The sequence below is a fragment of the Salvelinus alpinus genome, chromosome 11 (assembly GCF_045679555.1).
Source record: "Salvelinus alpinus chromosome 11, SLU_Salpinus.1, whole genome shotgun sequence".
Lineage (NCBI taxonomy): Eukaryota > Metazoa > Chordata > Actinopteri > Salmoniformes > Salmonidae > Salvelinus > Salvelinus alpinus.
In genome coordinates, this window is record NC_092096.1 from 38,806,523 (window position 1) to 39,383,238 (window position 576,716).

Below are 576,716 nucleotides of genomic sequence, written 5' to 3' on the forward strand. Positions count from 1 at the left end.
TCCCCATGTGCAATTGCAAATTGTAGTCTGGCAATTTTATGGCAGTTTTGGAGCAGTGGCCTCTTCCTTGCTGAGCGGTCTTTCAGGTTATGTCGATATAGGACTCGTTTTACTGTGAATATAGATACTTTTGTACCTGTTTCCTCCAGGATCTTCACAGGGTCCTATGCTGTTGTTCTGGGATTGATTTGCACTTTTTGCACCAAAGTACGTTCATCTCTAGGAGACAGAACGAGTCTCCTTCCTGAGCGATATGATGACTGTGTGGTCCCATGGTGTTTATACTTGCATACTATTGTTTGTACAGATGAACGTGGTACCTTCAGGCATTTGGAAATTGCTCCCAAGGATGAACCAGACTTGTGGAGGTCTACATTTTTTTTCTGAGGTCTTAGCTGATTTCTTTAGATTTTCCATGATGTCAAGCAAAGAGGCACTGAGTTTGAAGGTAGGCCTTGAAATACATCCACAGGTACACCTCCAATCGACTCAAATGATGTCAATTAGCCCATCAGAAGCTTCTAAAGCCATGACATCATTTTCTGGAATTTTCCAAGCTGTTTAAAGGCACAGTCAACTTAGTGTATGTAAACTTCTGACCAACTGCAATTGTGATACAGTGAATTATAAGTGAAATAATCTGTCTGTAAACAATTGTTGGAATAATTTCTTGTGACTTGCACAAAGTAGATGTCCTAACCGACTTGACAAAACTATAGTTTGTTAACAAGAGATTTGTGGAGTGGTTGAAAACCGAGTTTCAATGACTCCAACCTAAGTGTATGTAAACCTCCGACTTCAACCGTATACGGTGCCTTTGGAAAGTATTCAGACCCTTTGACTTTTTCCACATTTTGTTAGGTTACTGTCTTATTCTAAAATGGATTAAATAAATAAAAATCCTCATCGATTTACACACAATACCCCATAATGACAAAGCGAAAACAAGTTTGAAATGTTTGAAAATGTATTTAAAAAATCTGAAATACCTTATTTACATAAGTAGTCAGACCCTTTGCTATGGGACTCGAAATTGAACTCAGGTGCATCTTGTTTCCATTGATCATTCTTGAGAAGTTTCTACAACTTGATTGGAGTCCACCTGTGCTAAATTCTGATTGATTTAGAAAGGCACATTTAGAAAGGCACAAACCTGTCTACATAAAGTCACACAGTTGACATTGCATGTCAGAGCAAAATCCAAGCCATGAGGTCAAAGGAATTGTCCGTAGAGCTCCAAGACAGGATTGTGTCAAGACACAGATCTGGGGAAGGGTACCAAAAAATTCTACAGCATTGAAGGTTCCCAAGAACATAGTGGCCTCCATCATTCTTAAATGGAAGAAGTTTGAAACTGAGCAATCTGGGGAGAATGGCCTTGGTCAGGGAGGTGACCCAATGGTCACTCTGACAGGGCTCTATAGTTCCTCTGTGGAGACAGGAGAACCTTCCAGAAGGACAACCATCTCTGCCGCACTCCACCAATCAGGCCTTTATGGTAAAGTGGCCAGACGGAAGCAATTCCTCAGTAAAAGGCACATGACAGCCTGCTGGGAGTTTGCCAAAAGGCACCTAAAGACTCTCAGACCATAAGAACCAAGATTCGCTTGGCCTTAATGCCAAGCGTCACGTCTGGAGGAAACCTGGCACCATTGCTATAGTGAAGCATGGTGGTGGCAGCACCATGCTGTGGGCATGTTTTTCAGCGGCAGGGACTGGGAGACTAGTCAGGATTGAGGCAACGATTAAGTGAGCAAAGTACAGAGAGATCCTTGATGAAAACATGCTCCAGAGCGCTCAGGACCTCAGACTGGGGTGAAGGTTCACCTTCCAACAGGACAACAACTCTAAGCACACAGCCAAGACAACGCAGAAGGTTCTTCGGGACAAGTTTCTGAATGTCCTTGAGTGGTCTAGCCAGAGCCCGGACTTGAACCCGATCATGCATCTCTGGAGAGACCTGAAAATAGCTGTGCAGCAACGCTCCCCCTGACAAAGCTTGAGAGGATCTGCAGAGAGGAATGGGAGAAACTTCCCAAATACACGTGTGCCAAGCATGTAGCGACATACCCAAAAAGGCTCTATGCTGTAATCGCTGCCAAAGGTGCTTCAACAAAGTACTGAGTAAAGGTACTGAATATTTATGTAAATGTGTTATTTCCGTTTTTTGTTTTTAATAAATTTGCTAAAAATTCTAAAAATCTGTTTTTGCTTTGTCATTATGGGATATTGTGTGTAGATTGAAGAGGTGGAAAAACAATTTAATACATCTTAGGACAAGGCTGTAACGTAAAAAAATTTGGGAAATGTCAAGGGGTCTGAATACTTTCCAAAGATACTGTATTAAGACACATTTTTACACACCCCAAAAATGCCTGGAATAACTCATCATCCTTAGTGAACATCTCCATCTATTCAATCCCAACCGATCCCAAACTGCTTTACTGTATTCTGTATTGTTACTCCCTACTGCTGGTATTCTGGCTCATCTAGTCATTCAGAAACTTCTGTCTGTAAATGATTAATGTGAAGTCTGTTCTATTCTGACCCAGAGCCAAAGATCCAGGAGAAACAGGGATGGTTGGGCAGAGGCCAGACAATAGGGGAAGGATCAAAGCAGAAATCAGTAAGCACTAGCTTACTCTTGCCCTTTGAAGCCCCCTATCAATCATAATGGTGAAAAGTCCCCCTTGTGGTTGCAGTGGCATCCTGCAGGGGCAGATGTTACAGGTGTTACTCATTGTTGAAGATGCCCTTAGGCACAGATCTAGGATCAGCTGGGATACACACAGATCCCAACCTTAAGCATTAGAGGGGGGGAATGCAAACTGACCTGAGATCAGTGTCTAGGCCTGAGGCATACTGCTGTTTGTGATGCCATTGCCTGCTGCAGTGCTATTGTTCACTCTCCACCCATCCACAGAGCAGGGATCTGAGAGGGCTGACAGATGAGGATATGTCAAGCTAGTGATCCTATACTCCGTCACTCTCCATTCCACCTACTAACACTAGACACTATCATGTCTGTGCACATGTTGGAGACCGCATTGACAGTAATGTAATGGGATGACATTCAGAGAACAAGATACCGAAACCACCATTCAGAGATTCAGATCAACGACAGAACATTTCTCTGATGCTCCTTGACAAGAGACTGATGTGATACTGTCTCTTTCTCCTTCACTTTCTTTCTTCTGTGCATTTTATATTAATCCGAAAGCTTTTGTTCATCCATAACTATTGTCTCTGGCAAACTTAAAAGTGCATACTGTATATACACACTGTATATGAGGCATACTGAATCAGTAGCCTGATAACCTCTGTAAGTCATCTGAAAATTCTGACTTGACAAATCTGCTTTCTCTCTCTTCTCTATCTCTCTGTTCTATTTGTCTCTCCCTCTAGCTCTCTTTTTTCTATATCTCTCTTCTCTCCGTTTCTTACTCTGTCTCTCTGCCATACTTGATTCCCTCGCATTCTGTTTCTGTCAATGGAAAGGCAAATAATTGCATTATGATGGCAGGCACTTTCCTCCTTTATGTAGAATATAATGCAACCAGGAAAAACGATGTTCCCACTGCCAGCAGTATTTATCTATAGTATAATGTATAGGCATAATCCCAAGCCACTATGGAGCTATCCGAGCTATCCTTACGCACAATGTGTCAAGCTGTCTCTAAAGTCGGGCTGCCTCTTGAAACGGCACCGAATTCCATACATAGTGCACTACTTTTGACCAGGGCCCAGTGTACTATGTATTGTATAGGGTGCCATTTGGGATGCAGACTTCTATTGACCTCTGTAAAGAACAACACAACACAGAAGCACATTTGTTCCCTGTGTGCACAAGTCATTGCGTTCCAACTCAAACAGCCTGCAGCTATACTTTTAGTGTGTCTGACGTGTTTAAGGATTACATGAAGGGGAAATTTGATCTGACTGTTCTGTCTAATGGGGGAACTTTCCCCTCGTATTATAATGCTACTCATTATCCTCCAGATAATAACAAAGTTCTATGTTGAATATTGTATTAAATGACTAGGTGTTTGTTTCGAATCTGTGCAGGCTTGCCAATGTCACATACATAGAATATTCCTCAAATGCATAGTTTAGTTTCGATATAGGGCTATAAAATGGAAAAGTTATAATTTACTAGGCGGTGTGCAGAGAAATTTCTACTCAACTCCAACAATAGGTGGTGTGATGTCACATGACATTGGTCAAACAAATAACGCAGTCCCATCTAAAACACATTACTGCTCTTCCCTCTCTACCAGCTCTCTTTCTCCTCTCCCTTCTCCCTTCCACGCTGCAGGGGGATGGAGCTTATTCACACAGCAGCTCTATTTATTCTACTCCATTATAAAACTACATCAAAAGGTCCAGGTTACCCTCAATGTGCTGTCATAACAATCTAATTTTCGCTCCCTGTGTCTGCAGGCCCTTTGTTATTATTCAAGTTCATGGAGACATTGGGTCAGTGGGGTACCTCGCAAATAGGACACATCCTTTTCAGCCTGAACGCCCTCAAAAGCCTAGGAGCACGTTGGGATAACTTCAATTTTTTTCCCAATCTTGTTTGTTATTGTGTGCTCTTGGCATTTTGGAGAGGAAATTATCTTTCGCAGACCCATTTGCATGCAGTGCTCTCAATCAGGTTGTGTTAGTTGAGTGGCCCTAGCCTGTTGCGCTCTTGTGTTGGTTAGGTAGCAGGCTGTGGTGTAGACACGGTGAATGGCACTTAATGGTTTGAGAGCTCTTCATATGAATGAGTACACGTAGATGTGTTTGCTTTTTCACAGTCAATTATCCTTTCCATTTGTAGATTTGTTTGCTTTTTCACAGTCAATTATCCTTTCCATTTGTACCATATGACGTACTTTCATATTTCAATTGTCTAAAGACTTTTTCCCCCAGTGATTTTTTTTCTTCTCCCTCAAGCCAAATATTATCTCCATCTATTATTGTGGTAGCCCCCAATATTATGGCATTGGTTGAAGCTCAATGTAAATTTCAAATCTCCCTACCATCATCTCTAAGCCAATATGACACCAATCTCAAAGAAAATTCACAAATCAATTTGGAGGTACACAACACACTCCCTGCCTCTCCTCATCAGCCGTCCGGCAGTTACTGAGAACCACATACCAGATTTTTTAACAGGGTCATTAGCAATCTAGTTTTTAGAGTATTTTCTGCGCCTACCTAGACCATTGAACTTTAAAAAAAATGTCTGACAAAGTTTGTAAGTTTGTAAAGTAAAGTAAAGTAAAACTACTTTAAAGTACTACTTAAGTAGTTTTGGGGGGTATCTGTACTTTACTTCACTATTTATATTTGTCAACTTTTACTCCACTACATTCCTAATGAAAATAATGCAATTTTTACTCCATACATCCCTGAAACCCAAAAGTACTTTTTGAATGCTTAGCAGTAGAGGACAATGGTCCAATTCACACACTTATCAAGATAACATTCCTGGTCATCCCTACTGCCTCTGATCTGGCAGACTCACTAAACACATATCTTCATTTGTAAATGATGTCCGAGTGTTGGAGATAGCCCCTGGCTATCCGTACATTTACATTTTAAAAAATGGTGCCTTCTGGTTAGCTTAATATTATTAATACTTTCACTTTTAATACTTAAGTATATTTTAGCAATTAGAGTTACTTTTGACACTTACTATATATTTAAAACCAAATACTTTTAGATTTTAACTCAAGTAGTATTTTACTGGGTGGCTCACTTTTACTTGAGTAATTTTCTATTTAGCTATCCTTACTTTAACTCAAGTATGACAATTGGGTACTTTTTACACATCTGGTAGGTGCAAACGTTTATATTAAATGTATCGCTCTCAACATGTTAATTTCTGTCCATTAAGAACCAATGATGTGCTACCTTTTTGTAGCATTTCTCATTTCTGATAATGCTAACATCTCAGCTGTATCTCAGAGTTCTAAACCAGGTACAAGCCACTTGGTTGCCGCGCAACAGCATCAGCTAGCTAACAGCTGGCTAGTAGCTGCAGTGGCGGTCGGTGCCGTTTAAGTTATTTTTTATTTTTTTGATGAGCATGGCCTTATTTCTATTAAAGCGTATTGGATGACTGCTGTTCATATTCCATTCACCCAGTTCAACGTAACATCGATAGGTTTAGAGTACTACATGATAATCACATTTTACCTACACCCATCATGAGGTTGCCACAATCTAGCCTATGAATGAAAGTTTACAAAGTAAGTGCACACTGGTCGAGATAAAAAATGTAGGTGACAGACAGTGACACATGGACAGAGAGTGACACATTCAAAACCACCTTGCACACTCTTTCCTGCATCTAGCTGATCTAGAGTGTAATCATTAGTCCAAAAGTAGCAAACAAGAGTTTTTCTGTTTCATTCCATTTGCTTCCATTTAAGAAAAGTTTTTCATCAGGATTGGCAGAATGAATACACCCCTGATCACTCGTAAACACAGTTCACTTTTTTTAGCCACCCCTGTATTCCTTCTCGCATCTATGCGCTCTCCTCCTCTCACTTTTTCCCTTCGTTTGTGGACTTCAATGCACAACACATCAGCGTTATGTAACCAGTCGAAAAAAACTTTCCAAGCCAAATCATATCATAACCTCTACACACAGCCTACATCGTCATCACCATATTAGCTAAAGTAATGTCATAGTCAACATAGCTAATAGACCCAATGCGTTTGTAAACCCGCTACAATCATGCAGTAATGTTAGTGTATAGCAACAGTTACACTGGCGGACCCCGGTGGCAACACATTTGTAAAACCAAAAGCTTACCTTGACTTGGAAGTGTTCCAATGTTGTGCTGGATATTCATAACCAGCTAGCAAACATAGCATCCCTCCGTTTGGGCAGGGTGTTTGAATAGGCTAAAGTAAGTGAAACTGACAGTGAAAAAAAAAAGAAATCTCTCTCTATCTTCTCCTTCATATTTTAAGAAATGAAAGTTCAAAACTGTTAAACTATTGTCTTTCTCTCTTTTTGAGTCAACTACTCTCCACATGTTATGCACTGCAGTGCTAGCTAGGTGTAGCTTATGCTTTCAGTACTAGATTAATTCTCTGCTCCTTTAAATGGGTGGAAAACATGTCAGTTCAAGTGCTCTGATAGGTTGGAGGATGTCCTCCATAAATTGTTATAATTACTGTGTAAGTCTATGGAAGGAGGTGAAAACCATGAGTTTCCTAGGGTTTGTATTGAGGTCACTGTATCAAGACGAGGACAGAAGCTAGCTGTCCTCCGGCTACACCATGGTGCTACCCTACAGAGTGCTGTTGAGGCTACTGTAAACATTCATTGCAAAACAGTATGTTTAAATAATTTATTTGGTGACGTTATTATATTTAGTATAATTTTATCTAAAAAGGATCACTTAAATGTGGAGGATGGTCCTCCCCTTCCTCCCCTGAGGAGCCTGCACTGAGCAGCTGTAGCTAGATAGCTAACACCAGTCAGATGAGAAGAAAGCTACAAGCAAAGGAAGCTAGCTAGCTAGGTATATTTTGCAATGGAAGGTTTTTCCATATGGCTGAAGACATCTGTGTAAACTAAATCAGATCACAAACAAATAAGCTAGGGAACGTCCTTGGCTGCTATAGCCAGTTAGCTAGCCAGCTAGTTAGTAGCTGCAAGCAAACAAGACTGTAGTACCATAGCTGTGCACCACAATCAATGTTGACAATATATCCTAGCTAGCTACAGTAAGTTACATTCTTCCATAAAGCTATGCTTAGCTAATTAGCTAAGTAAAGTTCATAGTCGACACCAAACTTTGGGAAACTGCCACACTGCTAACTTATGATACATTTCATGCAATAGGCCCTGCTCATTTATCTAGCTACTATGGCAAAATACAGTTTTACTGGCTAGATAGCTACGTGTGTAGCCAGATGTCAGTTTCAGCACAAACACTGCTAGCTAGCCTACCTTTCCTCAACCAAGACCAGTATCTCACAAGTTACAACACAAACTGTAGCTGATAAAACAAAATGTCTTTCTAAGAAACAGCTTTAATGAATCTATCTCGGCCAATGCACATGCAAGTAGCGCAAAGGCTGTGCATTGCAGTGTGTACACATGCTAGCTGGCTTGATAATTAGCTAGATCGAGGCCGACACATCGCTGTTCGAGCATCCAGAACAATTTCCAGCCCTTACCTTACGATTTATTAATTCAGTACACCCTCCTCTGTCAATGACATTTTCATACAAATTTGTGCTGGCTCAAATTACTTTTCAGTTTGTAAGCAAAAATAAGTTTACAATATGTATTTTCCAGAAGTTGAAGTTAGGTTAATTTTAGGTTCTGATTGAAAGGTGAAAATACACATTTTCAGGAAGTTTAAAATATGTATTTTCCGGATGTTGAAGGTAGGTTTTTTTTACGGATGTTGAAAATGTGTATTTTCCTGACATTGAAAACACGTATTGTCCGGAAGTGGAAAATACATATTTCCCGGATGTTGAAATCAGGTACATTTTCAGTTCTGAATGAATATTGAAAATCATTTCTCTACTTTTTTTTACTGTAATGCACTCTGCAGTGTTCTACTGCAGTGGTTCTCAAACCTCTCCTCGGGGAGCCCCAGAAGTTTCAAAATGTTGCTGTAGCTCTGAACTAGCTATGCAGGAGCTAGATGACAAATTGAGTCAGGTGTGCTAGCTCTGGAATAGATCAATTACATGGAACGGACTGGGTTCCCCATGGAGAGGTTTGAGAACCAGTACTCTACTGTACTGTAATGTGCTGTCCAAACTTGTGAAACATAGATGTCTATGATTGGTTCAGACTTGGACGTCTGTAGACGTTAAAATAAAGTCCGGACCAAATCTAAACCAAACATAGACATCTATGTTTAGGCCAAATCAAGGCCAGTCCGGAAATGGGGACCAAATTTGAACCAGACATAGACGTCTACAGCATGTTTCGAGAATGCTCTCCTAACCTGATACGAAAAGTCACTTGTAGCGAAGTGCCGTCTTTTAAGGGAGTACCGTCCGTGGACATTGAAATCAAGGCCACCCAAAAAAACTGTCCAAACAGGACCACAAAACATGTTGGCGTAGGTCCCCTTAATGTGAAGTAAAAAACTGGAGGGGAGTCTAGGGGGACTCCCCCGGATTTGTGGGGGGGGGGGGGTTTCCAAATTCTCACTCAGCCAACCTGTTTAGTAATATGAGAGTCACTTACAGGAACTGGTATGTGCATAATGTAAAGTAGCTGTTGATATCCACCCTCCTCCCCTCTTTAAAGGGAGAATCCATATGCAAATAGCCATGTCTATGAAAGTAATAGCCTGGGTCCGGTTTCCCTATAGCGATGGAACTTAAGCTCACGAGTGTTTTAACAATGCATCGTTTCTATAATGACCCGAAGTAATCACATGCTTTTCCCAAAACACCACATAGGGGGAACGTTCAATAAGTGCGTTGTTAGAGCATGTGTTGATACTGATAGGTTCCAAAGAAGGCATCGCTGCTCTCGGATCAGCTTTCTGCATTCAAATCTTACCTTAACATTAGATTTAGCCCTACCTACATGTACAAATTACCTTAAAAAATACAAATACACATAACTTTAAGCTACATATTCATTTGACAGATTTGATGACTTGAGACTCCACTTGATAGAAAATAAAATAACTTGAGACTTGGATCCTCAAGACTCGGGACTTGGATTTGACTTGAGACCGATTACTTGAAATGATCTGGCCTGGTTTTGTAACGTTTTGTCATAAATTTTGTTGCACAGAGTTGCACTTGAAAAAAAAAACTGATTGGCTAATGAAAGGCACACTCGACCCTCTGATTGGACCAGCATACTGTCAATCAAGCAATAATTACTAGCATAGGCTTACTGTTATTGGTATGTCAACATTGCTTAAAATAGATTACTTACTTATGAAGCTCGCGTTTGGAATTTGTTGTCAAAGTTAATTATTACATAATCTAAATGTGTTGTAGACAAAATAATGAAAGGGGCTGTTTGGTAGCCTCAATAAATAGACACAGATTTGTAGTTGAACAAGTCATTGCCTATATATTTTTTTTTAAACTTGCCTTGAAAAAAAAGACTTGACTTGCTCTTAGAATGCACGACTTGAACTTGAATCGAGACTCGACCCATTCTACTTGGCACTCGACTTTTGACCCTTGGACCTTATGACTTGAGACTTGCTTGTGACTCGAATAACAGTGACTTGGTCCCACCTCTTTAATATACAGTACTGCCCATTGATCAGCACAGCAATTGACCAAACAGGACCATGTTTTCAAAACGTATGTCAGTGTTACACAGGATAGCTAATGGTTGTTATGTTGGGCACCTAGTAACCAAAAAAATGACATGTATTGTTGAAATAAAGATTTAAGGAAATACAGACAGGCACCACATGACTACAAGAAAAAACAGCTCGCTCACTCGAGCATAATGGTCTTGTAAGTATAAGAGCAAAGCTTGCTTTCCTATACTTAAAAAAAGCTTTAAAGGGTAGTGGAATGGGATTAGTGTGGTGTGTGAAGAATCCAATACTTTCACTTGTACGCAGTACAAATTACATTATTGTGGGTGCAGAATATGGCTATTTGAGAAGGTTTTAATGCTAAGCCACCTGTTTACACATTATTTGAAGTACAATAGACCAACAGAGCTCCTATAGTAGGTCAAAGCTGTGTGCTGGAAGACCTTGGTAGAGTAGACATCATGAATTTCCTTTCTTTTTTGGCTTCAGACCAATGCCTACTTCTCACTTAAAACATATTTTTTTAATTATACTTTCAGTTGGTTTGTTGTTACTCCAATTGATTGATAATGTTGACGCAGGGAATATTTAATGGAGGAAAACTTATTTATGAGGATTTGATGTGAAGTGAAATGACTATTTAGTTCCTCTTCAGTGGGTTTTATAGGTCTGGTATTGATTTGTCCTCTTTGCCAAAATGCCACTGCCAGAAAACAACTTAACATAATTTGGAAGTTTTGCTCTTGTTTCAAATGTTTCGCAAACAGCAGAGGAGTGAATAATGATGTGGGAAGAATCAGAACAGTGAAAACTCTCTTTATCGTATTTGTTATTTTAATCAATCCTAAAAGTCCTCTATTAGCTTGTGTGTGTGCGTGCATATGCGCACATGTGTTTGTGTGAGAGAGAGGCAGAAATATGTAATGAAATTGAGACAAAGCAAGAGAGTGAAAACTAAAGAGGGGGGATAGTGAAATCGAGAGAAAGTGTGTGTGTGTGTGTGCTGTTTACATGCGTGCACGTCTGCGTCTGTGTGTTTGTGTGCGTGCCTGCATACGTATGTGTGTGTGCCGCCGCTTCACCCTCCAGCGCTCGACAGCTGTGCTGCTTCCTCTTCTCTGGTTATGGAGCGTGTATTATGGAAAAGCTCACCAATTAAATATTGAAATGACACAGAAATAAAGAGAATCTGAGGAGTGCGAGGAGTGTGTCCGACAACTGCTCCTAATTTGCAGGCACAATATGAAACCCATCACGCAAGTCATTTCTTTTTTTCAGACGGCTTCAGATACCTCTGTATGTTTGCATGACTGAAGAATGAACCAAGAAATAAACGTGTGGCTCAATTGGTAGAGCATGGAGCTTGCAACAACAGTGTGGTGGGTACGATTCCAGTATGAAAATGTATGAAATGCACTAACTACTGTAAGGCGCTCTGGATAAGAGTGTCTGCTAAATGACTCTAATGTAACATGGAGGAATTGTTATTATTGTCAACTTCAGTATCAAGCAGCATTGCCGCTTTTATATGATCTAGCATACTGTATAGGATCATAACATGCTCCTGGCCTTCCCTGGCCTATGACACAGTACACGTGTCATCTGCATGGTGTAGATTAATTAAAGCTCTATCTATACCTGTAGGCAAATTCCTCAATATCATGACGTTGGTATGACATATAGTTCAAGTAATGAGTTCCCATTCTTCCTTAAAATTCTCTAAACCTACAGGCAGATACTCATTAGCTCACTCAAAGAAGAGATCCAACACACAGAACTAAAATGAAAATTCCTTTAGAGGCCACAATGGTGCATATATTCTCTTGTCAGGTCTCTTCATAGAAATATACACATAGATAGGACCTCTATAGGTTTTATTTATGCTACAAAGTTCTGCATCGTGTCACAACACTTTCCTGCATGTGCTCAGGATTTGTATATGTTTAGTAAACTACAAAGCCTTGCATCGATTCACAGCATTTCCCTGCTCTTTCACTGAGTCTCATTGGAAAGAGAATATGCTCTGGTCATGTCTCTAGGGCATCATTCCATATGCCGTTGTGTCCTCCTCATACAGTTGAAGTCGGAAGTTTACATGCACTTAGGTTGGAGTCATTAAAACTCGTTTTTCAATCACTCCACACATTTCTTGTTAACTAACTATAGTTTTGGCAAGTCGGAAAGGACATCTACTTTGTGCATGACACAAGTAATTTTTCCAACAATTGTTTACAGATAGATTATTTCACTTATAATTCATTGTATCACAATTCCAGTGGGTCAGAAGTTTACATACACTAAATTGACTGTGCCTTTAAACAGCTTGGAAAATTCCAGAAAATGTCATTGCTTTAGAAGCTTCTGAAAGGCTAATTGACATCATTTCAGTCAATTGGAGGTGTACCTGTGGATGTATTTCAAGGCCTACCTTCCAACTCAGTGCCTCTTTGCTTGACATCATGGGAAAATGAAAAGAAATCAGCCAAGACCTCAGAATATTTTTTTTAGACATCCACAAGTCTGGTTCATCCTTGGGAGCAATTTCCAAACACCTGAAGGTACCACGTTCATCTGTACAAACAATAGTACGCAAGTAGAAACACCATGGGACCACACAGCCGTCATACCGCTCAGGAAGGAGAATCGTTCTGTCTCCTAGAGATGAACGTACTTTGGTGCGAAAAGTGCAAATCAATCCCAGAACAACAGCAAAGGACATTGTGAAGATGCTGGAGGAAACAGGTAAAGAAGTATCTATATCCACAGTAAAACGAGTCCTATATCGACATAACCTGAAAGGCCGCTCAGCAAGGAAGAGGCCACTGCTCCAAAACTGCCATAAAAAAGCCAGACAACGGTTTGCAGCTGCACATGGGGACAAAGATCGTACTTTTTGGAAATATGTCCTCTGGTCTGATGAAACAAAAATAGAACTGTTTGTCCATAATGACCATCTTTATGTTTGGAGGAAAAAGGGGAAGGCTTGCAAGCCAAAGAACACCATCTCAACCGTGAAGCACGGAGGTGGCAGCATCATTTTGTGGGTGTGCTTTGCTGCAGGAGGGACTGGTGCACTTCACAAAATAGATGGCATCATGAGGTAGGAAAATTATGTGGATATATTGAAGCAACATCTCAAGACATCAGTCAGGAATTTTAAGCTTGGTCGCAAATGGGTCTTCCAAATGGACAATGACCCCAAGCATACTTCCAAAGTTGTGACAAAATGGCTTAAGGACAACAAAGTCAAGGTATTGGAGTGGCCATCACAAAGCCCTGACCTCAATCCTATGGAAAATTTGTGGGCAGAACTGAAAAAGCGTGTGCGTGCAAGGAGGCCTACAAACCTGACTCAGTTACACCAGCTCTGTCAGGAGGAATGGGCCAAAATTCACCCAACTTATTGTGGGAAGCTTGTGGAAGGCTACCCAAAATGTTTAACCCAAGTTAAACAATTTAAAGGCAATGCTACCAAATACTAATTGAGTGTATGTAAACTTCTGACCCACTGGGAATGTGATGAAAGAAATACAAGCTAAAATAAATCATTCTCTCTGCTATTATTCTGATATTTCACATTCTTAAAATAAAGTGGTGATCATAACTGACCTAAAACAGGGAATTTTTACTAGGATTAAATGTAAAACATTTTGAAAAACTGAGTTTAAATGTATTTGGCTAAGGTGTATGTAAACTTCCGACTTCAACTGTATATGGGTGTCACGCCCTGGCCTTAGTTATCTTTGTTTTCTTTATTATTTTAGGTCAGGGTGTGACATGGGGGATGTTTGTGTGTTTTTTGTCTAGTCTAGGGTGTTTGTACTGTATAGGGGGTTTTGTAGAGTTCATGGGGTTGTGTTCAGTGTAGGTGTTTATGTAAGTCTATGGTTGCCTGGATTGGTTCTCAATCAGAGACAGCTGTCTTTCGTTGTCTCTGATTGGGAGCCATATTTAAGGCATTAGGTAGGTTGTGGGTAATTGTCTATGTTTGACGTTAGTAGCTTGTGTATGCACTTTCGTTTGTAGCTTCACGGTCGTTTGTTGTTTTTGTTTAGTTTTGTATTAGTGTTCGTGTTCTTTTCATCTTCAAATAAAGAAGATGTATTTATATCACGCTGCTCCTTGGTCCTCTCTCTCACAATACGAAGACGATCGTGACAATGGGACCATATGGTCACAGGAGATGGGAGAAGGGAAAGGGAAATATGCTACTACAGGAATTATATTGTGTTATTTCTACATTACCAATCATTTCCACCACCACTACTACTACTGATGCAAGTGTACACAGTCATTTCCGTGTAAAAGGACCCATGAGTCCCAACGTGAAGTTCACATTTCGGTTGAATGCATTCAGTTGTGTAACTGACTAGGTTCCCTTTCCTTTCCTTTTCATTGGAGCATGTCAAATTGGATGTCAAATGAAAGCTGTTTTTTTAAGGCATTTGCAATAATTGTCCATCCTAAAAATAAGGGAATAAGCAAAAGCTTTGATTTCGTGTCAAAAGCTGGAAAAGGGGTCTTAGAAAACATACCAGAAAAAGTCTTAAAAGGTATTAGAAATACTTCAACTCACAATGTTGAAGACCCCTAACTAATATCAACACTTATATTAAGTTTAGGATCATTTGTTCTACCTTCTATAAGTTTAAGAAACATTGCCTTGTACCTTGAAATTCCATTACCAAAAACCTACATGCAGTTCCTTCAGAAAGTATTCAGACCCCTTGACTTTTTCCACATTTGTTACGTTACTGCCTTATTCTAAAATGCATTAAAATAAATAAATCCTCATCAATCTACACACAATACCCCATAATAACAAAGCAAAAAAAGGTTTTAGAAATGTTTGCTTCTTTAAAAAAGTTTTCAGACCCTTTACTCAGTACTTTGTGGAAGCACCTTTGGCAGCGATTGTGCCTTGAGTCTTCTTTGGTATGACACTACAAGCTTGGCACCCCTGTATTTGAGGAGTTTCTCCCATTATTCTCTGCAGATCCTCTCAAACTCTGTCAGGTTGGATGGGGAGCGTTGCTGCACAGCTAATTTCAGATCTCTTCAGAGTTGTTCGATTGGGTTCAAGTCGGGGCTCAGGCTGGTCCACTCAAGGACATTCAGAGACATGTCCCGAAGACACTCCTGCGTTGTCTTGGCTGTGTGTCTAGGGTTGTTGTCCTGTTGGAAGGTGAACCTTCGCCACAGTGTGAGGTCCTGAGCGCTCTGGAGCAGGTTGTCATCAAGGATCGCTCTGTACTTTGCACCGTTCATCTTTGCCCCGATCCTGAATAGTCTCCCAGTCCCTACCACTGAAAAACATCCCCACAGCATGATGCTGCCACCACCAAACTTCACTGTAGGGATGGTGCCAGGTTTCCTCCAGACGTGATGCTTTGCATTCAGGCCAAATAGTTCACTCTTAGTTTCATCAGACCAGAGAATCTTGTTTCTCATGTTCTGAGAGTATTTAGGTGCCTTTGGCAAACTCCAAGCGGACTGTTATGTGCGTTTTACTGAGGAGTGGCTTCCGTCTGGCCACTCTATCATAATGGCCTGATTGGTGGAGTTCTGCAGAGATGGTTCTCCCATCTCCACAGGGGAACTCTAGAGCTCAGTCAGAATGACCATCGGGTTCTTGGTCACCTTCCTGACCAAGGCCCTTCTCCCCCGATTGCTCAATTTGGCCGGGCGGCCAGCTCTAGGAAGTCTTGGTGGTTCCAAACTTCTTCCATTTAACAATGATGGAGGCCACTGTGTTCTTGGGGACCTTCAATGCTGCAGACATTTTTTAGTACCCTTCCCCAGATCTGTGCCTTGACACAATCCTGTCTCGGAGCTCTACGGACAATTCCTTCGACTTCATGGCTTGGTTTTTGCTCTGACATGCACTGTCAACTGTGGGACCTTATATAGACAGGTGTGTGCCTTTCCAAATCATGTCCAATCAATTGAATTTACCATAGGTTGACTCCAATCAAGTTGTAGAAATGTCTCAAGGATGATCAATGGAAACAAGATGCATCTGAGTTCAATTTCGAGTCTAATAGCAAAAGTCCTGAATACATATTGAAATACGGTATTTCTGTTATTTAATTTTAATACATTTGCAAAAATGTTCAAAAAACAGTTTCTGCTTTGTCATTATGGGTTATTGTTTGTAGATTGATGAGGATATAAGAAATATATATACAAATTTGAAAAAGGGCTGTAACCTAACAAAATGTGGAAAAAGTCAAGGGATCTGAATACTTTCCGAAGGCACTGTATCTATCTATTAAGATATTTTCAAAAATGTTCTACCTCATGAGGAGTGTTGATAATGAAAGTTCACAGAAGTAACAAGTAAAGGTAGCCCTATCAATTAGTTTGGGTTTTCACTGATAGCAATTTTGTTTATTAATTATTATTTGATTAAAACTCAAAATTATGTTGCCAAATCAGTAAGACATTTCTGCAATTGAATTGGCTACAAAGGAGGATATTGCTGTCACACCCTGATTTTTTTTACCTGTCTTTGTGCTTGTCTCCACCCTCCTCCAGGTGTCGCCCATCTTCCTCATTATCCCCAGTGTATTTCTACCTTTCTACTTTTCTACCTGTACCTCTGTTTCTGTTGCCAGTTTGTCTTGTCAGTTCTTATTAGCGTGTTTTCCTGTCTCCCTGCTTTCTCAAGTTCTCTTTCCTAGTTTCCCCCGGTTCTGACCATTCTGCCTGCCCTGACCCCGAGCCTGCCTGCCGTTCTGTACCTGCCTGACTCTGACCCATTTACGAACCTCTACCTGTCCTGAACCCGAGCCTGCCTGCCGTTCTGTACCTGCCTGACTGACCCATTTACGAACCTCTACCTGTCCTGAACCCGAGCCTGCCTGCTGCACTGTACCTTATTGACTCTGCCCTGGAATACAGACCTCTGCCTGCCTTTGACCTGTGTTTTGCCTGCCCCCTGTTTGGGTCAATAATCATCTGTGACTCTAGCTGTCTGCATCTGGGTTTATCCTGAGTTCTGATAACTGCATATTTCTACCTTTGTCTACCTAATTAGGATACATTACCATAAAGACATAAACGACATTTATATCCATAATTATGCATGTATGTGTAGTACAGATCAGGGACACATGATGAAAGTCTGTTACCGCAATTCTGTTACCGGGTGTAAATCCTCTTCACTTACTGTAATTTAAGAACCAAAATATATATTTTTTAACTCAACGTGTCATGTCATAGCTGACACCCCATTATTTCTGCAGACATCTTTGAATCTTAATTCGGAGCAGATATTTAACAGAGTTTTGGGAAAACGTCACAAAAAGAGTGAGAGGATAAAGTACATTTTCCTACTGACTCTGTTATTTGAAAACACTCCAAGTGCAATCAGGGGTAAGGTTTGACCCAGTGTTTGTGTGTATCTCTCTCACACACCCACAAACTCACATACTCAGGTGGTGAGGTATGGGGCTTGAGGCAAACTTTCTCAGCCAGGGTAAAAAATAACCAAAAATATTGACATTTTTCTCACCTCTATGAAAACAGACCCACTGTGTGTGTTACATTCCTCCAAGCTTACCAAGTGACACGTTCAGGGTTTTGAAAAACAGATTGTACGTTTACAGTTTACTGCATATGATAATGCACATTGTGATTTGAGGAGGAAAATAGCTCAACCCCTTCATCCACGCAGAAGATATTATCTGAGTGATATTGAAACATCTCAGTTATTCAAATCCAAATTCATAGAGCTATTTCTTCACACTAATGCGGATAGGAACCTTTATTCCTCCCTCTTACCAGTCCCCTTCTGTTGAGTGACATTGACTCAACCCACTCTCCAACATGACCCGATGACCTGACGTCGTAAATCTAAATCTAAAACGTAAGAGAAAGAGGCATTTATGACATCTAAATGAATGAGCTCCAGAAAAAATGTATCTATTAGCGTCTCTGAATCAGACGGGTATGGAGTAGACATGTACAGCTCAATCCCACCGTTTTCCATTGCATTAGCGAGGTTAGACAAGTGAGAGAGCAGTGAGAGCAGTGAGAGCGGGCAGCTGCATAATAATAATCTCAATAAGCCACAGAACATGGCCTGTAAATGATTATAGTTAGAGAGAGAGAGAAAGTGAAAGAAATATTCGAGGAGCTCAGGTGAGTGTGTGTGTGTGTGTGTGTGTGTGTGTGTGTGTGTGTGTGTGTGTGTGTGTGTGTGTGTGTGTGTGTGTGTGTGTGTGTGTGTGTGTGTGTGTGTGTGTGTGTGTGTGTGTGTGTGTGTGTGTGTGTGTGTGTGTGTGTGTGTGTGTGTGTGTGTGTGTGTGTGTGTGTGCGTGCGTGTGTGCGTGTGCGTTACATCTTTATAAGACAGGCCGTCTGAGCATCTTCAGTCCAGATGGAGGATGATGGGAGGTGAGCTGAGGGTAATGGGAAAACTCCAAACCCATTGGCTCATATTTACATAGAGGATGCGTCTCAAATGGCGCCCTATTCCTTTTATAATACACTATGGGCCCTGGTCAAAAGTAGAGCACTATACAGGGAACAGGGTGCCATTTGGGGCTCAGTTAGTGGCCTGTGAAGATAGAAGAAAAGGGCCAGAGAGGTTTCAGTCCTAAGATGAATTTCTGATTTATCCTACTTGTCTGATTTATTACGGAATTTGATTTAACTCAAAATCAAACAAAATAAATCACTTAGAGAGAGTGGATAACGATGTTTTCTGAGAGGGATTTCTGTGTGTGTTTTGTGTGTGTGTGTGTGTGTGTGCATGCGTGCCAGAGTGAGAGTCAACAGAAGGCATGGAGTTAGAAGGTTATTTTGGTAACATGAATTCCAGCCCTGAGGGATCATGATTAAGACAGTGAATCAGACCCGACAACCTAGCATCCCAGACAGACGCATGCAATTTTAACCTCTTCCTACTCCACTCTGAGCATTGAAGTAGGGGTGCCGAGGGTGCTGTAGTACTCCCTAAAAAATCTGAATGGTTCTACATCATTTAGCACAGCTAAGGGGTTACATACTATACTATATTTGTAGTTCATGATACTGTTGTAGCTGCTTTATGTCACCAGAGAAGATAGAACATTTTATACATTTAACTATTAATATTTCACTACTGCCACTACTGTAATTTTCTTGTTGAGAGTGCTGAAGCAGTGTGACTGGCTGGGAACAATTGGTGTTGTTATGTTGTGTTATTCAGAGCTTTTGGGATGGCATTGCTTTGTGCAAGCTTGTTTGCTCTTGTTACGACTCCCACCAAAGGTGGCTCCCCTGCCTGTTCGGGCGGCGCTCGGCGGTCGTCGTCGCCGGTCTACTAGCCGCCACCGGTCCCCTTTTCTGTCTGTTTGGTCTTATTGGTTGCACCTGTCTCTTATTTTGTTTCTTGATTCATGTCTATTTAAGCCTGTTTTTGTGCGGGATTGTTTTTCTGTTAATCAGGTTGTGCGTGTTGTGTTCCTGTCCGTTTGCGCCCTGTGTTGGGTCGGACTATTTTCTGACGATTTTTCGGCCTGTTGTTTTGGGCGTTCGTTTTGGGAATCCTAATAAAGTCAGTTTCCCCCAGTATCCTCTGCTCTCTGCATTTGACTCTGCACCCACCACTCCAGGCGATTGTGACAGAATCCCGCACCATAAATGGAGTCAGCAGGAGCAGCGGCAACTCCTCTCCCATCCATGGAGGAGCGAGTTCTCCATCATACGGCCATTCTCCACCGTATCGGGTCGGCAATGGACCAAATGATGGAGAGGATGGACCGATGGGAGAGGAGTGGCCTCCCTACCTCACCCCCAGCTCCTCTTCCACCAGCACCACCTACCCCTCCTACGGCGTCCGGATCCGGTGCTCTGCGTCTGGCGCTCCCCAGGGAGTACGATGGAACGGCGGCTGGGTGCCAGGGGTTCTTACTACAGCTGGAGCTGTACCTGGCTACCGTTCGTCCGACACCCTCAGGGGAGGAGAGCGTGAGCGTCCTCGTCTCCTGTCTGACGGGTCGAGCCCTGGAGTGGGCCAAGGGAGTGTGGAATTGCCCAGACTCGGCGAGGGATCACTACCCCGAGTTGTGAACGGCTGTTTCACCTGCGACAGGAGACGAGGAGCGCGCAGAACTTTGCGCTGGAGTTCCGGACCTTGGCCGCTGGGTCGGGGTGGAACGACAGGGCCCTGATCGACCACTATCGCTGTAGCCTCCGGGAGGACGTCCGCAGGAAGCTAGCTTGTCGGGACGCCAACCTCTCCTTCGACAAACGCATTGACATGTCCATCCGACTAGACAACCTGCTGGCTGCCCGCGGGCGTCCAGAACGGGCCCTGTTGGTTCCACCTCCAGGCCCTCCCGCTCCAATCCCCATGGAGTTAGGGGGGGCCGCATCGAGGGGGACCGGAGGAGGGGGCTCCTCCTGCACCAGGTGTGGTCAGAGAGGACACACTGCCGATCGGTGCTGGAGGAGCTCGTCTGGGAGTCGGGATGGCAGGCAGAGCACTCCTCGTTCACCCCAGGTTAGTCAGCACCAGACTCACCCAGAGCTCCCTGTTGGTCATATCTTCCTACTAATTTATTTCTCTGAGTTTTCTCCCTCTCTACAGCATAAGGAGCTTGTCAATTCAGGCGCAGCTGGGAACTTTATGGATCGTGGGCTCGCGTTAAGGCTTCCCCTGGTGTCGCTAGACCAACCCTTCCCCGTGCACTCCTTAGATAGCCGATTGAGTGTGTGGACAGGTGTCTTTTATACAGGTAACGAGTTCAAACAGGTGCAGTTAATACAGGTAATGAGTGGAGAACAGGAGGGCTTCTTAGGTCTGTGAGAGCCGGAATTCTTACTGTTTGGTAGGTGATCAAATACTTGTCATGCAATAAAATGCTAATTAATTACTTAAAAATCATACAATGTAATTTTCTAGATTTTTGTTTTAGATTCCGTCTCTCGCAGTTGAAGTGTACATATGATAAAAATTACAGACCTCTACATGCTTTGTAAGTAGGAAAACCTGCAAAATCGGCAGTGTATCAAATACTTGTTCTCCCCACTGTATGTCACTGAATTTCTGGGACAGGGGTACATTCGGCCCTCCACGTCACCCGTCTCCTCGAGCTTCTTTTTTGTGAAGAAAAAGGAGGGAGGTCTGCGTCCGTGCATTGATTATAGAGGTCTAAATTCAATCACAGTGGGATTTAGTTACCCGCTACCTCTCATCGCCACAGTGGTGGAATCATTTCACAAGGCGCGTTTTTTCACAAAACTGGACCTTAGGAGTGCGTATAATTTGGTGCGTATCCGGGAGGGAGATGAATGGAAGATCGCGTTTAGTACCACATCTGGCCATTATGAGTAACTCGTCATGCCGTATGGGTTGAAGAATGCTCCAGCCGTTTTCCAATCTTTCGTAGACGAGATTCTCAGAGACCTGCACGGGCAGGGTGTGGTGGTGTATATCGATGATATAAATAAAATAAAATAAAATGTTATTTGTCACATACACATGGTTAGCAGATGTTAATGCGAGTGTAGCGAAATGCTTGTGCTTCTAGTTCCGACAATGCAGTAATAACCAACGAGTAATCTAACCTAACAATTCCACAACTACTACCTTATACACACAAGTGTAAAGGGATAAAGAATATGTACATAAAGATATATGAATGAGTGATGGTACAGAACGGCATAGGCAAGATGCAGTAGATGGTATAGAGTACAGTATATACATATACATATGAGATGAGTAATGTAGGGTATATAAACAGAAGTGGCATAGTTTAAAGTGGCTAGTGATACATGTATTACATAAAGATGGCAAGATGCAGTAGATGATATAGAGTACAGTATATACATATACATATGAGATGAGTAATGTAGGGTATGTAAACATTATATTAAGTGGCATTGTTTAAAGTGGCTAGTGATACATTTTTACATAATTTCCATCAATTTCCATTATTAAAGTGGCTGGAGTTGAGTCAGTATGTTGGCAGCAGCCACTAAATGTTAGTGGTGGCTGTTTAACAGTCTGATGGTCTTGAGATAGAAGCTGTTTTTCAGTCTCTCGGTCCCTGCTTTAATGCACCTGTACTGACCTCGCCTTCTGGATGATAGCGGGGTGAACAGGCAGTGGCTCGGGTGGTTGTTGTACTTGATAATCTGGCCTTCCTGTGACATCGGGTGGTGTAGGTGTCCTGGAGGGCAGGTAGTTTGCCCCCGGTGATGTGTTGTGCAGATCTCACTGCCCTCTGGAGAGCCTTACAGTTGTGGGCGGAGCAGTTGCCGTACCAGGCGGTGATACAGCCCGACAGGATGCTCTCGATTGTGCATCTGTAGAAGTTTGTGAGTGCTTTTGGTGACAAGCCGAATTTCTTCAGCCTCCTGAGGTTGAAGAGGCACTGCTGCGCCTTCTTCACAACGCTGTCTGTGTGGGTGGACCAATTCAGTTTGTCCGTGATGTGTACGCCGAGGAACTTAAAACTTACTACCCTCTCCACTACTGTCCCGTCGATGTGGATAGGGGGGTGCTCCCTCTGCTGTTTCCTGAAGTCCACAATCATCTCCTTTGTTTTGTTGACGTTGAGTGTGAGGTTATTTTCCTGACACCACACTCCGAGGGCCCTCACCTCCTCCATGTAGGCCGTCTCGTCGTTGTTGGTAATCAAGCCTACCACTGTAGTGTCGTCCGCAAACTTGATGATTGTGTTGGAGGCGTGCATGGCCATGCAGTCGTGGGTGAACAGGGAGTACAGGAGAGGGCTCAGAACGCACCCTTGTGGGGCCCCAGTGTTGAGGATCAGCGGGGTGGAGATGTTGTTACCTACCCTCACCACCTGGGGGCGGCCCGTCAGGAACTCCAGTACCCAGTTGCACAGGGCGGGGTCGAGACCCAGGGTCTCGAGCTTGATGACGAGTTTGGAGGGTACTATGGTGTTAAATGCTGAGCTGTAGTCGATGTACAGCATTCTCACATAGGTATTCCTCTTGTCCAGATGGGTTAGGGCAGTGTGCAGTGTGGTTGCGATTGCGTCGTCTGTGGACCTATTGGGTCGGTAAGCAAATTGGAGTGGGTCTAGGGTGTCAGGTAGGGTGGAGGTGATATGGTCCTTGACTAGTCTCTCAAAGCACTTCATGATGACGGAAGTGAGTGTTACGGGGTGGTAGTCGTTTAGCTCAGTTACCTTAGCTTTCTTGGGAACAGGAACAATGGTGGCCCTCTTGAAGCATGTGAAAACAGCAGACAGGGATAAGGATTGATTGAATATGTCCGTAAACACACCAGCCAGCTGGTCTGCGCATGCTCTGAGGATGCGGCTGGGAATGCCGTCTGGGCCTGCAGCCTTGCGAGGGTTAACACGTGTGAGGGTTAACACGCACGTGTTAACCTGATCTATCTATACTGATCTATTAACCTGATCTATCTATACTGATCTATTCTGCCACACGCGCCGCGCACGTGTCTCTGGTGCGTAGGGTACTTGGGCGGCTGCTGGAGCATGACCTGTACGTCAAGGCTGAGAAATGTGTGTTCTCCAAACAAGCCGTTTCCTTCCTGGGTTATCGCATTTCCACCTCTGGGGTGGTGATGGAGTGTGACCGCATTACAGCCGTGCGTAATTGGCCGACTCCGACCACGGTAAAGGAGGTGCAGTGGTTTTCAGGGTTTGCCAATTACTACCAGAGGTTTATCCGGGGTTTTGGTCAGGTGGCTGCTCCCATTACCTCACTGCCGAAGGGGGGACCAGCGCTCTTGCGCTGGTCAGCGGAGGCGGGCAGAGCCTTCAGTCGCCCGTGCTGGCTCATCCGGACCCCTCATTGGCATTCATAGTGGAGGTGGACGCGTCTGAGGCTGGGGTGGGAGCCGTGCTATCACAGCGCTCGGGCACGCCATCGAAGCTCTGCCCCTGCGCCAATTTTGTTTTACGATTTCCTATAGGCCAAGCTCCCTTAATACAAAGGCCGACGCGCTGTCCCGTCTCTATGACACCGAGAAGCGGTCCATCGATCCTACTCCCATCCTTCCAGCTTCATGTCTGGTAGCACCGGTGGTATGGGAGGTGGACACGGAGATCGAGCGGGCATTACGGTTGGAACCTGCACCCCCTCAGTGTCCAGCAGGTGTTCAGTACGTGCCGCTTGGTGTCCGTGATCGTTTGATTCGATGGGCCCATACACTACCCTCTTCGGGTCATCCTGGTATCGAGACGACAGTGCGGAGTCTTAGGGGGAGGTACTGGTGGCCCACTTTGGTCAAGGACGTGAGGTTTTATGTCTCCTCCTGCTCGGTGTGCGCTCAGAGCAAGGTTCCTCGACACCTGCCTAGAGGGAAGTTACAGCCCCTCCCCGTTCCACAATTGCCGTGGTCGCATTTGTCGGTGGATTTTCTCACCGACCTTCCCCCGTCTCAGGGAAACACCACGATCCTGGTCGTTGTGGATCGGTTTTCTAAGTCCTGCCGTCTCATCCCGTTGTCCGGTCTCCCTACGGCCCTACAGACTGCGGAGGCTCTGTTTACCCATATCTTCCGGCACTACGGTGTGCCTGAGGACATCGTTTCTGATCGGGGTCCCCAGTTCATGTCCAGAGTTTGGAGGGCGTTCATGGAACGGCTGGGGTCTCGATCAGCCTGACCTCGGGTTTTCACCCCGAGAGTAATGGGCAGGTGGAGAGAGTGAACCAGGATGTGGGTAGGTTTCTGCGGTCGTATTGCCGGGACCGGCCTGGTGAATGGGCGAGGTACGTCCCATGGGCGGAGGTGGCTCAGAATTCCCTCCGCCACTCCTCCACTAACATGTCACCGTTCCAGTGCGTGTTGGGCCACCAGCCGGTCCTGGCTCCATGGCATCAGAGCCAGACCGAATTTCCTGCGGTGGAGGAATGGGTGCAGCGCTCGAAGGACACCTGGAGAGCCGTCCAGGAATCATTGAAACAAGCTAGTGGACGGCAGAAGAGGAGCGCTGACCAGCACCGCAGTGAGGCCCCCGTGTTCGCACCGGGGGACTGGGTCTGGCTCTCGACCCGAAACCTGCCCCTCCGCCTGCCCTGCCGGGAGCTGGGGACGCAGTGTGTGTGGCCATTTAAAGTCCTGAGGAGGATAAACGAGGTGTGTTATAGGTTACAGCTTCCTCCTTACTATCGTATTAACCCCTCGTTTCATGTGTCTCTCCTCAGGCCGGTGGTGGCTGGTCCCTTGCAGGAAGGTGAGGTGCCGGAGGTCCCTCCGCCCCCTCTGGACATCGAGGGGTGTCCATCGAGGGCTCCCCTGCCTGTTCGGGCGGCGCTCGGCGGTCGTCGTCGCCGGTCTACTAGCCGCCACCGATCCCCTTTTCCTTTTCTGTTTGTTTGATCTTATTGGTTGCACCTGTCTCTTATTTTGTTTCTTGATTCATGTCTATTTAAGCCTGTTTTTGTGCGGGATTGTTTTTCTGTTAGTCAGGTTGTGCGTGTTGTGTTCCTGTCCATTTGCACCCTGTGTTGGGTTGGACTATTTTCTGACGATTTTTTGCCTGTTGTTTTGGGTGTTCGTTTTGGGAATCTTAATAAAGTCGGTTTCCCCCAGTATCCTCTGCTCTCTGCATTTGACTCTGCACCCACCACTCCAGGCGATTGTGACAGCTCTCTCCCAGATGAGGGGATGTTTACAGACACAAACACATGCAGATATGCGTACACACGTACACAGACACACTAACACAGTGAATCTACTGTGAAAATAATAAATCTTGATAGATCCAGCCATTCTTTACCTCTAGTTAGCTCCTCTACTCTCACCAATGTCTAAATGCTCTCCTGTATTTAACTCCTCCTACCACAATGTTCACTAACTAGTGTTATTTCAGATAGGCACAGTGTCAGTGGATTCCTAATACCAAATTAGAGAGCATTATGAAAAAATATCCCTCTTATAGGATATGATCAGGGATCTGAGCCCACTTATAGACTTTATTAACCTTTCCACACGTGCCAGCAGTAATATCCCCGTCGCCCAGCGCATGGTGGCATTTGTATGAGACATGGAGCTAGGGTCTGTGCTAAATGTCATAGCTATTGAAGCAACCCTGCCGTGGTGGCCTGGTCCATGGGTAATAACCCCAACGGAGTGGCTGTGGATGTAGTTAGCTCCTATACTCTCACCAACGTCTAACAGCTTTCCCGTAGTTAACCAGCACCTCTTTACATGATGTTCCCTAATTAGCGTTATTTCAGCTGGGGATCCACCAGTGGAGGCTGCTGAGGGGAGGACGGCTCATAATAATGACTGGAACGGAGCGAAAGGAATGGCCTCAAACACATGGAAAACCCTGTGTTTGATGCATTTGATACCATTCGACCAATTCCGCTCCAGCCATTAACACGAGCCCGTCCTCTCCAATTAAGGTGCCACCAACCTCATGTGGGATCCCCTGACATTGGGCTAATATCAAATTAGAGAGCATTATGAAAAATACCCCGTTTCTAGGATATGATCAGGGATCTGAGCCCACTTATAGACTTTTTTAACCTTTCCACACGTGCCAGCAGTAATATCCCCGTCGCCCAGCGCATGGTGGCATTTGTATGAGACATGGAGCTAGGGTCTGTGCTAAATGTCATAGCTATTGAAGCAACCCTGCCGTGGTGGCCTGGTCCATGGGTAATAACCCCAACAGAGTGGCTGCGGATCTGACTTTTACTGGACATTTACTGAACCTTTCTTCCCATGGCTAAAGATCCCAAAGTTTGCGCACGGCCTTTGTTCTACTCGTGTGTGATTGTGTTGGTGGGGGGGGGTTGTAATGTATGTGTGTGTGTGTGTGTGTGTGTGTGTGTGTGTGTGTGTGTGTGTGTGTGTGTGTGTGTGTGTGTGTGTGTGTGTGTGTGTGTGTGTGTGTGTGTGTGTGTGTGTGTGTGTGTGTGTGTGAGAGAGAAAGAGATACGAAGAGAAAGAGAGAGAGAGAGTGAAATATAAAGAGAGAGAGAGGGAGAGACAGAGAAAGAGAAAGAGAGAGAAATAGATACTTTTCCTAGGAGTTCTGAGGTGCTGAGGAGCAGGTTGGCTGTGCATTATAGGAGCACAGAGCAGAAACCTTGGCGTTTTAAGACCGATTCTCTGGCTCTCGTGGGGCTTTTCTCAGACAAACATGAAGTTCACTCTATATTTTATGACATAAGGAGTGTCAAACATGCATGCAGGAGATACTGTACAGATACTGACATTGGAAAGAGGTAAGCTTGTATTGTACTGTATAATTTATTTTATAGCAGTAAAAGACATAGGATCGTGCTTTGGACACTCATACAAAAATGTGCCCAAAAATGTGCCCTAATGTAATGGCATACATACAGTATGTTCGCTTACCTGTCTACAGAGCAGTCAGTGGGTTTGCCTTTGAAGGTCCTTCATTACCTGCCAGTGCCAGACAGTGCAACCTCGACCTCTACTGTGCATTGTTGTGCCCAGATAGGGGCTAAGCCCTATTGTTCTGGTGATGCAGAGAAGAGGACCCTGGAGATATGACTGGCCACTGCAGATATAGATAGACAGAGAAATTACTGATATAGCCTGCAGGGTTAACTGAACAGAAACCATATACAGACAGATATACACACTGAGTACATGCATATCTAATAATAAACATATCTAATAATATGAGAGAGAGAGAGAGAAGACTTTAATGTCTCAGAGGAACCAGACAATATTGCGGTCTGGAATGGACAGACATACATACAGATGTCCTCTCGTAGCATGGTGGTAAGACAGAGTAGGGTACAGGGTAGCCGACATGTTAGTCTACTAGTAACACAACAGTCAACAATGGCTGACATAGGTGTACAGTGCATGACATGGTTGTGGCTCCGAGGTAAGCCTGCTTTCTCCTGATTTCTTCCTGTGGCCACCCAGCCAGAGGCCAGCCAACTGGCCAGGCGCCGCAACAACGGACACAACACAACATCGGTAGGCAATAACCATAAACCACGTGAGGTAGTTGTATTTGTTAAGGAGAAACAATGTACCAGTTATGATGCATTCACTGTTTATGTATGTTTCCTAGAAATGTTTGGGCTGCAGGAGGAGATATTGATAGAATTTTTAAAAGATTGTTGTTTAATGTGACTATTGCTCATTCGGCTGTAAGTAATGGATGGTAACAAATATGTACTGTAGATACTGTATCTGGCAGGCTACTGGGTTTGATTAAGAGAGAGAGAGAGAGAGAGAGAGAGAGAGAGAGAGAGAGAGAGAGAGAGAGAGAGAGAAATAGAGAATGCGAGAATGAGAGAGAACAAGAGAATGAGATGTGTGTGATAAAAGAAAATGAAGGCCAGTCATCAGAGATCAGAGATTAATCCCCCCCCCCCCCCTGCATACAGGAGATACTGTACAGATGCTGACATGGGGTTTTTGGAAGAAGGAAAGCTTGTATTGTACTGTATAATTTATTGTATAGCAGAAAAACACATATCCCCAACAGGATCATGGGTTCGATTCCCGCTTTGGCCACTCATACAAAAATGTGCCCTAATGTAATGACATACAGTATGTTTGCTTCCCTGTCTGCAGAGCAGTCGGTGGGTTTGCCTTTGAAGGTCCTTCATTACCTGCCAGTGCAAACTCAACCTTTACAGTGTATTGTTGTGCAAAGATGGGTACTAAGCCCTATTGATCTGATGATGCAGAGAAGAGGACCCTGGAGATATGACTGGCCACTGCAGATATAGATAGACAGAGAAATTACTGAACAGAAACCATATACAGACAGATATACACAATGAGTACATGCATATCTAATAATAAACATATGCACATACATCAAATCTCTGACACACATTAACACACATGCACAGATACATATTTATTACACACTCAGTGAACATAAAAATTACATAATGTAAACATTATGCACAGAAATAGACACATACATTAAAGATAATGTGGGGGAGGATAGAGAGAGAGGTACAGATCGCGCGCGTGACAATGACAACCACTTTAATGTCTCTGTTGTGGTCTGGAATGGACAGGCAGATGACCTCTCGTAGCATGGTGGTAAGACACAGTAGGGTACAGGGTCGGCAACATGTCTAGTCTACCAGTAACAGAACAGTCAACAATGGCTGACATGGGTATACAGTGCATGGCATGGGTATGACTCAGAGCTAGGGCTGCCCGCTCCGAGGGCCTCATTTATCAATATTGCTAGAAACTATTCTAAAATACGACTTACAAATGGAGTTCAGAATGTTTATACGCATAGAAAAAGTGTGATTTATCAAACAATCCTACTAGCCTCATACCCACACCAGAAGGAGATTACCATTGATAAATATAAATTGTTCTCAGCCTCAGTGCTCATGTACGACCTTGGCTATTTGCATTTCGAAACGCCCCTAATTAACCATATATGGTCAAAATAATCCCTTTAAAGCCTGTGGTGAAAATACAACGTTGTACAATGAAATATAAGAGCGCAACCAGAAAAGGCTAAGAGGTACAAGTGTCAGAGATTGACACGACAACCAAAAGGTTTTATTTTGCTAGCTCAGTTGTGGGGCTTGACCAGAAAATATAAAAACATAGCTACAAAGAGAGGACCATTAGGACAACTCGAGTTGCTTTAGCAATGGAAAATGTGTTTCAAATGAGTGGACGAGACTCACCAATAAGCCGTCCATCCTCAACAGCCCCCTCCTGTAGGCATTGCCATTGCTGTTCTGCAGGAAAAAGTCCTGCTTTTCACCTGGCCACCTTTCCACCACATTCAGCAGCGTATTTTGCGCATCACGTAACCTATCGTCTGCACACAAAGAGTGGAAGCCTTTTCTGTTCACATAGTTGAAATCATTTTGGGATGGTGATTTTATGACAATGTGGGTGCCATCTATTGCTCCGTTCATATTTGGGAACCCATTGAATGCATCATGGCAAAGAAACCCCTCTTGACTTGAACCTGTTGTGCAATGCTGTATGGAAACGGTGTGTTACTGTTCGTTTTGATGATGATTGCATCCAAAGCATTGGTTTATCAAGGGCTGTGAGATGCTGATCAGCAAGCTCTCTCTTAAAAGTGCACATTGCCAAAAACCCAAGGGTGGATAGCACTTGGATGTGCACCGGAATGGCACTGGTTTGACTTTTTAAAGTCTTAAATCCTTACAAAAAAATCCCATAAGATTGGTTTTGGGAAACAATATCTGTTGAGCCAATCTGTACTTTCTGCAGCAAAAGTAGCACCGGTCTCTAAAATCCCGCTCTCTGTGAAATGCAGCGTGCCTTCAAACAGAGCAAAATCAGCCATCTCTCATTCGATTTCCCATTATCTCAGTCTTTTATAGTATTTAACCAATGGTTTCACTTTCACACGTACCTCTAATTTAACAAATTACTGTACTTGATTTTATTATCTTACCAAATGCACTGATGTGGTCAAATTATAGAGCATGTAAAGCAAGATATGTTGCATCAATTCACAATGGAAATACGATGAAATCGTATGAATTATTACTCTCACAATTTCACACATTTTCAACATACACTGAGTATACAAAACATTAAGAACACCTGCTCTTTTCGTGACATCGATTGACCAGGTGAATCCAGGTGAAAGCTATGATCCCAAATTCAGTTGGTGTAGATGAAGGGGAGGAGACAGGTTAAACAATTGAGACATGGATTGTGTATGTGTGTGCCATTCAGAGGGTGAATAGGCAAGACAAAAAATGTAAGTGCCTTTGAACCGGGTATGGTAGTAGTTCGAGGGGCACCAGCTTGTGTCAAGAACTGCAACGCTGCTGGGTTTTTTCAACCTCAACAATTTCCTGTGTGTATCAAGAATGGTCCACCACATCCAGACACATCCAGACATCCAGAATTGAAGTCAACATGGGCCAGCATTACTGTGGAACGCTGTCGACACCTCGTAGGGTCCACGCCCCGTCGAATTGAGGCTGTTCTGAGAGGGTGCAACAATATTAGTAAGTTTTTTTCCCATTCTATGCTTAACAAGGAGTTCCCTTATTCCACCACTTCGCACTGTGAGTATGCACGGTCATGGCTGTGCGTAAATGTACGCACACTCTCAAGCAAACGTTCTTATTGATAAATCTCAAACTTGCGTGGAAATGATACCACGCATGGTTTACCCACAGATGTGTGGCTTCACGTGATTAACAAATGAGGCCCCTGGTTCCCTGATATCTTCCTTCTTTTCTCCTCCTGTGGCCACCCAGCCAACTGGCCAGGCGCCGCAATAATGGACACAACACAACATCGGTAGGCAGTAACCTTAAACCACGTGAGGTAGTTATATTTGTTAAGGAGAAACAATGTACCAGTTATGATGCATTCACTGTTTTTTTTAATGTTTCCTGGAAATGTTTTGCCTGCAGGGGAAATATTGATAGGATTTCAACAAGATTGTTGTTTAATGTAAATATCGCTCATTCGGCTGTAGGGAATGGGTGATGTAAAAGATATAGATATCTGGCTGGGCCCTGGGGTTTGACAGGCTGCCTTGGACTGCTGTGAAATGGCCTGCAGCACTGTGTGTGTGTGCGTGTGTGCGTGTGCAGTGGATAAATTGGGATTTGGGAGGTGAGGGTTCCCTAGTTCGGGGGGGTGATATAATTAATATACTAACCTAAACAATATATACTGACAAAAGCACATATCACAGCATACTACAGGTTATGGAGGGACTAACAATTTTGAGGGAGAGAATGACTGCGAGAAGGTCAGTTCTGGTGACTTTTTAAAAGGACATTCTACTCCTAAATGAATTTAAAATAAAATGATGCCGACATGCCTCAGCAATCAAGCAAACGGTCAGCTGCATCCCTACTTTCAAAACGTATGTTTTTTTATTTAAAGTCAGGCGCCCATGCAGAGATCTAAAACATAATTTCCTCCCCAGAAATGGGCCCAATAGCATATTGGTCCTTGGCAGGTGTGCTAATCAAATAAAATACAAGCCCTTTGTTACGGCTAGGCATTCCGCTAGCGGGATAATCATAAGAATTATGGAAATTAAACATTTAGGTACATGTAAGTGTCTTGTATCGGTTGAAAGCTTAAATTCTTGTTAATCTAACTGCACTGTCCGATTTACAGTAGCTATTACTGCGAAAGCATGCCATGCAATTAAATATTTTTCTACCGGCACAGGTTTAATAAATTCACAAATAGCGATTAAATATTCATATATATTTTTTTTATATTCTTCTGATTTGTCATCCAAAGGTTCCCAGCTATAACATGTAGTGTCGTTTTGTTAGATAAAATCCTTCTCTCTATCCCAAAAAGTCAGTTTGTTGGCGCAATCAATTTGAGTAATCCACTCGTTCAACATGCAGAGAAAGGAGTCCAAAAATCTACCCCTAAAATTTGTTTCAACAAGTCAAAATACGTTTCTTTTTACTCCTCAGATACCCTAAAATATAATTAAACTATAATATTTCTTACGGAGAGAAGTATGTTCAATAGGAAACCGATTTTAGCAAGTGCTTCATAACACACGCAAACTGGAATTTCTAAGACTGTGTCTCTGTACTAAAACTGATATTTCTTCTTTGTTTTTGAAGTTACAAGCCTGAAACCTTGAACATAGACTGCTGACACCCTGTGGAAGCCATAGGAATTGCAGCCAGTGAGCTAATTTCCAGTATCTATCTATTGTGTTATATTCTCCTACATTATTTTAACATTTCTACAAACATCAAAGTGTTTTCTTTCCAATGGTACCAATTATATGCATATCCTGGCTTCAGGGCCTGAGAAACGGGCAGTTTACTTTGGACACGTCATTCAGGCGGAAATTGAGAAAAAAGGGGCCTACCACTAACCAACAATGCAGTTTTAAGAAAATAACCCCCAAAAAGTAAGAGATAAGAATAACAAATAATTAAAGAGCAGTAGTAAATAACAATAGCGGGGCTATATACAGAGGGTACCGGTTCAGAGTCAATATCAATGTGCAGGGGCACTGGTGTCAGGGTAATTGAGGTAATATGTACTTGTAGGTATAGTTATTAAAGTGACTATGCATAGATAATAACAGTGAGTAGCAGCTATGTTCCGGGGGGGCAAAGCAAATAGTCTGGGTAGCCATTTGATTAGCTGGGGGTAGAAGCTATTTAGGAGCCTCTTGGACCTAGACTTGATTCTCCGGTACCACTTGCCGTGTGGTAGCAGAGGGAACAGTCTATGATTAGGGTGGCTGGAGTCTTTGACAACTTTTAGGGCCTTCCTCTGACACCGCCTGGTATAGAGGTCCTGGATGGCAGGAAGCTTGGCCCCGGTGATGTACTGGGCCGTACGCACTACCCTCTATAGTGCCTTGCGGTCGGAGGCCAAGCAGTTGCCATACCAGGCAGTGATGCAACCAGTCAGGATGCTCTCGATGGTGCAGCTGTAAAACCTTTTGAGAATCTGAGGACCCTGAGGCTGAGGAGGAATAGGCTTTGTCGCGCCCTCTTCACAACTGTCTTGGTGTGCTTGGACCATGTTAGTTTGTTGGTGATGTGGACACCAAGGAACTTGAAGCTCTCAACCTGCTCCACCACAGCCTCGTCGATGAGAATGGGGGCGTGCTCGGTCCTCCTTTTTCTGTAGTCCACAATCCTTTGTCTTGATCACGTTGAGGGAGAGGTTGTTGTCCTTGCACCACACGGTCAGGTCTTTGACCTCCTCCCTATAGGCTGTCTCATCATTGTCGGTGAACAGGCCTACTGACGTTTGTGTCATCAGCTAACTTAATGATGGTGTTGGGTTCATGCCTGGCTGTGCAGTCATGAGTGAACAGGGAGTACAGGAGGGGGCTGAACACGCACCCCTGAGGGGCCCCCGTGTTGAGGATCAGCGTGGCGGATGTGTTGTTACCTACCCTTACCACCTGGGGATGACCCGTCAGGAAGTCCAGAATCCAGTTGCAGAGGGATTAGTCCCAGGGGGGCGTGCACAGCCCCCTCCTGTACTTAGTGCTAAAATCCTTATTTAGTCCCAGGGTCCTTATTTTAGTGATGAGCAATAGAGATTGCATCATCTGTGGATCTGTTGGTGTGGTATGCAAATTGGAGTGGGTCTAGGGTTTCTGGGATAATGGTGTTGATGTGAGCCATGACCAGCCTTTCAAAGCATTTCATGGCTACAGACGTGAGTGCTATGGGTCGGTAGTCATTTATGCAGGTTACCTTAGTGTTCTTGGACACAGGGACTATGGTTGTCTGCTTGAAACATGCTGAAATTACAGACTCAGACAGGGAGAGATTGAAAATGTCAGTGAAGACACCTGCCAGTTGGTCAGGGCATGCTCGGAGTACACGTCCTGGTAATCAGTCTGGCCCTGCGGCCTTGTGAATGTTGACCTGTTTGAAGGTATTACTCACATCGGCTGTGGAGAGCGCGATCACACGGTCGTACGGAACAGCTGATGCTCTCATGCATGTTTCAGTGTTACTTGCCTCGAAGCAAGCAAAGTTATTTAGCTCATCTGGTAGGCTCGTGTCACTGGACAGCTCTCGGCTGGGCTTCCCTTTGTAGTCTGTAATAGTTTGCAAGCCCTGCCACATCCGACGAGCATCGGAGCCGGTGTAGTATGATTCGATCTTAGTCCTGTATTGACGGCTTTGCCTGTTTGATAGTTCGTCGGCGGGCACAGCGGGATTTCCTATAAGCTTCCGGGTTAGTGTCCCGCTCCTTGAACGCGGCAGCTCTACCATTTAGCTCAGTGCGAATGTTGCCTGTAATCCATGTTTTCTGGTTGGGGTATGTACGTACAGTCACTGTGGGGACAACGTCCTCGATGCACTTATTGATAAAGTCAGTGACTGATTTGGTGTACTCCTCAATGCCTTCGGAATAATCCCGGAACATATTCCAGTCTGTGCTAGCAAAGCAGTCCTGTAGTTTAGCATCTGCTTCATCTGACCACTTTTTCATAGACCGAATCACTGGTGCTTCATGTATACATTTTTGCTTGTAAACAGGAATCAGGAGGATAGAATTATGGTCAGATTTTTCAAACCAGTGTAATGTGTGCTCTCCGTCTGGTCTTGGTCAGAACCCGTTTTGCAGTTGACCATTGGCTTTCTTGGGTAGACCAGACAGGAGAGCACTACAGAGTCTCTCTGTATCAGCCTGAGAGAGAAACGGCTGCACCTTGGCAATATTTTCCCGTTACTGCATTAAGAATATTGTACAGTAACTGGGCATGCATATTTCTCTCCTCCAATTTGAATGCACCTCTGATTTTGCTGTTGCTTACTCAATTTTGCTGGCTGAAGAAAATTAAATGTGGACAACAATTTTTCAGCAAAAGGTGCATCAGCTCCTCCTAGCTCTCATTTGGATCATAACCCTTGTGTGTGTGTGTGTGTGTGTGTGTGTGTGTGTGTGTGTGTGTGTGTGTGTGTGTGTGTGTGTGTGTGTGTGTGTGTGTGTGTGTGTGTGTGTGTGTGTGTGTGTGTGTGTCAATAATCACTCCCATCTCCTGATGCCTAACCTTGGAGTTACCTTGTGCTCAGAGGTGTGTGTGAGAGGAAGAGAAGAGAGAGAGAGCGATAGGGCGAGAGAAAGAGAGACAGGGAGGAGGACGGGGTGTGTATTGAACACACACACACTAAGATAACACATACAGGGTTTGGGGAGACATCCATATCAATCAAACAACAGGGAAAGGGAAAGAGGGATACCTAGTCAGTTGTCCAACAGAATGTATTCAAATGAAATGTGTCTTCCGCATTTAACCCAACCCCTCTGCTGCCTTAATCGACATCTACGTCTTCGGCGCCCGGCGAACTGTCCTCCTGAGAGCTGAAATTCAGACACACACAGGCAAAAAGATACACATTCATCCCCCCCTCACACATACACACACCTCCCAGGTACTCAATGCACTGGTCGATTTACCAGTGTGATCCCAGGGTGTGTGTTGTGCTCCATTAGGTCTGGTGGTAATGAGCTGAGAGTGACTCCCTGTGGCTCAGGCAGGGGAGCCCGATGGCCGCTGTGTGTGTGTGTACAGGCAGGGGAGCCTGACGCTCGCTGTGACTGTGTGTGTGATGGAAGGGGCACCCAGCAGTCACAGCCTCTTTTGCACAGTGTGAGTGAGTGAGTGTGTGTATTGAGAGCCTCTTATGCAGCTGAGCTAGGCAGCAGGGGCTCCAGTGGAGCCATGCATGAGAATGAGCCTGAGCAGAGCAAAGCAAAGCAGGCTGGGAGGGGTTGAATGGCACCCCGCTGTGTGTGTGTGTGTGTGTGTGTGTGTGTGTGTGTGTGTGTGTGTGTGTGTGTGTGTGTGTGTGTGTGTGTGTGTGTGTGTGTGTGTGTGTGTGTGTGTGTGTGTGTGTGTGTGTGTGAGATACATTTATAAAGAAAGAGAAAAAAGAGAGAGTGGGAGAGAGAGTGGGAGAGAGAGTGAGAGAGAGAGAGAGTGGGAGAGAGAGTGAGAGAGATGGGAAGGCTGTAACCTCACTGTACCCCATAAGCTGCACTTGGGATCCTACAGTAGTCAAGCCAAAGGGTTTTCCGAGCTCTAGAGCTACTGGAATGTGTGTACTTAGAACGGTCGACTTTGTGAGACTGCAGTGTACAAACAACATGATGCAAGAACCCGCTCAGACCAAAGCCTTTTGTATGTTTAGCTGATCTCAATGTTTATGAATCTGTGTCGCATCTTTGCATTGTGAATCTATTTTTCAAGTGAGCCGAGATATTGTTGCTGGCATTCAGTTGTAGAAAGGCTGCTTTAATTGAAATCTTTGTTAACCCTTTCCAAGAAAATGGGCAATGAATCATTTGTTTAAAGTCTGCTAGTTATTACACTGTCAAACATGAACGTTTTATGCACAATATTCTCAGCTTGTCTGAGAAGCTCGCTCTTTCTCCATCCGTTCTCTCAGCGTGAGTCCAGACAAACAGCATTGCTTCCAACAGCACGTATTCTCCACTACCACACTACCACCCACACAGACGTACAGTACAGTAGGCCTACACCCCCCTCCAATATATATATATATATAAAATGGACTGGTGGTAGTGTGAAGAGAAGAATAGAGAAGCTGTCATACAAATATGAATTCATAAGCAGAAAACGCACATCACTAGATGGCTGACAATGGGTTGAGTATGTAAATGTAATAGAACCTAGCTAGCCAAGTTCAAATAAATATTTAATTGCACATTACACTTAATGGTTGGCTGGCTGCTCGCTGATGAGGGGAATATGTAACGCGTCTCTGATCACTGAACACTAAGCCCTGCTGAAATGGTGGGTATTTCACATGAAAGGATGACATTACAGACACAAATTGCAGCAAATAGGCTACAGAGATGTTGCCTTGTTAATGACGGCTATGATTTGTTTATGTATTTTCATGATGTGTAAGCTAGGATGCATTAGCATACTGCTAAAGGTTGTAGTTTATGAATGTCCATGTACGGCTCAGTAATGCATTAGCTGTAAGCAATTGAAGCTATAGCTGGTTTGGTAAAGTGAATGAGTACAATGGATACAGAAATACATAGACTGTACAATGAGTGAAAACAAGAATTATAGCACATTTTCCCCCAACATTAGACACCCCCTAACTTCGGACACACTACCGGTTGGAGGACTAAATCACCTCGAACTCAAAATGTAAATGAACTGGAAAATAACAGTACGTTTTGCGACTAAATAGTGCAGTACTGTATCTACTGTGCCTGCCATGGGGTTCCCCTTCACCAGACAGAGGCTGATGAAATACGCAAACAATATGTATATGTATTTGGTGTTCTATGTGTATATGTATGTAGAATGCTGGACTGACTGTTCTCAATGTGTGTGACGTAAACGTGGATGTGTATGGTGATCACAAAATAAAAATGTTCATCCTGGATGGACAATTTCTATTCTATTCTAGGTTTAGGCACTGGGGCAATCCTACCACTGGTGAAGAGGTGATGGGAAATGTTCAGGAGGCACAAGAACCTGAGCATGAGGAGGCCGGACACCCTGGACAGGGAGAAGCTGTGTGTGCCACCAGTCCAACAATGGACACCTTCTCCACTTCTTATGAGAAGCACTTGGAGGAGAGTGGGTTGAGGGAAAAACCCAGACATATCTATAACTGTGATGGGTCTGTGTTTCATAGCGACCAGAGCAGGCACAAAGTGCTGGCTCACCGATGCGCAAAACATGTGTACCAGCAGGCTCCGGGGACCAAGGAGTACATCACAGTGCTGGCCTGCTGCAACACTGCTGGGGAGGACATCCCCCCTTTTAACATCTATCCCAAGTGTTTCCCCAGTTCCCCCCCCCCCCCCCCCCCCACCCCAAGCCTTGTAAGGAAGGTTCAACATTAGCTACATTGACAGGGACCTGTTCAGGAAGTGGTTTCAGCATGTCATTAAGCATGCAGTAAAGGAACGCCCTCTCCTTCTCCAATTCAATGGGCACAGGAGCCACATGGACCCGTAGGTGCTCGGGGGGGCACTAAGGGAAAAGGGTTACGCTTCTTTGTCTTCCACCACACTGCCCCCATGTCCTGCAGCATCTGGACGTGAGATACTTTGTCCTTTTAAAGGCTGGGTTCTCCAAGGTAGCTGGAGACCTCAGCCATTTCGACTACTCCGACATGGTAAACAAATCAGAATTTACCAGATTATTCCGCTACCCATACCAGCGCTGCAAGGACATGCTCTATGTGATGGAAGGGATTAAGAAGTGTGACCTCTTCCCTTTTGACACTTCAGCCATTGAAGGATCCTGTTTAATCCCGTCCCAGTCCCTACCGGGTCACAGCACCGCCTCTCCTGAAACCAGCAGCACTGTGCCGTCCACCAGCACACCCTCCCCATCCTCAGCCCCTGCTCCAGGCCTAGCCGTAGAAGAGCACCCCATAATAGAGGGGGAGCTGATAGCGAAAGACCTGGGGCACATCCTTACCATCCTGAGGTATCGGCCAGACCAATACGGAAAACTCCCTGTGGTCGCCACATGCCTCTCTGGGGAGGAATACGTGTGCCAGTGACAGGAGAGGGGTGAGAAGGAGAGGGCCGAGGCAGAGGAGAAAGAGTGTCGGGCAGCCCTCAGAACAAAGAAGGCACAGGAGAGGGCTGCCATGGATAAGACCATCGATGCCATCGCCTCTGCTGGACCCCCACTGGAACCACTCCTGACAGCTGCATCACCACCGCCAGTGCCTCCCTGTGTGCAACACCTGTAGTCTTATCCATGGCAGCCCTCTCCTGTGCCTTCTTTGTTCTGAGGGCTGCCCGACACTCTTTCTCCTCTGCCTCGGCCCTCTCCCTCTCCCCCCTCTCCTACAGGTGTTGCACACAGGGAGGCACTGGCGGTGGTGATGCAGCTGTCAGGAGTGGTTCCAGTGGGGGTCCAGCAGAGGCGATGGCATCGATGGTCTTATCCATGGCAGCCCTCTCCTGTGCCTTCTTTGTTCTGAGGGCTGCCCGACACTCTTTCTCCTCTGCCTCGGTCCTCTCCCTCTTATCTTTACATACAATATCTACAGTCCATAGCACCAGCCCACAAGTCAGGTCCACCTCCTCCAACACTTCTGCAGCTTCATCCAGTGGATGATGTAAAAAAAGTTGAAAATGGTTAGAAGAAACATGCTCTGTCTAACACGACTTTTTCTCTCAACTGCAGTACAGAAAAGGAAGAGAAAAGCTCTCTGTCACGCCACCCATGGCACCACCCTTAGGTAATTCATAATCTGTTTGTTTTTGTCTCGCTCAGCTTTATCAATTACTATTGTTGCTATAGTACTTCTACATTTGCAAACCATGTCAATCAATCTTATTGCATGATCCATCTGTAAGCTCCCCGCAGGAGTGCTGTGACTTCTGCCAGCATTAGTTCCACTACAGTTGTGTGCAGTGGGATCCAGAGTTGGCGATGGAGCTGGATGTTTATCGTGATTTCTGTGACAATATAGGGATGGAGGTTGAGATTTAATTGTTTATCATTTGTAAAAAATAAAAAAATAAAATAAAAAAATGTAATACAGTATATACAGTACCAGTCAAAAGTTTCAAAAAAAAATCTTAATTTTTCTTAATTTTTACTATTTTCTACATTGTAGAATAATAGTGAAGACATCAAAACTATGAAATAACACATTTGGAATCATGTAGTAACCAAAAAAGTATTAAACAAATCAAAATATATTTGAGATTTGAGATTCTTCAAAGTAGCCACCTCTCAACCAGCATTCTCTCAACCAGCTCCACCTGGAATGCTTTTCCAGCAGTCTTTAAGGAGTTCCCACATATACTGAGCACTTGTTGGCTGCTTTTCCTTCACTCTGCAGTCCAACTCATCCCAAACCATCTCAATTGGGTTGAGGTTGGGTGATTGTGGAGGCCAGGTCATCTGATGCAGCACTCCTTCACTCTCCTTCTCAGTCAAATAGCCCTTACACAGCCTGGAGGTGGGTTGGGTCATTGTCCTGTTGAAAAACAAATGACAGTCCCACTAAGCGCAAACCAGGGATGGTGTATTGCTACAGAATGCTGTGGTAGCCATGCTGGTTAAGTGTGCCTGGAATTCTAAATAAGTCACTGACAATGTCACCAGCAAAGCACCCCCACACCTCCTCCTCCATGCTTCACGGTGGGAACCACACACGCGGAGATCATCCGTTCACCTACTCTGTGTCTCACAAAGACACGGCAGTTGGAACCAATAATCTAAAATTTGGACTCCTCAGACTAAAGGACAGATTTCTACCGGTCTAATGTCCATTTCTCATGTTTCTTGGCCCAAGCAAGTCTCTTCTTATTACTGGTATTCTTTAGTAGTGGTTTCTTTGCAGCAGTTCGACCATGAAGGCCTGATTCACTCAGTCTCCTCTGAACAGTTGATGTTGAGATGTGTCTGTTACTTGAACTCTGTGATGCAATTATTTGGGCTGCAATTTCTGAGGCTGGTAACTCTAACTTATCCTCTGCAGCGGAGGTAACTCTGGGTCTTCCTTTCCTGTGGCGGTCCTCATGAGAGATAGTTTCATCATAGCGCTTGATGGTTTTGATGACTTGATGACTACCTCATGAAGCTGGTTGAGAGAATGTCAAGAGTGTGCAAAGCTGTCATCAAGGCAAAGGCTGGCTACTTTGAAGAATCTCAAATATAAAATATATATAACACCTTTTTGGTTACTACATGATACCATATGTGTTATTTTATATTTTTGATGTCTTCACAATTATTCTACAATGTAGAAAATATATATATTTTTTAAGAAAAACCCTGGAATGAGTAAGTGTGTCCAAACTTTTGACTGGTACTGTATATCTATTAAACCCACCTTCTGTGTTTCTTCCTTTACTTTCCAAGTGCATCTCTGCAACACAAACTCCAACACAGTTGTCACGTTCCTGACCTGTTTTCCCTTGTTTTGTATTTATTTAGTATGGTCAGGGCGTGAGTTGGGTGGGTTGTCTATGTGTTGTTTTCTATGTTGGGGTTTTGTGTGTTCGGCCTGGTATGATTCTCAATCAGAGGCAGCTGTCAATCGTTGTCCCTGATTGAGAATCATACTTAGGCAGCCGGGGTTTCACGTGTGTTTTGTGGGTGTTTGTTCCTTGTTAGTGTTTCGCCACACGGGACTGTCACGGTAGTTTCATTTTGTTATTTTGTATCGCATATTTGTTTTCGTGTTATTAAATTACCATGGAAACCAACCACTCTGCATATTGGTCCGATCCTTCTCGCCTCTCCTCGTCCGATGAGGAGGACGATATAGACTATCGTTACAACAGTGTTTTCTTTGTTTTTGTCAATGCACATCACTGAATGTTTTATTTGATGTTAATTATTCATACTCATTTATATTTTAATATTAAACTGTTAACTACTTTCTCAAAACATACATTTTATCTGTAAAATAAATTATGAGACATCAAAAAGCTGATAGTAGTATTTCCACTGAAATGTCAAACATGCTAATTGCTAACCGGTTAGCTAACATTTTACGACACCAATAATCACAAAACAGTGACGGATTGATCACAGGATAACATTGAAGGTAATATATATCTTAAACGCTGCCGATAATACGGGGTTCCAAGCTACATTTTAAAAAAGCAGTATTACAAAACGCTCAAGGATAACAATAAAGTCAAGGACTTATTTCCGGAGTGGCCCTGCCTAGTTGGATGGGTTGGGCCAATGGCACTGCTTCGATCACGTGGATTGGAATATGTTCCGCATTGCGTCCAACAACAACATTGACGAATACGCTGATTCGGTGAGCGAGTTCATTAGAAAGTGCATTGACGATGTCGTACCCACAGCAATGATTAAAACATTCCCAAACCAGAAACCATGGATTGGCGGCAGCATTCGCGTGAAACTGAAAGCACGAACCACTGCTTTTAACCAGGGCAAGGTGACCGGAAACATGACCGAATACAAACAGTGTAGCTATTCCCTCTGCAAGGCAATCAAACAAGCGAAGTGCCAGTATAGAGACAAAGTAGAGTCGCAATTCAACAGCTCAGACACAAGAGGTATGTGGCAGGGTCTACAGTCAATCACGGATTACAAAAAGAAAACCAGCCCCGTCGCGGACCAGGATGTCTTGCTCCCAGACAGACTAAATAACGTTTTTGCTCACTTTGAGGACAATACAGTGCAAATGACACGGCCCGCAACCAAAACCTGCGGGCTCTCCTTCACTGCAGCCGAGGTGAGTAAAACATTTAAACGTGTTAACCCTCGCAAGGCTGCAGGCCCAGACGGCATTCCCAGCCGCGTCCTCAGAGCATGCGCAGACCAGCTGGCTGGTGTGTTTAAGGACATATTCAATCAATCCTTATCCCAGTCTGCTGTTCCCACATGCTTCAAGAGGGCCACCATTGTTCCTGTTCCCAAGAAAGCTAAGGTAACTGAGCTAAACGACTACCGCCCCGTAGCACTCACTTCCGTCATCATGAAGTGCTTTGAGAGACTAGTCAAGGACCATATCACCTCCACCCTACCTGACACCCTAGACCCACTCCAATTTGCTTACCGACCCAATAGGTCCACAGACGACGCAATCGCAACCACACTGCACACTGCCCTAACCCATCTGGACAAGAGGAATATCTATGTGAGAATGCTGTTCATCGACTACAGCTCAGCATTTAACACCATTGTACCCTCCAAACTCGTCATCAAGCTCGAGACCCTGGGTCTCGACCCCGCCCTGTGCAACTGGGTCCTGGACTTCCTGACGGGCCGCCCCCAGGTGGTGAGGGTAGGTAACAACATCTCCACCCCGCTGATCCTCAACACTTGGGCCCCACAAGGGTGCGTTCTGAGCCCTCTCCTGTACTCCCTGTTCACCCACCACTACGTGGCCATGCACGCCTCCAACTCAATCATCAAGTTTGCGGACGACACTACAGTGGTAGGTTTGATTACCAACAACGACGAGACGGCCTACAGGGAGGAGGTGAGGGCCCTCAGAGTGTGGTGTCAGGAAAATAACCTCACACTCAACGTCAACAAAACAAAGGAGATGATTGTGGACTTCAGGAAACAGCAGAGGGAGCACCCCCCTATCCACATCGACGGGACAGTAGTGGAGAAGGTGGAAAGTTTTAAGTTCCTCGGTGTACACATCACGGACAAACTGAATTGGTCCACCCACACAGACAGCGTTGTGAAGAAGGCGAAGCAGTGCCTCTTCAACCTCAGGAGGCTGAAGAATTTCGGCTTGTCACCAAAAGCACTCACAAACTTCTACAGATGCACAATCGAGAGCATCCTGTCGGGCTGTATCACCGCCTGGTACGGCAACTGCTCCGCCCACAACCGTAAGGCTCTCCAGAGGGTAGTGAGGTCTGCACAACGCATCACCGGGGGCAAACTACCTGCCCTCCAGGACACCTATACCACCCGATGTCACAGGAAGGCCATAAAGATCATCAAGGACAACAACCACCCGAGCCACTGCCTGTTCACCCCGCTATCATCCAGAAGGCGAGGTCAGTACAGGTGCATCAAAGCAGGGACCGAGAGACTGAAAAACAGCTTCTATCTCAAGGCCATCAGACTGTTAAACAGCCACCACTAACATTTAGCGGCCGCTGCCAACATACTCACTCAACTCCAGCCACTTTAAAAATGGGAATTGATGGAAATTATGTAAAAATGTACCACTAGCCACTTTAAACAATGCCACTTAATATAATGTTTACATACCCTACATTACTCATCTCATATGTATATGTATATACTGTACTCTATATCATCTACTGCATCTTGCCATCTTTATGTAATACATGTATCACTAGCCACTTTAAACTATGCCACTGTTATGTTTATATACCCTACATTACTCATCTCATATGTATAGACTGTACTCTATACCATCTACTGCATCTTGCCTATGCCGTTCTGTACCATCACTCATTCATATATCTTTATGTACATATTCTTTATCCCTTTACACTTGTGTGTATAAGGTAGTAGTTGTGGAATTGTTAGGTTAGATTACTTGTTGGTTATTACTGCATTGTTGGAACTAGAAGCACAAGCATTTCGCTACACTCGCATTAACATCTGCTAACCATGTGTATGTGACAAATAAATTTGATTTGGAGGTCTGACCATGGAAATCATATGGCTCATTCTGTATATGCCTCATATGGCAAGGGTTCATGAGTCACCCAGAATGCATCAGTGCATAAATGTGGATAACTTATAACAACATTTTAAGTATGGGAAAAGCATACACCTCTACAGTCTCGTTGGCTAGATCATATATAGATGGATCATCTACAGCAGATTAAAAATTGACCTTTATCCTGTGAATGAACCTCGACGACGACAGACAAACATTTAAACGTTCAATGACTCCCTGTGCACGGTCAACAGGCAATGTAGAGCGATGCCATTCGCTCAGAGTAGACCTCCTTTTCGTGTCGCTACACGCCGCTCGATGCCCTGTCATCCCAGAATCAGTGACCTTTTAACAGAGAGTTAGATAGATAATACCAGAGTAAAGTCTTAAAGTAAACAAGGTAACGACCAACATGAGTAATGGCTGGCATTTTACTCTCGGGCTTGTTGTGTAAGAGTGAAGATTTACACTTTGGGAAATGCTGCGCTTCAATGTTTTAGAGACACATCAATCAAATGAAAGCTATTTCAGCCTTTCTCTATATAGACACCTGTTCAAGACTTCTAACACTTATAACACACTGAACAAAAATATAAACACAACATGCAACAAAATAGTTTACTGAGTTACAGTTCATGTAAGAAAATAATAAATTCATTATGAACTAATCTATGGATTTCACATGACTAGGAATACAGATATGCATCTGTTGGTCACAGATACCTTAAAAAAAGGTAGGGGCGTGGATAAGAAAACCAGTCATTATATGGTGTGACCACCATTTGCCTCATGCAGCGTGACACATCTCATTCGCATAGAGTTCATCAGGCTCTTGATTGTGGCTTGTGTAATGTTGTCCCACTCCTATTTAACGGCGGTGCGAAGTTGCTGGATATTGGTGGGAACTGGAATGCGCTGTCGTACGCGTCGATCCAGAGCATCCCAAACATGTCTCGTGAGTATGCAGGCCATGGAAGAGGTGGGACATTTTCAGCTTCCGGGAATTGTGAACAGATCCTTGCGACATCGGGCCGTGCATTATCATGCTGAAACATGAGGTGATGGTGGCGGATGAATGGCACGACAATGAGCCTCAGGATCTTTTCACAGTATCTCTGTGCATTTAAATTGCCATAGATAAAATGCAATTTTGTTTGTTGTTCGTAGCTTATACCTGCCCATAGCATAACCCCACCGCCACCATGGGGCACTCAGTTCACAACGCGACCACACATCGCCATACACAGTGTGCTCTCTGCCCGGTACAGTTGACACCACGATTCATCCGTGAAGACCACACTTCTCCAGCATGGCAGTAGCCATCGAAGGTGAGCATTTGCCCACTGAAGTTGGTTACGACGCCAAACTACAGTCAGGTCAAGACCCTGGTGAGGACGACAAGCATGTATATGACCTTCCCTGACACGGTTTTGACAGTTTGTGCAGAAATTCTTCGGTTGTGCATACCCACAGTTTCATCACTTTAATAATGCCACTTTAAGAATGTTTACATATCTCGCATGACTTATCTCATATGTATATACTGTATCCTACACTATCTATTCTATCTATTGCATCTTAGCCGCTCTGTCACTGCTCATCCATATATTTTATATCTATACATTCTTATCTCATTCCTTTACTATATTGTGTGTATTAGGTTTTGTTGTGGAATTTGTTAGATATTAGGTTTTGTTGTGGAATTGTTAGATATTACCTGTTAGATACTGCTGCACTGTCAGATCTAGAAGCATAAGCATTTCGCTACACTCTCAATAACATCTGCTAACCATGTGTATGTGACCAATAACATTTGATTTGATCAGCTGTCCAGGTGGCTAGTCTCAGACGATCTACCAGGTGAAGAAGCCGGATGTAGAGGTCCTTGGCTGGCATGGTTACATGTTGTCTGGGGTTGTGAGGCCAGTTGGATGTACTGCCAAATTCTCAAAAATAAAGTTGGAGGCAGCTTATGGTAGAGAAATGAACATTCAATTCTCTGGCAACAGCTCTGGTGGACATTCAGCTCATGAAACATGGGACGAACACTTTACATGTTACGTTTATATTTTTGTTCAATGTAATAATAGCTTGTTATCTCTTCACATGTTTTACAAAAGTTTTCACCATTAACATCTTAAAAACTGGAAATATTGTATGTTGGTGAGTGCTGTGCATGCTTACCCATAAATGCGGGCATCCCACACAGTAGATTCATATCCACCATTTTACTCTGCAGGGGCTCTGATTGAGATTCCTCCTTATTAAAAACTCTCTCACTGCCTGGCTGCCTGTCTGACTTTGGAAAGAACCACCGTTGGCTGGGGCGAGGGGGTTGCTGTGGGGAGCTCTTTTGAAGTTGTGAACTCCTAATTTGTTTTGCCTAGGAGGCTGCCAAGTGGAACATTTTCAAAATCCTCTTTTAAATCTTTTCGTTGAGAGAAGTCAATTCAGCATAGATGCTCTATAGTTGGAGGGAGGGAGGAGATGAGAGGGGGATGCCGGTGAACCTCTAGAGATGGAAAACAACAGGTGGAGCAACAGAAGTTTGGTACCTGCTCAAACAACTTCACTGATCTTTACAACGGAGTTGAGTGTACAAAACATTAAAAACACCTTCCTAATATTGAGTTGCACCTGTCCCTTTTGCCCTCAGAACAGCCTCAATTCGTCAGGGCATGAACTCGACAAGGTATCGAATGGCACACATACACAATCCATGTCTCAATTGTCTCAAGGCTTAACAATCCTTCTTTAACCTGTCTCCTGCCCTTCATCTACACTGATGGAAGTGGATTTAACAATGACATCCATAAAGGATCATAGCTATCACCTGGTCAGTCTGTCATTGAAAGCAGGTGTTCATAATGTTTTGTACACTCAGTGTAGCTCTCTCTCTGTGTAATGAGGTAAACAGGTGGGACCATAGCAACCAACACATTAGAATATCCCATCCCCTCCTTTCCTCTCTCTGTGTATTTTCCTCTGTGTGTACCAGTATCCAGAGCCTGTGTGTGGCAGAAGTAATGGGCTTTATAAAAACACATAGTCCCCACAGCCCACCACGCTTAGCTTAGCGGAGCGGCAGAAGCTTTAGGAAAGAGAGGTCTGCTGCCCGGAACAAGGTTTAATGGCCAATTAACATTTCTGTAGCGAGCTGAGCCTCAATGGGAGCCCAATTCTTTCTCTCCGATAAACAAGAAGAGCTAGGGCTCACCAGAGAGATGCCTGGGCTGTGGCTCTCCTGAACTACTCAGTCGTCAACTCAGCCAGAGAGGGTTAGGACATAAAAAGCGCTTTGAAACACTGCCAGAACACACTCTGACACTATTAGCTAGAGTTTAGTACGAAGCCAGCATGTTAAAGGGACAGCTAGTATTTTTATGGTGATAGTGATGGGATAGAATGTGGTTCACTAGTTGAGTTTAGTTAGCACCCAACACTGTTAATAGAAACACAAGGGAGGCAAAATTAAGTCTGCTGTAGTTGAGGAACAATATCTTTGTACTCAAATAAAAAGTACATGTTTAATTCAGTTCAGTTCCAAAATCCAGCAAGAAATAAAGAAATATGCAGACAATTTTAATAACCCAGCAGCAAGAAATCAAATAAGGATTAATTTCCCCTGCATTATAATCCAAAGGAAAGTCATGTTAAGAAGAATGAATGCAATATTAGGCTAGTGGCAAGGCTTCCAACATTTTGAGATACTGTCACGCCCTGACCATAGATTGCTTTGTATGTTTCTATGTTTTGTTTGGTCAGGGTGTGATGTGGGTGGGCATTCTATGTTGTATGTCTAGGTTGTCTATTTCTGTGTTTGTCCTGGTGTGGTTCTCAATCAGAGGCAGCTGTCTATCGTTGTCTCTGATTGGGAGCTATACTTAGGTAGCCTGTTTTCCATTGTGTGTTGTGGGTGATTGTTTTCTGTTTGTGCGTATTGCTTGCAGAACTGTTTCGATTTCTTTCTCGCTCTTTATTATTTTTTGTCAATTCAGTGTTCAGTTTATTTTGTTTATTAAAATGAACACGTACCACGCTGCACCTTGGTCCTCCTCTCCTTCCACCAACGAGAATCGTTACAGATACTCCCACCCAAGTTAGAAAAAAACACACCCATGTTTTTTCACATTTCTAATGTCTCCCATTTATGAAATGGATGACTGTGAAAAAAATGTTTTACTGCAAAAGTGGTAAAATTGATAGATATTGTGACACACCCACTAAACTAAAAATGTGCAGAATAATGCCTTGGTGGAGGGGGGATGGGCCACATAAGCTCATGTAACCCAATATTGCAAGCTCTAATATTGCACAAATTTGGAATACAAGTAGTTAGTTGTCTGCCCTACATACACAAACAAACAGCATTAGGATGTCTGTCACGACCGATGCTGGAAGAAGACCAAGGTGCAGCGTGGTGAGCTTACATTTCTCTTTTTAATAAAATGTTGCCAACAAAACAACAAACGAAAAACAACCGTGAAGCTTACAGGGCATTAGTGCCACAAACAAAGTTAACTTCCCACAATGACACAAGGGAAAAAGGCTGCCTAAGTATGATTCCCAATCAGAGACAACGATGGACAGCTGTCCCTGATTGAGAACCATACCCGGCCAAAACATAGAAATACACAAACCTAGAAAACAGAACATAGAATGCCAACCCCAAATCACACCCTGACCAAACCAAAATAGAGACATAAAAAAGGCTCTCTAAGGTCAGGGCGTGACAATGTCTTAAAATCTCTTAGATGTAAAGTCCCTGTTTAGGGGACCATTGTGGTTCTGGTACCGGTTCCGACCGACATTTCCGCTTATAAATCGATCTGTGGACACCGTGATCAAAATGCATTGAGCGATAGCCCTGGCTCCCACGGACACAGTAGTATATTTTCTGAGTCTGTAGGTTGTGAAATCTGAAACCACTTTAAACTGGGATGTCCCTCCTACGATTTCATTCGCTCTTTCGACTGTCCATCAACTCCTGGCTGAACCCTACATCACAGCCACTGACAAAGCACATGCCTGCAATCCATACACCGTAGCGCAGCAGGAGATAGTAGTTGCCTCACTAACACATTCAGGGATAGATTTACAGACATTAATCTAAAATAATTCAGAGATTTTAAATAAATAAAAAAACACTTTCTGTTTGTCATAGACTAATATTAGATGAAAGGTGAGTTCCTAATTAAGGAGGCCAAGCTAGACCTAGGTGAGCTGTTCACAGCGATGGGGACAGAAGCATTGAGAGAGAGACCTTTAGAAAATATACACATTTTCTCTAACACAAAATTACAAATATGTAATTTACAGTTATAAGAAAGGTATACTCTTATAGTCGTTTTATAATTTGATTCTACTATAATGAACAAAAACATGTAAAGTGTTGGTCCCATGCTTCATGAAATGAAATGATCCCTGAAATAATTTGATCCAATCAACATTTATTGGTCGCGTTCACAGATTTGCAGATGTTATTGTCACGCCCTGATCGGTTTCACCTGTCCTTGTGATTGTCTCCACCCCCTCCAGGTGTTGCTTATTTTAAATTACATTTACATTACATTTAAGTCATTTAGCAGACGCTCTTATCCAGAGCGACTTACAAATTGGTGCATTCACCTTATGATATCCAGTGGAACAACCACTTTACAATAGTGCATCTAACTCTTTTAAGGGGGGGGGGGGTTAGAAGGATTACTTTATCCTATCCTAGGTATTCCTTAAAGAGGTGGGGTTTCAGGTGTCTCCGGAAGGTGGTGATTGACTCCGCTGACCTGGCGTCGTGAGGGAGTTTGTTCCACCATTGGGGTGCCAGAGCAGCGAACAGTTTTGACTGGGCTGAGCGGGAACTGTACTTCCTCAGAGGTAGGGAGGCGAGCAGGCCAGAGGTGGATGAACGCAGTGCCCTTGTTTGGGTGTAGGGCCTGATCAGAGCCTGAAGGTACGGAGGTGCCGTTCCCCTCACAGCTCCGTAGGCAAGCACCATGGTCTTGTAGCGGATGCGAGCTTCAACTGGAAGCCAGTGGAGAGAGCGGAGGAGCGGGGTGACGTGAGAGAACTTGGGAAAGTTGAACACCAGACGGGCTGCGGCGTTCTGGATGAGTTGTAGGGGTTTAATGGCACAGGCAGGGAGCCCAGCCAACAGCGAGTTGCAGTAATCCAGACGGGAGATGACAAGTGCCTGGATTAGGACCTGCGCCGCTTCCTGCGTGAGGCAGGGTCGTACTCTGCGAATGTTGTAGAGCATGAACCTACAGGAACGGGTCACCGCCTTGATGTTAGTTGAGAACGACAGGGTGTTGTCCAGGATCACGCCAAGGTTCTTAGCACTCTGGGAGGAGGACACAATGGAGTTGTCAACCGTGATGGCGAGATCATGGAACGGGCAGTCCTTCCCCGGGAGGAAGAGCAGCTCCGTCTTGCCGAGGTTCAGCTTGAGGTGGTGATCCGTCATCCACACTGATATGTCTGCCAGACATGCAGAGATGCGATTCACCACCTGGTTATCAGAGGGGGGAAAGGAGAAGATTAATTGTGTGTCGTCTGCATAGCAATGATAGGAGAGACCATGTGAGGATATGACAGAGCCAAGTGACTTGGTGTATAGCGAGAATAGGAGAGGGCCTAGAACAGAGCCCTGGGGGACACCAGTGGTGAGAGCACGTGGTGCGGAGACAGATTCTCGCCACGCCACCTGGTAGGAGCGACCTGTCAGGTAGGACGCAATCCAAGCGTGGGCCGCGCCGGAGATGCCCAGCTCGGAGAGGGTGGAGAGGAGGATCTGATGGTTCACAGTATCAAAGGCAGCCGATAGGTCTAGAAGGATGAGAGCAGAGGAGAGAGAGTTAGCTTTAGCAGTGCGGAGCGCCTCCGTGACACAGAGAAGAGCAGTCTCAGTTGAATGACTAGTCTTGAAACCTGACTGATTTGGATCAAGAAGGTCATTCTGAGAGAGATAGCAGGAGAGCTGGCCAAGGACGGCACGTTCAAGAGTTTTGGAGAGAAAAGAAAGAAGGGATACTGGTCTGTAGTTGTTGACATCGGAGGGATTGAGTGTAGGTTTTTTCAGAAGGGGTGCAACTCTCGCTCTCTTGAAGACGGAAGGGACGTAGCCAGCGGTCAAGGATGAGTTGATGAGCGAGGTGAGGTAAGGGAGAAGGTCTCCGGAAATGGTCTGGAGAAGAGAGGAGGGGATAGGGTCAAGCGGGCAGGTTGTTGGGCGGCCGGCCGTCACAAGACGCGAGATTTCATCTGGAGAGAGAGGGGAGAAAGAGGTCAAAGCACAGGGTAGGGCAGTGTGAGCAGAACCAGCGGTGTCGTTTGACTTAGCAAACGAGGATCGGATGTCGTCGACCTTCTTTTCAAAATGGTTGACGAAGTCATCAGCAGAGAGGGAGGAGGGGGGAGGAGGGGGAGGAGGATTCAGGAGGGAGGAGAAGGTGGCAAAGAGCTTCCTAGGGTTAGAGGCAGATGCTTGGAATTTAGAGTGGTAGAAATTGGCTTTAGCAGCAGAGACAGAAGAGGAGAATGTAGAGAGGAGGGAGTGAAAGGATGCCAGGTCCGCAGGGAGGCGAGTTTTCCTCCATTTCCGCTCGGCTGCCCGGAGCCCTGTTCTGTGAGCTCGCAATGAGTCGTCGAGCCACGGAGCAGGAGGGGAGGACCGAGCCGGCCTGGAGGATAGGGGACATAGAGAGTCAAAGGATGCAGAAAGGGAGGAGAGGAGGGTTGAGGAGGCAGAATCAGGAGATAGGTTGGAGAAGGTTTGAGCAGAGGGAAGAGATGATAGGATGGAAGAGGAGAGAGTAGCGGGGGAGAGAGAGCGAAGGTTGGGACGGCGCGATACCATCCGAGTAGGGGCAGTGTGGGAAGTGTTGGATGAGAGCGAGAGGGAAAAGGATACAAGGTAGTGGTCGGAGACTTGGAGGGGAGTTGCAATGAGATTAGTGGAAGAACAGCATCTAGTAAAGATGAGGTCAAGCGTATTGCCTGCCTTGTGAGTAGGGGGGGAAGGTGAGAGGGTGAGGTCAAAAGAGGAGAGGAGTGGAAAGAAGGAGGCAGAGAGGAATGAGTCAAAGGTAGACGTGGGGAGGTTAAAGTCACCCAGAACTGTGAGAGGTGAGCCATCCTCAGGAAAGGAACTTATCAGGGCGTCAAGCTCATTGATGAACTCTCCAAGGGAACCTGGAGGGCGATAAATGATAAGGATGTTAAGCTTGAAAGGGCTGGTAACTGTGACAGCATGGAATTCAAAGGAGGCGATAGACAGATGGGTCAGGGGAGAAAGAGAGAATGTCCACTTGGGAGAGATGAGGATCCCAGTGCCACCACCCCGCTGACCAGAAGCTCTCGGGGTGTGCGAGAACACGTGGGCAGACGAGGAGAGAGCAGTAGGAGTAGCAGTGTTATCAGTGGTAATCCATGTTTCCGTCAGTGCCAAGAAGTCGAGGGACTGGAGGGAAGCATAGGCTGAGATGAACTCTGCCTTGTTGGCCGCAGATCGGCCCTGGTGTATTTATCAACGTGTTTCCTGTCTCTCTGTGCCAGTTCGTCTTGTATGTTCAAGTCAACCTGCATGTTTTTCCAGTGCTTCTGCTTTTCTATTCTCTTTACTAGTCCTCCCGGTTTTGACCTTTACCTGTTTTTCTGGACTCCATTCCCGCCTGCCTGACCATTCTGTACCTCTGGAACTCTGAACTGGTTTTGACCATTTGCCTGTCCACGACCATTCTCTTGCCTACCCCTTTTAGATTATCAATAAGCATCTTGGACTCTAACCATCTGCCTCCTGTGTCTGCACCTGGTCTCGCCTTGTGCCCTTATAGATATAGCAGGTGTAGTGAAATGCTTATGTTACTATCTCCAACAGTGCAAATAATAAAAAAATCTAAAAAGGAAATGACAGAACGAGTACAATTGACAATCCAAAGTAGATATTTTAGCGTGAGCATGTCAGAATCCAGAATATACAGTGCATTCTGAAAGTATTCAGACTAGAGGTCGACCGATTATGATTTTTCAACGCCGATACCGATACCGATTATTGGAGGACCAAAAAAAGCCGATACCGATTAATCGGACAATTTTTAAAATGTATTTGTAATAATGACAATTACAACAATACTGAATGAACACTTTTATTTTAACGTAATATAATACATCAATTAAATCAATTTAGCCTCAAATAAATAATGAAACTTGTTCAATTTGGTTTAAATAATGCAAAAACAAAGTGTTGGAGAAGAAAGTAAAAGTGCAATATGTGCCATGTAAGAAAGCTAACGTTTAAGTTCCTTGCTCAGAACATGAGAACATATGAAAGCTGGTGGTTCCTTTTAACATGAGTCTTCAATATTCCCAGGTAAGAAGTTTTAGGTTGTAGTTATTATAGGAATTATAGGACTATTTCTCTCTATACAATGTGTATTTCATATACCTTTGACTATTGGATATTCTTATAGGCACTTTAGTATTGCCAGTGTAACAGTATAGCTTCCATCCCTCTCCTCTCCACTACCTGGGCTCGAACCAGGAACACATCGACAACAGCCACCCTCGAAGCAGCTTTACCCATGCAGAGCAAGGGGAACAACTACTCCAAATCTCAGAGCGAGTGACGTTTGAAACGCTATTAGCGCGCACCCCGCTAACTAGCTAGCCATTTCACATCGGGTACACCAGCCTAATCTCGGGAGATTAGGCAGGTTAGGCTTGAAGGCTTGAAGTCATAAAGGCTTGAAGTCATAAACAGCGCAATGCTTAAAGCATTGCGAAGAGCTGCTGGCAAAATGCACGAAAGTGCTGTTTGAATGAATGCTTACGAACCTGCTGGTGTCTACCATCGCTCAGTCAGACTGCTCTATCAAATCATAGACTTAATTATAACATAATAACACACAGAAATATGAGCCTTAGGTCATTAATATGGTCGAATCCGGAAACTAACATCTCAAAAACAAAAGGTTTATTCTTTCAGTGAAAAACGGAACCGTTCCGTATTTTATCTAACGAGTGGCATCCATAAGTCTAAATATTCCTGTTACATTGCACAACCTTCAATGTTATGTCATAATTATGTAAAACTCTGGAAAATTAGTTCGCAATGAGCCAGGAGGCCCAAACTGTTGCATATACCCTGATTCTGCGTGCAATGAACACAAGAGAAGTGACACAATTTCACCTGGTTAATATTTCCTGCTAACCTGGATTTCTTTTAGCTAAATATGCAGGATTAAAAATATATACTTCTGTGTATTGCGTTTAAGAAAGGCATTGATGTTTATGGTTAGGTACACGTTGGAGCAACGACAGCCCTTTTTCGCGAATGCGCACTGCATCGATTATATGCAAAGCAGGACACGCTAGATAAACTAGTAATATCATCAACCATGTGTAGTTATAACTAGTGATTATGATTAATTGTTTTTTATAAGATAAGTTTAATGCTAGCTAGCAACTTACCTTGGCTTCTTACTGCAGGTGGTTAGAGCTTTGGACTAGTTAACCGTAAGGTTGCAAGATTGAATCCCTGAGCTGACAAGGTAAAAATCTGTCGTTCTGCCCCTGAACAAGGCAGTTAACCCACCGTTCCTAGGCCGTCATTGAAAATAAGAATGTGTTCTTAACTGACTTGCCTAGTTAAATAAAGGTGTAAAAAAGTTTTTTTTTTTTTAAATGGCAAAATCGCCGACCAAAATTACCGGCCATTCCGATTAATTGGTCGACCTCTAATTCAGACGCCACTTTTTCCATATTTTGTTATGTTACAGCCTTATTCTGAAATGGATTCAATTAAAAAACATCCTCTTTAATCTACACACAATACCCCATAATGACAAAGCGAAAACAGGTTTTTCAAAATGTAAATATCTTATTAACATAAGTATTCAGACCTTTTGCTATGAGACTCGAAAAGTAAGCTCAGGTGCATCCTGTTTCCATTGACCATCTGTGAGATGTTTCTACAACTTGATTGGAGTCCACCTGTGGTAAATTCAAATGATTGGACATTATTTGGAAAGGCACACACCTGTCTATATAAGGTCCCACAGTTGACAGTGCATGTCAGAGCAAAAACCAAGCCATGAGGTCGAAAGAATTGTCCGTAGAGCTCAGAGACAGGATTGTGTCGAGGTACAGATCTGGGGAAGGGTACCAAAATATTTGCTTCAGGACAAGTCTGTGAATGTCCTTCAGTGTTCCAGCCAGAGCCCGGACTTGAACCCGATCGAACATCTCTGGAGAGACCTGAAAATAGCTGTGCAGCATCACTCCCCCTCCAACCTGACAGACCTTGAGAGGATCTGCAGAGAATAATGTGCGAAACTCCCCAAATACTGGTGTGCCAAGCTGGTAGCATCCTACCAAAGAAGACTCAAGGCTGTAATTGCTACAAAAGGTCATTCAACAAAGTACTGAGTAAAAGGGTCTGAATACTTATGTAAATGTGATTTCAGTTTTGACATTTTATCACATTTGCAAAAGTTTCTAAAAACCTGTTTTTGCTGTGTCATTATGGGGTATTGTGTGTAGATGGATGAGGGGGAAAAAGTGTTTAATCTATTTTAGAATAAGGCTGTAACATAACAAAATGTGGAAAAAGTTCAGGGGTCTGAATACTATACAGTATATCATTTAGAAAGAAAATGGTATGTAAAGTAGTCGGAATATTAGGATGAGCTATGTCAAGAATACAGTATATACAGGTAACTGCCAAAATAATGGTAATACTTGAGTAAATGAGGGATACAAAGTATATTGAAAGCATGTGCTTCCACACAGGTGTGGTTCCTGAGTTAATTAAGCAATTAACATCCCATCATGCTTAGGTTCATGTATAAAAATGCTAGGCAGGCCATTATTTTGGCTACCATAGCTATGCCCCCATAGGATGACAATGCCCTTAATCCACAGGACACGAGTGGTCACTGAATAGTTTGATGAGCATGAAAACAATGTGCAAGATCTCAGACCAGATCTCAACCCAATTGAACACTCATGGGAGATTCTGGAGCAGCTCCTAGCGGTTTCCACCGCCATCAACAAAACACCACATTTTTTAAGTTTCTCATGTAAGAACGTTGTCGCATCCCCCCAATAGAGTTCCAGGCACTTGTAGAATCTATGCCAAGGTGCATTGAAGCTGTTCTGCCTTGTGCTGGCCAAACACCCTATTAAGACACTTTATGTTGGTGTTTCCTTAATGTGGCAGGTACCTGTACATCAGTGGAGGCTCCTCCTCAGAGGAAGGGGAGGACAATCCTCCTCAGTGAATTTCATAAACTTTTTAATCATATAACAATTAAAGTTATCATTTATAGATTAAACTATACTAAATATAGTCACGTCACCAAATAATTGATTAAAACACACTATTCTGCAAAGGTCTACAGTAACCTCAACAGCACTTTGTAGGGTAGGACCATGGTGTAGCCGGAGGACAACTAGCTTCCGTCCTCCTCTGGGTACATTGACTTCAATACAAAACCTAGGAGGATCGTGGTTCTCACATCCTTCCATAGATTTACATGGTAATTTTGACAATTTCCGGAGGACATCCTCCAGCCTGTCAGAGCTCTGCAGCATGAACTGTCATGTTGTCCACTCAATCAAAGGATCAGAGAATTAATCTAGTACTGAAAGCAAAAGCTACAGCTAGCTAGCACTGCAGTGTATAAAATGTGGTAAATAGTTGAAGAGAAAGAGGCAATAGTCGAACAGTCATTTTTTTCAAAATGAAGGAGAAGCAAGAGAGAAATAGAGATAAATAGTGTAATTTTTTTCACTTCCAGTTTCACTTACTTAGCTTGCAAATGCAGCTAGCTAGTTAGCCTACTGAGACACCCCTCTCAAACAGAGGGATGTTATGTTAGCTAGCTGGCTATGACTTTCCAACACAACACTGGAACTCTTCCAAGTCAAGGTAAGCTATTGGTATTACTAATTTATTGGCTCCGGGGCCCGCCGGTGTAACTGCTTTCTGACCTGTACACTGTAACATTACTGCATGATTGTTGCGGGTATACTAACACGTTAGTTCTATTAGCTATGGTAATTATGACTTTACTTTAGCTAATATGGTAAAAACAATGTACGCTGTGTGTAGCGGTTTGGCTTAGAAAGGTTTTTCGCCTGGTGAACTGTATTTACACGTGATCAGGGGTGTATTCCTTCCGCCGATTCAGTTGAAAAATGTTTCTTAAAACGGAACAAAACAGGGATAAACATACCCCCATTTGTCCAATAGAAACTCTTGTTTGCAACTGATTACACCCTATATCATCTAGATGCAGGCAAGAGTGTGCAAGGCAGTATTGAATGTCACTGTGTCCATGCGTCACTGTCTGTCACCTCATGATGGATTGTAGCAACCTCATGATGGGTATAGGGAACATTTGAGTATCACGTAGCCTAAACCTATCGCTGTTACATTGAACTGGGTGAATGGTATGTGATTGACAGTCATCCAATTTCTGTATTAGAAATTAGGCCTTTAAAAAATATATATTTTCGCCTAAAATGACATACCCAAATCTAACTTCCTGTAGCTCGGGACCTGAAGCAAGGATATGGATGTGAAACCATTTGAAATGAAACACTTTGAAGTTTGTGGACATGTGAAATTAATGTAGGAGAATAGAACATATTAGATCTGGTAAAAACATATGTTTTTCTTTTTTTTGTTCCATCGTCTTTGAAATGCAAGAGAAAGACCATAATGTTTTATAATGTGCAATTTAGATTTTGCAGTGTGTGTGCAAAGTTTCAGATTGATCCAGTGAAGCCTTTCAATACTGGACAATATTTTGTATCAAGTCTGCCCAAATGTGCCGAATTGGTCAATTGATACATTTCAAGTACATAACCATAGAGAACATATAAAATTATATGGTAATACAACATTTAAGTTAATACACCCAGGAATGTCATACATGATGGTTCATTAGCTTATACACTAACTTTCACACATCTAGATGGCAGGGCGGGGTGGGTATGGAGCCAGACACAGCAGGGGTTCAAACTGTAGAACCCAATTCCTACATTTGAATATAAAAATTGATTTTATCAAACAAAACTATGCTACATTTTATCTCTGGGACCCTCAGGATGACAAATCAGACCAAGATTACTGAATGTCAATTACCTTCAGAGGTGAATGTATCAAACCAGTTGCCGTGATTAAAGTTTTTTATTGTTGTGCGCACTCCTCAAACAATAGCATGGTATTTTTTCACTGCAATAGCTACTTTAAATTGGACAGTGCAGTTAGATTAACAATAATTTTAGCTTTCTGCCCATATAAGGCATGTCTATGTCCTGGGAAATGTTCTTGTTACTTACAATGTCATACTAATCACATTAGCGCACGTTAGCTCTACCGTCCCGGTGAAAGGACACCGATCCCGTAGAGATTAAACAGCACGGACTGCCACTGCTGTATATACACAGTCAATAAACAACAGTACATAAACAGAATGTGAGGTGACCATCATTCAATGACTTATTACATGGGGCATTTGTCTCAAGGTGTAGGGTAGTGTACTGGGCAAGTAGCTGGGTAGTTCAATAGTCTGATGGCCTGGAGATAGAAGCTGTTTCTTAGTCCCGGCTTTGATGCACATTGATGCATACCGTCTCTGTCTGCTAGATGGTAGCAGAGTGAACAGACCGTGGCTCGAATGGCTGATGTCCTTGATGATCTTCTTGGCCTTCCTTTGACAGTGAGTGCTGTAAATGTAAATTAACTGCCAGAGGGGGGACTGATGGTGGAGTGGGCCTATCGAGGACAGTTCTGGGAGATGCAGGATGGCATTTAAACTGGAGAGGTGTGTTGGTTCAATGTGGTGAACACCTGCAATATGAGCTTATCATCACGTGGTTGGATCCTCCCCAGAATGTTACCAAGTCAACATGTACGGCACTCCTGGGCAGACTGGGAGATTCAGGATGGCATTGACATTGCATTGGCAGACATTTTTTTTAAAAAAATTTTATTTTTATTTTACCTTTATTTAACTAGGCAAGTCAGTTAAGAACAAATTCTTATTTTCAATAACGGCCTAGGAACAGTGGGTTAACTGCCTTGTTCAGGGGCAGAACGACATATTTGTACCTTGTCAGCTCAGGGATTCGATCTAACAACCTTTCGGTTACTAGTCCAACGCTCTAACCACGAGGCTACGCTGCTGCCCCAGATTACCGTGACACTGAACGCGGTGCAAGTCCTGCATCTCCCATCTCCTCATTGGTTTATAGAAGCAGATACCCACGTGCCATCTCCTCATTGGTTATACCCACATGGGTGATTGAAATATGAACTAGTTCGGTCGGTCGTCACGGTAACTGTGAAAGTTAGATGCCCATCACCATATAAAGTCCAAAGAAGAAAAATCCTGGAAGGAGGAGAGATGACGAGAAACAATTCGGTTGACCGTTTTATGTGTGGATTAATTGTCGGGGTAGGAGGACCTTGTGCATTTCAGGTAAAATAACAACTCAACATTTATATCCCAGGACAAATTAGCAAGCAACAGCAAGCTAGCTGAATAGGACAAATTAGCTAGCAACTACAAGCTAGCTAGCTAAATCGCCATGAATGTTTCATGCTTTTCGACCGGTCCCCAAATTAATATAATTGGTTCAGAGTTTATTTTGATATTTTAACCTGCGTGTCTTGATTGCGTTTGGTGTGGGCGGACAAAATCAATTTGCGCGCGACCACGCACGCACGCGGCCGGTTTGGGTACAGTGCAACGTCAAATCTACAGAGGAACCTTTGACTGAAAAGAAATGACAGTTTTCACTCTCAACCCACTTATTTTCCTTTTCCTTAGATTATATTACAATAGCCACAACATCATAAAACATATGTGACTGTATGCATTTTTGTCAGGCAGGATCATACATCACTGAATGAGAGCAAATTTGACTCAGAAAGTTCTGCGTATTGTATCTTTGTGTTATCGGTCTACATTCCAAGGTGCATTAAGATATCCTAATGCTGTTTATTTGTGTATGTAGTGCAGACAATTGACTACTTGCATTCAATATTTTAGTAATATCAGAGTTTGCAATATTCGTTTACATGAGCTTATGAGGACTACCCCCCTTCAGCCAGGCATTACTCTGCACTTATTGAGTTTAGGTTATGTTTTCTTTAGAGCTGATTAAAATAGGCACAACATCAAAGAAAGAAACGTGTAACTGTTTTTTTTGGGGGGGTCAGGCAGGACCATAGAGCACATTTGCACATTTGGAGTTTAGTGGGTGTGTCACAATATCTACCAATTTAACTACTTTTGCAGTACAACTAGCACAATTATTTTTACCACTTTACACATATTTTGGGATTCCTCCTCTCACAGGAGGCTGGTGATGGGAGAACGGCTCATAATAATGTCCGGAATGGCGCAAATGGAATGGCATCAAACACCTGGAAACCATGTGTTGGATGTATTCGACACCATTCCACCTATTCCGCTCCAGTCATTACCACGAGCCCGTTCTCACCAATCTCCTCTGTAAACATAATTTGCCTGATGTGCTAGTGGACAAGGAAAGTCTAATTTCATACAAGCGCATTTGTTTCCACATTTCCTCTCCTCGCCTCCTCTCCTCAATCACTTTTGAACTTAAAAAAAGAGGTGAGGAGAGGACAGAGGTAGGAGGAGTTAGCAAAACCAACTGAGAATCTCTTAATGACACAATGGGACCTTGTTACATATTTACTGTATACTTTGGGAGCGTTCCACATTGCAGCCGACTTTAAAGGTGAGTCAAGACTGACTGATCTACAAATCATCTTGCATCATAAATATCTAGTCAATATTATTTGTAGATCAGTCAGTCACAATTTACCCATGATACATCATGGGTTTGATACTCTTGAACACGGCCTTTATGTACGCACATTATATACAAAAAATGAAGCGTATGATATGCAGAAGTCTGTGGCTGGGATTTTAGAATCTCACCCCACAAGTGTTGCATGTTGGAACCCAGGTACAGCTCTGAAGCCTGGTTACATGGTTGCAAGTGAAGGCCACTTATAAAAAAATAAATAAATGTGGAGCAGAAAAGTGAGCAGTTTTATGAATGGAAAAGTACATTTATAGAAAACTAAGTGCCCCACTTTCTGTGACATCAATACACGGTAGCTCTCTTTCACGTTTCATTGTCTACATGAGTGGGAGTTCAATAGCTCCTCTACATCGGTGTGCCTCGTGCAGCGTGCCTCGTGCAGCGTGCCTCGTGCAGCGTGCCTCGTGCAGCGTGCCTCGTGCAGCGTGCAGCGTGCCTTGTGCAGCGTGCCTCGTGCAGCGTGCCTCGTGCAGCGTGCCTCGTGCAGCGCGCCTCGTGCAGCGCGCCTCTGCTCTTATTATGAATGAAGCGTGGATGACACCATGAAGCGCTAGAAACATGCCTCTTCTCAGTCTGAAGTGTGTGTGTGTGAGCACCTCTGTATGAATCAGGCCTTGCGTTAGCTATATTGCTGTGGTACTCGGTCGAGCTATCTAGCTAATCCTGTTTCGTTCCCTGGGTAAAGCGGCACAGGAGAGCTGAGTCAGGAGGAGACGGATCCACCCAGCCCTCCCTGCATTCATCCTCAATTTACACAGCCTATTGAAATGTTAATTCAGAAGAAGTGATTCCATATACAACATTCATAGGACCCACACTGAGTACAGAGATGACATACATATATATACATGATTCTACTGCTGCATGGATCAGAGATGTGATTTACCCATATTAATGCATAATATGTATTACAGATGCGTGCGTGTGTTGTAAGATAGCTGAATAATGACTACACCGATTTAGGCCTACTGTACACACACCACTCAAGGATTCTATGAATAAACACATGATCCTAAATGGTTGCTGACTGTGTGTATTAGTTTCATATTGATGCAATTCAATGTGATGGAATTCATAGTGATGGAATCTGTTTGGTGGCAAATTTGATCTTCTCATACACAATTTAGACTGCAAAGTGCAAAACCAACTTGAAGAGCAACATATGCGTAGACTTCTATCACTACAACATGCAAATAGACCTATGTTTATGTGCTTGATGTAAAGGCATGTGGGTAAACTGAACTCCTCTGGATCAGTGGGTTTATATTATGATTCAAGTATCTGATCCTGTGGGAGGATGTTCTCAGTTGTGCTACATGTGGGATACATGGTTTTGTCAGCGGGATGCTTTTGAGATGCGTCCGTCACAGAGAATTCTGTCCCAGAGGATTCCCAGATTTATAGAGCGTGCATCCCAAATGACACTCGATTCCCTATATAGTGCACTACTTTGGGTTAAAACGAGTGTCATTTGGGACGCACACAAAAATGCACTGCTAAGTGAGATGCTTCACAAGGCAGCTAAACGAATCAGAAAATCTATACTTCATGAGACCGACACACGTATTCATCAATACATCTTGACATTTTTAACAGGGCCTAAGATGGTAAGAGTGCTTTGAAAGGAGGATGCAGTGACCACACTCCTGTTCATCCAGCATTTAAATCAATACAGACAGTAAGGAACCTTTATATGGTCGCCATAACAACAAACTCCAAGACCTGTACCACGGTAACAGGCCTATGATTCCACCAACGCATGGAACGTTCTGCGGCTGGCTGGTTGGCTGGCGAGAGAGCTAGAGAGCGAGAGAGAGTAAAACTAGCAGTAAAACAATGAAATGCAACTGCAAAACACAGTGCCTTGATCAGCTCAGTGAGGGGACTTAAACAGGAACCGTGTACTCCACACTCACAACTAGGCTAATGTGTATTAGCTCATAACCACCATGGCACAGAGGACCCAGGGAGTTCAGAGACTGCCAGGGGCTTTCAGAGCCTCCTGATTAGAAGGGGAATAATCTGAATTACATCAACAATGATTTTTACAATAATAAACAAATGCTTGGCAATATTATGGTGCATTTCCCTTGTCAGACTTTGCACCAGTGTTTGGTCCAAAGATGTTTCCTTTTGAGTTTCCACCTCCGAGGCCTGGCCCAAAAAGTAACTTTTTATGTGTTGATGAGGAAACATCACTTTGAGCTTCTTATATGGCCCTTGACCTTACAATCAGTCAAACACCACTTGCTTATTCATTGGGGTGCAACATTGCAAAACAGTGCATATGCCTACCCCTGTGTTGCTCCTTTCCATACACTTCCTGTCACACTAAACTTTGCATTACGTCTACAATAAAGAGAACAAACAGCTGCCTGATTCTGTGTGGGCAGCACATTCCCTCCTGCTTTGGTTTGGTTACTTCTACAATACACATTGTGCAGTATACAAACAGATGCTTAGCTAACTGTTTCAGTGGGCATCAGCCTTCTTACGCTTTGTGGTTTGGTTTAGTTGTGAAGGTTAAAAAACACTGGATGCTCAGCTTCTTCCTAAGCTCCCTACCCTCTCCCTGGCCGCCATGCTTCTCCTCGCCTGTAAAAAATGCAGCAGCGAGAGGCGCTCTGCTCTGAAAACAAGATTAATATTAAGTCACGTCTGCTAACGAGGCGGACCGCATAATAAGCAGACAAAAGGGCTCTGATTCACTCCCAGCGCTTCCTTATAAATAATACAGCGATATCTGGAGGATAGAGGACAGCCCAGGCTAGATTCATGTGTGTGTGTGTGTGGGGGGGACTGTAGTCTGATGGGCCAGGTCAGGACAAGGAAGGGCAGGGGAGTGGTGTTAGGGATAGAGGATCGAGAGGGTCAGCTGAGACATGACACACCTTCCTTGGACAACTTAGCCCAACCAACCAACCAACTCACTCACTCTGCCTGCCCAAGTATATGCAAGCTCATGCCTTTGGGCACTTTGTCCTGAAATGGGTGAGTCCTAGGCTGCATCCCAAGTGGCACCCTATTCCCTATTTTGTGCACTACTTTTGACCAGGGTCAAAAGTAGTGCACCATATAGGTAGTAGGGTGCCACTTGGTACGCAGGCAGAGACTCAGAAAGCAGGGCTGCTGAGTCATAAATTACATCTGCACTTCGCTAATAATTAGCTTCTCCATATTCAAATGTGGCTGCTGGAGCTTCTACTGTAGCCTACATTATGCTTGTGAGAGAGAAGAGAATATGAGGAGAATATGTTTGAGCAGCTCACCATTGCTACACATACACATTATCATCATAGTTGTGTGTGTGTGTGTGTGTGTTTATAGTCCAAGCATGCAGTTCTTTAGGGGTAAATGCGCCAAGCTAGCATGTTATTATTCCATTGAGCTGTCATTTGAATAAGTGGTTGTGACGTTTGGCGTTAGGAGGGAATGAGTGTCCAGGGCTCAGACCGGGGCTGGGGCTTATCCCTCGAAGGCAATTATGTGTTCCACATGAGCTGGCTGGGCAGCATCAAACCATTCTGTCTTTATCACTGCAAGACTTAGGGCTGCCAAGCCTGCAACAATTCCAGCCAGCACAGCAGCAGATATATAGCCTATAGCGTGAGGCAAAGGATCAGAATCTCAAGGACAAAACTTTGATGTGTAGCTAGCTAGATGGAATGTTACATTGTTCTTTGTAAAGCCTTTCTTACTTAATAATCATTTCTCAGTAAAAATAGACATCACTGCAGAAGGGAAGATGGGAGGAGTGAGAGAGAGAGTGTTTGTGTGCTTACTATAGCTATATGTGTTGACATTGGTTAATAGCTGTTAATCCAATCTCTGTAGCAGTATTAATACGCGTCTACTTTACAAATAACTACACATCTAAACTCAACTCAAACTCATCAACATCCGTGTTATGACTTCATACCATGCCATCAGGAGCATTAGTTTGTAGGCCTTAGTCTTTTTCATATTGGAACATTGCCTACTCTAGATAATTGGTTTTCAAACCTCCTCTGGGGGACACCCAAACATTTCACAATTTTGTTGTATCCCTGAACTAATTCACCTGATCAAGGGCTGGATAATTAGCTGACAAATTGGGTCAGCTGTGTTAGCACTGGAATAGGTCGACTGGGGGTCCCCAGAGGAGAGGTTTGAAAACCCCGGGTCTAGATCGCCTATGTCATATCTGTCACGGCTTGATATTTGCTTCAGCCTTGAGGTCACAGGGACATTTGTGAGCGTACAAGAGTGGCACTGTGTTCCCACTTGAAAGAACAAGGAGAAGGGCACAGGCTGCAGTGTTCACTGAAGCAGATCCTTGAGCGACAGAAGCAATGGGAGGATGTCAGAGCGTAGATACAAGTCTATTGGTGACTGGAGAGTAGCACTAAACTGTGTGTGTGGGTGTGTGCGCGTAAGAACACTGATACAATTGTAGCTAGCTAGCATGCAATGTTTTGATTTGATTATGCCTACTGTACGGAGGTTGAGGATGGGGAGAAGCCCAAATACAGAGGTGTACAGAGATGACCATAACTGTATAGAGGACTAAGTTATAAGGCAACTCCTGAATTACTATTGAAGTGTGTTGTGCTTTCTGGCCCCTTGTGACTGCCGTACCATTACCCAAGTGGGTACTGCATTTTGGTAGTACAGAAGAGTAGCTAGCTACTAGTCCAGTGGCTAGTGTCGTGACGTTGTTATTGTTAATGTGATGACATGCTATTTATCAAATAATTAACTATTTTTATAATTACATGATTGAATTAATCAGGTAACCATTAACCCAGTAACCTGGGGCACCACAGGAAAAGTTTGTTTAATGAGTTACCGTTTCCCGAATCAACTCAAAGAATATCAGAATATCGATTTCATAGCAGTCACCAATTAATTAATTTCCTCATCAGTCTCATTCTGAACTTCGCATAATTAGTAAATTTGCGCAAACCCGGGTCTCACTAAATCATTCCATACCACACAAATTGAGTTGATTATTTATTTTCTGGATACTGTAACGCTCGTCGTTAGGTGGAAGAGAGGAGGACCAAAGCGCAGCGTGGTACGTTTCCATATTTATTGGAACACTTACTTTAACACGAACAAAACAATCAACAAAACGAAACCAACGACGCTACAGTCTTGAACGAGAGAACATAAAACACATGAACGCACGAACAGGAACAATCACCCACAAACAAACAGTGAGAAACAGCCTACCTTAATATGGTTCCCAATCAGAGACAATGACAAACACCTGCCTCTGATTGAGAACCATATTAGGCCAAACAATAAACCCAACATAGAAACACAAAACATAGAATGCCCACCCAGCTCACGTCCTGACCAACTAAACAAAGGAAATAAGGTCAGGAACGTGACAGTACCCCCCCCAAGGTGCGGACCCCGGCCGCAAAACCTGAACCTATAGGGTAGGTTCTGGGTGGGCATCTGTCCACGGTGGCGGCTCTGGCGTTGGACGTGGCCCCCACCCCACCATAGTCACTACCTGCTTTCGTGGCCTCCTTTTAACTGCAACCCTCCAAATTAACCCCACTGGACTGATGGGCGCCTCTGGACTGAGGGGCAGCTCCGGACTGAGGGGCAGCTCCGGACTGAGGGGGAATTCCGGCATCGCCGGCGTGACAGGTAGCTCTGGCAGCTCCTGGCTGACTGACGACTCTGGCAGATCCTGGCTGACTGACGACTGGCAGATCCTGGCTGACTGACGGCTCTGGCAGATCCTGGCTGACTGACGGCTCTGGCAGGTCATGGCTGACTGACGGCTCTGGCAGGTCATGGCTGACTGGCGGCTCTGGCAGGTCATGGCTGACGGGCGGCTCTGGCGGCTCCTGTCTGGCGGGCGGCTCTGGCGGCTCCTGTCTGGCGGGCGGCTCTGGCGGCTCCTGTCTGGCGGGCGGCTCTGGCGGCTCCTGTCTGGCGGGCGGCTCTGGCGGCTCCTGTCTGGCGGGCGGCTCTGGCGGCTCCTCTCTGGCGGGCGGCTCTGGCGGCTCCTGTCTGGCGGGCGGCTCTGGCGGCTCCTGACTGGCGGGCGGCTCTGGCGGCTCCTGACTGGCGGACGGCTCTAGCGGCTCCTGACTGGCGGACGGCTCTAGCGGCTCCTGACTGACGGACGGCTCTGAAGGCTCAGGACAGACGGGCGGCTTTGAAGGCTCAGGACAGACGGGCAGCTCAGATGGCGCTGGGCAGACGGCAGACTCTGGCCGGCTGAGGCGCACAGTAGGCCTGGTGCGTGGTGCCGGAACTGGTGGTACCGGGCTAAGGACACGCACCTCAAGGCTAGTGCGGGGAGCAGCAACAGGGCGCACAGGGCTCTGGAGACGCACAGGAGGCTTGGTGCGTGGTGCCGGAACTGGTGGTACCGGGCTAAGGACACGCACCTTAAGGCTAGTGCGGGGAGCAGCAACAGGGCGCACAGGGCTCTGGAGACGCACAGGAGGCTTGGTGCGTGGTGCCGGAACTGGTGGTACCGGGCTAGAGACACGCACCACAAGGCGAGTGCGTGGAGGAGGAACAGGGCTCTGGAGACACACTGGAAGCCTGGTGTGTGGTGTTGGCACTGGTGGTACTGGGCTGGGGCGGGGAGGTGGCGCCGGATATACCGGACCGTGCAGGCGTACTGGCTCCCTTGAGCACCGAGCCTGCCCAACCTTACCTGGTTGAATGCTCCCCGTAGCCCGACCAGTGCGGGGAGGTGGAATAACCCGCACTGGGCTGTGTTGGCGAACCGGGGCCACCATGCGTAAGGCTGGTGCCATGTACACCGGCCCGAGGAGACGTACTGGAGGCCAGATACGTTGAGCCGGCTTCATGGCACCTGGCTCGATGCCCACTCTAGCCCGGCCGATACGTAGAGCTGGAATGTACCGCACCGGGCTAAGCACACATACAGGAGACACCGTGCGCTCTTCCGCATAACACGGTGTCTGCCCGTACTCTCGCTCTCCACGGTAAGCACGGGGAGTTGGCGCAGGTCTCCTACCTGACTTCGCCACACTCCCTTTTATCCCCCCCAAGAAATCTTTGGGGCTGCTTCACAGGCTTCCGTCCTAGCCGCGTACCTTGATAACGTCTCCGTTCCTCCATTCTCCTGTATCCCTCCTCGCACTGTTCCAACGAATCCCAGGCGGGCTCCGGCACTCTCTCTGGATCGATCGACCAGTGCTCTATTTCCTCCCAGGTTGTATAGCCCAGATCCTTCTCCCAAGTCCACGAGTCCTGCGTAATGGGCCGCTGCTGCTGCTGTCGCTGCTGCCCATTACCACGCTGCTTGGTCCGATTATGGTGGGTGATTCTGTAACGCTCGTCGTTAGGTGGAAGAGAGGAGGACCAAAGCGCAGCGTGGTACGTTTCCATATTTATTGGAACACTTACTTTAACACGAACAAAACAATCAACAAAACGAAACCAACGACACTACAGTCTTGAACGAGAGAACATAAAACACATGAACACACGAACAGGAACAATCACCCACAAACAAACAGTGAGAAACAGCCTACCTTAATATGGTTCCCAATCAGAGACAATGACAAACACCTGCCTCTGATTGAGAACCATATTAGGCCAAACAATAAACCCAACATAGAAACACAAAACATAGAATGCCCACCCAGCTCACGTCCTGACCAACTAAACAAAGACTAAACAAAGGAAATAAGGTCAGGAACGTGACAGATACATTTGTAAACTATGCTTAGTTTAGCCCTAACACCTTGCTATGAACTGCCGCTCATATGGGTCAGAATTATAATGCATGTATTTACACTACCGTTCAGAAGTTTGGGGTCACTTAGACATTTCCTTGTTTTTGAAAGAAAAGCACATTTTTGTCCATTAAATCAACATCAAATTGATAAGAAATACAGTGTAGACATTGTTAATGTTGTAAATGACTATAGTAGCTGGAAACGGCTGTTTTTTTATGGAATATCTACATAGGCATACAGAGGCCCATTATCAGCAACCATCTCTTCTGTGTTCCAATGGCAAGTTGTGTTAGCTAATCCAAGTTTATCTTCTTAAAAAGCTAATTGATCATTAGAAAACCCTTTTGCAATTATGTTAGTACAGCTGAAAACTGTTGTGCTGATTAAAGAAGTAATAAAACTGTCCTTAAGACTTGTTGAGTATTTGGAGCATCAGCATTTGTGGGTTCGATTACAGTCTCAAAATGGCTAGAAACAAAGAACTTTCTTCTGAAACTCGTCGTTATATTCTTGTTCTGAGAAATAAAGGCTATTCCATGTGAGAAATTGCCAAGAAACTGAAGATCTCGTACAATGCTGTGTACTACTCCCTTCACAGAACAGCGCAAACTGGCTCTAACCAGAATAGAAAGAGGAGTGGGAGGCCCCGGTGCACAACTGAGCAAGAGGACAAGTACATTAGTGTGTCTAGTTTGAGAAACAGACACCTCACAAGTCCTCAACTGGCCGCTATATTAAATAGTAAGCACAAAACACCAGTCTCAACGTCAACAGTGAAGAGGCGACTCGGGATGCTGGCCTTCCTAAGCCAAATGCCTCATGAACCATCAGCCATTCGAAATAATACCAAATTCGATCTGTAGGCCCATCTCTTAACTTAGTTCGAGAGAAGCTAAGGGATTGGTTTTTGATAAATCTGGAAAGCCGATTTTACATGTCCATTTAAATCCACTTCACAATGGCTTATCAACTAGAAACGTTGTAGGCTAATCAAATACTTTACCATGATGAACCATGTTAAGTTTAAGGAAACTCCTTTTTTTGACCACGTAACGCTAATGCTTAAAATAATAATAAAAAACCTTCATGGACTAAGTCAAATTCACTCCAAATGTGTTATTTGGACTCATCACAATAGTCCCTAACGAGTTTGAGATAATGCCGTTGATGCATTCAAAGATTGCCACACTGTAGATGCATATTAAGACAGACGTTAATATGCTAAAAATACTTTAAAATCTTATTTGCATGAACCATAGGACCAAATGACACCAAATGTGGAATGTAGGCCCATGGTACATGTCTTAACTTTAAAAAAAATACGTGCCCATTTAAACCACTGTAAATCCACTCCACAGTGTCCCCCCCCCACAATCTACATACAATAGCCCATAATGATTAAGCAAAAACAGGTTCATAGATGTTGAAAAAATATTTAATACATTTACATAAGTATTCAGACTGTTTATTCAGCACTTTGTTGAAGCACCTTTGGCAGAGATTACAGCCTTGATCTTCTTGGGTATGATGCTACAAGCTGGCACACCTATATTTGGGGAGTTTCTCCCATTCCTCTCAACCGATCCTCTCAAGTTCTGTCAGGTTGGATGGAGAGCGTCGCTGCACAGCTATTTTCAGGTCTCTCCAGAGATGTTCGATTGGGTTCAAGTCCGGGCTCTGCCTGGGCCTCTCAAGGACATTCAGAGATTTGTCCCGAAGCCACTCCTGCGTTATGTTGACTGTGTGCTTAGGGTCTTTGTCCTATTGGAAGGTGAACCTTTGCCCCAGTCGGAGGTCTTGAGCGCTCTGGAGGAGGTTTTCATCAAGGATCTCTCTGTACTTTGCTCCGTTCATCTTTCCCTCGATCTGGCCTCGTCTCCCAGGACCTGCCGCTGAAAAACATCTCCACAGCATGATGCTGCCACCACTATGCTTCACCTTAGGGATGGTGCCAGGTTTCCTCCAGATGTGACACTTGGCATTCAGGCCAAAGAGTTCAATCTTGGTTTCAATAGACCAGAGAATCTTGTTTCTCATGGTTTGAGTTCTTTTGGTGCCTTTTAGCAAACTCCAAGCGGGCTGTCATTTGCCTTTTACTGATGAATGGTTTCTGTCTGGACACTCTACCATAACGGCCTGATTGGTGGAGTGCTGCAGAGATGGTTGTCCTTTAAGAAGGTTCTCCCATCTCCACAGAGGAACTCTGGAGCTCTGTCAGTGACCACCGGGTTCCTGGTCACCTACCTGACCAAGGCCCTTCTCCCCTGATTGCACAATTTGGCCGGGCGGCCAGCTCTAGGAAGAGTCTTGGTTGTTCCAAACTTCTTCCATTTAAGAATGATGGAGGCAACTGTGTTCTTGGAGAGCTTCAATGCTGCAGAAATGTTTTGGTACCTTTACCCAGACACGATCCTGTCTCGGAGCTCTACAGACAATTTGACCTCATGGCTTGGTTTTTGCCCTGACACACACTGTCAACTGTGGGAGCTTATACAGACAGGCGTATGCCTTTCCAAATCATGTCCAATCAAGTTGTAGAAACATCTCAAGGATGATCAATGGAAACAGGATGCACCTGAGCTCAATTGAGTCGAATAGCAGAGTCTGAATACTTAAGTAAATAAGGTATTTTTTATATACATTTGCAAAAATGTCTAAAAACCTGTTTGCTTTTTCATTATGGGGTATTGTGTGTAGATTGATGAGAAAAAAATAAAATTTCATCCATTTTCAGAATAAGGCTGTATTGTAACAAAATGTGGAGAAAGTCAAGGGGTCTGAATACTTTCCGAATGCACCCATGACTGCACATAAAGGAAAAAAAATCCTACATTATAGAGGGCTTGTTTTTTATCCAACTGATCGCGTGCCCTTTCTGTCATCCTGTGAACCCTGTTCATTGCTGCTCACAGCTACAGTGGGCAAAAAAGTATTTAGTCAGCCACCAATTGTGCAAGTTCTCCCACTTAAAAAGATGAGAGAGGCCTGTAATTTTCATCATAGGTACACTTCAACTATGACAGACAAAATGAGGGAAAAAAATCCAGAAAATCACATTGTAGGATTTTTTATGAATTTATTTGCAAATTATGGTGGAAAATAAGTATTTGGTCATTAACAAAAGTTTCTCAATACTTTGTAATATACCCTTTGTTGGCAATGACAGAGGTCAAACGTTTTCTGTAAGTCTTCACAAGGTTTTCACACACTGTTGCTGGTATTTTGGCCCATTCCTCCATGCAGATCTCCTCTAGAGCAGTGATGTTTTGGGGCTGTTGCTGGGCAACACGGTCTTTCAACTCCCTCCAAAGATTTTCTATGGGGTTGAGATCTGGAGACTGGCTAGGCCACTCCAGGACCTTGAAATGCTTCTTACGAAGCCACTCCTTCGTTGCCCGGGCAGTGTGTTTGGGATCATTGTCATGCTGAAAGACCCAGCCACGTTTCATCTTCAATGCCCTTGCTGATGGTAGGCTTTGTTACTTTGGTCCCAGCTCTCTGCAGGTCATTCACTAGGTCCCCCCGTGTGGTTCTGAGATTTTTTCTCACCGTTCTTGTGATCATTTTGACCCCACGGGGTGAGATCTTGCGTGGAGCCCCAGATCGAGGGAGATTATTAGTGGTCTTGTATGTCTTCCATTTCCTAATAATTGCTCCCACAGTTGATTTCTTCAACCAAGCTGTTTACCTATTGCAGATTCAGTCTTCCCAGCCTGGTGCAGGTCTACAATTTTGTTTCTGGTGTCCTTTGACAGCTCTTTGGTCTTGGCCATAGTGGAGTTTGGAGTGTGACTGTTTGAGGTTGTGGACAGGTGTCTTTTATACTGATAACAAGTTCAAACAGGTGCCATTAATACAGGTAACGAGTGGAGGACAGAGGAGCCTCTTAAAGAAGAAGTTACAGGTCTGTGAGAGCCAGAAATCTTGCTTGTTTGTAGGTGACCAAATACTTATTTTCCACCATAATTTGCAAATAAATTCATAAAAAATCCTACAATGTGATTTTCTGGATTTGTTTTTCTCGTTTTGTCTGTCATAGTTGAAGTGTACCTATGATGAAAATTACACCACTGTATATTTAATATTATTATTCATTACAGACTGGAGGAGCACTAAAGCAGAGTTCACTGATGATAACCATGGCAACCTTGTGTACTGTACAGTATGGACAGCTCTCTGTGCACGGCGGTCTCTCTATGGAGACATTCTGTAGACATAGCTACAGCATGTAGAGCCATAGACATACAGCAGCTACAGAGTTCAGACTAATCCATTACAAACACTCCAAACACTCTTGGAACATGGCCACAATTTTAATTTGAAGGTAAAAATCCCAAATGACTTCCTATTTACCACTGTACAAATTAGTACCACTGTAGGGTGTTATTTGAGCCATCATAATTCTCAAACAACGTTTGCCAAACTCTATATTTCTCTGCTCTGTACAGCAGTGTACATGCCCTACAGCCGAATCTACCTCCGTAAAAGGGGGTCATTGTGAGTCCCATCTCTTCTACAGGCCCATGCCACCTGTACCATGTGTGAGCGACTCAGGAAATCCAGGTGATTCTAATGACTTTTTAATTCCTGCTACTGTGAACATCAGTTAGCTTAATGAGAGAGAGGGAGGGGAAAAAGAGAGATAGAGAACGAGGGACTCCCTCCACACATGAAAAGGGCCTAATTACCACCACCACTTCACAGGATCACAACAAACCTGTTTACCAGCCAAGGCAGTGCGTGTGCGTGCGTCTGTGTGGGGAGCAGCAGCCTCATGCATATAATACAGAAGTTACTAATGCAACAGTCTAGGTAAACAATGTAGAAGCTATTACAGTGCTTATTTATGCAGTTGCTAGGCATGCCTGGGTTTAAGTGCCCTCAGCTGAGGTGAAAGTCATTTAAATAACAACGTAAATACTTGTAATTTTCATGTTTTCATTGTGTGGTATGGAGACTTGAAACCACTGGGTAGTTCTGGTGTTGAATATATACACTTCTAATCTTATAAAATGTTGGTTCGAGCCCTGAATGCTAATTGGCTGACAGCCGTGTTATATCAGACCGTAAACCACGGGTTTGACAAAACATTTATTTTTACTGTTCTAATTACATTGGTAACCAGTTTATAATAGCAATAATGCACCTCAGGGATTTGTGGTATATGGCCAATATACCACGGCAAAGGGCATTGCGTGGTGCCCAAAAACATCCCTAAGCCGTAGGATATTGGCCATATTCCACACCCCCCTCGTGTCTTATTGCTTAAGTAAACCACGGGTATGACAAAACATGTATTTTTACTGCTCTAATTACGTTGGTAACCAGTTTATAATAGCAATAAGGCCCAAGAGGGTGTGGTATATGGCCAATACATCACGGCTAGGGCTGTTCTTATGCAAGACGCAACGCGGAGTCGTATATATTGAAGCATGATATTCAGATTTGATATTATAGTACAACATCCATGAATATATACAAACAGTTTGGTCATATATAGCATTTATTTACACTTTTCTATTTACAGATCTTTGTTTCAAAATTCATTTGCTCTGTACACATACATAAAAAAAAAAGAATAATCACAATCCCTCTCCACTGTATGAAATTCACACTTTCAGATGTCTTAGTCAGAAGGGAAAGAGGACCAGTCTTAGTTTGGTCAGAAACATTTGAACATCTCTGAAAAGAAAACAAAAGAGAGAGTGAAATTCAACCCTAAAAAAAAAAGCTTTAGGAGGGAGACCAAACATGTTAGGTCATGCCCCATGAGATGCTGACTGCAAATGTCCAGTATGTGTGTCCGAGGGCTCCAGCCAGCGGACGGACACCTGGTCACCACAGTAACCATGATAACGAAGGGCTTGTGACTTTTACAGAAGGTGTGTCTGTAAGGTTTGTTGGGGACATCAGACCAAGTTGAAACACATAAGGATACCAGAGAAGGCAGCTGCTAGACTTACTGATGTGATTCTGTGCTCACATGGGTTTGCGTCCCAAATGGCACCCTATTCCCTATACAGTGCACTACTTTCGACCAGAGCCCATAAAGTAGTGCGCTATATAGGAAATAGGGGGCCATTTTGGATGCAATCACTGTCATGGCTTAGAGAGTGAATGCATCAACTGAATAAACGTTCTCGTTTCATTTGCAGAGCTTAAATGAAGGTAAAATAAATATCTATGATGATCTGCTATCTCTACATTAGGCACAACTTAATAGGCTCATGTAAACAGTATAGAAAAAAGGTAGAGAGACTGATTTTTAAAGCTGATTCCAAATAATATATTTCGTACAAAAAAAGGGAAGAAAATGTACTTTTATCAAGTGTAGTTTTTTTCATTTTTAATCAATGTGAGAATAGGAAATTGGGCCTGGAGCTGACATGGAGCGCAAAAGCGTTACCGACATGATCAAAAGAAGCTGAGGAGGTTCAAATACTGAGAGTATTAAGCTGCCCCATCTATACATACACTCCCAACCCACATATCAACAACACACATCATCGAGGGGTTCATGCAACAATTATTGGTATTCACTGTTACCTGACAGGATGTTCTTGATGATACAAGTTGTACATATTATTTCAACATCATATAGCAATCCTCTACACAAGGGGTATACAACTCTTAACCCCACGTGGTGCAGAGCCTGCTGTCTCTCTGTTCTACCTGATAATTAATTGCACCCACCTGTTGTCCGACGTCTAAATCAGTCCCTGATTAGAGGGGAACAATGAAAAACAGGTGTGGAACTGAGTTGAGTTTGAGGGCTCTACACCAAAATGGTGGTGGTAGTTGCTACCTCAGGCAACCTTGCTAGTTGCTACCTCATGTTTGGTACATCAAATAAAAAAACCTAAGCAGTCAAATTAAGGCAAATGGAGAGAGTTAATGTATCACACCCTAACACCCTCAGTCAGTAAGTGTTTATGAATAGACTGAATAACGAACACAGGGTACAATGACCCGTGTCAGCAATTTTGTTTATCTTTTCCAAAAATCTAACTATGGGCCCTATGACAAATTGTCATAGTCCAGGAGTTTTGCCTGACCACGCAGCCTGACCAGAAAAAAACTAAACTCACGTTCCCTATTTCTGTGTTTTGGGGAGTCATTTGTAACCCTTTACACTCGTGGAAATTGGACTATATGGATAGGGCTAAATTGAAATGTTTCTTACAGAAGAAATATGAAAAGCATATGCATGACCATGGTAACAATTGAAAGGGAACCGTTAGGAGTTTATGGGAAAATGATTACACTTGATTTTACGTGCGTTCTACATTTACTGTACTTTCACTGCATTTGTTGGTAACAAAATCAGAAAATACTCTGGATTTTTTCAGTAACATGATAAGAACATTCCTGGACAATGTGGGGTAGGTGCAACATAAGACAAAACGATTACAAGGGTTTGAGTGAGAGGACTAACTGGTGTCTCCTTGTGGCCACATACCTCTCCAGTGTCCACAGTTCCTAGGTAATTTCAAAGCATTATGTCTTCATCTATAAGGTGCCTTTATGAGCTCTCCTAGCTGTGCCGTTAAGGAACTAGCGCAAATACACTTGTAGTTGTTTTGTTTGGAACACAACCCTGCATTCCCGTCATCACACAATTACTGTTGTTGTTTACGCAATCCAACAACGGTCCATTATAAATCGCAGGTGGGCATCATTTGAAAGCTTGTTCTATTGCCAAAATGACTAGCTAAGTTATAAAATGCGATATTACTTGCTTTCACAATGCAATTCAGGGAAACAGATGATAATCTTGGTGTGCAAAGAAAGGAGTCTTGAGTGCATTCAAGTGTGTCTGCCGTGGCAAATTCTCTTCACAATAGACAAACATAGGCTCATTCTGGTCAGAACAATGCAGTGTATGACACCATGCCATCTTGTAACTGTATATCAAACATAGTGATCATGAACATTGACACTATATATGACATGAGTTTTATGATATGGAAATGTGAAGTGCATATTTGAACTCATGGGTGTTTGTCTTGCTTGCATGACAAAACTGTATTTATTATAATCCTCAATGCCTCATCTTTCAAAGATTTACAGCAATTTTTTGTTTTACCCGGTAAATTGACTGAAAACACATTCTCAACAAGGTCGCACGAGGTGCTCAAGTTCAGAACGGCTGTCAGTCAAAAACCCATACAGCGCTGTGAAGCGCAGAGCTCTGACATGTATAGCACGTTACTGTACAGCCACTGCGTTCCAATGTAGTTGTTTACTAGTGCCCAAATCTGCCATTATCAACCAGTTACGAGTGTAAAGGGCTACGGCCTGTAGGTTTTTTTTTCAGACCATGTGACCTAACTAGGAAATCTCCTGGCCTAAAAGGTGACTGCTCACCACTGCATGGTGCTGTGCCAACGTGTCTAACTAATAGACTGATCGAGTTAGGTAGTGAGTCCTAGGTTCAGAGACGATCGTACGTCAGGCAGTCACGCGACACTCGTCCCTCCCTCAGCCAACCGACAAATATCACAAATATCTGACATAATACAGTAGAGTTCAGAGAGTGTTGTTAGACGTTATATTATTAGACCCAGCCCTGCGGACCATGTCAGAGTCAGAATGAAACCACCCATAATAATACATACTTTCTGATCTCCCTATTAGCTAATTATTGCCTTTTATGTGAATGTGTTTCTGTTTTGAACTAAAAACCCACTTGTCTCTGGGGGATTGACCGCTTGTCTTGAACTGAAAGCATGGAGCGTGGAGATGAGAGAAGAGCTCGATGCCAGCTCGGGATGACTAGAATGATGACGTGTGTGTCCTCAGTTTCCTTAGGAATTAAAAGTGACAGATATCAACCTAGTACAGAAGGTCTCGCTCTCTTACACCCCCCAACACTGGGTTAGTTCAAGCCTACAATTAATTCATTAGGTCTTGGGACATGTTGAGGCTGCTGTGGCCAGTCAGGGACAAACAGTACAGTACAGGACAGTCTAGAACAGTCATCCATGGGTCTGCAGCAAGATCTCCATTATCATACTGACTGGAGGTCTTTCTTGGTTGGTTGGGGTCTACTTCAATGGGACAGGCATTGATGTTGTTGCAGTGTTGCACAAATGTCATTTCATTGTTAAGAACAAAGAGAAGAGGAGTTAAGAAGAACAGTCGGTTGGAACGGTACACACATACCAAGAAGCACTGGTTGGATGCTTCCCAAATGGCACCCTATTCGCTACATAGTGCACTACTTGGGGCTCTGGTCAAAAGTAATGCACTTTGTAGAGAATAGGGTGGCATTTGGGACCTAAATGTTGTTTTTGTTTTAATCTACTAGTAGCAATGGTCGTGGACTGCCGAGGGACAAGAAAGTCGAGGAGGTGGTCCATCCGTCCTCCAGGGGGCCTCTGTCAGGGGTTCAGTAGCTAACTGTCAGGGGCCACATGGGCCACACTCATCTCTTGTAGTGGTTGGGGGCGTCAGCGAAGGCAAACTTCAGCCTGTAGGCCTCGGCCAGGAGCACGCTGACCTCCTCGTTGCCCCAGTGCATGGTGGGTAGGTTCTGCAGCAGGATCATCAGACCCTGTGGGGCAGAGAGAGAGAGAGAGAGAGAGAGAAAGAGAGAGAGAGAGAGGAACAGAGAGAGGGGAGTGCAGTGAGACACAGAGAATAAGTGATATGGCCACAGAGAGAGATCGAGAGGAAGAGACAGAAAGATAGCGAGGACCAAGTGAGAGAGAAGGGCACACCACTCTGTGAACATTACAGTGTGTGAATGTGAAGGTGTCGCCAGGGGCAACAGTATTGAAAGCATCAGCTCAGAGGAGCAAGAGGAACACACTTACACTTTTAATTAGCGAGTAATTCTATTTAACAATCTGCTGTGTGTCATTTCATTCTGAACAGAACCAATATGTTTTTCATTCTGTTCCACTGTTCCGACCAGCATAATAAAATTCTGAACCGGTTTGAACCAGAATAAAAAAGTACTGGTTTATATAGTTCCTTTTTTAACTTGTGAAATCAACAGTTTTTACATTTAGCTCATTAAATTACTCCACCAATCAGTGCAGATAGAACAGCTTTCTATGAACCAGGCAAGCTAGCTGTTTGTATGCTTAATAGACAAGTGTAGGGAGCGAGATGTGACTGAAATGCTACGGGGTGGGGAGAGCGCAAGAGATAGGGCTGGACATGGAGGAGGCTTGGCTTAAAGCGATGGGCATCATGATAAGACATGCATTACAATGTGTTTAGGATTTCAGTAGGCCTATCATTACTTCACTGAATCTAATAATTGTATCCTAACAAGGTCGAACGTCGGAAAGTTGGCTCAACGCCGGGGCTAGCTCAACTCTTTGGACCAGAGCTAGCTAACAACCTTGTGTGCGCAAGCGGCACCAGAATTCAAATCACATCTTACCTTAGTTGTTGTAAATAAATCCAATGTGAAACGGGATAATTATAGTATCCTTAAATAGCCTAGAAAACTAGATGGCAGGCAGACACAGGAAAGAGAAGCTTCTGAGTGACAGAGTGAGTGCTTTGCATATGCGCCTTGATGGCGTTTTCTTGTGGGACTGAAAAAAAATGTTTGAAATGTAAAATAATGTTATTAACCGGTTCCCATGAATTGGATATGAAGCGCAAAAATGCTAATATAAGTACCACCGACTTACATTGGATTTGTGCCATTAACGCTAAAATGTTAGCATTTGAAACAGTGGCCAGGTACACAAAACCAAAGCATGGGTTGCTGTCATACCTGCTCCATAGACTGATTACAGTTAGAAAACAACATGTATTTGTAATTTAGGTGAACTATCCCTTTAACAATGGAGAGGTATTCTTTAAAAAAGTATCACCTAATAGCAGAACAGTGTTATCTATTGGTCAGAACCTGGTATTATCAGGATATTTTCCTTGCCCCAAAAACGATACCAATAAATTACATTACATTTTTTTGCGGCCTTTTAAGCATTCTAGTACAGTTAAATAGTTAACACACACACATGGACGTAGCGGTCTAAGGCACTGCATCTCAGTGCAAGAGGCGTTACTACAGTCCCTGGTTGGAAATTAATTATTTTATTTAACGCAATTCCACCCTTCTGCAAATAACAAATGTGTTTCTGTTCCAGGGTTTTATTTCTGTATCAAAAAGGGGTCTAGATGGTAGGCGTAGTAGGGGCGATTCCGCAGGTGAAGAAGCTGGGCTGGCGTGATTACACGTGGTCCACGATTGTGAGGCCGGTTGAACGTACTGCCAAATTCTCTAAAACAACGTTGGAGGCAGCTTACGGTAGAGAAATCAACATTTAATTATCTGGCAACAGCTCTGGTGAACATTTCTGCAGTCAGCATGGCAATTGCACGCTCCCTCAAAACTTGAGACATCTGTGGCTTTGTGTTGTGTGACAAAACCACACATTTTAGAGTGGCCTTTTATTGTCTCCAGCACAAGGTGCACCTGTGTAATGATCATGCTGTTTAATCAGCTTTTTGATATGCCACACCTGTCAGGTGGATGGATTATCTTGGAGAAATGCTCACTAACACGGATGTAAACAAATTTATGCACAGAATTTGAGAGAAATACGCTTTTTGTCCGTATGGAACATTTCTGGGATCTTTTATTTCAGCTCATGAAACATGGGACCAACACTTAACATGTTGCGTTCATATTTTTGTTCAGTATATAGATGGCCAAAAGTATGTGGACCCCTTCAAATTAGTGGATTCGGCTATTTCAGCCACACTCGTTGCTGACAGGTGTATAAAATCGAGCACACAGCCATGCAATCTCCATAGACAAATATTGGCAGTAGAATGGCCCGTACCGTAGAGCTCAGTGACTTTCAACGTGGCACCTTTCCAACAAGTCAGTTCGTCAAATTTCTGCCCTGCTACAGTTGCCCCGGTCAACTGTAAGTGCTGTTATTGTGAAGTGGAAACATCTAGGAGCACCAAAGGCTCAGCCGCGAAGTGCTCACAGAATGGGATCGCCGAGTGCTGAAGCGCACATTGTGTAAAAATCGTCTGTCCTCAGTTGCAACACTCACTACCGTGTTCCAAACTGCCTCTGGCAGCAACATCAGCTCAAGAACTGTTAGTCAGCAGTTTAATGAAATGGGTTTCCATGGCCGAGTAGCCGCACACAAGCCTAAGACCACCATGTGCAACGCCAAGCATTGGCTGGAGTGGTGTAAAGATCTCAGGCATTGGACTCTGTAAAGTTTGGTCTGGGACTGTTTTTCATGGTTTGGGCTAGGCCACTTAGTTCCAGTGAAGTGAAATCTTAACGCTACAGCATATAATGACATTCTAGACGATTCTGTGCTTCCAACTTTGGGGAAGGCCCTTTCCTGTTTCAGCATGACAATGACCCCATGCACAAAGCAAGGTCCATACAGAAATGGTGTGTCGAGATTGGAGTGGAAGAACTTGACTGGCCTGCACAAAGCCCTGACCTCAACCCAATCGAACACCTTTGGGATGAATTGGAATGCCGACAGCGAGCCAGGCCTAATGCCCAACCTCACTAATGCTTGTGGCTGAATGGAAGCAAGTCCCCGCAGCAATGTTCCAACATCTAGTGGAAAACCTTCCCAGAAGAGTGGTGGCTGTTACAGCAGCAAAAGGGGGACCAACTCCATATTAATGCCTATGATTTTGGAATGAGATGTTCGACGAGCAGGTGTCCACATACTTTTGTAGTGTATGTGGGAGCATTTGAATGTACAAGGACATGTTGTTTGTTGACTAGTTTAGTCAGAGGCACAGTGTTAATTTAATTGTCATACATCCTAGAATCGCAAATGCGAGAAATTTGGATATTGAGGTTGGGCACAGTGTAAAGTGCTGCATATAATGGTACATAATAGAGTATATGGACTTCCAGAGGACCAGAGAATATTCTATAGGACAACTCATTGGTATTCAGTGTCCTACCTAATGTGTAGAATAAGCCAGTACTCAAAACCACCTCCCTGGTGACTGGCTGGTGAGAGTCCTTCATTAAGGACTTAAACATTCTAATGACCAGCTGTTGGCTATCATTTATATTCCGCTAATGAGCTTAATAGACCTTAATTACACACATCTCACAAGCTGCTGCAGAAATCACTTTACTAACACAGGTAGGGGCACTTCAGAATGAAGGGGGTACAATGTCTGTGTGTCTAAATATTTCAAGTCACATTCAAAACAGCATCAAAAGAGGCCCCTCAGAAGACATCTGAACAATTAACAGCCTCTCTAAAGAAGCAAGGCCAGCGGCAGAAATGCACAACGTTTAGAAAATGACGGGTCCATGTGTTAAAGCATCCTCTTCAGGAAGTACAAGGCCTTTCAAGCCGACCACTTACGCAAAGTCCAGTTCTATGGATTCAAGCACCTGCACAAAGGTAAACCAAAGACCCATTGATTCAATTGTACCACGACGAAATGCTCTCCTCACACTGAATAGGACATTCCTGGATGGTGCTCAGATTGTATTAAGTTTAATGAAAAGTCCGGTACTTCTCAAAAGGACTCTGCTGTCTTTTCTCCCCACAGAGTTAACGAGAGATCAAAGCGGATAGATGGATAGAGGATGGACTGTGTGTGTGTGCTTAGCGTATGTCTGTGCATGTGTGTGTGTGTGACAGTGCTCCTGGGGATCATAATGGACTAACACATTAAGTAAGATTTTAGCTTTGGTTTAACCGAGATTAAGGCACAAGCAGACGCACAGTCACAGACGCAAAGCCAAGTCACAGACCCAGTAGAAGTAAGTTCACAACCTGTCCTTGTGTCCCGGTCTCTCTTCCCCAAATCACCTCCTAAGATAGCTCCTCAGCCAAATCTATCTCCGCTGCTCTCACCGCTTTCTGTTTGGCTCTTATGTAAGACAATAATGACATTTATTTATTTAGCCTCTCTGAAATCACTGAAATGAGGAGGCGGCTATGGTTATTGAGTCCTGTCCGTATCGCAGGCGGCACATAGCGAAGCAGGAGCCAGAAAGAAGCAGTTTAATTATTTAGCTGAGCTTTTGGCTCACTGTGGTGGGTCCGGGCCAAGCCAGACACGCAGCCAGGCACACTGATAAACTGCAGGGCCAAAGACAGGTCTGGCAGCAAGGCAGAGCGCCGCAGCACAGGCCGCTGTCGTGGGGAGTGATAACTGCTTTTAGGAGATTTGTGAGTACGGATGAAAACAACAATCGACTGAGCCCCTCGTCAGCATCAGAGCCGTGCGGCACCCCGGAGTGGTGTTTATTGATCACCGATGGAGAATGCAGGGGCAGTCACTATCAAACTGCAAAGAAGTCTCAACCCTTATACTATATATCACTGATGGAGAATGCAGGGGCAGTCACTATCATACTGCAAAGAAGTCAACACTTATACTGCACAGTTGAAGTCGGAAGTTTACATACACTTAGGTTGGAGTCATTAAAACTCGTTTTTCAACCACTCCACACATTTCTTGTTAACAAACTATAGTTTTGGCAAGTCGGATAGGACATCTACTGTGTGCATGACACAAGTCATTTTTCCAACAACTGTTTACAGACAATTCCAGTGGGTCAGAAGTTTACATACACTAAGTTGACTGTGCCTTTAAACAGCTTGGAAAATTCCAGAAAATGATGTCATGGCTTTAGAAGCTTCTGATAGGCTAATTGACATCATTTGATCAATTGGAGGTGTACCTGTGGATGTATTTCAAGGCCTACCTTCATACTCAGTGCCTCTTTGCTTGACATCATGGGAAAATCAAAAGAAATCAGCCAAGACATCAGAAAAAAAATTGTAGACCTCCACAAGTCTGGTTCATCCTTGGGAGCAATTTCCAAACGCCTGAAGGTACCACGTTCATCTGCACAAACAATAGTACGCAAGTATAAGTATATACAAAAGTATCTATATCACCTCCTATTGGGGCAGTAAGCAGACCCTGGGTCTCGACCCCGCCCTGTGCAACTGCGTACTGGACTCTCTGAAAGGCCGCCCCCAGGTGGTGAGGGTAGGAAACAACATCTCCACCCCACTGATCCTCAACACTGGGGCCCCACAAGGGTGCGTTCTCAGCCCTCTCCTGTACTCCCTGTTCACTCATGACTGCATGGCCATGCACGCCTCCAACTCAATCATCAAGTTTGCAGATGGTGGGCTTGATTACCAACAACAACGAGACCGCCTACAGGGAGGAGGTGAGGGCCCTCGGAGTGTGGTGTCAGGAAAATAACCTCACACTCAATATCAACAAAACAAAGGAGATGATCATGGACTTCAGGAAACAGCAGAGGGAGCACCCCCCTATCCACATCGACGGGACAGTAGTGGAGAAGGTGGAAAGTTTTAAGTTCCTCGGCGTACACATCACGAACAAACTGAAATGGTCCACCCACACAGACAGCGTTGTGAAGAAGGCGCAACAGCGCCCACTAACACATGGACACACAGGCACCAATGCACGGACACACAGGCACCAACACAGACACACAGGCACCAACACACGGCCACTCAGGCACCAACACACGGACACACACACTAACCACCACAGACGGGTGATTGATAGCGCACAACTTTACAAACAGCACTATTTATCAGGAGGTCCTGGGTTTTATGGATAATATACACAATGGGCCACACACGTTAGCAGGAGAGCGAGAGAACGAGAGAGAAGCAGGGAGAGAAATAAAGGGAGAGAGAGAGACGCAGGGGGAGGGAGAGAGAGAACGATGCAGGGAGAGAGAGTGTATACAATTACATCCACAGAATTATCTCGTTTTTTCCCCCCCCTCCCTTACTCCTTTCAGTAAATGCCTCTGTGTTGAGTGGAATCATACTGCCGATGCGAGAGACTCCATTAACAGAGTGTTTTAAAGCCAATTTACAGGGGAGGACCTGCCTCTAGCTCTCTCGCTCTCTTCCTTCCTCTCTAACTCCTTTTCTCTACATCTCCCTCCCTCTCTCCCTCCGTGTGAGTGAGTGAGTGAGTGAGTGAGTGAGTGAGCGTGCGTGCGTGCGTGCGTGCTACAACTACACCAAACCACTCGCGCGGTGATTCAACAAGCTACACTCAGTTTAAATGAGTTTCCACTCACAGCCAAAGTTTGGACAAAATTGCATGTTATTTTGATGAATGGTGGGGGCATTGTATTAATCAGGCAGAAGTTTACACCTTCTCATTTCTCAGTGTAGAGGTCTTAATAGACTCACAGCCATAACTCACAACAGCCAGCAGCTAAACGACAAGCATCTGACACGCTCCACACATCAATCTCTACTCCCAAAAGAAATGGAAATGATGCTCCTTTTTTTTGAGAATTTGTACACATACTAGGCCTATAACTCGATAGGCACTTGCCAGACTTTTAGAGATTGAAATTGGGTGGGGTGGTGAGTATTTTAAATTTCATTTCTTAGATTTTTTTTTTGCCCTTGATTGAATGTAGGCTTTTGTATGTAAACAAATTCCCCAAATGTATTTTGGGAGTAGAGATTGATGTGTGGAGCGCATCGGATGCTTGTCATTTAGATACTGGCTGTTGTGAGTTAAGGCTGTGAGTCTATTAAGACCTCTACACAGAGATGAGGAGGTGTAAACTTCTGCATGATTAAGATATATGTCTCTCCTGGTAGTTGTGATAGAACAGGTTGGGAGTGTGACTGCCTCATATGTTGCTGCCATCACAAACATATCGCACGGTTCTCGACAATATGATACAGAGATTGAAGTACCATAGCACTGGCTTTTCTATACCACCCGGAGAGAGTATACACTTAAAAAGATATACAGTTGAAGTCAGAAGTTTACAAACACCTTAGCCAAATACATTTAAACTCAGTATTTCACAATTCTTGACATTTAATCAGAGTAAAAATTCCCTGTCTTAGTTCAGTTAGGAACACCACTTTAGTTTAAGAATGTGAAATGTCAGAATAATAGTAGAGAGAATGATTTATTTCAGCTTTTATTTCTTTCATCACATTCCCAGTAGGTCAGAAGTTTACATACACTCAATTAGTATTTGGTAGCATTGCCTTTAAATGTTTAACTTGGGTGAAACGTTTCATGTAGCCTTCCACAAGCTTCCCACAATAAGTTGGGTGAATTTTGGCCCATTCCTCCTGACAGAGCAGGTGTAACTGAGTCAGGTTTGTAGGCCTCCTTGCTCGCCCACGCTTTTTCAGTTCTGCCCACATATTTTCTATGGGAATGAGGTCAGGGCTTTGCTATGGCCACTCCATTACCTTGACTTTGTTGTCCTTAAGCCATTTTGCCACAACTTTGGAAGTATGCTTGGGGTCATTGTCCATTTGGAAGACCCATTTGCGACCAAACTTTAACTTCCTGACTGTGAAGTGCACCAGTCCTTCCTGCAGCAAAGCACCCCCAACAACATCATGCTGCCACCCCCGTGCTTCACGGTTGGGATGGTGTTCTTCAGCTTGCAAGCTTCCCCCTTTTTCCTCCAAACATAACGATGGTCATTATGGCCAAACAGTTCTATTTTTGTTTCATCATACCAGAGGACATTTCTCCAAAAAGTACGATCTTTGTCCCCATGTGCAGTTGCAAACCGTAGTCTGGCTTTTTTATGGTGGTTTTGGAGCAGTGGCTTCTTCCTTGCTGAGCGGCCTTTCAGGTTATGTTGATACAGGACTCGTTTTACTGTGGATATAGATACTTTTGTACCCGTTTCCTCAAGCATCTTCACAAGGTCCTTTGCTGTTGTTCTGTGATTGATTTGCACTTTTCGCACCAAAGTACTTTCATCTCTAGGAGACAGAACGAGTCTCCTTCCTGAGCGGTATGACGGCTGTGTGGTCCCATGGTGTTTCTACTTGCGTACTATTGTTTGTACAGATGAATGTGGTACCTTCAGGCATTTGGAAATTGCTCCCAAGGATGAAACAGACTTGTGAAGGTCTACAATTTTTTTCTGAGGTCTTGGCAGATTTTTTTTGATTTTCCCATGATGTCAAACAAAGAGGCACTGAGTTTGAAGGTAGGCCTTGAAATACATCCACAGGTACAACTCCAATTGACTCAAATGATGTCAATTAGCCTATCAGAAGCTTCTAAAGCCATGACATCATTTTCTGGAATTTTCCAAGCTGTTTAAAGCCACACTCAACTTAGTGTATGTAAACTTCTGACCCACTGGAATTGTGATACAGTGAATTATAAGTGAAAAAATCTATCTTTTAAACAATTGTTGTAAAAATGACTTGTGTCATGCACAAAGTAGATGTCCTATCCAACTTGCCAAAACTATGGTTTGTTAACAAGACATTTGTGGAGTGGTTGAAAAACAAGTTTTAATGACTCCAACCTAAGTGTATGTAAACTTCCGACTTCAACTGTACACATTGAAATAGCTCTGGCATTTCTATACCATGGTTTCAGAGTACACTCAAAAGGATATACAGAAATTGAAATAACAGTGGCATTTCTATACGACCCAGGGTATGTACACTCAATAGGATTTACAGAGATTAATATTGCTTTGATATGTCTATACCATCCAAACAGAGTAAACAGTGCCTTCAGAAAGTAGTCATAGCCTTTGACTTTTTCCACATTTTGTTGTGTTGTCAAAATTGATTAAATAGATTTTTCCCCCCACCCATCTACACACAATACCCCATAATGACAAAGTAATAACATGTTTTTAGAATTGTTAGCAAATTTATTGAAAATTAAATACAGAAATATCTCATTTACATTAGTATTCTCACACTTGAGTCAATACATGTTAGAATCCCCTTTGGCAGCGATTACAGTTGTGTCTTTCTGGGTAAGTCTCTTTGCACACCGGGATTGTACAATACTTGTACATTATTATTTGTTTTAATTCTTCAAGCTTTGTCAAGTTGGTTGTTGATCATTGCTAGACAGCCATTTTCAAGTCTTGCCATAGATTTTCAGTCCAATTTAAGTCAAAACTGTAACTAGGCCACTCCGGACCATTCAATGTTGTCTTGGTAAACAACTCCAGTGTAGATTTGGCCTTGTGTGTTAGGATATTGTCTTACTAAATGGTACATTTTTCTCCCAGTGTCTGTTGGAAAGCAGACTGAACCAGCTTTTCCTCTAGGATTTTGCCTGTGCTTAGCTCTATTACATTTATTTTTAATCAGCAACAAAAAAAATCCATAGTTGTTGCTGATGACAAGCATACACATAACATGAAGAAGCCACCACCATGCTTGAAAATATGAAGAGTGGTACTCAGGGATGTGTTGGTCTGGATTTGCACCAAACATAACACAGACATAAATCATAAATCCTGAACTTATTTAGGCTTGCCATAACAAAGGGGTTGAATACTTATTGACTCAAGACATAGAGCTTTACATTTTTGATTAATTTGTAAAAATTTCTAAAAACATGATTCCACTTTGACATTATGGGTTTTTTGTGTACACCAGTGACACAAAATCTCTATTTAATCATTTTTAAATTCAGGCTGTAACACAACAAAATGTGTAAAAAGGGGTGTGAATACTTTATGAAGTCACTGTGTACACTCAAAAGTATAGGCCTACAGACATTGAAGTAGCACCGATATTGCTATAGTATAGAATTATACACTCAGTACACATAAAGTCTAACTATTTTCTCTCTCTCTGCTAAGAGTGTTTGTGTGTGTGTGTGTGCCCACGTCTGTCTCCCACAGTGACATTGTGATCTTTGATTTACACCAAACAAATAGTTTTGTGTGTACATCCCAGTCAGGCCGGAATTAACTTTCCAAATGATGTTCCCAGCATTTATTCAATACCAGATAGTAATGCAATCACAGAGAAATGGCATGGCGGCTGTATCGAAGCCATTGCTATTCATGCTACATGAAACATTTGGTCCTCAATTAAATTTGATGAATTCTAGGAAAGAAACATAACAGGCTCTCCAGTCTTCTGCCCACTTGACCTTTTGTCACTAGCTGACTGGTCCAAATGGAAAGGCACCATTGAGTATAATTTGATATGATAGCCTTGACATCATCTTTGTGAATGCTCGTAATTCTTTACAAAACATGATTGTGCACTTTATCCCTTGATACAGCTACAGGCCACAGTGTTGGACGGATCAAGAGTTCTAGCATGGCACTACTGTGAGCCAGTTAGAGCCAAACTCTTAGTCAATGTTTTTGGAGTATCTAGGGGTATGGTGGTAATGTAGAATGGCAGTGAGTGCTTCAGCCTTCTGAAAACAGCACCTCAGGCACTCTGCAATTCTTCCAGAGCCCTGAACAACACATTGAGTGTGTGTGTGGGGGGGGGAGAGAGAGAGTGAGAGCGAGAGACAGCGAGAGACAGCGAGAGACAGAGACAGCAAGAGAGAGAGAGACAGCGAGAGAGAGAGACAGCGAGAGACAGCGAGAGAGAGAGACAGCGAGAGAGAGACAGCGAGAGACAGCGAGAGAGAGAGACAGCGAGAGAGAGAGACAGCGAGAGACAGCAAGAGACAGCGAGAGACAGCGAGAGAGAGAGACAGCGAGAGACAGTGAGAGAGAGAGACAGCGAGAGAGAGAGACAGCGAGAGAGAGAGACAGCGAGAGACATCGAGAGAGACAAGTGAGAGAGAAACAGACAGAGACAGAAAGAGAGAGAGAGAGTTGGTGTGTGTGTGAGTGTGATAGAGAGAGAGTTGGTGTCAAGTTTGAGGCAGACAGAGCGGGATGCCAGTTACAGTCGCAACGGTTCCCAACCACCTGAGGTGGATCAGTAGAGAACATTTTCAGAGAAGGTTCTGCCTGCTAGTTTCCACTTAGTCATTTACCTGCCTAACCAATCGAACCCTTCTTCTTCTCATTTAATTACTTACAAAATGATTATTTTCTCACTGTTTTGTTGTTTTTCTGTCTCTATTGTTTCATTACACTGCCTATTAGGGGTCTAGGAGGGCATCAGACACTTCCCTGAAGTAAGTGTGATGCCTCCACTCACCTCAATTCAGTGTGTCGGTGAACCTACTCTCCCCAAGTAGAGCCCCAGCAGCCATATAATTTGGGATGCTTTTAAGGCATACATTAGGGAATGATAATTTCATATTCTGAAAAAGTTCAATCTGAGTTAGAAATTCAAATGTAAGAAAAATAAATAAATCACTATCTTAGAAAAAGCCCATGGAATATCTTTACAAGGTAAAGAAGAAAATATAATTTAACTTAAGCAGGAAAATTATCTTTTGAAGAGAGCCAACAACTACAGGTTAAACTCAAATAAAGCATACTACAGTGGTTCTTCCTTTAAAAGTTATGAGCTTATGCCGCGACCGTTAGTGGTAGGCGGTGGCATTCTGTCATTGCACCACACTATCACAAGGGGGAGTAGGAACGCTGCTCTTTCGGTAGTCTAACTTTTTAGGGATAGGGGGCAGCATTTTCACTTTGGATGAATAGCGTGCCCAGAGTGAACTGCCTCCTACTCTGTCCCAGATGCTAATATATGCATAGTATTATTACTATTGGATATAAAACACTCTGAAGTTTCTAAAACTGTTTGAATGATGTCTGTGAGTATAACAGAACGCATATGGCAGGCAAAAACCTGAGAAAAAATCCAAACAGGAAGTGAGAATTCTGAGGCTGATCGATTTTCAACTCATCGCCTATTGAAATCCCAGTGGGAAATGGATCTGTTTGCACTTCCTACGCCTTCCACTAGATGTCAACAGCCTGTAGAACGTTGAATGAAGCTTCTACTGTGATGTTGAGCCGGATGGGAGCTGTTTGAGTCAGTGGTCTGGCAGAGTGCCAGGTCCTGGTCACGCGCATTCCACATGATATCGACTTGCGTTCCATTACTTCTATAGACACAAAGGAATTCTCCGGTTGGAATGTTATTGAATATTTATGATAACAACATCCTAAAGATTGATTCTATCCTTAGTTTGACAAGTTTATTCGACCTGTATTATAACTTTTTGAAGTTTTTGTCCGACGTTCGCCTGGACCTGCACGAGCGTTTTGGATATGCGTACTAAACGTGCTAACAAAAGTAGCTACTTGGACATAAATAATGGACATTATCGAACAAAACAACAATTTATTGTGGAACTAGGATTCCTGGGAGTGCATTCTGATGAAGATCATCAAAGGTAAGGGAATAGTTATCATGTAATTTCGTATTTCTGTTGACTCCAACATGGCGGAGAAATGTTGTTTCTATCTGAGCGCCGTCTCAGATTATTGCATGGTGTGCTTTTTCCGTAAAGTAAAAAAAAAATCTGACACAGCGGTTGCATTAAGAACAAGTGTATCTTTAATTCTATGGAAAACATGTATCTTTCATCAAAGTTTATGATGAGTATTTCTGTTATTTGATGTGGCTCTCTGCAATTTCTCCGGATATTTGAGGCATTTCTGAACATGGCGCCAATGTAAACTGAGATTTTTGGATATTATCGAACAAAACATACATGTATTGTGTAACATGATGTCCTATGAGTGTCATCTGATGAAGATCATCGAAGATTAGTGATTAATTTTATCTCTATTTCTGCTTTTTGTGACTCCTATCTTTGGCTGGGAAAATGGCTGTGTGTTTTTTGGACTTGGCGGTGATCTAACATAATCATATGTTGTGTTTTCACTGTAAAGCATTTTTTAAATCGGACACGATGGGTAGATTAACAAGATGTTTATCTTTCATTTCCTGTATTGGACTTGTTAATGTGTGAAAGTTACATATTTCCCCAAAATATTTTTGAATTTCCCGCGCTGCCTTTCCAGCGGAATGTTGTCAGGGGTTTCGCTAGCGGAACGTGTGTCCTAGAAAGGCTAAACTGTGGCACAAATTGACTTTTCGTAAATTAATGGAGGTATTTTCAGTCTGCGAGTCTTTATTCTCTGGCACAAGAGTCCTGCATCAGGCAACAACAACAAAAAACTGTCGGTGGTCCTGGAGTTAACAGAGAACTTGGGTAAATGCAATGGGGGAATTACACTTGACATGCTGCCTGAAGATTTTCGAAAATTAGGCACGGTGGGCTTTTGGTTTCTCTTCCTCTAAAAACAGAAAGAAATTATTCTAAAAAACAAATTGGCTTTATTTACAAATTAGTAAGAATGTCTCACCCCATGTTCAAGAATGGCCATTTTCCCATAACTCAGATTACAACCGCTCACTTTCGGTTATTTGAAAATGAAATCTCCAAAACAAGCAAATAAACAAGCAAATAAACCTGGTTTTTAAACAAGCAAATAAACCTGGTAAACACAGCCCTCACAAAACGAACTAATACACGCCAAACTAGTTATAAGATACACAAAACATTGCAGAAAGCCTATACAACTAAACTATTGGAACCAAGACCTAAAAATAACTGATATTGGCACATAAGTGTGTTGGAGTGTTGGAACACAACAAACTAAATGACAGTTAACAAAAATGTACGCTTAATCCAGTATAAACTAATGTACAGAATTGCTATAAAGTCCAAAAGTTATGGGCGGAGTTAGAAAGTTGGCTGTTTTACAATATCAATTCATTACAATATCAATTTTAAGACATGGCATATGAAGGTTCGGTGAGATACCCAATGGGTTGGACTGACTGTACTTTTGTCATCAATCATTTTTTTTTAACTTTTGCAAAAAAAAATGGAAATCAAGAGAGTGGATAAATCAAATGCATTATTATCTAAATACTAAAAAAATGTGGGCTACAGAGAGAGGCAGAATCGTGCAGTTCGAAGCTATATGGTATGAAGTATTGCAAACACTGGTGACGTCCATGGGATGAGAAATGAGAAAGTGTTACTGTGAGACGGGCAGGATGGGTGAGGCTACAGTGGGAACATGTGGGTCTGAGCAAGTGTGAGGTCATTAATATTTGTTGAAATTTGTGTACGTAAATGTTGAGTTGTCTATTGTTTTTGTATTGTCACCCTGATGGCTAAAGAAAATGTTAATGGCAACTGCAGTCTAATATTAAGGGAATGAATGATACCGTGTGAGTGAGGCATCTATTATATAATGTGATATTGTACGTGTGAGTTAACATGCAGGTTATTACGTGGCCATACATCCTCTCTTTTTAATTAAAGCCCGCACTCATGTATGTTGTCGATAATAAGAGTGCATAACTTCCAAGTTTTCTGCTTCACACGTTTGATTGGTTGCTGGAGCTGCAGGGGCCATCTCGTGCATGTGTGTGTGTGTGTGTGTGTGTGTGTCATTGCTCGATGACTGTAAGTGTGTATGAGGGTAAGTGCTCCAGGGCTGTCGTGTAGAACTGTGAAAAGATTACCGAAACCCTGGAACAACCATGCAACAACCCCTGCACGACATCATCTCAACTCCAAGCCCTCACCATTATAGTTTAAACTCAATTTAAATCAAATCAGACAGTGGAAGATTGATTACACCTGTTTCTATTTTCTTCCTCCCTCATCCCATCTATCCACATTTAAATGTGTTACACTGGTTTGAGACTCAGAGGGATTGGTCACAAAGATCACAGGTGTCTTTCACAAGAGAGTAAGAGACAGACACACAGAGATAGAGAGGGTGACAGAGGCAGTGTGTGAGGCCTAAGACTCTGTTCTGTACAGGGCTAATCTGTGAGGAAAGGTGTGTGGGAGGTGTCAGGTGAGCCAGCCCCTGGTGTATGGCAGGACAAAGACATCTGTATCTGACACGTAATGGACAGCTAAGACAGCAGCTACCGCTAGATTGCTTGTAGACTGCTGACTTTAGACTGGCTAATGATGCTCTAAGGAATCTGTATGAGCATAGGAACTGCTGTTTAAGTAATGCCTGTATATAAGCCGTATAAGCACAGGTATTATCCTGCAATAAAGATAATTTCTCCCCAGTGCCTTTGTTATCCTTTTTGTTTTGTTGATTCAACGGAGAAGAGGAGCATCCGGCAGCATGGTCAAAATATTAAGCACATATTCTGCTGTTCTATCGCGCGTGCGATGATGTCAGAGGTAAAAAAATATAAATAAACTGTGTCCATTGATTGCAGGAACTTCTTTGTTGTTGTAATATCCCAAACGGACATGTCAGTTTCTCCAATTAAGGATTCTAGCTTTAAGGTAATGTCCAGGATGCATTACAAGATGGTGGGCCCAGATTCTGTCCTGATTTGTAGACAAGATATATCATCACATAATTTTCCGTGAAGCGAGGCCAGGGGAAATGTAATCGCTAATCAGAGACTGGAAGGAAAAACAATCTCTGGATGAATCCCAAATGGCACCTTATTCCCTACATAGCGCACAACTGTTGACCAGAGTCCTGTTCAAAAACAGTAAAGGGAATAGGGTACCATTTTGGGCTGCAGCCTTTGTGTCTGTTTCATTAGCCTGAGAAAAGGCTTCCCATTATGTGATAAACAAATAGATAATGAGTGCTCATTTGCTGCATATTGGCCTCAGTACATGCCAGCGGGCTCTGACATTTGGCTGTCTGTGGCCTGTGGTGGCTCACTGCAGGGGGGCCAGGAGGGGATAGTGGCGAGAGGGGTAGAGGAGAGAAAGAGGAGAGAGGAGAGCAGATACAGTGGAGAGGAGTGTGCAGACACAGTGGAGAGGAGTGGTGAACTCTTCAACTCTCTGTCAACACACACGACAAGAAAACTAACTCTGTGTCTGCACATGCATGTGCGCACACCCACACACAAACCAGATGCACTTTGTGTCACAAGCAGTGCTCTTGAGAGCTATTTGAATATACTCAGTGATTAGAGTGGCTGACCAGAACAAGGTCTGTGAACCACAGGAAGCTGTCATTTTCCCCCCCAGGCTAACAGGCTGACTACTCCTCTTGCGTCGCGTGCGCTGCAAAATACATTTTGACATACATGTTATTCAATTAGTGCACCCACGCTGCTCGCGTGCGCCAACGAGTGTCTGCGTTGCCAAGGGCTAAAATAGAAGTCTGTTCTATTTCTGACGCAGATCACGCTGCAAGTCCTGCCTCTCCCATCTCCTCATTGGTTTATAGAAGCAGGTACCCACATGCCATCTCCTCATTGGTTATACCCACGTGGGTGACTGAAAGACGAAATAGGTCGGGGGTGGTAATGCACCTACTAATTTATGAAAGTTGCCAATCGCAACATGAAGTCAAGAGAAGAAAAAGCCTGGAAGGAGGAGAGGTGACTAGAAATGATTCGGATGACTGTTTTATGTGTGGATTAATTGGCGGAGTAGAGGACCTTGTGCATTTCAGGTAAAATAAGAACTCAATGTTTATATCCCAGGATAAATTAGCTAGCAACAGCAAGCTAGCTAAATAGGACAAATTAGCTAGCAAGTGCAAGTGCTAGCTAAATTGCCATAAATGTGTCATGCTTTTCGACCTGTCCCCAAATGAATATAATTGGTTCAGAGCTTGTTTTGATATTTTAACCTGCGTGTCGTGATCGCGTTTGGTGTGGGGGGACAAAATACATTTATGCACGATGGTGCACGCCGGTTTGTGTTCCATGTAATGCCAAGCTAACAGCCTTGCCAAGCTAACAGCCTAACAGAGCCATGGCATCACTATGCACTGCACTCATTACTTAACTCCTCTATGGGTCATTCAGTTTACTGGAGGTGGAGGAGGGATGCAATAACCCTTTAGACTCTGAGTCAATTTAATGTTCTGTCCTGCATTGAGTTGAATTGCATTGGAATGACCCCCCAATCCAACCCCACAACAAGGAAGCAGTGAATAATGGATTACTGAAGCCTGTTTTTTTATTTTTATAAATCAGTCCCTAAACCCTACCAGGGGGGCCTAGTGTTCACTCCATCAATACTGAGCCTTGCTGTAGTCCAGTGAGGAGAGAGGAAGAGTGTATGTCTCAAATGGTATCCCGTTCCCTTTATAGTGCACTACTTTTGACGAGGGCCCATAGGGCTCTGGTGAAAGTACGGCACTATATTGGGGAAAGAGAACCATTTGAGACTCAGTCAGAAAATGCGGGCAAGAGTAGCCTGGAGCTACCAGAAGAGTACAGTAGTGTGAGAGGAAAGCAGAATAGTGTGAGTTAGTGTGGTCTGTACTGGATGGACTGTACTGGATGGTAATCACAAGACCCAGACGAAAGGTCACTGCTGAGAGAGACAGACTGGGTGTGGGAGTAATGGAGCAGACTGAGGCCTGGCCAACCTGTGGAGATGGTGCCAAGGCCTGGAGCTGGGCTGGGGTCAGGTTGGGTGGGTGGGCTGCTGGTGGGGACCAGCCCCACTGTGGGGTGGATTTCCTGGGGCTATCAACTAGAGTCTGAGGTCGGTTTGATGGAGGCAAAGGTCAAAGCCAAAGCCACTTAATAGGGACAAAGCCAAAGACTAGGGTGGGTTAGCTAGCTTGGAGCCAAAGACCCAGTCTTGGATGTGAGTTTGAAGGGAAGAAGCCCAGAGGTAGGATTGTTTTTCGGGGGATCAAAGCCCTATTACTGAGGTGGGTTTGCTTGAGGCAGGTTGGCCTGAACAGCAGGCCTCGGCCTGGGATGATGGAAGGAGGTAAGGTCTGGTCTCTGGTCCTCCCCTGCCTGCCTGCTAAATAATGGACCTGAGATTGGGAGGGGAGCTCTGGTCTAATGTCAAGTTCTGGTTCTCCGCTGCCTGGCTGCCTAATTAGGTCAAACTTATTACCAGCCTTTCTGCCAAGAATAGGCCTGGCCTACAAGACATCAGTGGTCAGTACAGAGGAGGGGACTGGCTAGCTAGGGCTGCAGATGGTCAAAGAACAGTCAGAGCAGGAGGCACAGAACACTGACAGGGAGAATGTCAGCCACACACACACACACAGACTCAAACACATACACACGGACTCGCACACACACACACACACACACACACACACACACACACACACACACACACACACACGCGCACACACGCACACAGCGGCATTAACCCAAGTCTCACCCTGTGACACGGTCGCCGTGGTGACTCATTGTATAGCCAATCCACACATTTAGATTGAACACTCATTTCAGTTCTCATAATCACACTTCTCTCTTTTCTCTGCCTATACCTCTCTTTTATGCCTCTCTCTCTGCAGGGTATCACACTTATCCCCAGAGGGAAATGCCAAACCTCCATCCCCTTCCAAGTAGAACCATACAGTACTGTATGGAATTAAGTAAGAAGAAAAGTGAATATGGCCCTTAGGACTACAGTCAAAATTGTATAGATGTTCTCTTGAGGTTTCACAGTGGGTGTAAGGTAGGAGTGTAAATCAGTGGTGACTGTATATATACACAGTGCATTCGGAAAGTATTCAGAACCCTTGACTTTTTCCACATTTTGTTACGTTACAGCCTTATTCTAAAAATGATTAAATAAATACAAATCCTCAGCAATCTACACACAATACCCCATAATGACAAAGCAAAAACATGTTGTACATTTTTGCAAATTTATTACAGATTAAAAACATAAATACTTTATTTACATACGTTTTTAGAGCCTTTGTTATGAGACTCGAAACTGAGCTCAGGTACTGAGCTCATGTTTCCATTGATCAGCCTTGAGATGTTTCTAGAACTTGATTGGAGTCCACCTGTGGTAAATTCAATGGATTGGACATGATTTGGAAAAGTACACACCTGTCTATATGTTACCACATTTGACAGTTCATGTCAGAGGAAAAACCAAGCCATCAGGTCGAAGGAATTGTCTTAGAGCTCCGAGACAGGATTGTGTCGAGGCACAGATCTGAGGAAGGGTACCAAAACATTTCTGCAGCATTGAAGGTCCCCAAGAACACTGTGGCATACATCAGTCTTAAATGGAAGACTTTTCCTTGAGCTGGCCACTCGGCCAAACTGAGCAATCAGGGGAAACGGGCCTTGGTCAGGGAGGTGACCAAGAACCCGATGGTCACTCTGAGAGCTCCACAGTTCCTCTGTGGAGATGGCAGAACCTTCCACAAGGACAACAATCTCTGCAGCACTCCACCAATCAGGCCTTTATAGTAGAGTGGCCAGACGGAAGCCAGTAAAAGGCACATGACAGCCCGCTTGGAGTTTGCCAAAGGCAACTAAATACTGTCAGAACATGAGAAACATGAGAATCTGGTCTGATGAAACCAAGATTGAACTCTTTGGCCTGAATGCCAAGCATCACGTCTGGACGAAACCTGGATCCATCCCAACGGTGAAGCATGGTGGTGGCAGCCATCTTGCTGTGAGGATGTTTTTCAGCAGCAGGGACTGGGAGACTAGTCAGGATCGAGGCAAAGATGAACAGAGAAAAGTACAGAGAGATCCCAAATACAGGTGTTCCAAACTTGTTGTGAAATCATTTTTTGTTGTTGATTTTGCTGTGTCATTATGGGGTATTGTGTTTATATTGACGAGGGGAAAAAAACAATTGAATCAATTTTAGAACAAGGCTGTAACATAACATGTGGAAGAATCAAGGGGTTGTATACTTTCCAAATGCACTGTATGTTCAGCTAAAGAGAGAGAGATGGACGGAGGTAGAGAGAGCAAATGAAAAAGAGCAAAAGCAAAAGGGAGAGAAAAAGGATAAAGAGAGAGAGAGAGAGAGGAGAGAGGAACACTGCTGGTCTGAAGGAGGGAGAGGTACAGAGAGGGATGAAATAAAGACAGAGAAAAAGAGAGCCACCTCTCTTCCCCCTCTCTCTCCCAGGGGAGGAGGAAAGGAGGATAGATGGATGCGAGTGCTAGGGCCTCTGGGCGCGTCGGTGGCAGTCTGCATGCCAAGCTGTGTGTGTGTGGTGCAGCGGTGCAGCAGGGATAATACTAAATCAGTGGGCACTGTAAACACTATAAATCAACTGCGACACACATACACACAGGCGCATGCTCACACGTGTGCACACACACACACACCGGCACACACACACACAGAGCCCCTCACGACATGGACCACTGAACCTCTGCATATTCAACCACACACCAGTTTCAATTCAATTTGCACAGAGAGGGAAGAAGGAAGAGAGGGAGGGAAAAGGAGGGAGAGGAAGGTTAATGAGGGACTAGGAGGTAGAGGAAAGGAGAACTTCGAAACGGGTCTTATTAAAGTTGAAGAAGCATCCATTGACCTAGAACTCTTCAGAGTGTGGTTGAGAGAAGAGAAGACACACGCAGGGGAAGAGAAGATACATCCGTCAATAAGAGAAACGGAGAGAACAGAAGAGAGGAACTAGGGGAAAGGGCCCAAAGTCTGATTCCTGCTTCATGCCAATGTCACCTTGCAGCAGCTGCTGCTGTCATCCCACTAATGCAGCCAATGTGACCCCTGATCCCTGTAGTTAATGATGAGGGTGGTGCTGGTCTGGGATGTGCTGGGGGAGAAGAGGACACTGGCTGGCACACTCTGTTCAGCCCTACTGGGACTCACATTCATACTTAGTGGCACAGTCTCAAATGACACTCTATTCCCTGTATAAACAGTGCACTACTTTTAAACAGCACCATCTGTGGCCAAATGACCAAAGCACAAATGACACAATTTCTTAAATAGAGCAACATGGGAATAGAGTCAGAGACTTCACTCTTTCAAATATAAAGTGATGGAAACATCACTATTAAGTGGGGTTCTCACCCAGAACCTCAGTAAAAGGTGATGTAGGCATGACAACATACATTTCCATCCTTCTCTCTCTTACCTGGAAATCTCTCTCATCCAGAATCGCTTTCCTCCATCGTACCAGGAAAGCAGCACACACGTAGAGATGGAAGTGAGAGAATCCCTCTGGTTCAGCCTGCAAAGAGAGAGAGAGAGAATTACACAACAAAACACATTTTCTAACATATCAGGAGTTAGCAGCAGTGGAGCGACAGTGAAGACAATACTGTAGCATCCTCCCAGTGCCCTCCATCTGCACCTCTCCACTTAGGCCTACTCTACCTTGACATTATGTTTGATATGAAGACAAATCTACACTCCGAGTGGGAATTTGGACGCTTGCTGCCTGGCAGAGCGAGAGAAGACGAAAAAAAAAAGAAGAAGATATTAAATATTTTCTGTCACAATCAGAGAATTTACAATCGACTAGAAGCTGAAAGACAAATCCCTGTTAAATTTGCCCTTTACTTTTTCTCCTCCCTTCTTTCAGACGCTCATTACATTTCCAGGCCTGGCTTTTACAGGGCTGAATAAAGGGGGGGAATTAAAGTGAGAGAGAGAGAGTCTGAGATGGCCCTCGTCTATAGCCCTGGATAGTCCTCATCTAAAGGGCTATCCAAGGGAAGACAATTAAAGCTCTTAAAACAGACTGAAGAACTAAAGGAGTGGAAATGGGACAATATGTTCAAGTGCTTACAGTAATACTGGTCTTCACAGACTCTCAACATCCAGTCAACTCATATGCATACAGTTGAAGTCGGAAGTTTACATACACCATAGCCAAACACATTTAAACTCAGTTTTTCACAATTCCTGACATTTAATCCTGGTAAAAATTCCCTGTCTTAGGTCATTTAGGATCACCACTTTATTTTAAGAATGTGAAATGTCAGAATAATAGTAGAGAGAATGATTTATTTCAGCTTTTATTTCTTTCATCACATTCCAAGTGGGTCAGAAGTTTACATACACTCAATTAGTATTTGGTAGCATTGCCTTTATTTATTTTTTACTTGGGTCAAACGTTTTGGGTAGCCTTCCACAAGCTTCCCACAATAAGTTGGGTGAATTTTGGCCCATTCCTCCTGACAAAGCTGGTGTAACTGAGTCAGGTTTGTAGGCCTCTTTGCTCGCACACGCTTTTTCAGTTCTGCCCACACATTTTCTATAGGATGGAGGGCAGGGCTTTGTGATGGCCACTCCAATACCTCGACTTTGTTGTCCTTAAGCCATTTTGCCACAACTTCGGAAGTATGCTTGGGGTCATTGTCCATTTGGAAGACCCATTTGCGACCAAGCTTTAACTTCCTGACTGATGACTTGAGATGTTGCTTCAACATATTTTTCCTCCCTCATGATGCCATGTATTTTGTGAAGTGCACCAGTCCCTCCTGCAGCAAAGCACCCCCACAACATGATGCTGCCACCCCCGTGCTTCATGGTTGGGATGGTGTTCTTCGCCTTGCAAGCCTCCCCCTTTTTCCTCCAAACATAACGATGGTCATTATGACCAAACAGTTCTATTTGTGTTTCATCAGACCAGAGGACATTTATCCAAAAAGTACGATCTTTGTCCCCATGTGCAGTTGCAAACCGTAGTCTGACTTTAATATGGCGGTTTTGGAGCAGTGGCTTCTTCCTTGCTAGAGGCCTTTCAGGTTATGTAAATATAGGACTCGTTTTACTGTGGAAAAACTACTTTTGTACCCGTTTCCTCCAGCATCTTGTACCCGTTTCCTCCAGCAAGTTCCTTTGCTGTTGTTCTGGGATTGATTTGCACTTTTCACACAAAAGTATGTTCATCTCTAGGAGACAGAACGCGTCTCCTTCCTGAGCGGTATGACGCCTGCGTAGTCCCATGGTGCTTATACTTGTGTACTATTTTTTGTACAGATGAATGTGGTACCTTCAGGCATTTGGAAATTGCTCCCAAGGATGAACCAGACTTGTGGTTCAATTTTCTTTCTGAAGTCTTGGCTGATTTCCTTTGATTTTCCCATGATGTCAAGCAAAGAGGCACTGAGTTTGAAGGTAAGCCTTTAAATACGTCCACAGGTATACCTCCAATTGACTCAAATTATGCCAATTAGCCTATCAGAAGCTTCTAAAGCCATGACATAATTTCTGGAATTTTCCAAGCTGTTTAAAGGCAAAGTCAACTTAATGTAAGTAAACTTCTGACCCACTGGAATTGTGATACAGTATATTATAAGTGAAATAATCCGTCTGTAAGCAATTGTTGGAAAAATTACTTGTGTCATGCACAAAGTAGATGTCCTAACCGACTTGCCAAAACCATAGTTTGTTGACAAGAACTTTGTGGAGTGGTTGAAAAACGAGTTTTAATGACTCCAACCTAAGTGCATGTAAACTTCCGACTTCAACTGTATGTACAGTGGGGAGAACAAGTATTTGATACACTGCTGATTTTGCAGGTTTTCCTACTTACAAAGCATGTAGAGGTCTGTAATTTTTATCATAGGTACACTTCAACTGTGAGAGACGGAATCTAAAACAAAAATCCAGAAAATCACATTGTATGATTTTTAAGTAATTAATTTGCATTTTATTGCATGACATAAGTATTTGATACATCAGAAAAGCAGAACTTCATATTTGGTACAGAAACCTTGGTTTGCAATTACAGAGATCATACGTTTCCTGTAGTTCTTGACTAGGTTTGCACACACTGCAGCAGGGATTTTGGCCCACTCCTCCCTACAGATCTTCTCCAGATCCTTCAGGTTTCGGGACTGTCTCTGGGCAATACGGACGTTCAGCTCCCTCCAAAGATTTTCTATTGGGTTCAGGTCTGGAGACTGGCTAGGCCACTCCAGGACCTTGAGATGCTTCTTACGGAGCCACTCCTTAGTTGCCATGGCTGTGTGCTTCGTGTCGTTGTCATGCTGGAAGACCCAGCCACGACCCATCTTCAATGCTCTTACTGAGGGAAGGAGGTTGTTGGCCAAGATCTCGCGATACATGGCCCCATCCATCCTCCCCTCAATACGGTGCAGTCGTCCTGTCCCCTTTGCAGAAAAGCATCCCCAGAGAATGATGTTTCTACCTCCATGCTTCACGGTTGGGATGGTGTTCTTGGGGTTGTACTCATCCTTCTTCTTCCTCCAAACAGGGCGAGTGGAGTTTAGACCAAAAAGCTCTATTTTTGTCTCATCAGACCACATGATCTTCTCCCATTCCTCCTCTGGATCATCCAGATGGTCATTGGCAAACTTCAGACGGGCCTGGACATGCGCTGGCTTGAGCAGGGGGACCTTGCATGCGCTGCAGGATTTTAATCCATGACGGCGTAGTGTGTTACTAATGGTTTTCTTTGAGACTGTGGTCCCAGCTCTCTTCAGGTCATTGACCAGGTCCTGCCGTGTAGTTCTGGGCTGATCCCTCACCTTCCTCATGATCATTGATGCCCCACGAGGTGAGATCTTGCATGGAGCCCCAGACCGAGGGTGATTGACTGTCATCTTCAACTTCTTCCATTTTCTAATAATTGCGCCAACAGTTGTTGCCTTCTCACCAAACTGCTTGCCTATTGTCCTGTAGCCCATCCCAGCCTTGTGCAGGTCTACAATTTTACCCCTGATGTCCTTACACAGCTCTCTGGTCTTGGCCATTGTGGAGAGGTTGGAGTCTGTTTGATTGAGTGTGTGGACAGGTGTCTTTTATACAGGTAACGAGTTCAAACAGGTGCAGTTAATACAGGTAATGAGTGGAGAACAGGAGGGCTTCTTAAAGAAAAACTAACAGGTCTGTGAGAGCCGGAATTCTTACTGGTTGGTAGGTGATCAAATACTTATGTCATGCAATAAAATGCAAATTAATTACTTAAAAATCATACAATGTGATTTTCTGGATTTTTGTTTTAGATTCCGTCTCTCACAGTTGAAGTGTACCTATGATAAAAATTACAGACCTCTACATGCTTTGTAAGTAGTAAAACCTGCAAAATCGGCAGTGTATCAAATACTTGTTCTCCCCACTGTATATTTGCATATTATCTCAGCCAAAATCAACAATCAAACAGTCTCAGAGAGAAGGAGCCGAGATATGGAGCAGAGAGATATAGTGTGCGCATACTGTGTGTGTGTGTGTGTGTGTACATATGCGTGTGTGTCTGGGAGCGAGAGAGCAGCTCACACTAAGCAATAACCCAATAACCACATTGGGTCGGACTGGGCCAGCTTATGATTAATTCCACCAGTGTCTCTACAAAACTTCCCTGGGACGTCTCTTACAGACGCAGCGCCATGTCAAGACCTTCTGAAGGAAAGGACATTTATTCCCACTTTCCTGAGTAAATAGTTAGGACTAATGCTGTTCTCACTGGAGAAGAGGGGGTTGTTCAAAAATTACATTCTCCATTCCCGGGGCAGGCGTGCTGCAGTTCAGTGGCGCAGCACAGTGAAGCAAAGCACAGGGCGAGGGTGATATTTGCGTATTCACAGCGAGGGGCGACGGGCTGGTCGTTTATGCCAGACACGGAGAGAACGTAATGAAAATCAATGGCTGTGTTCCTTCTTCAAGCCAATAAACAGGCAGGACAGACAGGACAGGGAGAGTGCTCTTCAAGGGTAACTAACTGTCGGAGGTACGGCTGTGGAAACATTCCCTTCACATTGAGGTTTAAACATACACAGGTTTGACACACTGCAGAGTGCAGACTGTTAATATGGATATAGCTGTGTAGGGAACATCGACTAAGCCAACAGCTAAGCAAATCACTTCTCTACATAGAAATTCCAACACATCTATGCTATGTACATATTATGAAGCATGAGAGATGGTAGCTTCACATTAGTTACTATCAAAGTTCATACTTGCTAAAAATTATTAATCCTTTTTAACTAGAACAAATTCTTATTTACAATGACGGCCTACCCCGGGCCAAACCCGGACAACGCTGGGCCAATTGTGCGCCACCCTACGGCCGGATGTGACACATTCGGACCAGGGACTGCAGTGACGCCTCTTGCACTGAGATGCAGTGCCTTAGACCGCTGCGCCGCTCGGGAGTCTACTCCATACAATTACCCCATAAAACTAAAACATACAAGAAAGTTTTGAGTCTTTCTTCATCATACAACCTCTCTAACTTCCTACTAGAGGTCATTTTCAATAAGCAGACAGTATTAATGGTAAACTAGACTAGTGGGTGTAATTATACATAATTAGAATTATACATAATTATACATGGCAGTGATGCCAGGGTACACCTTAAAGGAAGAAAATACACTATATTTTGGTATCTTTTTCATTAATCCACTGTTGATACGGAGTAAGATGCTTTTAGCTCCGAAGCAACAATTTTTATTCATTATTTCTTACATTTTTAGCTCAAAACTTTTATTTTTTTTGTGTTATTACATACCACCGGAAAGCAAAGCCACTCCGACATTGCTCGTCCTATTATCTATTTATTTCTTAATTCCATTCTTTTACTTTTAGATTTGTATGTATTGTTGTGAATTGTTAGATACTACTGCACTGTTGGAGCTAGAAACACAAGCATTTCGCTACACCGGCAATAACATCTGCTAAATAAAATTAAGATTGATTCAGTCCCAAAATGTTGTGCATGTCAGCAGTCACGTTTTCAAGAAGCAAAGTGTCACTGGCCACATCATCATGATGACGTGTTTCGCAATATCTTGAAAACTTACACGCAAAACATTTTGGGACTATATCAACAATGGACTAATGAGAAGAAAAAAAAAAGATAATTTAAGTGGAGTTTTCCTTTAAGTGTCAGTTAACTGCAGCAGCGTCTAGTCGTGGATCATTTGAATTGTTTCTCTCTCACTGCTCCTCGGGGGAATGGGACCTTAATAAATGACCACAATAAAAGAAAAGGCACTGGATGCTCTTTCTCCTTCTCTCTCTATGACTTTCCTTGTCCTTTTTGCCTTCCCAATCTGTGCCTTTGCTTTCTCTCAATACATGATTTTTCTAAAATGTAAACTTTATTTAACTAGGCAAGTCGGTTAAGAACAAATTCTTATTTACAATGACGGCCTCCCGGGGAACAGTGGATTATAACGGCCTTGTTCAGGGGCAGAACGGCAGATTTTTACATTGTCAGCTCGGGGATTCGATCCAGCAACCTTTCGGTTACTGGCCCAACGCTCTAACCACCTGCCGCCCAAAAATACAACTTTGAACTCTAGTTCTTTCTTAGCCTCTGTCTTCCCTCTCTGCCTCTCTCCTTCCCTCTCAGCCACTCCCTCCCTCTCCTCTTCTTCCCTCTCAGCCACTCTCTCTCCTCCTTACCTCTCAGCCACTCTCTCTCCTCCTTACCTCTCAGCCACTCTCTCTCCTCCCTCCCTCTCAGCCACACTCTCTCTCTCCCCTCCCTCCCTCCCTCTCAGCCAATCTCTGCATCTCCTCTTTCCTATTAGCCAAACTCTGCCTCTCCTCTCAGCTAATCTCAGCCTCTCCCCTCTCAGCCAATCTCAGCCTCTCCTCTCCTCTACTCTCTCAGCCAAACTCTGCCTCTCCTCTTTCCTATTAGCCAAACTCTGCCTCTCCTCTCCTCTTCCCTCTCAGCCAATCTCAGCCTCTCCTCTTCCCTCTCAGCCAATCTCTGCCTCTCCTCTTCCCTCTCAGCCAATCTCAGCCTCTCCTTTCCCTATCTGCCAATCTCTGCCTCTCCTCCCCTCTTCCCTCTCAGCCAATCTCAGCCTCTCCTCTTCCCTCTCAGCCACTCTCTCTCTGCCTCTCTCCTTCCCTCTCAGCCACTCCCTCCCTCTCCTCTTCTTCCCTCTCAGCCACTCTCTCTCCTCCTTACCTCTCAGCCACTCTCTCTCCTCCTTACCTCTCAGCCACTCTCTCTCCTCCCTCCCTCTCAGCCACACTCTCTCTCTCCCCTCCATCCCTCCCTCTCAGCCAATCTCTGCCTCTCCTCTTTCCTATTAGCCAAACTCTGCCTCTCCTCTCAGCTAATCTCAGCCTCTCCCCTCTACGCCAATCTCAGCCTCTCCTCTCCTCTACTCTCTCAGCCAAACTCTGCCTCTCCTCTTTCATATTAGCCAAACTCTGCCTCTCCTCTCCTCTTCCCTCTCAGCCAATCTCAGCCTCTCCTCTTCCCTCTCAGCCAATCTCTGCCTCTCCTCTTCCCTCTCAGCCAATCTCAGCCTCTCCTTTCCCTATCTGCCAATCTCTGCCTCTCCTCCCCTCTTCCCTCTCAGCCAATCTCAGCCTCTCCTCTTCCCTCTCAGCATCTCCTCTCCTCTTCCCTCTCAGCCAATCTCAGCCTCTCCTCTTCCCTCTCAGCCAATCTCTGCCTCTCCTCTCCTCTTCCCTCTCAGCCAATCTCTGCCTCTCCTCCTCCCTCTCAGCCAAACTCTGCCTCTCCTCTCCTCCTCCCTCTCAGCCTCTCCTCTTCCCTCTCAGCCAATCTCAGCCTCTCCTCTTCCCTCTCAGCCAATCTCTGCCTCTCCTCTCCTCTTCCCTCTCAGCCAATCTCTGCCTCTCCTCTCCTCCTCCCTCTCAGCCAAACTCTGCCCCTCCTCTCCTCCTCCCTCTCAGCCTCTCCTCTTCCCTCTCAGCCAATCTCTGCCTCTCCTCTCCTCTTCCCTCTCAGCCAATCTCAGCCTCTCCTTTCCCTATCTGCCAATCTCTGCCTCTCCTCCCCTCTTCCCTCTCAGCCAATCTCAGCCTCTCCTCTTCCCTCTCAGCCAATCTCAGCATCTCCTCTCCTCTTCAGTCTCAGCCTCTCCTCTCCCCTCTCAGCCAATCTCAGCCTCTCCTCTCTCAGCCAATCTCTGCCTCTCCTCTCCTCTTCCCTCTCAGCCAATCTCTGCCTCTCCTCTCCTCTTCCCTCTCAGGCAATCTCTGCCTCTCCTCTCCTCTTCCCTCTCAGGCAATCTCAGCCTCTCCTACCCTATCTGCCAATCTCAGCCTCTCCTCTTCCCTCTCAGCCAATCTCAGCCTCTCCTCTTCCCTCTCAGCCAATCTCTGCCTCTCCTCTCCTCTTCCCTCTCAGCCAATCTCTGCCTCTCCTCTCCTCTTCCCTCTCAGGCAATCTCAGCCTCTCCTTTCCCTATCTGCCAATCTCAGCCTCTCCTCTTCCCTCTCAGCCAATCTCAGCCTCTCCTCTTCCCTCTCATCCTCTCTCTCAGCCTCTCCTCTTCTCTTTCCTCTCAGCCAATCTCAGCCTCTCCTCTCCTCCCTCCTCTCGGCCTTCTGTCCTATTCTTCCCTCTCGGCATTCTGTCATCCTCTTCCACTCACAGCCTCTCTTTCAGCCTCTCTCTATCTTTCTCTCTCTCAGCCTTTCTCTCTCTCGCTCAGCATCTCTCTCTCTCAGCCTTTCTCTCTCTCTCTCTCTCTCAGCCTTTCTCTCTCTCTCTCTCTCAGCCTTTCTCTCTCTCTCTCTCTCAGCCTTTCTCTCGCGCAGCCTCTCTCTCGCGCAGCCTCTCTCTCGCGCAGCCTCTCTCTCGCGCAGCCTCTCTCTCGCGCAGCCTCTCTCTCGCTCAGCCTCTCTCTCGCTCAGCCTCCATCTCGCTCAGCCTCCCTCTCGCTCAGCCTCCCTCTCCCTCTCTCGCTCAGCCTCCCCCTCTCGCTCAGCCTCCCCCTCTCACTCTCTCACTCAGCCTCCCCCTCTCACTCTCTCACTCAGCCTCCCTCTCTCACTCAGCCTCCCTCTCTCACTCAGCCTCCCTCTCTCTCTCTCGCTCAGCCTCCCCATCTCACTCAGCCTCCCTCTCTCACTCAGCCTCCCTCTCTCACTCAGCCTCCCTCACTCACTCAGCCTCCCTCTCTCTCAGCCTCCCTATCTCTCTCTCTCTCGCTCAGCCTCCCTATCTTTCTCTCTCGCACAGCCTCCCTCTTTCTCTCTCTCTCTCTCGCTCAGCCTCCCTCTCTCTCTCTCGCTCAGCCTCCCTCTCTCTCTCTCGATCAGCCTCCCTCTCTCTCTCTCAATCAGCCTCCCTCTCTCTCTCTCAATCAGCCTCCCTCTCTCACTCTCAATCAGCCTCCCTCTCTCACTCTCACTCAGCCTCCCTCTCTCACTCAGCCTCCCTCTCACTCAGCCTCCCTCTCACTCAGCCTCCCTCTCACTCAGCCTACCTCTCACTCAGCCTCCCTCTCACTCAGCCTCCCTCTCACTCAGCCTCCCTCCCTCTCACTCAGCCTCCCTCTCTCACTCAGCCTCCCTCTCTCACTCAGCCTCCCTCTCTCAATCAGCCTCCCTCTCTCTCTCTCAATCAGCCTCCCTCTCTCTCTCTCAATCAGCCTCCCTCTCTCTCTCTCAATCAGCCTCCCTCCTCTCTCTCAATCAGCCTCCCTCTCTCTCAATCAGCCTCCCTCTCTCTCTCTCAATCAGCCTCCCTCTCTCTCTCTCAATCAGCCTCCCTCTCTCTCTCTCAATCAGCCTCCCTCTCTCTCTCTCTCTCAATCAGCCTCCCTCTCTCTCTCTCTCTCTCTCAATCAGCCTCCCTCTCTCTCTCTCTCAATCAGCCTCCCTCTCTCTCTCTCAATCAGCCTCCCTCTCTCTCTCTCAATCAGCCTCCCTCTCTCTCTCTCAATCAGCCTCCCTCTCTCTCTCTCTCAATCAGCCTCCCTCTCTCTCTCTCTCTCAATCAGCCTCCCTCTCTCTCTCTCTCTCAATCAGCCTCCCTCTCTCTCTCTCAATCAGCCTCCCTCTCTCTCAATCAGCCTCCCTCTCTCTCTCTCTCTCAATCAGCCTCCCTCTCTCTCTCTCAATCAGCCTCCCTCTCTCTCTCTCTCAATCAGCCTCCCTCTCTCTCTCTCAATCAGCCTCCCTCTCTCTCTCTCAATCAGCCTCCCTCTCTCTCTCTCAATCAGCCTCCCTCTCTCTCTCTCTCAATCAGCCTCCCTCTCTCTCTCTCAATCAGCCTCCCTCTCTCTCTCTCAATCAGCCTCCCTCTCTCAATCAGCCTCCCTCTCTCTCTCTCGCTCAGCCTCTCTCTCTCTCTCGCTCAGCCTCCCTCTCTCTCTCTCGCTCAGCCTCCCTCTCTCTCCCTCGCTCAGCCTCCCTCTCTCTCTCTCGCTCAGCCTCCCTCTCTCTCTCTCGCTCAGCCTCCCTCTCTCTCTCTCTCGCTCAGCCTCCTCTCTCTCTCTCTCGCTCAGCCTCCCTCTCTCTCTCTCGCTCAGCCTCCCTCTCTCTCTCTCGCTCAGCCTCCCTCTCTCTCTCGCTCAGCCTCCCTCTCTCTCTCGCTCAGCCTCCCTCTCTCTCTCTCTCGCTCAGCCTCCCTCTCTCTCTCGCTCAGCCTCCCTCTCTCTCTCTCGCTCAGCCTCCCTCTCTCTCTCTCTCTCGCTCAGCCTCCCTCTCTCGCTCAGCCTCCCTCTCTCTCTCTCGCTCAGCCTCCCTATCTCTCTCTCTCTCGCTCAGCCTCCCTCTCTCTCTCTCGCTCAGCCTCCCTCTCTCGCTCAGCCTCCCTCTCTCTCTCGCTCAGCCTCCCTCTCTCTCTCTCGCTCAGCCTCCCTCTCTCTCTCTCTCGATCAGCCTCCCTCTCTCTCTCTCGATCAGCCTCCCTCTCTCTCTCTCGATCAGCCTCCCTCTCTCTCTCTCAATCAGCCTCCCTCTCTCTCTCTCAATCAGCCTCCCTCTCTCTCTCTCAATCAGCCTCCCTCTCTCTCTCAATCAGCCTCCCTCTCTCTCTCTCAATCAGCCTCCCTCTTCTCTCTCTCAATCAGCCTCCCTCTCTCTCTCTCAATCAGCCTCCCTCTCTCTCTCTCAATCAGCCTCCCTCTCTCTCTCTCTCAATCAGCCTCCCTCTCTCTCTCTCTCTCAATCAGCCTCCCTCTCTCTCTCTCAATCAGCCTCCCTCTCTCTCTCTCAATCAGCCTCCCTCTCTCTCTCTCAATCAGCCTCCCTCTCTCTCTCTCAATCAGCCTCCCTCTCTCTCTCTCAATCAGCCTCCCTCTCTCTCTCTCAATCAGCCTCCCTCTCTCTCTCTCAATCAGCCTCCCCTCTCTCTCTCAATCAGCCTCCCTCTCTCATCCCTCTCTCTCTCTCTCTCAATCAGCCTCCCTCTCTCTCTCTCAATCAGCCTCCCTCTCTCTCTCTCAATCAGCCTCCCTCTCTCTCTCTCAATCAGCCTCCCTCTCTCTCTCAATCAGCCTCCCTCTCTCTCTCTCAATCAGCCTCCCTCTCTCTCTCTCCTCAATCAGCCTCCCTCTCTCTCTCTCTCTCTCAATCAGCCTCCCTCTCTCTCTCTCTCTCAATCAGCCTCCCTCTCTCTCTCTCTCTCAATCAGCCTCCCTCTCTCTCTCTCTCTCAATCAGCCTCCCTCTCTCTCTCTCTCTCAATCAGCCTCCCTCTCTCTCTCTCTCTCTCTCTCTCAATCAGCCTCCCTCTCCTCTCTCTCTCTCTCAATCAGCCTCCCTCTCTCTCTCTCCCTCTCAATCAGCCTCCCTCTCTCTCTCTCTCAATCAGCCTCCCTCTCTCTCTCTCTCTCAATCAGCCTCCCTCTCTCTCTCTCTCTCAATCAGCCTCCCTCTCTCTCTCTCTCTCTCAATCAGCCTCCCTCTCTCTCTCTCTCAATCAGCCTCCCTCTCTCTCTCTCTCTCAATCAGCCTCCCTCTCTCTCTCTCTCAATCAGCCTCCCTCTCTCTCTCTCTCAATCAGCCTCCCTCTCTCTCTCTCAATCAGCCTCCCTCTCTCTCTCTCTCAATCAGCCTCCCTCTCTCTCTCTCAATCAGCCTCCCTCTCTCTCTCTCAATCAGCCTCCCTCTCTCTCTCTCAATCAGCCTCCCTCTCTCTCTCTCAATCAGCCTCCCTCCCTCTCTCTCTCTCAATCAGCCTCCCTCTCTCTCTCTCAATCAGCCTCCCTCTCTCTCTCTCAATCAGCCTCCCTCTCTCTCTCTCAATCAGCCTCCCTCTCTCTCTCTCAATCAGCCTCCCTCTCTCTCTCTCTCAACTCAGCCTCCCTCTCTCTCTCTCTCGCTCAGCCTCCCTCTCTCTCTCTCGCTCAGCCTCCCTCTCCCTCTCAGCTCCCTCTCTCTCGCTCAGCCTCCCTCTCTCTCTCTCTCGCTCAGCCTCCCTCTCTCTCTCGCTCAGCCTCCCTCTCTCTCTCTCGCTCAGCCTCCCTCTCTCTCTCTCGCTCAGCCTCCCTCTCTCTCTCGCTCAGCCTCCCTCTCTCTCTCTCGCTCAGCCTCTCTCTCTCTCTCTCTCTCGTTCACCTCCCTCTCCCTCTCTCTCTCAGCATCCCTCTCTCGCTCAGCCTCCCTCTCTCTCGCTCGCTCAGCCTCCCTCTCTCTCTCGCTCAGCCTCTCTCTTTCTCTCTCTCTCTCTCGCTCAGCCTCTCTCTCTCTCTCTCTCTCTCGATCAGCCTCCCTCTCTCTCTCTCGATCAGCCTCCCTCTCTCTCTCTCAATCAGCCTCCCTCTCTCTCTCTCAATCAGCCTCCCTCTCTCTCTCTCAATCAGCCTCCCTCTCTCTCTCTCAATCAGCCTCCCTCTCTCTCTCTCAATCAGCCTCCCTCTCTCTCTATCAATCAGCCTCCCTCTCTCTCTCTCAATCAGCCTCCATCTCTATCTCTCTCTCAATCAGCCTCCCTCTCTCTCTCTCTCTCAATCAGCCTCCCTCTCTCTCTCTCAATCAGCCTCCCTCTCTCTCTCTCAATCAGCCTCCCTCTCTCTCTCTCAATCAGCCTCCCTCTCTCTCTCAATCAGCCTCCCTCTCTCTCTCTCAATCAGCCTCCCTTTCTCTCTCTCAATCAGCCTCCCTCTCTCTCTCTCTCAATCAGCCTCCCTCTCTCTCTCTCAATCAGCCTCCCCCTCTCTCTCTCAATCAGCCACCCTCTCTCTCTCTCAATCAGCCTCCCGCTCTCAATCAGCCTCCCTCTCTCTCTCTCAATCAGCCTCCCTCTCTCTCTCTCAATCAGCCTCCCTCTCTCTCTCTCAATCAGCCTCCCTTTCTCTCTCTCGATCAGCCTCCCTCTCTCTCTCAATCAGCCTCCCTCTCTCTCTCTCAATCAGCCTCCCTCTCTCTCTCTCTCTCAATCAGCCTCCCTCTCTCTCTCTCTCTCAATCAGCCTCCCTCTCTCTCTCTCTCTCAATCAGCCTCCCTCTCTCTCTCTCTCTCAATCAGCCTCCCTCTCTCTCTCTCTCTCAATCAGCCTCCCTCTCTCTCTCTCTCTCAATCAGCCTCCCCCTCTCTCTCTCTCTCTCTCTCTCTCAATCAGCCTCCCTCTCTCTCTCTCTCTCTCAATCAGCCTCCCTCTCTCTCTCTCTCTCTCAATCAACCTCCCTCTCTCTCTCTCTCAATCAGCCTCCCTCTCTCTCTCTCTCTCAATCAGCCTCCCTCTCTCTCTCTCTCTCAATCAGCCTCCCTCTCTCTCTCTCTCTCTCTCAATCAGCCTCCCTCTCTCTCTCTCTCAATCAGCCTCCCTCTCTCTCTCTCTCTCAATCAGCCTCCCTCTCTCTCTCTCTCTCAATCAGCCTCCCTCTCTCTTTCTCTCTCAATCAGCCTCCCTCTCTCTCTCTCAATCAGCCTCCCTCTCTCTCTCTCTCTCTCTCAATCAGCCTCCCTCTCTCTCTCTCAATCAGCCTCCCTCTCTCTCTCTCAATCAGCCTCCCTCTCTCTCTCTCAATCAGCCTCCCTCTCTCTCTCTCAATCAGCCTCCCTCTCTCTCTCTCAATCAACCTCCCTCTCTCTCTCTCAATCAACCTCCCTTTCTCTCTCTCAATCAGCCTCCCTCTCTTTCTCTCAATCAGCCTCCCTCTCTCTCTCTCAATCAGCCTCCCTCTCTCTCTCTCAATCAGCCTCCCTCTCTCTCTCTCAATCAGCCTCCCTCTCTCTCTCAATCAGCCTCCCTCTCTCTCTCTCAATCAATCTCCCTCTCTCTCTCGCTCAATCTCCCTCTCTCTCTCTCTCGCTCAGCCTCCCTCTCTCTCTCTCTGTCGCTCAGCCTCCCTCTCCCTCTCAGCCTCCCTCTCCCTCGCTCAGCCTCCCTCTCTCTCTCTCAGCCTCCCTATCTCTCTCTCTCTCTCAGCCTCCCTATCTCTCTCTCTCGCTCAGCCTCCCTCTTTCTCTCTCTCTCTCGCTCAGCCTCCCTCTCCCTCTCTCGCTCAGCCTCCCTCTCTCTCGCTCGCTCAGCCTCCCTCTCTCTCGCTCAATCTCCCTCTCTCTCTCGCTCAATCTCCCTCTCTCTCTCTCTCGCTCAGCCTCCCTCTCTCTCTCTCTGTCGCTCAGCCTCCCTCTCCCTCTCAGCCTCCCTCTCCCTCGCTCAGCCTCCCTCTCTCTCGCTCAGCCTCCCTATCTCTCTCTCTCTCGCTCAGCCTCCCTATCTCTCTCTCTCGCACAGCCTCCCTCTTTCTCTCTCTCGCTCAGCCTCCCTCTCTCTCTCTCGCTCAGCCTCCCTCTCTCTCTCTCTCGATCAGCCTCCCTCTCTCTCTCTCGATCAGCCTCCCTCTCTCTCTCTCGATCAGCCTCCCTCTCTCTCTCTCGATCAGCCTCCCTCTCTCTCTCTCAATCAGCCTCCCTCTCTCTCTCTCAATCAGCCTCCCTCTCTCTCTCTCAATCAGCCTCCCTCTCTCTCTCTCTCAATCAGCCTCCCTCTCTCTCTCTCAATCAGCCTCCCTCTCTCTCTCTCAATCAGCCTCCCTCTCTCTCTCTCAATCAGCCTCCCTCTCTCTCTCTCAATCAGCCTCCCTCTCTCTCTCTCAATCAGCCTCCCTCTCTCTCTCTCAATCAGCCTCCCTCTCTCTCTCTCAATCAGCCTCCCTCTCTCTCTCTCTCTCAATCAGCCTCCTCTCTCTCTCTCTCTCAATCAGCCTCCCTCTCTCTCTCTCAATCAGCCTCCCTCTCTCTCTCTCAATCAGCCTCCCTCTCTCTCTCTCAATCAGCCTCCCTCTCTCTCTCAATCAGCCTCCCTCTCTCTCTCTCAATCAGCCTCCCTCTCTCTCTCTCAATCAGCCTCCCTCTCTCTCTCTCAATCAGCCTCCCTCTCTCTCTCTCAATCAGCCTCCCTCTCTCTCTCTCAATCAGCCTCCCTCCTCTCTCTCTCAATCAGCCTCCCTCTCTCTCTCTCTCAATCAGCCTCCCTCTCTCTCTCTCAATCAGCCTCCCTCTCTCTCTCAATCAGCCTCCCTCTCTCTCTCAATCAGCCTCCCTCTCTCTCTCTCAATCAGCCTCCCTCTCTCTCTCTCAATCAGCCTCCCTCTCTCTCTCTCAATCAGCCTCCCTCTCTCTCTCTCAATCAGCCTCCCTCTCTCTCTCTCAATCAGCCTCCCTCTCTCTCTCTCAATCAGCCTCCCTCTCTCTCTCTCAATCAGCCTCCCTCTCTCTCTCTCAATCAGCCTCCCTCTCTCTCTCTCAATCAGCCTCCCTCTCTCTCTCTCAATCAGCCTCCCTCTCTCTCTCTCAATCAGCCTCCCTCTCTCTCTCTCAATCAGCCTCCCTCCTCTCTCTCAATCAGCCTCCCTCTCTCTCTCTCAATCAGCCTCCCTCTCTCTCTCTCAATCAGCCTCCCTCTCTCTCTCTCCATCAGCCTCCCTCTCTCTCTCTCAATCAGCCTCCCTCTCTCTCTCTCAATCAGCCTCCCTCTCTCTCTCTCTCTCAATCAGCCTCCCTCTCTCTCTCTCTCTCTCTCAACCAGCCTCCCTCTCTCTCTCTCTCTCAATCAGCCTCCCTCTCTCTCTCTCTCTCAATCAGCCTCCCTCCCTCTCTCTCAATCAGCCTCCCTCTCTCTCTCAATCAGCCTCCCTCTCTCTCTCTCAATCAGTCTCTCTCTCTCTCTCTCTCTCAATCAGCCTCCCTCTCTCTCTCTCTCTCAATCAGCCTCCCTCTCTCTCTCTCTCAATCAGCCTCCCTCTCTCTCTCTCTCTCTCTCAATCAGCCTCCCTCTCTCTCTCTCTCTCTCAATCAGCCTCCCTCTCTCTCTCTCAATCAGCCTCCCTCTCTCTCTCTCCATCAGCCTCCCTCTCTCTCTCTCAATCAGCCTCCCTCTCTCTCTCTCTCTCAATCAGCCTCCCTCTCTCTCTCTCTCTCAATCAGCCTCCCTCCCTCTCTCTCAATCAGCCTCCCTCCCTCTCTCTCAATCAGCCTCCCTCTCTCTCTCAATCAGCCTCCCTCTCTCTCTCTCTCTCTCTCTCAATCAGCCTCCCTCTCTCTCTCTCTCTCAATCAGCCTCCCTCTCTCTCTCTCTCTCAATCAGCCTCCCTCTCTCTCTCTCTCTCTCTCTCTCTCAATCAGCCTCCCTCTCTCTCTCTCTCTCTCTCTCTCAGCCTCAGCCTCCCTCTCTCTCTCTCTCTCAATCAGCCTCCCTCTCTCTCTCTCTCAATCAGCCTCTCTCTCTCTCTCTCAATCAGCCTCCCTCTCTCTCTCTCTCTCAATCAGCCTCCCTCTCTCTCTCTCTCTCAATCAGCCTCCCTCTCTCTCTCTCTCAATCAGCCTCCCTCTCTCTCTCTCAATCAGCCTCACTCTCTCTCTCTCAATCAGCCTCCCTCTCTCTCTCTCAATCAGCCTCCCTCTCTCTCTCTCTCAATCAGCCTCCCTCTCTCTCTCTCAATCAGCCTCCCTCTCTCTCTCTCAATCAGCCTCCCTCTCTCTCTCTCAATCAACTCCCTCTCTCTCCCTCAATCAGCCTCCCTCTCTCTCTCTCAATCAGCCTCCCTCTCTCTCTCTCAATCAGCCTCCCTCTCTCTCTCTCGCTCAGCCTCCCTCTCTCTCTCTCGCTCAGCCTCCCCCTCTCTCTCTAGCTCAGCCTCCCTCTATCTCTCGCTCAGCCTCCCTCTCTCTCTCTCTCGCTCAGCCTCCCTCTCTCTCTCTCTCTCTCAGCCTCCCTCTCTCTCTCGCTCCGCCTCCCTCTCTCTCTCTCGCTCAGCCTCTCTCTCTCTCTCTCTCTCGCTCATCCTCCCTCTCTCGCTCAGCCTCCCTCTCTCTCTCTCGCTCAGCCTCTCTCTCTCTCTCTCTCTCGCTCAGCCTCCCTCTCTCTCTCTCGCTCAGCCTCCCTCCCTCTCTCTCGCTCAGCCTCCCTCTCTCGCTCAGCCTCCCTCTCTCTCGCTCGCTCAGCCTCCCTCTCTCTCTCGCTCGCTCAGCCTCCCTCTCTCTCTCGCTCAATCTCCCTCTCTCTCTCTCTCGCTCAGCCTCCCTCTCTCTCTCTCTGTCGCTCAGCCTCCCTCTCCCTCTCAGCCTCCCTCTCCCTCGCTCAGCCTCCCTCTCTCTCTCTCAGCCTCCCTATCTCTCTCTCTCTCGCTCAGCCTCCCTATCTCTCTCTCTCGCTCAGCCTCCCTCTTTCTCTCTCTCTCTCTCGCTCAGCCTCCCTCTCTCTCTCTCGATCAGCCTCCCTCTCTCTCTCTCAATCAGCCTCCCTCTCTCTCTCTCAATCAGCCTCCCTCTCTCTCTCTCAATCAGCCTCCCTCTCTCTCTCTCAATCAGCCTCCCTCTCTCTCTATCAATCAGCCTCCCTCTCTCAATCAGCCTCCATCTCTATCTCTCTCTCAATCAGCCTCCCTCTCTCTCTCTCTCAATCAGCCTCCCTCTCTCTCTCTCAATCAGCCTCCCTCTCTCTCTCTCAATCAGCCTCCCTCTCTCTCTCTCAATCAGCCTCCCTCTCTCTCTCTCAATCAGCCTCCCTCTCTCTCTCTCAATCAGCCTCCCTCTCTCTCTCTCAATCAGCCTCCCTCTCTCTCTCTCAATCAGCCTCCCTCTCTCTCTCTCAATCAGCCTCCCTCTCTCTCTCTCAATCAGCCTCCCTCTCTCTCTCTCAATCAGCCTCCCACTCTCTCTCTCAATCAGCCTCCCTCTCTCTCAATCAGCCTCCCTCTCTCTCTCTCAATCAGCCTCCCTCTCTCTCTCTCAATCAGCCTCCCTCTCTCTCTCTCAATCAGCCTCCCTCTCTCTCTCTCAATCAGCCTCCCTCTCTCTCTCTCAATCAGCCTCCCTCTCTCTCTCTCAATCAGCCTCCCTCTCTCTCTCTCAATCAGCCTCCCTCTCTCTCTCTCAATCAGCCTCCCTCTCTCTCAATCAGCCTCCCTCTCTCTCTCTCAATCAGCCTCCCTCTCTCTCTCTCAATCAGCCTTCCTCTCTCTCTCTCAATCAGCCTCCCTCTCTCTCTCTCAATCAGCCTCCCTCTCTCTCTCTCTCTCAATCAGCCTCCCTCTCTCTCTCTCTCTCTCTCAATCAGCCTCCCTCTCTCTCTCTCTCTCAATCAGCCTCCCTCTCTCTCTCTAAATCAGCCTCCCTCCCTCTCTCTCAATCAGCCTCCCTCTCTCTCTCAATCAGCCTCCCTCTCTCTCTCTCTCAATCAGCCTCCCTCTCTCTCTCTCTCTCAATCAGCCTCCCTCTCTCTCTCTCTCAATCAGCCTCCCTCTCTCTCTCTCTCAATCAGCCTCCCTCTCTCTCTCTCTCTCAATCAGCCTCCCTCTCTCTCTCTCAATCAGCCTCCCTCTCTCTCTCTCTCTCAATCAGCCTCCCTCTCTCTCTCTCTCTCTCTCTCTCAATCAGCCTCTCTCTCTCTCTCTCAATCAGCCTCCCTCTCTCTCTCTCTCTCAATCAGCCTCCCTCTCTCTCTCTCAATCAGCCTCACTCTCTCTCTCTCAATCAGCCTCCCTCTCTCTCTCTCAATCAGCCTCCCTCTCTCTCTCTCAATCAGCCTCCCTCTCTCTCTCTCAATCAGCCTCCCTCTCTCTCTCTCAATCAACTCCCTCTCTCTCCCTCAATCAGCCTCCCTCTATCTCTCTCAATCAGCCTCCCTCTCTCTCTCTCAATCAGCCTCCCTCTCTCTCTCTCAATCAGCCTCCCTCTCTCTCTCTCGCTCAGCCTCCCTCTCTCTCTCTCGCTCAGCCTCCCCCTCTCTCTCTAGCTCAGCATCCCTCTATCTCTCGCTCAGCCTCCCTCTCTCTCTCTCTCGCTCAGCCTCCCTCTCTCTCTCTCTCGCTCAGCCTCCCTCTCTCTCTCGCTCAGCCTCCCTCTCTCTCTCTCGCTCAGCCTCTCTCTCTCTCTCTCTCTCGCTCAGCCTCCCTCTCTCGCTCAGCCTCCCTCTCTCTCTCTCGCTCAGCCTCTCTCTCTCTCTCTCTCTCGCTCAGCCTCCCTCTCTCTCTCTCGCTCAGCATCCCTCTCTCGCTCAGCCTCCCTCTCTCTCGCTCGCTCAGCCTCCCTCTCTCTCTCGCTCAATCTCCCTCTCTCTCTCGCTCAATCTCCCTCTCTCTCTCTCTCGCTCAGCCTCCCTCTCTCTCTCTCTGTCGCTCAGCCTCCCTCTCCCTCTCAGCCTCCCTCTCCCTCGCTCAGCCTCCCTCTCTCTCTCTCAGCCTCCCTATCTCTCTCTCTCTCTCTCAGCCTCCCTATCTCTCTCTCTCGCTCAGCCTCCCTCTTTCTCTCTCTCTCTCTCGCTCAGCCTCCCTCTCCCTCTCTCGCTCAGCCTCCCTCTCTCTCGCTCGCTCAGCCTCCCTCTCTCTCTCGCTCAATCTCCCTCTCTCTCTCGCTCAATCTCCCTCTCTCTCTCTCTCGCTCAGCCTCCCTCTCTCTCTCTCTGTCGCTCAGCCTCCCTCTCCCTCTCAGCCTCCCTCTCCCTCGCTCAGCCTCCCTCTCTCTCTCTCAGCCTCCCTATCTCTCTCTCTCTCTCTCAGCCTCCCTATCTCTCTCTCTCGCTCAGCCTCCCTCTTTCTCTCTCTCTCTCTCGCTCAGCCTCCCTCTCTCTCTCTCGATCAGCCTCCCTCTCTCTCTCTCGATCAGCCTCCCTCTCTCTCTCTCGATCAGCCTCCCTCTCTCTCTCTCGATCAGCCTCCCTCTCTCTCTCTCAATCAGCCTCCCTCTCTCTCTCTCAATCAGCCTCCCTCTCTCTCTCTCAATCAGCCTCCCTCTCTCTCTCTCAATCAGCCTCCCTCTCTCTCTCTCAATCAGCCTCCCTCTCTCTCTATCAATCAGCCTCCCTCTCTCTCTCTCAATCAGCCTCCATCTCTATCTCTCTCTCAATCAGCCTCCCTCTCTCTCTCTCTCTCAATCAGCCTCCCTCTCTCTCTCTCAATCAGCCTCCCTCTCTCTCTCTCAATCAGCCTCCCTCTCTCTCTCTCAATCAGCCTCCCTCTCTCTCTCAATCAGCCTCCCTCTCTCTCTCTCAATCAGCCTCCCTTTCTCTCTCTCAATCAGCCTCCCTTTCTCTCTCTCAATCAGCCTCCCTCTCTCTCTCTCTCAATCAGCCTCCCTCTCTCTCTCTCAATCAGCCTCCCCCTCTCTCTCTCAATCAGCCACCCTCTCTCTCTCTCAATCAGCCTCCCTCTCTCAATCAGCCTCCCTCTCTCTCTCTCAATCAGCCTCCCTCTCTCTCTCTCAATCAGCCTCCCTCTCTCTCTCTCAATCAGCCTCCCTTTCTCTCTCTCAATCAGCCTCCCTCTCTCTCTCAATCAGCCTCCCTCTCTCTCTCTCAATCAGCCTCCCTCTCTCTCTCTCTCTCAATCAGCCTCCCTCTCTCTCTCTCTCTCAATCAGCCTCCCTCTCTCTCTCTCTCAATCAGCCTCCCTCTCTCTCTCTCTCAATCAGCCTCCCTCTCTCTCTCTCTCTCAATCAGCCTCCCTCTCTCTCTCTCTCTCAATCAGCCTCCCCTCTCTCTCTCTCTCTCTCTCAATCAGCCTCCCTCTCTCTCTCTCTCTCTCTCAATCAGCCTCCCTCTCTCTCTCTCTCTCTCAATCAGCCTCCCTCTCTCTCTCTCTCAATCAGCCTCCCTCTCTCTCTCTCTCTCAATCAGCCTCCCTCTCTCTCTCTCTCTCAATCAGCCTCCCTCTCTCTCTCTCTCTCTCTCTCAATCAGCCTCCCTCTCTCTCTCTCTCAATCAGCCTCCCTCTCTCTCTCTCTCTCAATCAGCCTCCCTCTCTCTCTCTCTCTCTCAATCAGCCTCCCTCTCTCTTTCTCTCTCAATCAGCCTCCCTCTCTCTCTCTCAATCAGCCTCCCTCTCTCTCTCTCTCTCTCTCAATCAGCCTCCCTCTCTCTCTCTCAATCAGCCTCCCTCTCTCTCTCTCAATCAGCCTCCCTCTCTCTCTCTCAATCAGCCTCCCTCTCTCTCTCTCAATCAGCCTCCCTCTCTCTCTCTCAATCAGCCTCCCTCTCTCTCTCTCAATCAACCTCCCTCTCTCTCTCTCAATCAACCTCCCTTTCTCTCTCTCAATCAGCCTCCCTCTCTCTCTCTCAATCAGCCTCCCTCTCTCTCTCTCAATCAGCCTCCCTCTCTCTCTCTCAATCAGCCTCCCTCTCTCTCTCTCAATCAGCCTCCCTCTCTCTCTCTCAATCAGCCTCCCTCTCTCTCTCTCAATCAGCCTCCCTCTCTCTCTCTCAATCAGCCTCCCTCTCTCTCTCTCGCTCAGCCTCCCTCTCTCTCTCTCGCTCAGCCTCCCTCTCTCTCTCGCTCAGCCTCCCTCTCTCTCTCGCTCAGCCTCCCTCTCTCTCGCTCAGCCTCCCTCTCTCTCGCTCAGCCTCCCCCTCTCTCTCTAGCTCAGCCTCCCTCTCTCTCTCTCGCTCAGCCTCCCTCTCTCTCTCTCGCTCAGCCTCCCTCTCTCTCTCTCGCTCAGCCTCCCTCTCTCTCTCTCGCTCAGCCTCCCCCTCTCTCTCTAGCTCAGCCTCCCTCTCTCTCTCTCTCTCGCTCAGCCTCCCTCTCTCTCTCTCTCTCTCGCTCCACCTCCCTCTCTCTCTCTCGCTCCACCTCCCTCTCTCTCTCTCTCTCGCTCAGCCTCCCTCTCTCTCTCTCGCTCAGACTCCCTCTCTCTCTCTCTCGCTCAGCCTCCCTCTCTCTCTCTCGCTCAGCCTCCCTCTCTCTCTCTCTCGCTCAGCCTCCCTCACTCGCTCAGCCTCCCTCTCTCTCTCAGCCTCCCTCTCTCTCTCGCTCAATCTCCCTCTCTCGCTCAATCTCCCTCTCTCTCTCTCTCGCTCAGCCTCCCTCTCTCTCTGTCGCTCAGCCTCCCTCTCTCTCTGTCGCTCAGCCTCCCTCTCCCTCTCAGCCTCCCTCTCCCTCGCTCAGCCTCCCTCTCTCTCTCTCAGCCTCCCTATCTCTCTCTCTCTCGCTCAGCCTCCCTATCTCTCTCAGCCTCCATATCTCTCTCTCTCGCTCAGCCTCCCTCTCTCTCTCGCTCAGCCCCTCTCTCTCTCTCGCTCAGCCTCCCTCTCTCTCTCGCTCGCTCAGCCTCCCTCTCGCTCGCTCAGCCTCCCTATCGCTCGCTCAGCCTCCCTATCGCTCGCTCAGCCTCCCTCTCGCTCGCTCAGCCTCTCTCTTCTTCCCTCTCAACCACTCTCTCTTCTTCTTCCCTCTCAGCCTCTCTCTCACTCTCTCCTCTTCTCTCTCTCAGCCACAGTGTCTCACAGCCTCAGCCTCTGCCCTCTCAGCCTCTCTCCCTCTCAGCTTCTCGCCCTCTCTCAGCCTCTCTCTCGCAGCAACTCTCTCTCTCAGCAACTCTCTCTCTCCTCCCCTCTCAGACACTCCTCTCTCCTTCCCTCTCAGGCTCTCTCTTCTTCCCTCTCAGGCTCTCCCTCCTCTTCCCTCTCAGCCTCACCCTCCCTCTTCTTCTTCTTCCCTCTCAGCCTCTCTCCCTCCACCCCCCCTCTTCTTCTTCCCTTTCAGCCACTCTCTCTTTGACTCCGTCCTCTTCTTCCCTCTCAGCCACTCGCTCTCCTCTTTTTCCTCTCTCAGCTCCTCTTTCTTTCTCTCTCTCTCTCTCTCTCTCAGCCCATTTCTCTCTCTCTCAGCCCCTTTCTCTCTCTCTCCCTCAGCCCCTCTCTCTCCCTCCCTCAGCCCCTCTCTCTCTCTCCCTCAGCCCCTCTCTCCCTCCCTCAGCCCCTCTCTGTCCCTCCCTCAGCCCCTCTCTGTCCCTCCCTCAGCTCCTCTCTGTCCCTCCCTCAGCTCCTCTCTGTCCCTCCCTCAGCCCCTCTCTGTCCCTCCCTCAGCCCCTCGCTGTCCCCCCCTCAGCCCCTCGCTGTCCCTCCCCGCTGTCCCTCCCCGCTGTCCCTCCCTCAGCCCCGCTGTCCCTCCCTCAGCCCCGCTGTCCCTCCCTCAGCCCCTCTGTCCCTCCCTCAGCCCCTCTGTCCCTCCCTCAGCCCCTCTGTCCCTCCCTCAGCCCCTCTGTCCCTCCCTCAGCCCCTCCCTCAGCCCTCCCTCAGCCGCTCTGTCTCTCTCTCTCCTCTCCCTCTCAGCCTATCCCTCCCTCTTCTTGTTCTTTCCTCTCAGCCTCTCTCCCTCCCTCCCTCCCTATTCTTCTTCCCTTTCAGCCACTCTCTCTTTGACTCCCTCCCCTTCTTCCCTCTCAGCCACTCTCTCTCCTCTTCTTCCCTCTCAGTCACTCTTTTTCCTCTCTCTCAGCTCCTCTCTCTTTCAGCCCATCTCTCTCTCCTCTCCCTCTCAGCCTATCCCTCCCTCTTCTTCTTCTTCTTCCCTCTCAGCCTCTCTCCCTCCACCCCCCCCTCTTCTTCTTCCCTTTCAGCCACTCTCTCTTTGACTCCGTCCTCTTCTTCCCTCTCAGCCACTCGCTCTCCTCTTTTTCCTCTCTCAGCTCCTCTTTCTTTCTCTCTCTCCCTCTCAGCCCATTTCTCTCTCTCTCAGCCCCTCTCTCTCTCTCCCTCAGCCCCTCTCTCTCTCTCCCTCAGCCCCTCTCTCTCTCTCCCTCAGCCTCTCTGTCCCTCCCTCAGCCCCTCTCTGTCCCTCCCTCAGCCCCTCTCTGTCCCTCCCTCAGCCCCTCGCTGTCCCCCCCTCAGCCCCTCGCTGTCCCTCCCCGCTGTCCCTCCCCACTGTCCCTCCCTCAGCCCCGCTGTCCCTCCCTCAGCCCCGCTGTCCCTCCCTCAGCCCCGCTGTCCCTCCCTCAGCCCCTCTGTCCCTCCCTCAGCCCCTCTGTCCCTCCCTCAGCCCCTCTGTCCCTCCCTCAGCCCCTCTGTCCCTCCCTCAGCCCCTCCCTCAGCCCCTCTGTCCCTCCCTCAGCCCCTCTGTCCCTCCCTCAGCCGCTCTGTCTCTCTCTCCTCTCCCTCTCAGCCTATCCCTCCCTCTTCTTGTTCTTTCCTCTCAGCCTCTCTCCCTCCCTCCCTCCCTTTTCTTCTTCCCTTTCAGCCACTCTCTCTTTGACTCCCTCCCCTTCTTCCCTCTCAGCCACTCTCTCTCCTCTTCTTCCCTCTCAGTCACTCTCTCTCCTCTTTTTCCTCTCTCTCAGCTCCTCTCTCTTTCAGCCCATCTCTCTCTCTCTCTCTCTCAGCCCTTTTCTCTCTCCCTCTCAGCTCTTTTCTCTCTCTCTATCTCTCTCTCAGCCCATTTCTCTCTCTCAGCCCATTTCTCTCTCTCCCTCTCTCAGCCCATTTCTCTCTCTCTCTCAGCCCATTTCTCTCTCTCAGCCCATTTCTCTCTCTCCCTCTCTCAGCCCATTTCTCTCTCTCTCTCTCTCTCTCAGCCCATTTCTCTCTCTCTCTCTCTCAGCCCCGCACTCTCTCTCTCCCTCAGCCCCGCTCTCTCTCTCCCTCAGCCCCGCTCTCTCTCTCCCTCAGCCCCGCTCTCCCTCAGCCCCGCTCTCTCACTCCCTCAGCCCCTCTCTCTCACTCCCTCAGCCCCTCTCTCTCACTCCCTCAGCCCCTCTCTCTCACTCCCTCAGCCCCTCTCTCTCACTCCCTCAGCCCCTCTCTCTCACTCCCTCAGCCCCTCTCTGTCCCTCCCTCAGCCCCTCTCTGTCCCTCCCTCAGCCCCTCCCTCTGTCCCTCCCTCAGCCACCCTCTGTCCCTCCCTCAGCCACCCTCTGTCCCTCCCTTCAGCCCCTCTGTCTCTCTCCCCTCAGCCTCTCTCCCCCTCAGCCTCTCTCCCCCTCAGCCTATCTCAGCCCCTCTTCCCCTCAGCCTCTCTCCCTCTCTCCCTCTCTATGTGTGCCAGGCCCTCTTCAGCGCAACCTGTTTAAAGATGTAAGAGGGCCACAAAGACGCCTCACTACAAGGACACTTATCCTACACATGCACGCCTACACGCACACACTAAAGAGAAAAGAGGGACGCATTAAGACGCTGCATGTGCCACTATGGCAGTCCTCTGCCACGCGGTCAGAGCAGGATATGTTGGAGTGAGCCAAGCTGCCCAATTATATCTGCTTTAACATGCCTGCTAATGAACACGAAGTACAAGACCTCTCCACTCACATTACAATAAGGACATGTCTGTTAAATAAGTCTTATGCCGTTTAGACTAGCCAATACATGTAGCGTGGAATGTAGGCTAGATTGGGAGAAAGGTCTTGCATAAAACGCTAATATGACTGGGAATCACCTTCTCGAGAAGGAGAGATGAAGATGGAGGAGGAGTGGTGGAATTAGAAAACAGAGGGAGAGAGGGAAGAGAGAGAGCTAAGACATGGCAGAACACACACCTCATCTCCACTGTCAATCACTCAGGCAGGGGACAGGCAGAGAGGGTAGAGGGCGGAGTAGTAGAGAGACCGAGAGAGAGAGACCGTAGACTGAGGCATAAAGAGATAAACAGATAAACTTACAGAGCGAAGGAAGAAAAACAGAGATACAGAGATAAAGGGAGTGAGTAAGAGAGAGAGAGAGAGAGAGAGAGAGAGAGAGAGAGAGAGAGAGAGAGAGAGAGAGAGAGAGAGAGAGAGAGAGAGAGAGAGAGAGAGAGAGAGAGAGAGAGAGAGAGAGAGAGAGAGAGAGAGAGAGAGAGAGAGAGAGAGAGAGAGAGAGAGAGAGAGAGAGAGAGAGAGAGAGAGAGAGAGAGAGAGAGAGAGAGAGAGAGAGAGTGAAGTGTTTTGCAGAGTGAGTTATGGTCTTGCTGATGATTGCCTATTGGTCTACCCTCACGGCTTTAATCTGACCAGCTGATGGGTAGGAGTCAGTCGCGCGCGCACACACACACAGACACACACTTTATTAACAGAGGGACTTCTGGGAGTGAGAGAGTGATCACCAATCGCTTGTGATTACCTCAGCCCCATGTTTCTCCAACATTTCTCAGAGTCTATAATCTCATCTCTCTCTCTCTCTCAATATCCCCCCATTCAACTCTATCTTCCACCCTCAGCCCTTCATACAGAGTACCTCATCCTCCATATAAGTCTTCACACTAAAAGACTACAGTACACCCTCTGATAATTACTGACTGTAAGTTTCTCGATAGTGTGCCGTATGCTTCCAGACTTCCATCTCCTTCCCTATTGTTATTCCTGGTGCCAGTCCCGGTGTCAGAGTCACAGTATTGGAGAAGACAGGCATGGGTTTGCCTGAGTGGGCCTGACCTGCAGACATGGTGTACAGTACTGAGGTACTCTATGTGATCAGAGGAGAGAGGTGCAGAGTCAGGGAGTCAGGCGCTCCAAACTGCATCGCAAGCTGTCTGTCTCTCATCTCAACCTTAACTAGTCCTGTTTGATGTGGGACTAAACCTCTTTGTGGAAAACTGATACGCAGGATTCAAACCCTGAAGGTGAGAGTAGCCAGGAGCGTTGAGGTAGTGGGTGATGTGTGTGTGTGTGCCTGTGTGTGAGGAAAAACTCCTGCTGAGAAAACAAATCTACAAAAGGCCTGTTGCTGTATCCTGAGGGAGACAGAGGACATCCATGGGAAGGATGTGTGTGTGTGTGTGTGCGTGTGTGTGTTTGTGCGTGCGGAGTCAGTTCAGCAGCAACACTTCACACACAGGGGGGTTAGCACTTGGCGAAATGCTGCAGCATACTGCAGACCAGAGCAGTGTGAAAGCACAGCAAGGTGTTTACGGTGTGTGTTGGGCTCTGTGTGTCAGTGTGTGTCCTCACACGTGAAAGCTCAGTCCTGAATGGATCCCGACACAGCTTGTCAGTGTGTTTGTATGTCTACAGCATAGGGAAAAAAAGGATAGAGAGACAGAGGGATGAAGCGAACAGGGCCGTGGAGGAGAGGGATAGAGTGAAAGAGAGAACGGTGTAGAGGAGGAGAGAGGACGAGAAAGATGGAGAGAGCGGTGCAGAGGAGGAGAGGTATAGAGAGATGGAGTGACCGAAGCGGCAGAGTTCTGTTTTTTTATAGAGAGCAGAACAGATTAAGTATTGATGCTTGGGGCCGTGTGGCTGACCCCACCTCTAACCCTGTCTGTGCCTGCTGGGGATTGGCTCTCTGTCTCACCAATCAGCCAATCATTAGGAGGCCCCTGGGGGCCTGGAGGGGAGGGGTAAAGGGGCTGGGGCCACATCCCCGAGGATCATTTTGCCGTTCCTGTGCCCTGCAGAGGTATACACTCTCTCGTCCTCACTCAATCTCCCTCAATATCTCTGTTGCGCTCTCTCCATCTCTCTCATTACCTCTCTCTTTAAGCCCTGCAGTCTCCATCTGTCATTCTCTCTCTCCTTCTCTCTGGATAGACATAACGTAATAAGGTAAAACACTACAGCCTTCTCTGACAATATAGGCAACCAAAATATAGGAAAATAAAGAAAGGAAAATCCGAACAGACAAATGTTGGCTATACCATTGCCAAAGATAACACTCTCATTTTAAGTAAGAGTAGTGCCATTGGCAGCGCATGAGTTTCAAGTTCGGGGAAGCAACAACTACAAAAATGTGTTGTTTTGTTTTATCTTTAATGATAAGTATGCCATGCGTCTATCATCGCATTTGCAGACTAATGTAAGACAGTGTACTATTCCTAATGTGATGAGTAGATCGGATCGTCCATCAATTCGGCTAGTAATATAACTGACTCACTGTTTGCAGGATATTTCACGCAATTCTACGACACTTTACTCTCCACGACTGGAGAAAATAGCAGCCTTTTTAATACGCAAAAATGACAGGGTAGGCTACTCTGCTGACACTGAAAAACTGAGACCGGCATTGTCATGAATGCATCCATCTCATCGAGGCCCATGAAAAGGGGAGACACATATTGTAGGCGTTGACGTCCATCAAGCCTGGAATAGGTAATTGCCCTAAAAAAACTGTTCAGGAGCACGGACTCACCCAATGATAAAGACAGTGAATATGCGCACTCACCTGGGATATGGCTGATGCTCTCCCAATGAGATAAGCTACTGTTCGCTTAATAAATAGCCTATTGCGAGTTGAGAATGTGTATAGCCTAACTAAAGACAGGTCCTATCTTTGTCTCCTCTCTTTTGTGTTTTTCCAGCGATTGTATTTTGAAATATTACGATAGGCCTCGGCCTATTTTAGATGCATTTCACTGACAGCCGCAAATCAACAATCCTCTATTTGACATGTTATGCGCGGTGCCCAATTTGCGCGCCTCCCGACATTAGGAAATGCCCTGGCCTCGTGATTTAAAAGAATCTGCAGCTATTTTCGAAAAATAAGCTAATGATAATCTGTGGCAAAAATCATGCTCTCTGGTGTCGTGTTTTGAAGGATAGAATATATTTTTGTAAAGACAGCAGTAATTATATACTGTAATTTTAGTAATTTACTTTAGGGGAAGCTTCTATTGGAGGGCAGATATGCTGTGAACCATTCCAACAGCTAGCACAGTTCTGCCTAAACCTAACTATCTTCTGCCCATATGAACAAAGTCGTTTCTGGCCATATAAAGAACAGGTACGCATGATTTCATGAAAAGCCGCAAACGGACAACATTAGGTCATTTATTAAATTATGTAAAACAAACAGAAACAAGCAATAGGCTACAGCTCGCTTCACAGTTTCCCTGCCAAATAGGCCTATATGATACCTTCCACAAAAAGTGTTGCCCGACAACAACACACGTAAGCCTGCACAGCATAGTTCTAGAGAAGGGAATCTACCTCTCTGCCTTAGGGCTCTTTACAATGAAGCGGTGTAGCAGTAGTGACGGGGGCAAAAATGTATACAGTTACATATCAGGATACTATTTTTGACGATATATCGTATCGTTTTGACATTATTGTACCAAAACTCCAGTATTTTTCCTTCATGGCTTGTTCTCCTTTTTAAATTAGAGAGCCAATTTGTTTTCAGCACTTATTTCCACGACTGAGCAAAAATCGTTTTCTCATGGCTCTCGCTTGTTCCTCTGCAGCGGACATGTGGTGAGAAATATTTTGGGAAAATGGAATTGCAATACATATAGAATCATGAGAATCGCAAATGCATGTCGTATCGGCACCTAAATATTGTGATAATATCGTATTGTCAGGTCCCTGGCAACTCCCAGACCTATGTAGCGGCACACATTCTGCACCATGCATACCGTGTTTCTGTCTTCCTGGTTACACAAAAGGGGGGGAGGCTTTCTGCTCCTTAACACCCCCTTGCTAATGCATTCACACAGAGCCACTTGCTAATTTCATGCTCTGTTGCAACAAGGATAATTTGGACACCCCTCTGTCAGGGACGAGTGGAGCGTGGAGGGAAGGAAGGGTGGGAACAGTGTGAATGTGTGTGTGAGGGATTTTAGGAACAGTGGTTTGGGTGGGTGTGTGGTAGGGGTATGAGAAGAAGCAATGAATGAACATCCATTACATGCAAACACACACTTCGTCTTTCTCTCTGGCGCACGCACACACAATCAAATGGTAGCCCACCTTCAAAAGTCATATTTACTCTATTTCAGTCTTGCCAGTCACATTGGTAATACAATGGTAATTCACACTTGAACTTCTCTGTGTGAACAGCTGTGGAGGGCCGCTGCATTCTGTCGCCTGTTTGACATTTGACCTGTGATGTGTGGCAGAACCACCACCGTACTTCAGCGGTCACCAGCAGAACCCCTAAGGGCTGTACATACCATGCCCTGATCCTGCCTGCATTAACGCGACACACACACACACACACACACTGACACACATGGGAATAGCCCTAGGGCTGGCTGCAGGCGTTTCCACCTCCAGGTCTGTCCACAGTAACTACCTGTGAGAGCGGATACAGGACCCAACCAATGACTACACTGTATAATAAGGCCACAGCACACGGCATGGCAGTCATGCCACAAACGCACATGGTGGCACGGCAGTCATGGCATGGCTAATACCAACCTGATACAAATCGAATAATCCCACGTGGACGTGGTTAGACTGTGTAATTTACACGCATATGTAAGTCATTTACAAAGCAACTAAAGCAGGCAATGATAATGAATTAGAATGTCTTGTGAGTGCATACGGACACATGGCATTACATATGGAGGATGTGTTGGAGGGCAGCGTGGAGGGAGCAGATGGGGTGACTGCAGAGAGAGAATTTCAACACAGGTTAAACCCTCCCCTGACATACTGCTGCTCTAATGGCACAATACAAGCCTGTTAAGGCTCAGCGTCTCACACACACACACACACACACACACACACACACACACACACACACACACACACACACACACACACACACACACACACACACACACACACACACACACACACACACACACACACACACACACACACACACACGCCTAACCAATAACTACATATGCTCTGACATTGCTTTGCACTTTTCTCTGGCGTTCATGAAAACAAGCACCAACTGCGCAACAGCACACTTATGCTGCCACTCGATGGAGAACATTCTATACGTGGCATTCTACAGCCTACATTCTACAGGCTTGGAAACAAAGCCAACCTCCCCAAAATCTCACCTTCACAACACAAGAAGTATACGTGTACTCATACGTGTACAGACTCTCAAGTTTGGAAGGTAGAACTATGTCCTCCTCCTGACACAATAACCACTAATGTAAAGAAATCCCCTCTGAACCTTGTGTGACCGAATTTACCTTTGGAAGCATGTCGAGAGCAGCCTTGGTAAATACAGTATAAACCTTCCCAGTCTGATGGAGAATGTAGGGGAGGCATAAAGGAAGAGAAGAGGCGAGAAGAAGAGAAAGGAGAGGTCTCCAAGACAAACATGCCCCAGTGAGAGCAACAGACAAAGACAGTGAGGTGCTGCTGTGTTGTCAAAAGGCCATATATATTTAGCAGGAGATTATATCTCAGCAGGAGATTATATCTCAGCAGGAGATTAAATATTTATGTGTGAAAGTGGGCTAATTCGGACACTACTGAGATTTAATTTAGGTGAGTTAAGGCGTCCGCATGCTTCCCAGTTGAAACAGTTCGATAGAGTTTGTGCATATACACTACATTACCAAAAGTGTGTGGACACCTGCTCATCGAACATCTCATTACAAAATCATGGGCATTAAAAAGGAGTTGGTCCCCCCTTTGCAGCTATAACAGCCTCCACTCTTCTGGGAAGGCTTTCCACTACACGTTGAAACATTGCTTCAGGGACTTGCTTCCATTCAGCCACAAGAGCATTAGTAAGGTCGGGCACTGATGTTGGGAGATTAGGCCTGACTCGCAGTCGGCATTCCAATCTATTTCAAAGGTGTTCGATGGGGTTTAAGTTCAAGGCTCCGTGCTGGCCAGTCAAGTTCTTCCGCACCGAATGGCAAACCATTTCGGTATGGACCTTGCTTTGTGCATGGGGGAATTTTCATGCTGAAACAGGAAAGCGCCTTCCCCAAACTGTTGCCACAAAGTTGGCAGCACAGAATTGTCTAGAATGTCATTGTATGCTGAAGCGTTAAGATTTCCCCTTCATTGGAACCACATCATGAAAAACAGCTCCAGACCATTATTCCTCCACCAAACTTTACAGTTGGCACTATGCATTGGGGCAGGTAGCGTTCTCCTGGCATCCGTCAAACCCAGATTTGTCCGTCGGACTGCCAGATGGTGAAGCATGTTTCATCACTCAACATATTTTCACTGCTCAAGAGTCCAATAGCGGCTAGCTTTACACAACTCCAGCTGACGCTTAGCAAAGGAAACATATTTCATGAAGCTCCCGACGACAAGTTATTGTGTTGACGTTGCTTCCAGAGGCAGTTTGGAACTCAGTAGTGAGTGTTGCACACCCAAACAAGGGCACTGCGTTCATCCACCTCTGGCCTGCTCGCCTCCCTACCTCTGAGGAAGTACAGTTCCCGCTCAGCCCAGTCAAAACTGTTCGCTGCTCTGGCACCCCAATGGTGGAACAAACTCCCTCACGACGCCAGGTCAGCGGAGTCAATCACCACCTTCCGGAGACACCTGAAACCCCACCTCTTTAAGGAATACCTAGGATAGGATAAAGTAATCCTTCTAACCCCCCCCCCCCCCCCCTTAAAAGAGTTAGATGCACTATTGTAAAGTGGTTGTTCCACTGGATATCATAAGGTGAATGCACCAATTTGTAAGTCGCTCTGGATAAGAGCGTCTGCTAAATGACTTAAATGTAAATGTAAATGTTGCAACCGAGGACAGATTATTTTTTACACGCTACGTGCTTCAGCACTCAACGGTCCTGTTCGGTGAGCTTATGTGGCCTACCACTTTGCAGCTTAGCCGTTGTTACTCCTAGATTTTTCCACTTCACAATAACAGCACTTACAGTTGACTGGGGCAGCTCTAGCAGGGCAGAAATTTGACGGACTGACTTGTTGGAAAGTTGTCATCCTACGACAGTGCCACGTTGGAAGTCACTGAGCTCTTCAGTAAGGCCATTCTACTTTGTCTATGGAGATTGCATGGCTGTGTGCTCGATTTTATATGTGGCTGAAATAGCCAAATCCACTAGTTTGAAGGTGTATGCACATACCTTTGTATATATAGTGTATTATGAGGAGATTTTGTGATGTTTTGTTCGTTTTAGACTACAGGGAGTCTTTTTCCGGCTGTTCAGGCACACAAAAAAAGTTCTGGAGGCAAGTTGAAGTTTGGGGCCGAAGTCTACGCCCCTTCGTCTGTGACTGATCAACAGTAGGGATTCTTCAATGAAGTCTTTGTTGTCATTCAACGAGAGACGACTCGTTTTCATGCACATTTTCTCATAAAAGAATTATGTAAAATTGCGCGACTAAGATCTCTTCGGCAAAAACGTCAAATTTAATGACAGATTTCTTGAATTTTCTTAGATTCATTCTGACTATTTTGAGGAAGTGTATATGGACAAACAGTACTATTGCTGCTTTTTTCTTGTTTGTCAAGCGAAGGCTTTTAAAGAGAATATGGGAGCACACGCTCGGTTCGGCGAAGCGCCAGCTGCACTGAAGCATGCTGATGCCTTTACTGTGACACAGACTGTCTCAGGAGCATGTGGAAAGGAAAGGAGGGGAGGGAGGGACACAGACCGTCATAGGTCCCCCAGAGAAGGGGGGGGGGGGGGAGCGTCGTCATTCTCAACTATTTTGCAAATTTATTAAATGTTAAAGGACTGAATTACAATAAATGTTTGGTTTTGTTGAGGAAATGAATCTGTTTAAACTCTCCGTTATGGTATACTTTTTCAAGTTGTATAATTATTGATAATCGCTTCTCCACCTTGCTACAGCAGCCTAAACTTCGAAGTTAATCTCAGTGCCTAGTCTTCAATTTGGTTACTATATAAACCATACAGTGACTTCAGAAAGTATTAAGACCCCTTGACTTATTCCACATTTTGTTGTGTTACAGCCTGACTTCAAATATGATTAAATATAATTTCTCACCCATCTACACACAATACCCTATAATAACAAAGTGAAAACATGTCTTTAGAAAAGTGTACATTTTGCTAATTTATTGAAAATTAAATACAGAAATATCTCATTTACATGTATTCACACCCGAGTGAATACTTTGTAGAAGCACCTTGGGCAGCGATTACAGCTGAGAGTCTTTCTGGGTAAGTCTAAGAGCTTTGTACACCTGGATTGTACAATTTTTGCAAATTATTCTTTGTAAAAGTCTTCAAGCTCTGTCAAGTTGGTTGTTGATCATTGCTTGACAGCCATTTTCAAGTCTTGCCATTAATTTAATAACTTATTTATACTGAACAAAAATATAAACGCAACATGTAAAGCGTTGGTCCCATGTTTCATGAGCTGAAATAAAAGATCCCAGAAATGTTCCATACGCACATTTTTTAAATATTTTTTTTTACATCCCTGTTAGTGAGCATTTCTCTTTTGCCAAGATAATCCATACACCTGACAGGTTTGCCATATCAAGAAGCTGATTAAACAGCATGAGCATTACACATTACACATTTTTCATGTTTTGGAATATGTTGTATTCTGTACAGGCTTCCTTCTTTTCACTCTGTCATTTTGGTTAGTATTGTGGATTAGTAATGTTGTTGATCCATTCTCAGTTTTGTCCCATTACAGCCATTAAACTCTGTAACTGTTTTAAAGTCACCATTGGCCTCAGGGTAAAATCTCTGAGTGGTTTCCTTCCTAACCAGCAACTAAGTTAGGAAGGATGCCTGTATCTTTGTAGTAACTGGGTGTATTGATAGACCATCCAAAGTGTAATTAATAACTTAACCATGCTCAAAGGGATATTCAATGTTTGCTTTAAAAAAAAAATTACCAATGGGTGTCCTTCTTTGTGAACCACTGATAAACCTCCCTGGTCTTGGTGGTTGAACCTGTGTTTGAAATTAACTACTGGACTAATTCTATGTGTGGGATACAGAGATGAGGTAGTCATTAAAAAATAATGTTAACTATTATTGCACACAGAGTGAGTACAAGCAACTTATTATGTGACTTGTTAAGCTAATTTTTACTCTTGAACTTATTTAGGCTTGCCATAACAAAAGGGGCTGAATACCTATTGACTCAAGACATTTCAGCTTTAAATGTTTTAGAATTAGAATTTCTAGAATTTTAGAATTTCTAAAAACATAATTCCACGTTGACATGTTGGGATACAGTGTGGAGGCCAGTGACACGAAATCTCTATTTAATTATTTTAAATTTGAGGCTGTAACACAACAAAATGTGGAAAAAGTTCAGTGGTGTGAATACTTTCTGAAGGCACTGTACATTACCTTTGTGCCCAGACATAAAATGGCCCCATTTATGAGTTGTTTTCCTCCTACTCAAAATGATTGGGGAAGGGATCAATTCTACACTGTAGAGCCTACTTGGATATAAGCCCCCACTATGGCAGAACCACACATCTGAGAACACCGCATGTAGAGGTTGTCTTTAATCACTGTTGCAGTAGCAGACATTTTCTCTCAATGAGAGAGAAGACACACAGCTTTTTACCATTTAGCTACGTATTAGAGTGTGTGTGGGTGTGAGACTCGCGTGTGTACCGTGTGCGTGCGCGCATGTGTGTGCCGAGTATGCGTAACGTGTGTGTGCGTATACTGTGTGTGTGTATTGGGGGGTTGGAGATGAAGAGCCAGGTGGAGGATTGAGAGGTCCCTGTAGACAGGTTGTTGGCAGTGATCTTACGGTCATAACTGAGGGGAACAACCGAGGTAGTTAGCCCAAAGGTCAACCACTCAGGGTTTAATTCATGTCGCGGTCACTCCCCGCAGGCCCGACCATTGATTAGAAAAACTCCACTCATTCACCACTCAAACCTCCAAAAACTCATATCAGCAAGTATGAAGTCTAGACAGATATTCCTTATCACAGCCCATCATCCGTGGTTCTATAGTACAGACAGCCATAGGCGGAAATCCCAGGGGGGACGGGGGGGACACGACCCCCCCATCCTGGGAAAAATATGATTTGTCCCCCCCAATCTATCACTGTAAACATAACTATGTCATTTCAATAATACGCAATGAAAGCAGTTGTGCTGATTATAGACACTTAATAGCGCCTTTTTAAGTTTCAAAAGATTGCGACCACCCCGCCCTTTGCCTCACAATGGTTTGATCCACTGCCAGTTCTTTAGCTGGCAAGGTAATAGAGGGTTCGTATCTACTGTCCGAAAGGCACTCAATGTACGTAACTGACGTGAGGTTAATCCAGTCAATCGCGCCATAGCAATGTTTACATTTTTATGTTGGCAGGGTTCACACACTAGCTGAATTTGCAGAGCTAGCGCGCAAACTAAAGCAAACATTAACTAGCAAGCTAGCTAGTACCTATTCCATTAATGTGGCGTCGTCAAAGATGGAATCTTTGCTATCGTCAGTTTATTCCAAGATCAGCATGCAGCTGTAGTGCTTCAGAGTCCCTGTGATAAGGTTAGCGATAAACTGAAGTCCAAACTGAACAGAACTACACTCTCTTATACCATTGTCTTAAATATATTTAATGGTCTCGTTGCAAAAGCAAAGTTGTCGCTAGTGAACTTTTTTAAATTGATTTTATTTCACTTTTTTTTTTTAAGATTATAGCAAACACCACAGAAACGGAATTGGTGCTCGCTACCTTTACAAATTCAGCTATTGTTGGAAGCCAGCCAATATGAAACAAACTATATTAAAATTAGAAAAGGTTGTAGCATATGTTGTGTAAATGTGTGTGTGTGCAGCTAGACCGGCCAGCCAGCCAGCCAGCCAGCCAGGTAGAAAAATGGCAGAAAAAAGTAAAAAGACGGACATCAGAGTATTTTTCAGTACACCAAAACGCAAAGTAAGAACTCTAGTAGCCTAATATCTCAAAGACGAGTTGATAAAATGTTCATAAGAAAGAAGTGAAATGCTAATGGTAATGTTTCACAATGATGTCATTAGGCAGAGCAGGCAACAGATGGCACACAGACAGCAGAGCTGGGGACAGATAGGCAGGGACAGACTGGCAGAGACAGGGAGTCTCAGGTAAGTTTGTTGAGTCTTTGTTTGGCAACGTTATGAAAGGTTCTCAATTTTTTTTACTTGTAAAATAGGGACATAATTGGAAAATGCCATGGATACCCCCGCTCTCAACTTAAACTGATGACTAAACTAAGATTTGTTTATGGCAATGGTATTGCTGTTGTGATTAATTGTGTAGTTTTGGGTACCGGTAGTTAGGAGTACGGCAAACACCTTATTTATTTTCTAGGAGACAGACTGAGTCAGTGAGGGTGGTGAAAGGGAAAGAGCCAGGGAGAGAGACTTCAGAGAACAATGTCACAGCCACGGCAGGACCAGGTGTCACCCTTGTTGCCAGCAGCACCAGTATAGGGGACAGTGGCACAGCATTGTCCAGTTACCTCAGTGATGGCACAAAACCATATCAGCCACACCCACAATTTTTGAACCGCAAACTCTTGCCAACAGAGTGTTGACGTTTCAAGAGGCCCCAAAGCACAGAATGAAATTCTGAACATCATGGCCAATACAATCATTCGAGGCATTGCAGCTGAGATTAGGTCTCTTCCGATTGTACAATTTTCATTAATTGTTGATGGTACTCAACATGTCTCTGGTGCTGAACAGGAGAGTGTCTTTTTGCATTATGTTGACCATGACCGTGTCCCTCACGAGGAGTTTATTGGGCTATACAGGGTGTCGGAAACAACAGGCGAGGGCATTGCGAAAGTGGCAACTGAAGTGTTGTTGAGGCTCAATTTGCCCATGTCAGGCTTACGTGGGCAGAGTTACGATGGTGCCTCAAACATGGCAGGAAAATACACAGGTGCACAGGCAATTGTGAGAAGGCAGCAGCCATTAGCCCTCTATGTCCATTGTGGAGCACACTGTGTAAATCTGATTACACAGGCTTGCTGCTCAGCCTCCCCACTGATCCGGGATTCCCTTTCTTGGGTCCATCAGTTAGGTGTCCTCTATGGCCAGTCAGGAAAGTTTAAGAGCATGTTTGAATCAATTGCCACGTCCAAAGAAACACATCTGCCCATCCGGAAACCCCTATGTCCAACAAGGTGGACTGTGCGGAATAATGCTATTAGAGCTGTGCTAGGGAAGTATGAGCGGGTACTAAGCAGCCTAGAGGAGAGTAGTTTTTAGTACATGACAGTACACTTACAAATTATTTATTTCATGTTATTTTATTTAAAATTGCATACTTTGTGCGACGCACTTGTCCATAGCTGCTGTTTGAAGAGTTGAGACACTGACTGAAGGATATTTTGTTTGATTTATTTGGGTTTTTCATTGAAGTAGTTATTTTGCTTTTAGAACTGTACTTATTTTAAGCTTTTTGTTCTTGTAAAGATATTGTAGTAGACTCAGGCCAGTGGCACATTTAATGACTATATAAATGTATCAGAAAAAGTAAAATTAAAAGGTCAATTCAATACGGAGACTAACTTTGTGATGGTTCTCAATGGAGACTCTTTTAGATGAGATCACACCATGTTCATTGTATTTATGAAAACTACACCCATACAGTGTACAGTACCATTGCTACCTACTGGCCTTTCTTGATATTGCTAGTTGTAAGTACGAATACCTGCATACATACTGGACTGGTAAGGAGCACTGCTATAACTATTATTAGTAGTAGTATTATAATGATTTAAACATTTGAACAAGTTGGTTAAACCCTTCAGTTAACTACTGTACCTATCAATTATTCAGTTGTAGGAATTATGGTTCCTCAATATACATTTAACATATTACAACGTAGGCTATGTGTTACAGCACTACTTTTGGTGTCCCCCTCAGGAATTGCTCTTGAGAAAATGTAATGTAATTGTCCCCTCCAAGGTTGATATCAGATTTTCGCCCCTGCAGACAGCACATACTTCATATCGGCCAGGGCTTGCAGAGCCAGGGCTCAGAATTGTTTTTGGAGAAAGTAGGCTAGGTGATTTACTACCAATAATTCATAGGTGGAAATCAATTGAGTTTTATCTGCAGTTCATTTTTGGTAGGCAGCAGCTCACTGTTGACTTCATAAAAAGCTGAACGTTTGAGGCCTTCCCGACTGCTGCTCTCTGGGATTACGACCTGAGAATTTGACTGGGAGAGTTCATAAGCAGTCAGAACAGTGACCTTGAGAGTGTATTTAAACTTCATAACAACGTCATGAGAGTTTACAGGCTAACCACTTACTAGTATGGTCAGTGACTTTATCTTGCCACTAAGGGGCTTCTCCTGCCATTTCGCTTTATTATTACGTTTCATAATGCTCTCTGACTGAATCTACAACCTTCACTTTGCCTGTGTGTGTGTGTGTGTGTGTGTTCTCTCCCAGTCAATACAGGGGGAAGAACGGTAATTGAAGGAGAACAAGGGTGTAGGTACACAATTACACCCCTCTACCCTCCGAGCGCCCCACCAAGACGTTGATGCCACGGTAATTAAAGTGAGTCACCAGGAGAGGAGGGTCAGCTTCCTCTACATCCCATAATGTAGACACACATTTTATACACCAACACAACAGAGAATCAATAGAGACGCAATAAGTAATATCCTGCTATTATTGACTCCTAGTGTTATCCTAACAGAGCACACCACAACAAAGTACATACATCAACAAGCATCTAAATCAATGGCAGGGTCTGATAGTGGTGGATACAGAGGTACAGAGGTAGCCCTCCATCTCTCCCTTCATAATTTCCTCCCTCTCGCTAACGCTTTGAGGTAAACAAAATAAAAGCCACTGCCAGACCACACACACAAGGGCGCACGAAGTCTGTGTGGCTCGTCGATAGGGCTGGAGAGTGTTGACCACCAGCTAAATTCTAAAGTCCTCATATGACCTTAAGGAAATAGCTGATTAGTAGAATCAAGTGAAAAGCCAGGGCCACTCCAGAGCTACTGTCTGTCTCTCTCTCTGTCTGTCTCTCTCTCTCTGTGTGTGTGTGTGTGTGTGGTGTGGTGTGTGTGTGTGTGTGTGTGTGTGTGTGTGTGTGTGTGTGTGTGTGTGTGTGTGAGAGAGAGAGAGAGAGAGAGAGAGAGAGAGAGAGAGAGCAAAAGAGAGACGGAAAGACAGAGAAGGAGATAATGAGAGGTGCATGATAAAATAAACTGCCCCCCCCCCCCATCAATCTATTAGAATGTCATTCGATTTCACTATAAAACATTGATTCAGTGTTGTTGTCCATTAATTTACTCCAATTAGGGGAGGGGTGGTAGGGTTAGGGGAAAATATATTATAAATAAATATATATATTTAAAATAATATACATTTATGTAAAATATATATACAGTTGAAGTCGGAAGTTTATATACACCTTAGACATTTCATTTCTGGTAAAAATCCCGTGTCTCAGGTCAGTTAGGATCACCACTTTATTTTAAGAATGTGAAAAGTCAGAATAATAGTAGAGAGAATGATTTATTTCAGCTTTTATTTCTTTCATCACATTCCCAGTGGGTCAGAAGTTTACATACACTCAATTAGTATTTGGTAGCATTGCCTTTAAATTGTTTAACTTGGGTCAAACGTTTTGGGTAGCCTTCCACAAGCTTCCCACAATAAGTTGGGTGAATTTTGGCCCATTCCTTCTGACAGAGCTGGTGTAACTGAGTCAGATTTGTAGGCCTCCTTGCTCGCACACGGTTTTTCTGTTCTGACCACACATTTTCTATAGGATTGAGATCATGGCTTTGTGATGGCCACTCCAATACCTTGACTTTGTTGTCCTTAAGCCATTTTGCCACAACTTTGGAAATATGCTTGGGGTCATATTCCATTTGGAAGACCAATTAGCGACAAAGCTTTAACTTCCTGACTGATGTCTTGACATGTTGCTTCAATATATCCACATCATTTTCCAACCTCATGATGCCATCTATTTTGTGAAGTGCACCAGCCCCTCCTGCAGCAAAGCACCCCCACAACACGATGCTGCCACCCCCGTGCTTCACGGTTGGGATGGTGTTCTTCAGCTTGCAAGCGTCCCCCTTTTTCCTCCAAACATAACGATGGTCATTATGGCCAAACAGTTCTATTTGTGTTTCATCAGACCAGAGGACATTTCTCCAAAAAGTACGATCTTTGTCCCCATGTGCAGTTGCAAACCGTAGTCTGGCTTTTTTATGGCGGTTTTGGAACAGTGGCTTCTTCCTTGCTGAGCGGCCTATAGATACTTTTGTACCCGTTTCCTCCAGCATCTTCACAAGGTCCTTTGCTGTTGTTCTGGGATTGATTTACACTTTTCGCACCAAAGTACGTTCATCTCTAGGAGACAGAACGAGTCTCCTTCCTGAGCGGTATGACGGCTGTGTGGTCCCATGGTGTTTATACTTGCGTACTATTGTTTGTACAGATGAACGTGGTACCTTCAGACGTTTGGAAATTGCTCCCAAGGATGAACCAGACATGTGGAGGTCTACAATTTTCTTTCTGAGGTCTTGGCTAATTTCTTTTAATTTCCCCATGATTTCAAGCAAAGAGGCACTGAGTTTGAAGGTAGGCCTTAAAATACATCCACAGGTACACCTCCAACTGACTCAAATTATGTCAATTAGCCTATCAGAAGCTTCTAAAGCCATGACATCATTTTCAGGAATTTTCCAAGCTGTTTAAAGGCACAGTCAACTTAGTGTATGTAAACTTCTGACCCACTGGAATTGTGATACAGTGAATTATAAGTTAAATCATCTGTCTGTAAACAATTGTTGGAAAAATAACTTGTGTCATGCACAAAGTAGATGTCCTAACCGACTTGCCAAAACTATAGTTTGTTCACAAGAAATGTTTAGAGTGGTTGAAAAACGAGTTTTAATGACTCCAACCTAAGTGTATGTAAACTTCTGACTTCAACTGTATGTGTGTTTCCTGTCCTTCATGAGATCACCAAATGAAACACACTAGACATGACTGTCCCTTAAGTGTCCACAGACCATTCCCACATTCTCAAAAATAGAAATATTGTTTAATTATTCAAGCTGTTGATGCCCAAGGGTCTCTCTGTGTCCCACAGTTTACATTCCAATCTCGAACACTACAGAGCATAGAGGCAGCGTATTTTATGACCGCCCATAAAACAGCCGACTTCCCACACTCCCCCTCTACGAGAGAGAGAGAGCACTCTGTAGAGTGGACCCACTGTAACCTGATCCTTCAGATCGTCATAGAAGAGTTATGACAGCAACTAGGCTTCTCCAAATCTGCACTCTGATGCCTACCAAACTTGCCAACAGCCAATAGCTAATAGTGGGTACTCAGACACCCTGTTGTCTCTCTAATCATCTCTGACATCAATGCAAATGCAACGAAATTCAAATCAAACACTTTGTGAGACCCTGAGTTTGAGTGTAATAGGGTTACTTGTTGCGCAGCGAGTCAGCTCCTCATAGCTGGTTGATGCCTGGAATGAAATAAGTGTTCCTATAAGTCCATGTTGCGCAACATGTCTATGGACTATGCTATGCATTTGAGAGAGAAAAACAGAGTGTTTACATTTACATTTAAGTCATTTAGCAGACGCTCTTATCCAGAGCGACTTACAAGTGTTGATGGCCTCCATTAAAAAAAGGGAGGATCCCATCAGCTTCCTATAGGCTAGGCCTACTACATATTTACTTTGAAACTTTCCTAATATTAAGCACACTGCTTCGCTTTACAACTGGAGTAGCCTACATGGCTGGCAAGAAAATGAACTGCAGGAAACGCGTCCGGAATTCACTATTCAAGTGCAAACGGGTGACGTCTTTTTTACCGTGTCCCTGTTCCGACAGGTGCATTAAAATGGCCCATTCCAAACGGTCCACAGGGATGCTGGCCCATATTGACTCCAATGCTTCCCAAAGTTGTATCAAGTTGGCTGGATGTCCCTTGGACCATTCTTGATACACACGTGAAACTGTTGAGCGTGATAAACCCAGCAGAGTTGAAGTTCTTGACACAAACCGGTCCGCCTGGCACCTACTACCATTCCCCATTCAAAGGCACTTAAATCTTTTGTCTTGCCCATTCACCCTCTGAATGGCACACATAACTCAATCCATGTCTCAAGGCTTAAACCTTCTTGTCTCCTCCCCTCCATCTACACTGATTGAAGTGGATTTAACAAGTGACATCAATAAGGGATCATAGCTTTCACCTGGATTCACCTGGTCAGTCAATGTTTTGCATACTCAGTGTATAGTGCACTACTTTTGATTAGGACCCATAGGGATCTGGTCAAACATAGGGATTAGGGTGCCATTTGGGAGATAGCCAAGGTAGTAACACTTTATGGTTTAATTAGGAAGTAGAATAGAGAGAGGGTGCTGTGTTTTTATGTCCTTACAAAACGCCTTCCTTGGCTCAGTGCTGTGCTGTAGCATGGTGTATTATACTGTACGTGACGGAACAAAGGAGAGTAGTTTGTTAGATAACAGCCTACCTGTGAACTAGGATGTTCTAGCGTTTAAGCAGCTCCCTCTGGAGCACATGTACAATAAAACAAAAATTTAAAAAAAGATAACAGGCTACCTTAGATGATGCACTGCTGAGGCAAAGGAACACAATACAGGACACATACACCTGCTTCCTACATAGAACCAGTCCTTCGGTGCCGCAGTCATTTTTATCTCTCCGATACTTCATGGATCAATTCATGTCATTGACGAACCCTCAAGTCCACCGCCAGTTCATAGTCAGACAGAAAAGGGGCAGACACTGTGGCCCTTCAGGGCCAAGCCACAGAGTTCTGCACCATTGTCCTATTGCAGCCTTTCAGAGGCTAGCTAGGTCCTACAATCTGAGGGGAGGGATGGAAAGAAGTAGAGGACTTATAAAGGATGGTTTGTTAACAAGGCTTTTGTTTAGTAAAAGTTCAGAGGAACGGGCTCATTGCTCTGAGCTGCTGACAGACAGAGAGATTGAGCGATAAAGACCCAGAGGCTCAGGCTACAGAGGAGAGGACTGACAGAGATTGATGACCTCTACTGGATAGGGTCTTATGAAGGAACACAATGGGAGAATAATACACACACGATGCGCTGTGAGTGAGTGAAATGTGACAATTTGTGTGAATGCATGTGAGCATTTTGTGTGTGTGCGCGCACAGTATGTGTGCGTACGTACGTGTGTGTTTGTGGTGTGTGTGTACCTGGTAGGTGTCCCAGAGGCGTATAGTGCAGCGTAACGGCAGCTCTCTCATCAGCAGGTTGTTCATCCAACGGAAGGCAAACTGGAGATACTCCACTTCATACTGCTGCATGTGGACGTGCACCATTTCTGAAACACACCCATACACACAGACTCGTTAAACTGAAACACACACACACTTCCGTCAAACAGTGATCAACGCACGCACATACAGTATGCACGCACACGCCCGTCAGACACTGATGAACACACACATGCGCAATTCACATGGACAGCCGCTGATAATCTTCTGATATCCACAGCACACACACACACACACAGCTTTCTCATTCCACCGATGATGGCTGGGCGGTCAGACAATACAGCAGTAATTGCATAGTTAGTTGTCAGTGGACCTCTCAAAGAACATTAAAGCTACTATAGAGCTAGGGAGAAAGACAGCATTATAACAGTGTGTGTTGCGTGCATGCGTGCGCGTGTGTGTATTACTGGGAGCGATTGACACTGGGAGCAGGGAGGGAGAGGCGAAAGACCGCAACCAACCAAGCCGACTTGTGCTATAGTAGACTAATAGCTGCCATTGCTAGGTTATTTATCATCAAATATGATGACGTAGTACGAGTCTTGACTGCATCAAACCGGGAGAAGCTAGTTAACCTAGCTATAGTTAGCTAGCTAGGCAAAATTGAGGGTACAGTACATGCGCTTTCTCATCCGCTTTCTCATTTCTCAACTCCATTTAGAATATTAAGTAGCAGCCTACCTGTTGGCTCTTGGTCGTTGTATTCTATACCTCTCTTTTAACTTTTAATTTCATCTTCCATTGATTAGATACACCATATACGCAAAAGTATGTGAGACACCCGTTTAAATTAGTGGATCTGGCTATTTCAGCCACACCAGTTGCTAAAAGGTGTATAAAACCGAGCACACAGCCATGCAATCTCCATAGACAAACATTGTAGAATGGCCTTACTGAAGACCTCAGTGACTTCCAACGTAGCACCGTCATAGGATGCCACCTTTCCAACAAGTTAGCTTGTCAAATGTATGCCCTGTTAGAGCTGCCCCAGTCAACTGTAAGGGTTTTTACTGTGAAATGGAAAGGTCTAGGAGCAACAATGGCTCAGCCGTGAAGTGGTAGGCCACACAAGCTTACAGAACGGGGCCGCCGAGTGCTGAAGCGCGTAGCGAGTAAAAATTGCCTGCCCTCGATTGCGACACTCACTAACGAGTTCCAAACTGCCTCTGGAAGCAACGTCATCACAAGAACTATTCGTCAGGAGCCTCATGAAATGGGTTTCCATGGCCGAGCATCAATTACGTTGTAGACGATTCTGTGCTTCCAACTTTGTGGCAAATGTTCGGGGAAGGCCCTTTCCTGTTTCCGCATGACAATGCCCCTTGTGCACAAAGCCAGGTCCATACAGAAATGGTTTGTTAAGATCGGTGTGGAAGAACTGGTCTGCACAGAGCCCTGACCTCAACCCCATCGAACACCTTTTGGGCTGAATTGGAAAGCAGACTGCGAGCCAGGTCTAATCAGCCAACATCAGTGCCCAGCTTCACTAATGTGCTTGTGGCTGAATGGAAGCAAGTCCCCGCAGCAATATTCCAACATCTAGTGAAAAGTCTTCCCAGAAGAGTGGAGGCTGTTATAGCAGCAAAGGGGGGACCAACTCCATATTAATGCCCATGATTTTGGAATGAGATGTTCGACGAGCAGGTGTCCACATACTTTTGGTCATGTAGTGTATCTCCTAACTTTTGCCACACACACACAGGGCTTTATGACTGCAGCCTATTGCCACTTTGATGACTTGTGATTGGCCAACAACAAGCTACAAGCGTCACGCTCCACTTGTGAAAAGCAAGAGCAGCCGCATAAATGATCAAATGTCTCTCGCTCGCTCTCTACTGCAGCAGTCACGTTCGGGATCTGTACGGGCCCTTCCGGACTAGTCAGTTAAAATTACACATACCTGAGACCCGCGACAATCATATCAGATCCGACCCGTTACATTATTTAGAGTTCTGTATCCGGAACGCTTCGTGTCCCGGATTAGGTCGAGAAGACCTCTAGTGTGCATAAATCAGAGACTCTCACACAACCAATCCGTTTGTTTGCATCAACAGAATGACCAGGGGAGTGCAACTAGTTTTTCTTCACACACAATAAATGAATGCAACACATTCGGCAGAAAATAGCTTCATTTTCATCAGATGAAAAGAGAAGTGCCACACTATTTAGCCAGCAGCCACACATAAGTACATTAGCTTACAGGGGGGGAAAAAACAAGATGCACGGCCATCCAATTCCTCATGTTTATCATAGAAGAATGTAGCCAGCTACATTTCCTAAAGTTTTGCTTGAAGTTCATCTTGCATTTTAACTTCCCGGAGAAAAGCACGCATTAACGTGACCCCTGCTGTACCCATCGCGATTCACTTCGTTTGTCACCCGACACATGTCAACGCACATCAACACTTCACATTAGTTCATTCTCGCATGCACACCCACACAAACACTCTCAGAGGGTGAGGTAAACAGTGAACACTCTCCCCTTTTGCTCTCTCGTCTCCACAGTTTAATTATCACATAGCTATGCTCCGCGTAAACAACTTAGGCCTACCCTCATTAACAGTGAATAAATCACAGTAATATATCACTTCCAAACAGCTTCCCTAATAAGAGGCAACAAACACTTTTGAGGAAATAAATATAAAACATCTTGAAATTATACTTCTCAGATGTAGTCAGAGGAGTTGGCTTGGCTAAAGTACACTCAGATTGGGTACCAGGCTAAGACTAATGGTAAGAAGAGTAGAGAAAAAGAGTAAAGTGAGTGAGTGAGTGAGTGAGTGAGTGAGTGAGTGAGTGAGTGAGTGAGTGAGTGAGTGAGTGAGTGAGTGAGTGAGTGAGTGAGTGAGTGAGTGAGTGAGTGAGTGAGTGAGTGAGTGAGTGAGTGAGTAGAGAGAGAGAGAGAGAGAGAGAGAGAGAGAGAGAGAGAGAGAGAGAGAGAGAGAGAGAGAGAGACTAAGTAGTGAGTGAGAGTGAGAGAGTTGTCTGAGTTCCTCCTGGTCCCCTGGAAGTTAATTAGTTAGTTATTGTTTATCTGTTCTAGAGCCAGTAGAGGAGAGGAACAGCTGTTATAGCTAGGGAAGGAAGACCGAGAGAGTAAGATGATTATTAGTGTTTGCTTCAGTACTACGGAACCACTCTTTCTGCTCCCTCTCTCTCTGCTCTCTCTCTTTCTGCAATAGAGAACATTATTTTACTCCGTTACAAACCCAGGGAGGAGGGAAGCACCTGCTTTGTATTGGTTGAGGGTGAATTCAGTCAAGCCTGTGGTTGAAATCATTTGCCCCAAAAAGTACTTTACCAGATCAAAATCAAAGTCAGTGGTAATTAACTCATCAATTCTGTTTGCGAGTAGTCAGACTATAATATGGTAAAGAAGATGGCAGGACTGTTTGTTTAGTAGAGAGTTGTGTCGAGAGTTTAGCATCCGGGCAGACTCCGACTGGCAGCGCACGGCCCGCTAGGTAGATTCGGTCTGCGGGAGGACAGTTGGAGGTCAGGGGTCAGAGAAAAGACAAGTGATGGCGCTGAGATGCATTCTGCTGAGCTCCACACTTCTCCCTGACTTCTGCTCTCCTCCATCTATCCAATAATTACATCAACGCCGTGACCCCCTCTTTCGCTTTCCGCATTCTCTCTCCCGCTCTCGTGCGCACTCTATAGTCCCTCATCTCTCTCCTCTTTCTTTTCTCAGATGTATTTTTCTTCATCCATCTCTTTCCCCTTCCCCCTTTCTTTACTCCTCTCTTTTCCTCCCTCTCCCTCCCTCTTAGCTACGTTTTCAGTGTGCATGCCTGTCTGAATGGGCTCTCTGCGCAGCTTTTTCTACTACTTTACCAGACCTCCGGGACTCTGACAGCATGCACCCTGAACGATAGGTCCTCTATAGAAATAATTTCCCGTGACATACCGACAGCGTGTCTTTTTGCGTCTGTGACAGCTCTGCCGTTGTCCTTGTCACGTTTCAGTGTCAGACAAAGTTGATTACATAAGGAGATTGATAGACACACCACAACAAGCCCTCTTAGCTTTAGTGAAAACTGTGCATCCTATATTCTTGAGTGTGTGTGTGAGTGTCTGTACTCTATATCCCAGGATGACAGTTGACAGTGTGACTGTCTGTATGCCAGGCTATCCAGTTCTTTCTCTCTGTGCTCTTAGTGATGGCATTTGTCACAACAGCAGGAACGCGTCATTCAGTGACGACTATGCACTGACGACTATGATCTCAACCATCGACCAGGGACTCCAGTGTCCATGATCAAAGTCAAATTCAGCTATAAAGAAGAACTCCCTCATAATCTCACAAAACTCTTCAAGGCACATATTTGATGCAAATTAATTAATGCATATTCAAGTTGCTTTTATGGTAAACAATATAGCAATATGCATAGTGCTGCTAAGACGGTAGAGGAAAGCCAAGCTCTATGGGCCTGTGTGAATCAATAGGTTGTGTGTAGGTGGACTGAGAGGTCTAGAGGAGATGAGAGGAGCTCAGCGGAGAGGCAGAGAGATCAAAGGTGGGGGGACTGCAGGTTGATGAATCCTCACAGCAGAGACGTGATGTCAGAACAACATGAAGCTCGGCCATGGACCTGTAATCACCGGCATACTTAAGAGAGAGTGTGAAAGACACACGCAGGGAAGCACGCACAGTCACACAAACACACACACACACAAAATCATGCGCATACACACGGAATAATACCATCTAACATCTTCAAACAAAAGGAAACATATAAGGTTTTTCTTCATAGATACACTAGTCAACTTTTATCTAAAATTCTATTCAGACTTCTGCCTCAACAATCGAACCATGGGAGTCTTACATGTACATGACTCAGAGTGCAGAAACCATGCTGTTTCTCTCCTTCATTTGCATAAATAAATTCACCTTGAGCAATTTCCATGCTGATGAACCCTGAATGTATTCTGTATTCACACAGAACAGAGAGCGAGAGAGATGAGGAAAAATGTACAAACCTTACAGAGAGACACATAAAATAAAATATATTTTAAAATGTCATTTTAGGGGGTAGATCAGGTTTAATATTTCAGATAGATTGTAGCTTCCGGTGAACATTAGCGCGCCGGTAGAAATTACACGCTTTAGTGCCACGATAAGAAAACGGGGCTATCGTTTAATACTGTCGTTAATTTAGAGCGAAGCCCCTGATTGTTGCTAAAAGCACCCGGCGACGGTTCTGCCTTTTGGCTCCTGAGTAGAGGGGATGAAATGAATTGTATAATGAGGGAGCAGGGGCAGCCAGGGGTGGAGAGGTGAAGAGTTCCACAGATTAGAGACGGCTCTGTTTTAGGTATAGAGTCAAAGGGGGGGAATCAGGGCCTCAGAGAGAAGATCAACAGGTTAGGAGGATCAGGACTAAGTGGCTAGAGAGTTAACTCCCCTTGTGTCCCATGTCCGACAAGGGTCATCTCACGCTACACTACCACTCAACAGCCTAATGGTCCAACTGAGAGCAACTGATAGAGCGGCCCATAACTAAATGGACATAAACCTCCATACCTGTCTGCATTTCCCAACACTTCCAGAAAACGGTGTCTAACTCACTGACTAATGTCACCTGTAACATGAAAAGTGAGTATAAAGGACATCTTTAGCTGTGGTAGGCTAAACGCTTAAAAAAAACGACCTCCCCCTTTTGGCTTAAACTAGGTTTTGTTCCCGTCCCACTCTCCTGGATTGAAGGTAACCGTTTTCTCCTCCTCATTTAACTAGAGCACACCCTGTGCACTACCACCTCAGCGCATTCCTTTTAATTGTGAATGCACTCATCTCCGTGCCTGGTTCTGTTTAAAGGGCCTGAGAGCTATGATGGTAGCGTGGGCCGCGACGGAGCAGGGGAACATGGGGGATTACAGGACGAGATAGGGGGCTGTCGTCGATCACGTGGAGGGACAAACTCAACACACATCTATATGCACACACACACACACCACCTTATCTCTGCTTAAAAGAGATATAGATAAATTCCATTAGTACATAGCTTCCATACTGTACTGCACATACAGGAGCCCATCTTTCTACTCTTCACAAACTCCTTGTGGCATATAACATGTGAATACCCATCTAATCAACACATCTATCAACGTATGAACCCCGTTCTTAAAAAGCACAAAACAAAATGTGCAATCTCTACCGCCACGACACCCTGGTCAGGCAGCTAATGACAGACAGCAGTGACCCTAAGGCGGCTACTGTGCGGTGAGTGAACACAATGGCATGACTGACTGATTTCTAAAGCTATCGTGAGTGAACACATTGGCATCGACTCCTTTCTAAAGCTCCACACTGCCCGGGCCATCCATCCATCCGCGGGAGTGTATTTCTAAAGAGCGGAGAGAGAAGACGAGCTGCCGCGTCCCTGCATCGGTCGGTCAAACGTAAACAAAGCCCAGAGAGAGGGAGAGAGAAGGGGAAAGGAAATGGAACAGAGGGAGATCGATGCTGTTGGGGGGGGTGGCTTTGTGTGTGATCTGATTCCCATTTCTGTAATAGCCTCACACCAGCCTCTGTCTTTTAGAGAAACACAGCCCCACACAAAGGACGAGAGGATAGAGAGGAGAAGAGATGTGTATTACTCCTGCTGTGTTGTGTGGAGAGGAGAGGAGATCAGGCCCTGAGAGAGAAGAGAGGAATGCCATGTGGAGGACGAAGAGGAGATTTGAGGGACGCACAGTCCCACACACGGTTAGGGTGCATGCGACCCCTGTCTTAGTCAGAAGTGAAAAATGTACTCTTCATATTCCATTATAACCCTATAGCCTCTTCAGCTTGAATCTATTTCTCTGCACACTGTAGCCTATATTTTAGATGTAGTGCACACGTACAAAGGCATGCATGTCTAAAAGGCACGCAATGCTCTTGTCAAACCCTTACAAAAGTAGCATGGCTGACACATGGGTCGCGCGGCAGCCAGGCTGTTACAATAGCGGACGTCTTTCGTACCAGCTATCGTCATATCATTCTGGCAAATCAACTATAATACTATAAGTACAACTATCTGTCCTTGAATATACCAAGCTTGAATAACCTCTAGCGCGTGACAGAATCGGAGCGAATCTCAAAACATACTCAACTGCCTCAGTGGGCGTATAAAGTATAAGATCACTGCACTCGTTCAGTTCTACGGCCTGAACTAAAGTGAACATTCTCTGAAACATTCTGTGGAAGTCTGAAATAAATAATATAAAGTTAGATATTCAATGAGGGGGGAGTACAGCAGGTACCCCTCCACGCCTCCGCCCCTCATCCCTTCATTCCTCCATCCTTCCACTTCTCCTCCCCCGTAATAATGCAGGCCTGTAATAACAGAGCTGGAGGAAGCAGGACACTGCCACAGGGGGACAGGACCCATTGGCTCCCACTGTCTCTCTGCTCTGAGATGTACAGATGAGATGGTACGGTAGGCAGAGACCTGGTTATACTAGAACAGGGGTAGGCAACCATGTTCCATCTAGGCACCACACCTGACCAACTGAGCTAATTGATCAGTTCAGTGATTGCCTAAATTCAACACACCTGGTCTTCCAGGTCGGTTAAATCCAAAACATTTAGTGCGCTGCGGGACTAGGGTCACCTACCCCTGTACTAAAATAACCAGGGTGCTTGTTTTGACCCGAGACGGGTCGTTCACCCGATTTGTCAGGGGAATATTGTGGCCTATTTGAGGTTGAACGTTCACTCCTCTGCTAAATTCAGCAGGGACTGGTCAGAGAGCCTAGACGATGCTCTCTGCTATATAGGCTACTGTACTCTATGGACCTAGTGCTACACAGAGGCAGAGAAAAGGGAGCGTTCTTGAGGCATCGTGCCAAACCGTTTTCCTCTCTCCACCCCTGTTGATTTGAGAGGCAAGTGTGGGTGGTTGAGGGTCCAGGCAGGGCTGTGCTCTCCCGCTCGCTCTATTCCTCTCTGTTCTGTTTCCCCCTCTTCTCTCTCTGGTCTCTCTTTCCCTGCGGTGTGTTTGTGCTTTTCTTTCTACTCGCTCGCTCTACTCTCTCTCCTTTGCTCTCTGTTTGAGGGAGATAAAGGCAGGTGAGCTGGCAGTGTTTGGGCTGAAGGGCAGGCAGGGAGAGACTGAAGGACGGACCTGAGCCGCTGACACAGAGCAGACGAGTCACCGGGTAGGACGGGATGAAGCGTTAATGCAATCAGACACTGGGGTGAGATCAGCACCACCCCACCACCTCTCCCCTCGCCTCCGTCACAGAGTGGTCAAATTGGACTGTATAAGCCAAGGTATCAGGAATTACAAGACTCTGCTGTAAGTCCGTATAACACAACGACACAGATCAGTTTCTGTATTATCATCATCAGGTAGAGATCAGTTTCTCATGTCATCACACATTTGATATGCATGTAATTTAATCTTATCAGCATCACTGCAAAGGACAATGCAAGGTGAGGTCAATTCACCATTACACTGTTAACTCGTAAGGCACCTTGAAAAGCCCTATAAAATGCAGCATCATTAGTATCTAATATAATTACAGGGGGAAATGAGAAAATACCTCTTCATACAGTGTAGTCTGGGCAGATATTGTGGTTGCTGTTCCAGCATGACGTGGCTATTCAGCTGTATGACCACAATGTGTCTTTGCTGATGGCATCACGAGTGAGGGACAGTTTAGGTCTTTCTCTCACCATCTCTCACACCACCTCCACGCCCTCCTTCCCATCCCATTTTTCTCTGTCGCGTCCAGACGCTCTGGACAGAGATTCTGTCATGTCCATGTGGTGCTAAGAAAGCTCCTTCCTTTCTGTCACCTGACAGGGTAAAGCCATATGGCTGAGGAGCCAGAGGAGAGCCAGAGGTGTGCTTCAGGAGCATGTCTGAACATCAGGGCCACAGCCCATCAAGTAGCACCAATCTGGGCAGACCATCTTTCAGTGGTACACCTCCAGCCCTGGCTAGCACACCCCGTATAACATCAAAGACTGTGGTAGGGGAAACATACACAGTGGTAATAGGATCAAATACAACCTGGTTTGTGTACCACATAGAGCAAGAGACTAAGGCTGATATGTGTCTCTGAAGGAAGGGAATGTAGCAAGGGCACTGATCTATCTCTTCACCACAGCTGTTGCATCTGATGCTTTCTTCCCATCTTCCCTTTTTCTCTCGCTCTTCTTCACTGGCTCCATGTCCTCCTCTTCCTTTTTCTCAAATTTTTTCTTGTGCCCTGCTGTTCTCCGCACTCTGAACAGTTTCCTCTTTTCAAGATGTAAATTCCAGTGTTGAATGGTGGTTAGGTGGTTATTTTTAAGTCACTCTGGGCTTTGCAGGACTGTTGTTACACTGTGCCATTATCCCAAAATGACCACCTTGGAGCCATGTCCTGTGTCAGGTTTAATCAGCTAGCAGAGAGCTGGCAGAGTGGTGCTGCATAACATCTCCCCTGGAACAGCCCTAATGGATCTAGTTACACAGAGGTGGAAATCAATCCACAGCAACTCATACATGTACACGGACATACTCACACACATATACATGCATGGGCAAACACACACACTGATATGCACACGCACGTGTATTTGATTATTTGTTATTTAAATAGTTATTTCCTGTCTATTTGAGTCTTTGTGGCCTGTATTTTCAAATACTTTCCTATAAACAGCCTACTACTTTAAAGTATTTTCAGAAACATATTTCGAAATACATTATTTAAAATACCAAACAGATCTGGTTCAAATGCATGTACTTCCTAGATGTAGAAATAAATGTGGAAATGTAAAAATAGATGTACTTCCTAAATTAAGAAAGCTAAATCAAGCTACTTTCTAAGTTATATCACAGACTCTGCTGGTGATCCGTCTACATTTTGGAAAACAGTTAATGCACTGAAGCGTGGCAATTCCTCTCCTTCCCTGCGTAAGCAAGTTGTGTCAGACTCTGGCATCATTACTGAGAAAAATAAGATAAGTGATGCTTTCACCATTTTATCTCGGCAGGCTTTTTATTTTAAGAAATGGAGGTTTAATCGACCCTGGGCAGTCAGTCGACTGCTATTCCCTCTCCCAGCCTCCACTTGGCTCGTTGGAAGATCAGTCAACTTCTAGTGAATATGTTTTCATTTTCAACAACCAGGGCTTGACATTAACTTTTTTTAGCCACTTGTCCTTTGGACAAGTAGGACAGATTTTTTTTACTTGTCCGAAAGCTGAAGTCACAAAATAAAACGTCTAACACCATCAGCCAAAAGTGTGACTGAAAATGAGTGAAGTACATAGGATGAAATGGAAAAAAAAATGCTGCGCTTGCCCATAGACCACGTGTCAAACTCGTACCACGGAAGGCCGAGTGTCTGCGGGTTTTCGCTCCTCCCTTGTGCTTGATTGATGAATTAAGGTCACTGATTAGTAAGGAACTCCCCTACCTGGTTGTCTAGGTCTCAATTGAAAGGAAAAAACTATAACCAGCAGACAATAGGCCCTCCATGGAATGTTTGACACCCCTGCCATCCCCCTAGCGGCCATCCAAAATAACGTACAAACTCATTTATTACATTTTTTAAAGAAAAAAGACTGCTACGCATTTGACGGCATGCTATTGGAAGGACGAGAAGAATCATGACATTGACAAAATACATTTAGCTGAGCCAAATCTTTTCGAATAGCTTATTTCACTCTGGTGGAGCTGTGACACGAACGAGATGTGATGTGTAGTAGCCTAGGCCTATCTGGCTATCTTTGTCTGCCAAAGTGTGCAGATGGAGCGAGTGACACAGTCAACGAGCCTCGCTAGCAGTGCGTCTTAAGCTGGGCTGTAAATCATCATGGGCTGCAGAGCAACTGGAAAATTATAAACTGATTTGCATTTTATCCTCATCCTCTTCTCTTATTAGGCCAAAGCTACTATATGCATTGTAAGTAGGTTGCACATTGCTAGAATAATATGGAAATAGGCATAGGCCAACTACTCATTTCATTTCATAAGCATTCCTCAGCTGAAGCCTAAGTTTTTGACTCCTCATTGGATTTTTCAAACTTGGTATTTTTTGCTCAACTTCACTTCTTGTGAACTAAAATATTTGTAAATCAAAATAAATCTGTGAATGAGAAAAGCATAGACTCCGACTTCCATAATTCATCTCATTTAAAAGCTGCAACTTTAGGACATTAAACACTCAAATATTTTGGAAAATACTCTTCATAACTTTAATTTGTCTTAATGCTTTTATGATACTTTATTTGGTTTATAAGGCTTTTGGTTGTTTGGTTCACAATGGCAAGGAAGGATTTTTTTGGGGCCTCGTATGCATAATTTCTGTCTTATAATGCTTTGCTCAACTATTGTTTCTTCTCTCTCTCTCTCATTATTACCATAAGCCTCCCATGTTCTGGGGTTATTCAAAAACAATAAAACTTCCTGAGATAGTCCAGAACTCTGTTACATTCATTCATTGCACCTTGATCATGAAAAAGCATGGCAGGAGAAATCTAGGATGAATTCAATTGAAAGAGTGGATTAATAGGCCAAGTCATATTCATATCAAAACTACATTTTCTGACCGGATATTTTGTGGTGCTTTGGTGAGGCTCTTAGCTCTGTCTACATTGTTCTCTTGCTTTGTATAAATATAACTTATTTATAGAAATTTGTTATAGCAAATAGGAATATAGGCAATTTACTCAGAATGTAAACCATGCACTGCCCTGCTGTGCGCTGCGGCATTGCCTGATCCAATTCTGATCGGAGTAATTGTTTGATAGTGATTTTCTACTGAAATCTATATTCTGGTAATCCAACAATATTTATTTTACTTACCCCATACAAGCCTTAATGTAGAGCCCTGAAAATATTATATTAATTAATTGTCAACTTAGATCCTTCCTTGCTACGAGATGTATTCTAAGTGCTCACCAGTCTGGTTTCATGCCGGTTTATAGCTCCATCTCTAATGCAACCTTGGTGTTAAACGATGTGGTAAAGGGTATGGATAAGAGAATACTGTTGAACACTCTTTATTGATTCAAAGATTGTCTCCAGTCGGCGTCATGTAATTGGTTAAAAAATTACTAGAAAGACACGACACAGGGCCTCCCGGGTGGCGCAGTGGTCTAAGGCACTGCATCGCAGTGCTAGCTGTGCCACCAGAGACTCTCGGTTCGAGCCCAGACTCTGTCGCAGCCGGCCGTGACCGGGAGGCCCATGGGGCGGCGCACAATTGGCCTAGCGTCGTCCGGGTTAGGGAGGGTTTGGCCGGCAGGGATATCCTTGTCTCATCGCGCACTAGCGTGCAGTGCACGCTGACCAGGTTGCTAGGTGTACGGTGTTTCCTCCGACACATTGGTGCGGCTGGCTTCCGGGTTGGACGCCCGCTGTGTTAAGAAGCAGTGCGGCTTGGTTGGGTTGTGTTTCGGAGGACGCATGGCTCTCGACCTTCGCCTCTCCCGAGTCCGTGCGGGAGTTGTAGCGATGAGACAAGACAGTAACTACCAACAATTGGATACTACGAAATTGGGGAGAAAATTAAAAAAAGACACGACACAATGTGTTTTTTCTGATGGTGTTAAGTCAGCTATTATTGACATTACGAAAGGTGTCCCACAGGGATCTACAATAGGCCCTGTACTTTTTACTGTCCATATAAACAATGTTGTTCCATCTACAAAAAAAAAGAACATACAGGATTATCATAATGCACTATGCTTTATTACAGGCGATGGGTCCGGTACACATCCCTGCATTCTGTATGAGAAAGTAGGCTGGCCCTCTATAAAGTCTCGTTGATCGATGCCTTGCACTCTTTTTGTTTATAAAGCTAAACAAGCTAAACACCTTCTTCGCCCGCTTTGAGGATAACACAGTTCCACCGACGCGGTCCGCTACCAAGGACTGTGGGCTCTCCTTCTCCGTGGCCGACATGAGTAAGACATTTAAACGTGTTAACTTCTTTGGGACTGGGGGGCAGTATTGAGTAGCTTGGATGAATAAGGTGCCCAGAGTAAACTGTCTGCTACTCAGGCCCAAAAGCTAGATTATGCTAATGATTATATAATTAGTAGATTTGGATAGAAAACACTCTGAAGTTTCTAAAACTGTTTGAATGATGTCTGTGAGTATAACATAACTCATATGGCAGGCAAAAACCTGAGAAAAAAATCCAACCAGGAAGTGGGAATGCTGAGGTTTGTAGTTTTTCAAGTGATTGCCTATCCAATATACAGTGTCTATGGCGTCATATTGCACTTCCTAAGGCTTCTACTAGATGTCAACAGTCTTTAGAACATTGTTTCAGGCTTCTACTATGAAGGGGGAGCGAATAAGAGCTGTTTGAATCAGGGGTCTGGCAGAATGCCATGAGCTAAGTGAGCGCGAGCTGCGTTCCCTTTCATTTCTAAAGACAAAGGAATTGTACGGTTGGAATATTATTGAAGATTTATGATAAAAACATCGTAAAGATTGATTCTATACATCGTTTGACATGTTTTCTACGAACGTTAATGGAACCTTTTTTACTTTTCGTCTGGACTTAGTGCCCGCGCATTGTGCATTTGGATTACTGGACTAAACGTGCGAACAAAAAGGAGGTATGGACATAAATGATGGACTTTATCAAACAAAACAAACATTTATTGTGGAACTGGGATTCCTGGGAGTGCATTCCGATGAAGATCATCAAAGGTAAGTGAATATTTATAATGCTATTTCTGAGTTTTGTGACACCTCTCCTTGGTTGGAAAATGGTTGTATGGTTTTCTGTGGCTAGGCGCTGACCTAACATAATTGCATGGTGTGCTTTTACCGTAAAACTTTTTTGAAATCTGACACAGCCGATGCATTAAGGAGAAATTTATCTTTAATTGTATGTTTAACACTTGTATATTTTATCAATGTTTATGATGAGTATTTCTGTAATTTGATGTGGCTCTCAGCACTTACACCGGATGTTTGTTTGAGACAATGCATTTCTGAACATAACGCACCAATTTCAAATTAGGTTTTTGGACATAAAGATGAACTTTATCGAACAAAACCCACATTTATTGTCTAACATGGAGTCCTGGGAGTGCCATCCGGTGAAGATCATCAAAGGTTAGTGATTAATTGTAATGCTATTTCTGTCTTTTGTGACACCTCTCCTTCTTTGGAAAATGGCTGTATGGTTTTCTGTGGCTAGGCGCCGACCTAACATAATCGCAAGGTGTGCTTTCGCCGTAAAGCCTTTTGAAATCAGACACTGTGGCTGGATTAACAAGAAGTTTAACTTTAAAATGGTGTATAATACTTGTATGTTTGTGGAATTTTAATTATGAGATTTCTGTTGTTTTGAATTTGGCGCCCTGCAATTTCACTGGCTGGGATGCTAGCGTCCCACATATCCCAGAGAAGTTAACCCTCGCAAGGCTGCCGGCCCAGACGGCATCCCTAGCCTCAGAGCATGCGCAGACCAGCTGGCTGGAGTGTTAAATGACATACTCAATCTCTCCCTATCACAGTCTACTGTCCTCACATGATTCAAGATGTGCACCATTGTTCCTGTACCCAAGAAAGCAAAGGTAACTAACTTCTGTCATCATGAAGTGCATTGACAGACTAGTCAAGGACCATATCAAATCTACCTTACCTGACACCCTAGACCTACATCAATTTACTTACCGCCCCAAAAAGATCCATAGACGATGCAATCACCATCGCACTGCACACTGCCCTATCCCATCTGGACAAGATGAATACCTATGATTGAATGCTGTTCATTGACTATAGCTCAGCATTCAACACCATAGTACCCTCAGAGCTCATCATTAAGATTTGAGGCCCTGGGTCTGAACCCCACCCTGTGCAACTGAGTCCTGGACTTCCTGACGGGCCACCCCCAGGTGGTGAAGGTAGGAAAAAACACCTCCACTTTGCTGATACTCAACACTGGGTCCCCACAAGGATGTGTGCTCAGCCCCCTCCTGTACTCCCTGTTCACCCATGACTGCATGGCCTCGCACGACGACACAACAGCTGTAGGCCTGATTACCAACAATGACAAGACAGCCTACAGGAAGGTGGTGAGGGACCTGGAGTGTAGCGCCAGGAAAAGAACCTCTCACCCAACGTCAACAAAACAAAGAAGATAATCGTGGACATCCCTCTATCCACATCGACGGGACCACAGTGGAGAAGGTGGAAAGCTTCAAGTTCCTCGGCGTACACATCACTGACAAACTGAAATGGTCCACTCACACAGATAAAGTAGTGAAGAAGGCGCAACATTGCCTCTTCAACCTCAGCAGGCTGAAGAAATTTGGCTTGGCAGCTACAACCCTCACAAACTTTTACAGATGCAAAATTGAGATCATACTGTTGGCCTGTATCACCGCCTGGTACGGCAACTGCACCGCCCGCAACCACAGGGCTCTCCAGAAGATGGAGCGGTCTGCCCAACACATCACCGGGGGCAAACTACCTACCCTTCAGGATGCCTACAGCACCCGATGTCACAGAAAGTCCAAAAAGATCATCAAGGACAACAACCACCCGAGCCACTGCCTGTTCACCCCGCTATCATCCAGAAGGCGAGGTCAGAACCGACAGACTGAAAAGCAGCTTCTATCTCAAGGCCATCAGACTGTTAAATAGACATCACTAGCACATTAGAGGCTGCTGCCCTGTTTACATAGACTTTGAATCACTGGCCACTTTAATAATGGAATACTAGTCACTTTAATAATGTTTACATATTTTGCATTACTCATCTCATGTGTATATACTGTAGTCTATCCTATTCTACTATATCTAAGTCTATGCCGCTCTGACATTGCTCGCCATATATTTATTTACTCTTAATTCCATTCCTTTACTCTAGATTTGTGTGTATTGTTGTTAAATTGTTAGATATTACTGCACTGTTACAGCTAGATACACAAGCATTTCGCTACACCCGCAATAACATCTGATAAACACATGTATGTGACAAATACAATTTGATCTGCTTTTAGGGTTTTTTGCAGCTTCCTTGTCCAAGGTTCTCAAAAAGGTTATGAATTGATGCCTCTAGGGCAATTCAAAAGGCTGATTGTTTTCTATGATTGTGTTTTGATTTTAGTGTATTGATGTAAATATTGACGTGCATTATTAATGTGTAAAGTGTGTTTATGCAGGGCTCATCCGAGAAAGACACATTGGTCTCAGCATGACTCCCTGTTGAAAGAAGGGGGTGAATGCTTTTGAAGTATTACAAAAATTGTATGAATACTATGTATTTGAGTATTTTCAAATATATGCCAATACTTTCCATATCAACAAATATCAAAATACTTATTTCCAAATGTCTTTAAAAGTAATTAAAATACCCTAAATAGTATTTGAACCCAGGACTCACACGAGCACGAACGAACACACTCGCAAAGTATTTAACCACAGCCAATTAACACATTGTATTTGTCACATGTGCCGAATACAACAGGTGTAGACCTTACAGTGAAATGCTTACTTACAAGCCCTTAACCAACAATGCAGTTTTAAGAAAAATACCTAAAGAAAAATAAGAAACAAAAGTAACAAATAATTAATGAGCAGCAGTAAAAGTGAGTGCTATCATTTAGGCAGGGATGAGAGAGCCAAGCCTATGGTTTCGTAGATTCAACCCCGCAACACACACACACACCAATTGATTAATGGACTGCTGAATGTATATTTTTTTCCTCTTTCTTTGTTTGCTCTTTTCAATATTATGTCTATCTCTGATAAGCTACCCAGGAAAGGGCTGAAAATAGCCCATATTAATATATGCAGCCTTAGAAATAAGGTTCATGAAATCAATAACTTGCTAACATAAGATAACATTCATATATTAGCCATTTCTGAGACTCACTTAGATAACTCATTTGATGATACAGCAGTAGCAATACAAGGCTATACCATCTATAGAAAATGCTTATGGGGGAGGTGTTGCTGTATATATTCAGAGCCATATCCCTGTCATGCTTAGAGAAGATCTTATGTCAAGTGTTATTGAAGTGTTGTGGTTGCAGGTTCACTTGTCACATCTGAAGCCTTTTCTTTTGGGGTGTAGCTATAGGCCATGAAGTGCTAACAGTCAGTATCTAAATAATATGTGTGAAATGCTTGCTAGTGTATGTGATGTAAACAGAGAGATCTACTTTCTGGGGACCTGAATATTGACTGGGTTTCATCAAGCCGTCCGATCAAGAGGAAGCTTCTTACTGTAACCAGTGCCTGTAATCCGGTTCAGGTTATTAATCAACCTAGCAGGGTGTTACCAAACACTACAGGAACAAGATCATCCACATGTATCGATCACATTTTTACTAATACTGTAGAACTTTGATCTAAAGCTGTATCCGTATCCATTGGATGTAGTGATCACAACATAGTGGCTATATCCAGGAAAGCCAAAGTTCTAACAGCTAGGCCTAAAATTGTATATAAGAGATCATACTTCTTTTTTTTGCTGCGACTCATATGTGGATGATGTTAAAACTATCAGTTGGTCTGATGTGATTAATGAGGAGCATCTAGACGCTGTACTTGATTAATTTATTAAATTGTTTCTTCCAATTATTGATAAACTGTTAAGAAACTGACTGTTAGAACTGTTAAGGCTCCATAGCTTGAGGAATTGAAAAACTGCATGGTTGAAAGAGATGGGGCAAAAGGAGTGGCTAATAAGTCTGGCTGCACATCTGACTGGCTTACTTACTGCAAATTGAGAAATATGTGACTAAACTCAACAAAAAGAAGAAGAAACTGTATTATGAAGCCAAGATCAATGATACAAAGAATGATGGAGAAAAAACTTTGGAGTACCTTAAATGAAATTGTGGGCAGAAAGACGAATTCAACTCCATCTTTCATCGAAAGCTTATTCATATCAAAACCATTTGATGTTGCCAATTATTTTAATGATTATTTCATTGGCAAAGTGGGCAAACTTAGGCAGGAAATGCCAACATGAACAGTGAGCAATTGTATTCATGCATAAAAAAACAAATAATGAAAGAAAAGCAATGCAAGTTTGAATTTTGTAAAGTTAGTGTGGGAGAGGTGGGAAAATGACTTATCGATCAATGATGACAAACCTCCTGGCATTGACAACTTAGATGGAAAGCTACTGAGGATGGTAGCTGACTCTTTTGCCACTCCTATCTGTCATATTTTTAATCTGAGCCTAGAGGAAAGTCTTTGTCCTCAGGCCTGGAGGGAAGCCAAATTTCGCTACCCAAGAGTGGTAAAGCGGCCTTTACTGGTTCTAACAGCAGACCTATAAGCTTGCTGCCAGCTCTTTGCAAAATGTTTGAAAAATAGTGTTTGACCAAATACAATGCTATTTCTCTGTAAACAAATTAACAACAGACTTTCAACAGAGAAGGGTACTCAACATGTACTGCACTGACACAAATGACCGATGATTGGTTTAAAGAAATTGATAAGAAGATTGTGGGAGCTGTTAGTGCAGCCTTTGACATTATTGATCATAGCCGGTTATTGAAAAAAATTGTGTGTTATGGCTTTTCAACCTCTACCATATCGTGGATTCAGAGCTATTTATCTACTAGAACTCGAAGGGTTTTCTTTAAATAAAGCTTTTCTAATGTCAAACATGTAAAGTGTGGTGTACCGTAGGGCAGCTCTCTAGGCCCTCTACTCTTTTCTATTTTTACCAATGACCTGCCACTGGCATTAAACAGAGCATGTGGGTCCATGTATGCTGATGATTCAACCATATACGCATCAGCAACCACAGCTAATGAAGTCACTGAAACCCTTAACAAAGAGTTGCAGTATGTTTTGGAATGGGTGGCCAGTAATAAACTGGTCCTGAACATCTCTAAAACTAAGAGCATTGTATTTGGTAAAAATCATTCCTTAAGTTCTAGACCTCAGCTGAATCTGGTGATGAATGGTGTGGCTGTTGAACAAGTCGAGGAGACTAAATTACTTGGCATTACTTTAGATTGTAAACTGTCATGGTCAAAACATATAGATTCAATGGTTGTAAAGATGGGGAGAGGTCTGGCCGTAATAAGGAGATGCTCTGCTTTTTTGACACCACACTCCAAAAAGCAAGTTCTGCAGGCTCTAGTTTTGTCTAATCTTGATTATTGTCCAGTCGTGTGGTCCAGTGCTGCAAGGAAAGACCTAGTTAAGCTGCAGCTGGCCCAGAACAGAGCAACGCATTCTGCTCTTCATTGTAATCAGAGGGCTGATATAAATACTGTGCATGCCAGTCTCTCTTGGCTAAGAGATGAGGAGAGACTGACTGCATCACTTCTTTTTATAAGAAAAATTAATGTGTTGAAAATCCCAAATTGTTTGCATAGTCAACTTACACACAGCTCTGAGACACACACTTATCCCACCAGACATGCCACCAGTGTCTTTTCACAGTCCCCAAATCCAGAACAAATTCAAGAAAGCGTACAGTATTATATAGAGCCCGTATTGCATGGAACTTCCTTTCATCTCATATTGCTCAAATAAACAGCAAACCTGGTTTAAAAAAACAGACAAAGCAACACCTCACGACACAACGCCTCTCCCCTATTTGACCAAGACAGTTTGTGTGTATGCATTGATATGTAGGCTACGTGTGCCTTTAAAATAAATGTATGTAGTTCTGTTCTTGAGCTGTTCTTGTCTATTGATGTTCTGTATTATGTCATTCTGTATTATGTTTTATGTGAACCCCAGCAAGAGTAGCTTCTGCAACAGCTAATGGGGATCCTAATAAAATACCAAATACCTTAGTGTTCTTGGGCACAGGGTCTATGCTGGTCTGCTTGAAACATGTTATTACAGAGAGCGTGATCACACAGTCGTCCGGAACAGCTGATGCTCCAATGCATGTTTCAGTGTTACTTGCCTCAAAGTGAGTATAGAAGTAATTTAGCTCGTCTGGTAGGCTCGTGTCACTGGGCAGCTCTCAGCTGTGCTTCCCTTTGTAGTCTGTAATAGTTTGCAAGCCCTGCCACATCCAACGAGCGTCGGAGTCGGTGTAGTACGATTTGATCTTAGTCCTGTATTGACGGCGTGCCTGTTTGATTGTTCGTTGGAGGGAATAGCAGGATTTCTTATAAGCTTCCGCTTTGCTCTACCCTTTAGCTCAGCGCGGATGTTGCCTGTAATCCATGGCTTCTGGTTGGGGTATGTACGTACAGTCCCTGTGGGGATGATGTCATCGATGCACTTATTGATGAAGCCAGTGACTGTTGTGGTGTACTCCTCAACGCCATCGGAAGAATCCCGGAACATATTCCAGTCTGTGCTAGCAAAACTGTCCTGTAGCTAGCATCTGCTTCATGACCACGTTTTTGTTGACCGAGTCACTGGTGCTTCCTGCTTTAATTTTTGCTTATAAGCAAGAATCAGGAGAATATAATTATGGTCAGATTTGCCAAATGGAGGGAGAGGGAGAGCTTTGTACGCATCTCTGTGTGTGGAGTAAAGGTGGTCTTGCGTTTTTCCCCCCTCTGGTTGCACATTTAACATGCTGGTAGAAATGAGGTAAAACGGATTTAAGTTTCCCTGCATTAAAGTGGATGAGCGTTTTCTTGTTTGCTTATGGCGGTATACAGCTCGTTGAGTGTGGTCTTAGTGCCAGCATCGGTCTGTGGTGGTATGTAGACAGCTACAAAAAATAGAGGATGAAAACTCTCTAGGTAGCTAGTGTGGTCTACAGCTTATCATGAGATACTCTACCTCAGGCGAGCAAAACCTTGAGACTTCCTTAGATATCGTGCACAGCTGTTGATTACAAATATACATAGACCGCCACCCCTTGTCTTACCAGAGGCCGCTGTTTCATCCTGCCGATACAGTGTATAACACGCTAGCTGTATGTTATTAATGTCATCATTCAGCCATGACTCGGTGAAACATAAGATATTACAGTTTTTAACCTGTTTGGGATAGGGGGCAGCATTTTCACTTTTGCATGAAATGCGTGCCCGGAGTAAACTGCCTGCTACTCTGTCCCAGATGCTAATATATGCATAGTATTATTACTATTGGATATAAAACACTCTGAAGTTTCTAAAACTGTTTGAATGATGTCTGTGAGATAACAGAACTCATATGGCAGGCAAAAACCTGAGAAAAATCAAACCAGGAAGTGGGAAATCTGAGGTTTGTTGTTTTTCAAAGCTTGGCCTACCGAATACACAGTGTCTATGGGGTTAAGTTGCACTTCCTAAGGCTTCCACTAGATGTCAACCGTCTTCAGAAACTTGTTTTAGGCTTCTGCTATAAAGGAGGGGCTCATGAGACCTGTTTGAGTCAGTGGTCTGGCAGAGTGTCTCAGGCTCGTGACGCGCGCTCCCGACAGAGTTAGCTCTCGTTGCTTTTCTAAAGACAATGGAATTCTCCGGTTGGAACATTATTGATGATTTATGTTAAAAACATCCTAAAGATTGATTCCATACATCGTTTGATATGTTTCTACGACCTGTAACGGAGCTTTTTGAGTTTTTGTCTGGACCTAGTGCTCATGAAGATGGATTACTGGGCTGAACACGCTAACAACTAGTGGCTATTTGGACATAAATTATGTCTTTATGGAACAAATCAGTCATTTATTGTCGAGGTGGGATTCCTGGGAGTGCATTCTGATGAAGATCATCAAAGGTAAGTGAATATTTATCATGTTTTTTCTAACTTCTGTTGACTCCAACATGGCGGAAATTTCTTTGGCTGGATTGGGCTCTGAGCGCCGTACTCAGATTATGCTTTTTCCGTAAAGTTTTTTTGAAATCTGACACAGCGGTTCCATTAAGGAGAAGTGTATCTTTTATCGATGTTTATTATGAGTATTTGGCCAATAGTACCGATGGCAAAGGCAGATTAGCCACTCGTCGGCGGACCCTCACAAGGCACCCCGATCTCCTTCCGCGATACCTTTTCCGTCTCTTTCTCCTGTGAATGACAGGGATGAGGGCCTGTTGGGGTGTCTGGAGTAAATCTGGTCCAAAGTATTGCACTATATAGATGATAGGGTGCCATTTTAATATCAGATGAATTAACACATTGGGGATTCTTAGAAGGTAGGAGACTCATTCCCGGGAGAAAACTTTTGTCTCTAATTACAAAGTTTGCTTATAGTGTTGGTTCAAACCAATAAGGAGACTTGTGTGTGTGTGTATAAGTGTGCGCGTGCATAGGTGTGTCTTTATGGTTCAAACCTTTAAGGAGCTGTGTGTTGAGTTAATGAGCGATATGTTCAATTGTAAAAAAAAATATTGAATAATAAAAACAAACATGTTTTTGTCATTTAGCAAACGGTCTTATCCAGAGCTACTTACAGGATCAATTAGGGTTAAGTGCCTTGCTCAAGGGTACATCGTCGGCTCAGGGATTTGAACCAGCAACCTTTTGATTACTTGCCCAACGCTCTTAACCGCTAGGCTACCTTCTCTGTTACAAATCAACAGAGAAAAGGACACCTAACAGCTGTTAAAAAATTCACAGAAATAAATACCTGGCAAAGTATGATTTACTAATAAGTATTTACCGGTAATTTACAGTAGACATGTACTGTAGGATCAAGAAAATGGAGAAGGCAACAACACTGGAAACTCAAAATGATAAAGTAAGAGAAAAAGAACTGAAGTTCTCAAGGAGGACTGGTAAAGTTCAATATCTATTTAAGAACAGTCTCTTACTCCAGAGAGGGTAAATCTAACCTGCGACCTAAAGACATTTATCTAGTCCAAAAAGACCAACTCAATTTCCCTCCCTGCATAAATTTGGTTGTTAAATATAGCCAAGTCCAAACTGAGCAGAGACGTCAGAAAGAAAGAAAAAATAAGACCATTTTGGAATACAAATGCCTGGGTCTGGGGCTAGGGTATACAGATGGGGCATGGTGCTGGGCTGGATCTGGCAATAGGGTATAGCGCTAGGTCTGGTCTAGAACTGGGCTGACTGTGTGCAGTGCAGGGCTCGGTTTCTGTCCCTGTTCTGTAAGAAGATGTCCACTGAATCCTGATTACACCTCTCTAATTTATAAGAAAATATAGGAGTATAGGACTAGATCTGAGTCTAGGTCTGGTCCTGGTCTGGCTTTGTGCTGTGCAGGGACCGGTCTCCCTCCACCCTGGCCTTATCCTGCTCTGTGAGGAGATGGCGGGAGGAGAGGATGGCCAGTGAATTCTGATTACACCTCAGTAATTTAAAGTAATGAGAGGATCTCATGCTCTGGTGGCTCCTGCTTCCCCCCGGCGGACCAGACGCCAGCCAGCTACCACTCTGTTAAAAGCCACACTGACCCGCCGCTGATTGGGGATGACACACAGCAGTCAGGGTCTGTGTGTGTGATCACTCTGACAGAAGGACAGACTAATCATAATTCTGACAGACAGGAAGAGAGATATGGTCAGACAGACAAAGAGAGAGAGATATGATGCAGGGGTGTGCTTAGAGACAGGATTTCCCTTCCGAAAACCACACTGATCGAAAGAGGGAGATAGAAAGTGGGAGAGGACAAGCCAAGGGGAGGGAGGGGGTGAGGAAGATGGAGAGGAAGAGGGAAAGGACCACAGGAGAGTAGAGGGTAGAGGACCACAGGAGAGGACTGGAGAAAGAGAGAAAGGGAGAGCGGAGAGGACAGGAGAGAGAAAGGGAGAGAAAGCACTCACCATCGATCCTGCTGACCAACTCCTCCAGATCCTTCACTTTTATTTGGATCCCCGGCTGGGCAAATGTGTAGTTGTCCTTGATTGGAGAGAGAGAGAAAGAGAGAGAGAGAAAGAGAAAGAGAAAGAGAAAGAGAAAGAGAGAGAGAGAGAGAGAGAGAGAGAGAGAGAAAAAGAAGAGCGAGTGTGAGAGACAGAGAGCAGAGAGTGTGAGAGAGCAGAGAGAAAGAGAGATGAATTTCACAGCAAGGAGAGGCCTGACTTACTAGGGGTGATGGCTGCACTATTATTGATTTGACTTAAAAACAGAGACAAGACTGTTGTACCAAACTGTACTTCAATAAAGAAAAAGAGGATGTGTGTGAGGAATAGTAATGATGACATATGAACAAACATCTGTGTATACTAGCTGAGGGACACTGGCACACAAAGCATCCACATAGTCTCATCTCAAGGGTTAGCAGCTAGCTACCACAGCTCGTGATCACCCTGTGGCCATTTTGAAGGGAAAGGCAGGTCACACACAGACAGAGAGACAGAGAGAGCTAGAACAGGAGAAGGAGAGAGAGAGAGAGAGATGGAGAGGGAGAAAACAGGAGAGATCAGGAGGTGAGCTGTCCTCTCAACCACTAAACACATGCTGACAGGAGATTAAATGCAACATTTACAGTCTAAATGCAAATATCAGACAGCAGGGCTTGAAGGGGGGCTGAATTCACTGATTTGGCATCCGTTTTTCTCCTCCTCATTACTACATTTGACTGTTTTGAGACTAGCATGTATGTTTATAACTATGTTGTGACGTGACAATCATTAACGTGATGACTGTTATTTACCTTATCAACCAACTATGTTTAAGTGTTATTCGATTAAATGAATCGTGTAACAATTAACTCATTGGGAATTTGGGGCACCACGGAAGAAGTTGTTAAACGAGTTACCATCTCCCGAATTAAACTCGAAAGATATGTAGATATCTTACATAAATAACAGTCAATTATCACCTCAATCTCATTCTGAACGTGGCATAATCCTTGGATCAGCAAGAACCCTAGCCCTTCTGAATATTCAGTACTACACAAATTTATTTAATTATTTATTTACTAACAAAATAATAACGAAGAATACACAAACACACTTACATGAGATAAAAGTTCCTAGTGGATTAACAAGATATGACGGCTTGTTACACATGGAGAGGGAGGGGTAGGTAAAGTTCCCTCCTACTTAAATGGAACTTACGCTCAAAGGAATAATAATACTTTGCACATGAACCACCGCTCTTTAAATATATATACCAGCATTCAAAAGTTCCGGGTCACTAAGAAATGTCCTTGTTTTTGAAAGAAAATGAATTTTTTTGTCAATTGGAATAACATAAAATTGATCAGAAATACAGTGGAGACAGTCATTTACAACATTAACATTGTAGCTGGAAATAGCATATTTTTTATGGAAAATCTACTTAAATTTGTATTTTTTACTTAACTAGGCAAGTCAGTTGAGAACAAATTCTTATTTTCAATGACGGCCTAGGAACAGCGTTGTATGAGATCTTCAGTTTCTTGGCAATTTCTCACATGGTATAGCCTTAATTTCTCAGAACAATAGACTGACGAGTTTCAGAAGAAAGTCTTTGTTTCTGGCCATTTTAAATCAAACTTTACTTGTCACATGCGCTGAATACAACAAGTGTAGACTTTACTGTGAAATGCTTACTTACAAGCCCTTAACCAACAGTGCAGTTCAAGAAGAAATTATTTACCAAGTAGACAAAAATTTAAAGTAACACAATAAGAATAATGAGGCTTTATACAGGGGGCACCGGTACCGAGTCAGTGTGCGGGGGTACAGGTTAGTCGAACCTGTGGGTTCGACATTTGTGGGTTCGGGGGTACAAATGTGGGTTGTGCTAACATAATTGCAAAAGGGTTTTCTAATGATCAATTAGCCTTTTAAAATTATAAACTTGGATTAGCTAACACAGAGTGCCATTGGAACACAGGAGTGATGGTTGCTGATAATGGGCCTCTGTACGCCTATGTAGATATTCCATTTAAAAAATCAGCCGTTTCCAGCTACAATAGTCAGCATTAACAATGTCTACACAGTATTTCTGATAAATTTTATGTTATTTTAATGGACAAAAAATGTGCTTTCTTTCAAAAACAAGGACATTTCTAAGTGACCCTAAAACTTGTTAATGGTAGTGTATATTTACGTGTAGCTGTCCTTGATTGCCGTTGAACCAATTTCTCAAAAAGGGTTAGGGTGTCCTATCCCACTTCAGTGTGAGACTCGGCTGGTCTTGGAGTGTTCGTTAGCATAGATACTTCAGATGTACCAACGGTTGTCTGAGAGGGATTCTTCCTTCCCACCTCATGTCTTCAGTCAAAGTTCTAAGACCACTTTTACATGCACAGCCACAGACGGTGAATGTTTCTGGTCTAGTCTTTATCTTCTTCACCTGTGTTGAGAGTTTCAAAGTTTCTAACCATTTAGTAGCTTGTAGCCCTGCTCCACGCTGTCTGGTCTTGTAGTTTTAACCATTCGTGACGTCCCGCTTACACCGTCCATCTGCTTGGTCTCAAGGTTGATTATTCAGGTTCATGCTCCCGACCATTTTACACGCCATCAGCAACCCGGCATGTTTTGGTCTCACCATTTTCAGCCGTGTAGCCACCGCTCCACGCTTTCTGGTCTGGTAGCTTCAACCATTCGTAACATCAATCTCACCATCTGTCTACTTGGTCTAATGTAAAGTCTTTTATCCTCGGGTAAAATGGGGGCTTTCCATCACGCCGACACAATGTCTGTGCTCACTTGGGCATGGTTACTGACTGAGCAAAAGTTTATATGACAAACAATTCTCATTTAGAAGACTAAAATCACATTTCTATCTTCACAAAGTATTCTCATATTTAATCATATATTTTATACAACATTTAAATGTAAACTCGATACATAGAAAGCGTACACTTTCAGAGTTACAGTTACTTTGTTATACCACCCTTAATGACATCACTAAATAATAAACAATATGGCATGATTATTCTTTAGATCCCCACCGACCATTCTTAACATTCTAATCTTTTGAAAAGTGTTCCAAAGTTCATTCTTTGGCCGTTCAAGTTTTTTGGCGGCAAAGGTCTTCTGTTGACAAAGGCTTTTCTTTGGTGGATTTTTAAAATGTATTTAACCTTTATTTAACTAGGCAAGTCAGTTAAGAACAAATTCTTATTTACATTGATGGCCTACACCGGCCAAACCCGGACGACGCTAGGCCAATTGAGCTCCGCCCTATGGGTCTCCCAATCACGGCCGGTTGTGATACAGCCTGGATTCGAACCAGGGTGTCTGTCATGGCGCCTCTAGCACTGAGAACCAGTGCCTTAGACCGCTGCGCCACTCGGGAGTCTGATACTGAAAGGCAGAGAGGGAAAGTTCCCTCCTACTAAAATGTACGAACCAGTGTTAAGGTGTCATGAACGGCACAGCCCCCCTTCCCCTCTTCTTAGGGAGAGAGGGGGTCTGGCTATCTTCAAACATTTGCCTAGCTGATGGGTCCTTTCATCCACTGTCAGGAGAGTCATGAAAACTACCGATGCCACATAAGCCGCTTTTCAACCAGAGAAGTCGTTTTTTTGGTTCAGTTCCTCTTAAAGTACTGAGACCATTATACATGCAATGATGTCACCTTTAGCCACAGTATGAATAGATGACAGCTCTTGAAGAGGTAAGACCATTAGGCATCCATTGATGTCGCCTTTAGCCACAGTATGAATAGATGATACCTTTTGAGGAGCTAATGATGTCTCCTTATAGCATAGTGAAGAGGGTATCCATCTAATGGGCACATGTACGATCAACTTTATATAACAAGCTCCATTTAGAGAGTGCTTATGGGTGTGCTAATAACATAGGCGAACAGTAATTGGAAATTGAAAAGTCACTTTTGTTTGAGGTTTGTCCTAATGTACAAATTGTCATTGGAAGTGGACTTTACATAGTGGAGCAAGTCACATGTACATACAATCCCAGTTTTGATCCTAATGTACATTTAAGTAATCAAATAATGTATTATTTGATTAAGGGCTTCGGGGACGAAAAGCAACAACCTCACAACAGGCCTTGGATCAACCATGCATTTACGAAACTATAAATGATAAAATCATGGGCTCTAAGTTTAAGTTACTACAAATGTGTGTGTGTCTGCCTGCATTCTGACAGAGGGAGCGTGAGACAGAAGGAGGACAGAGGGAGCGAGACAGAGGGAGCGAGACAAAGAGTGCAAGACATTTTAGACAGAGAGTGCGAGACATTTTAGAAAAAGAGCGCAAGACATTTTAGACAGAGAGCACGAGAAATTTCAGACAGAGAGTGCAAGACATTTTAGACAGAGAGCGCGAGACATTTTAGACAGCGAGCGCAAGACATTTTTGACAGAGAGCGCGAGATATTTTAGACAGAGAGCGCGAGACATTTTTGACAGAGAGCGCGAGACATTTTAGACAGAGAGCGCGAGACAGAGAGCGCGAGACATTTTAGACAGAGAGCGCGAGACAAGAGAGCGCAAGACATTTTAGACAAAGAGCGTGAGACATTTTAGACAAAGAGCGCGAGATATTTTAGACAGAGAGCGCGAGATATTTTAGACAGAGAGCGCGAGATATTTTAGACAGAGAGCGGGAGACATTTTAGACAAAGAGCGCGAGATATTTTAGACAGAGAGCGCAAGACATTTTAGACAAAGAGCGCGAGATATTTTAGACAGAGAGCGCGAGACATTTTTGACAGAGAGCGCGAGACATTTTAGACAGAGAGCGCGAGACAGAGAGCGCGAGACATTTTAGACAGAGAGCGCGAGACAAGAGAGCGCAAGACATTTTAGACAAAGAGCGTGAGACATTTTAGACGGAGAGCGCGAGACATTTTAGACGGAGAGCGCGAGACATTAACCGATAAACAATTGCTGCCCGACCTTCAGGCTCAGCTGTGCATCCTGCAGTGAGCGTTCTGGTGCCTGAGTGTTGTGGCCATGAATACAGGAGTGCCTCTGGATACAACACACTACTGACAGAGGGGGAGAGAGATGGAGAGAGGGAGAAAGATAGAGAGGGTGGGGAGACAGAGATAAAGAGAGAGCGAGAGAGATCGAGAGAAACCTTGGCCTACCATCACCTCTCCCTTCACTGTGACATTCCAGTGCTACTGTACAGCCCGGCTATAAGAAGCTACTTCAAGAAAATAATACACTATGTAAAATGTGACAAGGATTTCACGTAGGCTGACACATATAAATTATATTTCAATGGCTGACATGGATTCAGAAGTACACAGCAGTACCGGGTCAAGGCATTTTCTTCCATCCTTGGTTTCTTCCTTCCTCGCTCCCTCCCTTGCTCCCTAGAGTTACCTCTACTCCTCATCTAACTCCATTCAGCAGGAGTCAGTCCATTTTCCTATAGTAGAGCTACAGGGCCAGACTAGACAGTAATCTCCCTAACCTAACCACATTAACAGTGAGTGTTCTGAATCCCCTAAGATCACTACAGTGAGATCCTATCTAGTTTGATGGGCTACGGTCTGACTTATTAGAGAGAGTAGGGATTGAGACTTTCTGGCCCCATCTCCACACGTGCAGTAGCCATGTCCTCAGGTCAACAGACCATAATACGCTTAAATCGCTCTCCCTCCCTCTTTCTCTGTGCCTAAATGCAATTACCTGTTAAGGGAGTGAGCAGTAGGCCAGTTTGAAGCATGCATTAAGACTAACCCAGAGCCCACAGGCACCAATAATTACATCAGCTTTAAGATCCCCTGCTTTAATGAAGTAGCTACTGTACCGGTCTCTCTGGTCCACTCTAAGCACTGCTCCATGCAGAGAGTCGTAAATAGGGAGGGCCTAACGGACACATGCACAAACTCTGAAACAGTTGCAAATTAGAGAGACATCATAGTGTCACCAACAAAAACATAAACAATAGGTATGTAGCAAATGCACACTATGGCATTCATTTTCCACGTACTGTATATTGCACTTTTCGGTAGTGCTCAAAGCATGCTATTCCGAGTGCAGCGTTTACTTTTCAAATCAAAGCAATGAGCCCAATCAGTCCTCCATGACAACAATCTCGCTCTGTACTGCCCTCGCGCTCTGTACTGCCCTCGCGCTCTGTCCTGCCCTCGCTCTCTGTCCTGCCCTCGCTCTCTGTCCTGCCCTCGCTCTCTGTCCTGCCCTCGCTCTCTGCACTGCCCTCGCTCTCTGCACTGCCCTCGCTCTCTGTACTGCCCTCGCTCTCATTCACTCGCTCTCCATCCCTTCCTCCCTCACACCATCCCTCGCTTCTTCCTCTCTCTCCCTCCCTTTCCCGCTCCCCATATCTCCACAAAGCCACAGCTCTAGGCTGTCTGTGATAAACTATTTGACTGTAGCTTTGATCCTCTGAGGCAATGGCAGGAAATATCCACATTCCACACTTTGTTCCTCTTTCTTCTTTTATTTTCTCGCCGTTCTGCTATTCTCAACTAGAAACTGAGCCATTGGGTCACTGTCTGTCTCTGTCACGTCTCTGCCCTCACCAACAATGACAACTATTCCCTTTTTCATCCCAGGAATGACAAGACTCTCACGATCGATGCATGGCTAATGAGGTTTTCAGGGCAGCCATTTCTTCCCCTTTCTATTCTGTTAGTAGCTAAACAATGTAAAACACAATCTTTGGAGACTGAGGCTATTTATTGTGTGTGTCGGCGCCTATCAACAAAGTGAACAACAGAGGACAACATAGAAAGTGTGCCTGTCTGTCTGTCTGTCGCTGGAGGCGTCTGTTACAGAGATGACAGCTACAGATAACCCTGAGTCACAATAGACCTGCTGAACACCGGGCTGTATACACACACACACACACACATACCCCTACAAACACACAGGAGGCGTGTTGAGGAGGACAAAGCCATATTGACGCACCTCCGTCAACCTTCTCTCCATCTATCGCTCCCTCTGCCGACTGGCAGAGTGTGTGTGTGTGTGTGTGTGTGTGTGTGTGTGTGTGTGTGTGTGTGTGTGTGTGTGTGTGTGTGTGTGTGTGTGTGTGTGTGTGTGTGTGTGTGTGTGTGTGTGTGTGTGTGTGTGTGTGTGTGTTCAGGGATAACCTGGCTCCTCACTGTGTGGGAACAATCAGCAATCATGGGCTTAACTGGAAAAGGATCTCACTCACACTGAGAACCTGTCCTCTTCTCCCCCTACCTCTCTAATTCTAGGACTCATTGATTGTGAGTGCTCTCACATATTTGAACGGGGTCTGCAAGGTACTTAAATGTGCATGTGAATGGGGGATTATAGTTTGAGTATTTGTTAGATGTGTCAGCAAACGGACTGAATAGAGAGTGTGAGTGCTGGCTGTGTGTGTGTCAGAAACAAGGAGAATATGAGTGACAGGCCTCTCTATCAGCTGTGTGATTGAGTAGCTAGCGGAGCTGAAAAAGAGGCATCCAGCTGTCAATAAAAGGTAGGGGAGAGAGCCGCAGTCAGCCAGAAAAACTCCCTCTTCCCCCTGCCTCCCTAACCGTCTCATTCCATTCTCTCAGTCTCTCCTCTCCCCCCCTCCTGCCACCCTCCCTCCCCCCTCCCTCAACCTGAGTCTCCCTCCCAATGTTTCTCCTTACATCCCCATTGTTTCATTATCCTCCCTCTCTCCAGGGCTCCAGACTGTGACCATTTAGTCACATTTTCTGACCCTTTGACTGTGCAAGTTAAATTTAGAATTGGCCGAGCTGCACATTTTTACATGGTCACCTCCTATTTTTAGGAGGCTAAAACCAGGATTTGGTCAAACAGAAAAGTAAAATATTCCTATAACGAAAGTGTCTGCCTGTTCTGGGAGAAAAAAAGTGGTTCTGATTGTATAACATTTTAAAATCCAATAGCGGGGAAAACACAGCGATCCTGTTGTCACAGTTAAGGAGGTTCTCAGCTTTCTGTACTTAAAAAAAAGAAATCTACTCTCAATTTTGAGCTCAATAGCAACTATTTTACAACCAAGACATTTGATATGACTTTGAGATACAGAGTGTGATAAATGCGTATTGGCCATTGCGATTGCATAGGCCTCATTGGGTGGTAGGCTACAACTGCACCGGTTTTTGGAGATTACATTAACTTTTAGACTAATACATGGCTATTAGTGGGTATTACAGTATATTTAGAGTTACTTTAACAGTAAAATATAACAGCCTAATTGTCTACCCAAAATGCATGACAATCACTGGATTAGGTTGAAAATTGGAATATTTTGAAACATGAATAGATATGATTTTTTTTTATTATTATTGAATACCATCTCAGTAGTCGATTACACGTTTTAATAAAGCACTGAATAACTTTATAAGATGATAAAATGTTGTTCTATTACGTGACGCTGCGAAGAAAAATGGGTGCAACTAAATTATGGACTGGTGCCACCAACTGAAAATGTTTGTCTGGAGCCTTGTTCTCCCTGGCTCTGGCTCTTCTCCATGTCTCCCCCGCCTCCTCCTGGGCACAGTTGAATGAATCTAATTGGCAGGGGTGCGCTAGGGTGAGATATTCCCCCAAACAAAGACTGGCATCACCCTTCCCTGGGCTCCAACCACAGCCACCCACACACACAGACACACCACACACACAGGAGCAAGCTGAACCCGGGCAGAAGCTATGAGTCACGGTTCATTTTAAACATCCCGGAGCAGTAATAACAGAATAGCAACCCACTGCACCTCTCACTACATCGCCTCAACACTGGCTACACCAGCAGGCTGCACCAGCCTCCCACAGAAGGGACCCTTTAGCTCACAGCTAAACCAGCAGATAGTCAAGTGTGTGCCTGTCTGTGGTCCCTCCAGTTGCTAGTGAGACAGATATTACACAAACCTTGCTCTTAATCCAGCGCTCTAGCTATGTCAGGGATGGGCCCCCCTTTGAAGGATCAATTCCCCCCCAGTCGGGGTCTCAACTTACGGTTGCGAGTTCGAATAGTAGAATACACAAGGTGCAATTTAAACATTTATTTGTGCGTCAACAATTTCTCTCTTGTTATGTCAGTCACTGATAGTCAGCCAATTAGCCCATGTCAGCAAATAATATTTTAGATTGCCAAATCATACTGAACAAAAATATAAACATGATATATCCCTATAATGTAAAAGATCCCAGAAATGTGCCATATGCACAAAAAGCTTCTCCTGGCTAGTGAGCATTTATCCTTTGCCAAGATAATCCATCCACCTGACAGCTGTAGCATATCAAGAAGCAGATTAAACTGCATGGTTATTACACAGGTGCACCTTGTGCTGGAGACAATAAAAAAGGCCACTCTAAAATGTGCAGTTTTGTCACACAACACAATGCCACAAGAGGGAGTGTGACATTTGCATGTTGACTGCAGGAATGTCCACCAGAGCTGTTGACAGAGAATTTAATGTTAATTTCTCTACCATAAGCCACCGACAACGTGTAACCACAACAGCCCAGGACCTCCACGAACTGCTTCTTCACCTGCGGTGAATGAAATGCACCTGTGGAACAGTCGTTAAGACACTAACAGCTTACAGACGGGAGGCAATTAAGGTCACAGCTAAAACTTAATACAGTAAAGAGGCCTTTCTACTGACTCTGAAAAACAACAAAAGAAAGATGCCCAGGGTCCCTGCTCATCTGCGTGAACGTGCCTTAGGCATGCTGCAAGGAGGCACGAGGACTGCAGATGTAGCCAGGGCAATAAATTGCAATGTCCGTACTGTGAGACGCCTAAGACAGCGCTACAGGGAGACAGGACGGACAGCTGATCGTCCTCGCAGTGGCAGACCACGTGTAACAACTCCTGCACAGGATCGGTACATCCGAACATCACACCTGCAGGACACACCTACAGGATGGCAACAACAACTGCCCGAGTTACACCAGGAACGCACAATCCCTCCATCAGTGCTCAGACTGTCCACAATAGGCTGAGAGAGGCTGGACTGAGGGCTTGTAGGCCTGTTGTAAGGCAGGTCCTCACCAGACATCACCGGCAAAAACGTCACCTTTGGTCACAAACCCACTTGCTGGACCAGACAGGACTGGAAAAAAGTGCTATTCACTGACGAGTCGCGGTTTTGTCTCACCAGGGGTGATGGTCGGATTCGCGTTTATAGTCGAAGGAATGAGCGTTACACCAAGGCCTGTACTCTGGAGCGGGATCGATTTGGAGGTGGAGGGTCCATCATGGTCTGGGGCGGTGTGACACAGCATCATCGGACTGAACTTGTTGTCATTGCAGGCAATCTCAATGCCGTGCATTACAGGAAAGACATCCTCCTCCCTCATGTGGTACCTCCTTCCTGCAGGCTCATCCTGACATGACACTTCAGCATGACAATGCCACCAGTCATACTGCTCGTTCTGTGCGTGATTTCCTGCAAGACAGTAATGCCAGTGTTCTGCCATGGCCAGCAAAGAGCCCGGATCTCAATCCCATTGAGCACGTCTGATACCTGTTGAATCTCAAGGGTGAGGGCTAGGGCCATTCCCCCAGAAATATCCGGGAACTTGCAGGTGCCTTGGTGGAAGAGTGGGGTAACATCTCAGAGCAAGAACTGGCAAATCTTGTGCAGCCCATGAGGAGGAGATGCACTGCAGTACTTAATGCAGCTGGTTGCCACACCAGATACTGACTGTTACTTTTGATTTTTTACCCCACTTTGTTCTGGGACACATTATTCCATTTCTGTTAGTCACCTCTGTGGAACTTGATCAGTTTATGTCTCAGTTGTTGAATCTTGTTATGTTCATACAACTATTTACACATGTTAAGTTTGCTGAAAATAAACACAGTTGAGAGTGAGAGGACATTTATTTTTTTGCTGAGTTTAGATCCAACAGTGCAGTAATATCTACAGTTGAAGTCGGAAGTTTACATACACTTAGGTTGAAGTCATTAAATCTCGTTTTTCAACCACTCCACAAATTTCTTGTTAACAAACTATAGTTTTGGCAAGTCAGTTAGGACATCTACTTTATGCCTGACAAGTAATTTTTCCAACAATTGTTTACAGACAGATTATTTCACTTATAATTAATTCACTGTATCACAATTCCAGTGGGTCAGAAGTTTACATACACTAAGTTGACTGTGCCTTTAAACAGCTTGGAAAATTCCAGAAAATTATGTCATGGCTTTAGAAGCTTCTGATAGGCTAATTGCCATACTTTGAGTCAATTGGAGGTGTACCTGTGGATATAGTTCAAGGCCTACCTTCAAACTCAGTGCCTCTTTGCTTGACATCATGGGAAAATCAAAAGAAATCAGCCAAGACCTCAGATGTGTGTCTTGGCTGATTGTGGCAAAATAGCTTAAGAACAACATAGTCAAGGTAATGGAGTGGCCATCACAAAGCCCTGACCTCAATCCCATAGAAAATGTGTGGGCAGAACTGAAAAAGCATGTGCGAGCAAGGAGGCCTACAAACCTGACTCAGTTAAACCAGCTCTGTCAGGAAGAATGGGCCAAACTTCACCCAACTTATTAAGGGAAGCTTGTGGAAGGCTACCCGAAATGTTTGACTAAAGTTAAACAATTTAAAGGCAATGCTACCAAATACTAATTGAGTGTATGTAAACTTCTGACCCACTGGGAATGTGATGAAAGAAATAAAAGCTGAAAGAAATAATTCTCTCTACTTTTATTCTGACATTTCACATTCTTAAAATAAAGCAGTGATCCTTACTGACCTAAGACAGGGAATTGTTACTAGAATTAAATGAAAAACTGTTTAAATGTATTTGGCTAAGGTGTATGTAAACGTCCGACTTCAACTGTATTTACCATAACATATGGAGACAGAAACATAAACATTTAACCTCGCAATTGACATAATTGCAATTGATGAAATCCTTCCAATAGAAATATAAAAAACAATTTAGTTATGAATTGAACTTTAATTAAATGAGTTGACTCTTCATATGGGATGATTTCACTGAACAACAAAAGAAAGGGAATATTGAATTATCACCAATGATCCATCGCATCTCCCAAAAACATTTTCAACATACATCTGTAAAATGATAGTCTAGAAACTAAAGGTTTGGTTGTCTTCCTCTCAGGATTCCATGTCTTCTCCCTGGACCTCCTCAATGTCCACCTCTTGAACATCAGACTCTGAGGCCTCATCTTCACTGTCACTTTCCAACCTTGTTGAGGATGGCTCGTGGTCAGGCTCAAAAAGCCTCAAATTTGCCCGGATGGCCACCAACTATGGTTGGTCAGCCTGTTGCGTGCTTTGGTGTGTGTGCTCCCCAAAAAAGGACCAGTTGCGCTCTGAGGCTGGTAGGATTTGCCCTCATCCAGGCCAAGGTGACGAGACACAGTAGTATTGACACCATAGGCCTTCTTGATCTCTGCACCAGACAGGATGCTCTTGCCAGCATACTTGGGATCCAACATGTACGGTGCGGCGTGTTTGGGCTTCAGGCAGAAGTCTTCACGCTTTTTGATGCATTTCAGAACTGCAGTATCCTCTGCTTGGTAGAACAGTGAAGTGGGCATGGCAGTACGGATTTCTTTTCTTACATCTGCAAGCAGAGTCAGGATGGCATCGTCTCCCTCAATCCGTGCAATGGCTAATGCTATAGGTTTCAGGAGTTTCAGGCTGCTTACCACTCTCTCCCAAAATACATCATCCATTAGGATGCTCTTGATGGGGCTGTCCATATCGGCAGGCTGTGATATGGCCATTTCTTGGAGAGATATCTTCCCCTCCAGGAGACTGTCAAACATGATGACAACACCACCCGAACGGGTGTTGATGGGCAGCTTCAATGTGGTGCTCTAATTCTTCTCACTTTGCTTGGTGAGGTAGATTGCTGCTATAAAAATACATTAGCGGAACACATTCGGCAGAAAATAGCTTCATTTTCATCAGATGACAACAGAAGTGCAACGCTGTTTGGCTGGCAGCCACACAAGTAAATGAGCTAATGATGAAAAGGCAAGGTATTTTTTTGCAAAAATTATGCATGGCCATTCTATTTCATAGAAAGAATGTAGCCAGATGCACTTCCTAATGTTTAGTTTCAAGTTAATCTTGCATTTAACCGGAGAAAAGTGGGCTGGCTACACCGAGAAAAGTACTGGAGAAAAGTAGCTGCACATCAGTCAGAGCGCTGTCTGCTGATAGAATGCTCGTTCATGAATGAATTCTCATCCTAGTGGAGAAGTGCAACTGAAGCACAACAGTCGTGTGATGCCGAGCAGGAATTACAATACGAAGAATTTTAGATCTGCGTTTTAAAAACCGCAACAAGATATTTCTTCTGTGTTTTTCCTGCATGAAAAAAGCTGAATTCTGCATTAACTAGCAAGTTAAACTTAGGGGTCACGTTATCTAAGTAAGTTGCTGAATTAATAAGGTGACGGAGCATCATATTGTGTTAGCTTTCTGCTGTGTTTGCGAAGTCAAAGCCCTTTGGATGCGACATCTGTATAACTGCCACTGCTATCTTGACAAAGACAAAGCGTGTACACATGCTGCTCCAGAGCCAGTAATGTTCTTCCTTCAGACAAGCATGCTTCAAAACTTTGTTCATTTGCAGTGTCTCTTGTTCACATTCGCTTGTAAATGTCCAAACTCACCAAAAGTATAATTTGGTAGCTCCTACCTATGTACAAATTTATGAGCTGGATTGCCTGTCTTTACAATTCTTCATTTTTGTTTGGACTCGTTAGCATGTTTAGCTAGCAGCCACCATGGAAATGTGATATTACTTGTGTATTAAGAAATTAATACCGTAAATCCCGGGATGAGAGAAGGACGGTATGAAGATATGGAAATCTGGATACCGCCCAACCCTAGTGTCTGGGCTAGCTAGCCAGTGATTAACATCTTTGTATGTTTGTGTGTCTGTCTGCATCTAGTTAAGTAGTGCAGCAGATTAATGAAAAAATTGTAAACAGCTAATCCAGACAGACAAGAAGATTTCTGAAAGACTGAGACAACAGAACAAATGGCACTTTAAACAACCATGTAAAACTAGATGCCAATACTAGTTTTATAACACAACAGAAAAGCTAAATTAAAAAGAAGGCCATTGTAACGACAAGTAACCTAGTTGCTGGAAAATCATTTAAGCTCCATTTAAAGTTCAAGCTGAGAGGAATTTATTAATATAATACAGAAAGAAAAGCCTTTTCTATTCCAGATCTGATACTACTCTCACAGTGGCTTTCACAGTGTTTTATACCACTAATCTCTAGGGGCTCTGAGGTAAATGCTTCCAATTTCCTTCTCTGTTAAGTTAGCTATAGAGCACGGTAAAAATAGGCTATATAAACAAGTGGCTCATTAATATCACTGAATGTGTTTTAGCGACAAGGCCCCATAAGGGACCTATTTATTTAGGAGATTTAATAAAAGCGTGCTTTGGCTCCTTTGTCCCAGCGTAAATGCTACTACATTCTGTCGACAGCAGCAGTTCCTACAGGAGCACCGGAGAGAGGGTGTGTGTGTGTGCATGTGTGTGGTTCCTGTGACCTTGTCTATATCTAATTATGTGTGTGTGGCAGAGAGGGGTAGGGGCACGTCATTTTGCCCCTAATGGTTTCTAAACAATCTTTACAGGCCCGAACACCTCTAGCACCTTAATTAGCTAGTTTGTTATCCATCCTGTCCCAGCCGTTAACCTATTCTCTCTGATACCCACTACTACCATAGCCACAGAGGAGACGGGGAGTGCAAGGGTTAAATAGCAGAGGAGTGGGGGGTCTAGAAAGCCATTACCCTCTTTGTGTGCGGGTGTTTTATAGGGTGTTTTCAAAGGATGTATGTCGGTTCTTTTGTCTTGCTACTGAATACAATTGTTTGTAGGTGAGTGCACTTGACTAGAGCACCTTTATTGGTCTTTTGGTCAAATAAACACCAACTAAAAGACTCCAACTCTGATAACCAGCTTCACAAGCAAGCTGTGTGGCCCCTTCCCTCCCTGAGAGAGCTGCTCTCCTCTCTATGACACCATACATCTGTTTACAAATCACCTAGCCGTGCTAATCAGAGATGGGGTCTCCCAGGGTCCGAGGTTGGCGTGTCCCGCTTCGGCGAATCACAGGGGTTTAGGCTGCACCGCTCACATATCAGTCATCAAAACACAACAGCTGGTGATGTGTGTGTGTACCCACAGCTGTGAGTTCACCAAGTGTGTGTGTGTGTGTGTGTATGTGTATGTGTATATGTATGTGTATGTGTGTGTGTGTGTGTGTGTGTGTGTGTGTGTGTGTGTGTGTGTGTGTGTGTGTGTGTGTGAGAAAGAGAGAGGAGTGGTCTTGTTGTGTCGTTGATTGAGTGCCATACGAAGAGCCTCTAGGGAGCAGAATCAAAGCCTGTAAAGTCTCTCTCCATCTGTCTCTAAACCTAATGCTCAACATAGACAGCAAGGATTAAGGAAATGCATGTTAGCTTCCACACAGGTCATTGTGACATGTAAACTGCATCGCGTGGTGCGGGAGACCAATAGAGGAACAGCTAAACAGAAGATGGGGTTAGTTAGCTAGTCTCATGCTTGATTCTGATGCATGCTGGTTCAAAATGAAAGAGAATATGACAAGTGATACACATTGAGTATTGTACATTGCTATATGAAGCAGTGTGTTTGTGGTGTACTGCCTTCAGGGCAGAAAGCTGTAGAAATCTGTATGTTATTGTGAATTTTACTTTAGAGTTTTTAGGAAACCAAGATTTCAATAATAACGGTCTGCTTTCTATACTAGGAGCAAGGCCATCTAGTGTTGTTAGCCTCATTGAGGCGGCATCGCAAATGGCACCCTATTCCCTATATAGTGCACTTCTTGGTCACAAGTAGTGCACTATGTAGGGTCTAGGGTGCCATATGGGACATATCCTTAGTGTTGTTAGCCATCCTTCGTAATGTCCTTGAATGTCCAAAGATCAAGGTCAAAAAAGCAATTTGCTGTGATACAAAATGTTGTTTACTGCTTAATACCTATTATGATATGTTCATCACGATCTTATGTCATTCCGTGGAGATTTAAGAATGCTATGGTGTCAGATAATCTTCAAAGTAAGCATTCCTTTCTACTGCAATAATCAGAGGCAGTCCCTGTCTCTCTCACACACACAGACACAGCTCCACACAGACACAGCCACACATAGACACAGCCCTACACAGACACACACAAACACCTCTAAACACTGTGTAAAAGCAAAGTACGAATATTCCTGGGTTATAACTGAGTATACTGTGAAGTTGAGAAGAAAATCATAAGTGCCTGTGAGAATGAGCTTTGTACACACAAGTTACTGCGGTAATTAGGGCCAAAACAGCACAAAAGGTTAGCTGGCTGGGAGTGCATCCTAATGTACTGCTGCCTCTGAAGAGAGGTGAGTCACCAGCATACAAATGGCCCTCTCTGGAGTAGAGTGAGACTGGAGTGAAGGAGAGGAGAGACCGCCATCTGAATGACAGATACAAAGAGGACAGGAAAGACGACGAGAGGAGAGAGATGATAGAAGTAAGCGAGGTGAGAGGAGAGAGAAAGCGCGAGAGAGTGAAGAGCAAGCGAGACAGAGCGAGCGAGAGAACGAGCGATGACCATGACCATTAATTCCCTGTAGTATTTACATTGTATATAACTTAGAAGTAATAAATAGTGTAACCATCATGCATGTACATTTTGTTGTTTATTTATTTATTCTTATATAATCTTAAAAGGTATCTATTGAAGATTACACAATACAACAGCAGTAGTGTTGTACCTGTATACATGATTATATGTACTATTATTATTACTACTCAAATGAACTGTATTTCACATTAAATAAATAAAAAAGCATATTGATGAGTTAGTTAAGAAGCTGAATACCCCCTAAAACAAAACTCGCAAAAATTGAAAAAATAAATAAAATAAATATGGGCATCTTCTATAGAAATAGGACCTGCCAACCGCTAAATAGTAGAAAACATATTATTCAGTCGATGTTTCTATCAGTCCTAGACTACAGTGGCAACATCTACAGTTAAAGTCGGATGTTTACATACACTTTAGCCAAATACATTTAAACTCAGTTTTTCACAATTCCTGACATTTAATCCGAGAAAAAGTCCCTGATTTAAGTCATTTAGGATCACCACTTTATTTTAAGAATGTGAAATGTCAGAATGATAGTTGAGAGAATGATTTATTTCAGCTTTTATCCTTTTCATCACAACCCCAGTGGGTCAGAAGTTTACATACACTCAATTAGCTTTTGTAGAATTGCCTTTAAATTGTTTAAATTGGGTCAAACGATTCGGGTAGCCTTCCACAAGCTTCCCACAATAAGTTGGGTGAATTTTGGCCCATTCCTCCTGATAGAGCTGGTGTAACTGAGTCAGGTTTGTAGGCCTCCTTGCTCGCACAAACTTTTTCAGTTCTGGCCACGCATTTTCTATGGGATTGAGGTCAGGGCTTTGTGATGGCCAATCCATTACCTTGACTATGTTGTCCTTAAGCCATTTTGCCTCAACTTTGGAAATATGCTTGGGGTCATTGTCCATTTGGGAGACCCATTTGCGACCAAGCTTTAACTTCCTGACTGATGTCTTGAGATGTTGCTTCAATATATCCACATCATTTTCCATCCTCATGGTGCCATCTATTTTGTGAAGTGCACCAGCCCCTCCTGCAGCAAAGCACCCCCACAACATGATGCTGCCACCCCCGTGCTTCATGGTTGGGATGGTGTTCTTTGGCTTGCAAGCCTCCTCCTTTTTCCTCCAAACATAACGATGGTCATTATGGCCAAACAGTTCTATTTTTGTTTCATCAGACCAGAGGACATTTCTCAAAAAAGTACGATCTTTGTCCCCATGTGCAGTTGCAAACCGTAGTCTGGCTTTTTTATGGCGGTTTTGGAGCAGTGGCTTCTTCCTTGCTGAGCGGCCTTTCAGGTTATGTCGATATAAGACTCGTTTTACTGTGGATATAGATACTTTGCACCCGTTTCCTCCAGCATCTTCACAAGGTCCTTTGCTGTTGTTCTGGGATTGATTTGCACCTTTCGCACCAAAGTACGTTCATCTCTAGGAGACAGAACGAGTCTCCATCCTGAGCGGTATGACGGCTGTGTGGTCCCATGGTGTTTATAATTCTTTTCTGAGGTCTTGGCTGATTTCTTTTGATTTTCCCATGATGTCAAGCAAAGAGGCACTGAGTTTGAAGGTAGGCCTTGAAATAGATCCACAGGTACACCTCCAATTGCCTCAATTTATGTCAATTAGCCTTTCAGAAGCTTCTAAAGCCATGACATCATTTTCTGGAATTTTCCAAGCTGTTTAAAGGCACAGTCAACTTAGTGCATGTAAACTTCTGACCCACTGAAATTATGATACAGTGAATTATAAGTGAAATAATCTGTCTGTAAACAATTGTTGGAAAAATAACTTGTGTCATGCACAAAGTAGATGTCCTAACAGACTTGCCAAAACTATAGTTTGTTAACAAGAAATTTGTGGAGTGGTTGAAAAACAAGTTTAATGACTCCAACCTAATATGTAAACATCCGACTTCAACTGTATATGAACACAGCTGCCACTTCATTAAAGCAGTTAGTTGCAGTTTATCATAGCGCACTGAGCTATATTATGGGTGACAATTTTAGTGCTCATCAAGGCATTCTCTACCAGAAAGTTTGCTGGCCCTCTTTGATGTTACGTAGGTTGATAAAGTCCCACTGCACCTAACATCTTTACTAAACTTTAGACAAACTAGTTACCACACTCGGTTTCAGGGATAACTTTGGAAATTCCTCTGGTCTCTACTGAGTTCGGTAAATTCAGCTTTAAGTTCTTGCACCTTATTTGTTTTAAAATCTTCAAAATGTTCTTAAATTTTATGTTTTGGGGCCTCGAGGGCAATTCAGAAAGCTGATTGAGGACCGTATCACTGATGAATGCGTTTGTTTTTTATGACCGTGTTTTTCTTCCTGCTTGCATTTTCTATTTATATTGATGTGTGTATTTTCTGTAATGTATGTAATTCAGGGCTCATCTGTAAAAGAGACCTTGGTCTCAGTATGACTCCTTGATAAAATAAAGGTTAAGCAAATACATTTAATTATCCTCATTGCATTGTAATCGATTTACTGAAATGCTGTACAACTATACTGCTTTGGCAATATCTACAAATTGTATGTCATGCCAATAAAGCAATGAGAGAGAGAGAGAGAGAGAGAGAGAGAGAGAGAGAGAGAGAGAGAGAGAGAGAGAGAGAGAGAGAGAGAGAGAGAGAGAGAGAGAGAGAGAGAGAGAGAGAGAGAGAGAGAGAGAGAGAGAGAGAGAGAGAGAGAGAGAGAGAGAGAGAGAGAGAGAGTGACAGAGAGAGAGTGACAGAGAGAGAGTGACAGAGAGAGAGTGACAGAGAGAGAGTGACAGAGAGAGAGTGACAGAGAAAACGAGAGAGTACTAGTTGAAGTAAATCAAATCCTCTTCCGCACCCTGGTGTAATTACACAACATTTCATCCCTAGCGAGTGTTTAGGAAAAACCACAGCGAGACAAAACGGTGGAAGCGGGCACCACCCGGGAACAGTGTCGGGCGCGTGGCTAGCTGCAGCACTCCGCTCTGAACACACTGATGAATGGCTGTATGGATAATATAGCCTTGCCACCTACCTGCCTTCTTCCACTGCCTAGCTACCTCTGTGTATGGGGCCATTTACATCAAGGCCAAACACACACTCGCATGCTCACACATACGGGCGCACTCACACACACATACGGCTCTAATGTTATGGCTGTAAATCAATAAGCGACAAAGAGAGCGAGAAAGTGAGGAGGCAAACCAGTTCCCTGGGTGATATGCTCAACGCTGCCCGCCACCAGGCTGATGGGTAAAAGGCTGCATCTGGCTACGGTACAGTGCAGAGAGAGAATATGTACCATTCACACACTAATTCTGAAGAGATGGAACAGAGGGGGAAAGTGGGAGGGAGCAACGAACCTACACACAGGGGACTCTATTGTGACTAAACCTGTATGCATTCATGTGTGTGACCAAATCAACACACACAATGCATCATACCTGCACCCCTGGAACTACTACTCCACATACACATAAATATACACACGCCTAACTGTTCTCTCCTGGGGTGGTGGTACACACACACACAAGCGCACACACACAGGCACACAGTGAATGTAAACAGCGGAAAGGAAAGGAGAATCCATGTACCTGAATCCCGTCCAACAGCTTGCTCATGCACCAGAAACTGTCAGCCTCGATGTTCCGCAAAGTCTCCTCCTGCAAGCTGGACACGTCAAAGTTCTCCACCTCCTCCTCTGTACCGAGAGAGAGAGAGAGAGAGAGTGAAAAAGAGAGTGAATTGGGTCTACCAGCATCACAGCAGGGGCCTTCTATTAAACAGGGAAAAAATAAGAGAAAGCTGTTCTTGAAGAGAGCCTGAGGAGTCTCTCTCTCCTTGATGAAGTTTAGTGGTACAGATGGTTGTTCTCAGCGTTTCATGGAGGGTCTCTCTAACAACACCTGATAACGCGTCAATTTCCTCTCCACCCCCATTCACACACACATTATTTACATAATTTTTTTATTTAACCTTTATTTAACCATGTATGCTAGTTGAGAACAAGTTCTCATTTACAACTGCAACCTGGCCAAGAATAAAGCAAAGCAGTTCAACACAAACAACAACACAGAGTTACACATGGAATAAACAAACATACAGTCAATAATACATTAGAAAAAGTCTATAAAAAGGCCATGGTGACGAAGTAATTACAATATACCAATTAAACACTGGAGTGATTGATGTGCAGAAGATGAATGTGCAAGTAGAGATAGTGGGGTGGAAAGGAACAAGATAAATAAATAAATACTATGGGGATGAGGTAGTTGGATGGGCTATTTACAGATGGGCTATGTACAGGTGCAATGATCTGTGAGCTGCTCTGACAGCTGGTGCTTAAAGCTAGTGAGGGAGATATGAGTCTCCAGCTTCAGTGATTTTTGAAGTTCGTTCCAGTCATTGGCAGCAGAGAACTGTAAGGAAAGGCGGCCAAAGGAAGAATTGGTTTCGGGGGTGACCAGTGAGATATACCTGCTGGAGCGCGTGCTACGAGTGGGTGCTGCTATGGTGACCAGTGAGCTGAGATAAGGCGAGGCTTTACCTAGCAGAGACTTGGTTTGGCGACGAGTATGAAGCGCGGGCCAACCAATGAGAGCGTACAGGTCGCAATGGTGGGTATTGTATGGGGCTTTGGTGACAAAACGGATGGCACTGTGATAGACTGCATCCATTTTGTTGAGTAGAGTGTTGGAGGCTATTTTATAGATGACATCACCGAAGTCGAGGATCGGTAGGATGGTCAGTTTTACGAGGGTATGTTTGGCAGCATGAGTGAAGGATGCTTTATTGCGAAATAGGAAGCCAATTCTAGATTTAATTTTGGATTGGAGATGCTTAATGTGAGTCTGGAAGGAGAGTTTACAGTCTAACCAGACACCTAGGTATTTGTAGTTGTCCGCGTATTCTAAGTCAGAACCGTCCAGAGTAGAGATGCTGGACGGGCGAGCAGGTGCAGGCAGTGATCGATTGAATAGCATGCATTTAGTTTTACTTGCGTTTAAGAGCAGTTGGAGGCCACGGAAGGAGAGTTGTATGGCATTGAAGCTCGTCTGGAGGTTAGTTAACACAGTGTCCAAAGAGGGGCCAGAAGTATACAGAATGGTGTCGCATGCGTAGAGGTGTATCAGAGAATCACCAGCAGCAAGAGAAACATCATTGATGTATACAGAGAAGAGAGTCGGCCCGAGGATTGAACCCTGTGGCACCCCCATAGAGACTGCCAGAGGTCCGGACAACAGGCCCTCCAAATTGACACATTGAACTCTATCAGAGAAGTAGTTGGTAAACCAGGCGAGGCAATCATTTGAGAAACCAAGGCTGTCGAGTCTGCCAATAAGAATGTGGTGATTGACAGAGTCGAAAGCCTAGGCCAGGTCGATGAATACGGCTGCACAGTAATGTCTCTTATCGATGGCGGTTATGATGTCGTTTAGGACCTTGAGCGTGGCTGAGGTGCACCCATGACCAGCTCTGAAACCAGATTGCATAGCGGAGAAGGTACGGTGGGATTCGAAATGGTCGGTAATCTGTATGTTAACTTGGCTTTCGAAGACCTTAGAAAGACAGGGTAGGATAGAAATAGGTCTGTAGCAGTTTGGGTCTAGAGTGTCACCCCCTTTGAAGAGGGGGATGACCGCGGAAGCTTTCCAATCTTTGGGAATCTCAGACGATACGAAAGAGAGGTTGAACAGGCTAGTAATAGGGGTTGCAATAATTTCGACAGATAATTTTAGAAAGAGAGGGTCCAGATTGTCTAGCCCAGCTGATTTGTAGGGGTCCAGATTTTGCAGCTCTTTCAGAAAATCAGCTATCTGGATTTGGGTGAAGGAGAAATGGTGGGGGCTTTGGCGGGTTGCTGTGGAGGGTGCCGGGCAGTTGACCGGGGTAGGGGTAGCCAGATGGAAAGCATGGCCAGCCGTAGAGAAATGCTTATTGAAATTCTAAATTATAGTGGATTTATCGGTGGTGACAGTGTTTCCTAGCCTCAGTGCAGTGGGCAGCTGGGAAGAGGTGCTCTTATTCTCCAAGGACTTTACAGTGTCCCAGAACTTTTTTGAGCTAGTACTACAGGATGCAAATTTCTGTTTGAAAAAGCTAGCCTTAGCTTTCCTAACTGCCTGTGTATATTGGTTCCTAACTTCCCTGAAAAGTTGCATATCACGGGGGCTATTCGATGCTAATGCAGAATGCCACAGGATGTTTTTGTGCTGGTCAAGGGCAGACAGGTCTGGAGTGAACCAAGGACTATATCTATTCCTAGTTCTACATTTTTTGAATGGGGCATGCATATTTAAGATGGTGAGGAAGGCACTTTTAAAGAATAGCCAGGCATCATTTACTGACGGGATGAGGTCAATGTCATTCCAGGATACCCCGGCCAGGTCGATTAGAAAGGCCTGCTCGCAGAAGTGTTTTAGGGAGCGTTTGACAGTGATGAGGGGTGGTCGTTTGGTCGCAGACCCATTACATAAGTCCTCAACTGGCAGCTTCATTAAATAGTACCCGCAAAACACCAGTCTCAACGTCCACAGTGAAGAGGTGACTCCGGGATGCTGGCTTCTAGGCAGAGTTGCAAAGAAAAAGCCATATCTCAGACTGGCCAAAAAAATGAAAAAAGAAAAGATTAAGATGGGCAAAAGAACACAGACACTGGACAGAGGAACTCTGCCTTGAAGGCCAGCATCCCGGAGTCACCTCTTCACTGTTGACGTTGAGACTGGTGTTTTGCGGGTACTATTTAATGAAGCTGCCAGTTGAAAACTTGTGAGGCGTCTGTTTCTAAAACTAGACACTAATGTACTTGTTCTCTTGCTCAGTTGTGCACCGGGGCCTCCCACTCCTCTTTCTATTCTGGTTAGAGACAGTTTGTTCTGTTCTGTGAAGGGAGTAGTACACAGCATTGTACAAGATCTTCAGTTTCTTGGCAATTTCTCGCATGGAATAGCCTTCATTTCTCAGAACAAGAATAGACGAGTTTCAGAAGAAAGTTCTTTGTTTCTGGCCATTTAAAAAATGTTGTACCTTTATTTAACTAGGCAAGTCAGTTAAGAACAAATTCTTATTTTCAATGACGGCCTAGGAACAGTGGGTTAAACTGCCTTGCTCAGGGACAGAACGACAGATGTTTACCTTGTCAGCTCGATTATTCGATCTAGCAACCTTTCGGTTACTAGTCCAACGCTCCGTCGCCTACTAATCAAGCCTGTAATCAAACCAACAAATGCTGATGCTCCAGATACTCAACCACTCTATAGATGGACAGTTAGTTTCTGATTTAAAGAATGCTTCTTTAAATCAGCACAACAGTTTTCAGCTGTGCTACCATAAATGCAAAAGGGTTTTCTTATGATCAATTAGCCTTTTAAAATGATAAACTTGGATTAGCTAACACAACGTGCCATTGGAACACAGGAGTGATGTTTGCTGATAATGGGCTTCTGTATGCTTATGTAGATATTCCATTAAAAAATCAACCGTTCCCAGCTACAATAGTCATTTACAACATTAACAATGTCTACACTGTATTTCCGATCAATTTTATGTTATTTTAATGGACAATTATTTTTGCTTTTCTTTTAAAAACAAGGACATTTCTAAGTGACCCCAAACTACTAGGGTTGAATGGCGGGAACCCGGTTACCGAGATTTACCGCCCAAAACCACTCCCTTTGACCTGGATAAATAACTGAAAAACCAGTAAATTATAATCAATTATCTATATGAACAGCATAGCATGAAATGGACCTGCTAAATTATATGCGATGTCTAAATCTGGCTATGCTACGGCCTCTGCATGATGAATCAACACTCAGGGTGGGGACAGACAGCCCATCGCCGTATGCAACGCAGTTCACACTGCATGTAGGTCTATCATCTCATCATGTTAACTTTCTTTTCTTGTCATAGGTAATATAAAGATTGAAGTCGTGTCTAATTTACCCATCTCCATCTGGCATCACATTATTTTTTAATTGCAAAGATATATTTTTTAATTGCAGCTGCAGATTTTTTAAATCAGCCTATCACTTGAATATCGTTGCTTTAAATCAATGCACGTGTGAGAACCCTCTCACAGTCTTTCTCTCTCTCTCCATTAACTCCATTTAAATTGCATCCAAAATAGATAATCCTGTTCTAGATTGATATATAATCCTATATATAGATGTCCTAGCCTACTTCTTTCGGGTAATACATTCAATGCATTATTAGCCTTTTATTTAGCTAAATAATGATGGGTTATGCATAATAAACTTATAGCCTCTGTCTCATGCGCAATACGCAAGCACCTGTGCTCCGCTGGCCTCTCATTAGAAAAACACTACTTAGCTCTTTTGCATTTCTTATACCAATAGACAATTCGAAAAGGGACACAAGCTCATTTTTGATGAATGTTAAAACACAGCAGCCAAAAGAAGAGCGAACCTGCGATGACGGTAGGCTATAGCAGTTATTTATTCAGGCCAATAAACATTCAATGTTTGTGAAGAGAAGTGAAGTGAAAGCCATCTGCCTCTAATTCTAGTCCTATATTATTTCCAAATTAAAATCCAATTCGCTAGCCTGTACTTGTAACTTTGTAGGCCACGTGCTGAACCAGAGTCGCATGTTCTCTTCTGCTTTAACATTATTTGAACGATGTGCGCAATTCCGGGTGGTTTCATTTATGTACTCAAGAGAGCATATTGCTGGCTACATCTATGGGATTTTCTGTTTTTCTGTCGTGCGTAATAGGATAACAGCAAGATCATTTGGGCTTTTTTGAAATGGGCTCATTAAATGTCATTAATGTATTTATATGATTTATAATGCGTTTAATGACCCTTCCGGTTTTGGCGGGAAATACCGGGTTACCCAGAAGATCTCGGGATGTAACATTCGTAAAATACCTGGAAAAAATTAAACCCTAATACTTATGTTCTTTAGTCACATACGACATCGCAGACACCAAATTCCAAACTTTGAACAAGCATATCTCCTGTCCCATTTGTGACATTTTGTACATATGCAGTTGAAGTCGGAAGTTTACATACACCTTAGCCAAATACATTTAAACTCAGTTTTTCACAATTCCTGACATTTAATCCTAGCAGAAATTCCCTGTCTTAGGTCAGTTAGGATCACCACTTTATTTTAAGAATGTGAAATGTCAGAATAATAGTTGAGAGAATTATTTATTTCAGCTCCACATTCCCAGTGGGTCAGAAGTTTACTTACACCCAATTAGTATTTAGGAGCATTGCCTTTAAATTGTATAACTTGGGTCAAATGTTTTGGGTAGCCTTCCACAAGCTTCCCACAATAAGTTGGGTGAATTTTGGCCCATTCCTCCTGACAGAGCTGGTGTAAATGAGTCAGGTTTGTAGGCCTCCTTGCTCGCCCACGCTTTTTCAGTTCTGCCAACACATTTTCTATAGGATTGAGGTCAAGGCTTTGTGATGGCCACTCCAATACCTTGACTTTGTTGTCCTTAAGCCATTTTGCCACAACTTTGGAAGTATGCTTGGGGTCATTGTCCATTTGGAAGACCCATTTGCGACCAAGCTTTAACTTCCTGACTGATGTCTTGAGATGTTGCTTCAATATATCCACATAATTTTCCATCCTCATGGTTCCATCTATTTTGTGAAGTGCACCAGTCCCTCCTGCAGCAATGCACCCCCACACCATGATGCTGCCACCCCTGTGCTTCATGGTTGGGATGGTGGTCTTCAGCTTGCAAGCGTCCCCCTTTCTCCTCCAAACATAACGATGGTCATTATGGCCAAACAGTTCTATTTTTGTTTCATCAGACCAGAGGACATTTCTCCAAAACGTGCGATCTTGGTCCCCATGTGCAGTTGCAAACCGTAGTCTGGCTTTTTTAAGGCGGTTTTGGAGCAGTGGCTTCTTCTTTGCTGAGCGGCCTTTCAGGTTATTTCAATATAGGACTCGTTTTACTGTGGATATAGATACTTTTGTACCCATTTCCTCCAGCATCTTCACAATGTCCTTTGCTGTTGATCTGGGATTTTCACTTTTCGTACCAAAGTACGTTCATCTCTAGGAGACAGAACGTGTCTCTTTTCTGAGCGGTATGACAGCTGCGTGGTCCCATGGTATTTATACTTACGTACTATTGTTTGTACAGATGAAGTAGGGAGTAGGGAGAAGCGTATTTTATGTTTTGTAAAAGTGTTGTAAAAAAAACAGTGTTGACAGTGCTGAATAACAACTTAAACATGAACTCACAGTGTACCTGTGGATGTATTTCAAGGCCTACCTTCAAACTCAGTGCCTCTTTGCTTGACATCATGGGAAAATCAAAAGAAATCAGCCAAGACCTCAGAAAAAAATTGTAGACCTCCACAAGTCTGGTTCATCCTGGTTCATCCAATTTCCACACGCCTGAAGGTACCCTGGATGAACCAGGATGAACCAGACTTGTGGAGGTCTACAATTTTTTTCTGAGTTCTTGGCTGATTTCTTTTGATGTTCCCATGATGTCAAGCAAAGAGGCACTGAGTTTGAAGGTCGGCCTTGAAATACATCCACAGGTACCCCTCCAATTGACTCAAATTATGTCAATTAGCCTATCAGAAGCTTCTAAAGCCATGACATCATTTTCTGGAATTTTCCAAGCTGTTTAAAGGCAAAGTCAACTTAGTGTATGTAAACTTCTGACCCACTGGAATTGTGATACAGTGAATTATAAGTGAAATAATCTGTCTGTAAACAATTGTTGGAAAAATTACTTGTGTCATGCACAAAGTAGATGTCCTAACCGACTTGCCAAAACCATAGATTGTTAACAAGAAACGTGTGGAGTGGGTGAAAAACGAGTTTTAATGACTCCAACCTAAGTGTATGTAAACTTCCGACTTCAACTGTATTTGCATCTTCTCATGAGCAACATGTTTCCCATAAGGACCTATAAGCTCGACCCATTACATACAGCGAATGAAAAAAGACAATCATTTGTTGCCTTGTTAACCATATGTCCTTCTAATTACCTCTATATGTCCATCATGTGTGGACCTGGGTTAATTTAGACCAGGAGTAATACAATCTGTTGTCACGTTGATGGGTGCCATATGGGATCATGAACACATAATCCGATTGATTAGGTGAGGCGTGGGGAACATGAGGAGTGTATGACAGATATGGTGTGGTAGGGAGGGCTGTGTGTAGGGTTTGACACATTCTTGACAACTGCAACAGAGTGGAACACTAGAGAGAGATGATACTGATTAATCACACTCTACTACTCACACACACCTGACGAACCACTCTCTCTTTATACACATCACTGGCCTGCCGCCTATCAGGTGTGTGTGTCCTCAGTGGCTACTCTGACAGGTAACACCAGGGGAGGTGAGCAGCAGCAGCCGCCCTCGGGTAAATAGGGAGAAGAGAGAAGAGACAAACTGCTGAAGACAGAGTCTAATGGACAGGGAAAAGGAATGGCTGGATGGATAGATAGATTGTTCAAAGACAGGAGATCCTTTTCAGGAGCCCTTAATACAGTGGTCACCAACCGGTCGATTGCGATCGACTGGTCGATCACCAAACATTTCTGTAGAAAAGCCAACGATATAGCCTTGCGCTCCTCTCTATTTATTTGTATTCGTCTTGCGCTGTTGGCGGTAGGTCCACTTGATTCAGAAGCCCTGCACCCCAGGTAGGCAAAGTCTTCCCATTTTGAAACATTTAATTTGTCTGAAGGGCCAAACACTGCCTACCCGGCAGACCAGGAGAGCTAAATCAAGTGTGCCTACTGTGCTGGCCAATCGGATAGCTCATATCAACGTGCCTACAGCTTCCACGAAACTATCAAAGAATACAGCAAAGAGCTGCTGTTTCTATGAGTGAGTTCATGTTTAAGTTGTTATTCAGCACTGTCAACACTGTTTATTTTACAACACTTTTACAAAACACGCTTCTCCCTACTTCCACTCGTGCTACAAGCAGCACTGAAGCTGCAAAGAATGAAGTAGCCAAGTGTATCAATATGTTGCGTTTTTATTATTAGCAGCTTGTCGCGTTTATTTAAAATATCGAAGATTATTTAAGTTTTTCTGGTCATGCGAACACCACGAATTTGTGCATGAGGCAGAAATAAAGTGGTGCAACTCGAGTTTCGCCATCAGGTGGAAGACTGTGCACCCTCTCTCTGGTCAGTCTCACCACTGTTGCTCTCACTCTGACACTCTACTGCTCTCTCCTTTCCTCCGCTGAGACTGACCATCAGATACAGATATCAAGTCCAGCAAAATAAAAAAGCTAATTATTTCAATTTATGCTCAGCTGTGCCTAGCAAGTGATACAACAACTGATCTATTTCGTTATGAAAGCACGAGTTTTTAAATATAATATGGTCTGAGAAGAACAATATTGGCAGGCCAATCATAGCCAATATGCTGTGATAATGTATTAAGACCTACTGCACAAACCTCATTCCTACAGAGCTATTTTTATTAAGTCATGTTTTTTTTTTTTATCTGAGCGGTAGATCTCGACGTGGTGACCACTGCCTTAATACAAATCAGACCCTCCCCAGGCCGTCTTAACTGCCAGTTTAACATTGTTCTGTTCAAGTGAAGTGAGAGTAGGGGAGACACTTGTATGTACAAGTGTCTTGAGGGTAAGGGGGTTGATGTGGAATTGGGGCTAACTCAGAGTATGCATGAACAAGGGTACAAGAAAGAAGGCGCTGTGTTTCTATTCGTCTGTACTACTTGTTCCACAAATCAACAGCTCCCCCTGTGGTCACTGGAGGAACTGAAGCCTGCTCTGATAGGACACTGCTATAGAAGTGAATTTCCATTGCGAGGGAAGCACAGCAAATGATTTCCTTTGTTATATTGGGAGATCTGAGTCACCTACACAGTGTTCTCTCTCACAGCCAGAGTGTTCTCTGCTTTATCCAGCCACACACTCACTCTACCTCTCTCCCCTACACACTCTTTACTAAGACAGGTCACTGGGCCACCACTCAGTTTCTGACGTCATCAGTAGTAGACGCCACAAAGCTAGAATGAGTTCTATTTCTATGAGTCGACATGACACAAAAAACCCAGGGTGTAGTTCATATGTAATAATAAGAGCCTTTTGCTGAGAGGAAGAACGTGTCAGTGAGAGTGTGTTACGGGCATTATGAACAGAAGAACAGTTATAGGTGAGCAGTCAGATTATGTTAAATAGGCAGAGTGATAGGCAGAGTGAAAAGTCCCAAGGTGTACTGTTCCAAGCTCCACACAAACACACACTCTCCCTCTCTCTCTAGCGATAGGACCATGCCATCTGTCGAAGCGTATCGTCAGGAGAAAGAGAGGGGCTGTAGCCTGTGATCATTCAGCCACTACAGAGGCAAGGTGACGTGGCCACTGAACATCACAAAACACACACACACACACAGAGAGAGAGAGAGGACACAGGCACTGAACATCACACTGACTGGACACAGGAACCAGAGAGAAAGAGGGACAATAGAGCACAGAGGACCAGAGAGCAGGGATACAGCCATACGAGGTGAAGCCCAGTCCACGGGAGGGTGAGATAAAGGTGTTTGACCATTAATAGCGGGATACAGGTGTATGGATGGACACACACTAGTACACAGGAACAAGCAAACATACACACACACGCACTAGGGCTGAACCCCAATTAAGTCAACTGGTCGATTGTTCGGTCGATAGGCTGTTGGTCAATCGAGATTGCAAGCAGTAGAAAAAAATAAAGAAAATGGTCATGGTGTAGCCTACAAGACACCGGTCTGATTTGAGTGTACTGATCCACTGTGGAGGCTGTTGGATGGCACGGTCCATCAGTCTAAGACATGTGCTACTGAAACTGTATATGGTTATATTATGTAAGAACAATGGTGCAACACAAATAAAAATTATACTATACAAATGCGCTTTCTCCCGTGTTGGATAGCTGTTGCTGTTAAATGTGCCTGGCTTTATAAATCATCCATATATATATATATATCTACAGAAATAAGATCAACAGGCAACACAAGCAGGATCCGAGTGTTTGTTTAATAGCACCAAGCCTCACGCAACCAGGCGATTGTTTGAGCGATAGGCTGTTGGTCGATCGAGACCACATGTCGGATAAGCAATTTCACAAATACGGCTGTTTTTAATCTTTGCTATGCTTTACACTTTTTTTCCCGTTAGAACAGCCTCTCTGGTATTACTTATAATTTCTTTAGTGTTGTTTACACTGTTCCAAATTGTCAGGAAAAAATGGTTATAATAATAACAAACCTTTTTCTTGATCTCCTTTTTATAGTTATTATTATGATCATCATTAACAAGGCAGTTAACCCACTGTTTCTAGGCCGTCATTGAAAATATGATAATGCCATTATCATTAGCAGGCTGAGTATAGCGGCCTTGTATAACCACCATTGAGCTGTAGGCCTAAGATCGCATACTGTTTAGTCTTAAGCCTATATTTCAATACGTATATAGGCTATTGTATAAATCAATCATTAATTTGTTCATGTCGTCACACAGCATATGAGTCATTCATGATTTGCAATGCAATCAAGCGTTTGCATTTTATTTTTATATATACAGTGGGGAGAACAAGTATTTGATACACTGCCGATTTTGCAGGTTTTCCTACTTACAAAGCATGTAGAGGTCTGTAATTTTTATCATAGGTACACTTCAACTGTGAGAGACGGAATCAAAAAAAAAAAAATCCAGAAAAGAAATCCAGAAAATCACATTGTATGATTTTTAAGTAATTAATTAGCATTTTATTGCATGACATAAGTATTTAATACATCAGAAAAGCAGAACTTAATATTTGGTACAGAAACCTTTGTTTGCAATTACAGAGATCATACTTTTCCTGTAGTTCTTGACCAGGTTTGGTTGTGCCCCCTGCTTAGTGGTGTTGCAGACTCTGGGGCCTTTCAGAACATGTGCATATATACTGAGATCATGTGACATTTAGATTGCACACAGGTGGATTTTATTTAACTAATTATGTGACTTCTGAAGGTAATTGGTTGCACCAGATCTTATTTAGGGGCTTAATAGCAAAGGGGGTGAATACATATGCACGCACACTTTTCCGTTTTAATTTGTATTTCTTTTTTGGAAAACGTTTTTTAATTTCACCAATTTGAACTATTTTGTGTATGTCCATTACATGAAATCCAAATAAAAATCAATTTAAATTACAAGTTGTAATGCCACAATACAGGGAAAAACACCAAGGGGGGTGAATACCGTTGCAAGGCACTGTACATGGTGATTTTCCCCATGCAAATAGAGTGTGGAAGAGTGGGTTTTAGTGTGTGTGCGTGTGGACGTGTGCGTGTGGATGTGTGTTTCCATGAGTCTGTTTCACTATCAGCCTAACACAGATCCTCCCCTCCTCTACATCTGCCAAGCCCGAGCCAAGCGGCTTCTTATTGGCCGGTGAGATACCACAGCTTCTAGTCTGCAATCTTCGTGTGACATTTTTTGTTGTTGGGGAAAACAATCATGGAACCAATAATTGCTTCTAATAGACCATATGCATAGCGATGTAAAAGAAACAATTCTTTTAAAATTGCACACAGAACATCACATAAGGATAATTTAGTTGCTAATGGCAGCCTGCAGGAGGCTTTATCCGGCTTACCTTAACTGAAAGAAATTGTGTAGTAATTATTTTGGAGTCTGTGACAACTTGGATGGCATGTAGAGTACCAGTCACAACATTTGGACACACCCACTCATTCAAGGGTGTTTCTTTATTTTTACTATTTTCTATATTGTATATGTGAAATAACACATCTACAATGTAGTAAACGAAAAAATGTCAAACAAATCAAACCCTTTGCCTCGATGACAGCTTTGCACACCCTTGGCATTCTCTCAAACAGCTTCATGAGGTAGTCACCTGGAATGCATTTCAATTTACAGGTGAGCCTTGCTAATTTGTGGAATTTCTTTCCTTCTTAATGCGTTTCAGCCAATTAGTTGTGTTGTGACAAGGCAGGAGTGATATACAGAAGATTAGCCCTATAAATCCATATTATGGCAAGAACAGCTCAAATAAGCAAAGATTACTTTAAGACATGAAGGTCAGTCAATCCGGAAAATTTTAAGAACTTTGAAAGTTTCTTCAAATGCAGTCGCAAAAACCACCAAGCGCTTTGATGAAACTGGCTCTCATGAGGACCGCCACAGGAAAGAAAGACCCAGAGTTACCTCTACTGCAGAGGATAAATTCATTAGAGTTAACTGCACCTCAGATTGCAGCCCAAATAAATGCCTCACAGACTTCAAGTAACAGACACATCTCAACATCAACTATTCAGAAGAGACTGCGTGAATCAGGCCTTCATGGTTAAATTGCTGCGAAGAAACCACTAGTAAAGGACACCAATAAGAAGAAGAGAGTTGCTTGGGCAAAGAAACATGAGCAATGGACATTAGACCTGTGGAAATCTGTCCTTTGGTCTGATGAGTCCAACTTTGAGATTTTTTGTTTCAACTGCTGTGTCTTTGTGAGACGCAGAGTAGATGAACGGATGATCTCCGCATGTGTGGTTTCCACCGTGAAGCATGGAGGTGGTGGTGTGATGGTGCTTTGACGGTGACACAGTCAGTGATTTATTTAGAATTCAAGGCACACTTAACCAGCATTGCCACCACAGCATTCTGCAGCGATACGCCATCCCATCTGGTTTGTGCTTAGTGGAACTATCATTTGTTTTTCAAGAGGACAATGACCCAACACACCTCCAGGCTGTGTAAGGGCTATTTGACCAAGAGTGATGGAGTGCTGCATCAGATGACCTGGCCTCCACAATCATCCAATCTCAACCCAATTGAGATTGTGGTCCAACTCATCCCAAACAGAGTGAAGGAAAAGCAGCCAACAAGTGCACAGCATATGTGAGAACTCCTTCAAGATTGTTGGAAAAGCATTCCAGGTGAAGCTGGTTGAGAGAATGCCAAGAGTGTGCAAAGCTGTCATCAAGGCAAAGGATGGCTACTTTGAAGAATCTCAAATATAAAATATATTTTGATTTGTTTAACACTTTTTGGGTTACTACATGATTCCATATGTGTTATTTCATAGTTTTGATGTCTTCACTATTATTCTACAATGTAAAAATTAGGAAAAGCCCTTGAATGAGTAGGTGTCCAAACATTTGACTGATACTGTATATCTACAACCTAGTCTGAGTACCCAGATTGTCTGTCTAAAAACATTTGTTTTTCTCAATAAATTTTCACCCAAAAAGTGTTACATTCACAACTGAATTTTCTTCATCAGGCTTCCCTTAGCTGAAAACATTGTGGAGAGATGGTTTTGGAGTCTATGAAAGCCTGTATGTCATGTCTAGATGTGTCAATATCATCTTGTATAGTCTTCACAGAGCCAAGAGTGGCGACAAGCCACAGATATCAGTAATCTCACTGAGATTAACCCAACCTGACTAACACAAGCAAATTACCCTTAAACCTAGTGTTGGTTAATGCTTATCACATAGATTCCTCTCAGGTAGGTAATTGAAACAGTGGATAATTAATATGAGAGTCAAATTTAGCAAAGTTGTCTTAGTAGAGAGAAACAAGTGATGCTGAGAAACAAGTGATGCTGGGAGCGTGATTACACAGTGTGAGAGAAAGAGGCGAGAGAGCATTGTGAATCCATCTGTGATTTATGGTAATAGACATTGTGCGGTAATAAACAAAGAGATCTGCACTCTCTCTGTGTGCGTGCGTGTCTTCCTCCTATAGTAAACGTATGATAGCCTACAGAGGACACAAGCTAGAGGATCAATATTTCTGCCTGCGGCCATAAGCTTTGCACTGGCCTAGACTAGCACCAGCCCAGCCCACGCAGTCAGCCAAAACACACAGCTGCTTCTCCTCTACACCCAACCAACCCAGCAGTACGACTCACCTACCAACGTCCAACGCTTTCTCCGCAATCACGTAACCATGGCGATGGTACAGCAGCAGACAGAGGAGAGCAGAGCTGCATTTCAGATCTGTTTCTATGGCTGTATCTGAAATGGCCCAGGTCAAAAGTAGTGCACTATATACAGTAGGGAATAGGGTGCCATTAAAGATGCACAGAAATGTTGTTGCTGTTCTCTCTGTGGCCTGCTGGTTGCTTGGCTAGTGGTCCAGTAGTGTATCTAGGGCTCTCACTGCCACATAGAAATACATGGAGCTATAGATGATAGACATTTCAATTGGACAGATGTGGGGTACAGGTCTTCACGGATCGACCTATACCCGATCCGGGATCCAGATCCAGAATTCTAAATCATTTCACAGGTCTGATATGATTGTCACGGGTCTTGGGTAACTGACTTGTCCAGAAGGGCCCATAGAGATCCAAGCTCGACTGCTGCAGTAGAGAGAGAGAAATTCTATAACTTATGCTGCTGCTATTGCTTTTCACGAGAGAGGAGCGTAGCGCGTGTAACTTGTTGTTGTTGTTGGCCAATCATAAGTCATCGAAGCGGAAATAGGCTATAGTCATAGAGCCTCGTGTGTTGCATCATTTTTGAGATATCTAATCAATGGAAGATGGAATTAAAATGACGGAATAAGTTAAAGGAGAAGGATAGGCTACAACGACCAAAAGCCAGCAGGTAGGCTGCTACTTAATATTCTGAATGGAGAGGTTGTCATTTGTAACTGTAGGATGCTGCCTTAATTAGCCTAGCAGACTATCTTAACTAGCTTCTCCCAGTTTGATGCAGTCAAGACAGGTACTACGTAATCATATCTGATGATAAATAATCTAGCTATATGACAGCTATTAGTGTACTAAAGCACGAGTGTGCTTGGTTGGTGTCTCTTGTCTCTCACTCCCTGCTCCCCGTGTCACTTGCTCCCAGTATGGCCCTTCCTCCATCTGCTAGAGCGGCACCTCTCTCTCTCTCCTTTCGCTCTGTATCAGCTCCGGTTAAAAAAGTAGCTTAAAAAACGACTTTTCTTCTGCTTCCCTCACTCGAATTGGGTCTGGATCCGACCAGGTCCATTCGGAACGGTTCTCTAGGTTTTAAAAATGTATTTATGAAAAACGTGTACGGGTGGGAAAGCCCCAGGTCCATTTCCGAACGAGTCCCGTGAAGACCTCTAACGTGGGGAGAACTAGGCTCTAACTGTATGTCTGGGAAGGCTCTTTAGTCAACACTACTATAGCCTAATACACACAATGTGAACATCTTACCGCTTACTTGATTACCGCATTGTTGGGAAAGGGCTTACAAGAAAGACATTTCACTGTACTTGTGCACGTGACAATAAAACTTGAAACATACCACAACATAACAGAACTCACACTATCCCCACTGACTTCACCTGTTATTGAGGCAGAGATAAGCAGAGAGTCATCACTCTAAACGAGCTGCCACTAACGGAGAAAAGAGGAGGATGAGAAGAGGAAATGAAAAGGGAACATTTCTGGAGTGTGAAATACGGAAGAAGATCAATCCATTAAGAAATGAATTTGCAGTCTCACAGAAATCATTAGAAGTATAGTTAATGGAGGCCTCCCGAGTTGCGCAGTGGTCTAAGGCGCTGCATCTCTGTGCTAGCTGTGCCACTAGAGATTCTGGGTTCGAGTCCAAGCTCTGTTGCAGCCGGCCGCAACTGGGAGAGCCATGGGGTGGCGCACAATTGGCCCAGCGTCGTCCGGGTTAGGGGAGGGTTTGGCCGGCAGGGATGTCCTTGTCCCATCGCGCACTAGCACCTCCTGTGGCCGGTAGGGCGCAGTGCACGCTGACACGGTCACCAAGTGCACGGTGTTGCCGCCGACAGATTGGTGCGGCTGGTTCCGGGTTAAGTGGGCATTGTGTCAAGAAGCAGTGCGGCTTGGTTGGGTTGTGTTTCGGGGAACGCACGGCTCTCGACCTTCGCCTCTCCCGAGTCCGTACAGGAGTTGCAGCGATGAGACAATTGGATACCACGAAATTGGGGAGAAAAACAAGGTAAAAAAATATGTATATAAAAATGTAAGAATGGGAGATATTATGCTCTACGCCCCTACGCCCCAAATGGCACCCTACTCCCTACATAGTGCACTACTTTTGACCAGAGCCCTATGAGACCCAGTCAAAAGTAGAGCACTATATAGGGAATAGGGCACCATTTGGGATGTAGTGTTGGTCTACGAGGCTGAGTGGGATGTTAATTGATAAATGAACACAGCAAAAAAAGAAACGTCCCTTTTTCAGGACACTGTCTTTCAAAGATAATTTGTAAAAATCCAAATAACTTCACAGATCTTCATTGTAAAAGGTTTAAACACTGTTTCCCATGTTTGTTCAATGAACCATAAACAATTAATGAACATGCACCTGTGGAACAGTCGTTAAGACACTAACAGCTTACAGACGGTAGGCAATTAAGGTCATAGTTATGAAAACTGCGTGAACGTGCCTTAGGCATGCTGCAAGGAGCCATGAGGACTGCAGATGTGGCCAGGGCAATAAATTGCAATGTCCGTACTGTGAGATGCCTAAGTCAGCGCTACAGGGAGACAGGACGGACAGCTGATCGTCCTCACAGTGGCAGACCACGTGTAACAACACCTGCACAGGATCGGTATATCCGCACATCACACCTGCGGGACAGGTACAGCATGGCAACAACAACTGCCCGAAATACACCAGGAACGTGCAATCCCTCCATCAGTGCTCAGACTGTCTGCAATAGGCTGAGAGAGGCTGGACTGAGGGATTTTATAACTGTTGTAAGGCAGGTCCTCACCAGACATCACCGGCAACAACGTCGCCTATGGGCACAAACCCACCGTTGCTGGACCAAACAGGACTGGCAAAAAGTGCTCTTCACTGACGAGTCGCGGTTTTGTCTCACCAGGGGTGATGGTCGGATTCACGTTTATAGTCGAAGGAATGAGCGTTACACCGAGGCCTGAACTCTGGAGCGGGATCAATTTGGAGGTGGAGGGTCCGTCATGGTCTGGGGTGGTGTGTCACAGCATCATCGGACTGAGCTTGTTGTCATTGCAGGCAATCTCAACACTGTGAGTTACAGGGAACACATCCTCCTCCCTCATGTGGTACCCTTCCTGCAGGCTCATCCTGACATGACCCTCCAGCATGACAATACCACCAGCCATACTTTCTCGTTCTGTGTGTGATTTCCTGCAAGACAGGAATGTCAGTGTTCTGCCATGGCCAGCGAAGAGCTCGGGTCTCAATCCCATTGAGCACGTCTGGGACCTGTTGGATCGGAGGGTGAGGGCTAGGGCCATTCCCCCCAGAAATGTTTGGGAACTTGCAGGTGCCTTGGTGGAAGAGTGGGATAACATCTCACAGCAAGAACTGGCAAATCTGGTGCAGTCAATGAGGAGATACACTGCAGTACTTAATGCAACTGGTGGCCACACCAGATACTGACTGTTACTTTTGACACTTTGACCCCCCCTTTCGTTCAGGGTCACATTATTCCATTTCTGTTATTCACATGTCAGTGGAAGTTGTTCAGTTTGTGTCTCAGCTGTTGAATCTTATGTTCATTAAAATATTTACACATGTTAAGTTTGCTGAAAATAAACGCAGTTAACAGTGAGAGGACGTTTCTTTTCTTGCTGAGTTTATGTGCAGTAGCTACAATCTGAATTACTACTGACGCAAATAAATTGACATCAGAAAAGTGGAATATGATTCAACAACAAATGTGTATCTTAAAAAAAGATGACAATCTCAATTGCATCATGTCAAGTGCATTTTAGCGGGGTGACAAAATGATAAAGGAGCAATTTTTCATGGCGAGAAATCCAATTTATGCCTTTTATAGTAGAGGAATTAACGCAATACCAAAATATTCAATAACCGTGATTATTATTCATGGAAAATGTATTACATCTTGACAAGGAGTTTTTTCAGAACCATTCTCGGCTCCAGTGCATTTTATGGAATCAGGAATGATGAGAAAATTAGTGGAGAAAGTCTCAAAATAGATCTGATGTTTCAGTTCCTGGCCATTGGAATAATGAGTCAGCTTCTCCATCATCTTCAAGAAGAAAATATTTCAAGACCTGATACGAACTATTCCAAGTACTGTACTTATTAGTATGATACTGTATATTATATTTCACAACAATGATTTCAAATTTAAATAAACTAGAAATATGAGTACTGTGTAATAAATACATATAGATGAAAAGCCCAAGTTGAAAAAAAGTGACTCAAGCCAAAACAGATTCTAAATAACCCTATTTAAAATAACAGAGCAAGAGGCAAAAACAAAACTAAAGTTAGAGTCTTCTTTCTAATTGCTAGGCCTACTTCAAATGCACATTTTTTTACTACTGCCAATAAGTACTATGTGTGTGCACTGTTCCCTGCCTTCCTCATCAGTCTACTAGACACACACTTGGGTCAATGAGGAACTCCATCAGAGAACGATAGAAGAGGGGGATAAGAGAGAGCAGAGGAGGAAAGAGGGGGGGAAACCTCCAGTGAATGCCAGTGGCCGTGCAGAGGCAATTACTTAATGACTCGTTAGAGCAAATAAAGAACGTTAATCAGCTAAGCGTTAAAATCAGCGCCTGGCGATGGGAGACTGCGAACAAACCGATACTCATTAAATACTCAGGAACAAGACACACCACACTGATCCCCCGCTCAATCCACAGACAGAGCAGACACAGACCACTGACCCTCTGCTCAATCAACAGACAGCACGACAGAACACTAACACACCCCACTGACACTAAACTCAATCAACAGACCAAATGACAGACAGCCCAATGAACCTCCGCTCAATCCACAGACACCAGATAGACTACCCCCAACTGACCCAGTGCTCCATTCACAGACAGCAGACAGACACACACACACACACACACACACACACACACACACACACACACACACACACCTCTGGCCCTCCGCTCAACACACAGCCAGACCAAACTGAACGACAGACAGCAGGCGTGATCCTCACACAGTCAATACGAACCACTTAAACATGGAGAAACTCAACCAGCCTGGTAGTAGCTGACAAAGTAGTTGGCTAAAGCTACAAGACTCTGCTGGAGAGACAAGTAAAACAGAAGCGTGACATTTTGACTGTGATTCATTACATCAAAAGTCTCCTGTTTTAATCACATGGTGTAAACACAAAATATAGGCCAACTCACAATCAAAGCATGTTGACTTCAATGGCTTCTCTGCTTAGTAGGAAGGGATCATCTCTAGCTTGCTTGGAGTAGTCCAATAGGGCTGTCATTGAAGCTCAATATGTGTATTTCTCTCTCGTCTACATGGTTTATCATTTATGCTGACTGTGTATTCCTCTCTACCCCTCTCAACATGGTTTTTCCCTGACTGCTCCTCCTTCCGCCTACAATCCCCATCCCTCTGTCAGATGCTGAGAGTGACACACACATTAAAACATTTTTAAAAAACATTAGCGCTGTTTAGAGTTTGTCAGAGATGCCCAGTGTCAGCTAGGTCTCAGACTGTAAACCAACCAGCCATGCCACAGCTAACAGAGCAGGTAGAGTCTCTTCGCTTAGCTTATTTGGTCTTCTTTCACACTGTTCTGTTGCTGTTATTAAAACCAACCTTCATGTCTATGCGTCGGCTTACAGTGTAGACTCCGTCAGAGCTTGGCTATATGTCTGGTTTATTATTCAGAATAAAAACCTGATAAGTAAAGTATTTGCCAGCTCTGTCACAATGTATCATTTTCAATTTCTTAAGAAGTGCACTGTTGGAACTAGGAACACAAACAAGCATTTCAAAAACATCTGCTAAATATGTGTATGTGACCAATACAATTTGATTTGATTTAAGTGGACATATGATGGGGACCTGGTTCACAGTGAGCTCCAAAAGTATTGGAACAGTGACACATTTTTGTTGTTTTGGTTCTGTACTTCAGCACTGTGAAATTATGTCAGTTTTAATTTGAGGGTATTTACACCACTTTTTGTATATAGTCCACCCATTTTAGGGGGAAAAGGGTATTGGGACAAATTCCCTTATGTGTATTGAAGTAGTATAACGTTAAGTATTTGGTCCCATATTCATAGCATGCAACGACTACATCAAGCTTGTGACTACACATTTGTTGGATGCATTTGCTCTTTTTTTTGGTTATGTTTCAGATTGTTTTGTGCCCAATAAAAATGAATGGTAATTAATGTAGCGTCATTTTGGAGTAACCTTTATTGTAAATAAAATATCATACCCCCAAGACATGCTAACCTCTCACCATTACAATAACAGTGAAAGTTTGCATTATTGGGGGATGGGGGGGGCGGTGATATTTGTGTGTCTGCAACTTTCTCACTCATCATTATTCACGACTCATTCAGGATTATCCCTAATCATTGCAGCAAGTATAAGTAGAAACATTTATTATTTTTTATTATAAATAAACAGCTAATGGGGATCCGAAAAAGGGGGATTTCTCCCTCTGAGCTCCTCACTTCCACTCTTTTTTCCCCCTTCTCTATCAGCCTCTTCCAATCCCTGCCTCTGCTCCTCTCTCAGCCCGTCTCAGTCACTCACTGTCCCTCTATTTCCCCTCAATGCCAGGACCAGCAGGCAGGACTTGAGGTAGTTGAGAGCTCTGGACAGACAGGACTGAATGCCCACCTCAATCCTCCCTTCATTATTACATTAATTCCCCTCACCTCTCCTCTCCTCTCTGCCATAACTCCTTGGCCGTGACACCATCATGGTGTCCTTGCCTGCTGCCCACTGGCAAACTGCCTGCTGCAGCCCCCTTTATTACTCCTGACCAGACCCCTACACTCACTCACACAGACGCAGGCACAAGTTATATGATCTTTTTCCATTGACTTTGTACTGACATCACTACTGCTCCTGTATAAATCCCAGCAGTACTATCATAGGTCATCTTCCAGGAAACACGTGTAGCTTCCTTCTGACAGCACGGATCCTCTCTCTCCAGTCTCCACACTGACAATCAGAAAAAGACCACCAGAGACCACCAGATCTGTCCTCTCCTCCAGAACTTCATCCAATACAATAGAGCAGGTATTCCCCCAGGGGTATGCGCAATGCCGTCGGGGGTACGCCAAGTAAAAATGTGAATCACATTTTTTTTGTTTTATAATATATATTTTTTTTAAATCTTCACAAAATCTTCCTCGCCTGAATAGCCTCGTTTCACTGCCAAAAATTAAATTAAATAAAACATCTTGTGTTCAAGCGAAATAACAACAACTTCAAATACAGGTAGCCTAGTCAAATAATTAACATCCAATCACATTAACCGTTACTCTGTCGCGGGAATTCCACTAACGGTCCGTATGTAGCCAAACGTAGCTGCTGCTCCTGTTGGTATCTGTACTGATGGCGCAAAAGCCATGAGAGGGAGAAATAGTGGAGTGGTAACACGCATGCAAGCAGTTGCTCCCGACGCCACTTGGGTAAACTGCAGCATCCACCGAGAGGCTCTTGCTGCCAAGGGAATGCCTGACAGCTTGAAAGACATTTTGGACACTGGTTAACTTTGTTAAAGCAAGGCCTCTGAACTACATGTGTGTCAAATGTGTATTTGACACGTAGCTACTACTTTCACACTTTTACTCTTGAAATCTTTGGTTGTTTCCAACACTACCTTACTCTGTTTAGCACATGGCCTCATATGTGAATCCTTAAATAGATGAGTGGCGCTACGGCTTAAGAGGGTGTGAACGATGCTGAATGGGTGTAGACAAAGAAGAGCTCTCCACTAGTTGCACCAAAATATTCAATATTCAAAAGTGGGGTTATCAAAAGTTTATCAACTTTCAAAGCAGAATTACTATCCCATTGTTCCACAACTGTAGTGTATGATGTACAATTTTCTAGCTCTGAGTCTCTACTTTTATCCAATGTAAAAAAAACAGTTTCAAATTTTGCTACATAGGACCGAATCAAGCCGGTTGATCAGAAATGTGGAATAAGTTAAGGGGTATGAAAACTTTCTGAAGGTAGATTAAACAGAGTCAATACTGCCCCTAGTGATCAGGCAGAGTGACGCAGGTTAAGCAGTGTATTACAGTACACTATAAAAGCCTATAGCCAACATGCTACAGCTACAGAACTTCCGGCGCCGACAGAGATGGCCGCCTCGCTTCGTGTTCCTAGGAAACTATGCAGTATTTTGTTTTTTTATGTGTTATTTCTTACATTGTTACCCCAGGTAATCTTAGGTTTTATTACATACAGTCAGGAGGAACTACTGGATATAAAAGCAACATCAACTCACCAACATTACGACCAGGAATACGACTTTCCTGAAGCGGATCCTCTGTTTTGCCCATCACCCAGGACAACGAACCGGATCCAAGCCGGCGACCCAAAACAACGACGCCGTAGAAGGGGCAGACAGAGAGGTCTTCTGGTCAGGCTCCGTAGACGGGCACATCGCGCACCGCTCCCGAGCATACTACTCGCCAATGTCCAATCTCTTGACAACAGGGTAAACGAAATCCGAGCAAGGGTTGCATTCCAGAGAGACATCAGAGACTAACGGTCTTTGTTTCACGGAAAAATGGCTCACTCGAGACACGCTATCGGAGTCGGTACAGCCAGCTGGTTTCTTCACGCATCGCGCCGACAGAAACAAACATCTTTCTGGTAAGAAAAAGGGCGGGGGTGTATGCCTTATGATTAATGAGACGTGGTGTGATAATAACAACATACCAGTACTCAAGTCCGTCTGTTCACCTGACATAGAATTCCTCACAATCAAATGCCGACCGCATTATCTACCTAGAGAATTCTCTTCGATCATGATCACAGTCGGGTATATTCCCCCCCAAGCAGACACATCGACGGCCCTGAAAGAACTTCATTTGACTCTATGTAAACTGGAAACATCATATCCTGAGGCTGCAGGAGATGGGGATTTTAACAAGGTTAATCTGAAAACAAGGCTCCCTAAATTCTATCAGCATATCAAAACCCTAGATCATTGTTATTCTAACTTCCGCGACGCATATAAGGCCCTCCCCCGCCCACCTTTGGAAAAGCTGACCACGACTCCATTGTCTTGCTCCCAGCCTATAAACAGAAACTAAAATAGGAAGCTCCCGCGCTCAGGTCTGTCCAACGCTGGTCCGACCAATCGGATTCCACGCTTCAAGATTGCTTCGATCACGTGGACTGGGACATGTTCCGCACTGCGTCGAACAACAACATTGATGAATACGCTGATTCGGTGAGCGGGTTAATTCGCAAGTGCATCGGCGATGTCGTACCCACAGCGTCTATTAAAACATTCTTAAACCAGAAACTGTAGATTGATGGCAGCATTCACGCATCCCCAGCCGCGTCCTCAGAGCATGCGCAGACCAGCTGGCTGGTGTGTTTACGAACATATTCAATCAATCCTTATCCCAGTCTGCTGTTCCCACATGCTTCAAGAGGGCCACCATTGTTCCTGTTCCCAAGAAAGCTAAGGTAACTGAGCTAAATGACTACCGCCCCGTAGCACTCACTTCCGTCATCATGAAGTGCTTTGAGAGACTAGTCAAGGACCATATCACCTCCACCCTACCTTACACCCTAGACCCACTCCAATTTGCTTACCGCCCCAATAGGTCCACAGACGACGCAATCACACTGCACACTGCCCTAACCCATCTGGACAAGAGGAATACCTATGTGAGAATGCTGTTCATCAACTACAGCTCAGAATTTAACACCATAGTACCCTCCAAACTCGTCATCAAGCTCGAGACCCTGGGTCTCGACCCCTCCCTGTGCAACTGGGTCCTGGACTTCCTGACGGGCCGCCCCCAGGTGGTGAGGGTAGGTAACAACATCTCCACCCCACTGATCCTCAACACTGGGGCCCCACAAGGGTGCGTTCTCAGCCCTCTCCTGTACTCCCTGTTCACGCACGACTGCATGGCCATGCACGCCTCCAACTCAATCATCAAGTTTGCAGACGACACTACAGTGGTAGGCTTGATTACCAACAACGACGAGACGGCCTACAGGGAGGAGGTGAGGGCCCTCGGAGTATGGTGTCAGGAAAATAACCTCACACTCAACGTCAACAAAACAAAGGAGATGATCGTGGACTTCAGGAAACAGAAGAGGGAGCACCCCCCTATCCACATCGACGGGACAGTAGTGGAGAGGGTAGAAAGTTTTAAGTTCCTCGGCGTACACATCACGGACAAACTGAAATGGTCCACCCACACAGACAGCGTGGTGAAGAAGGCGCAGCAGCGCCTCTTCAACCTCAGGAGGCTGAAGAAATTCGGCTTGTCACCAAAAGCACTCAAACTTTTACAGATGCACTATCGAGAGCACCCTGTCGGGTTGTATCACCGCCTGAAACGGCAACTGCTCCGCCCACAACCGTAAGGCTCTCCAGAGGGTAGTGAGGTCTGCACAACGCATCACCGGGGGCAAACTACCTGCCCTCCAGGACACCTACACCACACTTTTGAGAGCATATTGGCCTATAGGGAATATTTGTAACCACCTGAAGAAGTGGGAACTCAGCACACTTATCTAGCTAACTCTAAATATGATATTGTCGCTAGATTTCCATGTAGGCTAATTGATTAATCTATCAGTAAATGTAGGCAAGTGTCCTACAAAAACGTTCCAGACCTAGGCCTATAAGCTACTTAATGTAGGCCTATTCACTGCAAATGGCACACTCCGCTCCGCAGGCGGACCAAAACCATACTAACTACAGCCTACTCCAGTTACAAAGTGGTGCCATGAACTCAATATTGAGAAATAAATTATATGACTATCCTCTCTGTAACTAGACAGAAGTTGCTTTAAAACTGTATTTTTCTCTCAAAAGCATTTTGAGCAACGGTAATATGCTTGTGCTTCTCAGAATCCATCTTTCCCTGCTCCGTGCGCACAATGGGGAGAGGGCGAGAGTCAGCAGACGACGGCAAAACAGGGACAGGCAGATACTTTCAGGCTATTACTGTTGAACAAATAGTATAATATAGAAAACGTGGATTTATATTAAGATGCAAAGAGGAAAGCAGTGTCGTTCTTGTCAGAAAAATATTTTAACTGCATGCTGTTGTTCAATGCAGAGTTAATCTCGAGTACGAGGAACTGCCTGGTTGAGTGACAGGGGGTGGGGCTTGGTGTGTGGGATTTGGAAACAGCCAAAAGCATTAGTGTGCAAGTACAGCCACCAATTCGGGGCTGCAGTTGCATCCCATTGTTCTTGCATGACCCCCCCCCCCCCTTGAACAACCCACTGGTTCATGCATGAAACACAACGTCTTGGTTCTTGCATCATCAAAGGAAGGAAGATAGACGTTTGTTTGAAAACTAGCAACAACAAAGGAACAAAAATAGAGACATAAAAAAAGCGATAGCTTAGCGTTTTTACACAGCGAAGGCAAGGCGAGAAGACAGAGATGGAACGGCAGCCTTGATCCTGTCTGATAGACGTATTTAGATGGTGTTGATGAGAGACAAAAACACCTAGTGCAGGTGGCCATCTTAATAATTTCCCTGACAGAGGAAACTGTGATTCACATTTGACACAGCATGTCACTCAACTTCCTCACATCTTTAACACATCTCTCTGGTGTTACAGTGCCTTGAGAAAGTACTGACACCTCTCGACTTTTTCCACATTTTGTTGTGTTACAGCTTGAATTAAATTATTTCGTCACTGGCCTAAACACAATACCACATAATGTCAAAGTGGAATCATGTTTTTCAATATTTTTACAAATCATTCAAAAGCTGAAATGTCTTAAGTCAATAAGTATTCAACCCCTTTGTTATGGCAAGCCTAAATAAGTTCAGGGGTACAAATGTGCTTAACAAGTAACAATGTATTTTTATTGAACCTTTAGTTAACTAGGCAATTCAATTAAGAACAAATTATTATTTACAATGACGGCCTACCAAAAGGCAAAACGCCTCCTGCGGGGCCTGGGGCAAAAAAATATATATATATTGGACAAAACACACCATGACAAGAGAGACACCACAACACTACATAAAGAGAGACCTAAGACAACAACATACCATGGCAGCAACACATGACAACACAGCATCGTAGCAACACAACAAGACAACATGGTAGCAGCACAACATGGCAGCAGCACAAAACATAATAATTACTCTGTTTGCAATAATAGTGTTTAACATGATTTCTGTACCCCACTACAAAACACAGGTGTCCTTCCTAACTCAGTTGCCGGAGAGTAAGGAAACCGCACAGGGATTTCACCATGAGGTCAATGGTGACTTTAAAACAACTACAGAATTGAATGGCTGTGATAGGAGAAAACTGAGGATGGATCAACAACATTGTAGTTACTCCACAATACTAACCTAATTGACAGAGTGAAAGAAAGCCTGTACAGAATACAAAACTAGCTAGCTAACATTGAACCTAGTCGGGGGTGATTATGGTCATCTATTGGACTAGATAGAGTGTATTTTTGCTATTACTTTCACTCTTGAAATCTTTGGTTGTTTCCTACACTACCTTACTCTGTTTAGCACATGGCCTCACATGTGAATCCTTAAATAGATGAGTGGGCTTAAAGCTTAAGAGGGTGTGAACGATGCTGAATAGGTGTAGTCAAAGAAGAGCTCTCCAGTAGGTGTACCAAAACATTCAATGGCCATTTTCTCAAAAGTGTGGTTATCAAAAGTTTATCAACTTTCAAAGCAGAATTACTTCACCATTGTTCCTCACCTGTAGCGTATGATGTACAATTTTCTAACTATGGATAGTTTCTGAAGGTAGATTAAACAGATTCAATACTGCCCCTAGTGGTCAGGCAGGGTGACACAGGTTAAGCAGTGTATTACAGTACACTACAAAAGCCTACTGACTACCGCAAACAAACCTATGCTTTTGAGAGGCGTGTGTGTGTGTGTGTGTGTGTGTGTGTGTGTGTGTGTGTGTGTGTGTGTGTGTGTGTGTGTGTGTGTGTGTGTGTGTGTGTGTGTGTGTGTGTGTGTGTGTAGCAGAGGGAAAAAAAACTTTTGTTCTTTAGAGAGCAATAGCAATGGTGCCTTTTTGGGCAAAGCCTATGAGTTTTTGGATAAACGCAGAAAATAAGGTCTGTCAAACACAGGTTTAGGAGATTTTGTTCTATGAGAATCTTCCTCAGCTAAAAATCACCTTTTGTGAATTTTGAAGCATTTATGTCATTTAAAAAAGTACATAAAGCACAAAGGCTTCATAATTCATAAAAGGTCATGCTAACTGACTGATATCTCATAGAACAAAACGTAGATCTAAGCCTGTGTTAACTTAAGCCCTTGTGTTCTGTATTCATCCCAAAACCGGAATCTTTCCCCATAAATTTTCCCAGAAGGAGCAGCTGAATGAACCAGAGGTAACTCATTTCCGGGTTTTAGAACTACAAGCTGGCAAGCTCTATAATGCATGGTACCTAACAGCAGCAGGCACAACACAGCATGACTTACTGGCCTCTCTATTACATCCCTGTCATCATGGGACGGCAGGTAGCCTAGTGGTTAGAGCGTTGGACTGGTAACCGAAAGGTTGCAAGATCGAATCCCTGAGCTGACAAGGTAAAAATCTGTTGTTCTGCCTCTGAACAAGGCAGTTAACCCACTAGGCCGTCATTGAAAATAAGAATTTGTTCTTAACTGACTTGCCTAGTTAAATAAATGTTTTTAAAAAATCATGCAACCAGTGAGGACGAATCACGATATGGCTGCAAACTCTGCTGAAAAACAACACACTAGCACACCTCCTTTCATCCTCCTCCTCAATACTCATTTAATAAGAGAGAATCAGCTAAAACAGAAAGCAGCGTTGCCTTCAACAGTAATGTCCCCCAAGAGTTTGTACTAACACTACTGAAATGCTACTGAAGAAAAGGTAATTAGGAGTGTACAAACCCATCTACTTCCTTTAAAGAGAGACAGGGCCTGCTAGTCAGTGGAGCTCTCTGACAAGATCAGGAGACTAAAGCCAAGTCCAACAACACACAAACACACACAGAGACAACGAGAATCGGACTCAGAGAGAGATGTCCTACACTAACAGCTTTCAATTACTCTGAAATCTCCAACCCTCTGACTTCTTTCTTCTCTCTCTAGTGATGGCGAGTTCTTTCTTTTCTAGAGGGAGCACGTTAAATAAAGTTAAGATTTGATCCCTTTCATTCATTGCAGTAAGACTGCGATGTTCACGCAGTCTGACAAATGAATGAAAGGGATAAAATCAAACTTTATTTAACGTGCATTTTCAATCACTCCAATGTCAGCCCTCATTAGGATCTGTAGAATACTGGGAAATAATAAATGGCTGCCAGCTAGCTGTGACGCAGCACCATCAAAAGTTGAACTGAGTGAGTGTGTGCGTATACAAGTTAGTGTGTGTGTTTGAGTGAGTGAGTGAGCGAGCGAGCGAGCGAGCGCATGAGAGAAAGCTTCAGACAGAAGCGTAATTAGCCTGCTCATTCCCCGGCATGAACGCCCAAAAACCGCTCTATCCCTCTCGCTCTCGTTCTCTTAACCTCTCTCAAAAAAACACGAGAGAAAAACAACAGACAGCACATCAAACCATCGTGTTACGTGTCAGGCGGAGCACGTTTGAAGGTTTGTTGGCTTTGTAAGCTTTCAAGGCTCATCAGTAGCAGCACATGAAGTTGCATATAAACAAAGCGAAGCAGGCCAGGAGACTTTGGGGATCTGACAGACCGACAGAGAGACAGGGTCTGAGTCAGAGACAAGGGAGGGGAGTAACTATTTTCTGTTTCACGCTTCAGCATACAAAACAGCTGCAATCCCCCGGGTTCACAACCCAACTTCTCACCATGCCTTTAGAGCAACCCCTGGAGTGGCAGAGCAGCCATTTATTCAAGCACAAACACACTAGAGTGCAAGCACGTGCATACACACAATCCCCCCCCCCCCCCCCACACACACACACACACACACACATGTCATTTGAGATGCTTTAACTCTCTGCAAATCAATGTTTGAGGCTCAGTTCAGTCTACACAGCACAAGAGAACATTAAGTCATCAATTTAATGAAACATTCATAACACAAATCATTTACACCACATAAATGCATACAGCAGGGACCCAGGCAAGCTCTATTGGAAGAGGAGAGCCTATTAAAACATTTAAACTAGGATCTCTTCATGGCTTGGTATCCTCTCGAGTGAGGGAAGTGGACGCTACTATCTAGTATTTGGCTATCTACTCCAGTGATGGAAGCAAAAAAGAGGATATTTCCCTTAAATGAGAGAAGCGACTAGAAGAGAGGGACTCACCAAAGTACAAACACATACTATCTAGGCTTTGGCTATTCCCTTGAGTAAGGGAAGAGAGGAGGGAGGAAGAATAGGGAGGAAGAGGACAGAGGAAGAAACGGGAGGACAAAGAGCGAGGACGAAGACGGAGGGCGAAGAGGGAGGAAGAGGGACTCACTGATGTACTCAAAGACATAGACGACGAAGAATGGCGTGACGAGGTCGTTGATGCCCTGCACGTAGCCGCTGGCCGGGTGGCGGATCGCCCAGATGAACAGGATACGCTCAAAGATCTGACGGACAGACGGAGGAATACACAGTCAGCACACACACTATGTATCGAGCACAGTACATAGAGGAAAATTGAAGCTACTTCTAGAATCAGTATACGCAAGCTATCTTGTTAATATTTGTAAACTGAGGAGAATAAGTAAGCTTGCTTGTTTTAATGTGCAAGTCAAAGTCCCTCAAGGACGTTAAAGTCAATCTAGCCATCTCTCCATCTAAGATATACCTAAATAGGAACAGACACACACACTACAGATGACAAATCCATGTAAGACAGTGAATAATGTAGATTTACTTCTATGTTTTATATATTTGACTTTCTTTAACAAGGTCACATGATGGTTTCAAACCAACAGAGAATAGCCACATTCCATGCCCACCAGTCAATCAAAGAGCAATATCGGATAAAATTATAAAGAATGCATGTTTTAATCATTGACATAAAGGTTTGATCGTGTTAGAGAAGTGAGGAAATTAGTCATAGGACATGCATGTGCGGTGAGCAGTGACATGGAATTGAAACGTGCACACGACACCATCAACATAAATGTCTCATCGCCGTGTTGGACCTATCTGTCTCTCTACTACTGCTGGATCAGGAACTTTGAACACGCTCGCAAACTTTTTTATTTTCTCCTTTTTCTTCTTTCTCTAATCTTTTTCTGGAAGGCAAACACCTCCATCTTCGTTACAGCCTCGGTTTTAATGTTCCACCTTGCTGCTGTCATCCCCCAAGAATTAAAGGAGGCTTGAAGTTCAGCGCAAATCAACCACAAAAATATGCGTCCCAAATGGCACACTATTCCTCCCCCAAAATAGTGCACTGCTTTTGACCAGGTCCCATAGCATTCCTGTCAAAAGTAGTGCACTATATAGGGAATAGGTTGCCATTTTGTACGCAACCTTGGATTTCCATTCTCTTTCTCATCCCTCTTCTAGTCTGGCCTCTGAATGTCTGTGCCTGTGTTCTGACATGCCAGGCGATGCATCACACATGCAGAGCACTTTCTCGGACGCCATGTTTCTGTCATTTTTCGAAATAAACACATTTCTCAAATTGTGATCGCCCCGGCCTCCAAAAACATGTTGGTTGGCTCCCTGGGATGCTGGCGTGTTATGCTAGCTAGTATGGTCTAGCAGTGTCCTTTTAAAATGTATGGGATTCACATCTCCCTACTGCTGTCCCCCTGCTTTCATCATCAAAGTCACATCTATCAAAGTGGGGCGGGGAGGAGAAGGAGGAGGGGGAGTGCTAATGTGAGTTTCTCCCTTTAACAGCCCACCCTCCCTTCTCTCCTCCTCATCCATGTCTTCCCCTTCACCTCCCTTTCCTTCCCACGCTAATGCTCTCCCCTCCTCATGCTCCTCTTTCCCTCCCCCTCTCGTCACCCACCTTCCCTCTTCTCTTTTTGTCCTCTCACTCCCTGAAACAACCCAACAACCCACGCTCCTCATCTTTCTCTCACACATTATCTCCCTGCAGCTAGAATGCATGGCCAGAGCACCTACCCTCCGTCAGAAGCCCATCAGAGGGTGGAAATTAGACACTAAACCAGGTGGAGGAAGTCAATGGCCAGAGAGAGAGAGAGAGTGAGTGTAAGAGAGTTCGGGAGAGAGGCCAATAGGAGATTCAAGAGGCTGAAAGACCCTGCCAAAATAATAAAATATTGTAAATAAAAATAAATGGATCAACAACAACAAAAAAATGACACGCAGCAGAGTAACAGATGAGGTATGTTGACCTCGTGGTGGTAACTGATTAGATAGTGGTCAGTGTGTGATCAGGAGAGGACAGTGGTGAACAGTGTCAGTGTGTGAGGGTTAGGTCCAGACATTAGTGTGTTATGTTTATGCAGTGAACAGGCTGCCCATCAAGCCAAAAGCACAGGGAATAAAGGACAGTGAGTGGTCAGTAGCCTGATCCCAGATCTCCATGTTATTTTGTCCAAAAATGTAGTAGTTAGGAGTTGACTTGGCTATTACAGATCTGGGACAAGGCAAGCTTTACAATTGAGCTCTCAGAAGAAAAAATACATTTTTAAAAATTGACAAAAGGCTACTAAAAACCATAGGACTGATGAGTTATGTATGTTTTCATCCAATAGCTTGTGCATAATTCAGTGCACCATCACTGAATTATTTTAATTTGATCATGCGTAAAAGCACGACTTGCTTGGATGAGCATTAGGCTTTCACCCCTCCGCATCCTTCTCCTCTTTCCACCCACGGTGCTACATTGCCTCCTCAAGGGAAATCATGAGGACAGAAATGTATGTATGGACACACGTGCGCACATGCACAAACAAACACACGTGTGCTTCTCTCTGGCGCTAGCTTCATGTCCCCATTAGCTCACTGCTAATGTGTGAACAGCATGTCTACAGCCATAGTGGTGCACCGAGGCCAAGTTTACGTCCAGTGCTGTAGGTCTCTTAGGAAGAGACCTCTACCCACATGGTGTGAAAAACTAAATGTTGCATTACTCAGTAATGTACAGTCTCAGGAGAGTCATACAGTGCCTATAGAAAGTCTACACACCCTTGAACTTTAATCCCATTTTGCTGCATTACAAAGTGGAACTGAAATGTATTTATTTGTAATGTTTTGTAATACATCTCCACAAAATACTCCATAATGTAAAAGTGAAAATAAAATGACTCTCTCCAAATTAATTTAAAAAATAAATAACTAAAATATAGTCATTGCATAAGTATTCACCCCCTTTGTTAAGGCAAGCCTAAATTAGTTCAGGAGTAACATTTGGCTTAATAAATCACATAAGTTATATGGACTCACTCTGTGTGAAATAATAGGGGTTGACATGATTCTGAATGAATACCCCTTCCTCTATCCCCAATACATACATCTGTAAGGTCCCTCAGTCAAATATTGAATTTCAAGCACAGATTCAAATACAAAGACCAGTGAGTTTTTCAAAAGCCTCATAAAAAAGGGAAGTGATTGGTAGGTGGGTAACAATAAAAGATCAGACATTTAATATCCAGTACTTGTCAAAAGTTCAGACACCTACTCATTCAAGGGTTTTTATTTATTTAGACTATTTTCTACATTGTAGATAATAGTGAAAACATCAAAACTATGAAATAAAACATATGGAATCATGTAGTGGATATATGGAATCAAAATTGTTAAACAAATCAAAATATATTTGAGATTCTTCAAAGTAGCCACCCTTTGCCTTGATGACAGCTTTGCACTCTCTTGGCATTCTCTCAACCAACTTCATGAAGTAGTCACCTGAAATGCATTTCAATTAACAGGTGTGCCTTGTTAAAAGTTATTTGTGGAATTTCCTTCCTTTTTAATGGTTTGAGCCAATCAGTTGTGACAAGGTAGGGGTGGTACACAGAAGATAGCCCTATTTGGTAAAATACCAAGTCCATATTATGGCAAGAACAGCTCAAATAAGCAAAGAGAAATGAAAGTCCATCATTACTTTAAGACATGAAGGTCAGTCATTGCTGAAACATTGAAAGTTTCTTCAAGTGCAGTCGCATACACCATCAAGAGCTATGATGAAAGTGGCTCTCATGAGGACCGCCACAGGAAAGGAAGACCCAGAGTTACCTCTGCTGCATAGGATAAGTTCATTAGAGTTACCAGCCTCAGAAATTGCATCCCAAATAAATGCCACAGAGTTCAAGTAACAGACAAATCTCAACATCAACTGTTCAGAGGAGACTGCGTGAATCAGGCCTTCATGGTCGAATAATTGCAAAGAAACCACTACTAAAGGGCACAAATAATAATAAGAAACTTGCTTGGGCCAAGAAACACAAGCAATGGACATTAGACCGGCGGAAACCTGTCCTTTGGTCTGATGAGTCCAAATTTGAGATTTTTGGTTCCAACCGCAGTGTCTTTGCGAGACGCAGAGAAGGTGACCGGATGATCTCTGCATGTGTGGTTCTGACCGTGAAGCATGGAGGAGGGTGTGCTGGTGTGGGGGTGCTTTGCTGGTGACACTGTCAGTGACTTATTTAGAATTCAAGGCACACTTAACCAGCATGGCTACCACAGCTTTCTGCAGCGATACGCCATCCCATCTTGTTTGCGCTCAGTGGGACTATCATTTGACTCATCATTTGTTTTTCAACAGGACAATGACCCAACACAGCTCCAGGCTGTTTAAGGGCTATTTGACCAAGAAAGAGAGTGATGGAGTGCTGCATCAGATGACCTGGCCTCCACAATCACCCGACCTCAACCCTATTGAGATGGTTTGGGATGGTCTCCGGGCGGCCAGCTCAAGGAAGAGTCTTGGTGGTTCCAAACTTCTTCCATTTAAGAATGATGGAGACCACTGTGTTCTTGGGGACCTTCAATGCTGCAGAAATGTTTTGGTACCCTTCCCCAGATCTGTGCCTCGACACCATCCTGACTCGGAGCTCTACGGACAATTCCTTCAACCTCATGGCTGAGTTTTTGCTTTGACAGGCACTGTCAATTGTGCAACCTTACATAGACAGATGTGTGCCTTTCCAAATCATGTCCAATGAATTTAATTGAACACAGGTGGACTCCAATCAAGTTGTAAAAACGTCTCAAGTATGATCAATGGAAACAGGATGCACCTGAGCTCAATTTGGAGTCTCACAGCAAAGGGTCTGAATGCTTATGTAAATAAGGTATCTGTTTTTTAGTTTTTTTTCCAAAAATGTCTAAAAACCTGTTTTCACTTTGTCATTATGGGGAATTGTGTGTAGATTGACGAGGATTTTTATTTATTTAATACATTTTAGAATAAGGCTGTAACGTAACACAATGTGGAAAAAGGGAATGGTCTGAATACTTTCCGAATGCACTGCATAACACAATAAAATGTGATGAAATCCAAAGGGGATGTAGATTTCTATAGGCACTGTATGGACACAGACTAAGAGAGACTGACATTTGTGATTTTTAGACAGCTCCGCGGTCGCATGCATCACCATCACAAGTTATTTCGGGACAGAAATAAAAATGATCCCCAATTAAATTCTCTAAATATTTCAACGCAGGCCTGTGGCCAGATACACCAGCATGCAAGGAAGGGGAGAGGGATGAGGAAAAGGAGAAGCATAAGGAGAGAGTGTCTGAGGAAAAAAACAGTAGGAAGAAGGAAAGAGGGGAGAAGGAAGAGTGGAAGATAGGGACAGCGAGAGAGAGAAATAGGTGAGGGACAGAGAAAGAGGCAAAGGAGTGAGTGAGAGAAAGAGAGGGATATGAAGAAAGAGGGAATCACTTTAAATTAAGAAAAATAGATATTGGGGTGGGTATGTGTGAGGACGGTTGGCCCATTCGTTAGTATTCTCTCATAGCACTGAGGTAGTAGTGTGGTCTGGGAAGGGAACAGAGGTAGAGGCCAATAGAGGACATGGAGGAAGAGGGGTGTGACTCGCAAATACTGAACAAACTTATCCAGGACACACAAGCAAACACAGTCCATTATATCCAATGACAAAAACGATCTGTTTTCTAAAATACTCATTGCAGAGTGCAAATACAACTCATACCAGAGTGCAAACAAAACAGCAAAACCTCACTGAAGAACCTTTCATTACACCAGATTGTTTTCACTCTTCAGGAGTCAAGAGAATGCTTGAGTATACGTGCATGCATGCATGGTGCAGTGTGTGTGTGTACGTATAATAAGACGAACAGGATTTCATACATTAGCTAGGTCTAGGTGAGGCAGGGTAGTCAGTGTGTTCTGTATAGAAGGCCTCACCTCTTGGACAGAAGCTTGTTGAAAGAGAGGAATAAGGGGATTAGTTCTCGGTATGTCAATGTGAATCTGCAGAGAGGAGAGAGAAAACACAAACAGAAGAGCAGTCGAAGTTATCATATGCCATCACAGAGAGGGATGAGAGGAGAGAGAGCTGGTTAGTGGAGTCACTGGATCGAGGGTCCAGGGCGTGTATTGACGGCAGAGGACTGAAGAGAACTGGAGCTCCTAGGCTATATTTCTGAAATGGGTGGAGGGGTAGTGTGGCTCACTAGCTCTCTGCAAACCAAACCCCGTTTTCTCTATAGAACCACAGTGGGTCAGTGCAGGGCACAAGCAAATACACCTCGTCATCACATATGTGTGCAGGAGAGCTTCATCAAACCAGAGAACCACCGTCAACCAGTTCAGAACTTGGAGCCGGCAAACAGACGAACAAACACAGACAGGGCAGACCAGACAGGGCAGACCAGTCATGCTGGCGAGTGAGGGTTGGTCTGCAGCCCCTTTAACCAGTCTTACCTCTGTCACCATAGGCTGCAGCAATAGACACTCCGGACTCATCCGGGGGATGTCTATACGAATCTGGTGGCGTGGAGAAAACAGTTAACACAAACACATTACACCCACACGCATACTCAGTCTTCACGCATACACACACGGACCGTGCACAACATACCCACACTAGGGAAATAAGTCAACACACTCAATTGATCAGATATCCACAGTGGAGTTTTTCCCAGCCCTAGATGAGGGAGAAAAAAAATGCTGTTTTTCACAAACAATACATACCGCTAAACAAACAACAACATGAGACAATTCAACAGGAAACAGTACAGAAGTGTGACTGGAGAACATATGAAACCTCTGATTGACAGATTCGAACATGTCAACTCTAAAAACTACTGTAGATGTGTGATAGTACCCTCCTGAGAGTGTGGGCGGGAGTGCCTTTCTAGGAAGTTTTTCCTAGCCACCGTGCTTCTACATCTGCATTGCTTCCTCTTTGGGGGTTTCGGCTGGGTTTCTGTATAAGCACTTAGTGACATCCGCTGATGTAAAAAGGGCTTTATAAATAAATGTCATTGATTGATTGATAGAAAGAGAAAGTTAGAGCGAGAGGGAGAGCTTGAGTGAGAGAGGGAGAGACAGGGAGAGAGATTCATGTACAAAAACAGAGAGAGATAGACTACTGTAGGGAGATGAGAGGAATTACAGAAGAGAGAGACTGGGGAACAGACAGTCACAGGAGGCTGACCGTCAGGTCAGGCAGACAGACAGAGGTCTTGCACTACCAATGTCAGGAAGTTGAGCGCTGACTCGGGAACAGCAGGGAGCCTGTGATCAGACAGAAAACCCCCTCTGCCACTGAACACAGAACTGAGATCAGTGGAGAGAAGAACTCTCTCAAGACTCCCTGCTGAGACTACATTTCTACTCAGTTTGCTGTAAGCCTAAAACTCTAATTTTAAAGTAAATATCAGTCATTTTCTTAAAGGCAAAGAGAGGACTTTTCTCTCTTCATCTTACTCCAGCAGGAAACGGGTGTATATCTCAGCATAGTAAATATTGACGCACCAAAGTAAATATCGACAACACACCTCATAGCGTGCATGCGGCGTGTATTACTATTCTCGTGGGCACCGGAAATCCCCAAAAGGATAGTAAAACAAGGACAATTCTCCCTTCTTAGGGAAAAAGGTTATTTTAAGATTAGGGGTTAGGTTTAGTGTTACAATTAGGGTTAGGGAAAATTGTATTTTGAATAGATTTTTTTTAGGTCCCCACAAGGATAGTAAAACACATGTTGTGTGTGTGTGGGTCAGCAGAAGTGATTTCCCTGATAAACAGAGAGTGAGGGAGAGAGACTGACACCAACGGTGTGAGGGAGGGGGGGGAAGAGAGAATTTTGAGAGAGGGTCATTCTTGTCTAGCCTCCATAGTGGCACTGCTATGTGTGAGAAGAGAGCAGCATGGAAAACCACTTATCACCGTATAACTGGATCTGTAATGCAGACTCGTGGCCGCTGACAGGCAGTGGCTTGGCTAGTCTGGGCTGTGGGAGAACGAACACATCAGGGACAAAGGGAAGTGCTGGTAAGAGGGCTTGGGGATTTACACCCACAGGACAGCCCATTCTATCTGCACAAATAAATATGTCTGCCATCTGTCTGTCACTGAGGTGAAGGGGTCTGAACTGTAGATGGCTGAGGAATTATATTTATCCACCACTGGAATGGATGAACTATGGAGGAGCTGAGCTTAGGATAGACAGACTGCTCTCAATATATGAGTGCATGGCTCAGTGGATATAGGAATACAGAAAGACATGGGGGAGGAGGAGAGAAAGAAAGAGAGAGAAAGAAAGAGTGACTGAGAAAGAGAGAGAGAATGTGACTGTGTGTGTAGTCCTAGATAGCATCCTTACCTGTCTGTATGTGTCTTGGTGGTGCTCGTCATTGCGTGAGTCGTAGTACTGTTCTATGAAACCAAAGTATTCCTGTCTCTTCCTCTGTAGCGTGCTCTCTCTCCTCTCTGTGTTGGCAGGAAGGTAACCCTGGGAAGAGTACACCAGAACTGTTAGGATATCATAGGGTCCTACAAACGCAACACTGTACCGCGAAGCCAGTTCCACTCCTTTTTAAAATATTTTTTCCCTTTATTATTTTCCCCTAACCCCTCCCCTATTGGAGTAAACTAAATGGACAACAACACTTAGGATTCTATTTCCAGACTAAACATACCATAAATGTTCTACAGACACAGTATATTTTACATTAGTTATCTTTTGTTTGTTTTTAGTCCCATCCTCCAGCTACCCTCAACCCCTCCCATCTATCTCTGAAGACAATCCAGTTTTGATTTCTATTTGCCATATACTGTGATGTTCAACAAAAGTTCTGAACCTTTCTATTCTCATAGTTTCTACAGATTGTAAATTAAAGATACATTTTTGGTAAGAGCTGCCAATTTTTTGGTCCTTAATCTTGCGACTACAGGGGGTGCTGTTTTCTCATTAGCATAATTGCATTACAGATTAAACGGCTTCCTACTAAATTCTTGCTCGTACAATATGCATATTATTACTATTATTGGATAGAAAACACTATCTAGTTTCTATAGGCGTTGGAATTTTGTCTCTGAGTGGAACAGAACTCATTCTACAGCAATTTCCCTGACATGGAGTCAGATTTCACACATTTTGGCCCCTGATCTGGAGTCAGTTTAAAGGCCACTGTGAACGCTATCAGGATACGGACACTGCTTACGTCTTCCCCTGGATGCCTTTACGTGATGACGATTTGAATGGTATCGATTGCGCAATCACAGCCCCTATAAAACAAAAACACGTGTAGGTAGGAACTCTTTTCCAGATGCGTCGGGCGCGCGGTGGACACCGACCTGCTCTTTTTCCAAGCATTAGTGTAGCCAGTTATATTTCTCCGGTCATGTTTCTACTCGTTATAGGAGTTAAAAACATCATAAGGTAGTTAATTTAAACCGTTTTATAGCAATTTATATCCGTTTAGTGCGATTTTGGGACATTTATTTCTGAGACACTGTGAATCTCTGGGCACGGTTCCAGTTCATGCCGAACGCAATGGGCATTTCTACATGGCAAGAGGACAGCTTTCGACCAAAAGACGATTAGACCCAAGAAAGGATTCTTTGCCCAAGATTCTGATGGAAGAACAGCTCAAAGTAGGAACAATTTATTATGATAAATCGTGTTTCTGTCGAGAAATGTTAATCGCTTATGACGCCATTTTGTTTGACGTAGCTTCGCTTGGCGCAAACTGTATTGAAAAGTAAGGATAATTTAAAAAATGTAAATCAGCGATTGTATTAAGAATTAAATTGTCTATCAATCGCTGTCCACCCTATATTTTTTAGTCACGTTTATGAGTATTTATGTATACGACTAGATCACTGTCTAATATGGCGCACGACATTGTCTGACCAGCTGGGCAACTTTTGTCATTGTCTAACCATGATTTTGGTGGCTAAATATGCACATTTTCGAACAAACTGTATATGTATGTTGTAATGTGATGTTACAGGAGTGTCATCTGAAGAATTCTGAGAAGGTTAGTGAAAAAATTAATATATTTTGGCGATGTTTACGTTATCGCTCTCTTTGGCTAGAATCAATGCTCTGGTAACGTTTGCATATGTGGTATGCTAATATAACGATTTATTGTGTTTTCGCTGTAAGACACTTAGAAAATCTGAAATATTGTCTGTATTCACAGGATCTGTGTCTTTCGATTAGTGTATGCTGTGTATTTTTACGAAATGTTTGATGATTAGTAATTAGGTAAACACGTTGCTCTATGTATTTATTCTAGTCCATTTGTGACGGTGGGTGCAATTGTAAACTGTGATTTCTACCTGAAATATGCACATTTTTCTAACAAAACCTATCCTATACCATAAATATGTTATCAGACTGTCATCTGATGACTTTTTTTCTTGGTTAGTGGCTATCAATATCTTAGTTTAGCCGAATTGGTGATAGCACCTGATGGAGTAAGAAACTGATGGAGTTAGAAAAGTGGTGTCTTTTGCTAACGTGGTTAGCTAATAGATTTACATATTTTGTCTTCCCTGTAAAACATTTTAAAAATCTGAAATGGTGGCTTTATTCACAAGATCTGTATCTTTCATTAGGTGTCTTGGACTTGTGATTTAATGATATTTAGATGCTACTATTTAATTGTGACGCTATGCTAGGCTATGCTACTCAGTGTGGGGGGGGTGGGGGGTGATCCCGGACCCGGGGTAGATACTCGTGAAAGGTTAATAAGCTGCTATACTTTTTTATTTATCACAATTTTCTTTAACCAATTTTGGTCTTTAATGCCGAGAGACAAGTTCCTTACCATCTTCCCCTTCCCTCTTCCATTTTTGAAGTAATGCTGCAATTAGTTGGACGCAATTTTGGATAGAGCAGACATTTCCATATATTCTTGTTAGCTGCATGTGTAACATCATTTACAAAAATTCTACTGTTTTGATAGATTTTTAAAAAATCAGTTAGCATATTTGAGTTTAACAATAATATTTGTTGAAATAATTGTTCTGTCTTTCCTGGTGTATTAAACTGAAATTGCAACTTTCTATGGCTTGTGTTAAAAATACAGATATTTTGGAGATTATTTCATTTTCAAATAACCGAAAGTGAGAGGTTGTAATATGAATAAAGGGGAAAAAGGCCACACGGAGTGAGCCATTCTTACTAATCTGCCAGGAAACCAGTTTGGATTTAAGTATAACTTTTGGATGACTGAAGCCTCTAATGCTTTAATATTAAAATGTCTGCCCTCCGAATTCATATTCAATATATAAACATGCCGATTTAATTTTGTCTGGCTTGCAATTCCAAATAAAATTACATTTTTTGCTCATATAATTTAAAAAAAAAGTTGTTAGGTATAGGCAGGGCCATAAGCTAATAGGTAAACTGGGATATGACTAAAGAATTAAATCAGGGTGATTTTACCACAAAGAGACAGGTATTTCCGTTCCATGGTAGCAATATCTTATATATTTTTGCTAACTTTCTATTCAAAAGGCACTCGCACATCTGAGCTATCTTTGTTGCAGGTGCATGGTAACAATTGAATAACATGAGAGAAAAAATAAGAAACCTGCACACTGCTCTTGCTAGTATCACTGCCCTTTATTAAGCTTTACATATCGGACATATCGGTCTCAAGGCCTTCGTCAGAGGTTAGAAAAAATATCTAGATCCTCTATGAGTCATGGAGGAATCCATATTGTGGATTTCAATGAAAATGAAAATCAAATGTTATTTGTCACATGCGCCGAATACAACAGGTGTAGGTAGACCTTACAGTGAAATGCTTACTTACAAGCCCTTAACCAACAATGCAGTTAACAATTATTTTCTTAAGTTTTATTTCACCTTTATTTAAGCAGGTAGGCAAGTTGAGAACAAGATCTCATTTACAATTGCGACCTGGCCAAGATAAAGCAAAGCAGTTCGACACATACAACAACACAGAGTTACACATGGAGTAAAACAAACATACAGTCAATAATACAGTAGAAAAATAAGTCTATATACAATGTGAGCAAATGAGGTGAGATAAGGTAGGTAAAGGCAAAAAAAAGGCCATGGTGGCAAAATAAATACAATATAGCAAGTAAAACATTGGAATGGTAGATTTGCAGTGGAAGAATGTGCAAAGTAGAAATAGAAACAATGGGGTGCAAAGGAGCAAAATAAATTAATAAATACAGTAGGGAAGAGGTAGGTGTTTGGGCTAAATTATAGATGGGCTATGTACAGGTACAGTAATCTGTGAGCTGCTCTGACAGCTGGTGCTTAAAGCTAGTGAGGGAGATAAGTGTTTCCAGTTTCAGAGATTTTTGTAATTCGTTCCAGTCATTGGCAGCAGAGAACTGGAAGGAGGAATTGGCTTTGGGGGTGACCAGAGAGATATGCCTGCTGGAGCGCGTGCTACAGGTGGTTGCTGCTATGGTGACCAGCGAGCTGATATAAGGGGGGACTTTACCTAGCAGGGACTTGTTGATGACCTGGAGCCAGTGGGTTTGGCGACGAGTATGAAGCGAGGGCCAGCCAACGAGAGCGTACAGGTCGCAGTGGTGGGTAGAATATGGGGCTTTGGTGACAAAACGGATGGCACTGTGATAGACTGCATCCAATTTATTGAGTAGAGTATTGGAGGCTATTTTGTAAATGACATCGCCGAAGTCGAGGATCGGTAGGATGGTCAGTTTTACGAGGGTATGTTTGGCAGCATGAGTGAAGGATGCTTTGTTGCGAAATAGTAAGCCAATTCTAGATTTAACTTTGGATTGGAGATGTTTGATGTGAGTCTGGAAGGAGAGTTTACAGTCTAACCAGACACCTAGGTATTTGTAGTTGTCCACTAAGTCAGAACCGTCCAGAATAGTGATGCTGGACGGGCGGGCAGGTGCAGGCAGCGATCGGTTGAAGAGCATGCATTTAGTTTTACTTGTATTTAAGAGCAGTTGGAGGCCACAGAAGGAGAGTTGTATGGCATTGAAGCTCGTCTGGAGGGTTGTTAACACAGTGTCCAAAGAAGGGCCAGAAGTATACAGAATGGTGTCGTCTGCGTAGAGGTGGATCAGAGACTCACCAGCAGCAAGAGCGACATCATTGACGTATACAGAGAAGAGAGTCGGCCCGAGAATTGAACCCTGTATTTACTAAAAAATAAACCAAATCTAAACGAAATAAATCAAATAAAAAATAACAATAATAGGAATACAGCCTCGCAACAATAGAATAACAGTAGCGAGGTTATATACAGGGGGTACCGGTACACAGTCAGACAACATTCATCATCAGCGTTCAACCTTTGTATTTAAGCCCTGGATTTCTAGTTCCTTGATATTATTGTTGGATCTGATTTAAATAGCTAACATTTCAATGGTCATAATAAATAAATATGCCGATAGTGGACAACCTTCTTATACTTCTCTTGTTAGTTTAATACTTTCTGAGAAGTAGCCAATATTTACTATTTTACATCTAGGGTTACTATACATAACTTTAACCCATTGTATAAGAGATTCTCCAAAATGGAAAAATTCCAGGCATTTATATATAAATTCCAGTCGTACTTTACCAAAAGCTTTTTCATAGGCAGCTTCGAATACCAGGCTGGTTCCCTTAATTTTTCATAGCGTTCTATTGTTCCAGTACTTGTCTTATATTATCTCGAATCTATTGTCCATATAAAAAACCTTCCTAATTGGGATGAATAATATCCGAAAATACCTTTTTAATTCTATGCGCTATGCAAATTGTTTGCATCACAACACAGAAGTGTAAGGGGCCTCCAATTTTTTATGGATTGGATCTTTATACAGTGCATTCAAAAGTATTCAGACCCCTTGACTTTTTCCACATTCTGTTACAGCCTTATTCTAAAATGGATTAAACACATTTTGTTCCTCATCAATCTACACACAGGATTCAACATTTTTGCAAATGTATTAAAAATGAAAAACAGAAATACTTTATTTACATAAGTATTCAGACCCTTTGCGATGAGACTCGAAATTGAGCTCAGGTGCATCCTGTTTCCATTGATCATCCTTGAGATGTTTCTACAACTTGATTGGCAAGGAGGATACCTAGTCAGTTGTACAACTGAATGCATTCAACTGAAATGTGTCTTATGCATTTAACCCAACCCCTCTGAATCAGAGAGGTGGGGGCCCCCAATCGACATCCACGTCATCAGCTCCTGGGGAACAGTGGGTTAACTGCCTTGCTCAGGGGCAAAATGACAGATGTTTAGCTTGTCATTTCGGGGATTCGATCCAGCAATATTTTGGTTAATGCCCCAACATTTCTATACGCTAGGTTACCTGCCGCCCGAAAGTAGTCCACATGTGGTAAAATCAATTGATTGGACATGATTTGGAAAGGCACACAACGGTCTACGGTCCCACAGTTGACAGTGCATGTCAGAGCAAAAGCCAAGCCATGAGGTCGAAGGAATAGTCCGTGGAGCTCCGAGACAGGATTTTGTTGAGGCACAGATCTAGGGAAGGGAAGCAAAAAAATGTCTGCAGCATTGAAAGTCCCCAAGAACACAGTGGCCTCCATCATTCTTAAATGGAAGAGAGAAGTTGAGTTGTTGAGAATTGAGAATGACTTCTCACAAGCCCAGCATACACACTAGTCTAGGCTAGACGCACACACACCCAAGCACCCACACACATCGTGGGAACTACGTTAGAGATACAGTAACTTCCAATCACTTTAAATCTGCTCAATGGACTGCGCTCCAGTGGGCCTCACACTGGGCAAATGTAGTGCAAATGTAGTGCACTACTCTATGTAGCGATGAGGGTGCCATTTGGGACACAGCCCATTAGAGCACTGTACTACTGACACACTTCCACTGCATGAGCAAATGTTTCAGTATGCCAGGGGAACTTGAAAGGGAACTGTTCAGGTTGTTGGCCATATGAAGAAAATAATTTCAACCCACATTCAATAACAGATGGGCAGAGATTAATGCAGAGAGGGTTAATGGCCTAACAGTGGCATAACATTGAACACACACACACACACTTCTCCCTCTCCTCCAGTGAGAATGTATCTAGCTACAGTATACACCATATGTCTGGGACAGAAAAGACAAGTCCTGGTGGTGTAGACTAGGCCTATAGTGATTCAGTAATTGATTGCCTGGAAATCTACAGCCCCAGAAAACCATTCATCTCTGGAGCAGTTGAGGCTTGTGCCCATTCTTCACTCCCACGGCCCAACAAAATGGCTCTAACAAGACGTATATGTGCCAGGCAGCCCCCTGAGCACTGGCTGTAAGGGCCATTACCATATATCCATGTAATCACACTGACTTGATAATGTGCTGTAAAGGGAGGGGGTGAGGGTTGGTATTCTATTGTTGGTGACAGAGGAAGGTCAAGTATTTGAAGAGACTCGGAAGTATTATCTGAGTGCTACTGCTGTGAGATATGCAGTGGATAACTAGGTTGGGTGGGGTCAAATCCTTTTGAAAACTCCATTAAATCAGGATGTGAGTGGAAGTTTGATTCATGAATCGAGAGAGGAGAAATGGGTTACTTTATTGATGGAACATGTTAGACTTTCCAGCAGTGGTTGAGTCAGAACATGAATAGGAGTGAGTCAAAAGGACTGTGTCCTTCGAAAGATTGAAACCCCTCCGTCATACAGTACAAGCACAGTTTGAGTGAGTCACACACTGGTTATAGTAATTTGGAGGTGGGCTGGCAGTATGTTTGCTGGATACAGTAGAGAGCACATAAAATATTAGAATTTTCTCCTCTTCACCTACAAAAATATATGTCAACAGTAATAAAATCTTGATCAGCGCGAGCTGTCAGTTCCAAGCAGGTTCAAGAGGATTGCCTCTTCCTTTGGAGTCAGGACTGTCATAGTTGTGAGCAGATGTGCTCTACAGCCAGGCAGGCACACAAACCACAGTTAGGTAAATGAAAGTGTCATTCCTAAAATGAGGTGTCTTCCTGTCCAATTAAAAATCGACCCCTAATCCTACCGTGTAACCCCATTAGTGAAGATGGAAGAGGAGAGTGGTCAAATCCAAGTAAATCTTCATCAAACTGTCTTTTCGAACTATAAAGTGAGAATTTTGTGCTCTTTTTTTTTGTGAGTGTTTGTACATAGCCTTGTAGGTGTTATTTTTGGAGAGGATGTTGTGAGAATAATAGATAAGGCTGTGAGATGAGTGGCTGGAGCACCTTGCTCTGTCTCCCCAGCTGTTGCCAGACTTTACATAATAAAGGGAAGAGAAAGTTTCCTCCACCAAGGTTAATGGAGGGTGAACTGAGGGTCAACAAGGGAGAACACACACACACACACACACACACACACAGCAGAGGGAGGCACTGCACTTTATCAAGGTTTTTATAGGCCTGTAAATGTCTCCTACAGCATGCCAGAGCCAACCGCAGTCTTTAAAACTACACGGTAAGAAGGGGGGTTTATGGTTGTGTTCGGAGGTATCTGTGCCAAGGGTTGGAACTGGTTTCGAGAACAGAACCGAAAACCAGACAATATAATTTTTCAAGAAACGGAAAAGGAACCTGGAACATAAGTGATCCATACTGTTCCGGAACCATTATTTTAAAAGCTTGGGAACCGATTTAACAACGTTATTTTACGTTCCAGGAATATTTTTTTCCTAGTCCCACAACAAAATGCAACAAAGCACCTATGCAAAGCCCTCACTCTGTCACTCAAAAACGTATTCCAGTGTCTGCTTGCAAGCTGAAAATCTTGACATATGCATGTTTAGGCTACCTGCCCCTCGCCCCTCTGAAGCATAGGCTACTGTATTGACGTTTCAAGCTTGATTCAGAAAAGATAGGGCGAGAGATTTTTAATTAGCTAGAGAAGAATGGATTATCATTTTCAATGCTAGTTAAGGATACTATAGGCCTACTGTAGTTATTACGTATCACATCGGACTTATCAACTACAAAAAGGTAAGATGTGGTTTTAATTCTGGTGTCGCTCTACACACACAAGCTCGTTGGCGGGCGTGCTAGCTCAAGCTCGTTGGCGGGCGTGCTAGCTCAAGCTCGTTGGCTTGCTAGCTCAAGCTCGTTGACTTGCTAGCTAGCTCAAGCTCGTTGGCTTGCTAGCTAGCTCAAGCTCGTTGGCTTGCTAGCTAGCTCAAGCTCGTTGGCTTGCTAGCTAGCTCAAGCTCGTTGGCTTGCTAGCTAGCTCAAGCTCGTTGGCTTGCTAGCTAGCTCAAGCTCGTTGGCTTGCTAGCTAGCTCAAGCTCGTTGGCTTGCTAGCTAGCTCAAGCTCGTTGGCTTGCTAGCTAGCTCAAGCTCGTTGGCTTGCTAGCTAGCTCAAGCTCGTTGGCTTGCTAGCTCAAGCTCGTTGGCTTGCTAGCTCAAGCTCGTTGGCTTGCTAGCTCAAGCTCGTTGGCTTGCTAGCTCAAGCTCGTTGGCTTGCTAGCTCAAGCTCGTTGGCTTGCTAGCTCAAGCTCAATGGCTTGCTAGCTCAAGCTCGTTAGCTTGCTAGCTCAAGCTCGTTAGCTTGCTAGCTCAAGCTCGTTAGCTTGCTAGCTCAAGCTCGTTAGCTAACTCAAAGGAAATTCAAAGTTTCTCCATAGAAGCCACTCCTCCTAGGTATAATTCTTTGGACATAATTCAGATAACGCTGGCCATAACAAGATGCCCAGGGCTTCAAGCTGCCTCCTCAACCCTCGCTGGCTCTCTCCCCACCCGCAAAAGTTCAGTCGCATCTTGCGCCATAGGCTACACTTGCCTGTGCATCACGAATGTAAACAAATAGCATGCCTGCTCTATCCACACTGATTGGTTAAGTAATTTAATGCGCTAAATGTTTTTTTTAAATCTATTAAAAAGGGACGATAACCGGTTCAGACCTTTATTTTGCTGGTAGGCAACAGTGGAACAAAACAAAAAAGGTGGTTCTGTTCAGAATGAAACGATTGGAAAATAATTCAGGTTCCAACCCCTGGTTCGTGCATGATACTGCAGTCCACTCTGGGATTCGTTTGAATCGCACAGTGATTGAGCATTCTAACTAACTTCAACAAAACTACCATCCATCCGCCACACTTACAGATGCAATCAAATATATTGGCATAGTTGCACCTTACTATGAAGTGCAATGGAGTAGAATGCTCTATTTTATCTTTTCAAAACTGGTTGAATAGCTATTTTTAACCATGAAGGCACCTGCAACTTACCAGGTGAGAAATTACACAGCAAATGACAATCATTGCCTCCAACCAACTTAATATGAATATTCAATAATATAGTCCTAGCTATTTTTTTACTTTAAAGTGAAAAATCTAAATTCCAGTTTTTTTTCTTAGATCCTGTGCAGTTGTAAGTCAAACAAATTCACTCGCAAACAACGTTTTTTTCAACTTAAAAGAAATAGTGAATAATTCAAGGGTGCCAATATATTTGACTGCATCTGTATTTGTGAAAATTAGAAGAATCAATAGCCTGGGCCCTTGTGAAAGTTTTGGAAGAGGAGAAAGTAAAACTATGAGGTTCTGACAGTCAGTAGGCTACTGTATTACAGCTGGCCAGCCGAGATACATCTAAAGATCCCATTTACTTGCTGGTGATTCCTTTCTCCACTAATCGCTCTGTGAATCAATGGGCTGGCACCTGACACAAACACACACAACCTGTTCTCCCACTGCTCTCCCTCAGGAAAAAAAGAAGCCTATGGAATCAATTTAGGGATTAAATGAAATCTTTATTTTCTAGCGAGGAACTGACAAACCAAAAAAATTCTACTTAGTAGAGCGCTGGAGAGGGTTGCTGAAGTCTGAACAATATGTGTGTGTGCGCAGTAGGTTGTGAGAAGTCAGCAGGATGAAGAGAATTGATTTTGCAGGAAAACAACTGCGCCTCAAAACGGTGACGGCAGCCCCCTCTGCTCCCACAGAGGCCTGACGAGTCATCGCTCTAGTTTAAAGATGATTCCCTGCTGTTTTAATTCGTATGACAAAATCACAGATACACAAACACAGGACTACATGCAGAAAGACACAGAAGAGGGATACCAAGAACACAAGAGCACAGACAGAAACACACATACCACACAGGGGGTTCAATAGCGCGCATCGATGTGGAGCTCTAGCTCTGGGTCTGAGTCAGGATGACAGATGAGCCAGCCATAGGCAGATGAAGGTGAGACATACCAACTTGGCGTAAAACGCCACCCTACCTCAAAATCATTTTATTTTGAGTGATTTCATTTATTTTCTTTACATTTTTAGTTGAGTGGCAACCAGGGAAAGTGTTGGGGGATAAAATGGTGATAGTTTCCGTGAGAAGTACAGGCAGGGGTCATGTTAGCCCAGGTGGCGGGTTACCAAGTTAATGTAGGCCTACCTGTCATATTCACTGTGTTTATGCAAGATTTTTTGGGACATAAAATTCATAAATAGGATGCTAACTAGTTAAAAGATTACATTTCGGATCTAGCTAATGATTAGCCCAATAGGGTAAATGCAAATAGGCAACCCCATGCTTCAGCTTATTTATTTATAGCCACTATGCTGCATCAGTTGGGCTACAGATGATAATGCTTATTGCTAATAGCATACCTGATAATATGGACCATGTTGTACCAAATCATTTTATCAATATGTTAGTCTCATTTCTGGAGGTGGAAATTGTATTTCAGATGGTGCCAATACAATTGTATTTTCATTCATTTTGGAGTAGAAGGTCCTTTTAAAAAGCCACCTGAACTGAGCTTCTCAGTCTTTCTACATAAAAATCACTGGTGTTTTTCCCTCAGAGACCGTTCAGACACACGGGCCGTGATAGCACCTTTCTATCACCTGCTATCTACCCTGTCCTTCATTGGCACCTCCAAAATCAGTGTGCCAGTCTCAGCATGGCAAACACTGAGGCACCAGGGCTTCCTGTAGCCTGAAATGGGACATAGTCCTGGCCTGTAGGGAGAAGTACTCAATGGCATGGTGCCTCTTGCCAGCATTGGGAATTTTGGATGAAAAGCGTGCCCAAATTAAACTGCCTGCTACTCAGCCATAAAAGCTAGAATATGTATATACTTAGTAGATTTGGATAGAAAACACTCTGAAGTTTCTAAAACTATTTGAATGATGTCTGTGAGTATAACAGAACTCATATGGCAGGCAAAAACCTGAAATCTGAGGTTTGTAGTTTTTCAACTCATTGCCTATAGAATACACAGTGTCTATGGGGTCATATTGTACTTCCTAAGGCTTCCACTAGATGTCAACAGTCTTTAGAACCTTGTTTGAGGCTTCTGCTGTGAAGTGGGGGCGAATGAGAGGGGATTGAGTCAGAGGTCTGCCAGAGAGGCATGAGCTGACCACGCGCGTTCACGTGATAGTTAGCTTGCGTTCCATTGCAATTCTACAGACAAAGGAATTCTCCGGTTGGAACATTATTGAAGATTTATGTTAAAAACATCCTAAAGATTGATTCTATACATCGTTTGACATGTTTCTACGGACCGAAACGGAACTTTTTGACTTTTCGTCTGCACCTAGTGATCGCGCCTCATGAATTTTGATTACTGGGCTAAACGCGAGAACAAAAAGGAGGTATTTGGACATAAATTATGGACATTATCAAACAAAACAAACATTTATTGTGGAACTGGGATTCCTGGGAGTGCATTCTGATGAAGATCAAAGGTAAGTGAATATTTATAATGCTATTTCTGACTTCTGTTGACTACACAACATGGCGGATATCTGTTTGGGTTGTGTTGGTCTTTGAGTGCTGTACTCAGATACATGTATGTTTGAGGAATTTTTATTATGGGATTTCCGTTATTTTGAATTTGGCGCCCTGCAGTTTCACTGGCTGTTGATGAGGCGTCCCACATTTAAGCTGGTTATAGCTGCTACTTTTCAGGTTTAGTGGCACTAAGTTGTTTTGAGTGCAGAGATATGATTTCTATATACAGTTTCTACATGGGTCATTGCATATGAAAATCAATTAATGAAAAAATGGCTTTGGAAAAAGGCCCTTGATTTGATATATAATGACCCATAGGCCTATATGCTACAGCTAACATGCTGTGCTGACTATGGGGCCTATATATATATCACATCTGGCCTTGCAGCCACATCAATACCACAAAGCCAGTTAGCTGCTACTTTACCAGCACTTAACATTTAACAATTCCGCTCCATTAGGAAAGTGTACACATTGCCACGGGCGGCTTAGCCATTTTTATCAGCGAAAATCCACTTAATTGACTCCCTCCAGGCACTGGAACCCAAGTGGACGATTCTTCTTTAAAAGCTTCTTATTCATTATTCCAGAAACACTTATTATTTTTCACAGAGCCGGAAGCTGAAGAAGTTCTCTCTGTGTCTTATGGTACAGACAGACAGAGATGAGTCTAAACATAACTGTAGCGTATAGAGATATCACCCAGGGAGCGGTAGAATGATGCGAATATAAAAAGGCTCATTCACTGTTTTCTTACCTTATAATTACCTCCGTTTCCTAATAATGATTGAGACAGTTATGTATAATTTGTGCAGTCAGGTGTTAAAAATGCAACTGGGGGGGATAGTATGGGTGGTGATGCAGCATTAAAATGTATTAACAACCTAGAATGCCTGATTGTCTCTTTCAGAGGAGGTAATACAGCTAGCGCTAACCAGCCTCTGGAAAGGAATAAATTGAATATCCACGGCACGGTCGGGAGCAGAGAAGGTCACAGGGGACGCGCCGAGAGTGAAGTTTTATTATGTGGCTCCAAGTTTATGGAATAGCGGTAGAGGGTGGAGAATAGATTCTCAGAGCCTCTCCTGTCTATCGCAGACTGCATCTTGACAGAGAGGATTTAAAGGTCAGGGGAGTGTTCAGATATCCCAGGATCCTTCAGGAGAGGATAGGGATGGCATGTTGCAGGGATTTGGCATCTCTTTCTGTCTCCGCCCTTTCCATTTTTTTTCAAACCACAAACACTTGCATCTCTCATGTGTCTGTTGTGCAGTATAGGCCTATATTAAACATTTGGTGGGAAGAGTCTGGGGGTCTAAGGGAACCTATCAAATATCCCAGAAAACCAAGCCGTTGAGAGCCAACAGCACAACCTGATAGGGTGATATTGAATTGGGATATTGATGACTAATCTGAATCTGATAGCCATATTGTATCGATGTGCTACCATCATCAGCAAAATAATAGGTGATTCCATTTAGAGGCAAAGCCCAGATAGAGTGCAATGTACTGTAACCCATTACATCCCTAAAGTTTCTAAGACACACCATTTCCTATCCTGCTAAGCATTCGAAATGTAATGAGTACTTTTGGGTGGGAAAACCGGGAAAATGTACGGCGTAAAAAGTACATTCTTTTCTGTAAGAATGTGTTGAAGGAAAAGTAAAAATTGTGAAAAATAAATAGTAAAGTACAGACACCTCAAAAAATAACTTATGTAGTACTTTAAATTATTTTTACTAAAGTACTTTACACCACTGCATCTCAGCCCCTCAGACAGAACTGGGGACCTCTGACACTAATTTGTGTTGACAACTAAATCTTTGCCGTACCCCTAGGCAATTTAATGAGCTATTGTGTCTGTGGGACTACACACAGCAATTAATGTGAAAGTCACACCACTCAAAGTAATGCCCCACACACTGAAGTGATCACCAGACTGAAGTCACTCACTAGTTGGGTCACTGTAAACTGCAACAATAGCTTAATGAGTAAACATTCTGTATCGTGAATACATTATTTGTGCCTGGCAATTAATTTCTAAATGGAGGTAAAGAGCGTTATTAATCTCCATGAATCACAGGGAGAGAGACAGACAAAGAGAGAGACAGACAAAGAGAAAGAGAGAGACAGACAAAGAGAGAGTAGAGAGCGCGCGCGAGAGAGAGAGGAGAGAGACAGAGAGAAGAGAGACAGAGAGGAGAGAGACAGAGAGGAGAGAGACAGAGAGGAGAGAGACAGAGAGGAGAGAGAGCGTGCGAAAGAGAGAGGAGAGAGAGCGTGCGAAAGAGAGAGGAGAGAGAGCGTGCGAAAGAGAGGAGAGAGAGCGTGCGAAAGAGAGGAGAGAGAGCGTGCGAAAGAGAGGAGAGAGAGCGTGCGAGAGAGAGAGAAGAAAGAGAGCACGTGCGAGAGAGAAGAAAGAGAGCACGTGGAAGAGAGAAGAAAGAGAGCACGTGCGAGAGAGAGCGAGCGCGAGAGAGCGAGCGCGAGAGAGCGAGCGCGAGAGAGCGAGCGCGAGAGAAAGAGAGAGCGAGCGCGAGAGAAAGAGAGAGTGAGCGCGAGAGAAAGAGAGAGTGAGCGCGAGAGAAAGAGAGAGCGAGCGCGAGAGAAAGAGAGAGAGAGCGAGAGAGAGAGCGAGAGAGAGACAGCGCCTAGGAGAAAACTGACAAGATGGTTTTAGGGTGTTTTCACACATGGTGCCATTCAGCCAATTTTTGTTAACAAAATGAATGGTCCCTTTCAGACAATTTGTGAACACGCCAAAGGAACTCAAAAGAGCCCCGGAATGTGAACACAAAGCTCCACACGTTCTCTCGTCATTATTCTCGACTCGACTACTGCAACACCGTTTCCCCTGGCATAACCCCTCACAAGAGACGATGATGTACAGGTTCACAGAAGAAACGTGTGCCGTTTTTGAAAATGTATTAGCGATTGTCATGAATGCACAGAAATTCCTAAATATGTGTGGAGTTTTGTACTGACACAATGTTCAGATAATGTTTTTGCAATATGTGATCTATAGAACTTCATAAGCTGTTTATTTGATTGTGAGGTTTGAATAGTGTGAGAAGAGAACATATTTGGTGACAATCACAACATATGGTACAAAATCAATGCTAGCTCTTAAAGGGGCAGTAGCCTACATTGGGTGTTACATTTTCAATTACAGCATTATTTAATTAACTTCTCTAGGGTACGTGAGACATTTTAGGGTACTCTAGGGTACGTGAGACATTGAGACGGTAGCGTCCCACCTCTTCAACAGCCAGTGAAACTGCAGGGCGCCAAATTCAAATACAGAAATACTCATTATAAAAATTCAGAAAACAAAACATATTTTACATAGGTTTAAAGATTAACTTCTTGTGAATCCAACCACGGTGTCAGATTTTTAAAACGCTTTACGGCGAAAGCATACCTTGCGATTATTTGAGAACAGAGCCCAGCAGACAAATCATTACAAACAGTAACCAGCCAAGTAGAAGAGTTACACAAGTCAGAAATAGAGATAAAATGAATCCCTTACCTTTGATGATCTTCATATGGTTGCACTCAGCAGACATTCATTTACTCAATAAATGTTCCTTTTGTTCGATAAAGTCTCTTTATATCCAAAAACCTCAGTTTTGTTCGCGCGTTTTCTTCAGTAATCCACAGGCTCAAACGCAGTCAAAACAGGCAGACAAAAAATCCAAAAAGTATCCATAAAGTTCATAGAAACATGTCAAACGATGTTTATATTCAATCCTCAGGTTGTTTTTAGGCTAAATAATCGATAATACTTCAACCGGACAATAACGTCGTCAATATAAAAGGTAAACAAGAAAGGCACTCTCTCGGTCACGTGCATGAAAAAGCTCTGTGACACTTTAGGGTCCACTCATTCAGACAGCTCTTACTTCCTAATTTTTCAGAATACAAGCCTGAAACAATTTCTAAAGACTGTTGACATCTAGTGGAAGGCATAGGAACTGCAATTTGAGTCCTAAGTCAATGGATACTGTAATGGCATTGAATAGAAAACTACAAAATCAAAATATAATCTACTTCCTGAATGGATTTTTCTCCGCTTGTCACCTGCCAAATCAGTTCTGTTATACTCACAGACACTATTTTAACAGTTTTAAAAACTTTAGAGTGTTTTCTATCCAAATCTACCAGTTATATGCATATCATATCTTCTGGGCCTGAATAGCAGGCAGTTTGATTTGGGCATGCTTTTCATCCAAAATTCCGAATGCTGCCCCCTACCCTAGAGAAGTTAAGCAATAATACGAGGCCACAACAGCCACCAGAGCCATGGTAAAAATGGCATAACACATGGACTCGAGTGTAGAATTGCTTTTATACAACAGGTTACTAGCATTAAAAAGCAAGATTCTTTCCCAAACCATAAATTGTTCAACAAAATGTGATGCTACATTCACTAATGCTAGTTGTCCAAGTGCAATTTTAAGCATTCTCTGGTCGTTAGCTCTATTCATACCGATGTAAAGCAAAGCCATGTAAAGCAAAGCCACCCGAGCGCTGGTTGACATTCCAGAACTTTGCAGGTTGCTATGGCAAAACAAGGGTTGATATGGAGGCTCCTCCCTCCATTGCTAGCTAGCCAACTACAGAGCTAACAATCACTTTAGACTGAAGCTGGAAAGATAGCAAAGTAGCTGGATTTCATTTCACCTGTTTTTTTTTTTATTGACATTTCTTTGTATATATCCATAAAAACTAAGCAGATTCCATGATTTCGATTGGCTGAGAAAAGGTGTCTGTCTCATCCAGACTCCCAACAGGTTCATTATTATAGCACAGTGAAGATCGAATTTCAATATTGCAACAATGTTGCAAATGTCTAGATGCTATTTACAGTGAGGATAAAGTGTATAAGTTGCACGGCTAGGCAGATGAGAAAGTGGATCTGTAAAAGTAGTAGTGCGTTGCTAGGTAACAACATAAACAATGGTACTTTTTATGAATGAGGCCATGTGTATGTTGCCTTGTATATCATGGGCAGGATAGGCTCTAACAATGGGTATTCCTAACCATCTGTAGTATAACTAATCAATAATACATGAGAGGCCATGTGTTCACAGAAGAATGTCATTTGTATCATGGCTGTGATGTGGTCATAGCCGTAAGGCAAAGATCATTAAATTGGGCTGAGTTCGTTTTTTTGGGGGGGGGGGTTCACATATAGTCCTCTTTAATGTGAACTCTGGGGTAAAAACTCAGTTCTCTTTGTATTCACACTGCCCTTGCCTTTGAATGAGGACTCAACTCTTTTGCCAGTTCACTTCACCTATTTTGTGGACCGAGCCCTCTTTGCATTCACATTGTTATATTTAGAAAGGAACCAAGATCTTTTTCCAACATTCACTCAATGCACTCTGGGTTTTTACAAAGTGCAGGACAAGCCATTTCATCAGAACACCCTTACTTACCGAAAGGAGCTTCCACGTGATTGGACGAACCTGGCGCGGAATTCCAGACCAGCTCAACTTTCGTAATTCATCTGAAAGTGGAAAAGACAGAGAATTACATTATGACACTTTCAAAGAATATACAAGACCACTGAGATACTTTGCCTGAAGAAAGCAAAAGAAAAGAGAATAATTAAATGAACACAAATGTCAACAATTCCATATTCCACTACGAAGCCTTAGGATACAGATAAGCCTACAGCATCAGCCTAATGCATTTATCATGTTCGCTTCGGGGGGGGAACATATTTCCTGGAAAGACAGCGACATGCATATTTACTGTACAGCCTATTTCCCCCAAATACTCAGAAATCCCAACACCTACAGAGATCATGATGCCAGAAAATGAACCCAAAACATATGTTCGCTCTAGAGGAAAACATATTTCCTTGAAAGACAACAGCATGCAGATTTCTGAATTGCTGTATATTTTTCCCACATTCCCTGATATCCAACACATACAGGCATTGGGGTGCCAGGAAATGAATTCCAAACCCAAAGATTCTCCTCACTGTCTCTGACTTCCATAACCTTAGAATTTGATGGGTTTAAAGAGGTTTCCCACCACATTGTCAGGAGGCCGGGTTCTGGGGCCCACGAGCGTTAATGTGAATAAATCTCACAGAGAGGTGCAAATTGGACTTTTAAATTGGGAAAGATGAGCTCCCTCTGGGTCTATAAAACCACCCCAAAAAAAATGGTTTATGCTGGATTCTTCACATTGGCTGTGTCCCAATTTGCAACCTATGTAGTGCACTTTTGACCAGGGCCCATTAGTGCACTGGTCAAAAGCAGTGTACTACTGTATATAGGAAATGGGATGCAGCCATGGTTTAACGCTGGATTCTTTCACAATATGTCCACTGCATACTTCAAACTCTGCGAGAGTGGACCGTGCTAAATTGGGCATAAAAACACCCCTATTTGAAGAGGAAAGGTCTTTATTTCCATTTCCTGTTGAGAACATGGACAACTATGCTGCCTACTCTACCCATTGACTACTGTAGATATGATGAATATTATGATAACAAAAAGACTGACTGAGGAAACTGGCTGAGTACATAGCAGAGGAACTTTTACATATTCAGAACAGGACATTCAGAAATGAGCTAGATGGCGTTCCTATCGCAAAATAAAAGGATGACATTGATTGGGGACTTGCTAGCCGAATAGTTTTGCTTTGTACATAACTTTATAGTTCTATGGTTTGTGCACTACTCTACAGAAACCTAAAGAAATCTGACCATGAACAATTTATCTTCACTCGATGAGAGTCCTTGAACATACATGTATGGAGCAGTGAATGCACATGAGGTACAGAGTTACAATTGTTTGCATTAGTCTGTGCACTAAACTATAGGAACCTTTAGATAGAGATATGACATTGAACCATCTCTCAACTCAGAGAGCCCTTGTATATATAAAGAGATATGGAGATCCTATTGAATTGCAGTGAATTCTCAGTATTGCTATAGTTTGCAACAAAATTCAGCTGTGAGAAGATTTTTGTTGGAGTGGATGGAACATCATTTAAATTATTTACGCTCTGCAAATTGAACACAACTAAACCTAAAAATAGATTTTATTTTAAAATAATAATTTCATAGCTTGCTTACATTGACACACGATAATGTCTCTTTTTGTATTCGTGGAAATACTTGGGAATACTTGAGATTTCCTAAACTAAACTACTGGTGATTTTACAGTCTTTTTTTTACCAAAAAGCCCCCCCTCCTCTCCCCAAAAAGCAAAATAAAATCACTGGCGGGACCGTTTTGCTCGCAGGCCAACTATTGCTGACCCCTGCCCTATACAGTACCCTACTTTTAGCCAGAGCCCTATTGGCCATGGTAAAAAGTAGTGGACTATAAAATGGAATACTAGGGTACTTGGGACGCACACAAGACCTTCACCGGTGTCATTCAGCCATAATTCACAAATGGCAATGCATCGAGCCTCGCTTCAGCCTAACTAAAGTTTAGGACTGTATCATTAACATTCCGCTTGCTTATTCCAATCCAAATTCAACAAGAATCTCTTCAGTGTAATTGCATATTGTGCATTGTCTCACTCGTGTTAGGAGAGCGGGGGAAACTGATTTGAGTGTAAATGAGATGACACCGGCAGGCAAAACACCGCTTCCTCTCCCCCTCCCCCACACCACCTCCCCATCCCACCTCCCCATCCATCCCTCCCTCCCACTCTACCTCCCCTTCTCTCTCTCTCCCTCCATCTTTCGAACGCTATCCCTCTCCTTCCATCCCTCCCACTCTACCACCCTCCATGTAAAAACAGAAGCATCTCCGATTTAGGCCTAACCTCGACTCTTGTTCAGATCGCAGGCATGAAATTGGTACAACACAGCAGACATATTGATTAGTTCCAAATTACTTTGCCCGGCAGTTCTAAAACAAACGTAATAGAGTATCGTGTTAGTGACAGATATTGCAATGGGAAATGTTGGCATGTTCTAAACAGGAAGGCCTGGATTAGTCCATTGGCTAAATCAAGTATCCACTTATACAATTACTAATACGTTGTATAGCCTATCACTAATGCTTTGTATACCATCGCCACTTAGGCTTAACAACATTCTGAGCATGTTAGTTTTCATCTATTTATCCTTTTATTTATTATTTTCATTCCCATTGAGATTCAAAACCATTTTCAGGGTCTCCTGAGTGGTGCAGAGATCTAAGGCACTGCATCGCAGTGCTAGCTGTGCCACTAGAGATTCTGGGTTCGAGTCCAGGCTCTGTCGCAGCTGACCGGGAGACCCATGGGACGGTGCACAATTGGCCCAGTGTCGTCTAGGTAAGGGGAGGGTTTGGCCGGCAGGGATGTCCTTGTCCCATCGCGCACTAGTGACTCCTGTGGCGGGCCGTGTGCAGTGCATGCTGACACGGTCGCCAGGCGTACGGTGTTTCCTCCGACACATTGGTGTGGCTGGCTTCCGGGTTAAGTGGGCATTGTGTCAAGAAGCAGTGTGGCTTGGTTGGGTTGTGTTTCAGTGGACGCACGGCTCTCGACCATCGCCTCTCCCGAGTCCATACAGGAGTTGCAGCAATGAGACAAGACTGTAACTACCAATTGGATACCATGAAATTGGAGAGAAAACGGAGTAAAAAAAAAAAAAGAGAGCAAGAAATCAAGCATTTATTAGATATACACCATATAAATTCTACAACACAGTGACGGTAGGCATAGGATAAAGGCTAGCCTATAGAACATAGCAATTGTTCCATATTTCCTCTCCGTATCTCCATGGTCTCTACTGACATGCATAGATTCTATAGTGAATCACAGCCCACAGAACACTATGGTCGCGTCCCAATAATACCGCCTTCCTCCTGAAGTGTGCAATCGTAACTGACATTAATCTCACAGTGGGGAGAGAGAGTCGTACACAGCCTTACACACTTTCTCTCCTCGGCGCTGATGACCTCCAAAGACGACCGTTCTCATGGCCATACGTGCAAGGCTTCTGTGTTTGGGAAGGCTGGAGGCCAGACATTTACCTGGCACCAGCTGGCCAGCAGTGTGAGAGCATCTGCCTGCTGCAGCCATACATCACAGAAGGAATATCACCGAACATGATGGAACACACCCTTTGTGCTCGCTGCATTTTAAAACACTACTCGAAACTGACAAAGATGGCCGCAGCTGGAAAAATCAGGATTAGGTCAAAAGTACTGCGCTACATGGGTCCCTCTGATTGAAAGTAGTGCACTAATGGTTGAAAATGAGTGCACTATAAAGGTTATAGAATGTTATTTTAGATGCGGTCTGCATGTCCCTTTAACATCCTCTCCCTAGCTGACTCAGTCAGCTAACTGATGAGGAAATTCCATCCGGAGCTCCTGCTACATGGAGAAGGAAACAACACGACCTTGCTCAGTTTCGTAGAGCCAGGTCTTAAAATTGCAAATGCTGCTTCATTACTGGCCGGAGCTGTCATGTTTCTCAGAAAACACGGCTTTTTCAAGAATATATCACATGTTCATTAGAATAAAAAAGCAAAGCCTGAAACACTAGTTGAACAAGGTCCCTGGGGATGTGGACCTAGAACTAAATCAAATCAGAAGACGCAGAGCCCTGTGTGAGATTATGAGGGAAAGCACAGTGTGAAGCACGTCAGTCAGCATTGTGATTGTGTCTGAGCTATGAGGCTAATCTAAGAGAAACAGAGGAAAGGTGTATCCTGGACAGGGTGATACAGGCCAAGTCAAATGAAAATGCCAGCACAGACTACTAATGACAAATAGAATATACTGTAGGCCTATTTCTTCTAAAGAGAGGGGGGGGGGGGGGGGGGGTGACTCGTCAGGCTTCGACCCCTGGAATCACAAACACACATAGCTAAGACATGGAAAATGTGTAGAATTGCAGGAAATAACCTTTAAAAACAGCAAAACAATACTCTGCCCCATGCAAAATGTGTAAAATCTCTGCCAAAAAGAGGGGTGTAGAATTGCAGAATAAAATTAGCTTTAAAACAACCACCACTGGCCATGCCCCCCCCTACTAACATTTCCACCGCTGCTGAAAAATCCTAGGGGAAACACTGTTATGTCATAGACTCTCTCTCTCCCTGAGACCACTTCCTATCCTATCCCAGTCCTTAGACTACGAGGTTAATGGTTTATTCATGAGCTCACACCGGATAGGTCTTGGCTACAGTACAGTTTCACTTGTGGCCACGCCGGTACTTTGTAACATCGTGTACCTCCCGTTTAAGCATTGTAACAACTGTATCCCTATGGGTGAAGTTGAAGTAATGGATGCTAAATACCTTCAAAATATGGCCATGTTTATAACGTACTGTACAATCCCAACACAGATTGTGTCGTTTCATTCTCCAGCTGGAGAGTCAAGTGCTTGGATTTGAGTCCAAATCATGTGTGTGTGTGCTTGTGCGTGAAAGAGAGGAATAAAAAAATATACAGAGAAAAGGCAAGACAGGCCATTTATCAGGAAAGATGAGAGCTGTCAGTCTGTGTGCTGACTGAGTGAGGTAGTCAGTTGGGAAGCCGGAGCCATGCACTATTCAAACACTACTCAGACGGAGAGGGGGCAGTGGGGCGGACAGACAGCCAAGAGGTCCTCACACACAGCTCACATGCACAGACTCACAGACAACCAAAAATCACAGAAAACACCCATCAATAAACAAACACCTCACTCAACTTCTTCTGGCTGACTCCCCTGCTGCCACGAATCCACTACAGCCCACTATTTTCAACAAATACCAAAACGTAGCCCTCTTTTGAATAAAAGCATGTCAACAACACAAAACAAACACTTACATACTAAAGTGATACGCTATAATATCAGACAGCGACAGCAGATCCCGTAGGCCTATTTCTATCACGGCCGACAACAACCCAATAAAGAAAAATCCCCAGCAACATCCCAATACACTCCGATGTAAGGCCTGTGTAGGCCTGTAAAACTAAGGCGGACAGGCTACAATCTCAGTGGCAGGCAGATCCCCTTTTCTTCAAACGCAGGGGCCCAAGACAACATCCCCAGCAGATAAACTAGGGCCTACCTCCACATCATCACTATCATGGCTAAAAGGGATGTCATCCGGCCTGACGCATTTATGCGGCGCTGTAAAAGTTTTAGCTGATGCTCTAAACCTTAAGCACTATGTCTGTCTGTGTGAGAGGCAGAGTACAGTGCTGTTAACTCAGGTAAAGGACGAAGAGACAAGCAGCTGGTGGCGACAGGCTCGTGAACTAATAGGAGTCTTGTAAAAAGACACTCCTCCGTATTACCACCTGGATTCTGGACGATGGAATGTAGTCTACATCCCAAATGGTACCCTACTCTCTATAAAGTGCACTACTTTTGACCCAAGCATGTATAGCACATTAGGCCTATATAGGGTACAGGGTTCCATTTGTGACGCAGACATGGTGAGATACAGTACAGATGACTGGGGAGTGAATGGTACAGTAAGGACCCTGTCAACTCCCCCCTAGCCCGGCCTCTCAAAGTCACTGCAGAGAGAGGTGGTCGGCTTCTTAAACTGATTGCATTATAAATTCCCCTACTTCTTATAAATGATCCTACTTCTCTCGTGATGTTAACAATGTACAATATTCTAATTTCAGATGACACTTTTAAAAACCAACTTTTTTGAACTTCTCCCTAGTCTCTAAACTGTGTGTGATGCCAGCTTTTTAATGAGGTTGAGTAAAATAAAATGTTTTAGTGTCAGTTTTGAGGAAGCCACCAGATCTCTATATTGGTTGTGATTTGGCTCATGAGGAGTTCACAGTCATAGTCTTTGTTCTACTATGGGAAGACCAAGTTCTGCATGGCTTTCATTGAACCACACTGTAATCTAGTGAGTCACACTTTTTCACTTTTTCCACATTTTGTCACGTTACAGCTTTATTCTAAAATTGATTAAAATTGGGGGTTTTCCTCATCAATCTACACACAATACCCCATAACGACAAAGCAAAAACAGGATTTTAGACATTTTTGCTTATTTATACCAAATAAAACACTTAAAAATCACATTTACGTAAGTATTCAGACCCTTTACTCAGTACTTTTGACAGCGAGTACAGCCTCGAGCCTTCTTAGGTATGACGCTACAAGCTTGGCACACCAGCTATTTTCAGGTCTCTCCAGAGATATTCTATTGGGTTCAAGTCCGGGCTCTGGCTGGGCCACTCAAGGACATTCAGAGACTTGTTTCGAAGCCACTCCTGCGTTGTCGTGTCTGTGTGCTTAGGGTCGTTGTCCTGTTGGAAGGTGAACCTTTTCCTCAGTCTGAGGTCCTGAGCGCTCTAGAGCAGGTTTGCATCAAGGAACTCTCTGTACTTTTCTTCGTTCATTTCTTCCTCTATCCTGACTAGACTCCCAGTCCCTGCAGCTGAAAAACATCCCCACAGCATGATGCTGCCACCACCATGCTTCACCGTAGGGATGGTGCAACGTTTCCTCCAGAACTGACGCTTGGCATTCAGGCCAAAGAGTTCAATGTTGGTTTCATCAGACCAGAGAAATCTGTTTCTCATGGTCTGAGAGTCCTTTAGGTGCCTTTTGGCAAACTCCAAGCGGGATGTCATGTGCTTTTTACTAAGGAGTGGCTTCCATCTGGCCACTCTACCATAAAGTCCTGATTGGTGGAGTGCTGCAGAGATGGTTGTCCTTCTGGAAGGTTATCCCATCTCCACAGCGGTACTCTGGAGCTCTGTCAGGGTGATCATCGGGTTCTAGGTCACCTCCCTGACCAAGGGCCTTCTCCCCCGATTGCTCAGTTAGGCCGGGTGGCCAGCTCTAGGAAGAGTCTTGGTGGTTAAAAATGTATTCCATTTAAGAATGATGGAGGCCACTGTGTTCTTGGGGACCTTCAATGCTGCAGAAATGTTTTGGTACCCTTCCCCAGATCCTTCCCCAATCCTGTCTCTGAGCTCTAGGACAATTCCTTCGACCTCATGGCTTGGTTTTTGCTTTGACATGCACTGTCAACTGTGGAACCTTATATAGACAGGTGTGTGCCTTTCCAAATCATGTCCAATCAATTGAATTTACCACAGGTGGACTCCAATCAAGTTGTAGAAACATCTCAAGGATGATCAATGGAAACAGGATGCACTGGAGCTCAATTTGGAGACTCATAGCTGAGGGTCTGAATACTTTTGCAAATAAGGTATTTTTGTTTTTTATTTGTATCAAATTTCTTAACATTATTAAAAACCTGTTTTCACTTTGTCATTATGGGGTATTGTGTGTAGAATGATGAGAGGCAAAGTATTTAATACATTTTAGAATAAGGCTGTAACGTAACAAAAATGTGGAAAAAGTCAAATGGTCTGAATACTTTCCGAATGCACTGTATATTATGACGACTGGTTTTCATGCAAACTTTTTAATTGAGAGATACTGCACCAAACATCTTAGTTAGATGTAAAATTGTGCGACTAATATCTGCTCGGCTAAAATGTAAAAAGAGTAATCGAGAGGATTCTTAGATTAATTCAGACTATTTTGAGGAAGTGTATGTATACAGTGTCTCAAAATGGACAAACAGCACTATTTCCGCTTTTTCTCGTTTTTCAAGCGAAGGTCTTTTAAGGTAGTATGCGAGCACACTCGTTCGGTTCGCCAATTGGCGGCAGCCAAATTGAAGCAGCCAGTGAGTACTGCATGAATTCAACTGGGGAAAAACTCCATCGTTGGTGGCCAGAGGCCTTTCAAGTCTGGATTCCTCCAATTTGGGGATGAAAAGCTGTTGATAAAGTCGAAAGCACACAAACACACTTTGACACTAAAAGCAACTCAAGTTGGTGCTCTACAGCAGTTAGGAACTTAGGCCTACTTCAGAGTAGCCTTAACATATTACTGGCCTGGACAGGCAAAAACAACTTGTATTGGTTACCATACACCTGACTTTGTGTGCTAAGTAATAACGCACAAAGGAATTAGCAATCAGAAGAGGGAGACAACTGGCACTTGAGGGCCTGCCTGGTGAGACCTGCTACAGTTGAGCAGCTTTTGGCCTAGGGCATCGCCATGAGAGACATAATCATCACAGTACTTGTCATTTAGCCTCTGGTCTTAAATGAACACCGAGGTCTGTGAAATACTGTACCACACCAGACAGAAACTTGAGCTACTATAGTGGTTCAACTTTCCAAAATGGAGATGCTGTTCATGTTTTTGAGGGATGAGTGTCTTGCGCTCCTACTCTACGGTCCAATCTCCAGGGTATTCATCATTGGATGAGCTCGTCCTAATAGACAACTTAACTAGCCATCTAGTGCTTTACCTGGAAAATCTCCTCTCGACTAAACCCAAAGACTTTTTCCTAGATAAGTATGATCCTCCAAAATATGGTTGATCATACTTTCATCCAATTTTCATACACACTGGAGAAATACAGATTTTCCAGCACAGATTTTCAACAAAATGTCAGAATTGAGTTCAATTGAATTAGATGCCCACTTTGAGTTCTGATGTCAACTGAGGGCACACAGTCTGAATGTATTATAATGTTTTATATAAACTGCCTTAATTAATTGTAATTGTAAATAATTGTATAAACTGCCTTAAATTTGCTGGAACCCAGGAAGAGTAGCTTCTGCCTTGACAGCAGCTAATGGGGATCCACAATAAACACAAATACAAATGTTTCAGTCAGAAGGCAGGGAGGGGCAGAACTAGCCTAACTTTCCTCTTTCAAAGCGGATATATTTTATCCCCAAAAAAAGGAGGTTAGATTAAGATCATGATTCATGTCTGTGTCTGGAATGGCAGCCTATTTGGCATAGGCCTATATTGCACAACTTTTGACCAGCTGCCATTTCAGACGCATCCCATGCACAGTATCTTTATCAGTTATCAACCCGTGCTTAACTAGACCCCTGCCTGAGGACAGGGAGGTTCAGTTGGGTAAACTTCAAAGCAGGATCAATGAGTTAGCCAGCTATCTTTGATTAGAAAGCTAAACTTAGATATGCGTTTTAAAGCCGTTGAGTCAATTAGTCCAGGGGTTCCCAACCTTTTTTCCCCAGGGGCCCCTTTTCCATTTTTGAAAAATGTCACGCCCTCAGCTTTTGTATTATTATTGTTTATTGAGATAGCCTTTAGTAAAAATACCATCAGCTTGATTGTTTCATTTGAGGGACGTAGGAAATGTTTCTTTTGAAGCTAATTTAATGCAATTCTACATAGCCTACCTAAAATAAATCATGAGTCTGGTTAGACTATCATAATTATAATTATAATGGATAAGAAAAATAAAGTGCAGACCAGATTTAACCAAATTTTATTCCGCTATCAAATATGTTTTATGATCATTTATATTAACCCTCAATTTAATTATACATTATGTTTTACAGAAATTGACTAGATGAATTGATAGCGACAGAGTCACACATTGTATAACATTACTTCCCAAGCAAAGTCAATTTGTTTTTACTCCTCCACTTTAGAAGGTCGTATCTCAGATTCTGAATGTCAGAGACAAATCAAAAGATATTCCCATGTGCAGAGTCCCGTTTTCCTCATGCAAATCAAGGAAGGCCCCGCACCTACCCACAAAACGTTGGTGCCCCCTAGGTTGGGAACCCCTGAATTAGACCATGCCCACCCATTTCAAGCTTATATTTCCAAAACAAAATCTAAATATTTAGTTAGCTTGCTAACCCATGGACTTTGCTTTGTAGTATACCCCTCTGGTTCAGCTGAAACCTAGCCTGGTGACTTCTGTGACCTCATTGGGTCCCAAAATCAGGCTATTTTCAATGCGAACTTTGCATACAACCTATTATGTAAAACACAGGGTACATACACATTTTGACAGATTGAATTTCATGACTTTTTCATTATTTTTAACCAACTTTCCAAGACCAACAATTGGAGGCATCTCTATGTAGGTATACATATTTTTTTTTTTTTTTTTTTTAACAGACGCTCTTATCCAGAGTGAATTACAGTAGTGAGTGCATACATGTTCATACTTTTTTCGTACCCACAACCCTGGCGTTTGCATAAATGTGGTATCGACACTGGGAGGCTAATCTCTGATCACATGTAGCCTACTGTCGTTGTGCAAGGCACTTAACCCCCCCCCCCCCACAAACTAAAATACATGTTAGGCAACTGTATAAAACCCTTGGCCTGGAAAGCTACTGGGTGTGCAGGCTTTTGATCCAGCCCTGCTCAAACGTCAGAGTCAGTTTATCAAGGTCAGGTTGAGCAACTCCTTTCTAAAATGTGGTTTGTTAAGAGGGGGACTGGAACAAAAGCCTGCATACCCAATAGCTCTCCTGGAGGATGGTTGACCACCCTTGATGTAAAACATTGTAACATTTTATAAAATAATTCAATATGTGAGGCGGCCAACGAGAACCCTTCGGATGTCGCACCAACTCTGTTGGGGGAAGAACCCAAAATGCAACAAAAATCTGATTGATCGTTTTTGACACTTTAAACCATTTACTTTATTGTAATGTAAAAATGTTGTTTGATAACTTAAGGAAAATAGTAGATTTTCAAGGTTTTTCTATATTAGCCAGCATGCCCAATTTGAAAACGCTAGCTCCAACTTTGAAAAGTGTTGCAGATGACTTGGCCCATTCAAGATAACGTGCAACAGATCAATGAAATCAGACTGGTTAAGACACAGAATAATTAGCTAGCTAGTTAGTAATGTAGTAGTATAAAGTTGTCATTTACATTCAACAATGTAGTTATGAATAGAAGTGGGTCAGATTTTCATTTTGCCTACAAGTAGCACCTTGTGCTGGGGACAATAAAAGGCTACTCTAAAATGTCCAGTTTTGTCACAACACAAAGCCAGTTTTGACAGAGCGTGCAATTGGCATGCTGACTGAAAGAATGTCCACCCGAGTTGTTGCAAGATAATTGAATGTTCATTTCTCTACCATAAGTGGCAGTAAGTCCAACCGGCCTCACAACCGCAGACCACGTGTAACCACGCCAGCCCAGGAGCTCCAAATCCGGCTTCTTCACCTGCGGGATCGTCTGAGACCAGCCACCCGGACAGCTGATGAAACTGAGGAGTATTTCAGTCTGTAATAAAGCCTTTTGTGGAGAAAAACAAATTCTGATTGGCTGGGCCTGGCTCCTGACCGGGTGGGCCTATGCACTCCCAGGCCCACCCATGGCTGTGCCCCTGCCTAGTCATGTGAACTCCATAGATTAGGGCCAAATGTATTTATTTCAATTGACTGATTTCCTTATATGAACTGTAAAAGTAAAACATTTGAAATTGTTGTTTATATTTTTGTTCAGTATATATCAAAAATCAAACGACTATGTTAGGCTACAAATCGTTTTATACAGCTGAATTAAGTCCACACAGTTTTTCAGGAAATATATACTGTATTTTCTAGATTAGTCATATTTATCTTAGAAGTATTTACATTTACATTTAAGTCATTTAGCAGACGCTCTTATCCAGAGCGACTTACAAATTGGTACTTTGCAAATATTAAGTTGCAATGTCCCATACATTGGATGCCCAAATCAACTGGAAGTATTGCAGCCACATAATCCTAAATAAATGTTACATCTAATCTCTTTAGAAAGAGGGAGAGACATAGACAGGTGACATAGCGAGAATGAGAGCGAGAGAGAGACAGCAAAAGGGAGAGAAAAGGGGAGACAGAGTTCAAATGAAAGAGATGAGAGGCTGTGAATGAGATCCATTCATATTCTCACTCTCAGTGATGATAAATGGGTTTGGCCTGCTCTTGCCATGGTCTATGTGGCCTTAGTGCTGTAAAGCCTGCTCTGTTCCGCTCTATCAGCCTGCCTACCTCTGCCAGGTTCACTGCTCTGTCTGGAGAAACCCAGAAATCCTGACATAGACAGACTGCACTAGTGCTCAAAATCAAAACACACCCACCCACAAACACAGATGGCTGATGATTGCTTGAATTAGATACAAAAACTAAATATTGCAATATTGCAAACTAAAGTACCTGATTGTCACAAAGATTTTGAAAAGAAAATTAGGAGCATGGGAACTGGGAATGACAGGAAAAATAATGATTCCTTTTTTTAGGCCTAAGGGTTTCAGCCTCGTTCTCTCCCATGCCTCATCTACTAATCGTTAAACAGGTGAGAGTGGAGCAGTCAGTCAGTTGTTTACACACACACACAACTCTGGAGACAAATCACAAGATGGAGGGCTAGACCCACAAACGAGGCTGCAATCCATCAGGCTGAAGAAAGAAAGAAGCGCACGCACACACCTTCCCTGACACACACACACACACACTTCCCCCAACATCAAGGACAAGAGTCATAGCAGTCGTTCTACACTAGAGGGAAGAGTCTCCCCCGATAGATAGCTGTGTGATTGAGAAAGGGATGAGGAGATGAGGTTTGAGCGAGAAGAGAAAGAGCGACAGTGGGTGAGAGAGGGAGGTTTAAGCGAGCGCCGTTGGTGGTGAAAGGACTCATCAATGGCTATGTGGTGCTACAGACGCTGTGTTGTCACAGAGGGGAGACCAGGACAAAAATCAGGTCGGCCACCTCAACCACAGGACAACACAACCATCCATCTCTATCAACACCTCTCTCTCTGTCTGTTCACTCGCTCCCTATAGGCTCTCTTTCTCTCCGTCAATCGATCCATCTCCCTCTCTCTCCGTCTCTTAATTATGGCCTCTGAATTAAGTTCATCGCTGGCACCATGTGTCTGGCTAGTATAAGAATATTTTGAAGATAAATACACAACGCAGAGAATGAAAGGACGAGAGTACTATAAACTAAATATAACACTAATGGTCAATAGGGAATTGTCAATGTAAATAGGAGTTGGTTTTCAGTTCTAAACAGCTGTTTAGAATCTGTGGAATGTCACTCCTGAACTCAGAGCTACGTTCTGTACATTGAGTCTGGAGCAGGATACTGGTTACCTGGCCATTGGCACAGTGGTACTGCAAGGACTTCTGATTGGTCAACCCCAGGCTAAGCTGGGGAGCTATAAATGGCATTCTGTTCCTTCGTTCGGTGGAGAATAGCTGAGAGGGGAGACTGAACATCTACCTCCCAGCATAACATCTTGACTTGTCCTTTTCAAATAAACCTATTTTCCTCCCCCCGATTTGCTTTGGAGTTTGTGTTATTGAAGAATAACATAAATTGTTAACACTTCGTGCCGTGAGGTCAGGGCTTTCTGATGACCACTCCAACACCTTGACTTTGTTGTCCTTAAGCCATTTTGCCACAACTTTGGAACTTGGGGTCATTGTCCATTTGGAAGACCGATTTGCGACCAAGCTTTAACTTCCTGACTTATGTCTTGAGATGTTGCTTCAATATATCCACATCATTTTCCATCCTCATGATGCCATCTATTTTGTGAAGTGCACCAGTCCCTCCTGCAGCAAAGCACCCCCACAACATGATGCTGCCACACCTGTGCTTCATGGTTGGGATGGTGTTTTTCGGCTTGCAAGCCTCCCCCTTTTTTCATCCAAACATAACGATAGTCATTGTGGCCAAACAGTTCTATTTGTGTTTCATCAGACCAGAGGACATTTCTCCAAAAAGTACGATCTTTGTCCCCATATGCAGTTGCAAACCGTAGTCTGGCTTTTTTATGGCGGTTTTGGAGCAGTGGCTTCTTCCTTGCTGAGCGGCCTTTCAGGTTATGTCGATATAGGACTCGTTTTACTGTGGATATAGATACTTTTGTACCCGTTTCCTCCAGCATCTTCACAGGGTCCTTTGCTGTTGTTCTGGGATTGATTTGCACTTTTCGCACCAAAGTACTTTCATCTCTAGGAAACAGAACTTGTCTCCTTCCTGAGCGGTATGACAGCTGCGTGGTCCCATGGTGTTTATACTTGCGTACTATTGTTTGTACAGATGAACGTGGTACCTTCAGGAGTTTGGAAATTGCTCCCAAGGATGAACCAGACTTGTGGAGGTCTACAATTTTCTTTCTGAGGTCTTGGCTGATTTCTTTTGATTTTCCCATGATGTCAAGCAAAGAGGCACTGAGTTTGAAGGTAGGCCTTGAAATACATCCACAGGTACACCTCCAATTGACTCAAATGATGTCAATTAGCCTATCAGAAGCTTCTAAAGCCATGTCATAATTTTCTGGAATTTTCCAAGCTGTTTAAAGGCACAGTCAACTTAGTGTATGTAAACTTCTGACCCACTGGAATTGTGATACTGCGAATTATAAGTGAAATAATCTGTCTGGAAACAATTGTTGGAAAAATAACTTGTGTCATGCACAAAGTAGATGTCCTAACCGACTTGCCAAAACTATAGTTTGTTAACAAGAAATGTGTGGAGTGGTTGAAAAACAGTTTTAATGACTCCAACCTAAGTGTGAATGTAAACTTTCGACTTCAACTGTATATATAAACATAGAGATATATATAATACAACTTTTGACGTTAATGTAATGTAATTGTTAAGTGAGAAAACCACTCTGGAAAAGGGTGGAACAGCTCTTTCGGATGTGAGCATGAAAGAGATTTTAATTGACTGTCTAGTGATATAAAAAGCCATTTCAAAGTAGAGCAGGAGACATGGGTGAAAAAGTCAGACGTGAACCCCACCTGTGGGCTCTCTGTCCCCTATATCTATTCTCACACTGAATTGGGCACACTGCCTGTCCTTGAGTCAACAGATTCTGACAGCAGTGACGAACGATGTCTTAGGCCAACCAAAACACAGGCTGTAAAAGGGAGTAAAGACAAACCTCTAGAGACCGTTATCACACACAAATCAGCATCTCCAAAACAGTTGGATGAATGGTCAAAAACGTTAAAGTATTCACGAGACGTGGTTATCAGAGTTGTGCAGGTTCCGAGTGAAACTAACAACATTATTTTTGTTCAGCAGAAGAGAAACCTGGTGTATGTCCTTATTGCGGGATTTCTGGTCACTGGCAACGAGAATGTTGGAAAAGAAAACGTGATTTTATGAGAAGTGGCCAGGAGAAGGGTCCATTTAAGGGAAAATGGAAACAGGACAACAGCCCCTATGACACAACACTTATGGAGAAATTTAAGAAGCTCTCTCCGGCTCAGCAGCAGAGTTTGCTGGATGCTGTGGAGGTAAACTAATAGACTCCCTCTTACGTCCCATCTCAGCTGGTGATTATATGAAATTGGATGGAATAAACGTGAACATGATGGTTAACAACTTTGCAGTCGATTTTTTTTTGTAGATACGGGTGCTGAAGTCACTGTATTTCCCATATCTTAAGCAAAACATACATGTCCTCAGTACACGGGCAAGAAGATGAGAGCAACAGGAGTGTGGGGAAGGGGAAGACAGATATGAAACAGACCAAACCATTATCAATTTATATTGGTCCAATGAAGAATTATGCAGGAATCTATAGTTCAGAATCTATTTGGACTACGAAGAACAATGAGTGTGGAACTTTGGATATGGAACCAGTTTGCTTGACAGGTATTGCACCACCTTGCACAAAACAATATCCCACTAGCAAGGAAACTATGGACACTACTCTAAAGTAGTGATTAAAGATCTATGGGACATGGCTATAGTTGAAAAGAGACCATGTAATCCAGCTACTCTGATGATTCCTACAGATACCACATTACTTGAACACGACTGTTGCGAGTTGTTTTGGATCAGCTCTCTGATGGGTTTATAGAGTCATCCGTTGGGAAACACTGAGTTTATCTTATACACAGATGGTTCAAGCATTGTGGAGGTGGGTGTGAGGCAGGCTGGGCATGGGTAGTTACTACAATGGACAATGTGATAATACCAGGAACGTTAGATTTGAGAAAAGCAGACGTTCACTTTAAGAGTGACACAATGCTTAACTATTGCATACAACTCTCTAATGGGGAATAACTCCCGAGGGGGACATGACGTCGTGCCAGGACAGTGGGTGATGGTAAAAAAAATATGCGACAGACACATTAGGGCCAAAATGGGAAGGTCCTTATCAAGGTTTGCTCATAACGAGGTCAGCAGTAAAAGTTCAGGGAAAATCACGATGGACACATGTCATTCATTGCAAGGTTGTCGATATTGATGACAAAGCAGGGCCTGAAGAATAAAGAACTGATTGGCCCCCGATTGCTAATCAATCTCGGGTGAAGAAGCATTGTAAGATGATCAGAACCTGATAAGCTTCTATGTTGTACACCGCAGTCGTCATATTAGGGATATCTAGGTGAAATGTCAATTTCTCTTGAAACCAGGACATGTTACTTTCACTTTTTTGTTCCCTTCGTTACAGGTTATGAGAATCCATCATCCGAGGCTGTACCTGAAACGATACAGGATGTGTGTGGTGTTTCCATTTCTTACACAGCGATGCATCAGCAGGAAGAGGGACACTGGGGCGTCAATACGTTTCTAGCCCTCTCTCTACACTATACCACAGTAGTCAATCAAAGTAGTTTGTACGTATGCACCATTCATATCAAGGGCAGGTATTCCATGAAGGCCTATTCCTTTTAACCAGAGTGAAATGTTGGGTATATGGAGAGATGTTAATTGGTATAAGGCGATTATTGGTACTAATTTGGGTGAGAATGTTGAGTATCAACATGCGAGAGTACCTAGTTCCTTCATTTCAGATTACCAATGACACTAATCAGCGACCATCTTACCTAGTTACTACACATGCCCCTGTTGGGTGGTTGTTTTAATAGGTCCCTCTCTCGGAAATTGTCTCAACTGCACCAGGACGCTTGCGTTTGTCAAAATAGGACAGTAAGTGTGATCAGACAACAGATCTACCTATCTGCCTGTGACGGTACTAAGGCTGCGGAATGTCTAACGTCTGCTGAATGTCTAACGACTACTTTTTATGCCAATACCTTCAGTAATATTATCAATAATGGCATGATAGCTTCTAATGGGACTTACTTTATCTGTGGATCCTATGCCTATTCCTGGTTACCAAAGTTGAGACAAGGGTCGTGCTATTTGGGATATGTCGTTCTGTGAATTCTCTTTTTTCACACCGTTATAAACGTGGGATTACAGAAACGGAGAGGTTCTTTGCAATTGATTTTCCCACTTATGGTATTTCTAAAATAGCACGGGAAGTTATTAATAAGGCTAGCTCTTTGGAAATCCTAGCTAATAGTACAGCTGAGAGTCTTGAGTTAATTACAGCTGAGATGGTTGCCATTCGGTCTGTGGCGATGCAAAATCGTTTGGCCCTTGATTATCTTCTGAATACTGTGTTTATATTCCTGATCATTCTGAGGAAATAACTGACCTAATCCGAAAGATCAGGACTGTGGGTGCTAAATATCACGATTACATTCCAGATGATCTAGGTTTAGTCATGTGGTTGTCTTCCACATCCGGTACATGGGGAAGTTTTTTGGTGAGCATGATACTTCCAATAGTGGGAGTTGTGGTTATTTTTCTCATACAGGTTATCAAGTGTGCTATTGCCCGATGTTTGTCTGCTAAAATCCGACGGTTACGTGATAGGGGATAGATATCATAAGATTCATCAACCGTGTCCTTTTGGAGATGGGTGTCAGTGGTGTTCACAAGAATGTGGTGGGGATCATAAGGGTCTTCATCACACCAAGTCTCATGATTGTGGTCAATGTTCCCGTGGTAACTGTCCTCAGTGCTGTAATGAACCATGCTCTCTCAGGTGTGGTATCACACCTGTTAAGACCTCTTTTCTATAACTTTGTGTGAAATCTATTTCTTATTGCAACGGCAAGTAAAATATGCCCTTGGTGATTTATATGAATGCAAGGTGTTTAATGTGAATGATTTTATGCCTACTGCTAATGTTAATATTCTGTCTATTTTTTCATGTTTTCTAAAAATTCATTTTAAGTACATTTCTTTTTAAAATGGTCTAGGGCAGGGGTGTCAAACATACGGCCCGCGGGCCGGAACCGGCCCCCAAGGAGGTTCGATCAGGCCCGCAGGATAATTTGAAAGTGGAAAAAATGCATAAAAGACATGGAATTAATATTTTTAATTCGCTGCAATTCATGGATTATCCGCTAAGGGGCGCACTCTTTCCATCAGAGTAGAAGACAAGCCGCATCACTGAGACAGACTGAAAACAGCAGACGGTATCAATGCGCCATCTGCTGCTTGTTACGACGTTGTTAATACCTTGGTCTCTACCTCTCCGCTACACCCTCATTAGCCAAAATGTCGTTATCCAAACGGAGAAAAGTAGATAAGGAGTGTAGAATTTTCAAAGAAAAATGGACCACGTCCTATTTATTTACAGAGATGCACGGAAAACCTTCGTGCTTGGTGTGTTTGCAACAAGTTTCGGTATTGAAGGAATATAATATTCGACGCCACTACGAGACTCATCACAGCGAAAAATATGACGGCTTGCAAGGACAACTGAGAAGAGATAAGATTAACGAATTGCTGGCGGGTCTGAGGAAACAAATTTCAATATTTTCCTAATGTTCTTGTGCTTCTTTACACCAAAACAAAGGAAAGACATGATATTTTGGTTATTTATAGCAGAGTATGGTATAATTTTAATGGTCCGGCCCACTTGACATCTCCCTAGGCCGTATGTGGCCCACGATGCGAAATGAGTTTGACACCCCTGGTCTAGGGGGAGTATAAGAATATTTTGAAGATAAATACACAACGCAGAGGATGAGAGGACGAGAGTACTAAAAACGAAATACAATACTAATGTTCAATAGGGAATTGTCAAGGAGGAGTTGGTTTTCAGTTCAACAGCTGTTTAGAATCTGTGGAATGTCACTCCTGAACTCAGAGCTACGTTCTGTACATTGAGACTGGAGCAAGATACTGATTATTTGGCCATTGGCCCAGTGGTACTGCAAGGACTTCTGATTGGTCAACCCCAGGCTAGGGTAGGGGGTTATAAATGGCATCCTGTTCCTTTGTTCGGTGGAGAAAAGCTGAGGAGAGGGGAGACTGAACATCTACCTCCCAGCATAACATCATGATTTGTCCTTCTCAAATAAACCTATTTTTCTCCCCCTGATTTGCTTTGGCGTTTGTGTTATTGAAGAATAACATCAATTGCTAACACTAGTCAGTTTGGATATGTAATAAAGCAGCGATAACTCCATTTAAAAAGCAGGTCCCGACTGCTGGCCTGGTGTAATCACTGTTGACAAGCTTAGAATCACTGACTGTACCCTGCTGCCTGACCCAGCCTCCATCCCTCCACCCCTCTCTCTTTCTCTCATCCTCCTCCCAGGACACTAGAATAATAGAGGACAGATGAAGACATGCATTGGTATATAGATGGCTTTAAATCCTCGTATGACCTCACAGGATGGCGCCATCCTGGATTGCTGACGTTTTGCAAGCTTAGACCCAACTTTGCTATTTTGTGATTATTTTGTCATTTATTTTTACTCTATTTTCATGAAATGTACCCGCTATTATTTCTTACAACCGACAAGAACTCTTGAACATCAGATCGGCAGTTACTTACCCCAATTCCGGCTTCTAATTCGACTCATCTGCCCTGGGCTCTCTCTGTAATTCCCACCCAATTTTCGGGCTACCCAAAAGGGAAAACGCCGGCGTTACAGAGGCAAGAGAGGGGGATCCTGGTGAGATTAACGCTACCAACGGGACTCTCGTCCCTTACAAAAATGTACCATGGTCCTACTATGATACTTTCACTTATACCATGATATAGTCAATCATGGAAATGTACCATGGTTTTAGCTTTGAAGTATGATGGTACTGCAATGATCCTAAATAATACCATAGTATTGCCTCATTAGGATGGTTTTAAACTGCATCTTTATTAATTGTGATTTACCGTTGTACAATGGCAGTATAATGCTTTAAATAAATAAACCCCCCAAGGTCAAAAGAGGTTGGTTGGCATTATATTGAATTTATTTACCAGTATGGGCAAGTTTCTAATAAAGACAGAGGCAGGCTACCATTGTTGGTCCTAGTTTGTCTGTAACGTCAAAGAAAAAGGGAAACAGTTGCCGTGAAAAAGGGGAAATACTTTCTGTATCAGTACAGTTTTTTTTGCTCATATTTGGGTTCCCCGTGTTGCCAACCTGAAATGTTGGAGAATGTGAGATATCTGGTAGCCTAATCTTTGGAATTTTGTAATAATTTACAGTAGTTATAGTCCAGGGGTGCTGTGCTTGTTTTGGCCCACAGACAGAGCCGCTCGCTCTAGTGGTTTCTTCACACGCTCTCACGCTACAGTGGCTCTTGCGCTAGACTGCCTAGTTAGTGAGTCAGTGAGAGAACCACCAGAAAAACTAAATATTTTAAATGTTACCATTACGGTGAGCGAGTTATAAAGCATAGGATATGAAACACCAAGTTAAGCGGATTGTAATAATATAGCTAATTGTTATTTTCTGATGATGTTTTGATAGTTTAATTCATTTATAAAAGTCCGTTAGCATAGAAGATAACGTAAGGTAAAGTTTGCTTCAGTCAAGCTAGCCTATCATAGTCATGGTGACAGGACCAACGAACATTCACACATAGTATACACAAAGGGAAACATTGTAACTTGGTGTTTTTAGGGATTGTTTAAGCAACAAGGCCCAAGGGGGTGTGGTATATGGCCAATATACCGCGGCTAAGGGCTGTTCTTAAGCACGACGCTACGCGGAGTGCATGTATACAGCCCTCAGCCGTGGTATATTGGCCATATACCACAAACCGCTGAGGTGCCTTATTGTATTATGAACTGGTTACCAACGTTACTGGAGCAGTAAAAATAAATGTTTTGTCAGCCAATCAGCATTCATGGTTATAACAACCCAGTGAATAATAAGAATTACATAATTAAAATGTATCTATGAGATAAGAATGTATACACTGCATGACCAAAAGTATGTGGACAACTTCTCATCGAACATCTCATTCAAAAATCATGGGCATTAATATGGAGTTGGTCCCCCCTTTGCTGCTATAACACCCTCCACTATTCTGGGAAGGCTTTCCACTAGATGTTGGAACATTGCTGTGGGGACTTGCTTCCATTCAGCCACAAGAGCATTAGTGAGGACGGGCACTGACGTTGGGCGACTAGACCTGGCTCGCAGTCGTCGTTCCAATTCATCCCAAAGGTGTTCGATGGGGTTGAGGTCAGGGCTCTGTGCAGGCCAGTCAAGTTATTCCACACCAATCGCGACAAACCATTTGTGTATGGACCTCGCTTTGTGCACAGGGGCATTGTCATGCTGAAACAGGAAAGGGCCTTAGCCAAACTGCCACAAAGTTGAAAGCACAGATTCGTCTAGAATGTCATTGTATGCTGTAGCGTTAAGATTTCCCGTCACTGGAACTAAGGGGCATAGCCCACACCATGAAAAAGAGCTCCAGACCATTATTCCGACTCCACCAAACGTTACAGTTGGCACTATGCATTGGAGCATGTAGCGTTCCCCTGGCATCTGCCAACCCCAGATTCGTCCGTCGGACTGCCAGATGGTGAAGTGTGATTCATCACCCCGGAAAACGCGTTCCCACTAATCAAGAGTCCAATTGTGGCGAGCTTTACACCTCTCCAGCCAACGCTTGGCATTGTGCATGGTGATCTTAGGCTTGTGTGCTGCTGCTAGGCCATGGAAACTCATTTCATGAAGCTACCAACGAACAGTTATTGTGCTGACGTTGTGGCCTACCACTTCGCGGCTGAGCCGTTGTTGCTCCTAGACGTTTCCACTTCACAATAACAGCACTTACAGTTGACCGCGGCATCTCCAGCTGGGCAGAAATCTTACAAACTGACTTGTTGGAAAGGTGGCATTCTATGACGGTGCCAGATTGAAATTCACTGAGCTCTAAGTAAGGCCATTCTACTGCCAATGTTCGTCTATGGAGATTTCATGGCTGTGTGCTCGATTTTATACACCTGTCAGCAATCGGCTGAAATAGCAGAATCCACTCATTTGAAGGGGTGTTCACATACTTTTGTATATATAGTGTATGTTGGCTATTTAGAATTGTATACGAGTAGCCAAGTCAGTTGAATGAGAGAGCCCCAACTGAAAACTGTATGGATGAGAGAAGTACAAGATAAACTAACGTTTTTAATTCTTCAAGGTTTCAGAATACATTCTTCTCACCATACTCTATCCAGGTCCCAAGTTTTAAGAGGGTACACTACAGTACTAGACCGTGTGTGTTGTGGTTCACTATGAGCTAAAGGGGTTTAAGAGGGTACTAGGCCTACGCTTTGCCATTGCAGAGCGAGTAGTCAATGTTGCATCACGTGAGTACATTTTACATTTGTCATTTAGCAGACGCTCTTATCCAGAGCGACTTTAGGTAGTGAGAGCATACATTCACACTTTTTTCGTCCTGGTCCCCTGTAGGAAATGAACCCACAACCCTGGTGTTGCATGTGCCATGCTCTACCTAGCCAAGTACTATACATTACTACGTTTTTGGTCACTTTTCCCCAAAAAACGGTGGGACACATCATAACACATTGTAAACAACTACCATGCTCTCATGTATGCTAGTACAAAACCATATTATTTGTTTCATTGTACTACCATGGTTAATATTTGTACCATGGTAGCAAGTACAATTTAAAAAATATAATGCTTTTTGGTCACTACCATGGCAGGAAAATACCATGGTACTTGTGCAAATACCATGGTATTTTCCTGCCACGTTACTCAGTACAATCATGTTTTTTGGTCACTACCGTGGAAGAGGCAAACTCCAGCCCCTCGAAGACCCCTGCCATCGTAGTGACCAAAAACAATGTACTACCATGGTACATTTTTGTAAGGGGGAACTGCAATATTCTTTGCTTTTCAGAAACATGTCTCTCGGACAAGATACCCCGCACGGCTATCCAACTCGATGGATTCTCCATTCACAGGGAGGACAGGACAGTGGAATCGGGGAAATTGATGGGGGGGGTTGCCTCTTCATCAAGTCCAACTGGTGTGCTAATTCCAGCTTGGTGGAAGTGTTGACTCACTGCTCACCCATCTTGGAATACCTGATGGTCAAATGCCGACCCTTCTACCTCCCGAGGAAGTTTTCAGCTGTTATTGTGAATGCTGTATACATTCCACCTCAGGACAATAAAAAGAACAAGCTGGCGCTTAACAAACTGTACAAGGCTATAAACAAGCAGGAAAACCTACACCCAGAGGCTGCCTTTCTGGTTGCTGGCGATTTTAATTTGCCGTCACAAAGACACGTGATGCTCAACTTCCATCAACACGTCTCCAAAGCCACTATAGGCAATAAAGTCCTAGACCACTGCTTTTCTACCCACAAGAAAGCATACAAGACCCTCCCTCGTCAGCCATTCGGCAAATCAGATCGTGACTTACTTCCTGTTTACAAGCAGAAGCTCAAACAGGAAGTACCCGTGATTCACGCTGTTGAGAAATGGTCACCAGAATCAGAGGTCATGCTACAGGACTGCTTTGCTAGCGCTGATTGGAATACGTTTCAAGACTCCGGCGCTAACATTGACGAGATAACCACCTCCGTCACCGGCTTCATTAGAAAATGCATCGGCGACGTTGTACCCACGGTGAAGGTTCGCTGCTTCCCCAATCAAAAGCCCTGGATTAACACAGAGGTTGTCGTTAAACTAAACAGGGCTACCGCACACAGAGCTATCGTTGACAACCCTGATGCTACGGCCGAAGAAAGGAATAAGTACAAGAAGGCCCGCTATGACCTCCGCAGAGTCATCAAACGAGAAAAAGAACAATATAGGAATAAGGTGGAATCATATTACAGACTCTGCCGCCCGCCTCATGTGGTTACAGTCCATTACGGATTACAAAGGAAGACCCAACCATGGTCTGCCCAACGATGCCGCTCTACCAGACGAACTCAATGCATTTTATGCACGCTTTGACAACAACATTGAGCCTGGTGTCACTGACCCTGAGGATTTGGTGAACTCGCTCACCGAGGCCAACGTGAGAAGGGTCTTTAAAATCAGGTCAGCACCCTCAAAGCCACGGCCCCCAATGGTATTCCAGGGCGCGTGCTCAGAGCATGCACAGAAAAGTTGGCAGGCAAATTCATAGTAATTTTCAAAATCACTTTGTCCCAGTCTGTAATCCCATGTTTAAGATGACCACAGTCATTCCTGTTCCTAAGAACGTTAAGGCTTCATGACACAATGACTACTACCCTGTAGCATTCACTTCTGTAATCGTTACGTGCTATGAGAGGCTGGTTATGGCACACATTAACTCCCTCATCCCAGACACCCTAGACCCACTCCAGTTTGCATACCGCCCCAACAGATCCATAGACGATGCAATCTCAATTGCACTCCACACTGTCCTCAGCAACCTTGATAAGCGGAATACCTATGTGTGAATGATGTCCATTGACTACAGCTCAGCGTTCAACACCAGTGTCCCCTCCAAGCTCGTCACCAAGCTTATGACTTTGGGTCTGAACACCCAAGGTCACTGGATCCTGGACTTCCTGACGGGCCGACCCCAGGTGGTGAGGTTAGGCAACATCACCTCCGCCACGCTGACCCTTAATGCAGGTGCACCACAGGGGTGTGTGCTTAGTCCCCTCCTGTACTCCCTGTTCACCCACAACTGTGTGGCCACGCACGAAACCATTATCAAGTTCGCTGACAGCACAACGGTGGTAGGCCTGATCACCAGCGACAATGAGTCAGCCTACAGGGAGGAGGTCAGTGACCTGGCAGTGTGGTGCCGGAACAACCGCTCCCTCAACGTCAGCAGGATCAGGGAGCTGTTCGTGGACAGTAAACAGGGGGGGGGGGGGGGGGGTGAGCATGCCCCCATCCACGTCAATGGGGCGACTGTGGAGCAGGTAGACAACTTAAAGTTCCTCTGTGTCCAAATCACTAGACTTAAAATGGTCCAAACACACACACGCACAGTCGTGAAGAAGGCGCGACAGTGCCGCTTCCCCCTCTGGAGGTTAAAAAAGTCTGGCATTGGCACTCAAATGATTCTACAGCTGTACCATTAAGAGCATATTGACTGGCTGCATCACTGCTTAGTTTGGCAATAGCACCGCCCTCGATCGCATGGCGCTACAGAGGGTTGTGCGGACAGCCCAGTACATCACTTGGGGCGAGCTCCCAGCCATCCAGGACCTCTATATCAGGCGGTGTGAAAATAAGGCCCGGAAAATCGTCAACCACCCAAGCCATAGACTATTTTCTCTGCTGCCGCACGGCAAAAAGGTACAGGTGCATCAAGTCTGACACCAACAGGCTCCTGAACAGCTTCTCTCCCAAAGCAATACGACTGATAAATAGCTAACAAAATATCTACACAGACTATCTTCTTTGACCTTTTATTTCAATCTTCCACTGTCTCTATGCACTCACACACACTGTCACCCCAACACACACACAAACACTCACTCCATGATTTTCTCACTCACACATAATATGCACATACATTTATACTGACTCTACACACCTGCTCACATACAAGCTGCTGTTACTCTGTTTATCTTATATCCTGTTGCCTAATCCCTTTACATATCTACCTCCATCACTCCAGTATCCCTGCCCATGTAATTATGGTATTAGAACTGACTTTTTAAATATTTCCAGTATATAGTATGCTTACTTTCTTTGGGTATTTCATATTCTTATTTTTCATGGTATTGATTATTGCATTGTTGGGTTTTGAGTTTGCAAGAAAGACAGTTCACTGTACTAGTACATGTGACATTAAAACTTGAAAGAAACTCACCACTGTTTGTGTATCAACTGAGCTCTATATAGTGGTCCCTTCTTTAGTCATGAGCTGTCCCGGTTACATGTGTCTATTGAAAATGGAACAGGTGGCAAAAAAAAAGGCGAACCTGTTATGGTCTTAGCCTTTCAAAATCGGACGTGGTCTTTTGACATTCAGCACGTCCCTTACCCCACTCCTACACCCTCATATGTCTCGGCACGACCCTGAACCTACCTCGTGACATATAGCTCACCTCAGGTTGTATAGACTAGACAGACAGTCAGTGACACTAAGCCTCACAAAATGATACAGCTAGCGGGTTGAACCAGCGCTATCACAATGACTCTTATACCCTCACAGGTATAACTTCACCAAGACACCTTCACCTCTGGCTCGGGCACGACGACGGAAGCTGGAATCATAGAGGCGGAACGGACGGCACACACACAATCACACAGCACAATCCAAGGACATTCAGAGCATTGCAAAAGACGACTGCAGGGAAAATCATCAAGGGTACAAAAGGGCTAATAGTGAGTCTGACAACACGTACACACCCGCGCGCCCACCTGAGCAGCTCCAATGCAACTCACTAGCGATCTGCCCCCATGCCTTTCCAGGACGGAGCTGATAAGACAGACAGATGCTGCAAGATTAGGGGACTGACAAAGAACAAGACCTTGAAACTTATAGGAGAACAAGTGGGAGTCAAAGGGTGAATAGACTCCTTCAAATCACCCATAGAACTTTAAATCCTCCACAGAATAGCCCGTAGAAGTTGAAAGCATAACCCATAAAACGTTCAAGTCGGCCATATAAATGCCCATAGAAGAGCTATACCGAAGCTACTGCCGTTACCCCATTATGGCCTTGGATCACAAGTTAAGCACCATCTCATCTAGGCTGCATCACATCTAGCGGTAATTGGGAGTCCCATAGGGCGGCGCACAACTGACCCAGCGTCGTGCGGTTTTGGCCGTCATTGTAAATAAGAATTAGCTCTAACTGGCTTGCCTAGTTAAATAAAGGATAAATAAAATAAAACATCTCAAAGTAGTACAGTAGAAGTAAGCTATAGAACGAGCAAGTAAAAACTAAAATCATAATTTGAGTCCCTTGGATTATGCACGGTGGCCACTGGCCAGATGGCAGAGCTTAGTTCCCCCTCAGCTATTCATATGGCATGGTTAGAACACCGCAGATGTTTCACTGCTTGTTTTCTCAGATCGAGTTCATTACCACAGAGCTTGGAACGGTGTTTTCTATTTTTTTTTTAAAGAGGATGTCTTCATCTCAGCAAGGTGAGACAGGGAGGTGTTGTAACCCAAAGCAATGACACAGGGTCAGATATCTTTTCCCCCTAAATGGTTTAGTTCAGGATTGGGGTGAACCTGTGTGGTTAAGTGGTAACGTTCCTACACAAAGCACATATCAGAGCTTCAAACGCTGTGGGTTCAACGATCCCCATGACCATCGTTCCTACAGGCGTCTGATCTTAGATCTGTAATTAATATCCAGAAACATACCAAGGTCAGTGTTGGGTCCAGCCAGGACCTGTCTGAACTTGTCCAGGCGAGAGGCCTCTCTCTCCGTCATGGCTGGGGTCCCGGAGGTGTTCTGGTCAGCTATACGAGCCACCATGGGGATGGTGGGCCGGTGGGGCAGGGACTGCTGTCTGTGGAGCGACGCTCTCTCTCCGGCCGCATCTGGATAAACAGAGAGAGGGGACAGATACTACAATAAACACGCAGGCACACACAAAGATGCGCACACACTTGGGCACACGTAAAAACACACAGACAAACACGCACATCTGTTGCAAGCACCTCTCCTCCGAGCGCACCCATTGAAGTCACACGTCAATCAAACAGACACACACAAATACTGTGTAACCCAACCACCTTTCTCCATTCCAGCAACAGAAAACCCCGATTAGAGACAATTACAGGGCAGAGTAGAGTGTGTTCCCAGCAGCAGAAGGTAGAGGACAGTGGAGGACACCCAGAGAGGGTGTAGAGTGCTGCAGGGTCGAGGTCAGCCCACTCTCTGTATGTCTGTCTGTCTGTCTGTCTGTCCATTAGCAGAGAGCAGCCTGAGTGCAGGCTGGGTGCTGAAGCCTAATGAAAGCCTTGCAGTGGGCCATTATCTAATATAGGACCAGGCAGCTGGGTCCACAGAGACAGACCACAGCAGCAGACAACAACACATCAGAAGGCAGGGAGGCAGGGGAGTGCCAGGTTAGACAGACGGGAGAGGATAGAAGGGGGTAGAGAGCAGCTACCAGATAGACACAACAAGATTATAGTGATGTGACTAATGGAAAATGAACACTGAGGTTTTATGTGATGAGTTGAGCTCAAGGTGGCAGCTTTGTTTGAACACAGCATGCAAAGGGGAGTGTGTGAGTACTATCACTTCATGCAGACAGAAAACAAGAAGAGAGGGGGAAGCTCAACAGGCACTGCATTATCACCAAGATTTATAATTTACCCAAACACTACAGTTGACTGAATAATAGAGAGCAGAACAATCAGAGATAATATGTCGTCTCTCCCAGCAGGAAGAGGAGTGTGTGAGCAGGGGGCGGCAGTATGTGTGTGTGTATGCGCGCGTCTGTCTTCGTGTGTGTGTGCGCGTCTGTCTTCGTGTGTGTGTGTGTGTGTATATATATATATATGCATGGGTGTGTGTACTGAACAACACAGGTGAATGGAGCAGACACGAGACAGTATCTGTTCAGCCAGTGTCTCCTCCATGGAGATAACTACTGGTGTTAGGGCTGCTACGGGCTGCTTTCTTATCTCCTGCACCACCACAGACAGCAGGCAGCCATTCCCTACTGCACAACACAAACACCACCCTCTGCTGCTGTTACCACACTTACAAATTAACATGAAAGGCCTAACAGGCTCAGAGCAGAGGCAGGGGGAGAGGAAATATTACATATAGAAGAAATGGGTGGAGACTGGAGATAGTTAAGAAGTTGATAGTCGCATCTGTCACCTCACCTGAAGCTTACATTTGTTTGTTTGTCTGTTTGTTAATTGATGGATAGAGAGGAAGAGAGATAGAGAGCGGGAGAGCGAGACCGAGAAGAGAGAAACGTGCGACAGATGTAAACTTACCCTTAGGTGATCCGATGGGGGCCTCACTCAGTGACTTCACAAGTCTGCCATCGCTGAGCGGGCTGGGCTCAGAGGCAAACGACACCTCAGGGGTCGATTCCTCCCCTTCCTCCCCCTGCTCTTCCTCTTCTTCATTTGCGTCCTCTTCCTCTCTCTCCTCCAGCTCTGACGCGCCGGCATCGTCCTGTCTCTGCTTCTCCTGCTGCTTGCTGTGGTTCTCGATAACCTGCATAATGATAATAACAACATATTACATTTTTTAACTCCTTACAAACAGCTTAATGTATTATAAGGGCTTACAAGTTAACATAAAAAGGGCTTATGAGTGCATAATAAGCACCTTTGAAACACCCAAGGATGACTGACTGCTGTGTATGTTTACATCATAGGATCACCTTGTTGGCGGTTTCCATGACGACCTCGATGTTGAGGTTCTGTGCGGCCATGGCGAGCAGCTCGTCGTCATCGTCCCCCACGTCCCAGGCATCGCTGGTGATGCTCTCAAACTCCTGGAAGGTGGTGGCTTTCTTTGGCTTCCCTCCCGGTGTCGTCTGGGGCTTGTTGCCCGCTTTGATTAGACTGAGAAGGAGAAACATAAGGAGACGTTTAGGGTACTAGAAGTCATCCAAAACATTAAAGAAGACATCAAAAAGCACCAACATTTTCAATTCATGTTATTTTTTGCGGAAGGTGGAAGAGGTTGGTAATAATGGAGATTTGAAGGACAGGTGTAAAACTTAGAAAGGATGAACAGAAGGGCCATGAAAGATTAGGACAGGGAGCCAAATTCACTCTGGAAAGGCAACTTCAAACAACCTTCAATTGTCCATTAGATGGCATTAAGATTCAAATGCCAAATACGGTTTGTCAAAAAGTGCCTACTTCAGCCAAAGAGCATAATCTTGTACTAAATTCCAAAAATGCACGGGCCTTTTTTAAGTTATATTAGTCAGACTGCAGGTGTGCCCTTGATATCGACAGGCTACGGATGGATATTCTCACGTTGACGCAGCGAGCCAATGTTGAAAATAACTGACGATAATGTTGGAAAAAACTGAATGACGATAATGAAAGAAATTAGACAACCACAAAAACATTACACAAGGACAATCAATGAGTAAGCATCTATTTAAATTATTTCAAAATGGTTATTGTAAAAGGTACACAATCATAGCGCAGAGATGAAATCAATTAAAAATACAATCTCACAGAAAACACTCCTTTGTGTATGAGAGATGTTTTCTTCAGGGGGGAAAAATTTAATAAAAAGCCAATTTAAATGCATCCTTTTTCCTCTCATGTCCATGAGACTCAGGTGTGCACCAAAGATTGAAAAACAGCACACGTGGAAGAGAGGGAGGGGGGACCCTTCCTTTCCATCTTATTATTTTCATTCAAAACCAAGTATTAGCATAACAAAAGCAAAGCCAATATGACTCTGCCTGTGACTAGCCCACTCCTGACAGGTGATAAAACTATGGTACTCAGCCTAACAATAACAAGTAACTGAAATAAACCCCTCTGTGGACATCAACCACATGATTAGACTTGCTGCACTTTAATCTCAATGGCAAAGCAACAAAAGCCTATTACTGAAGATCAGCTGCTTTCTGCTCCCTCCTTGTCAACCCACAACCAACAGTTGGGAGAATATACTTGGTATACTGGTATGTGAGCAGATGGGTGGAGTTTCAGAACGGTGCTAGACTGGACTGCACAGCCCAGAGAGCCAGCAGAGAGAATATTATACTGTTACCTATATAGAGTATTTGATTAGGCCTACCTTGGATCTGTGTGTGTTAATCTAAACAGATGTCAAATGGGGATAAGACAGATCATGAACAAATATATAGTCGGTGCCAGGCAGCCTGAGAAGTAAGCCCTTCTAGGTATCAGTCTGTCTCTGCTTTAGGGAATTTCCATCGAAAAGGAGACATGAGCACCAACATGTGAAGTTCATAGGCACATAAAAAATTGTGTCAAATGAAAGCTATATACTTTGGGGAAATTAAGGCATACATACATTTTTCAACCATTTTCCACTTTAAAAATTCAGCATAGTCAAGGCTTTGATTTCTGGATAAACAAATGGAAAAGGGCCTCCCGAGTGGCGCAGCGGTCTAAGGCACTGCAGGGTCGTGTTTCAGAGGACACACGGCTATCGAGTCCGTACGGGAGTTGCAGTGATGGGACTTGACTGTAACTACCAATTTGATATCACAAATATTGGGGAGAAAAAGGGGTAAAAAGTTAAATAATAATTATAATGGAAAAGGGATCTTAGGAAAAAAATCTGCGAGAAAAAGTCTTCAACGGTGTTAGAAATCCATCAAAAGACCATAATGTTGATATATAGACCCCTGACAACTAATATCAACACTTATATTTAGTATTGGAGAAATTGCTTACCTTCTGTAAGTTTAAGAAATATTGTCTTATACCTTGTAATTCTGTTACCAAAAACTGATATCTTTGAGATATTTTCTAATTTCTCTTCCTCATAAGGGAGGATAATGAAAGTTAGCAGAAGTAACAAGGAATGGTAGACCTACCAGTAGTTAGTGATTTTACTGATATAAATGTTGTTTACTAATTATTATGTAATTAAAACTCGTAATCCGTTACCAAATTGGTAACGGAATAACCCCACAAAAAAAAAATCTGTAATGGAATACCTGCAACTGAATTGGCTACAACGGGAAATAATAAGTCACAAACCACAGTCACCTTCTATTGTCCTCCCTTCCACTGGCACACTTATGTTCAGCTCAAAATAAATGTATTTGTCTTTCTGTTGTCTGGTAGTCTAACCAAGAGTGTTAAACCAGTCTGAGTCCCAGTTAATGTCTTACTGACACCTACCCATGACCCCTCTCTCTTTCCCTCTTTCCATTTACTAGCATCCTCACCCACTGAGCACCGACCAACACCGGACGTTCATGAACATTGAAAAGTAGTTCACATTTGGTCGGGACACCCTGGCCTTGACGTTAACATCCACAGGCGAAACAGACTGGACCAAATCTGAACCTACTGTATCATAGACGTAAGTTTGAATAGCACAGTGCAGAACAGTGAGTAGAGCACAGTACAGTGAGTAGAGCACAGTAGAGTACAGTCCAATACAATAGTACAGTATAATAAAGGACAGTAAAATACAGTACTATACTTTACTGAACTCTACTCTGCTGTATTGTACTGTCCTCTTCTGTGCTGTTCAAACTCGTAAAATATGACGACAATAACATCATATCCATAATTATGCATTTCTGTGTAGTACAGATCAAGGACCCATGTTGCAATTCCATTACCATAATTATATTACCGGGTGTAAATCCACTTCACTGACTGTAGTTCAATAACCAAAATATATTTTTTTCAAACAAGGTGCCATGTCATAGCTGACACCCCAATCTTTCTGCAGACATCTTTGAATCTTAATTTGGAACCGATATTTATCAGAGTTCTTGGAAAATGTGGTCTCATAAAAACCTAAGGGAGATTTTACCGTAATCCCATTACCATAGTCATTGTGCATAGATTTGTATGGTCAGGTCAACTTTGAATCAATGTTTTTTGTTTGGCATTCATTTGAAAGTGAAAAAACTGAGTCAAAGCATGATTCTGTTACTGTGGAATTGCCCTTGAGCCAATCTGCTGTTGTCTTGGCAAGGCAACGATGTAGCTAGTGTTGATTAAACAGTTAGACAGCCAGGCTAAAGTGGAGCGGACATAATTCCCTATCCTCAATCAAGTCAAACGGGTGCTTAAAAAGACAGTCGAACTAGGACATGCAGTGTTTCTGTAATTACAATAGCCCTAACGCATAGATCACACTGACAGCATCATTGCGTAAAATGGTATGAAGCATCATCTGGATATCTGTGCAAAAGTTCAACATTCACCTTCTGCTACCATTTCTGTCAAGCCATACAATTTGATGCATACGTTCGATAAATACAATGTATGCACCACACAGAATGCACTGAAACTGTCTCTGCAATGCAATGCTGCAAGGAAAACACAGCATTCCATTGGAAATGAATGTACTTCTGGTGTACCAAAACCCAATGTCGCTGTGTTTGAGGCGTAAGGAAGTTACAATAGCATTGAATGTTTGCCTCAGTATTTTCTGAAAGTGCTAAACACACCCAGTTTATTGACTGGATTTTCAGGTCCGTTCACTACTTCAACCTGAATGACCATCTTAAATCCCCATCAAAGTACCAACAGTCACCATTATAGAATATGTACCAAATGGCACGTTATTCCCTATATTGTGCACTACTAGAAGGAAATGGGGTGCCATCTGTGACTCAGACATACTGTTGGGCCTATACAGTACAACTAATCAGACACTTACTTAGCATGCAGAAGAGGGTCGAAAGGAGGATGTTGAGCACCATACACGTGTTGTATGCTGTGGAGAGGAAAGAAAACAGTGCTATGCATTGACAATAAATCTACTGAATGAATGTATTACTGTATTACAGTGTGTTATAGTGAACAGTGGATAACACGTCTGTCAACTAATGCCTTGATTCAGTTAAAGTGCACTCCAATAAAGAGCAAAGTCGTAGAGCATGAATGAGCAGACTAACTTTGGTTTACTCAGGTTTCATTTGAAAACAACAGAAGTTGGCAATGTGATGCCACATTTCATTATTTGATGAGCATGTAGCTAGCTAACCTAAATGGGAAGTTACTTGAAACATGGCTACACATCCGAAAGAAGTTAAATAAGTCGTCTTATTTCATTGTTGGTGTGTTTACAATACGCTCTGATAACGAGTCAGTTCAATCAGAAAAGGCTACTAGCTAGCTAAATGAAAACCCTAGCAAGTTAGCGAACTGGCTAGCTAGGAATGTTAGGCTGGTTAGCTAAGCTAGCTGTTTACCTATCAGACTAAATTATACTAGCCTTAAGCTAGCAAATGGCTGCTGATATGTTCTCTGCACTCACTGTCACATGCATACGTTTGACAACCCCATAAAGTATGACATAAAGCAATATATCATTCTTGGTATGAGAAAATGTTAATGGTTTAACGTTACAGTCAGTGTGCTATGCTTTTTCAGATTCAATAGTGTAACGTAGCTAGCTATCAAGCAGTGAGTAAATGTAGCTAAAAAGAAGGAACACGTCACTAACCTGCCAGGGACCTTAGCTGTGTTTCTTTTCCAGAATTGTTTCTTGTTTCCGTCAGTTGACATTTTACTTCCCCGGTACAATATGTCATATACACAAAAATGCGAGTGTTGTTAGCTATAGCTTTTAAAACGTCTAACGTGTGTTTATTTACACCCAGTTCCCTCCGCCATGTTGGATCTGGGTTCCTCTGAGCAAGCGCTGCAGGGATTGGTCCGTTTCACATTGCCTAGCCATCGCCCAATCACAAGTACGATCTACCGAAAGTGTTTGAGACGCGGTTGACGTCAGTTTCAACTATTGTCAGTTGCTGAATTCATGTGCTAGCATTTTACCTCATAAATCTAATTGTGCTAATGGGAAAGTTTCATATTCATAAATGTAAATTCACTAATAAAAAAAACACTCTTCCGTGTTTTCTATAAGAAATTCGAGCAGTACATTAAGACCATTCTACATTCTTCTAATAAGAAACCTGTTAAAACAATCAATATGTGTGTTTCTTTAAAGGTCTTTGTATAATCTGTAATTTGTTGTAACGTTACCCCCTAGCATATGTTATCGTTGTCTATGTACTTATTGTATGTATACAGACTTTTCTACATTGGTAATAAATAAAACGAATTAAAAAATGAATAACATTTTTTTATGTGTTATTCGATACTAGAAACTCGGAAATGTCCGACTACTTTCCTGGTTTAAATTATTTACGTGCCGCGTTCAACGACTCGGGCATATCGGACATTTCCAAGGTTCATAGTTCCGACTAGCTATGTGAACAAGGCAAGTGTCGCTGAGGTATAATGTTGCGTTATCATCGTAGTCGGAATAGGAAACTCGGAAATGTCCAATAAAAGAAAATATTAACAACAAATCAATACAGGAAGTACATGTAGGAACACAAGAATATATAAATAATATACAAAGGACAATTGGGATAGGGTGTACAATATCATACATACACTTATAATTCTAACAGCTTTTAATTGTCTTAAAATATAGTTCAATTTCTTTTTGTACGGTAAGAAAATGTGGTGTTTTGTTTGTAAATTTACATTTGTGAATATGAAATTTGGCCAAAATAATCATTAAATTAATTACATAACATTGTTTCAGTTTATTTCTATCGTAGGTAAAGAATCCAAGCAGTACATCTCTCCATAATAGTGTAAAATCTTCATAAATGTGTTCAATTATAAATCTACGGATGTCTTGCCACAGTTTCCTTATATGAACACAATGCCAAAAAAGATGCAACACGTTTCTGGGTGGTGATTACAAAAAGGTACAATTTGAGTTGATGTTTTCCTTAAATCTCTTCATATACAGTAGTGGTTGGCAGGATAATATTTATGAACAATTTTAAAGGAAACGTTCTTAATTTTGTTAACAAGTAGGTATGTGTGTGGCAACATCCAAACTTTTTTCCAACTGATGTTATCAATAAATCCATTCCAATAAGGCATGACATAAGGTATAGATACAACATCCTACTGAAACAAGGTTCGTAATCGCTATGTTGTTGAATGGACCAAAAGATAAACAAATCTTTCCTACTGATGAGTCAACAGGATTAATGGAAGGTAGGCTTTGAGGGACAGGTCTTGACACGTTCCTGAATAATAAAGCAGCACATGAGGGAATGGCATCTAAAACAATTACAAAATCTTTAGGTGTTACAGGGAACTTGTAAAGTGATAAGAATTTCTTATAACTAAGTAAAAAAAACTCTGCATTTAGAAGTTGGCTCACCAATAGGATATTATTTCAGAACCAATATTCTAAAAACAAAGAAGTATTTTTATACAATATATCCCAATTATTCCATATATAATATATGTGTGGAGAAAAATTATGCTTATAAATTAAGGACCATGACAAGTAGTAAAGTCCAGAAAATTCAGTCCACCATACTCATAAGTGTTCATTACAACAATTTTCCTGGTGTAATGGGTACGGTTTCTACGCAGAAAGTTGAAAAGATTCTGGTCTATCTCCTTGCTTATTTTACTGTCAAGATATAAAGACATAGCGCCATATGTTAGCCTAGAGATACTTTCAGCCTTGGTTATTAGGACGCTTCCTTTTAAAGATAAGTCCATCTATAGCCGTTGATTTAGCTTCTTCTGGGGTTTTTTAATAAGAGGAAATGTCCGACTTCATTGAACGCAGTACGTGATTAACTACAACCAGTTAGCAAGTCGGACATTCCTAGTTTCCTAGTTCAGACTAGCACTTGAACGCGGAATAATATGAACAGTCAGTGTGTATGAGCGATGATAATTTCCTGTACACAGAGGCAGATAGTCTAGTGGTTAAGAGCATTGGACAAGTGGCCTAAAATGGCCTAAAAGTAATATTTTAAAAAATATCAGAGGTTTGGAAAATTCACGATATACAGTTGAAGTCGGAAGTTTACAATCACTTAGGATGATGTAATTAAAACTCGTTTTTCAACCACTCCACAAATGTCTTGTTAACAACTATAGTTTTGGCAAGTTGGTTAGGACATCTACTTTGTGCATGACACAAGTCATTTTTCCAACAATTGTTTACAGACAGATTATTTTACTTATAATTCACTGTATCACAGAAGTTTACATACACTAAATTGACTGTGCCTTTAAACAGCTTGGAAAATTCCAGAAAAGGATGTCATGGCTTTAGAAGAATCTGATAGGCTAATTGACATAATTTCAGTCAATTGTAGGTGTACCTGTGGATGTATTTCAAGGCCTACCTTCAAACTCAGTGCCTCTGCTTGACATCATGGGAAAATCAATAGAAATCAGCCAATACCTCAGAAAAAGAACTGTAGACCTCCACAAGTCTGGTTCATCCTTGGGAGCAATTTCCAAATGCCTGAAGGTACCACGCTCATCTGTACAAACAATAGTACGCAAGTATAGTACGCATCATACCGCTCAGGAAGGAGATGCATTCTGTCTCCTAGAGATGAATGTACATTGGTGTGAAAAGTGCAAATCAATCCCAGAACAACAGCAAAGGACCTTGTGGAGATGCTGGAGGAAACAAGTACAAAAGTATCTATATCCACAGCAAAACGAGTCCTATATCGATATAACCTGAAAGGCTCCTCAGCAAGGAAGAAGCCAGTGCTCCAAAACCGCCATAAAGAAAGCCAGACTACGGTTTGCAACTGCACATCAAACTTTTTGGAGAAATGTCCTCTGGTCTGATGAAACAAAAATAGAACTGTTTGGCCATAATGACAATCGTTATGTTTGGAGGAAAAAGGGGGAGGCTTGCAAGCCGAAGAACACCATCCCAACCGTGAAGCACGGTGGTGGCAGCATCATGTTGTGGGGGTGCTTTGCTGCAGTAGGGGCTGGTGCACTTCACAAAATAGATGGCATCATGAGGATGGAAAATTATGTGGATATATTGAAGCGACATCTCAATACATCAGTCAGGAAGTTAAAGCTTGGTTGCAAATGGGTCTTCCAAATGGACAATGACCCCAAGCATACCTCCAAAGTTGTGGCAAAATGGCTTAAGGACAACAAAGTCAAGGTATTGGAGTGGCCATCACAAAGCCCTGATCCCAATCCTATAGAACACTTGTGGGCAGATCTGAAAAGTGTGTGCAAGCAAGGAGGCCTACAAACCTGACTCAGTTACACCAGCTCTGTCAGGAGGAATGGGCCAAAATTCACCCAACTTATTGTTGGAAGCTTGTGGAAGGCCTACCCAAAACATTTGACCCAAGTTAAACAATTCAAAGGCAATGCTACCAAATACTAATTAAGTGTATGTAAACTTGTGACCCACTGGGAATGTGATGAAAGAAATAAAAGCTAAAATAAATCATACTCTCAACTATTATTCTGACATTTCACATTCTTAAAATAAAGTGATGATCCTAACTGACCTAAGTTAGGGAATGTTTACTTGGATAAAATGTCAGGAATTGTGAAAAACTGAGTTTAAATATATTTGGCTAAGGTGTATGTTAACTTCCGACTTCAACTGTATATCTCGATTTCTTGTTTTTCTCTAAACAAAATAAAAAAGGCCAAGACATAACTCTTAATTGAATTTTCTTTATTAAAATAAAACAAATATACAAGGCCTCGAGGCCTATTTGTGCAAAACAAATGAACAACACACACCCACACGTCTATTCTATTGTTTAGGAATGTTTGACCACTATCTGTTTGAATATGTAATTTATATCATAATTTTGATTGAAAATGTATTAATTTAGTTAATTTGTTATAAATAAAACAGCCTGCGGTTATTTGCTATTGGATTGGCAGAATAACACAACTACTAACACATTAGCGTACAGCTGGTCTGCACATAACTTTTCTTAATGCACTTTAATTATCCAATGTCACACTTTCCAATGGCGAGGTGAAGCCTGTGCCCAAAGCACAGCAGGCCGGTCCAGTTGATCAAGCGCAATGCTTTTATCATGTTGCTCCAGCTGTCTGTTGTCATGCGCACCTGTCGGTCTTCGCACATCTTCCAAATCAAAATAAAATAAAATGTATTTTTATAGCCCTTCTTACATCAGCTGATATATCAAAGTGCTGTACAGAAACCCAGCCTACAAACCCAAACAGCAAGCAATGCAGGTGTAGAAGCACAGTTCCACGATGCCAAAGAGTCATTGAGACCCTGGGCTATAACTTATTTGGTATTTGATTAGGATCCCCATTAGCTGTTGCAACAGCTACTATACCTTGGGTCCTGATCATCGGGGAAGTAAGACTTCTGGAGGCAGACATTTTGCAATTTCCAGTCTTCATTTATGTAGTGGACTGTCAAACTTAGGTATGGCTCTGCCGTTCTGCTCGACAATAGGTCGGCTGTGGTGGAAAAATAAGAAACACTAGCCAGCTTCTCTGCGACTCTTTCGGCGTTAGCAATGTACAATCGCAGCAGGGATTCTTCCGTGAAATTCTTGCGGCTTGGCAGCTGATATTTGTGGTCAATTGTACCTAAGAATGGGAGGAATGCGTGAGCCTACCCAATGCCGTATCCAGTCGCCCGATTCCCAAAACGTCTGCTAAAAGACAAACTACCATAGCTGCATCCTTTTCAAACGTATTCCCTTATGACAAGAAAAGTTTGAGGTGGAAGGAGATAACGGATGCAGTGATCTATTACATAGCAAAAGATATGGTCCCAATCTTTACAGTAGAAAGCCAGGCTTTAAAAAGCTGTTAGGTACAGTTGACCACAAATATCAGCTGCCAAGCCGCAAGATAAGTTGCAGGTGATGGAAGAGGTTGGATGTGCTGCTTCTTTTCGTAGCAATTGTCTTTCGATACATTCGTTTGCTGAAAATCAGACCTCTTCAACCCGAACCACTTCCATAGTACTGAAAAAACATTGCTGCCCTTTTTGGGGGTGATTTCATCCTCACAAGTGGCTGAGCTGCAAGAATTTCACTACACTCGCATTAACTTCTTATGGCTGGGGGCAGTACTGAGTAGCTTGGATGAAAAGGTGCCCAGAGTAAACTACCTGCTACTCAGGCTCAGAGGCTAAGATATGCATAGTATTCGTAGATTTGGATAGAAAACACGCTGAAGTTTCTAAAACTGTTTGAATGATGTCTGTGAGTATAACAGAATTCATGTGGCAGGCAAAAACCTGAGAAAAAATCCAACCAGGAAGTGGGAAATCTGAGGTTTGTAGGTTTGCCTATCCAATAAACAGTGTCTATAGGGTCATATTGCACTTCCTAAGGCTTCCACTAGATGTCAACAGTCTTTATAACCTTGTTTGATGCTTCTACTGTGAAGGATGAGGGAATAAGAGCTAATTGAGTCAGGTGTCTGACAGAGTGCCACGAGCTCATTCGGGCGCTGCCCCGTGAGAGTTAGCTGCGTTCCATCGCATTTCTACAGACAAAGGAATTCTCCGGTTGGAACATTATTGAAGATTTATGTTAAAAACATCCTAAAGATTGATTCTATACATCGTTTGACATGTTTCTACAAACTGTAATGGGATTTTTTTACTTTTCGTCTGGCCTGTGCGTCATGAATTTGGATTTTGGAACTAAACGCGCAAACAAAAAGGAGGTATTTGGACATAAATTGTGGGCGTTATCGAACAAAACAAACATTTATTGTGGAACTGGGATTCCTGGGAGTGCATTCTGATGAAGATCATCAAAGGTAAGTGAATATTTATAATGCTATTTCTGACTTCTGTTGACTCCACAACATGGCGGGTACCTGTATGGCTTGTTTTTGTGTCTGAGCGCCGTACTCAGATTATTGCATGGTGTGCTTTTTCCGTAAAGTTTTTTTGAAATCTGACACAGCTGTTGCATTAAGGAGAAGTTTATCTAAAGTTCCATGTAAAACACTTGTATCTTTAATCAATGTTTATTATGAGTATTTCTGTAAATTGATGTGGCTCTCTGCAAAATCACCGGATGTTTTGGAGGCAAAACATTACTGAACATAACGCGCCAATGTAAACTATGTAAACTATTTTTGGATATAAATATGAACTTTATCGAACAAAACATACATGTATTGTGTAACATGAAGTCCTATGAGTGTCATCTGATGAAGATCATCAAAGGTTAGTGATTCATTTTATCTCTATTTCTGCTTTTTGTGACTCCTCTTTTTGGCTGGAAATATGTGTTTTTCTGTGACTAGGTACTGACCTAACATAATCAGTTGGTGTGCTTTCGTCTTAAAAACTTTTTGAAATCGGACACTGTGTTGGGATTAACAACAAGTGTATCTTTAAAATTGTGTAAAATACTTGTATGTTTGAGGAATTTTTATTATGCGATTTCTGTTGTTTGAATTTGGCGCCCTGCACTTTCACTGGCTGTTGTCAAGTCGATCCCGTTAATGGGATCTCAGCCATAAGAAGTTTTAACATCTGCTAACCATGTGTATGTGACCGGTAAAATTGGATTTGATTTGAGCTGGCTTCCTCACTTTCCATTTTGGTGGAACTCTTACAGCCGCTACACTTCTCCAGCGTGGTTACAATTTGTGACAGGCTGTGATTGGTGGATAACCTCGTGATCATGATTCGACATTGGGCTGACAGAGAAGAGATGCTGCATTTGTAAAATGTTACAACATTATAACAGAACCTTGATTCTTGAGATACAGGCATTTTCCATATCGTGCAAAAACATAAACTCGAATATATAAAAGAAACTCGATATATTGCCCAGCCCTAATTCAGAGACTTTTCCCAAAGCCACTCCTGCATTGTGTTGGCTGTGTGCTTAGGGTCATTGTCCTGTTGGAAGGTGAACCTTCGCCCCAGTCTGAGGTCCTAAGCGCTCTGGAACAGGTTTGCATCAAGGATCTCTCTGTACTTTGCCCAGTTCATCTTTGCCTCGATCCTGACTAGTCTCCCAGTCCCTGCCGCTGAAAAACATCCCCACAGCATGATGCTGCCACCACCATGCTTCACCGTAGGGATGGTGCTAGGTTTCCTCCAGACATTGCGCTTGGCATTCAGGCCAAAGAGTTCGATCTTGGTTTCATCAGACCAGAGAAACTTCTTCCTCATGATCTGTGAGTCCTTTATGTGACTTTTGGCAAACTCCAAGCGGGCTGCCCTGTGCCTTTTACTGAGGAGTGGATTCCGTCTGCCCACTCTACCATAAAGGCCTGACTGGTGGAGTACTGCAGAGATGGTTGTCCTTCTGGAAGGTTCTCCCATCTCCACAGAGGAACTCTGGAGCTCTGTCAGAGTGACCATCGGGTTGTTGGTCACTTCCCTGACCAAGGCCCTTTTCCCCTGATCGCTCAGTTTGGGCGAGCGGCCAGCTCTAGGAAGAGTCTTGGTGGTTCCAAACTTATTCCATTTAAGATTGATGGAGGCCACTGTGTTCTTGGGGACCTTCAATGCTGCAGATATTCTTTGGTACCCTTCCCCAGATCTGTGCCTCGACATAATCCTGTCTCGGAGCTCTACGGACAATTCCTTCGACGTCATGGCTTGGTAATTGCTCTGGCATGCACTGTCAACAGTGAGACCTTAAATAGACAGGTGTGTGCCTTTCCAAATCATGTCTAATCAATTTAATTTACCACAGGTGTACTCCAATCAACTTGTAGAAACATCTCAAGGATGATCAATGGAAACAGGATGCGCCTGAGCTCAATTTCAAATCTCAGGTCTGAATACTAATGTAATTAAGGTATTTCTGTATTTCTTTATACATTTTCAAAAGTTCTATAAACCTGTTTTCTCTTTGTCATTATTGGGTATTGTGTGTAGATTGCTGAGGATTTTACATTTTTTAAATCTATTTTAGAATAAGGCTGTAACGTAAACAAAATGTGGAAAAAGTCAAGGGGTCTGAATACTTAGCCACGGCACCGTATGCATTGTTTATTATTTTGATTTCTTTCAAACAATTGTTGGTGTTCTGTGTTTTACGTGATTGATAATTAGTGATACTTTCTGCAATGAGTTATTCTGGCTTTGATTCTGCAACAGAAAATGTCAACAAATTAGTTAGGAATTGTTTAATACAGCAGTGCGTTCTGACACCATGAATTGAAATAGATTTCACCTTGTTCATATAGTTGGCAGAAATTACAAGGGATTAAATAAAGACCTCCGCTGGCTGAAGGAGAAGAGGATCTGCTAAAATAAGGATATGCTGCTAATATCATCTAGGTAGGTAGCTTACTAGCTACATCGCTTCTTTGGGAAAAAACTAGCCTAGTATTCATGGGACATAAATATCTGACTGCTACTAGGATAGTATTCTGTACAAGACTAAATAACTAAGAAAAATATTCGTTAAAATATGGAATATATTGAATATATCTTTCATTTGGATCAAGTAGCTAGCTAGGTGACAGCAAAGGTGTCAGCTAGTGATGAAGGGCAGGAGCTTGCAGGGATTTGTAGTCTTGAGAATGTATATTGATAAAAATCACATTGTCTCTGAGAGATTTACATGGTTATTAAAAAGTTGTGCTAGGGTAAGCCTACACAAAAACGTTATTTGAAGTGTGTCTAAAATCCACAATGGAAAAAATTATTGGTGAAAAAACGATTGGAACGATTTCTGTGTTTTGGTTTAATGGGTATTATGACACGTCCACTGTGGGGCTCAATAGCAGGGCGGACTCATTGTAATGGCTGGAATGTAATAAATGTGATGGAGCCAAACTTGGTTTCCATATGTCTGTTTTTTTAGGTACTATTTAATGAAGCTGCCAGTTGAGGACTTGTGAGGCGTCTGTTTCTCAAGCTAGACACTCTAATGTACTTGTCCTCTTGCTCAGTTGTGCACCGGGGCCTCCCACTCCTCTTTCTATTCTGGTTAGCGCCAGTTTGCGCTGTTCTGTGAAGGGAGTAGTACACAGCGTTGTACGATATCTTCCAGTTTCTTGGCAATTTCTCGCATGGAATAGCCTTCATTTCTCAGAACAAGAATAGACTGACGAGTTTCATAAGAAGGTTATTTGTTTCGGGCCATTTTGAGCCTGTAATCGAACCCTCAAATGCTGATGCTCCAGATACTCAACTAGTCAAAGGAAGGGCAGTTTTACTGCTTCTTTAATCAGGACAACAGTTTTCAGCTGTGCTAACATAATTGCAAAAGGGTTTCTAATGATCAATAAGCCTTTAAAAAATGATAAACTTGGATTAGCTAACACAGCGTGCCATTGGAACACAGGAGTGATGGTTGCAGATAATGGGACTCTGTACACCTATGTAGATATCCCATAAAAAATCTGCCGTTTCCAGCTACAGTGGTCATTTACAACATTAACAATGTCTACACTTTCACGATCATTATAAGGAGTAGACCAAAATGCAGCGTGGTATGTTTCCATCCTTTATTTTGGAAAAGAAAACTAAAAGGAACAAAACAACAAAACGAAACGTGAAGCTAAATAATAATGCTCACAGGCAACTATACATAGACAAGATCCCACAAAGCACTAAGGGGAAATGGCTGCCTAAATATGATCCCCAATCAGAGACAACGATAAACAGCTGCCTCTGATTGGGAACCATAACAGGCCAACATCGACATATAAACACCTAGATGACCCACCCTAAATCACACCCCGACCTAACCAACATAGAGAATAAAAGCTCTCTATGGGGTCAAGGCGTGACATACATTGTATTTCTGATCAATTTTATGTTATTTTAATGGACAAAAATTTGCTTTTCTTTCAAAAACAAGGACATTTCTAAGTGGCCCCAAACGTTTGAACGGTAGTGTGTGTGTGTGTGTGTGTTTATATACACTGCTCAAAAAAATAAAGGGAACACTTAAACAACACAATGTAACTCCAAGTTACCAGGAGACAGGCCAGTACATCAGGAGACGTGGAGGAGGCCGTAGGAGGGCAACAACCCAGCAGCAGGACCGCTACCTCCGCCTTTGTGCAAGGAGGAGCACTGCCAGAGCCCTGCAAAATGACCTCCAGCAGGCCACAAATGTGCATGTGTCTGCTTAAACGGTCAGAAACAGACTCCATGAGGGTGGTATGAGGGCCTGACGTCCACAGGTGGGGGTTGTGCTTACAGCGGTCCTGGTAGCGGTCCTGCTGCTGGGTTGTTGCCCTCCTACGGCCTCCTCCACGTCTCCTGATGTACTGGCCTGTCTCCTGGTAGCGCCTCCATGCTCTGGACACTACGCTGACAGACACAGCAAACCTTCTTGCCACAGCTCGCATTGATGTGCCATCCTGGATGAGCTGCACTACCTGAGCCACTTGTGTGGGTTGTAGACTCCGTCTCATGCTACCACTAGAGTGAAAGCACCGCCAGCATTCAAAAGTGACCAAAACATCAGCCAGGAAGCATAGGAATTGAGAAGTGGTCTGTGGTCACCACCTGCAGAACCACTCCTTTATTGGGGGTGTCTTGCTAATTGCCTATAATTTCCACCTTTTGTCTATTCCATTTGCACAACAGCATGTGAAATTTATTGTCAATCAGTGTTGCTTCCTAAGTGGACAGTTTGATTTCACATAAGTGTGATTGACTTGGAGTTACATTGTGTTGTTTAAGTGTTCCCTTTATTTTTTTGAGCAGTGTATATACAGTGGGGCAAAAAAGTATTCAGTCAGCCACCAATTGTGCAAGTTCTCCCACTTAAAAAGATGAGAGAGGCCTGTAATTTTCATCATAGGTACACTTCAACTATGACAGACAAAATGAGAGAAAAAAAATCAGAAAAACACATTGTAGGATTTTTAATGAATTTATTTGCAAATTATGGTGGAAAATAAGTATTTGGTCACCTACAAACAAGCAAGATTTCTGGCTCTCACAGACCTGTAACTTCTTCTTTAAGAGGCTCCTCTGTCCTCAACTCGTTACCTGTATTAATGGCACCTGTTTGAACTTGTTATCAGTATAAAAGACACCTGTCCACAACCTCAAACAGTCACACTCCAAACTCCACTATGGCCAAGACCAAAGAGCTGTCAAAGGACACCAGAAACAAAATTGTAGACCTGCACCAGTCTGGGAAGACTGAATCTGCAATAGGTAAGCAGCTTGGTTTGAAGAAATCAACTGTGGGAGCAATTATTAGGAAATGGAAGACATACAAGACCACTGATAATCTTCCTCGATCTGGGGCTCCACGCAAGATCTCACCCCGTGGGGTCAAAATGATCACAAGAACGGTGAGCAAAAATCCCAGAACCACACGGGGGGACCTAGTGAATGACCTGCAGAGAGCTGGGACCAAAGTAACAAAGCCTACCATCAGTAACACACTACACCGCCAGGGACTCAAATCCTGCAGTGCCAGACGTGTCCCCCTGCTTAAGCCAGTACATGTCCAGGCCCATCTGAAGTTTGCTAGAGAGCATTTGGATGATCCAGAAGAAGATTGGGAGAATGTCATATGGTCAGATGAAACCAAAATAGAACTTTTTGGTAAAAACTCAACTCGTCGTGTTTGGAGGACAAAGAATACTGAGTTGCATCCAAAGAACACCATACCTACTGTGAAGCATGGGGGTGGAAACATCATGCTTTGGGGCTGTTTTTCTGCAAAGGGACCAGGACGACTGATCCGTGTAAAGGAAAGAATGAATGGGGCCATGTATCGTGAGATTTTGAGTGAAAACCTCCTTCCATCAGCAAGGGCATTGAAGATGAAACGTGGCTGGGTCTTTCAGCATGACAATGATCCCAAACACACCGCCCGGGCAACGAAGAAGTGGCTTCGTAAGAAGCATTTCAAGGTCCTGGAGTGGCCTAGCCAGTCTCCAGATCTCAACCCCATAGAAAATCTTTGGAGGGAGTTGAAAGTCCGTGTTGCCCAGTGTAACGGATGTGAAATGGCTAGCTAGTTAGCGGGTACGCGCTAATAGCATTTCAATCGGTTACGTCACTTGCTCTGAGACCTGAAGTAGGGTTTCCCCTTGCTCTGCAAGGGCCGCGGCTTTTGTGGAGCGATGGGTAACGACGCTTCGTGGGTGTCAGTTGTTGATGTGTGCAGAGGGTCCCTGGTTCGCGCCCGTGTCGGGGCGAGGGGACGTACTAAAGTTATACTGTTACACCAGCAACAGCCCCAAAACATCACTGCTCTAGAGGAGATCTACATGGAGGAATGGGCCAAAATACCAGCAACAGTGTGTGAAAACCTTGTGAAGACTTACAGAAAACGTTTGACCTCTGTCATTGCCAACAAAGGGTATATAACAAAGTATTGAGATAAACTTTTGTTATTGACCAAATACTTATTTTCCACCATAATTTGCAAATAAATTCATTAAAAATCCTACAATGTGATTTTCTGGATTTTTTTTTCTCATTTTGTCTGTCATAGTTGAAGTGTAACTATGACAAAAATTACAGGCCTCTCTCATCTTTTTAAGTGGGAGAACTTTCACAATTGGTGGCTGACTAAATACTTTTTTGCCCCACTGTATATATATATATAAACTCAGCAAAAAAAAGAAATGTCCCTTTATCAGGACCCTGTCTTTCAAAGATCATTTGTAAAAATCCAGATCTTCATTGTAAAGGGTTTAAACACTGTTTCCCATGCTTGTTCAATGAACAATAAACAATTATTGAACATGCACCTGTGGAACGGTCGTTAAGACACTAACAGCTTACAGACGGGAGGCAATTAAGGTCACAGTTATGAAAACTTAGGACACTAAAGAGGCCTTTCTACTGACTCTGAAAAACACCAGAAGAAAGATGCCAGGGTCCCTGCTCATCTGCGTGAACGTGCCTTAGGCATGCTGCAAGGAGGCATGAGGACTGCAGATGTGGCCAGGGCAATAAATTGCAATGTCCATACTGTGAGACACCTAAGACAGCGCTACAGGGAGACAGGATGGACAGCTGATCGTCCTCGCAGTGGCAGACCACATGTAACAACACCTGCACAGGATCGGTACATCCGAACATCACACCTGCGGGACAGGTACAGGATGGCAACAACAACTGCCCAAGTTACACCAGGAACGCACAATCCCTCTATCAGTGCTCAGACTGTCCGCAATAGGCTGAGAGAGGCTGAGAGAGGCTGATGACCGCTAGCAGTGGCTAACTGACTACTAGCTAGTAGATAGTTAGCTGGCTAGCTTCTGAAGGGGGTTCCGGTTCTAAAGTATAAAAAATAGCAGATCCATACCACATTGGGTGAGGCGGGTTGCATGAGAGTATGTTCAGTCTGTAGATGGAAATTGAGATTAAAAATATAAAAAATATATACGAAATACATACGAAGAAAAACGATATATACACGGGACGGGACAAAACAATCAAAACAGACATCCTACTGCTACGCCATCTTTGATATATATGACCAAAAGTTTGTGGACACCTGCTCGTCGAACGTCTCATTCCAAAACCATGGGCATTAATATGGAGTTGGTCCCCCCTTTGCTGCTATAATAGCCTTCACTCTTCTGGGAAGGCTTTCCACTATATATTGGAACATTGCTGTGGAGACTTGCTTCCATTCAGCCACAAGAGAATTAGGGAGGTCGGGCGAATAAGCCTGTCTCGCAGTCAAGCATTCCAAATCCTCCCAAAGGTGTTCGATGGGGTTAAGGTGAAGGCTCTGTGCAGGCCAGTCAAGTTCTTCCCCACAGATCTTGACAAACCATTTCTGTTTGTACCTCACTTTGTGCACAGGGGCATTGTCATGCTGAAAAAGGTAAGGGCCTTCTCCAAACTGTTGCCAAAAAGTTGAAAGCACAAAATCGTCTAGAATGTCATTGTATGCAGTAGCATTAGCTCCAGTGAAGGGAAATCATAACGGGCCCAGCACGAACCATGAAAAACAGCCCCAGCCATTATTCCTCCTCCATCAAACTTTACAGTTGAAACTATGCATTGGAGCAGGTAGCGTTCTCCTGGCATCCGCGAAAACCCAGATTCGTCTGTCAGACTGTCAGATGGTGAAGTGTGATTCATCACTCCAGAGAACGCATTTCCACTGGTCAAGAATCCAATTGCGGCAAGCTTTACACCACTCCAGCCGACGCTTGGCATTGCGCATGGTGATTTTAGGCTTGTGTGCGGCTGCTCGGCCATGAAAACCCATTTCATGAAGCTCCCGATGAACAGTTCCTGTGCTGATGTTGCTTCCAGAGGCAGCTTGGAACTCGGAAGTGAGTGTTGCAACCGAGGACAGACAACAGACGTGCTTCATTACTCGGCGGTCCCGTTCTGTGAGCTTGTGTGGCGACTTTGTGGCTGAGCCTTTTTCACTTTACAATAACAGCACTTACAGTTGAAAGGGGCAGCTCTAGCAGGGCAGAAATTTGACAAACTGATTTGTTGGAAAGGTGGCATCCTATGTCGGTGCCAGGTTGAGAGTCACTGAGCTGTCCACATACTTTTCTGTGTGTATGAGCAATTTTTTTTGAGGGGGGTGGGTGAACTCAGTCGGGGTCTCAACTTACTTTTGAGAAAAAGAATAGTAAAATACACCAGGCAATTTCGAAATTTGGTTGTGCCTCAGCAGTTTTTCTCTAATCTCAGTAACTGACAGTCACTCAATTATCTGTCAGCCATGCCATGTATTTTGTCAGTCATTCTCACTCATATCATTAACATGTCATAAGTCATTGCAAAATTGCAGGAAATTATCTTTAAAACTGCTATTTATTTCTCTCCGCCCCATGACAAAATGTGTAGAATTGCAGAAAACTTACTTTGTTGTTTTTATGAAATAGTTTTAATGAAATCATTTTTAATCATAGCTAAAGTTTGTATTGCTACGAATTCCGCGACGTGGTCAGCCTTTATGGCTGGAACCGCAAGTTTTTCTCCCGGATTCCTGTTAAGTAGCAGTTAGCTGCTAGGCATCATGAAAACAGATCAGGCTAACGCTAGCAGTGCTAGCCCACCGGTGTTTTTTCCACAGCTGGGCGCAAATGTGTCAGGTGTCAGATGTTTTCCACACAATTACACGATGAAGATAAGGTGGAACTGGAAAATGGACATGGATTTTTCTGCCTTACATGCACCAGCATCAAGCAGCTTAGGGAAGAGATCCTCTGGCTGTTCGCTCGGCTGTGAGAAAAGGATGACCTGCTTTCTAAGTACACTGACCTTGCTGTGAGCCAGGCAAACCGAATATCAGTTTTAAAATGCCTCCTATAGCAAAGCTGTTGACGAGTCGGGTGGCGTTGTCGCAATCCAACGGACAGATGTTAAGCTCAACTCCGTGGCCCATGGGAGACTGGAAACTCACGAGGCGTGGGAGATCGGGGAGGCAGTCTGGCCACTCTTCATCTATCCGAGAAGATCTGATCCAGCTATCAAACAGCTTTCCCCACTTGAGACGGATCTACTAGCCCCGGGAGTCAGCACAGATCCTGGGTATGTACCAACAGCCGGCGGCCGCCCAGTGGCACCCTCCCCCATAGCCACCGCAGTTCAGCAGGTCTCTTCCCCATTGGATTCCATCACGACCACCATCATGGGAATCTCGATGGTGAGAAATTTTGGCATGCCTAATGAACTGTGGATCGACGAAGGTCCACTGTCACCCAGGAGCCCATGTTCATGACATCAAGTCCCTCCTGCCCACGGTTCTGGCAAACTACTCCAATATTGACGCCATCTTCACTCACGTAGGTTTTAACGATCTTCGTTTTAGGCAATCTGAGGAACTGAGGGAGGACTGCAAACATTTTTTAAACAGCCTCGCTAGCACAGGGAAGATAATAATTATCTCGGTCCCCCTCCCGTGCTACCGAAGGGATTCGGAAAATTTCAGCCGATTCTTTGCCTTGAACGAGTACCAATAGAAACTTTGCAACGACAGGAATGTCTCTTTGATTTGCTGTGGGAGCAACCAGCACTTTTTAAAAGAGAATCACCCTAACTGCAGGGGTTCCAGGATTTTTTCCAGCAACATCGAGTTTTAGAGACAGACAGGGTCTGGTAGTACTCCAGTTCTCCCTGTCAGAAAAAGCAAGAGAGGACTTGGCAAGCATATCAATTCCTGTAGAAATGGCACTATGGTTATTGTGAGTAACTTAATTTACGTTCCTTTAACTCCTCCTTCTATTGAGTTTATACGGTACAAACTGTCATCTCCTACCATTCTGATAGATTGGAGACTGTCAGAAAACGTGTTTGTAATGTTAATCATTTGGTTGTTATTCTATTGGTTACCTCGAGGCAGATGCCCCAGGGGCAAAGTAGCCCACACTCATTGAATATGGCACATTTAAATGTTAGGTTTTACTTTGTGATTGTTCTTTCTCGTAAATGACCTCATTACTGAGCGCAAAGTTGATTGCATGTCCTTGAGAACTATGATAAAATCATTGTGTTGGGCGATTTTAATATTCATGTTGACAAAGAGACTGTCTCTAAGGCCATTGAATTTATGAATCTTTTGAGCTCTATGTACTTTATCCAACATGTTACTTGGCCCACCCATAACGCGGCCATACTCTGGGTCTGGTTATTACCAAGGGGCTTTCTACTGACATATCCTTTATTGTTGATGTAGCTTTATCTAATCACCACTGTATTTTTAGTACCTTGTTGCCAATAGCACAGTGTAATACTGAACGCATTATCAAAACGCTATCTTACCTCTGAAGTTGCTACATATTTTGAGTGTATGAATAATACTCCACCACCTATTCTGCAATCCTCTTGTGATGATTTAGTTGATAACTTTAATAGCAAATTAAGGGCCATTGATGCCATAGCTCCAGCGAAGTTGAAAAAGGCCACATTCAAATGGATGAGTGAGGAAACTAATCAATTAAAGAGAAATTGCAGAAAGGCAGAGTGGAAGTAGAGAAGGTCAAAGTTGCAGGTCCATTATGATATTCTGAGAGAAACTTGGCATATATAACAAAGCAATTAGAAATGCCAGACAGGCACATTTTTGTGACTTGATCACTATTAATCAGACTAATTTGAGAATGCTCTTCTCGACCATTTTATGGCCTGATAAATCCTGCCCTAGCAAACCTGTGAACCTTCCTCCTTATCTAAATGTGATGAGATGCGGCATATTTCAGAGATACCCAGCCTAATGTTGGTTATCAGTCAAGCAAGACCTGATGAGAAGTTTGTGCCTAGCCTACCATGCAAAGGCACTGTTGTGACTTTACTTTAATTAATCTGTTGACTGTTATTTATCGAATCAACTAACTACACTACCATTCAAAAGTTTGGGGTCACTTAGAAATGTCCTTGTTTTTGAAAGAAAAGCAATTTTTTTGTCCATTAAAATAACATCAAATTCATCAGAAATACAGTGTAGACATTGTTAATGTTGTAAATTACTATTGTAGCTGGAAACGGCAGGATTTTAATGGAATATCTACATAGGCATACAGAGGCCCATTATCAACAACCATCACTCCTGTGATCCAATGGCACGTTGTGTTAGCTAATCCAAGTTTAACATTTTAAAAGGCAAATTGATCATTAGAAACCCTGTTTGCAATTATGTTAGCACAGCTGAAAACTGTTGTCCTGATTAAAGAAGCAATAAAACGGGCCTTCTTTAGACTTGTTGAGTATCTGGAGCGTCAGAATTTGTGGGTTCGATTACAGGCTCAAAATGGCCAGAAACAAAGGACTTTCTTCTGAAACTCATCAGGCTATTCCATGCGAGAAATTGCCAAGAAACTGAAGATCTCGTACAAAGCTGTGTACTACTCCCTTCACAGAACAGCGCAAACTTGCGCTAACCAGAATAGAAAGAGGAGTGGGAGGCCCCGGTGCACAACTGAGCAAGAGGACAAGTACATTAGAGTGTCTAGTTTTAGAAACAGACTCCTCACAAGTCCTCAACTGGCAGCTTCATTAAATAGTACCCACAAAACACCAGTCTCAACGTCAACAGTGAAGAGGTGACTCCGGGATGCTGGCCTTCTAGGCAGAGTTGCAAAGAAAAAGCCATATCTCAGACTGGCCAATAAAAATAAAAGATTAAGATGGGCAAAAGAACACAGACACTGGAAAGAGATATGACTTTTTCTTTGCAACTCTGCCTAGAAGGCCAGCATCCCGGAATCGCCTCTTCACTGTCAACTTACCAGTGATTGTCTGAGAGGGGAGGTTTCTTCTCCACCTCGTGTTGGTATTCAGGGTTCAAACCACTTTACACGCGCCGCTGCAGCCTGGCGATGTTCTGGTCTAAATGTTCATTTCTTTACCAATCCTTTTATGCACTCTGGTTGAAATGGATGGTTCCGTCAGACGGACACGCTCTCTGGCCTCACTCGGGGTGTGGCTACTTACTATTTAAAGTTTATAGGAGACAAATGATCTCTTATGACTCCTAAAATCATAAGTATGTTCTCAGGATGTCCTTTAATTTACGACAGGCTGTGAGCTGCCAACCCTCCACCAGCTCCCTCCTACCCCCTCTGTGAGTGAGAGAGGGTCTGGTTGCTGTCATCCATTGCCAAGCTGATCTGACCCATTCGGATCCTCACAGGACAGTCATGACAGCACTATGGATTTATTTTCCCTGGTTGACACAGACATGTTCAGGAAAGTAATATCACAACTTAAGCCTTCAACCTGCCTGCTCGATCCTATCCCCACCACCTTCTTCAAAACAGTTTTTTCATTGCATAGCTAAGTGCAAGCTATTGTTAATCACTCCCTGTTCACAGGCACTTTCCTCACTGCACTATGGTGAAACCCTTTCTGAAGAAAAGTAATCTAGGTTCTTCAGCACTGAGCAATTTTTGGCCAATCTCCAACCTTCCATTCTTAAGCAAAATGTTTGAGAAGTTGGTGTTCAAACAGTTAAGTCCCAAATGTATTTTTGAAAAATTTCAATCTGGTTTTTGTGCCCAGCACAGAGACAGTCTTAGATAAATTGGTAAATTATCTCAGAGCCAACCCAATACCAAACAGCTCTCTGTCCTTGTACTCTTAGATCTACAGTGGCAAGAAAAAGTATGTGAACCCTTTGGAAATACCTGGATTTCTGCGTAAATTGGTCATACAATTTGATCTGATCTTCATCACAACCATAGACAAACACAGTCTGCTTCAACTAATAACACACAAACAATTATACATGTTCATGTCTTTATTGAACACACCGTGTAAACATATTCACATATTTGCTGCATTCAACACTGTTGACCATGATGTCCTTCTGGACATATTTAAAAGAGATCTTAAAACACATATTTCTTGCTTTGCTTTTCCTTAAGGTGCTTTTTAGATGTTCAATTTCTGTCATTATTTAGTTTTTTTATCTTATCTTTTTGTAGTAAATATTTAAGCTTTCATTTTCATTTTTTAATATATTTTTTTCCTGTAATGCACATTGCATTGCATTCCATGTCTGAAATGTGCTGTATAATTGTCATGTCCGTAAGGTGAGACGCCAAGACAGCGCTACAGGGAGACAGGACGGACAGCTGATCATCCTCACAGTGGCAGACCACATGTAACAACACCTGCACAGGATCGGTACATCCGAACATCACACCTGCGGGACAGGTACAGGATGACATCAACAACTGCCCAAATTACACCAGGAACACACAATACCTCCATCAGTGCTCAGACTGTCTGCAATAGGCTGAGAGAGGCTGGACTGAGGGCTTGTAGGCCTGTTGTAAGGCAGGTCATCACCAGATATCACCGGCAACTACGTTGCCTATGGGCACAAACCCACCATCGCTGGACCAGACAGGACTGGCAAAAGTGCTCTTCACTGACGAGTCACGGTTTTGTCTCACCAGGGGTGATGGGCTGATTCGCATTTATCATCGAAGGAATGAGCGTTACACCAAGGCCTGAACTCTGGAGCGGGATTGATTTGGAGGTGGAAAGTCCGTCATGGTCTGGGGTGGTGTGTCACAGCATCATCGGACAGCTTGTTGTCATTGCAGGCAAGGTGCCTTAGTGGAAGAGTGGGGTCTCATCTCACAGCAAGAACTGGCAAATCTGGTGCAGTCCATGAGGAGGAGACGCACTGCAGCACTTAATGCAGCTGGTGGTCACGCCAGATACTGACTGTTGCTTTTGATTTTGACCCCCCCTTTGTTCAGGGACACATTATTCCATTTCTGTTAGTCACATGTCTGTGGAACCTGTCCAGTTTATGTCTCAGTTGTTGAATATTGTTATGTTCATACAAATATTTACACGTTAAGTTTGCTGAAAGACAGTAGACAGTAGACAGTAGGCAGTAGACAGTGAGAGGACGTTTATTTTTTTTGCTGAGTTTATATACTGTAGCTAAGAAAGTAATAATAAATGTATGTTGTGTAGTAAGCTGTTAGCAGCCCATGTGCCTCACCCTAATAATTTGGTCCCTTTCCCCCTCATAACTTAGCCTACTGTTCTAACTTGGTGGTGCACATGTAGCCTATAGCCTGTTTTAGAGAAATGTAATCATTGAATATTTTAAGAGCTTTCATTGTCTGTTTACACTGCATTCGGAAAGTATTCAGAACCATTGACTTAAAAAGAAAAATAAATTGTTGCCTTACAGACCTATTCTAAAATTATGTTTGTCCCTCATCAATCTACACACAATAGCCGATAATGACAAAGCAAAAACACGTTTTTAGAAATATTTGCAATTTAAAAAATATATATATATAAAAAATATCTAATTTACACAAGTATTCAGACCCTGTGTAATGAGACTCAAAATTGAGCTCAGGTGCATCCTGTTTCCATTGATTATCCTTGAGCTGTTTCTACAACTTGATTGGAGTCCACCTGTGGTAAATTCAATCGATTGGGCAAGATTTGGAAAGGCACACACCTGTCTATATAAGGTCCCACAGTTGACAGTGCATGTCAAAGCAAAAACCTAGTCATGAGGTCGAAGGAATTGTCCGTAGAGTAAAAGTAAATGTATAATGTAATGGTCCTGTGTGTAGCTGGTGTAGAGAGTCAGGCGCAGGACAGCAGATATGAGTAATCAACGTACTTTACTCAAAATTACAAAAATACAAAGCAACATAGCGAGCCCACTTGTATTTTCATGAATGTTTAATATTACGATTTTGTCATTTGAATTTGGCGCGCTCCAGCTTCACCGAATGTTGTCGATTTTGATCCCTTCAACAGGATCTGTGCGCATTGCACACTGCCATTGGACTTTCTCTAAATGGAACCAAATGTCCTTTAATAACCCTCTAAAGCCTTATCTGTAAACTTAACAAGGGCCGTGGGAGTCGAGGTGTTAACTTGGCTAATAACTCATTAGGGCATTTCCATTGAAAAGGACCCATGAGCACCAACATATGAAGTTCATGGGAGCATATCAAATGTGTGTCAAATGAAAGCTAAGAGTCTGTATTGTTTCGAAATGCAGGCATAGATACATTTTTCAACTATTTTCCATCCAGTAAAACTAAGCATAAGTAAAGGCTTTGATTTCTGGATGAATAGAGGGAAAAGGGATCTTAGAAAACATCTACCAGAAAAAGTATTAAACGGTATCAGAAATACATCAAAACACAATAATGTTGATGTAAAACCCCTGACAACTAATATCAACACTTCATTTTGTAGAAATTGTTTACCTTGTGCCGTGTAGTTCCGTTACCAAAAACCCACATACCTTTAGTATATTTTTTACTTTCTCTCCTTCAAGAGGAGGGAAGATAATGAAAATAACAAGTAATGGTAGACTATAACCATTTAGTTACAGTGATTTTACCGATATTAACTTTGTTTACTAATCATTAAGTGATTCAAATTCATAATTCTGTTACCAAATTGGTAACGGAATTTCAAAAAAATCCTAAACGGAATTATTGCAACTGAATTGGTTACAATGGGAAATCACAAACCACAGTTGAGTCACCTTCTACTGTCCTCCCTTCCACTGCCATACTGTTATGTTCAGCTCATAACTGTTTTTTAAAAATCTTTCTGTTGTCTGGTGGTCAAACCAAGAGTTTGACAATCTCTCTTTCGTTAATCAAATCAAATCAAATGTATTTATATAGCCCTTCTTACATCAGCTGACATATCAAAGTGCTGTACAGTTAATGTCACCTCTTCCAGCTCTTACTGACACCTACCCATTAGCCATCTCTCTTTCCATTTACTTCAACCAGCATCCTCGCCCACTGAGCACCGATTGACGTTTAAAGGTAGTTGACATTTGGTCAGTCCCCCTGGCCTTGATGTTAACGTCCACAGACTGACCAGACTGGACCAAATCTGAACCTACACTACATGACCAAAAGTATGTGGACACCTGCTCGTCGAACATCTCATTCCAAAATAATGGGCATTAATATGGAGTTAGTCCCGCTTTGCTGCTATAATAGCCTCCACTCTTCTGGGAAGGCTTTCCACTAGATGTTGGAACATTGATGTGGGGACTTGCTTCCATTCAGCAACAAAAGCATTAGTGAGGTCGGACACTGATGTTGAGCGATTAGGCCTGGCTCGCAGTCGTCGTTCCAATTCATCCCAAAGATGTTTGATGGGGTTGCGGTCTGGGCTCTGTGCAGGCCAGTCAAGTTCTTCCACGCCGATCTCGACAAACCAATTCTGTATGGACCTCGCTTTGTGCATGGGGGCATTATCATGCTGAAATGGGAAAGGGCATTCCCCAAACTGTTGCCACAAAGTTGGAAGCACAGAATCATCTAGAATGTCATTGTATGCTGTAGCATTAACATTTCCCCTCACTGGAACTAAGTGGCCTAGCCCAAACCATGAAAAACAGCCCCAGACCATTATCCCTCCTCCACCCAACTTTACAGTTCGCACTATGCATTGGGGCAGGTAGAGTTCTCCTGGCATCCGCCAAACCCAGATTCATCCGTCAGACTAACAGATAGTGAAGTGTGATTCATCACTCCAGAGAATGCGTTTCCACTGCTTCAGTCCAATGGCGGCGAGCTTAACACCACTCCAGCCAACACTTGGCATTGTGCGTGGTGATCATGTGCTGCTGCTCGGCCATGGAAACCCACTTCATGAAGCTACCAACGAATAGTTATTGTGCTGACGTTGCTTCCAGAGGCAGTTTGGAACTCAGTAGTGAGCGTTGCAACTGTTGCTCCTAGATGTTTTCACTTCACAATAACAGCACTTACAGTTGACCAGGGCAGAAATTTGATGAACTGACTTGATGGAAAGGTGGCATTCAGACGTTATCGATAGATGGGCAGGGACACCGCTGTCCTGACTTTAGGGGGAAGCTTGCCTTGTTCAACTATCGTGGTGCCATGACAGAGAAGAGCTTTGACTGAGCGGAAGCTGCCTTCCCATAGGGGTGGGAGGGCCAAGAGAGTTGGAATGTAGGGTTTGAGCATAGCCTGAAGGTAAGGAGGTGCAGTTCCCCTTGCTGCTCCGTCAGCAAGCACCAGGGTCTTGAAGATGATTCAAGCTTTGAATGGAAGCCAGTGGAGTGTGCAGAGGAGCGGGGTGACGTGGGAGAACTTAGGAAGGTTATCATTTAGAAATTGTAATATTCCATTATCAGGCCAAGTAGCAATGGGTTTGAGGTTAAAAACTGCTTTGTTGATACTTTATAAAACCATGCGTTGTTTTACACAGCTCACCTTTCTATGGATTTGTTCTATATTTTAGTTGTAGTTGGAGGACTGCCAATTCCCCCTTTGGAGTGTTTGTATAAGCCAGATATTATGAGATAATATTCACACTTCTTCCCTTGGTTATATTTGACTGTACTCATTAGGACTAAGTTGTTTTTCCTGACCATATGACCTGACTATAAAAACTCTGGGTCCCAGTTAGGTCTTGGTGCCAATACAATCTCAAAATCCTGTGCATTCTATACACAGTAGTTGTTAGACAACTTCTCTTGGTTATAGCTGTGCCAGACCAGTGAATTGTGTGTGGAAAAAAGCTCCTGTGTTTTCTAACCTGTGTCACACCATCAGGTCAGGTCACATACTGTCCAGCAACAGTAATTGGGTTGTGTGTTCAGCGTGGTAGGTGAGTCAGTTGTGCAAGCCAGTGATTCAAGGCAGTGCTTACTTAGCCGCCTGCTTTGGAGGCTTTATGCAAATTGGGTCTGCTCTATAATCATCAGCTACTAATACTGACATGTCTTGAATAGGAAGACCCAGTCACAGAAGACTGAGGCCGGGCAATGCAAACGTGACACTGTAGTTTACTTATCCTCACTTTGACAGTTTCTTGCTGACCAGATTTTTTGTTCTTTACATGGCGTTATGCCATGTAAAGGCAGAGCATCTTTGGGTCCGTTGGAATGTCAGGCATTGTTCCAGCGAACTTCCACTTACCCAGTTTAGTGAGGGTTGTTGTCTTCATACTGGGGTGCCCCAGGGATGGCCTGACTGCTTCTCAGGCACCTCTCTTATTTGACCCATTTTATCAAAAATAGGAGCCTAGCATAATGTTTGATCAATGTATTTAATTATATTTTTAGTGGAGTGAATCAAAGTTTGGTTTAATTCCATCATTGTCACGATCGTCTTGCGGAGAGAGAGAGGACCAAGGCGCAGCGTGTGCAAAATACATTCTCTTTTATTTTAGAGAAGGGAAAAAAAACACGTAACGAACACTATAACAAAACGAAACAAAACAACAAACGATCGTGAAGCTATAAACGTTAGTGCACACACAAGCTACAAACGTACAACATAGACAATTACCCACAAAACCCAAATGCCTATGGCTGCCTTAAATATGGCTCTCAATCAGAGACAATAAACCACAGCTGCCTCTAATTGAGAACCAATCTAGGCAGCCATAGACATACAAACACCTAGACAAGTCACTGACCCATTAAACGTACAAACCCCTAGACAAACCAAAACACATACATTCCCCATGTCACACCCTGACCTAACTAAAATAATAATGAAAACAAAGATAACTAAGGCCAGGGTGTGACAATCATGTCATACATAGAGCCATAGTGTCACAGGGATACAACAGATTAAGCCCAAGGCCTTATGATTATGACGGGCTGTAAACCTGGAGTCACCCGTCCCATCTCTCTGCTATCACTAATCAGAGTCCACATGTGACTAAAGAATAACCCCTGCTGTTGATTTACTGTCGCTAATATACTGGAGAATGTACAAGGAATAACGCCCTTCTAATTTTCTAGCATTGTCAGTATTGGAATGTTTCGAAAGCTCCATTGTTCTTTATGTTCAGAATAATATGTGATATTATGACTAAATATAGGCTCCAGAGTGGCATAGCGGTCTAAGGCACTGCATCTCAGTGCCTGAGGCGTTACTACAGACACCCTGGTTCGAATCCAGGCTGTATCACAACCGGCCGTGATTGGGAGTCCCATAGGGCGGGGCACAATTGGCCCAGCGTTGGCGGGTGTAGGCCGTCATTGTAAATGAGAATTTGGTCTTAACTGACTTGCCTAGTTAAATAAAGGTAAAAAATTTATAAAAATAGAACCAATTGTTATACTTGACCGAGCGGGTGTAAGTTGGTTGACTGCCTATGTCACAACATTAAAAGGTACAACAAACACAAATGGCAGGTTTCAATCAAGTAGATTCTTGAGAGGATGGTCAGAACATATTTCCCAAACAGGTATAACTTTTGACTAAAACAATGATTTCAAACCTTGCTTACATTTGTGTACGTTCACATATATCTCTCTATTATGCATGGGATTCCTTTGAACAGATTTCAGGGTGTTTTTATTGTCTTTTATGCCCAACAACAACAACAATTAAACACTTTTTTGGGAGGGTCAGGACTTTGGGGGCCAAACAAAATCACCCACAGGCCAAATTCAGCCCGAGGGCACCCATTCTTCAAGTGTTGTTTTTGCTGTCCTCTAATTTTCATGGTGTTAGCTAACTTCCTCCAATGGCTTTCATCATGACGCAGGTTAGGCTGTACTGTAGACCTAGACGTTTATTTGTGTCAACGTTAGGTGGTTACTGTATATGACTATGAGGTAGATCATTAACGTCACCTAGTGCCTGGTCTAAACCCTCCACTCCCTTGAACAAAGCCATAACCACTGTCACCCTTCTCCCAGCACATCACAGTCACATGAGGTGTTTACTGGCATCCAGTGACACAAGCTGTAGTGCCCACAGCCTTTTAATAGGAAAGTCAACAAAACAGGAAGGCTCATTCCAAGCATTCACATGGTCCCAAGACAGATATAATGTTCCTTGGTTTAATTCATACAACCACTGGGAATATGACCCTAAAAATATGCCCATTCAAGTAAAGTTAACCCCAGGTTATCTTTGCCTATTAATATCATATCTCTATTATCGTTGAATTGTAAATCCTGACCGCAGGTCAAACTGTCCTTTGTGTAATTGATGTGTTATTATGGGGCACTAAACTGTTTTTCTGTGTTGTTTCTTAACGTTTACAGCCGACCATCATTTTCTCCTGGTGTCTGAGATAGTTGGTGCCAGAGAGACCAAAGAAGAAGACCAAACAAACTAAGATGGTTGAAGGAAGCATAAAGTTCTGTTGTATCCGTCTGCATTCACAGGTAGGGGAGGGATACATCATCTGGCATGGGACGGTTTGTGGAGGCAGAAATCTTTGTTTTGTTTAATCTACCCTAACAAGCCAGAAATTCTATTTTTTGTTGGAATGATAGAATCCTTCTTGACTTTTTACAGTTTTTCAGTCTCTGTCTTTATCTCTCTCTCTTTCTCTTTTTCTCTCTCTCTATCTCTTACCTTTTTCTAATTAAAGTGTCCTACATGGAGAGGACCAAACATCCCTGCTGGCGGTGTAAAGACATCATCTTCCATTGCTTAGATGAGGCACAGCGTCAACAGTGGGTCCAGACCATCAAAAACCAGCTCTCACTACTCAGTATGTTCTCTTTCAATGCAGACGGTTTTACTGGCTCTACTTTAAACAAACACCAACTTTAAAGGTTCATAATTTGTGAAACATCTATGAAGGCCTAACCCTATAAATGTGTATAAAATTTTACCAACCATTAGCACACTATTTACCATTTTACAAAGAAGTACCTTTCCAATGCTTTTTGCTCATCTAGCCTTCAATATCCCAACAATTTATTCCATAGAACATTAAGAGAATCAGTCAGAGGAAGTCAGTTTGGTAATGACGGAGCATTTCTGTAAAGTTTTGTTGGTTAATGAAAACTTCATGAAGTTGTCAGACAGTCACAGTCTACCATCCGTTAAACTAAATGTTGAGTCCTCCGTTTTAATGACCAAACCAGACTCTTCTTCACTTTGCAGGCAGCCGACCGAAACGCTTGCTCGTGTACATCAATCCCTACGGTGGAAAACAACGTGGGAAGCGGCTTTACGAGCAGAGAGCAGCCCCACTCTTCTCCCGAGCCTCCATCTCCACCGACGTGATCAGTGACTTACTGTCATAGGGCCTACATTAACATTTAAATAACAAATTAGCATTTATGGACGGAATTTTTTTATTTGTTGACTTGGCAAACAGCCTATACCCGCCAACCACTCCCAATAATATGGTTTTATTTATAGCACCATCCATCAAGGGAACACTAATGGAAGCTGTGATAGTCGATAAACATGGGAATCCATTCCAAACACATCTATGATTCGTGGGATGCTTTGAGAAGACCATGGATCATCTAGGGCAGGGGTACTCAACTCTCACCCTACGTGGTCCAGAGCCTGCTGATTTTCTGTTCTACCTGATAATTAATTGCACCCACTTGTTATGCTAGGTCTAAATCGTGAACCCTGATTGGAGGAGAACAATGAAAACGAGTACTGGAACTGGCTTCGAGGTCCAGAGTTGAGTTTGAGGGGTCTAGGGTATTGGCAGGGGGGAGGCATCACATAGCTTGGGAAGATCAAGGATTGTCTAGGGCAGGGATGGCCAACTCCAGTCCTCGGGGGCTGGAGTGGTGTTTAACCTTTTCCCCATCCCTAGCAAACACAGCTGATTTAAACTAATTGCATTCTAAACTGAAGATCATGATTAGTTGATTATTGGAGTCAGGTGTGTTAGCTGGGGCTGGGGCAAAAGTGTGAAACCAATCAGGCCCCCGAGAACTGGAGTTGCCAATCCCTGGTCTAGGGTATTGGCAGCTCCCGACCATAGAACTGTCATGGGCTTAAGTCTGGACCCAGCCCCATAGCTCGAGGTGTTTTAATTGGTGTTGGCATTTCACCATTAGTTGGAACACCTTTTTTTCCTTTTAGACAATGGGAGGAGAAATACTGTGTGCAGGATTCTTGGCTTAAATATTTTGTGTTGTATGTGCAACGTCTTGACAAGCTTGTGAGATATTCGTCATGGGTTTCTAATACTGACAATATAACTTGTTTCCATAGTTACGGAGAGTGCCAATCATGCCAGGGATCACTTGAAGACGGAGGTAGATCTGAAGCAATGAGACGGGTGAGTTTTAGACCCTGCAGGAAGACACTTCAATCACCTGGCATAGACTTTATTATCTCAGTCAGAAATTACTTTGTTGGTGCAAAAGACTAAGTGAAGATTTCCGTACAAAACAGTCCATGTCCAACCACAATCCCTTTATATCTGAGGAAAGGGGACTGCTGAGAGCAAAGTGGACATTAATGGCAGCATCAATGCAATAACAACATTAACATGAAAGCTTAGGGGGGCAGAGTGTCTGTGGGTTTTTACTCCTCCCTTGTACTTGATTGATCAATTAAGGTCACTGATTAGTTAGGAAATCCCCTCACCTGGTTGTCTAGGTCTTAATAGGACACAAATTGAAGGGAAATATCAAAAAACAGCAGACACTCTAAGGCTGGTCTCAAAGGAGTGTTTTCATGCATCGTGGGTGTGTGTGTCCCTGATCAGGGTGGTGTGTGTGGGAGGGGACGGGATGTTCAGCGAGGTTGTCCACGGCCTGGACCCAGAGTGATTCCAGAGTGGACCAGAACCAATCGAACCAGGACCTGGTTCCATGTGCGCTCCGCATCGGAATCATCCCTGCAGGTGAGAGAGGAGTGGTGGGGAGAGGAGAGGGGAAGGGAGGAGAGAAATGGAGAAGGGGAGAAGGTAAGGTAAAGGCCAGTTATAGCCCATAGAGTAGGACTGTGTTATAACTCCTCTGTTAGTGGCCATGGCTATGATTGACTCTCACAGTGGCTAACTTCGGCTCCCATGTTCTGTTATCTGGCTGTTGCTGAGTTACGGGAAGGAATCCACAATAGCAACGGGACTTGGTGTCCTACAGGGGGTTGTGAAGACTCTATCACTCAAAGCTGCATTAAGAGGGGGCCTGTTGTGCTGTGTGACAGTTGTAAAAAATCATCATATATTTCACCACCGTAAAATCCATTACTTCACAATACCTAAGGTTGAAGATAGAGGAGGAGAATCAAATCCCAGCTGGTTAGGCCGTAGATGTCACGCCCTGAACATAGTAAGCTGTTTTTTTCTCTATTGGTTGGGGCGTGATGGTGACTTGGGTGGGTTATCTAGGTGTATTTGTATGTCTATGGTGGCCTGATATAGTTCTCAATCAGAGGCAGCTGTTTATCGTTGTCTCTGATTGGGGATCATATTTAGGCAGCCATTTCTCTTTTGTGTTTGTGGGATCTTGTCTATGTTTAGTTGCCTGTCTGCATTATTTTGTATAGCTTCACGCGTCGTCCGTTGATGTTGTTGTTGTTTTTGTTAAGTGTTCATTCATTAAAAGAGAATGTACGCATACCACGCTGCGCCTTGGTCTCACTCATACGACGATCGTTACAGTAGAGCGTTGGGCCAGTAACCGAAAGGTTGCTGGATTGAACCCCCGAGCTGACATGGTAAAAATCTGTCGTTCTGCCCCTGAGCAAGGCAGTTATCCCTGTCAGGTATGTATAAATGGCTGTAAGGGAGTCAGGTGCAGGAGAGCAGATATTGGGTAGCCAACGGAGCCTTTTATTTAGGCGAACCAAAAACACACGGCAAAGTGAACACGAAATAACAATACGGGTTAACATAACCCAGTGCAACAGACGAACGTGCGCATAACATGAAACAGAATAAACAATACCACACAAAGACATGGGGGAAACAGAGGGTTAAATACACAACACATAATGAGGGAAATGAGAACCAGGTGTGTGGGAAAACAAGACAAGACAAATGGAAAATGGATCGGCGATGGCTAGAAGACCGGCGACGTCGACCGCCGAGCACCGCCCGAACAAGGAGAGGCATCGACTTCGGCAGAAGTTGTGACAAACCCACTGTTCCCCGAAGACGTGGATGTCGATTAAGGCAGCCCCCGTCTCTGATTCAGAAGGGTTGGGTTAAATGCGGAAGACACATTTCAGTTGAAGGCATTCAGTTGTGCAACTGACTAGGTATTCCTTTCCCTTTCCTATAGCTTCAGTGATTCTATAGGTTAATGCTACTTCTTAGCATCAAGTGCCTGCTGCTGCCGGGGTCCAGAATTACAGCCTTTTTCCAGTCAGTCAGATGAAGGTGAAATTATTTTTTGTCACCAAAGTATAAGCCAGTTGACAATCTATATCTAGAGAAAAGGACTCACAGTATCACAGTTTTTGTTGTGCATTTGCCTTGGTTGGTTTCTCACTGACAGGTTTCATGAGGTCAAGTGTGGCTTCTTCTGCGGCCACTGCTCAGGCTGTATAAACCTTTTAAATATTGTTACCTATCAATCAATCATTACATCATTTTGAGGCTGATAATAATAACTCAAAGTAATAATGATGTATTAATTAGACATGTGGTAAGATAACGAACAGAACCTCTCAGTATCAAATAGACTTTCACTGAATAATATGAGCAACACAGCACACATACAGCCTTGGTTAGAGTATCCAAGTCCCCCCAGTTTTATCAGGTAACCTACTTAGATACCTAGTGGCTGTGTGTAATTCAACACATTGTCTTATCACATATTTTCTAGGTACAATGTTTAGGTAAATGACTGAACCTTGACTGTTAGTCTGTTAGTTCGGCAGACAGAGATAGTGAGAGAAGCTTTGGAAAAATTCAAATGAGGAAGTGAGTCAAAACTGCAGAAAATATGTCTTCGATAAGAATCTGGAAATTCACAGAGGGATATATTTAGCTGAGAGAGTAGCTAGTTTCCTCTGTTCTGTGAATATTTTGGCTGGGTGTTAAGATTTGTTGTTTGATCATGAATACATGCTTGGCTCACACAGTCACACACCCAAGGCAGCCAGGCTTCCTTCATACAGTCTTCACTTGAGTAAGAAATAAGGAAGTGTAAACCAGTCTGTAGCACTACAGTAAGTTTTCATTTAAATTCAAGAACTTTTCAGAAAGTATTGGAGAAGCAAACCAGTCAGCCTGCTGTGTCATTGTCAAATATTCTTCATAAGAGCAATATGAAAAGGGAGGAGTGTGATTACTAAGCAATGATGAAGAGAGGAAGATAACTCACCTTCGTACTTATCTCTGTGTCCATCTGTAAACGGTAGGGCTGATTTCCCTGGCTGCTTTCTGTTCTGTCACGGTTCACTGAGTCAGCTGAAAACATCTAGCTTGCATCCCAAATAGAACCCTATTCCCTATATAGTACAATACTTTTGATCAGGGCCTATTAGGGAATAGGGTGCCATTTGGGAAGCATCCCAAGCATCAGTCTGCTGTCTAGCTGTAGAGATGGAAATAGGAAATAAGTCTGTCTCCTCACCAGTCTGTCTTGGTGTCGTTGGTGCGTCTCAACAGATAGTGAATTATCAAACTGTGACAGATATGCCTGAAATTACTGTCCCCTGGCTAAACGGTAGTGCACGGTCGATAGAGATCTATTACCATAATATAAAATCAGAGATTTCAAAGTAAAACTGAACATTTCTCTCAAGTGCCAGGCAGGGTCTGCGTCTCGCTTTCCCCTCATTTACTGTGTAGTGAGTGCTAATTGCCCAGACCCAGACAGACCCATTGGCTATGATATATTTCTTTGGCTCTGATACATATCACCTCTTTTCTGCCAAATAAAAAATCTAATAACATTTTATTTGTCACATGCGCCAAATACAACCGGTGTAGACCTTACAGTGAAATGCTTAATTTACAAGCCCTTAACCAACAATGCAGATTTAAGAAAATACCTAAAAAAAAGTAAGAGATAAGAATAACAACTTATTAAAGAGCAGCAGTAAATAACAATAGCGGGGCTATATACAGGGGGTACCGGTAGAGAGTCAATGTGCGGGGGCACCGGTGTCGAGGTATTTGAGGTAACATGTACATGTAGGTAGAGTTATTAAAGTGAATATGCATAGAAAGTAACAGAGAGTAGCAGCAGTGTTCCGGGGGGGGGGGGGGGGCATGCACTCTTCTATGCTTTTCAATTAGGAAAATTGAACATTTGGAATTGGAATTTGGTTTACTTTCTGAAGTGACTGATATTGAATTGGAATTCACCCCAACTCTGACTCCAATACTATTCTATTTTGAGTGTTCTGTGACGTTATTCCAACCAGTTGAATAAGGCCCTTTCTGTCGGTCTTTCTGCCTGTTCTGTTTGTTCCTCCTCCAGGTGACTCCCAACTCATGGACGTGTGTTCTGTCCATCACAACAACACCTTCCTCAGGTACGTCTCGCTGCTCGGATACGGTTTCTACGGAGACCTCCTGACAAACTGCGAGAGGAAGTGCTGGATGGAGCCTTCCAGATACGATCTCTCAGGTAAATAATGGAGTTATAATTGTTATTACAATGTAATTACCACATTATTCAAATGTAGTTACAATTGCAGTCAAACAATGTAATAACAGTATTATTATTAGTTACTATGTTATGTAATTGAATAAATTCTCAATTTCCAAATATGACCTACAGAGAAAGGGAGGAATGAGCGGAGAAACAAAATATTTCACATAATGTCACCATCATGATTTTCAAAGCCACGCACTGCTTCTGTTGCAGGTCTAACGATGTTCCTGACCCATCAGTATTATGAAGGGACCATCGCTTTCCTGCCCGCTGAGGACAAATCTGGGGAACACTAGAGACAAGATCAAGTGCAGAACTGGGTGCCATATCTGTGAGCAGGTTGCCAACAATAGGCAGCCCCTCTTAGGGGATCATGTCTACTAGATGGCTGAAGAGGACTCTGACAAGGGTAAGAGGTTATATCCCTCTGTAAGTCTGTGCTGTGTGTTGTCTTTTCCCTGTTTCCATGTCTGTTAATAAAGCTGCACATTATCCAGCCATAAGCATGATGTCCCTCCTGTCCCCACGTCTGTCCCACATCTGTCTGTCTCTCCCTCACGGCCATGACGCCCTACAGACAGTCAGAGTAGATTGTTTGTTGTTTGGTGTTGAACACACACACACACACACACACACACACACACACACACACACACACACACACACACACACACACACACACACACACACACACACACACACACACACACACACACACACACACACACACTCCTCACAGCCCACTCTTCTCATCACAGACCATTATCTACCCCCCAAACCCACTAACACCGCACACTACAGTCCCCACTATTGGGAAATGGGAAACTCTCTTCTCAGCCGGCATTTGTTTATTCCGATAGGAGGATAAGTCATGTTTACTGAGAGCCACAGAGAGATCCCCTTTCTCCTCTCCTGGGACTCTAATTGGTGTTAATTTCAGGCTTCTCTGTCGGGGCTGGCTGGAGCGCTGGCTGAGGCGACAGGTTCCTGTGGAGCTGGGACACACACATACGCACACACAAAACACACAGAGGGAGACCGAACCCCACTAATCAGAGTTGGCGGGGAACTTGCTGCGCTCATTTTGGCAAGGAAATCTCCAACAACTGCTTAAACAATGAGGCAAGACGCCGGCTGGGTGCCTCGTCGCAGACAAGCCTCCCAAAATATTAATGTGTGAGGGACACTTGAGAGGTTCCCGAGCTAAGACAATGCCAAGGCCCACAATAAAAAAAATTGTAAATGTCTCATCATAATCCGATTGGTCGTTTTTAAAGATATCTAATCATTTACTTTCCAATTAAATGGGACACACAACCCAATGATTTGTTTTTTAATCCCTGTGGACTTCATGTTGGTTCAGGTTTTAGCTCCTGTGAGTTTGTTATACGAGACAAGAAGAAGAAGAATTAAGCTTTTATGGCCTCGGATCACATAGTATTCCCCCTGCGATCAGAGATAATATCGTAAAACACTCAGGCATTTTGGAGTTACTGTATATCCCCCATTAAACCACTCAACCACTAATTGAATGGCAGAAGAATTTGATTCACCTGAGTGTTACCGGGTTGCGTAATAACACATAATATTTTGTCCAGCCTCGCTCCTGATTTTAGAGCACCCCAAAGAGTTAACAAGAGTGTTTATAGATTACTAGCATTCTACAAATCAAACTTTATTTGTCACATGCGCCAAATACAAGTGTAGACTTTACAGTGAAATTGTCACGTTGGTAACAATGATTCGGGAGACAGGCGCAGGAATGCGTAATAGTTTTAAAAAATTACGTCCCAAATGACGGCGTGCCGTGTAAGGGCACGGGGACGAAGACCAAACAAACACGTATACAAAACACAGGGTTGAAACCCAAACAAGAGAGCGAGGAGAACCTTGAATAAATACACACATGTGATTAACACACAGGACGAGACCCGTAATCATACGCGCAATCCACATGGGCACGAAAGGCCAAAACTCACAGCACAGGTACTCACACGCACCAACGGATATTGTAACAATAATCGACCGCCCAATGTAAACCAAAGGGCACACTTATACAAGTACAAATCAGTGGGAATAGGGGACAGGTGTGCGCAATGAAAGTTCTGGAGGGATCCGTGACAGAAATGCTTACTTACAAGCCCTTAACCAACAGCGCAGTTCAAGAAGAAGAAAATATTTACCAACTAGGCTATAATAAAAAGTAACAGAATAACAATAACAAGGCTATATACAGGGGGCACCGGTACCGAGTCATTGTGCGGGGGTACAGGCTAGTTGAGGTAATCTCTACATGTAAGTGGGGGCGAAGTGACTATGCATAGGTAACAAACAAACAGCGAGTAGCAGCAATGTACAAAAGGGAGGGTGTCAATGTAAATTGTCCGGTAGCAATTTTATGAATTGTTCAGCAGTCTTATGGCTTTGGGGTAGAAGCTGTTGAGGAGCCTTTTGGTCCTAGACTTGGCGCTCCGGTACCGCTTGCCGTTACGGTAGCAGAGAAAACAGTCTATAACTTGGGTGACTGGAGTCTCTGACAATTTTATGCGCTTTCCTCTCACATCGCCTATTATATAGGTCCTGGATGGCAGGAAGCTTGGCCCCAGTGATGTACTGGGCTGTTGTCATGCCCTCTTCACGACTGTCTTGGTATGTTTGGACCATGATAGTTCGTTGGTGATGTGGACACCAAGGAACTTGAAACTCTCGACCTGCTCCACTACAGCCCCGTCGATGTTAATGGGGGCCTGTTCGGCCCGCCTTTTCCTGTAGTCCACGATCAGCTTCTTAGTCTTGCTCACGTTGAGGGAGAGGTTGTTGTCCTGGCACCCCACTGCCAGTTCTCTGACCTCCTCCCTATAGGCCGTCTCATCATTGTCGGTGATCAGACCTACCACTGTTGTGTCGTCAGCAAACTTAATGATGGTGTTGGAGTCGTGTTTGGCCACGCAGTCGTGGGTGAACAGGGAATACAGGAGGGGACTAAGTACACACCCCTGAGGGGCCCCAGTGTTAAGGATCAGCGTGGCAGACGTGTTGTTGCCTACTCTTACCACCTCGGGGCGGCCCGTCAGGAAGTCCAGGATCCAGTTGCAGAGGGAGGTGTTTAGTCCTAGAGTCCTTAGCTTAGTGATGAGCTTTGTGGGCATTATGGTGTTAAATGCTGAGCTGTAGTCAATGAACAGCATTCTCACATACTGTAGGTGTTCCTTTTGTCCATGTGAGAAAGGGCAGTGTGGAATGTGATTGAGATTCTGTCATCTGTGGATCTGTTGGGGCGGTATGCGAATTGGAGTTGGTCTAGGGTGTCCGGGAGCATGCTGTTGATGTGGGCCATGACCAGACTTTCAAAGCACTTCATGGCTACCAACGTGAGTGCCACAGGGCGGTAATTATTTAGGCAGGTTACCTTCGCTTCCTTGGGCACAGGGACTATGGTGGTCTGCTTGAAACATGTTGGTATTACAGACTCGGTCAGGGAGAGGTTGAAAATGTCAGTGAAGACACTTGACAGTTGGTCTGCGCATGCTTTGAGAACAGGTCCTGGTAATCCGTCTGGCCCAGCAGCTTTGTGAATGTTGACCTGTTTAAAGGTTTTGTTAACATCGGCTACCGAGAGCGTTATCACAGTCATCCAGAACAGCTGGTGCTCTCGTGCATGCTTTCAGTGTTGCTTTCCTCGAAGCGAGCATAAAAGGCATTTAGCTCGTCTGGTAGGCTCGCGTCACTGGGCAGCTCGCGCCTGGGTTTCGCTTTGTAGTCCGTAATAGTTTTCAAGCCCTGCCACATTTGACGAGCGTCAGAGCCGGTGTACTAGGATTAAATCTTAATCCTGAATTGACGCTTTGCGTGTTTGATGGTTCTTCTGAGGGCATGCGGGATTTCTTATAAGCGTCCGGATTAGTCTCCCAGCAGCAGCTCTAGCTCGATGCAGATGTTGCCTGTAATCCATGACTTCTGGTTGGGATATGTATGTACAGTCATTGTGGGTACGACATCATCGATGCACTTATTGATGAAGCCGATGACTGAGGTGGTGTATTCATCAATGCCATTGAATGAATCCCGGAACGTATTCCAGTCTGTGCTAGCAAAACAGTCCTGTAGTGTAACATCCACGTCATCTAACCGCTTCCGTATTGAGCGAGTCGCTGGTACTTCCTGCTTTACAGACACAGCACTGCAGGAAGAATTTCCCCAAAGGAATGACACATTTAATCGATCAACTCCTCTTGTGTTTATAGAGACCAGCGGTGATTGTGTATGGCGGTTGATCCGGGGGGAAGTTCCTAGCAATCAACACTGCCAGTATGAGCTGTGCCTGTCCTCGCAGCCCTAGAGGCCTGTCGCCAGAGCCGGACGGCCCTATACACTCACTACGCAAGTAGGGCCCTGCAAATTACTCAAGGGCCCGCCTCCCCCTCGTGTCAAAGCGGGTGTCAATGTTTACAACTTCGATGAGAGGAGGAAGCGGAACTATCCTTCTGGTCACGAAAAGAGAGAAAAAACACCATGAGAGGGAATTGCGGGAACAGTAATCAGGTAAACTTGTGTTCTCTCCTCTCCAAGTTTAATGTCAGCAAATAACAGTAACGTTAAGTTGATGTGCTAGCTTGCAGTGCATCTCTCTCTAGTCTGTCTGTCTTGCTAACCTAGCTGGGCAGTGCATCTCTTGGTCTGTCTGTGTCTTGCTTGCTTGCTAGCCACTTCCAAGGTTGTGTTCTGTGACCTTGTGCCTAACAAAAGTAAGAGTGAAATAAAACTATTTATGATGTTTGATAATTGCCAACGGGCAATGGTGTTAATAAACTGCAGCTCGGAAAAGATAACCGCGTTGCGCGTGAACATGCGTTCATATGTGCGTGCACGAAATGAACCTCGCGCTTTCCAGCAGCAACCTCTGTGGGGACCAGTCCAGAAAATATATGGGCGTGATGGCACTCCTCATAGGCGCACATAATTTTAAAACAAGACAATGATTATCTAGTCACTCAGTCAAGGTTTAGTTACAATTTCTGGACTAATGCAAGATGGAAAGCAATGGAATTGACATTAACTATTGATTTATATATTGAATTAAAAATGTTGATTAGCTGGGCATACTGGGCAACATGGATACACATCTCTCAGTAAATAATAACCATAAATTATTCAGCCAAGCCATAGTATAAACAGTATTTTATATTTGAAAATGTATAAAAGGAAATCTGGTGGAGCCAGTTTGAATGGGCCTGATGCAGCTGATAAAATGAATAATAGTATTGTTATCTATAATTTACAGTTGCTATGCTTAAGTTTCTCAGCAGAGGAGATGCTGGATCATCAGCCAGAACAAGCACAGACTCAGTTGATCCACATCCAGCCTCAGCCAGTACTAACACAGATCCAGGTGAAGTACAGGCAGCCTCAGCCAGTACTAACACAGATCCAGGTGAAGTACAGGCAGCCTCAGCCAGTACTAACACAGATCCAGGTGAAGTACAGGCAGCCTCAGCCAGTACTAGCACAACCAGAGGTGTTCCGCCAGCATCAGATACTAGCAGCTCAGACCGTAATAGAACAGTTGCTGCTCCACCAAATACCCCAGCAGATTGGCCCCCAGTCTTAACAGACTTTATGAGGACTGAGTTAGTGCGCAGAGGTCCATTCAAACCAGGACTGGATTTTTCTTACCCTAAAGACAAGACTAGAAGAGGTTTACATTCAGGCGTATTACAGAGACAGCTGTCAAATGGGGAAAAGATTAGCAGGAGCTGGCTTTCAAACTCAATCAAAAACAAAGTTGTGTATTGTTTTTGCTGTAAGCTCTTTTCTACAAAAGACTACAAAATAATAAAGAGAGGCATGAATGACTGGTCAAATATCAACACCATTCTGAAACACCATGAGGGTAGTCCTGAACACACAAACAATATGATTAAGTGGAGTGAAGTTGATCTGTGCCTAAGTCGGGGACAGACTCTCGACCAGATACAAATGACAATTTTGGAGGCTGAAAGAAAGAGATGGCGGGATGTCCTTACATGTTTAATAAGTATCACCCAGTCTCTGGCTGAAAGAAACCTAGCATTCAGGGGTTCATCAGACAAACGATTCCAAACAGATAATGGAAACTTCCTAAAAGAGGTTGAATTACTGGCAAAATTTGACCCCATTATGGAAAATCTTCTCAGCAAAATGAAAGATGGAGAGACACATGCTCATTACCTTGGGAAGCGCACACAGAATGAGCTGATATAGATTGTGAGTGACAAGATTTTGGAAGCAATAGTGACTCGAGTAAGAGACTCAAAGTACTTCTTCATCATCTTGGACTGTACACCTGACATTGGTCACCAGGAGAAAATGTAAATTATTCTGAGAAGTGTGGCTTTAAAGGGAAAGCCAGAGATCAAGGAGCACTTCCTCGGCGTTGTGAATGTTGAGATTACAACAGGCTTGAACCTGTCCACTGTCATCTTAGATAAGCTGAACGAGCTGAAGATTCCATTTGAAGATTGCAGAGGGCAAGCTTATGATAATGGGGCCAACATGAAGGGCAAGCACCAAGGAGTACAAGCCAGATTGCAAAAAAAAAATTGTCCCATGTGGATCACATACTCTAAACCTTGTCATTGCAGATGCTGCCAAATCTTCAAAAGATGCAGTTGAGTTTTTTGGGCATGTGCAAAAGCTCTTCTTCTTTTCAGCTGGCACACAAAGATGGAGTGTTTTTAAGAAACACGTGAACATAACTGTGAAGTCATGGAGTGACACAAGATGGGAGAGTAGGCTCCAAAGTGTTCATGCAATCAGGTATCAGGCTTCTGAGGTTCGGGAGGCATTACTGGGAGCCAGACAGACGATCAACGATCCTGTGGCCAAAGTGGAGGCACAAGCACTTGCAGAGGAAGTTGGGTCCTACCGCTTATTGATTTGCTGTGTCGTATGGTGTGAGATACTGACAATGACAAACAAGGTGAACAAGCTCCTCCAAAATGCCTCAATTCAGTTGGATATCGCAGTGAATTTAATCTCAAATGCAAAGGCCTCCCCCACTACATACCGGGAAACTGGATTCCCAGACAACAGCCAAAAGCATTTCTGAAGAAATGAATGTGGAGGATGTTCTGAAAGAGAAGAGACTGAGAAACAGCAAGAGGCATTTCAGCTATGAGGTCGCTGATGAACCAGTGACTGATGCACTGAAAATCCTTCAAGTCAACTACTTCATGTCACTGCTGTGACATTCACGGATGAGAGTTTTGAAACACTCAACCAGGTGAAAACCAAATATGGAGTGCTGCTGAACTTCCGCACTGCCTCTCAGATGTCCAGTGAATCTTTAAAGGCTCACTGCATGGAAGCTGAAGACACTCTAACCTTCAAAGATGACTGTGACATCAGTGGAATGGATCTGGCACACGAGATTCAGAATTTACCTGATCCTCCATCAGATAAGATGACTGCCTTTGAGCTGATTTCCTTTCTCTGTGAGAAAAACCTGGAGGAACTCTAGCCTAACCTTTGGATAGCCCAAAGAATTGCAGTCACCCTACCAGTAACAGTAGCATCGGCAGAGAGGAGGTTTTCAAAATTAAAGCTCATCAAAAGCTACCTGTATCACGTCTGCCCCCCCCCCCCCCCCCCCGGCGCTTGAGGGCGCCAGGCTGCCCTGCATCACACACTCCTATCACCCATTACGCACACCTGCCTTCCCTCGTCACGCGCATCAGTGATATTGGACTCACCTGGACTCACTCATTACCTGTTATTAGCTCCGCTATATTTGTCAGTTCCCCAGCTCTGTTCCCCGCTTCTGCATTGATTGTCTTCTGTTTGTGTTACCTGTTTGCCTATGCTGTTCCTGTCTAATTCCATGTCCGTTGTTTATTAAATGTTTTACTCCCCGTACCTGATTCGTCTCTCCAGCGTCATTCCATGTGACAGAATGCAGAAGCCATCACACAAAGTATCGGGGAGTACTGGCGTTCCGCTCTGGGTCGCCACCAATGGAACCAGGGGTGCCTAGCCAGCTCGTTGGGCTTCCACGCCCTAGCTGGCTCGAGAGGTTTCCTTGCCCCGGTTGGCTCAGCGGCTTCCCATCAAACATCACACTCCACCGGATCTTCGGGCTCCCCCTCTGCAGCGGGATTGACAGGCGTCTTGCCTCAGCCGGATCGTCGGGCTTCCATGCCTCAGCCGGCTCGCCATACTCTCACGCTCCTACCGGTTCGTTGGGCTTCCATGCCCCAACCGGCTTGCCCAGTGCCCATGCCTCGGCCGGTTCGCCCAGGTGGGACACCGGGTGGCGCTCCTAGAGGGGGGATACTGTCACGTCTGCTCCCTCTCTCCCCCCCCCCATGGCACTTGAGGGTACCAGGCTGCCCTTCGTCACACACTCCTATCATCCATTACGCACACCTGCCTTCCCTTGTCACGCGCATCAGCAATATTGGACTCAGGCTCTCACGCTCCTGCCGGTTCATTGGGCTTCCACGCCCCCAACCAGCTTGCCCAGCGCCCATGTCTTGGCCGGTTCGCCCAGGTGGGATGCCGGGTGGCACCCCTGGGGGGGTTACTGACTCACTCAACACCTGTTATTACCTCCCCTAATTTGTCAGTTCCCCAGCTCTGTTCCCCACTTCTGCATTAATTGTTTTTTGGCTGTATTATTAGTTTGCTGACGCTGTTACTGTCTCGTTCCATGTCCATTCTTTTTTTTTTTTTTTTTTTTTTTTTTATCCCCTTTTCTCCCCAATTTTCGTGGTATCCAATCGCTAGTAATTACTATCTTGTCTCATCGCTACAACTCCCGTACGGGCTCGGGAGAGACGAAGGTCGAAAGTCATGCGTCCTCCGAAGCACAACCCAACCTAGCCGCACTGCTTCTTAACACAGCGCGCCTCCAACCCGGAAGCCAGCCGCACCAATGTGTCGGAGGAAACACCGTGCACCCGCCCCCTCGGTTAGCGCGCACTGCGCCCGGCCCGCCACAGGAGTCGCTGGAGCGCGATGAGACAAGGATATCCCTACCGGCCAAACCCTCCCTAACCCGGACGACGCTAAGCCAATTGTGCGTCGCCCCACGGACCTCCCGGTCGCGGCCGGCTGCGACAGAGCCTGGGCGCGAACCCAGACTCTGGTGGCGCAGCATAGCACTGCGATGCAGTGCTCTAGACCACTGCGCCACCCGGGAGGCCTCCATGTCCATTCTTTATTAAAAGTTTTACTCCCCATACATGCTTCGTCTCTCCAGCGTCACCCAATGTGACAACCTGAGGTCTTCCATGTCACAGGAACGTTTGAGTGGTCTGGCCATCATGAGCATAAATCATGACGTGGGAAAACACATGTCCTATGATGACATCATTGATGATTTTATTCAAAGTGCAGAAGAGGAATATTTTGATGGTAAGATTTTAATTCAAACATTCAAATGTTTACACTCTTAGTAACATTTTAAGATTGTATGGCAGAGGTGCATTTGTGTAAATGACTGCTTAACTATGTGACATACTTTCTCAATTTCTTCCAGACAGTCCAGATAGACTGGTGCCCATGCTGATGCTGAAAATGCCCAGGCTGTAGAGGGAACCAAAGTTAATCAAACAGATGTATAGGTTTTATTTGACTATTTTGAGACATATAGCTGCAGCCAGAGCCTATAGGCTTATGTTTACAATGTATAGCCAAAGCAAATCACACAGCTGTATAGGTTTTATTTTACTATTTTAAGACATATAGCTGCAGCCATAGCCTATAGGCTTATGTTTACATTGTATAGCCAAAGCAAATTGTATAATACTGAGGACTGGACTAATTACCAGGCAGCAGAGCCAAAGCTCAGTGTTATATTTTATTATTTTCTATGTTTGATATTTTCTACAATTTCTTATTTATGTTAATGTTAATATTCACTTATCTTAAGATTCTATATTAAAAATATTATTTTCATTAAAATAGTTTGTTTATACCTTGTTCTGTATAGGTCTACTTATTCTTAGACTGACAGATGGAGCAAACTGTTTTAAAGGAGGGAGGATTGTAGTGGGAGCACTGGGGGGTCAGGTGTGACTGTGTGGTAATGGCAAATGGTTTACATGGCTCACGGTTCAGGTAGGAGGGCCCTTTAGCAGAATTTTGCTTAGGGCCCCAGGGAGGTCAGTTGCCCTCTGCCCACCTGGCTGATGGCACCATGGACCTCATCCTAGTACGCAAGGCTTCCCGCCTGGACTTCCTCCGACACCTCAGACGACACACCAACAAGGATGACCAGGTAGGGAACTCTTTGAGTTGTTAATGAGAATTGCTTTGCTATTATTTATTGATTTTCACATTGGCAATCATAAAAGATAATTAGATGTAAGATGATTCAATCAGATGGGGATATCATCCCCCCCAAAAAAGTTATAAGATTTAGCTATTTTTTTAGTTATTTGCTAAGTAAGTACAGATTTTTTCCAAACCATATTAATCTCAGGTAATGTATTATGGATCAAGCCAGTAAAACTTTTGAAAGTCACAAGGAGTTCAGGAGGAGATGGAGAATGCCTCAGTCACTTACTCACTCAGTCACTCTCATCTCTCTCACGTACTGCATGTCATGGGTTACTCAGCTTTCACAGAGAGATGGAGATTGAGTGGGAGAGAGTTTCCCTGTACTTTGCTTGCACACCTCATGGTTTAGTTGGCTGACACAGCTCTTTCTAAATCGGGGTATACCTCAGTTCAGACATGCTCTTGCTTCCCACTCTGCTCTCTCACTTGTCGTAAATATCCCAATTCTACAAAGTGATATCCCAATTCTACAAAGCGCTCTGGATAACTTGCATCATCCTCCTACACACACACACACACACACACACACACACACACACACACACAGGTGGGATGGTAGGATGTTCATTGCATTATACCTCTGTAATATCTGCATAGCCCATCCACCAAGGAGAGAAACAAGGAGTGAGAGGCCACTAAGTGTATTCATAGTTTTGACAGAAAGCTTTTTAGGGGAAACTTGGTATGAATACTAACCAGGCCCAGTCATAAAGTGAGTGTGATGGAGAATAAATCGCTCCTCTCCTCTCAGACAGTCCGTGGAGTAGAACTGAGCAGGGGGCAGTGAAAGACTGAGACCTTTGGTACTGTTGATTGACCCCTTATTTTCTGCCTCTTTTCCCTACTTTCTATCCATCCCCTCTTGTCTTTACTCCCTTCTCCTTATTCCTACCTCTATCCATCCCTCCTCCTCTCCATTCCTCCCTCCCCTAACTTCCCTCCATCCCTGCCTCTCTGCCTCCACAGTTTGACATGTGCGGTGGTTCCGGTTTGTTCCGAAGCACAACAATGTGATCTCAGAGGTGGACCTGAGTGAGACCAGCGGGAAGAAGATCTGTAACCAGGTCTGTACGGCCCATCCCAGCTACGACACAGGCCATAGCAACTGGAACTGTGACGGGGAGATCTTGCCTCATGCGGCTATACATGTCAGGTACGCTATTCATCATTTGAATCTGTTGGTTTTGTTAAGAGATTTAGGAGTTTGAGGTTTACCCACGTGCAAACACACACACACAGTGGTCCCATTTCTTCCACCACAACATCAGTAGAGATCTTTTTATAGCCTGATGGTGGCTCTCCCTCCACCACCACGATTTCAGTAGAGGTCTTTATATAGTACAACAGTGGCTTTCCTCCTGAACACATCATTTACTTTATGCTCCATTATACTTTGCCAATGAGGCATGGCTGTGTAATTCTAGTTTATCTAATTTAATATCCCTTCCACTGTTAAGAGCCTACTCCCTTTTAATTAAAATGCAAGTCCATTCATTTATTGCCTTTTTCCTCTCGAGTAATTGTTCTTGGAATGAGTCAGCAAATGAACGGCTGAGATAATTGATGGCGATAACCCTGATCTCCCACCAAAAAATAAAGAAATAAAGAAGAAGGAAAGAAGTTGGCTGCTTTCTTTCACTGCTAGACACAATATTAGTAGGTGACTTCAATATTATATTTTTTAAAGTAACTTGGTTAAGTGTTTGGTTGAGTCTGTCTGGATTGCCTGATGGGCAGTGCATGCACAGTTGGGACTATTCAAATACTATTTGAACCACCAGTGTGACTGACTGGAAAATAAAATCAGTATGGTCCTTGCAGCATCATCTGAGTTTAACTTTTATTAAAGTGGGGGTCTCCATACTGCATTAACCACTGTCTCACTACTAACGGACGATTCCAAGTCCCATCACCAGTGTTTCTGTAACCAAACCACGTGAAAGCTAAATACCAATCTCCATTTTTACTCTAAAATGGGCAATAAAGCTTCTGAACTTGGAACTTGATCTGCATTCCATTAGTTTTACATCTGTGATATGGACAGTAAAGTCAGACTGGAAACGAACACTCATTATGTTGATAAATGTGTAACTGTCCTTCTGTGTGTCTCTCTACAGTGTTCACTGCCTGCTGATCAGACTATTTGCCCGAGGTGTTGAAAGAGGGACCATAATAGAAGGATCAAATCTCTCGTGGCAAGCAACTGTCCCGAATTGTGCTAGAAAGTCCTGCATTTGGGCCCTTTAGCCCTCATCCTGTAACCACACATGCATGTCCTGATTTTGTTTTATTTTTGAAGTTTAACATTAATTTTTAAAAAGTCAATTTGTCACGTATTTGAATTCCCATTTATTTGATGTGAATTAGCATCAGGTTGCGGTTTTGACTTTATTTATAGGCTATCATATGGAGCTTTCCCTTCCCAGTCAAGTATCTTGCTTGATGCATCTCCCCCCAGAACTTACTGTTAGCGAGTATCTGATATCTGACACAATTATGCAAGATTTTAGTTCAGGTTTCCGAGATTATGGAGACCCATACCCATAATGAGATGAAAGAAAAGGAATCTGTTCTATATTCCTCAATCAAGTATGTGACTGATATTCTGTGTGGACATCCAAAGACAATGTGAGGAAGTAGAAATCACCTAGCTAGACTGTCAGTATTGCATCACTGTTTCCGCATATCACTGTGATACAATGTGAGGGCAGAGAGACTCATGGGCTGTCAGAGGTCGCAAAGTGATTTTGCTTTCCCAGGAAGTGTCACACCTGTGGCACAAAGCAACAGTTTATCTATTTAGAAGTTATTTAGTTAAGACTAGTAGCCCCCTCACTAGCGGGGTGGGATGCTGCCAGTGGGTTGTCCTTTGTGTGTAGGGTAATGTCTTTGTGAGAGTGCCATAATAATGAGTTAGCTCCGTTACAATTATACACCAGACTGCCATCAGACAGATGCTGCTTCCTACAGCCAAAACATCAGCCAACTCTAGGACACACGCACACCCCATGCACACACACACACACATCCATCATCTGTCACTGTGAAACCACACACACACACCTAAACTCTCAACACAGTGGGAGGCTCTGCCTTTTCTTTTAGAAACCTCTCCAAGATCATTACTGGTTGCTGCGAATGGCCATGATTATATTTCAACTCTGAGCTGTGAGTGAATCAGGTGTGTGCTATAATGTTCCCTGTGGGTGTATGGTCTCAGTGGCTGTCAGATTCTGATGAACTGGCTGCGGTTAGTCTCTTTGCTGTATAATACATATATCTGTGTGGAACCAAAAGGTACCATGTCAGTCCTACCCTGACTCACTAAGCCAGCTGACTAGGGGGAACGGTTTGACTAACACATGGGTCTTGTATGGGATATGAGTTTATAATGACAATGTGATGTAATCCATTTGCAGGTCTCAAGATGACATGACACACTGTATGTAACTGACCTGTGATGCGGATTAGGATTTGATAAAGATTGAATATGTATGAATGTTTGGATACAGTGGTTTTAAACTAATATTAGTTTGTTAACATGATTTTTTTTCTAGAAATGAGGGAGGGCATTTTGAAGATTGTGATTTTGGTGTCAAGTGCAAATTAGATATTTTATAGTAGTCTTTGAGACTTTAAAGAAACTTAAAGCCTTCATCAACCCTATGAAGGTTTTGTAGTGGGTTTATGTCTGTTGCTTGTTCATTTATTCTCAGTGTGTCTTCTCTTGTTATTCCTTTAACAGGGAAGGACATTTTCCACACACAAAAGCACAGTCCGAAAAACAGGCCCCAGACTCAGCCCTGTCTGTGGCAGGCAACCCTATCCTCTCTTGGCATTATTTACAGGATGTTATTACAAATATACTACATGAAACCAATACATGTTTCCCTGCTATCTCTAAGGGTGTTCCATAATGCTGGATGCGCCGCAAAGCCCATTCCGCTGACAAATATGCTTCACTGGGACAAGGGACGAATGAGACGCCACAGCATTTAATGGGCTTATTACATAAAAACGACTGCAGGGGAGATAAAAATTGTCTCTGGCTCCTCTCTTCTCCCCTGGCATCCGATGGAGAGATATTTTGCCTCGACCACATTTGTTCATCCACCCAGTCTCGCTCACTGTTTTGATATGGCCCATACATTATGGTGCTATCTGGACCAGCATGGCAATGAAGCCAGGTAATTTTCAGATTTTCCAACCCGCAGAGTACATTCAGTTCCCTCCCTCTCTCCCGTTTTTCGGGCTTCACTGCGTCTTCATTGAAGGCGCTTGTGGGCCGCGTTCCGTCGGGACCCACTGTCTCATTCTCCTTATTAAGAACCTGTCCTGAGACACAACAATAAACACACACACACAGCCAGCTCCTGTCCTCGGCTCACACCTAAACTGGATGGAGATTGCAGACAACTCTTTGTGAGTGTGATTACACTTGCATTTTTACCAAGACGACAAGTTTCCATTCCCATCCACCTTGAGACCGCTCCGCTCTGTCAGATCCCAGGATAGTACCTGTCTACACTGATCCCTGGACTCGGGTCTTAAAGAGCCACAGCTGGGATCAGGTAATGCATTCTAATGGGCAAGAAAAACAGCCACTCTGGGTAAGGAGCCAATGCAGCGATGCGGAAGGAATCATAAGGCCATGTGACGCAGAACTGGGTAAGCAAACCATTTGGGGCCTTAAAAGGTCAGTCGAAGATAACTAAATATATCCCACATCGATGAGGGAAGGGAAAGTGGATACCTAGTGAGTTGCGCAACTGACTGCATTCAACCAAAATGAGTCTTCCACATTTAACCCAGAGCCTCTGAATCAGAGAGGTGCGGCTGCCTTAAACAACATCATCAGCACCCGGGAGTACTTGTTGGGGTTAACAGCCTTGCTCTGCGCGAGGATTTGAACCAGCAACCTTTCAGTTACAGGTCCAACTCTCTTAACCACTAGGCCAACTGCCACCATCTCTGAGTGGGAGAGATGGAGAAAGAGTGTTTTGTATTTCCTGAGGTGGTGGCTGTGAGCAGAGGAGAGAGAACCGGGATCAGAAGAGTGAACCCACACTGTTGCTGGCTGCCACAGGGCTCTATCTGTCTATTGATTGTAGCAGTCCTCAGGTTTCCATGTCTCAGCAATGAACTCCTGTGAGACTGCCACAGATCAATGAGTCTATAACACTCTCACTTCAAACACCCCGATACCTGGCCCCCATCACAGCAGGCCGTGAGAGGACTGACCGCACACAAGAGACACACACACACGCGCGCGCGAACAAAAAAACGCATGCACACACACAGACGGACACACAAAACCACTGTGCCAGACTAGGCAGCCCGCTATGAGAGCCGTGTATACCCAATTACCCCAACCCCTATCTCTCAGTACCTGCTGGGCCTACACCGGCCCTCACAGTGTTACCCTTCATAACCTCTCAGTGGGACACTAATAAAAGCTTCACAGGACTGGCTGGGGAGAATGTTACCTACTGGGAGGTCACAGACAGGAGTGAACACTGGAGAGAGTGTGGTGAGTAAATGACTGTATTGGTAAAGAACCTGTCTCCGTCTACGATTGGAGCCATGCTTCATTGCAGTCGAATGATTTGTCATCCACAATAATCAGCTGTCAGATGTAATTCCCAAAACACTGGTATTTGCTGCTGTCATTTACTTCCTATTTAATTAGAAACAGAAGATGATGCATCACATGGCAAGGTGAGCAGAGACCTTTCTGCCTGTAGCAATTTACCCTCAGGCGTAGCAACAGGCTACTGCAGGTACCAGGGTTTAGGTAAATGTTTTATTGAAAGCAGTCAATTCAGGAAGTAAACTGAAGACAGTCAGTTGATTAGGACTGTGTGTATCCTGAAACAACATAGCTTTTTCTCTGTCCAATTCAGACCAGCCTAGCTGGACTTGTTTTGTAGCGAAACACTCCAAGTTATTGCATTCCTAATGGTGCTTAAAGTAATTACACTTCGTAATGTTCCTCCTTTTTCCCCTTCACTGAGCCCCATCAGATCAGCCCAATCCAATGGGAACAATGGATACATCCCAAATGGCACGCTATTCCCTACCTAGTGCACTACTTTTGACCAGGGCCCATAAGGCTCAAAAGTTGAATAGGGTGCCATTTGAGACACACTCAATGTCTTCCATTCCCCTCTAAATGACGCTATTAACCATATTGCGTTTGCTGACTCTCAGGCAACTGAACTCAAGTGAGGCTCGGTTCACTGGGAGTTTAATTGACTGGATACAAGGTTTATCTAAAAGATTGCATGGTTGGATAGAAAACAACTACAGCATAACAAGTGGTTAGAAGGGATTTATGTTATTAGGCAGTAGATATAAGATCTGTTGTACATTGTTATACATTCATCACCACAACCTCAGGGCTACCTTGGAGGAAATAGAGACATTTTCAGCCCCAGACCATTATTCCTCCTCCACCAAACTTTACAGTTGGCACTATTTATTCGGACAGGTAGCGTTGTCCTGGCGTATGCCAAATCCAGATTTGTCCATCAGATTGCCAGATGGTGACGCGTGAGAACGCGTTTCTACTGAGCCAGAGTCCATTGGCGGCGAGCTTTACACCACTCAAGCCAACACTTGTTATTGCGTCTGGTGATCTTAGGCTTGTGTGCGGCTGCTCGGCCATGCAAACCCGTTTCATGAAGCTCTCGATGAAAAGTTGTGCTGATGTTGCTTCTAGAGGCAGTTTGGAACTTGGTAGTGAGTGTTGCAACCGAGGACAGATAATTTTTATGTGCTACGCACTTCAGCACTAGGCACTCCCGTTCTGTGAGCTTGTGTGGCTTACCACTTTGCGGCTGAGACACTGTTGCCCCTAGACGTTTCCACTTCACAATAACAGCACTTACAGTTGACCGGGGCAGCTCCAGCAATGCAAATATTTGACGAACTGACTCGTTGGAAGGGTGGCAATGGTGCCACATTGAAAGTCACTGAGCTCTTCAGTAAGGCCACTCTACTGCCAATGTGTGTCTATGGAGATTGCATGGCTGTGTGCTTGATTGAATTACCCGAATCCAGTAATTTGAAGGGGTGTCTACATCCTTTTTTTAATATATATATTTTTAAAATTTTCTCCCCTTTTCTCCCCAATTTTCGTGGTATCCAATCGCTAGTAATTACTATCTTGTCTCATCGCTACAACTCCCGTACGGGCTTGGGAGAGACGAAGGTCGAAAGCCATGCGTCCTCCGAAGCACAACCCAACCAAGCCGCACTGCTTCTTAACACAGCGCGCCTCCAACCCGGAAGCCAGCCGCACCAATGTGTCGGAGGAAACACCGTGCACCTGGCCCCCTTGGTTAGCGAGCCACAGGAGTCGCTGGAGCGCGATGAGATAAGGATATCCCTACCGGCCAAACCCTCCCTAACCCGGACGACACTAGCCCAATTGTGCGTCGCCCCACGGACCTCCCGGTCGCGGCCGGCTGCGACAGAGCCTGGGCGCGAACCCAGAGACTCTGGTGGCGCAGCTAGCACTGCGATGCAGTGCCCTAGACCACTGCGCCACCCGGGAGGCCGTCATCCTTTTGTATATATAGTGTACTTCTTCCCTGCCTCCATTTCTGTCTCTCCATTGGTCTCATAGAGCTTGGGGATGTTTGATTAGAAGTTTACAATACATTAGTTTCTTCCCCCCTCCTGTGTCATTTTATTTCACATGACTCTCTTCCTGTTTGTCATTGCTGGGGATCATGGGCCATTGCGTCAGTGGAAAGGACCCTGTAGGGAGCACAGCATGACAATGACAAACAAATATTGTCATTATCTGATGGGGTTAAACTGACGTTACCTCCAGGAGGGAGACATTTTTATCTGTGTCGGGGAGGAAAACACACACACACACAAGCAAGCATGCGCGCACACACACAGACACAAATGGGTGCACACACTCAAACACACACATTGTTTGTGGGAAGGGAAGAAGCGTTGTTGTGAGAGAGCAGCCACATCTTATTCGTCTTTACGGCACAATAAATCGTCCCAACCTGGCTCTCCGAGAGATGGAGGGAGAGAGGGAGAGAGAGAGAGGACATGTCCCTGAGTCTGCCGTCCCCATTTGTTAAACTCTGCAGAGAGGAGGAGAGAGGAGGAGAGAAGAGGAAAGAGGATAGATGGTCCTACAGTGCCCCCCTCTGGTTGTCCTGTCACTTTCTCGCTTCTCTCGCTACACTCCTCTCACTCGCTCTCTCTCGCTACACTCCTATCTCTCTACCAACCCTCTCTCACTCTCTCTGTCTTATGTGTATCTCCCCCTTCTACTCTCTACCCTCTCTCCATCCCGTTCTTTTCTCTCATTCTTTCTTACCCTGCCTCTTTCCCTCTCATTCTCCTACGTCTCACTCCCTCCATCTCTCTCTCTCTCTACAGTCTTTCCCCCTTTATCAGGCACCTGGAGCCGTGCCTTTGAACCCATTAAAATGAGCAAAGAGAACATCCAGATCCACAAATACTGTTGGAGTGGCTGTTGGAGTGTGAACACACTGAATGGAATGATAACACTAGCTAGGTTTCCATCCAATTGGCAACAGACTTTCATGCAAATATTCTAAAATCTGCACATTTTCCTGCCAGTGTTGTGTTTTTCACCAAACAGACCTGTTGCGGATGAACATCAGTGCATGATGATGTAGTGCACACAAATTTACTTTTTTCGCTTAAGATTTCATGTACCAAATAAAAAAATCTTAAGTTCAATGTGTTTCCATCGCATTTTCAACTAGTTTGGTCACAAAAACTGTTGCCTTAAATAGCTAAATGTACCTATACAGTGCAGGAAGGGTACGTGCTGAGGCAAGTCTACATAATCATATTATTATGGGTAAGAATATTTCAATTTGTCAAACCTAGTGCTGAACGAGTAACTGACATTTAGTTTTCTAGATGTCGAGTTTCTGTAGAGATAAATCCGATGAAGCCTGAACTGTGTGATGTAGTAGGGAGTTGTAGTTTGCAACAGGTCAATATTCAATATAGTTTAGCGCAAAACAACGTGGTAATTAACTACAATGACCATAACCCATTGCGCACCCGCTTAAACTTGTCCGATCTCTGCTGAGCAGACACAGAGACTGAGAGAAGAGAGAACACACATTGATTATCTGAATCAGATAAGGACTGAGTTTGGGAAACCCTGATCTAAGTGATTGATAGTTGGTATTCAGCAGTCATAAAGTATGCCATATTTACTTTGAAGAACTACTAAAAACGACTGAAATCCTAATCATCCTGATCATCTTTTTTCTAATAAAACCGAACCAACCTCAAAATGCACTAATCGCTCAGCACTAGTCAAACAGCAGTCAAGAATCGATCATCATGTCACCAGAAAAAGACCCTCGATATTTATTGGAAAATAAGAGGGAAAGGAGCATCAAGATCACACTGCACTTTCGAAGTTCATCATGAGTTATTTCGTCTGTAGCATAAACTGCATGGTTTCCTGAGTCGTAGTGGGATGACCACACACCATATCATTGCGTGACTCCAAGTTTACTTCAATATGATGGTTAATATTAGCCATTTCTCGCATAATTCATTTTACCACACAAAAAGATCCCACCATGTCGAACTAACAAATTATCTGTTGGCATTTCTAAAATTGTACCGAAACTTCCTGTTTCCATCACAGCCGTTATGTTGTTTTTTTTATACGGTATGACTTTACTCGCATAAAAACTGTGAATGGATATGTGGCTAGTGACACACACACGCATGGACACACAGTGTTGGGATGATAACACTTCTGTCAGGTCACTGCGTACCATCTGGGACGGTAAAACAGGTAGGTGGTTGGAACAGGAGATTATTTCTACACCTGCTGGGGTGCCAATATTTGACCTTACACCTGCATGCATGTCTGTAATGATTTTGTCTACAGGGAAACATAGTGCCTGCCTTTCTCTGTTGGATTCCCTTTGTAAAATAGTAAAGCTCAACACCAATCTGTCTCTCTCTCTCTCATAGACAGTGTTCAGATGTCAACACCTTCTGCAGCCTGGTTAATGGATGAGAGCCGGATGGCATATACTATATCATTCACCAGCATACAGCACTGACCTACTTATTTCATAGACCATTGACCACACTCATGTATTCCCTAAGTGTGTGAATGTGTGTGTGTGTGTGGGGGGGGTGGGGGGGTTGAGATGGACTAGAGGTGTACTGGTCCGGAGAGGCTGCTGAGGACAGGTAATGGCATCATTGATCATCACAGTGGTCCCCAAAGGGTGGTCTGTCTGACCGTCGTCAAGGCCCAGTGAGTCAATCAAATGTATTTATAAAGCCCTTTTTACATCACCAGATGTCACAAAGTGCTATACAACACCAGACAGCAGCAAGAAACGACACCTCCACTTCGCTGATCCGACAACACTGGGGCCCCACAAAGATACACAATTGAGAGCATCCTGTCAGGCTATATCACCGCCTGGTACGGGAACTGCACTGCCCGCAACCGCAGGGGCTCTCCAGAGGGTGGTGCGGTCTGCCTAACGCATCATCGGGGACAGTACCCGATGTCACAGGAAGGCCAAAAAGATCATCAAGGACAACAACCACCCGAGCCACTGCCTGTTCACCCCGGTATTATCCAGAAGCGAGGTCAGTACAGGTACATCAAAGCTGGAACCGAGTGACTGAAAAACTGCTTCTATCTCAAGGCCATCAGACTTAAATAGCCATCACTAGCACATTAGAGGCTGCTGCCCTATACATAGAATTGAAATCACAATCAAGCCTGTACACAACCATTCTCTTGCCTATTCCCTTTGGATTTATTTAACATCGTAAACTCCAACCATCTGCCTCCTGTGTCTGCATTTGAGTCTCGCCTAGTGTCATGATAAACACGTGTATGTGAAAAATAACATTTTATTTGAATGCAGATGACTCTGTGTGCCATCTCCTCTTCACTGCAGATACCCTTATACCTTGGGTGCATTCATGTGGTTGAAATGTTAAAGACCACTGCAGATAGAAATAGGTTGTGCAGAACAGACATAATTCTCTAACCTGCTCTTATTTCAGTTGCTTCCCCCTGTAACTCATCCACCTATGAAACACATCCATTCTCCACCATCTAACCCCAGCCCATAGATATGGAAAGAGGTCTAAACTTGTATCTGTGCCATTATGGCGTCTGTGATGGCATGGGTAGTGCCATTGAGGCTTTCTCCATTTAAAGTAGTCAATTTTCTTCTTCTGTGTTTGAAAAAAAAGTGTCATCTGCAGTGCTGGAGTTCTGTACCAAATCATTATTCATTCATTTATTCTGGCCAATAGATGGCGGTGATATATCTTAAAGCCATTTACAAACCATAACATCCAATTTGAAGAAGACAATGCTCTGCTCATTGGCTGATTGCTCCTAACTCATAGAAATCCCCACCCAGTTGACTACTTTAAAATGGTGGAAGCCCTCAATGGCAAGGTCCATAAAATAAACGGGTTATATCCACATTGAGTCCTATAACTATCTCTTTGCCCCAGCCCAACCTCAAGTCCTCCTTTCATTTAGGCCCTAACTTAACAGAATCCTTGAAATAAACAAAGCAATAAACATACAGCAGGCCCAGCCTTCCATTAAGCAATCATTCACCTCACTTCTCCAACATGGCATGCTAAAGAAACATTTCCTTCCGAGGAGAGGAGCGTCGGCTGTGTGTGTGTGTCGTGCATGTTGCATGTGTGTGGTGCATGTTGCGTGTGTGTGGCGCATGTTGCGTGTGTGCGTCTGTGTTCAGGGCAGTGTCTGCTGTGAAGCAAGCTTGGCTGTGCTGTTGATTTCTTGCTGCTGACAGTTGGATTCTCACATTCCCTGACTGTGAAGCCAAACATGGCCTGCTGTGTCAGGATCCATCATCTCAAAGGTTACGTCGTGCGTCAGGCAAACAGGAGGCTGTAATGCGTCCCAAATGCCATCCTATTCCCCATTTAGTGCACTACTTTTAACCAAGGTATACTACACAAAAAATGGTGCCATTTGGGACGCAGCCTGCCTGTTAGTCTGGTTACACCCACTCCTCATGAGGCCTAGGCCGGGCGGCAAACCACCAGCCAATCTAGGCAGCACTGGCCCAGGAGACACATGCAGATGTATGATCACGCATACACATAAACAGCTGCCATCTACATCAGCATATGTTTGAGTAAGCACTACTTTGGGCGGGGAAGGGGGGGGGGGGGGGGGGATTTTTGCAACACTATATTTGCCATGTGACATTCAGATAGATTGGATGCTAATGATTTCCCCCCTGTCACTGACAGCATAGGTTACGGATTGCTGAAAGGATGGAGAATGGCACCACTGACCATGGGAAGGAAGAGAGTACACAAGGCCATCGTCTCTAACTATAACCCTACCTAGCCCTTAGCCCTGACCCTAGCTTTATGTCCACATCTCAGTTCAGCTGCTACCCTAGCCTCAAACATAATCCTCTTTTCTTTTCATATCTTTTATTGACGTGTTTCTTATTTTTGTTTGTGTAAGACAAAACAAAACCATTCCACCTGGTGGCAGACAAACAACAAATTCATACAATAAAAGACAAAACAACACGAACAAACAATTGACAATAGCGCAAAGAGTAAAAACAGTGGCATAGTTTGGGTCCTTTAAGACACTAACGAAGTTGTGATGTGAGCTTGGAACCCTAACCCTTACCCCAGCTTCATGTCCACATCCTGGCCCCATCCCTGTACGCTCTGAACACACGCGCACACACAAACGGCTAGGCCGTTGTCTATACCAGTGTTTCAGTGCGGAACTCGATCCGCCTTGAAACTTACTCTTGAATGTTGTGATGGTAGAATGCACAAGGTGCAATTTCGAAAAATTGGGTAGTTTCCCTCTTGTCATGTCAGTCATTGCATACCGTATAGAGCTATTTATAACTTGTCAGAAATGTCTTGATCAACTAGCCCATGTCAGCTAATGTTTCATTATTTAGGTTTTTTAGCCCATAAATATTATTGTAATTTGTTTGTCACTCAAATCACATGAATACATATTAGACATGTAAAAATGTATAGAATTGTGCAAGACACTTTGCTTTAAAACGGCAACATTTTCTTTGCACCCCATGAACAAAAAATGTGTAGAATTGCAGGAAATAAGCTTAAACCTGCAAAATTCTCTCCACCAACAAGAGGGGTATGAACAGTGCTTGTGCCCAAGGAAATAGACGTTGTGCATGTGTGCGCACGCCAGGGGGGGGGCGCGGGATGTTCCCCATTGCTGGAAGTTGGGCCCTGAGTGAAAAAGTTTGGGAACCCTTAGTCTATACCTGTGAGTTTCTGACAGGCACTCCAATGGTCATCCAGGTAATGAGGTCAATTTGTTAAGGTCCAGTCAGAGTGGAAGAGGAGAAACGAGATGTTTCGCTCCCGTCAAAATCTGTCCACGATAAGCAGACCGTCTGCCTTTGCACCTTTGGGACAACGAAAGGCAATGAAAAGAAAGTAAATGTCAGCCTCAAATAAGATTTTTGTATCGAGGTTAGGGAGACAGGAACATTGATTTGAATATGAGTAGATGTAGATTTTTGTATCGAGGTTAGGGAAACAGGAATGTTGATTTGAACATGAGTAGATGTAGATTTTTGTATCGAGGTTAGGGAAACAGGAATGTTGATTTGAACATGAGTAGATGTAGATTTTTGTATCGAGGTTAGGGAGACAGGAACGTTGATTTGAATATGAGTAGATGTAGATTTTTGAGAATAATGCAAAGGCTCTATTCAACCCGTACCGGGGAAGTTCAGCGTTACAGCGCGATTGACATTTAAAAAGGAATGTTCCTGCGTTAGCGGAGACTCTCGCGGCAAATGCTGCCTATGCAAGCTCAATTGGAAATGACCTTAACATTTCTATCACACAATCTGTAATGCTTCAGGGATTTAAATAGAGCCCTAAGACAACGTTTCATCCACACTGCTGTTCCGCTCTGCGGGGAATACCCAGGGTATGAAAAGCACACACAATACCCTGTTATTAAAACACAGAGGAACTGAATATCCATTGTTCAATTATATTTCATTGAATTGAGGTAATAAAAGACGTAAAATAAAACTGGGAATATAATATAAAGCCACTCGGCTCTCTTAAGAGATTTGACATATTCCACAGCCTTACACAAACATTCTATAAAGGTTGCGTGTAAATTCAGAATGTATCAAATGGCTATTGGATTATGTCCCCATTTTCAGTTGGAGTGCAGAGCAATGAACTGACTCAGAGAGATTTGCACCTTTTTGATTTTTAATATGGAGTACCGCAAAGGCAGACAAAAGACTCTCCGTATCAGCACAGTACAGTCCGTCTACTGGAGTCCCCTAATGGGCCCTGGACACATTGCGAAGCATGCAGACAGACACACACACACACACACACACACACACACACACACACACACACACACACACACACACACACACACACACACACACACACACACACGCGGGCGCGCACACACACACAAAACAATGTGGGAATGAATGTGGCTCACACAAAGGCGTGGTAATGAGAGCAAGAATCTATTCAGACAAGGGCCGTCAACGGAGACCTGCTGTGTGTGTGTGTGTGTGTGTGTGTGTGTGTGTGTGTGTGTGTGTGTGTGTGTGTGTGTGTGTGTGTGCTTGAGTGTGTCTGTGCGTGCGTGCATGTATGTATGCTTCCGTTCAAGTGTGTATGTGCGTACGTGTACGCGCGTGCGTGTGTTTGTGTGTGTGTCAGTGTGTGTGCGTGCATGTATGCTTCCATGCAAGTGTGTGTGCTTGTGCGCTCAGGGCTGTGCATGCGTGCGTTCCTGAGTGTGTGTGTGCGTGCATGTGTAAGACCCTCAGTAGGGATCTGCCTCTCTCTCTGCCCCACTGACATGGTACAGGAGCCAGGACCAGCAAGATTAGAACATAACAGTGGTGGGAAAAGTACCCAATTCTCATACTTGAGTAAAAGTAAAGATACCCTAACAGAAAATGAGTCACCCAGTAAAGTATTTGTTTTTAAATACAGTTAAGTATCAAAAGTAAATGTAATTATTAAAATATACTTAAGTATCAAAAGTAAAAGTTTAAATAATTTCAAATAGCTTATATTAAGCAAACCAGATGTCACAATTATTATTCATTTACGGATAGCCAGGGGCACGCTCCAACACTCAGACATAATTTACAAACGAAGCATTTGTGTTTAGTGAGTCCAACAGATCAGAGGCAGTAGGAATGACCAGGGATGTTCTCTTGATAAGTGTGTGAATGGACCATTTTCCTGTCCTGCTATGCATTCAAAATGTAACGAGCACTTTTGGGTGTCAGGGGAAATGTATGGAGTAAAAAGTACATTATTTTCTTTAGGAAAGTAGTGAAGTAAAAGCAAAAATGTTGTCAAAAAATATAAATAGTAAAGTAAAGTACAGATATTTGAGTAGTACTTTAAAGTATTTTACACCACTGGAACATAATGAATTGAGCTGGAGCTGAGACAGATGTGACCTTGCCAGGCATTCAGCTGTCCCCCGTCGCTGTGTGTGGGTACGCATTCGCACATGCGTGTCTGTGCATGTGAGGCGCATGTGTGAGTGTTTTTGTATGTGTTTGTATGCTTATTTCTTTGTACTTGTATGTATGCTTCTTCAGAAACCTTGAGCACTAGCTAAAGAGGCTCAGATGTACACAATGCCCTGAAGTCATGTTTCATTACAGAGGTCTGTTATAACCAGACAGACATTGCCCTTTGTCTCCTTGGCTGAGATGAGAATATAAGTTGAGTCTATTCAATAGACTGGCCATGGCTTTGAGAACAGAGAGGGAGATCTGTACAGCACTCCGACAGCAGCTCCATGGGTTGTTAACACCTCTATCAGACTTTTTTTTCCCATCAATGTAAAAAATCTGCAGAGCTGGGATTCTTGTATCCCCCATATATATCGATAACATTCTATTGGTTGCAAGAATTTTGTAAAATCATTTAAATTGAAAAACTTTAAGTTCATTAACCAAGTGCCATGGAATCGGTACATCGAAAATCACTTTCCAACTATTTAGCAATCTATATGGCAACAGCTGTCAATTTTGTGGTCCTTAAATGGAAGTGGTATACTTTTTTATTTCTCACAATTTTCTTTAACCAATTTTGGTCTTTAATGTAGGGTCGACAGACAAGTTCCTCTTGCCTCGACCATTTTTGTGGTAATACTGCAATCAGTTGGTTGTCATTTTGAGTAGAGCAGACATTTCCATATATTTTTGCTAGCATCATGTGTGACATACCTACCTAGTCCTATGTATGTTATAATTTACAAAGATTATACAGTTATTTTTTTTCTAAAAATATAGTTTTTTTTAATCAATTACTATATTTTAGTTTAACCATTTGTTGTAATATTTGTTCTGGCTTTTTTTGTGAATTAAACTGACATTGCAACCACTTTTCTATGGCTTGCTTTAAAAATAGCGATATTTTTGAGAATATTTCATTTTCAAATAACCAAAAGTGAGAGGTTGTAATCTTAATAAAGGCAAAAAGGCCTGAGTCATTCTTAATAATCTGCTAGAGAACCCGTTTGGATTTAAGTATAACTTGTGTATGACTGAAGCCTTTAGTGAGATGTCTAATGCTTTAATATTTAATCATGTCTACCCTCTGAATTCATATTCATTATATAAATAGGCCCATTTAATTTTGTCTGGCTTGCCATTCCAAATTAAATGTTATATTTTCTGCTCATATATAAAAAACAAGTTGAACGGTGTAGACAAGAACATGAGCAAATAGGTAAACTGGGATATGACTAAAGAGTTAAATCAGGATGATTTTTTCCCACAAATAGACATGGTATTATCCCTTTCAAGGTAGCAAAATTGTATCTATTTTTGCTCTGCCTTCGTCCCGCACTATAGAACATTACGGATTGATAACGTAACACTTACTTTAACTGTAATAGCAAAATAGTCGAAGGAACTTTATTTATGTACATTTCAATTTGATATAAAAGAATACCTGCCAAAATGGAGTCTCAGATCCGCCAGAACTATCACCACGATTGCGAAGCTGCTATCAACCGGATGATCAACATGGAGATGTTTGCCTCCCACACCTACACTTCAATGGCTTTCTATTTCTCCCGTGACGATGTGGCTCTGTCTGGCTTCGCGCATTTCTTCAAGGAGAACAGCGACGAGGAGCGCGAGCACGCCGACAAGCTTCTCTCTTTCCAGAACAAGAGAGGTGGACGCATTTTACTCCAGGACATCAAGAAGCCAGAACGTGATGAGTGGGGCAATGGGCTGGAGGCCATGCAGTGTGCTCTGCAGCTGGAGAAGAATGTGAACCAGGCCCTGCTGGACCTGCACAAGATTGCCTCTGACAAGGTTGACCCCCATCTGTGTGACTTCCTGGAGACCCATTACCTGAACGAGCAGGTGGAGGCCATTAAGAAGCTGGGAGACCACATCACCAACCTCACCAAGATGGATGCTGTCAAAAACAAGATGGCAGAGTACCTGTTTGACAAGCACACCCTGGGAGGCCAGAGCTAAACCACGTCCATCCCCAGGCTACAGCCTCCAGCCTCAGTCCAGGACTCCTGCCTTCTCTGATAGATCCTACTGGCTTTGCATTTATAGGGAGGGGAGTGTTAAACTGGTGCAGTGCAACACAGCTGTAATATAAAGGTGTTTTGTTGACAACACTACTGTATTTTGGAGTCAAGGCTTCTTGTAAAACAATATCACTAAAGTTTATTTTCTAATTGTTCACCATGGATGTTGTATCAGTTTATTTGGGTTCTTTGCTCCGTCTTACTGAGAATCTCAAATTCCTGGTGATAAATACTGACAATTGAAGCCCTATCAGTGACTGAGGGTCATAACAATAGGGAAAGTTTAACATGAGGTTTATAAAGGACATTACCTCTGACCACAGAGCGTGTCCTCTACCGTATGTTGTTATAGTGCCATGTCAATTAAGTGCCCAACTGTCAACTCTAGGTCCATAGAAGTAAAATGGTTAACTACAGTTGATGTAGACCTTTACTCTGCATCACAATTTTATTAGACTTGTAAGTCGCTCTGGATAAGAGCGTCTGCTAAATGACTTAAATGTAAATGTAAATGCTAACTTTCTATTCAAATGTATTGTAGTGAGAGCATTTCTTTCTTTCGGGATATGAATACCTAGTATGTTCACTTCACCATCAGACCATGTTATTGGTAAACTACACTCTAATGTAAAAGCTGTATTTTTTAGTGATCCAATACGTAATATAGTACAATTATCATGATTTGGTTGTAATCCAGAGAGGTTAGAAAAAGTATCTAGATCCTCTATGAGGCTGTGGAGGGATCCAAATTGTGGATTTAAAAGAAAACATAAATCCTCAGAGTACAATGACACCTTCGTTTTTAAACCCAAAATGTCTAGGCCCTTGATATTATTGTTGATTTAGATAGATATGCTGATAGTGGACAACCTTGTTTTACACCTCTTGACAGTTTAATACTTTCTGATAAGTAGCCATTATTTCATATTTTACACCTAGGGTTAATATCATAACTTTAACCCATTGTATAAGAGATTCTCCCAAATTGAAATATTACCGGCATATATATAAACTCCAGTCGTACTTTATTAAAGACCTTTTCACAGTCAGCTATGAAAACCAGGCCTGGTTTCTCAGATTTTTCATAGTGTTCTATTGTTTCCAATACTTGTCTTATCTCCAATGTATCGTCCATGTAAAAAAAAAAACTGTCTGATTAGGATGAATAACATCCAACAATATCTTTTTAATTCTGTGCGCTATGCATTTTGCTCGAATTTTTGGTCACAACACTGAAGTGTAAGGGGCCTACCATTTTTTTTATGGACTGGATCTTTATATTTACCGCTTTGGCCCTAATAATGAAATTCTTGTTGAGTATCTGATAATCTACCATTTTTATAGGAGTGGTTAAAACATGCTAATAACAGACCTCTGAGTACATAAAAAAAGGTTTGGTAAAACCTCAACTGGTATGCTATCCAGCCCTGGTGTTTTCCCGGACTTAAAGGCTTTAATTGCATCAAGAAGTTCCTCCTCTGTAATTTGGCCTTAACGTGAGTCTTTCTGTACAGCTGTTGGCACCCTACTCCCTATGTAGCTTTGGTCAAAAGTAGTGCACTATATAAGGAATAGGGTCCCGCATATACCTTCACCCTCCACTATCACAGCCAGAAGGCCACCAGATGTCCTCTTTCAAATCAAATCAAACTACTCATGTGGTCGGTGTCACTAAAGTACTGGGGCAGCCCGGAGCGAAAATAAATATGTAATGGCATATCTGGGAGCTGGGAGACTCGTTTGCTGGGTAGGTCTGAGTGACCTCTGTCTGTCTGTGTGTGCGTGCGTGCATGTGTGTGTGGGGGGAGAGAGGGGCAACAGTTTATTAAGTCCCCCAACACACTCCTACAATTGAGTGGTACAATGCAGTGAGATGCAACTAACATTATAATCTTATTTTTATTCAATTCCATTTATTGACCTAAGATTACACAATACAACAGCAGTAGTGTTGTACCTGCATACATGATTATATGTACTGTTATTATTACTGTTATTACCCTCATTGCATTCTACTGTATTTATGCTGTACCACTATACTGCTTTGGCAATATCTACAAATTGCATTTCATGCCAATAAAGCAATCTGAATTTGAATTTGAGAGAGACAGAGGGAGATGGAGATGGGGAGCGGGAGCGGGAGACGGAAAGAGGGTTTAATAGGTAAAACCACAGGAGGTTGGAGCACAATGTAGGACGCATACGGAGTCAGCTAACAACCCGTGACCACAGCGTAATTATAAACCATTTTGTAATAATGAATTGCTTTCGTAGCGGTGTTATGACCGCGACGCGCTAAGCTGCTCTTAGCTGCCTGCGGCGAAGATAACGAACAACGGAGAGCGAGCGAGAACCTTGGTGTTGAGCTTTACTATTTTACAAAGGGAATCCAACAGAGAAAGTCACTTTGATTCCCTGCAGACAAAATCCTTACACTCTTAGCCCCAAATCCTGTCTCATTTGGGGGCTCTGGGTGTAACAAACAATATCTAGTGTTAAGAAGAAATGGTGGATGGCTGGTGGTGGGTGGTGGAGAGGGAGGCCTACTGAGTGTGTCCCAGTCAAAGTGCCTAAATCTGGGCTTAGAGCAGAGCGGTGGCAGCCTCTCCCTGGCTCTGATGGAATGAGATCTGACTGGGGCTGGATGGTTATTAATGTGGCGCTGAGTTTGGGGGTGTGGGGCGCATGCACGTGTGCGTTTTAGGCTAGCAAGAGAACATACATCCAGAGTCAGACTGCGGGTGTCACGTTCGCTGGAATAATTATCGGACCAAGGCGCAGCGGATGTTGAGTTCCACATAATTTAATTGAAAGTGAAACTTAGCAAAATAAAACGATAAAGAAACAAACAACGAAACATGACGACAATGGAGTGCTACGTGCACTAACTCAAAACAATATCCCATCAAACACAGGTGAAAAAAGGCTACCTAAATATGATCCCCAATTAGAGACAACGATTACCAGCTGCCTCTAATTGGGAATCATACCAATCACCAACATAGAAATAATAACCCAGAACCCCACATAGAAATAACTAACTAGAACAACCCCCAGTCACGCCCTGACCTACTATACCATAGAAAAACAAAGGCTCTCTATGGTCAGGGCGTGACAGCGGGAGACAATCTGATTACAGTTCCCCTCAAGCTTTTCATCTTCATACTGCTCAGAGCTCACCATGGCAAGCGGGAAAAAGACCCAACTGCCACCAACAGTTAGATAGTCACCCCTTAGCCGCCTGTTCTTGCAGGATCCAAAGGAGGGTGACAGCACAACCACACAACCTACAGTACACCTAGCCTCCATCTTTTGCTCATTCTTTTCAGAATTTGGCCAAATATTTGGCGCTTCTTATATCATTGTGTGGTGATTACAGGGGACAGAGGGGAGTCTTACAGCCAAAGACCTAGACATACAAAGGACCATCCTGACAATCCTGGACTATGGCGATATACTGTACCAGTCAAAGGTTTGGACACACCTACTCATTCAATGGTTTCTCTTTATTTTTTACTACATTGTAGAATAATAGTGAAGACATCAAAACTATGAAAAGCACATATGGAATCATGTAGTATTTTGATTTGTTTAACTTTTTTTTTGATTACTACATGATTCCATATGTGTTATTTACTAGTTTCGATGTCTTCACTATTCTACAATGTAGAGAATAGTAGAAATAAAGAAAAACCCTTGAATGAGTAGCTGTGTCCAGACTTTTTACTGGTACTGTAGTTTGCAGGCTTGCCCCCTAAACCTCCCTCAATAAACTAGACATAATTTATCGCACTGCTATCCGCTTTGTTACCAGTGCCCCCTGCAACATTCATCACTGTGACCTTTACAACCTGGCCAACTGGCCCTTGTTACATACACAACGTCAGACCCACTGGTACCACTTTATTTACAAGTCCCTCATAGGCAAGTCTCCCCTCTACCTCAGCTCACTCTTCAACATCTCCACTACCAATAGCAACCTGCGCTCTGGTAAATGTATCACACTGGTCATTCCCAAAGCCTGCACTTCCTTTGGCCGTCATTCATTCCAGTTTCCCTCCGCCAACGACTGGAACGAGCTGCAAAAGCCCCTCAAACTTGACATTTTCATCCCACTAGACTCCTTCAAAAACATTAACTGAGCTGCTATCTGATCAGTGTAGCTGCTGATCATTAAGTCTGCTGTGTTGGCTTGGACTTTTCTGCTCTAACCAACCCACTGAGAACATTTCTTATTGTTGTATATTTGATTAATTTGTACCTTTCCTCTGTATAGTGTGTTGTATTTCTTTTTTGTGGTATTGTGTGTTGTCCTGTTCACTGTTGCAATGTTATTTAAATGAGTATTGGTTCTCAATGGACTTATCTGGGTAAATAAAGGTTCAATAAAACAAATAAATTAACACAGCAAGGTAGAGCCAAGTCTACACACCAACCATACTCCATTCCTTACTCGTGAGAAAAGTTGGATAGGGTTCAGGGATTTAGTTGTGTGTGGGAGTTAGGGACTATGCATAGATAATAAACAGAGAATAGCAGCAGCATAAATTTGGGAGGGCAATGCAAATAGTCTAGGTAGCCATTTGATTAGCTGTTCAGGAGTGTTATGGCTTGGGGGTAGAAGCTGTTGAGAAGCCTTTTGGATATATACTTGGCGTTCCGGTACTGCTTGCCATGCAGTGGCAGAGAGAACAGTCTATGACAAGGGTGGCTGGAGTCTTTGGCAATTTTTAGGGCCTTCCTCTGACACCGCCTGCTATAGAAGTCCTGGATGGCAGGAAGCTTGGCCCCAGTGATGTACTGGGCCATACGCATTACCCTCTAGTGCCTTGTGGTTGGAGGCCGAGCAGTTGCCATACCAGGCAGTGATGCAACCAGTCAGGATGCTTTCGATGGTGCAGCTGTATAACATTTTGAGGATCTGAGGACCAATGCCAAATCTTTTCAGTCTCTTGAGGGGGAATAGGTTTTGTCGTGCCCTCTTCACGACTGGCTTGGTGTGCTTGGAACATTATAGTTTGTTGGTGATGTGGACACCAAGGAATTTGAAGCTCTTAATCTGCTCCACTACAGCCCCGTCGATGAAAATGGGGGCGTGCTCGGTCCTTTTCCTGTAGTCCACAATAATCTCCTTTGTCTTGACCACGTTGAGGGAGAGGTTGTTGTCCTGGCACCACAAGGCCAGGTCTCTGACCTCCTCCCTATAGACTGTCTCATCATTGTCGGTGATCAGTTGTGTCATCAGCAAACTTAATGATGGTGTTGGAGTTGTGCCTGGCTATGCAGTCATGAGTGAACAGGGAGTACAGGAGGGGACTGAGAACACACCCCTGAGGGGCCCCTGTGTTGAGGATCAGCGTGGCGGATGTGTAGTTACCTACCCTTACCACCTGGGGCGGCCCGTCAGGAAGTCCAGGTTCCAGTTGCAGAGGGACGTGTTTAGTCCCAGGGTCCTTAGCTGAGTGATAAGCTTTAAGGGCCCCATGGTGTTGAACTCTGAGCTGTAGTCAATGAATAGCATTCTCACATAGGTGTTCCTTTTGTCCAGTTGGGAAAGGGCAGTGTGGAGTGCAATAGAGATTGCATCATCTGTGGATCTGTTGGGGCGGTATGCAAATTGGAGTGGGTCTAGGGTTTCTGGAATAATGGTGTTGATGTTGGCCATGACCAGCCTTTCGAAGCACTTCATGGCTACAGGCACAAGTGCTACGTGTTGGTAGTCATTTAGGCAGTTTAACGTAGTGTTCTTGGGCATAGGGACTATGGTGGTCTGCTTGAAACATGTTGGTATTACAGACTCAGACAGGGAGAGGTTGAAAATGTCAGTGAAGACACTTGTCGGTTGGTCAGCGCACGCTCAGAGTACACGTTCTGGTAATCTATCTGGCCCTGCGGCCTTGTGAATGTTGACCTGTTAAAAGGTCTTAGCAAGCATATAAGTAATTTAGCTTGTCTGGTACACTCGTGTCACTGGGCAGCTCGCGGCTGTGCTTCCCTTTGTAGTCTGTAATAGTTTGCAAGCCCTGCCACATCCGACGAGCATCGGAGCCGGTGTAGTACGATTCGAACTTATTCCTGTATCGACGCTTTGCATGTTTGATGGTTCATAAGAGGGCATAGCGAGATTTCTTATAAGCTTCCAGGTTAGAGTCCTGCTCCTTGAAAGTGGCAGCTCTACCCTTTAGCTCAGTGCTGATGTTGCCTGTGTCGTGTCTTTGGCTATGCCAGATTAATTGCTATGACATGCTATTCTATAAAATAATTTCTCCGTAATTAATATTACCTGATTGAACTAATCATGTAAATGTAATTAACTAGAGAGGGACACCACGAAAGAATATTTATAGAGCTGTTATCTTCCGAATAAACTCTTAAATATTACTAAATCTTTTACATCCATAGCAGTCACATTAATCGTCATTTTATTCAGTCTCATCTGAAAGTGGTAAATCCTTGGTTATCTGCAAGAATCCTGGCTAACAAGTTGAATCAGCAATACAAAATTGGGTTTAATTATTTATTTACTAAATACCTAACTAATCACACAGAATCACACATACACAATTAAATCATAACTTGATTACAAAGTGCCGTCATAAAGGAAAACGTCCCTAGCGGGCAGAATAGATATGACAGCTTGTTACACAAAGAAAAGGGGCTGAGTTTTAGTGAAAGAGCGGGAGACTAGAACATAGGCGAAGCTGTATCATCGTAAATACAGTATCTTATGCATTCTAAATTACCGCCCATTTAGAAAAGGAAACTGCAATAAATATTTACTCTGAGCTGCGCTTCAGTGGGTTGGTGGTAGATGGAAGACCGTCTTGCCAAACCGAGTCCTCTGTCGTTTGAAGAATGTCTCTGGTGGTCACTGGATACGTTGGAGTAACGTCGATGTGTAGTAGACGGGATACTCTGACTGTCCTTCCTAACCTGCGTTTGTAGCAGCTGTTGCTAACTCAACGGCTAGGAGGTATCACTTCTGTAGTGAATACGAGTTCAAAGTTCATACCATTTACAACCAAAGTCCATGCTGATGTTGGCTTAGTTCTGTAGTTATTATCTGAACCATTCTGACATCGGATCGTCATCCTAAATGTACCCGGAACAGGAAGTTATATTTTTGTCAATGGCTTTTATAGTGGAGGGAGAGGGGTGTGTCTGAAAAGTTTGTAACCCATGTCTCTTCACAGGGGCGGGCCACTGGTTGAGCAGAGGCCAAACTTATGAAAACCCAAATCTCTCATTTGGAAGCTAAAATTACATTTAATCTCTTCACAAATAATTTAATATTCAAACATTTGAATTAAACAACAATTCCATGTGAATCCGATACCTCTGACGTTTAGACTTTCTACAGTAGAGTTTGTCATTCTATCATTGATGAGAATGTGTCAGAGGGCAACCGAACTGACATAATATACCTTAAGTACCACCGCATATGTTCAGTTGGTCGGATTACCCGAATATAGTTCATTTCCCCCAACTTCTGATGTTCCCAGAATCTCTATGTTAACCAATGGGTTTTCTTATGTCACATCAGTTATAGTAGGGAGAGGGAAAAAGGGGGAAAGAGGTATTTATGACTGTCATAAACCTACCCCCACTGCCAACGTCATGACACCTGTAACCCACGGCTTCTGGTTGGGGTATGTACGTACAGTCCCCTGTGGGGACGATGTCATCGATGCACTTATTGATGAAACCAGTGACTGATGTGGTGTACTCCTCAATCCCTTCGGAATAATCCCAGAGCATATTCCAGTCTGTGCTAGCAAAACAGTCCTGTAGCTTAGCATCGGCTTCATCTGACCACTTTTGACCAAGTCACGGCTGCTTCCTGCTTTAATTGTTGCTTGTAAGAAGGAATCAGGAGGATAGAATTATGGTCAGATTTGCCAAATGGAGGGCGAGGGAGAGGGAGAGCTTTGTATGCGTCTCTGTGTGTGGAGTAAAGGTGGTCTAGAGTTTTTTCCCCCTCTGGTTGCACATTTAACATGCTGGTAGAAGAGGTAAAGTGGATTTAAGTTCCCCTGCTTTAAAGTCCCCGGCCACTAGGAGCGTCACCTCTGGATGAACGTTTTCCAGTTTGCTTATGGCCGTACACAGCTCATTGAGTGCGGTCTTAGTGCCAGCATTGGTTTGTGGAGATAAATAGACAGCTACGAAGAATATAGATGAAAACTCTCTTGGTAAATAGTGTGGTCTACAGCTTATCATAAGATACTCTACCACAGGCAAACAAAACCTTGAGACTTCCTTAGATATCGTGCACCAGCTGTTTACAAATATACATAGACCGCCACCCCTTGTCCTGCCGATACAGTGTGTAACCCACCAGCTGTATGTTATTCATGTTGTCGTTCAGCCACGACTCGGTGAAACATAAGATATTACCGTTAATGTCCCGTTTATAGGATATACGTGCTTGGAGTTGGTCTATTTTATTATCCAATTATTGTAGGTTGGCTAATAGGACCGATGGTAATGGCAAATGATCCACTCGCCACAGGATCCTCACAAGGCACCCCGACCTTCGTCCTCGATATCTCTGTCTCTTTCTCCTGCGGATGACGGGGATGAGGGCCTTGTCGGGTGTCTGGAGTAAATCCCTCTCGTCCGACACGTTAAAAAGTAATTGCTGTCCTGATTTCTCGAAGCTCTTTTCGGTCATAAGTGACAGTGGTAGAAACATTATGTACAAAATAAGTTACAAATAACGTGAAAAAACACCCACAATAGCACTATTGGTTAGGAGACTGTATAACGGCAGCCATTATCTCCAGTGCCATTCACTGTAGTTAGTGGACAGACCAGAGAGAAGATGGTAGGAGGTATGTAGGAGAGTGGGGTGAGAAGAATATCACCAGTCTTTTTTAGTGAACAATTATAGATGACAAGACTGAAATGTTGGTCTTTTTGTTCTGCCTTTTAATAGCTTAGCCCAACAAAGGGACCAGTTCTTAATGGAAGATAATACCTTATGCTTCTTTGATACTTTAAACCACTTTGTAAGTGTTTGAAAGCTCTGACTGTAGACCTCCAAAGCAGATAAGCCTTTATAACATACTGTCAGGTTGGTAATAGCTTCTAAAATGAGAACATGAAGCATTTTGTGAACTTGTCTTGAGGAGAGAGGAGAGATTTGGTAGAGTTAATACACACACACACCACCACACATAACTAAATCACTGTGTTTTGATTGGTCTATTTTCAAACCATTTAAAGAACCATGCCCAGAGAACATAGCAGAACCAAACCTTTCAGACCTAGAAACCACCACTGGCGAGGGACCCTGTGAGTAGCAGGTACACACTTAGGTACATAATCACACACTTACACACTCAGGTACACACAGCAGGTAGACATTCACTTATGGACCACACAAAGCACTGAACAGAGCGGGGTGTCGACCACAGTAAACTAAATCACCAGTGTTGTTTGCTTCTCTCACTTGTAGAAGAAGAAAGCTATTGCTTGACAGAGCAATAAAGAGAGCGCGAGAGAGGTACACTAATGTAGTCACTCAGCAGTTTATTAAGTCTGGTACAGCGCAGTGAGACGGAAAGCGTTTTAGAAGGGTAACCTTGGTAACTGCTCTCAGGATAACAAGAACCTTTACAGTGTTACAGCTCCCATGAGCCTCAGTATGGGTGTGTGACCAGACAGACAGGCGTCCATTGACAGTCCTTACACACATGCACATAAGAGAGCACACACACACACGCTCTCTCTCTCGCACACACACTCTTGTAGTGCAACATGAGAGCGCTGAACTAACACAGGATGCTTTTCGTCCTCTGTTACTATGTGGACAGCAGTCAAGGATCAGGGACCTTCCTGTTTTTACTGGCCTCAGTACAGCACTCACTACCATGTTCAGAGACTGCCACACAGTGGTCACCTGGGGTATTACAGATACAGCTCCCACAGAGTTCGAGCTAGAACACCATATCTATTACATAGGTAAATTGTGTGAAATCACACCGCAAAGCATAATTGTGAGCACAAAGAGTTGTTATTATTATCATCATCATCATCACACAGATAATTATACTTTTTCACCTAAATCAGGTCTCACTGGGCACACACTGGTTGAACCCAACGTTGTTTCAACTAAATTACATGGAATAGATGTTGAATTGATGTCTGTGCCCAGTAGGGTGCGATAAAGTAAGACTCTTCAACACCAGTGTGATTTATACATTAAATTACTAGTCAATTAAGTAAACAGAATAATATGGTAAAATTTGATTTAGTCTTATGTTCAAGTAAACCCATACACAGTTAGACATTTTCAATAGTTTCTTCTAAATCAAAAGGAGATGATGGTAATTGCACAGGACGTTAGACTTATTACCGTTATTATCACACATCAAATGTGTAGACTTTGTTGTTTCCACCATCTTAGCCTCACAGCAAGCACCAGTCTGTGTACAGTATCCTACATCCCAAATTTCACCCTATTCGCTTCAAAGTGTGCTACTTTTGACCAGGGCCCATAGCGTAGCGCACTATGTAGCCAGGGAATTGTGCTATTTGGGCCGTTACTTTAGGCTCAGCTCCCTTCAGCTCTCTACAGCGCCAGTCAGCAGCTTAAGTAAAGTAAAGGGCCTGATCTTCCATCACCTGCTGTTCCGAACATCTCCATCTCTCCTCTCTCTCCTCCTCCAGCACAGTATCCGCCTGTCTGCTACAGCCCTCTGAATGGGGTAAAAAAAAGAATCCTTTTAAAGCCAGTAAACAAAGTGACCTTAACTTGGCGCACCGATCCCTTTAGCGGGATCATTTTCATCAACATCCGGTGAATTGCTCAGCGCCAAATTCAAATTAAATTACTAAAAATATTTAATTTTCATGAAATCACAAGTGCAATATACCAAAACACAGCTTAGCTTGTTGTTAATCCACCTGAAGTGTCAGATTGCAAACCATGCGATTATGTGAGGACAGCTCTCAGCAGACAAAACATTACAAACAGCTAGCAGCAAAGTAGATTGGTCACGAAAGTCAGAAAAGCAATAAAATTAATTGCTTACCTTTGATGATCTTCGTATGTTTGCACTCACTAGACTCCCAGTTACACAATAAATGTTTGTTTTGTTCCATAAAGATTCTCTTTATATCCAAAAACCTCCATTTGGTTGGCATGTTTTGTTTAGTAATCCACAGGCTCGTGCAGGTCATGACGGGCAGACGAAAATTCCAAATAGTATCCGTAAAGTTCGTAGAAACATGTCAAACGTTTTTTATAATCAATCCTCAGGTTGTTTTTACAATAAATAATTGATAATATTTCAACCGGGCGGGAAACTTTTCAATACAAGAGAGAAAGAAAAGGTCTCGCTCCAGTGGCGCGCGCATGAACAAATCTAAGGACATCTGGCTATCCACTGACGTGATGTGATCATTCTCGCTCATTTTTCAGAATAAAAGCCTGAAACTATGTCAAAAGACTGTTCACACCCTGTGGAACCCATAGGGAAAGGAATCTGGTTGATATCCCTTTAAAAGGAGGATAGGCTTGCAATGGAACAGAGAAGTTTCAGAAAAACAGCACTTCCTGGTTGGATTTTCCTTAGGTTTTCGCCTGCAATATCAGTTCTGTTATACTCACAGACAATATTTTGACAGTTTTGGAAACTTTAGAGTGTTTTCTATCCTCATCTGCCAATTATATGCATATTCTAGCTTCTGGACCTGAGAAATAGGCAGTTTACTTTGGGAATGTTTTTTATCCAAACGTCAAAATACTGCCCCCTAGCTTCAAGACAACTCTTTTTGAAATGGCCATAACCAGTGATGTAAAGTACTTAAGTGAAGTACTACTGTACTTTACTATTTATATTTTAAAAAACTTTTACTTCAATACATTCCTAATGAAAATTATGTACTTTTTACTCCATACATTTTCCCTGACACCCAAAAGTACTCGTTACATTTTGAATGCTTAACAGGACAGAAAAGGGTTCAATTCGCACACTTATCAAGAGAACTGGTCATCCCTACTCCCTCTGATCTGGCGGACTCACTAATAACAAATGCTTTGATTTTAAATTATGTCTGAGGGTTGGAGTGTGACCCTGGCTATCCGTAAATAAAAAATTAAAAAATTTAATTGTGTCGTCTGGTTTATTTAACATAAGGAATTTTAAATTATTTGTATTTTTACTTTATAAAAGTATATTTTAGCAACTAAATTTACTTTGATACTTAAGTATATTTAAAACCAAATACTTCTAGACTTTTACTCAAGTAGTATTTTACTGCGTGACTTTCACTTTTACTTGAGTCATTTTTATTAAGGTATCTTTACTTTTACTCAAGTATGAGAATTGAGTACTTTTTCTACCACTGGCCATAACTAAACGCAGTGGTCCACAAATGGTGGGTAGAGAATCAACACAGGTTGGTGAAAATGGAAAGGTCTTGGGCCATGGCACAAAAAGGTTTGGTAACTATTGGAGGATAAGGAGAGAATATTTGACATGGGGAAGGGGAGAGTGGAGAGAGTAGAGAGGTGAAGAGAGGCTTGAGGTTAGAGAGAGAACAGTAGCTCAAGTGTCACCCCCTGATCTGTTTCACCCGTCTTGTGATTGTATCCATCCCCCACCAGGTGTCTCCCATTACCTTGTGTATTTATACCTGCATTTTCTGTTTGTCTATTGCCAGTTTGTCTTGTCCCATCAAGTCCTACCAGCATGTTCCTGTATTTCCTGTGCTCTAGTTTTAGATTTTCCTCATCTTCAAGGTTCTGACCTTTCTGCCTGTCCTTATCTTGAGCCTGCTTGCCGTCCTGTACCTGCCTGACTCTGATTTGGATTTACGACTCTTTGCCTGCCTACCGATTGCCTGCCCCTTGTACTGTAATAAACTCATGTCTCTCCAGACTTGGAAGTGCCTTGGCTAGAGCTCTCTACCACCTCCATACAGCACTAAAATATCCCTAATTAGCATAACCTAACTGGGGAGCATGTTCACATTTACAGCAATTACATTCCTTTAGTTTCTTAGCTACCGCTACCGTCCGAATCACCACGGTATGATTAGCCAGCGCTGTGTGTATCACAAGGCGTATGCCACAAAGGTAATTTAATCTGCCAGTGTAGTGTGGACAGGGGTTTCATCCAAATTGGCACCCTAGTCACTACAAAGTAGTGTACTATGTAGGGGAGTGGGTGCCATTTGGGACTCGGTCGGGATATCGACAGAAAGAGACCTGGATGAGAAGGAAATTAAAGAGTGATTGTAGGAAAGCAACGTCATCAGGCTTTATTACGATAAGAGAGGGGTATTAAAGGAGAGTTAGATTGGATTTACCGCTCACAGTTTGGTGAACCACGCTTACACGATAAGGAACCTTGCCTGAGACCTGACGTCTTGTGTTAGGCCTATATAAATCCCTAGGCGCTATGGTAAAATCTACATCTGCTACTGCATGGTCTGCATGTTTGCAGGCCATTGAGCAGCAGACCCGTGGTGGGGGAATGCACTGAAGTGCTTAGTACCAAATTATCGGTCCAGTATTAGTTTTTGTTATGCAGGGAGGGGTGGGAAGCTGGGAATCTCACATAGCCTACCAACATGAACTAAACTAAGGCCTACATTCAATCAGATCAAGCATTAACATGTGAAAGCCGATACCTGCATAGCTGATGTTTTGGTGGTGTGGGAGGAGTAAGTGCATTGGAGCTGTCAAATCGGTGAGCAGCTGCTCTTGTGATCATTGTCAAGCCGCACCTGTCCGACACATGTTAGAAGTTCAGAACGGGAAAGTGTAGGCTATATCGAAATAATCACACTCAAATTGAAAATCATTTAACTAAATAATGAGGATTTCTATCAGCCTAATCGAGGTGTAGATAACTTCTCACATGTCAGTGTTCCAAATTGTAAAATCCAATTTTATTTGTCACATGCTTCCTCAAAAACAGGTGTAGACTAACAGTGTTTTGTTTAATTACAGGCCCTTCCCTACAATGCAGAGAGAAAGAAAATAGAGAAATAATAGAAAAGTAATAACACGTAATAATAAAAGGAATAATAAATACACAATGAGTAACTAACTTTGTTGTATACACGGGGTACCAAGTTCAGAGTCGATGTGCAGGGGTACAAGGTAATTGAGGCAGATATGTATTGTACATATAACTAGAGTGACTAGGAAACAGGATAGATAATTAACAGTAGCAGCAGCATATGTTATGAATCAGAAAAGTTAGTGCAAAAGGCTCAATGCAGATAGTCCAGGTAGCTATTTGGTTAACTATTTAACAAACTACTTAGCAGTCTTGCGCTTGAGGTAGAAGCTGTTCAGGGTCCTGTTGGTTCCAGAGTTTGAGGATCTGAGGGCCTATCTTTTCAGCATCCTAGGCGGGAGGAGGCGTTGTCGTGCCGTCTTCACGACTGTATTGGTGTGTGTGGACCATGATAGATCCATAGTGGTGTGGACACCGAGGAACTTGAAGATCTCGATCTGCTCCACCACAATGTAAAAAATAGTACGAATAAAGGAAAACCCTTGAATGAGTAGGTGTGTCCAAACTTTTGACTGGTACGGTATATATATATATATATATATATATATATATATATATATATACAGTGGGGCAAAAAAGTATTTAGTCAGCCACCAATTGTGCAAGTTCTCCCACTTAAAAAGATGAGAGAGGCCTGTAATTTTCATCATAGGTACACTTCAACTATGACAGACAAAATGAGAAAACAAAATCCAGAAAATCACATTGTAGGATTTTTAATGAATTTATTTGCAAATTATGGTGGAAAATAAGTATTTGGTCACCTACAAACAAGCAAGATTTCTGCCTCACAGACCTGTAACTTCTTCTTTAAGAGGCTCCTCTGTCCTCCACTCGTTACCTGTATTAATGGCACCTGTTTGAACTTGTTATCAGTATAAAAGACACCTGTCCACAACCTCAAACAGTCACACTCCAAACTCCACTATGGCCAAGACCAAAGAGCTGTCAATATAGCCTATAAATTCGCTGACGTAGTTTCATTAGGGTGCCCGCGCTGCTGACTCTATAAAGTAGAAATCTTCCTACAAATTGAGGTTTGTGATCGCTGTTCTGATATTTGGAAGCTCTTTTCGGTCATAGGAAACGATGGCGGAAACCTTAAGTACAAAAAAGTTATGATCAGAGCAAAAAAACACAAAATAACATAATTGGTCATGAGCCCGTAAAATGGCAGTTATCCATTGCAGCCCCATTCTCTGGCGCAAAGCAACCAACAAGGCTGCATGGGCCTTCTTTTAATGCAACTCCGGGCAGCCAATGGCAATGTCCTCTTTAGGTATAATGCCGGGAGCCGCTTGTAGATCTGACAGCTCTAATGCCTCATTCACATATGAGCAGTACGTTGCATTGCATTGCAGCAGATGTCATTCATTTCAGTGGAGACCGTCCGCAACAGACTGGCATCGCAGCACCCCCTTGCCGGTTGAAGGCTCCATTGCGAAATGGATGCCGCATAGTTAACATTTTTCCAAATGTTGCCATGTCTACACGGACTGAGGTCACTACATGCAGTGCCCACTGCCATTGATGTTGCTAGTGCTGTCTCTGGCCCACACTCCAGCACAGTAGGTGGCGGTAATGCACCAATAACATTGCCAATCGCCAAAATCCCCCACTGTTTTTTGAATGATCGGACAGTGAAACTAAAATAGATTGGTAGCTAGCTGGAGTAAGTTTTTATATATTTCCAAATTAATCTGGTGATCAAGCTAAAGCTGGTGGTTCAGTCGGTGCTCTGCTTATTCAGGCAGTACGAGCTAGCTAAACAGAAGGCTTTGAGGAGCATCTGTGTGACGTCGCGCACTCAAGACGGGTCAAACAATCACCCGACGGGACTCGTGAATATTTATGACGCTGTCCCCAGTCATCCTTTGCCAGGAAATTTTGCGTCCAGTTGCGGAACGAGATTCTGTGAAGATGACGTAGGTCGTCATAAATACGTCACAATGTGTATGGGCATAACATGGTTCCACTTCTGACACCGCCAAAACAACCACTGGCAGCGATCTGATCAAGTAGCCGTAAACTCCCTAATACTTCATCACCAAAGCCTCCTCACCTAAATCTCCCGTTGTCAAAGTTATCCGACTTCTTATGAATATTTAAATATGAAGTTTCCTATCAGAGGATTTAGTTGTTCTCCCTTGCATGAAAACCCTTCATTAATTAAGGAATTGGATTGCACAAAGGGGATAATCTCCTGTTGTTTCTCTTTCTCTCGCTCTCTCTCTCTCTCATCCTTAATGTTGGCGTAGAGCCCAAACTGTTAGATGATTGTGGATGGTAATGAGCTGGTGCAATGTTTACCCGAGACGCATGGTCTGCGACACGCGGGGGAGGTGGGAAGAATTGTTTTAATGATGTTGATTTGCCTTATATTTGAGGAGGGGGAGCGTTTTGACTGATCAGCAGATGCTTAAGTTTAAGAGGGGCACACCACAGATGTTTGCTCAACGTTGCACAGAGAAACACCGCTAATTCCCCCACACATATTTGAAAGGGTCTTAGCCTCTCAGATAAATTCAACAAGTGTACCGGAGTGATACATTTACTTGGGTTTGTTTTTGTTGTCTCTTCTCTTCGTCAGTAAATTTTCAAGTAACATGTTTTGTGTTTTCTTATTTTTTCCCTCCTGAACAACAGTAAACAAAAACGTGCTCACTGGTTGCCAGAGGCAAAGTCTATAGCCTATCCATTACGTTACTGCAGACCTTGGGCTCTATTCAATCTGTACCATAGAAGTTCAGCATTACAGCATGTTTGAAATTTAAACAATGTTCCCGAGTCAGTGGAGATTACATACAAGTCGGCTCAGTCGAAAAATATCCTTTAAATTTCAATTGTGCAAATCTGGAACACTTCATCGACACAGATCGAATAGAGCCCCTTGTCTCAAATCACTCTAATGACAGAGGATCAATAGCCCTGCCGTTCATAACGGTAATTGCTTTCTCTGAGGCTCTGAGCATATAATCTGTGTATTGTGGGCAAACACTAGCCAAAATGGAAAACACTGCGAATGAGTCTTGACGGCGGCTTGACCCCAACTAGCCTCCCCTCATTCCGCAGAGTTTGGCAGCTTAGTATGAGCAAGGGGCGGATGGATAATAAAAAGTGACACTGTCACTTGCTGTCACCACATTGCCTTCATTTCTGCTTTTTCCCCAAGAGAGAGAACATTGTGTATGCTCCATGACAGTGGAGGGATGTGATTTGTCTAGAGGGCTGGCTGGTGTCAAAATGTATCTCTTTTATACATATACTGTTTACAGTATATAATATGTGTATATATATATATATAAATAACTATATACATTTGAAGTCGAAAGTTTACATACACTTAGGTTGGAGTCATTAAAACTCGTTTTTTCAACCACTCCACAAATTTCTTGTTAACAAACTAGTTTTGGCAAGTCGGTTAGGGCATCTACTTTGTGCATGACAAGTCATTTTTCCAACTATTGTTTACAGACAGATTATTTCACTTATAATTCACTGTATCACAATTCCAGTGGGTCAGAAGTTTACATACACTAAATTGACTGTGCCTTTAAACAGTTTGGAAACTTCCTGAAAATAACACCATGGCTTTAGAAGCTTCTGATAGGCTAATTTTTTCTCCAATTTGTAAGTCGCTCTGGATAAGAGCGTCTGCTAAATGACTTAAATGTAAATGTAATTGACATCATTTGAGTCAATTGGAGGTGTACCTGTGGATGTATTTCAAGGCCTACCTTCAAACTCAGTGCCTCTTTGCTTGACATCATGGAATCAGCCTTTGGGAGTTATTCACCTTATGCCACTGCCCTCTAGTGTCTAAAGGGTCATTATCAGCCTCCATCCATCTGTCCTGCAGTGACATCAAGTTGCCGAATGTGGGAATTGCAGTCAGCACTCGACCACACCATCTCCTACTACAGTACCTTCGTGTTAATTTGGAATGACTAACATTCTCATAATTATCTATAGGTGTACTACAAAGGATAACAATACAGAGAAGGCCAAATACTTAATTCATTTTATTTATATTTTTAAAAAAATGGACACCACATATTTTACAATGGACATTGTTCTCTTTAAAAATCAATGGATTACGTTATTGTATAGAAATTCCTCTTTCGTCATTTTAGTCCTCGGACCCACAGATGACAAATAATTACCCACAACTGACAGATGATTGCAGTATATTGAACTTTGCAGTGATATACTGTATGGGAATATCATGAAGTAATTGACTAATGTTTACATTTGAGTTACAACTCATACTTGGTTAACACAACGAGAGCCACAGAAGTCAAAACCAATAGAAACCAGTGGACAGAAGGTCTCGGAGTCGCCATGATGACCTCTGCTGTCTGTAAGGAAGGCCTGTGAGTGATCCAAAAATAGCTAAAAGATTATGATTTTACCATGTACTGCACGCCACTACCATTAGAACGATCACTGACGTTTTTTTTGCAGCGTGATTGACGTGCAATATAATCTGACTAGAATGTTCTCTGATGTCACCGTCTATCTACTGTTAGCCTGGTCCCAGATCTGTTACTATATGCTTGATCCAACTCCTCTGACTTTCATTACCACGCTATGCAGTACATGTATAGTATTTGCCATGACAACAAACTCAACAGAAGAGCTAAACTTTAGCTTTAGCTATTAAAGCATTATAAAACAGATCAGAGATCAGGCTTACGTTTGCTGTTGGGATGACGGTGAGCAGCAGAGGTTGTCCTGAGACCAGTCTGAGCCGATTTAAAAGCTGACAGTTGACACAGTAATTCAAACGCAAGAGGAAGATATCTGTCCAGTCTTCATAACTCCACCTGTGGCTAGGAGCTCAAACCGACAATCCAAACAAAAGAAAAACAAAATCAATTAAAGGTTTTTAACCCAACCTTCAGTAAACATCAGTGTAGGCAGAGTATGGCGGGCAGTAAAAGAAAGAAATTACGTTTTGGCAAGAAAACAATGTAACTAAGCGTTTACAGCAGTAACACAATACATTCAGTATGCTTCTTTTAGGACAGACCCTGATTGCAGATTTCAAAGTTAGTTGTTACTAATCCACTAAGAAAGGTTCCAGGTAAGCATTAAGACTACAGTAACGTACAGTCAGACAATCATTCAATCAACACACTAACATCATGAGTTCCTTAGACAATAGACAATCTCCAGAAATGATATTTCGTATCCAGTCGTAACACAACTGGAGATTGGGTTTTGTAAGACAATAACTAACAAAGTTTATATGGGCTTGTTAACAGTGTGGGAAGATGAACGCGTTTTAGGGGACTAGCTTGTTGTGCTGAGGCAAAAAAATGGATCCGAGAGCATGGTACAATCTCCTCTCTTATTTGCAGTAAACGATAAACGAGAAATATTTACCCACAATAACTCTTCCAGCCATCTTACAAAACACAGAAAGTGTGCACATCCACTTAGTTTGGCATTCATTACAATTCTACATATCAAACCTATCTGAGAAATAAAAGACCAGCTTAAATCCCAAATGGTGACAATAATAAAGTGACATTAAAATATTCAGTTCAAACGTCTACTTCATCCTGCTGTCAATGAATACTACAGAACTAGGCCAGTTGACTGACTCGATTTGCATTGAAATACTGAGATAAGTCATCCAGGAGTTAACTAGTTACTAGTCAAGTTAACCAAGTTAAATTACTTCTTAACAGGACAGCATATTGTACACATCTGACCACTCCAGTGTTAATACTACAGGTTGGTATTAGTGGTATTACCGTAGAACTACTATAGTACTACTATACCGTAACATGTCACTAAAAACTGAAGTAACACAGGTTTTGGGTCTTAGTATGTTTATGTGACCTACAGTATGCACCTTAAGAATGTGTTGGCCTACTAGGCTAAAGCCAAGGCATTAACTTAGGCCTCAGGGTTACTCAGCACACAAGTTTAGTTCACTGAACCAGTTATGTTACATTTAAACTATGTACCTTCAGTTTAGACACATTACTCAGGGTTTAGGTCTGTTATGGCTCTCTCTAACAGTGAGTGTGCTTTAGTTTTATAACACAATCCACAGATCCAGGACATACTTTAACAAAGTCCAGTTCCTCATCATGCCATTGGTTATTACAGAAATAAGCAGAATTCAAAAGAAAGGCATTTGAAAACATTTCACAATGAACATCATCGCCAAGGTCCCCACTACTGTACGTGACACAGTACAGTTCAGTAGTGAGTGTTGAAAGTATAACACACACACACGTCATATGCGAAAAGACACCTGAAAGCAAACGGTTTGTTGCTGAAATGTGCATGCGTGTCTCCACAGAAAATCCACAGCAACGATGTAAACTAACGGAAAAGGCTTCGTGTCATGTTGAACGTTGTTCAGGAGTTGGCTCGACTTTCTCACAGCTTTTTGTTTTCTACACAAACATCTAGCTACCGTACGGCATACTGTCTGTACGGTTCCGTGCAGGACCAGCAGTAACAGTTACACTGACTCAGACTTTGCGAGAAAGACAGAGAGAAGACAGGTGAGTAGAGACGCACTGTCTGGGCAGCACACACACACACACACACACACACACACACACACACACACACACACACACACACACCTCTGAAGCGAATTAAAGCTGTCAGTCAGGCAAGCAGGCAGGAGAGCCAGCTCCTTCTCCTATGATGAGATGCGTGTTAAAAATGTCCCCCCCATCCCTTCTTCTTCATCCCCCTCATCCACGTTCCGACATAGAAAGAGTGCAGGAATGTGTGCACCATCCCTATTGGACTACAAGTCCCACCTCCAGACAGACGCGCGCACAGACACCTCTCAGTCATAAAAGAGAAGATTGTCCAGTCACTCTAAATAAGAGAGGGAGGAGAACAGGTGTGTGTCCTGTCACTTTCCCCCAATTGTCTTTCCTCCAGCCAGGGAGGGTTCAGAGGAAGGTGGCCCAGCCCTGACCCCAGCCTTGCCCTCTGTCCATGGGGATAGCAGGGCTACAGCTCAGGGCTGCCCGAGGGTGGCCTGGAGGTGGTAATGATCTTCATGTACTGGGTGAAGATCGCCTCAAAGGCCTCGTCTCGATGGATCATGGCACCAAACACCAGAGGCTGAGGAGACACAGAAACCCACAAATAAATGGTATTATTTGTAAATATGTAAAGGATAATAAATGGTCAAATGAGTCTTTATTTCCATACCTTCTGTGTGGCGGGAGTGGCTATGGAGATTCCCATTCCAGACCCAGGTAAAACAGACAGCACTTTGTACTGGGAACAGAGAAGAGATGGTATCAGATGCATACAACTATGATAGATTCATTTCAAAAGAACCTATCAGTTGTTGGAAGATGCATTTCAGGATATCACAGAAAACATAGAAACGATATGATAAAAATATTGAATTAGCTGAGAGTGTAGATAGACACCTTCTGGATATCTGTGATGTCCACCAGCTTAATGACCTTATTCTTCTTGGATGAGGCCGATTTGGAACTGGAGCTCTCGAAGCACAGATAACTGAGAGACAAAGAGACAGATGGTGAGAGAAGAGGAGAGATAGAACGATGGAGAGACGAGTCAGCACAAAGCATCCGCTCTTGGATCTAGCTCTGAGAATCTGCAACATAATGGCACTATTTCGTGGCATGTTGTATACACCCACATTAGAGAGTAAAGATAGCACCCCAAAAAGGAATAGCAGACCACGAGGTGAAAAGCTATTGTGATTAAGTACTTGAAGAGACAAGCTAGTGTGATGAGGTAGGTCTACTTGCTTCTCTGTAACGTAGAGCATGCCGTTTCGAATGTAGTCGGTTGGCATCTTCCGGTCTCTGTTGATGAGGCAGCACCTCCACCCATTCTCACACACTGTAGACACACACACACACAAAAATAGTTATTACAAGCAGCTGGACAGCGCCCCAAAAGCATTAAAAAAAAGTAAATAGCAGGGGGAAAATATTTTTTTTTATAAAAATATTTTAGGTGCAGTAAGTCCTCTGACCTGGTAGAGGGCGCTCATTCTCTGAGACGTTGAAGATCTCATGAAAGGCTCCCTTCTTGGTGCTATGAATCCTGGCGCTGTCACCATCCAGGCTTACACCGCACGGAACGGTTGCTAAGCTACCTCTTGCCACCACAGGCTGAATCTAGAGGGGAGGAGGAGGGGAAGTGGGAGGAGGGGGGGACGAGGAGAAGGAGGATTTGGGGAGCGGGTGGAGGAGGAAGGGGAAGAATTTTACTACAGAGCACTACTGTAGCCGTCTTCCACTATGGATTCTCTCGGAGACTAAACTGGTAGACAGCCTCTCACATAGAGGAAACATAAGATGGAGGCCATTCATCTGTACACAGTAGGAGTACGTACTCCTCGTAACATAGCCTTGCAAACAACTTGCGGCTTATCAAACATCAGCCTCAGGGTGAGGGTCTCGTGCAAAGCGCAGAGCAGTTCCGACCCCCCCCAGACACAGTACACTTACAGTACATGTAGGTAGTCATCTCGGTTAGTTTCATTTCTAAGTGAGGACATTTTGTTATTTAACTTAATTTATTTAATTATCTGTGTTCTAAGGGTATCCTCTACTCTTCTGCCCTGAAGTGTTCACTGGTTCACTACCCCTCATATATAATTATAGTGGACCATTTCCCACCTGTCTTTTGCCTATGCATGCTTACACCCACCAATCCAATGTTTTTAGTGAAGGCTAAATCCCTGAAGGGGGGTGAGCGAGTGCACACTTCAGGCAGAGGGGTGGGGGGGGGGAATCAGAGGTCAGTGTAGAGTATAGACAGGATGGTATAGTAGTGGATTAGTTAGTGCTTGTAATGCTGGGAGTGAGAGTAGGGAGCTCTGCAGATAAATGGCCATGCCATTTACAGCTACAGTACAATATACTCCCTCATGCTGCAGGCAGGCAGGCCCCTAACTATACCAGCAGATAGACGGGATTATTTGTAATGTTACATAGAAGTAGAATAGAGTAGAAGTCTTCGAATAGCTGTAGAATAAGTCTTAGTTACATGGTTGGGGAATTCAGACACAATAGTTGGCTCTGTTTATCAAGGGTCACCTGGTAAATGATTCTAATTGAGTGATTGTTATACAAAGCCTACTACCAATTGGAATCACAAGAAAGTTTTACCTTACCTGATTGTCTTACCATCGATATGAAGGAATACACATTTTAGTGTTCTAGAGGTAAACTATGGGGGAAATAAAGGTGCTACTGTAAACCGGACAATAGTGTATCCTACTCTAGTCACACTAAAGTTGATTTTGACAGTGCTGGTTTGGGGTTGTGTCAGCACACTGAACACCTGGTTACTACAGAGTATGTCTGTGAAAATGGATTCAAAAAAAAAAAAGTCAAATGAATTCATAAATTGTATCAATTAAGACTGGTTCAATTAAAACTTAGTAAGTGTCTCTTTTGGACTGAGTTTGACGTTATGTCATTATGGCCCACTAAAAGTGGATACATGCATTGATATTTTTGATCCATTTATTCACAAACACTCAGTTAATGTTGGGAGGTTTGTCGTGAACCACACACACACACGCAGTGCGCACACACATACAGACAGACTACCGGTCAAAAGTTTTAGAACACCTACTCATTTAAGGGTTTTTGTTTATTTGTACTATTTTCTACATTGTAGAATAATAGTGAAGACATCAAAACTATGAAATACCACAAAAGGAAATATGTAGTAACAAAAAAAAAAAAAAAGTGTTGAATTGTAGAATTGTATATTTTATATTTGAGATTCTTCAAATAGCCACCCTTTGCCTTGATGACAGCGTTGCACACTCTTGGCATTCTCTCAACCAGCTTCACCTGGAATGCCTTTCCAACAGTCTTGAAGGAGTTCCCACATATGCTGAGCACTTTTTGGCTGCTTTTCCTTCACTCTGCGGCCCAACTCGTCCCAAACCAGCTCAATTGGGTTGAGGTCGGAGATTGTGAAGGCCAGGTCATCTGATGCAGCACTTCATCACTCTCCTTCTTGGTCAAATAGCCCTTACACAGCCAGGGGGTGTGTTGGGTCATTGTCCTGTTGAAAAACAGATGATAGTCCAACTAAGCACAATCCAGATGGGATGGCGTATCGCGGCAGAATGCTGTGGTAGTCATGCCGGTTAAGTGTGCCTTGAATTCTAAATAAATTACAGACAGTGTCACCAGCAAAGCACTCCCACACCATAACACCTCCTGGGGAAATACACATGCGGAGAACATCCGTTCACCCAGACCGCGTCTCACAAAGACACAGCGGTTGGAACCAAAAATCTCAAATTTGGACTCCAGACCAAAGGACAAATTTCCACCAGTCTAATATCCATTGTTCGTGTTTCTTGGCCCAAGCAAATCTCTTATTATTATTGGTGTCCTTTAGTAGTGGTTTCTTTGCAGCAATTCGACCATGAAGGCCTGATTCACAGTCTCCTCTGAACAGTTGATGTTGAGATGTGTCTGTTACTTGAACTCTGAAGCATTTATTTGCACTGCAATTTCTGAGGCTGGTAACTCCACTGAACTTGTCCTCTGCAGCAGAGGTAGCTCTGGGTCTTCCATTCCTGTGGCGGTCCTCATGAGAGTTTCATCATAGCGCTTGATGGTTATTGCAACTGCACTTGAAAAAACCTTCAAAGTTCTTGAAATGTTCCATATTGACTGACCTTCATGTCTTAAAGTAATGATGGACTGTCATTTCTCTTTTCTTATTTGAGCTGTTCTTGCTATAATAATGCTTTGGTCTTTGACCAAATAGGGCTATCTTCTATATACCCCCTACCTTGTCACAACACAACTAATTGGCTGAAACGCATTAAGGAGGAAAGAAATTCCACAAATTAACTTAAGGCACACCTTTTATTTGAAATGCATTTCGGATGACTACCTCATGAAGTTGGTTGAGACAACGCCAATAGTATGCAAAGCTGTCATCAAGGCAAAGGTGATTTGTTTAACACTTTTTTGGTTACTACATGATTCCATATGTGGTATTTCATAGTTTTGATCTCTTCACTATTATTCTACAATGTTGAAAATAGTAAAAATAAAGAAAAACTCTTGAACGAGTAGATGTTGTAAAACTTTAGACCGGTAGTGTATATACATGTTTTAGCTGGTGGCACACACAGGCACTACGTAACGTAAGGGGACAGAGGCACACCAGAGTCCCTACCTTCTCAGACCCAGACAGCTGAGAGAGAGAAACAAAACACAACGTATAGTGACAGTCACTAAAGCAAAGCCCATCTAGCACCACTAACATTACTGTCAATTGACTGAGGAAATAAACCAAGATAGCCATTGCAAACACTCACAGTCTCGCACACACACCACACACACGACAGAGCATGACATTCAGGTGACAGTGTCGAGGAATATTAAGTTTGTATAAAGTAAGGGTTCAAAATAAAAAGGGTTAAGGCTCATCATAAGATAAAATAAATTACAACGTTGGTTTGACAGTAGTTACAAAAATTCTTTAAAAAAAATAAAAAATCTATCCTTCAGTTGTAATAGCTACTTTGGGGTTTAGTTATTTAGCATTTGGATAAAGGCCAATTTTAGGGAAGTTTGGGTTGGATAAAGAATTGGTTCCTTTCTCTATGGGGTGAAGTTATTTTTTTAAGTTGTCAGATGACAGCCTGTGTGTTATTGTATACCGTATATGCTGTGTACGTGTGTGTGGATATGTGCGTCTGTGTATGCATTCATAAGTGCGTGTTCTCACCCGTCGGGACATTGTAGCGTTGGTCCTCTCCTTCAGCTGTGGATCAGTTGGTAGGTTGTTCCAGTCGATGTGAGGTGTGTCATATTTGTCCCTCAGCTTGGGACAGCTCTTAAACAAGAAGTCTATGATGAAGAATTTGATCCCTGCATACAGTCCTGAGAGCGAGAGGGAAAAAATGTCATATAATTTTTTTTATTTTTTTAAAGTTGACAGTAATGTTGTAAAAGTACAATGATTGTACCAAAACATATGTTGGTATACTTTTTTTATCTACACGTTTTATGTATTTCATAAAACGTGTGTCTGCTGTAAACTAAATGGCTCAGTCAGTCTCCTTCCTCTTAAAGCCTCCACAGCCAACAACAGGGAACACACAGGAGAAGACCAATTGCTTTAGAGAGGAACAAAAATTGTGCCAAGAGACAATGCCCTCGAGCAGCAAAGAGAATAAAGTGGTGTTTTTATATTGAATGTTACGTAACCATAGCATTTCACTCCGTGTGTGTGTGTGTGAGGGCTACAGCAGCGTGTGTATGATTGTGTGTGCGTGTACTCACCAATCATGAAGCCCACGAGTTTAAAGGGCAGTATGCAGGAGGAGAGAAAGGCAACCCACAGGCTTATGTAGAGCTTCTGAGTGATCTCAGGCTGCACCCACATGAACAGGCTGAACACACACACACACACACACACACACACACACACACACACACACACACACACACACACACACACACACACACACACACACACACACACACACACACACACACACACACACACACACACACAGAGAGAGAGAGAGAGGGCGATAGCGAGAGGGAAACCGTTTGATCAACTATTCAGTCCAACTTAGAGAAAGAGAATAGAACGGTAAGACAGTGAAACAGCCATTTCTTACTTACTTCTTTATTTTCTCCAAAACATCCGCCATCTTACCAAAAAGGTTCTGTGAAAAAAGCCCAACAAAATGACTTTTACGAAACACACAATGTCAGAATGTGGTGTGTTTGCGTGTATGTACGCGTGCTTGTGTATGTGTGTGTTCACTACTACTGTACCTGGGCTTTTTGTGCAACGTCAAGCACTAACTGGAACTTTTCAGACACAGTCAAGTCATCCTTTGACGGTTCCTACATGAAACAAACCCAAAATTTAAAATCAGCTCATTCCATTCCAAAAAAGGTAGGAAATACGACAGGCCACTTCCTGTGAGGTCAGAGGAAGTCATGTGAAAATGGGAGGTCTCTTACTATAGGATCCGTAATATCCGGCACAATGCTCCACTGAATCCTCCAACCTCTGAAAAGGAAAAAAAGGGAAGAGATCAAAATAAATGTAAAGATGTCAAAACTCTAAAGCAGGGATGGACAACTGGTGGCCCGCACCTGCGGATCAATTTCAATTCCTTTTTTTAGAACTCAGTCGGGGTCTCAACTTACTGTTGAGAGTTAGAATAATAGAATACAAAACATTTGGTTGTGCATCAGTCAGTCACTCAGAATTCACTTAAATAATTTTTTAGATTGGCAAGTTAGTCTAGCAGCCAGCTATCTACACTTATAGTAATCATTGTTGAATTACCGACAGGGGGGCACCCATTGATTTTATAAGTCACTCAGAATTCATGCAATTCTCTCTCTCCACCCAATGGCAAAATGAGTAGAATTGCAGGAAATTAAATCTGCAACTTCAATTTTCCCTCTGCTGTCAAGAGGGCCGCTAAAAATGTTTTGTTCGCAAGGTGCGGGGAGGGTTAAAGTTTTGCTTAGGGTCCCCTAAAAGACTAGGGATGGCTCTGACTGCATGTGTGGGTATGGATGAGGGTACAGAGACCTGCGAGCCACTGCGGTCCCCCACGATGAGTTCAGATTTTTGGTGGCCCCCACTCCAATCAAAGTTGCCCATCCCTGCTCTAAAAGGACTCTGTGAAAATGAGTTGCCCCACATTAAATAAATAGGTACAGTGTGATTACATGTAATAGAGCATAGTATGAATTTATTGATCCCAACTTGGTAAGTATGAACAAAAATAAAAATGTAAAAGTGTTGGTCCCCTGTTTCATGAGCTGAAATAATGTCACCTAAAATTGTCCATATACAAAAAAAGCAAATTTCTTTCAAATATTGTACACACATTTGTTTACATCCCTATTAGTGAGCATTTCTCCTTTGCCAAGATAATCTATATACACCTGACAGGTCGGCATATCAAGACACAGATTAAACAGCATGATCATTACACAGGTGCACCTTGTGCTGAGGACAATAAAAGGCTGCTCTAAAAATGTGCAGTTTTGTCACAACACAATGCCACAGATGTCTCAAGTTTTGAGCGAGCATGCAATTGGCAAGCTGACTGCAGGAATGTCCAAGCTGTTGCCAGAGAATTTCATCTTAATTTCTCTACCATAAGCCGCCTCCTTTTGGAGAATTTGGTAGTACGTCTAACCGGCCTTACAACCGCAGATCACGTGTAACCACGCCAGACCAGGACCTCCACATCACCTGCAGGATCGTCTGAGACCAGCCACCCGGACAGCTGATGAAACTGGGTATGCACAACCAAAGAATTACTGCACAAACTGTCAGAAACCTTCTCAGGGAAGCTCATCTGTGTGCTCGTTGTCCTTACCAGGGTCTTGACCTGGCTACAGCTCTGCATCGTAACCGACTTCACCTTCGATGGCCACTGGCACGCTGGAGAAGTGTGCTCTTCACGGATCAATCCTGGTTTCAACTGTACCGGGCAGACAGCGAGTATGGCGTTGTGTTGACGAGCGGTTTGCTGATGTCAACGTTGTGAACTGAGCGCGCCATGGTGGCGGTGGGGTTATGGTAGGGGCAGGCATAAGCTACGGACAACGAACACAATTGCATTTTATCGACAGCAATTTGAATGCACAGAGATACCGTGATGAGATCCCGAGGCCCATTATTGAGCCATTCAACCGCCACCATCACCTAATTTCAGCATGATAATGCACAGCCCCATGTCGCAAGGATCTGTACCACCTTGCCTGGAAGCTGAAAATGTCCCCGTTTCTTCCATGGCCTGCATACGCAGACATGTCACCCATTGAGGATGTTTGGGATGTTCGTGAAATTTTTGCATGTTGCGTTTATATTTTGTTCAGTGCAAGACATGTGAGCCGAGTTGAGCAGTTGGAAATCCCGCTCACCGCTCTATCGCTCCACGAAAAACCGCTCCAAATAAGCTCCATTCATTAAAATTTAACCAACACCCACCTGTTTTTGTGACTATCTGGACCTACCAATTGGTTTTTAGGGTATTGAAACCAAACCATAAGGATTTGAATTAAAAGTATTTGAATAAACATCAAAAAGGTGAATGTAAGAAGCAAACAATTTCAAAAGAGGCTAACATGTCATATTAACCAGCATATAAAACAAGGTCAGGAGCCAGACAGGGAGCCTAAGAAGGAACGGCTAATAATAGGCTATTATATTTCAAGGCTATAGCCTGCAAATAAATACATTGTGAAGCATTTGCGAGTGCTACACAATAGGCTGGTAGGGACATAAAGCGCTCAGCATTTAAACATTTTGTTGGATTTAAATCATTAGTCTATAAATTGTGACTTACTTATACCATTTAAACGAAAAAAGGCTTATTAGTGCCTTTGAATACATTTTTTGAATACATTTTTAGAAACACAAGTTTGGCCAGTCTGTGGCTTCAGGCTCATGCGATGGTGCCTGGTGAGCTGGCCAGCAGCGGAGAATATTCTCTCCACACTTGCAGAGCCACTGGGGATGCTAAACACCCTTTTGGCCACTCTTGCCAGGCTGGGCAGAGATGCATAGTTGTTTTTTTATTTTTCTATATGTAGGCCTAAAGGTTTTTAAGCTAAATAACCCAATCAAAACGGAAAGCTGCTTGAACGTGGGAATATTCCAGGCCTATTGGACGTCACTACAGTCTCTGGTTCGAATCCAAGCTGCATCACTTCCGGCCGTGATTGGGAGTCCCATAGGGCAGCGCACAATTGGCCCAGCATTGTCCGGGTTTGGCCGGGGTAGGCTGTCATTGTAAATAAGAATTTACAATGGAGAACCGACTTGCCTACTTAAATAAATGTTAAATAAAATTAAAATAATATTGGTTCAAAATCAATTTTGGCCTATTGTATAGGTAATAGAATGAAAATGAACAAAAAGTTTAAGAGATCAAATGTTTTGTTTATAAATACTTTGCTACAATGACACACTTTGTTACACACACACCTCACTCCCTTCTTTTAGCATGTGCACCTAGTAAGTACACCATCATGCTTTTTGGATACATGTCTTTTCAGATTCCACAATGATTCTTTAGTTGTGGACACTACATCAGCGCACCTTGATTTAGCATCTGTGTGTTTTATCAGTTTCTTTATGAAAATATTTAGTGAATACCATTTCAGTAGCTAAAGCAAGGGGCTATAGCAGCACACAAGTAAACTACAAATGCATGCTAGGGTGGGCATGCCCTGAGCTAATGAAATGAGCGCTGCTGGAGCAAAATTGGAGCGGGTGAGAAGGCCGATGCTCCAGCCTTTGGGAATTTCGCTCCACGCTCCAGTCAAAATGGGCACGCTCCACTACTCGCTCCAGCTCCACTCATATACTCTGGTTCAGTGTAGCTGCATCACTCATCATCATCATCAATAAATTAAAATGAATGTACAGTTCAGTGTAGTTGCATCACTCATTATCACCAATAAATGGCAATTTGTGTGTGGGTGTAGTATGCTTGTCTTACTTAGCAATGAGGTAATTCAAGGAGAGCCTCAGGATGGCCAAGAAGAGGAACATGGGGATGGCCCAGCCATGCCACGCAGCATTCATGTATATCTGAGACAGGAGGAAACACAAGTGACATTCATCATTATATACACTACCTAGCCTACATCATATTTCTCACAATCAGATTTAATATACAAGTCTTCCAAATGACAAGCGCTACTGAATATAGGAGATTTGGGACATTGAATGAGAGGAACTTGAAGAGACAAGCATTAGATTAGACATTTGGTCGATATCTCTATAGAATAGCATGTGTCAAAGCCTTGAGATAATGTTTACAGTAGTACATTTTTTAAATGTTTAATTAACCTTTATTTAACTAGTCAAACTTATACAGGACAGCTCACTAAAGGGATAGTTCACCCAAATTACATATTAGTTTCCTTACCCTGTAAGCAGTCCATGGACATGGTATGACAGAAATCCATGCTTGGTTTTGTTTGCCTGGTGTCACGTTCCTGACTTGTTTTCTTTTGTCTGGTATTTATTTTAGTTGGTCAGGGCGTGAGTTGGGTGGGTTTGTCTATGGTTGATTTTCTATGTTGGGATTTTTGTGTTCGGGCTGGTATGATTCTCAATCAGAGGCAGCTGTCATTCGTTGTCCCTGATTGAGAATCATACTTAGGCAGCCTGGGTTTCACGTGTTTTGTGGGTGTTTGTTTCCGTGTTTGTATTCGTGCCACACGGGACTGTTGTCGGTTGTATTCATTTTGTTATTTTGTTCCATGTTAGTGTTCAGTTTCGATTTAATAAATTATCATGAGCACTACCCACTCTGCGTGTTGGTCCGATCCATGCTCCTCCTCGTCTGAGGAGGAGAACGACTATGACGACCGTTACACCTGGCCATGTTTCCAAATGCTAACTTATTACATGTGTGGCACAACTCCAATGCAAGTCAATGGTACTGATATTAGCATTTTTCGCACTTCATGTCCAAATCATCCTAAAGTTCCTCAAATTAATTGTGTAGCTCAATGAAGTTACTTTTAGATGATTTGGACACAACTTGCATATATCCCTTTAAAAAGACAGATAGGAGCAGTTGTACTCACTATGAAGGAAATAGCTGAGGTGTATACTGAGTGCCAGTTGGATAAGGCTGAGAGGTTCCTCATGAAGTTAGTTACCGGTCTGGCTCCTCGCTCTGGGGAAGAAAAAAAAAAGAAAAAAAAAATCAGTCATCAACCTATTGTCACATTACAACAATATCTGACAACAGTAGCTCAATGGCAGAAAGTTCTGAGTGGGTATTAAAATCAATAAATACTCACTGAGTCGCCTCATGTTTTCTGTTAGCCTGGAGAGAGAGAGAGGGACACACAATGGTAGATGAAACAACATGAAAGTCGCTCTGGATAAGAGCGTCTGCTAAATGACTTAAATGTAAATGTAAATGTAATGAACTTTAGCATGCCCTTTACACAGACACCACACCGTGGGGGAACAGAATTCTCAAACATCTCCTAAAAGAGCGAAATACTTCCTGCTTAGCGGAGGTGGCAACACTTCAACCCACTGATCATTCTGTTCATGAGTCACACAGCGGCGAGGAGGGAAGAATGAAGAGCTCAATCTATTTCTCTGTTCTCTCCATTCTCCACAAGGTCAGCTACAATACAGTGCATCCTTTATTTCTAGAGCTTTCTACCTGCGCTGCCAACTTTTATCCAATCCGTGAGCACTTCAAACTGTGTATGTATGCGTGTGTTTACAGTAGCCTCCTGCCTAAGGTCACAATCTGATCTGCGCTTAGCAGGAAAATGAGCCAAGTCCTAGACTGAACCCAGCTTGCTTCAAATGGAGTAAAGAGGAGCATGACATATGAGTTGCATCTCATATGTCACCATTAGGAGTTTACCCCCTAATGGTAAAGGTTAGAATTGGGGGATAGTGAAGCTGATCCTAAATCAGTGCACCGAGGGCAATGTCTTATAGCCTCAGTCAATGGCTGCAGGGAGTTGTAGTGTGGTCAAACCACCACCAGAGGGCACAGACATTGTATTCACTCCCTGTGGCTAATCTGCCTTACACAACCTCCTACTAAACCCAGACAGGAAGGGCCTACCAGCCAATCAAATGTCTGAACATCACACTAATGTTTCTGTGAGTGTTACATGGTTTCACACCGTTTTAAAATGGCTTACTTCCTACTGAAAACCACACTGGTCATGTTGCTCATGCAGTGATGTGCAATGTATACAGAATGTCCAGATGTCTTGTGTCTGTATAGAATTCCCATCACTACCATTAAGGTTAGGGTAGAAGACTACTACTGTTTCTGTGAGTGGTAGCATACTGGCAATGAGGGGTGCAACAAATACACAATGTTCAGATAATGACTACTACAACAGCCTTTCAATGTGACTGTTGTTTTCACCACCTAGTTCAGTACGTAGAAATAATATTACAAGAACAGACATTGCCATTCAAAACCAATATTCCATGATGGGTGGACCCATTCATTCTATTTCTATGGTTTTGACAACACATCGTAGGAACACAACAATGTACCTTTTAGCACTTAGCGGTTCCTCCGCCTCCACAGTGTTCTCCTCCGGGACGAAGCGGAAGTCTTCTATGTAGACCCCCACCCTGTCGTAGAGCCACCTCCACGCCCGCAAGTACAGGGTCTCCCCCTGTGGCGGCTTCTCTTTGTCTGGAGGGGCCGAGTTGAAGATCATGTTGTCATTAGGCTTCTTTTTTTGGGTGGGTGTTTTATGTCATTGTATACTTGGAAGAGGACTCATGTATGTTCTTTTGTCTTTTATCTTGTTACTGAATATAAATAAACATACATTCAAAAGACAGAAAGAGGGAGAGCGAGAACAAGAGAGAGACGGGAAGAGAGGTTACAGGCAGCACAGGTTTATAATTAGTACAATGAAGTTGCCTCCCTGTCGGTTTGGCATTTCTGTTCCTAGATCTGTGCCTAAGGGCAACTTCTATAACTACCTGAAGCTGTTTATTGAAATGAAGACAGGTACAGAAGGAGATACAGGTATATAGATCTCCCAGTTAAGAAGCTGGTTTAATTTAGAGTTAATACCAAAGACCCATTAACCTAAATTACACACTGATCTCCTTGTGTCTCTCTTACAGAAACAAATTCATGTACGCACACATACACACATTCTACATTTGGTGAGGCTGCTCTAACACTGTGGGCCTGTCTGGCCTAGATTAAAAACTTAGCCCATTTCCTAAAATAAACACCCTTGCCAGTGTCACCAGCACCTGAAGCTACTAGTCGAACAACTGGTTCTGGAACCCTAAAATAATGTATTTTCAAGAGATACTTCAACAGCTCCTCTCCCCCAACCCACGCACACAAACAGTGTATTCTTCCAGCCTGTTGACAGACAGGCTGCCTGGCAGTAATCTGTGCTCCACGCACACTAAAATATCTCTGCTAATGAGGATGTTCAGCACCCAGAAAGTGGTTTGCACTAAACACTGGTATTAAAGCTGCCTGTCCTTACTGCTGGGTTAGAGTTTTAATATGAATGGGGAAACTGTGTGTGAGGGGAAACAGAGAGAGTTTTTGAAGTCATTGTTTTGATATGAGAATAGCTGTTCATCAAATAACATTTTATTGGTCACATACACATATGTAGCAAATATTATTGGGGTTGTAGCGAAATGCTTGTGTTCCTAGCTTCCTATCTCCAAGTTTGAGGTGTGTGTGTGTGTATTCTGCATTGACTCAAGGGATTAAGGACAAGCCTGTGTGTGTGTGTGTGTGTGTGTGTGTGTGTGTGTGTGTGTGTGTGTGTGTGTGTGTGTGTGATTCCGTTTCAGGAATCTATGCGTATGTCACAAGTCACGACTTAACATGAGAGCCATTCATTTTTTTTGATGGCCTGTCTCCGGATTACATCTTCAAACTTAGGGCAACAGTGGCATGGCATCCGTGACAGGGAGACGCTTCCATCGTGCATGATAGTGTGATCTTACACGTTTACCTAGCAAGCTAGCTACATGTCTTAAGCTAAAGTGTACTGTTAGCTAGCTAACATTAGCTGGATGGCTCCCTAGCTGACGTTATTATTCGTATCCCAGAGCCGTTTGCTTTGCTAGTTAGAGCCTAATGTTAGCTAGCCAACATTGAACCTGGTTGGTTAGCTCCCAGCAGATTCATGCAGGGTAACGTTAGTACAGTGGTTCTTCCTTATAAAAATGTTGAGCTTATGCTGCGGTCGTTCGTGATAGATGGTGGCATATTGTGGTAAATTGCATCATTCTGGCAACAATGGCTGAGACTTAAATAACGTGCCATGGAATTCTGCAGCACCCTGCAAGCTGTGCTGCAGTATGCCGCAACTTTTAAAGGAAGAACCACTATGTTCATTGTTGTTTAACTAGCTAACGTTAGCTGGCTGGCTCGTTCGTTATATGACGTGTGTGATCTTACGCATTGTTTACCTAGCTAGGTTCATTGTTTACCTACTTAACTAGCTAGCTACAGTTGAAGTCGGAAGTTTACATACACTTAGTTTGGAGTCATTGAAATTCCTTTTTCAACCACTACAAATTTCTTGTTAACAAACTATAGTTTTGGCAAGTCGGTTAGGACATTACTTCGTGCATGACACAAGTCATTTAAAAAAAAATTGTTTACAGACAGATTATTTCACTTATAATTCACTGTATCACAATTCCAGTGGGTCAGAAGTTTACATACACTAAGTTGACTGTGCCTTTATACAGCTTGAAAAATTCCAGAAAACGATGTCATGGCTTTAGAACCTTCTGATAGGCTAATTGACATCATTTTAGTCAATTGGAGGTGTATCTCAAGGCATACCTTCAAACTCAGCGCCTCTTTGCTTGACATCATGGGAAAATCAAATAAAAATCAGCCAAGACCTCATTAAAAAAAATTGTAGACCTCCACAAGTCTGGTTCATCCTTGGGAGCAATTTCCAAATGCCTGAAGGTACCACGTTCATCTGTACAAACAATAGTATGCAACTATAAACACCATGGGACCACACAGCCGTCATACCGCTCAGGAAGGAGACACGTTGTCTCCTAGAGATGAACGTACTATGGTGCGAAAAGTGCAAATCAATCCCAGAACAATTTGTAAAAATGCTGGAGGAAACAGGTACAAAAGTATCTATATCCACAGTAAAAACGAGTCCTATATCGACATAACCTGAAAGGCCGCTCAGCAAGGAAGAAGCCACTGCTCCAAAACCACCATAAAAAAGCCAGACTACGGTTTGCAACTGCACATGGGGACAAAGATCGTACTTTTTGGAGAAATGTCCTCTGGTCTGATGAAACAAAAATAGAACTGTTTGGCCATAATGACCATCATTATGTTTGGAGGAAAAAGGGGGGGATTTGCAAGCCGAAGAACACCATCCCAACCGTGAAGCACGGGGGTGGCAGCATCATGCTGTGGGGGTACTTTGCTGCAGGAGGGACTGGTGTACTTCACAAAATAGATGGCATTATGATGAAGGAAAATGATGTGGATATATTGAAGCAACATCTCCAGACATCAGTCAGGAAGTTAAAGCTTGATCGCAAATGGGTCTTCCAAATGGACAATGACCCCAAGCATACTTCCAAAGTTGTGGCAAAATGGCTTAAGGACAACAAAGTCAAGGTATTCGAGTGGCCATCACAAAGCCCTGACCTCAATCCCATAGAACATTTGTGGGCAGAACTGAAAAAGCATGTGTGAGCAAGGAGGCCTACAAACCTGACTCGGGTACACCAGCTCAGTCAGGAGGAATGGGTCAGAATTCACTCAATTTATTGTGGGAGGCTTGTGGAAGGCTACCCAAAACGTTTGACCCAAGTTAAACAATTTAAAGGCCATGCTACCAAATACTAATTGAGTGTATGTAAACTTCTGACCCACTGGGAATGTGATGAAAGAAATAAAAGCTGAAATAAATCCTTCTCTACTATCATTCTGACATTTCACATTCTTAAAATAAATTGGATTAAATGTCAGGAATTGTGAAAAACTGAGTTAAATGTATTTGGCTAAGGTGTATGTAAACTTCTGACTTCAACTGTACGTGTCTTAAGCTAAAGTGTACAACACGTGTTGAATATGGCCGGTGTCAGTAAACTTCGGCAAAAAAGCATAATGAAATTATTGCCAGCAGAGCTGGTTAGGCTGTTTTCAGGTTATCCAGAGGTAAGCAAATCATTGGACAGAGCGTCAATTGTGCGCTCAGAAAGCAAAACGAGATGGGTGGGGCCAAAGCTTAAGAGGGTGTGAACAATGCTGAATGGGTGAAGTCAAAGAAGAGCTCTTCAATCGATATGAAAACATTCAACGGCCATTTTCTCAAAAGGGAGTTTACAAGTTTATTAACTTTCAAAGCAGAATTACTTTCCCATTGTTCCTCAAAAATGCAGTGTACGACATACCATTTTGTAGCTCTGAGTCTCTACTTTTATCCAATGTAAAAAACACCATTTCAAATTTTGCTACATAAGATCGAATCCTGGTGGTGAGTCACATATATGAAATCCCCCATGGAGAAAATAGATTCTCCACCATCCTGAATCCCCCCCCCACACAGGGTTATTACAGTCTTCCAAGAATAGTCATCCCTACACACTCCCACTGTAAAACACACACATCCCAGTCCTTCAGAGTCAGAGCAAAAGTCAGTTCCTCCCCCTGTTCTGTCTCCTGTCCTTTTCCCTTCAGCTCTACAGTCCCACTGGCTTCAACCTGAGTCCTGAACACCTTCCCACAGTCTCTCAGTCCCTAGCTGCCCTGTGGCCCTACAAACCCTTTTATTTCAGTGATCTATGAGAGTTACTGCTGTTTCTGACAAAGGTTTCTTCTGACCCAAAGCTTGAAAGCTTAGCACGTTAAATACCGAAACTGGCATCTGATTTTAGTGACTTTTCTACAGATTATTCCCTTATCCTTTTCAGTCTTTGCAGATCTGAAGGACTGGGATAGGTGTGAGCAGTATCAATCCGGTCTCTTCAATTCCATAAACAGTAAAGGTAGGTGCAGTTTTTGGTGTACACTAATCAGCAGTCATAGGTGTTACGTCATAGTCCACTTTCTGCCTTGCTTACCTGTGTCTTTGCCATTGGCAGCAGGCGTTGGAGACGGGGGTTTACGGGCAGGCTGTGGCGGCGAGTCTTCCAAACTGATAGAAGTGTAGAAAAAGAGAGGAGAAAGACAGAAAGAGTGAGTCTTTGCAACACTATGTAAACAAACATTCATGAGCTTTATGCACCCTAAGATTTTGGTTATTTGATGTGTAATGTGTCTTCATGCCCCCTCTATGGCCTTGTGGACCTTACTGTAAGGCCAAGGAGACATTCCACATGGTGTCCTTTTGGCAGGAGCTAAAATGCCACTGAATCCATTCTGAGTAGACTGGGTGAACCCGAAGCTTTACTTAAAAGGAAAATTCCACCCAAAAACGCTATTTTGGTATTTGCAGCATTTCTGCATTTTGAAAGTTATACATGTTAAACTTGATTGTTGACATGCAAAACATGTTTGGGACTACATCAACAATGGACTAATGAAACAAATACCAAAAAGATAGTTTTGGGACACAGAAGTGAACGTCCCAAGACTAACATAACTGCTGCGCCATGCTCTGCGCTCTGATATAGAAGCGCGTGATTTGGTTATGACACATACACAAACACTACAGTGAGCACACGCACACACACAGGTCCTTGAGGAATTCCCTGCCATGTGCCAACCAAGCTGCAGGGGCAGCTATTTATACCCACTGCAGCCCAGGGTGATCCACCCCACCAAAGGACAACTCACTGGGGTAGGCAGGATGGTAGGCAGGGAGTGGAGGGTTGCAGCACTGAAGGTAGCACAGACAGACAGAGTGAAGTGACTAACTAAGTGTTCTCTAAGCAAGCAACACTTAGAGAATGAGACGACACACATTTTTCCCCTCACTCTCTCCATCACACACCTGGATTTTAGCACCTCGTTCATCCTCAGTTCGAGGTCGAGCCTCTTCCCTCTCTCTCTCTCCAGCTCTTCCTTTATCTTCTCCACATTGGTTTCCTCTCGTAGCTTCCTCAACTCCTCTTCTGAAAAACACACACACACGACTGGTATCATCGCAATTCAATGGCTCAAGCTTGAGACGAATGTGGCAGGGTCTACAGTCAATCACGGATTACAAAAAGAAAACCAGCCCAGTCGCGGACATCGACGTCTTGCTCCCAGACAAATTAAACAACTTCTTTGCTCGCGTTGAGAACAATACAGTGCCACTGACACGGCCCGCTACCAAAGCCTGTGGGCTCTCCATCTTCGTGGCCAACGTGAGTAAAACATTTAAATGTGTTAACCCTCAAGGCTGCCGACCCAGAAGGCATGCCTAGCCGCGTCCTCAGAGCATGTGCAGACCAGCTGGCTGGTGTGTTTACGGACATATTCAAACAATCCCCATCCCAGTCTGTTGTCCCCATTCTTCAAGATGGCTGTCCCAAGAAATCTAAGGTAACTGAACTAAATGACTATCGCCCCATTGCACTCACTTCTGTCATCATGAAGTGCTTTGAGAGACTAGTCAAGGATCATATCACCTCCACCCCACCTGACACCCTAGACCCACTCAAATTTGCTTACCGCCCCAATAGGTCCACTAACGATGCAATCGCCATCACACTGCACTATCCCATCTGGACAAGAGGAATACCTATGTAAGAATGCTGTTCCCTGACTACAGCTCAGTTAACACCATAGTACCCTCCAAACTTGTCCTTAAGCTCGAGACCCTGGGTCTGAGGGGCCGCCCCCAGGTGGTGAAGGTAGGAAACATCTCCACCCTGCTGATCCTCAACACTGGGGCCCCACAAGGGTGCATTCTCAGCCCTCTCCTGTACTCCCTGTTCACCCATGACTGCGTGGCCATGTACGCTTCCAACTCAATCATCAAGTTCGCAGATGACAAAACAGTGGTAGGCCTGATTACCAACAATGACGAGACGGCCTACAGGGAGGAGGTGAGGGCCCTCGGAGTGTGGTGTCAGGAAAATAACCTCACTCAAGGTCAACAAAAAGGAGATGATCGTGGACTACAGGAAACGGCAGGGTGAGCACCCCGTTCCTTGGCGTACACATCACGGACAAACTGAAATGGTCCACCCACACTGTTAAACAGCCATCACTAACAGAGAGGCTGCTGCCAACATACAGACTCAAATCTCTGGCCACTTAAATAAATGGACTTAATAAAAGGTATCACTAGTCACTTTAAATAACGCCACTTTAATAATGTTTACATATCCTACATTACTCGTATGTATATACTGTATTCTATAACATCTACTGCATCTTGCCTATGGGGCACGCCATCGCTCATCCATACATTTATATGTACATATTCTATTCATCCCTTTACATGTGTGTGTATAAGGTAGTCGTTGTGAATTTGTTCGATTACTTGTTAGATATTACTGCATAGTCGGAACTAGAAGCACAAGCATTTCGCTACACTCGCATTAACATCTGCTAACCATGTATATGTGACCAATAAAATTTGATGACGATCATCAGATTTCTTTACCCCCTTTGTTAATGCACATACAGACAGATATGTAAATTGTATTCTGGAATCTATTTGTCTTTGTTCAAAATCTGGTAAAAATAAAATATGAAAACCCAAAACATTTGAGATGTTCCGGATCACATTGTCACATCTTGACATGGGGCCGTTTCAGAATAATAACTGTGTTACTCTGGTAGCTTCTGTGCTGTGATACAATTTCAACCCCTGCAGACTGCAGTACAGAATGATAATCACGGGATGAGATTGTGATCCTCTTACATTGTCCCACTTGGCTCCTTTCACTGCTCTGCCCTGTACCCTGAGCAGAGCCACAGAGGTTACAGAGTGATCGAGGTGCTAAGAGGCTGGTCACTAGTCAATACACACCTGACAGACGAGAGGAGACTCTGGTAATTGTTTCACTAACGTCCTGTTTCTTTCTCGTTTCCTCACTTTTTCTTTGTCTCTCTCATCCCCTTCTTTTCTTACTGACCACTTTCCCTCCTTCCCTCTCTCCTCGCCTGGCTGACTCCAGTAGTGTCAGGTGTCATCGGGTGACTGGGCAGACCATGCCTCCTCTTAGCCCCATGCCGGAGCTTAGCCCTGTGTTCCTGCTCACCTTTTGTCCCTGCACACACACAACCACAGAGCCTCATGAATACTGGGAGAGAGAGGGCAGCTCCTCTCACAGACTGGAGGCACATGGTTAACGAACATGAACTGATACACAAAACGACGCCGGATTCAAAATAAGTTGTCTAGTTGTCAATTTGTTGAGGTAATCTGAAGAGATTTCGCACCATCCTTCCTGAAGCACCTCCCACATGTTGGATTGGCTTGATGGGCACTTCTTACGTACTATACGGTCAGGCTGCTCCCACAACAGCTCAATAGGGTTGAGATCCGGTGACTGTGCTGGCCACTCCATTATAGACAGAATACCAGCTGACTGCTTCTTCCCTAAATAGTTACTGCATAGTTTGGAGCTGTGCTTTGGGTCATTGTCCTGTTGTAGGAGGAAATTGGCTCCAATTAAGCGCCGTCCACAGGGTATGGCATGGCGTTGCAAAATGGAGTGATAGCCTTCCTTCTTCAAGATCCCTTTTACCCTGTACAAATCTCCCATTTTACCACCACCAAAGCACCCCCAGACCATCACATTGCCATCACCATGCTTGACAGAGGGCGTCACGCACTCCTCCAGCATCTTTTCATTTTTTCTGCGTCTCACAAATGTTCTTCTTTGTGATCCGAGCACCTCAGACTTAGATTTGTCTGTCCATAACACTTTTTTTTCAATCTTCTGCAAGGCTGTAATTGCTGCAAATGGAGGATTCTTTGACAAAAGCAAAGTTCGAAGGACACAATTCTTTCAATTAAAAATCATTATAACCTTGTCAACGTCTTGACTATATTTCCTATTCATTTTGCAACTCATTTCATGTATGTTTTCATGGAAAACAAGGACATATAAAATATGGGGGATTGGAAATTACGCAGACAAATACATTTATAGAAGCCACAATCAATTTGCAATATAAAAAAAATATATTTAAAAAAAGTACTGGAGGAGACGACGAGATGAGCAAGATCCAGTCCATCTGGGAATCAGAGTTGTCAGTTGAAAACAATAGAAGCCATACTCTTTGTTCGGGGGCAACAGAGCTACGTGAGGGGATCCACCGCCCTTATACAAATGGTAAGGAATGGTAGGGTAAACACTGCCATACTGTAGATCAATGCTGAGGTGACTGTTGTCAAAACTAATATCAGTGATAAAAATAGGTGGCCAAACGCTGATCGGCATTCGCGGTGAGTTAAGTAACGCTCCCCATATTTTCAATGCAATTTTTTTTCCAGCAAAAGGTGGATAAAAGCAACAACAACAAAAAAGGTGTAGAAACAGTGTTTACCCTTCACTAGACCACTGTCTGTTGTTGTGCGTAGGCTCACCGCTCATGGTACTTATTGTCTATGGGAATGTCAATTACAGTAAAGAAACACAGCTCCACAGCCTGTGGAACTAACATCCATTATAAATGACTACCCACATCACAACACTCGTCTCCATACAACTACTACGGTACAACGTCCTGTCACACACCAGTCATAACTCAGTGGTTGACTTCATGCTAGAAGCTACACACATATTAATGGAACCCCCCCATATAGATAATGGTATTACTTTACTCCACAGCCTTCGATCAGTCTTTCTCTGAATAGTGCTGCGCCAAAAAAAACATGCTGCTACTAACGTACCATCTTATTCTGAGTCGACTATGTACTGAAGCAACCTTACATAGCAATCATGCTAGCCTGTACAGTGTGATTAGACAGACATGTCACCAGGATCACCCTCAGATCCCAAAACAGCACTGCGACACTAGGGGTCAAAATCAAAACAGAACAAATCAGAGGATGAGAGACAAAAAAAGTAAGTAAACCGATCAGTAGATGTCCACCCCCGGTGAAGAGGGGGGGGCAGAGAAAGGTTGACAAAGAACGAAAGAGATTGAGAGAGAAAAAGAGCAGCTACTCCCACCTGTAGGGCTACATGTATAATTCAGTTTCCTCTACCACCATCTCCTTAATTATCTACCATAGGAGATTTATACTACCGCAGTGTCACTCTTCTCGCTCTCCATCACTCTCGTTTCTACCGGTTAACCCTCAAACAATAATACCCTTTGAGATAGAGCAAAGATTTCACTCCAAACAATCAATGGAAACATGATTGTCAACTTACAAAAATATAAAAAAAGGCACAATTTCAAAGATTTTACAGAGTTACAGTTCATATAAGGACAATCAGTCAATTGAAATGACTAGGAATACAGATACTAAGGATCTGTTGGTCACAGATACCTTAAAACTAAACGTAGGGGCGTGGATCAGAAAACCAGTCAGCATCGGTTGTGACCGCCATTTGCCTCATGCAGCGTGACACATCTCCTTTGCATAGAGTTGATCAGGCTGTTGATTGTAGCTTGTGGAATGTTGTCCCACTCCTCTTCAATGGCCATGCGAAGTTGCTGGACATTGGTGGGAACTGGAGCACGCTGTTGTACATGTCGACCCAGAGCATCCCAAACCTGCTCAACAGGTGACATGTCTGGCCATGGAATAACTAGGAAATGTTCAGCTTCAGGAATTGTGTACAGATCCTTGCGACATGGGGCCGTGCATTATCATGCTGAAACATGAGGTGATGGCGGCGGATGAATGGCACAACAATGGGCCTCAGAATCTCATCACGACATTCAAATTGCCATCGATAAAATGCAATTGCGTTCACTGTCTGTAGCTTATGCCTGCCCATACCATAACTCCACCATGGGGCACTCTGTTCACATCAGCAAACCACTTGCCCACACAACGCCATATAAGCCGGCTGCCATCTTCCCAGCACATTTGAAACTATCTGTGAAGAGCACACTTCTCCAGCATGCCAGTGGCCATTGAAGGTGACCATTTGGCCACTGAAGTCGGTTACGACGTCGACTGCAGTCGGGTCAATTTCCTGGTGATGAACATGCAGATGAGCTTCCCTGAGACGATTGACAGTTTGTGCATAAATTCTTCGGTTGTGCAAACCCACAGTTTCATCAGCTGTCCGGGTGGCTGGTCTCAGACGACACCACAGGTCCTGGGCTGGCATAGTTACACGAGGTCTGTGGTGGTAAGGCAGGTTAGACATACTGCCAAATTCTCTAAAAACAGTATTGGAGCCAGCTTATAGTAGAGAAATTAACATTACAGTCTCTGACAACAGCTCCGGTGGACATTCCTGCAGTCAGCAAGCCAATTGTACGCTCCCTCAAAACTTGAGACATCTGTGGCATTGTGCTGTGTGACAAAAAATGCACATTTTAGAGTGGCCTTTTAATGTCCCCAGCACATGCTGTTTAATCAGCTTCTTGATATGCCACACCGGTCAGGTGTATGGATTATCTTGGCAAAAGGAGAAATGCTCAATAACAGGGACATAAACACATTTGTGCACCACATTTGAGAAAAATAACCTTTTTGTGCATATGGAACATTTCTGGGATCTTTTATTTCAGCTCATGAAACATGGGACCAACACTTTACATGTTGCGTTTATATTTTGTTCAGTATAAGCATGTGTGGATGGAGGGTAGGTCACTATAGGGTCGGCAGGTAGCGTAACGGTTAAGAACGTTGGGACAGTAACCGAAAGTTTGCTGGATAGAATCCCAGAGCTGACATTATGGGACACCGGTCCGGTAAAAATTGGTGCAACCAAATCATGTGCTGTGGCCATCAACTGAAAGTTAGTTGCACCAGTGCCACCCGTGGAAAAAGTTAGTCTCGACTAGAGCCCTGCGTGGTATAAGTAGCTTAGTTGTGACCTCGTGCTAAGTGCCAGAGAATGCCTGTAACCCTATTAGACATCAGCTGACAGGACAGAGAGGCAGGCTAGGTAATAAGAGAGAAGCATGCTGGGTAATGTAACAGAAAGGCCTCCGTCCCTCTCCCCATGCTTGTGTAATGGGTATTGAATGACTGGAGTAATCAGGCAGAGCCAGTTACTCTGTCACTCTTCATCCCGTCAGCAGGTCAACGAGTTGGACCCAACACTGGGCCTGCCTGCCCTAAGCCCCCACCCCCTTTACCCCCCTAAACATCTAGGGTAGATCAACCGAGGATGCTTTTACATCCACTCTCCCCATTCCACCCCTTCCTTGTGGGCCTGAAACAAGTTCAAAATAAAATGTAAAAATATGCTGGGCTTTATTGTTTAGCTGAGATTATTCTTTACGGAGCCAAGTATATTTGGGGGGCTCGGGAGGCGCCTGAGGGGCGCAGCGGTCTAAGGCACTGCAGCTCAGTGCAAGAGGCGTCACTGTAGTCCCTGGTTCGAATCCAAGCTGTATCACATCTGGTCATGATTGGGAGTCCCATAGGGCAGCGCACAATTGGCCCAGCGTCTTCCAGGTTTGGCCGGGGTAGGCCGTCACTGTAAATAAGAATTTGTTCTTAACTGACTTGCCTAGTTAAAAAAAAATGATTGAACCTTTTTTATTTATCACAACTGTCCAGGCCTCAATTGCTACTTGACCAGCATCATTCACTCTCATTGTCAATCATTCTAAATGTTCTAACAGTGACTGGGGCGATTGCCATCGAAGTGTCAAACATTTTTTGAGGCAGTGCTGCCTGCCAGTAGTAAGTCTGATTGAAAGATTCATGGAGCTACTGAAGTTTAGTAACATAGTAGATGCAACGCATTGAATATTTATGTTCATGCACCTCAGAATGAATTTTGTAACTTTGTCCCAGAAGCATTTAACTGTAGTGCACTCCCACATTATATGAAGGAATGTGCCTACCTGATTTAGGTGGAACAGTAAACAGTTGGGTCAAATTTCATTGTAAAACATTTCCTTGTATTTAAAACACCAGTCTGTGAACAAAATTAAAATGTTTAAATTGATGGTTTGGATTACGGGATGTCAAGACTATATTTTTCCATATTCTGTTCCAGTTAAAGGGTTGTTCAGATTCACTTAGATCTGTGGACCATACTTTTTAAAATGGCTAGCTCAGAATATAAGCTTTCCAAACGTTGTTTATATATTAGAGATCAATCCTTTCGGGAGGACAGAGAATTTATTTATAAATCCCATCATTGGATGGTTCGGTAGTTGGGTTTCCCTAAATTTTAAAAATAGGAGAAAAAAAACACTGAGAAACATTGTGAACACCTGCTCTTTCCATGACAGACTGACCAGGTGAATCCGGGTGAAACCTATGATCCCTTACTGAGGTCTCTCGTTAAATCCACTTCAATCAGTGTAGATGAAGGGGAGGAGATCGATTAAAGTCTCAAGACAATTGAGACATGGATTGTGCATGTGTGCCATTCAGAGGGTGAATGGACAAGACAAAATATTTACGTGCCAGGCTCACCGGCTTGTGTCAAGAACTGCAACACTGCTGGGTTTTTCCACACTCAACAGTTGCCCGTGTGTATCAAAAATGGTCCACCACCCAAAGGACATCCAGCCAACTTGACAACTGTAGGAAGCACTGGAGTCAACATGGGCCAGCATCCCTGGGGAACACTTTTGACACATTTTCCATGCACGAATTGAGGCTGTTCTTAGGGCAAAAGGAGAGGGGGTACAATGCAATATTAGGAAGGTGTTCCTAATGTTTGGTATACTCCGTGTATATGAGTCTTTAAAATCTTGGAATGTTCTAAAATCATTGTGTCCATGATTTCGGCAAAGGGTACAGATTCCAACTGGAGGCTGCCCTCCAGTTCGCAAGGCATTATTGTGAAATATTGGAGCATAGCATGCCATTTTGATTCCCAGTTACATTGTCCTTCAATTTTGCGCCAAATAGAAATTGTGAGAGCAATAATTGGAACAAGGCGTAGTTTACATTGGTTAAGGGATATATCAGTAAAGACCACCTCTTCCAGGGTAATAGGAGACACCATATGTCTTTATACCCAGCCCAGGGAGCGGAAGAATCATGTCTAAACCAATTTAGGATGGGACAAAATGCTAGTGCCTGGAAATACTCTTTAAAATACATTTTATACAGAAGTGATAATTAAATAGAGCTATGAATACAATGGAAAGCACACCTGTGCTCCAAGCAGAGAGAACAGATGCACTAGTGTGCTTCGCAAACACTTAAGCTTTAGAATCATGAGTGCAGTTTACCCTGGGTCACCAAGGCACAGTAACAGAGCGTGTCTGTTTCACTTCCTTCTCTGGCCACAACGAACCCCAGTACAAGGCCTTAAACCCAGGCACAGAGTCATGCACAAATGTCATGTTTGTGGTTCAAGTGTCCTTAAATAGCGAAGACATTCTGTAACATGCCAGAGTGTCTCTCCTGTTCCCTTCACTAACCAGCTGAGAAGAAACTGATTTGCTGTTTGAGTGCAATCTCCTATGAATCCATATCCCACTCATCCACACACAGTGGGGAAGCTGAGCCCTCCAGTTAGAGTGCTGTGCCTCACACCCCAGAGCTGCTGGTCTAAGCAATAAACTGACATCTACAGAGACAGAGACAGGTCAGATAGCTAGGAGACGGTTACCCAGAAAAGACAGGTAAAATATTCTGTGGCTATCGAGACAGACAAATGGGTCATATGAACCTACTGACGTTGAGGGAGACAGAGGTCTTATAAACAGATAGGTCATGTTAACTTACTGAGGTTGCTCTTGCGAGATTTAATCTAGGCCGCTGCAGTCCTCCATCTCCTCTGACCCCCCCCCAGACTCACTGAACCAACCCGCTCACCTCACATACACAGCCAGCACCCTGCTGTGTTAGGATATTGACTGACACCGCAGGATCCCACTCTCCAACCGGGCTATGGTATTGACCAAAACCAGAAGCAACCCAACTCGACACACCTAAGAAAATACCCGCCAGCACTCTGATACAGGCCCAAACTTCGCTGAAGTCGGGATTCAGTGGAAGGTTACTGCCTAACGGACCTGACCCCAATCAACTCAGAATCTCCCTGCACTCAAATACAGCTCCCAGTCAGCCTGTCTAGGTGTCAAGTTTATAGCCTAGCTTCACACAGCGACAGGTCAGTACATGGTGTACCAAACAAACAACCTCACAGCTGATCAAAACTCCAGGTCAGAGAATGTGGGTCTGGTCTGCTTTGAGCTGGTCACAGTTGGATCCTATAGCACAAACACAAGAGGCTTTGCAGTCTGCAGAGTTAGAGATGGAGCCTTGTAGAGTCCCTAAAACAGCCTGGAATCTACCAACCAAGTACGTTGAAGCCATACACCACTCCCCTCCCATGAGGTCTCCCTACAGAACCTCAGGACCCCTGTACTAGTCCGAGGCAGTGTTCAGTGTGTATGCAAGCAGATAAATACATTTACCTCACATCTAGGCTTAAAGAGCCGGGGGAAGGAAAAGTACTGCATGAGATTATACCAGCAGAACAATGGGTCCATTCACACACAGAGACCTGCTGCTGGTGCACTGTTGTTTATTGTTCACATTCTGTACAGAACTTAACACGCCAACGACTGACTGACGAGGATCAGTAGTTAGTGCAAGACGGCACTATCCATGCATACATCAATAAAAATAAACACATGGTAGCGTTATGTACTGTATAGTATGTAGTCATCAGTTTAAAACACACAAGAAAGCTGATTTGACCATCGGTAGGTGGGGACATTCAGAGATTGTGATTGGCTGATCTATTAACGCCGGCAGACATGGAAAGCCCATGTACTCATACACACACAGGGTCCATCTGTTTATCAACACAGACCCTACAGGTCACAGGGACACTGCACTATTGACCCCAACGTCACCATGCCTCATGCTACTGTTGATTTCACTGCTGTCCTGACACAACCCAAATGCAATCCATACAGAGCCAGAGGGGGGGAAGATTACAGTTTTTTCCCTATACTGTATGCATTCAGGCTGTGGAACAGTTAGTTCTGTTTGTGACTGATCAATATTCTCCTCTAGCTAGCTGCCCTACTTCCCACTGGGTCATATAGACACACACAAACAGTTTAGAACTAAACAAGGTTATGACAGGAACATTATGGCAGGAAATGGTGATAATAAAGGAAACATTGTTCAGAAGTAAACACATTCTCCAAGCGTTGTGAACTAATGGATGTGCGCATGTACTGTACTCAACATTTAATGACACCAGGGCCAAGCTTAGCGCATTGCACACAGCTAGCATGGTCAACGAGTAGCACAAGGCCGATAGGAATCATGCCCACAATTGACAGGACAAGCTTTGCAAGTGTCGTGTCTGTGACCATCATTAAAATGTGAAGACTTATTTTATCAAATCATTTCTCTGTGTAATTATTAATACGTGATTAAACTAAATCATGTAAACTTTCATTAACTAGGAAGTCGGGGCACCCCGGGAAAATGTTTACGACATGTTTCTATTTCCCGAATCGACTTCAGATATTTTCATATCTTATCGATTAGTCTCATATTAATATATCATTATCTCAGTCTCATTTCTGAATGTCGCAAACCCTTGGATATATGCACAAACCCTAGTCTCCATAATGAATCAACGATATACACAGTTAGTAAATAAATAATTAAACCTAACAAACCAAATCAAGTTAAGTCCCTAGTGGGCTAAAGCAGTATGACGGCTTGGTAGACAATGGAAAGGGGTGGGGACAGAAAGAACGAGAAAGACAAAATGGATTCACTACACACTGTTGATAATTATATTCATTGAAATGCTAATCCTTTGCACATGAACGGCCGCTCATTCGAAAATAATTGCAAGGTATATATTTACGACCGCATGTCGTCTCCTCTGTTGGAATCACCGGTCCGTCTGCTGGAGAGTCAGTTCATCAGAGATTCTCTGGTTAACATCCCCAGAAGTCACAATGTATTTCATGGTTGTAGCCTTCTCAGCAGCTCTGGATAGTGTCTGTTGTACTGGAAACGTCAGGCGTACAGATGGCCGTTGCATAGAATAGATTCTTCCGCGGTTGTCGGTATTCTAGTACTAGGCTTAGTAACTTCCAGGTGCAGACTAGTAATTATACGTCTAGGATTTGCTCTTCTTCTGTAGTGATCGATAGTCTCAGAGTTGAACCATTTCCAGCCGTGTAGCCAACACTACACACAGTCTGGTCTCCTGGGCCTATAGAGTTGTAGCCATTTCAACGTAGGGACTCCGTCCCGGCGTTGTTTGACTTCAGTTTGTAGTTTTCTTAACCATTCCAACATGTAGCAACAGCTCCATATTTTCTGGTCTAATGTACATTTCGACAGGAGTGGGTTTTATACTCACTGAGAAAATGGCGATCCTTGACTCCGACATAATGTCTATGCTCACTTGGTTAACTTTATATGAAAACCTTCTAAATGAGAAAGTATGGGTTAACATCACATCTTTTCACAAATAGTCTCACGTTTAATCATATACATTTCACAATATTTAGATGTGAACCCCATAATTAAAGAAGTGTACCCAACCAAAAGACACCGTAATGAGTGTTCTGTCCTTCATGAGATCACCAAATGAAACACACTCGACATGACTGTCCACGGACCACTCCCACATTCTCAAAAATAGAAATATTGTTTAATTATTCAAACTTTTGAAGTCCAAGGGTCTCTCTGTGTTCCACAGTTTACATTCCAATCTCGAACACGACAGAGCATAGAGGCAATGTATATTATGACCGCCATAAAACAGCCGACGTCCCGCTCTCCCCCTCTATGAGAGAGAGCACGCTGTATTACAGCCTGTCGACAACTTGGCTGGTAAGCCTGTCGACATCCCGTTTAGATGGGGCCTCCCGAGTGGCGCAGCAGTCTAAGGCAGTGCTAGCTGTGTCACTACAGATCCTGGTTCGAATCCAGGCTGGGTCACAGCCGGCTGTGACCGGGAGACCCATGAGGCGGCGCACAATTGGTCCAGCGTGGTCCGGGATAGGGGAGGGCTTGGCCGGCTGGGAAGTCCTTGACCCATCAAGCGACTACTGTGGAGGGCCAGGCGCATGCACGCTGACACATGGTCGCCAGGTGTCTGGTGTTTCCCACGACACATTGGTGCGGCTGGCTGTGTCATTGTGTCATGCAGCAGTGCGGCTTGGTGGGGTCATGTTTGGAGGACGCACAGCTCTTGATCTTCGCCTCTCCCGAGTCCATACGGGAGTTGCAGTGATGGGACAAGACTAACTACCAATTGGATAACACGAAATTGGGGAGGTAAAAAAGACGAAAGCAAATGGAAAAATTGTATCCCGGCTAGCTAGCTACTCAACACCCTGCTACTACAACGCAAAGTTGTGAGACACACGGGGTAACGTGATCTTGAGCCAGGTAAGCAGAAACAGACAGCTTTATTTACCAGGGTGGTGGGAAATAAATACAGTCTTTATACTTTCGGTGTAGTGAAAGTAGAGCTAACAAAGATGCTAGCTAGCCATCGCGTCAAATACCGAGTAGTGACTCGGTTTGTAAACCAAGAACTCGAGGTAGAAACACACAGCTAGGTCATCTTTTACAGGATAATTTTAAAAAGGGATGGTGCTTCAATGGTGGTGTAACACTTGGAAAAAAACGGCACCGCTCGTGTTAGCCAAACAAACTGAATGGGGGTGCCATTAGCCCACTAGCTAACAAAGACATGGGAATGTTCAGTTAACTCTGAACGGTGGGAACCGATGGTGAGCTAGAGACCACAGGTAAAAGTAACCAAAGCTAATGGAAACCTGCTATAGGCGGGATGCTAAAGCAGTGGCTAGCGAGCTATCAATGCTAATTGCATGTAGGCAACAGGTGAACTGTAGCTAGCCGACTACAAAAAGTAACAAGCTCACTTCAAATCGGTAAAGTGAAGCTGAAGTTAACAGAATTCCTGAAAACTCACTCAACGCTCCGTGGTGGGTGGCATCTCCCAGGAAGGGTAGCGGGTGTTTTGCAACAGCGAATGGTGATCCTAGTGAAATATCAAATCCACACCGAAATGAACATTTAAGAGCTAGTTTTCCGAAGAAAGCTACTTAACGAGCCAGTAACCAAATAGACTTGTGAAGAGGCAAAGAATGAAGAAACCAGGGCATTGCAGGGTGTTATATAGATTGGCCTGTTAGAAGTGCTTGAATGAGGCTTAACCAATGACCCATAGTGAGATCTGAGTTGACTGAAAGAACTACAATTATATTCTATATACATTAAACTACTTGATTACTGGCGGTATATGCCCATGTTATCATCATTCATATAACTTATTGAATATAGTTTAACTGCTGTGTGTCCTTTGCAGCATTATTACAGTATTATCCTGCTGACAACCAGGGAAATGCATGCCACTGTAAATAGCTAGAGATAAGACATACGGCTGGGAGGAGGATGCTGCTAGGTTTGCTGCTGCCTACTGTTTTATGTATTGAGCTAAACTCCTTATATAATTTAAACATCCATTGTGCAATGTCGTGATATCTGCAGTACCTTATGCTTAAAGGAGGCATCTGCCTGCAGAACGCAGGCTGCAGAGTCAAGAAGGACAGACACACCCCCGACAACCACACATAACAGGCTGCAGCGGTGGAAACCAAACCAATGACTGTGCAGAAGCGGAATATGCAGAACAGGTAGGTACACGAATTAACCAACCCACCTACCTGCTATGATCATCTTAAAAATCGACTAGTAAGCACAGTTTGTGCCTCCAACAATGACTCAGCCTCTATCAGATGAAACCCTGATAAAGGCAGCATAGCTATCAAAACTATACCAGGTATCTATTACATGTATTGCAACTGAGCCCCGGAGTGTTTCCGCTTCTCTTTTCTACATTTTCCTATTTACCAAAAAGATCAAGCGGCCTAGTAGACATCTGATGTCTGATCCTACTCACATAGTTACCTCACACGTATTTCTTAATGACTTATCAGCTACAGTGCTTATCAACCATTAGCACACAGGGCTAATACTGTTACATGCTCAATAGACACCCTCTAGGCCAGTTCCATAATAGGGTCTTGAACCTTCCTGTAGTCTAGCTATGGTCTGGTATGGGCTTTGGCCTAGCTATGGTCTGTAATTCAGAGTCTCTTACTGACTTATAAACACAAGGCTAATACTGTTCCATGTTCAATAGCCACTCCTAAGCCATTTGGGATCTCCTGTAATGGATGAGGCAGAGCAGGGTGGCAGGTAGCCTAGCGGTTGGGACAGTAACCAAAATGTTGCTTGTTCGACTAGGTGAGAAATCTGCCGATGTGCCCTTGAGCAAGGCACTTAACCCAAATTGCTGCTGTAACTCAGTCTGTATAAGAGCGTCTGATAAATGACTAAAATGTAAATATAGTTTGTGTATGGTATGGGCTTTAGCCTAAGTATGCTATGATATAGGCTTTAGTTTAGCCTAGCAATGGTATGGACTTTGAGTTCCTTCACACAACCAAGTAATCTTTAACCCGCCAACTGGAGTCCCACAGTGTTCTTTCTGCGATGCAGTCTGGCTTCAAAACTAGCCATGGGTGCTAAACTGAAGGTTCTAAATCATATCTGCTTTTGACAACAAGGAGTATTTTGCATCTTTTTATTGATCTGGTTAAAGCCTTGGAATCGGTTAGGCACTGCATCCTGCTCAATAGACTCGTCGAGGGTTCTCAGAAAATTGTCTAGCCTGGTTTGAAAACTATTACAACGTGTCAAATCCGAGGGCCTGCTGTCCCAACCACTGCTCGCTGTGTATATTAATAATGTTGCACATGCTGCTGGAAACTCCCTCATCCACCTTTATGCCGAAGCCTTTAGCCTGTAGTGACGCCTTTAGCTCTGAGATGCAGTGTCTTAGACCGCTGCGCCACTCGCGAGCCCTGCTGTGTTGCCTTGGACCCACTGTACATTGCTTATTGTTGTATATTTGATGTATATTTTATTTTTCCTCTGTAAAGCGTTTTATTTATTTTTAGTGGTATTGTGTGTTGCCCTGTTCACTGGTTTTGGTTCTCAATTGACTTACCTGGTTAAATAAAGGTGAAATAAAATCTTGAATGAACTCCGCTGTCCCTCTCTTTGTTAATCTGATTAAAGTTCATTGTCGAAACAAAAAGCGGTGAATACATTGAGAATCGTTGAATCGTTCACACATACAACACATGCCTCTGCTCAATGGTGTCTAAGTAGTAGCATAGTGCACCTTAGTTCAACAGCATCCAAGTTGTGCACTGTACAAACCAAGTTGTGCACTGTACAAACCTACACTGTGTCAATGACTCTGGTTAGTCCCACAACGGCACTGGCTAAAATGGTCCCTGTAGAACTGAAATGAAAGTAGTGATTGAGTATTGATATTGTCAACTAATGTGATAAAGATGATCAGGCAACACGAGAACAAACAGGATCACCACAACACAGACAATCCAGTTGTTCCCTCACTGGCTCGCAATCTCACATAGCGACACTGTTTGCATTCCAAATTGCACCCTATTCCCTACATAGTGCACAACTTTTGGGCCCTGGCCCAAACAAACAGGGTGGGCTTGGATTATCATCCAGGTACTGATGAAGAACACAATGCCTTCCTGCAACCTCCAGAGACTACTCTACTCTGTCATGCCTGCAACCTCTGCTGCAGATATCACGAGAGAAAGAGATGGGTGATGAGAGACCATGGGTGAGGGGGAAGCACTCACAGGGGAGAGAGAATCGATGAAAAGTGAAGTCATGAAAGGCGTAGATGGGAAAGAAGCCCATAAAGGCAGATCAGGGGATGAGTAGAGCGCTTACAGCGAGTGACTTCAGAGGAGTGAGTGACTGTGCAGTCAGAGGTGATATGCTAATAGGACAGAGAGTAGACGTCTTCCGCTTTAAATCGGCTAGCCTCAAACAGTAACACACATATCACAGCACCAGCACTGCAAAAGTGACTTGTCAATTACGTCTGCATCCCAAATGGCATCCTATTCCCTACATAGTGCACTACTTTTGACTAGCGCCTAATGAGGTCTGGTAAACTGCCGTGCACTACATAGAGAATACGGTGCCATTTGGGACAAACCTTGGTCGGCCGAGCTCAACCAGTTCATCAGTATTATGTACCATCATGGGTTCTATCAAATCCATGCTGCCATGTTTAATAGATGTGGTAAAAAGGTCAATGGACCGCAGACCGTGGGGGATAGACAGATGCCAGATTGTTAGACCAGATTTGTTGAATGTGCGCCAAAGAGGATATTCGTCACGATTTACGTATTGTAACAGGACCACAATGTGGCTACTACAGTCCGATTTTAAATATATTTGGCTGTTTTCGCAGCATAACATTCAGAAGTTGTCCCTTTTCAGGTTTAGAAGTAACTGCTAAATGCTAACTCCTGTTCGTATAAACTGGTAGCATAGCTAGCATACAGTAATCGGTGGTCGTTTTGAAGTGTAATGGAGTTTATTGGTGATGACATGAACATGTACTGGGGTTGACATCCATACAAGCATTATACTCAGATTTTTTTCTCAACATAGTGTGAAAAACACAACCAATAGATGAAATGTATCGTTTTGGTCGAGTTCGATTGATCTCTTTACCGCATGTATACAGATAGTTTGAGTTCTAGTAGCATATTAGCCTGTCTAGTAGCTTGAGGTTGTTTCAGCTGTTCAGAGTGGGGCATCAGATGGACTATAGGCAATGCTATAGTCTGTAACAACTAGCCAGTCAAATCTCAGCCACTCAGACCCCACAAGCCCGTCTCTTTCTCAATTCGCCCTGCTCCACTACCTCCACACACAACCGTGCCGAGATGAACACAAAATAAAGCAGAGATTAACAGAAAAGAAAGCAAGGATGAACAGAGCAAAGTCCATTTAGCTGCTAATGGAGTCTCCTGCTTCACCGCTCCTACTGGTCCAATTACACTGGGGGGGAAAAGAGGGGTAGAGGGCGGGAGAAAGAGAGCAGAGAGGGGCCTGGTCAGGACCTGTATTACCCAGAAACAGATTCACTCTAGTTCACGAATACAACAGGCACCTTCTACTGCCATTCAGTATGAAGTGTGTAGATGCATTTAGTCCCTGGCCTGACATCTCTATTCTGACCTTTAGCAAGGCAAAGCTGCCATGTTGTGACAGTATTCTATAGCATGCTAAACGCTAACTCAAACATCAGCTATGGAAGACTGTCATTGACAACAAAGCAGAGTTGAATAATGCATGAGTATGTCCAGTATATATGCAGATTCTTATACAACAGTCCAACAGTCCACAAAACAGGAGTGTGAACTTGAAACAGCAAATTACCCAGACAAAAGACTGTGCTATGTACTTATGACACAATGGTACTCAACTCTGTAGACAACATTCATCGGGACACATTTGTCTGTCTAAATGAGTAGTGGTGATGAGACCGTATTGCTTTTAGATGCTGAGTCTCTCATCCATCTGTGTGTGTGTGTGTGTGTGTGTGTGTGTGTGTGTCAGGCTCTTCATAAGGATGAGATGGACTACGCCTGATTAATTAAACTATCATGTCAGGGAGAACAATAACCGAGGGGATAAGAACAGACTGACAGAGGGAGACAGACACACACACACAGGCCGAGCGAGCGACACAGGCCGAGCGAGCGACACAGGCCGAGCGAGCAAGGAATATTGAGAAAAAAATGCTAAAAGAATACAACTGCTAGCAGCAGTCCTAGCTTTTGCTAAAAATGTGTAATCTGGCTCCATACTCCACCAGCATGTTGGATTTGAGATCAAAATGTTTGAGGCAACAGTACAGAATGTCACCTTTTATTTAGGGGTATTCTCATACATATCCATTTTACCATTTAGAAATGAAAGCATTTTGTGTCAAATCAAATTTTATTGGTCACATACACATGGTTAGCAGATGTTAATGCAAATGTAGCAAAATGCTTGTGCTTCTAGTTCCAACAGTGCAGTAATATCTAACAATTCCCCAACAACTACTTAATACACACAAATCTAAAGGGGTGAATGAGAATATAAATATAAACATATGGATGAGCGATGGCCGAGCGGCATAGGCAAGGTGCAGTAGATGGTATAAAACACAGTATATGCATTTGATATGAATAATAAGTTATGTAAAGATATGTAAACATTATTTAAGTGGCTTTATTTAAAGTTGCATTGTTTAAAGTAACTCGTGATCTATTTTAAAGTGGTCAGAGATTAGGTCTCAATGTAGGCAGCAGCCTCTCTGAGTTAGTGATCGCTGTTGAGCAGTCTGATGGCCTTGAGATTGAAAAACAGCTTCTGTCTCTCAGTCCCAGCTTTGATGCACCTGTACTGACCTCGTCTTCTGGATGTTAGCAGTGTGAACAGGCAGTGGCTCGGGTGGTTGTTGTTCTTAAACCTTTTGGCCTTACTGTGACATGGGGTGCTGTAGGTGTCATGGAGGACAGGTAGTTTGCCGTAGCAGGCGGTGATACAGCCCGACAGGATGCTCTCGTTTGTTCATCTGTAAAAGTTTGTCAGGGTTTTGGGTGACAAGCCAAATTTCTTCAGCTTCCTGAGGTTGAAGAGGTGCTGTTGCGCCTTCTTCACCACACTGTCTGTGTGGGTGGACCATTTCAGTTTGCCCGTGATGTGTACGCAGAGGAACTTAAAACTTTCCACCTTCTCCACTGCTGTCCCTTCGATGTGGATAGGGGGGTGCTCCCTCTGCTGTTTCCTGAAGTCCACAATCACCTATGTTTTGTTGACATTGAGGGAGGTAAGAATGAGTAAGAATTCTCTTGGTAGGTAAAATGGCCAGCATTTGATTGTAAGGAATTTTAGGTCGGGTGAGCAGAAGGACTTGAGCTCCTGTATGTTGTTATGATTACACCATTAGTCGTTAATCATGAAGCATACACCCCGCCCTTCCTCTTCCCAGAGAGGAGTTTCGCTCTGTCAGCATGATGCATGGAGAAGCCAGGTGGCTGAACCGATTCCGACAACATATCCCGAGAGAGTCATGTTTCCGTGAAACAGAGAATGTTACAAGCTGATGTCTCTCTGGTAGGCAACCCTTGCTCAAATTTCATCTACCTTGTTGTCAAGAGACTGGACATTGGCGAGTAGTATACTCGGGAGCAGGGGAGATGTGCACATCTACGGAGCCTGACCAGGTGGCCACTCGGTCTGCGGCGCCGTTGTTTTGGGTCAGCTACTGGGATTAGATCCATTGTCCTGGGTGGTGGTTCCGAACAGAGGATCCGCTTCGGGAAAGTTGTATTCCTGGTCGTAATGTTGGTTGACGTTGCTCTTATATCCAATAGTTCTTCCCAGCTGTATGTTATAAGATTTCCTGGGGTAACAATGTAAGAAATAATACATTAAATGTTTTTATAATACTGTATAGTTTCCTAAGAACTCGAAGTGACCATCTCCGTCGGCGCCATCTTGAAGTCCACCCATTTGAAGGTGTCATAAGATCATACCCCCAAAACATGCTAACCTCTCAACATCACCAATAACAGGGAGGTTAGAATTTTGCGGGGGTATGATATTTATGCTTCTATAACTTTGTCACTCATTATTCACAATTCATTCATGATTGTCACATCCACATCGCCAGTTTACTAACCACAGCTCATGTCAACCCATCATTACGCACACCTGGCAACCATTAGGCACACCTGGACTTAATCACTTCCCTGATTACTTGCCCTTTATTTAGCCCTCTGTGTTAATCAGTCTTTAGATGTTATCATCTCTCGTTCAGTAGACTTCTCATGTTGGTTCTTTTGCATCTGTTCCATAGTAAAAACTCACCATCTGCACCTGCTTTCTGACTCCCGGCGTATGTGTAACAGATTATCCGTAATCATGTGTCATGACGCTAGCCCTTTCAGTGAATTGCCTAGCAGAGGTGTGAACAACCCCTTCCCCTATTGGGGAGGGCAGGTTTACAATTTAACCCCCACGTCATAAATTACGTAAAGAGGTTCTCCCTGGCCATGCAGCGAGTTTCACAGTAGAACAAAGGAACTTCTACTACATCACAGAATTTGAGAACTGAACAATATCCATCATTTTGGAGAATGTGTAAATGGTCGGTGGAGAAGCCAGCTACGACCCGGTCCGTTTTGTTTCATGTTTGTGACCTCATGAAAGACAATACAGCCACATTACCGTAACTCTGTTTATACAGGTGCCTCCATTATGAGGTTTACATCTAATTATTGTATAAAATGAATGAGTAAAGATTAAACTATTTGTGAAATGTGATATTAAAGGTTTAACGTGAGAGAATTGTATTCCCTTTAAAGTTTAACTAAGTCATTGGCCCGTCCCCATGAACACAGACATGATCTGGCACCATGGAACCGCCGTTTCTATTATGAATTTTAAAAAACTCCTGAGGAAATCCTTTTCAGACCACGCATACCTTGGTGTAAGCTGAGAAGGCCCAGGTTTGAGTACCAAGACTAAGCAAAGCCACAGCGTGAGCTGTGATTGCGAATAGTTATTGAATTTCTAACCATACCACGTGGAGCATTGGCAACACAGCTGGAAATAGTTCAACTCTGAGACTATCGATCCCCACAAAATAAGAGCAAATCTTGGATACTAGTCTGCAGCTAGAAATTATGTAAACCTGGGACGAGAATACTGACAACCGCCAAAACATCTATTCTATGAGAACATTTCTGGATGGTACTCTGAAGTATCCACTCTAAACATGAAAGACTGATCTTCAGGGAAACAGAAAGAGACTCGGATGAACTCTCCAGCAGACGGACCAGATTCCAACAGAGAAGATCACAACACATGGGCGTAAATATACATTGAATGCAATTATTCCCGAATGAGTGAGCGTTCATGCGCAAAGGATTAGCATTTCAATTAATATAATTGAACTGTGTAATGATCCCTTTTGTCTTTCCCGCTTCTTTCTCAGTCCACACCCACTTTCCGTTGTCCACCAAGCCGTCAGATCGGCTTAGCCCACTAGGGGATCTTCCCTATCATTGTTAGTAACCAATAGCTACTGTTTGTTTATGCACTTCTGTGATTAGTTAGTTAGTAAATAAAAGATTAAGCCAATTGCTCTATGGATGATTCATGGTTTAGGCTGGGTTTGTGCAGATAACCAAGAATTCTACGACGTTTGAAATAAGACTGACGTAAGATAAAGAATTCATTAATAGAAGACTAATTGATCAGATATTAAAATATCTGAAGAGTTATATTCGGAAAATTATAACTTTGTAATCTGAAGATTTTCCGTGGTGCCGACTTCCTAATTAATTACATTAATTACATTTACATGATTAGATTAATCATGTAATAAGTTACAGATAATTGATTTGATAAAATAAGTCTTCACTTTTAATAATGCCAAAGACATGACACATGGTAGCATCCACATTCATGTAGAAGTGTTCAGAAATATATTCTTATTTACAAATTAAAAGTGACTCCAAAATGACACAAATCATTATTTACCATTCATTTCTATTTGACACAACATAATCTGAAACACAAAAAACTGCATATGCATCCAACAAGTTTGTAGAGTGCCAAGCTTGATGTAGTCATTGCGTGCTAGGAATATGGGATCAAAATACTAAACTTCTGACATGTAGATGGGAATCAACCAGTGCCCGAGCACCTGCCCTTCTAAGAGAAAGTGCCCTCTCTGGATTTTTTTATTTGATTAATTATTTTGTGTGCATGCGTGAGAGAGAAAGAGAGCCCTATAGAGAGAGAAAGAATGAATGAGCATGAAAGTCAACACAATTGAATTTGCTTCCCCTCAGGCTACGGAGCATGCCAAATCCCTCTTCCATTACTCCCAAGATTCTTTAAAAAAAATTATATGTTTGGAATGTAACAATTTGCTCATCAAATTAGCAAAAAATAACTTCAAAAAAAACTGTTGCCTCTTTTTGCATGTTATTTCAATTTGCAAACAAAAATATTTTTTATAGTAACTTAGTTAATAAAACCGCATACAAATATTATGGTCTCTTTTTTGCTTTCTTAAGGCAGCTCCAAAATGCAGGTGTTTCAGCCAAAAGTGCATTCTGTGGTGGTGGGACAGCCAGGGAATAGGGTGATTGGCTTAGTGTTCCGCCGTGATTGGCTCAGTGTTCTGTTACTCATGGGGACACCAAGTCACCGCCAAATCTATGGGGAGAGCTCAAAAATTCAAGCCCCTTGGACGCTGCCATAGATTTACATTAGAAGTGCCCATCCAAGAAGGCTCAATGTCATTGGCCACAGATAAAATGGCATCAAATCACATCTACCATAGCTTTGATTGGACTGATCATGTCAACGTCTTACTTTCAAAGTCTTAGTTAGCAGTCATCATGAATCAAGTCGAGCTACTGGCAAATCCTTTTCTATCCTTGTCATAATGAAGAGAAATTATAGATAACATATTGGTGCTCATTGGCCATAAACATTACACAACAAGTTGGAAATCTCAAACTCAACCATGAATGGTTTGGAAGGAATCAGTGGTTTGTAAAGCAATCACTTGCCTGCTATTCAGTGGAGTGGGTGTATGGTCCAAGTCTGGGTTTATGGTTTCTTTTCCAAGCTTAGAGTTATAGACATTCACATGCCAAAAAAGGTTGAATACATTGGCCATGCTGCCAATCCAGCATGACTTATGCCACGTTCAAAAGAACTGGAAACTCGTAAATCTCAGACTTCAGTGAGTTCAAGACAATTGGGAACTCAAGCGCTTCACCCTAACAATTTGGTCCCTTCCCTCTCATACCGTAGCCTACTATTCTGAATTGGTGGTGCACATGTAGCCTATAGCCTGTTTTAGAGAAATGTAATCATTGAATATTGTAAGAGCTTTCATTGTCTGCTTAAATGCCCCCCTTATTTATCCTACGGTTCTGACTTGGTGTACAGGGAGAATACTGTCACCTCTTTCCCCTGTCGCTGTATATTTCAAAAGTACTGAACAAAGTTATATTCACTATGTCCGTCCGAGCTTGCTCATTAAATGTTTTAAATTGAAATTACAGATTGCCTCTTATTTGCTTGTCGTCCCTCATGCCATAGTTTGTACATCTCAATTGTCAGTAGAAACCACATTTGTTTAAGCACTCCACATTTAGCCATAGCTTTAACCATGTAGCTTTAGCTTCAATGTAGCACTATAGCTTTGGACATATAGCTTTAGCCCTGGCAATTAGCAATAACCTATCGCTTTATCCGTAGCCTATAGCTTTAGCCATATAGCCTTAGCAATAGGCTTTAGTCACACAGCTTCAGCAATGCAAGCTCACACTCTCAGGGATGGAGAGGTACACTAGCAGACCTGTGGATGGAAAAACTGTGCGCATGCACACACACACACACACGTCAGCTACATGTGGGGTAGCACACCCACACAAACAGCACAGGCCACTACACCGTAGGGAAGGCTTGGTACAGTGTGTACCCATCCCTGAGTGGGGTTAATGGGGCAGGACAGCCACATTGGCCAGAGGCATTAGAGTGGCTGACCCAGCAGAGAGGTGTGTGTGAAAGAATAAAAATGAGTCAACACAATTGAATGTGCTCCCCGTCAGGCTACGGAGCATCCAAACTCCCTCGTCCATTCCTCTCCGTCACCCATCCCTCCACCATCCTCTTTCCCCGTTAACCGCCAATCCTCCAGCCCCTCCCATTCTCACACTGACTCACCAATTAATGTGCACAAGCAGATGGCTACTATAGCAATGGAGGACGAATAAAAAGCAAAAAAAAATGTGTGTTCGAGTTGTTAAGGTTACTTACGTAGGAAGTGTTTCTCCAGTAAGGCAATCTCGAGATGACCCTTCATCTCATTTAGCCGGTCTGACTCGCTCCTCTGGAAGTCTTGAAATGCTGCAGCCATCGTGAGAGCCCCCGAACCCGCCTGCACAGAGGAGATACGCACGTTCATGCAGGCGTAATATCAACGCACGCAGACTGGAAGTCCTGAAAGGCGGCCTCCATGGTGAGAGCCCCAGAACCCGTCAAAGCAAGAACAACAAGAGGCGAAACTGACATGAATACAGGCATGACAGCAATACACGCGCGCCAAAACATGCATGAGATCGACTTTAAAAAAACACATTAAAACATGCATGAATTTTAAAAATGACACACGCATCAAACACACCATGGCGGAGTAGCTATATCTCCAGTATGATGACTCACAGGCAGTGCGTTTCCCTCCCGTTTTGAAACGCGTTGCAAAGGAGATCCCTGCCGACTGACTGCCTGTCCTCTAGTCTAAACACTACACTGATGACTCAACCACTCTCTCTGACTCAGATCTTTAGACCACGTAACCGCATTACTCCATAGATTACCAGACTAATGCCAGGTGAGCAAGAGGGAGAGAGAGAGGAGGTGAGAGGAGAAGAGTGGAGGAGCAGATGAAAAGTGACAAGGGAAAGCGACAGACAGAGGATGAATCGAGGGAGGAGAGCGTGGAAGCTGCCGTGCTGTGTTGCTATTCTGAGCCACTGCAGGTTTACCAGCCACCAACTGACCAACGCAGGCAGGGTGTCCCTTTAAGAGGCTCCCGCCACAGACAAAGACACACACGGACAAACACGCACAGCATACACTGCAGCAGCTTCTTCTCCCTGCAGCAGTCCTGACTGCAGCGTGTCTTAATCTATTATGCTGCCTGTCAAGTCCATGAAAGAGACACACCGCATGAGAGAGAGAACAAGGGATGAGTAGAGAGAAAGGAATGAAGGAAAGATGCCCTACTTGGGATGCAGCCAGTGATTAACAAGGGATGAAGAATAAAGACAGTGAGACAAATTAAAGACTAAACAGACAGCCTTCGCTCTGTAGCTCAAATGTCAGAGAGAGATGGCGAGAAGGAGGATCGAGAGGAGACGGGGGGACAATAGAGAGGGATGATGAGAGAGTGAGGAGGAGAGGGAGAGGGAGAGCGAGCTGGAGAGGGGAGGGGCTAGACTGGGTGGGTCTGAAACAGGAAGAGGATTTGGAAGTAAACACCTAAGTCATGTGATCTGGTCCTGAGGGGCAAAGAAGAAGCAGTGCAGAACTAGCACTGAGGAAGGAGCAGTGTGTGTGTATATTTTATTTATTCATTCAACCTTTATTCTTATTTACAATGATGGCCTACCAAAAGGCAAAAGGCCTCCTGCGGGTGCTGGGATTCAAAATGTCGGACAAAAAAAACACACAGCATGATAAGAGAGACACCACAACATTGAGACCAAAGACAACAACACAGCATGGTGTGTGTGTGTTTGTTGGGGATCGTTGCAGCAGAGTCCAGGATCTTAAAGAACTAGGACCCTGCGTAGCCCAACAAAGGTTCTCTCTCTAACTTTTTGAATAACTGGAAGAGGCATATTACTGGCATCTTCCTTTACAAAACCACTGTTCAGGTCTACTCCCCTCAGTTCTATGCTTCTACTTCTATGATTGTGAAAGTTGTTTTTCAGAAAATGACTAGAAAGTCAGTAGCAACCTCACACATACAGCTGGCACTGAGCTGGTCTCATGATTGTTCCTGGGCAGAAAATAGATCTAATTATTAGGCTTGGGCCACATACCGTTTATCTGGTTATTTTGAAATAAAATCGACAGTATGACTTTCGATACCGGTTTTGTGGGTACCCATAAACCCCCCCCCCCCTCCTTAGTTATAAGTGCCACTGCTTATAAAAATATAAGATTACATCATTTCTCTAGCTCAGTGCTCTAGCTATCCTTTTATTTGCTAACTTGCTAGATGTCAAGATCAAGCTTTTTGGTTACACCAAATACATTCAATCCCCTCCTGGATCAAGATCCCTGTTGCCCAAATTGTTGTGTAATTTTTTTTAGAAAATATAAAAATATTGTTTTGTACAAAAGAGTGTGAAAGACCAGGTGTTCTTAATGTTTTGTACACACTTGGCATTCTCTCAACGAGCTTCATGAGGAATGCTTTTCCAACAGTCTTGAAGGAGTTCCCACATATGCTAAGCACTTGTTGGCTGCTTTTCCTTCACTCTGCGGTCCAACTCATCCCAAACCAGCTCAAATTGGGTTGAGGTCTGGTGATTGTGGAGGCCAGGTCATCTGATGCAGCACTCCTTCACTCTCCTTCTTGGTCAAATAGCCCTTACACAGCCTGGATGTGTGTGTTGGGTCATTGTCCTGTTGAAAAACAAATTATAGTGGGACTAAGCACAAACCAGATGGGATGGCGTATCACAGCAGAATGCTGTGGTAGCCATGCTGGTTAAGTGTGCCTTGAATTCTAAATAAAATCACAGAGTGTCAACAGCAAAACACCCCCACCCCCATGCTTCATGGAGGGAACCACACATGCGGAGATCATCCGTTCACCTAACCAAAATTCTCAAATTTGGACTCATCAGACCAAAGGACAGATTCTCACCAGTCTAATGTCCATTGCTCGTGTTTCTTGGCCCAAGCAAGTCTCTTCTTATTGGTGTCCATTTATAATGGTTTCTTTGCAGCAATTTGACCATGAATGCCTGATTCACGCAGGCTCTTCTGAACAGTTGATGTTGAGATGTCTGTTAAGTGTTTGGGCTGCAATCTGAGGTGCAATTAACTCTAATGAACTTATCCTCTGCAGCATTGGTAACTCTGGGTCTTCCATTCCTGTGGCGGTCCTCATGAGAGTTCCATCACAGCGCTTGGTTTTAGCGACTGCACTTGAAGAAGCCTTCTTGAAATTTTCCAGATTGACTGAACTCCACGTCTTAAAATTAATGGACTGTCATTTCTCGCAATAATATGGACTTGACAAGTCAGTTAAGAACAAATTCTTATTTACAATGACAGCCTACCGGGGAACAGTGGGTTAACTGCCTTGTTCAGGGACAACAGATTTTTACCTTGTCAGCTCGGGGATTCGATCCAGCAACCTTTCAGTTACTTGTCCAATGCTCTAACCACTAGGCTACCTGCCACCCCTTTTAACTGAAATGCATTCCAGGTGACTACCTCATGAAGCTGGTTGAGAGAATGCTAAGAGTGTGCAAAGCGGTCATGAAGGCAAAGTGTGGCTACTTTGAATAATCTAAAATATATTTTGATTTGTTTAACACTTTTTTGGTTACTACATGATTCCATACGTATTATTTCATAGTTTTGATGTTTTCACTATTCTACAAAGTAGAAAATAGTAAAAATAAAGAAAAATCCTTGAATGAGTAGGTGTCCAAACTTTTGATTGTATCCATCCATCCATCCATCCACACTTATTCTGTTTAATAGCGCCCCTTATGTAAAGTTCCAGTAATACAGTACAGAAACGGTATGATAAAACTGGATACCGCCCAACCCTAATAATTATATCTGTGGCAGGAAATTAAACCTTCAAACAAACCACAAGCTGGCTACATAAATGGTACATTTGATGTTTGGTTAAAGGGGAAAACAATTAGCCATAAATAGCCACGATTATTCAAATCTAGCTGTGTGTTTCAGCCCAACAGGAGAGCGTTTCCTGATCATGACTCATCGGTGCTGTAGCAGGTGTCGTATCATCAGCGGACTGGCATAATTTTTTTGGGGTCCAATTGAAGACAGACCAATAACAGACACCAACATCAGAGGCAGACCACTCACAATCGGATCCCTGTGGGACATAATCAGAGAGCACTCCTAACAGAAAGAAATCTTCCCTGTTAGAGCATTCTAGCAAAGATCAATGACAGATCCACCCACCTGGGCTGCTGTGATGGGAGGGGAAAAGGATGGATGTTTTAAATAAGAAAACAGTGAGAGGACATCATCCTTTTTTAATATATTTTTAATATATATATTATTTTTGTCCAGCTCTAGTGCCCAGTTGGATGTGTGTAAAACAGCCTGTTCATATAGGGAGCAATAAGGGCTCCATTAGCAAGCTGTAGGCTGTAGCCCTCAGGTGTGGCCTGATGTAGAGCAGAGAGTAGCTGGACTGGACTGCTATACAGTCTGCCAGACAGACTACTATCGCGGTGATATAATTCCTTCCATGTTAGAAGGTTAAGCAAACAGACAACGCCTTAGCAAAGGTCTGGAGTTTAAAAAGCAAGTCTAGTCTTACCTCCATCTGCCAGAAAAGACTGGTGTTTCTACTGCTTCTATTCCTCTTGGTTCGGTTACAGGCCATGCAAATGACTTGCAAAACACTCCTGCCGAGATTTGCTCCACTTTAGAAGGGGATTAAAATGGGCAAAACCATAACATTACAGAAGCATGGAATAGATTCATGGATTGATCCGAGATTGAGTCATCAGCTGTTACAGTATTCCTGCTCAATTACAACCAATCCGGACAGTTCCATAGTTAAGCTAAATATTGATTAGAATGCATCTGTGACTTGTACCTTTGCAGAAAGCCTTAAAACTCAGGAATGGGGACAGTGGATTGATGTGGATGATCACTTGCACCTACAATCTGTGTTGTATGAGATATTGAATGAGAGCTAGATAGGTCCTTCTAGAACGGCCTGAATATCTCAGCTGAGGAATTGCCTCCTGTCATGTTATTTGATTTGGCTTCTTCTCCCCTAAGCTACAGACAGGCTGAGACATCTTATCGAGCTGAAAATAAACGTTTACTCCACTTCTCATCCATCAATACCCTTCTCCTGTCATCATCTAACCCACAGAGACAAGACAGAAAGGAGAGACAGAGAGACAGAGAAAAACAACTATTTTTGATGCCAGAAGCCGTCAAGCATAAGGTGATGTAACGCTAACACCACAGTCACCTGAAGCAGCAGCAGTACTCTAGGCTTCTGGGAAGCTGGGGTGGCAACGGTTGGTGACCCAGTATCTCTGGCACTGGTCCCAGTGCCGCCTTAATCACAGAGGGAGGACATTTCTTGTGTGCTGTGGCCAGGGGATTAATACTTGTGACCAGGGCCTCTGTGCCAGTTAACCAGTAAGAGCAGGGGTGCCAAACTCATTTCCCCAGGGGCCGCACTCAGTCTTCACCAAGGTCTGGAGGGCCGCACTTCATGTATTATACTTCCTTGCCCTCAAAATTAGCAAAATGTTTTTATTTTTCCATCACTTTTGGAACTTTCGATGCTTTACCAACTGTCTAGATTTAGTTTTGACAACTGTTAGCAAGCAGGACAAAGTAAACCAACCACAAATGTAGGTCCATTAGGTCTAGACAGTTTTGATTTGGTTTTAGTCATTTCAATGTCCACTGAGATAAGTTTTCCCCCAGAAAAGCCACATGCGGACCAGATTGAATGGGCTAGAGGTCCGGGCCTCGAGTTTGACATGCAAGTTAAAGGTTACGCACAGGAGAATGGGAGACTCAATAGTCTAGAGTCCTACTCTCCTTGTTTTACCTTCCTAGCCTGTAAATGTATCCAAATTCCCCTGTCTGACTCACCTGATCTGACAGACGCAATAAGGGGAGGAACAGGGAGAATACAGTGGAGGGTAAAGTATGTGAATACAAAGCCTTCGGAAAATATTCAGACCCCTTCACTTTTTCCACATTTTTAGAATAAGGCTGTAACGTAACAAAAGATTTGCAGTCAGTCAATCTACATACAATACCCCATAATGACAAAGCAAAAAAAACTTTCATTTAAAAAAAATATAAATTAGCAAAAATTTCAGAAATATTACATTTAAAAGCCACCAGCATACTTTGTTGAAGCACCTTTGGTAGCGATTACAGTCTCAAGTCTTCTTGGGTATGACCCCACAAGCTTGATACACCTGTATTTGGGGAGTTTCTCCCATTCTGCTCTGCAGATCCCCTCAAGCTCTGTTAGGATGGATGGGGAGCATTGCTGCTAGGTTTGCAAAGGGTCGGAAACGTTCAGGTAAATTTCCGTAAATTTTCCATGGGAAGTTAAGCCTGGGAATATGGGGAATTTTGCTTATTTATTTTTTATTTTTTTTAAGTTAGCTTATAAGAGTGAACCTTTTATGTGGGATACACAAGGTAATTATAGGTCTTGCGGCATATTTTGGTTAAACTATCCCCAATTCAATGGAATTGCAACCCTCTGCATCCACAGTACATTCTTCAATCACATGTACAGCTGATTCTCAAGATCTTGCACAGTAATGAGATGCTATTGAGCCCAGACTACTACACTGTCTGAGCCAAGGACTACATGCTTTCTGGTAAGTTTTGACTACAATACTGGGTGGGGTGAATTTATTTTATTACATTTACATTTAAGTCATTTAGCAGACGCTCTTATCCAGAGCGACTTACAAATTGGAAAGTTCATACATATTCATCCTGGTCCCCCCGTGGGGAATGAACCCACAACCCTGGCGTTGCAAGCGCCATGCTCTACCAACTGAGCCACATGGGACCATTAACATGATTTTTAGTTAACTAGTAAATAGTAGCCTACAGCAAGTGTTACAGGCCATGCCCGTCCCCCGATTGCTCAGTTTGGACAGGCCGCCAGTTCTAGGAAGAGTCTTGGAGGTTCCAAACTTCTTCCATTTAAGAATGGAGGCCACTGTGATCTTGGGGACCTTCAATGCTGCAGACATTTTTTGGTACCCTTCCCCAGATCTGTGCCGACACAATCCTGTCACGGAGCTCTACGGACAATTCCTTCAACCTCATGGGTTGTTTTTTGCTCAGACATGCACTGTCAACTGTGGGACCTAATATAGACAGTTGTGTGCCTTTCCACTTCCTGTCCAATCAATTGAATGCAACAGAGCTCAATTTCAAGTCTCTTAGCAAAGGGTCTGAATATTTAGGTAAATAAGGTATCTTTTTTTATTCTACATTTGCAAAACATTTTTCCGCTTTGTCATTATGGGGTATTGTGTGTAGATTGCTGAGGATTTTTATTTATTTAATCCATTTTAGAATAAGGCTGTAACGTAACAAAATTTGGGAAAAGTCAAGCGGTCTGAATACTTTCCGAAGACACTTTATATGAAGTGAGAGAGGACTGTGTACGCTGACAGTGTTTTCCCGAGGCCTCCTCAAGTCAGTGACCTCTCACACCCTCTCAGTGAGCAGCTGCCCACATGCCTGGCACAGAAACACACAGGGCGGCCGGCCTGTGACATCCACACACGCGCAAAACACTGGGAGACGTACACACACACACACGAAATGTGTACACTCAGACTAAAGGCCTAACTCTGCAAAGGGCTCAGTTTATATTAGAAAATCAGCAGATGAGCACAGGAAACTGACCTCTGAGGAAATTAGACAATCAAGTTACTAATCTACTGTTTTAATATGGGGGAAAACACTGACTGGCTGATGGTACATGAAGCATGAAAAAGTCAAGATGACGGTGCAGTTTAAAATATCCCCTCAAGACAAGTCCAAACACTGAGCTCATCGGCAGTAATGATATATTAAATTGGCAAGCAGGGGACGATAAATTCAGAGTATCCATAGTGGCTGAAAGCCTATAGGAGGTAGTGTGTGTGTGTACTCTATCTATCTCTCCCTCCATCCAACCCTCCCTCTGAGGAATGAGCAGAGTAAACAGGAAGAATGCCTATCAAACCGCCCTGTGCTTCCTTTTCTCTTTCCCTCCCACTCTCGCTGAAGTACGTTCTCCATTAAGTCTCCCTGAGGGATAAGTAATCAACTTCATTGGAACCCGTCACACACACACACACACACACACACGTCTGTAGCAACATTAAAATGGTCCCTTTGCTTTCCCCAGGAAGTGATGGAGATGTTAAGCTAAGATCAAAACTTCTGTCTGCAAAGTAGGCTAGATGTGAGGGAACACACACGTCTGCCAGTAGGAGCTTTTCGGGGAAACATCAAACGGAGGACAAGCGGAACATTTCAGTGCAAAAAAATTGAAAATGTTCTGTAGGCTACAGTCAGATGGTGGAATGATCTTTGCGCCCAATTTACACCGTTCAAAACTTTGGGGTCACTTAGAAATGTCCCCTGTTTTTGAAAGAAAACTATTTTCTTATCCATTAAAATAACATCAAATTGATCAGAAATACAGTGCAGACATTGTTAATGTTTTAAATGACTTCTGTAGATGGAAATGGCAGATTTTTTATGGAATATCTACATAGGCGTACAGAGTCCCATTATCAGCAACCGTCACTCCTGTGTTCCAATGGCACGTTGTGTTAACTAATCCAAGTTTATAATTTTAAAAAGGCTAATTGATCATTAGAAAACCCTTTTGCAATTATGTTTGCACAGCTGAAAACTGTTATCCTGATTAAAGAAGCAATAAACCTGGCCTTCTTTAGACTAGTTGAGTATCTGGAGCATCTGCATTTGTGGGTTCAATTACAGGCTCAAAATGGACAGAAACAAAGGCCTTTCTTCTGAAAAAAACTCAGTCATTCTTGTTCTGAGAAATTAAGGCTATTCCATACGAGAAGTTATCAAGAAACTGAAAATCTTGTACAACGCTGTGTACTACTCCCTTCACAGAACAGAGCAAACTGATTACAACCAGAATAGAAAAGGGAGTGGGAGGCCCTGGTGCACAACTGAGCAAGAGAACAAGGACATGAGTGTCTAGTTTGAGAAATAGACGCCTCACAAGTCCTCAACTGGCAGATTAATTAAATAGCACCCGCAAAACACCAGTCTCAACGTCAACAGTGAAGAGGCGATCCCGGGATGCTGGCCTTGCCCATCTTAATATTTTTATTGGCCAGTCAGATATGGCTCTCTTTGAAACTCTGCCTAGAGTATTTTTTTTGAACCGGTTTACACATTTTTTTAAGTCTATAAAAAAAAAAAAAAAGAAACACACTACCGGTCAGAATTTTTTGAAAACCCTTTCTTTTTACTATTTTCTACATTGTAGAATAATAGGGAAGACGTCAAAACTATGAAATACCACATATATGGAAACATGTAGTAATCAAAAAAGTGTTTAAAATATGGAAACATGTAGTAACCAAAAAAGTGTTTAAATCAATCGAAATGTATTTTATATTTGAAATTCAAAAAACCACCCTTTGCCTTGATGACTGTTGTAACTTTAATGTGTTAGAGTTAATGTTTAAGTTAATTCATTGAGCTGTATCTAAAGATATTTCTTTACTGTTATTTACATATGTAATTGTATTGGTTAGTATTGAATTACGCTTTTGACTGCAAGTTCCAGAATGCCTTGCGACAGGAAGTAGAGAGTGAACGCGCTAGTTAAGTGCAATTAACAGGTGATTATTTTTGGCTCCTTTGCGCTAGCATCTTAGCATTGCTTTGTAGAATCTAAAGTTGTTAAATGTAACGTGATCAAGAATTATTACTAAAAGAAGCTTTCATATCAACCCGACGTCCCGAGTCATTACTTTGAAGATAGTTATTCTATAATGACAGCTTTGCACACTGTTGGCATTCTCTCAGCCAGCTTCATGAGGTAGTCACCTGGAATTAATTTCAATTAACTGCTGTGCCTTCTTAAAAAGTTAATTAGTGGAATTGTTCCTTCTTAATCCATTTAAGCCAATCAGTTGTGTTGTGACAAGGTAGGGTGATATACAGAAGATCACCCTATTTGGTAAAAGATCAAGTCCATATTATGGCAAGAATAGCTCAAATAAGCAAAGAGAAACGACAGTCCGTCATTACTTTAAGACATGAAGGTCAGTCAATATTGAACATTAAGAACTTTTGAACGTTTCTTCAAGTGCAGTCGCAAAAACCATCAAGCGCTATGATGAAACTGGCTCTCATGAGGAAAGGAAGACCCAGAGTTATCTTTGCTGCAGAGGATAAGTTAGAGTTGCCAGCCTCAGAAATTGCAGCTCAAATAAATGCTTCACAGAGTTCAAGTAACAGACACATCTCAACAGCCACTGTTCAGAAGAGTCTGTGAGTCAGGCTTTCATGGTCGAATTACTGCAAAGAAACACTACTAAACTGACACCAATAAGACGAAACTTGCTTGGGCCAAGAAATGGACATTAGACTGGTGGAAATTTTTCCAAATTGGAGCTTTTTTGATTCCAACCGCAGTGTCTTTGTGAAACGCTGTGTGGGTGAGCGGATGATCTCCACATGTATATTTCCCACCGTAAAGCATGGAGCAGGTATTGTTATGGTGTGGGGGATCTTTGGTGGTGACACTGTCTGGAATTTATTTAGAATTCAAGGCACACCAGCATGGCTATCACAGCATTCTGCAGCGATACTCCATCCCATCTGGTTTGTGCTTATTGGGACTATCATTTGTTTTTCAACCGGACAATGATCCAACACACCTGCAGGCTGTGTAAGGGCTATTTGACCAAGAAGATGAGTGCTGCATCAGATGACCTGGCCTCCACAATCACCCGACCTCAACCCAATTTGAGGTGGTTTGGGATGAGTTGGACTGCAGAGTGAAGGAAAAGCAGCCAACAAGTGCTCAGCATATGTGGGAACTCCTTCAAGAGTGTTGGAAAAGCATTCCAGGTGAAGCTGGTTGAGAGAATGCCAAGAGTGTGCAAAGCTGTCAAGGCAAAGGGTGGCTATTTAAACAAATCAAAATATATTTGAGATTCTTCAACACTTTTTTGGTTACTACATGAATCCATAAGTGTTATTTCATAGTTTTGATGTCTTCGCTTTTATTCTACGATGTAGAAAATAGTCAAAGCAAAGAAAACTCTTGAATAAGTCGGTGTTCTAAAACTTTTGACTGGTAGTGTACCTTATTTACATAAGTATTCAGACCCTTTGGTATGAGACTCAAAATTGAGCTCAATTGCATCTTGTTCCCATTGATCATCCTCGAGATGTTTCTACAACTTGATTGGAGTCCACCTGTGGTAAATTCAATTGATTGGACATGATTTGGAAAGGCACACACACCTGTTTACACACCCCAGTTGACAGTGAACGTCAGAGCAAAAACCAAGCCATGAGGTCGAAAGAATTGTCCGTGGAGAGCTCCGAGACATGACTGTGTCGAGGCACAGATGTGGGGAAGTGTACCAAAACATTTCTGCAGCATTGAAAGTTCCCAAGAACACAGTGGCCTCCATCGTTCTTAAATGGAAGTAGTTTGTAACCCCCAAGACTGTTTCCTAGATCTGGCCGCCCAGCCAAACTGAGCAATCGGGGGAGAAGGCCCTTGGTCAGGGAGGAGACCAAGAACCCGATGGTCACTTTGACAGAGCTCCTCTGTTGATGGGGAGAACCTTCCAGAAGGACAACCATCTTTGGTAGAGTGGCCAGACAGAAGCCACACCTTAGTAAAAAAAGGCACATGAGAAACAAGATTCTCTGGCCTGATGAAACTGAGATTGAACTCTTTGGCCTGAATGCCAAGCGTCACGTTTGGAGGAAACCTAGCACTATCCCTATAGTGAAGCATGGTGGTGGCAGCGTCATGATGTGGGTATGTTTTTCAGCAGCAGGGACTGGGAGACTAATCAGGATCGAGGGAAAGCTGAACGGAGCAAAGTACAGAGAGATCCTTGATGAAAAGTGCTCTGGAGCAGGTTAGGACCTCAGACTGGGGTTAAGGTTCACCTTCCAACAGGACAACGACCCTATGCACCAAGCCAAGACAGGAGTGGCTTCGGGACAAGTCTCAATGTCCTTGAGTGGCCCAGCCAGAGCCCAGACTTGAACCCGATCAACATCTCTGGAGAGACCTGAAAATAGCTGTGCAGCGATGCTCCACATCCAATCTGACAGAGACAGAGGATCTGCAGAGAGGGATGAAAGAAACTCCCCAAATACAGGTGTGCCAAGCTTGTAGCGTCATAGCCAAGAAGACTCGAGGCTGTAATCTCTGCCAAAGACACTTCAACAAAGCACTGATTAAAGGGTTTGAATATTTAGTGGTTGCTCCACTAAAAGTTTAGCAATTATGCTGCGGTACTTAGAGGCAATTTGTGGTTTAGTACAGTACCCTGTGTCACCACTTCATTGCTCCAGACCAGCGCAACGGTGAGTAAGAGCACCGATTATCTTTTTGGGGTCTACTGTGTCTCTAACTGACAATGAATGTGCGACAAACCTAAATAGAAACTGATAAATTGTGCACACCTTCAGTATTACTTACTAAAACTGTTGTTACACTAAGGTTTTTATTATCTTACTCTTACTAGTGATGCCCACTTCCGACCGGTCACGTTGTACAGCGACTGAGTGGCGAAACGGTCTAAGAAGCTGCATAGCAGTGCCAGCTGTGTTGTTACAGATCCTGGTTCAATACCCATGCCGGCCTCTACTGGGAGGCCCATGAGATGACTGTTGAAATAAATAATTATAAATAACAAAAAACTGGCTTTATTTACAATTAGTAACAATGTCTCACTCCATGTTCAAGAATGTCCTTTTTCCTCAGTCATTTTACTTAAAAAATAATAATAAAAAGTTTTCAAATAAAAACAAAATGACTATTATTAATTTAGAATTATATAAAAGCCCCTTGGATATTCTCAGATATTATTAAACCTATTAGCAGGACAATATATATTGGTCATGGCTCCCGAGTGGCGCACAATGGGATTGCCTTGCAGTTCTCCAGCTGTATCCACTGAAAGCGCACGAGTATACAGGCACGAGGGCAGGGGGCACGGGATGGGCCGTAGAGCCGCGCACAGAAGACAGACCTAGCCCATGGGGAAGGGAGAGGGATGTGGACCCCCACCACACTGGGTAGCACAGAGCAACACTTTAAGGGGCATTGCACTAATAATGGCGCCGACTAGGAAAACGTTCCCGCTGTTCTTCGTGTCAGTCTGCACGTTCAAACTAAGACAACGTAACTAAATGGCATTTTTATGCATTCGTTAATAAAATAAAAATACTCTTTCAAAATGCCGATGTTAATTTAGTTACGGATCTATAACTAATTACTATGGGAATACATATTACTGAATTACAGAAATATTGGAACAAAGTTGCCAAATAAAGGTAAACAAATTGTTGCTTACTGGAAAATACTATTTCTAACACACATGGTCACGTTGTACAGCGCCATTATGGCTATTAGCAAGTAGCTGGACAATAGACTTGCCTAGGCGGGTAGGGGGAGAATTCTATCGTCAAATGTATTTCTTAGGTTGGCTGTATCACAACCGGTCGTGATTGGTTGCAATTTCAGTTTAATCCACCAGAAAAGACAAAACAAATAATACAACAAAAAGTATTATTTATCACATCCAACTTCGGAGTCCAATAGCGCAGTGCACAATTGGCCCACTGTTTCTCTCCCTCTAAAAACAGAAAGAAATGTTTTGGCCTATACAAATACAAATATTATTTTGGTCTTTATTCACTTTACAATCGGTCACTTTAGTTTTTTTTTATTTTAAATAACCTCCAAAATATCATTAGATATTATCAAGTTGATGGCAGTCATGTAGCGGCACCTACATAAAGCTGAGTGACTCACTCATTCATGGCTTTGGATCAAAATAAATAAGTACCAACATTCTTTCTGATAGTCTTTAATAAAGAAATGCTTTGGTTATCCTGACCTGGACACCATGTACTAGAGGTCGACCGATTAATCGGAATGGCCGATTAATTAGGGCCGATTTCAAGTTTTCATAACAAATCGGAAACCGGTAATTTTGGACACCGATTTTGCCTCTTTTTTTTTACACCTTTATTTAACTAGGCAAGTCTGTTAAGAACACATTCTTATTTTCAATGACGGCCTAGGAACAGTGGGTTAACTGCCTTGTTCAGGGGCAGAACAACAGATTTTTACCTTGTCAGCTCAGGGATTCAATCTTGCAACCTTACGGTTAACTAGTCCAACGCTCTAACCACCTGCCTCACGAAGAGCCCGCCTGTTACGCAAATGCAATAAGAAGCCAAGGTAAGTTGCTAGCTAGCATTAAACTTATCTTATTAAAAACAATCAATCAATCATAATCATTAGTTATAACTACAAACGGTTGATGATATTACTAGTTTATCTAGCGTGTCCTGCGTTGCATATAATCGATGCAGTGCGCATTAGCGAAAAAGGACTGTCGTTGCTCCAACGTGTACCTAACCATAAACATCAATGCCTTTCTTAAAATCAATACACAGAAGTATATATTTTTAAACCTGCATATTTAGCTCAAAGAAATCCAGGTTAGCAGGCAATATTAACCAGGTGAAATTTTGTCACTTCTCTTGCGTTCATTGCACGCAGAGTATATGCAACAGTTTGGGCCGCCTGGCTCATTGAAAACGAACTTGCCAGAATTTTACGTAATTATGACATAACATTGAAGGTTGTGCAACGTAACAGGAATATTTAGACTTATGGATGCCACCCGTTAGATAAAATACGTAACGGTTCCGTATTTCACTGAAAGAATAAACGTTTTGTTTTTGAGATGATAGTTTCCGGATTTGACCATATTAATGACCTAAGGCTCGTATTTCTGTGTGTTATTATGTTATAATTAAGTCTATGATTTGATAGAGCAGTCTGACTGAGCGATGGTGGGCACCAGCAGACTCGTAAGCATTCATTCAAACAGCACTTACGTGCGTTTTGCCAGCAGCTCTTCGCAATGCTTCAAGCTGTTTATGACTTCAAGCCTATCAACTCCTGAGATTAGGCTGGTGTAACCGATGTGAAATGGCTAGCTAGTTAGCGGGGTGCGCGCTAATAGCGTTTCAAACGTCACTCGCTCTGAGACTTGGAGTAGTTGTTTCCCTTGCTCTGCATGGGTAACACTGCTTCGAGGGTGGCTGTTGTCGATGTGTTCCTGGTTCGAGCATAGGTAGCGGCGAGGAGAGGGATGGAAGCTATACTGTTACACTGGCAATACTAAAGTGCCTATACGAACATCCAATAGTCAAAGGTATATGAAATACAAATCGTATAGAGAGAAAAATAGTCCTATAATTCCTATAATAACTACAACCTAAAACTTCTTACCTGGGAATATTGAAGACTCATGTTAAAAGGAACCACCAGCTTTCATATGTTCTCATGTTCTGAGCAAGGAACTTAAACGTTAGCTTTCTTACATGGCACATATTGCACTTTTACTTTCTTCTCCAACACTTTGTTTTTGCATTATTTAAACCAAATTGAACATGTTTCATTATTTATTTGAGGCTAAATTTATTTTATTGATGTATTATATTAAGTTAAAATAAGTGTTCATTCAGTATTGTTGTAATTGTCATTATTACAACAACCAAAAAATATTAATAAATAAAAATATTTTATTTTTTATAATATATATATATATATATATATATATATATACAGTGGGGAGAACAAGTATTTGATACACTGCTGATTTTGCAGGTTTTCCTACTTACAAAGCATGTAGAGGTCTGTAATTTTTATCATAGGTACACTTCAACTGTGAGAGACTGAATCTAAAACAAAAATCCAGAAAATCACATTGTATGATTTTTAAGTAATTAATTTGCATTTTATTGCATGACATAAGTATTTGATACATCAGAAAAGCAGAACTGAATATTTGGTACAGAAACCTTTGTTTGCAATTACAGAGATCATACGTTTCCTGTAGTTCTTGACCAGGTTTGCACACACTGCAGCATTGATTTTGGCCCACTCCTCCATACAGACCTTCTCCAGATCCTTCAGGTTTCGGGGCTGTCGCTGGGCAATACGGACTTTTAGCTCCCTCCAAAGATTTTCTATTGGGTTCAGGTCTGGAGACTGGCTAGGCCACTCCAGGACCTTGAGATGCTTCTTACGAAGCCAATCCTTAGTTGCTCTGGCTGTGTGTTTCAGGTCGTTGACATGCTGGAAGACCCAGCCACGACCCATCTTCAATGCTCTTACTGAGGGAAAGTGGTTGTTGGCCAAGATCTCGCGATACATGGCCCCATCCATCCTCCCCTCAATACGGTGCAGTAGTCCTGTCCCCGTTGCAGAAAAGCATCCCCAAAGAATGATGTTTCCACCTCCATGCTTCACGGTTGGGATGGTGTTCTTGGGGTTGTACTCATCCTTCTTCTTCCTCCAAACACGGCGAGTGGAGTTTAGACCAAAAAGCTCTATTTTTGTCTCATCAGACCACATGACCTTCTTCCATTCCTCCTCTGGATCATCCAGATGGTCATTGACAAACTTCAGACGGGCCTGGACATGCGCTGGCTTGAGCAGGGGGACCATGCGTGCTCTGCAGGATTTTAATCCATGACGGCGTAGTGTGTTACTAATGGTTTTCTTTGAGACTGTGGTCCCAGCTCTCTTCAGGTCATTGACCAGGTCCTGCCGTGTAGTTCTGGGCTGATCCCTCACCTTCCTCATGATCATTGATGCCCCACGAGGTGAGATCTTGCATGGAGCCCCAGACCAAGGGTGATTGACCGTCATCTTGAACTTCTTCCATTTTCTAATATCTGCGCCAACAGTTATTGCCTTCTCACCAAGCTGCTTGCCTATTGTCCTGTAGCCCATCCCAGCCTTGTGCAGGTCTACAATTTTATCCCTGATGTCCTTACACAGCTCTCTGGTCTTGGCCATTGTGGAGAGGTTGGAGTCTGTTTGATTGAGTGTGTGGACAGGTGTCTTTTATACAGGTAACGAGTTCAAACAGGTGCAGTTAATACAGGTAATGAGTGGAGAACAGGAGGACTTCTTAAAGAAAAACTAACAGGTCTGTGAGAGCTGGAATTCTTACTGGTTGGTAGGTTATCAAATACTTATGTCATGCAATAAAATGCAAATTAATTACTTAAAAATCATACACTGTGATTTTCTGGATTTTTGTTTTAGATTCCGTCTCTCACAGTTGAAGTGTACCTATGATAAAAATTACAGACCTGTACATGCTTTGTAAGTAGGAAAACCTGCAAAATCGGCAGTGTATCAAATACTTGTTCTCCCCACTGTATATATATATATATATATATATATATATATATATATATATATATTTTTTTTTTTTTTTTTTTTTTTTTTTCCCAAATTGGCCGTTTAATCGTTATCGGCTTTTTTTGGTCCTCCAATAAATCGGTATCGGTGTTGAAAAATCATAATCGGTCGACCTCTACCATGTACAGTATTATAACAGCCCATTATGGGCTATTAGCAGGACAATATACCTTTACCAACACCTCTCTGTATTTTGATACCTTGTGGATGGGGCCTCCCCAGTGACACAGCGGTCTAAGTCACCGCATCGCATTGCAAAATAAGTTGCTACAGATACTCGTGCCGGCCCCCACCGGGAGACCCATGAGGCGGCTTTTGGTTTTAATTTAGAATCCTCCAATCCTCTATATGTAAATATTGGCGGAGAGTCACGTCATATTTTTCGATATACTGTAAGCGACATGAGTCTCACTAGTGTTGAGTAATGTGCTGTTTAAAGTGGTGTAGGTCTTATTTAAAGAGCATATTGAAGTTAGAAGCAATAGGATTTGAAGCAATAGCCTACAACTATTTTACCACCGTTTCGCATTGCTCTGAGACAAGCATGGGGACTAGCATTAATGGTACCAGGCACTTAAGTAATGTGCCATAGAATTCAGCGGCACCACGCAAGCTGTGCTGCAATACGCTGCAACTTTTAAAAGGACGAATCACTGTACGTAAATGTCATATTTCATAATTTTTTTAAATTGGAAAACATTTCTACAAACCTGTTTTTGCTTTGTCATTATGGGGAATTATGTAGATTTGAGGAAAAAAAATATTTAATCAATTCTAGAATAAGGCTGTAACAAAATGTGGAAGAAGTCAAGGGGTCTGAATACTTACCGAATGCACTGTGTAGTCTGTGACCAGATTTCAGTTTACATTTAACCCATCTGAACAGTAGGCTACTGTTCCCTTGATGTGCCATAGGCCTTTTTGAAGTCCTTTTGTAAAGCGCCTCACAAATCATCACACAACATAGGCACTGCTATCATCCTCTATTAACACTTCATCAAATCATTACATTTCTGGCCCTCACTTCTCTTTATTTTTAACTTTCCATTTTGCAGCTTTTCTCTTATTGAATTTTTTTTTAAACGCAGGCGTTGTCCTTTTTGCCTCAGTGTATCGAAGTTAACTTTTTCTGCCCATTCCCAAGAGCTTGGCAATTGGTGTGTAGGCTATGTCACGCGTAAAGTTAAGCCTAAGATTTAGGGCCTACACACTAATTCCATAACGTAAAAATGATGTAGGAAAAAAACTCTAATGTAGCCTATAGATCTAAATTGCACAAGAAAAATACATAATTTAAAAAAATTGTTTTCTGTTTATTCAACCCGACCGCCACCCACCTGCCCTTCATCCACACAATATTTCATGACCCGTTGGGAAACACTGACGTAGAGTTTTTCCAGACCACCTGATACGGACTATAACTATGGCCCAGAGTTTTTCCTGGTCGGGTCCCGTTGAAAGGAAAAACTTCTGTCCCTGCTCATGGTCTCATTTGAGTCAAAGAACACAGCTGAATGAATACTTACAGGGTCTCCTAGTTCTTCCGTGTCTTGTGACTTGAGTGAAGGCTTCGTCCTCAGCAGGATGTCATCGCTACATTCATTGTCGGATCCGTTGGGGGACTCTGCTAGATCCAGGAAGTCGTCTCGCTTCTGACCTCTGAACCTGATTTTGTCCAGCCGCTTTAGCATGTTCAACACCCCTCTCGTCGGTGGCTTTACCTTAGCATGGTGTACAGCAATTCTGAAAAGACAAAACAGAAGGGTCAAAGGATCGCCTTTGAAAAGCAGTGAAAATTAAAGGGTGGGACAAATTTCTTTGCATCAGAAGTTGTTTTTTATAAATAAGTACCTAAACACTACAGAACACAGATGCACAAGTTAAGACAATTGTTGAGTGTGGCCAATACAAGCCTTTAAAAAAATAAATAAGATGCATAAATAGACACCATACAGACGCACTAAAATATAGGCCTGCCAGGAGCCACAGTATCCTAATAATGTAACAGATCACTCCATTTAAGATATCATCTCTGCCCCAGTATCCAGTTAAAGACTATCACCTTTCATCATTGTGTTTGTCGTCTCTGACTCAGACAGCCTACTGACAGAGACTACGTCCCAAATGGTGCCCTATTCCCTATATAGTGCACTTTTGGCCAGAGCTCTATAGGCCCTGCTCAAAAGTAGTGAGCTATGAAGGGAATAGGGTGCCATTTGGAACACACCCATATAGATCTAGCGGTAGATCCATCGAAGGCTCATCAGTGTTTGAGTCATCAGCCATCATCCAGGGCAATATCTCTTACTGCTTAGGAAATTATCACAACGAGGCGTGGAGCGAGATGGTGACAAGAGGCGATCACCCTCTCACTTCAAACACTGTCACCAAAAATATATGACTTAACGACTTGATTAATGTGAATCCTTTTGACCTAGATCTACAATCCCCTGCGTATTTATTTAGGCAGTGAAGCTAAAACGTTTAATTTGGCTCTATAGCCTACTCCAGTATTTTGAACTTGAGATCAAATGTTTTATGAGGCAACAGCAAAGAATGTCATTTTATTTTAGGGTATTTTCATACATATCTGTTCTACCATTTAGAAATAAAAGCACTTTATGCATCTAGTCCCCCCATTTGAAGGGGTCATAATATCAAAACATGCTAATCTCTCAACATTACCAATAACGGGAGAAGTTAACATTTTTATGCCTCCAACTTTCTCACTCTGTATCTAGTCCCCCCCCATTTGAAGGTATCATACATATTTTGGACAACTTCACTTAGTGGATTACATTTTGTCAAAAGTTTAGTATTTTGTCCCATACTCCTAGCACGCAATGATTACATCAAGCATGTGACTCTACAAACTTGGATGCATTTGCAGTTTGTTTTGGTTCGGATTATGTTGTGCCCAATAGAAATGAATGGTAAATAACGTAGAGACCGCTTATGCCTGGAGCCGGCCCCGCACACACACCTCCTGGGCTGTATTGAGGGGGGTGGTAAGGGGCTAGTGCAAACTTGGTCAGTGACACAATAGCTCACTCGCTCAAGGGATCCTGCCCCAAGGGATCCTTCACTCTAATGTAAAATGCTGGGCATCTGAGCAGACCAACAGGTGACACTATTAGAGCAGATCAACAGGGATGACACACATTGAGGCACAGGGCTTTATATAGGACAGTTCAGGCCATTTTCTGGCCAGGGGATTCTGATCCGGCTCTCAAGGTGGGCATCATCTAAGCTTGTTGTGTCCTCATGTGCATCTCTAGAAGTCCTCTGCTCACCTCTATGGTCAGTGTGTCACTAAGTCCCTGCTAATGATGCTCAAGGTAGAAGTTACCCCTAACCACAGATCTAGAATCAGATTACCTTTGCCCTAATCCTAACCATGACCATTTAGGTTGATTAACCGCTGACATTAGATCAGTCCTTAGGTAACATTCTCTCATCAGATAATGACCCCATAGCCCAGAGCTCACCACCATCAGCTTAGCTTAGTGAAGCATCTAGACAGTTGCAGGAGCAAGGTGAGGTGAGAGGGTACCATAGGGTAAAGCTGTAATGTTGTTCAGAGAAGAGTGAGTTTTTCTTCAATGGGATATACCTAGAGAGATCTTAAGTACTGCGTAATCATACTCACAGTCAAACATATACAAATTTAGACAAAACAGACTCAAGACACTCACCCACACCTTAAATATTCAGGCGAATTGACACACAGTACTCGTGACTGCACATCAGTGTATACTCCTATGAGAGCCATTGCAATGGCAGCCATGAGCGTTGTCATGTCTCACTTCAATGAGATTACCACCTCTGATGTGAATCTACTGAATAAAAGAGAAGCGGCCACAGAGACTTGACTTAGCTCCGCTCCCCTCATTGCCTAGTGTGTTTGATTCAGCACTTTCTGAGAAGAGAACAGAATTCTAGGAACTGGATAGTCAATGGCATCGTTTAGTAGTGATGGAAGGCCCCACACTTGCATAGAAAATAGGACATTGTTGAATTAAACAAAGACATTAATCAGACATTGTTAGGTTTAGGGTGAGAGATACATGGACAGATATTTCTGAGAATAATACAAACTAAAAACTCCCACCCGGAACCCCCTCCTGAAACCCCCATTGGCAAGTGCTTAACACCTCTCACACCCACCTGTAGGCATCACATTTATTTTATGCACAGTCACCTCACAGGTTTTGTTTCACATGAAATACAACAAACCCCCTGTCAATGTTATTCCTGGTTGCAGACCCACTGAACCTGTGGTCTAGATGTGATTGTTCGTTCAGAGACTGAATTCTGAATGAATGTCAACGTTAGGCTAAACGTTTAAATGTTTTAGTAAAGGAGTTGAGTGTTTGGTCATTTTTATTACAAATTAAGTGGAATAGGGACAAAAACAACCCAATTTCAACAATTCTTATTATTTAGAAAATATAAAATAATATTGCTATAGTTTATCTGAGGACACCAGAAAGCGATTTGTGCTTATTTCCTGGCCATGGGACTTTTGTCTGAATGGTCAAATCTGATTTTTTTTTACCCTTGTGGTTTTTAGACTTATTTGGCATTTCTTGTTGCTTACTACCTACTCTATCACAGTGACAATAACATGTGGTAGCCAATTAGCTTGTTAATGGTTTCCAAACAAATTAATATATGTGATAACAAGCTAACGTTAGGTAGCTGTATAGCTTTCTAACTAAGTTGACTGCCTTGACTTGCCAAAATTGACTTGTTTTTAAAGTTGGATGATCTTATCCTTTGAGGCTTTAAACGTGTTCTTACTGGGAAACATCCATGGCAGGCATTGTTTTCACCTTAGCTCACTACATAACTTCTGAGTGATAGGAAGCCTGAGCACCAACACCAATCAGCCTACACCACTGTACACACACTTGTCATTATTATGACAACTAGCGTAGCCATGTCAGCAAATAACTGCCGTCTGAACACACACAAATCCAATTAGGTCACTTGTCTATGGACAGTCAGTGTTACAAAACGGATTTGAAAAACAAAACTGATATGGGCAATAAGGCCTTCATTGTGTACAAGGCTTTATTGATTTATCCCAGTTGCAGCCAACAGTATTTTTCAGTGACAACATGTTTCTGGCGGCCTTCTGTTACAGACAGGTGTTTGGGGCATGCTAGATGGCTAATTAGCACAGGTGGTCCATGTCTTCTGTAAGCACATACTGTAACATGGAGATATGGCCATGTGGGAACACTAACCCCAACCCTATAAAAAGGTGTGTATCAATTTAACATTGTTTCTTTAAATATTTTTTTTCTGATATGAAAGAGAAGGTCCTTCCAAAACCGTACAGCAAGCGAGGCATGTTAATGTTCAGACAGAGCGTCGGGGTTCTTAACAAACCTTCCCCTTACAGAAGACGCCTTCGTCCAATTACTTGTGTAATGGAACTGAGTTATGATCAAAGGCTAACGCACTGAGAGCTGTCATAGCTTCGCAGCAAACAAAAATAAAACAGCTGATAAGATGAGCCTAAAACACGGTGATAATTGACGGAGTACGAAGGACCAGTGTTGTATGGCTTCACTGTACCCGCGACGATTTGTAACAATGCGCGTGAGCAACAGTAGGTGTTGGCCCGTTGTGACAACGTAACAAGTCCGTTATGTTCGTCTTCGCTTCATTATTGAAACTATGGCGATGCAACGTTCATTTGTAATACTTTCATTTACTTGTAGTTCCTATTTCTCAATTAAAATTGTAAATGACAGGCTACGCACAGTAGCCCTTGCGCTCTATTAAATACATGAATTACCCAACTAAAAGCCAGACGTTTACATAAACACCACACGCAAAGACTTGAGCTAGGCTACTTTACATTATATTATTTATAACTTTTAAAAAATAAGTTTCTTCTTACCCAGCCCGTAAATCGTAGCAAAGTTTCATTAACACTGAGAATTGCCTTTGAATGTATCCAGTAGCGTCCACCTGCTCAGATCCGCTAAGCCACAAGCTGTTCATTGAGCCTCAGCCCCGCCATCGCAATCCGCTCTTTTGTAAACCAAAGAAACGATTTTACATCCCGCTGCAGCCTTGATTAGTTTTGCAGGAATGCCAGTTCCCCCCGAGAGATAATAGTATAGGCGATCTCCATCAGTACCGTTTGAAACCAGTCACTCTCTCTCTTAATTCCATAGCACTCGCAAGCCAGACCAGGGAATTCCGTAAATGTCAGCAGACTTTCTTTCTTAAAGGGGCCGTTAATGGAGTTTCAAAGTTATCAACAAGCCTTCCCTTTCTGTTATTGTACCGCCCACTCTGTATTCGTCTGCCTTCATAATGCCCATCAGCATCCTCTGTTGGATGACAATATTATAACAATGTAGGCCTACCAACAGTATTGCATGTGCAGTTGATTTCATATATTATTCGACAGTTCTTTCATGTAATACAGGTGATAAATAAATAATACATACATTGAATGAATTGTCATTTGCACATAAACATTTATATATAAAACAGCAATGAAACAATGTTTTAATGAAATAACCAAACAGTTGCCAAGTGTTTTTGAAATACAAACCTTTGCATGTTTCCACTCAGATTAGCAGTGCAGAAATCTAAACTTCCATCATCTACAGAAATGAGCTCCAAAACAATGTACAGTTGTGGCCAAAAGTTGAGAATGACACAAATATTAATTTCCACAAAGTTTGCTGCTTCAGTGTCTTTAGATATTTTTGTCAGATGTTACTATGGAATACTGAAGTATAATTACAAGCATTTCATAAGGCTTTTATTGACAATTACATGAAGTTGATGCAAAGAGTCAATATTTGCAGTGTTGACCCTTCTTTTTCAAGACCTCTGCAATCTGCCCTGGCATGCTGTCAATTAACTTCTGGGCCACATCCTGACTGATGGCAGCCCATTCTTGCATAATCAATGCTTGGAGTTTGTCAGAATTTGTGGGTTTTTGTTTGCCTCTTGAGGATTGACCACAAGTTCTCAATGGGATTAAGGCCTGGGGAGTTCTGGCCATAGACCCAAAATATCGATGTTTTGTTCCCCGAACCACTTAGTTATCATTTTTGCCTTATGGCAAGGTGCTCCATCATGCTGGAAAAGGCATTGTTCGTCACCAAACTGCAACCCCACACATGAATGGTCTCAGGATGCTTTACTGTTGGCATGACACAGAACTGATGGTAGCGCTCACCTTGTCTTCTCCGGACAAGCTTTTTGATGATCCGATAAATGTTTGATTTAGTTGCAATCTTACTGGCAGCAATATCCTTGCCTGTGAAGCCCTTTTTGTGCAAAGCAATGAGGACGGCACGTTTTTCCTTGCAGGTAACAATGGTTGACCGAGGAAGAACAACGATTCCAAGCACCACCCTCCTTTTGAAGCTTCCAGTCTGTTATTCGAACTCAATCAGCATGACAGAGTGATCTCCAGCCTTGTCCTCGTCAACACTCACACCTGTGTTAACGAGAGAATCACTGACATGATGTCAGCTGGTCCTTTTGTGGCAGGGCTGAAATGCAGTGGAAATGTTTTTTTGGGGATTCAGTTCATTTGCGTGCCAAAGAGGGACTTTGCAATTAATTGCAATTCATCTGATCACTCTTCACAATATTCTGGAGTATATGCAAATTGCCATCATACAAACTGAGGCAGCAGACTTTGTGAAAATTAATATTTGTGTCATTCTCAAAACTTTTGGCCACGACTGTATAGTCCGTTTGTCCTGTTATGCAGTTGTCGCAAAAACTATTGTAGACTAGTCTACATGCATTTGACACCATACAATGGTCTTCTCTATACTCTCCAGCAGCTGATAGTCTGATACTGCTGTTGTGCCATCCTGGTCAGGGAATGACCCCTGACCCTTACAATACCTCTCACTGGAATGGCTGTCTGAATAAAGTGAACTCTGCCCCCCGTGAAACCTAATGATGAGATTAAACACTGGGATGGAATCATAGAACAATGTGTCTGTCTGTTGTGAGTCTGTTGTGAGACAAGGTCTGTGACTCAGTGATAAGACTGTTGATACACTACATGGCCAAAAGTACACTATGACCAAAAGTATGTGGACACCTGCTCGTCAAACATCTCATTCCAAAATCACGAGCATTAATATGGAGTTGGTCCCCACTTTGCTGCTATAACAGCCTCCACTCTTCTGGGAAGGCTTTTCACTAGATGTTGGAACATTGCTGCAGGGACTTGCTTCCATTCAGCCACAAGAGCATTAGTGAGGTCGGACACTGATGTTGAGCGATTAGGCCTGGCTTGCAGTCGGCGTTCCAATTCATCTCAAAGGTGTTCGATGGGGTTGAGGTCAGGGCTCTGTGCAGACCTATCAAGTTCTTCCACACCGATCTCAACAAACAATTTCTGTATTGACCTCGCTTTGTGCACGGGGGGCATTGTCATGCTGAAACAGGAAAGGGCCTTTTCCAAACTGTTGCCACAAAGTTGGAAGCACAGAATCGTCTAGAATGTAATTGTATGCTGTAGCGTTAAGATTTCCCTTCACTGGAACTAAGGGGCCTAGCCCAAACCATGACAAAGAGCCCCAGATCATTATTCCTCATCACCAAACTACAGTTGGCACTATGCATTGGGGCAGGTAGCATTCTCCTGGCATCTGCCAAACCCAGATTCGTCCGTTGGATTGCCAGATGGTGAAGTGCAGAGAACGCATTTCCACTGCTCCAGAGTCTAATGGCGGCGAGCTACACACCACTCCAGCCGATGTTTGACATTGCGCATGGTGATCTTTGGCTTGTGGCCAGCTGCTCGGCCATCGACACCATTTCATGAAGCTCCCAACGAACAGTTCTTGTGCTGACTCGGCGATCCCATTCTGTGAGCTTCTGTGGCCTACCACTACCACTGAGCCGTTGTTGCTCCTATACCTTTTCCCTTCACAGTAACAGCACTCACAGTTGACCGGGGCAGCTCTAGCAGGGCAGAAATTTGACGAACTGACTTGTTGGAAAGGTGGCATCTTATGACAGTGCCACGTTGAAAGTCACTGAGCTCTTCAGTAAGGCCATTCTACTGCCAATGTTTGTCTATGGCGATCGCATGGCTGTGCACTTGATTTTATACACCTGTCAGCAACGGGTGTGGCTGAAATAGCTGAATTCACTAATTTGAAGGGGTGTCCACATACTTTTGTATATATAGTGTACACCCCTTCAGTAGGCCTATAGACTGACACTGGGGCACATTCAGCAGGATGCAATGTTTTGGAACGTTCAGATTGTTCTACATAGCATATTACTAACATGCCTCTCTGACATGTATACTGAACAAAGATATAAACGCAACATGCAAGAATTTCAAAATTTTTACTGAGTTCCAGATCATATAAGGAAATCAGTCAATTGAAATAAATAAATTAGGCCCTAATCTATGGATTTCACATGACTGGGCAGGGACGCAGCCTTTGGTGGGCCTGGGAGGACATAGGCCCACCCACTGGGGAGCCAGGCTCAGCCCAGTTTTTCCCCCAAAATATCCACAAAAGGGCTTTATTACAGACAGAAATATGTGGAGGTCCTGGGCTGGCGTGGTTACGCGTGGTCTGCGGTTGTAAGGCCAGTTGGACATACTGACAAATTCTCTAAAACGCTTTTGGAGGTGGCTTATGGTGGAGAAATGAACATTAAATTCTCTGGCAGCAGTTCTGGTGAACATTCCTGCAGTCAGCATGCCAATTACACACTCCCTTAAAACTTGAGACATCTGTAACATTGTGCTGTGTGACAAAACTGCACATTTTAGAGTGGCCTTTTATTGTCCCCAGCACAAGATGTACCTGTGTAATGATCATGCTGTTTAATCAGCTTCTTGATTTACCACACCTGTCAGGTGGATAGATTATCTTGGCAAAGGATAACAAATTTGTGCATAACATTTGGGAGAAATAAGCTTTTTGTGCATATGGAACATTTCTGGGATCTTTTATTTCAGCTAATATAACATGGGACCAACACTTTTCATGTTGCGTTTATATTTTTGTTCAGTATAGAATAAGGAATCACATCAGCCCTATTCATGGCATATCTATCTGCAACGTTCGACAATGTTTGTCTACTGAACGTGGCCCTGGTTTGAGTCAGCCAAGTGGACCAAGAAATGTGTTGGCCCAGTCTAAAACCAGCCTCCTTCTGTCACTTGTCTGTCCTGTAAACCTAGATCTGAGAATGGAGGGCTAGGTGGAGCTGCTGTAATATTAATGATATGGCTAACATCCATCCGATCCTTTCAGACCAACAAAGTGTCTAGGAGAAGAGGGTTTGATTTCAGACTGTGCGGAAGTCTGTTCTCCACCTCTCTCTCACTTCCTACCCTCTCTCTCTCTCTCCTTCTCACTCTCTCCCTCTCTTTTAATGTTCTCCACTAGGTGGTGGTCACATAACGAACATGAAACAGATGGACCCCACTAAAATGTCACTGAGCCGTTAGTCATTGCACTGTATGAGCCAAGCAAACACTGCTTTGCATTACAAGCATCATACAGTATAACCAATCATATAAAATGCCAAGTCATCCTCTCAAAACACTATCTTATATTGTTAAGTAATACAGCAGTATGCAAGATTAAGTGGAAAATTCAGATCAAGACTTAAAGACTTCAATCACCACTGTGCATATGAATTGTGTTACGTAAGTCCGCTGAGACCATGTTTTAGGTAATTCAATTACCGTCTTACGAAATTGTAATACATTTTATTTGACACAGTATCATGACAACATAAAATCCTGATCCCAAATTTCTCATTGGACATGTTACAATAGCAGCATGTATGTTTTGTGGAAACTAAATGATTTTATACCATGGTTTTACAGTATGTAATCCCTACTCTATTTCTGGCCTAAACACAGCCATCACTCTAGCCTCTCTCTCTCGATGTCCCATATCAGAGCTGTGGGGCTGAAGCGCCCAAATCCTCCCTCCATGTTATAAATAAAAGTCCTAATCCCAATTGAGTGTTTTCTAGAGCACATTGCACATGTTTTCTTCTTATGCAATCACAACTACCACACTTTGAGTCAATTACAGAACAGCTTGGAGGGGTTGGTGCTGCTTTAATGATGTAAACACACAATTGTATGAGGGGAAATGAGATTAGACATTTTGTAAGAAATAGAAAGGAGATCAAATAGGAATTGATATACAAGTCTGTGATGGAAAAAGTGACATTTATTTTCAATTGTTTTTTTAATTGAATTTTTATTCACTTTCTGAAATTATGGACCTAAACTTAAAGTGATCCCAGTGGTTGATAATTATATTTGATATATTGATATCCTATTTCTATATAAGATGAGTTTACATTCATTTTTCACATTGTGAATTTTACAAAAATTCTAATAAATTGTGTGTTTGGTGTAGGCTTACCTTGGCCTGACATTTTTTGTATTACACACCTGGCTAAAATATTACTGTAGCTCTGTTGGAATAACTTTTATAGATAACTTTGACACCTTCTGGAAACAGACGATGCTCTACAGGAATGACGGAGTGCATCCAAATCCTCTTGACTCCTTGACTCCATCCACGCATTTTAAGGCTGCATTGAGACAATGATTTAGCAGATCAGATAATCCCTAGCACTGTCGCTGAGTTGTCTTAATGCTGCAGCAAATGTACATTATCCCAGGGGCATTGGCAGTCACAATGTAAGTAACCTAATTTATGTCCCTCTAACACCCCTAAATGCCTCTGTTGATCCTACAGCTGTTGTATACAGTAATCATGTGCCTATGAACCAGAGTTATACTGTAAGCACTGAGGCGGTGTCCACTGTATGCAGCTCACCCTGCAACATGAGCTCAAACATAAATAACATTGTCATGTCTACTTCTGATAAGCTTCCCGGTAAAGCAATAAAAACAATCAAGAGTCCCAGAAAAGTGCTAAAAATAGCCCACATTAACATATGTAGCTTAAGAAACAAGGTTTATGAAATCAACAACTTGCTAGTAAGAGATGACATTCATATACTGACTATCTCTGAAACTCACTTAGACAATACACTATATATACAAACGTATGTGGACACCCCTTCAAATTAGTGGATTTGGCTATTTCAGCCACACCCGTTGCTGACAGGTGCATAAAATCGATCACACAGCCGTGCAATCTCCATAGACAAACATTGGCAGTAGAATGGCCTTATTGCCACCTTTCCAACGAAATTCTACCCTGCTACAGCTGCCCCAGTCAACTGTAAGTGTGACAGGTTAAAGGAAATACTAATAGCCTGTTATACATTAAAAAGTATTAGTAAATTCATAGTATGTGAGGATCTTAAAACATCTAAGGTTAAGAAGATCATGCATTCAGTATTAGTTGATAGATTGATAACATTTATATAATTCTGTTAAAATCCGTCAAGCATACAAAGGGTACGAATTGTGAGAGGAATGTGTAAACGTTATGTTGATTACTTTATGTTGTCGTGGATAAAAGTGTTAATCTGTGATCTACTAAATGCTCTTAATCTATGAGCCTGAGATCGATTGCTCTGGTCTCCACTCAAATTCACGGAGAATTCGCGGTCTTTTTCTCATTGCACTAAACGTTCCATGAGTAAACATTCCGTATCACGCTCTCGTGATTCTTTCTACCCTTTTTCAGGGGTGTAACATAAGTGCTGTTATTGTGAAGTGGAAACATCCTAGGCCCAACAACAGCTCAGCTGCGAAGTGGTAGGCCACACAAGCTCACAGAACAGAACCGCTGAGTGCTGAAGCACATAGCGCGTAAAAATTGTCTGTCCTGTTACAACACTCGCTACCGAGTTCCAAACTGCCTCTGGAAGCAACGCCAGCACAAGAACTGTTTGTCTGGCGCTTCATGAAATTGGTTTCCATGGCCGAGCAGCCACACACAAGCCTAAGATCACCATGCCATGCATCGGCTGGAGTGGTGTAAAGCTCGCCACCATTGTTCTCTGGAGTGATGAATCACACTTCACCATCTGGAAGTACGACAGACAAATCTGGTTTTGGTGAATGCCAGGAGAACGCTACCTGCCCAAATGCATGGTGCCAACTGGAAGGTTTAGTGGAGGAGGAATAATGGTCTGGGGCTCTTTTTCATGGTTCGGGCTATGCCCCTTAGTTCCAGTGAAGGGAAATCTTAACGCTACAGCATACAATGATATTCTAGATGATTCTGTGCTTCCTGCTTTGTGGCAACAGTTTGGAGAAGGCCCTTTCCTGTTTCAGCATGACAATGCCCCCATCCACAAAGTGAGGTCAATACAGAAATAGTTTGTTGAGATTGGTGTGGAAGAACTTGACTGGCCTGCACAGAGCCCTGACCTCAACCACATCAAACACCTTTGGGATGAATTGGAATGCCGGTTGCGAGGCAGGCCTAATTGTCCAACAGTGCCCGACCTCACTAATGCTCTTATGGACTCCATATTAATGCCCATGATTTTCAAATGAGAGTGCAGGTGTCCACATACTATGGTAATCTAGTGTAACTGCCTTAATGTTGCTGGACCCCAGGAAGAGTAGGGGATCCTTAATAAATACATTGTAAGATGTCAAGAGGCTGGTGTGCAGAGATGGTTGAGTTTAGAGCAGGGGTGTCTAACTCCGGGGGCCGCATTCGGTATTCAACGGGGTCGAACCAGCTTCCCCCTGAAGCTAGGACAGCAGAGTCCCTGCCTATCTTCTGAAAACACCTGAAATCCTACCTCTTCAAAGAGTATCTTAAATATTACTCCCCCCCAAAAAAAAATTATAATAACCAACACAGTTGCACTGACTGTTTATTTTAATTTCGGTGATTATTAGAGAGCTGGATACAGTGAAGAAGCTGTATAAATGCAGGTCCATTCTAGACAGTTTCGATTTGGTGTTAGTCATTTTTATGTATTTTTTTTACTCAAACCACCTGGGGGCCAGATTTGGTCCTCCTCGCGTATGTTTGACACCCCTCGCTTAGAGGCAGAGGAAATGAAAGGAGAAAGAGGTGGCTTTTTAAAATTTTAGTGACACTAAGTGGGCTCCCAAGTGGCACAGCGGTCTAAGGCACTGCATCACAGTGCTAGAGGCGTCACTACAGACCCTGGTTTGATCCTGGACTGTATCACAACCGGCCGTGACTGGGAGTCCCATAGGGCGGGGCACAATTGGCCCAGCGTCGTTAGGGTTTGGCTGGGGTAGGCCTTCATTGTAAATAAGAATTTCTTCTTAACTGACTTGCCAGTTAAATTAAAAAGTGTGCTTGTGTGTAGTCTAGACTACACACACACCAGAGAAAATCCTAAGAGGGAGTCCTTAGTCCAGATTTAATACAATTAGAGCATACGAAGAGGTATTCAATCAGGACCCATCAGCCCTGGTATCCACTGTGGCAGGGCAGGCGAGATTAATGTATCTACAATATAATATACCTGTTGTGATACTATTTTACAACCAATAGATGGCGGTGTAGGATTCTTTTCATGGACTTTTTTGAGCCAACAAATAGGACAGTTTTCTGAAGTCTGTGTATCTGCTGTATGGCACTTTCTTCCAGTGGTGCCAACATGGACACGCCCACAGGAAAAGGAATTATTAAAGTGATAGCCATGCCTGAGAGACACTCAGGTGAGGCAGAGATATTTTAGAGAGGAAAGGTCAGTGCCAGACTTCTGAGTCGGCTAAAGTGTCTCCACATAACCCCCAACGATACACACTGAGTGTGATTATACAGTGACAATATGATTCTGAAGAGCATGAAATAAAAGGAATATTGGCTGATTATTTCTTGGTCCGAGACGAACATTCTTCATTTGTTTTTAAACACAGTTTAGAGAGCACAGCATCTTGAGGTTTTAAAGCTATCGGTCTCAGGTGCCCCCAAGACTACCTCTATCCCTAACACCCCATTACTACCTGTACGCATCCTCCTCACTGTCTGTGTCCCACACCAGCTCTGTCACCTGAGGTAGAGCCTGTTGTCACTGGGCTGACTGACGTCCCGTGACCCGGCCGCCAGTAACCCGAACCACACATATACCCTTTTAATTTTAATTGTATTTATTTTTTATATATATATATATTGGTAATAATGACAATAACAACAATACTGAATGAACAATGAACCCTTTTATTTTAACTTAATATAATACATAAAATAAATATATTTGGTCTCAACTAAATAATGAAACATGTTCAATTTGGTTTAAATAATGCAAAAACACAGTGGAGAAGAAAGTAAAAGTGCAATATGTGCCATTTAAAAAAGCTAACGTTTAAGTTCCTTACTCAGAACATGAGAACATATGAAAGCTGGTGGTTCAATATTCCCAGTTATGACGTTTTAGGTTGTAGTTACTATAGGAATTATGACGCATCAACTATTTCTCTCTATACCATTTGTATTTCATATACCTTTGACTATTGGATGTTCTTATAGGCACTTTAGTATTGCCAGCCTAATCTCGGGAGTTGATAGGCTTGAAGTCATAAACAGCGCTGTGCTTCAAGCATTGCTAAGAGCTGCTCACAAACGCAGTAAAGTGCTCTTTGAATGAATGCTTACGAGCCTGCTGCTGCCTACCACCGCTCAGTCAGACTGCTCTATCAAATCATAGACTTAATTATGAATAACAAACAGAAATAGGAGCCTTTGGTCATTAATATGGTCAAATTCGGAAACTATCATTTAAAAAACGTTTATTCTTTCAGTGAAATACGGAACCATTCTGTATTTTGTCAAACGGGTGGCAACCCTAGTCTAAATATTGCTGTTACATTGCACAACCTTCAATGTTATGTCATAATTGTGTAAAATTCTGGCAAATTAATTACGGTCTTTGTTAGGAAGAAACAGTTCGCAACTAGCCAGGTGGCCCAAACTGTTGCATATATCCTGACTCTGCTTGCACTGATCAAGAGAAGTGACACAATTTCCCTAGTTAATATTTCCTGCTAACATGCATTTATTTGAACTAAATATGTCGTTTAAAAAAAAATATACTTCTGTGTATTGATTTTAAGAAAGGCATTGATGTTTATCGTTAGGTACATTTGTGCAGCGAACGTGCTTTTTTCGCGAATGCGCTTTTGTTAAATCACCCGTTTGGCAAAGTTGAAGTAGGCTGTTAAATGAACAGGAACCACATTGATTATATGCAACGCAGGACAAGCTAGTTAACCTAGTAATATCATCAACCATGTGTAGTTAACTTGTGATTATGTGAAGATTGATTGTTTTTTATAAGATAAATGTAATGCTAGTTAGCAACTTACCTTGGCTCATTGCAGCCGCAAGGTCCTTTTGACGCTGCACTCGCGTAACAGGTGGTCAGCCAGCCACGCAGTTTCCTCATGGATTGCAATGTAATCGGCCATAATCGGCCTCCAAAAAGGCAGATTACCGATTAATCATTAGACCTCTAGTTGACAGTGACCTTGATGTCAGCATCCATGTTTCTCCTGTCTGTTCACTAGTACATTTTCTCTGGCGTCAGCTCTTTTTCCAGCTTTGACACAAGGACGGAAGAGACCATTTATAATCGAACAGGTTACCTTCAGAAAGTATTCACACTCCCTTCACTTTTTCCACATTTTGTTGTATTACAAAGTGGGATTAAAATTGATTTCATTGTCATTTTTTCTTATCAATCTACACAAAATACTTTTATTTTTTATTAATGGGAAATAAACACTAATACTGTATATCTTGATGAGATAAGTATTCAACCCCCTGAATCAATACATGTTAGAATCACCTTTGGCAGCAATTACAGCTGTGAGTCTTTCTGGGTAAGTCTCTATTACACAAGTGGATTGTACAATATTTGACCATTATTCTTTTAAAAATTCTTTAAGCTCTGTCAGGTTGGTTGTTGATCATTGCTAGCCAGCCATTTTCAAGTCTTGCCATAGATTTTCAAGCCAATTCAAGTCAAAACGGTTATTAAGTCACTCAGGAACATTCAATGTCATCTTGGTAAGCAACTCCAGTGTACTGTAGATTTGGCCTTGGGTTTTAGGTAATTGTCCTGCTGAGCTGAAAGGTGAATTTGTCTCCCATTGTCTGTCGGAAAGCAGACTGAACCACGTTTTCCTCTAGGATTTCGCCTGTTCTTAGCTCTATTCCATTTATTTTATCCTAAATAACTCCCTAGTCCTTGCTGATGACAACCATACCCTTAACATGGCCCTTGAATGTTTTGGTAAACCTACTGGAGAGCTCTTCTTTGTCTACACCCATTCAGTATCGTTCACATCCTCTTAAGCCTTAGCCACACCCACCTCTTTAAGAATTCGCATGTGAGGCCAGGTAGCTAAACAGAGTAAGGTAGTGTTGTAAACAACAAAAGATTTCAAGAGTAAAAGTGGTGATAGTAGCAAAAATACACTTTATCTAGTCAAATAAATTGCCGTTATCAACACCAACTAGGTTCAATGTTAGCTAGCTAGCTAACATTAGGCTATCACTAGCAATGCAAATGGTTTCGGAAATATTAATAATATTACCACACAGATCATACTAGCCAGCTAGCCAACAGTACGCTTAAACTTGCAATGAAAACAACTTTACAAGCATACCCATAACATGATGCGGCCACCACTATGCTTGAAAATATGAAGACTGGCAGGTACTCAGTGATGTGTTGTGTTGGATTTGCTCTGAACATAATGCTTTGTATTCAGGACAAAAAGTTAATTTCTTTGCCCAGAATCACTGAGTGCCTTATTGCAAACATGATGCATGTTTTGGAATATTTTTTATTCTATACAAGCTTCCTTCTGTCAGGTGCATTTGTTAAATGCCTCCAGTGTGTCTGAGTGCGCTCTGGGTCATTCGTAAATTCAGACCGGTGTCAGAAAGCACACTGGATTCTCTGGCTGAGGAAAAAGGTTGATCTGAGTGTTCTGGCCTTACAATGGCAGTCAAGCACCCAAGCTAACTGGCTAATTGACACATTTCATTTGTTAAACTCTATAGATGTTGTAAGGCTCTACACTTTCAGTGTAAAGTCGTTAACTGGGCTGTACTTGGAGGTTATCAATCTTCAGTAGTGGTTAGAAGACAGAACCTTAATCTATATGTCAGTAGGGGCTGAATTGACCTTTTAGTAGGGGTCATTTGAAATGCCAATATACATGATTTCAGATGTTTATTCTCTATTCCAATGCTGCTCAAAGGGAGATCACTCACCTGGTGGATTTTTTATGTCTTGTCAGAGGTACGAGCACTGGAGAATATATGTAACCAAGTTGCTTTAAAGTAGAGAGTATTCACAAGAACCAGTCTGGTTATTTTGTTGACATTTCCTGGTTGAACAAGATTTGATTTTATATGTGGACTAACAATTCAAATGTACAGTTGAAGTCGGATGTTTACATACACTTAGGTTGGAGTCATTAAATCTTGTTTTCCAACCACTCCACAAATTTCTTGTTAACAAACTAAAGTTTTGGCAACTCGGTTAGGACATCTACTGTGTGCATGACACAAGTAATTATTCCAACAATTGTTTACAGACAGATTATTTCACTGTATCACAATTCCAGTGGGAAAATCAAAAGAAATCAGCCAAGACCTCAGAAAAAATATTGTGGACCTCCACAAGTATGGTTCATCCTTGGGAGCAATTTCCAAATGCCTGAAGGTACCACGTTCATCTGTACAAACAATAGTACGCAAGTATAAACACCATGGGACCACACAGCTGTCATACCCCTCAGGAAGGAGATGTGTTCCGTCTCTTAGAGTTGATCGTACTTTGGTGCGAAAAGTGCAAATCAATCCCAGAACAACAGCAAGGACCTTGTGAAGATGCTGGAGGAAGCAGGTACAAAAGTATCTATATCCACAGTAAAACGAGTCCTGTATCGACATAACCTGAAAGGCTGCTCAGCAAGGAAGAAGCCACTGCTCCAAAACCGCCATAAAAAACCAGTGTGACAGTACTGGCCAGGGTGGCAGCATCATGTTGTGGGCATGCTTTGCTGCAGGAGGCACCACTTTTGTGAAGTGGTGCACTTCACAAAATAGATGGCATCACGAGGGAGGAAAATTGTGGATATATTGAAGCAACATCTCAAGACATCAGTCAGGAAGTTAAAGCTTGGTCGCAAATGGGTCTTCCAAATGGACAATGACCCCAAGCAGACTTCCAAAGTTGTGGCAAAATGGCTTAAGGACTTCAAAGTCAAGGTATTGGAGAGGCCATCACAAAGCCCTGACCTCAATCCTATGTAAAAGTTGTGGGCAGAACTGAAAAAGTGTGTGCGAGCAAGGAGGCCTACGAACCTGACTCAGTTACACCAGCTCTTTCAGGAGGAATGGGACAAAATTCAGCCAACTTGTGGGAAGCTTGTGGAAGGCTACCCAAAATGTTTGACCCAAGTTAAAACTTCTTTGGGATAGGGGACAGTATTTCCACGTCCGGATGAAAAGCGTGCCCAAAGTAAACTGCCTGCTACTCAGGCCCAGAAGCTAGGATATGCATATTATTAGTAGATTTGGATAGAAAACACTCTGAAGTTTCTAAAACTGTCTGAATGATGTCTGTGAGTATAACAAAATCTGAGTTCTGTAGTTTTTCAAGTGATTGCCTATTCAATATCAAGTGTAAATGGGGTCAGATTGCACTTCCTAAGGCTTCCAGTATATGTCAACAGTCTTTAGAAAGTTGTTTCAGGCTTCTATTGTGAAAGGGGAGAGAATAAGAGCTGTTTCAACAAGTGGTCAGCGTGAAAGCCATTAGTTGTGTCTCGCACGTGGCCGTGAGCGCGACGGTCATTCTCTTTCCTTTCTAATGACAACAGAATTGTCCGGTTGGAATATTATTGAAGATTTATGATAAAAACATCCTAAAGATTGATTATATACATCGTTTGCCATGTTTCTACGAACTTTAATGGAACTGTTTTGACTTTTCGTCTGGACTTGGATTAGTGAACTAAACGCGCGAACAAAAAGGAGGTATTTGGACATAAAGATGGACTTTATCGAACAAAACAAACATTTATGGTGGAACTGGGATTCCTGGGAGTGCATTCCGATGAAGATCATCATAGGTAAGTAAATTTTTATATCGCTATTTCTGACTTTTGTTGACTCCACAACTTGGCGGGTAACTGTATGGCTTGTTTTGGTGGCTGAGCGCTGTACTCAGATTATCGCATGGTGTGCTTTCGCCGTAAAGCTTTTTTGAAATCTGACACAGCGGTTGCATTAAGGACAAGTTTATCTTTAAACAATTTAAAGGCAATGCTACCAAATACTAATTGAGTGTATCTAAACTTCTGACCCACTGGGAATGTGATGAAATAAATAAAAGCTGAAATAAATAATTCTCTCTACCATTATTCTTAAAGTAAAGTGTTGATCCTAACTGACCTAAGACAGTGAATTTTTACTAGTGTCAGGAATTGTGAAAAACTGAGTTTAAATGTATTTGGCTAAGGTGTATGTAAACTTCCACGCCACAGCAGGAAAATTACCTCCAGATAAAAAGGTGAAGACTTCTTGATGTGGTCTTTATACAGGCCAATTTCACCATTGAATGTTGATGATAAAGTATTTCTAAAATATTCCTTTGTGTTTGTGTACCGGTTTCATCAGAGGAAAAGAGTAATTTGGCCATGGCCAGAGCTGAACTGATGCTCATGGGAGAGAAGCAGATGTTCTTACTGGAGTTGGATTGGCCAAGTGTGTGAAGAAAGTCCAAGGCAAACGCTGTGTTTGAGCTTCCAGTGGTGGAAAAAGTACCCAATTGTCATACTTGAGTAAAAGTATAGATACCTTAATAGAAAGTTACTCAAGTAAGTCACCCAGTAAAATACTACTTCATTAAATGTCCAAAAATATTTGGTTCTAAATAAACTTAAGTATCAAAAGTAAATGTAATTGCTCATCTAAAAGTAGATTTCATTATTTCAAGCAAAGCAGATGGCACTATTTTCTTGTTTTTAAAATGTATGGATAGCCAGGGGCACACTCCAACACTCATTTACAAAATATGCGCTTGTGTTTAGTGAGTTTGCCAGACCATAGGCTGAAGGGATGACCTTGTGTTGTCTTGATAAATATGTGAATGGACCATTTTCCTGTCCTGCTAAGCACTTTTGGGTGTCAGGTAAAATGTATGTAGTAAAAAGTACATTATTTTCTTTAGGAATGTAGTGAAGTAAAAGTTGTCAAAAATATAAATAGTAAAGTACAGATACCCCCAAAAACGACTTAAGTAGTACTTTAAGTATTTTTACTTAAGTACTTTACACCACTGTGCGCTACTGACAGTGGTCATGGCTGACTGGTGGTCCTACAAAGAATGAGTGCAAATAGTCTGGGTAGCCATTTGACCAGATGTTCAGGAGTCTTATGGCTTGGGGGTAGAAGCTGTTTAGAAGCCTCGTGGACCTAGACTTGGCCACTCCGGTACCGATTGCCGTGCGTAGCAGAGAGAACAGTCTATGACTAGGGTGGCTTGGGTCTTTAACAATTTTTAGGTCCTTCCTCTGACAACGCCTGGTATAGAGGTCCTGGATGGCAGGAAGCTTGGCCCCAGTGATGTACAAGGCCGATAGGACTACCCCCCTGCACATTCGATGGGCGCGTTCCTCTGCCTGGCGTTGCTGAACCATTCCAAATATTACAACGCCCGGATTGGTATTTTACGTTTCAGTTGACCACATACACTACCGTTCAAAAGCTTGGGGTCACTTAGAAATGTCCTTGTTTTCTAAAGAAAAGCAAAAAAAAATGTCCATTAGAATAACATAACATTTATCAGAAATACAGTGTAGACATTGTTAATGTTGTAAATGACTATTGTAGCTGGAAACGGCTGGTTTAAAAATAAAAAAAAACAAAAATGCAATATCTACATAGGCGTACAGAGGCCCATTATCAGCAGCCATCACTCCTGTGTTCCAATGGCACGTTGTGTTAGCTAATCCAAGTTTATAATTTTAACAAGCTAATTGATCATTAGAAAAACATTTTGCAATTATGTTAGCACAGCTGAAAACTGTTATCCTGATTAAAGAAGCAATAAACCTGGCCTTCTTTAGACAAATTAAATATCTGGAGCATCAGCATTTGTGGGTTCGATTACAGGCCAGAAACAAAGCCCTTTCTTCTGAAACTCATCAACTATTCTTGTTCTGAGAAGTGAAGGCTATTCCATACAAGAAATTGCCACGAAACCGAAGATCTCGTACAACGCTGTGCACTACTCCCTCCACAGAACAGGTCAAACTGGCTCAACCAGGATAGAAAAAGGAGTGGGAGGCCCCGGTGCACAACTGAGCAAGAGGACAAGTACATTAGAGTGTCTAGTTTGAGAAACAGACGCCTCACAAGTCCTCAACTGGCAGCTTCATTAAATAGTACCCGCAAAACACCAGTCTCACCGTCAACAGTGAAGAGGCGACTCCAGGATGCTGGCATTCTAGGCAGTGTTGCAAAGAAAAAGCCATATCTCAGACTGGCCAATAAAAAGAAAAGATTAAGATGGGCCAAAGAACACAGACACTGGACAGAGGAAGATTGCACAAAGTGTTATGGACAGACAAGTTTGAGGTGTTTGGATCACAAAGAAGAACATTTGTGAGACGCAGAAAAAATGAAAAGATGCTGGAGGAGTGCTTGACATCTGTCAAGCATGGTGGAGGCAATGTAATGGTCTTTTTTTTTGTGGTGGTAAAGTGGGAGATTTGTACAGGGTAAAAGAGATCTTGACGAGGGGAGGCTATCACTCTATTTTGCAACGCCATGCCATACCCTGTGGACGGCGCTTAATTGGAGCCAATTTCCTCCTACAACAGGACAATGACCCAAAGCACAGCTCCAAACTATGCAATAACTATTTAGGGAAGAAGCAGTCCGCTGGTATTCTGTCTATAATGGAGTGGCCAGCACAGTCACCGGATCTCAACGCTATCGAGCTGTTGTGGGAGCAGCTTGACCGTATGGCACGTAAGAAGTGCCCATCAAGCCAATCCAACTTGTGGGAGGTGCTTCAGGAAGCATGGGGCGAAATCTCTTCAGATTACCTCAACAAATTGACAACTAGAATGCCAAAGGTCTGCAAGGCTGTAATTGCTGCAAATGGAGGATTCTTTGACGAAAGCCAGATCTTACAACGCCTGAAAATGTATTTTATGTATCAGTTTACCACATATTTTATAGCAATCTGTCGGTCGATGACACAGCCGATGATGTGGAATGCAACCATTGGTTTATGCATGCAACGTCTTAGTAGGGGAGCGTGACTAATTACACCAGTCTCAAATGGAAGAGTAGTATGTTGATGTTTGTTGCTTACTGTATACGTTTTTACTAAATAGTGCTGTTCTTCCATATGCACAAAAAGCGTATTTCTTGCAAATGTTGTTAACAAATTTGTTTACATCCCTGTTAGTGAGCATTTCTCCTTTGCCAAGATAATCCATCCACCTGACAGGTGTGACATATATCAAGAAGCTGATTTAACAGCATGATTATTACACACAGGTGCACCTTGTGCTGGGTACAATAAAAGGCCACTCTAAAATGTGCAGTTTTGTCACACAACACAATGCCACAGATGTCTCAAGATTTGAGGGAGTGTGAAATTGGCATGCTGACTTCAGTGATGTTCACCAGAGCTGTTGCCAGAGAATTTAATGTTAATTTCTCTACCATAAGCCACCTCCAATGTCATATTAGAGAATTTGGCAGTACGTCCAACCGGTCTCACAACCGCAGACCACGTGTAACCACGCCAGCCCAGGACCTCCACATCCGGCTTCTTCAACTGCGGGATTGTCTGAGACCAACCACCTGGACAGCTGATGAAACTGTGGGTTTGCAGAAAGGAATAATTTCTGCACAAACAGTCAGAAACCATCTCAGGGAAGCTCATCTGCATGCTCATAATCCTCACCAGGGTCTTAGCCTGACTGCAGTTTGGCATCGTAACCGACTTTAGTGGGCAAATGCTCACCTTCGATGGCCACTGGCACGCTGGAGAAGTGTGCTGTTCGAGGGTGAATCCCAGTTTCAACTGTACCGGGCAGATGGAAGACAGTTTTTATGGCTTCGTGTAGGCGAGCGGTTGGCTGATGTCAACGTTGTGAACAGTGCCCCATGATGGCGGTTGGGTTATGTTATGGGCAGGCATAAGCTATGGACAACGAACACGATTGCATTTTATGATGGCAATTTGAATGTACAGAGATACAGTGACAAAATCCTGAGGCCCATTGTCGTGCCATTCATCCACCGCCACCACTTCAGGCCTCATGTCGCAAGGATCTGTACACAATTCCTGGAAGCTGAATATGTCCCAGTTCTTCCATGGCCTGCATACCACCCATTGAGCTGTTTGAGATGCTCTGGATCGACATGTACTTGTTCGTGTTCCAGTTCCCGCCAATATCCAGCAACTTCGCACACAGCTATTGAACAGGAGTGGGACAACATTCCACAGGCCAGAATCAACAGCCTGATCAACTCTATGCGAAGGAGATGCGTCAACGCTGGAGCTGAAATACCCAAATCTGAAAAGGGCGAGAGGCTTACCTTGGAATTCAGATCTGAGAGGTGGATAATCAGGCCTGCTTTTTAGGTAGGTTGTAATGTACATGAGGATTATGTGTGACGTCAAAAGTTTAATAAAACATGTGGCTTTACTTTAAAGTGGCAATCAGCAATTGAAACAATAACAGTAATTGAAACAATAACAAGGGTTTCCCTGCCTGTTTCGGTAAAAATGGGGCTAGAGAAATGTAACCACTCAAATTCATAGACAGAGCTATGGATGCAAAGACTGACCATCTATGATATCAAAATTATAGTTTAAACCATATTTCCAGGCTATATAGTGGTTGTTTACATTTACTTTGTTTACAAACATTGGAGCAAAACAAGCTTATTTTGGGTTCTGATGGGGTACGACAGTTGAACAAAGCTCACGAGGCATTTATAAGTTATATTCTTCAAGAATCCTTAATCATTAATTCACAAGTCCAAAAATCTATTCAGCTACTGTAGATTGCCCCTTTAAAGGGTGCTGTTGAGTGTCATCATTTAGGCCAGGGGTTTTCCCTGACCGCGTAACTTGGTAAGGAATAACTCTGGGTCATAGTTAAAGTCTAGATTAACTAGAAACCATTTTTTTGGGGTGTCAGGGCCCGTATTCATAAAGCATCTCAGAGCAGGAGTGCTTGTCTAAGCTCAGGTCCTCCCCATCCTCTGAAGCTAAGTAGGGTTGGTCCTGGTCGGTCCCTGGATGGGAGACCAGATGCTGCTGGAAGTGGTGTTGGCCGTCCAGGGACCAACCAAAATGGTCAAAATGTTTTATAATATCCCAAATGCCCCAGTTCAGTGACTGGGGACATTTCCCTGTGTAGGGTGCTGCCTTTCGGTTGGGACGTTAAACAGGTGTCCTGACTCTCTGTGGTCACTAAAGATCCCATGGCACTTATCATAAGAGTAGGGGTGTTAACCCCGGTGTCCTGGCTAAATTCCCAATCTGGCCCTCATACCATCATGGCCACCTAATCATCCCCAGCTCCTCCTAATTCATCTTCTTTCCCCTGTAACTATTCCCTAGGTCATTGCTGTAAATGAGAATGTGTTCTCAGTCAACTTACCTGGTCAAATAAAAATCCATATAACCCATTTCATGACAAAACTGATCCAAGATCAGAACTCCTATTCTAAGACGCTTTGTGAATATGTCTCAGTCAGGAAACATTCCTGTTCATCCTCCTTATCATCATCAATACTCATTGCTTAAACCCCAGGTCAACTTTTCCATGAACTTATGGAGCCATTTGTTAAAGAACGACTAAGAAAGTGTGATAAAATACCTAAACTCTTAATCAGGGTGTCAAGAAAAACTCAACGCACTTCAAAAAATGTGCCTTCTATTACACCCTCACGTTTGCCCGTCATGTGGATAATAAAATCTGTGTGAGAGTTTGACTGTCTCTCAGGGTGCCTGCCTGGTACAGTGAGCATGTTCTGTATGGTGTGTGTGTGTGTGTGATGTCTGGGGTTAACTGCTTCTGTTTCATGTGTGACCCTTTCTGGTATGTGAACGTACGGTACCCTGGAACCACACTGGAAGAGTGAGACACACACACACACACAGCAGGACCGGTAGGCACCATTGTTTCATAAAGGATTAGCCCTGGACCTCAGTCACTGTCTGGACTTTGGACCTCACAGCTGGCAAGTCAGACAGTCCATCAGCCAGCCAGACACACACACACACAAACTCCCAGTTGTGCCTGGCACAGCACAGGACAGTCTCAAGGAGTGTAAGGAGACATTACATTCCTTGGACAGTGTAAGGATATACAGGGAGAGTCATTTAAGACATAGCTACACTACCTTTTAAGGAATAATACCATTCAAAGTACATCTCTTTTCTTACCTCGTTCCCAGTTATCCTCATTTCAGTTTTATCTCCCTCCTTAAGGGTATTATTTCCACTTTTCATAATGTGTGGGTGGGATGTCAGAATTCAGACAAGGCATACAAAAAAAAATCAACGTGTCATCTTTAATTTTACAGTTACAATCATTTTTTCCAGTGTCTTGAAACCATAAAAATAAATATACATGTGTTACAAAACGATTCCAGTGTCTTTGATCATACAAAAAAAAGAAGACATTTTGTACAGTGCCGATCACATGATAGGAAGTGTTATAAAGGCATTACTTGTGTAGTGGTTAGCTTGACATTAGAGACTCCATACCGTATATATGTACTGCAGTGGTTCTTGATCTACTTTGGTAAGCAGAATAATGGATGTGTGCTGCTGACCTGTGTTCAATTTTTTTTGGGGGGGAGCACTCCTGGAGTGCCTGATGGGCATGGTTTGCACAACGATAAGGCACAGGTTTGCTAGTCTGAGCCACAGAAGAACATGTCCTATAACAGCGTGTGATTTTCTGACAAAGGATTTCTACAATTGTTGTGTTTACAAAAGCATTTTCTTTTCAATTTACAAATATGTCGTTTTGTCTCATCCATGATGACACAGTTCAAATACAAAATATAGATTTTTTTGAGGAAATATCTACATATTAATTACACTCTAAAAGCATTGGGTGAAAAGCTATGCTCCTCTTTCTATGATTAGCTTGGAGGAACAGGGCAGTTGGTAAGTCTCTGAGTTTCTCCTGAGCTTCCTGTAGGTCTCCATAGGATTTGTAGTCTTAGAAGTCTTTCTCTGGATTACCTCTGACTGTACCGGCACACAGTGGTCATACATCCATATCTGTATCAGTCCTGAGGCTCTTAAGAGTCTCTGATCGACCAATTTGAGTCACTCATTCTGGGGGATGGAGTCTTTCTTCACGGATTTCAAAAATGTGGTTTGGCACAGGAGGTTCCATTAGTCCAGTAGGTAGGACCCCATCCTTTACTTGGTTAAGTCTGATGCATACATTCCCTTTTCTTGTCTTTACTTTAGTCCGGCAGGCATGGGCTCTGCAGTAATACTGCTCTCCTTACGAGATTAAGAGGGTGAGAGGTGAAGGGCGAGAGGTCACTTCTCCATTGCACATGGGTGTGATACCTGCTCTCTTTTTCTTTATACCTATCCTTTTCTCGCCTCCCTTTTCTCCATTACTCTCTTGTTTTCTCCTCTCTTTTCCTTTCATTGTCCTTTCTTCTCTTGTTCCTTTATTCTCCTCCTTCTCTCCTCTACTTCAGTGAGAGATCATCTTTTCTCCTCTCATAAGGGCAGAGAGACTCTGGTTTTCCTGCTGGGTCAGATTGAAGTTTCATTACTGCCGCTGTTCCGGGAGAGAAAAAGGAATGGAGGGAAGGATAGAGGGAGGGAGGGAGGGAGGGAAGGATAGAGGGAGGGAGGGAAGGATAGAGGGAGGGAGGGAAGGATAGAGGGAGGGAGGGGAGACATGCTGGGTTAGATGTGTGCAGGTAGGGATGCAGGCTAACACCACTAAACAGTGTACAACCACATGCAGCATTCATATGTAGGATGGGAACTTTCATTCATACAGTACACATAGACATGTGCGACAGCGAAATATGTCCTCCTTATGTGATAACTTCACCTAACACATGCAGGTCAGCATCAATAGACTCCATGATCAACAGATGCGTGTCATTAAAGTATCTATAATGAAGTACCATTCAGATGCAATTTGACATTTAAAAAAAATCCACTCATTCACTATTCAGGCTAAAAGGATTCATACATCACTTCATGCTGAGTTGCGCTGCATTCTCAGCTCTATTGAAAAACACCACACACAGAATCACATCATCACGCGACTACCCACTCTGAGTCTGATTCGTTGCCTCCGTTGGTTGTCATCGCCTTCATGCTCATAGCCACGCCCCCATTCTGTGGTAATTGTGGCCGTGGGGCAATCAGCGGCTTGATGATTACGCTGTTGCTCTTGCCCACAGATACGGGGTGTACCCCGTCGTTGGAGGCCACGGGGGGGGTCTTAGATGGAGGGATGATGGGTGGAGGGATGGAGGAAGAGATGGTAGGAGGGTTGTAGTCACTCAGCTTCTCTCTCAGTCGGTTCTTCATGTTCTTGTCGGTCAAGGGAGGAGGGTACGTGATCTTGTTCTTCAGGATGCCTGAGATGGGAAGAACACAGAATCTCTTTAGATTTGTTTTGGGTGTAATAAAAAAACGTTCACAAATGGACAAAGAGACAGTTACAGGGCCAATATATTGTATGCTTGGTTGAATGAACAAACGAGTGAATGAATGAACAAACAAACAAACAAACAAACAAACCAACCAACAAAAAAATAAACAAAATTAGGAATGTCTACATATCGCACCCTTCTTTGGCTCAGGTTGATGGGTGCTGTTGGGTAGGCTTGGAGGCCCATTGGAGGGTCCATTGGAGGGTAGACTGGGAGGTCCATTCTCCCTAGTGGGGGTCTCCCTGTCCTGGGGTGTCTCTTCTCTCTCTCCTACATGGTTGAGTTTGTTCTCCTGGTGCAGCTCCACGTTCACCTTGGTCTCCACCCTCAGCCGTTCTGCACCCCTAGGATCCTCGCTGTCACTGGCTGTTGTCGCCTCCTTGGGCCAGTAAGGCTTCACGTGATTGGACACTACTTCCACTAGGGTCAGAGGAAGAAGAAATATGAGCCAATCAGTACTTTGGTTGTAGGTAGTACTACCATACCACAGTACAATAATAAATATGTCGATAACACTTTACTTTACTGTAAAATCTGCAGGTATAATGCACTATAATCCAGTTATAATGTATTCTCAGACTTACGTCATCTTATCAGTGAGTCATTAAGAATGAATAAAAAGCTGCAGTGCTTTCTGAGCAGTGAGACCATGGATGTTTTGATAGGTACCGGTGAGGGGTGTTTTGGATTGGAAATGGATGGCTACCTTTGGGCGCAATGCTGGTCCCTTTAGGTGTGCTGTGTAGAGGCTGTCTCTCGTTGTTCCACTTGGGCTTGATGTCCATGTCATCATCTTCGCTGTCGGAAGAGTGAGACGAGGCATAGGACGAGCTGTGTTCATCTACAGACAACTCACTATCCGAGTCCGAGTCTGAGAGAAAGAGAGAGGGAGACCAACAGACAAAAAGAGAGAAAGAGCAACACATGAATTATACAGACACACAGCTCACTTGCTGTGAAGACTGCACCCCATCTCCATCAACTCTTTCATGAAAAAAGGACAGTTTGATGGAGTTTGAATCGGATCATGATGCGGCTTACCGTCTCCTCCTTTAGTGCCATTCCTGTGGAACAGAGATCCGTCCAGGTCAGTGTGTCCTGCTTTCGCTGTCGCCGACGACACACTGGGCTTCTGACCAGAGTCACCCCTACATCAGAGAGCAGGCCAAACGGAGGTTAGTTACACGTCTAGATGTCATCACATTGGATCCTTTGAACTTACTGTAGAGCAGCAGAAGAACTGATGACAAACTTAATTTTCTAAAAACAAAATCCTGACTTTTTGACTTTTCACCCCTTTTTCGTGATATCCGATTGGTAGTTACAGTCTTGTCTCATCGCTGCAACTCCCGTACGGACTCCGGAGAGGCGAAGGTCGAGAGCCATGCGTCCTCCGAAACACGACCCTGCCAAGCCACACTGCTCGCTTAACCCGAAAGCCAGCCGCACCAATGTGTCGGAGGAAACACCGTACAAACTGTCAACCGAAGTCCGGCCCGCCACAAGGAGTCGCTAGATCGCGATGGGACAAGGAAATCCCGGCCAACCAAACCCCCCCCTAACTAGGATGACGCTGGGCCAATAGTGCACCGCCTCATGGGTCTTCCGGCTGCGACACAGCCTGGGATCGAACCCGGGTCTATAGTGACGCCTCTAGCATTGCGATGCCCGCTGCGCCACTCGGGAGGCCATGATGACGAACTTCACCTGGGCAATGGATGAAGTGGATTTCCCCCCCCCCCATTTAGTCTCTTTTCCCTGAACATAATGTCAGAGTAATACCTTTTCCAAACTCTTATAGATTTCTTATAGACATTAGCCAGAGGGCCTACAGCAATACTGTATTGTAGCTAACCTGTCTGATGCTTTCTGATCTAGGAGTTAGCTAGGCTCCAGCCCCAACAAGCCTAACTGCCAGAGGCCAGCTGTGTGTGTCTGAAATATTCTACCAGGTACTGTATATACCTCCCTCCTCCAGGGCGACACTCCCCACCCACTGGGACTAGCCCTAGTTGACCTGTGTAAGTGTGTGTGTGTGCTTGTCGTTGACACACTGCTGTGTTAAGCTGAGCCATGCTTTGCCTGCATGCGTGTGAAATAACATTCAGAAAGGTAGAAAAACAGTCACGAAATTAACACAGAGCGAGAGAGAGAGAGGGCTCAGAGATGCTGTGGAGGCTGTAACTGGGGTTAGTGTGGTGAGAGAGAGAGCGAGAGAGAGAGATGGCTCAGAGATCAAAAGAGTAACAGAGAAAAAAAGGGAGATCCAGACTGAGACAGGGCAGACAGTTATGCCATTGCCATAGCCATGCGGCAGCCACCATGTTACCTGAGTGTGTAAGCGAGGTAGCTGCTGTGGCTTTTGGCTGACCTGACGGCACTCTCCAGAGAAACAGTGGACTCCCCAATGGCTGACCTGTACAGAGGACCGTCCTCAGTGTACGTGTTGTTACAGTTCAGAGACCGCTGGAGGGAGGGAGGAGGGGGGATTGGTTGGAAGGAGGGAGGGAGGGAGTGAGAGAGGAGGAGAGGGGTGTGGAGAAAGAAACCAGTCAGTACTAGACAGTAAAGACATCTGTTCATCTCCTTATGTGTGTGTGTTTATCCGTGTGTATACGTACAGTCAGTAGAGATGCTCTGGTAGTGCTGGACTCATCCGGTAAAGCCTTCTTCCCAGTAAAGACATTCTTCAGATTCTTCCTCACTTCTTTATTAAAGATCACATGGAAGAAGAAGATGAAGATGCCCTATAAGGAGACAGAGAGAGAGAGGGTCAGTGAAAGCCCTTTTCAAAAATCCATTCTCTTCACTGATATTAGGCCAGGGCCTGCATTCGTAAATTGTCTCAGAGTACGAGTGCTGATCTAGGACCAGGTCCCCCCCGGCAATGTAATCTTATTCATTACGATCTAAAAGGCAAAACTGATCGAAGATCAGTATGCCTACTCTGACACGCTTTATGAATGTAGGCCCTGGCCTAATGAAGAGAACGGATTTTGTAACGGCTGGTGTACAGTAAGGCTGAGAGTTTTAACCTCTAGAGTCGTGAATGACTGTACAGCCTGACCCGTGACCTTTTAACCCTGAGCCCTGTCCCTGACCCCTCACCTGCAGACAACTGAAGATGGCGAACAGGTAGTGGAAGGTCATGACATCACTGTTGACTGCCATGAGGCCCAACAGCCAGGTGGCGCTGATGAGCAATAGGAGGACGAAGGCTATCCTCAGAGCAGGACTATGTAGGGGGATGGAGGTAGAGGGAGAAACTCGGATTATGCACACACACACGACATAACACACACATGCACACACTCATACATACACGCATGGATGCACACCCACACAGTCGCGCATCCACAGACACACACGTGTCTGTGGATGCGTCCTACTGATAGATGGTTAAGTCCTACTAATAGATGGTTAATGTAACATAGGTGACACACACGTAAGTCCTACTAATAGATGGTTAATGTAACATAGGAGACACACACGTAAGTCCTACTAATAGATGGTTAATGTAACATAGGCGTAGCTCAACAATGGAATGTAGAGAATGGCCTTTGAAGTTCTTAATCTCAAGGGTGTGTGTGTGTAAAAATAATTACATGGCTCCAGACTTCTCGAAGGACCTCTGCCTGCGTCCACAGGATGCCTTAGCTGCCAGTACAAAGATGACAATGTTGACCTGAGAGAGAGGAGAGAGATGGAGACAAGCATTAGTGCCATGGCAGACAACAGGGTAATCCACTTACAGTCAACAACAGATACACTCAAGACCTTAACCTGCAAATCACTGGGGGAGAGAGGGCTCAGGCATGGCATTCACTAAGGAATTAGAGAGAGAGAGAGCAAAGGAAGGACAAAAAGAAACGGAAAGGGCAAGGAGAGAAGAACGAGCAGAGAAAGAAAGAAAAAGAAGAACGTAACATTGAAAAGAACCGTGTACAGTAAGTCAAAATCTATCACTGTTACAGGTCACTGTCTGGTCCCGTGTGGCTCAGTTGGTAGAGCATGGCGCTTGCAACGCCAGGGTTGTGGGTTCATTCCCCACGGGGGGACCAGGATGAATATGTATGAACTTTCCAATTTGTAAGTCGCTCTGGATAAGAGCGTCAGCTAAATGACTTAAATGTAATGTAAATGTAAAAAAAGGCACCATTTATCTCAGGCACTCACTAGGACGACTACAGAGATGGGTCCTGCGAAGCTCCAGATGAGGGTGTCGTGGACAGAGAGCCAGCAGAAGTCTGGGTTCCCATAGCCCTGAGGGTCAAGACCCACTGCCAGACCTGAGGAGGGGAGAACCAGAGAAACACATCAAGACTGTGTTAGCTACAGGTAAAGTATGAGCGTCACCTGTACTGGGCCAATAATACATTTGCACTGTGCAAGAATTCTTCATTAAATAAATCAGAGGCACCTATTAGAAACCCCCACAAAAAAACCTATGCAAGTAGATGCATCGGGCTATTATTGACGGGAGAAGAGAATAGCAGAGAAAGTCTAGAACGCCTGTGCATGGTTCGTCCACAAATGACGTTGCAGGTCAAGCAAACCATGCGGGGACAGCGTATACTGTGTACAGGCGTTCTTCCTTCATTCAAATCCATAGACATGCACAGAGGCTTCATAAAACACCTCACTCTAGTGCACGACGGTGTTATCTACTGGTGTTATCCACGAGTGAAGAGAGGAGCTGGGCTGGGTTAGGGTCTTACTCTCTCCCCAGGCTTTGTGCGTGTGCCAGGGTGGAAGGTGATATAGCATTATGGGCCGACTGGCATCAGCAGACACCGGTCTAATCCACTAGAGGAAGTCTTCAGGACAGGAGGAGACATATAGCACTGGAGACTACTACTGGACAGAGACTTCAGGATGTCTCTCTCTCTCTCTCTCTCCACCGCTTCCTCTTTTCCGCTCGCTTCCTCTCTCTCTCTCTCTCTCTGCGCTCTCCCTCATATTATCTGGTTTTTCCTACTGCTCTCGCTCTCTCTCTTTCTCCCTCCCTCTCCTCCAGGTTTCCCACAGGGATCAAAGAGTCGCAGTACGCCAGAATACAGACAAGATGCCTTCTGACTCATGGATGTGACTAGGTTTGTTTACCTGGGATTGGGGTGACTGAGTATAAGTGTGTGTGTGTGTGTGTGTGTGTGTGTGTGTGTGTGTGTGTGTGTGTGTGTGTGTGTGTGTGTGTGTGTGTGTGTGTGTGTGTGTGTGTGTGTGTGTGTGCATACGTCATGCGTGTGTCCTCACCTGTGATGATTGCAGGTATGCCCCAGCCCATGGCGTAGTAGAACCTCATGTGACCGTGGTTGATGTTCCTGACCTCCGTCAGCATGCGATAGATGTGGAGGCCCTCCACAAACATCCAGGCAAACGTACACATGTAGAAGTAGTGGAGCAGGATGGCGATCACCGTACACACAAACTACAGACAGAGAGTCACGGAGGGACAAGGTCAGTGATCACGAGGGACATCCATTTCAATCACATTGAGAACCACTAATCCAAGTTCCAAGTTCCATTCTTCAGCACTGGCCACACTACACCGAGGGTACAAAAACATTAAGAACACCTTCTTAATAGAGTTTTGTCTTGCCCATTCACTCTGAACGGCACACATACACAATCCATGTCTCAAGTGTCTCAAGGCTTACAAATCCTTATTTAACCTGTTTCCCCCTCTTCATCTACACTGATTGAAGTGGATTTAACAAGTGACGTCAATAACGGATCATAGCTTTCACCTGGATTCACCTGGTCCGTCTATGTCATGGAAAGCAGGTGTTCATAATGTTTTGTACACTCTGTATAGCCCTGAGTGGGTCTCTCTCTCTCCATCTCGCTCTACTTTTCTTTATCTCCCTCCATCCCTTGTTCCAGGAAGAATGCAGGGTTCTTGGGAATCCCCCAGCAGGTAGGGGAGGGAGAGGACTAGAGCTAGATCACGGAGCTGAGGGTCATCAATCTAACAGAAGACGGCTCAGGGCTGTGACTGATGACAGCATTCCACTGCACTGACACACAAACACAAACACACACACGGCTAGGCTTCTAACTTCAGAAAAACAGAGGGTGAGTCAGTGAGTAAGAGTCAATCGTTACTACTGTTGTAACAGCACAGCCAGAAGAGGAATGGCCAGCCCTCGGAGCCTGGTTCCTCTCTAGGTTTCTTTGTAGGTTCCTGCCTTCTAGGGAGTTTTGCCTAGCCACTGTGCTTTTGCCTCTGCATTGCTTGCTCTTTGAGGTTTTAAGGCTGGGTTTCTGTAAAGCTCATGATATAAAAGAAGTTGATTTGAATTTGAACAGTAACAGAGTCTATGGAGACAGACTCAGACCTGTATGTCTGTCTGTGACAGGGTCTACTGCCCCCGAGGCTCAAACAGTTAGGCACCAGTAACAGCATGTCTCTATTATCACAGGCCCGGAGGGACATCAGGCCTATTAGTGTGTATGTGTGTGCATTTCAGAGTAAATTGCACCAATGTACCTAAAAAAAAAATGTTTAAGTCAAAATACACTATTAGATTACTTGCTTATAGGCAAACCTTTATACTGCACTTACAAGTTAAAGGAATCGCATGCTATGCGGATACACAGTATCGGCATCTCAGAGTGCCTTAAATCGGGAATCTATTTTTAGCCAACAGAGAAATGGTTAGTCCCATCCAGTACAGTAAATTCCTTAGCTCTAACACTATCAGTGACGCATCAGATGTATAATCCCCCCCAACAAATAGAGCAGAAAAAGACAAACTCTCAGGTAGGACCGATCCCTCTAAGCTCCTGTCGGCACCAGTACCTGAATGGCTACAGGCAAACAAATAGCAGCTACTTACCAGAAACCGCTAACTGGCGTGAACCTGAAACAGAAATCCCTGCTTTATCCTTTATCCTACCTGAAAATCCACCACACTACAGGAATAGGACAAATACTGCATATGTTGGGGAGGAGTGTGTATATGGGGGGGACTGGGGAGGTGTGTTTGTGTGTGCATATATAATGAACGTGGGTTGTTAGTGTGTTTTAAACATTGCAATGTGATTTTGGACAAAAAGAGAAACCTGTGCGGGCAGACAGACACTAAGACTTTCCATAGTGATGTTGTAGAGCTGGACTCTTTTCTCAGCTCAACAACAACGATGAATTCCCATAACGACAGGGAGAAAATGGCTGCAGGGCTGTATTCCTGGGGTTATCCCAGGTGATCCCTTCAATTTGTAAACAAAATGTGGCGACTCCATAATCCACATAATTTACAGAAGTGGTAATTCAAGAATGAAATGTAACTGTGAATACAATAAAGCAGAGAGAAGAGAGGCACTTAAGCTTAAGAATCAGGACTGCTACCAAAAACCCAAGATCTTTTTCATTCATATCCACATAGTCACAAATACTAAACATTCCAAACTATCCCTGCTAAAGCATGGTCAATGTCATTTTCAGGAGTTTAGAGGTCAGGGTTCCTTAGTTTTCAGTCCCTGGGGTTTCAGTCTGGTTGATGGGTCAGAGATTAGAGGTCAGGGTCATGGTTAGAGGTCACAATTAGGCTTCCTTAGTTCAGTTTATCTCACCAGGTTGTCAGCCTGGTCGATTCGTCAGGGTTAGGGTCATAGAAGTCACAGTAAGAGGTCATGGGTCATAGGTTAAATTGTTTCTCACCGGGTTGTCAGTCTGGTTGATGCCGATGAGGAAGACGAGCTCGGAGAAGAAGAGTGCGGCCACCAGGTTCCTGTGGATGCTGTGGAGGTTAGAGCGTAGCTTCCTGAGTAGAGCCAGCAGGATGAAGGTGAGGAGCAGGGCTACCAGGGAGGCTGACACCGTGGTGTAGGTCACAATTTTTAGGGGTAACACGTCACCATGCTGGGGAGAGGGGAGGGGAAGAGAAAGGAGGGAGGCTTCTATTACATTGTTATATAACTAGCTCAAATAAAGATCATAATCAAACTCGGTAGCAGCAAACAGTGAGAGGACATTAACTACCCCCCCATAGCAATATAATTACAACTATATTTAGAGTTATGTACAGTGTATCTCTATGAGCCTACCTCTCTCTTGGAGATGTCCATGAGCACAGCGAAGCTGCTCATGTGGTCACACTGACAGCTGATGTGTGTGTTGTTCCTGTTCAGCAGCTCACATCCCTTAGACGACCAGCCTCCCGTACCACCAATCCTACACACACACACACACAAACACACACACACACACACACACACACACACACACACACACACACACACACACACACACACACACACACACACACACACACACACACACACACACACACACACACACACACACACACACACACACACACACACACACACACACACACACACACACACACACACACACACACACACACACAGGAAAGAGAATAAATACCATGTAAAGAGTGTGTGTGTGTGCGTGCGTGTGTGCGTATGTAGTACTCACGCGATGGAGTGATTCCAGAACACACACACAGGTTTGGTCCTCTCCTCTGTCTCCAGTAGTGTGTACTCCAGTGTGATGGGGGGGTCAAGGGGAGAAGGGAGGGGCGAACCCTCGCTGTACACCAACGTGCTCACTATGGGGGTGTTGATCACTGGACGGTTGGGCAGCCTGCTCACACACAACACATATACATATGAGCAAGCATGAACGGGCACCCTCATTTTGCTAACTTTTGAAGTACTGTTTACGCACGTATGACCGCAAACACTCCTTTTAGGGTATTCCCAAAATATACATTCTCAGCTGTTTGTGGCCACTTGGCGACCGGCCAAATAGTGCTTTCTGAGCCCTTCTAGTACCAGTGTAGCAGCTATCATATACACACACAGAGCTAAATATTATGACATACCAACCAAACTGTTCCACATTTAACTCCGCCTTACACGTCCGTGTATGTTTTCATTTGTAATGATATGTTTGAATCATATATAGAGTTTTGAGTGGTCTAAATGTATACAGTGAAAGATTCAGACAGCATGGCAATGATATGTGAGACAAACACCCACAGTATGCCAGGGCAATAATCGCACCTAAAGTAAACAATGGTTTGTGCCAACGCAAACACAGTTGCCATATCTGTTGCCACGCTTGAGTAATTTATGACATACATTATGTCTTTATTATGATGGCTAGATTAGCCACATAGAAATTGATAAAGGCAGTGTCTGGTTATGTCCGATTTTATGAAAGATTGAAGTAAAGTGTGGTAAAATGTAGTAAAGTGCTGGTTACCTGAGGCTCCTACGGTCCGGGTCGTATCTCTCAGGGAGGAGCTGACCCAACGACCTGAACACTATCACCACGGCAACAGGCAGAGGGGCGGCGGGCTCGACATGGCGGCGTCTCTTATTGGATAGGTTGTGATCCTCTTCAGGGGCGTCGGTCTGAGAGTGCTCGACGCTGGGGCTGGGCTCGACTACTAGAGAGTGAGAGAGTTACACCTATTAAAGTCCTTGCTACATAGTAGATTGGGACCCACTGATGCATTAGAACAAAGATAAATTATATAAAGAATAGTAAAAAGCTTTGGACCTTAAATAAAAATTTTGGGCAAAAAGGCAAACTCGGCTCCATCATTTACTGAATCAGCTGGCTCATTCATCACAAAACCCACTAATATTGCCAACTACTTTAATGTTTTTTTCATTGCTATGATTAGCAAACGTAGGCATGACATGCCAACAACTATTTCTGAACCTACACATCCATGTATAACTGATCCAAATTATGAAAGACAAGCATTGTCATTTTGAATTCTGTAAAGGAGAGGCTCAAAGTAGAGGAGAGATTGACTTCATCACTACTTGTATTTGTAAGAAGTGTTGACGTGCTGAATGCACCGAGCTGTCTGTTTAAACTACTAGCACACCGCTCAGACACCCATGCATTCCCCAAGAGACATGCCACAAGAGGTCTCTTCACAGTCCCCAGAACAGACTACGGGAGGCACGGTACTACATAGAGCCATGACTTCATGGAACTCTATTCCACATCAAGTAACTCATGCAAACAGTAAAAATACAGTTATAAAAATGGAACACCGGGGACTGTGACGAGGCATACACACACACATGATAACATACATACACACACACATGATAACATACGTACACACACACATGATAACATACATACACACACACATGATAACATACGTACACACACACACATGATAACATACATACACACACACATGATAACATACGTACACGTACACATGGAGTTTGTGCTGTAGATATGTGGTAGTAGAGTAGTAACCTGAGGGCGCACACTTAATGTGATGTGAAATCTGTAAATTGTATTTAACTGCCTTAATTTTGCTGGACCCCAGGAAGTGAGTGTAGTTGCTGCTGTGGCAGCAGCTAATGGGCATCCATAATAAATATGAATACAAATCACGGCTGATTCATTTTGAGTCTTGGTATGAGATTGTGTTACACGACTGCTTGAGCTTGACTACAAGCACGGGATCTGTTTAAATCGGTAGGTCACCCACAAATCCGAAAGGTTCTGATGGATTACAGCCCAAACGAGCGAGTACAGTTTGTAGTATTCCAAGTCCAGTGGTAGTGTGAGCAGACGACTGTACCTTTGTCGGGGACCTCCTGGGCCCTAGTGTTGAACTGTGGGAAATGGACGGAGGACGTGAGGTCTTTGGGGTAGTACTCCTGGATCTCATGGAAGCGAGGGAATGAGGCCTGCTCAGGGACGGACGTGTCCAGGTAATCAACAACAATGACTAAGGAGAGAGAAAGAACCACACATCAAGACCAGCTCATTATCAAATAAAGGCGATATATTATAATTGCACTGAATGGAAGTAAAACTTGACTACAGTTTACCCAGAGGCGAATTATCAATGGACGATTTGTTCAAATTCTGTGTTAGGGAGTTAGGAATCTGCTCCTAGACTCTCTGAAATCATCTCTTCATTGGTCTGTAAATGTGTCTTCACTCACTCATATTGTCAGTGACGATGGTGAATGGTATGAGGTAGGTCTTCCTCATGTTCCGTGCCAGGTTATTGGTGTAATCCTCAAAGTGGCGCAGCAGGTGGGCGGTTCCCCCCTCAGAGCGTTGGATCTGCTCCCAGTGGTCTCTGGTGCCAGGGTCTAGGATGGCACTGCCCGCTCTCACCAGGTTCTGAAGGGTTTAACAATACAGAGCAGGACGGTCTGACAGTAAGTCGCATTGAATATGGGCACAGCTCAAACTCTGTCACTCCTGTCTAATTCATTTTAAGTCCTGGAGTAGCAGAAGTTACCTGCTCACGTAGGCCTGTATGAGATAGGTGACCTAAAACATTCACAACCTAAAGAGAAATGCCATAATAAAATGTGGAGATATAAAATAGCTCAGATATTTGTAGATTAGAGTTCATATTGCAGGTTGACGTTTATTGTCATGAATCTTTCCCTGCAACGAGAACTGAGCAGTTTCCGCTAGATGGGCCAGCTGCAAAGTCAAAATTGTCTATATCGTTAAAAAAAACGGGTTAATTTAAGGTTAGGGTTAGGCATTAGGGTCAGCAGTGTGGTTCATGTTATGTTTAAAATCAGATTATAGGACGTTGTGGCTGTGCCAGCTAGTGACCACTCAGCAGAGCTGCCTCCAGTACACGAGTCATCGAAATAAATTCCAACCTGCGTTCACATTGGCCAGGTCAGCTTCCCCTGTCAGTGGAACTGGGAGAAAGCCAGTGGAGGGCAGTATTCCTCCAGTCTTCCCAGTGTAACTGAACCCAGTAGGCTACTCCTGAATAATGCACTGGTAATGCACCTGACACAACAGACAACTAGTGCATGGTCCCTGAGAGAAATACTGTGCATACAAAAACTAATCTTTATAAAAAAAATATATATATTGCAATTAGACAGTTTGCAATCAGCATCCTTGCAATGTGTATTCAAAGATTTAAAAAACAACAGACTCTGACCTCGTGGAACTCTGCGTCCCTCGTGGCGGTGAGATCGAAGCCTGTCTGCTGACTCTCGTACTGGAGGACCCTGGTCAGCAGCTGAAACGCTGTCTTCACATCGTTGCCGTAGTAGCTGTCCGTGTGGTTGGTGGCGTTGTGGAGCAGGCGGACGATCGCTTTGGAGCGCTCGCCATCCATCCTGGACTCGTTACGATGCATCTCCTCATTCTGGAGGGATGGAGGGGAAGAGAAGGAGGTCAAGAACATAGACAGATACTGGAGACAGTTACAACTACAGTGGGGCAAAAAAGTATTTAGTCAGCCACCAATTGTGCAAGTTCTCCCACTTAAAAAGATGAGAGAGGCCTGTAATTTTCATCATAGGTACACTTCAGCTATGACAGACAAAATTTGGAGAAAAAAATCCAGAAAATCCGTGAAAGTCCGTGTTGCCCAGCAACAGCCCCAAAACATCACTGCTCTAGAGGAGATCTGCATTGAGGAATGGGCCAAAATACCAGCAACAGTGTGTGAAAAACTTGTGAAGACTTACAGAAAAAGTTTGACCTCTGTCATTGCCAACAAAGGGTATATAACAAAGTATTGAGATAAACTTTTGTTATTGACCAAATACTTATTTTCCCCCATAATTTGCAAATAAATTCATTAAAAATCCTACAATGTGATTTTCTGGATTTTTTTTTCAGGCCTCTCTCATCTTTTTAAGTGGGAGAACTTGCACAATTGGTGGCTGACTAAATACTTTTTTGCCACACTGTATATGGACTGTCTGTGGTAGGTTGGTACTAATAGATGAATCCTAACCAGGGGTGAAAGTAGATTGAATTTATTACCGATACGCGACACCCAAGCACACGCACCTATTCATTTCATATAGGATCTCTGTGGGCCTAGTAGCCTAGACCAAGTAAAGATTTGTCATATCACTTTTAACATGCAATACCTTTTAACAGGCAGCGCGTTTGAGGAAGCACATTTTCACCATAAACATGCACCTTTGTCATAAAGCATTCCATGCATCCTCGCATTTGCCGACTTATGTAAGAGAACCTACTTTTCCTAATGTGATGATTAGATTGGATAGTCTAGATTGGAGAGTCATAATATAACTCAATCACTGGTTGCAAAAAAGACTGTTCGGTGCAGCACGTAGCGGCGAAGAGTAGGCCTAGGCTACAAGCTATCGGCCTATCACATGCATTTGTTGTTGGCCTTTTATAAACACATTTCATGCAATTCTACTACACTTTATAAGACTGGAGACATGAACAGAAACTGTTTTAATACGACAAAAATTACAGGGTAGCCTACTTTGCTGCCATTGACAAACAGCTCAATAAAAACGACGTTGGCGGATCCATATAATCGGCCTATGAGAAGGGGGAGACGCAAATACAATATGACGTCCATCTAACCTGGAGGAGGAAATGATTGTACAATAACCAACAAAAGTGGCACTGACGCAATGATAAAGACAGTGAATACGCACACTCACCGGAGATATGGCCGATGTTCTCCGCTAGTGCCAATAAGGTAGGCTACTGTTCGCTCAATTAAGTTGAGAATGTTGATAACTAAAAGACAGATTGGAGTCTTTTCATTGTCATCTCTTCACAGCAATAGCCATTTGCTTTCCAAACCGGTTTTCCACGATTGTATTTTTAAATATTACAATATGCCTGGCTGCGTCTCTCTGCTTTTCACTGACAGTCACAACTCAACGTTCATCTATTTGGTATTTGCCGAGTGCGCTGCCCAATTGCGGGCCCTTGCGAGTGTTGATTTAAAACAATTTACTGCAACAACAAAAAAAGCTAATGATCCTCTGTGGCCAAATCATGCTTTCTGGTGTAGTAGCACATTTCGAAAGATTTTATTTATTTATGTATAGACAGAAGTATGCAAATTAGGATTTTTTAATTGGCAATTTAATTCAATTTACTTTAGGGAAAGCTTAGCTTCCCCTAGCCTCATGGACACGCCGTCTATGCCTTTTCATGTGGAATAAACACAACCAGTCATGATCTTTTCATCTGATTGTCAAACAATCACTTTAATTCACACCTGTAGGCTATCCACGCACGTTCGTCCACTCACAAAATAATTCCAGCATCCAAACCCCAACAGTGCACTGTGGACCCACCATTTGATGAATGGAAAGAGACATCTGTTGTAAAACACCCACTTGTAATGCACTGACATTCTGCAATTGTCGTTAGGCCTACACAGGTAGCCCGAATGGATGTCCACTGTTATTAACGCTCGCTTTGATCTCAGCCACTCATCTGCACTGCTCGGTCTCAGCCACTACTTTGTGCCTTGTCCTCGCACGTCTTGACCATTCATCTCCGCTTTGGCAAAATGTAAGTGCTCTCGTTGAACCACAATGCAATTTGGAGCAATTTGCACATTTTCCATGTGGCTGACATTCAGTAATGTTAAATAATGGTCTAATAGCCTATAGTTTTTTTTGCCATTTTGTGTTACTTGTGATAGGCTCACTTTTTTACCAGTACGGCGTACCCCCACAATTTATTTTGCTGGGATGCGTACCGGCTTACTTTCACCACTGAACTCTAGATTCGCATAAGTGACTCCAAATTTTGCATAATCTTTCAGTGGGAGATTTGCAAGTTAAGAAAGAGCTGTGCATGTGCACGTCTGTAGTTAAAATAGGTCTCTGTATGAGTGAACTTGGACTGGATAAGAGGAGCACACCCACCATCTTCATGAGCTGGGAGAAGGAGACTGTGGTACAGTTGAAGAGTTCAGGAGGCAGCCAGCCCTTTTCATCATTGCAGTGGCGGATGGCAGTTCCTACAGTTAGAAAATAAACAAGTTCAATGATCGCTATAGTCACAGTAAGAATAGAAAAAACAAAAAGGAATATTGGGGTGTGAAAGCGTTCAACCGTCTCTTCCTAGCACCAGGTGGCTCTCTACACATGGGTGAAAATGGGGAGTTACTTCATATAATAAATTAGTTAAAAGCACAATCTAAATGCCAACGTCATTACCATTAATTCCAAACAAGCATTAAACAGAGAAAAGACTTTACGGTTAGAACTGACAGTTGGTTGATGTGAGCCAAGGCGAGTCACCCAATAAAAACAGCCCAAGAGAGTCCTGCGGGGCAACAACGGGTTTCCGTGGTGACAAGAGTAACTAAGGGGGTAACTAGGGAGGTTACTGTGGTTTAATGGGAACAGGTCAGTGATGTTACGTCTTGGCCCTGCCCATATTGTCTCTACTGCTAAGGCTCTATGTGGAGCAGGAGACCACACACACACGCACACACACACACACACACACACACACACACACACACACACACACAAACGGTTCTGCAGTATTATGAATGTGTCTCCAAGCAGATGTTGCCAAGTCTTCTACACAATACCCTGTGTTTTGTCTCTGTCTCCGGCTGCTGCCCTCCAGAGACAGAGTTTCTTTAACACCATTGGCCAACGACAAATCTCAAAAGGCCCTGATAGACCAATGAGATGGCCTCGTTAGTGTGCTGCGTTAATGAGTTCCCTCGACAAGAAAGAGGTGTTAGGAACAGCCCGAAGGCCTTGAACTAAGGGACTCCACAGTACATAACCTCCCTTCTCTACCCATACAATCTTTATTATGAATAAAATCCTTTGAAGCATTTGATATCCGTACGAATTGGGCTTTGTATTATTGTGACTGTACCTGCTATCATAAGAGCTGTGTTGCGTGCAGAGGAACTCACCGATAGATCCTTTGGGACAGTTCATGGCTGCAGGACGGCCAAACTTGGTCTTAGGCCACCAGATCCCTTGGTCGAAGGCCTTGGGACAGCCCTCGTACACCACTGAGAGATGAGAGGGGACAGATGGCACATGGTTAGAAGTGGTCCCTATAATCCCTAACCACTGACACAGGGTCAGACGTGGTGAGATCCCCTAATGGTTCTGGTTGGCAGTGAGGCTTGTGTAATCTGATCCGAGATGGTTAGGAACAACTTCTGCCTTGAGCGTCAAGGGCTGCCTTGGGCTGTATTTCACATATCTAACACGCCCAAGAAACACGACTGCTAACGACTCTTACGAGTCTTTCAAAACAGCCAAAACAGACCAGCAATTATATCAATAATCCTACAAAGTGGTTACACAATGTTAATAAATTATTCACCTGATTTCTAATTTAGTAGCCTAATCCTAAACAAAGCCAGGTTAAGACTTGTATGCGTGTTGTTATGGCTTTCTACGTAATGCAGTCTGATCATGTGCTGTATTGTATACACACCCAAGTGCTTATATCCTAAGAAGTGACCATGATTGTAACCCTTTGAAGACCTTTGATACAGTAAGCCACAAGGTTGGGTTGAAGCACTTAGGTGACAGATATGTTATGGGGACTGTGGTTCTTTATTGAAGCTAGAGTGGGATCTAAAAGAGGGAAGGCCTTGAACCAGACTATAGAGAGGAAAAGGTTCTGTTCAAATACTCTGAAGATGAATCCGTCCTTCCTCCAGTCCTTGGCGTTATAACTGATCTGACATGTCTGGATGAGAGGAATCCTTGCTTTCATGAATCCAAATTGAGTGAGGTCAATGATTACGTCAAGGAAGGGAGGACAGAAGAAAGGCTGCATTTTTCAAAGTGTTCAAAAAGACAGAATGCCCTCACAGGCTCTCAAGGTCACATTTAAGAGTAACAAACACTTGCATGTGCACCATTTCCTTCCACGTACCTTCGCAACCGGTGGCGGTGACCTCAGCGAAGGGGTTGTCACAGCGGTTACACTGTTGTCCAATGACCCCGGCCTTACAGGGGCACTGTCCGGTGTGTGTGTCACAAGTACGGGACTGGGCCCCAAGAGGGAAGCACTCACAGGGGTAACAGGTGTCCTCATCCTTGGGCCGGTAGTAGTTATCCTGGGGAGAGAGAAGATACGGTTAGTTTACTAAGCCTACAACATGCCGTATGATCTACCAGCCTATTGTTTAAGAATGGTTGGTTGATTTGGGACCTATTGGTGAGTTGTGGCCAATTCCTACTAGGTTTGTCGTAGTTTACAATTGGGGGGCTTCAAGAGGAAACATAGTTCGATTCATCTTCAGCCACAGAAAATTCAAAAGGCATAGGGAGGGTCCAAAAAAACATATGAGAAACGCTGCATTAGCCTGTGAGAAGAGTACCTGTGATTATCTTCTTACCTTGCACCGACACTCTCCACTGGTCTTGTTACAGTCAGGGTTGAATCCTTTGCTGATGTCACAGTTGCAAGGGCCACACATGGGGTTCCCCCACCAGCCCCGAGGACACGGCTTCTCAACCCTGACACATCACACGATAACAACGCATTTAGTTGAGTTCAGCACATAATGAATGGAAATAAAATGGCAGAAAAAAAAATTTCTGATAAAAAAGGAGACTGCATTTATCCTTACATCACATACCTGCTATATAACAATATCACTTAACAACAAAAATGCATTCAACTGCATCATGAAACTAGTATAAATGTTCTATCCCTTGGAAGAGAGACACAACACAGTGAGTGAGTCAAACACTCTTTCTCCAACACTTTCATGTCTCTGAGCTGATGGAGGGGTAAGATAGTGGGTTATGATAGGGGCAGGGTAGTCAGTAGAAGAGTATCAGTGCAGGTGGAGACCAAACACCCATGGAGGAGCACTGAAGCATGAGGTGGTCCCACAGCCTGCCTTAGACAGGAAATGATGTGTGACATATGGGTCAAAGGTCAGTGGGTAAAGAATTGACATGCAATCTACCACCCAGAGGAATAGTCAGGAGTACGTTGCTAGCTACTGTTACATAACTACAGTCCTACAGGAGCCAGTTATGGCCAGAACCTAATATAGCCAAAGCTGGCATGAGGCTTGGCTTACCATTATATATGGCCAAAAACACACATACTCACACACACGAACGCTACAGACCCCGTTTGCATTTAAACCATACACACCACACACATGCACACTTGTTACAAGACCCAGTTAATGTCTAGAACAACACACAGTGGTTTCATCTAACCCTCTGGCTCCTGCCTCTTAACACTCACGCCAGATTCCTGCTCTGATCAAAGGCAGATCTGGGATCAGTTTTGGAAGAAGGAACATCCCCCAGAGAGCTCAGATCACAGGTCTGGGAACAGCCACATCTGGGGTTCATTACCAGCAGGCTTACATCAGGTGCTGGAGAAGGACTGTTTTGAGTTAAGGCCAGTAAAAGTAGAGCCTGTTGCCAGTCAGATGAATGGTGAGGCGCATATTTGTGAAAGACAGAGAGGAAGGTAAGGGAGCAGAGGTTGATTAGGCTAACATGAAAACAATCAGATGTTGCGTTGATATTGGAGGCATGTGAATGTGTGTTTCCCCGGCACTGTGGAGCCAAACCAGGAAACGCACATACCCACACGTGCACACACTTACACAGGCACTTGCACAAAGCGGCCAGGTCTTACTTGTTTTCGCAGTACTGTCCGTAGTAGTTCTGTCCACACTCGCAGGTGTAGCCGTGGGAGGAGCTAGGCTTGCGGACGCAGGTGGACACGTGCTCGCAGGGGTTGAGGTGACACGCGTCAACGCACTCCCTCCCAAAGTACCCTGGGAAAGGACACAGGTCACAGAGAGAAGAGAGAGACATCTGGTCAGCAGGTCCTCAACAACATGGCAGAATTATACACAGTTATATAATGGAACGAAAACTCAGTCAAAGCTGGAGACTACAAAACAGCATTCCTATGGTGAACATTTTTCAGAACAAGTGAATGGTGTGACGAGATGCAGACACGGGTGTGTGTGTGTACACCGTGTGTGCTGACAGCATGTGTGTTACCTGGGTCGCAGACGCAGGTGTGTGTGCTCCAGTCGTCGCTGCAGTGGCTGTTCTCAGGGCAGATGTTAGAGTCACAGGGGTCAGCCAGATCACAGCCGTCCTCTACATGAATCTTAGAACCCTGCAGCATGTTCACGTTGACCACGTTGGTGGACGTCTCACCCATACGCACACCCTGTGGGAAAGAAAACATGGCCTCTCCATTAGGTCCCAGAGAGTCGCAGGTACACACTCTCATCACACGCTCTGCCCACAGCCCCTAGGTATTAGCTAAGACAGGTAGGTATATACATACAGTAGGCTACAGTACTTTATGTTGTGAAGAATAATGTAATCCAGACCATGGTATACTGTTAAAACGGACCTGTATGCATCCGGTGAAGCCATCGTGGACGTGGTTCCCCACTCCTGGTAATCCTCCCAGATACAGAGCCCTCAGCCTCAGACCGGGCAGCTCATTACCTATCTCCACAGACCTCTGGAGACACACAGACACACACAGAGTATAAGATTTGCTGTGTGTGTGTTTGTGTCTGTGTCTGTCTGTATGTGTATGTCTCAGTACCTCGTACAGTCCGTAGTCCAGTGACACCAGGGCCATGTATTTGATGTCCTTGCCGTCTTTGACGCTCTTTAGCTCCACAAGGACATGGTGCCACTCCCCATCGTTCACCCTGACTTGAGGGAAGCCCAGCACCGCTACCCGCTCAGATCCCAGAAACACCTCAAACCTCACGTACTGATCACTTATCTGAGGGGAGGGTGGGGAGAGACAGAGAGAGAGAAAGACAATTACTACACACAGGCAGTCTACTGAACTTCAATCAACCGTTTAGCACAACTTACCTTCTTGCTCTGTTGTTGTTATTGTGCGTGTACAATAACTCACCAGTAAATTGACAGTAGAGAATTCTCCAGCGTTAGCCCGCATCAGTGTGCCAGTGCCTTGCCTCGTCCGGAACATCAGGCCCATGTACCAGGGCACAGCGATGGTGATGTCGAGGTCACTCCACGACACCAGGGCCTGGCCGTCAAAGTGCTGCGGAGACGGCATCACTAGAGGAGAATAATACGAATCAGAATCACATAATATGTTCAATAATCACTGCTATTAAGGCAAATCACGTGTTATACACATCACAGTAGGGCTGGGAATTGCCAGGGACCTCACGATAAGATATTATCATGATACTTAGGTGCCGATACAATATGTTTTGTGATTCTCAATTTCTATATGTATTGCGATTCGATACTGCTATTTTATTGCGATATGATGTTCCAAACATATTGTTCACTGTATGTCTGCTGCAGAGAGACAAGAGAGCATGTGAAAATGAGTTTTGATCAGTCATGGAAATAAAAGTGCTGAAAGCATGTTGGCTCAATGTTTAAAAAGAAGATGGAGAACAAGCTTTAGGGTGAAAAATACCGGAGTTTTGGCGACTAGCGCTAGCCAGCAGACAAAACAAAAACATTTGTATTTTTACACATCGATACCTGGAGTCAAAGTATCGATACAATATCGTCCAAAAACAATATCTCGATATGTAACTGTATCCATTTCCCCCCGCCCCATCATTAATGCTTAGTATGTCAGACTTACAGATTGCATCTTGTATTTTTGTATTCTTCCAGGCAGAATAATTACAGTAGCTAATCCACCCCACCATGTCTAATTCAGCAATAAGACATTACTGTCAAAAACCTTGTACCATACAGGACACTAATCCTTCTTTGACAAACATGCCCACAGTATAACACATCACACTCCAGAGCACCCACTAGCCCTGCAGCCAAACAGACATGTTGTAGTCAGTCAGTCAGCCATTCAGTCAGTCAGTATAACAGTTGCATGTCTGTCAGCAGAGCACTAGGTTGTTCTCTATGAGACAACTGAAGCGCTAAGCTCTCTCGATCTCCCTCTTCTCCGCAGGGCACATATTTCTACTGACGCACAGAGTACACGTACACACACACACACACACACACACACACACACACACACACACACACACACACACACACACACACACACACACACACACACACACACACACACACACACACACACACACACACACACACTCAGAAGATGCATGGGGACTAGCTCCTGAACCGTCGCGCTCTCTGTGTCTCTCCAACTTTTTTTCACACGATACATTGCTCATTTGCAGTGCCTGGAAGGAGTCAAAAGATGTGCATGATGCATAAAGAACAACATCAGAGATAGCCTGGAGTTGTATTCCTTCGAGATACAGTTCATAAGAGGGTGGAGAGCAGAGGAAAGCCACCAGCTCACACGAAACCTTCACACTAACCTAAACACACTCACAGGTCAGCTGTTGATGTGCAACTAAACCACAACATAAACTCAGGAGAAATAAAATAAACGTCCTCTCACTGTCAACTGCGTTTATTTTCAGCAAACTTAACATGTGTAAATATTTGTATGAACATAAGAAGATTCAACAACTGAGACATAAACTGTTCCACAGACATGTGACGAACAGAAATTGAATAATGTCCCTGAACAAAGGGGGGGGTTAAATTGAATGGCCCTAGCCCTCACCCTCCGATCCAACAGGTCCCAGAGGTGCTCAATGGGATTGCGATCCGGGCTCTTCACTGACCATGGCAGAAGTCACGCACAGAACGAGCAGTATGGCTGGTGGCATTGTCATGCTGGAGGGTCATGTCAGGATGAGCCTGCAGGAAGGGTACCACACGAGGGAGGAGGATGTCTTCCCTGTAACGCACAGCATTGAGATTTCCTGCAATGACAACAAGCTCAGTCCGATGATGCTGTGACACACCACCCCAGACCATGACGGACCCTCCACCTCCAAATCGATCCCGCTCCAGAGCACGGGCCTCGGTGTAACGCTCATTCCTTTGACGATAAACACGAATCCGACCATCACCCCTGGTGAGACAAAACCGCGACTCGTCAGTGAAGAGCACTTTTTGCCAGTCCTGTCTGGTCCAGCGACGGTGGGTTTGTGCCCATAGGCGACGCTGATGCCGGTGATGTCTGGTGAGGACCTGCCTTACAACAGGCCTACAAGCCCTCAGTCCAACCTCTCTCAGCATATTGCGGCCAGTCTGAGCACTGATGGAGGGATTGTGCATTCCTGGTGTAACTCGGGCAGTTGTTGTTGCCATCCTGTACCTGTCCCGCAGGTGTGATGTTCGGATGTACCGATCCTGTGCAGGTGCTGTTACACGTGGTATGCCACTGCGTGGACGATCAGCTGTCCGTCGTGTCTCCCTGTAGCGCTGTCTTAGGCGTCTCACATTGCAATTTATTTCCCTGGCCACATCTGCAGTCCTCATGCCTCCTTGCAGCATGCCTAAAGCGCGTTCACGCAGATGAGCAGGGACCCTGGGCATCTTTCTTTTGGTGTTTTTCAGAGTCAGTAGAAACGCTTCTTTATAGTGTCCTAAGTTTTCATAACTGTGACCTTAATTTCCTACCGTCTGTAAGCTGTTAGTGTCTTAACGACCAGTCCACAGGTGCATGTTCATCAATTGTTTATGGTTCATTGAACAAGCATGGGAAACAGTGTTTAAACCCTTTACAATGAAGATCTGTGAAGTTATTTGGATTTTTACAAATTATCTTTTAAAGACAGGGTCCTGAGAAGGGGACGTTTCTTTTTTGGCTGAGTTTATGTCCAAACCCACAGAATGCGTCTGGGAAATCCTGAATTATCGACTGTCTCGTCATATTTCTCTTACTGCGCCTCTACAGTACCACTGATATGTCTATGGTGTCCCTTGCCACTCTAAAAGTGATATGACGTCTGTGGTTCCCGTGCTGTCCGTACCCATGACATAACGTCTATGGTTTCTACTTCCTACACAGCTTGTCAACAAGTAGTGAAGCAGCCAAACCCTCCGTGTTACTTCTGTTCCTAAGTCCAACTACAGATACTCGATCTGCTGCCTGGCATCACTACACAGCTGCCTCATCCAACCCAGACTAGGTGGAGATATTTTGTCAAATATGTGTGTGTGTTTTATAATTGTTTGGAAGCAGGCCCTAGAGGGTAAATCAAAGCCACCCTCTCACTGTTTTATAACTCAGTATGAATATTACTCATAGTCGTGTAGTAGCATTCATTTCACTCAGGTAAAAATAACAATATTTTTGGCAAGTGTTCTGGTTCTATTGCCGTGGCCTTGGGATAGTTTCCCATAATGCTGACTGACACACAGTCGCACACACCGTTGCACACACACACACACACATGCACACACGCACACACACACGCACACACACACACACACGCACACACACTACAGCTTCCCTTGATGACTTTAGATGTCTCTGGGTGCGAGACAGGACAGGCACAGAGTGAGTCACTTAGTTTAACCCTTTCAGAGGAACACACACACACCATTTCAGTACCCCGCTCCGGACCACAAAACCAGTAAATCACTGTCATACAAGCATACAGCGCTATCATTAGGCCTGTTAGACACACACACACACACACACCACACCCCACCACACCTCACCCCACCCATCATCCATCCCTAGTGGGGGATATGAGCAAAAGAACAGTCAGGATCAAAACAGGACAAGCTGTAACAGTGTAACCACACATCATATATCTGTCTATCACACACCCACACCCGTCCATCAGCACGGGAGTATACAGGACTGCTATGATTGGTACTGTACATACACACTACAGGAGCTCCGTGGTCTGTTCCATGTAAACACTCTGGCTCAACAACAGTGGGGAAACCACAGGGTCCGCGTGTGTGTCCCCGTCCCTTGATCCTGGCACTGATATGTGAGTCAGAGTTGGTCTTTGTCTCATTAGTGAAATAGACAACAGCTCTTTGGGCTATGTTCTAAGTTTCACTATAATACTAACATCTAGCTTCTGCATAGCACGTGTATGAGTCAGTAATGACCAGTCACCTCAGGTTCCTGCTGGATCTCTATCCGCAGATACACTTCCTTCACACACACACACACACACACACACACACACACACACACACACACACACACACACACACACACACACACACACACACACACACACACACACACACACACGCGCGCACGCACGCACACACGCACGCACCCTTCTTGATCGCTATCTGAAAAGACACTTCCTTCACAGGAAGCTAAGCCACATTAACTCCAGTGTCCTTCCTCACTTCCTTATGCAATCAACTGTAACACAAACAAGTCCTGCTCACACTGACGCATACAGATGTTGATCCAGATATTCAATATGAGGGACTCTCACTGTAACATGCACAGCTGCGGTCCTTACGCCATCTTGAAACACACACACACACGTAACAGTATTGCTTCCGTCCCTCCCATTGCCCCGACCTGGGCTTGAACCAGGGACCCTCTGAACACATTGACAACAGCCACTCAACAAAGCGATGTTACCGATCGCTCCACAAAAGCCGTGGCGCAGCAAGGGGAACAACTACTTCTAGGTCTCAGAGCAACTGACGTCACCGATTGAACACTACTAGCGTGCACCGCTAACTAGCTAGCCATTTCACATCGGCTACACACACACACACACACACATACACCCTCACCTTGTTCGCAGTTCTTGCCCCCGTAGCCCAGAGGACAGTCACAGCTGTAGGTGTTCCACTTGTTGACACACACTCCTCCGTTCTGACACAAATCCTTAGTACAGAAGTTGATCTTGGCAGGACAACCTACATGGGTCATGATAGATGTCAATCAGTAGCAGTACACAAACAACACAGCTAACCTGAGTAAAAACAAAAAGATATGTTTCTATGAATTCTTTCATTAATAGCCTGGCGAATGAATCAATTAATGAATGGTCGGACGGACGGACAAACAAACGACGAACAACGAGTGAACAAACAAAGGTTGTTACCTGCAGTGGTTCCGTTGTTAGCGATGAAGCTGGCCATGTCGGTGGGTTTGCTGTCGATGCTCAGGTTCCTCATGCAGCCCACAAAGTCTCTGTTCCTCACAGGGAAGTCCTCGGGCAGGTTGGGAACACCACCCAGCAGCAGCGGTCCGGTCAGGTCCAATGATCTGCAGGGGAGAGTACAGGAAACTGGGTCAGAATGGAGACAAAATGGCACTTAGAGTTCCTCTAATGGCTCTGGATCCAAAATGGCGCCTCAGCACCCAATGGATTAAGTGCTAAAGATGCACCAACAAAGTGCCAACTGATGGGTAATGGACTTAGGTGAAAACAAAAGTCACACACTATATTGAACTCCCTTTCTTTCAAATGAATGCAATGACAGCACCAACGTTCCACAACAGAGTGCCTGTTGTGACAGACACCAAAGTGTTCCTCAAAGGGTCTTAAGTTTTCTAAAGGGGACTACAGGGTACTGATGGTGTGAGTAGTATGGTTACCCTGCAAAAGGTTATTTGTCACAGGCCTTGTTGACTGAAAGAACAAAGCCACTGTAACCCAGCTAGCTAGCTTGATTCATTCCTCCTCCTGTAACACCACCAACAGCCCAGAAGACTTAGCAGGCAGCAAAGACGCTGGCTAAAGAAGCCACTTAGCTTACACACAAGCCTCTAAACTTACAAAACATCCAAGGCCCAGGGCTTTGGAATTATTGTGAATTATTGTGACGCAACACCAACGCATAACGTAAAACATATGATCAATTTGAATACGGCAAAAGTCCAACGTCATATGGTCTAAAAATGCCACATTAACTCATGTGGTGTCCCACAAAGTATGTGTTGAACGAGAGTCGCACAATGTATGCTATTTTGAGCCGGTCCTTTGTGGCGATTGTTGCCTCTCACTTCAGGAGAAGCAGCTAGAGTGAGGTCTGACCGACAAATAGGTAAACAGATAGACAGTGTGTGCGTGTGTTGTAACTTTCACTCCTTTTCGTCAAAGACCTAACCTAAAAGCCTGGGTGTCGGCCTCGGAGTCAAACGGAGCCACGTAATTTACTGTGGAACAGCTCTGAGCCTATCATAGTGGAGCGACCGGTTCTAAAAGAATGCAGCCTCATTACCCCGTTCCTTTGATGTGTTTTTCTTCTTTTCCTAAATGTGTTCTAGCTCGCTGCCTTGCCTAACGTCCCTAATTTGAAAAGGAACTTGGGTTCAGATACAGAAACAATTAGTTGCAGGTAGTAAACGTCTGAAAGATGAAGTAAAGGTTAAGCTATGTTAGGCTGTGTAAGAGGCTATGTCTGAGACATTCGTCTGACAATTGAGAGCATGTCAATCCCGAGAGATTAAGAGAGAGAAAGGCAAGGTAATGTGGTGTAATGAGGGTGACTGAACATCAGTCCTGCTCTTACAACACCTATTAGCCTAACACATATTAGTCTCACTGAAGGTAGTGGAATGAACCTGAAGACAGAGTGGGAGGGAGAGAGGGAGACGGAGAGAGACGAGAGGGAGAGAGAAGAAAGAGAGAGAGAGAGAGGAGGGAGCGAGTGGACGAAAAACAGAGAGAAACAGAGAGAGGTACTCACTTTTTCTGTCCTGTTTGGGTTCCCTGGGCAGCACAGGAGTAATTGCCGATCTGGTTGCCAAAACGAACTGCCATGGCAATGTCACAGTCGTCCACAGCAACCACAGCCACCTTCTCACCTGAGGGTCCATGGGGGATCCCCAGTCGACCAATGTTGGGCTGGAACACAGAGGTCATAGGTCTGATGATTATTACAGGAATGGTAAAAACAACTAACATCAATAATGGAGGAATGAAGAAGTTGCCCTCCTTTGAAAATCATTTTTGACTCATTATTTACTGTTTGAAAATAGTTTGCATTCTAAAGATTGCGTGAAACTTAAACACTAAAAAGCTATCAGGTTAATTTGGTCATAACGGACACTGATGAGAGCAATTATCCTGCTCAAGGGCTCTGGCCTATGAATGTTGATCTGAGAGAAATGAAGATCAGTTCAGAAAATCTGATTAAACTCCTTGGTTTTAATCGCAGTGTCAAAGCTCAGGCTGAACATTCATCTGCGGGAATATATCTCCTCTAACAATAGGCAAGCAGTGGGCTTGTGTGGAAAGACCAGTATTGTCTCACAGTGTATTTACTCCACAGCCTGGCCTGAGACCACAGATTAGTTGATTATCTGTCTCTCTGTCTCCCTGGAAAACAGTAAAAAGGTAAATAGTCTACCCTTACAAGAACTCCCGTACAGATCCCAACTCAGATGAACAGTAAAGAACTTGCCCCTACAATAACTAACTACAGATCACAATGCAGAGGACCACAGAGTTTACAGAAGATAGGAAGGGTTTTAATACTGGGTGCTTAAAGATTGGGCTAGAAGAGAGGAAGAGAATGAGAAGGGGAGAACGCGAGAGGAAGAAAAAGAGATAGAGGGGCCGGCAGAGTGTTTATCACTGACAAATAACATTAAAGTAATAGGACAGTGTATGGTAGGGCAGACAGACTGTGGGAGGAAAGAAATACAGAAATAGAGAGGGAGACTATAGTTAGAAAGAAGTGGAAAGAGAAAAAAAAATGAGAGAAAAACAAGAGAAAGTTGTGAGCGAGACAGAAACAGAGAGCGAGCTCCATTTCGGGTCAGAGCAGTCCCAGGGCGGCACAGTTGCCAGGACACAATATCCTCTAGCAGCGCTATCACAACCACTCCTTTAGCCACACCCCTTTCCACCGCTCTCCACCTTCAAAACACTTTCACATTTTCCACATAAAGACCTACCTAAACAACAGTGCGCTTCTGACCTCGTTACAGTCTCTCCCTACGTTTCTCTCTCTCTCTCTCTCTCTCTCTCTCTCTCTCTCTCTCTCTCTCTCTCTCTCTCTCTCTCTCTCTCTCTCTCTCTCTCTCTCTCTCTCTCTCTCTCTCTCTCTCTCTCTCTCTCTCTCTCTCTCGCACGCACGCACGCACGCACGCACGCACGCACGCACGCACGCACGCACGCACGCACGCACGCACGCACGCACGCACGCACGCACGCACACACACACACACATACGCACACAAACAGGGTTTAACAGGGACGGTGTGTGTCTAGCAGTGTGGGTATTTGATCCCTTTCCTGTGGAAGTGTGACAATGGGGAGGATGGGCTGTTGAAAGGCAGGCAGGCGTGGTCCAGCAGCGGGAGCAGAAGCAGGAGCAGGTCATTGTGGGATAGCTCTCAGACAACACACCATCAACTGTGTCTGGCCGCTACAAAGTACAAAAGCTTAATAAAAGGTAATTCGCACAGGCCTGGTCTGAGGATGTAAGTCCTTTTAGGTTACTGTTCTCTTTGCAGTGTAACCTCAATTGAAACCCCTAGATATTCTCTGGCTCATAGAGGGAGAGAGAGAGCGAGAGATAGAACACGAGAGAGAGAATGATAGAGGTAGGAGGTATAGAGCGTGAAAGCTTTGAACTTTTAAGTAGAGGTAGCGAGCCGAGCGGGCGGCGGGTGTTTCTTGAGGTTGAGCCAACTTCTCTTGGTACCACGTACAGCTCAGTACCGCACGATGCCCTGGTCTGCACTCACACTGGGTCAACCTGTAGAGCGTCATAACTCTGGCTGGCCAGGCCTGATTTAAGAGCTGCACTGGGAGCTGGCTGGCTACGCTCTGAAGGCACCACTAGAACTCTCTAATAGTTTGATTTACTATACGAGCTTGAATAGAGAGCTAAGCATCACGGCTCTCTGTCTAATCTCTTTATCAGAGAGCAGAGTGAGGGAAAGTAGTGGCACCATTACTGCCAAATGTGCACATATACACGTGAACACATGAATGCAAGCAAGCACACATTCACACACACACTTACTGCCAAACACAATAAAATAATTACTTCCTCGCCTTGCCACATAACCATGAGAAAAGATCGATATTCGATAAGAAACAGTTGCCTGGAAAAATAACACGAGGCCGAGTTACATGCCTGTCACTCCTCCATGTCTCAACATCAAGGAAGATCTGTGCTAAATTAATGTGTGTAAGTGAATGAGAGAAAGGAGGAGCAGTTCTCAGAGTGGATAATGAACATTACCCTCTTATCTGTGTGTAGGTGAAGTGTCTGCTGAATGACCATAGAAGTCTAGTGGATGTTGTAGTAGATGTTGTAGCCAGCTCCCCATTGACAGGCCAGGCCAGCAGATCAATGGCTCTCAGGGTGAAGTATATAGTACTGGCCTCCTAAGTATACAGTACTGGCCTCCTAAGTATATAGTACTGGCCTCCTAAGTATACAGTACTGGCCTCCTAAGTAGACACTCTCACACTCTGGTTATGTTCCAAATGGCACCCTATTTGACACACTATGTTCGACCAATGTAGGGCTCTGGTCAAAAGTAGTGCAGTGCACTACATAGGGAATAGGCTGACACTCTCCGTGTCAGCCTAGTGACACTGTATGATTAATGAGACGAGGGGTGAAGCATCTCCATTGGCACGCAGAGCGGCACATTCACAGTGACGCATGCATGCGCACACACACACATGCACACACACACACTCAATGAAACCCCACTCTATACTTGGCTTGGCACATCAGGCATCTCTTTACACATTGGCAGCAACACACACTCAGTGGCAGTGGACTGGAAAAGAGTTGAGTGTGTGTATGTGTGTGTTTATGCCCCGGGAGGGCTGTGTTTGGGCAGGTACAATATAATATCCTCTTTATAGTTACCTTTAGAACAGAAACATAAATACATAACTGAGCTCAGGTGCATCTGGTTTCCATTGATCATCCTTGAGATGTTTCTACAACTTCACTGGAGTCCACCTGTGGTAAATTAAATTGATTGGACATGATTTGGAAAGGCACACACCTGTCTATATAAGGTCCCATAGTTGACAGTGCATGTCAGAGCAAAAAACCAAGCCATGGGGTCGAAGGAATTTTCCGTAGAGCTCCGAGACAGGATTGTGTTGAGTTACAGACCTGGGGAAGGGTACCAAAAAATGTCTGCAGCATTGAAGGTCCCCAAGAACACAGTGGCCTCCATCATTCTTAAATGGAAGAAGTTTGAAACCACCAAGACTCCTCCTAGACTTGGCCGCTCGGCCAAACTGAGCAATCGGGGGAGAAGGGCCTTGGTCAGGGAGGTGACCTAGAACCCAATAGTCACTCTGACAGAGCTCCAGAGTTCCTATGTGGAGATGTGAGAACCTTCCAGAAGGATAACCCTCTCTGCAGCACTCCACCAATCAGGCCTTTATGATAGAGTGGCCAGACAGAAGCCTCTCCTCAGTAAAGGGAACATGACAGCCCGCATGGAGTTTTCCAAATGGCGCCTAAAGGACTCTTGGACCATGTGAAACAAGATGATCTGGTCTGATGAAACCAAGACTGAACTCTTTGGCCTGATGCAAAGCGTCACGTCTGGAGGAAACCAGGCACCGCTCATCACCTAGCCAATACCATCCCTACGGTGAAGCACGGTGGTGGCAGCATCATGCTGTGGGTGTCACGCCCTGACCTTAGAGATCCTTTTAATTATTTATTTGGTTAGGTCAGGGTGTGACTAGGGTGTGCAATCTATGTTTTCTATTTCTTTGTTGGCCGGGTAAGGTTCTCAATCAGAGGCAGCTAGTCTATCGTTGTCTCTAATTGGGGATCATACTTAGGCAGCTTTTTCCCACCTGTAGTTTGTGGGATCTTGTTACTGTGCTGTTTAGCACAACTGAACGTCACGTTTCGTTTGTATTAGTTTTTTTCCCGGTGTTCATTGAATAAAGTAAGATGTACGCCTACCACGCTGCACCTTGGTCCACTCATTCCAACAACGAGCGTGACAGTGGGGATATTTTACAGCGGCAGGGACTGGGAGACTAGTCAGGATCAAGGGAAAGATGAACAGAGCAAAGTACAGAGAAATCCTTGATGAAAACCTGCTCCAGAGTGCTCAGGACCTCAGACTGGGGAAAAGGTTCACCTTCCAACAGGATAACGACCCTAAGCACACAGCCAAGACAACGTAAGAGTGGCTTTGGGTCAAGTCTCTGAATGTCCTTGATTGACCCAGCCAGAGCCTAGAACCCGATCGAACATCTCTGGAGAGACCTGAAAATACCTGTGCAGCGACGCTCCCCATCCAACCTGACAAAGCATGAGAGGTTCTGCAGAGAAGAATGGGAGAAACTCCCCAAATACAGGTGTGCCAAGCTTGTTGCGTCATACCGAAGATTCGAGTCTGTAATCGCTGCCTAAGGGTCTTCAACAAAGTACTGAATAAAGGGTCTGAATACCTATGTAAATGTGATATTTCATATTTTTTATAAATGTGCAACATTTTTTTAGAGGGCATTTAGGACACACAAGGCGGATGCCACAGGAAATTCGAGGCCCGGTGAGAATATTATCAAAAGTGTGCAGCCTGCAGAAGAAACAAAGCAGAGCTCATGCCTTTCATGAGAATTATATCAAATCATTATTAGAGTTGCATCAAAACATATATCACAACGTTTTAATCACAGCTAAAGTTGAAAAAATAACTCTAAATTAAGCATATTGGAGGATCTGCTTCTTTGTTAACCGCTCAGCACAGAATAGCCACATATGCGCACTCCCTCGGAAATCATTTGGAGAAAATGTCCTTTCAATTTTATTTAGCTATGTTACATAGCATCGTCATACTATAAAACAATGCCACAGAATTCTAAGCAAATCTTGTCTGCTAAATGAACTAGTGTAGCCCACAGCCATATGGCATAGCCAGATCAGGGCCTAACATAAGGACAACTCAGAGTATGCTATTCTGTTCTTCTGAAATAGACTACATTTTCCTTATATCATGTGTCTTTAGACGTGTCTAAAATAAATCATACATTTATTGTGAAGGTGTAGGCTATATTAAATGGATTTATTAGACTTTTTAAAATGTAGATGTTGCAAAGGTCTGCATCAGTGGCTTGTAGGCGTTGCGTGGAAGCCAGGAGATGCCAAATGCGTTTATGTTAATTAAAGGGTAATTTACTGTGAAACCAGCAGTTATTTGCTTGACAATCACCGGCTGATAAAATTTCATGATCAGCACAGCCCTACCCAGGACGTTATATAATTAAGCAATAACGCCCGAGGAGGTGTGGAATATGGCCAATATACCACGGCTAACGGTTGTTCTTATGCACAATGCAATGCGGAGTGCCTGGATACAGCCCTTAGCCATGGTATATTGGCCATATACCACAAACCCCAAAGGTGCCTTATTGCTATTATAAACTGGTTACCAAAATAATTAGAGCAGTAAATAAGTAATTTTGCACCATACCAGGGATTTTTCTGGCATTGAAATTCTTGGGTGGGTCGGCTAAGTCCAAACAGTGTAAAAATGTTTTTTATAAAAAAATATGTTTTATAATAAAAGCACTTCTAAAATTCAGCCTCGGCGACGGGCCGACCCGAAGAGGCCGTGGTATATGGCCAATAAACCACAACTAAGGGCTGTCTTTGCTCGACGCAACGCGGATACAGCCATTAGCTGTGGTAAATTGGTCATATACTGTACTACAAACCCCCAAGGTGCCTTATTGCTATAGACAGCTAATGTAATTAGAACAGTAAAAAGATGTGTTTTGTCATACCCGTGATATACCACGGCTTTCAGCCAATCAGCATCCAGGACCCAAACTACCCGGTTTATAATATACAGTACATGTATGGTGAAATCAGAGGTGATATATGTATTGCAGCAGGTGATATACATTATGCAGGTATGCAATTTATAATGAGAACACACCTCCGTCTCTGGCACAGTGCCATTCTCCCCCGGGACCTGGCAGGTGTCTACCTGTACCTGGGTGCCCCCTGGGGTCTCATGGTAACCACAGACATCCCTCTTTCCTGTCTAGTACCCTTAAAGGGGCAATCAGCTGTTGAAACAATAACAAAGCTGTCACCCCGTCACTGATTTGGTAAATAGCCGAGGGTTGAGGCTGCAGAAATGTAACCAATCTCAACTGCAGATTGCCCCTTTAAATGCCTGTGATGGTTCTTCACTTCTGAACCACTTTGTTGAGTTAGCCAATGTGACTTTCTTCAACAGAAGCTAGTAGTTAGTAAAACCACACAGAGTGGAGGATATGTAGTCAGTCTCACCTTCGTGTTCCCCTATGTCCTCAGCCATGCAGGGCTGGGAATGCAGGTGTTTTATCACTAGAGTGTGTAATTGCATGGTCTGTTCTAATCTAGGGAAAAAAGAGAGAAAGAGAGAGATAGACCGAGAGAGGAGAGAAAGAAAGACGGAGAGAAACAGATGCAGGTCCAGATGTGGTATATGGGGGTCCACACCGAACGGTGAAGGGTCTGCAGCAGATGTGCTCAAAACTCACTTCACACTCACACACACTGAAATCCCAGGATAGGGGTCCGATATGTGTCTGACGTATTGACGTATGCGCAGGTGCAACAGCTCAGGCCTGCGACCGCAAGGCACTACGGAGGGTGGTGCGTACGGCATCACTGGGGACATCACTGGGGCCAAGCTTCCTGCCATCCAGGACATCTATACCAGGCGGTGTCAGAGGAAGGCCATAAAAATTGTCAAAGACTCCAGCCACTCTAGTCATAGACTGTTCTCTCTGCTACTGCACGGCAAACGGTACCGGAGCGCCAAATCTAGGTCCAAAAGGGCCTTTCAACAGCTTTTACCCCCATGCCATAAGACTCCTGAAATGCTAATCAAATGGCTACCCCCCTTTTACGCTGCTGCTAATCTCTGTTTATTATCTATGCAAAGTCACTTTAACTGGACTAACCGGCTCTATACCGGTACCCCCTGTATATAGCCTCGCTATTGTTATTTTACTGCTGCTCTTTAATTATTTGTTACATGTATTTCTTATTTTTGTACTTATCTATTTTTAACTTAACACATATTTTTATTAAAACTGCATTGTTGGTTAAGGGATTGTAAGTAAGCATTTCACTGTAACGTCTACACCTGTTGTATTCGGCGCAAATACAATTTGATTTGATTTGAAACATGACCATTTACCCAGCTATCGGCTGGTCACAAGTGTCTCCCCCACACACACACACACACACAGAGGAAACTACCCCAATACAGCTCCAAGACATACATACAGTAGACATTTGACTAAGTCCTGTGTGAAATAATGTTGCCCTTTATATGGAATGGGGCTTTCAGTGACACTGACAGCATACCGACAGATAGATCTGTATGTATGGCAGAAATGTATGGAGTTGCACAAGAGTTTTCAGCAGAAATGAAGGCCTAGGCCCTATACAGTTTCAGTTTCAACAGAGTTTCTGATCCCCCGACTAAAAGTGGACTTGGCTCACAGACAGGGCCCCCTGAGAGTCTCCAGTTTACCCCCGTTCCTTCTCTCTTTCTCCCCTCTTTCTTTCTCTCTCTCTCCGGGGTGTTGACAATTCTGCCGTTCATCTCCTAGCTCGTCTCTGGGGACGATAGCCTAGCTGGTGCCATAGCAACACACTTGATCCATACGGCGACTGACAAAGAGGAGAAGGTCAGAGAACACAAGCAACAAGTAACACACACAGACAGACAGACAGACGCACGCACAAACGCATGCGTGCACACACTCTCTCTTCTCACCGCCTCTTTGAGTGTGTGAACCAACTAACTCTCGCTCTGTGTACTTGTTTTCAGCTCTAACACAAGTCAGTACAGGCATAACACTCCATGTTATGGCCTCACGTTTTATTTTTATTTTTTTACATTTTAGTCATTTAGCAGACGATCTTATCCATTGCGACTTACAGTTAGTGCATTGATCTTAAGATAACTAGGTGAGACAACCACATATGTCAGTCATAGTAAGTACATTTCCCTCAAAGTAGCTTTCAGCAAAGTCAGTGGTAGTAGAGGGGAAAAGTCAAGTGTGAGTGTTGGTTTACGAAAGTTTTAAAAAATGTTTTACCACTCAGTTTTACCACTAACCCTGCCCTGCAGCACAGTATGTAGGGTATAAGATTACTGACAGAGCTGACAACACAGAAAACACTGCAGTAACTACCCCCAAACAGCCCTAGGACTGAACACTGACTAACTAACATTATATTTTCATCCTTAGACCTCTGTCTGACACACATATGAAACTTTACTACCCGGGAGGGAGGCAAAGGTCAGTGGTGGATGTATCAGATTACAAACAAAAGAGGAAAAACAACTGGGGAAAAAATCGAGCCACTTTATGAGGACTTATAATACTGCTAATGTCATGACTGGAATCTTTCCAGGAGTACATTTTGAGTCACAAGGCAGTGTTAGGGCCGTGGAGTGGGAGGGTGTGGGTGGTGTCGAGAGTGTGTGTGTGTGTATCAGTCTTCCTCCGCTGTGTCACAACACTCCCGCACAAAGACAATGGGGGAAACCCTGGACTTCAGATTGGACGGGAACCTCTTCAACATTAGGAAGCTCCAAGCTGCCACAAAGCTCAAATCTGAACACGTACGCCGATGATCGCGTTCTTGTGGCACAAACCCCAGAAGCTTTTACGAGCCACCCTCACAGCAGCTGTGAGATAATACAGCAGAATCGGGCTGTCTGTTAACATCCCAAAAACAGAGGTCCTATGTCGGTGGTCATCTGATCCTCTGCCTGAACTACCCGCATTCACCATCTCCGGCTCCTCACTTGCCATTGTACCACACTTTAAATATCCTGGACGCATCCTCTCAGAAGAACGCAACATCGACCAGGATACCCAGAATCGGGTCAAACAGGCCTCATCCTCCTTTAGACGGCTAAGGAAATCGGGTTTTTAACAACCTAAACCTACACACCAAAGTGGCCGTGTGTATCTACACTCCTTTATGGACGTGAAACATTGACAGTCTACAGCCGGCACGTAAAACAACCGGAGTCCTTTCACATAAAAATGCCTACAATGCATTTTGAAAGTGACCTGGCAGGACCGTGTTCCGCACGCAGAGATCCTACAGAGAACCAGCTGCAGGAGCATTGAGGCATCCGTCACACACCACCAGCTTAGATGGCTCGGCCATGCCGTCCGGATACCAGAGGATGGACAGAGAAGACATACGACCACGCCTGTACCAGCATCAACGGGACAGGCCTTTGTGTAACTCTGTCTGTGGCAGATTGTGTGCATCCCGCATCGGATTATACAGTCATCAGCAAACCCACAAGCAGTAGTGGAAGTCATCATCGCATATGATGGACTACCCATAAGTAAGTAAGTGTGTGAGTCAGGCCCACGCTGTAGGAAGTTACTAGCGGAGGAGAGGAAAGGGTGAGCGGGGGTATTTTCGTAATGGGTTTCACTGAGGAAATGCAATCGCCAATCTCTTGCCCTCTCTTTCTCTGTCTCCCTCTCATTCCAACTTCCAGAATTTTTTGAAAAGCGGTATCTCCTGCCATCCTTTGCTTTGTGTGCTCCTACGGAGGGAGGGGAAAGGCAAATGTTCAATGTGTGTGTGTGTGTGTGTGTGTGTGTGTGTGTGTGTGTGTGTGTGTGTGTGCATGCATGGTGTGTGTATGCGTGTGTATGTGTGCCTGTCTTGTGTGGGGTTGGGTGTCTGTGTACGTCCCCATCTGTTCTTTGACCATTACCTCACCTACCCTCTGGCACTGTAAACCTAGAGCTGTCAATTATTCATACACGCATGCATGCATGCAAAATGTAAACACACACACACACACACACACACACACACACACACACACACACACACACACACACACACACACACACACACACCCTGAGGATATACAATGGGTAACAATGTTGCTCTCTCTCCCACAGGACATGAGGCGGACGTTCAACCCTATATGTTACCCTGATGCCTTCTCTATAACACACACACATATATATCAGTGTTCTGCTCTTTCTCTGGGCGATGCCAGATGGACAGCAGCATTGTCCTCTGGATATCTTGAGCCGGACAAATGATATGCTGAGGAATAGGAAACCTTCAAATATGGAGTCTCTCTCCTACGGTTATTGAAATCTAAAGCTAGTTGGAATATCTGTGAGATGACTAACTTACTACAAACTCCCCACTGTAGGTGTGAAAGGTTACTGTAACACGTGTTCTATACAAGCCTAGGAGTATTGAAAGCATCAAACACCCATGAGAATGTCTGGCAGTGAATGCTGTTACACATTAACAAGGCTTATGAGGAAGAGAAATGGACAGAGTGAGTAAGGGAGGAAAGGGAGAGAGGGGGGTAAAAGACAGAGACAGGTGCCAGGTGTTTACAGCACTAATAATAAATCCCTTCGTAGCACCCTCACCCTCCCTCTCGATCTCTCACCCTCCTTAGTTCTCTTTCTCCTGACCACTTTCTCCCTCCTCTCACTCTAACATAGAGTCATGCTACATGAGCTGCGTGGAATCTCTGGCTCCCTCATTGGCAAACAGCAATTGGTCTGGAATAGGACACAGGAATTACAACAGGGGTCTTCAACCATTTCTTGCCCAGGGACCCCCACTCAGGCAAACCGGCAACATAAACTCAGCCAAAAAAGAAACGTCCCTTTTTCAGGACCCTGTCTTTCAATGATAATTCGTAAAAATCCAAATAACTTCACAGATCTTCATTGTAAAGGGTTTAAACATTGTTTCCCATGCTTGTTCAATGAACCATAAACAATTAATGAACATGCACCTGTGAAACGGTCATTAAGACACTAACTGCTTACAGACGGTAGGCAATTAAGGTCACAGTTATGAAAACTTAGGACACTAAAGAGGCCTTTCTACTGACTCGGACAAACACCAAAGAAAGATGCCCAGGGTCCTTGCTCATCTGCGTGAACGTGCCTTAGGCATGAGGACTGCAGACGTGGCCAGGGCAATAAATTGCAATGTCTGTACTGTGAGACTCCTAAGACAGCGCTACAGGGAGACAGGACGGACAGCTGATCGTCCTCGCAGTGGCAGACCACGTGTAACAACACCTGCATAGGATCGGTACATCCGAACATCATACCTGCGGGACAGGTACAGGATGGCAACAACAACTGCCCGAGTTACACCAGGAACGCACAATCCCTCCATCAGTGCTCAGACTGTCCGCAATAGGCTGAGAGAGGCTGGACTCAGGGCTTGTAGGCCTGTTGTAAGGTAGGTGCTCAGCAGACATCACCGGCAACAACGTTGCCTATGGGCACAAACCCACCGTCGCTGGACCAGACAGGAGTGGCAAAAAGTGCTCTTCTCTGGCGAGTCGCGGTTTTGTCTCACCAGGGGTGACGATAAACGATTTGCGTTTATCGTCGAAGGAATAAGCGTTACACCGAGGCCTGTACTCTGGAGCGGGATCGATTTGGAGGTGGAGGGTCCATCATGGTCTGGGGCGGTGTGTCACAGCATCATTGGACTGAGCTTGTTGTCATTGCAGGAAATCTCAATGCTGTGCGTTACAAGGAAGACATCATCCTCCCTCATGTGGTACCCTTCCTGCAGGCTCATCCTGACATGACCCTCCAGCATGACAATGCCACCAGCCATACTGATCGTTCTGTGTGCGATTTCCTGCAAGACAGGAATGTCAGTGTTCTGCCATGGCCAGCGAAGAGCCTGGATCTCAATCCCATTGAGCATGTCTGCGAACTGTTGGATCGGAGGGTGAGGGCTAGGGCCATTCCCCCCAGAAATGTCCGGGAACTTGCAGGTGCCTTGGTAGAAGAGTGGGGTAACATCTCTCAGCAGGAACTGGCAAATCTGGTGCAGTCCATGAGGAGGAGATGCACTGCAGTACGTAATGCAGCTGGTGGCCACACCAGATACTGACTGTTACTTTGGATTTTGATCCCCCTTTGTTCAGGGACACATTATTCCATTTCTGTTAGTCACATGTCTGTGGAACTTGTCTCAGTTGTTGAATCTTGTTATGTTCATACAAATATTTACACATGTTAAGTTTGCTGAAAATAAACGTTGACAGTGAGACAGTTGACAGTGAGAGGACGTTTCTTTTTTTGCTGAGTTCATGTTAGCAAACAAAAAAATGTCACGTCTTGTCTTATCATCAAGTGAATGATAAGGAGAAGTAATCAACATTTTAAAATGAATAGATTTGCCCGCTGCACTTTTTCAAAGCCTATGTCAGATACTCCAGAGAGTGTAATTAGCTCCAATGAGTGTAAATTGCTCAATATTAGGAGTTGAGAAATAAAGTTGGAAAGGTACTATCCTCTTTTCTACTGTAGGTATGAAATTCAACATTCATGTAATCTGTTGTTGCTAGCGATATTCATAAGAACATATAAAAAATGTAACTGTTCCATTTTTTTGTTTATACAAATACTTTTTGCGGCCCCCCTGCAGTACCGTGGACCCCCGGTTGAACACCCCTGGATTAGAACACAGAGGGAGGGAGGTACGGAGAGAACAAGGGAGTGTGTGATAGACATAGAGAGACAGACAGAGGGAGAGATCGAGAAACAGAGACCGGGAGAGAGGGAAAGTAAAAGAGGGATAGAGGGAGGGAGGGAGAGAGGGATGGGAGGAAGAGGCAGTCATGAATGCAGGTGGAGACTGGCAGATTTATGACTCACTGTCTAAACATCTGGGGTTTTCTACTACTGTAACTCACAAGTAGACACACACACACTACGCTTAGCTCATCATGTCCGGGTCTTATGCATACACCATGCTGGAACCAATACAGCTGGAGAGGTTTGGAAGGTCCACGTTTTAATCCTTCACACAATCCCTTTAATGTAGCCATCTTTAATACATTCATCCCAATGAATTAGCAAGTCACTTGTCCCAAAGTATCCTTATTATCACTCAGAGGAAATCAAATTGATGAGATTAACTGTTAAAGAGAGAGTACCATCCACACTGACAGAAAGCACCCGAACTCCTAATCTTGCCAACATAAATTTGAGTTCTAGCCATTAAGCTTCAGTCCCTCGACATTTGAGTAGACAGCGGTCAAGATGCACACATAGCAGAGCGAGAGAGCAACGACGAGGTGTACGTACAGTATCTGCACATATGTGACATAGCACGCAATTTTCGGGGACCGTGTTTGGCTTGTCAGAGCTACTGGCTAAACAGTATACAAAAGGTGCCAGATAATCTCTGTAATCCTACTGCTCCTATTTGCTCCCTTGGTCACACGACCAGCCCTATAAGAGATCCCTCTCTGTGTGTCAGGGCCATTCTGACTGGTGGTTGGCTGAAATCGGACTCCTCACTTCACAATCAACACCTCCATTTGAACCCGTCCTCTGCTGAGCGCTACAGCAGGTGCTTGTAGCTCATGGTGCTCAGCGCTCCTGCAAGATTCCCTGCAGGTGTTTGAGAGGCTGCAGCATAGAGAGATGTCGACGAACACAAACACACAGGTTTAACGGGTGAGCATTGCGTTTTCAGTGAAGGAAAATGTAGCTACAGTGAAATGAATGGAAGTCAAATGGAAACGTACGACAGGAAGTGAAGTAACTCTGTTAAAGAATGGAGTCTGTAAAGCAGGGATCATCAACTAGATTCAGCCACGGGACGATTTTTACTTGAGGGGACGGTCGGGGGACCGGAACATATTTACAAATAATTTGTACACTGCAAATTGACCGCAAGAAGCCCAAACAGATACAATGTTTGACTAAAACATAATCATTTTAAACCTTGCTTACATTTGCACACAATCACGTGTCGCTCTATTATGCGTGGGAATTCTTGGGAACAGATATCTTAAATAAAAATCACTTGGAGCTGACTGGTGTTTATCCAGTCTTTTATGTCCCGCCCCGCCCCCCAATTTTGTATTTTTTTTATTAAAAAATGTGCCTAAAAAAAACTTGGAGGGCCAAATAAAACCACCCGCGGGTCAAATCCAGTTGGGGAACCCTGCTGTAAAGACATTCAAATCTGTGAGACACTCAACAACATGTTGGATAACACACTATGGACTAGAACCAAACTAACCATAGAACCACCGCAAGACTAGAGCACAACTAGAGCAAGACCAGAGACCAGACTAGAGCCAGACTAACCCCAAGACTAGTACTACCACCAGTACTTGCAGTACTAGAACTAACACCAGTACTAGAGCTAAGACACTAGAGGCCATGCTACTGTACCTCCTTGTGTGTCAGCTCCAGCCAGGCAGTATAAAGAGGGACCCCCAGCACCCCACTGGACCCCAGCAGGTGCAGGCTGTCCTGGGTAGACCATGGGAGAGAGAGGGGTGTGTTAGATCCATTAAGATCTGCAACTAGTGGGTGTGTGTGTGTGTGGACTACAGCACCAACAGTGGATCCTCTAGTCTAGTGTAAGTGTGCGTGCTTGTCTGTGTCTGCATGACAGGGAGTATGCATGTGTATGCATGTTTGAGAGAAATTGTTTCTGCTCATTTAGGTCTCAGTGACTGGATTATTCTGTATGTTCTCGGCTCAGCACTAAAATGCTGAGCCGGATAAATACAAAAAAGTTACATCAGTTATAACTCCAGGTATATCCGCTAATATAGTGAACCACAAATATTATCTCCCTACAAAACCAATGGCTATGGCAGATATGACTCCCGTTTTAAAACACACGTTTTAGCTCACTCAGAGTTTATGATCATGAGTCCAGCTGTGAGCAGTGAACGGAGCCGTCTTAACTGTTCTGAGGCGCTAGCACTGATGAGCCTTTGAGCTCTGGAGTAATGAGCGTCAAGACATACCAAAGAATAACAAGCTGGCTTCCTTTAAAACACTCCCCTAAGAGACATAGAGACGGCCTTTAACCTAGAAAACATACATTTAACCCCTGAGACATTTAGGGAGCAGCAGAGGCCCCCCCCCCCCCCCCCCCCCACACACCCCTACAGGGGTCTCCACCTGGGTGTTGGAACTCATAACGCCCACCCCAGAGTCCAGTTATGTGTTGGGGGATAAATCTCACTGTGAGTAGCTAGATCATCCCCGCTACCACACTACCCCTCCATCATCTCTCTGCACTGTTTGCGTAGAAATGATCCTTCGTAGAGCAGAGACACACAGAGAAACAGAGACGCTGTATATCACACTGGCTGTCCTGGATAAAAATGCTTCCTGAAACACAAGCAAATCCCTCTGCCATAACACTAGCTGCTCTGCTTGGTGGGGCTAGCATGGCTGAATTAATAAGAGAAAACTGGTGGAGGGTGAGAGAGGAGAGAGAGCAGGCAAACACTGCGTTGTCCTGTGACAATGACCCAGCAGGGGGTCCAGTGAGGCTAGACCTGTTTGTGTAGCCTGGTCCCAGATCTGCTAATACTGTGTATAGCCAACTCGCATGGTCACTGCCGTGCTACTACTTGTGGTCCTAGGACAGTGGTTCCCAACCAGGGGTACTAGGACCCATGAGGGTACTTGGCTTATCCACAGGGTGTACTTGAGAAGACTCATGAGACCATAGACCTACTGGTAAAATGCACATGAGGGGAACTTAAGCCTGTTTGTATGCCCCAATAAATACTCAGATCAATGCAGAAACAGAGTGCTCCCTTTTCTTTGAAAAAAGGAATTCCATGTGACAGTTGTCACGGTAATCTCCTCTTATGCACTCTGGATATTGCATTGGTACTACCCAACTCACTAACGACCATCAGGTCTCTAATGGTCTAGTGCTCACTGCTCTATTGTCTCTCTAACCACTCTGACATCACATCAAACACTTATCATCAAAACAGTGTCATGCTTTTAAAACTCACCTCACCGTGAATTAACAATTTAAACAATGAAGTTCAACAACAGGTTGAAACTGAGTGGAAAACATGTTTGTTGTTTCAAAGCCCAACACAACGAAATGGACAGCGCTTTCTAAGGCGATGATTCATTCAAAACCTCTATAAACATATTAGAGCTTATGCATATGCATAGGCCTATATATATATATTGCCTACCGCATATTACGCACAGCAGAAAAACATTTAAAACTGACCTAGACGATCTTGTTGGTTCATTGATTGTTAGCCTACAATTATAGTGAATTTGTATTTGATTTTGAATAGCCTAGTAATAGGGAATTTTTTATATTATTATAATTAATAGGCTGACACATTACCTTTAGCTACAGAATATCTTACCACCATGCGTTTCCATCTCCTCCGCTCTCTCCTTCATTCCTTTCTCGAGTGTGCAGAGAGAGGCTGTCAACAGTTTAATTAAATGTTTCGTTGTGAAAACATGTTACTATTGATGTTCCCAAACAGATTTCACTTTGTTTCCCAAATTAAGCACTGGGTAGCTGCAGGGACAGGGTTGGAGAGCTCATGGCATACAGAATTTGGGCAGAATATCACCTGTCGCGTATCGAGAGAATGCATGCTCCTCAAACAGTGGTTGATGGGTGGAGTGAAATAACAGGCAAAGACTACCTGGCATGATGGAAAAATCAAACCCATTCGCTAAGACATTTTAAGGTTTGTATCATTCACAACTAAAGTTTCCAAATAACGCTAAAACTAGCCTATAGGACCTGTTTCAAATGATTACTTTTACGCTCAATATAGCCACTTCATATTGGCACTCGCTCCCAAATGGGAAAAATATAATTTCTATTTTATTCAGCTAAATTTGACTATAAAACCATAACAATATATAATAATGGCACGGGACATATAAGCATATCTTGTCTACTAAATGAACAAGCCTACAGCCTATGGCATGCACTAATAAAGACCCATATCTATAAAAGCCATGTTATCACCATCTCCATCAGTCAGAGTATGAGTTTTAGATGAGGGCTTCGATGCAGCAGTGTGATTAGGGCTAGCTATTACAGTGAGCTAGGCCTGTCTGTGTCTGGGAATGTGGCTGATAGAGCACCCTATACTGTAAAGTGTAAATAATATCGTGTCCCCTAGACTACTCCGTCCAGACCACAACTATTTTCAAGTCTGACACTAGGCCCAGACATAGACCCCTTTACAAATAAACACACAAATAAAGTACACAGACATACACAAATATGCACAAACACAGACACACACTTGTCAACCTCTTGTCCTTATTAGACTTTCATCATTCGACTTAGTGCCCAAAGTCATCCATCACAAGACAGAGCCTGCCTGCCTAACTGTCACTGTTTCAACCAGTGGTCTACAACAGAAAAGAGATGAACAGAAATACACCACAGTGATTCAAAATACTTCCTTCCCAGACGATCATCCTTTTGAGAGATGACGTGACATCACTTCCTGCTTCATAATCATCAAAACCTGAACGGTCCAAGAATATCCCTCTCTTTCTCTCTGTGTTTCCTGTTTAGCTCTCTCTGTGTGTGTGTGTGTGTGTGTGTGTGTGTGTGTGTGTGTGTGTGTGTGTGTGTGTGTGTGTGTGTGTGTGTGTGTGTGTGTGTCTTCTGCCAACTCCTCTTGCTGTCCTTGAGAAGTCGCTGCTCTACATCCAAAATAAAGTGGGAATTTCAAAAATGTCTCCTATTGTGTGAAATCTTCAATAGGGACGGCACCCCCGCCCTGCATGAGTCTACCCACCACACACACCACCGTAAATCACCTTGCACAATGCAAGTGTTTCTGTTACCATTGTGGCCCAATGCCCCTCATAGCCCATCCCCTTGTGGCCTCTGAACTATGGTTTGGGGAGAAAGAGGAATGGGTGCGAGCAGGGGCACCCCTACACCCTCGGTCCCTGACCCCATAACTCAGAGCAGACTGTTAGGGGCTGTTTGGGGTGACTGGGCCTCTCCACTCTGATTTGGACAACCCTTAATCTAACCGGTGCCTTGAGAAGCCTTGAATAGGCCATAAGAATATCATAGGCTGTGTCCCAAATGGCAATGGCATTACATTCCCTACAAAGTGCACTACGTTTGCCCAGGGCCCATAGAGCTCTGGTGAAAAGTAGTGCACTGTGTATGGAATAGGATGCCATGTGGAATGCAGACATAGAGCATCCCTTTATAAGTTCTCCAAGGCTCTGATGTAGAATGTGATAGGTCTTCTGAGCTTAGTCTGGCTTTAGATGAAGGCCTGGATCCTATCTGGACTGTCAGGGCCAGGTTTGGCTGTTCTAAATCTGACTGGGATGAGGTATAACATAAGGTGACAACGTGCCTGGTTGCGGTAGCCTCTTCCTAGATTTAAGGGATTTCAGCCAATTAGTGGACAGCAAGGTTATTATAGTGTTTTTATATCTATTCATTTTTCGATTTTTATTTGAAATTCTGATTTGCTAACTTTTGTTTGGTTTTAGTTGTATAAAAATATGTATATTTTATTTTTATAGTTAGTTTTAGTATTAGGGATAGAAAGCATGCGTGGGAGGCTAGTTTTTTGTGAAATGTTTTGTGTCACTTCTTGCAACTGGGGGCAGTAATACATAAGGTGATTTGTCAGGTCATAGGTGAGTTTTGGTTGTATTATTAGGTCAATCTCATCGTGACTTGGATTTATTAAAAGGAATAGCGTACAGACTGGAGCAAAAAAGATGTCGGAAGGAAACTTTCGCTCGCGTATGTTTACACCAATCCAGCGCATTTTAACTTTAGTAGTACATGTCAGAAGAAGCTAATTAGCTACCTAGCCATTTTTTCCCGTTAGCTAGTGATAGTGATCAAAGAATGTGTAGACACTGACCAGATACTGGACTGACCACTAACCACTAACAATGGGAATACATGTCGGAAGGCGGAAGTTATATCAGTACATTCAAAGCAACCTAAATAATACAGCTATTTTATCAAGTAAATGGACCTGAGGACAGTCAGACCTGTTCCCGAAAAGGCCTGTGAAAAAACAGACTGATTATTACTTACCTAAAACAATAATTGTTCACCTTACAGTTAAGCTGTCTAAGATTTGAGCAATAAATGCATCAGGGCATTGCATGAATAATGCAGTACATTCGGAATGTATTCAGACCCCTTCCTTTTTCCACATTGTTACATTACAGCCTTATTCTAAAATGGATGAAATTATTTATTTTTCTCATCAATCTTCACACAATACCCCATAATGACAAAGTGAAAACAAGTTTTTTGAAATTTGTGCAAATGTACACTACCGTTCAAAAGTTTGGGGTCACTTAAGAAACGTCCTTGTTTTTAAAGAAAATCCAATTTCTTGTCCATTAAAATAACATCAAAAATACAATGTTGTTAACTTCTTGCAACTATAGGGGGTGCTGTTCCGCATTAGCATTTTTTGGTCTCCAAATTAAACTGCCTCGTGCTCAATTCTTGATCGTACAATATGCATATTATTGTTATTATTGGATAGAAAACACTTTCTAGTTTCTATAGCCGTTGGAATTTTGTCTCTGAGTGGTACAGAACTACTTCTACAGCACTTTTCCTGACAGGGAGTCAGATTTCAGAAATTTTGACCCCTGATCTGGGGTCGGTTTTAAGGTGCCTGTAGATGCTATGGAGAAACCGACACTGCCTACGTCTTCCTCTGGGTGTCAGTACGTCATCACGCTTTGAATGGATTCGATTGCGCAATCAGAGCCACTATAAAACACGAAAACGTGGAAGTACCATTCTCTTCCTGCATGCGTCTTGCGCAAGATGGACATCAGACCTGCCTCCTTCCAAATGGTTGTTTAGCCAGTGATATTTCTCCGGTCATGTTTTTAGTCGTTATAGTTGTTAAAAACATCATAATGTAGTTAATTTGAACCGTTTTATAGCAATTTATATCCGTTTAGTGCGATTTTGAGGAATTTCTTTGTCGTGCACTCTGAAACTTTGGGCACGTTTCGGGGTCCCGTTCGATCGTTAGTGGACATTTCGAAGGACAGAGGACATCTATCGACCAAAAGAAGATTAGACCCAAGAAAGGATACATTGCCCAAGAATCTGATGGAAAATCACCTCATAGTAAGAAATATTTAATATGATAAATCGTTGTTCTGTCGAAATATTTTAAACGCATATTACGCCATTTTGTTTGTTATAGCTTCTCTTGGCGAACGCTGTATAAGAAAGTAAGGATAATTTTAGAAATGTAAATCAGCGATTGCATTAAGAACTAATTTGTCTTTCGATTCCTGTCAACCCTGTATTTTTTAGTCAAGTATATGATTAGCTTTCGATTAAACTAGATCACTCTGAAAGATGACGTCCGACATTTTGAGGCTTGATTTCCTACTATTTTCATTGTGTAACCACGGTTTTGTATGGCTAAATATGCACATTTTCGAACAAACTGTATATGTATGTTGTAAAATGATGTTACAGGAGTGTCATCGGAAGAATTCTGAGAAGGTTAGTGAAAAAATTAATATATTTTGGCGATGATTACGTTATAGCTCTCTTTGGCTTGAATCGATGCTCTGGTAACGTTTGCACATGTGGTATGCTAACTTATCGATTTATTGTGTTTTCGCTGTAAAACGCTTAGAAAATCTGAAATATTGTCTGGAATCACAAGATCTGGGTCTTTCCATTGCTATGCTTTGTCTATTCTTATGAAATGTTTTATGATGAGTAAATTGGTCATACACGTTGCTCTCTATAGTAATTCTAGTCGAGTTGTGATGGTCGGTGCAATTGTAAACTGTGATTTCTACCTGAAATATGCACTTTTTTCTAACAAAACCTATCCTATACCATAAATATGTTATCAGACTGTCATCTGATGAGGTTTTTTATTGGTTATTGGCTATCAATATCTTAGTTTAGCCGAATTGGTGATAGCTACTGGTGGAGAGAAAAAATGGTGGACAAAGAAATTGTGTATTTTGCTAACGTGTTTAGCTAATAGATTTACATATTGTGTCTTCCCTGTAAAACATTTTAAAAATCTGAAATGGTGGCTTTATTCACAAGATCTGTATCTTTCATCTGGTGTCTTGGACTTGTGATTTAATGATATTTAGATGCTACTATCTACTTGTGAAGCTATGCTAGCTATGCTAATCAGTGTGTGGGGGGGGTGGGGGGTGATCCCGGACCCGGGGTAGAGGCTCGTGAAAGGTTAATGTTGTAAATGACTATTCTAGCTGGAAACGGCAGATTTTTTATGGAATATCTACATAGGCGTACAGAGTCCCATTATCTGCAACCATCACTTTTGTGTTCCAATGGCACGTTGTGTTAGCTAATCCAAGTTTATAATTTTAAAAGGCTAATTGATCATTAGAAAACCCTTTTGACATTATGTTAGCACAGCTGAAAACTGTTGATTTGATTAAAGAATCAATAAAACTGGCCTTTAGACTAGTTGAGTATCTGGAGCATCAGCATTTGTGGGTTTGATTACAGGCTCAAAATGGCCAGAAACGATGTACTTTCTTCTGAAACGCGTCAGTCTATTCTTGTTCTGAGAAATGAAGGCTATTCCATGTGAGAAATTGCCAAGAAACGGAAGATCTCGTACAACGATGTGTACTACTCCCTTCACAGAACAGCACAAACTGGCTCTGACCAGAATAGAAAGAGGAGTGGGAGGCCCCGGTGCACAATTGAGAACAAGACAAGTACATTAGAGTGCCTTGTTTGAGAAACAGACGCCTCACAAGTCCTCAACTGGCAGCTAAATAGTACCAGTGAAGAGGCGACTCCGGGATGCTGGCTTTCTAGGCAGAGTTCCTCTGTCCAGTGTCTGTGTTCTTTTGCCCATCTTAATCTTTTCTTTTAATTGGCCAGTCTGAGATATGGCTTTTTCTTTGCAACTCTGCCTAGAAGTCCAGCATCCCGGAGTTGCCTCTTCACTGTTGACGTTGAGACTGGTGTTTTGCGGGTACTATTTAATGAAGCTGCCAGTTGAGGACTTGTGAGGCGTCTGGAAAGATTTCCACCGGTCTAATGTCCATTGCTCGTGTTTCTTAGCCCAAGCAAGTCTCTTTTTCATATTGTTGTCCTTTAGTAGTGGTTTCTTTGCAGCAGTTCGTCCATGAAGGCCTGATTGCCGCAGTCTCCTCTGAACAGTTGATGTTGAGATGTGTCTGTTACTTTAATTCTGTGAAGCATTTATTTGGGCTGCAATCTGAGGTGCACTTAACTCTAATGAACTTATCCTCTGCAGCAGCAGAGGTAACTCTGGGTCTTCCTTTCCTGTGGCGGTCCTCATGAGAGCCAGTTTCATCATAGCGCTTGATGGTTTTTGCGACCGCACTTGAGGAAACTTTCAAAGCAATTGAAATTTTCCGGATTATCTGAACTTCATGTCTTAAAGTAATGATGGAATGTGCTTATTTGAGCTGTTCTTGCCATAATATGAACTTGGTCTTTTACCAAATAGGGCTATCTTCTGTATACCCCGCTACCTTGTCACAACACAACTGATTGGCTCAAACAAATTCCACAAATTAACCTTTAACAAGACACATTCCAGGTGACTACCTCATGGGAGAATGCCAAGAGCGTGCAAAGCTGTCATCAAGGCAAACGGTGGCTATTTTGAAATGTTTAACACTTTTTTGGTTAGTACATGATTCCATGTGTTATTTCATAGTTTTGATGAATAAAGAAAAACCCTGGAATGCATAGGTGTGTCCAATCTTTTTACTGGTACTGTATATATAAAGTAAGAGAAGCCCTAGAGAGATCGAGAGAAAGATAGAGATATGCCGGTGCCATGTTCCCGACACAGACATAAATAAAAGTTAGAAAATTGCAACAAACCTGAATAGCGAGTTTCACACAGTCCATTCACACAGTCCAGTCCCTCTTAAGGATCGGCCCCTTTAAAAAAAATGTTTTGCCTAAAATGACATACCCAAATCTAAGTGCCTGTAGCTCAGGCCCTGAAGCAAGGATATGCATTTTCTTGGTACCATTTGAAAGGAAACACTTTGAAGTGTGTGGAAATATGAAAGGAATGTAGGAGAATATAACACATTAGATCTGGTAAAAGATAATACAAAGTAAAAAACATTATTTATTTTTTGTACCATTATCTTTGAAATGCAAGAGAAAGGCCATAATGTATTATTCCAGCCCAGGAGCAATTTAGATAGTAGTGTATGTGCAAAGTTTTAGTCTGATCCAATGAACCATTGCATTTCTGTTCAAAATCTTGTATCAAGACTGCCCAAATATGCCTTATTTGTTTATGAATAACTTTTCATGTTCAAAACTGTGCCCTCTCCTCAAACAATAGCATGGTATTCTTTCACTGTAATAGCTACTGTAAATTGGACAGTGCAGTTAGATTAACGCCGCGCCAACATCCTTCTCATCTTTGTCCACTACAATTTTTAAAACTTGTCCCCGAGAACATTCTCGTTGTCTGAGAATTGTTTTACTTCAATGGAAAAGGCCTCCATCTTCACAATCAACAGTAGCCTAGGCTAGGGCTCCTTTCACTGGGTTTCTACTCAGCAGCAGGCGGACATGACGTGAGCAGCCGGAATACATTACAAGCTGGCGCAGTTGTCATTACCTCACACACATTAAATTAACAGAGGACGGGTCCAATCGAGAATACATTTTTAGTTACACCTACCCGACCCAGATCCGAGACAACAGTCAGAATTTAGGACCCACTTGGGTCCCGGGTCGGATCTCGGAAATTCAGGTCTGTTGGACTCGTGAAGACCTCTAGTGTGTGTGTGTGTGAGAGCTCGCCCATGCATGCGTGTGTGTGTGTGTATGCGTTTGGGTTTGTTTTACGCTGCCGACAGAACACTAGTAGCTTAAAGACGACAAGTCCAGTCATGGGAGAAACTAAACAAGCAAGAAAGAGGAGGATTTGGTTAAGAAACAGGAAATCTGCCCAGACTGGCAATAGCAGGGAAATTAATCACCCGTTCCCATGGTACTATACCCCCACAACACTCGCAATACAACAAACAGAACAATGAAAACCAACATTCCTTAAGTTTGTACAGTGCAAATAACACTGTGGTTTGTAATGGCCAGGTATTGAGGTGAACGAAGTAGGGAAAGGGGGATACCTAGTCAGTTGTAGAACTGAATGCCTTCAACTGAAATGTGTCTTCCACATCTAACCCAACCCCTCTGAGTATTCGGCACCCAGGGAACAGTGGGTTAACTGCCTTGCTCATGGGGCAGAACGACAGATTTTTACCTTGTCAGCTCGGGGATTCGATCCAGCAACCTTTCAGTTACTGGCCCAACGCTCTAACCACAAAGTACTACATGATATGTCGCTCGTTAACAATAATCATCCTCTTTAGAACTGGTTCCTATTGAGAAAGGTTGGGATTTGACCTATATATACACCAATGACTGTTACGGCTGATTTCCTCCTCTTCGTCTGAAGAGGAGGTGTAGGGATCGGACCAAGACGCAGAGTGGAAAGTGTCCATGTTTTATTATCAAATAAACTGAACACTACACGAAACAAAATAACAAAAGAGAATCTAACCGACAAACAGTCCCGTGTGGCACAACTACTGACACGGAAAACAAACACCCACAAAACACACGTGAAACCCAGGCTGCCTAAGTATGATTCTCAATCAGGGACAACGATTGACAGCTGCCTCTGATTGAGAATCATACCAGGCCGAACACAAAATCCCAACATAGAAAATCACACATAGACAACCCACCCAACTCACGCCCTGACCAACTAAATAAATACCAAACAAGGGAAAACAGGTCAGGAACGTGACAGCTCAGACAGCGCTGGGCAGGCAGGCAGCTCAGACAGCGCTGGGCAGGCAGGCAGCTCAGACAGCGCTGGGCAGGCAGGCAGCTCAGACAGCGCTGGGCAAACGGGTACACCTGTAGGGAGGAGACGGAGAGACAGCCTGGTGCGGGGGGCTGCCACCGGAGGACTGGTACGTGGAGGTGGCACTGGATATACCGGACCGTGAAGGAGTACACACGCTCTTGAGCACCGAGCCTGCCCAACCTTACCAGGTTGAATGGTCCCCGTAGCCCTGCCAGTGCGGCGAGGTGGAATAGCCCGCACTGGGCTATGCTGGCGAACCGGGGACACCATTTGTAAGGCTGGTGCCATGTACGCCGGCCCGAGGAGACGCATTGGAGACCAGATGCGTTGGGCCGGCTTCATGACACCCGGCTCGATGCCCAACCTAGCCCTACCAGTGCGGCGAGGTGGAATAGCCCGCACTGGGCTAAGCACGCGTACTGGGGACACCGTGCGCTCCACCGCATAACACGGTGTCTGACCAGTACGACACCCTCTCACTCCACGGTAAGCACGGGGAGTTGGCTCAGGTCTCTTACCCGGCTTTGCCACACTCCGCGTGTGCCCCCCCCCCCCAAGAAATTTTTGGGTCTGACTCTCGGGCTCCCAACCGCGTCGCCGCGCTGCCTCCTCATACCAGCGCCTCTCTGCCTTCGCTGCCTCCAACTCCGCCTTGGGACGGCGATATTCCCCTGGCTGAACCCAGGGTCCCTTGCCGTCCAGGATCTCCTCCCAAGTCCAGGAGTCCTGTGTCTGTTTCTGCTGCTGCTGTCGCTGCCCTTTTCCACTCTGCTTGGTCCTTTGTTGGTGGGTGTTTCTGTTACGGCTGATTTCCTCCTCTTCGTCTGAAGAACACTAAACTGAACACTACACGAAACAAAATAACAAAAGAGAATCTAACCGACAAACAGTCCCGTGTGGCACAACTACTGACACGGAAAACAAACACCCACAAAACACACGTGAAACCCAGGCTGCCTAAGTATGATTCTCAATCAGGGACAACGATTGACAGCTGTCTCTGATTGAGAATCATACCAGGCCGAACACAAAATCCCAACATAGAAAATCACACATAGACAACCCACCCAACTCACGCCCTGACCAACTAAATAAATACAAAACAAGGGAAAACAGGTCAGGAACGTGACAATGACAACAACCATGCTGCTCTAAAGAACATCTTCATCTATTTAAATTTCTGAGACCAAATGCTTGTCAGTGCCAGCATGCTTGGTAGAAACAAGGCTAGTTGATAGGTAGTATAACAAAATGCTACATTGTTTTCTGCAATCCTGGCGAAGTCAGAACGGAGGCAGATCCTCTTTAAGAGGGGGCTGAACAAAACTATACGTACAGTAGGGTCCAAAATTAAAAATGTGCGTAGGCATGCATACACACACACACACACACACACACACACACACACACACACACACACACACACACACACACACACACACACACACACACACACACACACACACACACACACACACACACACACACACACACACACACACACACACACACACACACAGTATTTCACATCTGATCAAACCAGGGTTAGGGAAGCCCAGAAAGCGGGAATCAAAGACAGGCAGGAAATAAAGCAACCGGTGTCTTTTCTGACAAAAATGGATGAGGCTATTCTAAAGCTTCAACACAAGGCACATACCTTCCAGTTAACATATGCTTTCCTGGAAACCGGTTGGAAAAGAGTCTAAAAGTCGGCGCTAAGAAACTCTCTCATGTTGAGAGAAGCATAATCTATAATATACGTTTGAGCTAGATGAGGTAGATGTTGTCAGCCTGCTATTGTAATTCAATGGGCCCGAGGCCTTGGAAGTTTGTGGGAAAATAACACCCAGCAATTTTACTGCCATAATATATACCTTTGGTGGTGAATTTGATCCACACTATGAAATAAACATTATAATGCTCCTTAAGATTGGCTTTTATACAGAGAGTAAGGAAAACCACAGCCATGTTTCACTCTGTTCGAATAGTTCACATGTAATATAATTATGATTAACTCAGACACACACACGACTCGTAAAATCTTCATGATATAATCATGATCATTATGATTAAAATGTATGTAGTTATGTCCTTGAGCTGTTCTTGTCTATTGATGTTCTGTATTATGTCGTGTTTTGTGTGGACCCCAGGAAGAGTAGCTGCTTTTGCAACAGCTAATGGGGATCCTGATAAAATACCAAATACCAAAAATGAATATGGTACTTAAATGTAGTCACACTTTATTTCGATAGTCCATAATAAATGATCTATAGGTTGCCGAAATATCCACAGACTATCAACCCGGTTATCTGAGTAGGTGAACATGACAGGTTCATGACAGACTTCTCCATTGGGGTGTCCATTATATTTGCCTTCAACATATGTTTACAGTTTCTATGTAGAGCAACAAACAAGCCAGACGAGACAGTGAGATGAACAAGGTGTAGCAGTGTCTTACCTTGTTGTGGTAGTGCAGCTGAGAGATCAACAAGGTGTAGCGGTGTCTTACCTTGTTGTGGTAGTGCAGCTGAGAGATCAACAAGGTGTAGCGGTGTCTTACCTTGTTGTGGTAGTCCAGCTGAGAGATAAACAAGGTGTAGCGGTGTCTTACCTTGTTGTAGTAGTGCAGCTGAGAGATCAACAAGGTGTAGCGGTGTCTTACCTTGTTGTAGTAGTGCATCTGAGAGATCAACAAGGTGTAGCGGTGTCTTACCTTGTTGTAGTAGTGTAGCTGAGAGATCAACAAGGTGTAGCAGTGTCTTACCTTGTTGTGGTAGTGCAGCTGGACAGAGTGCCACTGGCCGTCACTGACCCCTCCGGGAACAAAGGGATGGACCACGGTCTTCGACTCTCCTGGAGGAGGGAGAGAAAGTGATGGGGAGAGAGGGAGAGAGGGAGAGAGGGAGAGAGGGAAAGAGAAAGAGAGAGGGAAAGAGGGAGAGAGGGAGAGAGGGAGAGAGGGAAAGAGAAAGAGAGAAAGAGAGAAAGAGAGAAAGAGAGAGGGAGAGAGGGAGCGAGGGAGAGAGGGAAAGAGGGAAAGAGGGAGAGAGGGAGAGAGGGAGAGAGGGAGAGAGGGAAAGATAGGAAAGATAGGAAAGACAAGAGAGATGAAAAGAGGTTGTGGTTCAATTCAATACCATATTGTCTGCTGGATGTACATAACCTTGCATGCCAGACGTATAGGCTGTACTTTAATTGGATGATAAATGTCTCCTATTATAGTAGTGCCATCGTACGACACTGCTAACAAACAATACATGATTTACAACATGCATTTAAAAAAAAAAAAAAACACATTTACAGCCTCTAAGTACGTCAAAGTTCAAATCAACGTAAGGAAACCTACTTCTCTCCTCCATTCATTCATTAAGCTAAAACATGAAACTCCAACATGGGGAAATAAAAAATGCAGCCAGACTCACAAAGCCAGCCAGCCAGCTCACACAGTCATCATAAATCACACTCACTGTAAGAACACAAGGGGTTTCCCAACCATATCGATGGTTCTCAATCACAACGTCTACAGAGCAACAATCCCACCAGATTTACCCAGGGCTTTTACTGACTGTTTACCAAGGGCAGGAGTCCCTCTGGAAGCATTTACCCACTGACTCAGTCAACAGTAACGAAACATCGTAGCTGTGTAACACAGAGCCATTAGTCATGGTGTTTAGCAGTCTTTATCAGAAAAAAACGCAATGACTTCTGCAGTACAACGTTGCCTTTTCTCGTTGGTTGTGTGGTATAAACTCCAGGGCTCCTTAGGCATTGGCAGTGAGACACACTCAGCGTAGTGGATTCAACAAGAGCTGTGTTTGTTTGCGTGCATATTTGAGCCAGGGGAAGCAGTGGCCCAGCCTTTGCTCCTCTGTTTGTGAGCGTGTGTGAGCGGGGCTGAGCAGGGCTAAGGTGTAAGTAGGTCTTTATGGCTTGTTAAGTGTCTATACTGTCATGAATCAGTCAGCCCGGGCTCTGTTACGGGGGAAAGCAGCTGCTCTCTGACCACAGTAAAACACTCATTCCTTTCACACAGCCAAAGCCAATGCATCTCTAGGTTTAACAGCACAGCAGCATAGCCAGACAATTGAGAGGACACCTTCTAACGAAATCCTGTAACTGTTTGTTTCACACCGGTCAAGGAGTTCAGCTGATAAGAGTATTTACCCGAGCGGTTTGTGGGAGCCACATTCATGAAATCCTTACAGCGGAGTTGATTAATCAAGCTATCGGCTAGTGTTAATACAAACAACTTGAAAGTCATTCTCCAGCTCTTGTGTGAGCCTGATTATTTGTACTGTGGACACACACACACTGCTGCTCTCTCACCTGCAGAGAAGGTGAGTTGGATCTGTTCCTCGATAATCTCCAAGGCGATAAAGTCATGCTTCTCGTTAAATCTCCCATTGTACAGCAGCAGGGCATTCCTCTCTCTGGTGGCAAACCTGGGGACAAGATGGACACAGGGTCAAACGTTTATTGTAAAACCCACATTTGGTGGCGAAATGGCACCCATTCAAATCCTACATCTCAAATATAGTTAGCCAAATAACTTTTTGGGGTGAATGATTATTCATTAGGTTTTTAAAGTATGTGGCATAGTTTTAGACTGTCACAGAGTCTGTGTACTGAACCCAAACTGCCAGATAAAACACACTATATAAACAAAAGTATGTGGACACCCCTTCAAATTAGTTTATTTTGCTTTTTTTTTACCAGGTAAGTTGACTGAGAACACGTTCTCAATTGCAGCAACGACCTGGGGAATAGTTACAGGGGAGAGGAGGGGGATGAATGAGCCAATTGTAAACTGGGGATTATTAGGTGACCGTGATGGTTTGAGGACCAGGTTGGGAATTTAGCCAGGACACCAGGGTTAACACCCCTACTCTTACGATAAGTGCCATGGGATCTTTAATGACCTCAGAGAGTCAGGACACCCGTTTAACATCCCATCCGAAAGACGTGTCCCCAATCACTGCCCTGGAGAATTGGGATACTTTTTTAGACCAGAGGAAAGAGTGTCTTCTACTGGCCCTCCAACACCACTTCCAGCAGCATCTGGTCTCCCATCCAGGAACTGACCAGGACCAACCCTGCTTAGCGTCAGAAGCAAGCCACCTGTGGTATGTCATCTCCATAGACAAACATTGGCAGTCGAATGGCCTTACTGAAGAGCTCAGTGATGTTCAACGTGGCACCGTCATAGGATGCCACCTTTACTAACAAGTCAGTTTGTCAAATTTCTGCCCTGCTGGAGCTGCCCCAGTCAACTGTAAGTGCTGTTATTGTGAAGTGGAAACATCTAGGAGCAACAAAGGCTCAGCCGCGAAGTGGTAGGCCATACAAGCTCACAGAACGGGACCGCCGAGTGATGAAGCACGTAGCGCGTAAAAATAGTTTGTCCTCGGTTGCAACACTCACTACCGAGTTCCAAGCTGCCTCTGGAAGCAACGTCAGTACAAGAACCGTTCGCCGGGAACTTCATGAAATGGGTTTCCATGGCCAAGCATGCCAAGCATCGGCTGGAGTGGTGTAAAGCTTGCCGCCATTGGACTCTGGAGCACTGAAAACACGTTCTCTGGAGTGATGCATCACACTTCCCTATCTGGCAGTCCGGCAGATAGTGCCAACTGTAAAGTTTGGTGGAGGAGGAATAATGGTCTGGGGCTGTTTTTCATGGTTTGGGCTAGGCCCCTTAGTTCCAGTGAAGGGAAATCTTAACGCTATAGCATACAATGACATTCTAGACAATTATGCGCTTCCAACTTTGTGGCAACAGTTTGGGGAAGGCCCTTTCCTGTTTCAGTATGACAATGCCCCCGTCCATGAAGCGAGATCGGTGTGGAAAAACTTGACTGGCCAGCACAAAGCCCTGACCTCAACCCCATAGGACACCTTTGGGATGAATTGGAACACTGACTGCGAACCAGGCCTAATCGCCCAACATCAGTGCCCGACCTCACTAACGCTCTTGTGGCTGAATGGAAGCAAGTCCACGCAGCAATGTTCCAACATCTAGTGGAAAGCCTTCCCAGAAGACTGGAGGCTTTTATAGCAACTAATGGGGGGACCAACTCCATATTAATGCCCATGATTTTGGAATGAAAATTGAATGAAATTTGGTCATGTGGTATATATGAGAGGTGGGATTTGGGGTTGGAGAAGTGTGTAAGGAAGGGGTGAGAAATTCCTGAGGAAGAAAAGAGGAAGAGAGACTTGAAGGACAATAAGGAAGTGGTCGTACGACCAGTGGTCTAGAGACAGGAAGGAGGAAGTAGATGCCCTGCCCTGCCATAGTGTGTGTGTTTGTGTAAGTGTGTGTGTTTGTCTGCCTGTGTGTATGCTATGAGGGGCACAGAGGGCACAAGAGTCAGACACCAGATGCCAGCAGGTCAGTGGGAGGTGCGGAGGGGGGCAGGGGGGCAGGAAGACACAGCCGATTAAAGAAAACAGTGATAAGAGCACCTCATCACAGGGCGCTTCCTGTTTTCACCCTGTTCTACCGCTTCTCACCGACACACACTCTGCTTTTCACATCAACCCACTTTTACGATCCTCACCCCACCTAGAAATTCAAATCGGACTAGCAACAGATCTGATACAATATTTACACTATTGTGCAAGTGCACTAGTTTTGATCAGAGCCACATAGGGCTGCCACATAGAATGCAGTTTACTATAGATTATGGTCCGGGAATATGGAGTCATTTGAGAGACAAAGAACTTGACCTGCATTCCCATTTCTGTGTTCCTGCCTTGACTAATATGGTTATGAATGGTGTTATAGCTCATTTTGCTACACGGCAGTTTCAACAGATTAGAGCGTGAACACACACACACACACACACCCCTCTCATGTGTTTAATGTAAGCGGTTTTTGTGTGGGCTCCGACACAATAAAGATGTCTCTACATGCCCCACTGAACTGGTACACTGAACTGAGTGAAGTGTGTTTGTTTGTGCAACCCTCCCTGTACCCAAATTACAGTTTACCACACACACGCAACCATGTACAGTACGCATGTCGCTCTGTTAACACGCCTAGTCTGTGTAGCTGCGTGTGTGTGTGAGGTGAAGATCGACAGGAGATGAGAGAAGAGAGGGTAAATGGGGAGAATAGTACAATTGATTCAGCTAGAGGAAGAGGGGGTAGACATGGATGGGGAGCTGAGACAGAGAGGGGGAGAGAGAGAGAGAGAGAGAGAGAGTAGATGGTTTCCAAGTACTCACATGAATGAGACAGTAAAGTGGAACCTCTGTCGTAGTCCTCTGAAGGTGATGAAGGACTGACCAGGGAAAGACCTGGTGGTCATCTCACAGTAAGGCTTCTCGTACTCTCCCGGGGGACACTGGCACATGAACCCCCCCACCAGCAGGTCCACACATTTCCCCCCATTCTTACACACCCCCGGGACACACCGCCCCGACCGGGCGTTCACCTCACAGTGCTCACCTAGGGAGAGAAGGGAGGAGGGAGACAGTAAGGTTTAAGAGTGATGTACAGCCGGTCAGACACACACAAAGTCATATTGATAGACTGCATTCCCATTTCCCATTTCTGAGAGACAGAAGACACTGAACACTGTTTCCATATTGCTCTGCTGAACGGTTCTCATGGAGAATCTAATAATAATAATGTTTTATTGTCACATACACCGGATAGGTGCAGTGAAATGTGTTGATTTACAGGGTCAGCCATACTAATACGGCGCCCAAGGAGCAAATTAGGGTTATGGACACTAACTACTGGTCTGGACATCACCACCACAGATACACAGCTCAGTTTCCCACTGACAGACTGTCTGTCTAAGAGACCACAGGAAACTGGCTGACTGGCTCAAGTTTGCATGCCAAAGTGGGCCAGCTTAGGCAGATTCCTGATTCCTCCACTGACAGACTCCCATGGCTCTGACTGGTACTCCATCTTGGATTCCATCAGTTTCCTTATCTAAGACAGCCACCAACCATCGGCGTCAACTCCAGCTCCAGTGTTGTGTCAACCATCATCCCGACAAAATCTGTCTGGGGGGAGGGGTGGGGACAGCCAGGTATGCGTGGGACGGAGGGGGGCACAGGACGCCAGAACATCAGATCTCGGACCCTGTCTGGACCCTGGTAATGACTCTTCTCTCTGCGGTATAATCCCTTTTTCCGAGGAGAATTAGGAGGATCTGTTTCCCTGTAATGTGGAAATAATGTGGAAACCCAAGGCAGACACAGTATGCCCCCGCTGTCATCGGCCACATAATGGCTCCCGACTAGCTGAGGTTGAACTGTGACCTTCAAAGACTAGGCCCCCCATTGGAGGAGCGGAGAGGTGGAGGATGGTATAATCAGGTAATTACAGCTGATAAGGAAGTGAAGGAGGGAAAGAGAGGAAAGGAGTGGTGGGGTTGTTATTATATTCTACCGGGCCCCACTGTAGGGACAGAGAGACGGAGAGATGTGGTCTCACTATCAGATGAAAGCTCCCGGTCAGTTGACCTGCAAACGCCATAATAAAAACGTCACGAGTGCAACTGATAGCTCCGACCCTCGACCATCACTCCTAGACACAAAGACAGAGTGATAGGAGTAGGGAGTAGGGCCTACTATAGAGTGTACCTGGGGCTGCCGGCTAGACAGCATTCCAGCCTCATCTCAAACATAAATCACATTGAGACAGACCACATGCTTTCCCATTTAGTAAAGGGGTCATTTGTAGTTGATGGATCATCAGTGGGTTGGCGCATCCTGCTGCTGGCAAACACCAGAGTTGATCTGCAGCCAAAATGATTGCCATGAAATGCATGCGTCACCCAAATGGGAAGCTACACTCTGATGGTGGATGGGGTGACATATCAGACAGCACCTACATATAATTTAATGCTCTTTGAGACCTAGTAAAGTATTAGCCTGGTCCCAGAGCTGTTTGTGCTACACTATGGCCATTTTCACACCATTGGCAAGACCGCACAACAGCTCAAAGAACAGGCTAGCAAAGGATAATACGGTACAGAGTGGAGCCACTCACCAGTGAAGTCTTCCTGACACTCGCAGGTATAGCCTCCCTCTCGGCTGCGACACTTCCCATTGTTCCTGCAGGGTCCTGAATAGCAGAGGTCTATCTCCGTCTCGCAGTAGTCCCCGGTAAAGCCTGCAGGACAGCGGCAGCGCAGACCGTTGATGGGGTGGATGGGCCGGAACAGCACCGTGTCGGAGGAGATGAAGGGCGGGGAGCTGTCGAACTTCAGCACGGACACACACTTCATATAGTTCTCACACGGCTCCCTCAGGCAGATGTTGTCGTCGAAGGGAAGCACCTGGAATGGACACAATTAAATCAGGAAATTGCTCAAATCCAGAAAGTGAAATGGGCAACAGAGATTGCTGGTTTTTGTTCCTTCCTTCGAATCAGTGGCTGACTTAGATCGGGAAAACCTGAGTCGTGTTCATTAGTGCACACCGTAGCTAAACTTTTCAAAACAACAACAAAAATGTATTATTTAACAAGTTCAGATAGTACCTTCCAGTCTCTGATAATTTTCTTCAATATCGTGACAACTGAACATGACCCAGTTCTACAGGAGTGCCTATGGGGTCGGTATTGGTCGATTTGGGACTCATTCAAATAACCTGCTGTGATGATATTAGTCGGAGCAGGGTGCGGTTCAGGTAGATCTGCTCCTGCAGCTCCTCGGAGGGGAAGTACCTCCCTGGGGGACCCCCTGGCTGCAGCGCCGAGAAGGTCACGTTGAGGATGGCGCCCCGCACGTCTGTGTCGTTCTGGATATTGAACACAAAGACAGCCTGGCGGCTGGTGGAGAGTAGAGAATAGCGAGTAGAGAGTCTTGTGAGCACACGGAGCAGAAGTACCGTAGCAGCAACAGAATTCTACACGGACTCCCAAGTAGGGTTACAACATTTCAATATCTTTCCCCAAAAAAAATTCCCATCTTAGACAGAAATCTCGGTTGGAGGATTATTATTCCGTCCTGATACCGAGAATCTTCCAACCAGGATTTCCTGGAACCCTCAGTAGGAGCAGACAAATTACCTGGTGGAGAGCACGGCTGCCACACCCTCCAGGAAGAGGGACAGCAGAGGGGACAGGAAGCGCTCCTGAGACATGTTCTCCAGGCGCACCGTGATGCTGTTGGTCAACATGTCGTCTGTGATTATGGTGACACGCAGGGTGCACAGGGCTGTGACCTGATGGATACCGTCTGGGGAGGGAGAGAGGGAGGGTTAAATGGATGAACTACAGACCAGAGCAACAGGTAAAAGGCGGACCAGAACTACTGTGCATAATTGAAACCATGAAGATTTGCTAAGATTTGTTTAGCATGTAGAAGTGATCATCGTCTAAGTCAGCGTTTCCCAAACTCGGTCCCGGGGCCCGTTTTGGTTTTAGCCCTAGCACTACACAGCTGATTCACATAATCAAAGCTTGATGATGACTTGGTTATTTGAAGCAGCTGTGTAGTGCAAAAAACTAAACATGCATCCGGGGGGGGGCCCTGGGAAACGCTGATCTAAGTGGATTTATTGCAGAGCAGAAGTAGAGTCAACCACATGAAGACTGGTGTTGAACAGTACTTTTTTTAACCTTTATTTAACTAGGCAAGTCAGTTAAGAACAAATTCTTATTTACAATGACAGCCTACAGGGGAACAGTGGGTTAACTGCCTTGTTCAGGGGAAGAACGAAATATTTTTATATTGACAGCTCGCGGATTTGATCTAGCAACCTTTCGTTTACCGGCCCAACACTCTAACCACTAGGCTACCTGCCGCCGTTGAATAGTTAATGAATGAGAACATTTTGTAATAACTGGCCCGATCAGACATTAAATCAAGTAGACAGAGTCACTGGTAGGCATATATCATTTGAATAAATAAGCATTTTGTCAAACCTGTCCTGTCAATGACAAGATAGTGTAGGCATTTTTACCCCTCTTGTCCACAAACACACTTATCCTTCCTGTTTGGCCCTGTCCGGGGGTATCTTCGGATGGGGCCACAGTGTCTCCTGACCCCTCCTGTCTCAGCCTCCAGTATTTATGCTGCAGTAGTTTGTGTCGGGGGGCTAGGGCCAGTTGGTTATATCTGGAGTACTTCTCCTGTCTTATCCAGTGTCCTGTGTGAATTTAAGTATGCTCTCTCTAATTCTCTCCTTCCTTCTCTCTTTCTTTCTCTCTCTCGGAGGAACTGAGCCCTAGGACCATACGTCAGGACTACCGGGCATGATGACTCCTTGCTGTCCCCAGTCCACCTGGCCTTGCTGCTGTCCCAGTTTCAACTGTTCTGCCTGCGGTTATGGAACGCCTACCTGTCCCAGACCTGCTGTTTTCAACTCTTAATTATCGGCTATGAAAAGCCAACTGACATTTATTCCTGATTATTATTTGACCATACTTGTCATTTATGAACATTTTGAACATCTTGGCTCTCTCTAATTCTCTCCTTCTCTCTTTCTTTCTCTCTCTCGGAGGAACTGAGCCCTAGGACCATACGTCAGGACTACCGGGCATGATGACTCCTTGCTGTCCCCAGTCCACCTGGCCTTGCTGCTGTCCCAGTTTCAACTGTTCTGCCTGCGGTTATGGAACCCCTACCTGTCCCAGACCTGCTGTTTTCAACTCTTAAATTATCGGCTATGAAAAGCCAACTGAAATTCATTCCTGATTATTATTTGACCATGCTTGTCATTTATGAACATTTTGAACATCTTGGCCATGTTCTGTTATAATCTCCACCCGGCACAGCCAGAAGAGGACTGGCCACCCCTCATAGCCTGGTTCCTCTCTAGGTTTCTTCCTAGGTTTTGGCCTTTCTAGGGAGTTTTTCCTAGCCACCGTGCTTCTACACCTGCATTGCTTGCTGTTTGGGGTTTTAGGCTGGGTTTTTTGTACAGCACTTCGAGATATTAGCTGATGTACGAAGGGCTATATAAAATAAACTTGATTGATTGATTGATTGACTTTAATTACATACAGTAAATATCTCAATTCTAACGGATCCTTCTCAGAGGAGATCTCGGGTGCATCCCAAATAGCACCCTACTCCCTATGTAGTGTACTACTTAGACCAAGGCTCCGGACAGAAGTACTGTCCAAGAGTGTGAACGCCAAACGAGAGACGTGTGCTGCTCACAGCGATTTCCTGACAAATATTATGTTACAGGTGAGACATGGGACGGACTGGCTTATATTGTCCTGAGTCTCTGCCAGCGTTCTCTGGAGTTAAGTAGGTGTCAGTGGGTCTCGTTGGGATTCCACCTGAATCAAAGCCACTCCTAAGTAATTAAACAAATCTGATGTGTCATTTCAACTTGTGGAACAACTGAAAACTGCTATGTCTTGCTGACCTAAATATCATATACACTGAGTGTACATACCATTATGAACACCTGCTCTTTCCATGACATAGACGGACCAGGTGAATCCAGGTGAAACCTATGATCCCTTACTGATGTCACTTGTTAAATCCACTTCAAATCAGTGTAGATGGAGGGGGAGGGACAGGTTAAAGAATACGTTTTTGAATCTTGAGACATTGAGACATGGATTGTGTATGTGTGCCATTCAGAGGGTGAATGGGCAAGACAAAAGATGAAGTGCCTTTGAACCTGGTTTATGGTAGTAGGTGCCAGGCGCACCAGTTTGTGTCAAGAACTGCAATGCTGCTGGCTTTTTCATGCTCAATAGTTTCCTGTGTGTGTGTGTATCAAGAATGGTCCACCACCCAAAGGACATCCAGCCAACTTGACACAACTGTGGGAAGCATTGGAATCAACAAAGGCCAGCATCCCTGTGGAACGCTTTCGACAACTTGTAGAGTTAATGCCCCGACGAACTGAGGCTGTTCTGAGGGCAAAGAGGGGCTGCAACTCAATATTAGGAAGGTGCTCCTAATGTTTGGTATACTCCATGTAGAGCCTATAGGCACGGGCCCGTTCAATATAATGCTGGATAATAGGGAGAGAGCCGGCAACTCAAAACTGATCCATACAAAGTCTATAGGGCTAGTCTATATGTTCAACACCAGGCATACAGACAGAGCCTATAGGGCTGTGATGTAGGAGGAGAGTGGCCAACAGGTGGCTGAAGCAGTTGACATACTGTTGAAACGTCTCTGAGTGGGAGATCGGGTTGCATGAGTCTTGTTGAGTCAATGTGTATGCGTGTGTGAGAGAGACGGCTGAGGGGCAGGTGCCTTGTCAGTCACTCTCCCCCAAATTAGGTCATTTCTCAGGACCCCTACACCCCTCTCTACCCCCTGCCTCCCCCCGTCCTATATCCCCTCTCTGCTTCCTCCCCCGTCAGTGCCTCTGTTCATCAGACTGCCTCACACTGTTTATCAGACTGGGTGTTGATACCGTTGTCTCCTCACAGCCTCCTCCTTCTCTCCCTCTTCTCTAAAGTGTTGCCCAGTGTGCCATCATTATCAGACAAAGAAGAGCCAGACGACCCATGTTTTCCACTCTGTTACACCCACAGTCACCACATATACTTCGAGAGAAGTGCACACAAAAGCAGCCCCTCCCCACGTGGTCATACACACACACACACACACACACACAAAACGTTCCCTTAATTCGATGTAGAGCGAGTGTGCTCTACTAACACAGAGAGTAACTGTTACATTAGCCATCCATTACAGAGTAGCCTACCCAGCTGTCCGCTCCCCACCTGTCCCCTCTGCCTGTCTGTCTGCACAACACACTGTTCGTGCACATGGTGGTCTAGAAGCTAGATCAATCAGCTGATTGATTGAAACACAAACACATATGCGAGCAGGGATGGTCGGACAAAAACATGCACACGCACACACACACACACACACACACACACACACACACACACACACACACACACACACACACACACACACACACACACACACACACACACACACACACACACACACACACACACACACACACACACACACACACACACACCACAGAAAGTCACAATACAGGAGGCAGGTGTAAGAGGTTCCAGTCACCTGTTGAGTGTTGTCATTAAGCCGCGATGAAGTAAGTCCTGACACTAGCTGTTGGCACTCAGCTTAAGACAACAGTACTACTCTAAACCCGTTGCTGTTGAGAGCACAGCTCAAGCCGTCCTGTTTGTGGGCTAAATGATGTGTTTGACAAATGTTTCATCACCGATTCTCAGTGTACTCAAAAGGCAATCTAAGCTATTCACTCACTGAGTAAACTAACCGGGAAAAAGCCTACTGTATAGGCCATGAAGTACATGCACACAGTCCTGACTCTCTAAGTAAGTTACTACATAGATCCACTGAACTCTCATACTCTTCCCCACACACAATTCTAACAAATTCTTATTTACAATGACGGCCTACACCGGCCAAACCTGGACGACGCTGGGCATATTGTGCGCCGCCCTACGAGACTCCCAATCACGGCCGGTTGTGATACAGCCTGGGTTCGAACCAGGGTGTCTGTAGTGACGCCTCAAGCACTGAGATGCAGTGCTTTAGACCGCGGGAGAACAAGGTTAAATACAGGAAGAGTTTTACAGGAGTGCCATCTTTTTCCTCTCTCTTTCCCGTGGCATCCCAAGAGAGAGAGAGATGCTATTTATATCCCTGCAGCTGTTCTATTCGGGATCAATGAGAGGGCAACACACACACACATACACAAGCACACACACACACACACACAAGCGGGGGGGCGTGCGCATACGCGCACACACACACACACACACACACACACACACACACACACACACACACACACACACACACACACACACACACACACACACACACACACACACACACAAACACACACACACACACACACACACACACACACACACACACAGGGTGTCCCTGGGCAGCTCACAGCCAGTCATCACAGGGTGTGTCACATTCAGACACCATGGAAAGAGGATTTGTCCGAGGGTAAACAGGACTACATGGGAGTGACGTGGGAGAAGACAGGACCCATCCCACAGTGATATAAAACACCACACACTACATTACAAAGATGCCGCTTACAAGTATATCTGAGCGTGTCACAATGAAATACCACGACGAAGGTCTATAGAGTCTGAAACATTGGTGAAACAAGATCCATGACGTGTGTTGGAAGCATCAAGATCGCCCGTGTGCTACAGCTTCCTTGAATATTCCGTGCGTTACACCTACGATATGCCGCGCATTCATGAACTAGTAATAGCCATTAAGATACGAGACTGACATACTAGTGCTAAAGTAAATAAACGAATACATTATCCAAACAGTAAAACCCATTAGCGTCACGGCGTATCACTCATTGTTTTATTAGTCATCTCGGCTGAAGAATCCAGACGGTGTACTGCCGAGCTGTAGCAGCGAATGAATCATAGACGAGATGATTGCAATATGTGTTTATTGGTTTACTAAAATGCAATAAACCCGCAATCGCTTATCCATAGACACAGATCTAGTCAGCAATAACTCCCCCAATCCTAACCATAAGTGGGAGAAACTCAAAACTCACCATAGATCAGTGTCTAGGAGCATCTTGTTTACGAGGCAGGAGGTGCTAAGGCTGTTAACAGACTGGGAGACACCAGCCAGTCCCTGTAGATTCTAAGCCAACTTAACTATGATGGAGCTGGACACTGGGACACTGGGACACATTCCACCAAGGTCCCCAGCTGTCACAGTGAGTGACAACACCCTTGTCTATATCACTAACTGCCCCACCCACCCATTCTGGAGATCGATGACACTGCTGTCACTATCTGTCTGTGGTCTGTGACTGACAGTCACAGAGTGTGGTCATCGTGGTGTGGGGGTAAATTGCTTTTCAACTCACAATTTAGGAAGCATGTTAAAATGTTAGTAATGAATTGGAACGTTCTCATAGAAACAACAGGTGATTTTCAATTCAACTGACTGAATTAAAAATTAAGCGGAGCACAACCCCGGTGGCCACCTACTCCATCCAACAACGGCAGCAGTGTTTTCACAGATAACGGAAGAAGCCGAGAGGGTGGTAAAACAAACGACAGACGTCTCGTCTGTACGACGGTCGACAGGTTCCCCTCGCAAACCTGTCAACCTCACCTGTGTGAAACAGAGGGGGGATTCAAACCTCCCCCCTACAGCAGGAAGAGAGTGGTATGCTCCACTCCTAAATCACTATGACAGCGGAAAGAAAGGACAACCTCTGCATTCCACACAAAGACCAATCCTTCCCTGCATTGGTTTGTTTGCAGTGGAAATGTGATTATTTCAATCATTTTGACATTTACCACAGTCAAATAGGATGGTAATACGAGGAAAAGTGTTGAATCCTTGAAGAAAGCCAACAATTATTACAACAGGCATACTAGACATACAGACTTTTTTTATTTTACTGGCAACCACGTTTTATTGTGCAATAACATTTTAAAAGGTACAGCGACCAATGAAAACCAGTAAAAACGGAGCCCTATTTAGCAGGTGCTGAGAAAACGCCACAAAGCGACCAACTGACCCCTTTCTCTCTCCGAACTTTCAAATATTTGAATCACAACAATGATTCCAAACCGACTGTACCTCGACCAATCGGTGCCTAGAGTGATATCAGCTCCTCCTTCACTGTGACACACCTAACCGCCCCTGGCCTATCAGGTACAGAGCAAACAAACAGGTTATTTGACTGTAGAGTCAATCCCACACTTTCACTAATAGTTTGGCTTTCTCAACAATCTGCACGAGAAAGTGTAATTAATCTCTCTCTCTCTCTCTCTCTCTCTCTCTCTCTCTCTCTCTCTCTCTCTCTCTCTCTCTCTCTCTCTCTCTCTCTCTCTCTCTCTCTCTCTCTCTCTCTCTCTCTCTCTCTCTCTCTCTCTCTCTCTCTCTCTCTCTCTCTCTCTCTCTCTCTCTCTCTCTCTCTCTCTCTCTCTCTCTCTCTCTCTCTCTCTCTCTCTCTCTCTCTCTCTCTCTCTCTCTCTCTCTCTCTCTCTCTCTCTCTCTCTCTCTCTCTCTCTCTCTCTCTCTCTCTCTCTCTCTCTCTCTCTCTCTCTCTCTCTCTCTCTCTCTCTCTCTCTCTCTCTCTCTCTCTCTCTCTCTCACACACAGTAAAACTTTTCCCTATAAGAACTTGGTAACTAACTGGGTCCAGTAGAAGGGTTTCTCTCACAGCGTGAGCAGACAGACTGGGATGTAAGGATCACATATCAGCGGCCTACAGACATCCTGCTGCCTGTGTGATAAGAAGAAGAACAGGGGAATTCACCTCCTCTACCACAATGGCCATTATATCCTACAGACTGACAGAACGGAAAGACAATCATAATAGAATCAATCTATTACTCAGGAATTCAATATGCATGACATGAGATGATTGGTTAGGGAAAGTAATAGATTCAACGAGGAAGTGAAGGAAAGGTTCTTAGTAGTCGCCAAGTGGATGTTTATTATGCGAGCGTGGGGAGGAGAGGAAAGGAGAGCAGGAAACAATGAAACTGTAGCTGACAGAGATAATCACTGCCGACGATTGGGGATGATTGGGGCCTCCCTGAGACAGACAGACAGCCGTGCATCTGTCTCTCCCTACACACAACTGGCACACACATCAATTACGTCTCCACACACAAACCCACCACCACTGCCATAGGCATCATTCAAGGGAGGACAGGAGATACTGACACCACGGCAAATCATTGTAATAACATTATTAGTGGGCTCCCGAGTGGCGCAGCGGTCTAAGGCACTGCTTCTGCTAGAGGCGCCACTACAGACCCTGATTCGATTCCAGGCTGTATCACAACCGGCCGTGATTGGGAGTCCCATAGGGCGGCGCACAATTGGCCCAGCGTCGTCCGGTTTAGGGTTTGGCCGGGGTAGGCCGTCATTGTAAATAAGAATTTGTTCTTAACTGACGTGCCAAGTTAAATGAAGGTTTAATTGAAATAAAAATCAACTATCACTAATATAACTTTAGCATCTCTGTTGACGTACAACTAGGATGGGACTTTACCATGATAGCATGCTAGTGTTTAAATATGGGCCTTGTGTCAGGGACAGGGAGTAGGAACTTTGGCCGTGAGTCCGACCAGTGGCCCTTTAAATGAAACCGTGTTCCAGGATCAATGGTTAACCCGACAGGAATGCGCAGAGTGACTGGGTTCACTGAGAAACCCTGGCAGGTTTACAGGCCTCAGACCTGAAGTTAGACAACTAGAGAAAGCTGGAGCTCATCTATCAGTTCACTCTTTAAAGTTCTTTTTTGAACTACGGTCGCATCCCAAATGGCACACTTGCCCATATATACTGCACTACATAGGGAATAGGGCGCCATTTGGGACGCTGGCTATATGTTTCCCGCCCACACTGCCGCTCTCACTCATATTCCCCTTCACCAGGAATGAATTGTGCAGTCAGCAGAGCATTGTCGGTGTCAACTGGACTTCCTCCACCTGGCTGGCAGTCCGTTCAAGTGAAGAGATAGTCTGCTACATATCTTAGTTCATCCCTTCCTCCTTCCCTCTTGTCCTCTTTCTCTCACCATATCTCCCGCCCTCTCTTCACCCATCCCCATCGCTCACTATCTTTATCGGTCTCTGTCCGTCTGTATCTGGGTCTCATCCCTGTCTGTCCAGCAGGCCCGGTGGACTCTACACCCAGAACCCTTTATCTAACAGGATTAGCGTTTATGTACGTCTGGCTGCAGCTTTGATCTGCGGACAGACACACGGACTGCATCTCAAATGGCAACCTGCACCCTTTAGAGTGCAATACTTTTGACCAGGGCCCATGGGGATCTAGTCAAAGGTAGTGCACTATATAGGGAATAGGGTGCCGCTTGGAACGAAACCATGGACATACCTGAGAATAAACATGTCTGGGGAGATGAGAGGGGCTTTCACTGACTGCTTCCAGACACACTGACAGTAATAGAGTAGAGGAGAGGAATAGAGAGGAGAGGAGGAGAGCTTCTGGCCACTACTCCTCTTCTGAGGCTGCCAGGGGTAGTGTCCAAAAGTGCACCCTGCCATATTCTGTGTCTATCTGTAACTCTGCGGCCCTGGATGTTTTGGAAGCACTGCTGATGATGTTACAGAGGTGTCCTCCTATCCCACTAGACTAGCGAAATTCACGTCACGTCATAACTCAGACACACATACACAAAAACACACAAAGCTGTCCCACTCAACACCCGCACTTGCTAGGGGGTCCCCTTCCCCCTCCTCTTCCTCCTCCTCCTCCTCCTCTCCAATGGTACAACCCCGAACTCAAGTGTGAGCTAACCGGGATTATTGCTCTCTCACTTAGCCAGTCAGTCACTCAGCCGTAGTTGTGAGGAGAGGACAGCAGAGCGGCAAGCAGGTAGGGACACAAAAGACTCCTTTCACCCCAGGATGAGAGGAGGGGGGCTAGCAGGGAATAACATCCCTTTGACAGCACTGGAACAGGTGGGATTACAACACAGGAACAGACATCTATTTATCCTTACAACAGGAATAGGGAATCATTCAATTCTTCCAGGGTGATCATGAAATGCAATCACGACACCCTATTCCAAATCAAATCCAAGAAAATGCTTTTTGTCACATGCTTTGTAAACAACAGGTATAGACCAACAGTGAAATGCTTACTTACGGGCCCTTCCCAAGAATGCAGAGAGAAAGAAAATAGAGAAATAATAGAAAAGTACACATAGCAATAAAAGTAATAATAAATAGACAATAAGAAACGATAACTTGGCTATATACACGGGGTACCGGTACTGAGTGGATGTGCAGGGGTACGAGGTAATTGAGGTAGATATGTACATTACTACAGTGCCTTCAGAAAGTATTCACAATAAGAAACGATAACTTGGCTATATACACGGGGTACCGGTACTGAGTGGATGTGCAGGGGTACGAGGTAATTGAGGTAGATATGTACATTACTACAGTGCCTTCAGAAAGTATTCACACCGGTTGACAGCATCACCATTTTGTTGTGTTACAAAATGGGATTAAAATGGAGTGAATTGTCATTTTTTTCGTCAACGATCTCCACACAATAATCTGTAATGACAAAGTGGTAGAAAAATGCAAATATTTCAAAACATTTTATGGATAATAAAACACTCAAATATTTTGATTAGAGAAGTATTCAACGCCCTGAGTCAATACATGTTAGAATCACCGTTGGCAGTGATTACAGCTGTGCGTCTTTTTGGGTAAATCTCTAAGAGTTTTGCAAACCTGGATTGTACAATATTTGCCCATTATTCTTTAAAGAATTCTTCAAGCTCTGTCAAGTTGGTTGTTGATCATTGCTAGTGTCACACCCTGATCTGTTTCACCTGTCCTTGTGATTGTCTCCACCCCCTCCAGGTGTCGCTTATTTTCCCTGGTGTGTACAGTTGAAGTCGGAAGTTTACATACACTTAGGTTAGAGTTAATAAAACTCGTTTTTCAACCACTCCAGAAAATTCTTGGTAACAAACTATAGTTTTGGCAAGTCGGTTAGGACATCTACTTTGTGCATGACACAAGTAATTTTTCCAACAATTGTTTACTGACAGATTATTTCACTTATAATTCACTGTATCATAATTCCAGCGGGTCAGAAGTTTACATACACTAAGTTGACTGTGCCTTTAAACAGCTTGGAAAATTCCTGAAAATTATGTCATGGCTTTAGAAGATTCTGATAGGCTAATTGAGTCAATTTGAGTCAATCATTTGAGTCAATTGGAGGTGTACCTGTGGATGTATTTCAAGGCCTGTCTTCAAACTCAGTGCCTCTTTGCTTAACATCATGGGAAAGTAAAAAGAAATCAGCCAAGACCTCAGAAGAAAATTGTAGACCTCCACAAGTCTGGTTCATCGTTGGGAGCAATTTCCAAAAGCCTGAAGGTACCACGTTCATCTGTACAAACAATAGTACTCAAGTATAAACACCATGGGACCACGCAGCCGTCATACCGCTCAGGAAGGAGACGCGTTCTGTCTCCTAGAGATGAACGTACTTTGGTGCGAAAAGTACAAATCAATCCCAGAACAATTGTTGTGGGGGTGCTTTGCTGCAGGAGGGACTGGTGCACTTCACAAAATAGATGACATCATGAGGAAGAGAAATTATGTGGATATATTGAAGCAACATCTCCAGACATCAGTCAGGAAGTTAAACCTTGGTCGCAAATGGGTCTTCCAAATGGACAATGACCCCAAGCATACTTCCAAAGTTGTGGCAAAATGACTTAAGGACAACAAAGTCTAGGTATTGGAGTGGCAAAGCCCTGACCTCAATCTTATAGAAAATGTGTGGGCAGAACTGAAAAAGCGTGTGCGAGCAAGGAGACCTACAAACCTGACTCAGTTACACCAGCTCTGTCAGGAGGAATGGGCCAAAATTCACCCAACTTATTGTGGGAAGCTTGTGGAAGGCTACCCGAAACGTTTGACCCAAGTTAAACAATTTAAAGGCATTGCTACCAAATACTAATTGAGTGTATGTAAACTTCTGACCCACTAGGAATGTGATGAAAGAAATAAAAGCTGAAATAAATCATTCTCTCCACTATTATTCTGACATTTCACGTTCTTAAAATAAAGTGGTGATCCTAACTGACCTAAGACAGGGAATTTTTACTAGGATTAAATGTCAGAAATTGTGAAAACCTGAGTTTAAATGTATTTGGCTAAGGTGTATGTAAACTTCCGACTTCAACTGTATATCCCTGTGTTTCCTGTCAGCATGTTTTCCCGTACTCCTGCTTCTATTCTCTTTTTGCTAGTCCTCCCGGTTTTGACCCTTGCCTGTTTTCTGGACTCCGTACCCGCCTGCCTAACTATTCTGCCTGCCCTGACCTCGAGCCTGCCTGCCACTCTGTACCTCCTGGACTCTGAACTGGTTTTGACCTGTTGCCTGTCCACGACCATTCTTTTGCCTACCCTTTTTAATTGTTTAATAAATATCAAAAGACTCAAACCATCTGCCTCCCGTGTCTGCATCTGGGTCTCGCCTTGTGCCCTTATAGCTAGACAGCCATTTTAAAATCTTGCCATAGATATTCAAACTGATTAAAGTCAAAACTGTAACTTGGGCGCTTAGGAACATTCAATGTCGTCTTGGTAAGCAACTCCAGTGTATATTTGGCCTCATGTTTTAGGTTATTGTCTTGCTGAAAGGTGAATTTATTTCCTGGTGTCTGTTGGAAAGCAGACAACCAGATTTTACTCTAGGATTTTGCCTATTACGTTTATTTTTATCCTAAAAATCTTCCTAGACTTTGCCGATGACAAGCATACCCATAACATGATGCAGCCACCACCATGCTTGAAAATATGAAGAGTGGTACTCAGTGATGTGTTGTGTTGGATTTGCACCAAACAAAAAGCTCTGTATTCAATGCAGTATTACTTTAGTGCCTTATTGCAAAAAGGTTACATGTTTTGGAATACTTTTCTTCTGTACAGGCTTCCTTATTTCACTCTGTCACGCAGCTTTAGTATTGTGGCGTAACTACAATGTTGTTGATCCATCCTAATTTATGTCCTATCACAGCCATTAAACTCTGTAACTGTTTTAAATTCCTCATTGGCCTTTTAAATTCCTTCCTCTCCGTCAACTGAGTTAGGAAGGACGCCTGTATCTTTGTAGTGACTGGGTGTATTGATACACCATCCAAAGTGTAATTGATAACTTATCCCCCATCTATCAATAATTCCCCTCCCCATCTTCTTTGCGAGTCATTGGAAAACCTACCTGTTTTTTTGTGGCAGAATCTGTGCTTGAAATTCACTACTCAACTGAGGGACCTTACAGATAACTGTATGTGTGGGGTACAGAGGTGGAGTAGTCAAACAAAAATCATGTTAACCACTACTACTGAACACAGAGTGAATCCATGCAACTTATTAATTTCATTTTTTTAATCGAACCTTTATTTAACTATTGAACAAATTCTTATTTACAATGACGGCCTAGGAACAGTGGGTTAACTGCCTTGTTCAGGGGCAGAACGACAGATTTGGACTTGTTTTATGTGACTTGTTAAGCTTTTCTTTTTTTTCTTTTTTACTCCTGAACTTATTTAGGCTTGCCATAACAAAGGGGCTGAATACTTATTGACTCAAGACATTTCATGCTTTTCATGTATTATTCATTTGTCAAATGTTCTAAAAACAACATTCCCCTGTGACATTATGGGGTACTGTGTGTAGATCAGTGACACATCTCAATTGAATCCATGCTAAATTCAGGCCGTAACCCAACAACATGTGGAAAAGATCAAGTGGTTTGAATGCTTTCTGAAGGCGCTGTAGGAATAACGTTATAGACCCTCTCGGGCTGTGTGCTGCTTGCATTTTAACCTGCGGTTGTCCCCATGAAGGCCAGACCCAGGGAGAAGAAAACAGCCACGGTTACAGAAAGACCACCTCTAAAAGGAGTCCAAATGAAGGACTAACAGCTTGATTTGCTATTTCGCTGTTGTTACTCCATCTTATCCACAATAGGGTAGTCTAGGCCATTGTCCTCTATACCGTAGCTCGGTGCTGCTCAACGAGCTGTTACACTGGACCTGAGATTTAAACACAGATAGAACAGATTGTTTTGCTGCTAGTTGCCCCTGTTGTCGCTATAGGCCTAAGATTTCAGATGGTGTTGGCTGAAAGCTGGAATTGCATTACAAGGTATATTAGATTAAGAAGGGAGGGAGAGAGAGAAAGAGAGAGAGAGGGAGAGAGAGTGGATAGAGTGTCATGTTCATCGTCTAGTAAATTAGCTGGCAATAATTTGCAGGGTGTCACGCGACGTTCATCTGCCGTGAGGACAGAGACCGAGAATAGAGCCCGATGGCTGGTGGTTGGAGGTATTTCTACACTACAGGAATACAGTCGCACGATGGATCACTGGATGGTCTCGTCCACCAGCCGGCTCTTTCTCTCTCTCTCTCTGTTACATTTGCTAGCAATTATCCTGGGGACGAGGTCACTGGTGGCCACAGGGTCCTGTTGCTTTATCAGGGTTCATTAACATCCCAGATTCAGCAGCAATCAAAGTGGTCTCGTTGGAAGACATTAGTTGATTTTCACCGCTTAGATCTACTTAGCGGTTAACTCCGCAACTCAGCACCCCCCCCCCCTCTCTCTCCATCCTTTCCTACCTCTCTGTTCTCTCTCCTCTAATCCAGTTCCGGTTCTTTATTTCCCCTTATTATAAAGGTCAGAGGTCATCATATCCAGGTGTCTACTACTCATCACCAGAAGGAAAGGTAGACGTGGCCCACAGGCACTGATCTAGGACCAGTTGTACCCTCCCCCAATATTAACTTTAGTGATTTGTTAGGGAAAGTGCAAAACCGACCTTAGATCAGTTGCTAGGGTCAACTTCTTCCTACTCCTCTCCAGATTGTTTTATGGTGGAGGAAAGGGGGAGGGGAAAAGGAGGGATATTACAAAAAGGGGAGGAGAGGTTGATGAGAAAGAAGGAATGGAGGGAAGAGATGGGGGAGGAGCGAGAAGGGGTATGTCAGGAACAGATCAAGGGAGGGCTCAAGGCGTCCGAATGCTTCCCAGACTAAACAGTTTGGAGTATTTTGTGAAGTTTTTATTCGTTTTGGACTTCAGAAAGGTTTTTTCGGCTGTTCAGGCACAAAACATTTTTTCTCAAGGCAAGCCGAAGTCGACAGCCAAAGTCTACGCCTCTTCGTCAGTGATTGGTCAACAGTAGGGATTCTTCAATAAAGTAATTCAATGGGAGACAACTCGTTTTCATGCACATTCTTTCCTGAGTGCCTGTCCCGTACGGAGACGCACACTTACTCTGTAAGAATAGTGGCCACAGCAACTACACAGCCACCAAGGGACGGATTTAGGTCAGCCCTTGGTGGCTGTACAGACAGACAGACAGACAGACAGACAGACAGACAGACAGACAGACAGACAGACAGACAGACAGACAGACAGACAGACAGACAGACAGACAGACAGACAGACAGACAGACAGACAGACAGACAGACAGACAGACAGACAGAGGCAGAGAGAGTGGGAGAGAGACAGAGGCAGAGGCAGAGAGAGTGGGAGAGAGAGAGGCAGAGACAGAGGCAGAGAGAGTGGGAGAGAGACAGAGGCAGAGACAGAGGCAGAGAGAGTGGGAGAGAGACAGAGGCAGAGACAGAGGCAGAGAGAGTGGGAGAGAGACAGAGGCAGAGACAGAGGCAGAGAGAGTGGGAGAGAGACAGAGGCAGAGACAGAGGCAGAGAGAGTGGGAGAGAGACAGAGGCAGAGACAGGGGCAGAGAGAGTGGGAGAGGCAGGGAGAGTGGGAGAGAGACAGTGGGAGAGGCAGAGAGAGTGGGAGAGAGACAGTGGGAGAGGCAGAGAGACAGTGGGAGAGAGAGAGAGAGTGGGAGAGAGACAGTGGGAGAGAGAGAGAGAGTGGGAGAGAGAGGTGAGAGAGTGGGAGAGAGGAGAGTATGAAGAGAGACATACAATATGTACAGAAAGAGAGATGGAAAGGGAGATAGAGGATGCACCAGGGTTTGACCTGGGTTCTGTGATTATATGATCGCATGTTCCTGACAAGATAAAACCCCACTACCCATTACTTTATCTGCCTTATCTGCTGTAGTCAATCAGTGACAAAATTGACTCATTGTCATATTTCCCTGCTCGGACAGCTTTGTTTTCTCCTTTTAGCTGGATTTGAGTACAGCATACACAAACCCTGCGTCACACTAGAGCTAGAGAGCGAGCGAGAGAAAGAGCGATAGAGAGGAGAAGTGGGGAGGGAATATGGGAAAGAGAGATGGAGAGAGAGATAAATGAAGAGAGAGAAGAGAGGAGAGAGAGAGATCTCCAATAACGGTGTTTAAAAAGTAAAATAAACTATGTCTGTGCTATCTAAGATGTGGAATAGGCTTCCTGTGGCGTGCTACCGCACTGTGAGAGGGAAGAGCGTATGAGATGAAGAGATAGCTCTGTCTGTCTGGGTGATAAACTCACTCAGCTACACAACACAATGACGAAACCACCCTACCAAATCAAAACGACACACAAAACAGGTCAACAACGAAGCATAGTCAATCAGGCCTGTCAAAACTACTCATACCGCTAGGCCAGGGTAAAGTATCTTATTTCCTTAACATTTGAGCTTACATTTCACACTACTGAAGAGACACAGAAGCACACAAAAAGAAAGCACCTGAGAAAGAACCACTACTACTTAAGAGTTATAAATTTGACCTAAAACGTACAGCTTTTAAATTCCCCTAAACTTAACCTAAACTTGAAATCACCTGGGTTGTAAATCAAAGAATGTTCTCCAATCACTCAATCAGATGAAGGAATTTAAGGGACATACAAAGTAGTGATGGGGGAAACAAATCGATACAGTTATATATCGGGATATTATTTTTGACGATATATCATATAGTGTTGACAATATTGCAATATTATTTTTGTGCTAGTCGGCTGTACCTGCACAAAAACGTCTTGTATTTTTCCTTCACAGCTTGTGATCCACCTTCTTTTTAAATAGGGAGCCAATTTGTTTTCAGCACTTCTAAGTCCATGACTGATCAAAAGTCGTTTTCTCATGACTCTCTCTTATCCCCCAGCAAACATATGGTGAGAAATACGTTCGCAACATCGAATCGCAATAAAATCACAGTACTGAATAGGAATGCATATAGAATCGTGAGAATCGCAATACATATCGGCACGTAAGTATTGTGATAAAATCGTGAGGTCCCTGGAAATTTCCAGCCCTAATACAAAGTTACAATGGTAGAGTAGATGAAGGCTATGAACTTTTTAACAGCTCTCGTGACTTTCATGATCATGGTAGGAACACTATTGGACTAATGTAACACAGCTGCCTTAGGCACACACATACGCACGCACGCACACGCGCACGCACGCACGCACGCAGGCACACACACACACACACACACACACACACACACACACACACACACGTGTCCCACACATGCTACCGTATGGTCAAAGACAGTATTCCCCCTCTCCCTCCTTCTCCAGAGAGCTATAGACCTCCCACCTGAAACACATCTGCTTTCTGCATCAGCAGCCAACCTCTCTCTCCATCTCCCGCTCTCTGTCCCTCTCTCTCCCTCCCCCTCCCTTAGGCCGGTATGGCTGCAGCACCCATAGACTGACGTCTCAGTGTAACTCACTAGATGTCTTTCTCAGACATACTCTCTTATTAATAACCTCCACAGGCACTCAGATATATTCCACAGGAATGCATTTATCTGGAAGAGAGATTAAGGAATGCTCTTTTATATGCGCAGGTCTGTCTTGGCAAGCGTGTGTGTGTGTGTGTGTGTGTGTGTGTGTGTGTGTGTGTGTGTGTGTGTGTGTGTGTGTGTGTGTGTGTGTGTGTGTGTGTGTGTGTGTGTGTGTGTGTGTGTGTGTGTGTGTGTGTGCGTGCGTGCGTGTGTGTGCATGCGTTCATGTCTCTGACCATTAGGTCTCTCTGAGTACGTATACATGCACACTAATAATTCAATATTAAACTGATTATGGCAATATTCATGTAAACACCTTATTCTGCTTATCTTATTCGGCGTTAGGTCATAATCGAGGTAAGCATACCTGAGCAATCTTTCAAATGATTAGGACATGTAAACGCCTTGATCTGAGTTGCAGCAGTTTATTTGCATGTGCTAGCACGAGCAGTGTGAGCTTCTTTCTTTTGCGCGAATGAAGTGACTTCGGAAAAACTCAAAGTATTCATCGTAGAAATAGTTTTTACAAACAAAACGTATATATCAGAACTCAGAACAAAATAGTTTTCACAGAAATAGCTGACAGCTGATGTTCTGAAAGAGCTGCAAAATCTGGACCCCTACAAATCTGCTGGGCTAGACAATCTGGACCCTCTCTTTCTAAAACTATCCGCCTCAATTGTTGCAACCCATATTACTAGCCTGTTCAACCTCTCTTTCGTATCGTCTGAGATCCCTAAAGATTGGAAAGCTGCAGCGGTCATCCCCCTCTTCAAAGGGGTTGACACTCTAGACCCAAACTGTTACAGACCTATATCTATCTACCCTGCCTTTCTAAAGTCTTCGAAAGCCAAGTTAACAAACAGATCACCGACCATTTTGAATCCCACCGTACCTTCTCCGCTATGCAATCTGGTTTCAGAGTGATCATGGGTGCACCTCAGCCACGCTCAAGGTCCTAAACGATATCATAGCCGCCATCGATAAAAGACAATACTGTGCAGCCGTAGTCATCGACCTGGCCAAAGCTTTCGACTCTGTCAATCACAACATTCTTCTTGGCAGACTCAACAGCCTTGGTTTCTCAAATGACTGCCTCGCCTGGTTCACCAACTACTTCTCTGATAGAGTTCAGTGTGTCAAATCGGAGGGCCTGTTGTCCGGACCTCTGGCAGTCTCTATGGGGGTGCCACAGGGTTCAATTCTCGGGCCGACTCTCTTCTCTGTATACATCAATGATGTCGCGCTTGCTGCTGGTGATTCTCTGATCCACCTCTACGCAGATGACACCATTCTGTATACCTCTGGCCCTTCTTTGGACACTGTGTTAACTAACCTCCAGACGAGCTTCAATGCCATACAACACTCCTTCCGTGGCCTCCAACTGCTCTTAAATGCTAGCAAAACTAAATGCTAGCATTTATCCCTCCTTTTACTCTTCGATCGCTGCCCGCACCCGCCCGCCTGTCTAGCATCACTACTCTGGACTGTTCTGACTTAGAATATGTGGACACTACAAATACCTAGGTGTCTGGTTAGACTGTAAACTCTACTTTCAGACTCACATTAAGCATCTCCAATCCAAAATTGAATCTAGAATCAGCTTCCGATTTCGCAACAAAGCATTATTCACTCATGTTTCCAAACATACCCTCGTAAAACTGACTATCCTACCGATCCTCGACTTCGGTGATGTCATTTACAAAATAGCCTCCAACACTCTACTTAGCAAATTGGATGTAGTCTATCACAGTGCACATGTAGTCTATCACGTTTTGTCACCAAAGCCCCATATACTCCCCACCACTGCTACCTGTATGCTCTCGTTGGCTGGCCCTCGCTTCATGCCAAGAGTGTGCAAAGCTGTCATCAAGGCAAAGGGTGGCTACTTTGAAGAATCTCAAATATTAAATATTTTGATTTGCTTTACACTTTTTTGGTTACTACATGATTCCATATGTGTTATTTCAGCGTTTTGATGTCTTCACTATTATTCTACAATGTAGAAAATATAAAAAATGAAGAAATCCCTGGAATGACTGGTACTGTATATTTTTGCAACTTTTACTTTTACTCCACCACATTCCTCAAAAAAAATGAATTTTTACTCCATTACATTTTTCCTGGCACCCAAAAGTACTCGTTACATTTCAAATGCTCAGGCTGGAAAGCAATATGGTCCAAATCACACCTATCAATATAATGCGTTGACATCCCTACTGCCTCTGATCTGACGGACTCACTAAACACAAATACTGTGTTTGTGAACTGAGTGTTGGAGTGTACCCTTGTCTGTCCGGGAAATTTAAGAAACAAAAAAATTGTACCATCTGGTATGCTTAATATAAGGAATTTGATGCATAGCACTTTTACTTTGTACTTTTACTCAAGTAAGTCAATTGATTACTTTTTTCACGAACGTACTTAAGTCATTTTTAAACCAAATACTTTTAGACTTTTACTCAAGTAGTACTTTACTGGGTGACTTTCACCTTCACTTGAGTAATTTTCTATTATCTTTACTTTTACTCAAGTATGACTATTGAGTACTTTTCCACCACTGCTAAATATGTAATATAAGAGCTATTTCCCCCCTTCTTAGAAGTATCTTTCTTAATCATAAGGGGGTGTGGCAAGGTAGGTTAATTGGTTCCACAGCCACAGGCGGTCCTAACTCTGTGTGTCTTCTCTCGCTCTTGTCACAACGCCCTCCTCCCTCCATTTTGTCAACAATTAATCTCCCTCAACGATAAAGCGGCCGTCTACAGTAACATCACACAGGTAGACACAGCCAACATGCTGCAACATGGCTCCTAGAACTTTAATAGCAGTGTGTGTGACTGTGTGTGCGTGCGTGTGTGTGTGTGTATGTGTTCGTGTGTCTGTGTGTGGATGTGTGTCTTTTAATAAGCACTGGAGGTATTTCAAATCTCTCTCACTGAGTGGAGTGTGGTGGGGCCAGAACCATAACTCAAAGCCAGCAGAATGAAACGCCTCGATCTCTGAGGAGAGATGGAATAGTTGTGTGATGTGATGATGCGAAGCAAAGTGAGGGTCGTCACTCCAGGCGCGTTACTGAAGCCATACAGTCATTTACTATTTCCTCTTAACCCCGCACTGTGTAGGCAGGGTGGGATGTAAAGTTAAGGCCTATTTACCACATGAGCCCCGTTTAGCGCAATACATATCAAAATATAATATACATATTCAAATACACCCCCATATACACATTAAATACATGATTTTATGCACAACAATACATGAAAAGCAAAACACAAGTCAGCGGAAATCCTCTTGTCCCTAGACAGCCTCTTATCCCTCCCAGAGGAAAGGAGGAAAGGAGACAGAGGAGGACTGGAGAAGGCTGAAAGCCTCTCCACTGACTGTACTTAGGAGGTAAAGGTATCTCATCCCTCCATTCCTGCTCTTCCTGTCATCCCTCACTACCTACCACCCACAATGCACTGTTGCTTAACAGCTCCCCTGAGGAGAGGACGGGGGGAGGAGGGGAGGGAGGAAGAGGGGGATGGTGGATTCTGCTCTATTCCTTTACTTTCACAATCACATTCTCTCTCTCTCTCATTTCAAAAGAATCTCCTGGTGAGCCAGGGATTATCCACCTTCAGTCGAGCAGAATGCTTCATTTCACTCTGAAAAAGACCACAATTACATCCCATTCCACTGCTACAAAACAGCAGCCCTCGTAATATTCAGTTAACCACTCTATTCTTCGGTGAAAACACTTGCAAGTACATGTTGCAAGTACAGAAGCCTTTAGTATTAGTTGACTGGTGTTTAGGGTCTAGAGCCTACCTCTTCAACCATGAGGAGCCCTGCATTTCTCTATCGCCCTTTCTCACGCGCACGCACACACGCCCCCATCTCTCCCCGCACACGTATGTAGTTTGGCTTACACACAATCCTCCATCCGTCTCATTAATGGGACTACAGATGTGTTAGTCTGGGGCCTGAGCCTGGGCCTGGGCCCAAGCCTTTACCGAGCCTTTACACATTTCCATTTCACACTTGTACAGGTTACCCACTTACACATGCAGTGAAACAGGACAAATATAAGCATCCAGTATTTGACCTTTGTAGATTTGCGCCTCAGAAGTGTTGTGGAGTGGAGCTAGAGAGAGCCTTTTCATCAGGCTCACAGACCAGAGTGGAAGGACTGGGCAATAGAGAGCACCTGGCCTAGTCTGCCTGCCTCCTCTGTAGATTTCCCCTGATCTGCCTCTATCCCTGCCTAATCTCTCTCTCTCTCCTCTGAAACCCCAGTGTGGTGGGCTGGGCCGATACAGCTTTGTTCCTTGGACCAGAGGGGTAGTAAAACCGAGGGGAACCAGAACAGAAAAAGGCACGTTGGAGGAGGAGATGTTGGCTGCCTTCCTGCTACTCAGGTATTCAAGGTTTACAGCCCTGGTCCTGGGCAGCAGAGAGAGAGTGTGGGCAGGGCAGGCACCCAGCCAATAAATAGCAATAACTCAACCAAGAGGAGCACCAGGTGCCCATTCACTCATCTGGCTTGGGATCAATGGCTCAATGGCACAAGTCAACTCACAGGCTGATCACAGACCGGTAGTTTTGAAGAGGATGTAAAGGGTGCATGCTTTTGTATTTGTTTTCATTTGTCTAGTTTGTACAAGAACATGCTATATTCGTGCAGAGAAGTCAAATATATTAGTTATGGCATTGGTTTTATATTGGATAGGCATCTGTGGTGAGCGGGGAAATTCTTGTAAGAAATAAAAATCCCCATGTGAAGTTTTGTCCGTAAATCTACTGTAGTCTGATAATTATTAGGTTTCAAATCCCCCTTGACAGGTTAAACATCCGGAAAATGATCAATGATTTATAATTGGAACCCTTTCTTAGAGATGACAGTGTATCTGGGGGCTAGCCTCGCGGCGGCAGGCAGCTAAAGACGTCTAGCGCAGAGTAGGGGTGAAATAGTGGGGGTGTTTCACCATAACTAATTAGGTATGAAAACGTTGAACAGCAGTCATTCGTTTTATTTGCTTTCCTCAGAAATGTGACAGGACACATAAAGAGAGGAATGAGAGGTATGTCTCTAGTCTCTATACATCCTACGGCAAACGCTTTCAGATAGCTATGTGGTCTATATGGTCGTAATGTTGTTACTATCAAGGGCGTCATAAATCACTTTTGGAGAGCAGCAACCCGTAAGTGGACATCTCTGTCTTTCCTCAGGTGGCTAGGTTAGCCTGACATTACAGAGAGTAATAGGTTGGATTATAGGTATAATAGAGTAATGGTTTGTTTATCAATGATTTGCTACTGATGGCTCTTCCCATTAAATTAAACTCCTGAGTCACTAATCCAGACTGCCATTATGGAGTGGCTTGACTAAAATAGACACCAATACTTTTATTATTAAGCCTTCACTTTGCACATTGTTAAGTTCTACACAGGGAATGTCCGTGGGGTTACAGCTTGCTTAGCGACAGTGCAGGGGGTAGACAGACGACAGAGGGTATTGGGGGTCATGCCATCTCTAGCTGTGTGTTGGTAATAGCTGTGAAAATGCCTCCACTCCTCCTCATAATACGCCTGCATGCCCCGGCTCTACTTTTTCAAATGTACACAAGTTTCTGTGTCGCCCGGGCAACCCTTTCTTGGCTTTGTTGAAAAGAGCCAAATAATCCGCGGTCACGTAACTAAGCCCCCTGTTTATCAGTAACTAGGACGGACAATGCCTGTAACTTGACTCTGGTCCAATGGAGAGGGAGGGAGGGAGGGCGAGAAAGGGGGAAAGCGAGGGAACGAGAAAGAAAGAGAGTAGGAGAAAAGAGGAGAGACGATGGCAAAAGACAGTGAGCAAGCCAAGGAAATCCAGGGAGAGTGAGTGGGAATGACAAAAGAAAGAGAAGACAGGAGAACTAAAGAAAAAGGAACAAGAGAGTGCCAGCTAGCTGGAGGAAGATCTAATGACAGTGGAACTGATACTCCAGACCAGTCTTATTAGGACGTGCACGGGTGGGTGGGTCTTAAACAGCAAAGCCAAGGAAGGGTTGTGCTGTAAGAAGGCGTTTGATCCTTTCAGACAACAGCAAACTTTAGCCTGGCTATTTGTTAAGGGTCAAGTTAACTGGTTACGTTATTGAATGAGATCAACTAAACTGGGTGTGACAGGGGAGTATTTGGTAATGGTACTGTATCTCCTAGAGAGATAGACTTGGAGGACTACATACGCAGACTGTTTGGTAGACATATCTGGTAGACCAATGCAGACTAGCAAAGGACTTCACAGCCAGCAGGGTAAGGGTCGTTGGGGGGCGGGCGAGAGGTTGGTGTTTAAGGGGCAGGGGCCCGTGACTGGGTGACTGTTGGTGCATGGCTGGCCCGTGTGAGGGTGTGGTCACAGCTCACTGGTTCTCTCTCCCAGTTGTTGAATAGGGACGTCTAACTAATGCCCCCCCCCTGTGATCTCCTCTGTACAGATCTAATAACCAGCCTCTGTTCCGTTCATCCTCAGCTGGCAATGTACCCATGCTCACCCTATTCTACCTCTATTCCCTATGTCCAGCTGGCTCTTCTGTCTGGCCCTATGGCAGGGGAGGGCCCTACAGTGTGTGAGAGAGAGAATAACACAGTGCTGCTTCCGGGCTCTTGTGATGCAGGCTGATATGCCCATTGCTTTTCAATATATTTCTAAACATTTTCCATTCAACATTGTCCTCCAAGGGTCCAGACTCCAGAGCAGCTGAGTATCTCTGGCCCATCTAGTGGCTGTGACACAGTGCTAGTGAGACAGAGCCAGCCCCCCTACTGTCCTCCAGTCACACAGATCAGCAGGGGGACACTACACACTGTGATACACCCAGCGCGAGGCCACAATAGACACAGCCACAATAGACCCTGGGCAGGAGCCCCACTCCACCCCAAAATGACCCTAAGAGGGGCTTCTGGTTGCTATAGAGATAGCCCACTGGGCACCAACAATCCTGCAAAGGCTTTTGGGATAAGTGAGAGAGAAAGGAGAGGAAGAAATTAAAGGAGGGGAAGAGAGCAGCGAGAGAGCGAGAGAGAGAGAGAGAAAGATGGTTATTTTGACCCTTGATTATTGTTGTTACTGTTGTCCCGTTGACAATTTTGATTCTTATTATTTTCATGTTGTAAATATCAAAAGTAAGCTTTGGCAATATGTACATTGTTACATCATGCCAATAAAGCAAATTGAATTGATTTGAATTGAAATTGAGAGAGAGAGTGAGCAATGCAGAGAAAGTGGAATCTAGCCCATAGCTCCACTTCCCAGTGGTATACAGGTAGGCCTATGCCAGTGTAATGCATGCCCACGCGGTATGGTCATCACTACAATACTAGACCATTTACACTACCAGTCCCAGCAGTGCTTGTCTGCTTCAGTACCATGAGATATGTTCATACCAGCCTCTGTTCCCCCTGAAGACATAACCACAACACCCAATTAAACCTGCAACCCAATGGAAACTACGTCTGATGACAGTACACACGGATAGCACTCGTTAAAGAAGCATGTCATGCTGTTTTTACTCACATCAGATCACAGCAGGTACATAGGTTCCTAACCCTCACACACACACGCACACGCACACACACACACACACACACATACACACACCAACGTTGTTTACTTATGAAAGCAATGTGTATGCCTAACAGTTTCTAGGCTGTGTGGCAACAGGCCAGTTAAAGGAAGTGATGAAGTTCATCCTGTGTTTAGTGTGTTTAGTGTGTTTAGTGTGTTTCTCAGTTAAAAAGCTAAAGATAGAGCCATGTACTCCCAACAGCTACGACACACCTTACTGAGCAAACATTCCCTCAACAGGGCTGTGTAATTACTACAGGACGAAAGCTTGGGGGATAGAGAGATATACTGTAGTAGTCTCGTCTCTACTGCTACATGATTGAACTTTATGTACATTGAGAGAGGACAGACTCCCAGATCTGTTTGCTAAACAGTGACTAGTCAGAACTTATGGCTCCACGCGAAAAGCTAGCTCCATTCAACTCCAGCTCAGTCTCAGCTCAGCACAGTGAACTTCATCGCAGACTTGTTTACCTAACATCATTACACACTACTACAGTATCTATGACAGCAAAAGCTTACTAGCTTATGAATGCCATAATATTTCCAATAGGCTGGAAATTTTGTGGTGAAATGAGGGCTGGGATAGTGACACACAGCGCGTGTGTCCGTGCCCGTGTCTGTGTGCACTGCAGGCATTAAAATGTATGTGTGTCTATGTGCGTGCGAGCCGTCCTGCGCGAGCCTGTGTGGTGATAGATGAGGATAAGGGGGTCAGTGAGTATGTGAGGCATCCCAGTATGGAAATTGTCATCACCCGAGTGGACGGATCTCATTCCTCACATCACCCACATGACTGGGGCCTCACCCCCCCATGACCCATGACTCATGCCCTGCCTCATACCCTGAGCCCAGAGAGGGGCACAGCCGGAGGGGAAAAAGCCTAGACCCTAGACCCTTATGCATATGCATATATTCTTATTCCATTCCTTTACTTAGATTTGTGTGTATTAGGTAGTTGTTGTGGAATTGTTAGATATTACTTGTTAGATATTGCTGCACTGTCGGAACTAGAAGCACAAGCATTTCGCTACACTCGCAATAACATCTGCTAACCATGTGTATGTGACCAATAGAATTTTGATTTGATTTGACTTAACTGGGGCCTAGCAAGACCACATCTATTTAGGACCCAGAAATGAAAAACGTGACTTTTCATTACAGAGGGTAATTAGGCTCCATTCACTTGCAATTGTCCGGCAGGCCATTTCAATGTGTGTGAATCATAACCCCTTATAACAGTGTAGGCTAATAAGGGCTGGGGCTACAGTAGTCAGCTAGCTGGGACTACTGGGGCATTGCCAAAACAACCCCTTCCCCTAGCTCCATTGTCCATGCATTTACATTTGCTCTACATTACCAGAGGGTCCGTTTCAAAATCCCACTACGTTACTGCAAGAAGAGAGGAGACGATTGTGATTGCGGAGGAATCCCTGTTATGACTGCCAGGATATAGGCCTAGTTCATTAAGATAATTATTACAGTGAAGAGACAAGGGCCCTCCTTTCCTGTCTGTGGAATCTCAGGGCCACACAGTGAATCGGTAACACTGTTGTGTACGCATGGGAAAATATTAGCCCTGACAGAGACAGCTAGAACACGGAGAGATAATACACACAGCAAACAGGACAGGATCAATGTTCCTATCAAACCCTGAGTGATTGGAACTGCTCTGAAAAAACAGACTTGGACATTCACTCATTTGGATTCTAATAGTGAAACAACGATGATAGACAAGTAGTGTGTGTTACAGCAGCTAACCCGGGTGTGCCCTGGTGTCCATGCTGATAAGACTCTGCTGCCACTGTCCAGCAGGCCAAGCGCTGGTCTAGTTGACTTCTAGGGTCAAAGTTAAAATCACCATCATGACCCTGGGATCTGTGACCTTACTACCTCAGACCAGAGACAAACTCAGCGGACAGGGATCATAAATCCATACGAAATCAATAATAATAATAATAATAATAATAATAATAATAAAAATCACCTTTATTTAACCAGGTAGGCTAGTTGAGAACAAGTTCTCATTTGCAACTGGCCAAGATAAAGCAAAGCAGTTCGACAAATACAACAACACAGAGTTACACATGGAATAAACAAACATACAATCAATACAGTAGAAAAATCTATAAACAGCAGGTGCAAATGAGGTAGGATAAGAAAGGTAAGACAATAAATAGGCCATGGTGGCGAAGTAATTACAACATAGCAATTAAACACTGGAATGGTAGAGTGTGCAGAAGATTAATGTGCAAGTAGAGATACTGGGGTGCAAAGGAGCAAGATAAATAAATAAATACAGTGTGGGGATGAGGTAAATTGGATGGGCTATTTACAGATGAGCTATGTACAGGTGCAGTGATCTGTGAGCTGCTCTGATAGCTGGTGCTTAAAGCTAGTGAGGGAGGTAAGAGTCTCCAGCTTTAGTGATTTTTGCAGTTTGTTACAGTCATTGGCAGCAGAGAACTGGAAGGAGAGGCGGCTAAAGGAAGAATTGGCTTTGGGGGGTGACCAGTGAGATATACCTGCCGGAGCGCGTGCTACGGGTGGGTGCTGCTATGGTGACCAGTGAGCTGAGATAATGCAGGGCTTTACCTAGCAGAGACTTGTAGATGACCTGGAGCCAGTGGGTTTGGCGACGTGTATGAAGCGAGGGCCAGCCAACGAGAGCGTACAGGTCGCAGTAGTGGGTAGTATATGGGGCTTTGGTGACAAAATGGATGGCACTGTGATAGACTGCATCCAATTTGTTGAGTAGAGTGTTGGAGGCTATTTTGTAAATGACATCGCCGAAGTCGAGGATCGGTAGGATGGTCAGTTTTACGAGTGTATGTTTGGCAGCATGAGTGAAGGATGCTTTGTTGTGACATAGGAAGCCGATTCTAGATTTAATTTTGGATTGGAGATGTTTGATGAGTCTGGAAGGAGAGTTTACAGTCTAACCAGACACCTAGCTATTTGTAGTTGTCCACATAATCTAAGTCATAACCGTCCAGAATAGTGATGCTGGACGGGCAGGCAGTTGCGGGCAGCGATCAGTTGAAGAGCATGCATTTAGTTTTACTTGCATTTAAGAGCAGTTGGAGGCAACGGAAAAAGAGTTGTATGGCATTGAAGCTCGTCTGGAGGTTAGTTAACACAGTGTCCAAAGAAGGGCCAGAGTTATACAGAATGGTGTCGTCTGCGTAGAGGTGGATCAAAGAATCACCAGCAGCAAGAGCGACATCATTGATGTATACAGAGAAGAGAGTCGGCCCGAGAATTGAACCCTGTGGCACCCCCATAGAGACTGCCAGAGGTCCGGACAACAGGCCCTCCAATTTGACACATTGAATTCTATCTGAGAAGTAATTGGTGAACCAGGCGAGGCAATCACTTGAGAAACCAAGGCTGTTGAGTCTGCCAAGAAGAATGTTGTGATTGACAGAGTCGAAAGCCTTAGCCAGGTCGATGAATACGGCTGCATATTAATGTCTCTTATCGATGGCGGCAATGATATCGTTTAGGACCTTGAGCGTGGCTGAGGTGCACCCATGACCAGCTCTGAAACCAGATTGCATAGCGGAGAAGGTACGGTGGGATTCGAAATGGTCAGTGATCTGTTTGTTAACTTTGCTTTCGAAGACCTTAGAAAGGCAGGGTAGGATAGATATAGGTCTGTAGCAGTTTGGGTCTAGAGTGTCTCCCCCTTTGAAGAGGCAGCTTTCCAATCTATGGGAATCTCAGACGATATGAAAGAGAGGTTGAACAGGCTAGTAATAGGGGTTGCAACAATTTCGGTAAATAATTTTAGAAAGAGAGGATCCAGATTGTCTAGCCCGTCTGATTTGTAGGGGTCCAGATTTTGCAGCTCTTTCAGAACATCAGCTATCTGGATTTGAGTGAAGGACAAGTGGGGGAGGTTTGGGCGAGTTGCTGTGGGGGGTAGAGGGCTGTTGATCGGAGTAGGGGTAGCCAGGTGGAAAGCATGGCCAGCTTGTAGAAAAATGCTTATTGAAATTCTCAATTATAGTGGATTTATCGGTGGTGACAGTGTTTCCTAGCCTCAGTGCAGTGGGCAGCTGGGAAGAGGTGCTCTTATTCTCCAAGGACTTTACAGTGTCCCAGAACTTTTTTGAGTTTGTGCTAAAGGATGCAAATTTCTGCTTGAAAAAGCTAGCCTTAACTTTCCTAACTGCCTGTGTATATTTGTTCCTAACTTCCTTGAAAAGCTGCATATCACGGGGGCTGTTCGATGCTAATGCAGAACACCACAGGATGTTTTTGTGCTGGTCAAGGGCAGTCAAGTCTGGAGAGAACCAAGGGCTATATCTGTTCCTGGTTAAAAAAAAATTTATGGGGCATGCTTATTTAAGATGGTGAGTAAGGCACTTTTAAAGAATAACCAGGCATCCTCTACTGACGGGATGAGGTCAATATCCTTCCAGGATACCCGTGCCAGGTTGATTAGAAAGGCATGCTCGCTGAAGGGTTTTAGGGAGCGTTTGACAGTGATGAGGTGTCACGACTTCCGCCGAAGTCGGCTCCTCTCCTTGTTCAGGCGGCGTTCAGCGATCGACATCACCGGCTTTCTAGCCATCGCCGCTCCATTTCTCATATGTCCATTTGTTTTGTCTTGTTCCATACACACCTGGTTTTCATTCCATAATCACACTGCATGTATTTAGTCCTCTGTTCCCCTCCATGTCTTTGTGTGTAATTGTTTTGTGTTACGTGGTTATCGTTAATCGCCCGACTGTGTTTTCATGTTTCTGTGTTTTTTGCACACGGTTTGTTTATTTTGTATTACAGTGTCTTGTATTGAACATTTATCGCGCCTTACACTTTTGCCTTGTGGGCTGGAGGTTTTCAAGAAGCTGCGTTCTTCTGTTATTTTCTCTACTGCCATAATAAAGTGTGCGCTTGCTCAATACTCCCTGCTCTCCTGCACCTGACTTCTCCACCAGCAGCGCACAGCCCTGACATGAGGGGTGGTCGTTTGACCGCATACCCATTACGGATGCAGGCAATGAGGCAGTGATCGCTGAGATCTTGGTTGAAAACAGCAGAGATGTATTTGGAGGGCAAGTTGGTTAGGATGATATCTATGAGGGTGCCCGTGTTTACGGATTTGGGGTTGTACCTGGTGGGTTCATTGATAATTTGTGTGAGATTGAGGGCATCAAGCTTAGATTGTAGGATGACCGGGGTGTTAAGCATGTCACAGTTTAGGTCACCTAGCAGCACGAGCTCTGAAGATAGATGGGGGGCAATCAATTCACATATGGTGTCCAGGGCACAGCTGGGGGCAGAGGGTGGTCTATAGCAAGCGGCAACAGTGAGACTTGTTTCTGGAAAGATGGATTTTTAAAAGTAGAAGTAGAATTGTTTGGGTACAGACCTGTATATTAAGACAGAACTCTGCAGGCTAACACCGCCCCCTTTGGCAGTTCTATCTTGTCGGAAAATGTAATAGTTAGGGATGGAGCTAGGCACTGCAGGGCCTGGATTAACCACTACATCACCAGAGGAACAGAGGAGGAGTAGGATGAGGGTACAGCTAAAGGCTATTAGGACTGGTTGACTAGTGCGTTCAGAGCAGAGAGTAAAAGGAGCAGGTTTCTGGGTGTGAGAGAATAGATTCAAGGCATAATGTACAGACAGAGGTATGGTAGGATGTGAGTACATTGGAGGTAAACCTAGGCATTGAGTAATGATGAAAGAGATATTGTCTCTAGAGACGTTTAAACCAGGTGATGTCACCGCATATGTGGGAGGTGGAACTTAATGGTAGGTTAGGGCATATTGAGCAGGGCTAGAGGCTCTACAGTGAAATAAGACAATAATCACTAACCAGGACAGTAATGGACAAGGCATATTGATATTAGGGAGAGGCATGCGTAGCCGTGTGATCAATAGGGGTCCAGTGAGTGGTTGGGCTGGCGACGCAGCGATTCAGACAGCTAGCAGGCCGGGGATAGCAAGCTAGCAGACCGGGGCTAGCAAACTAGCAGAAGGGCCTTAGAGGGACGTCTCAATGGAGGAAAGTCTGTTATAGCCTCCGCGTGCGGTGACGTCGCTAGACCAGTCGTGATGGATTTGTAGGGTTCCGAGTAGCAGAGGGGTCCAAGTCCAATTGGCAAAATAGGTATAGTGGCCCAAGAAATTGGCTGATGGATCCATACAGCTAACAGTCCAATATGCTCTGGACAGCAAGTGATCCGCGGCTAGCGGATGGGCATTCAGGGGACGTCGCGATGTAGAGGCCAGTTGAGTACCCCCTTGAGCAGATTACGTCGTAGTCCAGTCGTGAAGGATCGGCGGGGTTCCGTGCCCCGTACCGGCAGTAGAAGGGATCCGGCTTTGTAGCCCAGGAGTGGCTGATGGGCCTCTTTAGCTAGCCGAGAGAAAGGGCCTAGCATGGGCTAGCTCCAGGCTAATTGGTGCTTGCTCCGGGACCGACGTTAGCCAGTAGTCACTCGGATGGCAGCTAGCTAGCTGCGAAGATCCAAGCGAAAATGTTCAGAGCTTGCGGTAGGAATCCGGGGATATGGACAGAAAATAGGTCCGGTATGCTCTGGTTTGAGTCGCATTGTACAAACTGGCAACAGCTTTCTGAGCTAAAGGTTAGCTGATGACCGCTAGCAGTGGTTAGCTGACGACTAGCTAGTAGCTAGGGAGCTAGCTAACTTCTGTTGGCGGATTCCAGATTCGAGGTGAATACAAATACTTTAGAAAAAAAACTGATCCGCACCACATTGGGTGAGGCGGGTTGCAGGAGAGTGTTTTGAAGTTGAGTTTTCAAAAAAAAATATTAAAAAGATATGCGAAGAAAAATATATAAAAAGATATATACACGGGACACGACAAGACGAGGACTGCTACGCCATCTTGGATTTGAAATAGATCAATGGATCAATAAGTGCATTCATATGGATACACACTTTCTCAACCAACTGTCTCATTTCACCATAATGACGGAAAAGTTTGTCTTTGAAAATGAATAGGCTTCAGGGGTATCAGTGACAATAGACCAGAGTCCATTCAATTGATCTCAGTGGACGTTTGTCATTCAGTAGTGTAAACGTTTGTCATTCAGCAGCCAATCTATGAGTGGTGTGAGTGCGAGTGTCTATGGTGAGACAGTGAGAGGCTGTATCAGTGGAGTAGGCTAGATGTCTGCCTGTTATCAGTGAATCACTCTGTGAGCGAGTACAGTTGGCCAGCGGCCTGCACGGTTGCACTGAGGGTTGAGGGCAGTCCTCTGGCTGGCATTCAGCCATTAGCTAGCCCGGTCCTTCCAACTAACCCTGATAAACGCTCTCTCTTCCTCCGTGACTCTCCCTCCCTATCTCTCCTAGTACCTATCCTCCCTCTAACAAAAGAGGCAGATATACCAAAGCCTTCTTCTGTATTTCTCATACTTCACCGACACACACCCCAACATGCACACACACACATAACACTGCAGAGCTGCATGTTCCAACCCTTGAAACTAGTGAGGGGAATTAGATAAACGGTTTGAGGTTGGGTCAGTAGTGATCCAGGGAGAGGACAGAATGGCAGCAGCATGTAACGGTTCTCCTCTTCCTCTTCATCCGAAGAGGAGGAGCATGGATTGAACCAAGACGCAGCGTGATACTTAGACATGATATTTATTTAGACACGACAAAACAACGAAGACAAAAAACGAACTATACTTGAATTAACTAACAAAATAACAAAACGAATGTAGACAAACCTGGACGTAAGAACTTACATGTAACACAAAGAACGCACGAACAGGGAAATGACTACATAAAAACCGAACGAACAAAATGAACAAACAAACCGAAACAGTCCCGTATGGTGCAACATAGACAGACACTAACACAGGAGACAACCACCCACAAACAAACAATGTGACCCCACCTACCTTAATATGATTCTCAATCAGAGGAGATGAAAACCACCTGCCTCTAATTGAGAACCATATTAGGTACCCAAACCAACATAGAAACAGAAAACATAGACTGCCCACCCAAACTCACGTCCTGACCAGCTAACACATACAAAAACTAACAGAAAACAGGTCAGGAACGTGACACAGCAGGTATATCCTTTACCACTAATGATGAGGGCGGGGGGGAAATCTATACAGTTACATATCGCAATATTATTTTGGACGATATTAAATCTATACTTTGAGTATTCAAAAAAAAAAATAATGTTGTTGCTAGGCAGCATTATCTAGCACTATTTGACAGTACCTGTGCCAAAACTCTGGTATTATTCACCCTAAAGCTTGTTCTCCATCTTCTTTTTAAACAGTGAGCCAACATGCTTTCAACACTTTTATTTCCATGACTGATCAAAACTCATTTTCACATGCTCTCTCGTGTCTCTCTGCAGCGGACATACAGTGAACAATATGTTTGGAACATCAAATAGAAATAAAATCGCAGCATCAAATCGTAATACATATAAAATCGTGAGAATCGCAACACATATCATATCGGGACCTAAGTATCGGGATAATTTAGTATCGTGAGGTCCCTGGCAATTCCCAGCCCTATTTACCACATGGATCTGAAACCAACAAAGGATCCCATTTTAGGTCTAATCCCAACATGGAGCAGGTTCCACCCACCCACGTGCATTACTTGAAACTAAATTGAATTTAAGACGTTAGGGAGGTGAGGGGAATGTTTTAACTATGCAGTGTTAAGGTGGGAAGGATCTTTGGGGCAAACTGTGACACTTGACATTCACACACACACACACACACACACACACACACACACACACACACACACACACACACACACACACACACACACACACACACACACACACACACACACACACACACACACACACACACACACAGTAGGGAGGGGGGGAGGGGTCATGAACTGAATACCTTCCTCGTGTTGTGCAAGGTAAAACGGAGGTAGCCTGACACCTTTACAATAGAGAAGGCAAATTCAATCCATCTGTGTTCTCCTGTCCGCTCCTCTCTCAGTATTAGACATTAGCCCGGAGGGGTTTAATAAAACATAATACTTCAATCCATTCAATACATGTCTTATACAGGGCCTTTGATATGCTTAGAGAAGGGATAAAGCTGGTGTAGCTAGGAGCTATAGGTGTGACATGTGTGTGTGTGTTCTGCCAGGTAACAAACACATTGTTGTTGCTCTGTTCTGACATGTAAAATAACACCCAGATGATTGTGTGTTAAGGGGATGGGGGACATGTTGTCATGGGGGGGGGGGGGGGGGGGCTACAGAGATCAGTGACAGGGACATGATTTATTCTATGGGCCATGGACCAGTTAATTCCATAGCAAAAAGGTACGGAGCAATTGGAAGTGTTTTATAAACTGTATAATCCCATTATTATCACCATTAGAGATGTGAGTGACTGGTTTTCGGGGTTTCATTTCTCGCTCTGAGCGAAGGCCATGTACCAACAAGTTTATATAAACACTAACCATTTACCTTAAAGGATTAGCTAGACAGACAGATGGGCGTTATCCAAGGGACCGCTTAATACCTGTCATGCTACCATTCAGATGGATCACGCACGCAATTCAATTTTCATCCATTATACATCACAGAAAAATTGTACATGGAGGATTGTGCGATGATAATAACAGTGCTATAGAGTTACAGATAGGGCTGGGCATTCCATCCTCAGTGACTTTGAATATGATCAACAGGCAGGCAAACATGAAAGTCTTTGAAAGTCTAAATCTGTAGAGGGATTTTGCCCCGCAGAGGGTACACACAAGCACGCAGGAACGAACACACGCACACATGCATGTGATACTGAAATCGTATATGGTTATCCTATGTAAAAAAAAATATTGGTGCAACGCTAATAAATATAATATGATAACAAATGCGCTTTTCCCCGCGTTGGATACTGTCGCTGTCCGCGGTTCTGAAACAATCTTCAGAGCGCCGTAGAATTGGCGCCTTTCCCTATATGTTGTTCTGTGCATAATTGAAAAGTTAACCAGAATATTGGGATAAAGAACAATGCGGCGGAGGCAGCAGAGATGACAAAACAGCCCTTGCCTTTTATAATTTATAAGAAAATTGAGGACAGGAGAAACCCTAACTTAATTAGGTCTATAATCAATAGCCTAACTGTTAAATGTGCCTGGCTTTAAAAATCATTTATATAATGTATATCTACAGAAATAAGACAGATGTTGCTTCTGTTGCCTGTTTGAGTGTTTGTTTAATAGCCTTTAATAGCCTTTAATAGCCTACTGATTCGGTGAGCACCAAGCCTCATGCAAAGGCAAAATTTTGGATATTTCGGATATTTCAAAGATTCGTCTGTTTTTAATCTTGGCTATGCTGTAATAAAGTTAGTTTTTTTTACGTTAGAACAGACTAGTATTACTTATAATAAATTTAGTGTTGTTTACACTGTTCCAAACAGGCAGGAAATGTATATTGTAATGTAACAGCACACATAACATGCACGCAGCTCTCGGCTCTCACTCCTATACCCTCCTTTTTCGTAATCTCCTTCTTATTGTTATTATTACAATTATCATTATGATCATCATTATAATAAATAATAAGTCATGTTGTTATCATTAGAAGGCTTGGTATAGTAGCCTAAGTATAACCACCATCGAGCTGTAGGCCTAAGAGCGCATCCCGCTTAGTCTTAATACCGTCATTTACTGTAGGCCTATATTTGAATATATAGGCTACTGTATCAATCAATTCATTTGTTTATGCCATCGCACAGCATACGAGACATTCATGCTTTGAAATGCAATCAAGCATTTTAGTTTTACAATTAAAATGTTAAAAAAGGGAGCTTTGAATAATTAAACCCAAACAATAAATAAAACGCAATTCACGAATGCATGCAATTGTTTTCATTCTGCTGTAATAAAGATTTTATATATGTATTTATTTCCTTCGCTAGAACACTCTGTGGTACACTTATTTATTTTGTTTGGTTTATTCTGTTCCAAATGGTCAGAATTGTTTTAAATATTTGACTCTAACAGCAACTGTTTGGCACACATAATAATCACGCTTGCTCCTATACCCTCCTTTTTCTTAATCTCCAGTAGTTTCCACAACTACAGTCAAATGTCTTCCGCATCTGACTTCCCCTTTCCCTCCTGAGCAACCAGTAAACATTCAGCGTTTCAAGTTTATTTTTCACGTCCTCTGCATCCCTTTTGCTGTCACGTGTTACAGTCTTCGGAGTTTGCGATAACAAATGTATTGATGTGATTATGATAGTCTATAGGTCAGGCCCTATTGGTCACATGCACGCAATGCTTTTCTGTTTCACGTAAAGAGAGCAAGGATTGAGGGAATAGAAGAGAATGTTTTTACTAAACCAGTTAGGGATTTCGGTGAGATAACGTTTCAATCAGAAACAAATAAGAAACTAAATGGCTGACATGATGTTACAGCTTTAGCACGGACAGCACAATAAACACTTGCTGTGCTATGGTGCCTTTTCGCTGAAGTAGGGGTGAGAGCGAGACAACGTGCACCAGTCACACATGCAGACAAGCTCAGTGCATATGTAGTTGGTTTTATTCAAAGAGAGTGTGTCTGTCTATATATGGAAAAATAAGTTTAAACATTTCGACCAATCGATTGGTTGAAAGAACCGGATGACTCTCGGTCGACCAAGATTTTTTTTAGTCGGGGACAGCCCTAACGCAAACACACACACATGAATGCACACATGTGGCACACACACCACACGCACACACACACACACACACACACACACACACACACACACACACACACACACACACACACACACACACACACACACACACACACACACACACACACACACACACACACACACACACACACAACCCCTCCGGACCCTGTCACTCATTGCCCTGTTAAGACGGAGCACAGCAGCTTTAAAGTTCCATCCCCCTCTCTTAACATTCCAGTAGTTGGTCACTGTAGAGCCGACCCATGTAATGTCACACTGTCGTGCCCTTAGCTGAACAAGATGCTTTTCCAGCCCCTCAGTGTGAAGGACAAAGACCTCTATTGTTTGGTTAGAGAGAGAGTGGGGAGAGAAGAGAGAGTGGCAGGTGTGTCGTGTTACACTAAAATATATCCCCTCCAGTCCGGCAAGAGATGAGTGATGAAAACAGTGTCCTGCAGCATGTTGGCCCTGTCAGAGGGATGTGACTGTGTGTGTGTGTGTGTGTGTGTGTGTGTGTGTGTGTGTGTGTGTGTGTGTGTGTGTGTGTGTGTGTGTGTGTGTGTGTGTGTGTGTGTGTGTGTGTGTGTGTGTGTGTGTGTGTGTGTGTGTGCGCGTGCGCATGTGGGCGGGCGTGCGTGTTTTGTCTGTGTATACTTACGCATGTGTGTCCGACGTGTCTGAGAGGGGATGTGCTCATGTGATAGAGAGAGCAGGAGGTTCCAGACCTCCACCTTATCCCTCCTCACCCCAGGTGAGAGAGGAGGGACACCTGTCAGAGAGCTATGCATCAATAGGACAGGTACCCTCGCCCTCCTCACCCCTTCATCTACCTCCGTCTACCACTGTGCTCCGAGCATAAGTGTTTGCTAGCAAACAATTGCAAGGTTGTCCATTTTGATGACAAAGCGGTGCCTGTAGAATAAAGAACTGATTGATTAGCAACCGGGGGCAAATCTCGGGTGAAGAAGCATAGTAAGATAATCAGAACCTGATAAGCTTCTATGTTGTACACCGCAGTCGTCATATTAGGGATATCTAGGTGAAACGTTTTCCTGAAAATTGGGACATGCTTACTTAGGGAAATCTATGTGAAATATCAATATCTCTTGAAACCAAGGCATGTTACTTTCACTTCTTTGTTTCCTTCGTTACAGGTCATGAGAATCTACCGTCTGAAGCTGCAGCAATATCCCTTGATCCAAGGGCTGCACCTGAAACGATATAAGATCACCAGTGAAGTGTTCATTAGAGAAGTCCTTATCAACCAGTGGAACGGAAGAAGAATTCCTCACTACCGGCAGACTGTCAGAACATCATGTCTAATAGTTATCTATGTGGGACAGATACCAGTGTGGAAGAGCTGGTCACTTTTAAAGGACTTGGTGAATGATTACCTTGCCAATAGGACGATTGAATATTATTGTCTTGCAGACAATTCTTTTTTGTGAGTTTCCTCCTAATACAGGATGTGGTAGGGACATCATCATTACACCTGGAAATACTTATTTTCTATAACTTTGTTTGGAATGTATTTCTTATTGTAACAGCAAGTACAATATGATCTTTGTGTTTTATAGAAATACAAGGTGTTTAATGTGAATGAATGTATGCTTAAATCTAATGTTTTTTACACTGTCTATTTTTTCATGTTTTCTAAAAAGACATTTTAAGAATATTTCTTTTTAAAATGGTCTAGGGGAGAATGTAAGAATATTTTGAAGATAAATACACAACGCAGAGGACTAAAGTTAAAGAGGACTAAACGTCAATAGAGGACTAAAGGTCAAGAGGGAATTAACGATCAATGGAAATAGTAGTTTTTCTGTAATAGGGAATTAATGATCAATGGTTCAGAGATGGGTCAGAGAATTTCAGTCCGGGACTCATAGCTACATGGCAAGTTCTCATTGGTCCAAATTGTTTATACATTGAGCCTGAAATAGGACTTGCTATTTGGCCATTGGCCCAGTTTTATTGCAAGGAATTCTAATTGGTCAACCACAGGCTAGGGTTGGGTTATAAAACTACATCCTGTCCCTCCTCAGAATCACTGAGGAGAGAATCACTGAGGAAAGGGGAGAATGATTATCTACCTCTCAGCATAACATCTATGATTCGTCCTCTTTGAATAAACCTATTTTTCTCCTCTTGATTTGCCTTGGGGTCTGTGTTATTGAAGAGTAACATGCTAACACTGGGTGTATTGATACACCGCCCAAAGTGTAATTAATAACTTCAACATGCTCAAAGGGATATTCAATGTCTGCTTTAAAAAAAATATATATATCTTCCAATAGGTACCCTTCCTTACAAGGCATTGGAAAGCCTCCCTGGTGTTTGTGGTTTAACCTATTTGAAATTCACTGCTTGACTGAGGGACCTTACAGATAGTTATATGTGTGGGGTATAGGGCTGTCGATTGAAAGTCGTCTGTTCTTTCGACCCAATCGATTAGTCAATAAAATAAAAAAATCTAATATATTCATAGAGATTGTCTGATGCTTTAAGCTTATGGTTTGATAAAATAAGACAAATGCCTCAAGAGGGCACCAGAGATCTAAATAACCAGAATAAAAAAACCTGACCCAACTATTCTCCTCCCGCTCCTGCTGGCTTTCGCAGATTCTGCCTTTACTCTCCAGAAGTTTCTGGTAATAGGCTGCACGAGGAGTCTGCAACTTTTCAAATGTGGAATACCGATTTATCTTACCATTTCTACCGATCAGTTATGGTTTTCATATGCAGATTTGCGTGAAACAGTCAATCTCAAACGTCAATCTCAAAATCATTGTCATGTGGTTAATCAAAATTCTATCCAAATCTAAATGAAAATAATACAAACCTACAAAGTAACTTCTATTGGCATTGCAAACTATGTAAAAATAGCTTACATAAAGCCAACAAATAAAAACATTGCAGCCTGCAGGTAGAAAATATCCTGTTAAAAATAAATGTCCTATGAATCACATTGGCTACACATGGCCTGTCTGCAACTAACTTCAAAAATTGTATCAACTATTAACTTGGCGAACTTGCAACATGGTACAAAATAGTCTGGGCCCACATCGTTTCCTGCACTAGTGAGCTCGGGAAAAACACAGCTCTAGGCTATCTGCGCAAGGGATAAGAAGCAGCGCTTGACTTGGGCAGGAGCTCAACGGAGCTGAGTACCGGCACCTCAAATATTCTACTGCTTGAGCTCCTGTTCCTCTTATAGAATATTAGCTTAAAAGTATTGTGGAGCTCCTGCACCTAAATATCAACAGCACCAGCACCCAAAATGAGTACCAGAACCTATTTCAGTCCAAGTCAAGTACTGATAAAAAGAAATCAGGTGGGCCTATTTTAAGATGTTTCCACTGGATCAGAGCATAACATTTTTCCCTTTCACACTGAGTGGTTATCGAAAGGGAGAGAGCTAGAACGATTTATCAAATACATTGAGAAACTATTGTAATTCTCAATGGATGTAAAAACAGACTTTGTTTGCTTGCTGTTTGAGGTGAAGAAAACATTACTGTCACGTTCTGACCATAGTTCTTTTGTGTTTTCTTTGTTTTAGTGTTGGTCAGGACGTGAGCTGAGTGGGCATTCTATGTTGTGTGTCTAGTTTTCCCGTTTCTATGTTTGGCCTGATATGGTTCTCAATCAGAGGCAGGTGTTAGTCATTGTCTCTGATTGGGAACCATATTTAGGTAGCCTGTTTTGTGTTGGGTTTTGTGGGTGGTTGTCTTCATGTCTTCGTGTGTCTGCACCAGACAGAACTGTTTCGTTTTTTTCACATTTTTGTAGTGTTCACGTTTATTGGCTTTAATTAAACATGATGAACACTAACCACGCTGCGCTTTGGTCCGATCCTTCGTCCACAGAAGAAAGCCGTTACAGAACCAACCACCCCAATAGAACCAAGCAGCGTGGTAACGGGCAGCAACAGCAGCGGCCGAAAACACAAGACTCCTGGACTTGGGAGGAAATACTGGACGGCAAGGGACCATGGAAACAGGCTGGTGAGTATCGCCGCCCCAAAGCTGAGCTGGAGGCAGCGAAAGCGGAGAGGCGGTGGTATGAGGAGGCTGCACGTAAGCACGGCTGGAAGCCAGAGAGGCAGCCCCAAAAATGTATTGGGGGGGGGGAACACGGGGTGTGGTGTTAAGCCAGGTAGGAGACCTGAGCCAACTCCCCGTGCTTACCGTGGAGAGAGAGCGACCGGGCAGGCACCGTGTTATGCAGAGATGCGCACGGTGTCCCCGGTGCGTGTGCATAGCCCGGTGCGGTACATCCCAGCACCTCGTATCGGCCGGGCTAGGGTGGGCATCGAGCCAGGTGCCATGAAACCGGCTCTACGCATCTGGTCACCAGTGCGTCTCCTTGGGCCGGGGTACATGGCACCAGCCCTACGTATGGTGTCTCCCATACGTGTACATAGCCCAGTGCGGCTGATTCCACCTCGCCGCACTGGCATGGCCACGGGGAGTATTCAGCCAGGTAGGGTTGGGCAGGCTCGGTGCTCGAGAAGTTGGCTCAGGAGGGGAGTTGGCTCAGGTCTCCTACCTGGCTTAACACCACTCCCCGTGTGCCCCCCCCCAATACATTTTTGGGGCTGCCTCTCTGGCTTCCAGCCGCGCTTACATGCAGCCTCCTCATACCACCGCCTCTCCGCTTTCGCTGCCTCCAGCTCAGCTTTGGGGCGGCATCTGAGCCGCCCGTCTGCCCAGCGCTATCTGAGCCGCCCGTATGTCCTGAGCCGTCCGTCAGGATTCCGTGAAACATAAGATGTTCCAGTTTTTGATGTCCTGTTGATAGGATTTTTGTGATCATACCTCGTATAATTTATTGTCCAATGATTGTAGGGGGCGAGTAATACTGACGTAACGGCAGCTTTCCCACTCGGCTTCTGCGGATCCTTATGAGGCACCCCTCCCTGTGTCCTCTGTACCTGCGTCTCTTTCTCTTGCCAATAGCGGGGATGTTGGCCTTATCGGGTGTTCGCAGTATATCCTGTGCGTCCTGCTTGTTGAAGAAAAAAATCTTTGTCTATTCCGAAGTGAGTGATCGCTGTCCTGATATCCAGAAGCTCTTTTTTTGCCGTAAGATACAGTGGCAGAAACATTATGTACAAAATAAATTACAAATAACGCGAAATAAAAACCACACAATAGCACAATTGGTTAGGCGCCTATAAAACTGCTGCCATTTCTTTGGGCGCCATTTTATTTATATACACTAATAATCAAACGCAAACAATTCACCCAATGAAGTTATGAATCAATGAATGTGCACAAATTAGCAGGAGAGAGCGCATTCTGGAGAGAGAAGTGCATTGTGCAAGGGGCGCATGATCAATCCGACGTCTGCATTGGCCATGCAGCATTTACGGTGATATGGCTTCAGCAGTTGTCAGGGCCTTTACACTTCTTTTGCTTCGCGGAGCAGTGCAGAGTTTTTGTCAAGGAAGTGAGTTTCTGTTTTCTACAGGATGTACCGCCCCCACCTACCGTCAACCAATCATGTCAATGCGGAGCTATACAGAGCCCTCCGCATTGTTACAAAATTTGGGAGGTGCAAGAGCTTGATTTGGCCTCTGCATGCCTCTGGATGCTCTGCGAATTGCGTCACACCCTCCAAATGGAGCCTCCGACCACATTTTCGATCAAGCATAAATTGGCTTTTTAGTCTAGTCTAACTAATGGATTAGTTCACTGAGAAAGGCACCTTTTATTTTTTATACATTTTATTAATTTGTAAACAATTCTAAAAACATAATTCTACTTTGACATTATGGGGTGTTGCGTGTAGGTCAATGACACAAAATACCTATTTAATCCATTTTAAATTCAGGCTGTAGCACAACAAAATGTGAAAAAAGTCAAAGGGTGTGAATACTTCTGAAGGCACAGTATATATTAAAAGTGGGCAGAATAAATCTCCATATGTAGTGGTCCAGTTTCTAAGACAACAGGTAATAAATAACCATATGGATTATCAATCCCTTCAAATCCACTCAGAACTGATTTGAAATCAAACATACCTCTGAACTTAATTCCAATCAAAACCCGCTATAGAAAATAAATAGATCTAATTGAATTGATTACAAATTCAAACTTCACTGTCAAAAGGTGTAAAAGTAGTGGTAATAAAACATCCCTAGCTTGCATATTCTGTTTAGCATTCCATTCATAGCTAGACTGCATGGAATCCATACCAGCGTTGCCTGCCCTCAGGTTAGTGATGTCCTAACCAGACAGGACCAGACTATTTACCGTCTGCCGAGACCCTTTAAAACTACACTTTGGGATTCTTTTCTCAGCACAATGGCAGCCCGGTCACAAAAATTTAAAAGACCATTAAATAGGCACCCAGATGTCAGATTGTGGCGATGGACACAGGGGAGAGATGTGGCCGAGCCTGATCCCCTGGTAGTACTGGTTCCACTTCAAACTCCTAGCCCACACAGATGGGCTAGTGTTAACCCTCGCAAGGCTGCATGCCCAGACGGCATTCCCAGCCACGTCCTCAGAGCATGCGCAGACCAGCTGGCTGGTGTGTTTACGGACATATTCAATCAATCCTTATCCCAGTCTGCTGTTCCCACATGCTTCAAGAGGGCCACCATTGTTCCTGTTCCCAAGAAAGCTAAGTTAACTGAGCTAAACGACTACCGCCCCGTAGCACTCACTTCCGTCATCATGAAGTGCTTTGAGAGACTAGTCAAGGACCATATCACCTCCACCCTACCGGACACCCTAGACCCACTCCAATTTGCTTACCGACCCAATAGGTCCACAGACGACGCAATCGCAACCACACTGCACACTGCCCTAACCCATCTGGACAAGAGGAATACCTATGTGAAAATGCTGTTCATCGACTACAGCTCAGCATTTAACACCATAGTACCCTCCAAACTCGTCATCAAGCTCGAGACCCTGGGTCTCGACCCCGCCCTGTGCAACTGGATACTGGACTTCCTGACGGGCCGCCCTCAGGTGATGAGGGTAGGTAACAACATCTCCACCCCGCTGATCCTCAACACTGGGGCCCCACAAGGGTGCGTTCTGAGCCCTCTCCTGTACTCCCTGTTCACCCACGACTGCGTGGCCATGCACGCCTCCAACTCAATCATTAAGTTTGCGGACGACACTACAGTGGTAGGCTTGATTACCAACAACGACGAGACGGTCTACAGGGAGGAGGTGAGGGCCCTCGGAGTGTGGTGTCAGGAAAATAACCTCACACTCAACGTCAACAAAACAAAGGAGATGATTGTGGACTTCAGGAAACAGCAGAGGGAGTACCCCCCTATCCACATCGACGGGAATTTATGGAAATGTATGTAAAAATGTATCACTAGCCACTTTAAACAATGCCACTTAATATAATGTTTACATACCCTACATTACTCATCTCATATGTATATGTATATACTGTACTCTATATCATCTACTGCATCTTGCCATCTTTATGTAATACATGTATCACTAGCCACTTTAAACTATACCACTTTATGTTTATATACCCTACATTACTCATCTCATATGTATATACTGTACTCTATACCATCTACTGCATATTGCCTATGCCGTTCTGTACCATCACTCATTCATATATCTTTATGTACATATTCTTTATCCCTTTACACTTGTGTGTATAAGGTAGTAGTTGTGGAATTGTTAGGTTAGATTACTCGTTGGTTATTACTGCATTGTCGGAACTAGAAGCACAAGCATTTCGCTACACTCGCATTAACATCTGCTAACCATGTGTATGTGACAAATAAAATTTGATTTGATTTTACAGACACACACACACACACACACACACACACACACAAACAGTGGGCATACCTCTCTGCTGGTCCAAGGGTTGGTAAATGCTGATACAGCCCTGCGGCTAGCTCTGGCTGGCTACATCTAAAGGCCAGACACGCACAGAGAAACCAATGAGCATTGCTGAAATACCAGAGACTTTATATCTTTATAACTAATAGCCTGTACACTAATCAAAGGGGATTAGGGTATAAATTAATTTAATCGATAAATCAAAACTAGCTGTATGAGGTGATTGAGGTCATCTGTGTGTCTACAGTGTCCCCGGATAGCCCTTTCTCAGACACTCCTCTCTTTTCCTATCCTTCCCCCTTTCCTGTCCTCCTTCAGAACTAGGCTTATACCACATCCACCCGTTCCTGAGTCTAGCCTCCATCAATCTCAGTCACCTCGACACGCACCAATGACAGAAACACACACACATTACCACCCCCCGACACACACACACACACACACACACACACACACCACCCACCCAAGTGAGTGTGCAAGATTAAACATGAATCAGATTCCTTTCCCGCTCATTGAACAGGGAGAGAGACCGGCTTACCCAGTTCAGACAGTTATTTCAGCTTAATTGATGTTCACGATTCACAATCCTCTCTTCTCTCTCTCCCTCTGGCTCTTCTCTTGTAGGAGAATAGAGAAGGCTGGGGTGGGCTCAAACCTAAAGTCATGGAATTACTACAGGAAAATCAGAGGCTAGCTATCCTCGGCCATGACAGTCTCTGCCCTTGCTTTCTAGAGTGTTGAAGTGTATTGAACAAACGAACTTAGCTAGGCTACTATGGAACGCCGTTTGGGTCTTTGCGTGTCAAAAAAGATACACGTCAAATAACACTATGCAAACAATGTTCTTCCCAAAAACATAACAAAATGACGATCTGTTTCAGTAGCTATAGTTACCTAGCTAACTATCTAGCTAGGTGTCATCATCTAAAATACCCCTAATTTATAAGACAGTTCTTATTTGATTATTGATGGTCAGACGCACCCATGTGAAGCTAGCCACAATAAGGATTAGCCACAATAGTGACGTTTGCGGTTGGCCTTCAGAATAAAAGTATCTCAATAAAAGTGATGCAAATTAATAAAACTAGTGGAATCATGGAATAGATCATGCTAAACGAGGTTGGAGTGTTCTTATATCAATTCAACAAAAGACAATAATTTGTTAGTTTGACAAAAATCTGTTGAAATCACACTGGAGGAAAAATGGTGCCGACAGATAGGGCAGCCGTGCTTCTAGCTCCTAGGCAACTTTGCAGTATATATTTATTTTATGTGTTATTTCTTACATTATTAGTCCAGACATTTTTTGTGTTTTTACATAAACCGGAAAAAAAATAAAAAAGTGTACAAGCATTTTGCTACACCCGCAATAACATCTGCTTAACATGTGTATGTGACCAATAAAATTGTATTAAATGTATTAGACCTTAGAATTGCATTGGGGGCATACTTATTTCCCTGTACGGCTTTACCTATGGATTGTGGATCAATTACATGGGGTATCAGTCTCCTCAGTGACACCCACAGAACATTATCGTCGTAGCTCTTATTGCGGGACTTTGAAACCACTGTGAATTGAGACACATTTATTGTACCAATACACCTACTATTTGTATTGAACACTATTCCAGAGGAAAAACAATACGACGTGGATGTTTTGGAACCTGATAACTCTGAGGACTGGGAAAAAAAGCACTTGGGTACTGAGTAGACTGATACCCCATTTCATTGATCCCCAATCCTTAGGTAAGACTGTACAGTGCAATATGAATGTCAATACGCACAATAGGCTGACTGGGGAGATGATTTCCCACAGTCCCGCAATAAGAGCTGCGATGTTAATATTTGCGTAAACTCTTCAAAGTTGTGTTCTGTGGGTGTCACTAAGTAGACTGATACCCCATTTCATTGCTCCACATTCCAACACTCCAACCTTGTTTAACATTATGTAGTCTAAATATGGCATGATTCCACCAATTATAACCTTCTGCATCACTTTCAAAGAGGGACTTTTATTTTGAGGACGAAACATAAATTCAACTTGTGGCTAATCTTTATTGTGGCTAGCTTCACAACACATAACCCGGTCAGGTCAAGCCATACTGTACTAGCCAGATGAAGCTAGCTGGCTGCTTATAACTTTAGTTTTGGGCAACAGGGTTAAATAGCTGGCTAGCTAGTTATTTCAATAGAAGAACAACAAGTGGCTACCTAACTAATACTTAGTCTCATGGATTCCAAAATCATTGCTAAGAATATTGAAAATTACTTCAGTTTCTACTGGTCATTGTTTTCGGACTGCTTGCATTGTTGCTAGCTAGTTACCATGCTAAAGCTAGCTAGCTACCCCAGAAGTTGCTAAAAATATCTGTATCAAAAATATTAGCAAAAAATGTTGATCCTGCTTGTTTGATCCTGATCTAATTTCAAATGCTCACACAGATGTTATCCATTCCATCGAACAAATAATGCCTTATTACCAACGCAATATCGTACAGCTTTGACAGTGATCGTAATGGTGGCGCTTGGCTTGCACGTGCATATTCAGCACACACTACATTCTATAATAGAATTGTGTTATTTGACATGTCAAATTGAAAGCTTATTTGACGTGTCAAATAGTATTATTTGACGTGTATCCTTTTAGACATGCAAAGACCCAAACAGCGTTCCATAGGCTACATCACATGTGAACTAAGAGAAGAAACGCAATTTAAATGCAGTGTCAGATTTATTAAAAAGCAATATACAAATAAATACATTTAATTTCTTCTCAGAAGCTGTCAATGTATACTAGATGCACTGCAACAGACCCCTTGACTTTTTCCACATTTTGTTATGTTACAGCCTTATTCTAAAATGGATTAAATAAATAGAAATCTCATCAATCTACACACAATACCCCATAATGACAAAGTGAAAACAGGTTTTTAGAAATTTCTGCTAATTTACTACATATAAAAAACAGAAATGCCTTATTTGCATAAGTATTCAGACTCTTTGCTATGAGACTTGAAATTGAGCTCCAGTGCATCCTGTTTCCATTGATCATCCTTGACATATTTCTACAACTTGATTGGAGTCCACCTGTGGTAAATTCAATTGACTGGACATGATTTGAAAAGGCACACACCTATCTATATAAGGTTCCAATGTTGACAGTGTATGTCAGAGTAAAAACCAAGCCATGAGGTCGAAGGAATTGTCCGTAGAGCTCTGAGACAGGATTGTGTCGAGGCACAGATCTGGGGAAGGGTACCAATAAATTTCTGCAGCATTGAAGGTTCCCAAGAACACAAGAACACAGTGGCCTTCATCATTCTTAAATGGAAGAAGTTTAGAACCACCAAGACTCTTCCTAGACCTGGCTGCCCAGCAAAACTGAGCAATCGTGGGAGAAGGGCCTTGATCAAGGAGGTAACCAAGAACCTGATGGTCACTCTAACAAAGCTCCAGAGTTACTCTGTGGAGATGGGAGAACCTTCCAAAATGACAACCATCTCTGCAGCACTCCACCAATCAGGCCTTTATGGTTGAGTGGCCAGACGGAAGCCACTCCTCAGTAAAAGGCTCATGACAGCCCGCTTGGAGTTTGCCAAAAAGCACCTTAAGGACTCTCAGATGATGAGAATCAAGATTCTCTGGTCTGATGAAACCAAGATTGAACTCTTTGGCCTGAATGCCAAGCGTCATGTCTGGAGGAAACCTGGACACTATCCCTACGGTGAAGCATGGTGGTGGCAGCATCATGCTGTGGGGATGTTTTTCAGCGGCAGGGACTGGGAGACTAGTCAGGATTGAGGGAAAGATGAACAGAGCTAAGTACAGAGAGATCCTTGATGAAAACCTGCCCCAGAGCGCTCAGGATCTCAGACTGGGGCGAAGGTTCACCTTCCAACAGGACAACGACCTAAGCACACAGCCAAGACAACGTAGGAGTGGCTTCGTGACAAGTCTCTGAAAGTCCCTGAGTGTCCGAGCCAGAGCCTGGATTTGAACCTGATCGAACATCTCTGGAGAGACCTGAAAATAGTTGTGCAGCGACGCTCCCCATCCACCCTTACAGAGCTTGAAAAGATCAGCAGAGAAGAATGGGAGAAACTCCCCAAATACAGTGTACCAAGCATGTAGCATCATACCCAAGAAGACTCGAGGTCGTAATCGCTGCCAAAGGTGCTTCAAAAAAGTACTGAGTAAAGGGGCTGAATACTTATGTTAAATGTGATATTTTGCAAAAATTTCTAAAACGTGTTTTTGCTTTGTCATTATGGGGTATTGTGTGTAGATTGATGAGGGAAAAACTATTTAATCAATTTTAGAATAAGGCTGCAATGTAACAAAATGTGGAAAAGGGGGTCTGAATACTTTCCGAATGCATTATACTAGTTTGGTTACGTTAGAGTTAATCAAATGTAATATTTTAACAATGAAATACAAGGATTGAAATACTCTAGGCTTGATTCCGACTTCAAAACGTCCCCAGTGAGTTATGGGGAGCTTTATTTCTTCCCTTGCCTGCTGTGGGGATTCTAGGCATAGCCTGGTGTTTTGTTCAAAGGCTGCGAGTTTCAGAGCAATGTGCGTGTGCTGTGTGTGTGAGACCCAGACTGTTTCTGTAATCTAATAACAGTTTCTATAGACACCAAGGACAGATATAACCTCCAAACCAGGAGCCTGGTAACCAACAGACTCTGATGACTCGCAATGAGGACAATCCTTAGAGAGAGAGGGGGAGGGGAGTGAGAGAGCGAGAGAGAGGAGAGAGAGAAAAAGAGAGATGAGGCAGGGAGAGCAAGAAAGAGGCAGAGATATATTATTGAAAGTGATAGAGGGAAGGAAGGACGAGAGAGGGGAGAGAGGTGGTTGTAATGTCTTAGGAATAACCATGGCGTTGCTTGCTAATATCAGTTACGTTACTTTCAGTGTCAAGACTAATATACCACCACATCACGCACATGAACATGTTAACAAAATCTGTTCTATGAACAAAGGACGACTTACATCACATGAAATGTCAAACAAATCCATCAATCTCCGAACCCCTAGTTCCAATCTATCATGTCAACTAAAGGCATGCTCCTCTAGCATGGTCCGAGATCGGTTTGTGCTGTATAGCCAACACTTATGGTCACAATACAGCACAAACAGATCTGGGACCAGGCCAATGTTCCTCTAGGCAGGCCCTGTATAGGTAGTGACTCATCCCGACGAGCCTCTCCGGACATTGTTAGGACATTCATCAGAGTTAGGGGTCAGAGGTTGTGTGTAGCCCCACCACACCAATAACCCCCTCTCGCTCTCCCTCTCTGTTGAGTGCAGTCAGTGGCAGCAGTGGTAGTATTGTAACAGGCAGGGCTGGGATACACACTGGCACAGCTGGACAGGGGGCACACTCTCCTCTTTCCCCACACAAACACACACACATTTCCTTACTTTAGTCCTGTCCTTTAGCAAACCTCTTGTAAGATATATTCAGTGCCTAATACACTAAAACATCTATATTTATTATCTTGTTCATGCTGCTGCAGTAGAGACCTCATGTAAATCAAATTAAACCTCTTAGATTCCTGTGGAAATCTGATTATAGGACTTAGAAGAAACGGTAAAAACCTCCTCTGGGTGCTATGGAGATAAACTTCAGAGAAAGAGAGACATGGAGGGAGAAAAAGAGAGAGAGAGAGAGAGAGAGAGGAAGAGAAAATGAGACTGGAGAGAGAGATAGGGAGAGAAAGCGAGAGAAAGAACGCGTGAGAGGGAGAGAAAATGAGACTGGAAGGGAGAAAGAGAGACACGGAGGGAAAAGAAATGTTCAAAAGCTATGTGGCCCCTACAGAGTGGGGTCGAGGGCCAAACCAGTCCTATAAGAGATGCTAGCTAAAGGCCCCTAGGGGGAACGAAGGAGTGTGTGAGTGTAGCGGCGCACTGCAAGCTCTCCATCCCTTCATCCCTCCTTCCCTCCAAAAGAAGAAAGAGAGAGAGACCAAGTGGGAAATGATGATTTAGCACCAATCACTCCAAATCATTGAGGTACATCTCACAAAGTCAACCAACAGACGAGTAATGTAACACTATCCATCCCCCGTCTCAACTACGCCAGGAGGGCCACACAAACAGACAGCTTATACCACACAGACAGAACTCCGTATGCTGGGCCGGAGAAAGACTTTAGGTATCTAGATAGAAGCCCGAGGAGATAGATACATTCGATAGTCAAGTCAATGGCTCTTCTTTTAACAAGACTACGGTGAATAAAACGAGAGAGCAACATTCGGAGGGAAAAGCTTGTTGAATGTTGAGCTAGCCAGATAAGAGATATTGTATTACAGTGGGAACACTCAGCCCCTCGTCGGTGTTGTTCTAAGGGGAGAGACAGAGTGGTGTTGTGACTAGAATGTTAAACTACGTTATCTGGGGGATATCTGAGAGTACCTCTGGCCTTTCAGGAGGGATAGATAAACACTTTCAATCCCTTTCTGTGGGTAGAATAAAACACCTGTTCCTGCCCCTTTTGGTGAATCTAAACAGGTTTCGAGAGCTTCGTATGAATGGGTGAATAGACAGAAAGAGACATCTATCTATCTGATTAAAACAATGTTCAATTTCACACATCAGTAGTCACCACTACTATGCCAATGGTAGAGGTAAGGAGGTCAGACTTAAGTAATAATAGCACTGTTTTTTGTAACAAACATTTGTTTCCTTTCTCATAAGCCCTAATATTGGCCCTAATCTTCCAAAAAGCTCTGAATGAATTTCAGCCAAGTCATTACCTCACAGAGAAAGAGAGAGAAGGGCTAGTGTTTCATTAGTAAAGGGAGCCAGTAGCAGGCTGTTGAGGTCCGTCTCAGTCTGGTCTCCTGTTGTCCCTAGAGGGCCCTTCCTCTCCCCTGGGCCTGGGGTTGAGAGGTCAGAGCACCAGTGTTAATGGTTAACTAACATTTGACATCAGGGTATGTCTAGAGTAGTGAGGAGGTAGGTTGGGGGTCGGAGTGAGTGTGTGTGTGTGTGTGTGTGTGTGTGTGTGTGTGTGTGTGTGTGTGTGTGTGTGTGTGTGTGTGTGTGTGTGTGTGTGTGTGTGTGTGTGTGTGTGTGTGTGTGTGTATGTAAAACGCATTATTCTGATGGTCTGATGGAGGAGGGCAGGGGTGCCCCTCGAGGGACAGCCGGGGGTCAGCATTGTCAAGGAGACCTCAAGAGTCCCAATTGTTAAAGGCGAATGTGAAAGCAGGGCCTATGAATGCAGGACACAAGGGACTAGCTGCTCCTTTAGAAGGTCCACTAGCGACCACGAGCCTCTGGACACTCATTGGCCAGACTGTCTTTTGTTACACAGAAAAAGACAAGTAATTGAGATAACTAACTATGAGAGAAGTTGAGAAGGGAATGCTTAGAGAGGTTTCATTTTTGGTAAATAGAAAGAGGGAAAGAGAGAGAGAGAGAGAGAGAGAGAGAGAGAGAGAGAGAGAGAGAGAGAGAGAGAGAGAGAGAGAGAGAGAGAGAGAGAGAGAGAGAGAGAGAGAGAGAGAGAGAGAGAGAGAGAGAGAGAGAGAGAGAGAGAGAGAGAGAGAGAGAGAGAGAGAGAGAGAGAGAGAGAGAGAGAGACTTAAGGTGCTAGGCAGTTTGCCATATCGGGAAACAAGACGCGATTTGAAAGAAAAGCCTTCACAGAGAGACATACAGCTGTCAATATGACTGCATTCTCTCATGGGGATAGGATGTCTCTCTCCCACTTACTGCCTGAAACAAGTCAATACGAAGGCCTGTATAACATCAATGCTCTATATTACAGTTGAAATAACCATACTACAGTGTCTCTGTGAGGGTGTGAGCTATGGGTGTTTGCATTAGTGCAATCTTTAACTTAACCGAACGAAGTCTACTGCTGTATAAGAGGACATCTTTCACGCAAATTATTTCTGCGTGACGTACCGACGAATGCAGATAACCCATCTTACATTTATTACACTAAACTGTATGGGCTGTACAACACAATCAGCAACAAGGCACTCCTCGTTTCAACCGAAATTGCAGCAAAATCACCAAGCACGAACTGCTGACTAAGGCTATGTAAAAGCCCGGAGAACTATTTCAGTTAGTGAATGCGTGTGACAGACATTGCAGCAGTTTTGATCATCACACTTAACCATTCCTGCTAACCTAAGTGAAAAAGGGGCCAACATAAGCTGTTCACTTCTAAGGTGAGTTCTTCGAGGAAGGTGTCTCGCGTGCTATGATGTTGATATGTGCAAACTGCAGTTCTTCAGTGAACAAAAAAAAAACATTGGTTCAAGAAGTAGGGGCACCTGGTATAATAGCACGTTTTATGAACCCAGGCAACCACCAACCACCACAATACAGTAGCACACAAACAGTATAAAGTGGTAAAACCAGATCCTGTTACACCTTCCAACTACCTCTCACTACAGAAAGACAGCACTTCTGCTGGGGCCTAAGCTCCACGTCGCTTCAATAGAACACGCAGTCAACTACACACAGTTCCAGGCGATAAATATGTTATTACAACAGTGACATCTATTACCTATCTCACATATTTTTCTTACACTTATTCCACTCTGCAAGCAGCAAATGATATCAGGTGACTGGAAAGAGCGGAAAACCAAAATAGCTTACTTTCAAATGCTTCTCCACTTCATTTAATTCAACTCACGGTCATTCTACCATACAAATAAGCACTGAGATATCCATCTTGAATAAATTCCTTTGCTTACTCACTCAACTCTGCCAGCGAGAAACTAGGCCTATTTTAGAAGGCCAGAAGAATATGATTTATGAACAAGGCGTTTTCTTTAGGTAATAAGACAGGTAATTATAGTTAATAATAATAAGACATGGTAATAAGCGGATCACCCATTTGCATGTATTCATTTGAGGTGCTCTCACCTGAGACAGAGACAGTCATGGGGGCCTCTAGAGGTCTGTTGTTATCCAGGTCTCTGCTGAGCTTTAGTTCCCCCGTGTCTGCATTCAGCACCAGTAGGTTCAGCTCATTCCCCGACTCAAAGCTGTAGTGGAGTTTATCCGACACGTCCGGGTCATGGGCAGGCACCTTCCCTATGATCCCTGAGGGGAAACTATTGGACTTGTTGGTCACATAGTTGTTGAAGATAATCTCAAAGTTCTGCAGAACCGGGTCGTTGTCATTGATGTCGACTAAACGGACGTGGACTGTGGCCCGGCTGACGAGCGGAGCGGACGTGGCCTGGACCACGATGACAAACTCGGTTCTGGACTCGTAGTCGAGGTCCGTGAGGGCGGTGAGGTCGCCTTTGAAGATGTCCAGCTTGAAGACCTCTGGGATGTTCCCCTCCACGATCTGGTACATGATCTGAGCGTTGGTTCCCTCATCTGGGTCGGTGGCGCTGATCCGAGCCAAGACGGAACCGACGGGACTGTTCTCCTCTACGTAGATAAACAGTTCGTCCTTCTCGAACACGGGCGCGTTATCGTTGATATCCAGCACTGACACCTGGATGTCCACCGCTGCTTTGAGAGGAGGGATCCCCTTATCCACAGCGAAGGCCTTCAGGGTATACACAGGCACGTTCTCTCTGTCTAGCTTCCTAGCTGTTCTGATGATGCCAGAGTAGGGCTCGATGAAGAAGTCCCCCTCTCCGTCATCTCCACCCTGGAAGGTGTAGCTCAGCCTGCCGTTGGACCCGGAGTCCCTGTCGGAGGCAGATATCTGGAGCACGCTGGTGTAAACGGGTGCGTCCTCGAATACAGTTCCCTGATACATGTCCCGTAGGAACTGAGGTGTGTTGTCGTTGGCATCCAGGATTATTATCTCCACATAGGTTGTATCGGACTTCTGAGGAATGCCGTTGTCCCTGGCGATGATGGCTAACGTGTACGACGCCTGGTCCTCGTAGTCTATCTCCATCTGGGTGGTGATGGCGCCCGTGTCGGGGTCGATCTTAAACTGGGGGACGTTGTCCTCCATGATGTACGTGATGCGAGCGTTTTCACCTGTGTCTTCGTCGGTGGCACTGATGACGACCACGGTGGACCCAATGGGCCGGTCCTCGCTAATCATCACCTGGTAGTTGGCGCTCTGGAACACGGGACGGTGCGTGTTGGCGTCCGTGACGTTGATGAACACCTGTGCCATGTCATAACGCGTGCCGTCCGAAGCAGTCACCGTCAGGACATACTGGCGCTCCTGTTTGTAGTCTAAGGGTAACGCCAAGGTGATGAGCCCACCTCCACTCTGACTGGTGATGGCGAAACGGTTCCTGGTGTTTCCGCTAGAGATCTGATAGGTTACGACGCTATTTACATCCCTGTCGATGGCTGTCACTGTCAACACACTGGTCCCCACCACAGCATCCTCATTAATCTTTAGAGAATACACCTTCTCTGTGAAGGTCGGGATGTTGTCGTTCACATCTAGGACCGTGATGCTCACGCTGGCCGAGGATGACATCGCAGGTATCCCACAATCCCTCGCTTCCATGCCGAAGGTATAGAACTCGGTGGTTTCCCTGTCGAGCTCTGCGGCGACCGTGATCCACCCAGTGCTATTGTTGATGGTGAAAGGGAAACCAGGGGAGGTGTCGGTGAGACGGTACTCCAGACGAGCGTTATTCCCAGAATCAGCGTCTATAGCCTGGATGTGGATTACTGAGTAGCCAATGGCCACATTCTCCAGCACAGTGGCTTGGAACGGCGTGCTGACGAACATAGGAGCGTTATCATTTACATCAACCACCTGGACCACCACCATCCCAGTCCCGTTGATCAACGGAGGCCTGCCACCATCCTGAGCTTTAATCCGTAAATTATACTCCCTAATCATCTCGTAATCCAGGGGATTAATGACATCGATGACCCCAGTGGGAGAGTGGATGTAGAACTGTCCCTTCACGTTGCCACTGATGATGCTGTAGTGGACCTTAGCGTTGTTTCCCTCGTCTTTGTCCGTGGCCTCGACTTGAGTGACTTTAGAGTTGACAGCCACGTTCTCAGGGATTTGGACCACGTAACGTTTCTCACTGAACTGGGGGTAGTTGTCGTTCTCGTCCTCTACAGAGATGTTGACGGTGGCCGTGGCGCTCCGGGGTTCAGGGTCTTTCCCCTGGTCGTTGGCTTCCACGATAAGCTGGTACTGGGACATGGTCTCTCTGTCGGGCCGCTCTCTGATCCTCACTAGCCCGTGGCGTGGGTCGATATCAAAACCAGCGTTCACTCCGCCGCTGTTGACTATTTTATAGACCATATTGGCGTTGGAGGGAGCGTCCCCGTCTGTGGCTCTTATGGTCATGACCTCAAAGCCCACCTCTACATTCTCCCGTATGGTTACCCGGTATTCAGTCTGCTCGAACACCGGGCCGTGGTCGTTGGTGTCGCTGACTGTCACGGTGAGGTAAGACGTGGCTGAGCGCCGTGGGGAGCCGTTGTCTGTTACCATTACTTTGAAGACGTGTGTGTCTTTGACCTCTCTGTCTAAAGGCTGCACTGTTGTAATAGCACCTGTCTGAGGGTTTATCACAAAAAAGTCGTTGGATCTGCTGTCAAAGAGGGCCTCCATTCCATACTCTATTCTACCGGCCTCTCCATCATCCGGATCAGTGGCCTTCAGTGTGATGACACGGGTCCCTGATGGTTCATTCTCGGGAACAGACACCTGGTAGTTGGGGAGCTGAAACTGGGGAGGTGTGTTCACATTTCTCCGTTTTCGGTGGTTCCATTTGCCAGGCACAATCTGGATGGTGTGTGATGGTGATGGCGTGTGCTGCTCATGGGTCTCTCCCTCAGCCACTGTCACCAACCGCAACCTCACGCGCACGGAGACGCGGACGCGCCGGTCACTCAAAGCACGCAGTGTACAATACAAATGCACCTCGCTCAGCTCTCCTTCACCCAAACAGTAGTTGTCGTCCAGCAATATATTGCCATGTTTAAAAACTGCTCTCAAGTCTTTCCCAGTAGTACATGAGGCAGAAAAAGTGGTATTTCGCGAAAAGGCAGGCAAAAGTTCTGTTACATTCACAAGCAAATTACCCGCGGATAAGCAGGAAGTTGCTTCCAGTTTGGAAAAGTAATTGATGCGAATGTCGGGCTTACCTATTGTGTTCTTTCTCTTGTATTTGATAAAACAGTCCTGTCCGTGTACAAATGTATTGAAATGTGTCAAAACAAAATTCTCAGACGTCAACGACCCTATCCTGATATAGACAGGCACTGGGTTCCTCAATAAGCGCATACAATCCACTTTTCGGTACATACGGAGAGCTCCTTCTTGCCATTCCACTTGTAAAAAGTTCTGAATGAATTTAGGAGTTAAAGTCCTGTCGATTTTGTAAGTCCAACCGGGCCCCAGGGACATATTTGCCAAAACGGTCCCAGTTTGTAACGTCTCCGAAAGGTGTAGCTCGAAACATCCCAGCAAGGGCACATTGATTAGAACACAAACCCAGATCCAATTCATCGGTAATTCCATGGTTTAAAACTCCAACAAATCCCATTCAACCTCATCGAAACACCTCCACAAAAACATTAACTATCCCTCTCCCTTTTTCTTTTATCCTTCATGGTGAAGTTTTAAAGTGGAGAACACACGTACTGTATATCCATAGTATCCACGGAGCGCAGTCACATTTTCCACGGGCAAGTTAAAATGACTACAAAATGGCTCCGCGGCTCCCCTCCTCTGAGAGTTGATTAGCATAAACCTGGTGTGTTCGGCTCACCGGGACACTTTCGCAGGGGGCTTTCTCTTTGACATTCGGAAGTGTCCTGAGCTGTTGACGATTGCGCATTCGGACCATTGTTATAACAATACAGAGAGCTTGTTAACACGCGCATTGTGTGTTTGAGGGTCACTAGAACTTTCTTATAAAACGAGTTTGGCATCATTGAAACTTTCTCTGATGTTTTGTATTGAGCTTGTCACCTGGGAAAATGGTATATTGTTAGACATGTGTCTGGCCACGGTTCCAAGAAAATTAGCACACAATTACCTTTTGGAAAAAGTTAAGCTGTTTGGTCAACGATTCGCTATTGTTATAGTTAGTACTCTAGAGCTCATCATTTGCATATCCATTCTGAATAAATAGTTGACAATAATTTATTGATTTAGAATTGGCCCATGTGCTTGGATTTGTATTGTGGAGTTGGATTATCACTTATTATGGTCAGTTTATGAATTTATTTTCAGAATATACATAACTCTCCAGATCATCCATTTGAAATGAGATTTTAATCCATTGCTTCCTCCATCCTACCATTAAAATGGGTACCAACATAAATGTAGCCTTATTTAATGAAAAGGTGTCCCTTGCACCTGTTTGTAATGTATGGCGCTTTCATTCATTTACAACTTTTGGCAAATTGTAGGTTTTATTCCCATGGAAATCCCATCACCATTGAAAATTAAGGTATGCATGGAACTAAATTAAATAATGCATAATCTGCAAAACCATTGAACAGGTACAGGTAACTGGAAAAATGAAGAAAACCCCAACATAAAGTGTCTTAATAGGGCGTTGGGTCACCACGAGTCAGAACTGCTTCAATGCACCTTGGCATGGATTCAACATGGAACTCTATTGGAGGGATGTGACATCATTCTTCCACAAGAAATTCCATAAATTGATGTTTTGTTGATGGTGGTGGAAAACGCTGTCTCAGGCACCACTCCAGAATCTCCCATAAGGGTTCAGATCTTGTGACAGCCATGGTTTATAGTTTACATCATTTTCATGCTCATCAAACCATTGTAATTACTCGTGCCCTGTGGACGGGGGCATTGTCATCCTATGGCAGTCAAAATAATGGGCTGCCCAGCATTTATACAGCCTAAGCATAATGTGATGTTAATTGCTTAATTTACTCCGGAACCACAACTGTGTGGAAGCACCTGCTTTCAATAAACTTTGTATCCATCATTTACTCCAGTGTTTCCATTATTTAGGCAGTTACCTATACATTCCACCTGGTATAACATCAATACTGTTATTTTAACCACCAGAAACCGTGCATAGGAAAAGTTTGGAAGGCTCAGTATAACTTATGCGTGTTCGCCCCCTTTTGGAGAGAGTGGAAGAGGACGTGAAACAGATGTAAAGTAAAGTGACTCACATACATTAACTGGATTTCTTCCGTGAGGTTTTCTGCTGGCCACAGAAATCACTTATTTAAAACAATCGTAAGTTTAATCACTTAATCAAGTTATTCTCTATTTACATATTGGATATTTTATACAGTAGTTCAAAAGAATGCAGTTCAATGCTAAATGTGTTTAGGTGAAATGACACCAAAGGAAAAGGCACTATTTGTTTGGATTTTCACAAAAGCCATAATTTTTTAAATATGCATTTCCCATTTTCTAATAATCTGTCCAAATAAATAAATTAGACAATGAATTACCATGTGTATGATTTTACACAATCCACACTATCAAATAATACTGTACATCACAAGTACCCTAATAGGAAGAAGTATCAACTGAGTGCAACAGTACAGAGGAAGTTTGAGTGTGTGTTTTTTGGCGAGTGGACAGGTCCAAAAGCATGATCAGTGTTCAAATCAAATCAAATGTATTTATATAGCCCTTCGTACATCAGCTGATATCTCAAAGTGCTGTACAGAAACCCAGCCTAAAACCCCAAACAGCAAGCAATGCAGGTGTAGAAGCACGGTGGCTAGGAAAAACTCCCTAGAAAGGCCAAAACCTAGGAAGAAACCTAGAGAGGAACCAGGCTATGAGGGGTGGCCAGTCCTCTTCTGTTCTCTTCTGTTCTACAGTAGTGGTTCAGAGAATGGGATAAGGCCTGTGGAAGGAAGTACAGTAGTCTTGTCCATCAGCAGTGTGACTGAGGTCTGGAAGGTAAGGTTAGGTCCATATTGATAGTGGATAGGCCTGGGCCTAGGAAGTCTTTCTCAGGCTCAGCTGGCTGGTTCCGGAGTCCTCTCCTTGGCCACAGGGGCTTCCTTCATGCGGTCTCGTCCCTGTTGGAGTGTGTGCTCTGTGAGGCCCAGACGGACGATCTTCCCACTGCCCAGATACTCGTCCCCCTTGTACAGCACTGCAAACTGGGGGGAGATGAGAGAAGTGAATAAGAAGTTAGAAGGGAGGGTAGTGAGGAGCAGACACTGACGGAATTTTTGAAGCAAGGCTACTCATTCAATATCGAGGTAGATAAGACAGGAACGGAAAATTTATGTTAGTGGGAGACATTGATGCTGAATATTGACTACTAGTTCCTCTGAACTAACCTCCACATTTGAGCACACACACCACTATTCTCTATCGCTTCTCTATTCTACTACCCGCACTCTGGCCTCGAGCCCAGAGTTCCAAGACAAACGCGTCTCGGCCATATTGTTTTCTAAGAGCAGTGGGTTATGGGATAGCACATGAAGAAAGGGGGTAATCCAAGCGTGGACAAGGCTCTTTGTGCCCTGACTAGAGTCTGGAGTAATCCCTGTCAGGGAAACCAGAGACACACTGGAGCAGCTGGCTACGTTTGTTGGGCCTATGATAGGCCTTTGTTCGCTGGCTAATCAGGATCTTATAAGGAATAACACACTGGGACTAACACTAACGCACCAGCTCACACAGATGAACTAAAACGACTGTAACAGTACATGGGTTGGCTTTACTCCTAAAAGCTGACCTAATGACAATAAATCAATTTGAAAATGGCATTTTTAGACATAGACATAGACACTTTTATCATAGTTTTACTTTTTTTGTTGAAAGAAACATCCCTAGAAAGTAACAAAACCAACTGCCCAAACTCTGAAAAAGGGTGAGACAGATGGCTTACATGTCTACGTGTGGGAAACAACAGAGTGCTTACCTGTCCTGGTGTGAGTGCTCTGATTGGCTGAGACAGCATGATCCACACAGAGCCATTCATGTTCAAGGTCACAGTTCAAGGAGCTTTGTTAATAACAAGTTACCAACACTTTATCAACATGTCACTAACACTTTCGAAGTGTACATTTTTAACCCATTAAATCTGTTTAAGCCATATGGGAGGTAAAGGTATTATTTAATGACACTTCCTTACAAACTGTGTCTGGCCCTAACGTGTCATGTGACTCACTGAGAGGCATCTGGTGGATGAAGCGGAAGTGACACTCCATCTTAGTCTGGATCAGCTCAGTGGGAGGGTCCTCTGTCATCCAATGGAAACGATCTGTTCGTACCTCGTCTCTGAATAGAGCCGGGTGATTGGTGGTCGGACCCTGATGTTAGGGATTTTAAAATCAGAATCCCATTGAGAATCAACAGCAAATAACAGCAAGGAGGCGGGAGATCTGCCTCATATCCTGTACTGTAGCTAGGCCGGTTGTTTAGGACTCAATTAGCTATAACAGTATCGAAGAGGTAGAAACCATACCTTACCACAAACACTTCTCCAGTAGTGATGTCTTTGTCCACAACAAACCATGCGTCCCTCTGCCCACCAATCCTAACCAACCAACCCTAGCCCTTTGGCCTAGAGTCAGGGTGAACCAACCTGAGAGGAAGAGGAGGAAGAAGAGGAAGAGAACCAGTCGTTAATGTAAAGGTTTACCATTGGAAGAGCCGTACTCTTATAAGGATAGTGGGACAAGCAGTAACATAGAAGATACCACTGCGGATATCACACAGCGTTACCTTTACGTTCAGACATGATTTTCCCATCCTCAATGGAGACAAAGTTCGCCGGTTTCGGCTCTAAATACTGACAGAAAAACAGCAACGCAGATATTGTTATTACAGACAAACGTGTTTATTCTTTACTATGACTAACGTATCTCAATAATTAACTTGATACAGTACATACCTCTAGAATGAAATCCTAAAATTTCCTCTTTCCAATAAAGCAGATGCTCATACTCTGGAAACAGATAATGATTTTCAGTGTTGCCACACAGTCCACGAAAAAATACAATTGACTTTGTAAGATATAGAAATCTATGTCAATACAGTGTAATTAAGGTGTAGGCCAAACAACAACACAATGCAATAAAATTATGTTTAACAAAGTTTATCTGTAGGCAGCTCAGAGAGGAGAGATGATCAATACTTTATATACACTCCCGTCTGTATGTATTTGGACAGCGAAGCTAACATTTTACATTTGGCTCTATGCTCCAGCATTTTGGATTTGAGATTAAATGTTTCATATGAGGTGAAAGTACAGAATGTCACCATTTATTCGAGGGTATTTTCATACGTATCTGTTTTACTGTTGAGAAATGAAAGCACTAGTCCCCACCCCCATTTGAAGAAGTCATAAGTATTTGGACAACAAATTCACTTATAGTGTATCAATAACAGGGGAGGTTAGCATTTGGGGGGGGGGGGGGTGATCATCATCATGATCATCAGCACTTTGCATATCACAATAATACATTTTTCAATACATTGATTCAAGTCAGAATTATTATTATTTTTTAAATAGGGGGGGTGATAACACACCCAATGCTCAGACTTGCCCAGAACAGTTTATCAGAATATTGTTATTTCATGGATTTATAAAAAAAAAAAAACACTATTCACATGTACGGCAGATGCATACGCCTTGATCATACCAACAGTGTCATTGCGCAAAATGTTACGCAGCATCATCTGGATATGTGTGCAGCAAAAAGTTCAACATTCACCTTCTGCTACCATTTCTGTCAAGCCGTCTACGCATACAATAGTTCCAACATATGCACTACACAGAACACACTGCAACGCAATGCTGCAAGGCAAACGCAGCGTTCCATTGGAAATTAATGTACTTCTGGTGGACCAAAATGCAATGCCGCTGTCGGTGTGATCGAGGCGATATTTTGCACACATTTACAGTTAAAATGCCACTTGAAATAACAATTCTACGAGATATCAAAAAAAGCCTCTGGACAAGTTTGGCTATAAGTCCTAAGAACCCGTGTGTGGAATAATGTAAATGTACCTCTTTTGAAGGCTGAGAAAAATGACTTGGCGCATGGGAAACAGGTAATTTTGAGAAAATGGCTGATAAAGATAGGTTCATTGCATTATTATTTTTCACATAAAAGGCTGATGAAATTTACAGAAGTTCATGGATGAATTAGCTATGCCAGCCAGCCCCATATGTAAGGCACTACTTGAGTTGTTGCTGGAGCCTGTTAACTGTTTGGACTGTGTCTTCGGAACTGCGACGACGCTTGGCACACACTGTTGAAACAGCATCAGCTCTCACAACATGCCTCTCACCCTCCTCTCTGATTGCATCCTGTGTCACCAAAAATGCTGTCAAGCCACAATCTTTCCATCACATTTGATACAGCAGTGGCACCCTCGTCGAATGTGCTATTGCAATACTGGCTGCATTGCCTGCATCAATGTGGCTTTTGCCCACAAAGACTGTTTGGGGCCACCATATTACAGAATTTCGAGATTCATTTACATTCTGGGTTCCTCTGTGCTTCATTCTTTTGAGGTTTTCATTTGACATCCTATGTTAAACAGGCACCATTTTCTGTTTCTAGTTCACTTTCTAGTTTTTCTAGTTTTTGTGACTGGGTAGATCCTCACCATTTTCTTGGGCTTGCTGGTGCCAGCACCAAGATGATGAGCATCTACTGTGAGTATGGGTTGTCTGTTGACATAGAATGAAGAAACCAGCACAGATAGCAGTCTTTATGCCCTCTACGTCACCCTAGTTATCAAGAACTGCACCCCTGTAATAGCAGTTTAGACTCTTACATTTTAATACACTTCTCCCCCAAGGCACTAAGTTTACGTAGTGCTGTTCCCATCCTCTTGTGAGCATGATTGATGCATTCCAGTTTTCCTATCTTAATGCCTGGTTAGGGATCTAATGTATGCAGTACTTTCACGATCTGAGAGCATCTCTGTGTAACGAAAGCAGTGGCGACTGACTGATCTGGCCCACATACGTTTTGCTACTTCCTGCTCCATTGCTTTGCTAGAGCCTGAGAAGTTTTGGGCACAGTTATCTACGTGACTCCTTCCAATTCCCTAAAATCCTCCTCAGTAACCCCACTTTCCCGTTTCATGGAATTGGCATTCTAGAGCATGCATTATTTCCCTGTAACGCAAGGTAGAATTCAATGGCTACAGTTCATTCTTACGTTTAAGCTGCTTTTGAAAGCAAAAGTCAAATTGAAAACATTATTGACACTGTTGAACTAGATTTTCATAAAGGACTGATGGGTTGGTTAGCTAAACTAGCAAGTCGGTGGTTACCATGGCAACTACTGTAGCTATCTAGTAAACTTGCTAGCTACTTCAGTGGATGTCAAACACATTTCTAACAGCAAATGAACACATTTCTAGCAGCAAATTATAGCCATGGTATAAAAGGGATAAACAGCTCTGGGTTCCATGCATTCTCTGGAAAATAATGCAAATCAGTGGAAGGTTAGTTCCACTCCGCTAGCGCATCGTAGAACACAGCTTCCATGTCGCTCCTTATTTTCCATAGAACGCATAGCCCCTCATTGATGATCCCTTTACACTGTGTAAATAGGGTGGCGCACAACTGGCCCAACCGTTCCTACCCACTGGGCCAGACGTCAGTTCAACGTTTAGTTTTGATTTACATTTGCTTGACTTGTCAAATAACGTGCATTCAACGTTATTTTTAATTTATTTCACCCTATCATTGGATTTTGGTGAAAAGTTGGGTGACAAAAATACGAAATTACCTTACTTTGATTACTTTTTGCAAATCGAAACAGTTTTCCACATTGAATTTTGGGGTTGAAATGAGGTGGAAACAACCGTTTTTGCCCAGTGGGTATCGTGTAAGCAACGTGTTTGCTGGCCTCATAAACGCTAGCCAGCTGGCTTATATTTAGAAAAAGAAATGTTTGAGTTATAAAGATTATTATTTATTATAACAATAACAGCTACTGCCATCTTGTTCTGTTATTATCAAATTTTGCCTATGCCACCGTTTGCAATGCTTACTGGCATTTGAATATAGCACAGCAAAAGGGAATCAGATTCCAGACACAATGCGAACAATGCAGACACATTTAAATGTAGGTGTAGATGCATGATGTGTTTGTAATTCCATTATCAGAATACATAAACTCCATTAACTGTCAAGTCTAGACATGGCCAGAGAGATCTGATTACAATCCGTTCCCAATGTGTATTTTGATTGTCTACACCTGTCTACAAATATGGGCACAATCAGGACAAATGTCACATGTTAGCACCATGTATAAATGGGGCGTTACAGGGCTATTGCTGTTCAGCTATGGGACTGGAGACACTGTACAGACTGTAGATGGATGGAGGGGAATCATATCATACTGGAACATGAGGGATCCCAGATGAAGAACTTAGACACTGAAGTGATTGTTTTTTATTTTGAGGAGAGGATGAACTCTACCAAAAGGTTTGATTTAGTTGTTTGATGTCTATTCTGCTCATATGAGGTTAAAAAACTATTGTACAGTATGTTCAGATATATTTGATAGAATTATGATTCAATATTTGCATTTGCAGTATTTGAGGAATTAAATGCACAGCATAATTTTTGTATCTATCATATTCTGTACAGTAGTTTGAGATTTGGTCAAATAAATCTGTAATATAGTTTCTGATAAATAATTTTTGTTTTTGTCACTAGGATCCTGCCCCTTCGTGCTAGAAGGCAAAATTATAAGTGGGTACCAGTGAAGAAACGACTCTATCACACCAAGTACATACAAGAAGTTGTGACAGCTGCAGTGGTTATGTCTATGATTATCATTGTGCTGTGGCATATATGGACCCAGGACAACACATAGAGGCCTTGCTATCTTTGAGTTAACTCAAGTACAACTGTATCATCAAAGATTCACACATGTTGCATCTGCTCCAAACATTTCCAGCATGATTCACGCTGCAAAACAAAGAATGTCGGTGAGTGGTGACACCGACAGATTTCTGTAAAACAAAAGGGGATTTTAATAAACCCCCAACCTAAACTGTGACGAAGGAACCTGAGAACATTGATTAATGATGATGTACCACAGTGCCTGTCCTACTGCTGCAACTCAAGGAGCAATATTTCCTCTGAGTTCCCACGCCAGGAGAGAGGACAGGACTCTCAGGACAGGACTGTTCCCCACTGGAACAATGTGATGAATGAAAGGGCTATTTCAAGAGCGAGTTGGTTACACAGTGGGGTGGATTATTTGTGGATTTAATAGCACAAGCAGTTTTTCATTAAATGTACTGACTGTAAATACATTGCATCATACTACACTAAGCCACATTTGATAAATAATCTAAAAACTAGAAATAACCAAGGCATAGAATACTTGTGTATTGTCTCAGTACTGCTTATTTAATAAGTATTCATTGTACATGTATGAAATTATGGAATTTGATTGAGGACATTTTGAAATCCATGTGAATGTTTTATGTAGTAAATTTGGATGTCTTTGTTTTCCAACCCTCGAGGCACTCTGCCACGGCTTACGCCTTGATCACACTGACAGCGCCAGTGTTTACCTTGCAGCATTGCGTTGCAGAGGCAGTGGGTTCTGTGTGGGTTTATCGAACATATGCGTCAAACTGTGTGCGTAGACGTCAAACTGTATGCGTAGACGGCTTGGCAGGAATGGTAGCAGAAGGTGAATGTTGAACTTTTGTTGCACATATCCAGATGATGCAGCGTACCATTTTGCGCAATAACGCTGTAGGTGTGATTATAGAACATGAACGGTTCCATTTTCTGCCGTGTCTTCTTGTTGAGCTACATGACATATTTGGTTGCCATCCTGCAGACAACAGCATCCAGTAGACACTTATCCTCCTGGGGTGTGGTTTTGTACAGCTGGAGAAAAAAAACAAGAGTATGTTGATTTAGAGTTAGAAACATTTATTAAAGTGTCACTCCACAATGATACAATAATTGACAGTACATAATATAGATTTTAAAAAACCACATTGTGGACTAGTTGAGACCCTAAAAGCAGTCATAGCCAAACATAGTACAATATTTCATTGGGAGTCATTTATAATACATGACTTCATCTATACTTTATTGGAATTGTTATTATACATTATGTCATCTATACACATGCATGCAGATGCAGTAGATAAAAGGACATTTAGGTCTTTAAAAAGAAACGTCTCCGTTGGAGGATAAGGTGATAGGCTTTGGTGCAGACATTTACATTATAGTTACCTGGGAGAGTCACACAATTTATTATTTTCATCTAGAACATTAATGTTTATTATAGCTTGACAGTTGACAAAAAAGATCATTCCTAATGTCGCTTCTGTTTTGATGGATCCATCGTTACAAAAAGAACAGACACGTTTATCTAAGGGAGTGTTTGTGTATCGACGAGTCTCAATACTGAGAGGGGCCACTCCACATCTACATTTTGCAAAAGAGCTTCAGTACTACTTTGATAAAACTGTACTTAAGCAAGAGTATGTCCCAAAAGTGCATTTAAAAATCAGTTTGTGACACTTTAGTTCTTCACTCTCCAAAAGTGCTAATTCGAAAACACTTCAGTCCTTTCTAGAATACACTGTCAGTATCAGTGAGATTTATTTATTTTACCTTTATTTAACTAGGCAAGTCAGTTAAGAACGAATTCTTATTTTAAATGACGGCCTAGGAACAGTCTTGTTCAGGGGCAGAACGACAGATTTTTACCTTGTCAGCTCGGGGATTCGATCTTTCAACCTTTTGGTTACAAGTCCAACGCTCTAACCACTAGGCTACCTGAGTCATATGGAGTTAAAAATGGTATATAAAAAATGTATCTGCCATTGCAACATCACAAGCCAATAACACAACATGATTACATAGACGTACATTTTGCATGCTGCAAAATCGCTGTCCATTTTTCAAATGAAAGTGCATTTGGAAAGTATTCAGACCCCTTGACTTTTTCTACATTTTGTTACATAACAGCCTTATTCTAAAATTGATTAAATCGTTTTTTCCCCCTCTTCAATCTATACACAATACCCAATAAAGACAAAGCAGAAACAGGTATTCAGAATTTTTTGCAAATGTATTAAAAATAAACAAATATCACATTTACATAAGTATTCAGACCCTTTACTCAGTACTTTGTTGAAGCAAGGACATTAGTCTCTCAGCCCCTGCCGCTGAAAAACATCCCCACAGCATGATGCTGCCACCACCATGCTTCACTGTAGGTGTAACGGATGTGAAATGGCTAGCTAGTTAGCGGGTACGCGCTACTAGCGTTTCAATCAGTTACGTCACTTGCTCTGAAACCTAGAAGTAGTGTTGCACCTTGCTCTGCAAGGGCCGCGGCTTTTGTGGAGCGATGGGTAACGACGCTTCGTGGGTGTCAGTTGTTGATGTGTGCAGAGGGTCCCTGGTTCGCGCCCGTGTCGGGGCGAGGGGACGGTTTAAAGTTATACTGTTACATTGATGCTGTTGACCCGGATCACTGGTTGCTGCGGAAAAGGAGGAGGTTGAAAGGGGGGTGAGTGTAACGGATGTGAAATGGCTAGCTAGTTAGCGGGTACGCGCTACTAGCGTTTCAATCAGTTACGTCACTTGCTCTGAAACCTAGAAGTAGTGTTGCACCTTGCTCTGCAAGGGCCGCGGCTTTTGTGGAGCGATGGGTAACGACGCTTCGTGGGTGTCAGTTGTTGATGTGTGCAGAGGGTCCCTGGTTCGCGCCCGTGTCGGGGCGAGGGGACCTACTAAAGTTATACTGTTACATAGGGATGGTACCAGGTTTCCACCAGACGTGATGCTTGGCATTGAGGACAAAGAGTTCACTCTTGGTTTCATCAGACCAGTGAATCGTGTCATTTAGGTGCCATTTGGCAAACTCCAAGCAGGCTGTCACGTGCCTTTTACTGAGGAGTGGCTTCAGTCTGGCCACTCTACCATAAAGGCCTGATTGATGGAGTGCTGCAGAGATGGTTGTCCTTCTGGAAGGTTCTCCCATCTCCACAAAGGAACTCTGGGGCTCTGTCAGAGAGACCATCGGGTTCTTGGTCCCCTCCCTGACCAAGGCCCTTCTCCCCCAATCGCTTAGTTTGGCCGGGTGGCCAGCTCTAGGAAGAGTCTTGGTGGTTCCAAATTTCTTCCATTTAAGAATGATGGAGGCCACTGTGTTCTTGGGGACCTTCAATGCTGCAGACATTTTTTGGTACCCTTCCCCAGATCTGTACCTCGACACAATCCTGTCTCGGAGCGCTACGGACAATTCCTTTGAACTCATGGCATAGTTTTTGCTCTGACATGCACTGTCAACTGTGGTACCTTTCCAAATCACGTCCAAACAATTACATTTACCATAGGTGGCCTCCAATCAAGTTGTAGAATCATCTCAAGGATGATCAATGGAAACAGGATGTACCAGAGC

The 576,716-nt window shown here is 43.9% G+C and overlaps 5 protein-coding genes and 2 pseudogenes across 16 annotated transcripts in view; 2 read left to right on the forward strand and 5 right to left on the reverse strand.

Moving 5' to 3' along the window:
• Positions 1 to 74,903: 74,903 nt before the first annotated feature.
• On the reverse strand, positions 74,904 to 277,936 carry LOC139534114 (TBC1 domain family member 22A-like). Of its 2 annotated transcripts, none has more exons than XM_071332882.1 (14): positions 277,739 to 277,936; positions 276,950 to 277,006; positions 272,982 to 273,165; positions 272,587 to 272,812; positions 270,988 to 271,167; positions 243,264 to 243,334; positions 225,476 to 225,604; positions 223,570 to 223,632; positions 217,210 to 217,324; positions 187,410 to 187,516; positions 167,174 to 167,249; positions 143,479 to 143,606; positions 99,981 to 100,076; positions 74,904 to 78,974 (listed from the first exon to the last, which is right to left on the reverse strand). In XM_071332882.1, exons 1-14 carry the CDS (start codon positions 277,798 to 277,800, stop codon positions 78,846 to 78,848), a joined length of 1,623 nt encoding a protein of 540 aa, XP_071188983.1. In that variant the 5' UTR covers positions 277,801 to 277,936; the 3' UTR covers positions 74,904 to 78,845. The 2 variants fall into 2 exon arrangements, with proteins under 2 accessions (XP_071188983.1, XP_071188982.1); XM_071332881.1 differs by lacking the exon at positions 223,570 to 223,632 and adding an exon at positions 223,051 to 223,116 and having other exon boundaries at positions 277,739 to 277,935.
• A 6,329-nt stretch (positions 277,937 to 284,265) lies between these two features.
• On the forward strand, positions 284,266 to 324,590 carry LOC139533303 (ceramide kinase-like; annotated as a pseudogene).
• A 13,445-nt stretch (positions 324,591 to 338,035) lies between these two features.
• LOC139534121 (ferritin, middle subunit-like) lies at positions 338,036 to 338,909 on the forward strand. The gene has a single exon (XM_071332901.1). It carries the CDS (start codon positions 338,162 to 338,164, stop codon positions 338,690 to 338,692), a length of 531 nt encoding a protein of 176 aa, XP_071189002.1. The 5' UTR covers positions 338,036 to 338,161; the 3' UTR covers positions 338,693 to 338,909.
• Positions 338,910 to 356,796: 17,887 nt separating this feature from the next.
• LOC139534122 (GRAM domain-containing protein 4-like) lies at positions 356,797 to 434,609 on the reverse strand. Of its 6 annotated transcripts, XR_011666914.1 has the most exons (21): positions 424,051 to 424,423; positions 419,663 to 419,879; positions 401,120 to 401,240; positions 377,288 to 377,408; positions 376,416 to 376,489; positions 371,862 to 372,006; positions 370,622 to 370,647; positions 370,403 to 370,494; positions 369,304 to 369,395; positions 365,792 to 365,840; positions 365,600 to 365,671; positions 365,444 to 365,487; positions 365,096 to 365,205; positions 364,539 to 364,693; positions 363,984 to 364,001; positions 360,796 to 360,940; positions 360,566 to 360,659; positions 360,218 to 360,308; positions 359,991 to 360,059; positions 357,490 to 359,900; positions 356,797 to 357,164 (listed from the first exon to the last, which is right to left on the reverse strand). XR_011666914.1 is itself a non-coding variant. In XM_071332905.1 (20 exons), the coding sequence occupies exons 1-20, from the start codon at positions 434,493 to 434,495 to the stop codon at positions 359,787 to 359,789; spliced, it is 1,929 nt and encodes a 642-aa protein (XP_071189006.1). In that variant the 5' UTR covers positions 434,496 to 434,609; the 3' UTR covers positions 356,797 to 359,786. The 6 variants fall into 6 exon arrangements, 5 of the variants coding, with proteins under 5 accessions (XP_071189006.1, XP_071189004.1, XP_071189005.1 ...); XM_071332905.1 differs by lacking the exon at positions 424,051 to 424,423 and adding an exon at positions 434,416 to 434,609 and having other exon boundaries at positions 356,797 to 359,900; XM_071332903.1 differs by having other exon boundaries at positions 356,797 to 359,900.
• Positions 434,610 to 444,663: 10,054 nt separating this feature from the next.
• LOC139534123 (cadherin EGF LAG seven-pass G-type receptor 1-like) lies at positions 444,664 to 565,046 on the reverse strand. Of its 6 annotated transcripts, none has more exons than XM_071332910.1 (38): positions 561,294 to 565,046; positions 508,126 to 508,294; positions 507,705 to 507,885; positions 507,103 to 507,391; positions 505,320 to 505,542; positions 502,416 to 502,531; positions 500,854 to 500,942; positions 487,591 to 487,671; positions 473,078 to 473,235; positions 471,487 to 471,650; positions 471,173 to 471,298; positions 466,482 to 466,648; positions 466,158 to 466,343; positions 465,957 to 466,070; positions 465,593 to 465,767; positions 465,219 to 465,360; positions 463,948 to 464,068; positions 463,482 to 463,665; positions 462,499 to 462,600; positions 461,483 to 461,577; positions 458,758 to 458,967; positions 457,781 to 457,964; positions 457,411 to 457,560; positions 456,054 to 456,237; positions 455,262 to 455,429; positions 454,868 to 454,994; positions 454,482 to 454,682; positions 452,072 to 452,246; positions 450,995 to 451,107; positions 450,424 to 450,503; positions 449,927 to 450,053; positions 449,440 to 449,565; positions 449,148 to 449,284; positions 447,860 to 447,966; positions 447,525 to 447,689; positions 446,954 to 447,238; positions 446,434 to 446,743; positions 444,664 to 445,890 (listed from the first exon to the last, which is right to left on the reverse strand). In XM_071332910.1, the coding sequence occupies exons 1-38, from the start codon at positions 564,850 to 564,852 to the stop codon at positions 445,863 to 445,865; spliced, it is 9,318 nt and encodes a 3,105-aa protein (XP_071189011.1). In that variant the 5' UTR covers positions 564,853 to 565,046; the 3' UTR covers positions 444,664 to 445,862. The 6 variants fall into 6 exon arrangements, with proteins under 6 accessions (XP_071189011.1, XP_071189013.1, XP_071189014.1 ...); XM_071332912.1 differs by having other exon boundaries at positions 444,664 to 445,923; XM_071332913.1 differs by having other exon boundaries at positions 449,190 to 449,284; positions 456,054 to 456,240.
• Positions 565,047 to 566,634: 1,588 nt separating this feature from the next.
• Positions 566,635 to 573,908, reverse strand: LOC139533304 (mitochondrial tRNA-specific 2-thiouridylase 1-like; annotated as a pseudogene).
• A 55-nt stretch (positions 573,909 to 573,963) lies between these two features.
• LOC139534116 (EKC/KEOPS complex subunit TPRKB-like) overlaps positions 573,964 to 576,716 on the reverse strand; it is a 3,779-nt gene continuing 1,026 nt past the window's right edge. Inside the window, exon 4 of the mRNA XM_071332884.1 lies at positions 573,964 to 574,180. Within this exon, the coding sequence (XP_071188985.1) occupies positions 574,100 to 574,180 (81 nt within the window). The 3' untranslated portion in view covers positions 573,964 to 574,099. The remainder of the gene's footprint in view (positions 574,181 to 576,716) is intronic.

Excerpts from the sequence above, each read along its gene's own strand:
- LOC139534114 (XM_071332881.1), bottom strand. The coding sequence starts at position 277,800 with ATGTCAACTGACGGAAACAAGAAACAATTCTGGAAAAGAAACACAGCT. Across the intron at positions 271,168-272,586 it reads CCCCATCGGATCACCTAAGG|ATGCGGCCGGAGAGAGAGCG; the intron begins GTAAGTTTACAT and ends CTGTTTATCCAG. Across the intron at positions 143,607-167,173 it reads GTTGGTCAGCAGGATCGATG|AAATGGTGCACGTCCACATG; the intron begins GTGAGTGCTTTC and ends GGTGTGTTTCAG.
- LOC139534121 (XM_071332901.1), top strand. The coding sequence starts at position 338,162 with ATGGAGTCTCAGATCCGCCAGAACTATCACCACGATTGCGAAGCTGCT.
- LOC139534122 (XM_071332903.1), bottom strand. The coding sequence starts at position 424,154 with ATGAACAGCTTGTGGCTTAGCGGATCTGAGCAGGTGGACGCTACTGGA. Across the intron at positions 401,241-419,662 it reads CGGAAGAACTAGGAGACCCT|GCGGGTTCGGGGGCTCTCAC; the intron begins GTAAGTATTCAT and ends TCCTCTGTGCAG. Across the intron at positions 360,660-360,795 it reads GAATGAGCGCCCTCTACCAG|TGTGTGAGAATGGGTGGAGG; the intron begins GTCAGAGGACTT and ends GTGTGTCTACAG.
- LOC139534123 (XM_071332908.1), bottom strand. The coding sequence starts at position 564,852 with ATGGAATTACCGATGAATTGGATCTGGGTTTGTGTTCTAATCAATGTG. Across the intron at positions 465,768-465,956 it reads GCTTCACCGGATGCATACAG|GGTGTGCGTATGGGTGAGAC; the intron begins GTCCGTTTTAAC and ends TCTTTCCCACAG. Across the intron at positions 449,566-449,926 it reads CCATCTTCAGTTGTCTGCAG|GGCATCTTCATCTTCTTCTT; the intron begins GTGAGGGGTCAG and ends GTCTCCTTATAG.